The following is a 528,767-nucleotide window of genomic DNA, read 5'->3' as shown; positions in this document are numbered from 1 at the left end:
GCCATCTCTGTGTGGAGTTTGCATGTTCTCCCCGTGCATGTGTGGGTTTTCTCCGGGTACTCCGGTTTCCTCCCACATTCCAAAAACATGCTAGGTTAATTGGTGATTGGTGACAGACCTCACAGCTAGGAGACCAGGGTTCAATTCCATCCTCGGCCATCTCAGTGTGAAAACATGCTAGGTTAATTAACGACTCCAAATTGTCCATAGGTATGAATGTGAGTGTGAATGGTTGTTTGTCTATATGTGCCCTGTGATGGGCTGGCGACCAGTCCAGGGTGTACCCGCCTCTTGCCCGAAGACAGCTGGGATAGGCTCCAGCACCCACGCGACCCTCATGAGGATAAGCGGTAGAAAATGAATGAATGAAGTGATTCTCCAACGGTGACTCCGACCCTGAGTTAGGCCACTATGCAGCCCATCATCACTACACTGTAAACAAATACTGTTCATTTACGACCAATTTCCAACAGTAATATACTGTATTAACGGATTATAGTTTTTTTTACTGTAGTTTGCAATGCATTGTGGGTTGTTCAACGTGAACAGTATGCTACTGTTCTAAATTACAGTAAACTACAGTATTTTCTAAAATTTGGTGCGTACCAAACTCGCAAGGTTTTAGTTTCTGTGATTATTCTTATTGTATTTTACAGTAACAATATTCATGTTGACACTGCCCGTTCAAATAAACATTTGTGTGATTTACATGTAAACTATATGTAAATTCTCTGTAATTTAACAGGAAAATTGTTACAGTGTAATTTCACAGTCGTAAGTTGTTAATTGAGAATAATGTAGGAACTGTAAAATAACAGTATATTACTGTAATGTTTATATTCTCTATTGTAATACTTTTACAGTAATATACTGTTGTTGTCGATCACAGTAGCACACCGTAAAATAACAGTTTGAAGCTGGCGATTCTAGCTGCCAGTAGTATACTGTTATTTAACAGCAAAATTTGTTACAGTGTACGTAAGTAATAAGTAATTTAAATTTCAGTAGTTTCACAAAGGTGTTACAACATTATTATTACATTTTATTATACATATTATATCATATTATATTATGTTATATTATTATACATTATTACATATTATTACAACATTATTCCACATATAAGAATATTAGAAGATGTGATCATAAAGTCAAATTTTACATTTATATAGACATTTGACCCTGCAAAAGATGAATTAAGCAGGAAAGGTATTTGAAATATACAAAGTGTTTAATCTAAAGGGTTCTTCCACCCCAAACTCATTCAAGCAGATTTGAATGAACCTTGCTTTGTGCAACGGGGAACAGTCAAGCTGTAACACGCAGTAATTGATGAACTGATTAGGAGGTGTGTCTCACCTCGCTATGACACCACGTCATGACTTGTCGTGATACCTCGGTGATTAATTTGTCAACAAGTTCCTTTCCAATTCTTCTCCAAAGAGTGGTTGCTGCCAATTAGCAAAAACGATCCATGCTGTGTGTTGCTGTGTTTGGTGTGCTTTCATGCGTCAGTTGGCTTCATTACCAAACCTCTCAGAAATGTCATTAGAATCGGTGACCTTTTAAAGAACCCCTACCCTTTTTTTATTGTGTGTTTTCAATAAGGGAACAAAAACTGTTGTGTTCCTTCTGTGCAAAATGTCAGCAGATCAGATGATTCGCTTGCTACGACTAGCAGTAATTAATGCAAATCGTCGTTATCTACATCTTTTGCTTTGTTTGCCCATCACCTAAACTCCTCCCTACATCTTCCCTGTGGTAATTTCAGTGCGCTTGAGCGAGAAATTGATTCGCACTCAGCTCCGGGAATCCTGACTACGGTGTTGGAAAAAAGACTCGGAATATTACGAATAATTATATTATATTACCTCCTTTGTTTTTGTAGCATTTTAGCAAATAGATAAGGAGTCTCACGGCGAACACAGGAGTAGTTTTGACCTTTTGTCTCGCTATCTCCTTTTAAAGTTTCTCATCCGGCACTAATCTCCTCAGGGCTTTGTTTCCCACAGTAAACACGACTTCCTGCTAACCACCATCCCACTTCCACCATCATTCTCACTGCAAATGGACTCTGTGTCACTCAAGGTTTCTACTCTGGCTTTTGATGCAGCTCTTTCCTAAAAGTAGATAACACGGTAATGATGGTTTGTCCTTGTGTTAATTGCATGTTTCGGCCCTGTTGATGACTTGTCTTATAAATTCCCCTCCAAACTTTGGAAAAGACACATTGAGACATAGAGAGGATTCTAATTTGCTCTGTTAAGAAGCTCGGAAAGCAGTGATGTGTCACTAATTGATTTCCGTCCGCTCTCACATGAAGTGTTACACGCTGAATTACATGCTTCTAAGTTCAGACCAGTGTTAGTGATGAATAGAATGATACCATAGAAGCTGGCTGCACTGTTACTTCAATGTTGCACCAGACCAGACCGCATAGTGGTCTAGTGGTTAGCATGTTGGCCACACAGTCAGGAGATCTAGAACATCTCTGTGTGGCGTTTTCTCCGGGTACTCCGGTTTCTTCCCACATTCCAAAAACATGCTAGGTTAATTGGCGACTCCAATGATAGCATGATAGCAAAAACATGTTTTTGAGGAATACCTGGAATATGAAATGATGAAAAAATTTCATTAAGAAGATATGTCAAGAAAACAACCTGACCGGGTCATTTTTGACCCACTTATGGAAGGTTGGGGTAGTAACACAAAAACTAAAATTTCTTAAAATTTATAAAAGGTAAGTTAAAAATGTAAATGACATGATATTAAAAACATGTTTTTTTTAGGAATACCTGGAATATGAAATGATGAAAAATTTTCATTACGAAGATATTTCAAGAAAACAACCTGACCGGGTCATTTTTGACCCACTTATGGAAGGTTGGGGTAGTAACACAAAAACAAAAATTTCTTAAAATTTATAAAAGGTAAGTTAAAAATGTGAATGGCATGATATTAAAAACATGTTTTTTTAGGAATACCTGGAATATGAAATAATGAAAAATTTTCATTACAAAGATATTTCAAGAAAACAACCTGACCGGGTCATTTTTGACCCACTTATGGTAGGTTGGGGTAGTAACACAAAAATTAAAATTTCTTAAAATTGATTAAGGGGAATGTTAAAAATGTGAATGGCATGATTTTAAAAACATGTTTTTTTTTTAGGAATACCTGGAATATGAAATTTTCATCACGGAGATATTTCAAGAAAACAACCTGACCGGGTCATTTTTGACCCACTTATGGAAGGTTGGGATAGTAACACAAAAACTAAAATTTCTTAAAAATTATAAAAAGTAAGTTAAAAATGTGAATGGCATGATATTAAAAACATGTTTTTTAGGAATACCTGGAAAATGAAATGATGAAAAATTTTCATTACGAAGATATTTCAAGAAAACAACTGACTGGGTCATTTTTGACCCACTTATGGAAGGTTGGGGTAGTAACACAAAAATTAAAATTTCTTAAAATGTATAAAAGGTAAGTTAGAAATGTGAATGGTATGATAGAAAAAACATGTTTTTTTGAGGAATAAAAAAAATTTCATTACGAAGATATTTCAAGAAAACAACCTGACCGGGTCATTTTTGACCCACTTATGCATCTAAGGGTTAAAGGATCTAATTTGCAAATGAGTTACACACCCGTATTTCCTCCTTCCTGTACTGACAGTAAACCCAGTTTTGTCCTATTTCCTGGTCTTTTGATTGCAGGTGTCATCACTCCTTTGACGTCCCATTCATTTTTCTTCTCATTTGTGTCAGAAACTTCTCGCTCGCTCATCCTCTGTCACCTCTACACCGTTCTGTGTACTTCTTCTGCAGGGTTGAACAATACTTTGAGCACTGCTGCCACCTAGCTTGGTTTGGTTATCATTTAAGCATGAAGAGTAAATGAAGACGCTTAACCCACCCACCCACCCACCACCAGGAGTGAACGATCTAAGTTCAGATTTGTTTGTCTCATAACTATGCCAAGCAAACATCATTTATAATCAATGATTAAACCTTCCAGTAAAGGTTTGCAAAATCCATCAAAGTGACAAAGGTATTTATGAATATTTAAAATGCAATCTCATTCATCAAATAGCTTTTAAGTGTTGCCTTTACGCCAAATGGAACTTGAGAAATTCCACACCAGATGGAAAAAAAACACAAATATAACAATATGAAGCGCTGGTAGCTTGGCACACTGGTGGAGTGTCAGAGCAAACAGCGCTACTAATCACTGACAGACATTTTATCATCTATTTACCTCCAACCTGTATACCTATTTGGCACATCAATACACACATTAGGATGTTGTAAGTAATCAATAAGCATAGACAAAGCAAGCGGTCTTGGATATGGCTGGTGTCTCATGGCAAATTAGACCAATGAGCTGTTGACCCTGCATGCAGCAACAGCCTTACATTCATCATACATTCAAAGCTATTTGCAATCGGCATGAGAGCTACAATCAATTCCAGGCTGGGAGAGGTTTACCAACTGTTGGCTTGTCAATAACCATTTAAGGCCGACCGCTGTGTAAATCAATCTCATGTTCTCTAGGTCTGCAGAGTAGAAGTGATTGCATATCATCTTTCTCCCCCCCCTCCGAGCCTGACTCACTTTCATGTCACTGCAGGGATATCGTTTTTGTCACCGCAGCACTTTCATGTAAAGGATGTCGCCGAACATGTTTCCATTCCATATATTGTGTGACCTGTGACGCAGTAAACAGGCTTGGTCTTGACTGATGGCGCCCTTCTTCTTTCTGGCGAAAACGCCACATTATTTCTTACTGTTATTTTTTTTACATCCGCTTTGTCATTTTCAATATGAACAGCTATAAATATACCGTGACTGATTGTTTCATTACTCTTCAGAAGCACTTACAGAGAAATGCAGCCTGCTGACATCTGCACACAAACCAACACAGACAAATTATTTCTATGTGTACAGTATGTCATATGTTAGCTACAACTACACAGTTTCTGCTTGGGTTATGTTTTTGTGCTCGGATTTATACCTCTGACATAGCAGGAATAGACGGGTAAATTTAGGATTCGGATGAAATGAAATGCCTACATGCTGCAGTTTTTCATTCATGCGTTCATTTTTTCCCACCACCATCATCGGTGAGCTGGGGCCTATCACAGCTGACTTCAGTGAGAGGTGGGGTACACCCTGGACCCTGGCACAAAGACAGACAACCTTTGTGACCTTTGTGAGGAGTGAATCCATGTGTGAATCCATTATTATTATTATGCCATGCCATGCCATGCCATGCCATGTCTCCCTATTGTGTGTGATTGTGTGTGTGTCTAGTATGGAGGGTGAGAGGGAGGGGCTTTCTTTGTAATTGTTTTTCTTTTTAATTGTGGTAATTGTTTTTAATTCTGTAAAGCACTTTGTGTTGCATGTCCTTGCAGGAAAAGTGCTCTACAAATAAAGTTGATTTTATTTTTATTTTTATTTTTATTTTTATTTTTATTTTTATTTTTATTTTTATTTTTATTTTTATTTTTATTTTTATTTTTATTTTTATTTTTATTTATTCATTAATTTTCTACCACTTTTTCCTCACGGGGGTTGCGGGGGTGCTGGAGCCTATCCCAGCTGTCTTCGGGCGAGAGGCGGGGTACACCCTGGATTATTTTTATTTATTAATTTTCTACCGCTTTTTCCTCACGAGGGTCGCGGGGGTGCTGGAGCCTATCCCAGCTGTCTTCGGGCGAGAGGCGGGGTACACCCTGGATTATTTTTATTTTTATTTTTATTTATTCATTAATTTTCTAGCGCTTTTTCCTCACGAGGGTCGCGGGGGTGCTGGAGCCTATCCCACCTGTCTTCGGGCAGGAGGCGGGGTAAACCCTGGATTATTTGTATTTGTATTTGTATTTGTATTTGTATTTGTATTTGTATTTGTATTTGTATTTTTATTTTTATTTTTAATACTTGCATTCATAAAAGTCATACGGTTGTAAAAATATGTGGACCGCTTAAAATGTAACAAGCACTTTAACGTGACAACAAATGATGAAGGTGGCCGAGTAACAGGAGTGTTGCAGTTTCTCACGTAGAACTTCCTAATTCATCAATGTCGATTGGTGGGAAGAGCAAACATGGCGCAGGCTCTTAATGAAAAATTTGAAAAGTTCCTTTACAAAAGTTCCTTGCCAAGACTGGCACAAAGACGGTAGTCTACAGGGTGTCATGGTCTCCATCATTGTGGTGTACTTGGTGGTTGGTTATGGAGCCTCCCTGCCGTGTAACGCCATCGGTTTCCTTTAACCAGCCTCCATATCCATCAAGGCTATTGAAAGTGCCACCAAAGACGACGATACCAAATGGCTGACCTTAGGTTGCCCTTTGACTGCCGACCAGTGCAGGGTGTCGTCAACTGGCACGTGTGACCCGAATGACAATGAATGAATAAATCATGCAAAGGCAAGTGATGTTGCAGATGTGATATGCTAACATGCTAATGTGTCACAAATGTAAAAATAAACACTAAAACAGCTAATGGCAGATGACCTGCAGTTATGTACAGTGACTATTACTGTTTTTAATCGGGTTAATTTTGCATAGATACAGCATCTAAATATCATGTGGTGTCCAATCATCACAATTGTTATCACTGATAAGGTTTTATTTGACACAATTTTTTTATGAAGTAAACATTTTCTCTTTACTTTAATTTTTTTGATGGGGTGGTGATTGAAAAGTATTAATTCATAAATATTGCCGTTTTGTGGTTGACGATATGATCGCTGTTTTGTGGTTGACGATGACCTATTATTGGTCAAAAATATTGAAAGACAAGTTGTATAGAGTATTGTGGTCACCAGGCATCATTAATATTACAGTGATAAGACATGACAATAGATTAGATCACCTTAACATTGCATGTAGTCAGCCATGGCATGTCCGACATAACAGAATGAAAACATGTTTTCCTCCTATTTCGTGTGGAAGTGGTACGTTTCTGGTAAGTTGTTATTCTATATTCTTCTCGACTCCTTTTGAAACTCTTTTTCTTCAAATTGGGGGTTAACTCAGTTAACCCATTAGCATGATATGTTTAGTAGCGGTCGTCTTTTCGTGTCCCTGCAGTGACTATATACTGTGTGTGTGTGTATACACACACACTCACACATGTATATGTACAGTTGCTAATCTGTTAACTGGTTCCACACTCGACCCTGATGACTGAATTTCCATGAAGAATTTTTATAAATCAAACATTTTTTGTAGTAGTGTAGCATAGAAAACCAGTTTATGACTTTTCACATACTAATTTTATATTAGCCCTATAAGAGCCCTCTAGACATGAACTAACACCCCTATAGTCACCGTTAGTCATACTGTATTACCCAATATACCATATTCTGTATAATCTGAGGCAATAAACCATAAAACTGGCCCTATATTCACTTGGTATTGCTACCAAAAATCGCCAACCTCTGACATAATGCTTCAACTTTTGTATTGTCGTCAGCGCTAGCAGTGCAAATGTTTGTAGAGTATAAGAAACAAGTATTGGATCAGACAATAACCTTGATCCGTAAGTGGGTGGTAAGAAGGACCATACTGGAAATAAAATGTTCATGTTCTTCATTAAAAGGGTGTAGCCACTATTAACAAAGAACCGTTTATGGCTTTGCCTTTGACTGGGACTGAAAAAGAGGCTTATATGTTGAGAGAGAAATGTCTATTCTAGCCTCGGAAAAATACTGTACAGCATGTATTTTTGCTTGAATTACTTCCAGCACCGGTCTGTAGTGGGTTGTGCACATCATTTGTTTTGTGTTCCAGCCCAGCCTACAAATGGTAATGTGGAGTACTAATAATGGAAACCATTGGGTCATTTATTTACTGTGTGCCATGCACCTATAGACGACGGACTATAATAAGGTCCGGCAGGCTAAAGCAATACTTTTTGTTGGGAGTGCAGTAACCCAGTGAAAATCCCGTGTGCCGAGGTCACGTCATGAACGACTGGAGAAAGAGTGATTCAAAGAGTGACAACATTTCATCAGAGTGCAATAATTCATGAGCCATGAGATGCCATATTTTATACATCCTGTCAACCTCTGCTGGTGAGGCATCCGACTCGGAATGAGCCGTGCCTGCCTCTGGAGGCAAGTGATGAAGAGCAACTGTAGAGAAATGAATTGTCATATATATACGTACGGCGCCACAAAATCAAAGCGTTGGCACCATGCGTGCGTCTCACCATTCCAACTGCTTTATTCTCACTTGCACTGCCGGGTCACATTTCACACCACTGCCTGATCTAATGAGTTTCTTATCAGAGTTAGATTTGATCTAGAAGGCAGAAGACACTTCGTCTGCACTCATTGGATCTGAAACTCTAAAAGACATTTTAGAGCAATGACATTTCTTTGTGAGGAGTCCAACTTGATGCTTGCTGCATTTTATTGATATCGCCACTATACAGCTTTGTGTGTGTGTGTGTGTGTGTGTGTGTGTGGTGCAGCATTCATGCTGTATAATCCCCCAAACAAAGTCCCATCATCTGCTTTATAATGGAGCTGCCAGCACATGTCAACAGACAGTGGCCTAGTTTTATCTCAGCGCTGCCAGTGGATCATTACTTTCTATCATTTTGTAGATGTAGAAAGTTGGAGTACTGGGAATACTGTTACATTCTTCACTTTAACTTCAAGTCATTCGGAATATTATGCGTGCAGCAAAAAAAAAAGGTTTTAGCCTCTCAACTGCACAGTTTTGGTTCATAGTCCCAACAGCCTTTGCAGTTCTTGAAGGTATTTCGGAGCAGGTTAAAAACAAGACTGATTATCTGTTCAGTACTCCTGCATTATGGTCGTTCCTCTATTACATCCTTTTTGGTTTAGGACCCAATAACAGCAGATAGGACACATACCAACAATAAAAATAGACGGTGTGGACATGGAAAGGGTGAAGGAAAATACATTTCTGGGGATCACAATAGATTAAAATTTGAGCTGGAAACCTCATATTAGAAATATACAACATAAGGTGGCCAGAAATATTTCAATATTGAACAAAGCAAAATTTGTTCTCAATCAGAAATCACTCCACACTCTTTATTGCTCTCTGGTTCTACCATATCTTACTTATTGTGTGGAAATATGGGCTAATAACTATAAAATCAATCTTCACTCGCTAAATGTACTGCAAAAAAAGGTCAGTAAGGATAATTCATAATGCCGCCTACAGAGAACATACTAATTCCTTATTTCTAAAATCACAAATACTTAAACTTGCTGATATAGTTCATCTTCAAACAGCTAAAATAATGCATAAGGCTAAAAATAACCAATTACCTAAAAATGTCATCTAATACTTCTCTACAAGAGAGGAGAAATATGATCTCAGGGAAGAACTACATTTGAAACACTTATATGCTAGGACTACGTTAAAAGGCCATAGCATTTCAGTATGTGGAATCAAACTATGGAATGGATTGAGTAAGGACCTCAAACAATGCACAACGATGAGCCAATTCAAGAAACAATACAAGCAGTTGATGTTTGCTAAATACAAGGATGAAGAGTCTTGAACCAGTCATGATGTGCTATACATATCACTATATTGACACTTACTATGGTACCCATTATGTCATTGTATGGTCAAAAAAACAATATTATGAAAGCAGGAAGTGAACAAATGTAACAGTTACTGATTGTAAAAGTACCAGATGGAGGGGTAGGATTTAATAAGCTTTGCTTCTTCCTACTCCTTTTGGACATGTGGAACTGTGAACTGATTATGGGATGCACTCAATTGTAATCTGGTGCATGTTCAAATGAAATAAAACCATTACCATTACCAATAATTAACAGGTCTACTTTGGTCTATTGTGCTGTCATAAGCATTTAGTAAGAAGTCTTATGTGTTAGGGACATTCTTAAGTTACATACAGAACATCATAATTACACTGGCTCAATTCCACATGTCTGAAAGGAGTAAGCAGATTGTATTTAATCCTACCCCTTCTCCACATCTCAGCAATTTCTCATAGTGTGTTCCCTTTCCTGAAAATTCAGTCTGCTGAACCTACAAAGCACATAAACTTATCCAGGATCTTGTTTTCTGGCTTAACCGAGCCAAACAGATGAACGACACAGCTGACTTCTGGTTCCTGTTTCCATGTTATGGCATGCTGATAGGATGTGAACGCGGACATTTTGTGATTATAAACACATTAAGAACACAGTTGGACTTAACACGATAAGATGTGCTTGATATTGTACTCTAACTGGGGAATGTATGCAAACCAAAAAATCAAAAAACAAAAAAACATGCTAACTGGGGTATAGATAAGGTCTGGTCTGAATGAGACATTTGGGTCAGTCATGGTGACCAATGGAAGTACTCTCTACAAAAGCATTTTCATTGGTTGTTTAGCTAAAGTACATGCAGGAGAAAAGAGAAAATCTTGATGCAAAATCATCAAAAAAGTGGCGTTAGAAACAAAGTTGTCATCAGACAGCAATGCTGTTTGATATTTCAAAAGGAGTTTGATGCCCAAAACACCAAGAGAAATGTCTCTATTGCTTATTAGCCTGTACACTTCCACAGTGTATGTGTGCATGTGTTCCATTAAGGGCAGCCCGACACTCTCAGGCTCGGTTGTCAGAAAACCACCTCAAGGCACAAAAACCGCACAGCGTGCACATAAAGCTCCAGATGACATATTGTTGTGCAAATGCTTGAATAGTACAAGACAAAAGTCCAACACATCAGACAGAAATCCTTCTTGATCTACAAGTGGGTGGTGACAAGCACTGTACTGGAAATGAAATATGCATGTTCTTCATTAAAAGGGAGTTAGCAAATATTAAGCCGGAGCTGTTTATCATGCAGGGCGATATTACTTTGACTGCAAGCGACGCCAAGGGCAACGGGGTTAACATTTGGCTCAAAAGGAAAATAACTTAGGAAGAAACAATTGTGGCGACAGAAGGATGTTAACAGCCAGGAAATTAACGAGCCACTGCAAGAATAAAATGCATCATTGTTTCCCGGGAGTGCCAAACAGTCTCTACGCATCATTAAATCTAATGCAACTTTTAATTCAAGTTTAGCCAAATGTATGAGTGCCCCATTCAATTTTCTGTACATCTGCGTTAATAAGGGATTTTTTTTGGTTACTATATATATCAGTGATTTTCAACCACTGTGCCGCGGCACACTAGTGTACCTTGAGAAACCGTCAGGTGTGCCGTGAGGAATTATCACTTTTTATAGTTAACATTGATTAATCATCATTTGCAAATATTATGTCAATAGCCATTATGTCAATAGTATACATGGACACAAATATTCCAATTGCATTTGGTTTATTTGCTCAAACAGAAAGAATTGAACAGGGATGGAATATTCCTTTAACCAATCCGATTGAGGTATCTTGTACCCGCTCAAACGGAAAGTTGTCAGGGTGCCTTCTTCTTCGTGGTGTTTTTCTTCTTCTGTTGTTTATTGGCGGTTGGCAAGCAGCTTTCGTGTGCATTACCGCCATCTGTGGAACAGAATCTAAACCCTTCTATACGCCATTCACAAGTGCAGTTTTATTAAAAAAGAAAATATATATCTATATAAAACATGTCCTGAGTTTAATTATAAAATATTAGCAAGATTGAATTTGATCTTTTCCTGTTTAAATTTATCCCGGGTGCGTTCTTTCAGAGCATGCTCAGATATGACGTAACACGCAGATCCAGACGTTCTTCACTTTTAAAAATGGAGGCCAGCAATCGGCACTGGACTAAGCAAAGTTTGTTTTTGATTCAAACTAAATTTCAAGACTGGACAGACGAAAAACTGGCAATACGGAGTTATTCCAACAAGTGAAAGAAAAACTTGGGGAAGTCGGTATCACGTGATGTTGATGTTTTACTGGGCATGCCCTATTGACTATTCTGGTTGATTTTCACGGCGCATGTAGACAAGAGATTGGAATATTCCTTTCCATGGATACCATTGTTTCCCGAAAGGTCATTTGGAAAGAGAAAAAGTGGTCATGTAAAAACGTGGCTACTGTGGAGTGTCTGTGGTGTAAAGACTGGCAGAGCAATGTAATATTGGTCCGTGTGGCAACACCTACCTTGTTCCTCCTATTGACTTACTTATGCACGTGTGAGGTGTTAGGTGTTATTCCAAATTCCACATCATGAAGCCACAATCAAACCAGAATACAGGATGCTCAGAATAAAGGGGGCCTGTTATTCTTTTCCCACTTTTCTGACCTATAAAACGTAGTCACAATGTTGTATTCTCATGTATGTTAAACGAGTTTCAAATAATGAGGTTTGCGCATTTGGAAATAAGCCTTGGAAGAAGTTTGGAATGGCTCTGAACATTCAGTTTTTTCAATCAATACAATCCGGACTTCCTTATATGGGCTGCAGATTGCCAGCACTCAGTAAACGTTACCGGAGTCAGTGTGCCTGAATAAATTCAAACAGAAGCTGGAAATCCATGGAAACGCTTATTCTTCTTGAAAGCTTCTCTGGGTTATTGTGTGTAGCTGCTCTACAGGAGTCCACAACTCAATACAAAGGGCTGAAAATAAGCATAATGGGTCCTCTTTGAGGTCAACAACAAAGAGGCGTATTTATCTGTAAATATGTGTATATGATGTCGAAGAAAGAACCGTGATCACAGATAAACCATCATGACTCTGAATGACGTACATTTGTACAGCTTGTTTGGGTCTTTATTACTTTGTTCTGTGTTCCTAGTCAAATGAGCCCCTCTATTTTTAATGTATTAATGGTACCATACAGCAAATATGATCATTTTATTCTGCATTTCTTAGAATTAAAACATATGGTTGTTGTGTTTGTTGTTCTTTGTTGAGAAAATGTAACAAAACACAAATTGGTGGCTCGTTTTAGTTCACCCAAAAATGTGCAGCCGGAGGGGTCCAATTTGTGATGGCTCACGGTTCACAATCAATACCCAGCATGACTGGAAAACCACCAACCTTGTGTTCTTTCTTCCATTTTAGCTTATATGGATAAGGAAAAAAAAAGCTTTTTCGCAATTTACAGAGCTTTTTATGTGACATACAGACTTCTGTCCAAAAGAATACCTTCGATCTTATTCTGTATATCGGGAGTTTCCAGCCACTGGGTGAAAAAAAAATGTTCAGAAGCAACAGAAAGAAATGGAAAATAGAGACTCAATTCAATGTAAATGCAAAGTTGGGCACATCATCACGACCAGCAGTTGACAACATTAACAAGCTTTCTAATAGGGACTTCTGAAAAGACGGCCCAGTCAAATGAGGACAATGTGGAAGATTAGAATTTGCCTTGTCTGGAAAATGTCCCTTATTTTATGTAAATGCTGAGAGGGAAGCATGGAATGCAACCCCCCTCCGTCCATCAGAGGTTTGACAAAGACGAGGTTGAAGCGCTGAAGAACTGGAGTCTGAAGCGGAGTGTCGAATTTGGGAGAAAACTTTATTTTTCTTGCCAACATTAACTTGCACTCTTTTGCTACGTAAAAGGCATGAAAGACATGAAAGCCCCGTCTCTCAACCACAACAGGAAGCGGAAACCCCCCCGTCCCTTGTGCCTACCCCTCCGGGTGGCAACACCTCCCCTATCGATAGTTCCGGGGTGAATTATGTCCCGGTAACCTACCACTACACAAGCCCCCCCAGAATTCACCCATAGTCAAAATCGTCCGTGCGTGCGGGGACAACCGCACGGCCCCGCCGTGTGAGCACTGCTTGCGGCAGGGGAGAAGGGTGTGGTGAAGGGGAGAAGATTGTCCACGCGGGGGTCGGCACGTCTGGCCCGGCAGGGGGCGGGGGCCTACCTCGGCGAGGGGGCTCCGCCAGTGTCAGGGGTTGGGTGTCGTCCATTAGCGCAACCTTCAGCCGGTCCACCGAGACAGTCTCCCGTCGGCCAACCATGTCCAAAACAAATTACTTGTCTCCGTGCTCCAGGACCCTGTATGGTCCGTCATAGGGTGGGCGTAAAGGCCCACGGTGCACGTCGTGGTGGACAAACACAAAACGTGCCGTGCCCAGGGCAGTGGGAACATGTGGGTCCACCGTGCCGTGGTGTGATGCAGGGATGGGTTTAAAGGTGTCCACCGCCTTCTGCAGGGTGGACCTCTGTAGGGCGGCGGACCAGGGTGCGGTGGCGTCCGGACGTCATCCGGTAACCTACCACTACAAGGTCGTCCTTTTGGGTGAAAAAGTTTGTCTACTGTATGGATTCTTGCTTGCAAGCAGATCTGAAGGGCTTGAATGGTTTTCATTTTGGAGATAAACAAGGACAAAAAGTATCTCATCTTATCTCACTAAATTGAAAACATTGGTCTTTGACTCAAAGCGCTGTACCAGATATTTGCTGATGCAGGCGGCAAAGCTAAAAAGGAGAGAGCGGTGCACTTGGTAGAGTGGATGATTGGATAAGGCAGGAAGCTCTCATGGTTTAAATGTCAACTGGTCAATAAAAGGCTGGCATCTAGTCACTTCTCATTTGTGCCGAGACAGATGACGATATTAAACATTGAAACTAAAATTACCAGCCTGACATTTTCCCCTTTTGCTCACTGTTGTTTCTAACGTCAGCATTGAACTGTGTGTTCTCCAGTAATCGTGAATCAGCAGCCCTGAAATTCCTGAAGAAAATGTTTTGACTTTCACATCTTAACCTCCGCTTACACCAAACAGTTTTGAAATTAAAACTTTTCCACAAGGTTTACTTGCCTTGAATATAATACGATAATTTAGGCCCATGAATTCAGTTCTACATCATTTTTTGGAATTTGAGGCTAAAAAAAAAGGCTAACAATTCAACATCTTTGCGGAGTTTACATGTTCTCCCCGTGTATGCTTAGATTTTCCCACATTACAAAAAATATCCATGTTAAGTTAATTGGTGACTCCAAATTGTCCATAGGTATGAATGTGAGTGTGAATGGTTGTTTGTCTATATGTGCCCTGTGATTGGCTGGCCACCAGTCCAGGGTGTACCCCGCCTCTCGCCCGAAGACAGCTGGGATAGGCTAACGAGAACAAGCAGTGAAAAAAATGGATGGATGACCAAATTGTACTTCCATTCTTGGTGTTTGTTGGCATGACTCATTTTCACTGATGCATTCAATGTAGCTTGTTTTTTGCAATTCCCAATGGTACTAGTTTGACTTATGACTATTTTGAAAATGTTTGCTTTATTCTTTTTAGTTAAGTAAGATTACAAGCTTATGAGCTACACAGTAGTTGAGTGGTTAGTACGCAGCGAGGAGACCAAGGTTCGATTCCCCGCTCAGGCATCTCTGTGTGGCGTTTGCATGTTCTCCCTGTGCATGTGTGGGTTTTCTCGGGGTACTCCGGTTTCCTCCCACGTTCCAAAAACATGCTAGGTTAATTGGCAACTCCAAATTGACCATAGGTATGAATGTGAGTGTGAATGGTTGTTTGTCTATATGTGCCCTGTGATTGGCTGGGATAGGCTAATGAGAACAAGCGGTGAAAAAAATGGATGGATGACAAAATTTTACTTCCATTCTTGGTGTTTGTTGGCATGCCTCATTTTCACTGATGCATTCAATGTAGCTTGGTTTTTGCGATTCCCAATGGTACTAGTTTGACTTATGACTATTTTGAAAATGTGGGTTTTCTCCGGTTTACCTCTCGACCGAAGACAGCTGGGATAGGCTCCAGCATACCCGCGACCCTCGTGAGGATAAGCCATATAGAACACTGATTATTTTATGTCAAGCCTGCTCATTTTCAGTGAACAGAAATTCGAATATTTTCAGTAGTAGTCAAGTCGTTTTCTAGGAGCGTTTAACAATAACGGCCACGTCAAAATGCTTTGAAAAAATGTTTTAGACTAAATTTGAAGGTTGATCAGTTGAGTTATTAGCCAGTTAGGTTTTTCAGATGTTGCTGTTATTTGAAGTTGTTTGTTTAAGAAAAGGAGCACTTCAGTGAGAAGAGGACGTGTGCTTGATTTTGGCTGAAATGAAGAGAAGGGTTGTGAAGAGCTAGAATTAAGAAGTCCTCATTATGATGTGAACAAGACAACAAACGGGACTGCCAAACACATACACACACACACACACACACACACGCTTCTCAAATTGGAAATAAAATGCTCCTTTCCACACTAAATACAGTTGAAGTATTCTATTATAGCCCATTATTCCTTAAAAACATGTTTGTGTGTGCATCAACAGATGTAGAAATAACAACAGATATAAGCTGTCATTGTTTCCTGTATACATTTGGACAAGAAAAGAAAAACAACCCACTTATAATCTCTGTGTCTAATAACATTGTTTAGTTGCCTGTAAAACATGCTTGACCTTCTGTAGAGCATACATATTTGGATATCTTCCATCGGAAGTGAAATGTATAGGTACACTGTATATGGATTTTACAGTTAGGCGTTCTATAGTCTAATAGTATGCGTTTCATGAGCATGTACATGTACTTTCATAATGAAAAAAATGTAACTGACTTGGGAAAACCATGTATGCAAAACCCATTGTGTGCCATTTTTTTTATTTTTTAAATATCTGCTGCCACAAAAAAAAACATCTGATAAAAATAGCTTATTTGTGTGCAGATGAAATTGGCACGAATAAAAATGTTAGAGTTTGAATAAGGACAATAGTGTTGGCAATGTGAAACCCTGCTTGGCTGGCGATTAAATCACTGAATACCAATAAACAAATAAACAAAGCACAGAGCCAAAGAATGCTGCCCAGAAAAAAAGAAGCTTGTATCTCCTGTTAAAGAGCCAACCAAAACGGGCTACAGATCTAACTCCTCTCCTGACTGGTTTGAGTCAACAACCCAAATATAGAGGCAATCGCTGTTCTATTGTCCCATTCAGAAGAAGAATATCAGGCTTGAAATTCTGCAGTTTGTCATTGAGTAACAATGATCACAATAACAATAATCGGTTCCACAAAAAATGTACCATTTATCTCAGTAGAAGGACCACCAGGTGAGTGGTAAAGAAGGGTGTTTAATGTGCTGTATTACTCACACTGGTAGTGTTGCATTTTCTTCAACGGACAAAAATCTAATCTCACATAAATTAATTGGATGGGAATGGAAACAACGTATTCTACGCCATTGTATAAAGTTCGGTAAAATTCTTTTTGACTTTAATCCAGAATGACAGCACAATGAATTCCCCCAGTGCACAACACACAGACATTTGGCACATTTGCATGCCTGGAAGCAAAGAAACTATAGTTTAAGTAGTTGCTGTCATCAACTTTGATGCCCGGGATGAAGAAGAATAATATGTATATCAACATTCAATTAAAAGAACATTTCCAAAATGAATATGCACTCAACTAAAAAAGTCAATAATTTGTTTTTCTTCCCATTTTTCATGAACTGAACTCAAACATCTAAAGCATTTTATATTTACACAAAAGCCTATCACTCGCAAATATTATGACCCCTTCTTCGTCGAGATAATCTATCCACCTTATAGGCTGGCTTCAATGAACGGCCACTCCAAAATGTGCAGTTTTCTCACACAGCACATATTTTAGGTGTTAAGGAAGCATGCAGTAAACATGCTGACGACAGGAATGTCTACCATAAGTTTGCCCGTGAAGAGAATGTTCATTTCACCTTCATATCGCCTCCACAGCCAGCATCTTCACCTCAAAAAATGTCAGAGGCCAGTCACCCGGACATAACCAAATAATTTCTGCACAAACTGTCAGAATGCTTGTCATCCTCAATGGGGTCTCAACCTGACTGCAGTTTGTCCTTCAAACTGAATTCAGTGGCCTCATGTTTGATGGCTTGTGGCACTTTAGAGAGGTGTTCTCTTCAAGGATCAATCACGATTTTTACTGGACCAGGCAGACAGTGTATTGTTTGCTGATGTCAGCATGGTGGATGGAGTGGCCCATGGTGGCGGTGGGGTTATGGTACGAGGCGGCATGTTATGGACAATGAAGACAGGCGCATCATATGATATTATATTCAGTACACAGAGATACTTATTGTGACGTTCATCCGTAACCATCACCATGTATACAAAACTGTGGCGAGACCAGCCATGTTGTTTGGTCTAGAGACAGTTCTACTGAGGAAAAGACAGGAAGCAGAACTGGAGGTAGCAGAGATGAGGATGCTGAGGTTCTCATTGGGAGTGACCAGGATGGATAGGATCAGGAACGAGTACATTAGAGGGACAAACATGTTAGAAGCCTTGGAGATAAAGACAGGAAGCAGAACTGGAGGTAGCAGAGATGGGGATGCTGAGGTTCTCATTGGGAGTGACCAGGATGGATAGGATCAGGAACGAGTACATTAGAGGGACAATCATGTTAGAGGCCTCGGAGATAAAGACAGGAAGCAGAACTGGAGGTAGCAGAGATGAGGATGCTGAGGTTCTCATTGGGAGTGACCAGGATGGATAGGATCACAAACGAGTACATTAGAGGGACATTACATGTTAGAGGCCTTGGAGATAAAGACAGGAAGCAGAACTGGAGGTAGCAGAGATGAGGATGCTGAGGTTCTCATTGGGAGTGACCAGGATGGATAGGATCAGGAACGAGTACATTAGAAAGACATTACATGTTAGAGGCCTTGGAGATAAAGACAGGAAGCAGAACTGAAGGTAGCAGAGATGAGGATGCTGAGGTTCTCATTGGGAGTGACCAGGATGGATAGGATCAGGAACGAGTACATTAGAGGGACAATCATGTTAGAGGCCTTGGAGATAAAGACAGGAAGCAGAACTGGAGGTAGCAGAGATAAGGATGCTGAGGTTCTCATTGGGAGTGACCAGGATGGATAGGATCAGGAACGAGTACATTAGAGGGACATTACATGTTAGAGGCCTTGGAGATAAAGACAGGAAGCAGAACTGGAGGTAGCAGAGATTAGGGAGGCTGAGGTTCTCATTGGGAGTGACCAGGATGGATAGGATCAGGAACGAGTACATTAGAGGAACATTGCATGTTAGAGGCCTTGGAGATAAAGATAGGAAGCAGAACTGGAGGTAGCAGAGATGATGATGCTGATGTTCTCATTGGGAGTGACCAGGATGGATAGGATCAGGAACGAGTACATTAGAGGGACATTACATGTTAGAGGCCTTGGAGATAAAGTCAGAGAGGCAACACTGAGAAAGAAGATCTGTAACCATCACCCAATCACCTCAGGCTTTATAACGCATGATAACGCACGACCCCATGTTGCAAGGATCTGTACACAATTCCTTTTTTAAAAATGATTGAAAATATAAAATGTCAATTGCTTGTAAAAATGTGTTTTATAAATATGCCTTTTACATGAATTTACCTCCAAATGTCATTTATATCAAATACATTTTGGTCAAACAACACAGACTAAAAAAGGACCGAAGGCATTTTCTTTGTTCCTTGCAAGATGCTGAATTTTTGCTGCCTCCACCTGTGTCATCTTGTGTGCCAGCAAGATTAAGCACAAACTACTGGGATGATTTTCACTCCATTTGGAGGAAGGCTGAAGCAGAAAGAATCAATTTGATTGTGGGGGCAGATCCAAAATACAGGTTGCATACTGAAATCATCATCATTTTGACAGTATGCAAATAGCTTTCATTCTGTTGGGTCCACCACTACTTTTTGGCATTCTCAGCTTGCAAGTTATTTCTGCCTTTCAACTGAAGCTGCTTCTTACTCTATGGTTTTGACCCTTAAATGGGGCTATATTATTCAGTATTGGCAGTGTTTTCTTGGAAATTGCAGTTAGAAAGTGTTTTTTCAGATGTAAGAATTATTTACCGAAAGCGATGTAAAGGAGCTTTGGTCACTGGTCACTCATGGTCACTGCTCCTCTGCTCTCCTCACTTCACAGACGGCTGTTTGGTAAACAAAGCACACTTCAACGCCGGGTTGACCGATACTGATCCGATTACAGTCTTCCCTCATTTATCACGGTTATTTAGTTCCAGCTCAGACTGTGATAAGTGAATTTCTGCAAAGTACGATTCTTTAATTTAATGGTAATGGTTTTATTTCATTTGAACATGCATCAGATTACAATTGAGTGCATCCCATAATCAGTTCACAGTTCCACATGTCCAAAAGGAGTAGGAAGAAGCAAAGCTTATTAAATCCTACCCCTCCATCTGGTACTTTTACAATCAGTAACTGTTACATTTGTTCACTTCCTGCTTTCCATAATACAGTTTTTTTTTTTTTTTTTTAATAATGCACCTCGTACTGAAGTAGGAGGTAATATGACCATCCAATGACATAATGGGTACCATAGTAAGTGTCAATATAGTGATATGTATAGCACATCATGACTGGTTCAAGACTCTTCATCCTTGTATTTAGCAAACATCAACTGCTTGTATTGTTTCTTGAATTGGCTCATCGTTGTGCATTGTTTGAGGTCTTTACTCAATCCATTCCATAGTTTGATTCCACATACTGAAATGCTATGGCTAGCATAACGTAGTCCTAGCATATAAGTGTTTCAAATGTAGTTCTTCCCTGAGATCATATTTCTCCTCTCTTGTAGAGAAGTATTGGATGACATTTTTAGCTAATTGGTTATTTTTAGCCTTATGCATTATTTTAGCTGTTTGAAGATGAACTATATCAGCAAGTTGAAGTATTTGTGATTTTAGAAATAAGGAGTTAGTATGTTCTCTGTAGGCGGCATTATGAATTATCCTTACTGACCTTTTTTGCAGTACATTTAGCGAATGAAGATTGCTTTTATAGTTATTACCCCATATTTAATATTTCCACACAATAAGTAAGATATGGTAGAACCAGAGTGCAATAAAGTTTAAAGTTAGAGCAGAGAACCTACTCACAACCTTCTAAATATCGTTTAACACTACCAGAGCCAACTTTACACTTGTATGTATTACACTTGTTTTTATTTTGTCACATGTACAATGTATAGCAAAATTTGCTTTGCATTTAACCCATCCAATTGTGGATGCAGTGGGCAGCCATCATGGACTGAAGTGGGGTCATAGGTCAGCATTTCAGTCAGTGAACTATCAGTGTGGGCAAGCCTGGGGACAAAGCAGATGAAGTGTCTTACCCAATGATACAACAACAGTTACCGGGATGGAGAAACTGGGATTCGAACTGGGGTTCTCTGCCACCTCCATATAATATTACTGCTGGGATAATGTTTAAGTGTGCCGCCCAAATGCCGGGTCATCATATGTCAGTTTTCATATTAAACATAGATATGTGCAACTTTATAATGATGTCATTAGACTATTAGTGAAGCGGCAGAGGCCAGCAATGGAGTTATCAATCATCCTCCCCTCTAGTGAATTAATTACATTCATTCATTAGTGTGTATGACTAACTTGTTGCTAATGTTCTCATCTGTTTTGTCTAATGTGAGTTGATGTCTCTTGAGTTCTTGTGTAACATCTGCTCATTTACCACACAACATTTTTTTTTCCACCCTCTTCCGTCTTGTACTCTTTGCTGAAAGGACTTTTGTCTTGGATAAACAAAGTCTTGGTTATTCATATACATCTGGTTCTGCAGCGGTAAACAGAATATATTCAACTGTTGTGATAATTCAGTTGCAATAAATAATGTATACATTAAAAGAGAAGTTGAGAAGGGACTGTGTAAAATGGATAATAAATAAATATGGTGGCCAACAGAGGCAAACGTGCAGCATTGCTCCAAACAGAGAAATAATCCAAAACCAAAACATAAAAAAGGACATGCATGAAAATGCCACAGTCACAAACACATGCAAAAGGAAAAATGCTGAAAATGCCAAAAACACAAACAAACCCTCAAAACACAGAAATTGTCCACTTGTCCTCACTAAGGACTGCCAAGATGGAGGATTATAAACCCAAACTCAACAGAAGGTGATCAGACTGAACCCCACCACAAGTCAATGAATATCAGAATGCATCCAAATAGTTCCTCCCTTGCAATCTACGTTGGTCATCTTTCTTTAGGCAAGCTGAACAGTTGTGCCGAACATTCTCCAGACAGTCCCGTGTCCAGCAAGCCTTCAAGCACCAAGATGAGCTCACTTGCAGAGCAAGGATGAATATCCAACCTGCAAAGTCCTGAAACCATTGGATCAGGAAAGGTAGATAGGATAGTATTCATGGTGGGTGGTGAAAAGATCCAACTGCTATCGGAGCAAACTAGCAGAAGTAGGGGCGAGTACGTCGCTGACCTGTGACAGATAGATCGGGAGGTTGTTTCAGCAGATGGCGCACAGCCTGTCAAGGATTGCGTATCCATCTCTCTGGAAAACACTACCAGTTCACATCGTAGCAGTGTGTGTGTGATGTGGTCATTTCAGACGTGTTCAATTCCACAGACAGCAGGCTAGATGCCATTGACAAAACCTACACTAGGAAGTGGTTAGCAGCTTCCTCGCTGCTTCTCTGACAATTACTAATTAGGAAGGATGAAGTTTGGGTCTGTGAGCCTTGGATAGATGCTGGAGAAGGCCCACCTTGTGTTTAAGCTGAGTCTAGGCCTAGCAGACTATAGTATAGGGATCTCTAGAGTTGGCTCGGTAGAACCAGTAAAGTTCTCGTCCAAAGCCACAAGGATGTGTTCAGTGTCAACGGGAAATCGTAAAAATGCCTGTAAACATTTTCCAACCAATCTCTTAATAGATGTGACGTGTACCGTTTTACTTCTTAAACCACCAACATGGGCGAACTATGGCCTACAGGCCATATAATGACAGTTAATCGTTTAAATCCAGTCCTACAGTTATTTCTAAAATTATATTCACATCGCAACTGTAGATTTGCAATGGGAATTTTGAATTACCGTAAGTCATGTTGAAATTATTCCAATGGTTACTCTGCTTTCTAGGGATAGAAGCGTCATTACGGTAAATAACAGGAACTACGTACATCAAGCTCATGTCATGGGGAAGGAAGCTTTCGCAGAAAATATTTATTATGGGTGTTTTTTCTTTGTGTTTGCAAAACATGTTGAGCACATTATCTGGGAAGTAAACAAGGAAAGGACGGATGTTCAGGCACTCATATTCAATGACGGATGTTCAGGTACTCAGTGTTTATATCAGTTATAGTTCCGTTCCACTCCTTTCATAACTTGTAAAATTCTGTAGAATAGTAAAAAATGTGTAGAAAAAAACATAAGTATGGCAATATTAACATGAAAATTCAAAATAAATGAGAACTGGAACGATACAGTCGGTTAAATGTGCACATCAATGTTTTAAAATGCCTAAAAAGTTTCACTATTGTGCAAAATGATGTAAAATCAGCAATATGTGTCCATTGAGCCTGTTTATGATCCCAAACAGATGAAAAATCTTATTTCCCTCATTCGCTTGCTTGAATCTACACATGTGGGATCATTTTGTTTTTGAGCAAACAGACCTACCTGCATGACATTGCTGCAAAAATGTGTAATGTTAATGTAATGTTAGTCCCAAAGGTGTGTAGGGTAAGATGGGACGTAACAAGTCTAAAAGGTAAATACCGGGCAAGGTAGGTACACTGGTAGGTCAAATAAAATGAAATATTTCATCCCAGAATAACAAAAGAAAGCCTCAAAACCGGTAAGTAAAGCAACTAGTGAAGCAAATGTAGCTGGGGACACAAAAAAACACACCAAAAACAGAGTATAGCTCAAGGCACACGAGGGAATTAACAAATTAATCAAAAATGGCTGCGCATGCACAGCACTTCTCACTCGGACTCAGACTCGGTCTCGGTCTTGGCAATGTTCCACAGGAACAGGAAGCGAGAGCACTGCTTCACGTCTGCTTCCTTTATAGCAGCTCTACCTGATTACCAGGCACACCTGGGACACACCTTCCAGGTGTGTCCCCAATCTGCAGATTAGAGGGTGGAAACACACACACACACACACACACACACACACACACAGGATGTAACATTAGCACTGTAGCTTTCATTATGGTTGGTATACTTGAACTTTTGTGGTAAACCAGCATGTCTTTTCTTTACAGTATTATGAAGTTTATGGAGAAGCTACTGTATTTTAAACTAATGGAAAACTCGCTGCAGGCCAAAATATGGAAATTGGCAGCGGGTGCTGAAGAGGTCATTTTGTTTACTAATAACTGCTGAGGTGCCCTTAAGCAAGGTCTCATCAGAGTATAAATACGGTATAATGCCTTACACTTAGAGGTAGAAGTAGTGTACTTTTAAACATGAAAGTGGGTCAGGTAAAAAAAAGTAAAGTGTGAAAGCAGTACATTAGTATTTTTATGATACAGTGGAACATACACTTGGTATTTATGCACTTCTGTTTATGAATATATTTTCCTGAAGTTCTATTCCTACAGCATTTCCTCCATTGTGACTGTGTGGTATTTCAAACAAAAGGTAAATAATTAATCATCTTTAATACCCTTGAAATGTTTTTTTTTCCTCTTTGTTTGAGTGATCTATTAGCGAGAAAGCTGCTCATTTTTCCTCATACTTGACTATTCTGAAAAGAGGATAAGCTTTGATTATTAATTCATTAAACAAACTGAAACAAGATGAAGATTCATATTTTATAATGAGTGGCATTTCTATCAGGCTAACACGCGTATCAAATTCTTTAAAAAAAAAATGTCTGACAGTGAAATGGTGATTACGTACACAAAATGTATCATCAGTGTTGTGAATGTAGGGGATGTAAAATGACAGCAGAGATTAAAGGGAATAATTCAGATGAGATGTAATCTTAACAATCATTGCTTTGCCTTGAGGCGCTATTTTTAACAGTTAAAGCCCATGGAGAACAGACGTCATCTTTTGTCTGGCTCTACAAAAAGACATTAGTGTCTGATTACCTTGTACCGATGATGGTACCGGCAACTTTGACAGGAATGTAGTACTGAGAAATCCTATTTGAATTTCATGACCAGCAGGCAACATATGAAGGAACAAATTGGAATATGGTTTCGGGTTTGAGGGAGCTAAATTAGCTGTAATCGGAATGGGCGGGGTATAAACCGGGAATGGGCGGGATTCAGGTCCCCCAAATCTGCCCATGTTTTTTCAAATAATTGAACAGAAAAGTCACTAGATTTGTCACTAGTAGCTTTTGAGAAAATATGTCGTCAAGGAGGATTGGAATGTCGCCAGATGTAGCGACAAAAATCGCCAAGTTGGCAACACTGGACAGACGTGTTGTCATTGTGTGTAACTGGCCAAATACAGAGCATGAAGAGTGAACAATGAAAACATTAAAAAAAAATTATATATTCAAGGGCCGCATGGTGACGGAGTGGTTAGCATGTTGGCCACACAGTCAGGAGATCAGGAAGTCCTGGGTTTGATTCTCCGCTTGGCATCTCTGTGTGTAGTTTGCATGTTCTCCATGCGTGGGTTTTCTCCGCTTACTCCGGTTTCATGCATGTTAGGTTCATTGATGACGATGTTACTTTGCTATGAATGTGTGAATGATTGATGAGTGACCACCAGTCCAGGGTGTACCCCGCCTCTCGCCCGAAGACAGCTGGGATAGGCTCCAGCATACCCTAGTGAGGATAAGCGGCATAGAAAATAGATAGATGGATGGAAACTGTATTTATAATAATAATAATAATAATAATACATTTTATTTGTATAGCGCTTTTCAAAATACTCAAAGACACTTTACAGAAGAATGGAGTTGAATAAAAGCAAGTAAACAGAGTAGAAGACACACCAAAATACAACATTCATTGGTTAATACACAGTTAAAACATGAGTAAAAGCAGTCAGATATAAAAAGTTAGACATTATAAACAGATTTAAAGAGGTGGGTTTTTAGTTGTTTTTTGAAACTGGGAAGGTCAGGGCAAGCACGGAGTGAATGGGGCAAAAAGTTCCAAAGGGTGGGGGCAGCGATGGAGAGGGCTCGACTAACAACTACATACCATTATACAGGATTTCCCTTGTTTCGTACTTGTTTCATACTTGTACCCAGCAAAAAGTCATTATCCGTAATGGATACTCATTTACAATGAGAATTGTCAAACATCAAAATGTATTTGGACAACTGAATGCAGTTTCATCTGATTGGTCAGCTCACAACAAGGAACAAGGTGTTTCTTTCAAAAAACGACAAGGCTAAAATGGTACAATTCCAAAATGTTCCTTTAACATTGCAAAGGAACAATAATGACTGGACCATTAATGACCGTTAATGAATCTTAGTGACAGCAGGATGGTCCAACTTGGTACAGGTCCAAAACCATAGTGATTGTTCTGCCTTATTGGAGGTCTTCACTCTGCTGAGTGCAAGTCTAGTTGATGATGTGACTGTTGATAAAAGTAGCAAGATGGGCTGTCAATTGTATGGGACCATACTCTTTACTGTTCACATTCACTCAAATGCTACAAAACTGATTGGATGACGCTTGACAATGCATGTAGATAATGATCCTGGGCAATCAAGCCAAGAGTCTCTGATGGCAAAGGGATGGAAAATTCATCAAATAAGACCTCAGTGGCCTTATACCAACCCAATAGAAGAGGGTTTTTCAGTTCTTCAGTTCAGCGAAGACAGCAGAGGGAGGCTGCAGAAAAGACCGGGAATGGCCCCTTCAGGGAGCAACAAATTGGCTGACAACTAATCCAATTGTCACCAACTCATTGACTGCAAACTATTTCTAACCAAGTATTGAAAAGTAATCACATTAGCCGTAATCATAGTTGTAGTTTTAATTTCGGACTGGCAGTCACTTCGGTGTGTAGCCGCATCTCATCCAAAATCAACTGGGATAGGCTCCAGCACCCAAAAAGAAACCACAACAATTCCCATGCTGAAATTAACTTTCAATAATGACCAAAAAAAAACAATAATATTGTGAAAGTGCTTTGTAACATTTCACTAAACTTAAAGGAGACCTATTATGCTCATTTTCTGGCCCTTTGTATTGAGTTATGCACTCCTATAGAGCAGCTACACACAATAACCAGCACACAGCTTTCTAGTTCTTCCAGAATCTGCACCTATTCAGCTGTATTTCTTTGGATTTCGTGGTTCCCGCGAAAACGGTCTGTTTGAATTCATTCCATCTACAGCCCGCCTCCAGGCACGTCCACTCCGCTGTGGTTGGTCACATAGAATCACTTCCGGTTTGTGCCGCTAACTTTATCGGAGTTGATAAACGGTTTAGGAATTGATAATAAACGGCAAATAATGTTGGCTTTGAACATACAGCCATATGTGTTGGATCCCAAGTCCGATCTGGAAGTAGAGACTGGACAGTTCAAAGTTTCTCAAGAAACGAGGTTACTTCAAGACGTCTCTCAATGGTAAGTAGCTTTAGCATTTTAGCGTTTTCTACAGCATCAGGAACTGAATGTGGCCACTAATTGTGCTGGGAAAAGGCTATTAGCAACCCCGCTCCCTGTATGCAAGCACTTTTGCTCCATGTAGCGAGGGACTGACGGGTATGCATTTGGAAGATTTCTGCATGTAAAACTATAATTGCAAAACTATTAAAAAAAATGGGATTTATGTTAATATTTTGCCTTTCTGGAACAGATTAAGTGGATTTACATTCTTTCTTATAGGAAAAATTGATTCAGTTGAGTATGTTTCAGTTAGAGTAGGACCTTTTGGAGTGGATTAATGACACTAACCAAGGTTCCATTGTATTTTTAAGGTTAACAGAGGTACTCTGAACAAATGGCTTTAATTCCTTAAAGAGGAATTGCATTTTTTTTCGAACGCCCACGGATTAAAATTGAAGATGAAAGTCTGCACCTCTGCAATATCTGGGCTGTTTTTCAAAAGAAAATCCACCTTACTGGTATATGCAGGCAGGAAAAATAAAAAAAAAGCTGTGCATATAATAATGAAGCAAACTCATGCATCATTTGTGCCCTGTGTGTCTTCACACACTAACTGCACAGGATGTTACACAACCCTCTTGAGTGTAATCCACAATTTCCCAAGTACCCCAATGAGTCACACAGGACAATTCAAGGCTGCGATCAGTGAGCTCCGTACCATAGCTTATACACCAGAAGATTAATGCACCTGCACTTTCTATTAGGGAGCTTATGGAGCCAGCCGCCGTTGTATTAATTCCTGCTGCAATCACCATACTGGGTTTCATATTAATCCGTGCAGCATGAGAAGTGCATGCAAAGTCCCTCCTTAGCGAGTGTCAGGAAAATTAGCATGGCCAACACCAAAACGCACCGTGGCCGTCGAGGGTCTGAGACTTTTAAAGAGAGATGGGTTCATTCCGACCGAAGTCCCTCTTGATTTAAACGTGTGGGCTGTATTTTCCTGAAATGACTGCACCATCTATGTGTCTTCAGTGCTGCAAAGTGAAGTCTGATGCGCGTTCTGCTGACTGGATAGAAAGCGAGGTAAGTGCCTTAGGATAATTTGCGGCAGTGTTGCTGAATTTAGTGTACGTCTTCATTAATTTATGTGTAAACGACCAAAGAAACACAGCCTAAAGAGTCTTAATTTTCTGAGACATTGAGAAAATCATAAATAATGTATCTGTTTTTTGGTGAAAGGTTAAATCTAAGTTGCGTGCTACTTGACTGCACAGAAATATGATTAGCAATATGTTTTTTTTTAAAAATATATACAGTGTGAAGCTTTATGAAGTGGTGATGTCTCGAGGCAAATGCACCATCAAAGTGTTGCACTGTATGCGTGGATTCCACACTTGAATATGGAAAGGAAACATTTGTGTGAAAGACGTCCTCGTCTTATACACTCCAGCCACGTAACAGGACGGATGAGAATGTCATGCTGGTATTAAGCAAGTCAATGTCATCTGCTAGAACACAAACATGTTATTCGTCGAACCCTGTGACACTCTTGGATGCAGCTATAAGGCTCGAGGCCATCCCCGACCAATCTCTTGTGGTCAATTAGGAAAGCCATTAGGATTTGTCTTCATTTACTTTCTCCTACGTTGCAGTCCCCGAGAAAGGAATTTCATCATCTGGTTACTCTACATATTTACTGAGCGTCTCAACTACAGGTTGGATAAAATCAATACAGTCCATGCATGCATCGTATATAAAAAATGTAATGTCAACACCTCTTGTCTATCTGTCTCCTTTAGCTAACCCCGCTGTGTTTTTCATGCAAACAATCTTGCAGTCAGACTGTTTAAAAAGAGCCACATGATAGAAATTGTGACAAATGGAATCTGCTGTGAGTGCAACACTCTCCAGGGACGGGCTTGGCCTCCAAACAGGACAACAACATTGAAGATACGCCAAAAGCAAATAGAACTGGCAACACTTCAGCTGGGGAACCTTCAAAGAAGATAATGAGCCGGTCTTGACTGAGGGGATGGTACAATACACTTGACACCTCCAATGACCCTCCCTTCTAATAATTAAAAACTGGATTCCAACAATGGCCTTTGTGAGATTCTCCAAGGGGTACTTGGAGAATCAGCACTTTTTTTTTGGGGGGGGGGGGGGGGGGGGTCAAATCAGCAAGCAGTGCAACAAGCATCTTGGTGTTTTATGGAGCTTTAAACTTCCAACACACCTTTTACTAGGAACACAACAAATCAGAATGCAAGGGCAAAAATAACATCTATTTTATTTGTCACATGAATGATTGTATATCAAGAACCTGTTAAATCTGTATTTCCTACTGCTGTGTGAAGACTTTTTCACCTGCTGTCATAAACTATTATGTCCAAAGTTGCATATGTAATAAGGTACAGTAAACCTCGGATATATCGGAAATTCGCTCACAACGGACAGATAAAAAAGAACCGATTTTTCTGTAATGCATTTCCAATAAAAATTCATTGCATATTTCGGATTTTTTATAACGGATTTCGCCTATTCCGGACAAAATCTCCAGTCCCGTTCCAATGCATTTCCATAAAATTTCCCTCGCATATATCGGATGGCCGCATCGTTATGCTAATCTTGTTGATGTCACTGGCTATTGTCTTTCTCCTGGCTCCAGATTTAGGACAAATATAAAAGTGAGTGACGTCAATAATACTAGCACAGCAGTGAATGAGATCTTAACCTCACTATTGGAAATAACGTAGGCCTGACGGGCGTAACAGGGCCTAGCTTAATTAACAATTTGTTATGCTCAGAGTCCAATAAAGTTCAATTCTCATTACCTTACGTCTCTTTTCATTGCCCAGTCCAGGTACATTGGAAACATAGTCAAGGAAGTGCCTTTTTATTACGGATAAAATCCGATTTACGCATATACCGGATATAAATCCGATATATGCGTAAAACGGACATTTTCCGGTATACGCATATAACGGATTTCGCTTACATCGGACAAAACCAGTGGGAACAATTGAATCCGATATATCCGAGGTTTACTGTATGTCGTATTTTTAATGACACTCTTGGCACGGATAAGGTGCAGATAGACAAGAAACAAATAGGAAATTGGACAGATTTGAAGTGGAATCGTTAAAATCAAACACAAATGTATGTTTAGATCTCATTGTGTACGTGTTTGTGTTGCTTTTTGTGATATTTAATCCAAGCAAAAAAGCAATCAGCCTCAACAAGCAGTGTTGAGAGAAGTACCCTTAGAAGAATATGACATGTTCTCTGAACCCTCTGACTGAAAACCTGAAAAATGTAAAGATGAGGTGCATTCAAAACCTGTTTATTCAAGAATTAATACTTGGATTAATACAATCTGGTCAAGTTCCCACTGTAGGTCCACATACCAAATACACCTCCTGGTGCACGTAAGAAGAAAAAATAAATGGTTCCCATATTGTGCTCACAACAGTCGTTCAGACATTTTTCCTATTTTGCACCTGGGAAAATGAATGATTGTTACATCTGAAAGCTGCGTTTGTGTTTGTGTGGCTGATGTCACAGCAGCATCTTGAATAGAAACAATAATTTCAGCATCATCTGAAGCACGCAGTGTGTTGACAGACGCTTTGCAGTCATGACATGTCAAGTTTGTTGAAATACTCCAGATTAATATTTGTATTTATTTATATAAGTACAAAGGCTCACAGTGTGCAATGGTGGTAGCGTGACACCAAATGCATGTTTATTTTAATCACGCATCATTTTCAAAACACATCATCAAGTGTCATGACGTGAAAGCACCGCGTAAGAAAGGACATGTCTTTCAGTGTTTACACAGAACAATAATGGCAGTATTATCTAAAACCTCCACATTTAGACCCCGTTTGTGTCTATTTTTATTTAACAATAAAAATAAAATAGAATAAAATAGAATAAAAATAATAAGAATGAACCAGTTTAAAAAGCCTTTTAAGACTCAGTGAAAGTTCGCACATGGTTACCGAATATGAATTCCTTACGAACATTTTAGCAGAGTACGAGCATGACACGAGTACATCTTGTCATTATCCGAAAGAAAATACTATCTGGGCCGGCACAGCGGACGAGTGGTTAGCGCGCAGACCTCACGGCTAGGAGACCAGGGTTCAATTCCACCCTCGGCCATCTCTGTGTGGAGTTTGCATGTTCTCCCCGTGCATGCGTGGGTTTGCTCCGGGTACTCCGGTTTCCTCCCACATTCCAAAAACATGCTAGGTTAATTGGCGACTCCAAATTGTCCATAGGTATGAATGTGAGTGTGAATGGTTGTTTGTCTATATGTGCCCTGTGATCTTGAGGAAAAAGCGGTAGAAAATTAATGAATAAAAATACTATCTGTATTCATGCTCACATTCTGTGATTGGCCAGTCACGCACAGCAGCCGCCCTTCCCAAGACTGACTCATTTCATTTTCATTGGCAAGTTGAAAACCGCGTGGCATTGCCCACTGCCTCCACTTTATTAGGTTTGCCTGAGCTCGACGCTTTTTCAGTTTGTATTGAAAGTGACTTGGTAAACTTGTTTCCAAATGTACGCAGTGCATTTGGCAAGACAATGCAGTGCAGGCTTGTGTTACATCGTTCACTTATCCAACATTAGCATGACCGCTTTTTTCCTTGAAACTTATTTTTGTCTTATTCATGAAACAGCCATGTGACCCACAATTTAAGAATTTTGTTAATTTTCAGTTGGCAGTACACAGACAGTGGTAACAAAAACCTGCATTGACCGGCCACAACATTAGGTACACGTGCACAGAAGTAAGTACAAGAGCTGCATCATGCATTCCTTCTGTATGGCTATAATACTGCATTATATACATTGTAAATACCATACCATTGTAAAATACTACACCCTGATACGTTGCAGTATGTATGATGAAGTCATAAACTTCATTGTTTTTGTAAACTTTGCAAACAAGACTGTTGTATATGGCTCGTGAGTAAGTCACTGCTGATTTTTTTTCCCGTCTGCTTGCTTATAATTTGGCTAGTGATATAAAGTCAGTTGGAAAAACTTTGTTTGTAGTACTGAACGCGGTAAGAAAAATACAGTGAACAAGGCTGACAGATTATTTCCCTGTTTGCCATGACTGGATGTTTGCATGAATCAACTTCACGCAGACTATAAAAGAATTAAATTAAGTCTTACAGATCACTTACACACATACACAGTACACATAAATAATAATATATAATATAATAATATAATATAAATGATATAATACTATAATATAATATATAATAATATATAAATAATAAACAATACATGGAACAACTCCTGATCAATCCATGTCAATTTCAGACTTAAAATAATGTTCAGATTTAAGTCCCACCCATTCTTGCTTAACCCACTTCCGGTTTATGTGCCACCTAGTCCAAGTACAGATAGGATACAGATAGTGGTGTACTTGTTAATCCCTAATTCTTGGTGCTCTATTCCAGCAGTTTGTTCACAAGTAGGTCACTAAAGGAGAAAGGAGAAAATTTTGGGCATGATTTTTTTTTTTATCAATTCATCTGAAAATATGTCACGAGAGCGTAGCCATCATCTCTTTCTCCTGTGACTCCAGCAAATCATCAAAGGTTGTCGTGGCTTCAAGCACATTGATATTAAAATACGGGGTCCTTATTGAAGGAATTTACTGTGCGTCTCCAAAGCTGCTGTGTTAGTTAGCCTGCTCAACAATAACGTTTGATGTGAACTGAAGCATTCAGTTTGAAATGTAAAGCTGGCAGTTAATAAATACATCTATAAAAATATACAGAAAACGGCTAAATGCATCTATTTATCTTTGACTCATTAATTGGCTGGTGGGCCAGACTATATTTCATACATGTGTGATATACAATTCATTCATTCATTTTCTACCGCTTTTTCCTCACGAGGGTCGCGGGGGGTGCTGGAGCCTATCCCAGCTGTCTTTGGGTGAAAGGTGGGGTACACCAGCCAATCACAGGGCACATATAGACAAACAACCATTCACACTCACATTCATACCTATGGACAATTTGGAGTCGCCAATTAACCTAGCATGTTTTTGGAATGAATACCACACATGCACGGGGAGAACATGCAAACTCCACACAGAGATGGCCGAGGGTGGAATTGAACCCTGGTCTCCTTGCTGTGGTCTCCTAGCTGTGGTCTCTGCGCGCTAACCACTAGACCGCCGTGCCGGTGATATACAATATGGCAATACAATATAGGTTAAATTGTGTTGACTTGTTCGTTTGGCACCATGGATGAGGTAGTCTGGATTGCTCCATGTGGAAAGCTTCGTAAACTATCAAAATGATTGATTCTGACTACTTGCACAGACATGTTGCCAGCTTGTATATGAAACGTTTAAATGAAATACTCAACTGGTGGCCCCCGGGCTCTAGTTTGCCCATTCTTGCTGGATCTACCCAGTCGGTACAGCAGCTCTCTTTGTAATATAACATTTTTATTAAAGCTTCAGTTCAATACCATTTTAAATTATTCTGCACAATCCAATACCAGCAAAAGTAAAGTCATTCCCATCACCGCTGTGATTTTGTATTCATCGACAAATCATTGATTTTGTACTGTTTATTCTGTTCAGTGTGTGCTGGCTTCCTCTCACAGTCCAAAAAGATGTAGGTTGGGTTAATTGGAGACTCTAAATCGGTCTTAGGTGTGAATGTTTGTTTGTCTATGTGTCCTGTGATTGACCAGAGACCAGTCCAGGGTGTGCCCCGCCTCTCCCCTAAAGTTTGTTGAGAACAGTGGCAACTGTCGTTGGCATCAGGTCCCTCCCTCACACACTCCAATAGTCACCCCAAACATCCTCTGGTAATATTGTGTACGAAACATATCATTAGCAAACATTAGACTTTCATATTGAAACATATCATTAGCGAACATTAGACTTTCAAATTAAGAGACAGCTGCCAGTTTAGCTTTCAGGTTTCATTTCCAGTCTGGAAAAGAGCGTACCAGGAGATCAGTGCTGTTCAGGGAGTTTAATGGGTTAATGGGAGCTGCAGTAAGTAATTGGTGGTGTTTGGAGCTGAACGTGGGTGTGCTGGGCTGCTTCGCCCAAGGCTTTACGCCACGTCCTGTGAATATGCTGCCAGTCTAAGTTATTGAGTCCCCATCAGACTCCACTGCCTCAGTCCATCAGAGCGTATGTTGAATGACTTTTGGAACGAGAACGAGTCCTGCTGATAGTTTGTGAACCGCACCAAACATGAATGCTTCACTCCTGAATCCACTGCACCGTCACACTAAATTATATTTTGTTTTTACCAACAATGCAATTCACGTCGTCGGACCAGGCAAGGGTCTGCACGAACACCTGAGGTGTGTGTTGAACATTTTCTGTCGCCGGTCTTTGGTGCGCCATGCTTTGAATAACAAACCAAAAAGCCAAATTGAACGCACTTTTGTTGATGGCTTGGCTGTGCAGTTTGCGTTCACAAGCTGTTCTTCTCTGCTGCAGTTTTTAGTTCACAGTGTCCCCGGCAGAATCCCAAAGAAGGTGCGGGCAAGAATAATTTATTCTGGACTGTCAAGGAGCATTTAGATTCAGGCAGGCCTCCATTTTGGAGAGACAATGTTCAGGCCGGGCAGCAACTGAACATATTTTTTTTTTACAATAATAAACAATCTAAAAAACAAAGTTCACTGACAGCTGCAGCAAATGCAAGCTTAGCTTGACATAAAAATAAAACATCATTTTGGAGGTTGATTTCCATGTACAGTAGTACCTTTCATGCACCCTGGTGAATGTCTGAAGTTATTCTAAGTTATTATTATTATAAGTTCTTCTAAGTTATTATATTATACAGTGACAATTAATCAGGCTTTACTTGATTAAGGTTGCTGTTTCTGCAGCATAATAAAGAAAAATCAAGACAACAGAGAAACACCAATCCTACATCACATCCATTTAGAGGTCTAATCCACCTCTATAAAGCTTCCCGAGCCGAAAAGTAGTATACTGCCTTTTCCACAAAAAGTATGTGCTGTATAAAAATACAACCTATGTGATGACATATGACTTTTTGGAGACAAAAAGGCGCCACATTATGTTTTTTATGTGACGTTACATGTTAGCAATAAGGCAATAAATGTTTATCCATCATTGCATGAAAACATCAAGCCATTTTTCCCTTTTGCAGACCGACTGATAGCGGCGGTATTGTTGTCGGTTGACATATTATTCATGCCGAGGGTCACCAAATGTGGAGATTCAGAATGAGACAGGAGTCGAGGATAAGTAGTATTAAAGTGTTTACTCTCCAATGAACAAGCACTTAACTGCTAACAATAATCACATGACTCAGAAAGGGACGCTTATGGAAAAGTGAGGATAGAAATGTAACATTTTAAAAAAATGATTTATGTTGTGACCTTCTTGAGCTACTTGATTGCATTTATTTGTTTTTTTTTTCACTTGAGTTGCAGAATTAATACTTTATGGTCCACTTTCATCAGTGGCTCAGGAGGTAGAGCACCTTGCTCTCTCTCATTGTCGTCGTGTTCCCGGGCAAGACACTTCACCCACGTTGCCTGCAGTGCGTCCACACTGGTGAATGATTGTTTGTGTGAATTGGCAGCCACGGTTACATCAGTCTCGCCCAGGGCAGCTGTGCTACAGATGTAGATGACTACCACCAGTGTGTGACAGAGGAGTGAATGAATAATGGCTTCACTTCTCTGTGAAGCACCGTGGGTACCTTGAAAAAGCTCTATATAAAATCCAATCCATTCATTATTATTTTTAAAAATGACTTGATTTTCTACTCTTCTCACTGAAGGGATTTCAAAATAACACATTTTAGAGATGTAATTATAAAACCGTGAGTGTACCATTAGAGTCCAGTTTTTCCCATTAGTTGCCAAATGACCACAGGGGCACAAATAGATAAACAACCATTTTAGAGATGGAATAGGGATATGTGAGTACACGGATAAAGCACACACATGCACAGGAGGAACATGCACACTCCAAGCCAGAGATGTTCCAATGTAAATTCAAACCTGTGGGAGGCAGCCATGCCAGCCATAGGACACCACGTTACACCAAAGCAGACAATTGCAGATTCACAGCAGATGTACTTTTTTCATCATTAATGACATCTAACATTACTAACAGCGGTCTTTTTTATTCAAAGCTCTCAGCAGGCCACTGCGCAGTGACAGTGCAAAATAGCAAGAAGCTTAAAAGTGAAAGCATTAAATAAAATTCCTCATTAATTTGATTATCCACACCTGCTGTGGAGTGGCGTGTCCCGCGTCTGAACTCATAGTCCATTATTTCCTCACCACAAGCACTGTCAAAGCGGACGCAGAGGAAAAGCGTATTAGAAATAAGATCACTTCTGCCACCCGCTTTCCCAGACATAACTAGGCTTTGTGGGATAGCAGAGACTTGGATTAATTTTTACTCATCTCCTGAGAAAAGAGACTTCTTCTTCCTATATATCAGCTCCATCGTAATGAAAGATCTCATCCGTCCATCTTCTTCTGCTCATCCGAGGTCAGGTCGCAGGGGAAGCCCTGACTTCCATCTCCCTGGCTACTTCATCCAGCTCCATCCAGATCCCAGGGCGTTCCCAGTCCGGTTGAGAGACATCATGTGGCATAATATTCATTCATTCATTCATTTTCTACCGCTTTTACTCACAAGGGTCGCGGGAGGTGCTGGAGCCTATCTCAGCTGTCTTCGGGCCAGAGGCGGCGTACACCCTGGACTGGTGGCCAGCCAATCACAGGGCACATATAGACAAACAACCATTCACACTCACATTCATACCTATGGACAATTTGGAGTCGCCAATTAACCTAGCATGTTTTTGGAATGTGGGAGGAAACCGGAGTACCCGGAGAAAACCCACGCATGCACGGGGAGAACATGCAAACTCTACACAGAGATGGCAGAGGGTGGAATCGAACTCCGGTCTCCTAGCTGTGTGCCCTGCACGCTAACTGTGCACCCAATATATTATTATATTTTATATTATTGTCTCATAGTCAGAAGTTAATTCATTCATTCATTTTCTACCGCTTATCCTCACGAAGGTCGCGGGGGTGCTGGAGCCTATCCCAGCTGTCTTCAGGCCAGAGGCGGGGTACACCCTGGACTGGTGGCCAGCCAATCACAGGGCACATATAGACAAACAACCATTCACACTCACATTCATACCTATGGACAATTTGGAGTCGCCAATTAACCTAGCATGTTTTTGGAATGTGGGAGGAAACCGGAGTACCCGGAGAAAACCCACGCATGCAAACTCCACACAGAGATGGCCGAGGGTGGAATTGAACCCTGGTCTCCTAGCTGTGAGGTCTGCGCGCTAACCACTAGACCGCCGTGCCGCCCGTGACATAATATCATATCATATAATCATACAAACCCGATATGATGCAACTGAAGGTGACTGAACGTTTTTTCTACTTCTTTTTCCACATCAGATCTGCCTGACAAACCTTTTCCTGACATCTGATGCTTTTCTGATGTCTAATACCTGACCCTGCATTTCTAAACACTTGGCACATGTATTCTTGACATAAATATGTCCTAAAACTTAGATCATACCCAGGATACAGTAATACAACACTGGTCACAGTTTTATTTGGACCACTTTTATGTGTCTGTAGAAGCACTTCAGCTCCCAGTAGGGGCAAACATTGAAAATATTTCTTTCATTTAATAAAAGATATGACAGATTCAATGTCATTTCAAACAACAGCTCACAATTGAGTTTACTGCAATATCACTTTTTTTCACATTCAATCGGGTAAATTTGTGCAACACCAATCCTTCTTGGATCTACTGCAGATTTATAAACTTGGAAATAAAAATAATTTACAATGGGCGCTGAATGCATGTACCATAATACAACAGTTAACATAGTAATAGAACATAATGAGGATAAGTTGGAGGATGCTTGGTGGGATACATTATGGTAATGGAGTTCAAATCCACTCTTAGTGAAATTAGATACACATACAAATTGTAATCCAATATATAAACTGTATAAAAAGTGACTTTGTATTAGCAGTAATTATTAAACTTGCTCCCACTATGTAATATTATTAAACAACTCAGCTTTATAATAGATTAGATCTTGCATTGGGTCATATTTAGTGTGCAGGGGAGGTTTACATGCACGGATATACTGTATGTATACAAAGTGTCTTCTTTCGATCGCATTTCATCCCATGGGTGTTATATGGCCATAAAATGCACCATCAAAGTAGCTACAGGAAGCAGGTAGCCCTCATGCAAACAATGCACATTTGTGCAATAATAGCAGTAGGTTGGCTGTTCATGTGAAGTGTAAGGTGTATACCTTACAAGGATAGTTTATGTTTGAGTATATATTTGTACAAAAGTGGTATGAATACTTTATTATTTATTTATACAGAAGTCTGACAGTGTCAGACACAATTGAAATGCTAATTGAAAGCACTGAAGAACTTGGGTTACTCCAATGGTTGTCAATTATTTTCTGTAATGTCTCCGCTTGATGTTTTCACATCCCACCCTAATTTGAAGTACTATTGAGAAACTGATCATATCTATTTATTTATCTATAGTGTACAGACTTGAAACAGAAAACAGTAAAATGCAACAAAATGGAAGGCAGTGAAGCATTCAAGTGTATTCAGGAGTTAAATTGTATGCTGGATAAGATGAATTCTTACATGCATTTCAGTATGTGGAATCAAACTATAGATTAGTAGATTGACTAAGACCCAAAGACTCAAGTAAGTCTTTGGGTAAGACTCAAACAATGCACAACAGTGAGCGAATTCAAGAAACAATACAAGCAGTTGATGTTTGCTAAATACAAGGATGAAGAGTCTTGAACCAGTCATGATGTGCTATACATATCACTATATTGACACTTACTATGGTATCCATTATGTCATTGGATGGTCATATCACCTTGTACTTTGGTACATGACAAAAAAAATTAAAAATAAAAAACTTAAACTATATTAGGAAAGCAGGAAGTGAACAAATAACAGTTACTGATTGTAAAAGTACCAGATGGAAGGGAAGGATTTAATAAGCTTTGCTTCTTCCTACTCCTTTTGGACATGTGGAACTGTGAACTGATTATGGGATGCACTCAATTGTAATCTGATGCATGTTCAAATGAAATAAAACCATTACCATTACCATTACCATTACCATTACAATTACCATTACCATGTTGGCAAGTTGCACTAATATTAAAAGTCCTCCTTGTCTGACAGTCCACCTTTTTTCAGTTCTTTAGTAGTTAGTAATCATCAGTAGAATATATGTACGTTTCAAGTCACTAACAGGATTTCTGTGCTTCATGAAAATAATCTGTGCAGATTTGCTTACCGCGGTTGGGTCTGGAGCGAATTAATGGCAATAAACACGGGATGGCTGTATACACTTTGATGGTTTGATCATTGGACTGGGCTTTCTTCACATGCACAAATCTCCGAGGACATTCTGCAACTCCATTCCTGTTTCCTTTTTGTCCTTTCATGAATAGTTAAAGAATATCCTGTTCTTAGCGAGTAACGCCATGTTTGCAATAGTTTTTCCGCTTTGATTGTTAAGTGAGGCCAGAGGCGTCTTAGTGGCAGATGTTTTCATGTAACAGTGTAGGAGTGTGCGGATAAAACCTTTTCTCCTTTCATATAGCTGGAACCTTCACTAAATGATTCATAGTCAACCCCCCGCCCACTGTTGGCCCGTCACCTTTTGATATTGTTTACAAAGTACTGCTATTGATTTTTCCTGTGATGAGAAGCACCCTAATCAAAGGCACTCATTTCCTGCTTTAAAAAAAAAAATACTTTGCTTCATACACAAATGATGTGTCTTTGGATGTATTTAAATCCTTGGAATTGTGACAACATTGCATTGATGAGAATTAATGAAGCACGGGTTCAATGAAGCTGACTGAAAACACGATCAGGCAGGTTGATCTGTGAGAAATGTATTTTGGGGGTTAACACGTGAATTAAAGCTTTCTATAATTCATTCCACAGAAAACATTCAGAGCAGAAGCTTTATCTCAGTGTTGTATACACCAGAAAGATTTTATTCCTCCATGCACATCCCTCAAGGCTATAATCACAATGAAGTAGCAGTCAATTGAAATAATATCCTTGCAAAAGGTTTGCTGCTAATGATCCGTCCCCGTTTAGCTTTTCATAATTAACGACGGCCATTGTGCAAAAAATGGGAATCTCGATTTTCTCTTTTAGACTTGAGATTGATTCTCTGCAATTATTTTTTTCACTCACACCCCCACACACACATGCACCATGTTACATGTTAAAGATACCATATTATATTTATAATGATATTGGGGCTGCAAGTGGTTTGCACACAGGCCTCACAGGTAGGAGACCCGAGTTTAATTCCACCCTCGGCCATCTCTGTGTGGAGTTTGCATGTTCTCCCCGTGCATGCGGGGGTTTTCTCCGGGTACTCCGGTTTCCTCCCACATTCCAAAAACATGCTAGGTTAATTGGCCACTCCAAATTGTCCATAGGTATGAATGTGAGTGTGAATGGTTGTTTGTCTATATGTGCCCTGTGATTGGCCAGCGACCAGTCCAGGATGTACCCCGCCTCTCGCCTGAAGACAGCTGGGATAGGCTCCATCACACTCGGACCCTCGTGAGAATAAGCGGTACAAAATGAATGAATGAATGAATGAATGAATGATATGGTGCTAGTGGTTAGTATTTTGGCTGCACAATCAAGAGACAGAGGGTTTGAATCTTGCACGCATCATTGGGTATCTTTGCATGCGTCTTTGCATAATTACTGTGAATGTGAGCGTGCCCTGCGACAGGTTGGTGATCAGGGTGGACTCCGCCTCTCACCCAAAGCCATCTGGGGTAGGCACTCTTGCCTTACTGGTCCTCCATTTAGGTTGATGTCGATTTAGCCGTTGGTGCTCCAAGTGCTTTGTATCTTTCCCTGCTTCCTCAAGTCTCGTGCTTTCTGACATCAGTAGAGCATTTGCCACATGTTCATTCATGTAATTGTTCGTACCTTTCTGGCTTCTTTCCCTGTTGACGGGTGTGATGTTGTTTCTGCCATACAGTAACATGCAAGTATCGATGGTGTCGATATCTATATCCGTGTACTGTACGTGGCTGCAACAACTGCGACTGAGAGAAGCTCCCAGGAGATGAGACTGCTGGTGGGGGGTTCACACTCACCTGTGTGCATACACACTAGAGACCTCTTGGCCTAATTACAATTGCCACAGATCAAAAATGCCACAAAACATTACTACCAAACAAATGGCAACACAAAACAACAAAATACGAGAAAAAAAATATATTTTTAAATTGGCGAGACCCCCAAAAATATGTTACGACCTCAAGGTCACACATATATACAGGAGGACGTGAAAGTTAAACAGTCAATTTTGTGAATAAATTGCTTTATGTTTTATTCTTACCAAGTAGGAACAAAACAAAGAAAAAAAACACTTCAACCACTCTCGTGTCCCAAAGTGGACATACAAAAATAAAATGTCCTTAAACGCCGGCCCAAAGAAACAATAGGATGGTGAGGGGACCAACGAATTGAGATGGAGAAGGCAATTAGGAGGCAGAAGAGTGTGGAGAAAGACCTCCAGACGGGTACCTGATAATTGGGGAAGTTAGAGTTATTTAGTTAGAGTTGCAGCTCCCCTCAGAAGCAGAAGGGTAGCCCTGCACTGGGACTGGTTGGCACCATATAGACCAGGATCTTCCCCATTTGAGGCGGGGCCTCCTTCACCAGCTGGCTCTGAACATGTGGTGGGTCCGAGTGCTCCCAATTCCACCATTGTTGTTCCTGTTCAGCTATTGGCGCCAACTGGAATCCAACATAAGTCGAGCCAGGGCCGGCCACAGAGACAGAGGGGCCGAGGTTCAGGGATTTTGGTGTTGAATGTTGAATTATTAAAGAATGGAGGTAGTGATTGGGAAGTGAAGTGTGCTCAGTTCAGGATTAGAAGTTGGTGTTTCGAGTGCAAGTGACTGGTAAGAGTTGTGTGAATATTCACGGCATTAACCCTTAAATGCACGAGTGACTGGACCCTACACTCTTCCATAAGTGGGTCAAAAATGACCCATATTAGAATCAATGCGTTTTTGTGCAAATTTTGCCATTTTGGTTAGGACTAATCACTTGTATGAAATTTAGTATTATATTTAAAACCACACAAGAATGATTTCACGTTAGAAACATCTTAATTTTTCACTTTTTTACATCTTTGAAAAAGAAAATGACCCCATACAACAATAGAAAATGTGAGGATCCATTGTGTGTTGCATAGGGGATGCGTGCATCACACAACCAGAAGATCTTTAGGCCATACTTGGCTTGCCCTTCCTGGACAAAAGTCTGGGTCATCAGACATTTCTGACTTAAGAGTCCAACCCTGTTACTGCCTCTCCATCATCCAGCATCTGTAGGACCATTTCAGCTGTGTATCTAGCGGCCAAGGCATGCATGAGGAAAAAGAAGTGTAATGCCCAACAATATATATAGTAATGTTAGCCAGCTAGTGTCCGCTAGTTATAAAGTAGGCTAATTTGTTGATACATACACAATATTATATGAAAATAATACTTGTTGTATTAGCACTTATGCCCCGGTTATGTGTAAAATAATCTTCCTGAGAGGTGACACTTGATATAGTCTGTGTGGTCTACAGTTAATTTATTCCTGACAGCCAAAGTTGATAAGAATCAAAGAGTCCGATTGGATTCCATAGAAAATACATGTGGATCATTTTTGACCCATTTATGGAAGGTTGGGGTAGTAACACAAAAACTAAAATTTCTTAAAATGTATAAAAGGTAAGTTGAAAATGTGAATGGCATTATATCAAAAACATGTTTTTTGAGGAATACCTGAAATATGAAATGATAATATTTCATTATGAAGATATTTCAAGAAAACAATCCCATTGGATTCGATAGAAAATACATGCGGGTCATTTTTGACCCACTTATGGAAGGTTGGGGTAAGTAACACAATAACAAAAAATTCTTAAAATGTATTAAAGGTAAGTTAAAAATGTGAATGGCATTATATCAAAAACATGTTTTTTGAGGAATACCTGAAATATGAAATGATAATTTTTCATTATGAAGATATTTCAAGAAAACAATCCAATTGGATTCCATAGAAAATGCATGTGGATCATTTTTGACCCACTTATGGAAGGTTGGGGTAGTAACACAAAAACTAAAATTTCTTAAAATGTATAAAAGGTAAATTAAAAATGTGAATGGCATTATATCAAAAACGTGGTTTTTTTTTAGGAATACCTGAAATATGAAATGATAAAAAAATTTCATTATGAAGATATTTCAAGAAAACAACCTGACCGGGTCATTTTTGACCCACTTATGGAAGGTTGGGGTAGTAACACAAAAACTAAAATTTCTTAAAATGTATAAAAGGTAAGTTGAAAATGTGAATGGCATTATATCAAAAACATGTTTTTTGAGTAATACCTGAAATATGAAATTATAATTTTTCATTATGAAGATATTTCAAGAAAACAATCCGATTGGATTCCATAGAAAATGCATGTGGATCATTTTTGACCCACTTATGGAAGGTTGGGGTAGTAACACAAAAACTAAAATTTCTTAAAATGTATAAAAGGTAAGTTAAAAATGTGAATGGCATTATATCAAAACCATGTTTTTTGAGAAATACCTAAAATATGAAATTATAATTTTTCATTATGAAGATATTTCAAGAAAACAATCTGATTGGATTCCATAGAAAATGCATGTGGATCATTTTTGACCCACGTATGGAAGGTTGAAAAAATTGAAATAATGAAAAAAATTTCATTATGAAGATATTTCAAGAACCTGACCGGGTCATTTTTGACCCACTTATGCATCTAAGGGTTAATAAAGTGATTCAGCATCGGTGACGTGAGCCTGTCCTTGACCACAAACAGTTGCATGAGAAACCTTTTTGCTACTTTCGACCTCTCTCTGACCTTTGTGGGATCCAAACGTAACCAATCGTCACTGCATGTTCTAAAAAATATACAACCATCATGAGATTAGATGACGCCATATTGTGCAAGAAGTCCTGACATGGCTCATATGTCAAGACAGCTCAGTTCAACGAGCATCAAACGATGAACTCTGAACGTATGTTTGGATTTTGCTTTGACTTCAAGTGGATTTTTTCAACACTTATTTTAAAGAAGACTGTAGAATCGATCATTACTATTTATATTATTATGTATGTCCAAATCAGAGGTCAGTCAGTGTCCTGCAAATAATTGTTAGACTTCAGCGTTTCAGCTATTCTGTTTTCGGTGTATTGCCACCTTGCTGCATTGTGCTTTCATTCCAGATCTATTACACATACAGTACATTGCTACTTTAAAGGATACCTAAAAAAGCCACCAGGGACGCAGTAAACTCAATCCCCTTATAGTCGCTGTGAGTGAAGTATATGCTTGGTGGAGTTTTATTATCGAAAGCTGGAATTTTTTCTTAATTTTACTTGGTGCAGTTTTCCGCCTTCTCGTTCATGGAGCATTTAATGGCGGAATGACTTTTTCGTGGCATTATACCAATATGAACCACAAACCTTGCGTTGACAACTAGTTGACGCAACACAAGTGGCACAAGGATTATGCGAGACAGAAATGTTTTTTTGCACTGGTACATATACTTCACACTTGTATGCGATAAATTTACTCCTTGGCACGCAAGATTGCCTACCACTGCAGGGATAAAAAGTGTCAAGGTGGCTTAACACTACAAACTTTGTTTTAATGTCCTTTTTCCACAACACTAAATCAGTAAATAAAAGGACAGCTACAACTAAAATACAAAACCAATTCCCACCAAACTTGGCGCCACATGAAGACATCAAGAATTCATTACATTTTTGGGAGGATCTGATGCTAATAGAAGAATTTATTACTATTGTTTGAGTCATTGGGAAATCAAAGGACGAGTCCATCCCACAGATAGGACTGTTTGGGCTCTTTGGGCTTTTCCCTTCAGTGGTCGCCACAGCAACAAGGTCGTCATCTCCTCCATCCAACCCTGTCATCTGCATCTGTCTCTCTCACACCAACTACCCTCATGTCCTCCTTCACTACATCCATAAACCTCCTCTTTGGTCTTCCTCTACGCCTCCTACCTGGCAGCTCTAAACGCATCCTTCTACCAATATATTCACTATCTCTCTAACATATAATGTCCCTCTGATGTACTCGTTCCAGATCCTATCCATCCTGGTCACTCCCAATGAGAACCTCGGAATCCTCATCTCTGCTACCTCCAGTTCTGCTCCCTGTCTTTCCCTCAGTGGCACTGTCTCCAGACCAGGGGTCTCAAACACGCGGCCCGCGGGCCAAATGTGGCGCGCAGGACACTAGTTTGAGGCCCCCGCCTTGATATGAAAGTTTAATGTTAGTGCGGCCCGCGCAACTTTGATATGGATGCTGTATGGTATCATGTACCCAGAAAAAATTATTACGTTTGATTAATGTTCATGTTAAAGGTTAAATAACTGTTAATAGTTATCCTCCCTATCCGTGTGGAAGTGGTAAGTTTTTGGCTTTCTAAGTTTAAAGGAAATAACTTGGAGGCTACCGTTTAGGTCGCTAGCTCTCTAGTTTGCGAGTTAGCATGTGTCTCAAGACCCTGCAGTTGCGCAATATGTTGTAAATAAAAAGAGTATAAATGTGACTATAGTCGTGTTTTGTCATGTCTACAGGGCTCTAATAATGCTTTGTTACTTTTAATCTGAAAAAAATAATTTGTCTACCCACCAACTATATGTGGTTTCTTAAGTTTTTATTATTTGCCATTTTATTATTATTATTATATTTATTTATTACTGATTGATTATCTTTATTCTTGATTTGTTTATTTTATTTCTTATTTTGTGTAGAAAAATAAAAATTAAGATATTTGAGAACAGTGGAATGTTTTATCAGAGCTTTTCTTGTAGAAAATCGGAACCAAAGCAAAGGTTATTCATTTTTCTGTTTTTAATAAATGCGTTTTTTTTTTTTTTTGGAAAACCTGATGCGCCCAGCCTCGACCAGACCCTAGTTCCAGTGGCCTCCAGGTAAATTGAGTTTTATACTCCTGCTCTAGACCAAACAATGACAGTTTTGTATCCCTTTCCTTTCATTTTAGCTGAAACTCTTCTATCATATATCCCAGCTGACATTTCTCTACACCCCTTCCATCCTGCCTGTACACGCTTCTTCACCTCCTTTTCACAAGCTCCATTGTTTTGTATTTGTATATCAATTTGTAAGATCATCATTCCTTGTATCTGCAACCTGGAGGTTACAGTTTATGTTTTAAGTGCAGGTACCTCTGGAAAGCAGATGGCCTATAATTGACTGTAGTTATTCTCCCTCCCTTCCCATCAACCACAGACTGAAGGAATATACCTCAAATCCTGATAAGAGCATTTTGGTGATGCTAGTACCGTGCAGAAAACGGCCAATAAGATATATTCTTTACATTGAAAAAAAATGAAAGCAATTTTACAAAGCAGTGGAGATGGGGTTGAATTGCATCCTCATACAATGTCTCAAATTCATTTTCCGACACGAGCCTGACTCAATTTCTGAGTCTCTTTTTAAGTCTTATCTGTTTCATTTCAGAAAACATTTGGAACTGCACTCGTTCTTTCCCCCTTGGATGTTTATTTACCTTCCTCTCCAAAGCCCAAACTATAATTCCCTCCACTCCACACAGTGACAAAATGGCTTCATTTTCAGGACCTGCTAAAGCCAAAGAAAATCGATTGTGTGACTCAGAATCCCTATCTGGCACGTGTCTCGCACACAACTTAAGGACCCTAATTTCATCTAAAGGACAGGATGATTTTGTTATGCAGGAAATGTGCTTTATCTGTGCTGAGATATTCATGTGTGCACGATGTTAGAGATCCTGCAGGCATCACCGGTCATAAATAAGCCATTTTCTTCTTGTGTCCATATTCATCAAGTTCCACTTTAGCGGTGGAACTCAAACAATTTTAGAAATGACCTTTAAGTCGTACCTATTTCCAATCCCACTGTTGATCAGGTTGTGTAACACAGTGATTTTCAACCACTGTGCCGCGGCACACTAGTGTACCTTGAGAAACCGTCAGGTGTGCCGTGAGGAATTATCCAATATCACTTTTTATAATTAACATTTATTAATCATCATTTGCAAATATTATGTCAATAGCCATTATGTCAATAGTATACATGGACCCAAATATTCCAATTGCATTTGGTTTATTTGCTCAAACGGAAAGAATTGAACAGGGATGGAATATTCCTTTAACCAATCCGATTGAGGTATCTTGTACCCGCTCAAACGGAAAGTTGTCAGGGTGCGTTCTTCTTCGTGGTGTTTTTCTTCTTCTGTTGTTTATTGGCGGTTGGCAAGCAGCTTTCGTATGCATTACCGCCATCTGTGGAACAGAATCTAAACCCTTCTATACTTTATTCACAAGTGCAGTTTTATTAAAAAAGAAAATATATATCTATATAAAACATGTCCTGAGTTTAATTATAAAATATTAGCAAGATTGAATTTGATCTTTTCCTGTTTAAATTTATCCCGGGTGCGTTCTTTCAGAGCATGCTCAGATATGACGTAACACGCAGATCCAGACGTTCTTCACTTTTAAAAATGGAGGCCAGCAATCGGCACTGGACTAAGCAAAGTTTGTTTTTGATTCAAACTAAATTTCAAGACTGGACAGACGAAAAACTGGCAATACGGAGTTATTCCAACAAGTGAAAGAATAACTTGGGGAAGTCGGTATCACGTGATGTTGATGTTTACGTTTTACTGGGCATGCCCTATTGACTATTCTGGTTGATTTTCACGGCGCATGTAGACAAGAGATTGGAATATTCCTTTCCATGGATACCATTGTTTCCCGAAAGGTCATTCGGAAAGAGAAAAAGTGGTCATGTAAAAACGTGGCTACTGTGGAGTGTCTGTGGTGTAAAGACTGGCAGAGCAATGTAATATTGGTCCGTGTGGCAACACCTACCTTGTTCCTCCGATATTGATGCACGTGTGAGGTCGTGGTGACATTTTGGAACATTTTTGGTTAGTGGTGTGCCACAAGATTTTTCCAATGTAAAAAACGTGCCGTGGCTCAAAAAAAGTTGAAAAACACTGGTGTAATAGATGTAAGCAGGACATGCTGACTTTAATGTACTGCTCAGTAGTAGTCTGTCCTGCAATGAGACAGTCCGTCAAATTCGACTTAAAGGCAGACCTGGGCAAGCTACGATCCGTGGGCCATATCTGGCTTGTTAAGCCTTTTAATCCGGCCAGCAATACATTTCCAAATGATTTTTTGTAACCCTAACATCATGTTCCAGCACTGCGACAATGTGACAATGAAAACTCATTTCTCTGTGTGTATGAAAGAGTACTGGGGCTTCTCCCGAAAATGAGACTTCATCGCTGGATGCATATATTGTAATACTTCGAATACTGCTTGATCATGTTTCTTCAACTATCCAGTTCAATTTAGTATCCAATTTGTTTGGTGAGGTAACCATGGTGATAGCAAGTGAACAAAGAAAGTGAAGCTCAAGTTTTTATAAATTCAGTACTGCAGATCTGCAAAGGAGGTTTATTCTACCAATATCTCTTATGTGCATCGTATGATAAGAACATGTTATTACATAGAATGCAGCAACACATCCTATCTCACTAACATCAATGGCCAGTCTAAATAGCAATACAGGATAAACAGCAATAACATTGGAATGTCATTCCGACTAGATAAGTGCGGCCGAATGATATCTAGACGAGGCAAGATGACCACAACTGGACAGCTACAAATACCCAGGGATCCCACAGGAAAACAGCAACCATGTGGAGGTCAGACACAGACAAATTTTTAGGCTCTGACTGTTGAGCCTAAAGAGTCAGCAAGAATAAGACCGGGGCAAATAATACCTGTGCCCTGCCAGCAATCAGATACCCTTTTGTCATAATTACTCTGGGTACTGACTCAAGACAAAACAGCTCCTTTAAATGCATGGAGGCTTCCATCCCAAAACATCCAGCTCCCTGAGGCTACTGAACGAGTGAACATCACAGTCACTGTCCAGGCGGAAGCAACAGTCCGCCAAGAATCAAGAAGGTGGCCCCCAAGGACAAACTGCTAAGTGAACGAGTCAAGCAACAGAAGCTCAGTAAGGAGGAAGAGTCAAATTGGCTGTCTTGGAAAGACAAGCCGCTTGCATGGCATGTACCACCAGAAAATTGAAGACGTGTGTGACATTAGGAAATCATACCAGGAGCTGGAAAAGGCTGGGCGTACTAATGATGGCGGCACAAGAACACACATCAGACAGGACCCCAGGTTTCAGGCTGTTCAAAGAAGTCCCAGAGAGAATTCAGCACATCACAGCAGGATGTAGAACGCTGTCAGGGAAGGCATACAAGGAGTGTCATAACCACATAGCAGTCTTAGTGTACCGGAACATGTGGCCCAAGTGTGGAGTGGCTGACGAAATCAAGATGGCAGACACCACCAAAGATGGTTGAGAACAACTAGGACAAGGTTTGTCTCTTGGGACAAACCGGTGAGGGAAAACCAACCTGACAAAGTCGTGGTAGATAAACATCAGCAGTGATGATAGGTGTAGCAATACCGAGGGGCTGTGAAGGCAACAGTGTCAGTGGTGTTTAGAGCAATGACGGCAGTAACCCCCAAGATCTTCATAAGGTAAACTGACTTTTGTAGTATCCATTCCTCTGCATTTTCTCTCACTACTTCCGTGTAGATTTTTAACCCACGGTGCTTCTGTTACTCTTTGCACCTTTTGTTGGTTTTTGCGTCCCACACTCCTGTGGCTGTGATTGTTTGCACCTGCTTGTGCTACAATAAAAGAGTTTTTACCTGCACTTCACTGCTGTCTCTGCATCCTGGAGTCATGACCATCCCAGAACTTGACAGCAATATTCGAGCACACACTCACTATGACAAGAGGACATGCAGAATTGGTGGAAATCTGTTGTAAAATTGTAGTCATTATTCCCACTTGGCGACACCGCGGACGAGTGGTTAGCGCGCAGACCTCACAGCTAGGAGACCAGAGTTCAATTCCACCCTTGGCCATCTCTGTGTGGAGTTTGCATGTTCTCCCCGTGCATGCGTGGGTTTTCTCCGGGTACTCCGGTTTCCTCCCACATTCCAAAAACATGCTAGGTTAATTGGCGACTCCAAATTGTCCATAGGTATGAATGTGAGTGTGAATGGTTGTTTGTCTATATGTGCCCTGTGATTGGCTGGCCACCAGTCCAGGGTGTACCCCGCTTCTCGCCCGAAGACAGCTGGGATAGGCTCCAGCACCCCCGCATAGAAAATGAATGAATGAATGAATTATTCCCACTTGATTTCCATTCCCTCCCACCCACATGATTAACAGAGAAACCAATTCCCATCCTGTGGGAATCCAGAAGAATTGTCAGCATTTGGCTCAGACTGTAATTTATTGATGCGGGTTTCATAAAAACATATCTACTAGCACAGGGTTTGAGATGTAGCTTGATCTTCTTGGGGGGTTACTGTGTATGTGTCCTGGTGGTAGGACATGGTATGGTATGGTATGTTTTTGGACAAGCTTGCCATGTTACATTTAGGAGCATCGCGTTCTTGTATTTGCATGATTCAAAAGGAGTAGGAAGAATAAGAGCTTGTTTAATCCGACCCATTGCTCATGTCTATTACTGACAATTCATTGGCAACAGACTGAAGATAAATTTGTCTTATATTATACACTAGCATCATTCATTCATTCATTCATCCATCCATTCATTTTCCACCGCTTATCCTCATAAGGGTCGCGGGGGTGCTGGAGCCTATCCCAGCTGTCTCCGGGCGAGAGGCGGGGTACACCCTGGACCGGTCGCCAGCCAATCACAGGGCACATATAGATAAACAACCATTCACACTCACATTCATACCTATGGACAATTTGGAGTCACCAATTAACCTAGCATGTTTTTGGAATGTGGGAGGAAACCGGAGTACCCGGAGAAAACCCACGCATGCACGGGGAGAACATGCAAACTCCACACAGAGATGGCCAAGGGTGGTCGCTAGCATCATTCCACAATGTAAAATAAATCTAAGATGGTGAATCTGAAATGATGATGACAATAGAGCATCCGGGACTGCTTTTCATCCACAACATAGAAACTACATTTCTGTATATATTCTCAAATAAGAGAAATCACAATGAGGAATAAGCAAGTGGGCCTTGTTTACATATATGTATATATGCCCGATGTTAAAAATTGGCTTTGAAAAATTGGCAGCATTGCAACTCAGCTGGACCTCCAAACCGACCTCATTAATGGCACACATTCCCAGTAGGACACAATCATCTAGTAACACATAGATTGACAGCGGCAGAAGACACTCCAGTGCATCCGCTCAGGCAGATTTATCCATCATCGGGATTTGGATTTGATAAACTAGTTGATATAGGCAAAATATCATTAGGGTGGCAGGGAGGCTGCTGAGTGGGCTTTCTGAGGGAAGGATTGTGCGAGAAGAAATCCACAATAACTAAAATATGGTTGACAAATCACGTACAGTACGGTCATTGTTGGAGGTAATGATTTGTTGTTTTAAACTAAAAAGTTTCACTATTATATCTCAATCTTCTTTAATGGCAAACAAGAGGAGTTCTCATATGAGCTTTATCTGCCTCAGAGGCTGTTTTCTGTAGAGGGTGACAAACTTAAATGGCTGATATAAAACCTGACACAAGTCATCTATCACACATCCTCTGCCTGTCTGCTTGAAATTCCTCTTTTTAAAGGATGACCTATCATGCAACCATAAGTCACAGCCTACAATGTTGCAGGCTGCGGCCCCTTGTGTGTTTACAAGATTGCATGTGTCGTTTGGATTTAGAATATTTGTGACAGGGGCGTATTCCATCCTATTTTGACATGCACTGTCACTGCTTGGATTCATGGGCAGGAGGGGGGGGATAAGCATCGTAGTTTTGTCTACCATTACAAATAAACAGGTGCCCTCTATTAGCTGCAGCAACCGTGTCATCGGCATCTTCTAATTTGTCACTGACAAACCTGTCCTAAGTTAATCATACAACCTATTGCACTAAAGCTCAACTAATCATGTTCTTGTCTCCTTTAGAGCCCATTAATCTTTGTGTATGAACATTCATCAGCCAAGCACTTTCAAAGTGGCTGTCAAATGGAGAAGAATGGGAAAATAAAGAGATACTCATTTACAATTAGGATGGGTCATGATCCAGCTCCATAAATTATAGGCAATTAGCAGGGGAGGCTACAGGCACCTGTAAAAGTTTTGGATGTACGGAAATTTCAATACAAGTGTGTGATGTGAAATGTTAGTGTCATTCATTCATTCATTCATTTTCTACCGCTTATCCTCACGAGGGTGCTGGAGCCTATCCTAGCTGTCCTCGGGCGAGAGGCGGGGTACACCCTGGACTGGTCGCCAGCCAATGACAGGGCACATATAGACAAACAACCATTCACACTCACATTCATACCTATGGACAATTTGGAGTCACCAATTAACCTAGCATGTTTTTGGAATGTGGGAGGAAACCGGAGTACCCGGAGAAAACCCACGCATGCACGGGGAGAACATGCAAACTCCACACAGAGATGGCCGAGGGTGGAATTGAACCCTGGTCTCCTAGCTGTGAGGTCTGCGCGCTAACCACTCAACCGCCGTGCCGCCCAAATGTTAGAGTGATAATAAATATTTACTTTAGACCATCTCTCTGACAGCAAGACCAGGCTCCCTGACTTTGTGTTCAATTACGTATTCGATATTGCAGACGAGCATCCAAATGTGGTTTCTCAAGATGGATGTGCAAAGATTACTTCATTTTTGTATGGAAAGAAAAAACAACCACTTTGGTATGACAGTACTCCCCCCTTTTGTCTGATGTTTTTTTGTTTATCAGCAAAACCTCCAAGTCACTGTTAGATAGATGGATAGATAGATAGACTTTCTTTATTGTCTTTGCACAACAACACAGCAGTGAAATTGCCAATTGTCGGTGTAGTGGTTCACTTGTCTGACTTCTGTAAAGACAATGTAGGTTCAGGGACTTCAGGAAATCCAAATACAATTGTTACCTTGCGTATCCACCTTCATCATGCTCATAAATTAACATAGGAAACGTCTTGAATGCCTTCTGTTTTGCATCTAACAGCTGCACAGGAACAAACTAGGTTACAGTTATGGAGCCAAATTACTCCATGTGAAAAAAACGTTAAATTATGTAATGTTAGCTAAAAAAAATCTGTTTTGTTTATGAAGTTAACATTTTTACTTGTTTTTATGGCCCTGCAAATAAACAAGCACATTTTGAAGGTACATCAAACTTAAATTTTGCCTCAGGTTTTTAGTAAGCAGGTTTGGAGAGCCGTATATATATATATATATATATATATATATATATATATATATATATATATATATATATCAACTGTACTTCCTATTTTTCCTTTTATCCAGGCACGTAGCAATCTTTGACATTTACTATAGAACAACACAAGTGAAACAGTTTTTCTAGCTGATGGCTCTGACAGGGCACCACCCAGGGGTGGACTGGCCATTGGGAGTGCCAACAGTTTTCCCGTTGGGCCGATCAATAATTGACGGGCGTGTGTTTTTTTTCTTTTTATATTGCTGCTCCTTGTCTTGGTAACTACGGTAATATAATCTCCCGGGCCAGCCTGGGGACATGCCGTTGCAGACCCAACATAACAGAGAGGGCGAGTTGGCACTAGAAAGAATGCAATCGCTGCTGTGACACATCAATGCACTCTGAGGCTGTGTGACCAATTAGAAGATAAAAATGCAGAATTTATCCATGGTGCTGTCACTCTATGTTGGTGTAATGTTACATGGTGCTCACTTCCAAGGCAGAAGATGCAAGTTCAATCCCAACCCCCTTTTTTTTTGGGGGGGGGGGGGGGGGGGGTATCATAATGCAGGATGGGGCCAGTCTGAGTCCAGAAGTCCAGGGTTGAATTTTTCTCCCAGTCCACCCCTGGCGCTACCTGACTTGCACCTGATAAAAATAGTCATTGTGTGGTAATGGTAATGGTAATGGTTTTATTTCATTTGAACAGTGCATCCCATAATCAGTTCACAGTTCCACATGTCCAAAAGGAGTAGGAAGAAGCAAAGCTTATTAAATCCTACCCCTCCATCTGGTACTTTTACAATCAGTAACTGTTACATTTGTTCACTTCCTGCTTTCCATAATACAGCTTGAGGTTTTTTTTTTTTATTTTTTTAATAATGCACCTCGTACCGAAGTATGACCATCCAATGACATAATGTGTACCATAGTAAGTGTCAATATAGTGATATGTATAGCACATCATGACTGGTTCAAGACTCTTCATCCTTGTATTTAGCAAACATCAACTGCTTGTATTGTTTCTTGAATTGGCTCATCGTTGTGCATTGTTTGAGGTCCTTACTCAATCCATTCCATAGTTTGATTCCACATACTGAAATGCTATGGCTAGCATAACGTAGTCCTAGCATATAAGTGTTTCAAATGTAGTTCTTCCCTGTGATCATATTTCTCCTCTCTTGTAGAGAAGTATTGGATGACATTTTTAGGTAATTGGTTGTTTTTAGCCTTTTGCATTATTTTAGCTGTTTGAAAATTAACTATATCAGCAAGTTGAAGTATTTGTGATTTCAGAAATAAGGAGTTAGTATGTTCTCTGTAGGCGGCATTATGAATTATCCTTACTGACCTTTTTTGCAGTACATTTAGCGAGTGAAGATTGCTTAGAATGTGTAAAGAATATGAATGGGTGGATGCAGAAGTTATTCAACGTGATAGACGCTGGTTCAAGGAAAAAAAATAAAAAATCATCTTATTTCCATACAAAGACATCACTGTCACTGCCTCTCATGCATGCATGGTGCAAGACACACATCACTTTGTCAAGCACAGCTTGTCAGGTAGTGCACATTACCATGGTAACAGCCATTGGTACAGCTGTGGTAATGCATACAATAGACAAGGCTTTTGTTGCGACATTGATTAACATTTAAGGTGTGCTGTTTTCACCCTCTAATGAATTTACCTCGTCTCAGTGCCTGCTAATACCGGCCTCATTATTGCATTCCGCACCTAAGACTAATAAAGATAAAAACTCATCTATTTAAACAGGAAGGAAGTCAATCTAACTCAAATTTAATTTGTAATTATCTTCTGTTATGTTACAACAAAACAAGCATGGTGTTTATGCTGTACCCAATTCCACTATGATGACTGACTATGACTTGATAAACGTGCTCCCCCTCCCCCATCACTGAACATATTCCCATCATAAGTTAGTGTTTAATCACATTACTGCCTGCAGAGTCATCAGCAGTTTCTGCACACACCCACATTATTCCAAAGAGGACGTCTGCCAACTGTTTGCTATCTCTCTACTTTGGCGTCCTGCAGTGACTTTAGCACTGTTCAGTATGGATCACAGCAACAAACGCTTGCATTAAAGAAATGGCTGAGAATGGCATTGTGTTAAAACTGTATGGAACCTGGTATATCTCAGTCAGTTGGACAAAGATTCATAGATTGAAGGTATAAGCATTTCTGAATGGCATCTGTTAGGACAGCTTCAACATATGCTGCAACAAAATATAAAACCTTCACAGTCTACCTAAAGTTGAGTTGTCACCATGTGATCTTCTTCAAAGTTTCACCATTCCCAGCGCGCTCGCACTGTCTTCTGTGTCAACCTCAATCTAATGTTTTCTCCATTTCCCTCAGCGCCTTTTCTTTTCGGATTTCTCAAGATGGAAGCCATTAAATTTTCTCACCCTTACATACCGTCAATCAACCTCCTCCTGTGTCAAGCTGTTTCAGAGCAATTCAGCGGCGAGAGAAGTCGAAAATTCATGTTTTTCATCAAAAATCTGTTTCAACTTTATTTGGTGTTACAGCCATGCACTCAGTGCCAGTCGGTGTCTGCTAACGTGCACAGACTCCAGTGAAAAAGCAACACGCAGGAAATGATGAATGATGAACATTGTGTCGGTTATGGACTAATTCACCACCATTCAAAAAATAGTATTTATTATTATATAAATTATTACTCCCAGTGTGATGCCATGCAGTTATACACCACTGCAAACAAACTTGGTCAGAGGGCAGTCACCTTCTTTTCTGATTTCTAAACAACATTTGCAATAAAATGATTTGTCCCAGCTGCAAAGTCACACATCTCTTTGATTACCATTGTCGTGGGAGCGTGGGAAGCTAACAAGCTAAATAGTCAAAACTATTTTTATGTTCACAAAAGGTTTATTTCTCTCAAATATTGATGACAAAGCTGTCTTAAGTCTGTTTGAAATGAGGTATTCAATCCACCATGATTATTGCATAGGTGTGCGTTAGGCTGGCCACAATAAAAGGCCACTCCAAAATGTGCAAATTTTACTGTGTTTGGGAGTGGGAGTGAAAACCAGTCAGAATCTGGAGTGACAACCATTTCCCTCACAGTGTACAACACATCTCCTTCATGTAGTTTGTCACGTTGTTGATTGTGTAAAGTTGATCCATTCTTTTGCAATGGATGTGCAAAGTCGCTGGATGTTTGCAGGAACTGTGGTATACTGTATGCCAATACAGTATGCCAATCCTACATGGTGACATGGATGACACGTCTGGTGAGTGTGCTGATGATGCAAGGGATGTTCTCAGCTTCCGGGAATTGTGTACAGAATCTTGCAACATGGTGCTATTCATTATCATGCTGCAAAATGAATGGCACAAAAATGGGCCTCAGGCTCTCATTGTGGTATGTCTATGTATTAAAAAACCCATTACTACAATGCACCTGTGTATTGAACTCTATGCATCTATAATATACAGTACACCTGCCAATACCATAACCCCACTACCAATTGGAGCCGCTTCATCCACAATGTTGACATTAGCAAACCGCTCACCAATTCCACACCACACACACTGCCTGCCATGCGCCCTGCATCCGCCTGCCATATGTCATCGAATGTGAGCATTTGCCCATGCATGTCAGCTATGGGGATGAATTGCAGTCAAGTTGAGACCCCGCTGAGGATGATGAGCATGCAGATGAGCTTCTCAGACATTTTCTGGGAATGTGTGGTTATGCAAACCACTTGTTGCTGATGCTGTGGCTGCTTGATGTGGAGGTCGTTAGCACGTGGTGTGCAGTTGCCAGGCTGGTTGGATGTACTGCCAAATTCTCTGAGACGCATTTCAACACGGCTTATGAGTGTGAGAGTGTCGTGTATTCTTAACATGCTGTATAATCAGTAAAATGACGAGATCAAAGCTAAATCCCATTCATTTTCTGGATCATTCCATTTTTTCACACACATTCTAGTACAAGGTGTTCCTTCTACAAAAACACTTGCATTTATTTTTCAAGCTGAAATCCGGCCATCCAACTATAATAGACCAATCCTTTTGGATAATTCACTCCTGGACACAACTCCCTATCACACCGTTAAAAGAGACTGAGCAGAAGATAATGAGAAATAACCCTGAATCCACACAGGATTTGTGGTGGTAAATCTCCACTCTGCTTGTCATGTTTACTGAAAGTTGAATACAGCTGCTTCGGCCCTGACCCAAAATCCGAAGTAAATATTACATAACCATGGGAGGAATTATAATTGCTGTACCATTGCGAATACTTTTCATCTGCTACAATTATATTTTTTTTTTTCAATTTGACCAATGATATACTCAAGGAGCATATAGATGCAAATCTGATGAGTTGCCAACGACACAAAACATACATTTAGAATTGAACTTATAAGTATAGATGTAAAATGTATACACTGAATTGATACTGGCAGCGGTCGAGTGGTTAGCGCGCCATATCTGAGTTTGCATGTTCTCCCCGTGCATGCGTGAGTTTTCTCCGGGTACTCGGACAATGATGTATGGTCATATCACCTCGTACTTCGGTACAGGACAAAAAATTCAAAAATTCAAAATGGTCCAAAAAAAAAACAAAAAAAAAAATTAAAACTGTATTATGGAAAGCAGGAAGTGAACAAATGTAACAGTTACTGATTGTAAAAGTACCAGATAGAGGGGTAGGATTTAAAAAGCTTTGCTTCTTCCTAGGTGGCACGGCGGACGAGTGGTTAGAGCACAGACCTCACAGCTAGGAGACCAGGGTTCAATTCCACCCTTCACCCTCGGCCATCTCTGTGTGGAGTTTGCATGTTCTCCCCGTGCATGCGTGGGCTTTCTCCGGTTTCCTCCCACATTCCAAAAACATGCTAGGTTAATTGGCGACTCCAAATTGTCCATAAGTATGAATGTGAGTGTGAATGGTTGTTTGTCTATATGTGCCCTGTGATTGGCTGGCCACCAGTCCAGGGTGTACCCCGCCTCTCGCCTGAAGACAGCTGGGATAGGCTCCAGCACCCCCGCGACCCTCGTGAGGATAAGCGGTGGAAAATGAATGAATGGATACTCAAAGGAAAGGGCAATGGAACGATTGATTCCAGCCGCTTTGTTAGATTCCAATTAGACTGCAAGAATTGATAACAATTGATATGCAAGCTGAAACGTATCCATTTTTCTTCCCCTGCTGTACAGTAATAAATAGCTGTCTCAACAAAGTGAGAAAACTAAAGAAGGTGGAGGTCAAATGTAAAGTGTGTGTAAAGTGTTGGGACATTAGTCTCTGTCAGAGATAAGTTAGCAGGCAGTGTGTGCAAGACTAAGTGTCTGGAGAGGATCCAGCAAAGTGAGAGTAGGCCCACCTCCCTCCATTTAGTTTCTGTGGTACTTCACCGGGTCTCTGGTGGTCTTTGGAACTCGATGGATAGATAGGCAGGTAGACGTTGTTCACGTAGAAAGTAGTTTATTTTCCTTATTAGCACAGGTGAGACCTGTCCTGTGGTAATTTGTTCAATGACAGGCAACAGTTCATTCATTCATTCATTTTCTACCGCTTTTTCCTCACGAGGGTCGCGGGGGTGCTGGAGCCTATCCCAGCTGTCTTCGGGCGAGAGGCGGGGTACACCCTGGACTGGTCGCCAGCCAATCACAGGGCACATATAGACAAACAACCATTCACACTCACATTCATACCTATGGACAATTTGGAGTCGCCAATTAACCTAGCATGTTTTTGGAATGTGGGAGGAAACCGGACTACCCGGAGAAAACCCACGCATGCACGGGGAGAACATGCAAACTCCACACAGAGATGGCCGAGGGTGGAATCGAACCCTGGTCCTCCTAGCTGTGAGGTCTGCGCGCTAACCACTCGACCGCCGTGCCGCCCGCAACCCAACTTGTTGCTCTCAATTTTACTGGAAGATCTAAACATGACAAGTTAACGTAGCACCAAATAATTATTTAATGTTGCATCAATAAGGACAACACATCTTCTTTTATTTTCCAGAAATGGAACCATCAACATTTAATGTTTTATTCATAGGATACTGCTGTCGCTCGTCAGCCAGAGTTCAGTGCCTGCAGACAGATGTGTGAGTAAAGAAGGGTCGCTTCACCAGAGGAAATATGTTCTGGTGTCATGCAGATGATGTGACTTACTGCCTGGTGGCCTTAACTGTTGCTCTCGGTGTCGGGCTTGATACTTTGGGATGAAGTCACATGTCCTTACTTTACAGTGTTGAAAGAAGAGGGCAATCACTTGCATAATTAGTTATGTAATGTTGGCTATGAAATTAATATTCATGGTCTTATCTTCCTAAACCAGCATTGTTCCTCCTGGCAAGATGGTTCTGGGATTGATTCTTTGCTTGAGCTCTTCTGTGTGGTGTTTGCATGTTCTTAATGCTTTAGTGGATCCTCCAGTAGTCTTAAAAATACTCTCGTGTTTGGTTCATTGAACACCTCTAATTGTCCGCTGCTTTGAATGTGAAAATGAACTGTTGTCAGCCCTCTCTCTGTCAGTTGGAATAGGTTTCTGTGTCAAGCTGCCACCGTGTCTTAAGTGGTTATCAAGTCAAGTCAAGTTTATTTATATCGCCCTTAATCACAAAAGAGACTTACAGGGTTTAACAAGCAGGCAACAGTAGATGATAGACGACATCTGAACCTCCATCCGGGAAAGGAAAAACTCAAAAACGATTTAAGGAAAAAAGAAACCCTGAGAAGCGGAATCACCCTTCCAGGATGACCAGGCTGCAATGAATGTCGAGAGGGCAACATGTGACAATTAAGTATGAACAAAGAAAAGTCACATCGTCCAGTTCCTCGATATATGGTAATGGTAATGGTAATGGTAATGGTAATGGTAATGGTTTTATTTCATTTGAACATGCATCAGATTACAATTGAGTGCATCCCATAATCAGTTCACAGTTCCACATGTCCAAAAGGAGTAGGAAGAAGCAAAGCTTATTAAATCCTACCCCTCCATCTGGTACTTTTACAATCAGTAACTGTTACATTTGTTCACTTCCTGCTTTCCATAATACAGTTTTTTTTTTTTTTAATAATGCACCTCGTACCGAAGTATGAGGTGATATGAGCATCCAATGACATAATGGGTACCATAGTAAGTGTCAATATAGTGATATGTATAGCACATCATGACTGGTTCAAGACTCTTCATCCTTGTATTTAGCAAACATCAACTGCTTGTATTGTTTCTTGAATTGGCTCATCGTTGTGCATTGTTTGAGGTCCTTACTCAATCCATTCCATAGTTTGATTCCACATACTGAAATGCTATGGCTTTTATATAGTTGGTAAGCTGCGGATCTTGGGAAGATCAGCCAAAACAGGGCCCTCCATTGCAGCACCTCCAAGAAGTGGACCACATCAGATGTTGTCCAGTTGAGTCAGGGCAAGTTCCAAACAGCAGCAACCGCTACTGAGCGCCCTCTTCAACAGGAGGGAGGGAGCGGCGATTTTGAGGCACATTTTGCAGCGTGTCACAAAGACAGGAAGTCCCACACACGGCAGAGTTTTCTGACCTATAAATGAGGTTTGCGCATTTAGAAGTGAGCCCTGAAAGAAGCGTGCCATAGTTCTGAACGCTCAAATCAGAGAGTTTTTTTCCAACACCGGCTCAGGCGTCCTTATATGGGCATGCCCAGGTACAAGCTGTACAAGCTGAGTGGGTCATGTGTGGAATAAATTAAAACAGAAAGTTTGCGAAAGCCAAGGAATTACAGCTAGGTGCAGACTCTAGAAGATCTAGAAAGCTTTCTGCGTGTGTTATTTTGTGTAGCTGCTCTATAGGATTCCACAACTCAAAGGACCAAAAATTAGCATAACAGGTCCCCCTTGAAAAAAAAAACAAAAACGCAAATTTGCAGGGTCGCAAATGCTGATTATACAAATATGTTTGGATTCATGATACACATTCTGAATACTGTCTAAGGAATTAATAGCAGCACTTAAATAAAAACAAACCAGAGTAAATAAAAAGTAGTGAGAGATGTCAAAATATGAGCAGGGTTACTTTAGTCAGCACTATTATAGTATATTATATAGTATATTGCTATGACATTAGATGCCTGTGAACAGACAAAATTGAATGATGCTTACATTAAGTAAGGGTTAGAGTAGAGTTCTGTAGGGACACCTTTTAACAAATTTCCATATCTACATCTGCATGCGATTAAACTCTGGCCCCATAGTGTATGGTATAATGTCAGAGCTGTTCAGACATATTCATATAGTCAATATAGTCAGTATGAGCTGATTACTCTATCTCTAATGGAAGGGTAAACTAGTGCACATAGTGATACAGTGATGTCAAAGAGCTATGTGCAGACACTTGACTTCACGCATGTTAGACCTTTGGATCAAATGCATTAGTGACGCCTCAATCCTTCTGCTGTAGAGTGCAGAATTTTACAAAATGATTAGTGCATGAGGGAAAGGAATATACTGTGTATGCAGAAAATGAGGCCTCAAGAGACCTGCAGTAAGTGATGTGTCATATGAATCAAGTAGGTATAACTTTGATCACACTTCAAAATGTTGTTCCCAACCACATTTAAAATCCCTCTTACAGATGAAGCAGAAATGTGGGAAATATATATATATATATATATATATATATATGTATATATATATATAGTTTACCTTTTTCCCTGATATAGGAGTCATCCCACTAATAAACATTATTCTTGGTGCATCTTCAGCTTAAGATAAACCTAATTTTCACCCTCAGTATTGTTTATACAGGCATTATAGATTTAACCACATGGAACTCTGTTGCAACACAAAACAGCAGTACCTACCCAAGGAACATTTTTTTTAACTGCATGTGGTGAACAAGCTCCCCTGCACAATATAAAAGATATTACAATATGTGTAGACTGTTTTCTCCCCATTAGACTTATCCCCCCTTCTTCTTCTTCTTCTTAATTTATATCAGACATGCATACTATGTTACATTATTGTTTCTCACATTTCCACTTACAATACAATACACTTAAAATATCTATTTACATGTTTACATTTACATTTACATTACTACACATGTCTGAAAAGGAGCAGGAAGAAGCAAAGCTTATTAAATCCTACCCCTTCTCCACGCCAGAGCAGTTACCAATTCAATAAGTGATTTTTCCACACATATAATCACAGAATCTTACATAAGACAACAAAAGAAGAGTGGGAACCTCGAACACCCCAGCAAAACCCCAGGACATTGCCAAAGCACACCACCAACCCCGCCAGCCAACCCACCTGGCCCCGACCCCCCTCGCCCCTGAGTGCACCCACCTAGTGCCCAGCACCCCAGCAGTCCCCACACACCCCGCTGCCCTCCAATAAGAAGCCATTTTGGCTGGACCCATGCAGTGTAAATAAATGTCCATAGACACGCTTAATAAAAAAATTTACGACCAGTTGAAAAATTGCAAAAATTTACATTTTGTACTCTTGTATCGCAAAGGAGGTTCTAAGATTTCCAAAATGCAAAGTTTTTATTCACAATAATCATTAAACTGAGTGGCTATTCTATAGTTTTACACCATAGCTCGAAAAAATCTGAAAACAGAATTTTCAAAAAGGACTCAGTAATGAGATGCTGTGGCATTCCTGTTAATCATCTCAAAAATTGGTTTCATGTTTTATGACGGTGAGGCAGGATGACAATATTTTGCATGTTATTTACATATGATGTAACATGTTGTAGGAATAAAAACACATAACCTTGTGGGAGAGACAAAAACGTTTGTGATTACGTTTAGAACAACAAACTACATCACACTGACAGAAAGGAATCAGAATGGTATCTGGCGGTATCCTGCCTCATACATGCGAGAACACAAACTGCGGAACAATGTGTGCTTTCACTTTTAAGTCCCCAAATAGCAGAAAACATGACACCAGAAAAAGTTGCTTCAATTGTCACTAGTCGATTTTGACAAAATATGACGCCAAAAGTGCCTCCCTCCCCGATAAACCTTCCCTCAAGCATACCAATACCTACCTTGTTTCTGTATATATATATATATATATATATATATATATATATATATATATATATGTTTTAAACATAATTCACCCAACTTCAACAATCACTTTGTTTGGGCACTTGACCCAACAGAATGACACATAAGCAAACTGACTAGTTTCTTAGGCACACTATGAGATACCTGATGCAGTGTATAAGTGGTACACATTTTTGCTCCAAAACAAGGGAGCACGAAAATATTGAAAATTCTGATGATTTAACAGGTGGGCCATGACTTCAGATGTAGAATACCATAGAAAGAGAGAAACAATAGATAATGGACCTCAAACAAACAAATGTGCAAAATTTGCCTAATGGGCCATTCACACACTCCTTTGTGATTATCTAATGAAGCGCTTATTTCAACTGCAAGTTATTTCAAAGAACTTGACTCATGTGCAATATTGTTTCATAGATTGTTAAACAGGAGCACTGACTCAGCAGCATCTTTTCCAAATGACATTGAATTGTCCTTGTCATGACTGACTTCGCTAATATATGGGACCATATCAAAGGAGCACTGAATGAGAAATAATGTTGGAGAGTTTCCAAGCGTTTGTGGATTCTGAAGTAGATCTCCGTGCTTAAAAGCATTTACATTCCATTACAGACGCATTGTTACACTTAGTGACACTTCCACGTGTGGCTCACAGTCAACATACTAATGTTATTGACTTTTGTTCATGGTATTTTCATACATGTGTTTTTCATGGAGTTTTACCAATATGCATTAGACCCATTTTCAATGAGTTTAATATTCATTCATTCATTTTATACCAGTTATCCTCGTGAGGATAACTGGTAGAAAATGTTGCGGGGGGTGCTGGAAACTATCCCAGCTGTCTTCGAGCGAGAGGCGGGGTACACCCTGGACTGGTTGCCAGCCAATCACAGGGCACATATAGACAAACAACCATTCACACTCACATTCATACCTATGGACATTTTGGAGTCAATTAACCTAGCATGTTTTTTGGAATGTGGGAGGAAACCGGAGTACCCGGAAAAAACTCATGCATGCACAGGGACAACATGCAAACTCCACACAGAGATGGCAGAATGTGGAATTGAACTTGGGCCTCCTAGCTGTGAGGCATGTGCGCAAACCACTCATCCACCGTGCAGCCTGGGTTTAATATTTTAACTATAAATATCAATAGAACTCCAATGAAGGTGTAACCTAAATGACCCATATACAGTTAGTGCACACAGCAGTCCTAACCTCATTTAAAACAGAGCTACCGTCAGCCATTCATGAAATTAGGACAACCTCTGTTATTTCATGAATAATTCAATGTTAAACTAATGAGTTCATTCAGAAATTCACTGAATTCAGTGTGTCTTCTTAAGAATGCTAATTTTGTCAGTGAGCACAGCAAACCACAATTTTCATCATATCGGAATCATTTGAGCCCTGAGAAATTTACTGCATATTAGCGCCTCTAAAATTGGGCTAAATTTTGGTGTTTCCTGAAACACCACAGTGCATTTCTTACATCAATCAAAATACAACTCTCCATCATTTACATCTGTATTCAGCTTTTTGATCGCAAGCCCAAAAGGAGTAGGATGAAGCAAAAGCTAATAAATGCCTACCCCTTTTTGCAAGATATAATCATGTTCATGCCACTGTCTTTTCCCGTTATTATCATTGTAATATTATTATTGTTATTATCATTATTATAATAATCTTTATCATTATGACCATCATTATAATTATCATTAATATTACCATTTTCATCATTATAGTTAACAATTTTTGGATTTTTTTAATTATTTAATTTTACAGACTTCATTGCTTCTTGTAGAGTGCTGTATCATTCCATCTGTTACTTTCTGAAAGCAGCAGTATTTGTGTTTTCATTGTCAATTTATTAGCCCACTTTTTTGTGACATTTACATATCATTTTCTGGATTGTGTCTATGTGTCTAATCTTGTGCATTAAAAACCAAGAACTTGAGACTGTGTCTGAACAGGTGACCAACCCAAACATCAGTTTCTTCTTGTTAAGCCCTACCTGAGGTTTTTAGACGTGTTTATTAGTTTGTGTGTGTCTAGTCTTGTGCATTAAAAAGCAAGGTTTTACCGATGAACAGCTCCAAAATCTAACTGTGATTTTCTTGCACAGCTTTATGACCCATCAATGTAGTGGAAATACACTAAACTGTTGTAAAAAAATGCAAATATCAAGCTATCCAAAATGTATGTAACCTTCTGAGCTATCCTGAGCGATCCATTGGTTGTGAAGGGAAGCAAAATTTCGCTAATTTGGTCTCAACAGTGTCAGCTACCAATCACCATCAATGTAAAAAAAGTCAATCAGAATAATCCATTCCAGAGCGAATGTCTCTACTGATGATGACAGCTTTAAATATACATAACTTCCAGTGTATTAAAGTCTTTAGAATGGGATTTTTACAGAAAATAAAGGCAAAATTACGGGCAGTGTTGTCAACTTAGCGACTTAGTAACAACTCCCAAAAGCGACTAGAGACAAATATAGGAACTTTTTCCTGGTGTCATTGGAGAGTTTTCTGGTATTTGGGGACTTAAAAGTGAAAGCACATATTGATCTGCATTTTCTGTTCTTATTAATTCTTATTTTTATTAGCGCCCATGGTTCAATTCCACCCTCGGCCATCTCTGTGTGGAGTTTGCATGTTCTCCCGTGCATGCGTGGGTTTTCTCCGGGTACTCCGGTTTCCTCCCACATTCCAAAAACATGCTAGGTTAATTGGCGACTCCAAATTGTCCATAGGTATGAATGTGAGTGTGAATGGTTGTTTGTCTATATGTGCCCTGTGATTGGCTGGCCACCAGTCCAGGGTGTGCCCCGCCTCTCGCCCGAAGACAGCTGGGATAGGCTCCAGCACCCCCATGACCCTCGTGAAGACAAGCGGTAGAAAATGAATGAATGAATTCCTAATATTATATGTAATATGTTGATTATATATAATAGTATTGATCCATGCAAACTAATTATTTTATGCCACCAAAGAGCTGCACTAAGAAGTAGTTAATAGGTTCCTTGTCAAGTTAAAATCCATTTTTGATCCTAACCACTAGTCCAGGGTGTACCCCGCCTCTCGCCCAAAGACAGCTGGGATAGGCTCCAGCACCCCCGCGACCTTCGTGTCCAATGGCGTCATTAATGATATTAAAACAAATCACAAACAGATATCAATATTATTTACCTATTTATTGGGGCCTCTGTCAGTCATTAGCCCTTGGAATTGTCCTACATTTTCCCTGCTATATGGCACCGCCTGGGGATACAGCAGCCATCACCAAATGATGGCCCTTAACGGACCCATGATCAATTAAAGTCAATGAGAACTATAATATATTAATGTTAACATATTGTCATGCTCGCGGACAGATTGCAGTGGAAGATTGCGTGCATAATTACTTTAGTTATTACGAACGTCTCTGAATGAACCCAATGAAATCGTTTGTTTACTTTCCGAAAAGTGAATGAGAAAAGCATGGCTCATCTGATGTGAGAACTCAGATAATAACAGCTAAGCTAAGAGAGCCCAGTAAGAAAAATCTGCAGTCATAACACATTCATTTACAGCACAGCAACATGCAAATGAGCGCTCACTCATTACACACGCAGGATTGTATGGATATTGGGGGGAAAACAAAACATTCTTCACTGACGGGAGAGTTGTGAAGGCGTACTGCTGCTGCAGTGACCTTATTCAAACGTAAACAAAATAGGAAAATCAAACAAATCCCAATATCACACTTATTTTTACACTTTTTTTCCTGAGAAACCAAAGTAGTACTATTTTCATTCATTCATTCATTTTCTACCGCTTTTCCTCACGAGGGTCACGGGGGTGCTGGAGCCTATCCCAGCTGTCTTCGGGCGAGAGGCGGGGTACACCCTGGACTGGTGGCCAGCCAATCACAGGGCACATATAGACAAACAACCATTCACACTCACATTCATACCTATGGACAATTTGGAGTCGCCAATTAACCTAGCATGTTTTTGGAATGTGGGAGGAAACTGGAGTACCCGGAGAAAACCCACGCATGCACGGAGAGAACAAACTCCACACAGAGATGGCCGAGGGTGGAATTGAACCCTGGTCTCCTAGCTGTGAGGTCTGCGCGCTAACCACTAAACCGCTGCGCCGTCCCTAGTACTATTTTAAATAACAATATACGTAAGCATCTTGTGTTGATTTCATTGTTTGTACAATCAAATCTTTTACTTTTTATGTGAAATTTAGTTCCTTTTTTTAAATGCAATGGTCGGTTTGATGTAATTTAAGCCAAAATCAGGTTCAAACCTTCAATGCGAGAAAAATTACATGAATGGACTTGACTCAATTTTAATGAAAGACCCTATGTGTATTGTCTTAAACGATGAACGTCACATTTCCGCTCGTCTACTTAATAAATGAAAGCATAAGAAAAAGAGCTGCGGAGGATGATTATTTTGGGGCGCTTTTATGACTCTCGGCCTGTGTGCCGCCTGCGAGGTGTGATTTGTAGAGAGATTGAAATGAGACTGGCTGGTCGGGCCGAGACTCACTCTTGATTTATACACACTGTTAAATCACACGGACAGCAAGCAGCTCACCTCAGTCACACTTGTGCCTCCATGCAGGAGCTCCTCCTGAAGCAAAGCATATGGCGGCAGCTTTGTGCCAGATCCCGACTGTAGGCTGGAGGTGGCTGCCACTAAATGAATTCCTGCCTGGTGATCCTCCAGGGGACGGGAAAAGACCTCGGAACACTCGGAAACGTTTGTGACAAAGAGTAAAGAGAGCTTCGGTGAACCCCACTGAGACTTGGCCATTGTTTGTGTTGAATCATGTTTCCATGCCTGGGAGCACAAAGACTCTGCAGCCCAGTTTTCCCTTTGGAGCGTGGTTATTTGTTTGAACCCGGTCTTTGTGGCTGTGTGTGCATGTGCTGCTGCAGGTAAAGGTTTGGACGGAGATTGCAGCTCTCTGCATACAAAGATTTTAGCAAAGTTACATTTAAATTCCGGTCAAACCTTGGTTTTTTGAACGCTGCAGTTTTCACATGATTCGTTTTTTGACTAAAATTTTGCCTCACTGTAACATTATAACAAAATGTTGTAATTTTTGCATGTTGAATCATACGTTGAAATATTTTTCTTTGAAGTTCTATGTGAAGTATTTCCATAATGCCTCATATTAAGTCACTAGCAAGATCTCAGTGAATAGACTGGTCATATATCTCATCTTGTTTCATATTATCTACATACTGTATTTGTATATAACTCTGGGAAAAACTGTTGATTTTGTTAATACTTGGGTTGTTTATATTGCTTATTTTTCTATATTGTGTATTTTGTACTGCTTAACTGATTATGTACTCTTGCTGCTGTGCAATGCAAATTTCCCCACTGAGGGACGAATAAAGGCATATCTTAATCTTAATCTTTTTCTTTAATATTTCAACTCTAGGGCGGCACGGCGGTCTAGTGGTTAGCGCGCAGACCTCACAGCTAGGAGACCAGGGTTCAATTCCACCCTCGGCCATCTCTGTGTGGAGTTTGCATGTTCTCCCCGTGCATGCGTGGGTTTTCTCCGGGTACTCCGGTTTCCTCCCACATTCCAAAAATCGGCGACTCCAAATTGTCCATAGGTATGAATGTGAGTGTGAATGGTTGTTTGTCTATATGTGCCCTGTGATTGGCTGGCCACCAGTCCAGGGTGTACCCCGCCTCTCGCCTGAAGTCAGCTGGGATAGGCTCCAGCACCCCCCGCGACCCTCGTGAGGAAAAAGCGGTAGAAAATGAATGAATGAATGAATTTCAACTCTATGCTACTATAATATTACAAGTTTATTCCCCTTAAAATTTTTACTTTTTTCTCATTTGAATACAACTTATTTCTCTTAATATTTTGACTTTGTTCACATAAAATGACATCTCTTTTTTTCTTTATCTGCTGTTGCTTTTGTCTTTTTTTATTTACCCACTTTTCCATGTTTCTTTTTGTAAATTTAATTTGCATAATTCTGACTTGATTCCCATTGATTGACTTTCATAATATTACTTTCTGCAATCTACAGTCATTTTCCAAAAATTACAGTTTTAGTCATTTTGTTTGTATCTGACAATATTATGAATATTATCGTCTTTCTTTAATATTGCAACTTTATGCTACTAAAATTGTTTTTTTCATAATAGTATGGTAGTCTAATAAAATTATGATTACATTTTGACTTTATTTTTGTAAAATTGCAGATTTTTCCAATTTTTTATTTTTTTTTAGGGAATGCGCCACGGGCCAATTGAAAAACGGCCCCAGGCCGCAAATGGCCCCCAGCCTGCACTTTCGATGCTCCTGCTGCAAATGTTGTATTGCAAATATAAAATAAATACAATCCATCAACAATAATGTGCAACAACTGTCACTCTCTGTAAATCCTTGTTTCCCATCCGCAAATATATTTCTGATCGCCAGAAGAAGCAGAAAGAAAAGAAGGAAAAGAAATAGCTTTTAGAGTTCCTAGACCGTGATGTTAAGTGGAGCGTTAGAATCCAAACGTAAGCCTTTACATTGATGCTTTGGTAGACTTTGCTGCAGGCAGTGCAGTCACCTCCCTGCTGGTCATGACATTGGAGGGTTAAGGCATGTTTAACACAGATACTAGCTGTTTAAAAGGAAGTCAATGGGAAGGATGTTAAAGGTTTAACAACACCGATAGCTGATATTCCACACTTTGACAAGCATAACAATACCGTGATGTGTGATGTGTAGATAGATACACGCAGTCAAGTGCTACTTAACCGGTTCAAATGTAATTTACCATGGAGCAAATGAAAGCGCACAAATGCATGTCTATTGATTCCACGTGTTTTGTACTTTAAGATACCTGCAGCTGTGCCAGTGTGTAAAATCAGTGGACTCTGGAGGCAATCAGTAATTTTAACATAAAACAAGCAATAAACCCCCCAGGGAATTGTCAGCAAGTCTACAGCTCCACTCTCAACTTGATAACAAAGTTCCAGTTCATTGTTTAAGTCTCCAGCTGCATCTTTACTGCTTTGGATGACTCTGGCCATTTTTATAGTTATAATGTCATTATAGTTATTGCTGGAAGATGCTGCAGACAGCTGCTCTAAGACAAAAAACTGTCTATAAAAAGATGGTACACTGCCAGCTCAGCAAATGCACAAATTGATGTTTTTTTAATATACGTAGTTGCATCGTTTTCACTGTCCTATATGGAGAGCATATTTGATGGAAGTATTAATTTTTGATATTCAAATTCAGTCAGAGACAGTGCCACTGAAGGAAGACAGGAAGCAGAACTGGAGGTAGAAGAGATGAGGGTGCTGAAGTTCTCATTGGGAGTGACCAGGATGGATAGGATCAGGAATGACTACATCAGAGGGTTATTGCTGGAAGATGCTGCAGACAGCTGCTCTAAGACAAAAAAAACTGTCTATAAAAAGTGGTACACTGCCAGCTCAGCAAATGCACAAATTTATGTTTTTTTTTATATGGTTGCATCGTTGTAACTGTCCTATATGGAGAGCATATTTAATGGAAGTATTCATTCGTCAGAGACAGTGCCACTGAAGAAAGACAGGAAGCAGAACTGGAGGTAGCAGAGATGAGGATGCTGAGGTTCTCATTGGGAGTGACCAGGATGGATAGGATCAGGAATGACTACATCAGAGGGTTATTGCTGGAAGATGCTGCAGACAGCTGCTCTAAGACAAAAAACTGTCTATAAAAAGATGGTACACTGCCAGCTCAGCAAATGCACAAATTGATGTTTTTTTAATATAGTTGCATCGTTGTCACTGTCCTATATGGAGAGCATATTTGATGGAAGTATTCATTTTTGATATTCATATTCAGTCAGAGACAGTGCCACTGAAGAATGACAGGAAGCAGAACTGGAGGGAGATGAGCAGAGATGAGGATGCTGAGGTTGTCATTGGGAGTGACCAGGATGGATAGGATCAGGAATGACTACATTAGAGGGTTATTGCTGGAAGATGCTGCAGACAGCTGCTCTAAGACAAAAAAAAACAGTCTATAAAAGATGGTACACTGCCAGCTCAGCAAATGCACAAATTGATGTTTTTTTTTTAATATAGTTGCATCGTTGTCACTGTCCTATATGGAGAGCATATTTAATGGAAGTATTCATTTTTGATATTCATATTTAGTCAGAGACAGTGCCACTGAAGAAAGACAGGAAGTAGAACTGGAGGTAGCAGAGATGAGGATGCTGAGGTTCTCATTGGGAGTGACCAGGATGGATAGGATCAGAGAGATAGTGAATATATTGGTAGAAGGATGCTGCGTTTAGAGGTGCCAGGTAGGAGGTGTACAACCAAAGAGGAGGTTTATGGATGTAGTGAAGGAGGACATGAGGGTAGTTGGTGTGAGAGAGACAGATGCAGGGTTTAATGGAGGAGATTGATTTGCTGTGGGAAAAGCCCAAAGAGAAAGAAGTCACTTGATATCTGCTGCTACTTTATCAAGTTAGTTTCAAAAGTTTTTGGTCCGATCAAACCTTTGCTCTTTCCTCTTGCTGAGTGCTCGTGTTGTTCCTTCTTCAGTTCATCCACGCCTGTGGCCATTTCTTAAGCACAGCACTGTGCCTGCACAGCACTCATATCTGCCGAGGAGGTCATGTTTTTGTCCAAGAGTATATCTATGTTTACGTCTGAGAAGGAAAACTGCTTTAAAAAATAACACATTTCATGAAACATTGTGAAGGCGTGTCGCATAGGCCACTGAAAGTACTTTGCTCTGTTTTTTAATAGTCATTGTGGAAACTCCATAGCAGTGGGGGCTTGTTTTCCTTCAATTATTTGACTGTTTTCCACTTTGAACATTAGCAGGACATACAGGAAAAGGGATTCATCATAGTTTACATCAGCAAAAATAATATTTTCTTTCTGAATTGGAGAATGCTTGTGCTTGTGTGTTTTTTTAATGGAGGAATGAAATAAATAATTGCAAATGAAAAAAAAAAAATATATATATATATACACATGTATATGTGTGTATCCTCTTTTGGCTGCTGAAAGAGAAAAAAAAACATCCCAATGGTAAGTCATAATTAGGACATAAAACGTCTAAAATATGAGCTAAAAACTCATAATTATGAGATTAAAAAGTCAAACTGCGGTGATCAAAAGTAGAAATTATGACCTATGATTATGAATGGCAGTCGGCACATGTGAGTGGTATCTCATAATTTAGAATTTCTATCTCAGAATAATTCAATTTTTACCTCCTAATTTCCATGTTTTATCTTAATTGTGATTTTTTCTCGCAATTTTGACTTACAATGTCACAATTATGTTTTTCATATATCAGAATCATTACTTATCTATTTCAGGCTGCATTTGTAACTAAGAATTTGTTCTTAAATTGCTTGCCTGGGTAAATAAAGGTAAAATAAATAAAAAATAAAATGTTAAAATTGTTAAAATTGTTCATTGTTTTAAAGTTTGTGAGATCCAGTGTTGTTCCTTATACAGTAGAAGAGTGCCATCTATAAAGTGTAAATGTAGATTAAAAACCTCCCACTGTACATCCCGGTAGGATCTTTGATGCTTGTTTTCATGGCAGCATTGCTTGCTGAGGATGTCATCACCGTAACAACAAAGCCTTTCTCACATCACACAGCCACAAGAAAAGCCATGTTGACATCACGGTGAAACCGTAACGCATTACTACATGAACGTGGTGCACATGGGAGAAAGTAATACTTACTTTGACTTCCAATATATTTTTAAAATATACCATTTCACCAAAATAATGCATTTTTCCTGTATATGATCTGAAATGGCACCCCTCATATACCTCAATATTGAATGACAGGAGCCAGCTCTTTAAATGTGGCTGCTCCCAATCATGAGTCGTTATTGTCTTTTCTTTAATCATTTTCTTTTCTGTTAAAGCATCACGTGCCGTATGTGTCGAAACTGAGCAGAAGGGGCAGGGAAGGGTTACACACTACACAATCATGAGCACACAGGAGAGAGAGAGAATGTTGCTACTTAATTAGTGACCGCATGCTGGAGGTAAGGAAAAATGAGGTAGGAAACAAAAGCTGAGGCACTTTTTGTTTCTAAATGCTAATTTTAGCCAAAGACTAGCAAAAACGGAATGCTGCTTTTTCTTATTTAGTTTTGATGTGCAGTGAGGTTCCTGGCTAGTAAGCCACTGATTTTTTAAACACTTTAAATCAGGGGTCTCAAACTCAGTTTACCTGGGGGCCACTGGAGCTAGGGTCTGGGCAAGGCTGGGCCGCATCAGGTTTTCCAAAAAAAAAAATGCATTTATTAAAAACAGAAAAATATACAATTTTTTTCAGTGCTTTGGTTCTGATTTTCTACAATAAAAGCTCTGATAAAACATTCCACTGTTCTCAAATATCTTAGTTTTTATTTTTCTGCACGAAATAAGATGAAAAATAAATAAACAAATCAAGAATAAAGAAAATCAATCAATCAGTAATAAATAAATATAATAATAATAATAATAATAATAAAACGGCAAATAATAAAAACTTAAGAAACCACATATAGTTGGTGGGTAGACAAATTATTTTTTTCAGATTAAAATGAACAAAGCATTATTAGAGCCCTGTAGACATGACAAAACACGACTATAGTCACATTTATACTCTTTTTATTTACAACATATTGCGCAACTGCAGGGTCTTGAGACACATGCTAACTCGCAAACTAGAGAGCTAGCGACCTAAATGGTAGCCTTCAAGTCATTTCCTTTAAACTTAAATAGCCAAAAACTTACCACTTCCACACGGATAGGGAGGATAACTATTAACAGTTATTTAACCTTTAACATGAACATTAATCAAACGTAATATTTTTTTCTGGGTACATGATACCATACAGCATCCATATCAAACATTAAACTTTCATATCAAGGCGGGGGCCTCAAACTAGTGTCCTGCGGGCCACATTTGGCCCGCGGGCCGTGTGTTTGAGACCCCTGCTTTAAATGCTATAATCAGTGTTAATACAGGTTGCTCATGAAAGGGATACGGCCTACATTTTCAAATACAAATGTTGACAGGTATGATGCTGACAAACCAGTTTATGTGGGATTGTGTACTCAGAGGACAGGCTTGGTTCACATAGCCTTATCTCACCTTTCTGCTACTGTATTTGATCAGGAAATGCGCAAATTCAGCAATTTTTACTTAAAACGACTGTCAAAAATGATTGACCACACATCACTGAGTTATGCACATTTTAAAGACCCGATGCTGTTTCCACTTTTCCAGGTTACCTGTGACCATAGTGGGGATAAGTAGCATAGAAGATGGATGGATGGAACTTAAGAAACTTGAACATTTTTCCAGCCAGAAAACAGCATCGCACTAATGAAATCATGTATTTTGTACCATGGGTCACCCATGTGAAAGAGACTTTATACCCACTCATCTTCTCATTCCATGTATTTTTTTTTCCATTTTATTAGAATACTTTCTCTCACTATCAGTCCTCTTTCATAATTCTCTGGTAAAGTAGTCGGACACTCTGAAGGCAGCAGATTAGATCCCTGGTGACCGCTCAAGTCCTGCGAAAGTATCCTTGAGCAACATAGTGGACCCCGGGCCGGTACTGATGGGGTCTCATCAGTGTGTGAATGAGCTGTTCACTTTCCCCCATTAGCATACAACATCATGGCATTGTGCATGTTTTCAAGGATAATTGCCCTTAAAGCCTCCTTCAAAATGTCAAAATCACATAAGCTGCTATGTTAGTGTAAACTTGCATTTCAACATGCTTAAAATGTGCCTCTTAGAGGCAGGAAGAGTGGTGGGTGAGTGTAAACATATTCCCTTTTGCTCGTAATGAGTAGCCCCTTTCATCATCTCCACAATGAGCTCAAAACTGATGAGGAGCGCCTTCAGTGCTTGCCGAGCAACTACAGTTCTGTAGCTGTAGAGGATGTAGCCTAGGATGCTTTCAGTTTCCAAGAATTGAGTACAGATCCTTGCAAAGATTCTTGCATCAATGGCATTGTGGTCAGCCCAAGGCACAGCGGTGCAATAATCAAGCTGTCTAATCAGCATCTTGATATGCCACACCTGTGATGTGGATGGATCATCATCTCAATCATCTCGGCAAAGGATAAGTGATCCATAACACAGATTGAGACAGATTTGCGAAAAATTTGCAAATATAGGTTTTTGGCACAAGACTCTGCAATTAATTACATGAATGAAGAGTCTCGAACCAGTCATGATGTGCTATATATATCACTATATGGACAGTTACTATGGTACACATAATGTCATTGTATGGTCATATCACCTTGTACTTCGGTACGGGACAAAAAATTCAAAATTAAAAAAAAAAAAAAAATTAAAACTGTATTATGGAAAGCAGGAAGTGAACAAATGTAACTGTTACTGATTGTAAAAGTACCAGATGGAGGGGTAGGATTTAATAAGCTTTGCTTCTTCCTAGGCGGCACGGCGGTCGAGTGGTTAGCGTGCAGGCCTCACAGCTAGGAGACCAGGGTTCAATTCCACCCCTCACCCTCGGCCATCTCTGTGTGGAGTTTGCATGTTCTCCCCGTGCATGCGTGGGTTTTCTCCGGGTACTCCGGTTTCCTCCCACATTCCAAAAACATGCTAGGTTAATTGGCCACTCCAAATTGTCCATAGGTATGAATGTGAGTGTGAATGGTTGTTTGTCTATATGTGCCCTGTGATTGGCTGGCGACCAGTCCAGGGTGTACCCCGCCTCTCGCCTGAAGACAGCTGGGATAGGCTCCAGCACCCCTGCGACCCTTGTGAGGAAAAGTGGCAGAAAATGAACGAATGAATGCTTCTTCCTACTCCTTTTGGACATGTGGAACTGTGAACTGATTATGGGATGCACTCAATTGTAATCTGATGCATGTTCAAATGAAATAAAACCATTACCATTACCATTAAAACTCATATACATGCTGATTGCATGGGACCAAGCACTGACTATATAAGCATCTTTGCTCGTGATTAACCCAAACACCTCTTTGCATGCACCCTTCAATTATGACTAATAACATGAGTAAGAGTTCTGAAATGAGCTGCATTAAGTCTCTTAATGTCAGCGCTCATCTGTGTCACCATGACCTCATCTCTATAATGTAAAAAAAAAAAAAAAAAAAAAACACCAAGCAGTCATCCACCATGCGTTCTTTTGATTTTCAACCTTCCTGTCACTAATTAGTTTACAAGGCCATGGGTTTGTGAAGGAGCAAAAAGATTAATCGTAATTAATTAAATCATACAAGGTTATTTAGGTGTGAATGCTGGGAGTTTTCACCCATACAGAATGATGGGTGCTTTGCGAGTGTTCGTACACGTCAGCCTCCACAGTGTTTTATGAGCTACAACTTGGCAATGCTTCATACTTATTGTCAAACACTGTTCCAAAATGTATGGTTTAACAAGATTATAAATAATCCCTCCCCCCCTTGTGACCTGCAGGAACAAAGAAGGCATGGGACAGTCACAACACGACCATCATGCAGCACTCAGTGGCAGTGCTTTGCGATACTAATGTGACAAAAAAAAAATATATATATATATATATATATGCACGTTGGAACATTCTTATTTGTGAGTCCTTTATCTTCATATGACCACCAGCATCCCATTTACCTCTCCTTTGTCTTCTCCCGCCGTCTGTCTGGGGTGCACTACATTTTGCAGCCTGGCGGGTGGTATGTGCAGTAATCCCTCGTTTATCATGGTTAATTGGTTCCAGACCCAACAATGATTAAGTGAATTCCCGTGAAGTAGGATTTCTCCTTTATTAATAGAATATTTTTTTGTAGTGGGAGCATCCAAAATTTTCTAAATACAGTTTTGAATATCATTAAAGCCCCCTAGACATGAAATAACACTCCTGTTGTCACCTATAGATTAAAGGGGACCGATTATGCTCATTTTCAGCCCTTTGTATTGAGTTGTGGACTCCTATAGAGCAGCTACACACAATAACAGGCACAGAAAGCTTTCTAGATCTTCCAGATTCTGCACCTCTTTCTGCATCATCTTCATGGATTTCCTGCTTCCTGCAGAAACGGCCATCCCCGGCCCTCCTCCAGGTATACAACCATACTGCTGTGATTGGTCATACTCCCAAGGGCTCCTGAGGACTTCCGGACAGCTGCCGAGATCAATTTTGTTATCACCAAGTAACATTGGACATCAGGAACAGTTTGGCGGATAGTCCAGCAGTCTCTGGACTATTTTTCTCTTGCTTTTGTTACTATACTACCGTACATTGGATCCCTGCACATTTGTGATGCAGCATCCATGGCCATCACAAGTTTGAGAATTTTCATGGAAAATATATTTTTTATGGCCGTATCAAGTTATCGAGTGTGCCCCCACAAAAATAGCAAATTTACTCTATTACTATTTACAAGAAACCATTTTTAAAAGAGGTGTAAAAGGTTAGGAACAGGCTACATCTTCAAATGTCAATGTCTCTGCACAGCTAACGCATGTCCGCACAATTACACAATAAAAAAAACTAATGATTGGTTGATGTAGTGCACATAAGAGGTTCACTGGAGTGCATAGTTCACCCTTTGTGTAATTGTTCATACAATGGAGATTGTGAAAAGGAAGTGAAGAAGCGTGTGCAGGCAGGATGGAAGAGTGAGACCAGCCATGTTGGTTGGTCTCGAGACAGTGCCACTGAGGAAAAGACAGGAAGCAGAACTGGAGGTAGCCCAGATGAGGATGCTGAGGTTCAAATTGGGAGTGACCAGGATGGATAGGATCAGGAAGGAGTCCATCAGAGGGACATTAGATGGTTGGGACATGTCCAGAGGAGAGATAGTGAATATGTTGGTAGAAGGATGCTGCCAGGTAGGAGGCGTAGAGGAAGACCAAAGAGGAGGTTTATGGATGTAGTGAAGTTGGTGTGAGAGAGACAGATGCAGAAGACAGGGTTGGATGGAGGAGATTGCTTTGCTGTGGCGACCCATGAATGGAAAAGCCAAAGAGAAAGAAGAAGAAGGATGTCTTTCATGGTTCCATCAGTCCAGTAGTAGTAGTCCAGTAATCCAGTAAATTAATTTTAAAATATAAAATGTATAGGTACTCTCCACTAATGAAAGATAATAATGATTGGTGCAACAGATGAATTGGAGTGATGCACTTAGTGGTAGTTGGGTCGTCCTGTCAATCTGTCGGAGAAGGCCTTTCTTCTGCATCAACATAATCCGCAATACTTGACTATTTCGATACCATAGTGTACTAAATACAATACAATACTACTAAACTAAAAATGACATTCTAAATATGATTTCACCGTTATAGTTTGCCTTTATACTCGTATTAGCTAATATCATAGACATGATAAGCAGTAGTAAGACGTAACTCACACGTTAGCATTGTTGCATTCATTGTTGTAATGCGGATTGATTGCATGGCATAAAAAAGATTGACAGCCTATCATCCGTCCTCACGATGACCTGTGATTCATCAGTATTGCTTTTTTTGCTTCTAGTCGTTTTGAACACAAACAAACAAAGAAACGCTGGCAAAAACAAAACCTCTGCATCACGGTTGCCCTTTGAGTCTGTCATTTGTTGTCATTGTTGACAATTTTTCACGTTAGTAGATTAATAATGTGTCCTATTCGGGTGTGGCCGCTTTGTTCGGCATTCTGTGAACACACCCTGCGTGACGCACATTGAGACTTGTGTGTATAACGCTGCATGGACAAACGTGTATTTTCTGCTCTTCTTTTCACCTTGTCCTTGTTCACAAATGTTAATGCTGTGCGTAAATGCACAGAGGTGAGCTTTAATAATGTTAATGAGGTCTGTGCTGCTGTGCATTTTTGCTTGGTGCATGTCATACCGTATGTGCTCATATGTACATTTGGGTCAGTCATTAGCCTTTTATTGCATTAATTATGCTGCACGGCGGATGAGTGGTTAGCGTGCAGGCCACACAAATAGGAGACGGGGGTTGGATTCCACCCTCGGGCATCTCTGTGTGGAGTTTGCATGTTCTCCCCATGCATGCGTGGGTTTTCTCCGGGTACTCCGGTTTCCTCCCAAAAACATATTAGGTTAATTATAAATGCAGTTTTATTTGATTTGATTTGTGATATTATCACACAGTTGCCCGTGCATTTGATGTTATTTTTACAAATTGATGAATAACTTGCTTTGAAAGAAGTCAATGAAAAGTCCTCACTGGCTTGAAACCTTTCACATTTTAAGTGCATTTCAAGGCAGGTCACCTCATTGACTTTTTTGGGTGCAAAACATTAATTTTCTTCTGGCAAAGCCTTGTTGTGTTGATATGGATAAAGGAGGTTTATTGTGCTTACTGGAATACGAGATTGTCCTTCCTCCTTGACATCAATTGACCACAGTTACTGAGTTGATGAAAAAACATCCACAGCCCGACGCGGCCACCATCATGCTTCACTATGTCGATGGTGATCTGTGGAATAACGGCCTGTTCGTCTCAACAAACCATAACACGCCACTTACCAACATGCTTCTATTAGTGTTCACAAAGCTTGGATGTTTATCTCTTGATTATAAAGTGCTTCTGTCTTACCAGCCCGTACTTTCACCAAACATAAAGCAGAAAATAAATTGTCACATGTACAAAAAAAAAGCACAGTTTGAGTTCTTTGAGATAGCTTTTAAACATTCAATTCAAAGTTCATATCTATCTATTTTTTTAAATAAAAGATGGCCTTTTAAAAGGGAGTGCAGAGTCCTTTTTAAGTGTTTTGTCTGCTTGGATGATACACACTGGTGCAATACAGTATGTGGTTGGAATTGTTCATTTTCAGTCATCTTTTTCAGTAATTATTTAGATTTATATTATGATGTGTTGAGGTTACCTTGAAAATATTTTTATAAATATATGATGAGACTCTCTGTAAAATGTTGGGTTTTAAATATAATTCTACCATCAAGGCAAACTTAGCAATCCAAGGACTGACAAAGAAATCAGCGAAAAATGCATATTTCATATAATTATTGTTATGATTCAGTTTATGGTAATGGTAATAGTTTTTATTTCATTTGAACATGCATCAGATTACAATTGAGTGCATTCCATAATCAGTTCACAGTTCCACATGTCCAAAAGGAGTAGGAAGAAGCAAAGCTTATTAAATCCTACCCCTCCATCTGGTACTTTTACAATCAGTAACTGTTACATTTGTTCACTTCCTGCTTTCCATAATACAGTTTTTTTGTATTTTATTTTTATTTTATTTTTTTATTTTTTTTTTGTCCTGTACCGAAGTAGGAGGTGATATGAGCATCCAATGCCATAATGGGTACCATAGTAAGTGTCAATATAGTGATATGTATAGCACATCATGACTGGTTCAAGACTCTTCATCCTTGTATTTAGCAAACATCAACTGCTTGTATTGTTTCTTGAATTGGCTCATCGTTGTGCATTGTTTGAGGTCCTTACTCAATCCATTCCATAGTTTGATTCCACATACTGAAATGCTATGGCTAGCATAACGTAGTCCTAGCATATAAGTGTTTCAAATGTAGTTCTTCCCTGAGATCATATTTCTCCTCTCTTGTAGAGAAGTATTGGATGATATTTTGAGTAATTTTTGGTAATTGGTTACTTTTAGCCTTATGCATTATTTTAGCTGTTTGAAGATTAACTATATCAGCAAGTTGAAGTATTTGTGATTTTAGAAATAAGGAGTTAGTATGTTCTCTGTAGGGGGCATTATGAATTATCCTTACTGACCTTTTTTGCAGTACATTTAGCGAGTGAAGATTGCTTTTATAGTTATTACTATATATTAATATACTATATTATTTATATTTATTATTTTATAGTTATTTTATAGTTTAGTGCAGAATCTGGAGGCAAAGACCAAAGTTTAGCTGAGTTGTTAGCATGTAGGCCACACAGTCAGGAGATCCGAAAGACCTGTGTTTGATTCTCTGTGTGGAGTTTGCATGTTCTCCCTGTGCATGCGTGGGTTTTCTCCAGGTACTCCGGTTTCCTCCTACATTCCAAAAACATGCTAGGTTAATTGGCGACTCCAAATTGTTGTTTGTCTATATGTGCCCTGTGATTGGCTGGTGACCTGGGATTAATTTCATTACATTTTTTTTATCATTTGACAGCCCAAATTTATTTCTAATATATTTTCCAACATATTTACCATGTTATTTGACAATGGTAAAAACATCATTAATTCTTTTTTGTATGTAAATCGCTGATGGAAGCGGGGCCATATACAATATACGTATACAATATACAATATATATATACAATATATATTGTTTTGTCTCCAGACAATGAGGAATAAAAAGTAAGGTGTTAAAGAAATCTATTTCTCAGTAGCCGGTTACCTTGCCTGTTCAATCTGACATTTGTCCACCTCATTTCTGGCTCCCCTCTTCTGTATAAAGAGCACGAACAAAGAAAAGGGGGATCAAGTCATCAGAGCTTGGCTGGCCCCTGTCAGGGGTGTGAACTCTCACAGTGTGTGTTGAAAGCAATTGTCATTGTCTGACAGTATTTTATACAGTCACGGACAGTCCCGTAGTTTCTCGTTTCCACCAATTTCCTTTCTTCTGAGGGTGACAGTACAGGTCTTCTTCAAGACCTTGGCGACGCGGAGACACATCCAAATCATTTACATACATATTTACATACATTTGTTAGAAATGATGAGCCTGGATGTTGCAGTTGGTTCAACAAAAGATCTTCCAAAAGACTGTTTTAAATTGTGTAAATTGTTTAATTATAAAAAATAAAAAATATAAAAAAAATTTAAAATAAGAAAAATATCTACAATTCTTTCTCAGATTTAAATTCTTTCTCAGATTCTCACTGGTTTCATTGGACATTCCCATTATTCTGGCTGCACAGCGGATGAGTGGTTAGCGTGCAGGCCACGCAGATAGGAGACCCGAGTTCAATTCCACCCTCGGGCATCTCTGTATGGAGTTTGCATGTTTTCCCCGTGGGTTTTCTCCGGGTACTCCGGTTTCCTCCCACATTCCAAAAACATGCTAGGTTAATTGGCGACTCCAAATTGTCAATAGGTATGAATGTGAGTGTGAATGGTTGTTTGTCTATATGTGCCCTGTGATTGGCTGGCGACCAGTCCAGGGTGTACCCCCCCCCCCTCCCCCGAAGACAGCTGGGATAGGCTCCAGCACCCCCACGACCCTCGTGAAGACAAGCGGTAGAAAATGAATGAATAATATGTAACATGTCGATTATATATAATAGTATTGATCCATGCAAACTAATTATTTTATGCCGCCAAAGAGAAACCATCAGCTGCACTAACAAGTAGTTCCTTGTCAAGTTAAAATCTATTTTTGATCCTGTATGCATATGTACATAAGTCTCTTTAAAACGTGTGACCTTTATAAATTAAGCTTGAGCATCCAATTCTTATTTTTACAAGTGATTGAATATGTACATTGAGTAAAAAGAATGGGTCAAATGAATCATTCAAGGCTGAAATTAAATATCAAATTCAAGCCCTCATGATGAAAGTATGTAGAGTATACTTCTTCACTGTGTGACAGCACATTTACACCAATATCCTGCTTTGCTGGGTTTGGCAAAGGCGGATCTGATGCAGCTATTCTCAGTGATCTCCGTGTATAAAAGGCTAACTGAGCATGCAGCAGTGATGATATGCAACCATGTGCACTTCCTGTTCATCGAGGGGGCTTTCTGCTTGGTAGATATGGTATTCTTCAATCTGTGGGAGAGATTATGATTCAAGTTGACTCATGTCAGGCCCAACTAATCCTTCTTTCCTGGCCTACATCACAAACAAACGTACATTTGCAAACTACATTCTGGTATTTGTTCTATCAAACTAAAACTCTATCAAACTGAATCCAAAAGGTCTATTAAACTCGTTTTACAAACACTAAAGCAGTGATTTTCAACCACTGTGCCGCGGCACACTAGTGTACCTTGAGAAACCGTCAGGTGTGCCGTGAGGAATTATCCAATATCACTTTTTATAATTAACATTTATTAATCATCATTTGCAAATATTATGTCAATAACCATTATGTCAATAGTATACATGGACCCAAATATTCCAATTGGTTTATTTGCTCAAACGGAAAGAATTGAACAGGGATGGAATATTCCTTTAACCAATCCGATTGAGGTATCTTGTACCCGCTCAAACGAAAAGTTGTCAGGGTGCGTTCTTTTTCGTGGTGTTTTTCTTCTTCTGTTGTTTATTGGCGGTTGGCAAGCAGCTTTCGTATGCATTACCGCAATCTAAACCCTTCTATACTTTATTCACAAGTGCAGTTTTATTAAAAAAGAAAATATATATCTATATAAAACATGTCCTGAGTTTAATTATAAAATATTAGCAAGATTGAATTTGATCTTTTCCTGTTTAAATTTATCCCGGGTGCGTTCTTTCAGCGCATGCTCAGATATGACGTAACACGCAGATCCAGACGTTCTTCACTTTTAAAAATGGAGGCCAGCAATCGGCACTGGACTAAGCAAAGTTTGTTTTTGATTCAAACCAAATTTCAAGACTGGACAGACAAAAAACTGGCAATACGGAGTTATTCCAACAAGTGAAAGAATAACTTGGGGAAGCCGGTATCACGTGATGTTGATGTTTACGTTTTACTGGGCATGCCCTATTGACTATTCTGGTTGATTATAGCGGCGCATGTAGACAAGAGATTGGAATATTCCTTTCCATGGATACCATTGTTTCCCGAAAGGTCATTCGGAAAGAGAAAAAGTGGTCATGTAAAAACGTGGCTACTGTGGAGTGTCTGTGGTGTAAAGACTGGCAGAGCAATGTAATATTGGTCCGTGTGGCAACACCTACCTTGTTCCTCCGATAGACTTATTGATGCACGTGTGAGGTCATGGTGACATTTTGTAAAATTTTTGGTTAGTGGTGTTCCACAAGATTTTTCCAATGTCAAAAACGTGCCGTGGCTCAAAAAAGGTTGAAAAACACTGCACTAAAGTGTATGTTTTCATTTTGTGGGCCAATCAGATTTCAGCTTCTATGTGTGATCAGAACAGCTTGCTGAACCTCTTGACTATAGAACTAAATAAATAAACCAATGCTAGAAAGCCAAGCTAACTGGCTAACTGCTGAGGTTGAAAGTGGTTGCCTAGCAACAATGCCACACATAAAGCTAAATGATTAGAAACAGGGTCATATCTATACTGTTGAATGAGAAGGATTCAATATTACTATATGGCGTCAAGAAGAGCCCAATGACATCTAAGTCTAAGTACACTACAAATACGGCGAGATCTAAGAAGGCTGCGATCGAGAGGCACAAGATGAGGTCAAGAAAGTTATGGAGGAATAGAGCGGTAGGAATAGGATGTGCATCCTTACCCTGGTTAAGACTGACTACGGTGCAGCTCCGGTCCTGATCCAGTCCGCTTACATTGACTCCAGTAGGCAGTGATTTTTGCGTCATACAAAATGCTGTGGTTTTCCATCTTCAAGGTGAGCCGATCATCGTCCATTGGTGAATATGCGATGGCCTGCCACACACTTTATGACCCGGTCTTACCGGTAATGATGTCATGTTTATATTTCTCTCCGACACCAAATCAGTTGCAGCTACGTTGCTGCTGATTCCTGCATTGTAGTCAAAAACAAAAAAAACAGAAACAAAAAGAAGCAAAGGAAGAAGGGAAAAGGAAAAAGAATCATTCAACAAACAGAGTTTACAGTTGATGAGATGGATCGGAATGCGTGAATGAACGATGTGATCCTAACAGAGTCCGAATTATATTCAGGTCAAATGCCGAGATGGTCAAGAACAGAGGAGAACCAGATGAAATGAATGCTGCTTCAAATGAGCAACAAATTGCCAATTTTGTACAATCAAAGGAGGCGGATGTCGATATCAACACCATTGTATGGCAGAAACAACGCCACACCCGCCGTCTTTGTTAAATTCACCAACAGAAAATTCAAAACGGCACTGCTGAAACGGGGGAAAGAAGCTGAACGGTACAAACATCTACACGAAAGAGCATCACTGACGCTGATATCGCCAAACAAAGCATGCAACGTGAGGACTCAACTCAAAAATCCTAACCATCAGTGATGTCAATGAACACAATGAGTGAACTAATGAGGAATTTACTGAACTCAATTTAAATATCCACATCACGCTTAGCTGGTAGCTAATAGAGTGCATTGTTTCATCATAATGTAATATTCATGTATTATTAACTGAATGAACACACTTTACTCAGCAAACTCACTCAGTACTCTGCTTCCTCTGATTTACTGTTTGATTAACTCCATCACAATCATCAGGTCTTTGGGGCGACTCTCCTTTGGAATATCTCAGTGTGGAGGCTGACGTCATTGCAGCGTCCCAGTGAATCAGACACAATGGATTATGGGCAAACTTAAGAGTTGTTTTTTTTTCCATTTTAATATTTTTCAGGTATACAGTTTGAGTGTTAAGTTGTTGTGTGATGAGTTTAGTGTTCTTAGTAAGATGACACCATGACTCAGACTGTTATGTTGTTATACAATTATATATAATGACCTTCTGTGGTTTCTAATTGGTTGACAAGCTCGTTTTGAGTGCAGCTTGTGATTGGCTCCTGTCAAAGAGCAAATCACCTCACGCCGGCTCTACAACTATACAATAAGATGAACTGGATTTTTTTACTCATATTGGTACATTTTTGTGTATTTATTCAGGTATGCAGTTTGAGTGTTCAGTAGTTGTGTGATGAATTTTGTGTTCTTAGTAAGATGACGCCATGAGTCAGACTGTTATGTTGTTATACAATTATATATAATGACATCCTGTTATTTCTGGTTGACAAGCTAAATGGAGGACCAGAAGAGGCCAGACTGCTTCTCGTCTAATATATCAAGGATCCATGTAACGACTAAAGATCACATCAGCATGACAAAAGAAAGATGGAGGATACAACCTACACACCTACATGACAGTTGGAAAGATGATCCTCAATAACATTTCACATCACTACCACGTTTCAAGGGCCTGAAATAAGGAACCCAATCTTTCTCCATTTGATGACATTCACAATACACCATGAATGAGTGCTGGTCAAGAAGACCTGGAAGTGGAAATCTTTATCTCCCCAGACCACAAACGGCTGTATTGGTGAATGATACCCAGCCAAGAAAAAATACAATAACATTTTTTTTCTATATTAGAAACAACTGCTTTTATTACATGGTGAAACAATAACATTAAACCCGACAACAAATAATCAATTATACATATCAACAGCAGAATTATGCATGCAAACTCCAACATCACGCATCAATATTTGAGTCAATTCAATGAAGCCTTCAAAGGAAGCACAATCTAAAACTAAAGCTACAAGGATATTAAGGGAACTCCATCAACAGAAACAATAAGAGTGAAGGGAACATTAAATGATATATCGATCTAAAACCTTAAGGGAAGACTGCACTTTTTTTTAAAATGTTGACCCATATGTGAGACATAAACGTAAGTCTTTTCTAAAAGAGAGGCAGCTAAGAATGCACGTAATGGGACACAACTATTCTGCCTATAAAGCCTGCTGAAGAAAACACTCCATTTTCACATAACATGACCTGCACATTAACCAAGCTACATCGATATTGTTATTATTATTGTCATTGACATTGTTACACCAAAAAACTTTACTGGCGTAGTGACACATCGCCACACCGGCTAGGGAGGAGCTTCACCATTTCACCACTCAAAATGCCTATGGCTATTACCAAAGGGTAAGGTTAAATATTGTAGCCGTCGCCATTGCTGCTGTGTTTTGGTTTTTGAGTTTGGAAGAGTTAATGCTAGGCGTAGGTGTTAATATCAGAATGAAAGCCCCCCAGGAAGGACGCTCCGGGGATACTTAAAATGACCAAAATACGTAAAAATACTGTTGGTATTATGTTATCATGCATGTAAGCGTTTTATTAACACAGAAAAGAGAAAGAAGGGTCACATAAGGATTATGGATGATGGGCAAAATTCCAAAAAGTGCAACTTTTCTGTAACAAACAACCTCATTATTTTCCAAGGTTATTTCAGATTGGGTAAATAATTGTAATAAGTATACCGATGTAACCTTGATCCATGGTGAAAATAAATTAAACCATTACCATTTCCAAGTGTTGCCAAGTCAGTGTAATCTGCCGAGGGCCTTCAGAATCAGTAGTTCTGGCCTAAATATTGATTCTGAACTGTTGTAGTGTAGAGTTGTTTATATATATGGAATATTGGAAAATAAAGGTTAACTGTTTTTTTGTGGCTTTTTTGCTTTAGTAATAATAGTATTCATCCCTAATTCTGGAAGGCTTGGCATTGTTATTTTGAGTTTTTGTTATATGAATTTCCATTTAATATGTATAACTATGACATGATAGTGGTGGATTGGGTTGCTGAAGGCCCAGGTACCAAACGCACCATCCACCACTGAAGTCTATACACGTCCAAATGAGATTTACCAAGACTTTCTCCAACCCAAACAATTAAAACCAGTCATGAGAACCATGTCAAAATCTCAAAGTGATGAATTTTGCTAAATTATGTCTATATTAAAAAATGTGATTAGCAGCCCTCAATGTCTCAATTCTTCAACCATTCATTGCAATAAAAAATAACATAAGTCCCACCTCCCATCCCTGCCCCACTATCTGAGAAGCAGTGGTCAAAGGGTGATTTGCAGGGTTTCATTACATTTCATATTCATATGAGCGAGTCTGCTTGATGCAATATAAGGCAAAATGAGGTTCGGACCTTCACTGTGCAAAAAAAACTGCATCAACTGACAATTTTAATTGAAGACCCCTGATTTACGGCCTGCGACTGCAAAAGCCCTGTCTCCCCTTGTTGTTCGTCTAGTCCTGGGACAATGTAAAAGAGATGGATTGCAAGACCTCGATGCTCTCGTAGGAGTGTGCAAAGTCAGCAAATCACTTAAATAAGAGGAGGCTAGCCAATTTAGGCATTTAAAAACAAGCAGGTTTTTAAATTATGGTGGCAGTTTGTTTTACGTTTTTGTTTTTTTTTTTGTGCAAGAGGCCCAGAGAGGTGATAATGCAAGTCTGCAACAGAAGAGAGCATGTTTGATGCAGTTTTAAGCCGAAAAAATGATGTGGCAGAAGTGCAATTTATAAGAGCTCGGCCTGTTCATGGTGTTATATGTGTTTGTAAAAAAAAAAATATTTTCATGCAAAACAACACATTTTTTCTGTTATGGCGACCAGTCCAGGGTGTACCCCGCCTGTTGTCCGAAGACAGCTGACATAGGCTCCAGCATGGCTACGACCCTCGTAGGATAAGCAGTATAGAAAATGGATGGATGTTGTGGCATCATTGTTTAGACCAGGGGTCTCAAACACGCAACACTAGTTTGAGGCCCCCGCCTTGATATGAAAGTTTAATGTTAGTGCGGCCCGCGCAAGTTTGATATGGATGCTGTATGGTATCATGTACCCAGAAAAAATTATTACGTTTGAGTAAAGTTCATGTTAAAGGTTAAATAACTGTTAATAGTTATCCTCCCTATCCATGTGGAAGTGGTACATTTTTGGCTATTTAAGTTTAAAGGAAATAACTTGAAGGCTACCGTTTTATTATTATTATTATTATATTTATTTATTACTGATTGATTGATTTTCTTTATTCTTGATTTGTTTATTTATTTTTCATATTATTTTGTGCAGAAAAATAAAAATTAAGATATTTGAGAACAGTGGAATGTTTTATCAGAGCTTTTATTGTAGAAAATCGGAATCAAAGCACTGAAAAAGTTTGTATATTTTTCTGTTTTTAATAAATGCGTTTTTTTGTTTTTTTTTTGAAAACCTGATGCGGCCCAGCCTTGCACAGACCCTAGCTCCAGTGGCCCGGAGTTTGAGACCCCTGGTTTAGACATTTAGGCAAATTCCCATCCAAGCTCCCATTTTTGTTCCTTTGTTAGTTTTAGGAAATATAACAACTTTATTAGTTTCTTCTTGCGCCATCATCCTTAGTTTATCCTCACCTTTGTATCGTTCGTAACTTCTTTTATTCGCTATTTTGCTTCATATTTCTGTACAAGGAAACTGATTCTTTATAAAATTGATTCCAAATTCGCTGCTCAGTGGCAGACGCATCACTAGTCTACTACTGCTGTGAGGTGGAAGTCTTTCGGCTGTGTGAACAATGGAACAAGGCAAGAGCTCTCGCTTCCAAAATAATATGTGCAACAGAGTTTTATAATAAATGAAGCCACATTTACAGAAAGAGATGTTTTCCTTTCACCAACAGCTATTTTCCTTCAAGCCTTTCGGGACTTTGGAGAGCACAGTGAGATGTAAACAGATGACTGAGGAAAATCCCTATAAGCACAACGTCTGAATCTTTTATTAGGCAACAAAGCCTGATAAGAAAACTGAACGAATGTACACTTCCAATCTCAACACATAAACAATGTATTCACATTTGTGACTTCTGAAGAAATGTCCGGCTCCTCTGTTGGTTCGGCTGCAAAGTTGTTAGAAGTCAAACGGAGTGACCTGATTATTCCAAAGATGATTGCATCGCATCAAGTCACATCCTTGATCATGCATCATTGTTGTTATTAGGAGTAAAGAGGGGTAAACGTACTGTGTGTGGAGGGCAGCAAGTTAGAGCCCTCTCGTGGGTGTCGTAAGATGATGTGTGGAACCAAATTGGTGATGGAGATTGAACTAATGGCTAGATAATTGTAAATGTTCCTCAAACAAGCTCTCTAGAGCTGCTGCGTGTAAATATGAGACCGGCTTGAAACACCCTATTTTTACCAGCACTGGTCCTCGCAGTTTGGAAGATGCATGGAGTTTTAAGTTTGCGCTTTAAGGGCAAAATTAACAATTAATGCAAGGTCAGCATAGAGAGTTTTGTGCACGCTGAAAAAACTGTTTTTTTGCAAAGTCTTCCAAAGTCAGTTAGCCTCCATACAAGGAAATTAATCTTTGATGAGCATCCATTTCTGTCATTTTTGTGCCCCAATATAGGTTCCATAAAAAATATATTTGTTCTCCTGGCTGTGCTGCCATCCCAGGCTACCCAAGGTCAAGCTGTGAATTTACAATAGTCGTTTCTCTTCTCTTGGTGCAGGCCACTATGTTATGTCAGTATTAATGTTGGCCGGTGCACCAAGTACCCTTTACAGCAAAGCACAGACACAACATGGTTACCTGGATGACTGCAGTCTTCATTCATTACTTGGTATTAATGGCAGCACAAAAGCACTTTTGGTTGCTATTCCTAAATTGTCTTTTGAGTCTTCAGTGATGTCAGTGAATACAATGAGTGAACTAATGAGGAATTTACTGAACTCAATTTAAATATCCACCTCATGCTTAGCTGGTCGCTAATAGAGTGCATTGTTTCATCATAATGTAATGCTCATGTATTATTAACTGAATGAACACACTGTACTCAGCAAACTCACTCAACTGGCTTCCTTTTGTACTCGGCTTCATCTGTTTTACTGTTTTATTAATTCCATCACAATCATCAGGTCTTCATTAACTCTTCTGGAAATTTGGGGTGACTCTCCTTTGGAATATCGCATATGGTGTGGAAGCTGACGTCATTGCAGCATCCCAGTGAATGTGTTGCTCAGACACAATGGATTATGGGAAAACTTAAGAGTTGTTTTTTCCATTTTAATATTTTTCAGGGGCGGCATGGCGGACAAGTGGTTAGTGCATAGACCTCACAGCTAGGAGACCAGGGTTCAATTCCACCCTCGGCCATCTCTGTGTGGAGTTTGCATGTTCTCCCCGTGCATGCGTGGGTTTTCTCCGGGTACTCCGGTTTCCTCCCACATTCCAAAAACATGCTAGGTTAATTGTCCATAGGTATGAATGTGAGTGTGAATGGTTGTTTGTCTATATGTGCCCTGTGATTGGCTGGCGACCAGTCCAGGGTGTACCCCCGCCTCTCGCCCGAAGACAGCTGGGATAGGCTCCAGCAACCCCCGCAACCCTCGTGAGGAAAAAGCGGTAGAAAATGAATGAATGAATGAATATTTTTCAGGTATACAGTTTGAGTGTTAAGTTGTTGTGTGATGAGTTTAGTGTTCTGAGTAAGATGACACCATGACTCAGACTGTTATGTTGTTATACAATTATATATAATGACCTTCTGTGGTTTCTAATTGGTTGACAAGCTCGTTGTGAGTGCAGCTTGTGATTGGCTCCTGTCGAAGAGCAAATCACCTCACGCCAGCTCTACAACTATACAATAAGATGAACTGGATTGTAAATATGGACAATGTATAAAAAACAGACTGAGTAAGAATGCACAGCATTTAAACAATTAGTAGTAGTTCTTAAGTAAAGGAGATGTCTTAAGATTAGGATTTAGCCATAAATTACCCGCACCGCTGTATAAGCCGTGGATTTTAAATTTGAAGTAAGAAATTGTGGCTTATACACGGTACAGTACTTTTACGGTAAATTGTCTATAGGTGTGTGAGGCTGCATGTGGGTGGGATAGGCTCCAGCTAAGTCATAACCCTAATGAGGACAGGTGATATACAAAATGGTGGATTAATGTATTTTACATTGCTATTACTTGTTTTTAGAGCTTTGAGATTTGTACAAACCTGATAAGCTCAATCAACCGATTATCTGCTACAGGATGAATCTTTTGTTTGCACACACGGTGGGAATGTATATTGTCATTAATAATCAATGTTGTAACTTCAAAGATTGGAGTTGCTGGATCCTGAGCTGTTTGTTCATTTTGTTGTCACTAAATAATGTGCAGACGGAAATATTGAACCGGTGACTGTACCCTTGGAGCAGCCAGTGTGCTTAAAATAATGAAAGCAGTCCCTCTTTCTTGGCTCTACGACGGCACAATAAGATGAACTGGATTGCAAATATGGACAATGTATAAAAAACAGAATGTAGTCTTTGAGGAGACTTGGCCTCCTTTAATGTTTGTTCCACGCTTCTGTACTGCATTTGTTTTATCAGTCCATTGTGTCCAGTGTACTTTTCTACTACTGAGTACTCTCTAACCTAATCCAGTTTAAGAGGCCAATGTTAATGAATGTATGCAGAGTACACGAAAGGAGACCTGGTTTTAAATCTAGATCATATTTTACAGAGACAAATATCGTTATTCGCTTTGCACGGCATAATAATTGTCCCCCTTGTGCTGTTTGTTACTAATGGTTCATCCAGTATTCTACTTTTGCAATATGCTATGGAATCTCTTATAATTGAACCCAATCCTCAATGTATACAATTTTCTCAGATGAAATAATGGAAATGTCATCAATCCTTAGTTAGGGTTGTGCATAAAATCAGTATTTGGTATTGTTTACACCAGGGGTCTCAAACACGCGGCCCGCGGGCCAAATATGGCCCGCAGGACACTAGTTTGAGGCCCCCGCCTCGATATGAAAGTTTAATGTTAGTGCGGCCCGCGCAAGTTTGATATGGATGCTGTATGGTATCATGTACCCAGAAAAAATTATTACGTTTGATTAATGTTCATGTTAAAGGTTAAATAACTGTTAATAGTTATCCTCCCTATTCGTGTGGAAGTGGTAAGTTTTTGGCTATTTAAGTTTAAAGGAAATAACTTGAAGGCTACCGTTTAGGTCGCTAGCTCTCTAGTTTGCGAGTTAGCATGTGTCTCAAGACCCTGCAGTTGCGCAATATGTTGTAAATAAAAAGAGTATAAATGTGACTATAGTCGTGTTTTGTCATGTCTACAGGGCTCTAATAATGCTTTGTTCATTTTAATCTGAAAAAAATAATTTGTCTACCCACCAACTATATGTGGTTTCTTAAGTTTTTATTATTTGCCGTTTAATTATTATTATATTTATTTATTACTGATTGATTGATTTTCTTTATTCTTGATATGTTTATTTATTTTTCATCTTATTTTGTGCAGAAAAATAAAAATTAAGATATTTGAGAACAGTGGAATGTTTTATCAGAGCTTTTATTGTAGAAAATCGGAACCAAAGCACTGAAAAAGTTTGTATATTTTGTTTTTAATAAATGCGTTTTTTGTTTTTTTTTGTAAAACCTGATGCGGCCCAGCCTTACCCAGACCCTAGCTCCAGTGGCCCCCAGGTAAATTGAGTTTGAGACCCCTGGTTTACACCCTCTTTATGTCTGCTTTCGTTAGGTAAAAATAGGGGAATAGGGGAAGTTAGGGGATAAAACACGTATACATTACAGATTATGTATTTTTGCCGGATACAAGTATGAAACGAGTACATTTCGTCATTATCCAGGTTTAAAGAAAATGCTCATTATTATTATTCTTCATGCTCTGTGTCACACACAGCGACTCTCTCCCGAGACGGACTCTGCAAGCAGCAGACAGGGAGGACCTCAGCGGTGCCTCATTCAAGTGCAACGTGCAATTGGGAAGTTTAAAACAGCTCAGCATGTCACAATGTCTCCACTTGATTAGGTTTTTCTTCAGCTCGTCTCTATTTTGGTTTTCCTCTCAACTTGTTCCGTAGCGCTGTACAGCACTGTGCAGACCTACATTGATTGGCCACAATACTAGAGGCACGCTTGATGCCGCACGAGGCTGGCATCAAGCATTCTGCATGTATGGCTTGCATAAGCGGGCTAAAATATTACACCCCTCTCAATACGTTACAGTATGCACCCTGCAATCTTAAAAGTGTTTCATAAAATACACCAGACAAGAGGGCACGATCGTGCATCAGTCACTGATGGTGTTTTTTTTTTTTTTCCTCGTCATCTTGCTTGCTGGTGATATAAAGTCAGTTGGAAAATTGCTTGTAGTACTGAACGCGGTGCTTTTGAAAAAAAATACAGCCAACCAGGCTGCTGACAGTTGAATCACCAACTACACACAACTCATCCCTACTAATAATTAACTCAGCTAAATTGAGTTGTACTCAAAAACTACATAGATGAGTTTCAGGGAACATTGGAAATACGTGGCACATGTGCATAGCAAGCACACATTATTAATTGTGATAAAATGCGACTTAAAGAATGTATTTTCTTTTGTCATATTAACCGGAACCATTAGTACACCACAGTGTGAGTGCATTTTTTCTGTTATTAATATACTTTGACTTTTGTACAGCCCTGTATAAAAATAAGTAATATTGCTTTAAACCGGTAGTTGGAATCCTTTGTGTTGATATGCAGACCACAGTCTGTCCAATGTGGTAGAGGTCTGCACTCTTCTGAGTGCCTGAGTACCCTGTAATTAAGACTACACCGCTTTAGATACAGTACAGTTGGTGTGTGGTGTCATCCATGTGCTCATTGAGCTCTGGATTTTTGTGCAAATTTAGAAGCGGATATTTTCCTGAATTGCAAATTACGAAATTCAGGACCATTCGACCTTAGCGGTTCCATTGCGAGTCTTTTAGTAATTTTGCATGACTAATCATGTGGTCATACTGGTGTGCTATCCCTGTGTGCAGACCTAGAGACACTAGAGATGTCATCTCGCTGTTCGCACTCCAAATAAGCAACCTGAGATCAGACAATTAAACCTCTAGAGGAATAATGCTGCAAAAGCACCACTTCAACAATGAGTGGAAAAATCATTTTCTATTTTATTTTGGAGGAATAATGCTGCAAAAGCACCACTTCAGCAATGAGTGGAAAAATCTTTTTTCTGTTTTATTTTGCTGCACAGGTTCGTTAAAAACCTGCGGAATTTGAAAACAGCAACACATTGAATTGGTCCAATGATGTGATGCAAACCCTGTTCTTACAGAAGAAGGGCAGTATTTTATCAAAAAGTTACATAGAAAACACTCACTTGAACATTTATTTTCACATGACTTGCTCAAGGTGTGTTTAAAGCCCTCGGCGACTAAGAAGACTCAAGCTACAGAAACACACCACAGCACACTAGAATGCAACATCAAATTCAAAAATATATACTCTTGCTGCTTTTTTTTCCTGTTTAACAGTTGGAAAAATACACAATTAAAGAAATGAAGGACTTTACAGGAGTAACAAGTGATGTATTTTGCCCCGTGACAGCAGTGCAGATGCTTCCTACGCATCAGTGCATTCAAATGATTGTTGACATGGCCTAAAAAGTGTGAAATATTGTTCCCTGCAAGCTTCTTCAGGGTTCCGCACAGCATTTTGTCATGTGTGCTCACACGCCGTCACCTCGGGAAGAGGTGTCTGGTCCTGTAGGACCACTTGCACTTGAGTCGGGGTGGGGGCAGGGCGAGCATGTGCCAGGGAGTTTTTCTGCAGTTCGACCCCAAACGTCGGCGGAGCACTCTGCAACTGTCTTCTGTACTGCACAAAGCTACAGGTCTTTAGGATGATGGCCAGTATGTTCTTTCCTATCAGGATTCCAGAGACCCTGGCGTCCTTGTATAAAATCATGTTCCCTCCACGGATGAAGAGGGTGATGATGTTTATAGTCACCAGGCTGAGGATGGGGTACAGGAGCATCTTATGAGGTACAATGTTGATACCCTGCATGCTGATCTCGCTCAAAGACACACAGGGTAAAACCAGTAGGAGGATGTAGCAGTAGAAAAACATCAAACCCTCCGCCCACAAAGGAAGGCCCTTTTTCTGGGGCTCCCATAGGTTGGCTTGAATGTCCAGAATGTCAAGCAAGTCCACCACCACCCAGAAGAGACGATTTCGGATCTCCTCCCGTTTCTTGAAGGCGCGTACGTACTCCATGTGGTCGATAGCCACCAGCACCACAAAGAGCACTGGAATGCAGATGGAGAGCAGCAACGTTAATGCCTTCCTGGCAAGAGCGTCAAGGCTCTTCCTGTCGGCCTTATAGTTTTGATACACAAAGTAGACCTTGATTTCCAGCACAAAAATGTAGAGGAACCAAAGTATCATAGCATAGCCTCTCTTAGCCGTTCGCACTTCAGCCCCCACCCACACCGCCACGTATCGCAGGACAATCAGAAAGCAGATGTCTCCCACCATGACCATGATACAGATGCCAATCTTGCGCGGGCCGTGGTTCTGCTCAACCAGGTAAGCATCAATCAGTGCCATGCTGCTCATGATAAGGATGGTGGACAGGCACACGTGGGGCTTGTTGGTGGGAGGTGGGGGGACCATTCTTGCACGAGTAAAAAAAATGAGGAGGAGCCGTGTGCTGAAGAGGTGTGTCCTCAGTTTGTCCCAGGAGGACGTGGATCAGATTCCCCTCCGTGACTTCCGTTTCAGCCACAATCCAGGAAGCATGGATCACACCGACCAACACGATCAATCCCTGCTTGTGTTCAAGCTGTCTGCCGGGTAGACACAACCACTCATTTAGTCATTGATGTTCATTCAGCGTGTCAGCAAATGAACGGCTCTGTGTATGTCTCTCCCATGTGTCATTAAACGCAACACTTGAACAAATCACTTACATTTTCTGACTATTAAAAAAAAAACAAACCTTAAATTGCTGCTTCACTTTCAACATCCGTGTTTGCCTAATCTTCAGAGATAAAGATTTATCTCAGTACTCACTTGAGTCCCCCTTTGTACTTTATCCTAATGACTGGTGCACAGTCATCCATGAGACTGTGCTGAGTGATAACAAAGCCCATCTGTAATCCACAAGACGAAAGCAGCACAGGATCCTCTTCTTCTCTGACAGATGTAAATCCACCATTTATGGATTTTCTTCTTTTTTTTTTTTTCCAAGCAAAAGTGCAATCCCAAAATACCGGCGTTGTAATCCACTTACAGCTCAGACTGCATCAGTCTAAGGCATTTTAATGGTCTCAATTTCAGCAACTTAGAATAGACGTTATTTATACACTGTGCTTTTAAGTGTCCAAAACCCCAGAAAGTTCAAAAGCTCTGCGTTAAGTCGTTGTTTTTTTTAAATGATGTTTTCTGTCCAGGAGTTTTCCTCTCAATTACCCCGCATCCATACAGCCAAAAGTAGAACATGTCATTCTAATCTTTCCTTCCCAGTCTTTTGAATGTTTCAGAGGATATTTTGCTGCAAATATGTCACCGTCCTTCTCCACTCGTCTCCCAGCATGCTCTCTCTGTAAAAAGGATCCCCCAAAATCCCCCTTCCAGTCTCCTGCTCCGGCTTCTTCTTGATGCCAGGGACACTGGAATCAACAGAGTCAGTGTTTGAGTCCCCCTCCGTGCACTCTGTCAGCAACAGCGGCCGCTTTGATACTCATACCCCCTCTACCCGCCTTCCTGTGCACTTTCCAGCTCTCTCCGCAAAGTCGGAGATGCTCCCTGGTGTGTTCAGACACAATCCTGAGGGGTTTCTCTCTTTCTCTTGCAGCCACCCTCCTCTCCCTTCTCCCTCCTCTGCCCGAGTAAAGGCACATGCTCTGTGGAGGTGATGCTCGGCACACCACAGCTGCAGAGAGAGAGAGAGAGAGAGAGAGAGCACTTTTCCAGAGGGTGGAGAGAGAGAGAGAGGCAAGGGGAGGGAGGACGAGCCACCCTTTGCAGCTTAGCTGAATGCACAACTTTTCTCACTCCCTGTTTTTTTTTCAGTCACCCTATTCTCATCCTTCTTCTTCTTTCCTCATTGTGTCTCGTGCTGATATCCTATTTTCCCAGGCTGTTTCTCATTTAAGTCTCGCAAAAGCCTCAGTAACCTTTTTCAGTGAGAAGTTGATTAAGGCACTATGCATCCTCGCTGGGTGCAGAGATGCAGAGAATGAGAAGTGATCCAGAGGGGTAGTATCGGGTGAGAAGAGATCCTCCCCACTATGGAATACAGAAATCCATCTTCCCTGTAGACTGTGTCTGCAGTCAAGGGAGACATGTAGGGAACTGGGCCAAGGGGGCGGCCGAGATGAGTTTTCTTGACACAGAGCTTTTCTATTGATCTACTGACAGAGCAGTGTATCAGAGGACTGTGGCTGTGGAGACCCAAAAGAAAGGAGATTAAGTAGAAAAGGAGGGAATGTGAAAAGATGCAATTGTGGTGACAGTAAATTGGAAAACACAAAAACACAAAAGCCATTAAAGCTGTGACATTATTTTGTGATGCAAGAGAAAAGATAGTTAACGAACTAAGGAATTGCAAGATACTCATTAATCAATGAATGAATCACTCAGGGTTTAGTTTAGATCCCTTTGTGCCTCCTCAGACTTAATTTCCCATCTTGCCAACACATTTGGCTAATTCTTTGCTTTCGCTTAGTAAGTAAGCTTGAATTCGCTTTATATACAAGAGACTGCAAGCCAGGCACCCTCATCGAATATCATGCGACCTTAAGTGACCTCAAACATTATGTGGAGGATTGAATTTTATAAACAAGTCATTCTGGGACTTGACCTCTGGTTTACTCATCTTTGGTAATGGTAATGGTTTTATTTCATTTGAACATGCATCAGATTACAATTGAGTGCATCCCATAATCAGTTCACAGTTCCACATGTCCAAAAGGAGTAGGAAGAAGCAAAGTTTATTAAATCCTACCCCTCCATCTGGTACTTTTGCAATCAGTAACTGTTACATTTGTTCACTTCCTGCTTTCTATAATACAGTTTAAGTTTTTTTTTTATTTTTTAATTTTAAATTTTGTAATTTTTACATTTGTTCACTTCCTGCTTTCCATAATACAGTTTAAGGTTTTTTTTTTTGTTTTTGTTTTTATTTTAAATTTTGTAATTTTTACATTTGTTCACTTCCTGCTTTCCTAATATAGTTAAAGTTTTTTTTTCTTTATTCATGTACTGAAGTACAAGGTGATATGAGCATCCAATGACATAATGGGTACCATAGTAAGTGTCAATATAGTGATATGTATAGCACATCATGACTGGTTCAAGACTCTTCATCCTTGTATTTAGCAAACATCAACTGCTTGTATTGTTTCTTGAATTGGCTCATCGTTGTGCATTGTTTGAGGTCCTTACTCGATCCATTCCATATTTTGATTCCACATACTGAAATGCTATGGCTTTTTAACGTAGTCCTAGCATATGCGTAAGTGTTTCAAATGTAGTTCTTCCCTGAGATTATATTTCTCTTCTCTTGTAGAGAAGTATTGGATGACATTTTTAGGTAATTGGTTATTTTTAGCCTTATGCATTATTTTAGCTGTTTGAAGATTAACTATATCAGCAAGTATTTGTGATTTTAGAAATAAGGTGTTAGTATGTTCTCTGTAGGCGGCATTATGAATTATCCTTACTGACCTTTTTTGCAGTACATTTAGCGAGTGAAGATTGCTTTTATAGTGCATATAGTATATTTTTTATGTATTAAATGTACAAGCAATGTTAAAGAAGCATTCTCAACATCATTCTTACTGTCATGCAAGCTAACTGTTGTACAGTATAACGTACACAAACGGAGAAGTGCAGGAGTAGGATGACAAGTGTGTCTGGAAGATGAGTCTATTGACATTAACAAGTGTACATTTAGTTATTTTATTATTTGCTGATGTACTGTTGCTTTTCCAAAGAGGATACCATCATCATCATTGCATTCCCTTCCTGACAGCACTGGTAGTATGACAAAACAAACACAACAACCTTGAGGGCTTTTTAATGTTGATCAAAAATTCCACTGCCATTCCACTGTTGGCACATTCATGCACGTAATGGTACATGCTGTTGAAATGATTGTGAGTGTGCAATATGCGTTGCATAGAGACAGGAAAAATTGAGGTGAAAGCTTATCTTCCCCGTCAGATACAATGAAAGTAGTCAATGAAAATACTGCTTCTAACATGTCGGGAGGCAATTATTTCTACATTTGCCATTTTGATGGGGATTTTCATGTTCTTTTAACTTTGGTTTAATAAAGAATGTGCTTGTTGGTCACTGCAAAATGGACCATGTTCATATTTGGCTCCACGTACTGCCGTCTTTTTGTTGTTTTTTTGAGCTTTTTCTGTTAAAATGGATTATCTTATTTATAGGGCTGCATGGCGGACGAGTGGTTAGCACACAGACCTCACAGCTAGGAGACCAAGGTTCAATTCCACCCTCGGCCATCTCTGTGTGGAGTTTGCATGTTCTCCCCGTGCATGTGTGGGTTTTCTCCGGGTACTCCGGTTTCCTCCCACATTCCAAAAACATGCTAGGTTAATTGGTGACTCCAAATTGTCCATAGGTATGAATGTGAGTGTGAATGGTTGTTTGTCTATATATGCCTTGTGATTGGCTGGCGACCAGTCCAGGGTGTACCCCACCTTTCGCGCGAAGACAGCTGGGATAGGCTCCAGCATACCCGCGACCCTTGTGAGGAAAAGCAGTAAAAAATGAATGAATGAATGAATTAAACAAATAAACTTCTGACTATGAGACAATAACATAAAATATTATAATATATTGGGTGCACAGTTAGCGTGCAGGCCACACAGCTAGGAGACCCGAGTTCAATTCCACTCTCTGCCATCTCTGTGTAGAGTTTGCGTGTTCTCCCCGTGCATGTGTGGGTTTTCTCCGGGTACTCCGGTTTCCTCCCACATTCCAAAAACATGCTAGGTTAATTGGTGACTCCAAATTGTCCATAGGTATGAATGTGAGTGTGAATGGTTGTTTGTCTATAAGTGACCTGTGATTGACTGGCGACCAGTCCAGGGTGTACCCCACCTCTCGCCCACAGACAGCCGGAATACGCTCCAGCATACCCGCAACCCTTGTGAAAATGAATGGATGGAGGGTCCCCAGATATAGTGTAACCTTCTGACATATGACAATGCTCGTGGTTGATACAAATGTCCAAAAATACATCCATATAATACAGGTAATAGAGGTGGGTTCACTCCGCAATGCAGTATGCTAACAAGTCGTGTTGCCGCTGTCGCCAGCTGGGCCAATTAGTGATAATCCCTCCTTAGAGAAACCAAACTGCTTTCATTATGACAGTGTGAAGCCATTTACTGCTCGCTTCATGAATTGCACATTCTGAGAGGTCACAAGTATGGCTTTTCTGTGCAGTGTGGTGACACTCTTCATCTGTCTGCCTAATAGCGTCTTAACACCAATGCAAGAAAAAGCGGCGCTTATGCAGATTCCAGTTTTGCCGACATGAACGTAGTAAGTGGTGACAGCTGACAGCTGCCATCATGGATGTCAGTGTCTTCTATCGTCATGTCTTTATTATTATTATGAGAGCACATGGAGGCTTCATGTCGAAGAAACTGGACAAGTGAAACCATTTCCTTCTGTCATGAGCCATGATGTGGACTAACGAATGAGCCAACTGGGATTCAAAGCATTTGGTATTTATCACATCTACGGTTAAAGTAAGCTAATGCTAATCAGGACAGTGGTTACTTAGAACCGCCACGCGTCTGCCGCCTTTGAGGAGCAGCCCACCCACTAACAACCACTTGCCCTTGAGCCAAACACATTACTGCTTCCTGTTCACTCGTTTACCCAAAGTCACTCGAGGTAACAGCATCAGTTTAACGTCTAAATTGTAAATTTAAACGAGTGGCTAGCTTGTCCGCACCACAGGGGGACTACTACACTGTCTCTGTAATAGTTCCACTCCCGTAACGGCAGTATGGGACATTCCAAAGTCCATATTTGTTATTCCTTTCAAGTCATATCATGTGTTCTATTATTTATATCTTCATTTACATGCCTTTTGTGATTACAATAGAGGCCAACACAATGCTAACCTCTCCATTTAAGCAGGACAGCTAAAGCCTTGACGGCCATTTCCAAAATAGCCTTGCTTAGACATACTCAGCGTGTTCTATTTTGGCTTCCTTTTCTTTGTTGGTTGTGGTTGAATTGAACACAACAGGAGTTTTTAAATGAGTCAACATTCTGGGTAAAGAAAATGGCAATGAAGGAGATGTTAAAAGGGCAACGAAGAGCAGTGTAAAATGATTTTAATCCGTCTACGCAAGTGTTCCAGCAATAGCCTTCAACACAACGAGGGTAATGTGAAAAAAATATACATAAAAAAAGAAGTGCTTAATGTAACACCTCTCTGTTATGATGGCAGACAGAAGTACAGTGTCGTGTCCTCACAGTCACAGTGTCTAATGCTCTTTATTCACTTTGTTCTGACCTGAGTAATATGGGTCTCCAACTTGCAAAGATACCTCAAGTTCATCGTGGGAACAACATCTGATCCTCATCACAACATCTTTATTATCCAAAGATGTGAGCTAAATAAGTAGAAAGACAAGAACATCAAGTGGATATTGTCTTTTTGTATATGGATGTATTGCATTTAAGTACACTTGAAAATCACAGAAAATACAATGAAAATGTGAATTCCACTTATCATAAATTACATGGTGTCTTTGAAAGCTGATATACTCATAATAACATGGTTTGGGTGTGACTCAAGTGTTCTGTTATTATTAAAGAAACAAGTGTTTGGCAAATAGGTTTTCAGACTTGTGGGTGTCTTGGTAGCTTGAGTTTTTTTAATTGAATTTGGAGCTATTTATATTTTTATTTATAGATTTTTTACAGCTTTTTATACATTCAATATACGTAATTGTCCTGTCAGGTATCTTTCTGTCAATGCAGTTAAAATGCACATAATTCAGACAAGGTTGCAATTATAATTAATTATTTTGTCAACTGTGATTAATATGATAAAAAATGTAATCATGTGACAGCCCTAATTTAAATGACTACAGTAACTTTTAGTGTATAAGCCCCTAATTTTTTCTTAAACCTCATACAGAGATGTGGCTAATTTATGACCGTGTTCTAATCTTGTGATATCTCCCATACTTCAGAACTATTATACTGTGCAGCAGTCAATCACAAACTGTAAGGGAACTCATGACAAGCTCGTCAACCCATGGGAATTTGCAGTTCTTTGCTCAATATAACAGTCTGACTCACAATGTCATCTTAGATACTAAAAGGCTAAAATCATCACACAGCCACTTAACACTCAAAGGGTAGCTAAGAAATATACAAGGCAAATACCAATACAAATTTAAAAGAAAATACAGCAACTATTTAAACTTCTTCCTAGAATACATTATTCCATTGGATAATGACTGCCATTACTGTTGAGTAATGACCTTCTGCAATTTCTGATGGGTTGATAAGCTAGTTGTAAATTTTCTCATAGCTCATGATTGGCTCCTGTCAAATAAATAGCTGCACATTGTCACGTGCGGGTAAATCGGCGTAGCGTTGAGACCCCAAGATGCAGAGCGCAGGACCAAAATGCAGATAAAAATTTATTTTTAATGATAATTGCACTATTCAGCAAACAAAGAGACGGCAACTGACCAAACAAGGCAAACAACTGACAATGACGCGACAAAGGAAAGAGCACAACTAAAATAGGGAATAGAAAATTAGGGGTAGCTGTGTGAAACGAGTAGGTATTGAGAGAACGGAAGGAAACAACAAAGGAAGTACTTCCAAAATAAGGGCATGGACACAGGAACAGAGGCATGGAAGGAAACTAAATGAGCTGTCACGGGGGGGTAACGCCCACATTGTGACATAGATCTGTTTTTAGCTGTATATTTAGTGGGTGTGGCTTAAACAGAGGTGCATCATACACCAAAAATTCATTCATTCATTCATTCTCTACCGCTTTTCCTCACGAGGGTCGCAGGGGGTGCTGGAGCCTATCCCAGCTGTCTTCGGGCGTAAGGCGGGGTACACCCTGGACTGGTCGCCAGCCAATCACAGGGCACATATAGACAAACAACCATTCACACTCACATTCATACCTATGGACAATTTGGAGTCGCCAATTAACCTAGCATGTTTTTGGAATGTGGAAGGAAACTGGAGTACCCGAAGAAAACCCACGCATGCACGGGGAGAACATGCAAACTCCACACAGAATACAGAATGGATGGCTGAGGGTGGAATTTAACCCTGGTCTCCTAGTTGTGAGGTCTGCGCGCTAACCACTAGACCGCCGTGCCGCATACCAAAAATTATAGTATTTAAATGTCTTTTGTTCAATTTCCATGTCACAAAATTTCATAAAGTCCACAAAATGTTGACTCCATTTTCTTTCGAGCACCAGTTCTGGCACCATTTAAGCACCAGCACCGTTTTAAAACTATCAATTTATCAATATCATATCAATATATACAAACGGCCATTCCCTTTCCCCCAGTCACTGATCAGGAATTCATCCCAAAGTGGGAAGTGTGTAGCATTTCATTATCAGTGACAAAGTAGAATTATCATTAACCTCATAATGGAAGTCCACTTGCCATCCACTGACCTTTTTGACCATATTCTGTGTGAGTGAGAATTTAAATATCAGGTTCTTTCAAAGATCTAATCTAATTTTCAACTATGAAATGTATAATCCTTTCAGACAAATCAAGTTGTGGCCATCGCCATCTTGCTCTCTCAAGTCCACCAGGCCTGGCTTTTTACTGTCCTTGGCTCCTGGACAGGGACACTGCATCATTGAGCTCAGTACAGGCAAACAAACAATGAATAGTAAATAATAAAACAGAAGCCACATCACCACAACATAAAGCATCCACAGAATACAGTCAAAAGAATGCAGTCAAAGTAAGCACTCCATTCAGCTGCCATTGCTGGCTCTTTTTGCACCCTGCTGGTTTTTAGTATTATCATAAAAGTATATTTTACAGATGTCTTCAACATCAGACCCTGGCCTTTGCCTTACTGCAAATATTTGAGCACATTTTCTCTGAGCAATAGTGCAGTCTTTTTGTATTCTTTTTAAACTTTTCCTCTGACAATGTATGTAGTTGTTCTTATCTTCAGAAAGATGACATTATGTAGGCAAGTCACGACCACAGACTGCACCCTGAACTCACCCCTGACCCTGACCATGTGAAATAATAATCCAGACAAATATTTTGAAGAGAAATTTTGCTTGTTATTCATGCAGAAATCTTCAAACACTTCAGTCAATAAGCTTGTACATGAATAGACACAACAGAAGTGACCTTGTTTACTTACCGTATGTAGACGCAAGGTAGCTCAAGGGTAAAGTAGAGACCATAGCAGCACCTTTATCTGACTCAAATGTGTCTTCATTAATGGCAATCGGAAATTATTTAAAATTCATTGGAGCTGAGTAAGGTCCATTAAGACATGCTGTAAACAATAAAAATGCATTTTATCAGGCTAAGACAGTGCCTTGAATTTTGTAGTTTCTGGTGAAAATATTTAGGATGAGGTTTTATTTAAAATTCACTACAGGCGCAAGTTTTTACGACCTGCTTCTTTTTCTCAGTAATCACGTCGACTGAGGAGCAAGAACTCTTGTGGGATGGATGTTCCTTTCTCAAGTTCTTCCAAAGTCTTTGATTTGGTGTAGTAGATGTGTTCTTTGAACTAACCCCAAACAAGTAAGCTTGGGATTCCTAGCTGGCTAATCAAATGGACCATGACGACACATTTCCCTGGGAAGTGGGCATTAGCCATTCATGACAATAGCAAAATGTGGAAGCGTGCCATCTGGCATGAAAACTAAATCTTCAGCATTCTCTCAAGCTCTGATAGGTGCCCATTAAAGATTATTATTAAAGAACAAATTTTAACAATACAGATGCATTGGCATTTTTATTCTCTCCACAGGCAGGCGGTGCATTTGGCACCTGAGCCCTGAGTGGGGACTTAACCGGACAGAGTTCATACAACATGGGGGACTCCAACACAAGAAGCTAGTTCCTAATTTCCATCGGTGGTCAGCGTTTCAATGAGCATAAATAGCACAAGTCCTCACAGCTAGGAGACCCGAGTTCAATCCCACTCGCGGCCATCTCTGTGTGGAGTTTGCATGTTCTCCCCGTGCATGCGTGGGTTTTCTCCGGGTACTCCGGTTTCCTCCCACATTCCAAAAACATGCTAGGTTAATTGGTGACTCCAAATTGTTCATAGGTATGAATGTGAGTGTGAATGGTTGTTTGTCTATATGTGCCCTGTGATTGGCTGGTGACCAGTCCTCTCGCCCAAAGACATCACCCCCGCGACCCTCGTGAGGAAGAAAATTAATGAATGAATGTAATTTAGGGTTTTAGACCGCTCTAAACATCTAAATGACCACATCACCTACACAATTCAACAACAGCAATTCACAATCAATATGTATATAATAACATGACAAAAGTATAAAACTTTTTAGGTAAAATACATCTATCATACCTTTTGATGTATAAGACACATCAGTGTTTAGGACTAGAAGACCCAAAGCCCAGCCATTTAGTTTTTGCAATATAATGCCCAAAGAATACTAAAATCATCACACAGCAACTTACCACTTTAAATGTATCTAAGACATATACATTGCAAGTATTGGTTTAATTTAAAATGCAAGAAATCAAACATTTATGCATTTCACCCCAATAGAGCATTTCATTGGCTATGGCTGCCAGGGTGCTGCAATGATGTCAGCCACCCTCCAGCAGCCTCCCTCTGGGTTCCTCTGGTTGTTTTGGAGGACGATGCAAAAACTACATCAGTGTGAAGATTTGAAGATTTGTGAAAAGGAGGCATAGTTGCATATTATGGTGTACACAACAAAAATGTGTACCTATGTATATTACCTCTATTACGCTGCCCAGCATACAATATCAAGCCAGACATTAACCAACTTTGTGTATATGCTTATTGCAAGGAATAATTCATTTTTATTATCTGTTTGGTGAGGAACAGGTCAGTGTATATTCTCATTCACTTAGCAAGGGTTTGCATCCTGGCCAGTAGCCCAACACCCAGCCAATAGGGCTCTGCAGTGTTTGTCCCAAGCCGAGATAAATAGGAGGGTTGTGTCAGGAAGGGGCATCATGTGTTAAAACAAACAAACCATGTCAACAAGTTCCTGTGGAAAACTCTGATGGGAGTAGGCAAAAGACAAAGGCAACATTTCTGCCGGAACTATGTAAAGGAGTAGATACATTCATATTTGGCCATTTTTACAATAACTTTATTTTGAGGTTGGCCTTTTCTTCAAACTTACATACATTCCCACAGAGGACTTTCACACACACATGGGCAAACTAACTTGGATTCATTCATTCATTTTCTACCGCTTTTTCCTCACGAGGGTCGGGGGTGCAGGAGCCTATCCCAGCTGTCTTCGGGCGAGAGGTGACTGTTCGCCAGCCAATCACAGGGCACATATAGACAACCATTCACACTCACATTCATACCTATGGACAATTTGGAGTCGCCAATTAACCTAGCATGTTTTTGGAATGTGGGCATGCACGGGGAGAACATGCAAACTGCACACAGAGATGCCGGAGGGTGGAATTGAACCCTATTCTCCTAGCTGTGAGGTCTGCACGCTAACCACTAGACTGCCGTGCCGCCCACTTACTTGGATATTTTCCTTAATTATTGTAATCATTCCTCCGGCCACAAGCAAACGAGCAGATTATTACCTCCACCAAGCACAGCACATAAATGTTAGTTAAATTGGAGACTCTAAATTGTCCATAGTTGCAAATGCGAGTATGAATAGTTGTTGCTGCCAAGTAGTGATATTCTATATGCCACCATTGAGTCAAGACACAGCAACTACAGTACATAAGATTGCTACTAATATTAGGATCAATCAAATTCTACAGTTTTTAATGATCACAAATTGTGATAAAGTAGACATGACAGACACAAAGATTTGCACACAAAATGCTGCCCGAGCCCATAAATTGAATGTTTGTGGTCAAACATCCCATGATGTGTCAACACTGAGCTGCTCTGCTGTGTTCCTTTTACACAAACGCCAATACGGTGCTGTTAGTGAAGCCAAAGCGGCAAATTGGTATGACATCCTTCCTACGTTTGTGCAGTTTGCATTGGCTACCTTGTGTTGTTGTTAGGGACGTGTTGTAAGATTGCTCAACAGTGATTTGTCAAAGTGAAAAGACAAGTGGGGGAAAACATGAATGAGACATTCACATTCAGCTCTGTCGTCCGACAGCAAAACCATTTGGGATCTCCCTGTCACCGGCTTTTCTCGCATTGTCTTTTTCTTTTCTCCATCTTGCTTCCGTCAACAAAGCAGATCTGTGTTGACTTTCCAACACTGTCAATACAGATCCTTATTTTTAAATTACAGCATAGAGAATTTCTTTAGAACAGGGGTCTCAAACTTGCAGCCCACGGGCCAAATGCGGCCCGCGAGAAGCTAGTTTGAGGCCCCCACCTTGATACCAAAGTTTAATGTTGAAATGACAGCTTAAAGCTGTGTGCACACCGGACACAATTAACATGATTTTGCCCCGCCCATACTGTTACCCTACCTTGTTACCCCGCCCTGTTTTGCTTTGGATTAGCAATGAAGCTAAAGGCTTATGACGCTGGGTACAAATAAAAGCAGGAAATGATTTGGAATCAAACGGAAAATACACGTCAAGATAAAGCATCTCATCAAACATGTTGTTAAAGTTACGACGCTGCTCCCAGATGGAACTGAGTACGATGCTAACTTGCTAATTGGGTAAAATGATTAAGTTTCATTAATGTTCATGTTAAAGGTTAAATAACTGTTATTACTGTACATTTGAATCTGAAAAAAATAATTTCTCTACCAACTGTATGGTTTTTTAAGTTTTTCTTATTTGCTGTTTTATTATTATTTTACTTATTTATTACTGATTGATTGATTTATTGTCTTTATTCTTAATTTGTTTATTTATTTATTGTAACTTATTTTGTGTATAGAAAAATAAAAATTAAGATATAACAGTGGAATGTTTTATCATATAATTTTGTGTGGAAAACCGGAACCAAAGTACTGAAAAAGTGTAGGGTATAGCAGAAGCAAAAGCATTGAAGATAGTTTTTTTTATTGATTTTTTTTCCAGTTTTTAATAAATGCGCTTTGGGTTTTTTTTTAAAACCTGATGCGGCCCGGCTTCACCCAGAACCTAGCTCCAGTGGCCCCCAGGTAAATTGAGTTTGAGACCCCTGCTTTAGAACTTTCTAAATATTGTTGAACATTAGAGACTTGTGGACATGAAATAACACCCCTATAGTCACCTTTACACTACTATTATTCTTTACTTGCGCCACGGCAGGCTACAGGGTCACATGCAGAGGCGACACAATTTGGTGTATAATAAAAAGGTTTAATACAAAAAGATTTAAAAAAAACGAGGTGGCAGGAGAAAAAGCTAACAAAGGTACGAAAAACTAAGAACTCTGTGGCATAGCACCTTAACAGAAGGCAAGCAGGAAATAGATACTCTCCGTGCCGAGCTAAAAACCAGAGTGATCATGCTAAACAGATAACGTGACAATGTTAATTCTTTATCTATATATTTATTAATAATTATTATATATACATTATAGATCAATGTGAAACACCAAATGGGATTTGGGTGCCACAGTATTCAAAATAGAAGCTTTACAGTACTGATGGTTGAAAAAATGGTAGAATAAGAACATTAATTTTTTTCCCGGCTTTCATTTGGAAGCCAGTTTTCAGCATCAGCACAATGTGGGAAAAAATGTGGAAGAATAGAGAATTTACATCACCAAAGACAATTTGTACATGAAGCATAACTGTGAAAATGGGACACATAAATCACATTAGCTGTAACACTGAGTCTGCCATCGATTACCGACAGGAAAACAAATGGGGGCGTTAAGGCTTCCCTTCTTAAACAATCCCATAAGGTTTTCAACCACCAATTGGGAAATATGAAGTAAATGGGCTAAGGTGCTCCCATGGGACTATTACATTAGACATGGGGATGGACTGCCTTCTGCTATCAGACGTTCATATTTAAACATATTTAACAGTTTGTGTATATTAATTAGTGTCATAGCATTATATCCGCATCAGATGTGTATTTTACTGTTTGCATTTGACTGATGCAAAACAAATCAGCATTTGATTTCTACAATCACAGAAAATCAGCATAATCAGATTTTTCATATACTTGCAAAACTCAAAAGGATGTGACAAAGCCCTACACAGAAAAATACACAAAAGCTGCCGCACTGAAAGTACAATTTTATTTAACAGATGATTCCTTTTGTATTGCTCATAGGAAAACAAAACAAGACAGCCCCCATAATAATTACTCATGAGTACAGATTGGTTTGATAAAAAATAAAAAAAGCACTGATGCAATGCATTGTCATCATAAGTCAATAATACATCTTAGTCTGAAAGACAGCTTTTGGCACGCACAATGAAACGCATCGTTCCGCTCGCTAGTAAACAACTGAAAATCAAACAAGCGAGGATGATCACTCCTTTATGAAATTGTAAACATAGAAAGTTTATATTGGAAAAAATATTATTTAGTACTTATAAAAGCAGTTTGTGCTTTCATGTGACTATGGATGTGACCTCCTGTATGTTGTTGTACGATAAATTCATATCTCTATGTGATTGTCTGTGTGCCTTGCTTATGATAAGGTTGGCAGCCGTACTCTTTTGTTCTCTGTTATCTAACAGTTAGTTGAAGGGCAAGGCAGGATGAGTGTGTGTGTGTGTGTGAGAGACTGGCTTTTGACAGGAAGCCTAACTACAGTGAAAAGTCAACCTTTTTACCCTCCCATGTAGCATATAATCCGACACCGTTAGATGATTGTTTTTGTTGATTGTTTTGACATTTTCCTGATCAGCCATTCAAAGGTGATTTCATCTGTCTCCTTACATGCAACTTTTTATTAAATTGTATCTCTCATTATTCTCAAGGTGCTTGTCCTGTCTTGTCTCAGGGATTAACGTTTTTTCACTTGACACTCTTTAAGGAAAAGAATGATTAAATGTAATTGGTATGCATTGCGCAGTAAAAAAAAAAAAGTATTGCCATACATCCCCACAAAGCAGCAAACACTTATTGAATCCTATTTTCCATCACATTGTCACGTATGCATTCAGCCCGATTAACAAACACACTGGTGCTCTGCAAATGTCAGAGGAATGAAAGGTCACATCCTATTATTCAACAACTAGCATACAATCTTACCACCAGTAAATAATTCCATGTAATGAAATTTAGATATAATTACTCTCTGGCTTATGTTAACTATGAACAAATTGTCAAACACTGCTTCCTGCGGCCTCGTGGTAGCAAGCCCTACAAGAGGTTGTTGGGAGATAAGAGAAATCCCTTTAAGTAAGAGATCTGACTCCACTTAGGGGCTGTTGAGGGACTATTTCTAAACATACCCTCAGACTAGTAACTGAGCCTTCTAAAGGCACCTATGCAGCTGATCACATTATTTTAAACAAAACATAATATGTGAACTATGATAACATTAACATTTTCCTTCCTGGCTTCCTTCCTTCCCAAGCAAATGACATTCAAACTTAGTATGTTAACCATATATGATGGATACATAAAATAATATAGTTAAAGTGATGTCAATAAACTTAACGTTTAAGACCATTTGAAAAATTGCAAGAATTTACATTTTGCACATTTTCCTTCAAAATGACAGAAATGAAAGAAGCTGATCAAAAGTTCAACACAAAAGCTAAAGAAATCAGCCTTCCTAACCGGAACCTTCCTAAAATAAAAATACTATTTCCCATCAAGGAGTCAGTAGCCACGTTTACATGAGGAGTTTTTCTCTTTCCAAATGGAATCTTTCCGAATGACCTTTCCAAAAGCAATGGTATACATGGAAAGGAATATTCCAATAGGGTGTCTACATTCGCCGCTATAATCAACCAGAATAGTCAATGGGGCATGCGCAGTAACGCGTAAACACCAACATCACGTGATACCGACTTCCTCGAGTTTTTCTTTCACTTGTTGGAATAACTCCGTATTGACAGTTTTTCGTTCGTCCAGTCTTGAAATTTAGTTTGAATCAAACACAAACTTTCCGCAGCAGTCCAGTGCCGATTGGTCGCCTCCTTTTTTTTAAATCGAAGAACATCTCGAGCTGCCTGAATGCACCCGGGAACAGGAAAAGATAAAGTTCAATCTTGTTAATATTTTATAATTAAGCTCGGCACATGTTTTATATAGATATGTATTTTCTTTTTTAATAAAACTGGACTTGTGAATGGCGTATAGAAGGGTTTAGATTCTGTTCCACAGATGGCGGTAATACACACGAAAGCTGCTTGCCAACCGCCAATAAACAACAGAAGAAGAAAAACACCACGAAGAAGAACACGCCATGACAACTTTCTGATTGAGCAGGTACAAGATACCTCAATCGGATTGGGGAAAGGAATATTCCACCCCTGTGAATCCGATTATATATTCATTCGGATTGGCACTTTTCCTATAATAACCTGAATGGAATTGGAATATTTGGGTCCATGTAAACATGGTTATTGATGAGTAACCGCACCATTTTTAATGCCAATGTTTCCAGGAGGTTCCAGATGGTGAAAATGACTTCACGGAGGGTCTGCACTGTCTGTGGAACTAATGTCCATTTTTCCATACATCCCCAAAATGTTTTCAATTGGATTTAGATCAAGGGAACATGCAAGGTGCTCCAAAAGTCCTTTGTCAGGCGGGAATTGTGCACTGCACAAAAAACCCAGTCATTATCACACAGACAAGGGTCTTCAGTCCTAAGAGATGCCCCCTGGAACACGTCCACGTAGCCATCTGACGTTTGATACCCTTAAACAACGTGAAGCTCCATTGTTCCATTGAATAAAAATACACCACAGATCATGATGGAACCTTCTCCCCTCTGCCGTGTGGAAAACAGATGGATCTCCTTCTCATGCCAGTGACGTTGGAAGACATCAGGACCTGCAGGGTTCATTTTTTTCCTCAATAAATGGATATTATTCATTCATTCATTCATTTTCTACCGCTTATCCTCACAAGGGTGCTGGAGCCTATCCCAGCTGACTTCGGGCAAGAGGTGGGGTACACGCTGGACTGGTGGACAGCCAATCACAGGGCACATATAGACATTTCATTTACCGTTTACCTTTTGATACACTAATTGCAAAGGACCTCAAATGGCTCGATGGTGGAACAAATAAAATTAGGGAAAATATGCACCAGTTAAGACCAGTTGAAAAACTGCAAGAAGTTACATTTTACACTGTTCGAAGCAGAGCTTCAAAGTGCAAAAGAAGATTTTATTTTTGGGATAGCAATTTATAGCAAACACACATTAAATGGAAACAGGTGATTGGATTTTTTTTTACAATTTTTAACCATTTTTAAAGCAAAAATGTTGATACAAAGTCCTTTTCTGTCAGGTATTCTCACTGTCATGATTTCTTGATGGTAAAGGCGAAAGGCAACCATTCACACTCACGTTCATACGTATGGACAATTTTGCATGTTCTCCCCGTGCATGCGTGGGTTTTCTCCGGGTACTCCGGTTTCCTCCCACATTCCAAAAACATGCTAGGTTAATTGGTGACTCCAAATTGTCCATAGGTATGAATGTGAGTGTGAATGCTTGCCTTTTGCCTTTACCATCAAGAAATCATGACAGTGAGAATACCTGACAGAAAAGGACTTTGTATCAACATTTTTGCTTTTAAAATTGTTAAAAATTGTTTGAAAAAAAGTGTTACAATTCAATCACCTATTTCCCTTTAATGTGTGTCTGCTATAAATTGCTATCTCAAAAATAAAATCTTCTTTTGCATTTTGAAGCTATGCTTTGAACAGTGCAAAATGTAAATTCTTGCAGTTTTTCCAACTGGTCTTAACTGGTGCATTCATTCATTCATTCACCACTTTTTCCTCACGAGGGTGGCGGGGGATGCTGGAGCCTATCCCAGCTGTCTATGGGTGAGAGGCGGGGTACACCCTGGACTGGTCGCCTGCCAATCACAGGGCACATATAGACAAACAACCATTCACACTCACATTCATACCTATGGACAATTTGGAGTCGCCAATTAACCTAGCATGTTTTTGTTATGTGGGAGGAAACCGGAGTACCTGGAGAAAACCCACACATGCACGGGGAGAACATGCAAACTCCACACAGAGATGGCCGAGGGTGGGATTGAACTCGAGTCTCCTTGCTGTGTGGCCTGCGCATTAACCACTCGGTCGCCATGCAGCCCAAAAAAAAAGCACAAAAAAAGCATTTTCTTCATACCTTTTTCTCGCAGATGCCGTGTGACCACTCGCATTTCTTGTTCCATAAACGTCAGAATCAAATGTTTCAATGACTGTCTTACTTTGTCCAAAAAAATCGAGAAGTGTTTTAATGTTTAGATTGTGTTTGCCTTTCTTATCATGCTGCTGTTTTTTGCACAGAGTGGAATCATTAAAGTCTTGTTCAATGAATGCCACTCCTTACTGTGAAAATTAAAACTGAGTGTTATTACCTTTGTAAAGAAGTTTTCATGCAGCTCTTCTATTGGTTTTTATTACCTTGACTCTGTGTGTCTAATGAGGTGGTACGTTTTAAACCATGGGGATATTTAATGCATGGGAGTGTAGCAAAAACAATTATTCCGTGTTATTATTATTGCATTCTCTTTATTTCAATGTGCAATATTGGGACTGAACTTTATCTCTCACGTCACACGGCTCATGGCTGTAGGTAGAACTCCAGACCCGAGTCCTGAGTGTCTCCTGTCATTTCATTTGATATTATGTGACTGAATTTTCCCACTTGCAGCGGCCTTTAATGACAGTAAATTCTGAGATGATGGCAATAGTGGATTTAGTGTCACTCAAGGATGCCATGTTTTGATGAGCTGATTAGGCTGCCCATTCTCCTAAAAGGCTTTTTGTTAACCTGTCTACTCTCTGCTCCGCTCACTGGAATACATGCTAATGGAGTCTGTTGCACCACTTACTTAGACTCAATGATACAAAACAGAAAATACTCCTTCAATAAAATGAAGGCTTTCCTTGTTGTCGCCGTGAATCTCCGCCAGCGGGACACAATCAAGATAAACAACATCGTGTATTCTACGCAAACCGCTGTGTTCTACTAGGCTCCGTGTCGTATAGTGATTTGTTTACAGCCTTATTAGATTTAGCCTTGTTGATGAATTCTCAGTTTACGCAGGACTCTGTCTGGTTGTCCGAGCTTGACTTGATCGAATGGAGCGCAATGATGATGTAGCCATTCGCCCATTTAAAAGTATTTGATCACTCTTATTCATCCCTTGTGTTGAAACCTACCTTGTATAGCGCTTGTTTGCTGGTTGAATTCATTCAGGGTCACGGGGGATGCTGGAGCCTATCCCAGCTGTCTTTGGGCGAGAGGCGGGGTACACCCTGGACTTATCTTTTGTGACCTATTGGATGAGTCGTCATTGCGCTGTTGGGGTCATTTTGGTTGGTTGGCCACTACTGGGAAGATTCACCACCATTTCATGGTTTCGCCATTTGTGGATAATGGCTCTCACTTTGGTTTGCTGGAGTCCTAAAGATTTAGATTTCATTTAAGATTTAATTTGGTGTTCAGTTGTGTTGTCATTGACTAATATTTTAATTTGATTGATGATCTGAAATATTGTAAAAAAAAAAAAAAAAAAGTATCATTCAGTGGTGGCACGGCGGTCTAGTGGTTAGCGTGTAGACCTCACAGCTAGGAGACCAGGGTTCAATCCCACCCTCGGCCATCTCTGTGTGGAGTTTGCATGTTCTCCCGTGCATGCCCCCTGGACTGGTCGCCAGCCAATCACGGGGTACATATAGACAAACAACCATTCACACTCACATTCATACCTATGGAGTCTGGTTAAATTAATTCTTATTTTTACTGGGAAAAAAAATCTCCTGCCAAGACAACAATCGTTACTGCATGTCCATGTTGCGTGTATCATTTTGATAACAATCCAAGCCATGTAACTGCTTGACACTCGCCCTCCTTATTTGGGAGCAAAGCCCATTAGCAGCAAGTGCCATCACGAGAGACAGCGTTCTGCAAATAGCTGCACTAATGTTGCGCCATGACTGACAGTAGCCATTAATCACTCACTGTGTGTAGCATGGGTTTGTTTGATCATCACCAACGCTTTCACATATATAATTCTAAAAGCCATGTGCAGTTAAAATGAGCTGAGGTGGACGAGGAAGGTTAGCGTGATTGTGATCGAGAACGTTCATTTAAGTAAAGCTCCTCATTGGGACGAGCTGCAGGGGCTTCATGAAAAATGGGTGGACGATTTCAGTACTGCTTAATGTTAGATATACATATTTAAGGCATTTTCAAATAAATATGAGTTAGCTGTAGCAGCAGCAGAAAAGTAACCTTCTTAAATATTAAAGCATATTTTGACACACTACCATGCATAACTGCCATAGTGGCTCTTGAGGTAGGGCGGGTTGTACAGAAACTGGAGGGTTGATGGTTTGAATCCAGCTTCCTCCATTCCAACAGCAGTGATTGGGATAGCGGAAGCTCACATTCATGCGAATGAAATGGATGGAGAGGACGTTGCCGCAAATTGGCAGCCACCTTTCCGTATGCGGATCGATACTAAAATATCAATACTTCCGACAGCAGCTGTTCATGATCTAAAATTGATTCTCAAATCAAAATACCGATGCATTCAATACCTCCAACTTCAGCCTATAGTCTAGTTCAGACTGTGTAGATATGAAGGGGACATTATACAAAGAGAGACGTCCGGCTTCTGAGCTCCATGGAACCAACGTGTGTGTGACAATGAGCGCCATCCCTCGGGCAGGCGAGGTTTCCACTTGCAGCTCTACTGCACCAGCGTTGTTCATACACGGTAAGTCAAGGGTCTCCAACCAGTAGCTCATGAGCTGCCTATGAGCTACCTGTAGCTCCTAAACACTTTTTTATTAGAGACCTTTCATTCATTCATTCATTCATTTTCTACCGCTTATCCTCACAACGGTGCTGGAGCTGTCTTCGGGCGAGAGGCAGGGTACACCCTGACAGGGCACATATAGACAAACAACCATTCACACTCACATTCATACCTATGGACAATTTGGAGTCACCAATTAACCTAGCATGTTTTTGGAATGTGGGAGGAAACCGGAGTACCCGGAGAAAACCCACGCATGCACGGGGAGAACATGTAAACTCCACACAGAGATGGCCGAGGGTGGAATTGAACCCTGGTCTCCTAGCTGTGAGGTCTGCACGCTAACGCCACTCGTCCACCGTGCAGCCATAGAGACTTTTTAAAAGACTTTATTCATTCATTATCAACTATACCTAATATACTATATTAGGAAAGTGGGGTCGTTCATAGTTAGGAAGCACTTTGAGCATGTGACCAATCACAGTGGAGTATGCGTGCCCTAAGTGGGCCGTGGGTGGAGTAAATTAAAACAGACCTTTTCTGCGGGAAGCACAAATCCAAGGAAATACAGCTGGAATAGATGCAGATTCAGGAGGATCTAGAAAGTTTTCTGTGCAGGTTATTGCATGTAGCTGCTCTATGGGAGTCCACAATGTTCAGTGCTCTATATTCATGGCCACTTGTTTTTACATTTCCAAGTTGTTGACTTCTTTTTACACTTGTGAATGTTATTAATGTTGAAAAAAAGTTTAAAAAAAGTTTTAAAAAAGTAAAAAAGTACCTATGGACAATTTGGAGTCACCAATTAACCTAGCATGTTTTTGGAATGTGGGAGGAAACCGGAGTACCCGGAGAAAACCCATGCAGCAATGGCCGAGGGTGGAATTAAACTCGGGTCTCCTAGCTGTGAGGCCTGTGTGCTAACTACTCGTCCACCGTGCAGCCCTATAGACTTTTCAAAAGACTCTATTCATTCATTATCAACTATACCTAATATACTATATTAGGAAAGTGGGGTCGTTCATACTTAGGAAGCACTTTGAGCATGTGACCAATCACAGTGGAGTAAGCGTGCCCTAGGGGGGCCGTGGGTGGAATAAATTAAAACAGACCTTTTCTGCGGGAAGCACAAATCCAAGGAAGAATGGAGAATACAGCTGGAATAGATGCAGATTCCGGAGGATCTAGAAAGTTTTCTGTGTAGGTTATTGCGTGTAGCTGCTCTATGGGAGTCCACAATGTTCAGTGCTCTATATTCATGGCCACTTGTTTTTAATTTTTACATTTCTAAGTTGTCGACTTCTTTTTACACTTGTGAATGTTATTAATGTTAAAAATGAGCTGCATGAGGCAATGCTGGTGACCTTTTCATTAACCCCTAAACGCTTATTTAAAATTGATTGTCTTATTGATTGTACATCCTCATATGAAGATGGCGGTGTAAAAAAATAGATGGATGGATATTAACGATCATCAACGTCGGGGTAGGAGCTGCAATTCAACTGCAAGTTTGATGCTGAAATATTTGCTGTGGGGCACATAAATTCTGCCTAGCAACAAGTGACCCAAAAGAACCCTGGTGATGTGCATTGCTGTATTTTAGATGATGACATTTTATAATGAATCATACATCACACGTAAATGATTTGTGTTCTATATAGCATTGCCATTAGAAGATGAAGTAGACATTTTCCAAAGATAGAGTACTCTGGCTTTTCTGATACGTAGCCTACCTACAGTCTTGGTGCTCCAACATGTTTTTCATAGAAAATGCCACCGCCCTGCTATCCTACATCATTAAACGGGAAAGGATCCAAGCTACTGGGGGGGTGGGGGTGGGAGTGTTTTAGAATTCCAACAGGCAGGCTGATCTGTATTTTATTTTTAAAGGAAATTAGTGTGAATTCAAAAGTAGTGCGGGGGAGCTGGTTGGTTGCACACAATGTATGAATCCTTCTTTACAGCCATCCAATGCTAATACCAGCCAGAATCACATGGGACATTAACGGATGCATGATGCATAACGACCCATATCAAGCTCTCTTGCATCATGCCAGAGATTTATGGTGCTATAGGAGACAGTCAAGCAACCTGTTTTCATCGGAAAATTCTCATATTTTGCTCTTCTTTCTTAGCGCCCTCGTGTTTTCATAGTTTTCTGTATTTGAATTTTCAATCGGGGAAGAACAATTTTAGTCTATGCATTTGTTCTTTTTCAAATATCACAATATTAAAGCTAATCAATAATACATTTAAGCACTTCTTACCGTTAATGTGATTATCATATTTCCAAATGACAATGTTGGCAGGTGTTGTTAATAGTGTGATACTAATGAATAAACAGTGACTTGCAGAGGGATCCATCACTAATACATGCTGGGGGTGGGCAGGCACAAGAAAAGTATGTTAACAGAGCACTATTTCAACACCTCCGTTATGCCTTGCAGAGGCAGGGGGGTTGTTTGAAAAGCAGGATTGCCCCACATTTTTTATTTTCTAATGCTGAAAATGATGAAGAATGTGCCATGCATTGTAGATTTTCCCTTTCCCTTCACTTCCACTTGAACCTTCCAAATGCTTGAAAGAACTTCCTTTTGCTCTCATTTCTTTGAAAAAAAATACATTCAAAGATATCTGGCTTGGCCTTACAGATAGTTTTTCATAGCAGTATTTTCAGAAATACTTAAGAGGTGTCCTCAATTCAAGTTTCCCCAGGACACTTTTCCCCTCACTGACCCCAAAAGGAGCTTTTTGTTGAATCAACCACAGCTTGCAGGGAAATAACGTTCCCTCTCAGTCTTGCAGTGGAAACGGCAGCTATTTGTACGTTTTACCTATACAGTGTTTCAAATCTTTAAGCGAATATGTGCTCCATCTCTATGTTAGGTGAGCACCATTAAAAGTGCTGCAATTACATTTTATTTCACACAATGAATAATTAATTCAAATATCTGAATTTTCTCTGCAGTGACAGCAAGTCACCCACCTCTCCTACCCAGCTGCATTTCGGATTCATACTCAACTGTTATGTGACTTTTTAATTAATCAGGAACCCCTCATTTTTAACATTATTAAAATATTAATTCTGAGGTTCTTGATCATGTACATGACCAATAATATCCTTCCCTGGTTAAACTGTGGATGAGCTTTAATAAGTGCAATAATTGAATAACAATATTGCATGCAGCTCTATAGTTGCTGCCTACACTCGCTGAATATAAATGTGGTTTGAGGCAGGTCAAATTGAGTGAAAATGGGTTTGGTTCAATGCAAGGACGTATGAGGGTTGTTGCAGCATAAATAGGTATTTGGACACACTGACAGAGAATTATTTGGTAAATTGTAAATCAAACCATAACTTTCAGTGCTTGGATGATGAGGTAATATTTGGATTATGAGATGTTGCTTTCCATCTTCATGTGGATTTCAGAATCAGAATTTTTTTTTATTTTAGATGTTCTTTGGTAGGGCTGCACGGTGGTTGAGTGGTTAGCACGCAGGCCTCACAGCTCGGAGACTAGGGTTCAATTCCACCCTCGGCCATCTCTGTGTGGACTTTACATGTTCTCCCCGTGTATGCGTGGTTTTTCTCCGGGTACTCCGGTTTCCTCCCACATTCCCAAAACATGCTAGGTTAATTGGCGACTCCAAATTGTCCATAGGTATGAATGTGAGTGTGAATGGTTGTTTGCCTATATGTGCCCTGTGATTGGCTGGCGACCAGTCCAGGGTGTACCCCGCCGGGATAGGCAGCTGGGATAGGCTCCAGCACCCCTGTGACCTTCGTGAGGAAAAGCGGTAGAAAACGAAAGAATGTTTTAAAATCATTGGCATGGTTGCCCCTATTTGTACATGTGTTTATGTGCTGTGTTTGAATTGAATTATGTATAAAATATGTTTTTTCATATGTTAAAATCTGTACACCTGTTAAATGAATGTCATTGCCCTTCAAACTACGCATCAAAACAGGTCGCCCCCTAAGTCCCCGGATTGGTCGCCTGCACCCATCGGGGACATACATATACGTATGTGTGTAGGGCGGGGATGGGCTAATATGTCTGATGAAGGTCAAATGGACCAAAACGTTATCTAAATAAACTAATGAATGAGAGCGACACAATATGCGGGAACCTCTTTTTGAACACCTGGTGGCATGACATATCAAGTACTTACCTTGCTTCACACACTGCATTACCCACGAAGCATTGCGCACACTAGCATAACAAACCAGCAATTCTTAAAGGGGACCTATTATGCTCATTTTTGGCACTTTGTATTGAGTTGTGGACTTCTATAGAGCAGCTACGCACAATAACCAGCAGAGAAAGTTTTCTAGATCTTCCAGATTCTGCACCTCTTTCTGCAATAATCCCACTGAGTAACTGCTTCCAACCTAAATGGTCTGTTTAATGTACTCCACCCCCGCCCATTCTACTGTACGACCACTTCCACACAGAACGGGAGGAGAATGTTGGACATGCTGTGGCTGACTTCATGCAGATGATGGAAATGCATCATTTATTACGCTCATTTGTGGCACTTTGTATTGAGTTGTGGACTTCTATAGAGCAGCTACGCACAATAACCAGCACAGAAAGTTTTCTAGATCTTCCAGATTCTGCACCTCTTTCTGCAGTAATCCCACTCAGTAACTGCTTCCAACCTAAATGGTCGGTTTAATTTACTCCACCCCTGCCCATTCTACTGTACGACCACTTCCACACTGAATGGAGAATGTTGGACATGCTGTGGCTGACTTCATGCAGATGATGGAAATGCATTGTTTCCTCGATGTTTTCTGTCATTACTGATGCCTACTGACCAGAATACTACATATGACTTGTCGTCTTTCAATATTTTTGTAATAATAATGGGCCATAGTCAACCATGAAACAGCAATGTTTTATGAATTAATCAAGCTTTGAAAAAACAAGATATATTTTGAACCGCAATATAGGTAGGGGCCGACGGTACTTGTGTTGTGGAACTAATTGTAAATCAGTATTGTCCAAGAAGGATACGTTGCTCTGGAAAAGTTTGTGGCTGCATGAGCACAATCGCCAATCTAATCTCCAAAGGTGAACAGTTTATCGCATGTGTTTGACTCATGCATAAGCAATTAGGTGGAAACCTAATGACTCAAACACCAGCAGTAGGTTGTACTCAAGGGTAATTAATCAAGTCATTTTGACACACAAGAGTTGCATCTTAAGTTATGGATTATTCTTACTGAAAAAGTTCAAGCGCCAACGGAGAACAGTGAATAGGAATTCAGGCTGAACTCACAATGTGTGTTACTTCCTCTCACGCTTTGCAATCTTGGACCCTTTCAGTGCGGCTCTCTTTGCACCAACGTGTCAGCCGGCCCTAAATCAATTTCTCCATCGGCGGCTCAGGTCCGTTTACATTTTCCAATTCATTTATACTCATTACCTGGAAATAGCCAGAGGCAGAAGCAATCTTAGCATCTGTATTATGAAGCCCCCAAAATCATTTCTTGTCACACTGTTGTGGGTTTGAATTGACGTTGTTGGCAGTGAGGCGAATGGAACGTTTGGTTACCAGCAAACATGGAATAATGGCTTGTCAGGAATAATAATCCTGTATGATTCTTTATTTGACCAAATCCAAACACTTTATTTTGACATTTTCACATATTATACATACAATATTCTTTTTTTTTTTTTTTACTTGTGAGTGAGGTCAGAATCTTTCCTTTAGAACTCGCCACATAACAATGAATCCATCCATGCATTTGCTATACTGCTTGTCTTCATTAGGGGGTGAGCTAGAGCCTACCTCAACTGACTTTGGGCGGGATGCAGAGCAGATATAAAACAAACAGCCATTCAAACTCACATTGATATGATATGGTTTATTTGTTTTAGCCAGGTTACGTTAAGAAACATCATTGTGTTACGTTTGCACAATTCAGCATTTCAGAGTTTATTATGGTTCGATTTATAAGAAGTAGGAAGACACAGGATGGTAATGGTAATGGTAATGGTTTTATTTCATTTGAACATGCATCAGATTACAATTGAGTGCATCCCATAATCAGTTCACAGTTCCACATGTCCAAAAGGAGTAGGAAGAAGCAAAGCTTATTAAATCCTACCCCTCCATCTGGTACTTTTACAATCAGTAACTATTACATTTGTTCACTTCCTGCTTTCCATAATACAGTTTAAGGTTGTTGTTTTTTTTTTTTAATAATGCACCTCGTACCGAAGTATGATGTGATATGAGCATCCAATGACATAATGGGTACTATAGTAAGTGTCAATATAGTGATATGTATAGCACATCATGACTGGTTCAAGACTCTTGGCTCATCGTTGTGCATTGTTTGAGGTCCTTACTCAATCCATTCCATAGTTTGATTCCACATACTGAAATGCTATGGCTTTTTAACGTAGTCCTAGCATATAAGTGTTTCAAATGTAGTTCTTCCCTGAGATCATATTGTGATTTTAGAAATAAGGAGTTAGTATGTTCTCTGTAGGCGGCATTATGAATTATCCTCACTGACCTTTTTTGCAGTACATTTAGCGAGTGAAGATTGCTTGGATTTAATTCTACCTCTTCTTTGCATCTATTACTGATACAGGTGGTGCACCGCTGCATATTTTCTTATTGATTGAGCAATCAAGTGAGCAATGTCACGGCATTCCGGTGTAAAATAGAAAGAGAAAAAAAAATTGCTGAGTGAAAAACAACCTATTTAACTAACAGCAGCTTTGAAAATGAACGGAAGAATGACCTTGTGATCCTACTCCCATGGAATTCCTGTCAGAAGTCCTCCTGAGAGATAAGAGCAGCTGATAAAAAGGTCTTATCTTTGATCCAGTGTGCACCGCATGAGAATGCTCAATAGGATGCTACTTCAGCTCACCTGCAGCACAATCATTGTTTCCTGTCCATCAGCTGTCATTCTTTAATGAACTTTGAAAGCTATGCGCTCCTGTTAAAACATCATATACAATATAAAATAAAACCCGATGGCTGTTACAAGCTTTAAAAATTCAAGTCTGGGGGCTGAGATGGCCATTCCAGAACGTTGTACTAGTTCCTCTGCCTGAGTGCTTTAGTGGAATTTGACTAGGGTTTAGGGCAGGGGTCTCAAACTCAATTTACCTGGGGGCCACTGGAGCTAGTGTCTGGGCAAGGCTGGGCCGCATCAGGTTTTCCCAAAAAAAACAAAAACGCATTTATTAAAAACAGAAAAATGAATAAACTTTGCTTTGGTTCCGATTTTCTACAAGAAAAGCTCTGATAAAACATTCCACTATTCTCAAATAACTTACTTTTTATTTTTCTGCACAAAATAAGATGAAAATAAATAAACAAATCAAGAATAAAGAAAATCAATCAATCAGTAATAAATAAATATAATAATAATAATAATAAAACGGCAAATAATAAAAACTTAAGAAACCACATATAGTTGGTGGGTAGACAAATTATTTTTTTCAAATTAAAATGAACAAAGCATTATTAGAGCCCTGTAGACATGACAAAACACGACTATAGTCACATTTATACTCTTTTTATTTACAACATATTGCGCAACTGCAGGGTCTTGAGACACATGCTAACTCGCAAACTAGAGAGCTAGCGACCTAAACGGTAGCCTTCAAGTTATTTCCTTTAAACTTAAATAGCCAAAAACTTACCACTTCCACACAGATAGGGAGGATAACTATTAACATTTATTTAACCTTTAACATGAACATTAATCAAACGTAATCATTTTTTCTGGGTACATGATACCATACAGCATCCATATCAAACTTGCGCGGGCCGCACTAACATGAAACTTTCATATCAAGGCGGGGGCCTCAAACTAGTGTCCTGCGGGCCACATTTGGCCCGCGGGCCATGTGTTTGAGACCCCTAGTTTAGGGTCTTGAACACTGCTGGCAAGAATCTGCTTGAACTCGAGCAAGATCACCAGTACCTACACTGGCCGTACAGCCCCACAGCATGATGGAACCACCACCAAATGTTACTGTGGGTAGCAAGTGTCTTGGAATGCTGGGTTCTTCTTCCACCATGCATACCGCTACTTCTTATGTTCAAGTCCAATGTTCAAGTTATGTCCAAACTGAAATTGGCTCGTCCAACTGTGCTTTAGCGTACCTCAAGCGACTCTGTTTGTGGCATGTGCACAGAAAAGGCTTCTTCCGCATGACTTTCCCGTACAGCATCTGGTCTGTGGGTTGAGTTTGACTGTTCTCAACATCCTTCGCTCTGCTTATCTGAGATATAGGCGACCTGACCCTTCAAACTGCAGTAGATACATATTGGATTTATATCCGCACTAGGTCTGAGTTGCATTTGAAAGAATATAAATCAGAGGTCAAAAAAATGATAATTGACATGCAGTGTGAACATATGATCATATGATGCTTGGGTATCAGCTCATCGTGAAAGTGCTCAGTTCGGGTGGAATCATTTTCCAGGGCAGCAGATGGGCTGCAAATGTGCTGTAAATGAAAAGATGTCCGAGGTTATGAGTTCACACTGAGAATAGTAATTGTTTACTGTCCAGATCTTGCTCAAAAATGTGGACTGAAGGAGTAAACGTTTGCTCGAGTTGTGTTTCTTTGAGGAAAGAGAATTCCCAAATAAAATACACGCTGGTTTCTATGATTGCTTTTCTGTTGCATGTTCTCCTGCTGCCTGACAACACCGTGTTTCCACTATGACAGGCTGATGTACCAACTATGTCAGTCTTTGCCTTTGGCTGGTGGTTTTGCAGCTTTCTTCATCTGTACCCAAGCCAGATCATCTTTTCCTCTTCCTGCAGTTTTGTCTGCTGCGGCAGCCCTTCATCTTTGCCTGCTCTTCCATGGCGCCCCGAACTCTTACTGTATTGTGAACTGTATCTTACTGTAACTTCTCGTCTTTGCATCCTACAACCTACTCTACTCACACCTAAAACACTGCTTTGAGCGTTTTGGAACTGTATTTGGTGCCAGAAAAGACTTGTTTGTTTAACACAAAACATCAACCTGTATGTCTTCAATTTATACCTTTTTTTAAAAACTGAAAATAAACACTTTAATGCATGCTTCATAAAGACTCTTCATGGTCTTCATGCTGAGTGACGCCTTGTGAAACACAACAATCTCTTGCAAACTTGTCACTATAGTCCACATGTCCAAAAGGAGTAGGAAGAAGTTTTACAATCAGTAACTGTTACATTTGTTCACTCCCTGCTTTCTTAATATAGTTTTTATATACTCTTTTTATATTTAAGGGTTTTTTTGGGATTTTTTTTTGTTTTTCTTTTGTCAAGTACTAAAGTACGAAGTGATATGAGCATCCAATGACATAATGGGTACCATAGTAAGTGTCAATATAGTGATATGTATAGCACATCATGACTGGTTCAAGACTCTTCATCCTTGTATTTAGCAAACATCAACTGCTTGTATTGTTTCTTGAATTGGCTCATCGTTGTGCATTGTTTGAGGTCCTTACTCAATCCATTCCATAGTTTGATTCCACATACTGAAATGCTATGGCTAGCATAACGTAGTCCTAGCATATAAGTGTTTCAAATGTAGTTCTTCCCTGAGATCATATTTCTCCTCTCTTGTAGAGAAGTATTGGATGACATTTTTATGTAATTGGTTATTTTTAGCCTTATGCATTATTTTAGCTGTTTGAAGATGAACTATATCAGCAAGTTTAAGTATTTGTGATTTTAGAAATAACGAGTTAGTATGTTCTCTGTAGGCGGCATTATGAATTATCCTTACTGACCTTTTTTGCAGTACATTTAACGACTGAAGATTGCTTGGATTTAATCCTACCTCTTCATCTTTGCTTGCTCTTCTATGGCGCCCCGAACTCTTACTGTATTGTGAACTGTATCTTACTGTAACTTCTCAACAGCTGCACAGCCTATTCTTTCAATCCTACAACCTACTCTCCTCAGACCTAAAACACTGCTTTGAGCGTTTTGGAACTGTATTTGGTGCCAGAAAAGACTTGTTTGTTTAACACAAAACATCAACCTGTATGTCTTCAATTTATACCTTTTTTAAAAAAAACACACACAGTAAACACTTTGATGCATGCTTCATAAAGACTCAGGTCTTCATGCTGAGTGAGGCCTTGTGAAACACAACAATGTCTTGCAAACTTGTCACTGTAGTCCACTATAATCCAAGAATGATTAAAGATCTGAAATCAACGTCAACTTCATACAGAAGTTTTTTCTTTCGATAGAAAATCAATTTTCTTACCTTACTGAAGTCACATCATCCAAAATCCTTGTGTGAGAACGCATGTCTCTTTTCCGTGCGCTCTAAAGATGAAAACAAATAACAAAAAAGATTGTTTTTTTGGTGGACATCAGGGGTTCAGAGTCGAGTTTCAACTTTGCATGGGTACCATCCTCTAAAGTAGCCTTGTAAAGATTTTTGTTCGGGATTGGTGTGAGATAATTCAAACCTACCAAAAAAGCCTGTTGCGTGTCTCACCGAACATTACAGCATTGTACATACACCTACGGATGTCTTTCAATGCATCTTTTGAATGCCTTATATTTGTAATTTAGTTCAATTAGACACTTTTATGGTTGAAAATGCTTAACTTGGGCAAAGAATATATAACATTTGATTGAATATGCATTTTGTTACTAATAATGGGCCTTATTAAACTATGAAATATTTGTGAAAAAACATCAAAGAGTGAAACTGACAAATTTGGAATTTAGCAAGGTTTGTGGGATATGCTAATTTCTGCAGGGGTATGTGAATAAAAATTTAAAACAGCATGACTACATCAGCACCTAACACTGAGATACTGAGTTACATAATGCACTTGAATGCCTCATATGGCCAGTACAGTGCAGAATAAAGTTGTTCCCTGTTCTGTGTGATTTTTATGAACAAATATGTCAATTGGATGATTATATTGTGCATGGCGATTAATCTTGAGCATTTATTTTATATTGTGTGCTAAATGAAAACTGGCCTTCTTAACTCATACAATACCAAAGATATATTTATACGTTTTTTTTTTCAATCCGAATGCCCTGATTGAAAATAAATAAGTTTTATGTTGTGGCATTGTGGCACTAAAACCTACATATGTTCCACTGCTGATTACTAAAGAACGGAAAAAGATAGAAACTTTCTGATGAAAGACAAGAGTCTAATCTTTCCTTTGGTACGTTCCTTGTATATATTCTATAACCCTAGAATCCAATATTCTATGTACCTATAAAGATCAGTCAAAAGCCTCTAAAATGGGTGGTACTGGAGGTAACGTTTTTTGCAAAATGTCTGGGATTGAATGAGTTAATTTCTAATTTTCTGAGCTGTTTGAGCCTGTAATGTGTTTTTTTGCATGCAATGACTATATTATGGAGGCCAATTTTGCAGGTTTGTGTTTTTTACGCTTCACTGATAATATGTCTTTTTCAGGCATTATGGCCACTTTCCTCAGCCACACCTTGAACGCATCATTGTTGTGTTCCATGTGATGCAGATTGAGATTTATGCGTATGACTTTCTTTGACGATGCATATTGTGTAAATGTTAGAGGTGAGCTTTAATAATGTTATTTCTAGTGTGCATTTTTATTATTTTTCTATACCGTTGAGTTGTCATTTAAAAACATTATCAAAAAGAGTCTTAAACTGGGTTGGGCATATTTTGAATCCTACATTTACATCTCATTCCAGCCATTTTCCCTCCTTGTTCCAGGTACGAACCCCCGCCCAGCAGAGACTGCTTTGTTAAGGCATTCATTTGGAATAATGAGCTGCACATAAGCTCAGCAATGTGAAGAATGCCAACGTTTCAAAGCGATCATTGCAGCTTGAGTACGTAGCAGTAACTGCAGAGCTGTCTTACTGCTGTATGAAGTGAGTTTGCCCAGCTTTCTGTTCCATCGCAAACCTTGCATACGTCGTCTCTGCATGAATTCAAATTCAATACAAGCACACGCCTGTTTCAAAGGTCTAAAGAAGCGCTTGGCAATGTGCACACTGTGAAACAATCTCTCCCGCTGGGCCATCACTTATTTTTTTTATTGGGATCAAAAGCATGTCAGATGCCGGTCTCCCGCTGACCAGGCATATTCGGGTGTATTCCTGTACTTTATTGCTTGTTTCTTGGCTTCCTAAGGTCGTCAGGTTGAATTGACGCTACATTCTATTGATGTTGTCTGGCTTGCCAATTCCTTGCGGCCATCATTACATGGATTTGCCACATGAAATCTATCACGTAAATGTCAATATATGTTGTCTTTCACGGCCAATACAATCATTTGTTATGGGAAGATTCTCTCTTTCAACGATAACTGCAGTAGGAGCACCCATGCAAGTACAATATTTGTCTCCCTGCCAAACCATTATGAGCTGATATGATGCCCCTTAATGTTTTGCAGCAGTGGGATGTAGACGTCTGACGTGACCCCCACTGTCAACATTGCAATCCCACGCATTTGTTACCATAGCAACCCAACCTCTACAAACTGCAATATCAAAGCAAAGGCTTTTCTGGGACAAATTGTGCACAGTCTATAACATTACCATAAACTTGTTGCAGTAAAGTGTACACATACTTTGCACACACTCCGTATTTGGCATGGGACGTTGATTTGCATATTTGGAAGCAGTTTTTCTTTTGAGAGAGACTCGCTGGTTTAGCTTATAATCCCTGAGCATGAGTCTTCCTGAATTAAATTTGAGTGCACATTCATGACACCCAAGCCTACTACTCCAGCGGGAATAGTATGCTTCTTCAGATGCTGCCTCAGTGTATCTAAGCCTCTTTCATGTTTCATGTTCATATCCTTCCTCCATAGTAAACAGGCTATTGCCGTTATCCAACCTGCTATGGTGGTGTGCTCGCTGCAGTGTAGCGATACACTTCATTATTTATAAAAAGAAAAGCAAAGTTTCATTTATCGTCCTTTGATACACTAATTGTAAAGGACCTCAAATGGCTCGATGGTGGAACAAATAAAATTAGGGAAAATATGCACCAGTTATCCACCCTCGGCCATCTCTGTGTGGAGTTTGCATGTTCTCCCCGTGCATGCGTGGGTTTTCTCCGGGTACTCCGGTTTCCTCCCACATTCCAAAAACATGCTAGGTTATTGGATCAACTTTGCTTGCGCCATTACATTCTAGTGGATTCCAATAGGTGGATTGTTTACGCCATTACATTCCAGTGGATTCCAATAGGAGGATTGTTTGTGACATTTGGTTCCACTTGGTGAACTCTTGGTGGTGAAGATTTTAAACATTTTGACATTTTCTTGCCGCAAAACTAAATTTTTGCCACCGTTATGGGCCTCCATGAGCCAGTTGGGAGGCAGTTTGAGCCACTGCACACCACATGGCACCTTATTGCCGACACGAGGCGCCACAGCAAATTGCATTGGCTTCAGTTTCCTCCCACATTCCAAAAACATGCTAGGTTAATTGGTGACTCCAAATTGTCCATAGGTATGAATGTGAGTGTGAATGGTTGTTTGTCTATATGTGCCCTGTGATTGGCAGGCGACCAGTCCAGGGTGTACCCCGCCTCTCGCCCATAGACAGCTGGAATAGGCTCCAGCATCCCCCGCGACCCTCGTGAGGAAAAAGTGGTAGAAAATGAATGAATGAATGCACCAGTTAAGACCCGTTGAAAAACTGCAAGAATTTACATTTTACACTGTTCGAAGCAGAGCTTCAAAATGCAAAAGAAGATTTTATTTTTGAGATAGCAATTTATAGCAGACACACATTAAAGTGAAATCGGTGATTGATTGTTAACACTTTTTTTTTTTACAATTTTTAAAGCAAAAATATTGATACAAAGTCCTTTTCTGTCAGGTATTCTCACTGTCATGATCTCTTGATGGTAAAGGCAAAAGGCAACCATTCACACTCACATTCATACCTATGGACAATTTGGAGTCGCCAATTAACCTAGCATGTTTTTGGAATGTGGGAGGAAACCGGAGTACCCGGAGAAAACCCACGCATGCACGGGGAGAACATGCAAACTCCACACAGAGATGGCCGAGGGTGGGATTGAACTCGGGTCTCCCAGTTGTGAGGGCTAGGATCATCCATCCATTTTCTATACTGATTATCCTCACGAGGGTCGCTGGTATCCTGGAGTCTATCCCAGCTGTCTTCGGGCGAGAGGCTGGGTGCATACCTATGGACAATTTGGAGTCACCAATTAATGCTAACAGTCCACTGGGCCGGGGCCAGTTGGTGCCAGTTCACGCCAATGCAATTTGCTGTGGCGCCTCGTGTCGGCAATAAGGTGCCATGTGGTGTGCAGTGGCTCAAACTGCCTCCCAACTGGCTCATGGAGGCCCATAACGGTGGCAAAAATTGAGTTTTGCGGCAAGAAAATGTCAAAATGTTTAAAATCTTCACCACTAAGAGTTCACCAAGTGGAACCAAATGTCACAAACAATCCTCCTATTGGAATCCACTGGAATGTAATGGCGTAAACAATCCACCTATTGGAATCCACTGGAATGTAATGGCGCAAGCCAAGTTGATCCAATAACCTAGCATGTTTTTGGAATGTGGGAGGAAACAGGAGTACCCGGAGAAAACCCACGCATGCAAGGGGAGAACATGCAAACTCCACACAGAGATAGACGAGGGTGGAATTGAATGCTGGTCTCCAACCACTCATACACAGTGCAGCCTATTTGTTTAATTTTTAAACACTATTATTTTGGAAATATATTATTGATCTTTTTTGACATATACAAAACAATTTGCTACTATAGCATTTCAGTTTCATGTAGCAGTCCTATTAATATTGTGCTCAAATGTAATTGAATGTCCTTTTATATAAAAAAAAAAGATTACATGCATGTGTTTTGAAGACAAATTAAATTAAAAAATGGATTTCATCCATATAAAAGTTGGTCACCACTTCATGACCATGGGGAAATATGGCTCCCAGGATGACACCGGTGGAGAAGCCCTGGACAAACCATTTCCATGACCATTCATGCTCTCAAATGATAATCACCTGTGCTAAAAGGCTAATTGAAACATAATCCCTACAAAATCGTTTGGATTAATTGCTGCCATGACAGTAATCTTGCAAAGTTGAATTAGTTTCAATCATTTTCCAACCTCTGAACCTTGTTTCCTCATGAAGTGGACGGCCAACCTGCTTAAACCGTTTTATGAAGCCAATCAAAGCCGTCATTTCCTTACATTATTTTGACAGTTGTCAAATATTAACAGGAAAAAAATAACGGGAAGAAAACATTTTTAAAAAGTATCCAGTCAATAAAATATTGTGACAACGATAGTATTGTGTATGGTTCTGAGCTGTGGTTGAGGGGTTGGTGTTACGTCTTTTGGAGGGCCTGGGTCCCGGACACGGAGACAGGAGTCAGGTGAGTGAGTTTAAGGATTTATTTGGCCCAAAAAGGAGGAAACGAAAGGCGATGGTGTCGAAAGGGAGCACCATGGAAAAACACAACAAAGGGAGCTGGGTTCTAGAAGGCGGTGCGGCGACATGTGTAGCGTAGCGTATTCAATGCAATAATCCGGCGTTAAGTGCCAGAGGAGTAATCCACCTCAGGTGCGTTCAGCACCTCAAGTGTGGATTGTGTCTTGCTGTAAGGCAATGGTTCCCAAACTTTTTTTTGCAGATGAAATTACTTTCAGGACAACCGACCTGTCCACAAACTCCACCCCCCACCCCCCCCCACCCCCCCCGCCCCCCCCACACACACTAAGTTTTTCAATAACAACAAACATAATCACTGCAGTGGTCACTTTTACAGTTGAAAAATTACCCTGGCGAGTTTATACGGCACCAAGAATGAACAAAAAATATTTATTTTGTGCTGTACACGGAAGCACATTGCTGCTGGCTGTAGTGCAACACACTGTAGTCTGCACACTGTGACAATCCACAAAGCAGCACATGTTGGTCCCAGGAAGGGACATCCCAGAGGATTCACAACGTACGTTGCGTGTAGCACAGGTGGTCAAATCACCGCTATGAGGACGGATGGTAAAATGTAAAAAAAAAACAAAAAAACGCAGAAGTAGCCACAACCGTGGGAAAATGCGTTGTAGGAAATATACTTCTAATAGCATAGAAAGCAGCGGCGGTTATGATGATGATCATGTTTGCGTGAGAGACAAAGAAGAGTATGATGAGCTTGTTGGGTATCGTAGAGACAGCACGCTGACCATTTGATGTCATAACGCAAATTTGATGAGTGAATCACAAACTTTCTCATTTACAGTAGGCTTTTATCTATTACCATTTTCAAGCTCAAACCTTTGGAAATGGTAATACCAAAAAACAATATTTTCTTGAAAAAGTTAGTTTTGTGTCTTGACTACAATGACAGGAAGCTCCTGAACATGCACAAATATCATTTTTTTTAAATGGGTGTAGAATCCTGGTTAATACTCCCATGTCTGTATTTTGAAGGTTATTTTGCACTGAACAGGAAGTCACTGTGTAACTAGTGTAGATCCAGTCCAGATTTTTAGACATTTAATTGTACTCGTTTTTGACTAGTCAGCCCTCGCTACATCGTGGTTCAAACATTCATTCATTAATTCATTTTCTACCGCTTTTCCTCATGAGGGTTGCGGGGGTTGCTGGAGCCTATCCCAGCTGTCTTCGGGCGAGAGGCGGGGTACACCCTGGACTGGTCGCCAGCCAATCGCAGGTCAAATATAGACAAACAACCATTCACAGTCACATGTGGTTCAAACATTGCTCCCTCAATCTAGCACTATTTTTTAAAATTATATTAATTAATAAATGCTCTCTGCTTTGTGGTTGACTATGGCCTATTTGTCAAAAATACTGAAATACAAGCTACAATATATGTAATATTTTGGTCACTAAGCGTCAGTAATACAAGTAAGACACATGACGTTATACTACATTACCTTCACACTGCATGTAGTCGGGCATGGCATGTCCAATATGATAGAGTGAAAAAGAGTTCTCCTCACATTCCTTGTGGAAGTGGTAATCATTTTTTTCGAATGACTTTGTCCTTCTTCTCCACTCCATTTGAAACCATTTCTTAAGTTTAGAATAAGTACATTGAAGAGGCTAACTAGTTAGCTCAGTAGCTTGCTATGCTAACCATGGACATCTGTTATGTCCCTGCAGGGATTCCAAAGCCTGGTGTGGTGTAAACCAAAATAGTAGGAGTGTAAATGTGACTATAGGGGTGTTATTTCATGTCTACAGGGCTCTAATGATGATAAAAACCTGATTTAGAAAGCCTGAAGTTATCTTATTTTCCTGTGGTTGGAGACCAGGATATAGCTCGCCTTCAGCCCAAATCCTGCCTGGATAGGCTCCAGCTCAGCCGTGACTCTTGTTTTCATCGAGGGCCGCTTGTAACTGTCAAGGTACATCAAGGTGACAACCCTGATATCGTAATATTTTTGATAGCAAAAACGTGTGGATTATCTATTATCTTTTTTTTTATTTTTCTGCCTTAATGTCAAGTTAGTTAAGTTAGAACTTAATTTTCCAAGTCGTCACAGTAAAGCCTAAAAGTGCATGGCACTACACATGCCAGTATCCTTTCTATGGATGATTATCAGCATCCAACTACTTTTCTGTTATACGTCTTCAAGAACCCGCTTTACACAAGGTCGCCACTTAGATCACTGAACTGAACTGAAGACGTTCCCTTTAGAATCAATGTGTTCTGACATAACAACCAATAATTTGCTAATCCTCCTTTACCCTCGCTCTTTTTTCTGCAGTGGAATAAATCCCTTTGTCAAGTCTCCACACATTTCTGTCCAATGTGCTGCCAGTGTTATCAGTGTTCAGGCTGAGAGGGTTTTAGTCTGGTGATTTAACAGACTTATCTGCTCATCGACTGCCTTTGGAACAAAAATGACCTTTTTATTAAGTCCTGTATCTGTATGTCTAATTTAAAGTGAGAAATTCCTAAATGTACGACTATCCTTGTACTTTTCTAATAATACATTCATTTTCTACCACTTATTCTCACGAGGGTTGCGGGGGGTGCTGGAGCCTATCCCAGCTGTCTTCAGGCGAGAGGCGGGGTTTACCCTGGACTGGTGGCCAGCCAATCACAGAGCACATATAGACAAACAACCATTCACACTCACATTCATACTTATGGACAATTTGGAGTTAATTTTTAAATACTATTATTTTGGAAATATATCATTGATCTTTTTTGACATATACAAAACAATTTGCTACTATAGCATTTCAGTTTCATGTAGCAGTCCTGTTAATATTGTGCTCTGAAAAAAAAAAATCAAATAGAATTCATTTGAATGTACACCCTGGACTGGTCGAGGGGGGAATTGAATTCGGGTCTCTTAGCTGTGAGGCCACCGTGCCGCAATATTACATATATTACCTTAACACTGCATGTAGCCAGCCACTAATTGTCTGACATGATAGAGTGAAAAAAAGTTCTCCTCCCAATCCGTGTAGAAGTGGTACAATTGGGACTTCTTACATTGGCCTTCTTCCCCACTCTTTTTGAAACACTTTCCTAAGTTCTTATGTCCCTGCAGTGATCATGTATCCTGCCCAATGTGGTGTAAATGTGACTATAGGGGTGTTATTTTATGTTGACAGGGCTCTATTCATGGTGAAAACTGTATTAACAAAGTCATAAACAGGTTTTTTTGTCACGATGCGGGCTAGGGTACATCAAATTTGAATGGGAAATTTTAAATTCATAATATCAATTTGGCTGGCATTCCATTTTTTTCCAATGAACATAAAAATGTCTTTTGCAAAGTTTTGAGGAAATCCTTTGAGATTTAGGGGTGCCACCTCACACAAACGTTTGTAAAATTTCAGAAAATGTGCAATTTCTAGTCTAATTGCCAAAAAGTTGACGTGGAAATGTTGAGTACAATGAACTTGTATACAGCATCATTTTCTATAGGGTTATCAAAGGGGGCCCAGACCAAAGACCAGAGGGCAGCATCTTAGGAGAGCTGGTGGGTTGTGCTGCACAGTGCCTAAAATAATAAATGGACAAGTGTATATCAGATTATGTAGGACTACAGTACCACTCTCAATAAATATGAGGCATCAGCAATACTGTCTACTCTATATTACTGTTGTTGATGTTATGCTTGCTCAGCTATTAGCTAACTGTCATTAGCAAACTGTAGCTAGCTAATGTTAGCTACAGTAGAGGCAATGAGCACTAAATACCTATAAATATGACTACAAATCATTCGAATTACAAAGACAAAACCGCAAATTTGCTAGTAATATGTAATAGGAGTATAAATACCAACAAAAACATAAAGATCACCTCAAATCTCCATGGCAACCATTGAACTGTTCACCACTTTATTCCACAAAAACAGATGTATGGTGGCACCCCTAAATAATCATGTATTGGAAAAATATTTTCTATGTGTTGTTTCGACATATATTGGAACACTTTTAGTACCCAAGCATATAAAAATTCAATAATTGTGTTTTTTGATGCACCCTAATGTGGGCGTTATCCCTCATGACCGCTCTTTTAGTTCCTTCTCTGCCTCTGTTCCTGGTTCATACTCTTATTTTGTATTCACTTCCTGTGTTGCTCTGTTCTGTTTTCCGTTGCTTTCAATTATCTCCCTCACCTGTTTCCCATTTTCTGTTATGCCTATTTAGTTCATTTGCGCGCTCCTTTCATTGTTGGTTCATTGTCGTTTTTATGTTGGTCACAATAAACACGTTTTTACCTGCAATTTGGTCGGCATCTCTGCATCCTGGGGTCGATACACTACGCGACCATGCCGGAACGTGACATTTTTCTATGCGCTAACCTGGAAAATGTTTCTTAATTTTGAATCCTACTTGACGTAAATTCACTTAACCACCATAAACAAAGTATGATCATCTATACAGGATGTCTTTTGCAAACATTTACACTCACACCTTCACATCTCCAATCAAACATCTTATAAGATTGCTGGAGGAACCCGGATTACCCGAAGAAAACCCACACAAGCACAAGGAGAGCACTTCATACAGAGAGCTGGATTCAAACCTGCAATCTACTGGTTTTGAGGCGTGTTAACCACATATCCACTCTTATCATTTAATTTATGAAATTTGATTCATAAATATACTGTATATGCAGGGTGTGTTTTATTAATACCTGATTGACTTCTCTATTGACTTCCCTACTCTGCTTGTTTTTGTTGTGTGGTTTTTACCAAGGCATAAATACAAAAAAATAGAATGCATAATGAATCCTGAGTTGTTTAAAGCGTTGAGCCACATACTGCATTCCCACTCTTGTAAATGCATAAATTAACATTTAAATGATGTGTCAGTCATCTGCTTCATTAAGCAGCTGCTCGGTCAATATCTTCTTTATCACACTGAGATGATGAAGGGAGAGACCATTTCTTCACCTTGAATGAAGTGAGGTTTGTACAATTATCCTATGTGTCCACAAATACACAATAACATGTTTAGAAAATACAAAACAAATAGACAAAAACAAATTGCTCAGGTGCAGTGTTAATACACAGGAAAAAATAGATATGGCTTCGTCTTTTTAGAGAATCATATTTTCTTTCTTTCATGTACACACACATTTTTGTCTGCTTGCGCCTCATTTCAATTCAGTTAGTGTTTCAATCCAAAACAATTATATACAAAAATCAGGGTCACTATGCATTTCCAACCCCTGACTGAAATGTTTTGTTAAAAAATGTAAAGCAATATTATATGTTTTAATGTTAAAATAACGTGTGATTATGTATGCATGTACTTGTATTAATACATGTATTAATGCACAGATTGGCCAGTTTAACAATGTCTACGCTACACAAACCTGAATCATTCTACCAGAAAGATATTCACACATCCATTTTATGTACCTCACAAGGGTCACGGGTATGCTGGAGCCTATCCCAGCTGTCTTCGGGCGAGAGGCGGGGTACACCCTGGACTGGTGGCCAGCCAATCACAGGGCACATATAGACAAACAACCATTCACACTCACATTCATACCTATGGACAATTTGGAGTCACCAATTAATGCAAAGAGTCCACTGGGCCGGGGCCTTTTGGTGCCAGTTCACCCCAATGCAATTTGCTGTGGCGCCTCGTGTCGGCAATAAAGTGCCAAGTGGCGTGCTGTGGCTCAAACTGCCTCCCAACTGGCTCGTGGAGGCCCATAACGGTGGCAAAAATTGAGTTTTGCGCCAAGAAAATGTAAAAATGTTTAAAATCTTCACCACCAAGAGTCCACCAAGTGGAACCAAATGTCACAAACAATCCTCCTATTGGAATCCACTGGAATGTAATGGCGCAAGCCAAGTTGCTCCAATGTTTTTGGAATGTGGGAGGAAACCCAAGAAAACCCACGCATGATCGGGGAGAACATGCAAACTCCACACAGTGACGACCAAGCAAAAATTTGAACCCAGGTCTTACCGATGTCCTGACTGTGTGGCCAACATGGTAACCACTCCATCACCGTGCAGCCAATTTATGACAAAATACTTCAGTACATGTTAAATGAGGGCCATCGTCCATTATATTATTTTTACACTTTGTGGATCCTTCAAGGTTCCACTCACCATGCTTCATCCTTTCAAGCATAAAAATGGCTATTCGTTCATTCATTTTCTACCGCTTTTTATTGAACTGAAATACAAACATAAGACATTCAGAAGACGCATTCAAAGACATTCTGATCAAGGTCAAGGTTTATTAAACAGCTTGTGCTGTACAGATCAAGAAGAAAAATAGCCAAAATGATGACAGCGATATAGTATCTACTATAGACATAGTGTCTACTATGTGAATTAATACAAGTATGAAGGTGACAGCGCTGATATGAAAATATTTATTTTAGAAGGCTGTGAACCGGATTTCTACAAAATATTCAATTTACAAATAAGGAATCCTACTTCAGGGCTGCACGGCGGTCGAGACCAGGGTTCAATTCCACTCTCCGCCATCTCTGTGTGGAGTTTGCATGTTCTCCCCGTGCATGCGTGGGTTTTCTCCGGGTACTCCGGTTTCCTCCCACATTCCAAAAAACATGCTAGGTTAATTGGCGACTCCAAATTGTCCATAGGTATGAATGTGAGTGTGAATGGTTGTTTGTCTATATCAGGGGTCTCAAACTCAATTTACTTGGGGGCCACTGGAGCTAGGGTCTGGGCGAGACTGGGCCGCATCAGGTTTTAAAAAAAAAACGCATTTATTAAAAACAGAAAAATGAATAAACTTTGCTTTGGTTTCGATTTTCTACAATAAAAGCTCTGATAAAACATTCCACTGTTCTCAAATATCTTAATTTTTATTTTTTTACACAAAATAAGATGAAAATTAAATAAACAAATCAGGAATAAAAAAAATCAATCAATCAGTAATAAATAAATATAATAATAATAAAATGGCAAATAATACAAACTTAAGAAACCACATATAGTTGGCGGGTAGACAAATTATTTTTTCAGATTAAAATGAACAAAGCATTATTAGAGCCCTGTAGACATGACAAAACACGACTATAGTCACATTTATACTCTTTTTATTTACAACATATTGCGCAACTGCAGGGTCTTGAGACACATGCTAACTCGCAAACTAGAGCGCTAGCGACCTAAACGGTAGCCTTCAAGTTATTTCCTTTAAACTTAAATAGCCAAAAACTTACCACTTCCACACGGATAGGGAGGATAACTATTAACAGTTATTTAACCTTTAACATGAACATTAATCAAACGTAATAATTTTTTCTGGGTACATGATACCATACAGCATCCATATCAAACTTGCGCGGGCCGCACTAACATTAAACTTTCATATCAAGGCGGGGGCCTCAAACTAGTGTCATGCGGGCCACATTTGGCCCGCGGGCCGCGTGTTGGAGACCCCTGGTCTATATGTGCCCTGTGATTGGCTGGCAACCAGTCCAGGGTGTACCCCGCCTCTCGCCCGAATACAGCTGGGATGGGCTCCAGCTCCCCCCGCGGCCCTCGTGAGGATAAGCGGTAGAAAATGAATGAATGAATGAATCCTACTTTATGGAAATTCACAGTCTGGTGTGGAACTAATGCACTGAGATAAATGAGGGATTAATGGATTAATGGATGGACTGTATACAGTATTTTGGGGTACAATGCAATCACCGTTCAGAAAATGATATCCAATCACTGCCAAAAAGGTCACAAAGTTTGGTGACGACATTAACATGACATTACATGCAAGTAATCAGGATGCCGTGCATATAAGAATGCTTAGCAATTTCACTAAACTGACTCTGTAAGGAGAGAAAGCAGGCAACCTGACATGAAGACCAGCCCAGAATCATTCAGACCCAATTTAATAAACTTGATTTAATATGGTGTGTGTGTGTGTGTGTGTGTGTGTATGTGTGTGTGTTCAGAAATATATTTCACTGGTGACAACCCTGCCCGTCCTTGCCCTTTATGTCAAACGTATTGGGAGAAAAGAAGTCGTAAAAGGATTACTCAAGTCTTCATCATACCTCTTGATAAATGTCACACTTTTAAAACTTTAAATAGACCATTTTCACACAACCTGCTTAGGTGGATTGATTTGAAATCTCAAAAGGCACAGTGGGTTCTGATCTCACTCAGCCCTTTCATGTGTTATAAGGGATTAAATATATTAGACGAACACCAATCTGACACTAAACTAGTGATTTATTTGGTTGGCAATAGTAGTACCAAAACCTATGTAAGTGGAACTAAAAAAAAAAGCTATAGACGTTAATGATTCATTTAGAGTCCGTTAGTAATGTCAAACAAGGACTAAATGAGTCACCATTCACAGCCCATTAAACATTATTAAAGAATCATCAGGTAATAATTGGCTCATTATGTGTGTTTATCGATCCTTGGCGTCTTTCTTCATCCATCATTCCTCATTAACAATGAAGCAGCTGCAAAGGGGGGGAACTCATAAAACACATGTTTTGTTTTTTTCTTATGTTGTTATTAAGGCATGTTTACAGTCTTGCCTGAAGCACAAATTGAAACAAAAGGTCTGAAGACTGCATGCTGTCCCATATTTCAATTTAATAAAAACCTAATTAGACACACTCATAAGTCAATGTTGTAATATGTATTAAAATAATTAATACTGTCCTATACACAGTAAATGGTGATGTACATTCATATGTTTGAACCCCTGCTTGATTAATTGATTAAAATTGTGATCCTCCAGAAAGTCGAGAGCCTCCAGAAAATGAGCTGCCTGCTCATAAAAGCTACTGCCTGCATGACTCACTGACTTTGATTGCACAATGTCATAACAAGACATTATTGATTGACTCATTTGTGTTTCCCCACAGGAGATTGAAAGTGCTTCCGAAGGAAAAAAAACAAAAACTTGACATGTTTCATGGCAAATTTTGTCACAGCCTACATACTTTAACACAGCAAGAATGCGGTCTTTGAATAAGTACTCCTCAAGACACGAACAATGAACGACACAGTAAACACGGAACAACAGGATAGCAATGTAAGTCAGAAAGAAAGAAAGAAGAAAAACAAGGCAACTAAATTGAGTAGCCTGTCAAGGTGGCATAGCCATGTAAAGTCAGAAACAAGGATGAAAGTAGTTTGCAAGGGCATGAAAAAGTAGGGAATAAAGAAGCAGTAACTTAAGGGGGGCCTATTATACCTATTATTATTCTAAAGAGCAGCCACACACAATAACCAGCAGAATTATATATATATATATATATATATATATATATAATCAGCACAATAACCAAATAACCAACAGAAAGCTCTCAAGAGCTACCAGAATCTGCACCTATTCCAGCTCAATTTCTTTAGATTTCGCGCTTCCCGCAAAAAAGGTCTGTTTTAATTGATTCCACCCACTCTGCTGTGGTTGGTCACACTCTCAGACGGAACTCTGGTGTTGCTGCCGAACCCAACTTTATAGGAGTTGATAATGAACATTGATTTATCTTTTTAAAATGTCGGGTTGGGCGGCACGGCGGTCGAGTAGTTAGCACGCAGACCTCACAGCTAGAAGACCAGGGTTCAATTCCACCCTCGGCCATCTCTGTGTGGAGTTTGCATGTTCTCCCCGTGCATGCGTGGGTTTTCTCCGGGTACTCCGGTTTCCTCCCACATTCCAAAAACATGCTAGGTTAATTGGCGACTCCAAATTGTCCATAGGTATGAATGTGAGTGTGAATGGTTGTTTGTCTATATGTGCCCTGTGATTGGCTGGCGACCAGTCCAGGGTGTTCTCCGCCTCTCGCCCCAAGACAGCACCCCCACGACCCTCTTGAGGAAAAAGCAGTAGAAAATGAATGAATGTATGAAAATGTCTGGAGCCTGAATACAATAGAAACTGGACAGTCCAAAGTTTCTCAAGAATAGAGAATACTACAAGACGTCTCTCAATGGTAAGTAACTTTGGCATTTTAGCATTAGCCGTTCTACAGCATCGGTAACGTGTAATTTTGTCATTACACATTTTTTGCGGGACTACCAGTATTTAAAAACTCTCAGGGAGACTCACTGATTGTGATGGGAAATGGCTTTTAGCAACTCCAGGCTCAGCGAGCTTGTAATTTGATGTAAACTTCCTGCAGCAGCTGAAGTGATGAAGAGAAAGTGCTTATGGAGAACAGCTGCTGCATGTCCCATAGCTCCGCCCAGTTCAGGAATTACTAGCATCTGAATAACAAAGAAATGGAACAAGATAAAAGTAAGAAGAGTAATAACTGTGGTAAACCTGTATCACAACCTGCATTCAGATGTACTGGAGAATCTCCCTTACTATATAAAATTTGCTTTAAGTTCTCCCTTTTGTCTGCTCCAATATCACCATAGCAACAGCTGCGAGGCAGGCATAGAATGACTTTGAGTTCATGTGAAGTACCATTTCTTGTATTCTTACAACATTTATGAAGCCAAATAATGTAATCTATAATTTCAACAAAACCGATCTTTCTCAGATATTGCAGTGGTAACATTTTGGTCATGTGTACGGTTATTACTTAGCAGCTATGGTTTGCACGTTTCAAGGTATTTTATCATATCTTTTGGAGTAACATGAATATGTTTTGGGTGGCACGGTGGTCGAGTAGTTAGCGCGCAGACCTCACAGCTAGGAGACCAGGGTTCAATTCCACCCTCTGCCATCTCTGCATGGGTTTTCTCCGGGTACTCCGGTTTCCTCCCACATTCCAAAAACATGCTAGGTTAATTGGCGACTCCAAATTGTCCATAGGTATGAATGTGAGTGTGAATGGTTGTTTGTCTATATGTGCCCTGTGATTGGCTGGCAACCAGTCCAGGGTGTACCCCGCCTCTCGCCCAAAGACAGCTGGGATAGGCTCCAGCACCCCCGCGACCCTCGTGAGGAAAAAGCGGTAGAAAATGAATGAATATATTCTCTTAGTAACGTGTGTATGGAATGGAATGGAATGGAATGGCCTTTATTGTCATTATACAAGATGTACAACGAGATTGGAGAGCTTCTCCTTTCAGTGCAGTAGTCAAGTTTTTTTTTTAAAAAGTATATAAAAGTAGAGTAAAAAAGACAATTTAACAAGATATATACAATATATATACAAGATATCCAAAATATACACATAGTATTGCACAGGAGCATATGCAGGAGCAGACATATTGCAGATATATTAATTTTAGTGCAATGATAAATGGGTCATAGTGCAAATAATGACTGGTGTATACAGTTTCAGTGATTTGTGTTTAATGTACTCAAATACACTACACTCATTTCAGAGTCTGACTTAGCACGGGAATTAAACTCTACAGTCCTCCCAACTGACTCAGAACTTGTTGGGGGGGGGGGGGGGGGTAAAGGAGGATAAATGTGTCATCGCCTATAAATTAACCGCAGCACACAAACACTTCAGCTTAAATGTCTGGTGATGTGTTTTCTGTGAAATTGTCTGGTCCTAAGCTATTGTTTATCAAGTTTTATCGTTGGTTTGGGTGCTCTCTGGCCTCCTATATATATATATATATGCCAAAACAACCTCAATCAATTGTCTTTGTCCGCATGGCAGCCTGAGAATGAAACCTTGCTGCAGCAAATCCCTTCCAATAGCGCAGCACCTCCTGACAGCTTGTATTACAGCAGGATGGTGACAATCTCCGACACGGCTCCTGAAGGAATAAGCTGTTGATTATCGCTTGTGAAAATGCTTTTCTTTTAACTTTCTTATCAGTATGAAGGGTGACCTTCAGAGCCAAGAGGAGGGGAGAGAAGGCAGAGCCATCCAAATAAATTATAGGCCACTGTCCTTGTCATATGCCATATAAGTATGGCTGTCTCTCATGCGTGTTGTTTTGGAAATGAATCGTTCTATCTGGGCTCTGTGGTGTTTATAAAGGTGAAAAAAATGGTGGTTTATTGAAAACTTCCAGACATAATGGTGTAGTGATTCTCAAATGTGAGGTGGAAAACCAATGAACTGTAAACATAGTGGTTTCTGCGGCTCTGTATACAGTAAATTCCGGACTATAAGCCGCTACTTTTTTCCCAAACTTTCAACCCTGCGGCTTATTCAGTGATGCGGCCAATTTATGTCATTTTTCTAATGGCCGCCAAGGGCTCTCGAGTAGAAAAGGTAAGATTAAGACCAGTGGAATATAGTATGCCGATGTCGAGGAAGACTGCAACTTCTTGTCTTGTGCATAAATGAAATTAGCGTGAACATACCCTCATCATGGAAAATGCAAAAAGAAAGGCATATGACGCAGCTTTCAAGCTAAAAGCAATCGAGCTGTCCGATAAAGAAGGAAACAGAGCTGCTGCACGTAAACTTGGCATAAACCAATCGATGGCGAGACGCTGGAAACGGCAGCGGGAAGAACTGGAGCAATGTAAAAAGACGAAAAAAGCTTTCAGAGGTAATAAAAGCAGGTGGCCCCAACTGGAAAACATTCTAGAAGACTGGGTGAACACACAGAGAGAAGATGCTATTGTGTTGCTAGCGTGTTGTTAGCATGTTGCTACCGTTTTACTGCCACATCACAGGCACCGTTTGTGAAGAAAGTTATATTATTATTATTGTTAAGTTATATTATTAAAACTTACTAAAACTCTCTCTGTGTACCGTCTTTCTTTGTAAATATGTTTACATGTTTTAATGTGGGCACATGCGGCTTATATACCGGTGCGGCTTGTGTATGTACAAAATCGCTTTTCCTCTAAAAATGTAGTGGGTGAGGCTTATAATCAGGTGCAAAAGTCCGGAAATTACGGTAATTTATAAAATATGTATATGTATATACATTTTAATCTGATGGGGCATTTCTCCCTTTTCACTAATGTAGTCATCACTGATTATGCTTTGACGCCAGGATATAGTTGGATGTAATATAATGATGGATTGACGGCTAGATGGTAGTGATGTTACAAGAGGTGCCGGGGCTTCGAAGCGTGTGTCGAGTAATCGAGTGGGCACTTCCGTGAAGCATGTACCGAGGCGTGATTCATTGGGGGGAGGCGCCAGAATTGATGACGTCCGAAGCCTCGCTGCCCGGCTGTACCATGTGACGGATTCGGAAAACGGTTCAGAATCACTCAGCGATATAAACCCCTCAGGCTTAAACATTAAAATGTGGGGTTTTGTGGTGAGAGTCAGTCAGTGGAGCGTGTGGACAGTGTTTGTTGATAGTTTGGAGGGTTTGGTTACTACGGTTACATTAGTTTGGAGTTCAAAGAGAGAAGATATGGAGCCAGTTAGAAATAGGAAAATTTCTCCTGTGTGGGAACAGTTTGACTTGATCAGTAAGCCAAATCCAACACTATTAAAAGATGGTATGTTTGCGTTTCAAAACCTGTATTTTTACTGTTTCTCATTGTCATTGAGAGGAGAAGTGCTTATTGGGATACAATAATAACACCTCATCCATGTTCAGGCGTTAACGTGCCTTTCACGAACACAAAGATGAAACTGGCCCAGTTTCATGGTAAGGTTAATAGTACTACATTACAATATTATTATATTACAGTAATACTAACACAACTTATGTTCATCGTGCAAATGAAAGAGCACACGTTTTTATCAGCCACAAGAAAACAAGAGACGATGAGGCCCTTGTTGACATGGATGTCAAAGATAAAGCATAGTGGAGATGTTGTATCAAAAAAAGAAAAAAAAAATTGCCTCAAACCAAAAATTAAGAAAAATATATTATTGAATAAAAATCAATTAAATCTCCCATAGTTCAATTCCACCCTCGGCCATCTCTGTGTGGAGTTTGCATGTTCTCCCGTGCATGCGTGGGTTTTCTCCGGGTACTCCATAGGTATGAATGTGAGTGTGAATGGTTGTTTGTCTATATGTGCCCTGTGATTGGCTGGCCACCAGTCCAGGGTGTACCCCGCCTCTCGCCTGAAGACAGCTGGGATAGGCTCCAGCACCCCCGCGACCCTCGTGAGGAAAAAGCGGTAGAAAATGAATGAATGAATATTTCAACAAATAGTGTTTGTTACAATAGAAGCCTTTCCCCAATATACATGTTATCTAAGACAAATAACAAACAGATGACTTGTTAAAATAGACATACCTGCACAGACAGCCCGTTTGTACAAAGCAGCAGCACCGACCAAGGCATGTAAACAGATTCAAGGAGTCCATCCATCCATTTTCTGGACTGCTTATCCTCACGAGGGTCGCGGGCATGCGAAAAATATCCCAGCTGTCTTCAGGCGAGAGGCGGGGTTCACCCTGGACTGGTCGCCAGCCAATCACAGGGCACATATAGACAAACAACCATTCACACTCACATTCATACCTATGAACAATTTGGAGTCGCCAATTAACCTAGCATGTTTTTGGAATGTGGGAGGAAACCGAAGTACCCGGAGAAAACCCATGCAGAGATGGCCGAGGGTGGAATTAAACTCATGTCTCCTAGCTGTGAGGCCTGCGTGCTAGCTACCCATCCACCGTTCAGCCCTATAGACTTACATTCATACCTTAATTTGGAGTCACCAATTAACCTAGCATGTTTTTGGAATGTGGGAAAAAAACGGAGAACACGGAGAAAGTCCACACATGCACGGGGAGAACATGCAAACTCCACACAGAGATGCCTGACCAGGGAATCGAACCTGCGTGCTAACCACTCATCCACCATTCAAGCCTGAGTCCATGTTCAGTATTAAAGATGATTTCACATGTTGAGTAATGATAAGCATCTTTTTAATGAAAAATTAACAAACTTATTAACATTAATATTACTATTTAACACAATAAATATATTATATATATATTATATATTTAAGTAAGGCCAGGACTCCACCCCAATACTGTGGATGCCTCATCCTCTTTGCAATTTAGTGAATAATCCTCCCTCCCCAATATAAGAGCAAACAATATATTAGCTCCTAAAGAAAAAAGAGCTGAGGATATTATTTTGAGAAATGAAAATTGAATGTAAGTGGTGATTTATGAGAGCAGAGCTATAACAAGGGCAGAGTAAACAGGAAAACATCTGAGTTATTACCCCACCCCCGCCAGCCTCCTGACACGCTGGGTCACAGTCCATCAAGGAGGGTGAGAGGAACCAACATTTGCTCTCACAGCGCATCTCACCGACTGTCCGTCACCTCCAGATCTTCCATTGATTCTCTGCAAAAATCTTTCCCTCTGTCCGGTTCTCACAACCTTCCTGATCCCAAGAGAAGGCGATCCTGTTTTAAAGAGCAATAACTAAGACTTTTAATGGCCCCACCGCTCTAAATGACTGCCATCCATCCAAAGGGGAGCCGACAGAGTTGTTGATCAATAGCGATGACTTCAGGATCACCTTGGCAGGTGCTGACATTCTTACTTTGCATATCTTATGCTCCATTTCGGAATCTAATCAGGCTGTGTGGAAGCAAAAGTTTTATTTAAAAGTAGCTTAAATTAAGGTCTCATTTTGACTCTCACCCTCATTGGACGTTTTTCATGGGAAGACAACACCGAGGTCAAGTGTAAACTCAACGGAGCTGACATGTAATCATGTTGAGAGCATCAAATACGGCAACACTTTGATCGCAAATCTCTTAGATTTGAGTGAGCCGATATTGGATGTGAAGCTCGCTGATGTGCACGCCGTCCTTCAAGAGAACAAACTGTGGAGTATGATATTGATGCCTCCTGAGATCAATGTGTGTTGGCTGACGGTGAAATATTCCATTCCGAGGCCGACGACACACTTTCTAAACTGCAGTAGCACTTTTTTCATCGGCCAACTATTCATTGTTATGAACTTTTCACTCGTCTTGTGAATGTGCTGACCCAAAGAGGGATTAAGAGGCTTCTTGGATTTACAGGCAATGTCTTGAAAACCAAAGGCCGGTACTGGAGTTGGAAAGGGGATATAAATATGACTAACCCACAGTCAATAACAACAGCCCCAAATGCCAAACTCATTCTTTAATCTAAAATATGTATTTCAAATAATACCCTATTTGGCACTGATCGGTTCACAAGTACTCACACAAGCCCAATCTTACAATACTGCAGTTTTCATTAATTCATTCATTTTCTACCGCTTATCCTCACGAGGGTCAATCACAGGGCACATATAGACAAACAACCATTCACACTCACATTCATACCTATGGACAATTTGGAGTCGCCAATTAACCTAGCATGTTTTTGGAATGTGGGAGGAAACCGGAGTACCCGGAGAAAACCCACGCATGCACGGGGAGAACATGCAAACTCCACACAGAGATGGCCGAGGGTGGAATTGAACCCAGGTCTCCTAGCTGTGAGGTCTGCGTGCTAACCACTTGTCCGCCGTGCAGCCCTGCAGTTTTCCTATGATTTGGGGTTTTTTTTGTTATTTTTTTGTTTTTTTGTTTTCATACAGTATTTCAAGTAACAGGCTGTTGTATTTTACAATTGGTATGTTGGACGTTGCACCAATCTCAATACTCACAATACTATTCATTCATTCATTCATTTTCTACCGCTTCTCCACACAAGGGTCGCGGGGGTGCTGGAGCCTATCCCAGCTGTCTTCTTTTTGCCTGAGCTTTCATACAGTGTTTCAAGTGACAGGCTGTTGTATTTTACAATTGGTACGTTGGATTTTGGGTATTAATAAACAAGTGGACTAAGTACCAAGATTGTTTGTTAATACATCGTGGCTCACACACCCAGCACCAATCTCAATACTCACAATACTATTCATTCATTCATTCATTCATTCATTTTCTACCGCTTATCCTCACGAGGGTCGCCAGCCAATCACAGGGCACATATAGACAAACAACCATTCACACTCACATTCATACCTATGGACAATTTGGAGTCGCCAATTAACCTAGCATGTTTTTGGAATGTGGGAGGAAACCGGAGTACCCGGAGAAAACCCACGTATGCACTGTTTTTTTCCACAAAAGTCGGTCAACAATAAGTTCCACCTGACAAGGAAAGATGAAATAAGAAAGCTAAAAAATTAAACAGATCACAAGTTATTGTTGTGGATTTCCTCCCCTTCCCACACCTCAATGCCTTCCCCATAAGAGTCTTCAATAAGTAAAAGTGATGTCCATCCAACCATTTTCTTCTGCTTTGTGGGGTCAGTCATAGTAGTGAAATCCTGACTTCCTGGTCTGGGGATGCCCGTAACACCTCACCAGGGAGGCGTCCAGAAGGCATCTGGAGTAGATGCCTGAGCCACCTTAGCTGGCTCCTCTTGATGTGAAGGAGCAGCTGTACTACTCCGAGCTACTTCTGGATGATCAACCTCTTCACCCTAAAAGTGTAAATGTAAAAGTCAAAATACATTACATTATCATTTACCAATGTCATTGGTCATTTATAACTATTTTGCATTGTTGTCTGCATGTAAAACTATGGTTATTGTCTATAAAAATATATTTTGTTAATATTTTGGGTGTCTGGAATGGATTAATTGGATTTACATTATTTCCCATAGGAAACATTACTTCAGTTTCCCTACCTTTTAGTTTTCGTCTTTCCTTTAGGAATTAATTAATAAGAAAAACAGAGGTACTGCTGACTCAAAATAACCCAAAAATCAAATCCGATTGCATGCCCGCTCAACTGCGACTCAATTTGGGTGTGTAATGAAGATGTGTGAATTACTGCGATCGCTCCTAAATAATACCAGCGACCACCTTGCACAAAAGAAATAGTCAATGTGTGTCAAAATGCTTGGCACGATAGGAATAGGCCACTATGCCATTACTTTATGGTCTCTTATTTATTGAGACTGGTGACGGCCTTTACCTCCTCAGACGAGGTACTTTGTGCAAACATGGCACTCTGTACTTTCCCACAATATGCCTCGGTGCAGTTTTATACATTTTAAATATTAAATGATAAACTGTGCTGCTTGCTTGCCCGTGGAGCAAAAATAACAAGTCTTGTTTGTTCAATATTAGGTTTTGTTTCTTCTTTTTTTTCACAATATCTGCATGTTTGGCCTACTCTTGAATAATGAATGGAGCTCTCTTCCTGTGTAATTAGAGGAGCAGATTTCCCTTTGCATAGTGTGCTAAACACATTATGATAAAGGGAACTTGCAATAAAGAGTAAATAAACAGCAATGCCATATCTATGATTTTTACAGATGATACTTTTTTATGATACGTTTTTAACATCATTTAAATCTTACCTTATTTCTAAAATCACAAATACTTAAAGTTGCTGATATAGTTAATTTTCAAACAGCTAAAATAATGCATAAGGATAAAAATAACCAATTACTTAAAAATGTCATCCAATACTTCTCTACAAGAGAGGAGAAATATGATCTCAGGGAAGAACTACATGCCAACAACTCAGCTAAACTTTGATCTTTGCCTCCAGATTCTGCAATAAACTATAAAGTAACTATAAAATAATAACTATAAATAATATAGTATATTAATATATAGTAATAACTACAAAAGCAATCTTCACTCGCTAAATGTACTGCAAAAAAGGTCAGTAAGGATAATTCATAATGCCGCCTACAGAGAACATACTAACTCCTTATTTCTAAGATCACAAATACTTAAACTTGCTGATATAGTTCATCTTCAAACAGCTAAAATAATGCATAAGGCTAAAAATAACCAATTAGCTAAAAATGTCATCCAATACTTCTCTACAAGAGAGGAGAAATATGATCTCAGGGAAGAACTACATTTGAAACACTTCTACGCTAGGACTACGTTATGCTAGCCATAGCATTTCAGTATGTGGAATCAAACTATGGAATGGATTGAGTAAGGACCTCAAACAATGCACAACGATGAGCCAATTCAAGAAACAATACAAGCAGTTGATGTTTGCTAAATACAAGGATGAAGAGTCTTGAACCAGTCATGATGTGCTATACATATCACTATATTGACACTTACTATGGTACCCATTATGGCATTGGATGCTCATATCACCTCCTACTTCAGTACGTGACAATAAATAAATAGATAGATAAATAAATAAATAAATAAATAAATAAATAAATAAATATTTTTTAACTTGAATTATATTAGGAAAGCAGGAAGTGAACAAATGTAACAGTTACTGATTGTAAAAGTACCAGATGGAGGGGTAGGATTTAATAAGCTTTGCTTCTTCCTACTCCTTTTGGACATGTGGAACTGTGAACTGATTATGGGATGCACTCAATTGTAATCCGATGCATGTTCAAATGAAATAAAACCATTACCATTACCAAAAATTTATTTTAAAAGTCACTTTCTTGTTAAACACTTTCTTGTTTCCTTTTTTGTTTTAATCAAGAATATGCATCTTTGTATATGTAATGAGTGCATTTGCGTGCCTGTGTGTGTTATAAAATGCAAAGACCAAAAGCTGCAAAGATAAACAACCTCTTGATAAAGTGGCGTGAACGTAGTAGAAACATCAAAAAGCAGCCTGACAAGATCAGTGATAAATATCTATGACTGTTCTCATTGCGGGATTTGTGACTGGTGGTGTGAAAAATGAATGACAACATTGGTGTTGTGTGTAATGTGGGTCATGATGGTGAGAATCCGGTGGGGCCCGGCTGGGCACAGCCCAAAGAGGCAACATGGGTCCCCGATCCAATGAGCCCACCACTCATAGGAGTGGCCAAAGGGATCAGATACAAAGTGGCAGCTGAAAGCTAAGGTAAGTTCAGAACAGCCACCCTTTTTGGAGTCCCGAGAGGGAGTACTGTAGCGTGCTCATTTGGAGATTTCCCTTGTTTTGCTGGAGGATTGGGAGGAATTAAACTCCGATCCGAACCTGAGCGGTGCTTTGTTATTGGACTTTTTGTTCTTGTCACAGATTATCCAAAACAAACCACCATGTTGAACTATAAGGGTGATCGCATGTGCACTTGGCAGCAGGACACCCCGGGCCACAGTTTGATGATCGACTTTGCGGTCATGTTGTTGGACTTGCAACCACATATTTTGGACACTCTGGTAAAAAGAGGGACGGAGCCGTAAAACGATCACTGATGACTAGTTGGTTTCCGATGGTGGAAGATGCTGGTCAAACCTTGCAGGCCCAAGCACATTGTGAGGATCTGCTGGGAACTTCTCGCAGAGTTTCAACCCCCACCTCGGAGAGAGCCTCCCCATGTTCTGAGGGAGGCAGTGAACATTCAGTCTAAGTGGGCCAATTTTCTGTGCCTCCGTTGTGGAGATGGCTGATGGTAAAGTGGTCAGTACCTGTTGTGGCGGTAATCCCAGATCATTGGAGGGATCTGGTCAAGCTGAAAGAGTCCTATTGGGCCTTTTTGGGAAAAAAAGGAAATATAATTAGGTGGTGAAACAAGAGGTGACTTTTTCTGCTCCTGCTGCATGAATCAAAGTCCCACAGCAAATCATCTGAAACCAGGATTGCCATAAATCACCATTAATAAATATATGATATGGCTTTGGTATGGCATCCCTGGTGGTGTAAAGCCGTGTATGGCAGAGGGTATGGGTTTCATTCCCAGCTAGGAATGCATTAGAACGGGCATCTGACATGAAAACACCTGACCCCTTGACAAAAAAAAAGTGGTATTGGTGACCAAAAAGGACTCTGTAGGATTACAGAATCAGTCAAAAATATTTTGGACAGGAATCAATGCTACCTGGTTCTAGACCAGGGGTGCCCATTACCTCCATTGTGGAGATGGCTGATGGTAAAGTGGTCAGTACCTGTTGTGGCGGTAATCCCAGAACATTGTAGGGATCTGGTCAAGCTGAAAGAGTCCCTTTTGGAAAAAAAGGAAATATAATTAAGTGGCTTTTGGAACATATTGTTTTTTCGTGTTTTGTGTCAGCGTTGAGCATAGCTAGAGCTTCATCTCACTGCAACAAAAGTTAAGACTCACTTGAATAATTGGGCCATCTGGGAGCTGCCTTTTTTGCATAATGACTTGTGTAGCATGGTAGGCACATGGCAGCGGTCAGGGCAAAGATTTGCACTAACCAACAGGATTTTACACTTTGTATTTTCTTTAACTAACTTTACAGCTACATCACAATGTTTGAGAGGATGCTTTCCCCTGATAGATAACAGATTGATATTGTGATGAAACTAAGATGTATGGAGATGTATGGCGTTCAGACGTTTTCCATATGGCGCCAATGTTGGATAATGACTGAGTAATTACCTTGAATGTTTGCACTCTGGACCATTTGCCTTGCCAGCTGTCATTGCTGAAACATCTGCTGAGCATCACGCACGCACCGGCTTACATCGCGGTCCCCCTTTTGACTACCTGCAGGCACTTGCCTATGAAGTCATGAATGGGAATCCAGCTCTATTGGCTAGACACCCTAAAAAATCTCAAACGACTCTTCCGATTTTTTTTGTAATAATAATTATATCAAATGACTTAACATGGTGCAGATTCCAACCCAAAAAATTCTAAAACACCAAAACTAATGTCATGATCTGTGTTGTCGCTTTGCTACCGCCTTCTGCCTTGTTGTTGCAACGCATCTTTGACGGACAGGAGGCGGTCCTCTCCTGCACACACCTGTTGTCAATTTACCCCCTGGCTATTTAAGCATGGTAGCCAGACTCACTCGTTGCCAGATTGTCCCTCATGCTACCTTGCGCTACACACCTTCCGCTCAGCTCGGTTCTGTGCTTCTGTTGTCTTTACCTTAGCTTTCTGGCTTTTAGTCTTGATCATTGCAAGTACCTGCCTATTCTGCAGTTTGGTTTCGTTTTCTGTTTCATGCTTTGCAGTTATTTCCTACTCGACATTTTGTCGGGAGTGTTTTTTTTGTTCTTGTGTCTGTATTGTTGCCTGCCATTTTCCTGCAGTGTTTTTGTTTGTGTTTTTTGTTTTTTGGCTATGTACAACCTGTTTTTTGGTCCTTTTGTATACCTTTTGTTTTGTTTGTACTTTTCCCAAATGTGGCCAACCTTATTTATAATAAATATTTTTTGTGAACTGAATGTCGATTCTTCATCTTGGGCTCCAGACTGGTTCACGCCATTTTAGAGAAAGAAGACCCATCTCTGTTGGACAAAAAGGTCCAAACTGATATGGTATTATTTGTAAATTTAGAACTATCTCCACAACACCAACAACACATTACACAACCACATTTAAATTAAAATGTGCATAACTAAAAAAGCAGCGTTCAGCCTTCTGTTCGTTGTCAGCAAAGACAGGCATTCAGAAGCACAGTTCCTGTCTCTTGCTTCTCATTTTCCTCACCTTTCCAGCTGGCTTGTGTGTGTAACCAACCCCCCTTCTGCTCAGTGCCGACACACACAGCACCACAATCCATTTCACCAACCACATGTGGCTTTAACAGAAAAAAAAAGAGAGAAAAAAACAATAGCTCGCTCTATGACCCATCACTACCATTAAGCGTACTCCTGAAAAGGAAAGGCGGCGGTGCCCCCATCTGCACTTTTATCGTATTTATTTATTTATCCAGTGATCTTTTCATTTAATGCCATCTGTTCATGACTTAATCAGCTTTTCAGCCACATTCCAATGAAGGGAGTTCATCTTTAATAAACAAGAGGTGACTTTTTCTGCTCCTGCTGCATGAATCAAAAAGTCCCACAGCAAATCATCTGAAACCAGGATTGCCATAAATCACCATTAATAAATATATAATATGGCTTTGGTATGGCATCCCTGGTGGTGTAAAGCCGTGTATGGCAGAGGGTATGGGTTTCATTCCCAGCTAGGAATGCATTAGAACGGGCATCTGACATGAAAACACCTGACAAACCCCTTGACAAAAAAAAAAGAAAAAGAAAGTGGTATTAGTGACCAAAAAGGACTTTGTAGGATTACAGAATCAGTCAAAAATATTTTGGACAGGAATCAGTGCTATCTGGTTGTAGGCCGGGGGTGCCCATTATGTCGATCGCAAGCTACCGGTCACTTGCGAAGATAGTGTGGTCGATGACGTCACTCAGCACACACAGCAGAGTAAGTGGTGAACATACGAAAGTCATTTTTATTACTTACTATGGATAACTGAGCAGTAAGATGGCTATAACTATAAAAACAGTTATCCGTTGCGGCTAGTTAGTTGTAGTGGCTAATTACGTATGTAGAAAATTACTGTACTGTAAAAAATGTGAATGTGAAATACTAATCATTGGTCATTTTAAGATTTAACACTCTCATGTCTGAGAGGCGGGGTACACCCTGGACTGGTCGCCAGCCAATCACAGGGCACATATAGACAAACAACCATTCACACTCACATTCATACCTATGGACAATTTGGAGTCGCCAATTAACCTGGTATGTTTTTGGAATGTGGGAGGAAACCGGAGTACCCGGAGAAAACCCATGCAGAGATGGCCGAGGGTGGAATTAAACTCGGGTCTCCTAGCTGTGAGGCCTGTGTGCTAACTACCCATCCACCGTGCAGCCCTAGAGACTCACATTCATACCTATGGACAATTTGGAGTCACCAATTAACGTAACATGTTCTTGGAATGTGGGAAAAAAACGGAGAACACGGAGAAAGTCCACATATGCTCGGGGAGAACATGCAAACTCGACACAGAGATGCCTGAGCGGGGAATCGAACCCGAGTCCCCTACCCTGTGTGCTAACCACTCATCCACCATGCAAGCCTGAGTCCATGTTCAGTACCTATGGACAATTTGGAGTGTTTTTGGAATGTGGGAGGAAACCGGAGTACCCGGAGAAAACCCACACATGCAATGGGGGAACATGAGATGGCCGAGGGTGGAATTGAACCCTGGTCTCCTAGCTGTGAGGTCTGCGCGCTAACCACTCGCCCACCGTGCCGCCCACTCTCATATCTTGTCATAATTAATTCATAAATCACACAATAATTGAAAATGAACAGGATACATTTTGCATTTCCTCATTTCTGGCATCCAAACAGGCAAGAAGAGCGTTCACTCTGTGTACTGGTTCAGCACCTGGATGCTTCATCCATATATTCCACGGCAAACAGAGTGAGATCTCTTGTCATTCATTCTGTTGTTTAGTCTCAGTGGAGGGAGGCATGGAGGCTTTGTAAGGAGCAATGCAAGTGAGGGGAAAAAAGATGATTGCAAGCCAAATGCCACAGCCCCTGTGTGGGAATATTAATAATGAGCGAGGTGAGCCCATTAACACGAACGAGCCAGTATATGCCGAATTTATTTGAAAGTGGTAGCAACACAACGAACTTGCCCACCTCAAGCAGACACAGTTTTCCCATCTGGGGAAACAAATACACATGAAGGAGCCTTCGTCGCCACAGTCAACACTCACTGAGGCATTTGGTCGATGGAGTAAATACAAACAGAGCAGTGCAAAATGGTGTGCATTTGCAGAAGGTCATTGCAAAAGAAATGCTGCTCTTTAATACAATTGAAAAGCCAGCATTCAAGAAATGCTGCAAAGTGTTTGACAGACAGCACAAATTGCCTGTGGAAAAAATACGTGTCAAGGGGCGATTCCTCAACCATGTAAGATGACATGTTAAGACGACAATAATGATCCACCAGGAGTTTATCAATCTAAATCCAAACCAGATCCTACCCCGCTTGAGAATACCACACAGCAACCGACCACTGACACGGCATATGATATATTGCATTATTCTGATATTAAATATTATATTATTATTATATATTATATTACATTACAAGTTTATTTGGTCTCAATATTTTGACAATAATATCATTCAACCCAAATTTGTGAGACAATAAACATTTCAAAACGCACTTGCATTGTTTTATGACCATTTTGTTGTACTTTTCTTAAAATTCATGTTCAAATATTGTCTCGGCTTGTGACTACTTAGTATACAAGTATACTAGTTATAATTATGTTGTATGTTTTCCTGTTTTATAGGTAGGTCGTTTTGACTTTTAACTGCTTACACCCCTAATATACATGTACAATAGGGTGCATCAAAAAACACAATTATTGAATTTTGATATGGCTGGGTACTAAAAGTGTTCCAATATATGTCGAAACAACACATAGAAAATATTTTTCCAATACATGATTATTTAGGGGTGCCACCATACATCTGTTTTTGTGGAATAAAGTGGTGAACAGTTCAATGGTCGCCATGGAGATTTGAGGTCAGCAAAGACTGCAGCTCAAGAACTCTGAGGTGATCTTTATGTTTTTGTTGGTATTTATACTCATATTACATATTACTAGCAAATTTGCGGTTTTGTCTTTGTAATTTGAATGATTTGTAGTCATATTTATAGGTATTTAGTGCTCATTGCCTCTACTGTAGCTAACATTAGCTAGCTACAGTTTGCTAATGACAGTTAGCTAATAGCTGAGCAAGCATAACATCAACAACAGTAATATAGAGTAGACAGTATTGCTGATGCCTCATATTTATTGAGAGTGGTACTGTAGTCCTACATAATCTGATATACACTTGTCCATTTATTATTTTAGGCACTGTGCAGCACAACCCACCAGCTCTCCTAAGATGCTGCCCTCTGGTCTTTGGTCTGGGCCCCCTTTGATAACCCTATAGAAAATGATGCTGTATACAAGTTCATTGTACTCAACATTTCCAGGTCAACTTTTTGGCAATTAAACTAGAAATTGCACATTTTCCGAAATTTTACAAAAGTTTATGTGTGAGGTGGCACCCCTAAATCTCAATGGATTTCCTCAAAACTTTGCAAAAGACATTTTTATGTTCATTAGAAAAAAATGGAATGCCAGCCAAATTGATATTATGAATTTTAAATTTCCCATTCAAATTTGATGCACCCTAATGTACAATGTACATAAATATTAATATTTATAAATATGTGTGCAGCACGGCGATCGAGTGGTTAGCGCGCAGGCCTCACAGCTAGAAGACCCGAGTTCAATTCCACCCACGGCCATCTCTGTGTGGAGTTTGCATGTTCTCCCCGTGCATGCGTGGGTTTTCTCCGGGTACTCCGGTTTCCTCCCACATTCCAAAAACATGCTAGGTTAATTGGCGACTCCAAATTGTCCATAGGTATGAATGTGAGTGTGAATGGTTGTTTGTCTATATGTGCCCTGTGATTGGCTGGCCACCAGTCCACAGTGTATTCTGCCTCTCGCCTGAAGATAGCTGGGATAGGCTCCAGCACCCCCCGCGACCCTCGTGAGGATATGCGGTAGAAAATGAATGAATGAATATGTATGTGTATGTTTTTCATAGGGGATTGTAGTATCTTTGGAACTTGGTCATTTTAAAAGTAGCTTACAGGCTGCAAACGTGTGAGCACTCCTGTTCTAGACATATTGTACTAGCCTGGATAGCCAGCAGATTAATTTAAAAATCTATCTGGGAAAAAGTCAATAGAAAGTGTTTTAAAAAGGGCAGGCCCTTAAAGAAAACATTCAACTCAGTTTGGTCTCACACTGATTCCAAGCCGATAAGATCAATAACTGAGTGCCACAATTTGAGTGTTTGCTCGGCAAGCAGACAGTGAAAACATTCTTTCCATCGTGACAAGTCTACGGGGCCTCTTTGTTTTCTTAATGAAGTGGCATCTTGGCATCTAATGAAGATATGTTGCCCAGTTCTAATAGAAGCGCCAATGTTGACAATATCAGGGTCAATCTTATGAGCGCTGATGTTAAATTCATCAAAGGGTAACACTTTCCAATAGGTATGCAAAATTCCAATTAATGAGGAACAGACCTACCTAACCCTAACAGCTATTCATGAGTTCCTCATTAGTTCTTCATTAAATCCTCAGTAACTACTACATTTATGTGCCTTAGTCATTGGTTCTTCATTAGTTTCTCAGTAACTGCTGTATTTATGTGTACCTATTGATTATGTGTATTTTGAAAAGCGCTATACAAATAAAATGTATTATTATTATTATTATTATTATTACCTTATCAGTCATCAAATATTGCATTCACCCACATGAGACTTAGGGTATGCAATGTAGAAACAACAATGTTAAAATCCCATTCACACTACTACTACTAGACTACTACTACTTCACATCCTGTAATATGCATGCCAGGCCAGCAGTTGGCAATGTGACTGCAAAGAACAGTAGATATGGTGGAACCTTGGTTAGCATCATGAATCCATTCCAGAACGTCAGACTGTAACAGAAATGTGTGCTAACCAAATACATTTTTCCCATAAGAAATAATGCAAATCCAGTTAATCCGATCCAGAATGCCAAAAATGTTTACCCAGAACACATTTTATTGTTTTACAATTATAGTATTACATACAAGGACAATTCAAAATACATATAAATGAGAAATTAAGAAGATACATGATCATTTAAGATTATTTTTAGCATTATTAACTTTTTTATTTATAAACATTTTTCTAAAGACAACCCCTTCAGTAACATCCGTTTTAGATGATTTTGACTGATTTTTCAAGACACAAAAATATGGCTCTCATCTTTTATCAGAAAACCTTTTTAGTAATCAACAGTAGAACATAGGTAAGTTCCAGGAAAATATCAGTTGCCAACTAAAGTTGCTTTCGATTTGCTGTGGAGTGTGTTTTTACATGCAAAAAAGCCATGCCAAGCTCTTATCAAATGCACTTCTACCTTGTGGCTGTTTTTATGGCTTAAAACTGATGTAACAGTGACCTCTTTTATTGTGCAGTTGCATCATCACCTCTCTTGGCCTTTTGCTCAAAAAAAAAAAAAACGGTCATATAAATAGGTCTTTAGGATTGAGAGTTCAGGTTTATAAAAACATATCAATATGTCTTTGGTGCTGAATGAGTTAAAGATGAGATCAGCAGCGGGATCAGCACGGGCAGCACCTTTGTGTTTTGCCATGACTTATTTCTTGTATTCCATAGTGCTTCTCACCTCAGGTCTCTGCTTTTCTATTAATAATGGCTAAAAAAAAATGGAGGCAAAGAAAGGTTAAAGTACCAGCATTTGATAAAGAAGGTGAAAAACACTATTGACTTCAAGAAATAAATGATGGCAAAACACGAATATGGTGTACGTTTTATCCTGCCATCACAACATAGACATCCAGCGACGGCAAACAGAGACCAAAACACCCTTGACCCTGCCATTAGTCCATCATTCACAATCCTGATCAAAACGTTTTGGCTGCAACTCACGGCCATCTTCTCAGGTACTCCTCATCATCTGCTCCCTCGACCCACCTTCCTCATGATGGGTTGCTCCCGAATGATCCAGCTCTTATAGTTGATTCTATGATTCGACCAATTTGGTGAAGAATCGACTTACACGCTTTAACAAGCGTTCAAGGAAATGCCGACTGCAGGACTATTTCATAAACCACTCCATTACATTCATATTAGATGTCATGAAATAATGCTGGTGGCCAGTAAGTGTACACAATTATATAAAGTATTTACACAAATATAAAAACACAATTTTGTATTCTGCTCTCACGTCTTTGCCTTTGCTGAGTTTATCCATCCACCTACCGAGGTAGCATATCAAGATGCTGATGAGACAGCATGATTATTGATTATGATTATTGCCTAACCCCGAATTTACACCACACGCGCATCACGTATGTCGTGTTTGTGTGGTGTTTTATGCATGTAAATTTATCAAGCTCACTTCATGTTATAGCCATCGGTGCAGCATCACATATTCCATGGAATACAGCTGTATTTTACTCTTTTTTCTTCTACAACAAAACAAGATGGACGAAGCATTGGGTACTTATGTTAGCGAAACAAGAGGACACATGATTATGTATAATATAAATGTGTAATGTAAATATCTAAAGTTGTTGATATTGACCGACATGCTTTTTCTTTTGTTATGTTTTTATTGTAAAACTGGTGTTTTGGGTCATATACTAAAAAGTATAATTTCTCCATTTCAAAGATTAATTGTTCGTCATCCATCGTCTTCATTGCAATGAGAGCTGGTTACATAACGTGGGGTCTTTCAAGCTTTTATCTTGTTTATTTTGACACCTTAAGCTGTTTTAAGGTGTTTTTCCTACTAGTATGCTGCTGAATTTATGCATAAATGCATTAAAAATAGACTTGAAGTCTATCTCTTCGCTTCAAAACACATTGCTCGTCAGATGCACATGTGAATTGCCAGAATTATTAAAATAGAAGCAATATGAAAGTGTACGACGCGAGGGCTCACATTCTGTGGTGTCTGGCACTTTGGAGAGGTGTTATTTCAGATGAATTCAGGTTTTCACTCTACAGGGCAAATGGCAGATAGCAGGTATGGCGGTTTACAGATGTCTGCATTGTGGCCCATGGGAGTGGTGGAGTTACAGTATGCATGGGCAGGCGTATATTATGGACAAAAAACCATCACATCAAGTTGCAGCATATGGTAATGGTAATGGTAATGGTAATGTAATGGTAATGGTAATGTTAATGGTTTTATTTCATTTGAACATGCATCAGATCACAATTGAGTGCATCCCATAATCAGTTCACAGTTCCACATGTCCAAAAGGAGTAGGAAGAAGCAAAGCTTATTAAATCCTACCCCTCCATCTGGTACTTTTACAATCAGTAACTGTTACATTTGTTCACTTCCTGCTTTCCTAATATAGTTAAAACAAATTATTATTCTGTAATTTTTTATTTTTTTATTTTTTTTATTTTTTATTTTTTTTAATGTTTTATTTTTTTATTTTTATTTTTTAATTTTTATTTTTTTTTATTTTTTTTTTTTATTTTTTAATTATATGTATAGCACATCATGACTGGTTCAAGACTCTTCATCCTTGTATTTAGCAAACATCAACTGCTTGTATTGTTTCTTGAATTGGCTCATCGTTGTGCATTGTTTGAGGTCCTTACTCAATCCATTCCATAGTTTGATTCCACATACTGAAATGCTATGGCTTTTTAACGTAGTCTTGGCATATAAGTGTTTCAAATGTACTTCTTCCCTGAGATCATATTTCTCCTCTAGTATTGGATGACATTTTTAGGTAATTGGTTGTTTTTAGCCTTATGCTAAATAGCCATGGTAATGCATGGCCCCATGCTGCAGGGATCTGTACAGAATTCTTGGAAGCTTAAAAGATTCCAGTTCTTGCAAGGTCAGCATACTCAGACACATATCAATCATGTTAGGATATATTTACATAACTGCGTGTTCCAGTTCCTGCCAATATCCGGCAACTTTGCACGCTCATTGGGGTAACAGACATACACACACACACTACCTATGCAACTACGCATCTTGATATGCCATGCTTTTAAGGTGGATGGATTATGTCGGAAGAGAAGTATTCAACAACATTGACTTGGGTACATAAAAATGTTTTCGATCTTTGAGCTCAGCTCATGAAAGATTGGTGCCAAAACGAAAGTGTTGCATTCATATTTTTTCAGTGTATTTGTTGGAAGAAGTTGTGTTTTGTCTTTTTTTGTTGGTAGAGGCAAATACAAAGCTACTACATTTTTTCACCGTGTTTTTTTTCGATGATCTCAGAGGTCTCTCTGACTCATTTTTGACAAGCTTATCTGATTGGAATGTGAGAGATGGTGCAGGAGTGTAGGAACAAGTGGAATATGCCCACATTTCTTCTCTCTGTGCACTGCAGCTGTATTTATGCATATTTCATACGCTTTTTGTCATTTTTAAGAGGGGTTTAGTCTGACGGCCTTATACATCAACTCTACACGCAGCTACATTTTTAATAGATTTAACTTTTGGGACATTTTTAAGAGATAGATTAGTCTGTTGGCCAGATGTAATTTGCATCTAAGATTCACATTTTCATTGGAAAACAGAATAATTAAAACGTTAGTAGTATATTGAAATGATTCTTTCTTTTATAACATGTAGAGCTCATCATCGCCAATTTACTTGTGTCAGGATGATTTAATATGATTTAAAATTTAATATGTTTTTTAATATGTAATATGTTTTTCCCCGTGCTCCAGAGGATCAAAACAATCTGGGCTGTAAGACTTGAATCTATGTTGTTTTTGCAATTTGAATAAAATAGAAGAATGATTTTAAATTTACAAACAGTTTGGTGTTTGGGGAAATAAGTGTCTAAAGACTTTAGTGTTTGTACGCTACAATTGCTTAATTAGGTTAGCTAGCTCGAAATAGATTCTCCTTGGGAAAAATTGTGAAGTGCTTGCAAGCTGTGACGGTGAGAGGCAATTCGGCTGCTTGAACAGGAAGTTGATCTTTTATTGAGGCAAGCTGTAGCATAACAAAACAGCGGGGGGGGGGTCAAAACACAGCACACTAAACACAGTGATGGTGTAAAACAAAAATATAAAAGCAATGAACACACAGCAGGTAGGTAACACACACAGGTAAAATATTAAATCTATAGGAAATGATAAACAACAACAACAACAACGTGGCGTACATTATTCCAACAACTATTTACTACATGTGATGCAGTGCATGCTGGGAAACCACAAGTATTCCAGCAACGCTACAATAGTTATAACCTCCATCCATTTCTACAGCCTATCCAAGGTTGGGTCGTAGGTTGGGCAGGGAAGCCCAGACTTCCCTCTCTGGCCACTTCATCAGTTTCTTACAGTCTACACCCTGGACTGGTGGCCAGACAATCATTGAACTCGGGTCTCCTAGCTGTGAGGCCTGCACACTAACCACTCAACCACCATGCAGCCCTGCAAACCAAACCAAAAACATGCTAGGTTAATTGGCGACTCCAAATTGTCCATAGGTATGAATGTGAGTGTGAATGGTTGTTTGTCTATATGTGCCCTGTGATTGGCTGGCCACCAGTCCAGGGTGTACCCTGCCACTCGCCCGAAGACAGCTGGGATAGGCTCCAGCACCCCCCCCCCCCCGACCTCTGTGAGGAAAAATGAATGAATGAATGAATGTGAGTGTGAATAGTTGTTTGTCGATATGTGCCCTGCGATTGGCTGGCGACCAGTCCAGGGTGTATCCTGCCTCGCGCCCAAAGACAGCTGGGATAGGCTCCAGCACCCCCCCGACCCTCGTGAGGATAAGCGGTAGAAAATGAATGAATGAATGTTGGTAGGGCTGCAAGGCAGACGAATGGTTAGCATGCAGGCCTCACAGCTTGGAGACCCGAATTCAATTCCACCTTTGGCCATCTCTGTGTGGAGTTTGCATGTTCTCCTTGTACATGCGTGGGTTTTCTCCGGATACTCCGGTTTCCTCCCACATTCCAAAAACATTCCAAATTGTCCATAGGTATGAATGTGAGTGTGAATGGTTGTTTGTCTATATGTGCCCTGTGATTGGCTGGCAACCAGTCCAGGGTGTACCCCGCCTCTCGCTGGAAGACAACTGGGATAGGCTCCGGCACCCCTGCGACCCTTGTGAGGATTAACGGTAGAAAATGAATGAATGAATGAATGCTTGTTGGTATAAAAACATCACTATCTAAAGATGCCACTTGAATAATTGCATGCTAAATATGTCAATAGAAGAGGTTTTAACACGTACACAACAACTGAAGCAGTGTCCAAAGTTTGCCAATATGTCCTCTAAATTGTTCCCACAAAGCGGTGCACTGAAATTGTTATGATCAAGATGACAAGACACCGGGGAGTCACTGCAGACAAACACTTTACGTGGCGCCATCAAATCCATCTCTGCAGTTACAGCCAAGAGTAATGAAAAGGAAAGGAAACGTTGTCACAGCTGCTGTAAGAAGTCTTTCTGTACAGCAGAAAGAAAAATAGTCCCAAAGTCTGCTTGTTGACATGGAGTGTCACGGTAACGCTTTACTGTTTCAAGCTTAGTTCATAGGAAAACACGGATGCATTCACAAGACATTTGTGAGCCAGAAGTTATCCCTTAGAGCAGGGGTGAAATTCTACATAAGAGGCTGAATGAAAGGTTTGGGGGCAGGGAGTTGTAAGCCACCGGAAAATTGAGGGGGATAAAGAAGATGAAAGGTAATCATTGTTCGCTAGAAAATATGCTTTTAGAGCAGAACTCTGACATTCCCTTTAAGAGGAAAATGACATGTCATAGAATCAGTCTGACCTGCTATGTCAATAGGCGCCATTGGTTTTTCATGCTGCGATGTGTGGTGTTAAACCTCTTTGAGAGTCGTTAATAAAGCAACGTTTTGTATGAGGACATTTCACATTTGGTTAAGTAACAGAGCACTTATTATTATGGAGAGAAAAATGTCATTTTGACATATGTACATTTATGTGCGTCGCAAACTATAAATCTTGCTGGCGTCTTAACACCAATCATTCACTTGATTCTACGGCTTTATTCAGATTATATTTAAAGCTGTCAAAATATTAAACATGTTAATCAGATGTATCAAAGAGTGGCTTTAGATTAATTTAGATTAATCTAAATATTAATATGATTCCATTCATCGATCCATCTTTTTTCACCTATCCGAAGTTGGATCACTGAAGCAGGTTAGTCCAGACCTCCAATTGCTTGGATACTTTGTCAGTTGAGGGACATAGTCTCTCCAGTGGGTACCGGGTCTTGGGAGGCATCTTGACCAGACGCCCAATCCACCGCACCTTGCTCATCTCAGATGCTTCTCACCTTATCTCCAAGGGAGAGCACAGCCACCCTACAGAGCAAACTTATTTTGGCCACTCGTTAAAAAAAAAAACTGCCAACTGTTACTGCAATAATCCACGCCAAGCTAAAACTCAACTCTGAACCCTCAATGTCACTTCCTGTCTGCCTGCCACTCAGCTCACCTAGGGAACACATTTGTAGCAACACACACCAGCACGAGTCAGATAGATGGATGGATGGATGGATGGATAGATAGATGGATAGATGGATTGTCTATTGTTGTCTACACAGGCTTTATATCAGGGGTCTCAAACACGCGGCCCAGGACACTAGTTTGAGGCCCCCGCCTTGATATGAAAGTTTAATGTTAGTGCGGCCCGCACAAGTTTGATATGGATGCTGTATGGTATCATGTACCCAGAAAAAATTATTACGTTTGATTAATGTTCATGTTAAAGGTTAAATAACTGTTAATAGTTATCCTCCCTATCCGTGTGGAAGTGGTAAGTTTTTGGCTTTTTTAAGTTTAAAGGAAATAACTTGAAGGCTACCGTTTAGGTCGCTAGCTCTCTAGTTTGCGAGTTAGCGTGTGTCTCAAGACCCTGCAGTTGCGCAATATGTTGTAAATAAAAAAAGTATAAATATGACTATAGTCGTGTTTTGTCATGTCTACAGGGCTCTAATAATGCTTTGTTCATTTTAATCTGAAAAAAAATAATTTGTCTACCCACCAACTATATGTGGTTTCTTAAGTTTTTATTATTTGCCATTTTATTATTATTATTATTATTATTATTATTATTATTATATTTATTTATTACTGATTGATTGATTTTCTTTTTTCTTGATTTGTTTATTTTTCATCTTATTTTGTGCAGAAAAATAAAAAATTAAGATATTTGAGAACAGTGGAATGTTTCATCAGAGCTTTTATTGTAGAAAATCGGAACCAAAGCACTGAAAAAGTTTGTATATTTTTCTGTTTTTAATAAATGGGTTTTTTGGGGTTTTTTGGGGGGAAAACCTGATGTGGCCCAGTCTCACCCAGACCCTAGCTCCAGTGGCTCCCAAGTAAATTGAGTTTGAGACCCCTGCTTTATATAATCTAAAACTATGAAAATATTAGATTCATAAATAAGGAATCCTACTTAGAGGAAGTTCACTTCAGGTGTTCAGGTCTGGAACAAAGTAACTGTGATAAAGGAGGGATTACTGTTATGGCAAAACATAAGATGTGCAGTCAAATCTTGGCTGTTCTCATGTCGCTCATCACTGTTCTACAATCGCCAAGTGTAGAAAGTTCATTCATTATGCATTGATATCCATGTTGCAGTTTCTTTGAACATGCAAGCTCGTTTGTTTAATTAGTTGGTCTCAAGCAGCCACACTGTATGTCGTTATGGTAGCTCACATATGTTTTATGAGATGTGAGTTTCTGCCTTCCTCTTCTACTGCCTGTCGCCAGCCAAGTAATATGTTGGATTCTCCCCAAGACTTGTCCCTTTTATTGATCTGACTCTTTTATTGCACCATCACAATCCTTTAATTCATTCAATGGCTTTACAGCCACAAATTGCAGTTGACTGAAAATGGTTCAGCAGCAGGTGTATGTTATTACTGTATGTTTAATGATAATACCGATTATTAATTTCTATGGACCTTTAGTTTTTAAGTACTCGTGGACCTTTGCTTTATTTAGGTTTAATGACTGTTGCCATTGCAAAATGAGAGTTGTTTCCTTGAATGGATCTAGATCAGCGGTCTCAAACATGCGGCCCGCGAGCCAAATGTGGCCCGCAGGACACTAGTTTGAGGCCGCCGCCTTGATATGAAAGTTTAATGTTAGTGCGGCCCGCGCAAGTTTGATATGGATGCTGTATGGTATCATGTACCCAGAAAAAATTATTACGTTTGATTAATGTTCATGTTAAACGTTAAATAACGGTTAATATTTATCCTCCCTATCCGTGTGGAAGTGGTAAGTTTTTGGCTATTTAAGTTTAAAGGAAATAACTTGAAGGCTACCGTTTAGGTCGCTAGCTCTCTAGTTTGCGAGTTAGCATGTGTCTTAAGACCCTGCAGTTGCGCAATATGTTGTAAATAAAAAGAGTATAAATGTGACTATAGTCGTGTTTTGTCATGTCTACAGGGCTCTAATAATGCTTTGTTCATTTTAATCTGAAAAAATAATTTGTCTACCCACCAACTATATGTGGTTTCTTAAGTTTTTATTATTTGCCATTTTATTATTATTATTATATTTATTTATTACTGATTGATTGATTTTCTTTATTCTTGATTTGTTTATTAATTTTTCATCTTATTTTGTGCAGAAAAATAAAAATTAAGATATTTGAGAACAGTGGAATGTTTTATCAGAGCTTTTCTTGTAGAAAATCGGAACCAAAGCAAAGTTTATTATTTTTCTGTTTTTAATAAATGCAGGGTTTTTTTTGTTTTTTGGAAAACCTGATGCGGCCCAGCCTTGCCCAGGCCCTAGCTCCAGTGGCCCCCAGGTAAATTGAGTTTGAGACCCCTGACTGTGATGTATAATTGGAACTACAGGGTTTTACTGTTATAGTCGGACTGTTTGATGTGTTATATTTAATGTTGTCTATGAGGAAAACCTGATAGAAGTTTTCTTTTTCAGCTCTGACTTGTCAATTGTTGTGTAGAATAACTACAGAGGCTACTTCACAAGATCTCATTTGAGCCAGCATCAAAGCTCTGCCTTTGTGCTTGGCTTTTCTTTTTAATCTTATTTTGACACAATTCTGAAAGAGAAATCATTCTCAGCAAGGGTTGTTAAAGGGGACCATTTATGCTCATTGTTAGACCCTTTGTATAAAGTTGTGGACTCCTATAGAGCACACAATAAGCCGCAGAGAAAACTTTCTGGAGCTTCCAGAATCTGCACCTATTCCACCCACGGGCAGCTAATGAGCTACTGGCTGGAGACGCCTGACTTCCCGCTCTGTGCTCCTCCAACCTCATTGTCGGACACACTTGGTCAGAGGCACAGCTGGTGCTGTGGCACCCAGTGGTGCTGTGTTCACTAACTAGTCATAAAAATTAGCATAATAGGTCCCCTTTAAAGGAAAAATGCACTTTTTAAAATATTTTACCCATCATCCACAATCTTTATGTGAGACACAAATACACATGGTTTTCTCTATTCTGTGCGTTTTAAAGGTTAAGCTATAAGGTTCTATGAAAAAGTCTCCAAAAAGCACCAAGAATGCTCCAATGTACTGTACAGTGTACAGAGCCTTCGCCATCGCTGCCCCCACCCTCTGGAACTCTTTGCCCCATTCACTCCGTGCTTGCCCTGACCTTCCCAGTTTCAAAAAACAACTAAAAACCCTCCTCTTTAAATCTGTTTTTAATGTCTACCTTTTTATACCTGACTGCCGTGCCCCGCCCCGCTTTTTCTCATGTTTTAACTGTGTATAAACGAATTAATGTTGTATTTTAACGTATCTTTTACTCGGTTTACTTGTTTTTATTCAACTCCATTTTTCTGTAAAGTGTCTTTGAGTATTTTGAAAAGGGCTATACAAATAAAATGTATTATTATTTATTATTATTACATATAATGTGACATGTATATTAACTAATTAGATCCCAGCCATTTTTCAAAAGCCGTCCCTCTCTGTGCCTGACTGATATTGTGACTGATATTTCATGAGATGCCTTTACACTTCCTGCTTGCTGATGAGCATGTATTTCAATGGGAGCGAGCAGGCCAAGCACTTATAAAATGCACTTCTTTTTCAGCTTAAAACCACACCAAACATGTTCTCTTCTATTGTGGAGTTGCATCATCACCTCTTTGTGCCTCTCACACACAAAAAACTAAAATACAGCATTAGTGGTTAACTTCTGCTTACACTTATATGACATTGTTGGTACATTTACTGAAGGTTTTATGATGGGGTTGTTTGACCCTGAAATTGATTATATCATTTATAAATCACCAAAATAGAGGAACATTGTTTTGGAATGAGTAAAACATCACAAAAGGGATTTATTGACTGTGGCGATTATATACTAACATGTTTTGGGTGAGGAAACCAAACTGACAGGTCTCACTATAAAGAGGTCCTTGAAGAGTGCCGGTTTGTAAAAGAAAAATATGCCTCAACTTAAGATATACTCAGGTACCTGAAAGTGAGAAAATACTTACATTAAAGTCAAGGTCATTTCAACAGACATCATTGATGCTTCTTTAACTTTGAATTAAATCACAGTTTTCCCCTAAGAAAATGATTCCGTTCATGTCTACTTCTATTCCATCATCACTTTCATGTTTCTATGGTTGAATAGATTTCACTCTTTCACTCGACATTTGATGAGGTGGAGCAGCGGTTTTCTCTCAGGCAGAGAAAGGTCGGATGACAAGCTGCGAAGACGTTGAAGAAGATGAAAAGAGAATGCTTTTACATTTGATTTAAAGATTTAAAATGTATCATTAGCGTATACCGTGTAAAGATGCCATGAATGGTTAAGGTGCTTGAGCCAGCGTGGATGCTACAGTGTCACAGGGAATGAGAGCTTTTCCTGTCAAGCCCTGTTGGCCAATATAGCACAGTCTACACCTGTCAGACGCTTACAAAGCGGAAGCAGGAGGTGCTTTCAAATGCACATCCAGGGACCAACTCGGGTCAACATGTTGAGCTTCTGTCTCCTCACTTTTAGAGGGAGTCAAAAGACATTGAAGTGTGAAAAGCAAAAAGCAACCGCCGTGGCCTGAGGTAAGAGACACGGTATAATGACTATATAGAAAGTCTAGTGATTTCTGCTATGGTACAGTCTGCAGGGTATACAAGCTATACAAGCACATCTTACTGTCTGTGTTATTGTTGATTATAATGGGTGTGAAAAGCCTTCCTGAAAAGCCATTGAAAACGGAATTAGAAAAGATGATGCAAGCTTCTTTTAGTCTTTCATGGACTGCCTTTTTTCACCTACTTTAGAAAGTCAACGGATGCTGATAACACAGTCGATGGATGTTTCAATTACTCTTTTAACCAGAGCATAAAACAACCTTTAATATAAGGTCCATTTTGGGGAAAACCTATGTAAACAGGCAAACTTCAGTTTCAACGTCCCAGTTTTCGTATGATTCAGTTTTCAATGCAAAATGTAGTTAGTTTTTAGTTTAGTTGGTTTGCCGTGTACGATCTTATTGCATAGAATTGAGTATCCAAACAAAGCATCGTGTGTTGGTGACAGTTTGTCAATGTCAGTGCATTTTTATATTGAATGAAACTGCTAAATAACCCAGATCTTGCCGAGGTTCACGGCTGAGACCAAGGATTTTGGACTCAAAAAAGTTGATCGAGACTGGACTCCATGGGGGTAATTTAGACATAGACTTAGACTTAGACTTAGACATAGACATAGACATAGACATAGACATAGACATAGACATAGACATAGACATAGACATAGACTTGGACTTGGACTTGGACTTGGACTTGGACTTGGACTTGGACTTGGACTTGGACTTGGACTTGGACTTGGACTTGGACTTGGACTTGGACATACGTAGACATAGACATAGACATAGACATAGACATAGACTCAGACTTTCTTTATTGTCATTGCACAATAACACAGCAGTGAAATTGCCAACGAAATGTCGTAATAAATAATAAATAATAAATAATAAATAATAAATAATAAATAATAAATAATAAATAATAAATAATAAATAATAAATAATAAATAATAAATAATAAATAATAAATAATAAATAATAAATAAATAATAATATGGAGAATAAATAGATGACATCAAATATGAACAATGTACAGCGTAAACAGTAATTTGTACAAATAATTTAAATAATTTAGAATAAATAACAATAATTTAGGTAGAGGGGCTTATTTGGCATTGAGCAGTCTGATGGCCAGGGGGAAGTAGCTGTCTCTAAACCTGGTCCTTCTACAGCGGATGCTGCAGAGCCTTCTCCCCGACGCCAAGCGAGAAAACAGTCCATGCTGGGGGTGTGTGGGGTCAAAGTAGATCCGACGGGCTCTTGATACCCAGCGGGTGTTTGCGATGTCCTTAATGGGGGGGAGCGGGGTCCCAATGATCTTCTCCGCTGTCCTCACCACTCTTAAGCCAAGTACTTGGTTGCACTCACAACTTCTACGGCTGTGTCGTTGATGCAGAGTGGAGTGTGGCTGGGCCTGGATCTCCTGAAGTCCACGATTACTTAGAAAGGCATTTTCTTAAAATAAGGATGATCCAATCAAATCATTGTGATATGACGACATGATCTTCTCAATAAGCTTGAAACTTTTCAGAAGTTTTCAGGAGGATGTAAGTGCGCCAGTCGGTGTGCGGATGTGCAAGAGGTCATAGATGCAAAGGTGTGAAGGTGTTTTTTGGGAATCTGGTGTAAAATGTTGGAGCACAGGTGTGATGTGATGAATGGATGCGGTGTTAGTGCTGACCTGGTTTTACTGGAGTCTGGACGAGGTGAAGTTTGCAAAGAAGATTCAGAGGGAGACAAGAGGGAGGGGTTTGTTGTACTCGGCATGCTTCGATGCTGAAAACAGCAGTTTCGAGTTCAGTCTGTACAGTACTGATGAATAAATAGATTCTTGATAAACAGTTTCTCAGTAGTATATAGTAAGAAGTAAGGATCGACCGATACATCGGCCGGCCGATATATCGGGCCGATATTTGCGTTTTTTCCTTCTATTGGTATCGGCTGATACGCATGTGGGTTCGCCGATTTATTTTTCCACCGCATGATTTACAGTCAGGCATCCACTTGTTGTACCGGCGGCAGAGGACCCCGCAACACACGCGTCACGCTGCGGAGGAGCAGTCATCACATCGATGCTAGATAAATTTAAACTACGACAGAAATGTTTTGCACATGGTTGAATATTTATTCCTTTTAAAGTTGATAATGCCGTTTAAATGTGTGTTTAAGAAAGCTGAATCCTACTGTGTTCAGTGTTTACATTTCAATAAATATTTCTTTAAACATGAGACCTGTAATATTTATTATCATGGTCATTTTTTCATGTAAATTGAGGGATCAAAAGCAGTATCGGCCACAAATATTGGCCCAAGCAAAATCAGCCATCATCTAAGGGTGATGGAAAAAAATCGGTATCGGCATCGGCCCCCAAAAAAACATATCGGTCGATCCCGAGTAAGAAGCCCCGCCCCGCTTTTTCTCTTGTTTTAACTGTGTATTAACGAATTAATGTTGTATTTTACTCTGTTTACTTGCTTTTATTCAACTCCATTATTTTGTAAAGTGTCTGTGAGTATATTGAAAAGCGCTATACAAATAAAATGTACTATTATTATTATTATGATTACTATTTCTAATCGGGTGTGCATGAAAACATTTCTGTATCCCAGTTGGGGCATCAAGATGACAAATTCTTCAAATGTCAGCTGCATTCTTTCTTCACAGGTTGTATCCTCCATTTTCTTTGTTGTCATGGTAATATGATCTATAACAGGGGTCTCAAACACGCGGCCACATTTGGCTCGCGGGACACTAGTTTGAGGCCCCCGCCTTGATATGAAAGTTTAATGTTAGTGCGGCCCGCGCAAGTTTGATATGGATGCTGTATGGTATCATGTACCCAGAAAAAATTATTACGTTTGATTAATGTTCATGTTAAAGGTTAAATAACTGTTAATAGTTATCCTCCCTATCCGTGTGGAAGTGGTAAGTTTTTGGCTTTTTTAAGTTTAAAGGAAATAACTTGGAGGCTACCGTTTAGGTCGCTAGCTCTCTAGTTTGCGAGTTAGCATGTGTCTCAAGACCCTGCAGTTGCGCAATATGTTGTAAATAAAAAAAGTATAAATGTGACTATAGTCGTGTTTTGTCATGTCTACAGGGCTCTAATAATGCTTTGTTCATTTTAATCTGAAAAAAATAATTTGTCTACCCACCAACTATATGTGGTTTCTTAAGTTTTTATTATTTGCCATTTTATTATTATTATTATATTTATTTATTACTGATTGATTGATTTTCTTTATTCTTGATTTGTTTATTTATTTTTCATCTTATTTTGTGTAGAAAAATAAAAATTAAGATATTTGAGAACAGTGGAATGTTTTATCAGAGCTTTTATTGTAGAAAATCGGAACCAAAGCACTGAAAAAGTTTGTATATTTTTCTGTTTTTAATAAATGCGTTTTTTTTTTGTGGCCCAGTCTCACCCAGACCCTAGCTCCAGTGGCCCCCAGGTAAATTGAGTTTGAGACCCCTGATCTATAATATTTACCCAGTTCATTGATATCTTGAACTCTTGCCTCTATTGGTCCTCCATTTAGCTTGATGTAGATTTTGATTTGATTGATGGTGCCACAAGTCAGGAGTGCCCATTACATCGATTGCAAGCTACCGGTAGATCGCTGAGGTAGTTTGGGTCGATCGCGTAAACGTCACTTTTGCAGATGGCATATGACGTAAGTCAGCTGACATTAAGCTCCCCTCTTAATTCGCTTTTGCTTCCCCGCGGTGTTACAAGCTACACAAGAAAATGCAACATTCATCTTTATTCTGATAAAACTAAGTCAGTGGGAAGGTTGATTGAGAAATATTATGCATTAATATTCACAATATATCTTTTCAAAGTTTATTGGTTAGATTTTATACAGTATTCATTCATTCATTCATTCATTGTCTACCGCTTATCCTCATGAGGGTTGCAGGGGGTGCTGGAGCCTATCCCAGCTGTCTTCGGGCGAGAGGCGGGGTACACCCTGGACTGGTCGCCAGCCAATCACAGGGCACATATAGACAAACAACCATTCACACTCACATTCATACCTATGGACAATTTGGAGTCGCCAATTAACCTAGCATGTTTTTGGAATGTGGGAGGAAACCGGAGTACCCGGAGAAAACCCACGCATGCACGGGGAGAACATGCAAACTCCACACAGAGATGGCCGAGGGTGGAATTGAACCCTGGTCTCCTAGCTGTGAGGTCTGCGCGCTAACCACTCGATCATCGTGCAGCCCGTTTATACAGTATATGTTACATCATTTATAGAAAGAGGTAGAATATACTGATTTGAAACTTGCATGCTGAAAAAGTGCAAGCAGTCCTGATATACGTGTACAACGTACATAAATACTTACCCAGATTTGAGAAATTTAGAAATTATACATTTTTTAGTCGGAGGTAGAGCGTTAAAACTTTTTAAAACTAGTTCATAGGTTGGTGAGCACTCCTACTCCAAGTGCTTTGTATCTTCCTCAATTGCTTCCTCAAGTCTCGTGCTTTCTCGGTGATGTCAGTGTTGCGTTTTGTCAGATGCTCATTCATGTAGCCGTTTCTACTTTTCAGCTTTTACCTGTTGACATCGTTGCTCGGCAACCGTTTTGAACTTCAGCAGTTAGCCAGTTAGCTGGTTGGCTGTTTGATACTGTTATATTTTCATAAAGTTATTGCACTGACAGTTACGATATACCGCGTCAGTTGGAAAGCAATCGAGTAGTTGTAGTATTGCAGTGAAAAGAAGGGTTTTGGTGTCCCCTATATATATATTATATATATTATAGATAGGCATACTCTATCAGTGACAGAGCAAAATTGTTCAGTGACACTTGAAAAACTTGTGTACCCCATGCACATGATATCCACTTGTTGCTTTCTGTTAGAATAAAATGTAAATACAATATTATAGCACTAGTTAATGTTAGAATAAAATGTAAATACAATTATTATAGCGCTAGTTAATTTTAGAATAAAATGTAAATACAATTATTATAGCGCTAGTTAATGTTAGAATAAAATGTAAATACAGTTATTATAGCGCTAGTTAATGTTAGAATAAAATGTAAATACAATTATTATAGCGCTAGTTAATGTTAGAATAAAATGTAAATACACTTATTATAGCGCTAGTTAATGTTAGAATAAAATGTAAATACAGTTATTATAGCGCTAGTTAATGTTAGAATAAAATGTAAATACAGTTATTATAGCGCTAGTTAATGTTAGAATAAAATGTAAATACAATTATTATAGCGCTAGTTAATGTTAGAATAAAATGTAAATACAGTTATTATAGCGCTAGTTAATGTTAGAATAAAATGTAAATACAGTTATTATAGCGCTAGTTAATGTTAGAATAAAATGTAAGTTAAATTATTAATTAATTAATTAATTATTATTAAGTTATCACACTTATATCAGTTTGCTTAGACGATTGAGTGTTTTGAAGCAAGAACATTCCATGACGCTGACCAGGTATTCCCAGCACCACTAATCTTGCAGGTGCCTGGGAATGCCAGCAGCAACCTTGAAGATGTTCCTGTTCATCATGCAAAATGTGCCGAGAAAAGAACACATGCACAAAAAGTAATTGCTCACACAGACACACACATAGATAACAAGTACAGCTTGTGCAACTGCTTGCTTCTCCCTCCCCTTAGAGTTGCAGGACCATGTATTAGGGACCTCCTAAAGAAAATAAAAAGAGAGGAGCATGAATGGCATACTCAGAGTGGAGCGGCATGTCACTGGGTATGTTGTTTCACTCTCCTCGCTGCGAGAAACTTTGAATTTTGTTGTCTGTCTCCTCTGTAATCAAGTGTTTTTACAAGTGTCACAGGAGTTGGAACCTGACACTTTCCCGTGGGACAAAAACGTGCACCAAACTAACGCCATTTCTCGTTTGTTTTAAAAATGAAATGACACAGTGGAAAATAGTTAGATTTGGAGTCCGGAGACCAGAAGCTAGGGCAGGGGTCTCAAACTCGCGGCCCGCGGGCCAAATGCGGCCGACAAGACGCTAGCTTGAGGCCCCCACCTTGATACCAAAGTTTAATGTTGAAATGACAGCTTAAAGCTGTGTGCACACCGGACACAGCATGATTTTGCCCCGCCCATACTGTTACCCTACCCTGTTACCCCGCCCTGTTTTGCTTTGGATTAGCAATGAAGCTAAAGGCTTATGACGCTGGGTACAAATAAATGCAGGAAATGATTTGGAATCAAACGGAAAATACACGTCAAGATAAAGCATCTCATCAAACATGTTGTTAAAGTTACGACGCTGCTCCCAGATGGAACTGAGTACGATGCTAACTTGCTAATTGGGTAAAATGATTAAGTTTCATTAATGTTCATGTTAAAGGTTAAATAACTGTTAATACTGTACAAAAAAAAAATAATTTCTCTACCAACTGTATGTGGTTTCTTACGTTTTTCTTATTTGCTGTTTTATTATTATTTTACTTATTTATTACTGATTGATTGATTTATTGTCTTTATTCTTAATTTGTTTATTTATTTTTTTAATCTTATTTTGTGTATAGAAAAATTAAAATTAAGATATTTGAGAACAGTGGAATGTTTTATCAGATATTTTGGTGTGGAAAACCGGAACCAAAGTACTGAAAAAGTGTAGGGTATAGCAGAAGCAAAAGCATTGAAGATAGTTTTTTTTATTGATTTTTTTCCAGTTTTTAATAAATGCATTTTGGTTTTTTTTTTTGAAAACCTGATGCGGCCCGGCTTCACCCAGAACCTAGCTCCGGTGGTCCCCAGGTAAATTGAGTTTGAGACCCCTGAGCTAGGGGTATATGCTAGCTATAGCCGCCAATGTAAAGTACAGCCAGTGACAGAGCATGTAAACAAAGGTACAAGAAAAGTCTTCATGGCAAAAGGTTTGATAAGACATCAAACATGTTGGCATCAAGCTGTCAAACGGAAGCCATTGAGGTTTTCCAGACTACTTTTAATTCTGGCAATACGTCAGATGAAGTGCGTCCCTTGTTGGCTCAATATGAGAAGCGTTGTTTTGTTGGCAACCCTACTTGACAAAACATGTTGGGTTTGCCACCATTTTTTTTGTGATCAGCTTTGGAAGACGTTTTTCGACACCCTTGTTTTTCGATACCCTGTTTGGAGCATCCCTACTTTTTACCCTTGATATAGGGAACAGACTACATACCTGTACCGTTTGGACCAGTCTCCTTTGTATCCAATAATTAGCCTAAGGAACAGTGGCGACAAGGGATGGACACGGTCTCCGACTCTTGCCCTATTTCTATTTCTATCAGTGTAGAAACACCTTACATGTCTGTGAGGGAATAACCTACATTTCCAGGCTGATGCTTTGCCTGAATTCTCTGCGATAATTCTAATAATATTAGTAAATAATAAATAAAAAAAACTATCTTTGCTGCATTTGCAGAACGGTTCCAGTTACATGTGCCAGTTATTCGCTGTGGGATCGTTGATTGTTGTTGAGAGTTTGTCTTTGAAATAGGTCTGAAATGTTTATTCAAGCCTCTTGAGGGGAGAGCCCTCCCCAAAGGCACAAAGTTTTATCCCAGCAACCATTAAATCATGCGTTCAGAGGACTTAACGGCTGTTGTTTTGCAATAAGAGGTGTCTAACTTGGCTTGTCAACATTAAGACGTTAATGTGGATGAATACGCCATCATTATTAATCAGATACAAATTTTTAACACAATTAACCCATAAAAGTTCCTGAAATGTCTCTGGCAGTTCTGTATTAAAGGGGACCTATGATGTTTTCCCAATTTTCCGACCTATAAATGCAGTTAGAATGTTCTATTCTTGTATTAAACGATGCCAAAGTTTCAGATAATGAGGTTTGCGTATTTGGAAGTGAGCCCTGAAAGAAGTTTGGGATGGCTCAAAACACTCGTTTTCAAAAGGCGTGGTAAAACTGTCCCTTTGAGATGTCACAGAGGGGCGGACTTCCTTATATGGTTCATAGATAGGAAGCACTTTGGGTTTGTGAGCAATCACAACAAAGTGGGCATGCCCGGAGTGGGGTGTGGGTGGAAGAAATTAAAACAGACCATTTTGGCCGGAAACACAAATCAAAGGAAATAAAACTGGAATAGTTGCAGATTCTGGAATATTTCAAATGCTTTCTGTGCAGGTTATTGTGTGTAGCTGCTCTATAGGAGTCCACAACTCAATACAAAGGGTTGAAAAATGAGCATAATAGGTCCCCTTTAAGTTTCTATCAGACTTGTATAACAACTACATTCCGCTTTCCCTTCGGTTTTCCACAGCAGAAATGTTCACTATGCATGAAATGTAGCCTGCCGCTGATAAGGAACGAGTCAGGATATATCCTCTACGACGATGGCGTTTAGTATTCTTGGTGGTGAGAAAACAAATGGAAGACCAAAGCACCTTGCCTCACTTTGACAAGCACATTTTCACAGTACAAATGTCAGATTACATCCCAACGGAATCGGAAGACTACCTGATGTATCAAATCTAACCGTCAGCCTCCCACGTGCAGATTCGGGATTGCGCTAAAGCCGCTGAAACAAAGCAGATTTTCTTCACCACTGAGCAGGAAATGTGGAAGAATTAGGAATCTTTCAACAGGAGGGGGTCATAGTCCAATGCGGTTTCATGCACAGGAATGGAAAAAGATGCTAACTACAACACCTTTGACATGAGTTATCCAATTGTTGGAACAGTCCACAAGTCCCCTGCAACCATACAGTATATCAGTGATTTTCAACCACTGTGCCGCGGCACACTAGTGTACCTTGAGAAACCGTCAGGTGTGCCGTGAGGAATTATCTAATATCACTTTTTATAATTAACATTTATTAATCATCATTTGCAAATATTATGTCAATTGCCTTGAATACATGGACCCAAATATTCCAATTGCATTTGGTTTATTTGCTCAAACGGAAAGAATTGAACAGGGATGGAATATTCCTTTAACCAATCCGATTGAGGTATCTTGTACCCGCTCAAACGGAAAGTTGTCAGGGTGCGTTCTTCTTCGTGGTGTTTTTATTCTTCTGTTGTTTATTGGCGGTTGGCAAGCAGCTTTCGTGTGCATTAGCGCCATCTGTGGAACAGAATCTAAACCCTTCTATACTTTATTCACAAGTACAGTTTTATTAAAAAAGAAAATATATATCTATATAAAACATGTCCTGAGTTTAATTATAAAATATTAGCAAGATTGAATTTGATCTTTTCCTGTTTAAATTTATCCCGGGTGCGTTCTTTCAGCGCATGCTCAGATATGACGTAACACGCAGATCCAGACGTTCTTCACTTTTAAAAATGGAGGCCAGCAATCGGCACTCGACTAAGCAAAGTTTGTTTTTGATTCAAATTAAATTTCAAGACCGGACAGACGAAAAACTGTCAATACGGAGTTATTCCAACAAGTGAAAGAAAAACTTGGGGAAGCCGGTATCACGTGATGTTGATGTTTACGTTTTACTGGGCATGCCCTATTGACTATTCTGGTTGATTTTCACGGTGCATGTAGACAAGAGATTGGAATATTCCTTTCCTTGGATACCATTGTTTCCCGAAAGGTCATTCGGAAAGAGAAAAAGTGGTCATGTAAAAACATGGCTACTGTGGAGTGTCTGTGGTGTAAAGACTGGCAGAGCAATGTAATATTGGTCCGTGTGGCAACACCTACCTTGTTCCTCCGATAGACTTATTGATGCACGTGTGAGGTCGTGGTGACATTTTGTAACATTTTTGGTTAGTGGTGTGCCACAAAATTTTTCCAATGTAAAAAACGTGCCGTGGCTCAAAAAAGGTTGAAAAACACTGCAGTATATAACACTCCATTTGCAATAGACGTGTAATAGTACATGCATTCAATTTTGGTATGCTACAGAGGCATAAGAAGACTCCATGAGAAGATGAGATTTAAACCAAACATTCCAAACTGGGTATCATACACCCTGCGGTGTGAACGTAGCCTTGAATACTTTGTGCAACTTGCCTCCCCGGCTAAAAGTTTTCACATTTTTCACGAGCAAATCCAGCAATGTGAAAATGCAACATATCACAACAAGCGAAAATCAATGGCTGAAAAATTGGATTTTACCGTCAGGCACAGGACAGAATATAAATCAGCAGTATCTCGTTTTCAGTATTAATGTTCAGGCTTCCTCTACAATAATGAATGACGGGCAAACTCTGCTGACTAGAACACTGTGGGCACAGTTGGGCATGAGGGCATGTGCGAAGTCGTGGATCAATTGGCAATGCTGTAGTCAGTACATCTTATGAACTGGTCATGCTGGGTCATCCACACGTTCCTCATCCTCCACTAATTTCTCCAGTACAACACAGCCTTTTTCTAGGTTTTACCTGGTAAGAACGTAACAAGAATAATAAAAACGATATCAATAAGAGCCATATATTTGATCACAGACTCTATAATAAATGAGGAAGCCGAGAATGAAAGTACACAGAGTATACATAATTTGCTCACGTACCACTGGTTTGGAATCACTGCTGTGGGAAGTGAAACTTAAGCTTGTTTGCCTGGAAAGTGAGAGTTAAAAGAGAACAATGCATCTATTGTGTGTAGCCCAGTCATTTTCACTGGGTCATATCTACAGGTATGGTGCAACTCTTATTGTCCTATGTGAGTGTATTTGTGTGCATTGTTCACCCGCAAACATAATAACTGCCCACAAACGTAATACAAATCTGCAGCTTTGAATGTAATAATCCCGCAAATGTAATAAATTTCCCACAAACATAATAAAATCTGCCCACTGCAAACGTAATACTGAATTTCCTGCAAATGTAATAACTATTAGGAAATTATTACATTTTGTTTGTAGGCGTACATCTGCGTTTTAGTTACAGTATATTATTGTATGTGTGATTTTGTGTGTATATGGGGAAGAAATAATCAAAAGAAATAATAAAATATAATAATAATAATAATAATAATAGTAATAATAATTTTATTAAAACAATTGCAGTTATCACAACTATGTTATCTTTTTAAATTTAAACTAAATTACAATTTAATAATTAAAGATTCCTTTTCATGTATTCAAATGATACGCTTTGAATATTTTTTCCACAAAAAAAGAAAAAATATATATTTTGTTAAAATCCTCAAAATGACATCTGCACCTTCTCTCTCATTAAAAGAAGAAAGAACAAACAAAAACAACAACCACAAAGATCATTATTTTGTCTCATATTACATTTGTGGGAAGTTATTACATTTACAGATTTCCACTTTCCCACATATGTAATAATTTTCAATAATATATTGTAACTAAAACATCTATGTACGCCCACAAACAAAATGTAATAGTTATTACATTTGCAGGAAATTATTACATTAAATTATTGTTAAATTCAGTATTACGTTTGTAGTGGGCAAATTTTATCACGTTTGTGGGAAATTCATTACATTTGCAGGATTATTACATTCAAAGCTGCAGATTTGTATTACGTTTGCGGGTGTAACAGTGCATCATAGATGATGAGAAGTTATTAGACTGACGATGCACTGAGCTATTAGACTGTATAATATCTGGCAGTAATCATCTTAGCAAGGCTGTGATGAAGCCACTCCTATGTAGTCCTAACCTGCCCTGATGGTTTGGATGGACTATAACCCTCAATTAGAAGATGACCCCTCATTTTCATACAGTTTGTATTTGGGTCATATTTACCCAAAATGTATGTGTCACTAAATTGTAATAAGTGGAATAGTGTCTCTCACAAGCATAACAAAAACATTAACATTAATGTTTAACCTACAGCCATTTTCCAACAGCTTATGCAATATTTGCATGTATGCGCAAGCCGCTGTTTTAGATGAGCAATTGACTCTATTCTATTCAATAAACTGTATTTTTCAAATCATGTTTACCAAAGTAGTTTATGAGAAAATTGCATTACTGGCTACGGGTGAGAGCTGTTGCAAATAATCCCAGTATTTTTTTTATCATTGTAGTATAATTGTATTATTAAAAAAAACACCTAGCTCTCAGCTGCTTAATTAACATGAAATATTGAGAAGTATACTGTGACAAGGTAAACAGTTGCATATCATATATTTGAATCCTACTTTATTTCCCTGGTGACTTTCTGGTGGCTGAGGACTTAACATGAAAATATGCTTTCAGTGCCACTTATTGAAGTAGCGTACATTTCAGCTCAGACTTGTCTGTTTGGAGTTCGCATGTTCTCTGTGGCTTTAGTCACGCATATGAGTGGTCCTTGTTTTACAATGTTTTGTGGTTACAAATGCACTCCAAGAAATTAATTTAAAATGTATTTTTGGTCCATTAAAAACAGTTGCGTGAAGAATACACTATGGGCCTCAGGCCCAATTTGTAAAAAATTTATTTTGAAAAAAAACCCACTTTGTGTCAAAGTGAAAGTTATTCTTGAAACGTATCTTTTCACAAAAAGCTTGTTTTCTCCCTTTTCTAGTCGGTAGCTGATATTTTTATGAATCTTCCCTATGTTCTATTGCTAATTACTATAGAACAGAAAAAGAAATCATCTTTTTATTCTGATGACAGAATAATCTTTATTTTGGTGAATTCCATGTTTATATAGCCATAGACTTCAATAGTCTGTGTGCCTTGAAAGATTAGTCAAAAATGTCTAAAATGGCCGGTACCTAAGGGTTATCTTTTGACTGGGATGGCTGGGATGCAATGAGTTAATCATTGATTAAAAATTAATTATTTCCCACCCATATTTGTGTGGAGTTTGCATGTTTCTCCGGGTACTCCGGTTTCCTCCCACATTCCAAAAACATGCTAGGTTAATTGGCCACTCCAAATTGTCCATAGGTATGAATGTGAGTGTGAATGGTTGTTTGTCTATATGTGCCCTGTGATTGGCTGGCGACCAGTCCAGGGTGTACCCCGCCTCTTGCCCAAACGACAGCTGGGATAGGCTCCAGCACCCCATATTTCCCATATATATTTCCCACCCTTCCATCAGGTTTAACGTTTTAGTATTAACGTTATTAGCGAGACTGTCAACGCTAGACTCCCAGTTGTGTGTTTCCATTGATAAGGAGCATTTAGGATTGCTGCAGAAGGTTAAAAGAGGTGACAGGACCTAAGCGGCTTTGTGACAATGCATCTTGCAGGCGACTAAGGAGAAAAAGCTGCATCATGGAGGTGACATTGTGTGGACAATATAATGAAACCTCCAATGACGTCTCAGAGAGGGAGAGAGGGCCTATAAATCTGCTCCCATGATATGATAACACCATTTCACACATAAAGATAACATCTGCTTCCCACTCTCATCCCTGGCATGACATGGCACACTATTTTCTAAATCCTAGTAATTATCTTGCAGCCAAATGTAAATAAAACTCTCAATCTTCTATTACCCAATACCTCTGAAAAGGAAAACAGCTTGTTTTCTTTGAGTATGCACATCTGAGTCCTACAGGCTTGATGTGACCTGAATTTACCAGTGTGCCAAAACCGGGTTGTGAATTTGCAATCAGTATTCATGCTGCATAATGCCTGCGTCATATTTAATGGCATCATGCCTTTAAAGTGTATGCAACCATTAATATTAATCTTGGATACTGTAATGAAGCTGTTATGTTTGTGTTATTAATCTACATAATCAAATGGTCTGTCTGAAACTGAATCCTAAGAAAACTGAAACTATTATTATTTCTTGAATTTGATAGTGTCCCATTGTTTTGGCCCCATTGTGGATTATTTTGCAGCCAGACTCAATAAACAAAGCTCATGTGTGGTGTAGCTGTGTTAGGTAACCAAGAACCATAGATACATATGAAACAACCACACTCTTTGTTTAGATTAGATTAGATTCAACTTTATTGTTATTGCTCGTGTCACTGGTACAGGGCAACAAAATGCAGTTAGCATCCAACCAGAAGTGCAATTTTCTAAGTACCTTTGTAGTAAGTAAATGTAGAAAAATGGGCAGATCTACAAACTATAACAGGCTATGACTATAATACACAGTATGTACAGTATGGATGTGACAATATATATAATAAGAGTAATATGTACAGTATTGCAATGAAGTGACTAGAGTATGGTTATTGCAGATTATATAAATTATAAACAGTATGATCTATGAATGCAACAAGATATAACAGTAATATGTACAATAGTGCAATGAAGTAGTGCAATGAAGTCATGGGGGGGGCATAGTAGTGGAAGGGGTGGGCAATGGAGGGCAGAGTTCAACAAGGAGACAGCTGTTGGGAAAAAGCTGTTCCTGAACCTGGTGGTTCTTGTCCGTAAGCTCCTATAGCGCCTCCCTGAGGGTAGGAGGGCAAACAGTCTGTGCGCTGGGTGGTATGAGTCCTTAGCAATTTGTGATGCCCTCCTGAGACAACGCTTCCTGTAGATGTCCCCGATGGCAGGAAGTGGGGCTCTGGCAATGCGTTGGGTAGATTTCACTACTCTTTGCAATGCCTTCCGGTCCGCGACAGAGCAGTTCCTAAACCAGGCTGTGATGCAACTGGTTAGGATGCTCTGGTTAGGATTACCATGTAGAGAGAAGAAAAAGAGAAAAATAAGACAAGTTTTCAATCTTGTAGTAAACACTCTCCTCGGCGCTCAGGCCAACACTTTAAGAGATGAAACATTGAAACTAGGGCTGCACAGTGGATGAGTGTTTAACGCGCAGGCCACACAGCTAGGGTTTGAGTCCCCGCTCAGCCATCTCTGTGTGGCGATGGTTTTCCGGGGACTCCGGCTTCCTCCCACATTCTAAAAACATTCCAAATTGTATGAATGTGAGTGTGAATGGTTGTTTGACTATATGTGCCCTGTGATTGGCCGGCCACCAGTCCAGGGTGTACCCCGCCTCTCGTCCAAAGACAGCTGGGATAGGCTCCAGCATACCCGCGACTGATGTGAGGATAAGTGGTATAGAAAATGGATGGATGAATGAAAGATAGAAACTAGGAAGTACCTACACTGTTATGCTGTTCTTGAATCCCACCTTCGCTGGGGTAGTACCACTCCCTTCGTCAGTGGTGTGTCTATGTGCCTGCATCTAATTGGTTCTAGTTGGTTCTGATGAGGTTGTCTGTGCAAAATTCAAGCGATAGTCAAGCCAAAATCAGTATGCGAATCAAAAGATCCGCTGTGGCGACTCTGTAATCAGGAAAAAGCCGAAAGAAAGAAAGAAACAAACAAGTGCTTCCATTGTTTACTTCTACTCCAGCCAACTCTAACGAACAGGACACTACATTACGTCTCCTGTTTGTATTTGATTCCATAAATGTTGCACCAAAAGATTACAAAATGAGAAGTTACAGGAACTTTTTCAGAAATCACAACTTCTAAGTTACTTGCCTGTATTAAAAACTAAATTACTATTTTATAATTTCATATTACTATATATGGGCGGCACGGCGGTCGAGTGGTTAGCGCGCAGGCCTCACAGCTAGGAGACCCGAGTTCAATCCCACCCTCGGCCATCTCTGTGTGGAGTTTGCATGTTCTCCCCGTGCATGCGTGGGTTTTCTCCGGGTACTCCGGTTTCCTCCCACATTCCAAAAACATGCTAGGTTAATTGGCGACTCCAAATTGTCCATAGGTATGAATGTGAGTGTGAATGGTTGTTTGTCTATATGTGCCCTGTGATTGGCTGGCGACCAGTCCAGGGTGTACCCCGCCTCTCGAGCAAAGACAGCTGGGATAGGCTCCAGCACCCCCCGCGACCCTCGTGAGGAAAAGCGGTAGAAAATGAATGAATGAATATTACTATAATTTTTGAGAAGAGGTACAGCTTCCAGAGGTTTCACTTTGCCATAATGATGAACTGTGTAGGTGTCTCGACATTTTCCAGTTGATTAATTTCGGTTATGTCAACATAAGAGAATATCATTTACTTTGGATCTGTTCTTGACGTACCCTGCAGAGTAACATATTCTCCTCATGTATGTAGGTCATATATCCTGCTGGGAAACTTTGCATAATCTCAAAGACATGGTGTTGAGGGTTGGAGTTCACACTTAAAATTCATTATTTTATCATCTATTTCAGATATTATTTGTTACCGGGGATCGGATCAGGATGTGGGCTTTTTACAAAAGCACCTCCGCTGTTTTAATTCACATTGTTACATGTCTAAAAGTAAAAGCACATTCATTAATAAAAATGGCATGCAGCCACATCACTCTGTAATTCATAACATTCATTTCTGACTTTCATGACTTTTTAAGTGTTATAAAAGGTGGTAGAACCAACCAAAGTCCAGGTTGAGTGTCTCTTGCATTTTGAATTTGAAGTCTTCTGGGCATAATCACCTTGAATTCTACCAACCTTTGAGCTCGGAGGGTGAAAGGCCATACTGTGAACCTACAAAAGGTGCCAAGAATTATACATTATACTCTCACTACTCACCTACGCCACAAGGTTCATCCTCTCAGGAAGAATTCTATTCTTTCAGAAGAATAAGCAATAATGAGAGAAATCACAATAGCCACGTTTACATGAGGAGTTTTTCTTCTTTCCGAATGGAATCTTTCCGAATGACCTTTCCGAAAACAATGGTATACATGGAAAGTAATATTCCAATCTCTTGTCTACATGCGCCGCTATAATCAACCAGAATAGTCAATGGTGCATTTGCAGTAAAACGTAAACATCAAAATCACGTGATTCCGGCTTCCCTGAATTTTTCTTTCACTTGTTGGAATAACTCCGTATTGCAAGTTTTTAGTTCGTCCAGCCTTGAAATTTAGTTTGGATCAAAAACAAACTTTCCGCGGCAGTCCAGTGCCGATTGCTCGCCTCCATTTTTAAAACTGAAGAAAGTCTCAAATTGTGTGTTACGTTGGTATAAATTTAAACAGGAAAATATAAAATTCAATCTTGCTAATATTTTATTATTAAACTCAGGACATGTTTTATATAGAAATATATTTTCTTTTTATGAATGAATTTTTATTGGAAATGCATTACAGAAAAATCGGTTCTTTTTTATCTGTCCGTTGTGAGCGAATTTCCGATATATCCGAGTCCGATATATCCGAGGTTTACTGTACCTCAATCGGATTGGGGAAAGGAATATTCCACCTCTGTGAATCCGATTATATATTCATTCGGATTGGCACTTTTCTTTTGGAATGAGGTGTATACAAAGGTTACATTCTTTCCATTTGAGCAAATAAACCAAATGGGTCCATGTATACGTGGATATTGTTATTAATTTACATGGAAAAGTTGTTTTCTCAAAAAACAAAAGTTTGACTGTTTACCATTCTCTGTACCTCACCATATTATTTCAAGCATAGGTGGCCTTTAAGCTCAATTCTCTTATTAGATGATCTAAGAATAAACACCATATTGGTCACACAGCAGCAATTCCAGTTTTTTTTTTTTAGCAGTCAGTAAAAATGTTCCTGACATTTAAAGCTCAGTCATAACATTGTCACAAGCTTTTTTTGTGTGCCCTTAGGACCATGTCTAAAAAGTGACCGAGTTCTTGTTTTGCCTTGTCTGTAAATGCGGTAGCGTGGAATATCTGTGACACTATATGAATGAATAAAGGCGAGGCCTCTGTTGACATTCAACAGGTTCTTCCTGGCTGTCACAGCCCAATGCTTTGTGAAGGGCATTCGAAAACATGGACTAGCAAAACAATGACCACTTTATCCGGCAGTATGATTTCATTTTGATATCATTTTGTAACTGGCCGCCGCCTGGAGAAACGCATTGTATCTAAAGTAGAATGCGGGTGGTATCAGAAAAACAGCAACAACCTGTCAGACTCGGTCACATCATCATCCTTCTGCCACTCCATTATAACCAGGAACAGATGGGCTCCTTGCAAGCAAACTCATTCACACTCAAAGCAATTTGTGTGGAACTTTATGGTGCTAGTTATATCGTTTTTTATTTTGGAGATTTTGCAGAATGGCAGTCACCCACCTAGTGAATTTCTAAGTACAAGGCGATATGACATCAAAATTGATTTAGATATTTTGTTATATTGCTGTGAATGGCTTGGCCTTCTTCTGTGCCTTTCTAATGCAAAAGAAGTCCATGGGCTTGGATTACAACGATGAGATGGTAAGAATCATCTGCGGGAGGTTGGCAGATTGATCTAAATGTAGTAATTCCTCATTTATCATTGATAAATGAATTCATTCATTCATCCTCACGAGGGTCACAGTCCTCGGGTGAGAGGCGGGGTACACCCTGGATTGGTCGCTAGCCAATCACAGGGCGCATATAGACAAACAACCATTCACACTCACATTCATACCTATAGACAATTTCGCCAATTAACCTAGCATGTTTTTGGAATGTGGGAGGAAACCGGAGTACCCGGAGAAAACCCACGCATGCACGGGGAGAACATGCAAACTCCACACAGAGATGGCCGAGGGTGGAATTGAACCCTGGTCTCCTAGCTGTGAGGTCTGCGCGCTAACCACACGACCGCCTTTAAGTTTTTTTTTTTTTTTTTTACATTTGTTCACTTCCTGCCTTCCTAATATAATTTAATTTTTTTTAATAAAAAAACAAATAGTTATTTAATTATTTAAAAAAAAAATTTTGGCCCGTACCGAAGTATGAGGTGATCTGAGCATCCAATGACATAATGGGTACCATAGTAAGTGTCAATATAGTGATATGTATAGCACATCATGACTGGTTCAAGACTCTTCATCCTTGTATTTAGCAAACATCAACTGCTTCTATTGTTTCTTGAATTGGCTCATCGTTGTGCATTGTTTGAGGTCCTTACTCAATCCATTCCATAGTTTGATTCCACATACTGAAATGCTATGGCTTTTTAACGTAGTCCTAGCATATAAGTGTTTCAAATGTAGTTCTTCCCTGAGATCATATTCAAGTTGTCAAGTTAAGTGAAGTCCCAAGTCATCAAAATCGAGTCTGACTAAGTCCACACCCCTGCTATTAATGCATTAATGTGCTTAGTGTCTAAGCGTTATAAGACCCTTCTATCGCCGTTTTATCGCCATTGTGTCAATGGATAGTATGGAAGTGTGTTAAGTACAAGCTTCGGTCCACCCAGGGTGTTATTCAAGTCCGAGTTTCCACTCTACAAGCTAGTCCACTGCACAGCAACTAAGGGCTTAACGCATGATGAAAGAAGAAATATCAGAGAAGCATAAAAAACATAAAGATGTTAAAATTGTGAGCTTTGAAGAATGTTTAACACTCTTGCCTCGCCTCAATAAGGTTCCATGTTTGAATCAGTAGCCTACCCGTTCCCTGTATAACCCTCTGTGTATTCCCACAAAGGAGGACATCTGTTAGCACAAATAAAATATTAAAAGCTAAGTAAACACTCTTTCTGCACATTTCTCCAAAGCTAGAAAATTATTTCAGGCCAAATGGAAATGTCAACTTGTGGTGGAGCCCATAAAGGGGATCTTTTCACAAGACTTTGTTGTAATCTGCTGCAGTGCTCTCATAAGTAATGGTCCCCCCCCCCCCCCTCCTTTTTAAGAGATGTAATAACTCCCTCCGAGTAGTTTTACAGGTTAACAGATGATTGTGCTTTTCAACAGTATCAGATTTGGTACTGAAACCTCTGCAATATATTTTTGCAGCTTAGTCATTGTCTCCTGCGGAATGAAAAATGTGCACATAAATCTTGGGGAGGTGGGAGGGATTGATTAATTATTAAGAACTACTTCAAGTATGAAAACTTTATTCAGGTTCATAATCCATCATTCTTTCAAAAGACAAAGACAAAGTAGCGATATTTTGATTTGAGAATCAATAATAGAGCATGAGAAGCTGCTATCGGAAGTATCGAAATTTCAGTGTCGATCGACATATCACTAGTCCCTCGCCTATTCGCTGTTCGAAAGTTGCAGCTTCACTCTATCACGGTTTTTGAAAAATATATTAAATAATTAACCATGCTGATTACTGGTTGAATTGTTTTTTTTAATGCACATATTTAAGCAAATGTTATGTATTTTTCACCTAAATGGGGCATTTTCCAGCATAAAAATAGCTAAATGAAATAAAACAGAAATACAAGTTATTCAGAAGACTCAGATGTTGAACACACACACCAGACTTGATAGCCCGAACAACAGGCTTTTATTTCAGGTTTGAATTATCTCACAAAAGGCAGCATAATCTTGAATAAAATCCCTAACTTAAACAGGGGCTAGTGTCCCTCGCCTATTCGCTGTTCGAAAGTTGCAGCGTCACTCTATCACGTTTTTTGAAAAATATATTAAATAATTAACCATGCTGATTCCTGGTTGAATACGGCCTACTATTAGTTTAAAAAAATGCACACATTTAAGCAAATGGTATGTATTTTTCGCCTAAATGGGGCATTTTCGAGCATAAAAATAGCTAAATGAAATAAAATGTAAGGCATTCAGAAGGCTCAGATGTTGAACATACACACCAGACTTGATCGCCCGAACAACAGGCTTTTATTTCAGGTTTGAATTACATCACAAAAGGCAGCATAATCTCGAATAAAATCCCTAACTTAAACAGGGGCTAGTGTTGTGGTGGTAACCTACAGCAATTTGAAACCTGACTTTCCTTTTGAGAACACATTTATAGCAACACACACCAGCACAAGTCTTATTAATATCTTAATAGTTTATTATTATTTATGGGGTATTAGATAAAACAACTGTAAAGGTGACTATAGGGGTGTTAGTTCATGTCTAGGGGACTCTAATGTTAAAACCCATATTTAGAAGGTGGGAAACGAGTAGAAAATATTCCATTTATAAATATGGAATCTATTAAATGTACTCATCACAGCCAATTAACTGCAATAAACGAGCAATTGTAGTAATGTAGTAAAACTGTTGTAATAAACAGCTTCTTTTTCATCAGTTAGATTGTCATCTTTAGCGGACAACATGGTAACATCATATTCAAATACCAGTTTGTTGGCGTTTACATGTACATTCAATTCCTTGGATATTTGCTTGCACATTGTTTTGTATTTCCATAAATGTACGCTACAATACATGTGTTTGAGCATCAGCTAAACAAAGCATACTAAACACGAAGCCTGCACCTCACCTGTGCCAACAAATTAGTTTCCCTTTTCAAGGGAAATCTATGCAAAATGATTCATTTCAGCAAAGATTCCCACTTGAGCGTATTAAGGGGAATTGAGGAGAAATAAAAAAACAGCATATGCATTTCTCCCTTAATGGGAATTGTAATAGCAGTGGGCTTTCCCTCTAATGCCGGCCTGTGTACAGTTGTCCTTTGTGATGCACACAGACCAGGCCAACCCTTGTAGGAGACGCTGTAAGCTTTTGTCTTGTCGTTATGGCTGACATTCATGCATATGGATTTTTAGAAATCTGTCTCTCTTGTCTTTCTAAGGCTGCCTTGTCCAGACTGGAAACACAATGGATGTCAAGGGAATTCTTCAGAAAGCATTGGAAATGCATTGGTACTCTCTGAATGGAAAAATATGAGTGTGTTTTATGCACGGTTCAAGTAGGATGGGATCAAGGTGAGATTTGAAGCATGCCCATGAAGTCTCTACCGATTTACATACAGTGTAATCATAGGATTCTATCAAACACTTCCCACAATCCTCAGTCCTGCTTGTCACACACTCCATACAAAATATACAAATAAAGATTACAGTGTTCAAACCCTTTAAAGCCACGATTAATACGCTTTTATCAATGTACTGTGTAGTGTAGAATAGAGTATTAGAACCATGACAGACAGGATGGTGCCTGTGTAATTGGTGAGATAGAATGTCAGCACACTTGTCAACATTGGCTTTTAAAATAAGGGAATTATTTACGGCAAATAAGGGAAATCCCACCTGAAATTCTGAAGAAAATCACATTGGGTCACCCCTGGACAGTTGTGGTCACCGCATTTCTAGGACCTAAATCAGGCAAGGTGTGCTAGTGAAACCTAATTTGAATATGCCCTTATATTTGTACAACATTCATTCATTTTCTGTCCCAGCCCATCCCAGCTGTCTTCGGGCAAGTGGCAGGGTACAGGTACACCCTGGACTGGTGGCCAGCCAATCACAGGGCACATATAGACAAACAACCATTCAGACTCGCATTCATACCTATGGACAATTTGGAGTCACCAATTAACCTAGCATGTTTTTGGAATGTGGGAAAAAAACGGAGTACCCGTAAAAAACCCACGCATGCACGGGGAGAACATGCAAACTCCACACAGAGATGCCCGAGGGAGGAATTGAAGTCAGGTCTCCTAGCTGTGAGGTCTGCGCGCTAACCACTCGACTGCCGTGCAGCCGGGACCCAACGCATCCATTAAAATCTATTTTTATGCTAATTGACTTGGAGCTGAATTTAGTAAATACATGCTGTGGAGTCATATGAACACAACAAATGGATCAATAAATTATTTCTAGTGTAAAATAACAAATTAACAGAATACAAAATGGACTTTGTGCTCTATGCGTCACGGCAGGAATGCACTTCCTCTGAGCAAACATTTGCATTGTGCATTGTGCATTGTAGGAGCTCCAGTTGGCCCCAAGTAAAATGAGTTTGAGACCCCTGTTTTAGACAGAGTCCAGTAAAGTGGAATATTGCCACAACAGTGTGGAAAAAGGGAGTGATGACTTTTGACATTACAGAATTCCTTACACTCTCTCTTTGTAAGTACCAATTTTTTAATGATGTTTTCTCCACTAATAAATCCGACTGCCTTCAGCCAAATTGGTATAAATTAGATTATTTACTCGACAATACAATACACAGAGAGAAATATCATGAGACACAATTATTTGGTTTGCTATTCTTGCAAAAATGAAATGAGTTCTGTAATCCCTTAGTGTTGGATGATTTGTCATGGAAGGATTAAAAGGGGAGAAATAAATGTGTCATTGATTGATTGATTTGCTCTCCTGTATCAGGGCGTGTGGCAATCTGCTGATTGGAAATATAGATAAGATGTTTAAATTGTAGCTGACTGCTCCCCAAAGACCAATCACTTTGAGCGACTGGAGACATTGGACTGGGTCAAACGTGTGTGTATAATGAGAAATATGACGATGATATATGGCACCTTGTTTAAACACACATTACATAGCTTGGATTTGAGAGACCGGATCTTTCCTGGGGGGGTTTCTTCACCATAACAATTTCTTGAGCAGAGTATAAGGTTTGCATTGTAATTCAAGCTGTACTAATATGTCTGATAAATACATCATTTTGGTAAGGACCAGTCAGAAGTTTCGCTAAGGAACATACAGTATTTACTGTATCACTATTAAGACAGAGGTTAATCCTGCGGTATCACTCCAAGTAAACACTCTTCGGGTAATGTACTACTTCCATGCAAATATATTCATACTTTTCTTCTACTCAGCTCTGCTTAGCGCCTCTGAGGTCAGTTCATTAACCTGACATGCCAAATGTTTTTTTTTTCACACGGCTTTGTTTCATAGACCCGTCTTAGAACATGTCAATAGGAAAATGTTTGGGGAGAGCAGACTTGTATTATGACTGGGCAAACATTCTGTCCCATTCATTCCAGGCTAATCACATTGATACAATGTGATAGTCAAGCTGTCCCACCATGGAAAAGTGGAGCTGCTAAATAATAGAGAATTTAAGAAAGGCTTTAAAATCAATTCAAAAATAATGGCAATGGTAATGGTAATGGTAATTGTTTAATTTCATTTGAACATGCATCAGATTACAATTGAGTGCATCCCATAATCAGTTCACAGTTCCACATGTCCAAAAGGAGTAGGAAGAAGCAAAGCTTATTAAATCCTACCCCTCCATCTGGTACTTTTATAATCAGTAACTGTTACATTTGTTCACTTCCTGCTTTCCATAATACAGTTTAAGTTTTTTTTTTTTTTTTTTTAATAATGCACCTTGTACTGAAGTAGGAGGTGATATGACCATCCAAAGTGTCAATATAGTGATATGTATAGCACATCATGACTGGTTCAAGACTCTTCATCCTTGTATTTAGCAAACATCAACTGCTTGTATTGTTTCTTGAAATGTATTTTTTATTTTTTATTTTTTTCTTGAAGGTATTTTCTGTTAAAAAAAAAATGCTGCTCTGATAACCGCTTTAACCGGAGTCATTACTTATGTGGTTAGATCTAAAATATGCAAGCGACTGGAAGTGTCTTAGAATGTTTGACGATTTGATTCGGAGATGTTTGAGTCGACTATCAATCTTGCTGTCCGATCCCTTGATAATGTCATGTGATCAAGATTGTAGTATTCTGACTACAGGTGGGCTGAGCATACATTTTTCCATAGAATATCTATGTTTTGGTTATAAATAACATATTTTGATACAAAATTAGCCTAATTTATGTGAATAAATAATTGAAAATGACATGTATGCTTACACAAGATGGCGGCTCACGCACACAGCACCTCTTGCAGATTTGTTTTTGTAGTTGTTATTTTGGTAATATTGGCTCTATTTGTATGCATGGAACAGCTTTGGTTTAACTTCAAGCTTTGGACATTGGATTTTGCAGCACCAACGTGTTTATCGTCAAGCTTTGACTCATCTCCAGAGTACCAGAGTCTACACACAACACCCTTCCGTGCTCGCAGCCAGCGTGATCAACATACACAGGCGAGGAAGGCGCGGAGGAATACGAGCTAAGCTCAAACTAACACCACACAGACTCTTTAACAGAACATTTTCCTTGCTCATGTGTAGTCTTTGGTTGAAATAGACGAGTCACGATTCCACGTCAACCACAGTAACCGACTTTTGGACTGCAACGCCATGATTGAACGTTCAATGACAAGTCGACTATTGATCAAATCTAATGAATCTGATTTTTTTCAGATTTATAACTAACAATAATTACTTTACAATAATACTGTTACAATCATAAAATCTTTGTTAATTTTACAAGCCATGCTTTTTCAGTAACACTAAAATTACACAGCGAGGAGACCCGAGTTCAATTCCACCCTCAGCCATCTTGGTGTGGAGTTTGCATGTTCTCCCCGTGCATGCGTGGGTTTTCTCCGGGTACTCCGGTTTCCTCCCACATTCCAAAAACATGCTAGGTTAATTGGCGACTCCAAATTGTCCATAGGTATGAATGTGAGTGTGAATGGTTGTTTGTCTATATGTGCCCTGTGATTGGCTGGCCACCAGTCCAGGGTGTACCCCGCCTCTCGCCCAAAGACATCTGGGATAGGCTCCAGCCCAGCGCGACCCTCGTGAGGATAAGCTGTAGAAAATTAAGTAATGAAAAGGATAAATGATACTGGGCTGCATGTTGATCGAGTAGTTAGCATGCAGGCCTTACAGCTAGGAGACCCGAGTTCGATTCCACCCTAGGCCATCTCTGTGTGGAGTTTGCATGTTCTCCCCGTGCATGCGTGGGCTTTCTCCGGGTACTCCGGCTTCCTCCCACATTCCAAAAACATGCTAGGTTAATTGGCGACAAATTGTCCATAGGTATGAATGTGAGTGTGAATGGTTGTTTGTCTATATGTGCCCTGTGATTGGCTGGCCACCAGTCCAGGGTGTACCCGCCTCTCACCCGAAGACAGCTGGGATAGGCTGGGATAGAAAATGAATGAATGTTGTACAAATATAAGGGCGTATTCCAATTAGGTCTCATAGCACACCTTGCCTGCACACACACAACATCGTTCCATCACTTCTATCCCATTTTATTACTGTACTTACTTATTTACAGTTATTCTGATTATTTTTATTGTTCGGCCATTTTGATATTTGGACTATATTTTGGATGCCGCCATCCATCCACAAGGTATTAGACATTGATACCCGAGCCACTTCAGCTGGCTTCTCTAATTGTGGAGGCTCTACTCTAAGTCCTTCCCTGATGACTGATGAAATCCTCCTATCTATGAGGGCGAGTCCAGCACAGCCCGGCATGAGCTAGAATTCCATTTCAGATGTTTGTTAGTCCAATTTTGTCCTTTTGCTCGGTATGTCATTTAAATATACAGTATATATCAGTGCTTCTCAAATAGCGGGGTGGGTCCCCCTGTTGGGGAGGGGGGACGTGAGAGGCAGGGAGGACTTTCAATAATAGTGCAGATCTGCCAATATGTATGAATTTGTCGTACTCAATTTGATTCTTGAATACGCTTGGTTGCTTCACTGCTCTCCATTTTGTTGCAATTTGCTGGTTTCAGTTTGGAGTAAAGTCCATACAGAGCAGATAAATAAATGGATATTTTTAAATTCTCAATAGTATTTCAAATATGGGGTTTGGGGAGAACCACTGCTCTAGATGCTCTCTGAGGAGGAGTTTACAGAATCCTTGTGTGCTACACCAACCCAACAATCTGGTTGTCACATGTTTTGCAAAGATCTGGCGGCCTTGAAGATCTAATATGACAACTACTGTATGACTACGTATTTTCTACTGCTTAACTGACTCTGTACTCTTGCTGCTGTGCAATACAAATTTCCCCACTGAGGGACGAATAAAGGCATATCTTAATCTTAATTTTAATAGTGTGTGAATTCATTCTGAGGTATTTATTGATCTGCAATTAGATGTTAGTGAGTGTATAGGCATACCTGTCAACCCTCCTGGGAAACTACGATATTTTGCCCTTCTTTCCCGCAAGCACCCCCTTTTGCCCAAATTTCAACTTTCATTAATTTGATCAGTTCTGCTAGAGCAGCATAGCTTCTAGTCTAATATATAGCACGTAGGTACACCACGGTAGGTATAACAGGCAAGACAGCACCTCCCCCTGCAGCTGGTGGAAGACCCAAATTTGTGTAGTTTTAGGACATAAGTAAGGTCCCAAGTAATTTACAAATATACAGTATCTTGCCTGAATGCAATGTACTCCCCTCTGTCTTACACATTGTTCATACTCAGGACCGCAATACAGTACCTTACTCTTTCTCTATCAGAATGTCCTCTTTTTCTTGACATTATTATTCTGTATCCATCCATCCTTCTATCCGTCTGTGTATAACTCTCACCAAGTATGCATCTGTCCACCAGCCCATATAAAAATGTGAGGGTGTTCACTCAATGAAAGATGAACGTTGATGACAAATGCGGACATTGTGCCATCTATCGGCCACTCATGGAAAATCTTGCATAGGAGAACATGCAATAGTATTTTTAACCACTTGATGGCAATGCGCTACACATATTGATTGACGAATTTATAATTACATTAAGTGCAATAATAACAAGCTACAAGAGATTCTTTTTAGCACCCACATTTGACTCTGGATTTTTTTTTATATCTCAGCACCCTATTTATATGGACAAATCTTTATGTATATACTGACTGGATGTTATTAGATACACGTATGCAATAAAATGGCATTCAATACAAAAGCTGTGCCCATAAAACTGCCATAATTCTTTGATTGACTAACAATGAGAAAGGTTTGGCCCTTTGCAAATTTACATTGCTGCAACTTTATTTTAACACAAGCCAATAAAAACCATACAGTCCACATTACATTGTAAGTACAAACAATTGTATGTAAATGTATAGTCTTCAACCAGTCATGATGTGCTATACATATCACTATATTGACAGTTACTATGGTACCCATTATGGCATTGGATGGTCATATCACCTCGTACTTTGGTACGTGACTAAAATAAATATAAATGTAACAAAAATTGAAAAAGGAATTTAAAAAAGGAAAGCGGGAAGTGAACAAATGATGTTTGCTAAATACAAGGATGAAGAGTCTTGAACCAGTCTTGATGTGCTGTACATATCACTAATTACAAAAAATTACAAAATGTAAAAATAAAAAATAAAAAAATTTAAACTGCATTATGGAAAGCAGGAAGTGAACAAATGTAACAGTTACTGATTGTAAAAGTACCAGATGGAGGGGTAAGATTTAATAAGCTTTGCTTCTTCCTACTCCTTTTGGACATGTGGAACTGCATGTGAACTGATTATGGGATGCACTCAATTGTAATCTGATGCATGTTCAAATGAAATAAAACCGTTACATTACCATAATCCACAATTTTTTATTACAGTGCTATATTGGCAGTAGAATACTCAATACAAAATCTGATTCTGCAAACTTGAGTGTATCATGCCATGTGTTTGGAGGCAATGTTGATTAGGATCCCAAGAACACCATCCCCACTGTCAAAGGAGATGGAAACCTTCTGCTTTGAGGTTGTTTCTCTGCTAAGGGTACAGGAAGGACTTCCACGCATTGAGGGGCCAATGAATGGTACCACAGAATCTTGGATGAAGTTCCTGGTCTCAGCCAGATGGGTCGTGGATGGGTCTTCCAGCAATGTCTCAAAACATACGGCCAAGTCATTAACAAGTACTTTGGCTTTCCTCCAGTCCCATCTCTTGATGTCTCAGCTGGCGTGCAAGTTCCTCTGCTTCTTTAAGTCGTGTGCTTCCTCGACGATGTTGGAATTGCATTTTGTCAGATGCTAGATGCTGTAGATGTCCCTCTCAGCTATGCCACCTTTAGCTTTTGACTATCACTGACATTATGATGATGATGATTGGATGCCTGTATTGCTGTTGTTGATGCCTACATCCACGTCTTCATTGCAGAAAGTTGGCCACCTGTCGCTCTGTTGCTCACATCTTGTTCTCCTTCTCTTTTATAAGACCGGCATGTAATGTGGAGCCCAGTCACATAGGGATCAAATATGTATTATCTTGTTTAAGTACAAATACATTTAAGATAAATGTTTATTTGTTGAGACTGGTGACCATACCACCCTATCTGATTAAAATAAAGCAAATATATCGTATAAGTCTGCATGAAGTAAAGGTGTTCAGGCTAGATTTCATGCTATTAGATCACAAACTGACCGCAATACACAACAGGCTTTTTTTCCATTTCACCTTGTCGGTCAATAGGTTGAAGTGATTAGTCACAAACTGCACCCTTCAGGAACATGTCAAGTCAAGACATCTGCAGCTGTCTTTCACAACACCCGGCATTCTCAGAACAATGGCTGACCTTGGTAACTGTGTCACGGACTGACGAAATGTTGTTAACACTTCACTTCACAATTCAGGTGAGCTGAAGTCTTGACAGTTCACCACTTGACCACATCTTAATCAGGGGTGCCGAAGTGAGTGGTCTCTTTTTTTTCATAGGCCCTCAGTATACTGTAAAAAATAATAGAAAGAATAGATAATTATGTTATTAGATAAATGTATTATTAGATATTACTTTTTTAATTGTCACCTGTCACACAAAGTTAAGATGTTGATGTTTTGTTCTGTTAGCTTAGCATGTGATGCAGTGGGTCTTCAGTTTTCAGTGGGTCGCTGGCACCTGGGAGAAAAAAAATTGTAATGACCCGATGTGTGTGAATGCACCTCGTGTTCATGTGTGTGCTATTGGCTTGCTGCGCCGCCACAAGGTACCCAAGAACTGTTGAAAACAGTCCCTTTAAATTTAACATACTTGAGAAGTTTTTAGTTGAAAAATGCCCGTCATTTGAATATATATGAATCGTTTAATTTAGTCCAGACATTAATTTTGTATCAAAAATATTTTCAACGTATATTTACTCAGCCACATGCTTCAGTATCTTGTTGATGGATTATATACATTATAATGGCTGGGACGTACAATTCTGGAATGATAGAACTGTACAATGGTTAGGAATAGTTGAGCAAAAAACATAATATTTTGAGTGCAGAACACGTAGACCTATAACATTTTTTTAAATAACGTTCCGTCACGTCATAGCTTTTATATTCTTTATGAGAATGCAGGTTAACATTGGAAGAGAGAATTCCGAACAAAATTACGTTACGTCACTTCTGAATATGTAGTTAATCTGCAATATTTTTTTAAAACAGGTATAAAAACGTATGCATGATATCTATCTGTGTGCATCATTTTCAAAGCAAGGAGGTGCTGCCCCCCACCCGCCTGTAGTGGCATGCCCCGCCCAGACTATCAGCATCTCGGTCACTGGCTGTAGAGAGGACTCGGGAGTCTGGAGAAGCAGGGCAGGCAGCGCACACTTCACAGACTCCCGCGTACGTCCGACGTTTAGCTAAAGCTGCTCCCTCGGCAGTGGAGGTGATGATGGCGGCGGCTGTTGAGAGAGGAGGAGGCGCCCGGGCGGCTTTCCTGAGCCCAAACAGCGGTGTCGGTTGTGTACCAGCACCGACAACACTCCCTGCCGGAGCCCTAGCCGGAGCTGTGGTCCTGGGCTCGGGCTCCGGTGGCATGCCCGTTCCTATGAACCTTTTTGCGACCTGGGAGATTGACCGATCATCCCCGAACTGCGTGCCGAGGTAAGGTTGACATGATCGCGTTGGCCTTACTGTGACAAACCGCAATCTGGGTGTGTAATAGTCCATAATGCTGGATAAACAACGCCCTCGGTGACTAACGTGAAGCAGTGGGAAGGAGCAACCATGCATTTTTGCTTCACTGCTAACTGTTAAGCTAACTAGCAAGTTGGCTAACGCTACAAGCAAATATCACTGGTGAAAACAACACTTAATTATTACACCTAATTATGCGTGCTCCTGAGCGATATATTTCCGAAATTGATTTTCTTGCTTTTTGTCATCATTGAATTGATTTTTTTCTTAATTTTAATCTTGCAGTTATAGTAATAACTAGCTAGCAAAGTTGTGCTAACTAGTTTATCTAACGGTTGCGGCTGTAAATCTGTACTGACTTTAAAACGTCTGTGGTGCGTTTAAATCCGTGTTTTTCAGTAAACATTCCACGCACAGTTACGCGTAAATACGATGACATGGGCGCTGTTCAGCCCCTTCATGGCACAATGTTGTCATTTTGTTGCAACAACTGTAAACGAATCAGTTTGTAGTTGTTTCTTAGAGTTGAAATCACAAAAACAATGACAAGGTATCAAAAAATATTATATGCATATTTAATGATTGTGTTGATGCCCGGCCAGTACACAATATATTTTCGACAACACCGTGCATTAGTATGCATCTCCAGTGAGCAGGCACACTGCTGCCACCTGACCAGAAGCCTCTCTGGAGCTGAGGGTACATTAATCAGCTTTGACCTAGATCTGTTTTACTCACTGGGGGGAAAGTGGGCTTGCAAAGGGAGGGTTTTCTTCACTCTGGATGTTTGCGTGCATGTGTGTGTGTTTGCTTTTCGACTGTATGCAAGCAAGTGTGAATGGAGTCATAACATGTGAATAACATGCATTATTTACGACGGGGATGATGAGTTATTAACATTATTCAGCACAGAAGTGAGACAAATGTATTCAGTGCTTGCAGGGAAATTTGTCGCACTGTAATGCAAATTTTATAGGAAGATCATGATTGTTGCACAGGTCAGCTGTTGGTTCCTGCTTGGACCTTCTGGCCTGTCGCACCACCTCCGCTGCCAAAATTATAATACACTCTCTTAGCATCCCTTGTTGGTATTTGTTTGGAAGAAATGTGGTATATTGCTTCTGCATGACTAAAAGGCTGTGAATTGATTTTTTTTTGAATATCACTGATGTCACGCAAGGAAAGATTAACTATAGATTGTAAGCTGGATGTCATAGTTCACAAATGTTGGATAATATTGACTTGTATGAAGTTATTCTGTAGTCTAAACATAAGTGTTGCACTGATAAGACCAGGTGTGTATTAAAACTACACAATGTTGAATTGAAAAGGTGTGGAGATTAGAGCTACACATGATAATTGATGAGACAACGGTTAATAATTTTGTCAATTGTGTGGAATTGGTTTATCGATTGCTTATTCGGCCTCAGCTAGTTTGTGGTCAAAAGAACAACAACATGGTGTTTACAATGTGAAGTTGCGCAGCATCCACTCAGAACTCCATTACGCAAACTCCAGACAGCTTTCATAGGACACTGACTGGCATGTAACTAGAAGTTCAGAACATTCAGAGGGATATTGGGAGATAATGGGAGATAAACAACTATTTGTTTGTTTGTTTTGTATTTTGCAGGATCATTGTTATGGATTTGAACCTAAATTATGTTCTGTGTCATACTCCAAGCCTAGAGTAACATTTACCGTAACATCTCCCTGTAGTTGTTACAGGAGTACCCGGTTGTATATGAGTACCCAATTAATCAACAACTATTTGGGGCATTTAATTAATTCAATCCCAGGCATTTTTCAAAAGCCACCCCTCTCTGTACTGGAGAGAAGCAGGCCGAGCTCTTATAAAATGCATTTCTGCCATCTTGTGGCTGTTTTTTTCGGCTTAAAACGGCACAAAAAGATGCTCACTTCTATTGTGGAGTTGCATCATCACCTCTTTGTGCCTCTCGCGCGAAAAAAACAATGTATATATATGTCTTTAGGAGCGAGGGTTGGGTTGAATGGTTGGGTTGGTTGCAAATTAGTTCATTCTTTTTTGGATTTACAAAGATTAATATAGTTTATCAGAGATAATGAATTAACAAAACGTAGTAATAGTAATCGCTTGCTCTTCTAATTGCAGTCACACTTGGACATGAAAAGAATGATGTTCATGTAAGTTAACTGTATGTATTACAAGTAATGGTTGGTTTTCAAAGAATTTTTCCCATGGCATACTAGTTTACAAGAGACAACATTTTCCAACATTATTTTTAGACCATGTGTGTTTTTGCATCTCTTATCTCGTAGTGGTGTAAAAGGTCTTTTAGGGAGCCCAGTCTAAGGCTCGTTTTTAGGGAGTCTGCTTTGGCATTCTTTCAGGGGCTGGGTCATTTTCTTTGCAGCTGTTTTCTACTAGACTTTGCATGTGTGAATGTCCAGCTGAGTTGTAAGGTTTCAAATGAGGGCACAGAAGGCAGCGTTAGGAAGTTTAAGTGTGTCTAAATTGCCAGGATAGGCAACGGTTGTATTATCTCTGTAATGGAAGAATTGTTTTTGAATATCAGTCGTGAGTGCAAGTGTACCCAATGTTTGGGTTGGTAAGAACAAATCCAAATAAATCACGTAGATGTTGCCTAACTTACTGCAAGTTTTTTTTTATTGAACAACTTTTATGGTTTATATACAGTATAATAAACAATTGGAGTATACATGGGGGATCGATGGTTGTCTATGACCAGGCATTTAATGGCTTCGTCATTTTCTCTGCTTCTATCTTGTGTCCCTGTGAGATCCGTATGATCATCCTCCTCACGCTTGGTTGTTTGTTTTGTTGTATGTTGTGTCTTTGGACAATGAATGCCAACATAGTGTTTCTACTTCTCTTTATTACGTTGTTTGTATTTCAGAACTGCACATTAATCGGTTCTAATACAACACGGTATTGTTGGTGCTGAGTGTTTTAAATAATAAACAAGGTAGTTTATCATTATTTTGACCTTTTGGCAGTGTAGCACAAAATCTCAGGTCAGGGTAGTGCAGGAGCTTAGTGAGTCTGTTTTTTTCCTCAAATAGCTGTTTTTTTCTAGCTTTGCTGTTGTTGCTGAGTAACCAAGGACAGTTAAGAGGAAAAATTGTCTTCATTACTTGTGCAGGGATTATTTCTGGAATGTTTCTTTTTGTCTGCACTGCAAGTATTGCAGGATTTCTACCACAGGAAGTGAAAGCAAAACGTAATGGATGGAATAGTTAGTAAGTGGCATGGCAAGTTTTATCAAACGCGGGCAAACATTCAAGGCAGAAGTGTGTTGATATGACAGCTGTGCATGTTAGTACAAGTACAAGACACTTAAATGTTTTCATCCATGCTCAAGCACCTTTCCCCCAATACAGCTCGAAAGCCAAACTGTAAAGACATTGCCCAGTTTGCAGGGTTTCCCCTTGGTTGAAAGCTTTGAAAGTGCAAGGTGGTCACGATCACATACAGGTTCACACATTCACACATGGACGTACACGGCCGACAACCGGCAAGGCCCGCTGGCCTTCATCAACACGCAGGAGGAGCAAGCACATACATTTATTGACTTTTCTTTTGACTTGTCTTTATTACCTGCATGAATGTACTATTGAGCGAGCGTGCTGCCGTAACGGACTCTCTTTTCAGTTTTTACATTTATTTCCATGACGAAAGTCCTCGTTACCTGGCCATGAAAAATTGTATTTACATATTTTAATTTACAGTTTTTGTGGATTCGTTTTGTCCTGGTAAGACTCCAGCATCACCATATGTGTCGTCGCTTGTTATCAAACTTAATTTATGGTATTTTTACCTTTATGCTATAAACAGTGGTTGCCTTTTTTTAGATTTGTGTGGGAAAAAAAGAGATGGTTCATTGTTTTTTTTTTTTATGTTTGAATACGCTTGAGTGATTGTTGAGTGTTTTGTTTGAATTTAGATTTTTGTACAGTTTGTAGGATTATGACAATTTGTTCTTGAAACCGATGGAGAAAATAATTACAAACGCTAAACAAATCAATCTTAGATCAGCTTTAGCCAAACTTAGATAGATTTGGTTCTATTTTAGAGGTTCCAGGGTATTATCATTTTTAAATACTGTATATCCATAAGTCAGATTTTTTTTGCATACTTGGTTGATATATACTATTTAGATCTAGACTATTTTTACAACTATTCATGATTTGACTTAATGGAAAGCTCTGACTCATCAATTTGTAATGAAAACATCCAGTGAGGGAAACAGTGTTCAGAATGGAACTGCTTTAAAACACTTCTCTACAACGGAGAAACAGTGTTGCACAGCTTTAAAACTGACGTTAAATACAATACTGTACAGACATCTGAGTGTTGTGATTTTAAGGAACGTGTTGTATAACAAAGGTGTGTGGGTGCCAAGTGTGTTAAAATCATAAAGGAGGTGGTAAGAAATTACATGGCAAAATTGGTATCGCCATGGTGGGCCTACAGACATCAACACAATTATTATATATTTTCCTGTGACATTTATCTGCGGCGACACGGCCATTCTTCTTTCTGGGACCCAAGATAACCTTTCAGCCATCTACGTAGAGGAGTCTTATCTCTGTCGTAAATATGTTGACATGTCACATAATGTCCTCAGCTTCTATGCATCCTTTTTGTATACCTCTTGTCCTCATTCAAGTCATGGCTGAGTCACATCAGGACATAGAAAGTCGAACTCTCCATCTCCTGACTGTCAGGACATCAACATTTGTCTACCATGTGGTCTTCTTGTTTCATGTGGATGTAGCATGTGTGCTGGCCATGTATTGTGTTGTGAGTTAATATACATTGTAATACCAGATGTATTCATTTCTCTTCAACCAAACCATGACGTTGACACACCATTAAAGAGTGCTATCTATGAGATGAGAGCTTCAGAGTTTCCACTTATGATCTTATTTTGCACATTCACTCCCCCCTTGCATCTCAAGCCTTTGGGCATTGTCCTCTTAGCATGGCATTGCTGCAATAATCTGATTTCATAACAGGAAGAGAAGCGATAGTAATCAAATGGTGCACACAGACAACTGACAGTGGTAATCCACTGCTTCCTGCATCATAAACACCCCCCATAAGCCATCTCTAGTGCCCTTTTAGAATGGCGATACAGAGACAAATGGCAGCCTTATAAAAATAATGTGGATCACGTCACTTTATTGGGATCATTCAATTTTGTTGAGTGAAGGATATCTTCTTGGCCTTTGAATGTTTGGGAATGTAATATCAAAGTGTAATATGTTGGAATTAAATTTTGTTTTTCCTCAAGAAAAAAGCCAAATAAAAAGTAAAACATGACTGAAGGTAAACCAAGATCGTTCAAGATTTGCTGACACCACGCAAAAGACGCTGACACCATGTGTGATTACTTTAGAAGTCATATTGCATATGTCAATTGTGACTGTTCCTCCTTGTCTAACTTTGCCCAGAATTGGGCTTCATTTGACTTTACATTTACAAAAGAAGTCAATCTCTCCATGTTGGACCCATCAGCACCTTTTATTCCTGCCTTTCCATGCTTACTCCCAGTCAAATGTGTCAAAATTCACGTGGTTTCATTGCTTTGCCTTCCTGGAGAAGGAGGAATTTCCTCAGGGAGCGTTTCACATTCCTGGCAACTTGAGAATTGCTATGATGGTTCGCCTCGCTCTGCCCCCACCAGCCCCTTTTTGCCACCACCCCCTTTTGCGTTCCATTGTTGACCAACAACCTCCACTCTATGAGGAAGAACAGGATTGGACCTGTAGATTGTTTCCTTGTATAAAAGCATCACTGATCTTACCCAGAGCTTGTGAACAGGCCCTTTCTTGAATTCACGAAGGGGAAAAAGTCCCCCCATCCGTGCCTAGACCTCAGAATGGGATGAAGTTCAGATCTTTTTGTGTGGGAGGATAATGGGGTCTTTGCAAACAAACTTCTATCCAATTTAGTGAGGCAAAGGCAGCAGTCCTCTGATACGGGGTGGATTTAGTCCCTTGTCTTTAAACTCTTATACGATACTCTGTTTTGTTCTTGCTCTACATTGATCCCACCTCTCCCATGCAGGCATTTCCTGAGTTGGATGTGCCAGTAACAACACTTGGACTATTATTTCAGATAAAACAGTGTGGTGTGGATGAATGAAAGCACTTGACAGACCAGCTGAAAACAAGCGGTATCGTTGTGACATTAGAGGTGTTTTTGCAATCTACCAGAATCGGCCATATTAGTAAAACCAATACCTTGTTTGGACACAGGCTAAATCAGGGGTGGGCAAACTACGGCCCGGGGGCCACATCCGGCCCGCCAAGTGTTTGAATACGGCCCGCCCAATCTTTCCAAAGTATTTCATTTAAACTCAACATACAACCTGGCATCATGGCCTGAGCCAACCTTTTGATGGTTTTATCAATTTCGTTTTTTGACATGGTCTGTTGTTTACAAAGTGCTCCTGAAAAAAGGGACACAAGCACATAATAATAATAATAATAATAATAATTATTATTATTATTATTAGATTATTAGATTATTATAATTATTATTAGAACTGTTATGATTATTATAATTATTATATTAATGCTAATTATTATATTAATTATATATAATATTATTGTTATATTTGCATATTTTACATAATAATAATATAATAATTATTATTTTAATTTTATTGTAATTATTATAATATTTTATTATTTTTAAAATATTTAAATATAAATATAAAATAATAAATAATAATAGCAGATTGCATGACAATTTTACATATCAATTCTGTCATATCAATGCGGCCCGCGAGTCAAAAAGTTTGCCCACCCCTGGGCTAAATGGACAGCTTTTTAGTTATAGCCCTCATACAATTCACCATGCCCGGGACACAACCTGGGTCGTATAGACATTGCATAATTTCGATCAAGTGCGCTTTTTTGCTTGGTTTGGCTGTAACCATCTGTTCTGCTTCAGGGTTTGGAATGACAGCCCTAAAATCGGCATGGATTTTGACCAGATATGCGTGAAAATCTGCAGGAGAATTGGCTGACGGCGGTTGGCTAACGCCGCATCACATGACTGATTTGTACATATGCTTTCATGGAGTTCAGTTTATCACAGCATTTAATGTTGGAACAGCCAAGATGATGCTGGCCTCCACGCTGAAATTAGGTGTCTCATCATCGGCAGCATTTTAATTGAAACTCACTCGTTTTCTGCAGTTTATTCTATACAGGGTGACTTGTGAGCTGGAGCCTATCCCACACGAATTCTGTGTGAGAGGTAGGGTATAGTCTTGATTGGTCGGCAGTCAATCAAACCATTGTCAATCACATTCATTTTGATTATCAGTATTAGTATATGTTCAACTCCTGGTAGCTACGTTGATGTTCTCCTCCGATTTAGGATCAGCATTTACAATAAGAGAACCATCCCCGGTTTCACTTCAATATGCCTCACACACACACCATATGTATGGTAAGTTTCGCTTTTGCACCTCGGAGCAATCATGGACTGCTGAACAAACTGTGAAATCTTAACTCTTCTTGAGAAAACGTTACCAGTGAAGCAGAAATACATATAGGGTGCGCTTTTTGTAGCAGTGGTGCATGTAGGTGGTACATTTTACCAGGTAGTTATAAATTACTACTGATTTAAGGTAACAGAAATGTTGTTGTTTTTTCCTGAGCATTTTTGACAATATTGGTCAATTCTCTCAAAAATCCAGCAAGACTGTAAAAAAGCAAGAAGTAATGCAAGAAAAGAAAATTGTGTCAACTTCCAAACAGCACTGATCTTATGGCCTGCCCACTTGTCTAATCCCAGATTAAGGAGTCTGAACTGTCTGTTTCTGTTTATATGCCATTACATAATAAACCCACAATACTTCTGTGTATCCCAACATCGTTCTTCTACGTTGTCACGTATTTGTTTTGGAACATTGTCGCATTGCACGTCTGTGGTGCTGTGTGCTAGACATTTCTGGATCAGTTACCGATTATATGAAATTGAAATTGACTGATTTTGATTAGCATCTACAACAGTAGTAAGAAATACTAGAGATACGTACATATTGTAGCTCCATATATAAATGTTATTCATCTCCTAAAAGGGGACATTTGTCTTTGCATTAAAACACACATGTAAAACACCCACAGCTATAAAGCCTTAGCTGTGACCTTGCTGTGTCTTTCACCTGTTTTCTTCCATCACATTATTGTCATACGGTTTTATTGAATGCTTTTATTAGCCTTCTGTGGGAGAAGGTTAGTATGTCCCGTTTTGCGACACAGTAATCTGTAGTTCAACCTGAGGTTAACTCCTTAACCTACAAATCCTGCTCTGCCGTGCAAAATCCTTTTGTCAAATATGTGACTTCCACCTCCGATTTGGACTGTAAACATGCTTTGCCCGCTCATGTCTTGCATGGTGACGACAAACATAGGGCTGCTGACTTCATCAGTCACTGCTCAGGGTTGAACAAAAGACTTGTTTAGCCCTGCAGAAAGAGAAACAAAGGGTGACAACCACATACTGAGTTACTGGTAAAATGTGTCAGATCACTGAGTTGTGAACGCAGCAAATAAGCGAATAAAGAGATTTACTTAAAAACAGCTTTATTTGAAAATACATGGTTATAATCTGATACAGTAGTTAATGTTAATCAACAGATTGTCTCTTGTATTAATTTACTGTCCGGGCTGCCACTTCTTTACACTGAGTAGGAAATGTACTAAATCTCATTTACCAGGAAAAAGGTTGGCATCTGTACTAGAGTACAGTTTTTTTTCCAAATGGATGTTTTTCAGAAAGCAAAAGCTTAAATCACCAAACGGAAATAAAACCTCTCCCTAATGCCCAACCCTGTTGAGAATGACATCAAATGTGCTTGTAATCCTGTCAAAGTCTGATTCTACCACAGCTTCAGGGAGCTTCTTGACTTATTATGACAACTCCTTTCCTCTTGCCATCTCGGAAATCACCCGTTTATCTTTTCCTCAAATCTTTCTCTTTTATTATTTACACAACTTTTCCCTCCAGCTGATTTCATACCTGAGTTATGACATTTCGCCTGCTTCACTGTTACACACAATTAATCTCTCGCTGCCTATTTGTCTCCACCAGCTGCCCCAACACAGCTCAAACCCAGTGAAAAATGAAAGCATACCAATCGTATTGTCCCCAGTGTATTACTCTCATCTCGTACTTTTTTATGACAGAACAATAATAGAAGATTAGATCAGTAAGAACTACTGTAATCCCTTACTAATAATATTTGTATTGTTAATACATGAATCCTGAAAAATACTCTTCACTTTCCATCAGTGTTTAACATTGCAATGCAGGAAATTTAAGTTGTGCCGTGGCCATGGTCTGTGTCAAGGCCACAACACCAGCACTTCTGCTGGTTGCAGCCAAGTAGTACACTCCAGTTTGCCACAGTTAATCAACAATTCCACAGAATCATTAGAATTCTCAGTCATTAATGAATCGACTAATCCTCATTATTATTCTATAAATTGACCCGTAAATTGAGAGTTTTGTCTTCTGGCTCAGCTCTCTCTTCACTAGACACTATAGACACTGTAGGCCAGGGGTCTCAAACACGCGGCCCGCGGGCCAAATGTGGCCCGCAGGACACTAGTTTGAGGCCCCTGCCTTGATATGAAAGTTTAATGTTAGTGCGGCCCGCTCAAGTTTGATATGGATGCTGTATGGTATCATGTACCCAGAAAAAAATATTACGTTTGATTAATGTTCATGTTAAAGGTTAAATAACTGTTAATAGTTATCCTCCCTATCCGTGTGGAAGTGGTACGTTTTTGGCTATTTAAGTTTAAAGGAAATAACTTGAAGGCTACCGTTTAGGTCGCTAGCGCTCTAGTTTGCGAGTTAGCATGTGTCTTAAGACCCTGCAGTTGCGCAATATGTTGTAAATAAAAAAAGTATAAATGTGACTATAGTCGTGTTTTGTCATGTCTACAGGGCTCTAATAATGCTTTGTTCATTTTAATCTGAAAAAAATAATTTGTCTACCCACCAACTATATGTGGTTTCTTAAGTTTTTATTATTTACCGTTTTATTATTATTATTATATTTATTTATTACTGATTGATTGATTTTCTTTATTCTTGATTTGTTAATTTATTTTTCATCTTATTTTGTGCAGAAAAATAAAAAGATATTTGAGAACAGTGGAATGTTTTATCAGAGCTTTTCTTGTAGAAAATCAAAACCAAAGCAAAGTTTATTCATTTTTCTGTTTTTAATAAATGCGTTGTTTTTTTGGAAAACCTGATGCAGCCAGTCTCGCCCAGACCCAAGCTCCAGTGGCCCCCAAGTAAATTGAGTTTGAGACCCCTGCTGTAGACACTGTAGACACTATAGACACTGTGTCATTCCGCATGTCGACCTCAGTCTCCAGTCTCGTGAACAGGACTGCGAGATACTTGAACTCCTCCACCTGGGGCAAGACCTCACTCCCGACCCCAAAGGTACAATCCACTCTTTTCCTACTGAGAACCACTGGCTCAGATTTGGAGGTGCTCCCAAAAGCTTCACCCTTAACTGCCCAATGAATGTTATGGTCATCATTTTTTGGACAGAATTTGTAGACAGACCAGTCCATGGTGTACCCCGCCTCTTGCCCAAAGACAGCTGGGATAGGCTCCAGCACCCCTAGCGACCATCGTGAGGATAAGCGGTAGAAAATGAATGAATGAATTTGTAGACACAGCCAAGGCGTTAAGGGGGTCCAGTCTGTGGACCTTAGGATCTCGTCTCTTCTATTTGCAAATGGTGTGGGCCTGATGGTCTCATCGGGCTTATGGGAATTAAATCCCAAACAGCATATGGCCATCTGGGACAGAGAACCAGATATTGGGAGCTAAAATGCCTTTTACATGCAAACCTAAGTACATGCTAAGCTCTTCCAGAGTATGCTACTGTTTGAACTTGTCAAAGCCAATCTAAGTCTGGGTTAGTGTTCATTGGAAAAATAAGGAATGTCTTTGGAATTGCTGTCTTTGAACTTTTTTGCCCCATTTTTACTGCTATAAAATGTTAATCAAACTTTTGAAATGTCTGCCTGCAATTTCCAGTGGTCTACATTGCACCTAGAATTGTATGACTTAAGAATAAATAGTATAGCAGGAAGAATGTCCAGGGAGTATTATCTTATCTAGGCAAATCTTACCGCAGATTCTTTCTCTCGGTGGTTAGACTTTCCTCTGTTTTTCTTGTAGAAGAATAAAATATTCAGAAGTGGCTTTCAGACCAGCACACCCTTTATTCAGGGCTAAATTATGCAACTTGACATGAACATATAAAAGTGAACAAAGTACTATGGCTTTCCTCCACATGCTTTATCAAAATAATATGACAACAATCATTTCCCACAAAAACTATGAGCAAGAGTACAATCAAAGTTTTCTTCCCCAGCTTTGCAAACTACACGGCATACCAACTATTCAGTCTTTTTTTCATCCATCCCTCTTTTAAATCACTCTCTCCATCCTCCATTTCCCTGTTTTGTGCCTCTGACAATTGGCGTGCAGTGATGCAAGGGCATGGAACTGGCAAAACATCAAGCAGAGTGCTGACCAGGGGAAAATAAATAGAAAAGTGTGTTTTTGTTTAGGCAGCTAAGTCGTTTGTTCAGTTTAGGGGTTTCATTTCTGTCTTTTTTATGTTGTGCATGTGGATTTTTTTTTCTCCACCGTGCAGGGTTTCGCCACAGGCAGACTAGCTGGTAGCCTCTTTGTAGTCTCTTCAACCTAAGATGACTTCCATCACCATGCTACTTGAGATGCTGCTATCACTTAAGTGGTCCAGAAATAGTGTAGCATTAGTAGCCACAGGGACTTTAAAGCATTAGCTACATATTACAAGGCTTTTCAGAATATGCACCGTTGGTTGAATGATGTTGTAAAGTATTGCTCTGTAATCAAATATTGCACGTTATTCCACTATAGACCGTATAATCAGTTAAAATGTTGGTCATGCTGGTTTTGTAGAGACTTCAACAGCAATTGCACCGTTGACTTTATTTTTAGACAGGTCTTGCTGTGGCGGCATTTGCGCGTGTGTGTGTGTGACAGGAAGAAAAGCTGTGATTCACTTTTGGAAAAACGACCCACTGGGCTGCATGGATACATCTTCACAACTATATGACTACCTAACTTTTTCCGACTATGTTGGAAAAAAATACCATTTTATATTCCAGTATTATATTACAGTATTTATGATAATGCCCAGCCCACTTCATTTCAATCTTTGGACAATTTTATCAAGAAAGATTTTTATCAAAAATGGATTCACATATCTGGTTCCCAAACTTTTTTTTGCAGGACTCACCTTTTGGAGATGAAATTATCTTCAGGTTGGTTCCTGGAAATAATCTCTGAGCCATATCGCTAGTGGGAAAATGTTTGGTGTCGAGCTGCGACTAAAGATTATTTTCTTATTTGGTTAATCCGAAGCTTTTTGTTTTGATTAATCTAGTAATCAGTTAGGCCTTACACGGACTGAATCAACATGAAGTAAACACAACAGTTTGCGGTTTGGTCCTCAACATACCAGAAAAGATGCAAAAATGCTTTCCACTGTTTTCCAAAGTCGAAGTTGATGTGTGTGAATATTGTTTTGCCTCCAACACTAAGATAATAGTTCTGCTATCGTGGATGCTTTTCCACTTTTCTGATCTATAAAAGTTGTTACAATGTATGCTCATGTTAAATGATACCAAAGCTTCAGATAATGAGGTTTTACAAAACTTTTGTCGTTGAGCTCCACTGACGTCAATGCAATCTGGACTTCTTTGTATGGGTTGCAGATTGCCTGCACTCACTTTGAGTAAAATGCATTTAAATTTTATTTTTTTTGTACATCGCACTTGCGGACCCCTATGTGTGTCATGCGCCACATGTGCATCCCACATATGTAATTAATGCGGCCAACACACATTTTCGTGTCAGTCCTTCATGGTTGTCGAGATCTTATTCCTTTATGGTCACCACAATTACGTTCTTGACAAACAAAACTCTGCAGCGAAAAGCGATTTGGCGAGTGCCAATAATCGTACGATTTAGGGGAACCAGAAGTAATTCAGGGACTAACATATGAATTGTTTGCCTGTTATAATTTAGTAGGTTTCCTTTTCCTTGTTACTTAAGCAACATTTTCCATTTAAAGCAAAACATGCATAACAGTTTCATGGATTTATTTTATGAAGTGTTAATATTGAATGGGACATGGAATGGTAAACACTTTCAATGGTTAACCATTTGAAGTCTGCTTTATTGCTTCAGTGAAGATCAAATATTTTGCCATATGACCCTCCATCACAGACCTCTTATCAAAAACAAATATTTGGCCAACAGCTGCTGAAATGAATTGCCAGATAAGATTGACCATCTCCTAAACACACAGGGACTGCAGCGGCAGCACTCATTTCCTTTTCCAATGAACATCTCAGTGACTATACCCAATTCATTTCTGTATCAAGAGCAAACATTTGAGGAAATTAAGCCAGCCTGTATAACCAACTACTCATATTGAAACTTTGTTTGTAAATTTAAATATAAAGAGTCAAAGAAAAACATTTTACAGTCAGTCAAACAAAATGATTTTCCAGATTTAATTCTATTGTCATAATCCAAACAGAGGAGAATGGCATAAATGTTTGGCTTGATTGTAGAATCCACAAGGGTTAAATGTTGATAATGATACCATGGATGACATGAACACACTAATGGGCTTAGATAGAGGAGCACTACTCCGTGCTGCTGTCAGCTATACCACGTCGACTAAAGCTATTAGCTGACAGGGTGCCCAGACACCCATTTGGCACCATCATAGTGCTCATTTTGACAGGATAAAATGGGCCAACACCATGCTTTTTGATCACACTTTTTGATGGCTGAAGTAAATAAAATACAAATTAAATTTTTATGGCTGGCTGGAACTGCATTTCAGTGAAAGAGACCTGATCGAGTTTCAGGCATCATAGTCCATGTAATCACATCTGATGCACTTTTATTCAGCCGTTAGATGTACTGAATGGCTGCAGATTGGTATTGGCCATGCAGTGGACTGGAATTAATTTGTCCAAACCTAAATGCTCACTCGTGCTAATGGGTCACCCTCATTTGTATGCAGCCACCAACAGTCCCCCAATTATTTGGACATATAATCCATTGTCACCTTGCACCTACTTTAATCTCTTGTAAATTGATGACAACAGTTGTTTTGGTATCATTGTTTTGTTTAAAAAAACTATAGAAAATATATATATATACATATACGGTATTATGATTAATGCTATTTTATCATTTATGTATACGATGATCAAAAATGTTGCTGTGTCATAACTTTGCATGTGATGATGATTAACCTCAGTATATAAAAGTGACGACCCAAGAAGAAGAGCTTGGCGTAGACTGATGCAAGCTGAAATGGGGATTCCCTCCTTGAGCTCTTATCAACTGGCAACCAGAAAGTATGTCAGTTATCTTTACTTCTCGCCGCCTGTTCATACAAATATTGAACGGCAACCCCATGCTTAGATCCTCCACCCACCCAGTCAGAGGCTGCCCAGTCAAAGTATCGATACAACTGTGTTGTTTTGTTTATTTTTGGCAATGTGATGCATGCTCTGCGGCCAGGACAGGCCCTTGATAGTGTCATGGAATTAAAACCACAATAATCCAGAATGAGTGCTTATTTTAGGATCAGTTGGAAGTGATAAATGAATTAATTAAACGTGTGCTTGGAATTAGTATTGCTTGTTGAAGCAGAAGTCAACAATGCTAGCATGCGAATGAACCGGAAAATGACTTAGGTACAGGGAGGTCTCAAAATCAATATGATCGATAATTGGTTGGCATAAAGGAAATTTATGCAAAATAAGGCAAAAACAGTACAGTGTGGCTACAAGCAATCAGTTCTATGTGAAAGCCTGTCCAATACATTCATTTTAATAGGCCGAGAATTTTGACATGAATGTTTTGTTTTTATTTGCAGAAATAAGTGGACGAAATGCATAAATGTAGAGAAATTTCATGAACGGCAGCTTAAATTGACTTTTACATCAGAGTTTCTTGGAAACTACAAGGCAGATCATTATAAGCAGCTGGTGCTAAACCTCCTGAAGTCCTCCAAAGCCCTTGGCTGCAATATGTCACTGAAGGTACACACTAGATTTCTTTCCGTTGAACTGTGAAGAAGTGATGAGCACGGGGGAACGAGTCCACCAGGACATTGCAGCTATGGAGAAAAGATATCAGGGAAATTGGAATCCATCTATATGCTTGCTGACTACTGTTGGAATGGGATCAGGGATGGCCCTGCTGCTGAGTATGAGAGACGGTGTCCTTCAGATATTGAATAAAAGGAACTGTGTTGTTGGAAGTGATACTTTTGCTTGTTTATCTCAAGATATTCAATTACCTGATTAAAAAAACTATCATTAAATATCTTGAATACATCACCTAACCCATCTCTGTGTGGAGTTTACATGTTCTCCCCGTGCATGCGTGGGTTTTCTCCGGGTACTCCGGTTTCCTCCCACATTCCAAAAAACAACATTCAATGACAAATCGACTATTGATCAAATCTAATGAATCTGATTTTTTTTTCAGATTTATAACTAACAATAATTAGTTTACAATCATACTGTTACAATCATAAAATCTTTGTTAATTTTACATGCCATGCTTTTTCAGTAACACTAAAATTACAGAGCTCGGAGACCCGAGTTCAATTCCACCATCGGTCATTTTTGTGTGGAGTTTGCATGTTCTCCCCGTGCATGCGTGGGTTTTCTCCGGGTACTCCGGTTTCCTCCCACATTCCAAAAACATGCTAGGTTAATTGGTGACTCCAAATTGTCCATAGGTATGAATGTGAGTGTGAATGGTTGTTTGTCTATATGTGCCCTGTGATTGGCTGGCAACCAGTCCAGGGTGTACCCCGCCTCTCGCCCGAAGACAGCTGGGATAGGCTCCAGCGACCCTCGTGAGGAAAAAGCGGTAGAAAATGAATGAATGAATGAATGAACATTACCTAACCAGCACAGTTATCAATGGATTTTTAGTTTATCTTATCAAAATTGAAATTTAGCCACTTTTATCTCAGAAGCAGATTGAGTCCAGAAATGTGTAGACCGGTGTAATGAGTGACGGGAGATGTGCTGAAATGTGGTGTGAGGGGTAGTGAGGTGAGGAGCAGCACAGCATTGGGCAGGAATGTTGTTCAGTGCAGCGTGGACATGCAAGAAAGAGTATGACACAGTCAAACCAGTAGTGGAGGAAAACAGCACTGTAGTAGCATTTGTGATAATAGGGCTCCTCTGACAAATTTAATATATCATTTTTAATATCTATGAGAAAAAGCAGTTTATTTTAGCATGGTCCAACTTTTGATCTGACATGCATATTATTACAGCGCTTTTTTTCGGAAGGTCCATGTGAACAGGGACAGCTTGACAGCTTGATTAGCATCATGTTTTTCTTTTAACACCAGCAATGTAACATTCCTGGCATGGAACGCTGTTTAAATGCAGCGATTAGTGATTTTGTGCAACACCAGGTCTGTCACTGCAGTCACTTGTTTGGGTGACAAAGTGAACTGGCAGTGGGTTGGAACACAGGGACTTAGTGGCACCATGCCTGTCCAGATGGCTGCGACTTACACTTTCAACACAACACAGTGGCAGGCAGGAGTGGAGATAACACGTCTAATGATAATAAATAAAAAAAAAAAAGAGAGTGGTTCCTGATGTGACCCATTCAACGCCTGCAGCATTTTTAATTACATTCCAGTTTGAGAGAGAGAGAAAGAGAGCTGTGAAGAGAGAGATGATTGTGAACCATCAGCCTTGTTGTCCCGCTCCCCTCACTACACACGGCAAACACACACACACATACACGCACCGCACACACACATAGAGCTGTGTGGCTGGTGACTCATCCTTACCATCAGGCAAGTCCCATTCAAGTGTTATCTACACAGTTTTACATTTGATTATTCCAACCCCTGACATCAATAAATAGACACCTGTTCAATAAACCACGGACCGTGTGTTTTGAGCTCATCAGAAAACATGAAATATTATAGAAATAACAACCGAGATTTACATGTTGAATATGTTTTTTTCTTCTCCTGTGGTTGTAAATTCAGCTTTGAGGTAAAAGTGAAGTAACAGGATGTGCAGAGTCACACGTTCATCTTCTTCACACTTCACACACAGTTCCTCCATGCACCACCCGCAACGTTGTCTCTTGCTCTGTAATTTTCCCTGTGCCTTTCTGAATCACACATGCCTAGCAGGGAGTTTGAGAGTGAATTCACTGTAGTCTTGCAGAGCGTCTCCCAAGGATAGTGGGTGTCTTCAGAGCTAGTTGTTTGCTTTGTCTGCGGTTCAGACTGATCACAATTTCATGCAACAGGGCTGATGGGAAAAGTAGGTCAAGAGGAAGTTTTGCTAACCTGGCTTGAGAGTTGTTGACTTTTGCTGGAGAGGCAAGGATTGAAGTGAAGAACGCTTTGACCCTGCTTGTATGCATTTGTTCCACCTTTAAGCACCTCACCAATGCCAGAAAACTACAACAAATATTTAGAATATCTCTTCCAAGCCTGTTGTCGCTGTACAAGTGAGTGCAGAGTCTTTGTGCTATATTTGACCATAAATCATCTATTTTAGATCATCTGCTGTCTAACTGCTTTTTGATGACACAAATAACAGTTGAATGGGTTTGATTATTCAGTTCAGTTTCTTTCTTTAATCACTGATCTTTGTGCCATTTTTAGTTACGCCTGCAGGCCTATGAGAGCCCCGAGTGGAATTTGTCTTTTCATATTTTAAACTTTCCTTTTTCTCCCTCTTTCACAGGCTCTGCAGCCTCACTCTGAAAAAGCTTGTCGTGCTCAAAGAACTAGATAAAGAACTGAACTCGCTGTCTATTGCTGTCAAAATACAGGTGAGTGGTGTAATTGTGTCCTGCTTTTCAATTCCTCGCTGTTGCTGCACACTGTTTAACAAAATCGCCAGCCTAGCTGACGATAAGACATACTGCTAATCCCTCCAATTGATAAAAAGCCTTCTTAACTGCTCAGGAAGCTCTGGCACATCACATCCACTCACATGCTTTTAATGGCAGACTGGCATTACGACTCTAAGCAGGTGCATTAGCACCCTAAGACGGATTTAGAATCTTACATTCATGACTATGGGTGTGCAGACAAAAAGGTGTAGACTCATCACAAGTGTTGTCACTCACATTTAGATGTAGGACTGACAATAACTTCAAGTAAAATGCAAATAATCCTTAGTGCAAATTCAACAACATAAACCAAGGATTGTGTTTATACTGTTTTTAAATATCACTACTAAATTAGGGATGCACCGATCCACATCTTTTCGCTTCCGATCCTGATATCTGAATTTGGATATCTGCCGATACCAATAGAATTGCTATACAAGAGCTCAGTTTGCTTTAATATGCAACCATACGAGGCTGCAGCGCATTGGCGGAGACAGCTATGTTTGCTGTAGCTATGTTTTGGCTATGATTGCACAACATTAAAGGAAAATACTGCACTCTGCCTGTCATCCACAATCCTTATGTGAGATAAACAGATAAACAGCTAGAAATAGCTAAAAAAAACAGCTAGCACTTGGAAACTAACTATGCACATAGGGCAGGGGTGGGCAAACTTTTTGACTCGCGGGCCGCATTGACTTAACAAAATTGACGGGGGGGGGGGCATACTATATATTCTACACGTAACAGTCTACCTGGAATTATTGTATCTGTAAAAATGTAGTGCAATCAGCTATATGTACTTGTACCATGGTGTACCAAGGTTGTACCATGATGCCAGGTTGTATGTTAAGTTTCAATGAAATACTTTGGGCCGTATTCAAACACTTGGCGGGCCGCATGTGGCCCCCGGGCCGTAGTTTGCCCACCTCTGACATAGGGGAACACACCTCTTTTGACTATAGGCCATAAAAAAAACTCTAAAAACGTTACCAATATTCTATTTACATAACTGACCTGCATATAAACCAAGCTGCAGCGACATTGTTATTATAAGAACTAACACGAAGAACTATTTTTCTGGCGTAGTTGTGCAGCACGCCACTGCCAAGCATGGTTCAAAACAATGAGATAGGACACTAGTCTGTACTGGCTAGGAAACAAGAAGAAGGATGTGAGAAACTACGACTCGACAACCAAATCATCTGGACTGTGTTAATCCCTGTGATATCATGTGCTCCATGTATCACAGTCAATATCATGGTGACTTACTCGATGGACAGTCTGGGGCGTCTTTTCCAGTTTATTTTGGGTAGGTGGAAAAAACGTTTCTCTCACAGCGGAGTATGTTAGCACTAACAGTTCTTCGTTCTTGTCCCGTGACGTGCATTGTTAGTTCCCTCATGTTAACTGTTTTTCTCTGTTCAGTAGACACCAAAAAGGGAAGAACATGTGATCATGTTAGCGCTAACAGTTTTTCGTTCTTGTCCCGTGACGTGCATTGTTAGTTCCCTCATGTTAACTGTTTTTCTCTGTTCAGTAGCCACCAAAAAGGGAAGAACATGTGATCATGTTTCACATAAGGATTTTGGATGATGGGCAAAATTCCCAAAAAGGGCAGTCTCCCTTTAAAGCACAGACATGGCTCACACATTGGAAATCAATCAGAAAATTTCCAAAATGTGAATTATGGTGGTATACGTGGTATATAAACCCTATTAATCGATACAAAGTTGGCTCAAAACACTCTTGCACATTTTGTCTTCTAATTCCATGAACATGTATTTTTGTCTTGGTTTTGTTTTAAGAGCCACTGCAGCCTCTCATAAGTGATGTTTGCTCTTTGTCGCCTACTTTGCAGTGTATTGAGGTGGAAGATTGGATGACATTTAAACCACATGATGCTTTGTTTTATTTTAAGCACTTGATGACTGCATAAATATGGCATACGGGAGTGATGTTACATTTGTCAGGGGTAACAAATTCTTTTAACCCAGAAAGACTGAATGCTCTGCAGGGATAGAATGGGTGAATAGTCATACATCAGCTGCTGAGATTTCATGTGTGCAGAGGTCATGGTTTTACTGGGAACAGGTCCACATTCATGTGTTTGTTACATAATCTTTTCCATGAATGGTGTGTCATTATTCAATTTTCATTCATTCACTTTTTTTTTTTATTGCTCAGGCTGTTCAGGATGATGGGTAAGCTGGATTCGATACCAGCTAACTGGGCCACCAGTCAAACAATCACAGGGCACACTCACATTTGCAAGGACAGTACTTGCAGGCGGAAGCAATCCCCACACTAGCTGCATTATGACTACATTATGAGTGGTGTACAATGTTTAATAATACCATAATGTCAAGATTTTCCACATGTTCAATATTTGTCTATGATGTACGAGGTTATCTTCAGGAGAGTAGTGCAAGGCTCTTACAATTGCAAACTTCAAATTGGTGAAGTTGGGCACAACTACTCAAGTGCTTCAATTCAAACATTCATTCATTCATTTTCTACCGCTTATCCTCACGGGGATCGCGGGGGTGCTGGAGCCTATCCCAGCTGTCTTCGGGCGAGAGGCGGGGTACATCCTGGACTGGTCGCCACCCAGAGATGGCCGAGGGTGGAATTTAACTCGTGTCTCCTAGCTGTGAGGCCTGCGTGCTAACCACTCGTCCGCCGTGCAGCCCTCGTTCAAACAAGCATAGAAAAAAAACCTGTAAATATCCTCCACAATTAATGATTTTAATTTTACACTACACTTTTGAAATTGATAGAAATACTATAGTCATCTCCTGTTTTTATTATGTTGTAACTAAATCCAAATGTCCATCTCATATGTGCCAATTCTCATTACCCTGATGCTAAGGCACTGATTGGTTGACAGTAAATTGTCACTTCTAAGCCATTTACAGAGTTGAAGCAGCCATTGACAGTATTTCATGCATATTTGAAATACTGTAGCTTTACATTCTTCTGTACATATCTTGTTGTGACAATAGTGTCTCCTTTCCATGGCCATCAGCGTCATGGCTTTAATTGAATGGTCATTATTGTTGTTTGCTGCATGTCTTGTTCCAACTGATGTGCCAGATGCTGCATAGCTTTGTAGCCGAGGCAAGCTGAACTGAACTGAGTAGTGCATTGTAATGTAAAAGTACCTTTCACCCTGGAAACTGCTGGGTTACTGCAAGTAGCCAAGGCCCCCTTGCAAAAACGTGAGGTACCTTTTATTTACTGTACATTACATTGCAAAGCCGTTTATCACACCTTCCTGTGCCTTTTGTCCTAGCAGATTAAACATATTTACAGACTGGGAAGTTACTTGGGTGAGAGTAACACATTGCGCTGCACCACCACATTGGAGCTGTGGCATTCGGCTTACAAACTATCGCTTTTGTGTCTTCATATCCCGCTACTGGCACAAAGAGGCGGAAAAGCTGAGAAGATGCTCACTATCTTCTGTGTTCATTTCATATAAAGCTAATGCACACATGCAGTGTGAACCAGTATCAAGGGCTCTTTTTTTATCATTTGATAAATTGATATATCCATTATTGTGACAGGCCTCAGCAGGACTATATGGCTGTTTTTTGGTATAGCTATTGCGCGTATATGTTCGTTTGTACGCCCACCTGATGCAGTGATGCACCAGTTACTTTGCAGTAGTTTTGTGCATTGTGTGTGTTTGTGTTGTTTGGATGGCTTCTTTCTACAAGCTACAGATTGTATCTGACTATTTTGGCAAATCAAATGTGCCACAAGTTAAGTTGCCAGCTACCGTTTCCATGGGAAAGGTTTTTAAAATATATAAAATGAATTTGGAAATGCCCCATGGGCTGGACGTGGCCTGCGGGCCGCAGTTTACCCACCCCAGTAGTACTTTGTAAAGCCATTTATCACCACCCATCTTTGTCTTTGTCCAAGCAAAATAAACATTTGATCAGACTTAGAAGTTGCAGTAAATTAAGGCGAGTTTTTTTTTGACTGAGAAACGGTTGTTAAATTCCACCATTTGGCACAGAAAGACAAAAAGGCTTGTTGCAGAGCATAAGGGCGAGGGAGGAGAGAGGGAACAGGGGTGTGGGTCGGGTGGGGTGGGGGGTGATGAGGACATTGAGCACAAGCTTTTCTTTCCAAGGCCGTGTATTGTAAATGCACGTCAGGCAGTTCGAAAGTGCTCGGCTTTTGTGCCTTGATTCATTGTACCAGCTTCGGAGCATGAGAAAAGAGCACATACAAGGCTTCTTTTGTGAAGCCCTAGTGACAAGGTCAGACTGTGATTTTCCTCTCTATTTCTACTCTTTTTTTTGTGTATATATATTAGAAAGCTAGTGCCGCAGCCACTGGTTCCACTGTGACTGTATGTCCTTCTGAAGAACATTATGGTGGATGCATGTAACAACAAGCTTACAGCGTTGCAGCCAAGATGACAAGTTTTAACAAGAGTCAATGTTCTGTCAACTTTAGAGAATTCAGATTTATAAAAATGCGTCAATACATTCATTATTCACTCTTAGGATGCTTGTGGGTAACAAGGTGGATTATAGGCTAGTGTTGTCTGCAAACAACAACAATGTCAATTTGGACTCATCTGTTTTCTTTAATACAAAGGACTTAATGGGTGACACAGTCCATATGTTAAACAGTCAGATTCCCCTAATAGTTTGTTCTCTCTAGTTTTTTCACTTCAATGGGAAGTCTATGTTTACATGCACTCTCTCTAAATCAGCTCCGGTTCGAAATAAAACCAGTTTCCAAATCAGTATTCACAAAATAAGCCCACACAGTTGTTCAGTTTTTAATGATTAATGAATGGAAAAAAAACATTTGTCAACATTTGTGGCAGTCTCCTCATCGTCAAGGACCCGTGATGCCTGGTTTCAGGACTTAAGTCCACTCAGTTATTCAAATTTTAATGAATTATAAATGAAAAACTAAAAAATTGCAAAAAAGGTCAGTAAGGATAATTCATAATGCTGCCTACAGAGAACATACTAACTCCTTATTTCTAAAATCACAAATACTTAAACTTGCTGATATAGTTAATATTCAAACAGCTAAAATAATGCATTAGGCTAAAAATAAGCAATTAGCTAAAAATGTCATCCAATACTTCTCTACAAGAGAGGAGAAATATGATCTCAGGGAAGAACCACATTTGAAACACTTCTATGCTAGGACTACGTTAAAAAGCCATAGCATTTCAGTATGTGGAATCAAACTAGGGAATGGATTGAGTAAGGACCTCAAACAATGCACAACGATGAGCCAATTCAAGAAACAATACAAGCAGTTGATGTTTGCTAAATACAAGGATGAAGAGTCTTGAACCAGTCATGATGTGCTATACATATTACTAAAAACAAAAAAAAACCTTAAACTGTATTATGGAAAGCAGGAAGTGAACAAATGTAACAGTTACTGATTGTAAAAGTACCAGATGGAGGGGTAGGATTTAATAAGCTTTGCTTCTTCCTACTCCTTTTGGACATGTGGAACTGTGAACTGATTATGGGATGCACTCAATTGTAATCTGATGCATGTTCAAACCATTACCATTACAAAAAACAAGCAAGCAGTTGATCCTTGGTAAAGTCTCAAGTCTTTGTCGAGCACCTGTGATGCTGGTTTACAATCGCGTAATCTAGTTATGTGAATTATATTATTAAAAAGTCAAACACAGTCTGATGAGGGTTTTATTTCAACCAAATTCATACAAGAGTGAATAGTTGGCCTTATGTGTCATTTCTGTGATTGCCCAATGACTTACTTAAAGGGGACCTATTATGCTAATTTTCCTCCCTTTGTATTGATTTGTGGACTCCTATACAGCAGCTATATACACAGAAAGCTTTCAAGATCTTCCAGATTCTGCACATATTCTAGCTATATTTCCAATATGATCTGTTTTAATATATTCCACCCACGGCCCGCATCTGGGCATGCCCACTCCCCTTGTAATGCATGTACCCGGGAACATCCATATAAGGAAATCACCAGCCGGATGAAAAAAACTCTCTGTACCCGAGCGTTCAGAGCCATCCCAAACGTATTTCGGGCTCACTTCCAAATGTGCAAACCTCATTATCTGAAACTTCGGCATTGTTTAACACGATAATCCAACATTCTAACAACCTTTATAGGTCAGAAAAGTGGAACAAGCATAACAGGTCCCCTTTAAGGGTGTACAACATGGCTTTCCATTTGTTAGCAGGGACACTCTGTTTCCCTTGGGTGGGTTACATGATATATGTTTGAAATGTGTAAAGTGGATAAAGGTTCAGCTTCATGCCAGAAGTAGAGCTATGTAAACATTTTACAGCAGCATATTTCAAATGACACCGGAAAAGAAACATCATTCCTTTTTAAGACATTTAGCTCTATTTAAAATAGAATGGAATGATGCAGGAACTTAGTGCAACTGGACTAGCAGAGAGCAACAACAGGCCAATAAAACACATTAGGTTCATTAGTTTCAAAGACATCCACTGAGGGATTTTTTTTACTTGCTATTTGTATGTGTCAAAAACAATGAATCCGGGCCCCTTCAGAGAAAGAAGTGTTTGTACTAGGTTTCCACAAGGTGTGACTCTGCATAAATGTGTGAAACAGGTTGATGCTAAAATAAGGTTTGCTCACATGGAGCCTGTACTGGAGTTGTTTGGGGAAACATAAAATGGAGGATTTGTAGGATGCCCGACTTTATTTGTGGTGGGCTGCCACAAATAAATGAATGTATGGGAAACATTTCATTAATTTTGACTTTATTTTCTAGGGTTCGAAACGTCTTCTGAGGTCCAACGAGTATGTCCTCCCTCCCAGTGGACTAATGGAGACCGATCTGGAACTCACATTCTCACTACAGGCAAGCACTCTATCATTGTGCTGTGAATTCTCACACTGACATGACAGTTACTTGACACCTATGATCGGAGTGAAGTGAAGCTAGCCACTCTGGTACCCTGGTTTGGGACTTTGTGTTAAGCCCATGATGCGTTTTCAGTACAGATATTTAGTGGATGACCTCAAGAATGTACAGTATTTGGTCATCGGTTTCACAGTAGAGATGAATTGAAGGCACTGAAATAGCAGACTGAAAGTATCAATAATGACCTTTCCCATCTTGATTCGGGGGGAATAAAAAGTAATTTTGGATTTTATCTACCTGGGTCTGCCTTCCTATTAACACAGTCCCTTCATCATCTAATGACAGTTTATTAATCATTCTGTCTCCAAATTAATTCTCTGAAATAGTCAAATAAGTCCTCTCATGCATGAATCCATGGTTCACGTCAGGCCTTAATTAAGTTCCTGCTTAGCAGTCTGAGACTGCTCAGAAAGCTCTAAAAATGTCACAGACAGGTGACATATGTTGGGAAGAACCTGGATAACTAAGCTGCAGATGCTTCCATACACAGTTCTAGGGTTTTCAACATCGTCGGTAAAATTCCAGAACCTGAAGTATCCAGGTCGTGGTATATTGATGCTATTGGGCTGGAATTTACTATCAGTGTACGACTGGGTTTAAAAATAATATGAGTCATGTCATATTCAAACTAGAGAGCACATTTTGCTGAAGTGCTTTCCCCACACCTTAACATGGAATTACTTAAAATGCTCAATTTTAAAACTGTTAAAAATATTAAAATTGATTCTTTTATTTTACAGTACCCCCATTTTTTGAAGAGGGATGCCAACCGATTGCAAATTATGCTGCAGAGGAGGAAACGCTACAAGAATCGAACCATCCTGGGCTACAAGACTTTGGCTGTGGGGGTTATCAATATGGCCGAGGTACTGTCTGTTACACAAGATGTAGTTTCACAAGACAAATCCCTGAAATCCCTTCTCTGACAGTGATTGACAATCCATTGCTATGTAGCATTGTTTTCTTGCCAAGGAGAGGCCCTGCTTTGTTACGCTTCATTTTTAGATGATTCATGCTCCTCAACACACTGCTGTATGAGATTATAGGCCATCTGGTGCTGGCTTTGGAGGTTTTTTTCTGAAATAGCTGCTTTGGACCATGTTATGTATAAATAATGGACCAGGAGATGGAGTAATGCCCAGTGTAGATGTTTGTTTAATGGAAAGTGGAAGTTGCATTTGTCATCTGGAGTTGCCAGCGTGGACGAATGTGTTAAATTAGGGCTGGGCGATATATCAATATTTAAAAAATAACGATATTTCTTTTAAGCACGATATCAAAAACAAGCATATTGTTCACATTGATTGGATTCAATGAAGAGTTCTCATGTTTGAAGATGGTGCCACTCGTGTGCAAGCTAGTTACGGCAGCTCTGTATTTTCCGTCTTTAGTGTTTATTGTTTTTCGTGCCATACCGGCCCCTTAAGCGAGTGTCCAGCTATGGATGTTCATCTTCTTGCATCTGTAGCTTGTGTCTTGCTCCGTTGCACTCCATTGCTCCACTTGGGAGCAGCTGTTAGCTTTGAGCACCCCATCGTTACGCCGAGAGACCGGACATCCCTGTGGAGATACAGAGGAGGACAGGCTCCAACCCACCAAAAGACACATTCTCGTCTTTCATCAGAAAAAATAGTTTGTTCATACCTTTGTCCATTCTTTAATAATCTTCGTGAGAATCTATCTCAACAACTAAAATCATATAATATAATAAACAAATATGTTAACAACTACAGTAAACCTCGGATATATCGGACTCAGATATATCGGAAATTCGCTCACAACGGACAGATAAAAAAGAACCAATTTTTCTGTAATGCATTTCCAATAAAAATTCATTGCATATATCAGATTTTTTATAACGGATTTCGCCTATTTCGGACTAAATCTCCAGTCCTGTTCCAATGCATTTCCATTAAATTTCCCTCGCATATATCGGATGGCCGCATCGTGGCGCTCCGAATCGTGACAGGCCGCTATACGACGTCATTTGCAGCGTTTGCAGCGTTGCCTGCGCGTCCAGGTACATTAGAAACATAGTCAAGGAAGTGCCTTTTTATAACGGATAAAATCCGATTTACGCATATACCGGATATAAATCCGATATATGCGTAAAACGGACATTTTCCGATATACGCATATAACGGATTTCGCTTATATCGGACAAAACCAGTGGGAACAATTGAATCCGATATATCCGAGGTATACTGTATAACAAATCATAAAAACTACACACTTAGAACTAGCCTGTGTGTTGTGTAAATACGTCTTTGGGATTGAGCGTTGCAATGTTTAAAAACATATAAATGCGTTTTTTTCTTTTTGACTGTGTAGTATAGCTCAACCTTTATTGGTTTTATTGTTTTTTCTTGTGTTTCATAAACAAAAAGCGATTCTTTTTTTTTCGTGTGGCCCACCGTGGAAAAAGTTAGGACACCTGTGAAGTAAATGTTATACAATCCGGCGCAACTAAAGGTTCAGTTACTTTTTTGCTTGGATACTTGGACAGGGCACAACCCACAACCTTCACTTTGAAAAATGACAACTCTACGGTCCCCCCCGCCAGTGTTGAGGAAAATGATCCCCCTCCCGGTATAGCAATCCATCACGTGAAATATTCCAGAGACTCCCCAGATAGTGCTTTGAATATAAGCAGCACGCCTGTTACACAGTCGGACTGCATGATACAAGCAAATTGGCTTTGGTCTGTTAGACAGTCGAGATGGAAAGAATCAGCTCTTTTGACAATGATGATTAATTTAGTGTCAGCTTGGTGTAATGGAGGCCGTCTCATGGATCAGTGTTGTCTCTGTGTAGATAGAGATAACATTGTTTCATCCTCCCGCTCTGTTGAAAAAGCAATATTTCTTCTGTTCGGCTTCAGCATGTCTCTGCTGAGTGACTGATCCTCGCAGAAATTGCAGGAGACATGATTCCATCTCAGATAAGAGGACTTGATATTGAGACAGATGAGCATAGCGTTCCCTTATTGTAGGTATTGTGAAGAGCCTTGCTGGAGGAAAACTAATGAAAATTGGCAAGTCTATTTTTACCTTATGATAATGTCTTTGTTCAGGTGATGCAACACCCGACAGACGGAGGCCAGATTCTGGGTCTCCATAGCAACGTGAAGGAAGCGCCAGTACGTGTGGCGGAGATCAGCGTGTACTCTCTTTCCAGCCAGCCCATAGACCACGAGGACGGCAGTGGTCAAGCTGGTCGAAAGACTAAAACCTCAGGTGGGCATCGTCATCCACCGCACATGCTGATCTTGACTGACATTTCAGCTTTTCTCATTCCTCCTGCCACATGGCTCTCATTTCCCAACTGAAGGAGGTGAAGTCTTATAACCGCTCTTCAACCAATGTCCGAGAATATGGTTGCGATGTTGATGTCTGAGTTGAACAGATGTCAAGCCTATTACCTTACACCGCTCTAATTCTGGACAGCGGGGGAAATATTTGGCCCCGCTTGGGCTCCACGCCTCCATCCTGCTATGCTGGTCCCTCAGTTCTGGTTGTTATTAAGGGGGTCACTCAAACATAACAGATGAACTCATGTACCAAGTATTAAGCCTGTGTTATTTAGTATAAACGAAAGTACATTGTGCGTGAGCCTTCATTATATCCATCCCAGTATGAGATGGGGGGAAAAAAAACTAACCGGAAATAATGGATTAAATAGTCATACTGCTTGTTTTACCCAATAAAATCTTCTGGGGACTGAGCGAGGTCAAATCGGTTTAAAAGCCATATTTCTACACATATAATCTAACATTTCTTTTGCTCGGTTTAGACCGCTCACCAGACATGGACAACTATTCCGAGGAGGATGATGACAGTTATTCGTCTGAGCAAGAAGCCAGTGATGATGCAGCTCATGGCCAGGTGAGGGCCAAGGATAAATAACAAAATCTTATTTAGAATAGGGATGGACATTTGAACAAGATTTGATTCACTGTTTTGTATGTTTTAATGCATGCTTGTACAATAAAGAACAAAATATTGCTAATATAGGAGTTGCAGTAACAGAAGTGTTCTTGGATGTGGCACAATTTCCCTGCAGACAGAAAACACACTGGGCGTATTCTATAGAGATGTGCACACCGCTCTCGTAGGGCACAGGTAAGACCAAGGCAGGGAAGGAAAAAAATTGACAAGTAATCTGACCCACCACTAGTTACCACAATTGATCGATGGGCAGCATGCAGCAATTGCAGAATGATGGTGTAATGGTACAGCTGCTGCCCTTTTGGGGGAATTTTGCCCATTATCCACAATCTTATCCACATATGAGACATGAACATAGTTATAGAGTTACTGAATATCTCCTGACCGCTCATTAGTCAGTCAGTGAAACTCCCGCTGATTGGTTCTCATCTGGGGGACAGCAATGAGAAGTGGAACCTTTTCCCTGTTCTGGGATCACGTCGCAAGCTAGCATGTGCACAGAATGCCCATCCCTATTCTCTTTACAATTTGTGATCGTACAGTTTGAGACATGCTTTGATATCCGTACACCAGGTAATCTCTTATGTCTCTCTTGTATGCTCTAGGATCTTTACGATGAAGATGATGAGGTTCGGAAGCCCAAGAAAGCTCGGAGGAAAATGATACGAACCACCTCCATGACGAGGGTTAGCTGCCTCCTCTTCTTCTGCAACATGCTCGCTAATCATTGACCACGACAATAACCCAAGATGGGTGTTTTCTGACATAAAAGCTTTTAGACAAAGTACACCGTATGTTCCATTTGTGCAAGCCATTAGTAGGATTTGGATGAGCACGTAAATGAACTCAGCGGACTCGGTCGGATGGTCTTTACAATGCAGCTGTGGATGCATAATCAAGTGGACATTTCATATAAATCCAAGCCATGGAGTTGTTGTGCTATTTCAATCATGGCGAGCATTCCCGTTTAACCCGAATACATTTGTCTTCTTCTGTTACAGCAACCAAACTTCAAGCAGAAGTTTGTGGCCTTGTTGAAGAGGTTCAAGGTAACCGATGAGGTGAGTTGAGAAATGAATCGTTGTATCTATTTGACTGACGGCAAAGAGAACATGTTCAAGGCTGAAGTAAAGGACCTGAGTGAATTTTAGAGGAGAATGCACCCCACCTGGGATTTGTCTTCTTTTCAAGCCTTTAATAAGACAGCTGACATAAACGATTCTGTCGCTATAAGAAAACATCTCCTTTTATCAGTATTGACTGATTAAACAGCATCCAGCGCAGGGAAAGGTGAAAAAAACAAAGTGCTTCAAGCATCATTATGGCTCTAGGCTGCATTACCTCCCCACTCATGGATGTATGATTCATAAATTGCCATTAGCAACGATTTGTGTGATGAATGCATTAAGGGATTTATTCTCTTCTACTTAATCTAATGATAAATGTTGGATCGTATGATTGTCCTATTTAGATATGGGCTTATTTAGTAGTCATTTGAAATAAATGTGGATTGTACATACTGTTAAGAGCTTCTAATCAGGTCAGCAGCGGAAGGAAATGTTTTGTGTGCATCGACCCCAACATATCCATTAGCACACAACCTGTGGTAGACCATAGACCTTTAAAATGATCATTATCTCTATTGGTTCATGAAATCTTGAGGAGTGTTGTCCTTTTCCTCTTTTTTTCAACGGCCTCTGTGGTCTAAGCAGAAGCTGTAGTAATTCTGCATTTCATCAAACTTACTTGCGCTGCAAAAGACTTCAGAACGTGATATAAGCTCTGCAAGCATTATGGGAACTGTAGTTCTTTTAGTCATAAATTAGTCGCATTCGCTAAATCAAATTGTGCTTAAAAAAGGAAACATGTACAATAAACTATTAAATGAATTAATCCAATTAATGTTAGAATTGTATACCGCTTATCCTACAAGGGTCACAGGCATGCTGGAGCCTATCCCAGCTGTTTTCGGGCGAGAGGCGGGGTACACCACTCTGGTCGCCAGCCAATCATAGGGCACATATAGACAAACAACCATTCACACTCACATTCATACCTATGGGCAATTTGGAGTCATTGTAAACTTATTACATAAGGGACGAATGAAGGTATATCTAATGTAGTCTAATCTACAATTAAATTAAAACTTCTGAAAATTAGATTAGATTAGATTCAACTTTATTGTTATTGCTCATGTCACTGGTACAGGGCAACAAAATGCAGTTAGCATCCAACCAGAAGTGCAGTTTTATAAGTACCTTAGTAGTAAGTAAATGTAGAAAAATGGACAGATCTATGTACAAACTATAACAGGCTATGACTATAATACAGTGAGGATATGTACAGGGATATAAATGACTATAATATGGCTATTGCAGATTATGCAGATTATAAACAGTATGCACAGAATGGATGTGACAATATATAATAACAGTAATATGTACAGTAAAATACATATTGCCCTAAAAATGGAATAATCCATGCCAAAAAAAAATGTTTAAAACATTTTCCAGTATGATGGATGAAAGACTTTTCTTCATTTTTAGCTGAAAGGCAAACCTGCTTTGTGCTTCCACAAGTTTTAACGTCAGCATATTTCTTTTTGTTTATTGGTGCACACTTATTATCTCCCTTGTTTACTGTTAAAACACTCACACTGATCCAGTTCTTAAGCCTAATGCATGCTTAAAGTATTTACATGACATGATTATGAGACCCATCACAGTTCATTGATGATCAGGTGGAACCCTGGCTAACGTGGTGGGGTGATCAGTCCCAGGTTTATATCACCGGTAATTAAAGTCACTAGTGTCTTTCTGAGGGCTTTTGTGTCATGAGCTGTGTTGGAAGACAGCATTGTGAGTTTTGCTTCAGTGAATGCTTCTACATGCCTCGGCTAGCCTGATGATCTTTTATCACGTTCCTTGTCGCTAATCCTTTCCTTGTGGCTGGGCAGTGTGCACAGCCGCTGATCTATAAATACATAGCCAGGACGTGGAGAAGGGACAGACTGTGTTTATCTGCTCCCTGACGGCTCCTGCACTTAGGGAGTGGCATTAATCACCCGATTAGTCCAAAAGCCAGTGTGTGCTCTTCCTATAGTATACATCCCCACTGTGCAGCCACCAGATCAAAGTTCAACCCAGCTGGCCTTCTTTAGCACTTACTACTGTCTGATTGGCCGGCTTAGGACAGAGTTATGGATGTACAGTATTTATAGTCCTATAGCATTTAATATTCATCATTTTCTGTCAGGTTTAAACCCCGACACTTGTAGAAAAACACTGCCTGTACAAAGGAAGACGCAGAGAGATGAGTTTCTTTTTACTTGCAAGGAGAGTGATCAGGAACCGTTCAGTAACAATTCGCCACCTCACTCTGAAGCAGTTCCTGCCCTCTTGCCTTTTTATTGAAGGAAGGCCCTGTACAATCAAATAGCTGAGGGAAGGGGGGTTTAATCATTCTAGTTAAAACCAGTTTCTTTGCACAACATGTTATCCATATGTGTAGATATCTCATCCTTGGCATGTGATTCTCCGGACACACACACACACACATACCCTTTGAGGTCATATCTACTCCTGACCCGTGCCTATGTCCCCTGAGGGTGTTAAAACTATCTGCTAAGGAATGTTCTGTCATGTTCTGTTTTCCCTTAATCATGATGTACACCACAAGTGCAGGCGTCACAGCATTAATCTGACATTGTTATGTGAGTGATATGAAACACATGTACAGAATTAATCTTACTTTGTTATGTGGGTGATACGAAATGTTTGTAGGTCATAAGAAAAATAGGTCATAAGAATATAGTAAAAATAGGTCATAAGAATATAGTAAGAAATAGAATAACTTTATGTACAATTATTCCAACATTTCCCTCCTGTTTATTCATTTTGCACTATATTCTCCCATCCTCCGTTGACCTCTTCTTTTTCAGTCCCATAGCGCAAAAGGTACACACAGAGGTCAGCTGCATAATCTCCTGGATCGGAAAACAAGTCCTGAAAATGCCATGATGTTTTGTCATGTATCTCTTCAGTTTCGGTGTCTTCATCGTAGCTGTCTTCTTGGGGCTCCCCTTTTGTAGTAAGGAGGGCATACATTTTTGACACCTCTTGCTTAATTGGTTGGATAGCAGTGGTGATTAGCCTGGTGCACAAAACTCTAATGCAGGGAATGCAACAACATCCACATAAGGTGAGAATAGCTGCAAATACAGCGATTAACATTAAAACTGACATTATCAGTTGTTTATATTTGCCAAATACGTCTCCAAAACCATCCCACATTGACGTGTCAACTCCAGAATGGTCTTTCATCTTGCTGTTAAGGGACCTTAGACCTTCTAAGGCCTTTGTGAGACTCCCGTCCGCTGCCGTGTTGTTCGGAATGAACGTGCAGCACCGATCACCAAAAAATGGCACATACTCCGCCCTTCTCCGCCAAGAGCATGTCAACAGCAATTCTGTTTTGGAAAGCCATGAGGGAGGTAGCTGACAGTTGTTCATGGATGGCGGAGAACCCTCTTTCAGTGTTGTTTCCTAATTTCTGCACGTTATAGTGGATGTAGTTGATTTGTCTACATTTTTGTTAATTGTGCACCACCAGCAAATCGATGATTCAAAACCTGCTGCTATCTGGTTGACTAATTTGTATTCATCAGGGACTCCTCTCGGAACTCCAATACTGTCTATGTAGGTGGGATCATTTTTATCCCACCCTGACACTGATCTCTTTGATTCTAGGTTTGAATATTATGTCTACCATCTCTATTGATTTACACTGAGTATCATTCAATCTTCCTAATTTGATTCCAACACCTGTTCTGTTTATGCATGAGAAGTTTTCTGCAGCTACCTTTTTAGAAAATACTGTTTTTTGTTTTTTTAGTGGAAGTAAGAGGATAGACCTTATCCCATTGTGAACAAATTATTTATTTCATTTATTTATTTATTTTCCCTTATGCAATGGTTTTATCCATTACTTCGATCAAACAATCTATTCCCATAGTTGAAGGCACTACTTGTAACAGTGGTCTGGCTCCCATACATACTACACAATCTCCTTGATTTGACATTTTTGCTGCCTGTTCCACTAGCAGCAGACAGTTATTACTTTGTTGTGAGATGCCCGTAGTGACCTGAAACCAATCATCTGCATTTCGAATTACGGCTATTTTAATTCCGGCGTGACGTGTGTAGTTATTTGTGATTGGCATTTCAGCAGGGGTCATGGTTTGATTTTCACAAATAATTATAGGAAAGTAGGGATCTGCCCCAGAAGAGTAGGCCCATAAAAGGAAACCCCAACACGGGGTTTTTAAAATAGTGCTCAATGGTTGGTCATGTGGGTTGAGTTTAGCTGAGCTAAAAGCAAACGTCATACTCAATATGGCCCCATGTTTCTTTAACATAATTTTATTATGGAAATACTTGGCTTCTAATGTGGTACCAGGTGCCCAGTAATCACCTTCCTGTGTGGTAATCAATGTGTCCCAACTTAAATCTAACACGTGTCCAGTAACATACCACCAGTAACCAGCATATGTCTCCCCTGACACCTGATGTCTATTTGTAAATCCTTTTAACGATGATATGGGTATTTGGAGTTCGGTAGTCGAATTTGGGGCTATGGTCATACATATGGAGTTGTTGTATGCCCACTTAATAATCCAGGGTGTTAGGTCGACCTGTGTTTGTGATCTGTTAGGGTCCCCCACCCTTCTTTTCTGCATGCTAAGATTCTTTTCCCGTAATAGCAGTGACATTATTATTATTATTCCGATCAGTCCTCCTACTGCCGCTAATTTTTTATGCGTCTGAGTGATCATCTTACCTGCAGACCTGCAACCCCTCCTAATGACGCAACAGAGTTGTGGACAATCTTCACCGGTTTGAGACGACTGCAAACTAGAATTACAGCCCCCTTTGTAGCCGGACTTCCTCTGAAGGTTGTTGAGGAGCTACAAATCTACAGCAGATACCACAATGCTATTATCATGACACAAATAGGTACAGTTAGGGTAAAAACTAAGATGGAGATGGATAATTTAGTCATAGTTTATCACTGTAAATTTTTTCCAGTAACATAGCGTGGAATTATGTCCTTACATAGAGCTTTAGCTACTGTTAGTGCATCTGGATGTTTTGTAGGAAACAGTTCTATCCATTTTGAAAATGAGTCTATTATCACAAAACAGATTTTTTTTTCCTTCACTGTTGTTGAGTTCAATGAAGTCCATGTGTATTTCTTGAAATAAGTATTGTGGTTTTTGAAATTGGCCACGCCGAGGTCGCAAGCTGCCCTGGGCATTGTGTTTTGCACACGCTAAACATGCTCTACAAAAATTTTTTAAATAAGAATTAAATCCTACAAAAATACAAAAATCCATACGTAGTAAAGTGGGTGTTAATAGTGTGGCATGGCACATATCACATATCTACAAAAATACAAAAATCCATACGTAGTAAAGTGGGTGTTAATAGTGTGGCATGGCACATATCACATATCCCTCCTGTTGAGACATGTGTAAAACCATGGCTCAAAAATAGCGTCCCACTTATGCAAAAAAAATATATATATATTTCTTAAGATTGTTTTATTATCTGTTGACATATTAACATTTTTTGTCCAGGGTTGCTTTATTCCTTAGCCAGTGGTCAATTTCTTGCTTTGGACTCTGTTGTTACATGTCTGCCAGGATCTCAAAGTGTACTTGTAATTTTTTCTGTGTTAAGATGGTTCAGTTCCTTTAGTGCCGCTTGTTTTACCATTTTATCAGCGAACATATTTCCTAAAGATATTGGATCCGAATTATTAGTACGTGCCGTGCATTTACATACAGCAATTTGTTTTGGCAATTGCACTGCTTCTAGTAAAGTTGTTAATAATCCTGCATGAGTTACTGGTTTTCTCGTTGATGTTGTCATACCTCTGTTTTGCCAATATTGTGCAAAGATATGTACTGTTGAATATACATATTGGCTATCAGTATAAATTGTCACCTTTTGACCTTTCATTAATTTGCATGCTTCTGTAAACGCTAAGACTGCATAGCCTGTTATTGTTTTTCCCAAATAATTTTTCTTTGAGGAACCATCTACAAAATCACCCCTTTATGTTAGTGTCTGATCTAATAGGTCTGGTGTACACTTTGCAGTTTGTGTTGTTAGCTCATAACAATCATGTGGTTGGCCTTCCTCAGGGAATGGTAGAAGGGTAGCTGGGTTGAGCGTGGTGCATTGCTCAAGTGTTAAATGTGGTTTAGCTTCATTTAAGATTGCTTGTTTTCTGTCTGTTAGAATGGTTCGCCCTTGTCCTGCCAACTGATGGCCTAAATACTTCACTGATTGCTTACAAAATTGTAGTTTGTCTTTACTCACTTTATGGCCTTTTTTCGCTAAATGGTGCAATAAGGCTATTGTGTCTTCCTCACATGACTTCCTATCTTGTGACGCTAGTAGGATGTCATCTACATATAATAATTTCTGGCTTCCATTTGGGGGTTCGAACGTGGACATACTGGCCATCATTGCTTGTGAATAAATTGTCGGGCTTTCACAATATTCTTGTGGTAAGCGTGTGTACGTATATATAGTATATATATATATATATATATATATATATTTTTTTTTTTTTTTTTTTTTTTTCTTCAAACGTAAATGCGAACCTGAACTTTCTTTCTCTATTTGAATGGAGAAGAATGCCTGATGCCTACTACGGTGAACCATGTGACATCTGTTGGTAAAGAATTTAACAATGTGTGTGGGTGAGGCACACAAGGTGCTCTCGCCACCACAGTTTGATTTACAACTTGTCCTGTATCATTCTCCATCCCACAGAGAGTGGCACTTTTCTCACTGGGAAAATAGGGATATTACGTGGTGGGTTATCGCATTCTACTAAGACTTAAATTTTTTAACAAATCTTCTATTGCTGGTTTTATTCCTTCATATGAATTTAGTTTTATTTGGTTGTACTTGTAATTATACTACTGGTTCATCATTTGGTTCTGGTTGTATTTGTTAAGACAAGCCTAGTCGTGCTGAATATAGCTTTTGGTTCCTTTTGTACTGGCCTTTGACACAATCACGGGAGAAGTGACCTTCTTCACCGCAATTCCAACATCTAGCATTGTTGGGATAGTTTTGTATATTCTGTCTACCTGTTCCTCTACCTCTTCCTCCAAATCTTCTCCGAGTTGGCATAACCCTTCTTTCGTTATCTTCCTTTTGTGTATAAAATGTGTCTGAGTCTTTTTCTTTCATTACTTTTTCTTCATCTTTCTGATATTCATGAAGTAAAACTTCCCTTACTATCTTATATAACTCTTACTTTTTACAACCTTCACTTTCTGCTCTATCTCTCGCTTTTCTTCCTTCATTTTCGCCTCGCCTTTTTGCTTTCTTGTTCTCGTTTTGCTTACATTTCTTTTTTATGTTTTGTTGTAACTCCCTAATACATGCCGTGAATAATTTTCCGTTGAATTTGTACTGTTTTATCCATTAATATAGGGGTTCTACTGCTAGACTATCCTCTTTTACAACTATCTTCCAGTCTTTGCATGGGAGTTCTTCAAGGACCTTTTGTTTTTCTTTACTTTGTCCCTTCCCCATTTTGAACTAAATTTGGACCCAGTGGTTCTTAACACCTGTCGTGTTCTAACACTGGGGTTATTTTCAACAAGATGGTGATCAACAACCTTTTGTGGTAAAATTCTCTTCAACCTTTTCAGGTGGAATTTTCTTGCCTACAAGCATCCACAAAGGCTCACCATTTACTTCTTGTTGGTTTGGTATAAAACACAGTTACCTAGTGGTAATTGTATTTTCATTCACACACTCACACATTCACACACTCACACTGCGCGCGCCTTTTATTTTTACCGCCCAGAGGACTCCGCCATCCTATGTAGAATTTAACTAGTCTGTTTCAACTAGGGGCGTCTACTCCACCTACGGAATTTAACTGTCGGACCTGATAGAGTCTAGAATTGTCAGGGTTTGGTACACTTACTTTTTCAGCACAGAGGACTCCGCCGTCCTGTGTAGAATTTAACTAGTCTGTTTCAACTAGGGGCGTCTACCCACCTACGGAATTTAACTGTCTGACCTGCAGGGTTTGTCTATTTTACTTTTTCTGACCTGCTATTTTACTTTTTCTGACCTGCAGGGTTTGTCTTCAGAACCCTCTATTTTACTTTTTCTGACCTGCAGGGTTTGTCTTCAGAACCCTCTTTTTCTGACCTGCAGGGTTTGTCTATTTTACTTTTTCACACATTCATTCCTTTTAAACAAAATTTGTACTCACAATCTCTGCGTCTCTGGATTTCCTTCAACCTTCGGATCCCAGCCCGCAAGAGAGGGACCAGTCCCGGAAAGGGTCTTAATGCTGTGGCCACAGTCTTGCCTGGATCTCGCTTGCCCGCTGGGATCGTCAGGTGTCTTGGAATTCCGGCTCGAAGGACCAATAAAATGTCAGGTTTAAACCCCGACACTTGTAGAAAAACACTGCCTGTACAAAGGAAGACGCAGAGAGATGAGTTTCTTTTTACTTGCAAGGAGAGTGATCAGGAACCGTTCAGTAACAATTCGCCACCTCACTCTGAAGCAGTTCCTGCCCTCTTGCCTTTTTATTTAAGGAAGGCCCTGTACAATCAAATAGCTGAGGGAAGGGGGGTTTAATCATTCTAGTTAAAACCAGTTTCTTTGCACAACATGTTATCCATATGTGTAGATATCTCATCCTTGGCATGTGATTCTCCGGACACACACACACACACATACCCTTTGAGGTCATATCTACTCCTGACCCGTGCCTATGTCCCCTGAGGGTGTTAAAACTATCTGCTAAGGAATGTTCTGTCATGTTCTGTTTTCCCTTAATCATGATGTACACCACAAGTGCAGGCGTCACAGCATTAATCTGACATTGTTATGTGAGTGATATGAAACACATGTACAGAATTAATCTTACTTTGTTATGTGGGTGATACGAAATGTTTGTAGGTCATAAGAAAAATAGGTCATAAGAATATAGTAAAAATAGGTCATAAGAATATAGTAAGAAATAGAATAACTTTATGTACAATTATTCCAACATTTTCATTCATTATTTATCCCATCAGCACATCTGTACAAGTGATTAGAGAGAGTGCAGCACCAGTTGATCAAGCCCCCCATCCCCCCACCCCCTTTTTTTTTTTTTTAAACAAAAATACTGACGTGAAGACCATGGTTCTATCCTGTGTGGCAGGTCCTGGACTCTGACCCAGTAGACCAGACCCAGGAAGTAGAAGAGGATCTGGACTTACTCTATGACAGTCTCGAGGTGTATAACCAGAGTGACAGCGGACCAGAGATGGAAGACAACGAGAGCGTCCTGAGCACACCCAAGCCTAAGCTTAAGTATGTTTGCACTGTGCTGCTTCTTCAAAACGTCCAAGTACCTGTGTTTTATATATGGTGAACAAAACAAAAATTATTTATAAAAAAATAATAAATTATGTCTGAGAATGGGCATTTGACAAAATTTTCCAAAATGACTGTAAAAATTAATTTGATGTTGAGTCAAAACATTATTTCGATACGGCAGTAACCCGTTTATAGCGATTAGTTGATTCCAGGCCTGACAATGAATAGTACATTTCTGCAAAGTAGGATTTTTTATTTATAATTGGAATATTTTTTGTAGTCAACACATAGAAAACCTATTTAGAATCTACTAAAAACGGTTTTTTTAACATTATTGGAGCCCTCTTAATTAAATAACACCCCTATAGTCACTTTTACGCTCGTATTACCCAATATGGTAGGCAAAATAAGAGTAAATAAATCATTTAAGACATAAATATGACTTATGCTCGTGCATGTTGCTCTAAGTGTGTTTCCGAGGGTAGCTGAAAGAGAGGCAGACAGGAAGTGACGTCGGGGGTTCAGAGTTGAGTTTCACCGTTCAAGTAGCCCCTGATTTTATTAGATGATTGTGCCTGGTGTGAGAATTCAAACCTGCAATAAAAGCCTGTTGTTTCAGTGATCAAGTATGATCGTATTTAGCGCGTTCAGCCACGAAACAGCATGATTTATTCATATTTTTTTTTTAAAAACATGATACAGTGAAGCCGTAAAATTTGAACTACTAAATTGCGTTTAGATGCCATAAAATACTATACTTACCCACAAACGACACAAGGTGGGAAGAGGAGAAGTCAAGTCAAGCTGGACGCCCAGCTAAACCTACAGTCATCACATTCAACGTACACGACTCATAAGAAAATAAAGTACTTCCAGCTTAATGGTTCTTGGACAGGAATATGAGCATGTCCACATGAACGACCATCAGTCCAGCAAATGTAAACACAGCTGAAGTAATGCTGATGTGCTTACTTGGCGAACATACTCGTATACTTTCCATTAGTGTGCAACGTTGCAATCTCTGAACGGCAGAATCACTTTCTGAAAGTTTCCTACCACTGTCTTATTAAGCATATTACAATCAACAAAAATAGAAACGCAACACTTGTGTTTTTGGACCCGTTTTTCAGGAGATCAACTCAAAGATGGAAATCTTTTTTTATGTACACAAACGAAATACTCTCTCCAAATTTGTTCATAAGTCACCTCACAGGATGCTGATTAGACAGCATGGTTATTGCACAGGTTGGCCACAATTAAAGGCCACTCCTAAATGTGCAGTGCCACTGTATTGTGGGGCTGGGAGGGGTGTGACCAGTCCCTGATGCAACCACAATCTGCCCCAAACATGCTCAATGTGTGGCATGTCTGGCGAGTATGCCGGCCTTTCGAGGAACTGGTTTCTGGCCCCTCAAATAATTAAAGTGCGCATTTAGGAGTGAGCTCTGTTTTGTCCTTCTGACTTCATCAGTGAATTGGCTATTTATTATTCCCTTCATGAAACTTTTATCATACTGACGTTGTAATCTTTTGGTTTCCAGACCATTTTTTGAGGGAATGTCTCACTCCAGCTCCCAGACAGAGATCGGAAGCCTACACAGCCAAAGAAGCCAACAGAGGGACACGTTATATGCTGTAAGTTGGTCAGCAGGCACTTCATTATTATAGTAATAGCAAACTGTTCTGGTTTCTCTCAGTCCTTCTGTTTAGCCATAAAGCTCTTCCTCCTGCTGGTGCTGCATAGGATCATATAGTTAAAGTGTTATGTAAAGTCATTGCCCCCCTGGCAGTGTATAAATGCCTCGTAGCCCTCTTGCCTCCAACGGACCAGGGATTCCCAAGAACCATGCTAAAAATTCTCGGAATGGGGTGGTCTGCCCGGCAGCCCCCCACTGCTGCTGGATATCACGGGGGGGTTGCTGCCCTTACCCTATTTGCCCCTCTAGTATTTATAGAGACTGACGCCATATGACCTCTACAACATCAACACACGCACAGACACAAATATGCTCTCAGGCTCAGAGACAAGATTGGATGGAGCATTCTCTGAACTCCTACTGCCAGATTTATGACCTGTTGGAAACAAAAAGGACTGAGGACGAGGGAGAGAGAGAGAGACATGTTGTGTCTGACTTTGAGAGAGTGAGGGCCAGGGTGGGCTGGTTATAAATATATTGGAATCCATTTTAGCTTGTACAAAAGAACTCCGAACATTCCAGGATGTATCAGTCGACCATTTTGTCAAATAAATGTCTCCAGTTAAAGTTGGTGCACACAATGGAAAATGTTTGGTGTCATAGTATAGAAGATGAACTTAAACACTCCATCAAGTAAGCTGGAGCATATTAGGAGTCTTTACTCGTTGATCAAATATTATTTGTTAGTTCAGGTGCAATGTATAAATGGGGGCATTGCAGAGTAAGTTCTGATACTATATTTTGTAATATTAAAGTCAGAATATTATGAGAATAAAGTCAGAATATTCCAAGATAAAAGGTACACTGAGAAAGTTGCACTATTTGTAATGTGTCATGTAAAAAGAAAAAGTTCATACCAATAATATGTTTTGTCAACAATAACACAAAGCTGATATTTTTTTCTCCCATGTGTGTCCCCCGCGTCCATAGAATTCCACTAATGTGATCATTAGTATATAATTTCCAGCAAGATGACCAATTTTCCCCACAGAATTTTCCTCATTGAATCCATCTATTAACCTCCAATCAGGTTTAAGAACAACCAATGATTGTGTGCGTTACGTTTTTTGTGCAGTGACTAAATCCCGATTAAATTGCCTAAATTGTCGGCACTGTTTTTTCTGTGACCAAGTCTTGTTCCACTCCAATTCGTCCATTTTATTTTTCAAATTTAATACATTGTTACATTATTAAAATGGCATTTTGTTTGGGAGGGACTGAACTTGTGACCTGTAAGGATGCAACGAAACGAAACCTGTGACTTCGGACTGGACTCCATCTGTCATGCTTTGACTTCACTTGGACTTCTTTGCCTCGAGACTTGAGATTAAAAACTTGAGGATTACCTGAGACTCGCTTCCACCATCACGATATTGACATATCGTCCGACGTCACTGACTTCCACTGTGTACCGCTAATCTTGTGTGCATTTCTGTTCATCACCAAAGTGAACTCAACAATGTTCACTTTTCAATTCTGAGTGAGTGTCTTTACCCCTCAGAGTGGAGACTTTCTCACTGTGGACAGATGTAAAGTGCAAGGGGCTTGCTATCAAGAGGACAGCGTCAAAGACACAACCAGTGGGGTATGTTTTTACTACAGCGCTTATTTTGCTTTAATGTCCCTTGAGCATTTCACCCCCTTAACCTTGAAACTGGAGTGCCCGTTCCCTCCCATGGGTCTTAGGGTTTGCCGGGAAGAAACTAAGAAGGGCGGGGTACGCAAGAGCAGGAATGGATCTACTGTCAGAAATGATTAATTCCACCAGTTAATCAACAAATATAGGATTCGATTTTGTTGGTTGGTCAGGTTTGTTGCTTACAGAAAGGCTCTCATAATTAACAATAAAATTGTACCGACTGTCATTGTCTGTTGTATTAATTTGGATTACATTGAAATTTTGACAAACAGATCTATTTATTCTGCTAACTGAAAAATTATATTTTTATTGAAACATTCAGTGTCAGAGAAGATTCAATTTCACTTGAAATCACCTTATTGCAACCTGGGTGTTCTGTTTTATGGTACATACACATATCATAATCAATTGGAGGATGCCTGGTGGGCAACATTGTGGTCATCTAAGCAATTTATACTTGCAGTTGTCTCAGCAGTAGAATTGAAAGAAACTCAAATCAGAAGATTTGGCCCAGAAGAGTTGACAAATGGGAATTTATTGCAGGGTGTTGTCCCGCCAAAAGTGTTTATTTCTCCTTGGCCTTCCATCTGAGTGCAGTGTAGTCATCCCTTCGCTTTGCTCCACTAACCCTCCTTTAATATATTTGAATTACAGCAGTTTTTCTCCTTGTCGCCTAGACCACATCCTTCTTCTTCTTCCACAACTTGTTCCTTCTCAAATGCTGACTACAGATGCGTTACAAGATACAGAACAGTAACTGGGGCTGGTTGTGATGAACCCCTGATGAACTGTTCTCTACAATCCCCTTGGCTCATCGTTGCGTTATTGCTTTTTGTATCAGGAGCCAGAGACGAATGACAGTGGGCCAGGTCTAGGGGAGGTGAGCAACTGGGATGTCAACACTGAACGGATGACTAGCACTGTTGGCAAACTTTGCAAGACAGAGTCCCAAAACCACATGTCTCCGAGGTACACTGCCGAGCGCAACATCTGGATTTGTGCATGCAACATCCTTCGAAATTCACAGCATCGCTATTGCATGCATACGTTCCAGCTGCATATGTATATCTTCCTGGTAAAGTTCATGTTCTTAATAATATTTTCAGTAAAATGGAGAACAAGCTGCAGAGGCGTCCGCGCAGCACCTCCATGAAAGACAGACAGAATTCCAAGGCTCAAAGTGACCGCACCAGCAGCATAGACAGCGAGTGCTCTCCAGAGTCGCGACTCATCGCACAGGTAAACGACTCAATTTAAGCTAACAGTGATGAGATGCTGTTTTTTTTTTTTCTAACTCCACGATCTTCACTGACGTGTCCAAAAGGTCCCCAGGAAGTCTGTGTATGACCAATTGAACCAGATCCTCATCTCTGACGAGCGCTTACCCGAAAGCATCATTCTCATCAACACCATGGAGTGGCAAGGACAGGTATGTGTTTGTCATGAATACACGCCAGCAGGTTTTCTTAGTTTTCTTACACTCAACAGGGCTTCAGTTGTTTTCTTTTCTATGTTTCTCTGTAGTACGTTGCTGAGTTGCTTCATGAACAGGCCCAGCCCATCGTGTCCACCTGCTCGGCTGCGGATGTCCAGGCCGCCTTCAACACCATTGTTACTCGGATCCAGAGATTGTGAGTCACACTCATGTCTACTGATACTCAAATAAATAATGGCTGTGGCGAAAAGGTAATCAAAGTTACCGTCTTGTAGTGCACTGGCGAACATCTCTGTCAGGTACTTAGATAGCTGTTATCTTCCAGCAACCTGTGGCGGTGAAGCCAGACTGTCTCAGCCTGCTGTTCTGCTTCTCTTAAACTAAGTTTTCTCTGTATTTTGGTTTTGCGGTCAAGTTGTTCACTCTAGGGCCGTGACATGGACAGTAATAAGTAGTTGTTTTGTTGTGGGATTGACTTTCAAATATTGTTTTCGGCAGTAACCACCAATGTTTGAACATGATTACCATAGCAGTCCAAAAGTATGGACACACTTACTCATGTTTAATGAGAAGCTGTGTCCGAACTTTTCACTGGTTTTGTCCCACTTTACTCTATATTTTATACAATTCATTCACTCTGAAATGAATTAAGATCAGCTAAAATTACACTTCCAAAATAAATGAGAATACAAAGATAAACACTTTCCATGAGACCATAAGGACATTTACAGGAAGGTAGCAGAGATGAGGATGCTGAGGTTCTCATTGGGAGTGACCAGGATGGACAGGATCAGGAATGAGTACATCAGAGGGACATTACATGTTAGAGGCCTTGGAGATAAAGTCAGAGAGGCCAGACTGAGATGGTTGGGACATGTCCAGAGGAGAGATAGTGAATATATTGGTAGAAGGATGCTACCTTTAGAGCTGCCAAATAGGAGGCGTAGAGGAAGACCAAAGAGGAGGTTTATGGATGTAGTGAAGGAGGACATGAGGGTGGTTGGTGTGAGAGAGACAGATGCAGAAGACAGGGTTGGATGGAGGAGATTGATTTGCTGTGGCGACCCCTGAAGGGAAAAGCCCAAAGAGAAAGAAGTGTTTCCCCATGCAATTAATAACCTTGTTATCTCCTTTTGCAGAAAAAAATATTAATATCTCATGACAAGTAATGACTTGCAGCCAGGAGTATTTTGTGGTGACCTGAGCCTGCCAAAATTATGTTGTAGAAACATAACAAATACATTTCCTACAGAGAGATACAAGGAAAACAATTGCAAAATTGCTTTTTATATATGGCTTCCCGTTCTTCCATCCTTTGCAGTTGTAACTGCAATGCACAGACTCCGCCCACAATGAAAGTGGCGGTAGCAGGTGACCAGAGTTACCTCAGCACCATCCTGAGGTTCTTCGTGGAACAACTAGCAAACAAGACACCCGACTGGCTCAGTTACATACGCTTCTTGGTCATCCCTATTGGTAAGTAATCATTATTATTATGACACACATCATCTTATTATAGCGAGCAACATATTTCAACATTTCTCTTGGCAATTCTCAAGCAGGCTCTCATCCTCTGGCTAAGTACGTGGCCACATTTGACAGCAAGTTTAATAGCATCTTTATGGACACAGCATGGAGGGAGCTGTTCTGCAGGACGGAACGGCCCGCCTCAGGTAGGACACAACTCACGTACATACTCATGGTCTGCAGGGATGTGCCCTTATGGTATCTGGCTGCAACGCACACCAGCGTGTCAAAACCAAAGAAATGGGGGTCAGAGCACGGGTCAGGGCCTGAAGGATGGAAATATTTTTTTTTCCCCCCCATTTGTGATAGATAGCTCCAGCCTGCTTTGGAGTAAGGACTGTTTCTGCTTCACAGCACAGCTACTCCACCCTGTTCCCTCTCTGGGGCTGCATAATAAGATTAACAGGCTCAACATTGAACTCAAATGTTGAATGAGAAAGCTTGAAAAATTGAAACCAAATGCTGTGCTTTGTTACCTCATTATGAGATCATATGTTTGTGGGATTCCCCCTCACTTTTTAGTCGTCTTTTCATTGCACCTGAACCCAGTGTATGAAACAACAAGATGCCATAAAGAATGTTTGCTCAGTGGTTAGAAAATCAATCATAGTCTTTCTGAGTGCAACACATTATTTACCACAGTGTTTTTTCTTTGCTCGCTGCAGATAACATTGATGTAGCAGGCCGTGTTGTTCAATATCTGGCCGGTGCTAATGTGTCCCACCAGTTTCCCATCTCTGAAGCCATGCTCACCTACAAACAGAAAAGGTAAAGTCAGAATTGTTGCATTCTTTTCTGTTGTTTGTGGACACGCATGTATGTTTCTGTTGTTGCCTGGCAACTAAGCATGTATGCGTCTGATTGATTTCCAAACTGGATGATAATCATATGATAATAATGCTTCTTTTTAATCCTCTCAGTAATATTAGACAACCATTCTCCACTATACATTACATACAGTACACCGGCACAATGTAATATAATCGAATGCAAGAGATAGACTGATATTCTGCCTTTATGAAGATAATAGTGTGCGTAATAATAAACATATAGTAATCCCGTTTATCATGGTTGGTTCCAGTGTCCATGATAAGTGAATTTCTGTGAAGTAGGTTGCTTATAAATGTAACATTGTGGTAGTTAAGAGCATAGAAAGTTTGTTTACAATCTTCAAAATACATTTTTTAATATTAATAGAGCCCTCTAGACATGAAATAACACCCCCATAGTCAATTGGACGCTTACACTCATATTACATAATGTAGTATACATAAGAGAAAATAAAGCCGTTTAAAACATAAATAGTGCTCAGGATGCTGAGTGGGGAGTGGACAGGAAGTGACGTGCAATAAAAGCCTGTTGTTCCGGCAATCGAGTCTGGTGCTCTGGTGTCTCACCAAATATCACAGTGACATTAATAACAGTGCAGAGTACTACATATCACCACAGTGTCCTTGAATGTGTCTTCTGAATGCCCTGTATTTTTTATTTTTGTTAACCAGGCCCTTATGCTTGAAATTGCTTGCTTTAGGCAAAAAACAAAACAAAACAGTATGATTAATTAATGAATTTTAACCCGTGATATCGTGAAGCTGTGAAATTCCAAACGCGAAGTGGTGCGGGATTACTGGACAGTATTTCGAAATGAATACCTCTCTGACAGCGTTGTTGTCTTCATAAAGGCAGAACATTTGATACAGCTCTGGCATTGGATCCCATTAGACTGTGCAGGTGTAGCTGATTAAAGATTGAAGTGCACAGCATGCAAACACTGCATCAGTCATGAATGAACACACACGTCAAGGTTGCTGTATTGTCTTCTGAAATTCAGCAATTAGTGTTTTTTCAATGCGGAGACATCTGCATGTTCATTTCCAATCAAAGTTGTAGCAAAGAGTTCTGATAATGAATTGCGGCTGACAGCCCAGTTGTTGCATTTGCATGTTATTTTTCGTTCTCTCTTCTATGTGAAGAGTGGCTTCCTTGTTAGTCACAAGGTTCCAAATACAACACAGTTTAACACTGTTTGCATTCCTTCTTCCCCCTTTTCCCATTTTTTTATTTGCATTCAAGGAAAAGAAGTTTGTATTTTGATTTTTACATCAGGTATCTAATTTAATTCTTGTTTCGTTTTCCCTTTTTTATTCTCCTCACCGCCATCTGCTGTGTCTAACACTCCTTTTCCCATTTTGATACTCATTCTGCACGACCAGTATGGGTTTTGTGTGACTTAACAGTGTCCTGCGTGTTGTTGCTGTGACGATTTGCCTAACAACCTTGAAATGATCCCATATACTGACTGAGTCAGCACAAAAAAGGTACACTATTTGGACAAAATACTTGGTACACACTCCAAATTCATGTATTAGGTCTTTCCGGTAGCATGGAAGTTGGTATACTGCAACTGGTGGACCATCACCACATTATGTTAAATTTTCACTTCCTGTAGGTGTAATTCAGGGGTCTCAAACTCAACTTGGGGACCACTGGAGGTAGAGTTTGGGTAAGGTTGGGCTGCATCAAATATAAGATAAGATATGCCTTTATTCGTCCCTCAGTGGGGAAATTTGCATTGCACAGCAGCAAGAGTACAGAAACAGTTAAGCAGTACAAAATACACAATATAGAAAAATAAACAATATAAACAACCCAAGTATTAACAAATCAACAATTTTGCCCAGAGTTATATACAAATACAGTATGCAGATAATATGAAATGAACTATATGACCAGTCTATGTCTATGAGATCTTATGAGTTAATATGAGGCATTATAGAAATACGTCACTTGGAACTTAATATATTGCACTTAGAGCCTTAATATTGCACATGGAGCTTGATCAGATATTGCACAGTGAATGGATTCACTCTGGAATCACGTTTCAATACCACCGAGAGCTATCATGAGCCTGAGCTATGGTAGGCCATAAGTGATTACAAATATAGGTCATAAATATAATAATACATCCAATAATGTAGCACTCGTTGGTGGTCAATGATGGCTCAGAGGTGCTTCAGCAGCTTCCTGGTTGTTAGCCTGTATTCTTATAGGAAAGTTGCAGGAGTTCTTATGAAATGTACTTCTGCCACCTGGTGGCTGTTTTCACCCAACGTGCTTTCTTCTTCTCTCTCTCTGTCGTCACCTGTTGGTTGGAAAAAACTTACATAATACATATTTGATAGAATGAGTTCAGCATTTTCAGTGGCTAAATGAACTAAAACACAAATGTAATACATTCAGAAATGAATTCAAAGACATATGATGTGTAGTACTCTACACTGGTCCCTAGGTGTCACTAATGTTACTGTAATGTTCGGTGAGAGACATAATCGCTCGACTTCTCAGTCCATTCACTTCCTTGAAACAAGTTCACTAAAAACTGAAGCGCCGCTGACCATCTTGTGGGATTGAATATCGCCACAGTGTATGACTATAAATCGCCCAAGCTATGCAGGTCCCACTTTGTCGTTACGAAGGGGACCACTTTATGAGGGGGCTGTGAGGTTGAGACCCCTGATTGGTGTATTGGCTTTGTGTCTCTGTACTCTTTTCCATACAGCTGGTATATTGTCACAAAGCAAAGTGTGTTCATATTGCAAGCATGATGGGGATTGAGATGCTCCCCACTGAGTATTTGATGGTTCACTTTGTGGGTACTGTGATGGAACAGAATACAACAGTAGTCATTTGTGCTTGTTCTTACCATTGCTATAACCATAAAGGCTGTTATAATTGCACGTATTGTTTGAAGCGCTTGATGGAGTCATACGTAGAACTGAATTGGAACGTAGCCACAGAGGTCCACACAAGAACAACCCTCCTATGAAACTTTGGTTGTAAGGAGCGGTCCACTCATTCATCTCATAAACCCCCGAGGTGACCCCATTCCACCCCCAAAGCCAAGTCATGTGCCATTTCTGCTGCGATGGGGCATGGTGCCATCTTCCCTCCAGGACCACTGCGTAGTGTTGCAGGGTTCCAAACCGCCTCGCCTCGCCTTGCTAACTTCCTCTTCATTCTCTTCCCCTCACAGCCCGGACGAGGACTCCTGTCAGAAATTTGTGCCATTTATTGGGGTAGGTTTTTTTTTTATCAAAATGCCAGCCAATTGAGATAACTAGATAGCTTTTATTAATAACCAGTGAAAATATTTGCTATACTTGCAGGTTGTGAAAGTCGGGATTGTGGAGCAAAGTCTGTCAACCTCAGGTAAGGCAGTTTTTATTAGCACACACAATGTATAATCAATGTAATGTAATGTATAATCTATAATACTGGAAATGCATGAATTCTGTCAAGAACATTCAATTATTCTAGGCTGAGTCGTTCAAGAAAATTTTTAATATATATTTACAGTGCAGTTGTCCCTCGTTTAGCGTGATTACAGTTCCAGACCTGACCGAATTTCATATTTATTAATAAATGGAATATTTTCATAGTTATGGTATAGAAAACAATAACAATCTTATTAGTACCGTTTTTTTAACATTATTAGAGCCCACTAGAAATGAAATAACACCCCTATAATCAACTTTACATTTGTATTTCCAAATATAGTAGAAATAATCTAAGGTAACATAGACCCACACGTTAGTAGTCCCTTTTTTATGGCTCCAACAGTAGACTGTGTTACCATTGTACTGTTGTGTTACGATGTGGGATCATTTAAACCTGCAATAATAAAGATGGCTGTTCAGGCGATCACATCTGACGCTTGTCTCACTGAAGAATTACTGACACCCAGTGGCCGATGTAGAATACTGCATTCACCATTTGAATGCTTATTCTGCCTTGTATTTTAGTTCATTTAGTCAAAGACAGCTGGGGTAGGCTCCAGCATGCCTACCACCATTGTGAGAATGTTTAATTTAGGCCACTTTTCAACCACTGTGCCGCGGCACACTAGTGTGCCTTGAGAAATTGTCAGATGTGCCGTGAGGAATTATCCAATATCACTTTTTATAATTAACATTTATTAATCATCATTTGCAAATATTGCAATATGTCAATATCCACTTATACATGGACCCAAATATTCCAATTGCATTTGGTTTATTTGCTCAAACGGAAAGAATTGAACAGGGATGGAATATTTCTTTAACCAATCCGATTGAGGTATCTTGTACCCGCTCAAACGGAAAGTTTTTTTTTTTTTTTGCGTTTTTCTTCTTCTGTACTTTATTGGCGGTTGGCAAGCAGCTTTCGTGTGCATTAGCGCCATCTGTGGAACAGAATCTAAACCCTTCTATACGCCATTCATAAGTCCATAAGTCAAAAGAAAATATATATCTATATAAAACATGTACCGAGTTGAATTATGAAATATTAGCAAGATTGAATTTGATCCTTTCCTGGTTAAATTTATCATATCGCATGCTCAGATATGACGTAACGCAAGATGTGCTTCTACGACCTGTAAGATCATATGTCATATTCACAGTGGATTCTGATGATGCAATGGGGGGCAACACAAGCATCTTGGCCTCCCCCACTCCCCCATCGGCTGGTCCGTACGGGAAGGAGATTGGGGGAACGCCCCCACAGTCGCCCTCTGTGTCCACTGCCCTTTCCGGAGCTGGGTAAGACACAACACAATAAAGTGATTGAGGTTCTCCTGTTGCGTGAGCAGATAGTCAATGTTTGTTTGGGTTTTTTTTTCTGTTGTTTTTGCAGTTCTCCGTGTTCTGGCAGTGAAGTGATGGGCCTGCAGGTGGACTACTGGACATGGCAAGGACCGGAGAAGAAGAAAGAGGGAGAGAAGCGAGACGTGGGACTGAAAAACACTCTGAAGAGTAACTTCCGCTCCCTCCAGGTCAGCCGTCTGCCATGCGGGGGGGAACTCACCCCTCCACCCAGTATGGCCATGACTGTGGTCACCAAGGAGAAGAACAAGAAAGGTACATTATGGGGATGTCGTGACATAATTAATACAGAAATAAAAATTCCAAAAGTTCCAAGCAATGTACACAAGCATTAGGACAGTTTTTATTTTCCTGTATTATTTTGACTTTATTCTCTTGAAAATAAAATTACTACTATTTTCTAACATTATGACTATTTTTGTAAAATTAGCATTTTTCTTGTAATATATTCAACTTATTTTTTAATATTATGTTTTTCTTATTGTAAAATTACTATGTTATATTTTATTTATTTGTGTGAAAATAACCATATTTGTAATATACTTTTTTTGGGACATGATTCTTATGAAATTACAACATTATTCTAGTAAATGTACTCTATCTTTTAATATTATTACTTTTTTATTGTATTCTATTTTAATATAATAGCTAAATTCATGTACATTTTTTTAAATCCTCGTACATATATGTTAGGACTGTAAAATTGTCATAATGGAATATTTTGACTTGCAACTAGAATTGCAACAATATTCAAGTAAAATTGCTATGTGAATATTATGATTTTTTTACTTTATTCTTTTGAAAATAAAATGACTAGTATTTTCATATAACATATAACATTATGACTATTTTTGTAAAATTAGCGTTTTTCTTGTAATATATTCAACTTAATTCTTAATATTATGATTTTCTTATTGTAAAATTACTATGTCATATTTTATTTATTTGTGTGAAAATAACCATATTTGTAATATACTTTTTTGGGACATGATTCTCATGAAATTACAACATTATTCTAGTAAATGTACTCTATTCTTTTAATATTATGACTTTTTTTATTGTATTCTATTTTAATATAATAGCTAAATTCATGTACATTTTTTTAAATTCTTGTATATGTTAGGACTGTAAACTTGTCACAATGGAATATTTTGACTTGCAACTAGAATTGCAACAATATTCAAGTAAAATTGCGATATGAATATTATGATTTTATTTTTGGAAACATTTAGGGTTTTTTTCTTTTAATATTTGCATATATTTTTGTTAATGTTGGGAATTTATTCCTATAATATTACAATTTTAATGTTAGAACATCTTGCTTTATTCTTGTAATATTTCCGCCCTAAAGCTTGGGAGGGATAATGAAATGTTCCGAACCCTGCTCCTCTTTCCAGTTATATTCCTGAGCAAGAAGACTAAGGAGAAAGAGCTGGACTCTAAGAGCCAAGTGATTGATGGAATCAGCAGGTTGATCTGCACAGCCAAGCACCAGCACACGATGCTGAGAGGTACAACACCGCCCCCTGGTGCTTTCAGTCTGTTATAGCACGCCGTTGATTTGATTCATCTCTTCCAGTCAGTATCGACGGAGTGGAGTGGAACGATGTCAAGTTTTTCCAGCTTGCTGCCCAGTGGCCAACTCACGTCAAGCACTTCCCGGTGGGAATCTTCGGTTACACCAAACCCGTGTGACCCCGGCGTCCATCCCCTCGGAAAAGCCGGATTCTTCTGCTCTGCACTTGTCTCAACCAGACGCTCCACAGAATTTGAGGGAAAGCCAATGGGCACGCGGGAGTAACAGTTTTCCTGTGGAAATCTTACTTGCGTCACATCCACGTGTTCAATACACAACACAATGTTTTGTCCTTCTGATGGTTTTCATGTTGTTGGCTGTTGCTTTCCTTTCTTTTTTTACACTACAAAAAAAAAAGAACAAGTACTATTTTGTAAGATTCATGCTCCCGCCTTGAGGTCACCAGAGATCTTTGACAATTTGCCACATGTGGATAATGGCAGCTATGTTTGCACTTTGTTTTTTTTTTTGTTATTAACATGTTATTATTTCTGTGAAATCCTACATTTATTGTTACTCTATAGAAGATGGAGGAGTGTGATGGTGATGTGCAGTGGCGTGTGTGAGATTTTATTTTATTATTTTTTTTAAAGGCCGTTTTTCGTCTTTTGGACTGTTGCTGTGAATCTTGATATAAAAAGCCTCTGTTTTTTTTGTTTTTTTTTAATTCCTTTCTCCAAATTGTCACTGAAAACAATACAGGACTTGTTTTTTCACTCAGAATATTTTGTAAAGAAGCTATAATAATTTATAGCTGACTCATATTTCGAAACACTCCAATGATGTCATTCTGTGTAAGTCCGGAAGACTTAATGACATAATGACTCAGAAACAGGGTAACTTTAAATTCACAGCAGCTCAATGCCAAATTAGCTTGCACTGTTTCTAAGCCCTGATATACATTTATTGACATCCACCGTCTCGGAGCTCCATACGTTGCAAATAGTGGCTCGTGAAAATGTGCAGTGTTGTGCCAAAGTCAAGTGTGTGTGTTTTACGGCCCCACCGACATGATGCATTCGGGGTCAAGTGTTAGCACTACTGAAAATGGAACAATCAGTATATAAAGTTGGCTGTCGGTGCAAAAAAAATAATGTTGAGGTAGCTCGATTGGTGTTGGTGTGACTGGTGGAAACATGCTTTGATATTATTATTACATTATAATAATTATTATTATTATATTATTAGCGCCCAGTGGAATTGCAAATTAGTTCCCAGATGTCCGAATCACTGCCTGTGTGTGTCCTATACGTGCGTTGGTACTCCCCGACTAGTGTTACGTGAAACTTGCGCAATAGGAAAACCTTTGGACAAACGGCCTTCTTCTGTGTGTTGTGGCTTTTTTTTTTTTTTAAGAGTGAAAAGCTTTGTTAGGTTGGCTTGTTTTTTTAAAGTATTGTATATAAATATATACAAGATGTATTATGATTTGCAAATCGCCCTTGGATGAAATTGAAAGCACAAATAGCTAACCTTTTTATTTCTTGTCCAAAAGAAATGCCAAATTGAGTATGTTATTATATGTGGTTTCTCCTACATTTCCCGTACTTTGTAATGCACTTTTTCAATGTGGTTTTACACACACTTTGGGGACACAGTTTTGGTTTTAGGTGTGCCGTGTTGTATGTTCTTTTTTCAAATGTAAACCACTACCTATAGACGTGTAAGGCTGTTTCCTGGAGATGTTATGTCGATGACATCAAGCTCCTTATGGAGCCTGAACACATCTGTTACTTACCCCTTATGCCACTTTTTCATTTTTGTAGCTACCACACCCTCTTGCATTTTAAGAGGGGTCACTATCTTGTCCTGGCTGGGAGATTGACGCCCCTTTCACACTGCCGGCTCAGTAGTAAGAACATACAGACGGAGGTGGTATCAGAGCTGGAACAGAGGCGGGATGCTGTTGTGTTGAAGGTTATTGTGTGTAGTTGACTGGTTTCTGCATATAATGCACCGATGTGCTGTTCCTGCTCTGATGCATCTATTTTGCAGGTGTGTGTGTGTGTGTGAGAGAAAGAGGCTCAACCGGCCCCCCATAGATGATGGAACTATGGCTGTGAAGTGTTTAGTGAGGGAAATGATCAAGTGATTTAGCTTTTTAAAAATACTAAAAACGGGCATTGTGTCGTGTGTTCCCATGTATTTGACCCAAAAGTTTGGCTTTGCCCTAAATCTCGCCGTAGCATGGGGGGGTGTTTCACAAGGCAGGGCCAGTGAGCGGCCATGCTGCGTTATCAGCACTTCTTGCATGGGAAAAAAAAGATGCCAGCACGCCATCTCATTGGTCCTGTCACCTGAGATGCCACCCAGTGTCTTTGCACAATCCCTATTTTAAAAGGACGTGACAGTATTTTTAAATTTACCACTAAATAATATGGGTTACTGCATGTTTTACTATAGTTGTAAATATGTTTTGGATTTTTATATTTTTTTTCTTTCCATGCTCTCACAAGCAGTTGTGTTTAATAAAATTTGTAACCTTCTGTACAAAGAGCATTCCTTTATTCAAAGTCACACGGGATCAGTTAGAGGAGACTGAGGGCAGGTTGATGTAACTCTTCATCGGCGGCAGCGGTTTAATCTTTCGTCCCGCCCAGCCTCCTTTCCTCTGCCACAAGCCGCTCGACGGACGAATGCCGAGCCAGCGATTGCGCCCCGCTTTGCCGATGATCCTTTTATTGTGGTCCACGTTGGATACCCGACCCACCGTTACCATGCAGGTCTCCAACACCTGTGTGTACGTTTTGACACATTTACTTCTCAGCTTAATGACAGCGTTGTGCTTATTTGGCGCCACCTCAGCTCACCTGAACCTGCCGCTTTGACGGGAGCTGAACTATCGCTGTTCCATTGACTTTACGGAGTAAAACCCCACTTGTGCCTGGTAACGTAAAGCAAATAAACCAATGACACAGTAACAACATACTCAATCAGAAATCACTCCACACTCTTTATTGCTCTCTGGTTCTACCATATCTTACTTATTGTGTGGAAATATGGGCTAATAACTATAAAAGCAATCTTCACTCGCTAAAAAAAGGTCAGTAAGGATAATTCATAATGCCGCCTACAGAGAACATACTAACTCCTTATTTCTAAAATCACAAATACTTAAACTTGCTGATATAGTTCATCTTCAAACAGCTAAAATAATGCATAAGGCTAAAAATAACCAATTACCTAAAAATGTCATCCAATACTTCTCTACAAGAGAGGAGAAATATGATCTCAGGGAAGAACTACATTTGAAACACTTATATGCTAGGACTACGTTAAAAAGCCATAGCATTTCAGTATGTGGAATCAAACTATGGAATGGATTGAGTAAGGACCTCAAACAATGCACAACGATGAGCCAATTCAAGAAACAATACAAGCAGTTGATGTTTGCTAAATACAAGGATGAAGAGTCTTGAACCAGTCATGATGTGCTATACATATCACTATATTGACACTTACTATGGTACCCATTATGTCATTGGATGCTCATATCACCTCCTACTTCGGTACGTGACAAAAAATTACAAAATTTAAAAATTAAAAAAACAACAACCTTAAACTGCATTATGGAAAGCAGGAAGTGAACAAATGTAACAGTTACTGATTGTAAAAGTACCAGATGGAGGAGTAGGATTTAATAAGCTTTGCTTCTTCCTACTCCTTTTGGATATGTGGAACTGTGAACTGATTATGGGATGCACTCAATTGTAATCTGATGCATGTTCAAATGAAATAAAACCATTACCATTACCAGATTTATAGGTAAGTGAACTAGAACAAACATGGCTAGTGCGTCTGTGTTCCGTGGGGCGTGGCTTGCATGCTCAGGGCAGGAAGAGGGCTGGATATAGTGCTAGCGCTATCATACGTATGTGAAAAAAAGAAAAAAAAACTTTATATTAGGAAAGTAGGAAGTGAACAAATGTAAAAATTACAAAATTTAAAAATAAAACAAATTATTTAAAAAAAAAAGCTTAAACTGTATTATGGAAAGCAGGAAGTGAACAAATGTAACAGTTACTGATTGTAAAAGTACCAGATGGAGGGGTAGGATTTAATAAGCTTTGCTTCTTCCTGTGAACTGATTATGGGATGCACTCAATTGTAATCTGATGCATGTTCAAATGAAATAAAACCAGTACCATTACCAAAGATAGATTACCTGCAGCACGGATGTATTGTGATCCCTTCCCAGGTTGTACCTCCAGGTTATTGATCAGTGTTCCCACAGGAAGTGCTCCAAGAGGATAGGAATCACCCTCATTGGCTGACACTGTTAACCAATCACATATCATTTCCTCCTTTCTATTGACAAACTAGGAGTGTCACGAGACACTGGCTTTCAGTGTTTACTTTTAACGATGTACATTATACCTGCCATGCGTCCAATAACTGCAGATGTTTTAATGATGTCTCCCTCCTGCATGTTCTCTGTAGCAATAAGCCATCTTTTGCGGTTGCCTCCAGCAACCAGAGCAATGTCAGCAGACCTGAATAAAAAATAAAAAGAAGGCCAGATGAGGCAAGTATGTTTTATGGTATGTTTATAAGTTTCATACAATATGGTGTAACATCTCACCTGCATGGGTCGTAGCGCACTTTCATAACCTTCTCGTCAAAGGGTTGCCCTTCTTTTTCTGGTTCATAGCGCAGACGCTGGAAATCGATCCAGCGATATTTTTGTTTGTGGCCCCCTCCGATACCATGTGTGCGTATTTTACCTGAATCGTTATAATATCAAAATGACAAAATCTTGAAGATGGATAGACAAATCGGTAAATTATATATGACTGTGATGAACGTGGTTCTATACAACCTTCATGATACATTGGAGAACAAAAACAAATATGATCCACCAAATACACGTCTTACCTGTGTGATCTCTGCCTCCTGTCTTCTTCATCCCAATTGGTCTGACCGTGTACTTCTCCCTCTGCTTCCAAAAGGTCCTGTTCTGTTCCAGACTGGCTGTGGTGAGGAAGCTGCGGCATGGACCTACAGCGGATGCACTCAAGGGTAACACCTGCCCGCATGGAGAAAGTGTCTGTTAGTTAGCAACTTAGCTTGTCATTTGTCTACTGTGGAAGATGTGGACCTGAGAGCACAGCAGAGCAGGCTGGGTGACCGTGAGGGAGCGCAGGGCTCGAGTCAAACAAGACAGCGCCATCACTCCTTCAGGAGTTGCACTGTAGAGATAAGAGTACATTATCCTCATTTTAGTTGTTGTTGTTGTTCAGACTGCGGTCATAGAGTTACTTCCTTCGTGGGAGTTTTTCCTTGTCTCTATCGCCAAGAGCTTCCTTATTCAGTTGATTCACATTGTAACGCATGCTCCAAATGTCTAAATGTTAAACGATTTTGTGGTATTATAAACTAGCTTAGCCACTGGCTAATTTGAGAGGTTAATAAATGTAGCAGCATGGCTCCAAGGCGCTTTCTTTGGATGGCTTAATATGGCATTTATCATATATATAAATCAAATTACGTAATAAAAATATTACATAAGTAAGAATTGGAATGAAAACCCTAACCTTTATATTCATTTTAGATCGTGACAGTAGTCTCCCTGGCGTCCTTCGCGAGAAAACACGCCGCGTCGCACAATGATGACGTATTTCCGGAAACGACATCATGCAGCCTTACAGTTTTAAAAATATATACCTTATCATATATAGATTGTACCGACCGCGTGTATTCACCTTCCATGATAAATGGGTGACGACGTTTACGTACGACAATCGTTTTGAAATATACGGTGCTACCGCGAAATTGTTCATTCTTGTACAATACGGCCACTGGGTGGCAGTCCCGTGCGACCTTCGACGCTTAGCATCTTGAGTGCGTAAGTGCGTGACAGTGCGCTAAGATGGTTCACACCCGTATAGCCTTCAGTTTTCTTTTAGAAGCACCTCAAAATGTATTGACGTCGCAGTCACCACACGCCAAATGTTAGGTGTGTGAAAAAAGCAAGCAATCTGGGACATCACTGGAAAAATTTACGCCCTTAATTACATTTTACGGAACTTAGTACGCTGTGCACAGTATACTATAAGAGTAAGTACGGAAGTGTGCGAATTGAAACACAGCAAAAGAACAGTATTATACTCAATAAATTATACATTGAAAACAACCCTTAAGTTGACAAGTATATTGATGCAAATCAGCAATATTAAATATTAATTAAAAGAAACGTTCCACTGTCATGTACTATACACCTAGTCAATTAACACTTATGTAAAGTACATGACTCGTATTAAATGCAATTAAGGTTTTAAAAAGTTGGTGGGTAGCTAAACCAGCTGGCAATACAACTTCGTATTTTTCTACAGTGTAAATAGTATTTTATTTATTGTACTCGAAGCTTAAATTAATCAAATACTTGAATATGTTTTAACATGTTGATGATTTATTTGTATTTTCCACTTAAACTACAATATAAAATCTACTAACAGACGATGAAAGCCACAAAAACAAAACATTACGTCACTAAGATTTGCTAGGCCGCAAAGGCTGATGGGAGATCGTTGCGGTTTGAGAGACATTTTGGATTTAAAGGGGCTGGGCTAGCCGAAGGTTCTAGCTGTCGGTAAGCGTTCTCAATTATTTACTTACATTGTTATTTGGGGACATCTACGTGACTGGGTAATTATACAGTATCCATTTTTAAATGGAAACGCTTAAAATACAGTCTTTAATGCTTTAATGCGCCTAACCGGGTTCGCAACAAACAGGGAGTGGTGATGCTAATATGCTAGCCGAGCTAAACAGTCGTCGGCAGAGCGAACAAATCCTAAAAGCTTTGCTGCTAAGTTTAAAAACATTGGTGAAAGCATTCCCGTATATAACAACGTAGCCAATAACGTAAGCTTTCATCAATAACATTCACATCAGAGCCTAGTTGACGAAAGCGTAGATCCATTTGTTATTATGCATCATTGGTATAATGGTGCATGATGATGAATACAATAGCTGAAACACAACTGCAGGTAATAATAGTCGAGCAAATAGACCATTTCATGTGTTGTTGTGGAAATCCTGGTGTGTGTTTACCTTTCTTGGACTTACGATTCATTACCATGAAACACGTATAGGGACGTGTGTCGGTATAGCTCTGATTAATGTCTTTATTTAACCAGGCACATCGTGTATACAGTCAATGATAAAACTGCCTATTCAAGCTGATTGTAGTGATGGGGGACTGCTGTGGGTGGCATATCCCCCATGGTTACACCGCCACACCCTCCTTGATGACCACCCCTGCTTTGTGTCTGCTAGTCATCTAGATATTGCTCCTTGCCGGAAACAGGTGAATAATGGCACCCTGTAATGTCTAATTACGTATAGCAGACTGGAAATGAAAGGCTGACGCCAATCTTTTGCATATCCAAGGCATTTTCATATTTCAATTTCCTTTCCAAGCCTCACTCAAAATGATTGAGGCAAAATATCAAATATCACTTTACTTTTATATAAATAATCTTCAGCCTCACAAAGCTGATGTTACAAATATTGCACCGCACCCTTCTCACATGTCACAAACAAATCCATGAATATTTTTCCAAGGCTTTTATTTAATCCTTTCATATCCATGTCTTGTAGTTAATTCATTGTGCCTGTGGGTGTGTTTGTGCTGCACAGGATTTGGGGCCAGTGGTGTTATGATGGCAGCAATATTTTGTGACCTTTGATCACAAGCAAACAGGAGTCATCTTACTTGTTTGTAAAAGCACATTCCTGGCCGACCTTTAAAGCCTGACTTTTAAAAGCTTCCCTACTCAGTTGTCTCAAGGGAGAGTTGGGCTATCTTGGTGGTAAACACCTCGTTGGATGATGTTTGTGGAGTTTGCATGTTTTTCCGTGTTGCTTCTCGTTGAGGTTTTTCCCTCCATCCATCCCAGACATTTTGTCTGATGAAATTACTGTCACATTTTAACAGTTTCTTTGATGTATTGAAGAGAGATTATTTGTGAAAAAATGTTCACTGCTTTTAATCCTAAACCTCAGAGGCATGTGAAACTCTGTTTGAGGCATTTAGCTTTGTCATCCAGGCCTTTTCCATTGTGTCTCATCATGCCCATTCTCTTGTGTCTGAGTGCAGAGGAGCAGCATCTCCATGGCTCCCTCCCCCATCCAACCTGCTCCTCTGCACTCTTCTGCTCTCCTCCCGGGGTGGGCGGGGCCATCTTTGGATGTGCGCCCTTAGCTGATGTCGGTTGTTTGCGATGGAGAGGCAGGAAGGTCATAGTCATCCTGCAGGCACCAGCATTGGCTCTCTCTCCCATTCCCCCACTTTTTGCATTAACCAGTTTCACAGTCAGGTAGTTCTTTTTCATTTCAAGAAGCATCACTTCGGATTAGCACAGTCATTGTGTGCGTGTTCTCTCACTGGAAGGCAAGTCGTTATTTCATCCGCTATTCTCCATGATGAACTTTTAATGCTCTGATCGTCAACTGAAACAGGTTAGTGTTCTAGCTGTAGCAGTAATGTTATGGCTCAATGATGTCTTCCCTCGCAAACTATACTATACTTTTCCCAATGGTACTCACTGATTCCCTCCACCCTGTATCGTATATTGGTGTGTATTATGTCCACATACAGTCTGTGTTTATATAGTCATCGCTAATGGTTTGTAAGTTAATTGCCAGGCCACTTTACTTCACTAAATCTGCTGGAGCAAGGAGGTCAAGCATCTTTTAATGCACCATGTGTTGTGGGAATGTTGTTACTTACAGATCTGTTGAGTGCTTAGTTGGAAAAGATCCTAAAGTGAAAAATATACTGCACAATTGTGGATTTGCTTCTCTGAGCATCTTAAGCAATTTCTCTGTAAAAAAAAAAAAAGGTTGGGGATCACTGCTGCACAGGGTATTGGGTGAATTAAGTATCACAGTATTTGCTGTTAGGTGTGTGATCCAGGATGGTTGAATAAACAAGAAGTGCATTCAGTGTACCACGTGGTAAAATATGACACTTTTTATTCGCAATTTTGTACCAATTCAAAATTTGGGTGGAATTTTTGTTTGAGGAACAGAGTGCTTAATAATCTTTCATTGCACTTTATTTTGCATGCACAGGAATTGCCTTTGCTTTTTATTATGGGGAAAATGAACAATCGCCCGTAAAATGTGTAGTCAATGGACAAAAGCTTGTCACACTCTAAGCCTATCTATGCCAGCGTGTGTGATCACTCACATTTCAATCTCTTTCCACTTTGTACCGTGGGCGATTGTCATTATAACTTCCTAAAGTGTAACTTAACAATCCAATACGTAGCGTTAGCCCACAGCTAAAAAAAATCATTTTCCTACTTCATTTATCTTATATTATTCCACATTTTGTAGGAGTAGTAAAGACTATTGCAGACTTAATGAGGTATTGACAGTTGTGCTTCTATCTAATATGTCATGTCAGGTGAATATGTCCTTACCATATCATTTTAATATTTCTATTTATTTTGTAAGAATCCCATGTTTACATTTTTGTGTAAAGCAGAACAGGGTGTTTTGGAACTGTCTCTTAAATATATATAAATAAATATAAAAGTACTAAACAAAAATGTACCAAGGAAAGACTGATCTAAGGAAAGAGACCTTTCCAGTCACACAGAAAGCATAATGCATTCTTCAGGAGATTTGAGTAATAAGGCCCATGGAGGGAGAATGAGGAGGAAAAAACTTCGGTGCGGCAGTGTTTTTGGCATCCTGAAAAGTCTGACAGAGTTCATTCATATTTTTTTGACATGCATGACATCAAAGTAAAGCCATAATTACTAAGTAGTAACACACCCAGTTTGAGCGGTTATACTGGGTTTGCCTGTACTGGATAGTATAATATTGTACTTGAAGACAGTGAAGTTTGTGCTTTGAAGTGTGTAGCTACTTGTGATGTCATGATGCGGGGTTAAATTGTTGCCAACCTGAGTTCCACTTTGCACAGTAAGGTACATATTTTTTTTGTAATATAGATTGCAGTAAACGGATTCCCGAATCTGTTACATTGTTGTACACCGAAAACATCTATTTTTCAGGCTTGCGTGTGTATGGGTGGTTCTGTTTTTATGAGAATCAGAAGTATCAGACCTGGGAGCGGCCCACAGTGCACCGTATAATTCTCAGCTGTTCTTTTATCCTCCTAGTTATCCTCGCTGCTTAACTACTGCATACACCCACAGCCCTGATTCCAGCTGTAGGGGCAGGGCTACTTGGTGCATGTAGCTTACAAGTGATGTGGCTCAGTGAGTCATCGGACTGAGAAAATAGCATGTTCCATTCGCTCACTAAAGGCTTAGAACACCCTGTAATGGCATCATCATCTTTGAAAGTCCTCAGTAAGTCCAAGACTTGGCTTTGCACTAAAGGACATCCACGGTACAGCTGTTGAAAACACAACATTGTAATTTTTGTATTTTTCATTTTTCTGGGTGACAACAAAGTAAGTCGTATAATGTTTAGGAAATCAATGGATGGATAAAACATGACTTTATGCCTCTCACTTTGGCTGTCTTATGATTGCATGCTAAGGTTGCCTGAATATAGGGCAGGGCTTTTCATTGTCAAGCAATAAAGGAGTGTAGTAGATAGCTGTAGCTCCCCTTTGTATTGTTCTCTGCAGTGTAATACATTGTTCCACTTTCTACAACAATGTCTCCAGGTTTCCCTGAGCTCAAATAAAGATGTCCACCATGGTGTATCCACGGGAAGAGAAGCTCGAGAAGCTCTCTCAAGAGGAAATTATCTCTAACACCAAGTTGGTAATCCAGGGTCTGGAGGCCCTGAAGAATGAGCACAACTCAATCCTCCACAGTCTCCTGGAGACAATTAAGTGCCTGAAGAAGGACGAAGAAGCCAATCTGGTGCACGAGAAGTCTAACCTGTTACGCAAGTCAGTGGAGATGATTGAGCTAGGACTTGGTGAAGCACAGGTAATATATTGGATGGATTACTCACAGTGTAATGTACCACATGTCTTTTAACCTTTCCCCATGCCATCTCCATCCTAGGTGATGATGGCCCTGTCCAACCATCTGAATGCGGTGGAGTCCGAGAAGCAGAAGCTGCGTGCGCAGGTGAGGAGACTTTGCCAGGAAAACCAGTGGCTGAGGGACGAGCTGGCTAACACCCAACAGAAGCTGCAAAAGAGCGAACAAAATGTCGCCCAGCTTGAGGAAGAGAAGAAACATCTGGAGTTCATGAACCAGCTCAAGAAATATGATGAAGACGCCTCCCCCACTGTAAGTACCAACTATTTGGAAATGGCCAGTCTGATGTTTACGCGTGAAGAGTGCACTTCAAAAGTCAGAAATGCATGTTCCTAACCTTTTCAATACGTGAATACTTTACCTATACCATTGGGATAGTTCCTTGTTTTGGTTTGTTTTTTACTTCTTGGACTTCTTACGGTAGCTTTTGTAACATTACAGCTGGTGACCTCGGTAGAATACTGCATATCAAAGTGTCTTTCAATGCGCATACATTTCATATGCATTTGGTTTTTGATTCAGACATGTAGGCTATGTTCACACTGCAGGTCAATTCAGATTTTGTTTTGCTAATATCTGACCTGTATTTGATTTTTTCATGGTAGTGTGAACAGTACTGTATGTGCAGGCCTCATTCGTATGTAGAGGACCCTTCAGGTTGCATATATGCAAAAGGCGTGTTTTGCCGTGCTTGGGACTTAGATAAAGGTACTCACCGATGTAGGCAAAAGCTTTTCTTTTCATACGAAAATGATTGTGATATTGTAATTTTGGGCATGCAGGTCACTTCCCGGACGCTTTGTGTTCACATTAAAAAGTCCTGTTCTTGTTTGGGAATATGAATGACCATATTAAAAAAAAGGACTTTTGACAAAAAATCTCAATTGGGCATCATATCCTGCAGTGTGAACGTAGCCGCGATCACATCTGTATGCTTGGTTGTTGTAGATTGGCATATTATTTGACAGATGCTTGGAATTACCTTTTCTCAAAATGTCATTCAAGATTTTGTTTGTAGCAAAACCTGTTTTTGTTTCTTTATCTCAGCAGGAGGAAAAGGATAAAGATACACCAAAGGACTCCTTGGATGATCTCTTCCCTAATGATGAGGAGGAGCAAGGCCAAGGAAGTAAGATTGCTCACCTCAGCTCTAGAACTGGATTCTATAGTGTTATTCAAAAAGAACGAGACGATATCATGACCCATTGCTTCAGTTCTCAAGCATACAAGTTTTGAATGGCTGCCACAGGGGCACTGTAGTCACATCATTCCTTCCGAAATGTTGGTTGGAATTTGGCCCAAGACCTTGCTCTTTGTAGTTGGCTAGTGTGATACCCAAACCTCAAAGTGTGCAATTTTATTTTTTCTTGTGGGGACATGTAAAAAGATCATGTTCCACCACTACCCTCTAATCTTGATGACTTTAAACATCAAATACCAACAGTGATTTACTCAGTGAATCGTGATATATACTAAGATGCGTCAAAGAGGAAGTATCCTATCACATTGATGTTGCCCGTGATGCAGGTGGTGGCCACATTTAACTATTCTAAGACGGGAAATAAAATTTGATTGTGAGGATAATACATGTGACTCGGCTGGAGTTTTCTATGGCTTTTCTTTAATAAATTATTGCATAATGAAATCGGTTCTTTTTGAACAACCCTGTATGATTACAGAAAATAATTTTACCATTATACAAACCAGTTTCTGATTATGTGTTTAATGAGTTGACCTTTTCCTCATGCTCATGTTTTTACCCAATAGTGCAGCACCAACACAACAGTGCAGCGGTGGCTGCAGCCCAGCAGGGAGGCTATGAGATCCCGGCTCGCCTGAGAACCCTGCACAATCTGGTGATCCAGTATGCTTCTCAGGGCAGGTACGAGGTAGCTGTCCCTCTCTGCAAGCAAGCTTTGGAGGACCTGGAGAAAACCTCTGGACATGATCACCCTGATGTGGCTACCATGCTCAACATCTTGGCCTTAGTTTATAGGTCAGATATTACTCCATATGTAGCTGAGCACTTGATCTTTTTGTTGTTTTGAGTCACTTGCCACTGTTGACTTATGTCCCTCTTCAACACGCAGGGATCAGAATAAGTACAAGGAAGCCGCCCATCTTCTCAATGATGCTCTGTCCATCCGGGAAAAAACTTTGGGGAAAGACCATCCAGCTGTAAGGATCCCATTGTCATGGCAGCCATACCGAATATGTTAATGATGAGCAGAGCACTCATATACTTCAGTATCAGTCATATAGTTTCTTAATTGTTCGCAGCTTCAACATGGAGACAGTAAGTGCACTTCTGGTGTATCATATGCTGTGGATCCGTCACAGCTACATAAAGCAAGACCTTGCAACTATAGTGCATCACCCAGGGAAAAACATTTATTGATTTAAAAGTAATGACCTATTCTGTCAACTCGGTATCACAAGATCTTATGTGATTTAAAAGGTGGCAAGATTTCACGGTGAGAGAAAAAAAATCTCATGGGCAGTAGAACGGTCTATGACACCCCTACTGTTAACATATTTGTACCACCAAAACTTAATTCTCATAATCCAACACCATTAATTTTTTTTTACAAAAGGTCCAAACATGTGATCAATAATTTAATTATTATTTTTAAAGGTCAGAAAGAGTTATGGTAAAATATTCGTAATATGTCTTATTTTACTTTCTGTATAGGTTGCGGCAACATTGAACAACCTGGCTGTACTGTATGGAAAGAGGGGGAAATACAAGGAGGCGGAGCCCCTGTGCAAGAGGGCTCTAGAGATCCGAGAGAAGGTAGGCACATGCCATCAATGAGTATGTCTGCATGAAAGCTTGCTTCCTTGATATTTATTGATACGTGACTATCTGAAGAAGGCACTGAGTGCCCTATCACATATGTCATACAGAAGACGAAAAGGTGCTGCACCTACAGAGCACCTGTATGATGAAAACATGTATTTGACATTCAACAGGTCTTGGGGAAAGACCATCCAGATGTGGCCAAACAGCTGAACAACCTAGCCCTGCTGTGTCAGAATCAGGGCAAGTACGAGGAGGTGGAGTACTACTACTGCCGGGCCCTGGAGATCTACGAATGTAGGCTTGGCCCGGATGATCCCAATGTGGCCAAAACCAAGAACAACCTGGTGAGAGCGTACCTCTTGAATCGTGAGTGTGAGAGTGGCTGGGTTTGAATCTCCGCTTGGGGATCTCTGTGTGGAGTTTGCATGCTCTCTCCATGCGCGTGTGGGATTTCTCTGGGAAGTCCGTCTTCCTCCCACATTCCAAAAACATGCTAGGTTAATTGGCGACTCCAAATTGTCCATAGGTATGAATGTGAGTGTGAATGGTTGTTTGTCTATATGTGCCCTGTGATTGGCTGGCGACCAGTCCAGGGTGTACCCCGCCTCCAGCACGCCCCATGACCGTAATGTGGATAAGCGGCATAGAAAATAGATGGCTGTTAGTCATGGGACTCCTGACTCTTACATCCTTAGAACTGTCTGTAATTGCCACTGGTTGCACACAAACCAGTAGTTGTCTTGTCATATGACTTGCTTCATGTTGTTCTAAAAAATCTAAAGCTCAACAAAAATTTGAATGCAACACATGTTTTTGTTCCCATCTTGCATGAGTTAAACTCACCTACAACGTTTGTATGTACACAAAAGGTTCTCAAATATTGTTCACAAATCTGTCTAAATGAGCACTTGGAAATAATCAATCCACCTCACAGACATGACTTATTAAGATGCTGATTAGACAGCAAGATTATTGTACAGTAATTGCTCCAGTGTTTATCAGTATCAGGTAGTTTTATCACACAGCAGATTACCACTATTTGAGATAAATCAGCCTTTTCTGTACATTAAGAAAGCAAGTGCCGCAATATACAGTAAACCTCGGATATATCGGACTCGGATATATCGGAAATTCGCTCACAACGGACAGATAAAAAAGAACCGATTTTTCTGTAATGCATTTCCAATAAAAATTCATTGCATATATCAGATTTTTTATAACAGATTTCGCCTATTTCGGACAAAATCTCCAGTCCCGTTCCAATGCATTTCCATTAAATTTCCCTCGCATATATCGGATGGCCGCATCGTTATGCTAATCTTGTTGATGTCACTGGTTATTGTCTTTCTCCTGGCTCCAGATTTAGGACAAATCTAAAAGTGAGTGACGTCAATAATACTAGCACAGCAGTGAATGAGATTGGAAATAACGTAGGCCTGACGGGCGTAACAGGGCCTAGCTCAATTAACAATTTGTTATGCTCAGAGTCCAATAAAGTTAAATTCTCATTACCTTACGTCTCTTTTCATTGCCCAGTCGAGGTACATTGGAAACATAGTCAAGGAAGTGCCTTTTTATAACGGATAAAATCCGATTTACGCATATACCGGATATAAATCCGATATATGCGTAAAACGGACATTTTCCGGTATACGCATATAACGGATTTCGCTTATATCGGACAAAACCAGTGGGAACAATTGAATCCGATATATCCGAGGTTTACTGTACTACATTTCAATTGAGTGTATATAAACTTAAGTACTGCAATATAATTAATATAATTTGTGTGAGTTATTGTGTGAAGGATAATATGCCTGAAGACTATGACCTGCTCTCAGGGACTGGCAGAGTGCGCCATTAGTCCCATTGGGTGTAAACTCTTAACTCTCTTTTCTGCAGGCGTCCTGCTTTCTTAAACAGGGGAAATACAAGGAGGCTGAGATTCTTTACAAAGAGATCCTGACTCGTGCCCATGAGAAAGAGTTTGGATCAGTTGATGGTAAGGTCTCATCAATGATGGAAATATTTTACACAACAAACATGATGAATTACCAAGTCAACATGAGCAAAATGTAGCTGGTTTACTTTGAATTACCACTCAGACGTGTCTCTTTTTTTAACCCCCATCCACTATTGTTTCATATTCCACCTACTGTTTATCTCACACCAGCGAGCAGTGATGGACAGATGGTTAAAAAGTGGACGGTGTTCTAAGCCAGCTGCCCACCATCTCCATTCAAAGGACTCAAAGACTTTTTACAAAAAGCTTTTGGGGAAATAAAGAGCTTCCTTGTCTGAACTTTGGCAATTTTATTCTTTTAGTTTAAAATGAACTATTTGGTTGCATATAGATTATTTTTTTAAACAAATTGAAAGTGTCAGCTTCGCTTGGCAAAAATGTAACAGGTTTATTTTTCAATAATCAAAATCAGAAGATTTTTCAGAGACATCAAACAAGAGTGGCAGAGAAGGGCAACCATAACATCAGCATTACTCAGCTGTCGTTGTATGAAAACATGTATGGAATACTTTGTTATGGTCATACAGTTGTGTGATTAAAACATTTGCAACTACTTTTATGTATGTATTATCATATACTCTCATGATTTGTATTTGAGCACACTGGACCGTGTCACACACATTATACCAACATTTAAAAGACAAATAGCGTGGCATTGTGCAGTGTGCAGCTATTTCCATGCATCATGAATAGTTCAACATGGACTCGAGCGATTAAGTATGTGGTATATTCCAGTCGTGTTGTACAGTTTGCCGAATCTCTCCCGTGTGTGTGTGTCTGCAGCTGAAAACAAGCCCATCTGGATGCACGCTGAGGAAAGAGAGGAGATGAGCAAGGTGAAGATCTATATTTGATTTAGTGTGACATTGACAACCAAAGTAAATAAAATGAACACACATTCCAGAAGATGTAGTTTGAGAAGCGAAAACACATCAGTTTGGTTCACATCCTGTAAAGTGAAACAATCTTTTTGTCGTGGTGCAAAAGCTTACACACGGCATAAGACATGTAATTGTTGTATGCAAACAACAAAAGTTGTCAGTTCAGTTGACGACTCCTCCCCTTCATACTGCCTTCCCTGTTTTTCTTTTACTTCCAGGGCAAGCACAGGGACAACACGCCGTATGGAGAGTACGGAGGCTGGTATAAAGCGTGCAAAGTCAACAGGTGAAGCACATTTCTTTTAGCTCTTTTAGCGTCTATTCATTGTGTCATGTACATGTCGTTTTAACCCGTGTATTTAAACCACACAGTCAACACAGTAGTGCAGTGTTTCACAAACTTTATTGAGCCGTAGAAGAAAAATCCCATGGCACCACCGCCAAACAAAAATGTCACGAAGTGTAAATATACTGAAATAATAATGATCTTGTGTAAATTTACTCACAAATTCACTTTGTGTGTGTAATTCGGCTTGTTTAGTAGAACACAAACATTTGCTGTGAATACAAAAAGTACCTTGTGCAAGACCACAGACCTTCTAAACTAATTACAATGTATTTTACAACTTATACGGGTCTGACCACACTTTCTGTGGCGTTCAGATAACTTAACATTGGTTTGTCTGTCTCCCGTGTGTACAGCCCCACTGTCAACACCACGCTGAGGAACCTGGGGGCCTTGTACCGCCGTCAGGGCAAGCTTGAAGCCGCAGAGACCCTGGAGGAGTGTGCTGTGAGATCCCGCAAACAGGTCAGCTGCACCTCTGCAAATTGACAGTGTGATTGCATCGCTTCTGGAATGTACTAGGAGAGTCAATCTCATGATATTTTTTCCCCCCTCTCTCTACATTGCTTTGGATCCAGAGCAACACAGTAAGTGATAGCCGCCAGAGAGCCTCCACCTCCCTCCCTAAACATTACTCCCATTTCACAGTCATAGAAAATATTTCTCTTCACTGCTTTAAAAGTCACGTAACACATAAATCACTTGAAGACTCCCATGCAACTGCACACATTCGTCATTATCACGTCGCTTATGTTAACATCTTTGTTCTGTCTGATTCTTTCTCTGTTCTTATCATTAGGGCATTGACCCCATCCACCAGACACGCGTGGTGGAGATTCTGAAGGATGCGGAGAATGACAAGCGAAGGAGCAGGGAGAGCTTGACCAGCGTCAAGTATGAGAGCGGCTCTGAAACTGGCGAGGAAGTGAGTATGGGCGTGGAGTGGAATGGGGTGAGTACAGATCCACTTTAATTGAATCATAAAAGACCGCGGCCCTCATTGGAAGAACAAGAGCATTTGAAAATATCACAGGGCGTCTTGACTGGCACAGAATGGTTTCTAATTGAGTGTCCCGTACCGTGCTAAACAACATTCTACAAGTAAGCACACTTTTTGTAGACATCTGGGCTGGGATGTCATCTGCACCAGTTCAAGAGCTCCCTGCTGCTTTGTTCCTCTTATGAGGGTTTTTATTCAACATATCTTTGTTGAAAGATAGAACTGATTGAGTGTCTTGGCATGGCGACAGATTGTATTTAAGAGCATTTCCTCTGGGCGAGATGTTTTGTCTTTTTGTTCATAGCTTGTTATTGTTATTTTCTTTTTTTTATGTCCTGTGTTTGCTGGCATTGTTTCTGCATAAGAGGAGTCCTTAAAAATGGCACAGGCTCAAGCTGAGGCAGCCTGGGAACACTTAATACACATTTGCCATAGGATTCACAGACAAAATGTTTCCCATGCATGTAGTACTAATTGTTATAGATCATATGGATATAGATATTTCCAACATGCATACAATATTACACTGAAATACAATATATATATATATATATATATATATATATATATATATATATATATATATATATATATATATATATATATATACATATATTCGTTGCTACATACAGTATGTTCGAATAAGAGCAGGGAGAAGCATAGCTTATTAAATCCTACCCGTCCTCCGTTATATCTACAGTTCATCCTGCTGTGTAATGCTTCTTGATAGTTTCACCATTTTTTTTCAGTACCATTAAATGTATTATTCCTCATTTATACAGTATAGTCAGAATTCAGTGTAGCAAATTGTGCCGTGACAGAAACACAGCTAGATGAGTGTCCCAGTTAGAAACACTGTGGTGAATTTTACATGAGCCAGAAGATGAGACTGTGACAGTAGGAGTGTCTTCACTGAGCCTGTGCCTCTCACACACTGTGTGCAGCCTCACCCTGCCTCACCCCTCACTGCTCCAGCCCGTTGAAACATGCATGCAGCCATGCCGGCCTAATGGACTCCAGCCTTAAACATGCTCATTAATGGTGTATGTGCTTTTATGCGGTTGCCATATTAACCTGATGTTTGCTGTCCCGAGTGAGTGACTGTACATAAAGGGAGGGTGCTAGCACTTGAGTAAATGTGCTTCTCTACACACATTTGAATGGGAATGCTTTCAAAAACATGTGGTGGCATGTGGAGGGTTGCTGTGCGTGGGATCTTTCGAGATCACAGCCACACAAAACACCCTGATTCTCATGCTTGTTTGTGTCTGAGCGCTAATTCCTCACATTTAGATTTGGACATCAACCACATCCAGGTTATAATAGCTGTTGAGCAAACTGTTCATCACTTGCGTGAGCTGTGTTTAACTAAATGCCATTCACACACTATAATGACACTGTTAGTATTAGAATGATTATTATTTTCTTATAAAACACCAACATGGAGTTTATGTTTAATCTGTTAAGATCTGGCCGAAGAGAGGGTACACGCCAACAACATTATAGATGTACTTGTGTTGATTGTTAATTTGTGTTTGTGTGTCTTCCTAAAATGCATGATTTGTGTACTTTTGACGCGTCCTGTCTGTCTACCTGCCTGCATGTTGTCTTGCCTTGGCCTTTTCTTTGCATTACTAACCTTGGAGATTATGATTGCCATGACAACCAATCAGCCTCTCAGAAATCTAAATTCCTATCTATACTCAGTGGATTGTACTCCCTTCCTTGACTTTCACTCATAAAGCTTGGGTGGGTTGACAAGTACTTGAGTAGTTGTGTGTGCTTTAATTGTTAATGTATTAGCACAAAGGGAATGTTGAGAATAATAGTTTAGAATAGGAATAGGAAAGAACATTTATATACAGTGAATATGGTTGTGCACACCTTAAACTAGTGTGTGATATTCCGTACTGGTGCTTGCTTGAAGGTCCATCTCTGCAGTGCATATACTCACTAGATGGCTGCACTTTGCCAAGTTGGAACTCAGGAGAGCAAAAACAGCTGAGTCACTGTGACTGCAAACACCCATTTGCTGTATCATTGTCATTCTTCAAGCGCAGCAAGGGGGGGGGGGGGGGGCTGCAAAGTTACAGCTTACCAATGATATTTCCTTGAAATGCTGCTCAGCCTCCATGTTGAGCTTCACTGAGCATAACAAATGACACTACAACACAAACGCTAGCATGTCATGAATACAGTGGAACCTCCAACGGCAAACTCCTCATCGATCGATGCCAATTGCCTTCATTTTGGGCAACTGGCCAATCCTTGCGCATGAAACCGATCTTATCCACCGATCTTATCTCCACAAAGGTCTGGAAGTCAGCCACTGCCCCATTTTGCTCTGCCAGACTGACAGCTGGCTCCCAAACTTTTGTAGCACTTAACGAAAATGATGGACGTCACGGCATTGGACGACCAGCCGTGTTTGGTCACTGTGCACGTTATTTTTAGCAAGGGGCTCAAATCAGGTCTGCACTTTGTTCTAGTTTTGTTTGTTTTGAAAATGTAAAAAGTAAAAGACTAAAGGACCTGATATCATTTAGTAGTTTGGACAACGGTTTTCAAAACCTTTCATTTGTATTTGCGAGAAATACCTCATGTGCAGCTCAAACAAGTTTTCATTATTTCACGGGTATCGCTCAATGTTTTTTTTTTAACAATATAAGACTGGAGCATTGAAAGTGTACACTGGCATTTATTAAAAATAAAAATAAATCGGCAGGGTAAGCTTATGCGATTGGCCGGAAAATAGCAATGTGTGCACCCCTAATATTAAGTAATGTAAATTGAACTAATTAGTGAAACTGTCAGTGTCATACGGAATCACTATCATGAAGCCTTTATTCGGTGTACATGGTAATGATTTAAGTAATATTTGAACCTTCTTCAACATCACACGGGCATTAAAATTAAACACACTGCTGTTCTCAAATCTAGCACCAAATTCCATGATTTAATCGAAGTAGACCTTGGAGGTTCTAATCTGGATTTCGGCTCCCCCCCTTCATGAAGTTATGAAAACTGGAGCAGTTAACAAAGACCAGGCCTAGTTGTTAATGCTGCATGCTATTGAGAGTAGTGTATGTAGATGAGGGGTCACGTGTAGGTGTGATGACACAAGCCCAACCCAGAATTGGTCATTTTACAACTTGTGTCCTTTTTTTGTGTCTCTTTCTCTTTCTCTCTTATCAGGCCTAAGCCATCAAGATTATTCCTCCATCCCTCTCTCCTTCCCCCAACCAATAGCTAAAGGGATGCGTGTTGTCGCTCTCCCCCAGCTCCTCTCCAGTGCCCCCCTCCCCAGCAGAGAAAGCATCTCTCCCCCCTCCCTCGGCTGTCACACATCAGTCCACTGTCCAGCTGAGACCTGCCGGGGCGTTTGGTCTTCTCATCTCGGCTTCTCCTGGTTTCCTGTCTTTTCTCTGGCGCCCTCTAGCCTTTCCTTTCACTAACCCACGTTTCACTCCTTGTGTGTATTTGTGTGTGGAATATCTCCCTCCCTCCCCTCATTTTCCTCTTCTCCTCAGCTTGCTTTGCCATGTTACACATATGCACAGTATATTTATTTTAACAAAATAGAAATGGCGGCATAGTAGAAAACATGGTATTCCACCGACAACACAGTTCCTATTAGTGCTTCAATTCTGAAATCGTCACCTGCATCATGCGTCGTATGCTTTTTTGCTGAGGTTAATCAATCTCATGTTTTGCCACATAACATATTTTTTAATACAGGTACTTTTGTGTTTAATATTGTGAACTAATGTCAAGAGATCAAATGCCTGAACGGTTATGGTACTGTATAGTTTCACATGCGTATATGCAAATATATGCCATGTTGGAAGCTGAGTTGGCCAGAACAAGAAGAGTCTTTGTTCTGTCGATAAAAAAGAGCTTATTTCATATTTGTATGATTTGTTTACATTTTTTACATTATTTTGGCTTAATGTTAAAGCAGTAGTATTTAAATAAATGACATAGATGCCAATGCACAGACTTGCCAATGTCTGACTCTGATGGCAAACAGTCAGCTGACATCAACCTTTTGTTGCCATGGTAATTCATTCTCTGGTTGCTCTTCTTGTCTTCAGTGTCCTTGCTCTTTGTACTGTTCTTTGTGTGACATGGGAACACACAAGGCTGCGATTTAAAAGAAAAGCTGCATGTTGTAAATCGTGACAGCAGAGACCAACAGGAGCATCACACAAAGATGAGAAATGCAAAAAAAATTAGTGTTCATACACAATGGCCTTTTATTATTGTTATTCAAGCGGAAGTCGTGATTCACAGTAGTTGGGAGTATTTTTGTGTATGTCCTGCTCGGACAGCGTCCACAATGTCGACATTGGTTTTAGTGAAATGTGGTTTTCTTCCGCCAAAAGTAAAAATGTTCATACACAACATCCACGACTGTTCCGTCACATGTTTCACTAGCTGAATGTGCATTTTTAACATCTTGGAAGTGTTGTCGTTGGCTGTACTCTTAGCGCATTCACTCTCCAGCTTTTCACTGTTCTACTTGCATTGATTCTTCATTCCTTTCAAAGAATGCATCTATACCTCTACTTCAACTCTCAGCTATACAATTGACCATGTGCATCGCATAATTAGAACAGTAATGTTGTGTCAGTGGAATGCTTATTTATTGATCTGTCTACTCTTGGCATACATATATATATATATATATAAATATAAATAGTGTCTTCATTTCCCCAATGTGGAAGAGCATACATGCTTTTAGGTCTAGTATCACTATCTTAGTAGGTAGAACTGCGTCATATTTACCAGTCTGCATTGTGAAGATGACTGCATCAACACTTGTGGGTATCGCAAATAAAGCTTTTTTTTTCATTTGTGAAAATTGTCTTTTCCATCACGTTTTTATATTTGGAAAAAACTCTAGTGTGTGAGGTGCCATTTTGTTACCTTGATGGTGGTGAAGTTCATGGCAGGTGATGCAGTGACTCCTTTTAAAACAATGAAAAGGAAAAAGATAATTCACTTTGGTTAAAAAAAAGGCTTTATCTGAATAAGAAGTACATGAACCATATCTTTCTCCAGGACAAGTTCTGATACTTTGTCATCAAAGTCTGATAAGCTTCTGGTGAGCCTGGATGTACACTTGTCTCTTGTTTATCACTGTTAAGTGGTTCCCGGCCCGATCGCGATAAGTGAATTTCTGAATATTAGAGCATAGAAAACCTGTTGATGTTTTAAATACCATTTTTTACCATTGTTAATGCTCTGTAGACATGAAATGAAAAAACCCTTATAGTTACCTGTACACTCCACTAATATATTTTGTTTACACCACATTGCTCAACTGTAATCCACAGGCTATGAGATCACAGTAAAATGCCCCCCAGCTATCAAGATAGCCTCCAATTTATTCTAAACTTAAAGTGTTTCAAACTGAGTGCGGAAGAAGGACAAAGTAAGATGTCAAACTTAACCACTTCCACACGGAACGGGAAAACTTTTTTTCACAGTCATGCAAAGATAATGTAATATAATGTCATGTCTCATTAATGTAACATTACTGACATGTAACCACCAGAATACTACATATATGCACAACTTTCAATATGTTTTGACTAATAGACCCTGGTCAACCATGAAAGGTTGTTATGTTAATTAATTTTCAAAAGAATTGTGATAGTGAGGGAGCATTGTTCAAACTGCGACAGTCCTCTGTCTTGGAAGGCAAATATTAATTGATTCAGCAGGGAATACAAATGTCGCACGCCCCCACCCCTCAGGATGAAGAAAGTACTGCATATGACACACTTACATGTCACACTTACATTAAAGACCCCGTGCGGTGCAAGGTATGAAATTAAAGATTAAACACTCTTCATGCACAAAATATGTATCAAATTTAATTTCTGCATATATGATATAAGGTGAACATCACATCATCAGTAGGATAAAACTAACCTGACTCACAAACAGGAGGAGAAACGCTCATACAAACAAGTCTATGTTTCTCCTGTACCAAATAATGGATGTATCTATGAATCTATGAGTCTGTTGCCAGATGTGTTGAGCAGGTGTCTTGATGAGTGTGTTTCTGCAGGACGGCAGCGGTGCCCTCCAGCGTAGCGGCTCTCTGGGCAAACTCAGAGATGTGCTGCGTCGTAGCAGCGAGCTGCTGGTCAAGAAACTGCAGGGCAACGGACCTCCTGAGCCTCGTAGCACCAAGTAAGAATCGCACAAAGTCATTTTCACTCAATGGTGATGGATTGCAGATGCTGGGCTTGGAACAGATCTCCGAAAGTAGCGGCGTAACAAATGTTATGATAAAGTGTTTGCATTGTTTGTCCACCAGCATGAAGCGAGCCGCATCGCTGAACTACCTGAACAAGACAGGCGACGAGGCCTTTCAGGTGAGCCACCATTTTTGTGATGTTACGTTGTTGGTTTTACACTACTAGAGGTGGGCAAAACTCATTACTTATTATCTCACCCATACTACTTCATTCAGTCATTCATTTTCTATCGCTTTTGAACCGAGTGCCCTTATCGGCCATACAATGTACTGTATGTGTCTGGTGATCTTCTAAAGGGAGTAAATATTTATCTTTTGTATTTGTACAAGGTTTATTTGCCTTGTAAATAAACCTTGTACACAAACATGTACTAATACAAGTAAAAATATGAATTGCATCCGAGCAACACATTCATTGGGGTGCTGACGTCAGCCTCCCTCTGTGCTCCTCTGGTTCTCTCTGGTGGAGGTTATTTCTGCACCATCCATCCATTTTTATATGCTGCTTGTCCTCCAATTAATTGATTTACTCAAATGAAATGCATTATGGGAATGCGTTATACATTCATTCATTTTCTACCGCTTATCCTCTGCTGGAGCCTATCCCAACCGCCTTGGGACGAGAGACGCAGTACACCTTGGACTGGTCGCCAGCCAATCACAGGGCACATATAGACAAACAACCATTCACACTCACATTCATACCTATGGACAATTTGGAGTCACCAATTAACCTAGCATGTTTTTGGAATGTGGGAGGAAACCGGAGTACCCGGAGAAAACCCACGCATGCACGGGGAGAACATGCAAACTCCACACAGAGATGGCCGAGGGTGGAATTGAGCCCAGGTCTGCGCGCTAACCACTCGACCGCCGTGCTGCCCCCCATACTACCTGCTATTGATAATATTCGGATCAGTCCGCCCACCTCGAGTATTAACAAACGTCCAATTTCTGTGGCAGACTCGGCGAAGCAATGATCTGAGAGGAAGCCGAGTCCTCAGTTCCAGCACCATGGATCTGTACTCCGGAAACTGAAGTGGACCTCCAAGTGGACCTGCTCACCAACACTCCCAAGTGGAACCTTCTGGACCTGCCAACGTTGGACCCAAAGATGTTTCCTTTGGAAACTCCAAAGACCCCTTTTAAGTGGTGAAAATGTGTTCACACACGGGAGATTGTCTTGTAATTGTGCCTACTTTCCCTTGTTATATTCCAGCCGTGATAACTGTGCACGTTGAGTGGTGTTCAGAGGCCATGATATTACTTGATACTGGTGTGTTTCTCCTTGTGTCATTTTCCTCACCTGTCCTGTGCCATTTTTGTTAACAGTGCTGATTTTTATTTCCACGTGAAAACTAATTGTAGATTTTACTTCTCAGTAGAATTGTTAAAGATGCTATTGATTGTTGATATGTGATATTTTAATAGCTTATATTTGCCTGTTGAGATACTGGATATACTTTATATGGCATCGGGTTGAAGCTTTGGGATACAGGGTGAATGGATATTTGACTCATGGCTATTTAAGTCTTGCTGGAAAAAGTAATGATGTTTTGAAGTCGAATCGGCTGCTATTTTGACCTTGGTTTTGAATTTGTGTTTGAACACACAACTAATTTAGTTCACCTTTTAGGAAATTGTACATAAAAGAGATTTATAAGATTGATTGTGTACTTTTTCAACCTGTGCTTTGTTGGAATGACCTGTGGTGCCATGTCGACTGGAATTCAGTAGTTTTGATTAACTCTTAAACGTTTACACTGATGAGGATGTGATGCATGTTTAGATCTCCATAATGTGATTGTCACACATTCGCAGATGATATTTTTTAAAATGAATGAATGCTTCTCAGAAGAACTACAATGCTTTTTGTTTTCACTGTTCAAATCTTGTGACGTATGTTCACAAATGATACAATTTAGTAGGGTCTACACAGGAAGAAGAAAGTTTATTTCAGTTGATTGCTTCTGATTAGTTGAATGCCCACTGTTGAGAATTAAAATGCTAATTGTAATAATATACACTATGTGTTTTGTCATGTGATTACACCACATTATGCACTGATTATGAATTTGGCATGACAGATGACTCAATTAAAATGAAGAAATTTGGAAAGTAGTTTATATAGTAAAACGTATGTCTGGTGAGTTCGTTTTCAATTGTTAGATCTAACTAGCTATAGATACGTTTTGTATCCAAATTATTGAAACATGCGTTTTTATTATATTTACCAAATCTTTGAAACCTCATACTTAATTGTGGTAGTGAGGAAAAAGCAATTTTGCAGAACTGGTTGGACTTCATATAGTGGAGTATCACTATCAAGTTCTACCACAAGATGGCAGTGTTGCATTTTTGAACTTGCGTTTACCGGAAGCTGGGGCTTAGTAAGCATATAAAAATATTCCAATACATGGTGACGTATTTATGAAGCAGAACATAGAAAATTTTGTTAATTTATATTGTCACTTTATATAATATAAACTACACAGTAAAGCAAATTCTCTTAAACAACGTTCTTGGAGAGCGACGGAATCAGCTAAGTTAAATGTTTTTGACTTGTTTCTGCTAATATAGTAAATAAGATATGTTTCAATTAATGATTATGGGATATATACGTAGTATACATCATACCTCTATGCAGTATTTGTGATAGCTTCGTCGTAACTTGAAAAACGCGCGTGGTAAGTTTATTTTGAAAGTCCAAACAGGAAAAGGATCGTCTTGTTAGTGAGGTTGTTACGCTGTTGTACAAACACTACTGTGAGTGGGAGGAAGCCAACTTGGAAACAACGCGGAGCGAAACTCCCTCTCGCTCCAGACTCGAGCGACTCGGTGGTCGGAGCCTGTGGACTAGGCATCGGTTTGCTGCACATGCCGGTTTTTACTGAAACACGGCAGCCTGCGTTTACAACTACTCATTTTGTTCTTTGGCTTCAAACTTTCGGCGCGTCTTCATCTGTCGTACTCGAAGTAAGTGTGCACTGACCCGCCTGGGAACCGAGCCACCGTCCCGCATGTGTCCGTCTCGTTCCCGCGAGCCATCCTCTCCAACAACCAGGTGAGATCCACGTCCGGCTCCCCTGTTACCTGCCCAGGTAGCGGCGGTTCGTTGTCTCGCACGGTTCCCTTTCACGCTCCTGCCCCGCTTCACGGCTCCACTGTAGTCGGGGAGCAACACCGGAGCCGCCTAGCTCAAGGACCGTCATGGATCTAACAAGAGAGGCCGAGGATCGACGCAGAGAGAGCGGGAGAAAAGTACGACTGGGTCCGATGTACACCCTCGCTATCGTCAGCCTACAAGGTTGGTACATTAATGACTACACTGTTCCAATGAGCTATCAACTAAAACTAAAATACATGCGTGTGGTTTATAGTTTACTAACATCACTTATTGTGAAAGTTTAGATTGGGTCATTTATATAATCACCTTCATTTTACACCTCTGAGGAGCTTATAATTCCAACAATGAGGCTTGCATAATCTACACTTTTCTAATACAGGACTTGGAATGAATACTATCTACAAAACTCGGATTTAAAGTACATTTCAATGCAGTTAGTTTTGGGGGAGGGGTGTTATTCACCCTTTCTGGAAGTGATTCTGTGGTTGTTGGTTGATTCTGTCTGTGGAATGCATTCATAGGATTTTAGGGGTGCGTATATGCTTTTTGTGTTTGCTTCGGTTAAACCGAAGTCGAGTGGTTTTTTCTTTATTAGTGCGGTTTGTGAAAAACTGTGAACGCAGTCAACCGAACCCTGGTGCATTTGAATGAACATTTGCACCGGAGAGTTCAAACGTGAACGTTATACGGAACAAACACATGGACCGGTGTTAAAATGACATGAAACTCGGGGTGTCATCAAACGATTCACAAGATTGGGGCGACACATTAATTTGAACTTGTTCATTTGTTTTGTTGGCCTCATTATTATATTCCCAAATGGGAATATAATAACATGGCATTTTGCTTTGCAGTCAATGCGCTTTGTGTGTGTATGCTAGGAGTTCCGCCTCCCCCCTCTGAGACAAAGCAACTGGATGGCTGATAAGAGGTCTCACACCGTCTCACACCAATGCTGTTGTTTTATGAAACCTCTAGTTGCTGGAGCAATGTGAACGAAGAAAACATACACGCATGCACTTTATGGAGGTTGTCCTTTATTGTGCCATTATTTATTATGAGACTTACTACAGTAAACCTCGGATATATCGGCCTCGGATATATCGGAAATTCGCTCACAACGGACAGATAAAAAAGAACCGATTTTTCTGTAATGCATTTCCAATAAAAATTCATTGCATATATCGGATTTTTTATAACAGATTTTGCCTATTTCGGACAAAATCTCCAGTCCCGTTCCAATGCATTTCCATTAAATTTCCCTCGCATGTATCGGATGGCCGCATCGTGGCGCTCCGATTCGCCGAATCGTGACAGGCCGCTATACGACGTCATTTGCAGCGTTTGCAGCGTTGCCTGCGCGTCCAGTTACATTGGAAACATAGTCAAGGAAGTGCCTTTTTATAACGGATAAAATCCAATTTACGCATATACCGGATATAAATCCGATATATGCGTAAAACGGACATTTTCCGGTATACGCATATAACGGATTTTGCTTATATCGGACAAAACCAGTGGGAACAATTGAATCCGATATATCCGAGGTTTACTGTATATAGATCATAGATGCTTTTGGTGAATTCTTGGCTGAATATGAAAACAACCAATGTATTCAACCCAGTAGACGCCATTTTGGTTCATGATATTTATGTTACGCCTTGTAATAAGTCGTAAAAGCTGCCCAATCATGACTATACTTTATGCATATGTTCTTACTGTGCAACTTTTGGGTCTATGTCACACAAAAAAATCAGTGTCAACACTTATCAAACCTCACCAAAGTACACATCAAGTATCTTATCTTTGCTCCGGATCAGGAGACCGACTCAAGTGTGAATGCAGTCTAACAGATGATCTCACCTGGAAGTCATTTTGAGTGGAAAAAGTCTCTCATCAATCATGCATTCATTTATTTTCTATGCTGCCTGTCCTCACTATGGTTGCAGGGGTGCCATCACTCAATTAGACAGAAATAAGCAGTAGGTGAGGTAAAAGTAGATGGATGGATGGATGGATGGATGGATCTACAGTTGTCACGGTAAGCAAGGTTATGCAGGATGAGCGTATGCTTCCATGCATCACTGATCTCCGCCTCACAGTAACTTTAATATATTCCCAATGCTACTATTCCATCCTCTCACGACACATGAGAGACACTATCTCTCATGATCATATTCATAATGGCGGCGCATGATGGCCTCAGCTATCATATGCATCTCTGGCATGCATATAACTTATCTTTTCTTATGAAATGTGCACACCCCAGCTTTAGTTTTGTCAAGAAGTGGAGCTATATGCAGGAACGTTTATTTAAGAGACAGCTTATTTTCCTTTGTGTTAAAATGGCCACTGTTATCAGAACTCCACACCACACGTTTTCATTTGCAGGCGCCGTCGACACAGCCGCGATCATCAAAATGGCCGATAATGTCCTCTAAATTGAAGTACGCCTGCATGCTGCCCCCCTGCAGCCTCCTCATGGTGCCCACTTTGGGATGAATGTGTGCTCTGTGTACAGGCAGCGGGGGAGTGGGCGGCTGCTCCGGGTCTGTGTTTATAAGGTGAATAAATAGAGCTAAGCCAGGTACCACCATGACGGGGGTGGGTTAGGGCGGAGGGGGATTTGCCCACTTTAGGAATGTCATTTTTTTAAAGGGCTCACTTAAAGTGTGAAAGCTGGATGGACAGTTATGGCCGTTAAAGCGAGCGTCCTTATCGGCCATACAATGTACTGTATGTGTCTGGTGATCTTCTAAAGGGAGTAAATATTTATCTTTTGTATTTTTACAAGGTTTATTTGCCTTTTTTCTTGTTGGCGCCAACCGACATGGTGCTGTTCATGTTTCTTTCACAGCCAATGAAAAAGCCACTGATGGCGTTCTGTGCATACTCTTAATGCAACATCTTTCTCCTTCACCTCGTCAGGACTCCATCTGTCTTCCACATGATGTTCTACTTGCTTTGTCATTCCTTATAACGCGTGTAATAAGTTTGGAAATTGCACGAGGTCGTTACTCAATATAACAGTCTGTCTCTGGGTGTCATCTTACAAACACTAAATTCATCACACAGCAACTTTAACACCCAAATCTTAAATTGTATCTAATCAATACACAAACATGTACCAATACAAGTAAAAATATGAATTGCTTCCGAGCAACACATTCATTGGGGTGCTGACGTCAGCCTCCCTCTGTGCTCCTCTGGTTCTCTCTGGTGGAGGTTATTGCTGCGCCATCCATCCATTTTTTATATGCTGCTTGTCCTCCAATTAAATGATGTACTCAAATGAAATGCATTATGGGAATGCATTATACATTCATTCATTTTCTACCGCTTATCCTCTGCTGGAGCCTATCCCAGCTGTCTTCGGGCGAGAGGCGGGTTACACCCTGGACTGGTCGCCAGCCAATCACAGGGCACATATAGACAAACAACCATTCACACTCACATTCATACCTATGGACAATTTGGAGTCGCCAATTAACCTAGCATGTTTTTGGAATGTGGGAGGAAACCGGAGTACCCGGAGAAAACCCACGCATGCACGGGGAGAACATGCAAACTCCACGCAGAGATGGCCGAGGGTGGAATTGAGCTCGGTATCTCCTAGCTGTGAGGTCTGTGCGCTAACCACTCAACCGCCGTGCAGCCTGCGTTATACATATTTATTTTAAAATTGTATTGGTACATGTTTGTGTATTTATTAGGTATAAGATTTTAGTGTTAAGTTGCTGTGTGATGAGTTTAGTGTCTTTGAGATGACACATTGAGACAGATTGTTATATTGAGTAATGACCTCCTGCAATTTCTAATGTGTTTTTAATGTTTTTTTCTTTAAATCTTGTGGGTGCGGCTTTTTGTGCCTGAATTTACAATATGCGTTTTTCCCCCCCTAATAATAAGCCTTATCAAACCGAGAAACAGTGAACATTAATTCATTTTTGAAAAGTCATGACAGTGACGCAGCAAGGTTCAAACTCTGATGTATGGGTCAGCTGTATGTGTAAAATGAATTGGTAATGTAAACACAGAAATGTTGATTTATATGCTAAACATAGAACATATTGCAGCAATAAATATTTGTAAAACACAAAAACAAAGACCCATCCCAAAGTCAATTGATTATGTGAATTATTGTGGAATTTCCAACTATTTCCAGTGAAACAACATTATCGAAACATTATACAATCAAATATAAATTAACATTTTGCTAATCCTTATCAAAAACTGGTCTCTCAGCTGTTGTTTTCTGCTAATTTTCCTCACCTAGCTTGCGTGTAACACCTCCCTCCCCCCCTTCTGCTTAGTGTCAACACATACGCCATCACACATTTTGACCAATCACATGCGGAGTTAAGGAGAAAAAAAAAAAACAGAGGCTCCCATGGTTCACGTGAAAGAGCCATTTTGTTGGCGATGGACACATCACTCGTACATACCAGTTGTCATATAAAGATGGTTTGGAAGTGATCCATTTTCCTGTGGCAGTTTGGTGGTGGTTCTGCACATGGACATGTGGATCTGCGACAAAAACCGACAAAAACGGTTGCGCTTTATTGTCCAAAGCAGACATAAGTATTATAGTCAGTCAGGCTGTGGGTAAGCGAGGCGAGTTACACTTGAGGAGCTGAGCGTGACAACAAAACAAAGCCTGGAACACAGAGAACCCACTGAATAGAAGTGATTAAGAAGTTGTGTGTGTGTGTGTGTGTGTCACCAAGTATTTTTTTTTTTACCGATTGCATGAATTGTGAATCCAGACGAGAAGGTCCTCCATGGCTCTTGTTTCTTGTCATTTATCAAACAGTATTTATTCAAGTCCAGATGAAACCTTTTTGAACTTGAAAGTCCGCTTTTTTCCCCTTTCCACTCGGATGATATATGCAGTGTTCTCTCAGTCCTTTATGACAGACCCGTTCCCAAGGGAGGATCCTCTTGCACCCGTTCCGAGGTTCCAATCATGACGGCTCGCTCACTTTGGGTTTCTTGTCATTTTGAAACTGATGCGTCCCTGCCTTGTTTTTTGTCTTCTGTCCTCCTGGCTGTGACCTTGAATTCAATCCAGGTATTCCGTCTTTTAAGGACGTTGAGATTGGTTAAGTGATTTTCTTTGAAAGGAGTAATAGAGCCTGAAAGGCACAGTGTGTGTCCTTAAATTTTAATCAAACATACCCCCCCTACATTTGCCTGGGCGGATATGTTACACTCATGCTCACATCTTGCCTTCATTTAAAGACCTCCTGAGAGAAAGGTATGCAAACGTTTGGCTTCAAAGAGTCCGCTTTGCTTCTTTCTGGCGTCATACTCGCTTGTTTGACAACTACAATAAAATATTAGCGGCTTTATAAAAAAAAAAAGTGAGTGTTCCATAAAAAAATATGGCTTACGATTAAACATGAGTGGATGATGGGACGTGCATGGCGTTGTACAGTGGCGAAAGTTTTCAAAGCTGTAAAATCTCTGGCACATTTGTTCGGAAAGCTCAAATCTGCGTACTTTGAACAAAGCCAAAGAAATGACTGCTCGCTCGCTTGAAATGATGATTACTGCACCTAATGACCCATGGCTGCTGGCTCTTGCTTTCGTACTGGCTCGGGATCCTGTGGTTGTGATTAGAGTCCGGCCCTGTAGATCTCGCTTTCCTTGCGGGTCTATTTGGCCCCCGTTGTTGCCAGTCTCGTCTGGAAGGATCTCTGTTGTTTATTGACTCGGTGCCTGCTCGCAGCTCTGTCTCCCGTCTGGCCCGCGCTGGTAGAGCTGAGCCAACCCTCCGCCGACTTTGCCGTGTTGTTAGCGTTCTCTGCCTGCCTTGTTATTATTTTCCTTCCAGCTGTTCTACATCATTTCCAATTATTTGCAACCAGCATTCAGCATTCAGTTTTTCACGCCAGAGGAGCGATGCAATGAAGTGAATGTCTTAAACCGCTCTTCTTCATGCAGCCAAGACACATGATCTCATTCTGAACAATTTAACTTCATTTCTCCAACACAATCCATGGAAAGTATTTTCACATTTTTATACATTTGTATTTATTAGATATGTGCATACAAATTAGATCTATTGTGCAACATGCGTATTGAAACAGGAGTTCAGAATATATTGAAATCCCATTTTAGTAAAATATTACAGTCTCTTGAATGAGTTCTGGGTGTTCCACCCCCAGCCTCCCACCATGCCCCCAATCCTTATTAACTGTTAAAGAGAAATACATACTAACAAATACACAATACTACATTACATTTTAAAGTGAATGTATGAAAAAATAAATGTAATCTCATGTAATGTTAAAAATATCTTATGTATAAAATATATTTTTGTTTTTACAATGACCACATACACTATGATAATCGGCATGTTTAAGTTAAGTGTGTTGGAAGTGCATTTGACCATAAAAAGTTTACAGTATAAACGTAATAATATAATATATATATATATTAATCTAATTTTAATGTAATGTAATAGTGCAAGCTTCAAGCTGAAAAAGTTGCTTCTGTTTTCAAGCAGTTTTTTGTCAACTATGGTTGTTGTGTGTGTGTGTGTGTGTGTAGTCAGCTTTGCACACCTTTCTTTGTTCACGTTGTTGTTATTGGTTACTTTTAGATTTAGTTTAAATTTTCCTCATTTATAAACACATACAAAAAAATAAATAAACAAAAGGTGCTGTTGTGGCTCACACACGGTCTTACATTTATTTTATGCACAACATAAAGCCATTCATGACATCCATATTTCATAGTCTATGAAATCGTATAACACCTCCCTTTTTTTTTTTTTTTTTTTTTTTTTGTCCCGTCCAGCCATTGGGGCAGATAGTATTGTTGATCTAAATGCCCTTACATGCTAGACAGATTTGCTCTGTGTCAGGAAAGGTGTTGGCTACAACTTCCCTGTACCATGAAATTTTATTTGCCGTTATTTGATGTCTTTGTTATGCCATTTGGGACGACCGGACCGGAGCAAGAAGAAGAACAGAAAAGAAGAAGAGAGAAGAGAAAGGTGGGGTCGGGGGGGGGGGGGGGGGGGGCAGTAGAGGGAGAGACAAAAACAGCAGCAACAAGAATTCCCAAAACAACAACAGTGACAAACAGAACAGTTAAATGTCAATGATGGCTAAGGGTCACACTGGAGATGATATCAGTGGAATGAAACAGTCCAACTTACCAATAGCAATAGTAACAATGAGGACATGACCCATGATAGTAAACACAATTGCAACCATACAGTTACAGTAATTAAAATCTCATTGCTTGACATCATTATTACTGTTATAATAGCATACCAATACTATATAAACATCAGGGATAAGAGAGTAGATTGTATAGAGAAGCACCCATGTGCTGTGAGTGCCCATATGGAACACCTCCCTTTTTTTACCAATAGCCAATAAATTACGATTACAGTTTTGACCCCCAAGCCGCCATGTTATAAAGGCCTTATTAAATCAAGCTGGCGTTGCCCGTTTTTTCACAGGAATTTCGTTCTAGGTATGACATGCTTGATATGAAAATGAAAGATTCCCCAACACACATCTCCTATTGTATTAAAAAAAAATTATCATATGCAGTCTCTTATCGTATTAACTGGATCATTTCTCAGCTATTAGCGATAGCATCACATCGGGTTCTTTTCGACATGATTAGAACTGATATTTATGCTCGTCTGATTCCCTTCAGATATGACGCACTGTTGTAAATCTTGACAACGGCCTCCCTGCAGGGCAGGTGTGAGTCTGCTCAGAGTGCAACACAATCCGTGTTTTGTTCCCACAGTGATGCCAAGCATGCAAGCGGCGGCACTGCTGCTGAATTCAAATGCTCAGGATCGAAACGTGCAGGAATGCCGAATTTGGCGTCCTCCCATTTAGAAAGGGAGGGAGGAAATAAAGGGCAGCGGGGAGAGGAGAAAGGCGTCTGGCATGTCCTTGCATAATCCCGGCAGCCATTAACTCTTTGTGTCCCGAAACTGAATGAACTCATCATAGCAACGGGCCACAGGCGGAGCGACACTGGAGCTCCTGCTGCTGCTCCTCCTGCTGCTGCTCCTCCCCACCTCACCAGCACCATTTAAACAGAGTGAAAAGGCCACCGATGTTTAATTGGAAGGACCTTCAACTCTGTTTGATCTCCGAGTGCACAGGGTCAGCTGGCCGGCACTGACCCTGTCAGAGACCCGGTTGGTGTTTGGAGATCATGTCCTCCCGTCTTTTTCTACTTAACATATTCACCCTATACTTGCACTCAACACAAATATAAACCGCACATTTTTGAGTGGCCTTTTATTGTTGTAGGTCAAAGGCAGTAGTTCGCAACTGGTTTGGAATAAGAGCGGTGCACATCCTTTAAAAAATGCTAACATTAATAAAACAATTGCATGTGCAACTACATCTTCTTTAACCACCAGATTGTTACAAAACTAAGATTTTAAGTTGGAAAAATGGCCTCTTACTAGCCCGGGATAGCCACAGAGCTCTTCAAGTTTATTTTGCCAGACCGTGCAACAGCATCCACCCCCCCAGCACACACAACAAGCCTCCTCACCAACAATTCACCCAGCCCCCTTTTACCCGTGAAGGGCCAACCATAATTCCCCAATGAGAGGGTGAGGCAATATGTCTAAAAGGTACCATATTTACATTGATAACACCCTACTTTTATGTTACAAAAGCCTTTCAATAGTACCACACTGAAGTTTCATTTTCTATATACATTTTAAACACTAGATTACATTTAACAACTTACCCAACAACTCCCCAGTTAACACCCCCTCCTCCAGGTGACACCTGGGAGAGTCCAATCAAGGTGATCAGCCTCTGGCCTGCACTCACATGGGCGTGCCTCCATGACCAATCACCTCAAAGAAAGGAGAAACTGATGAGAAATTAGGAACAAAACCATTCATTCATTCATTCATTTGCTGGAGCCTATCCCAGCTGTCTTCGGGCGAGAGGCGGGGTACACCCTGGACTGGTCGCCAGCCAATCACAGGGCACATATAGACAAACAACCATTCACACTCGCATTCATACCTATGGACAATTTGGAGTCGCCAATTAACCTAGCATGTTTTTGGAATGTGGGAGGAAACCGGAGTACCCGGAGAAAACCCACGCATGCACGGGGAGAACATGCAAACTCCACACAGAGATGGCCGAGGGTGGACTCAAACCCTGGTCCTCCTAGCTGTGAGGTCTGTGCACTAACCACTCGACCGCCGTGCCGCCGGAACAAAACCAATGACTTCTAAATGAAAAAACTAACTAACTAAAATTTACAACAAATTTACAATTATTAACAACTTGGCAAATGGCAAACAAATATAATTAAAGTACTAACCAGAATATATGTAGTAAATAACAAAAGCCAACTATATACACAAATAGTAACATGACAGTGTGTAGGTGGGGCATACACCTGATCAGTGAGGGACGATTGGCAGCTCCCTCACAGATACGATGTTGCAATGAAAAGTCAGTAAAATACTGGGCACATAAACTGTCCAGTGTAATCAGTCCTTGTAATCACCGACACGATATGTGGTGATAAAATAAGTGGAAAAAGAAAAATGCAATTTCTGAAGGAATAAAACGCCACATGAGGTCTCCACTCCATGTCCTCCCTCTCCCACTCAAGCTTGAAAGTGGCCCAGAAACATGACATTATTTTTATAATGTTTTGGATGGATTATCTGTATGCTTTCTTTGCAGTCGATCCCCCATAGTGGTACTGTCTATATTAGGCCATATCCACCTCTAAACCATGTAAAGTACCACAGTCATGACAGCGAGAGTATCTTGACTTGAAACTGCACGGCTTGGTTTAAACCTGGTTTTCCACTGTCTGATGGAGTCAGCATGGAGTCTACCGTGTGGTTTTTCATCATCGCAGGTAGGATTGATTGGATGTGAGCCACGTTCCACGGTGCTGCTTATTTTTCCCAGACCTTTATATTTCTTAGCTCGCTTTTCTTTGTTCGAGTCCCTTGAAAAGCTTCACTTGTCTCAGGCCATTGCCCCTCATTGGCTGGACTGGTTACATTTCTGAACAAAACACTGCTGTTGTTCTGAATTATAGTTTGTGTGGGGAAACCTCTTGTTTTTATCTCAATTAGTTATATTAAACTGCTTAGATTCCTGTGGTTTGATTTACCCTCCACCTTTTCTGCAACACAGAAGTCATTAGTACATCTTAATTTTGATTTCCCAGTGCAAATTAAAATATGCACGGTTAACAAGATGCCAATAGAAAATAATCAGTAATCCGGCAAGCGTTGGCTAATTGATGCCGATGTTAAAACTTATTTTTCACGAATGAAATGCAGGTGATATTGTGTTTTTTTTGGAAATGAATGACAAGGCTGATCAGCTGGCCGACCTGATAGATTGGACCACTAAAAGAGCACTGATACTGAGGGGGCATATAAAAGTAAATATCCCATCATAATTCATTAAGGATTTGCATGATTATTTTAATTTCCCAGAAGTTTACTGCCCTTTTGGACATCATACTTTTCATTTATTTTATGTTTAAATTGTTCATATGCTGCTTGTTCGACACAATTTCTGATAATAATAAATATTAAACCGTGTTATTGGGTTTATAAGTGTTTGAAACTGTATTTAAGACATCAAACAGGTATTTTGTCTTTTTTGTAGTGGAAAAATAATAATAATAAATAATTATTAATAAATATAAAATAAGAAATCGAAAATAAGGTGCACCCACAAAATTTAAACATAATTGTTTTGTACATATTGTGTATATAGGCCGATAACCCACGGTTTTCCATATTGTAATATATTGTGATATTTACACAGTATGAAACACTATTAACCTTGCAATCCTACCTACATTCAGTGGTCCCAGCTTCACTCATAGACGTGAGACACTTTTTTCCCCCATCAGTTTAATAGCTGCCACTGTCCAAGCCGAAGTATTAATTCTACACTTGATCAGACTTACTTAAGATTTGTCAGATCATAACACAATTGTTGCATAAGACTTCAAAATGTGATATTAGTGTTCACTTTACTTCTTCCTGAACCTGCACTCTTAGTATCATGGGAATGGCATTGTTATTTAAGCAGCGGGGTTCAAACCACTTGAAAAAAGGGGTGGTATAAATTGGCCTTTAGGAGGTTTTCTATTCTTCTATTGGAGAAAGTATCGAAAATAGATCATATCTGTAAACATTGCACATTATCATAATTTTACCCAGTTGTCTGTATCACACTGAATCATCTTTGATGACGATAATATCATTTACATCATCGGGCTTTTGGCATTTGCACATATCTGCAGATTTTTCACCAAGCGCAATGAACATTATGTCCAGCATTGTTCTCCATTAGTGGAAAATAAATACTACAACAGCGAAAGAAGCTCATTACCCCGAAGGTTTTTTGTTGTTTTTGGTGGTTGTAATAATGCAAAACAAGCTCCCCGACCTCATCCTCTGCTCTGACTGTGGCTGCTCTGCTCGCACTCTGTTTCACCTCCGCTGGCTTCTTTTCAATTTGTCCGCTCTAGCTTCACAAACCATAGCATCAAGTAGATCCTTTTAAACCTCACCCTGCTTTCGCCTGCCCTGGATTTACACCTCCCTCGGAGTGTACGTCAAGCTCCATCACATCAGAAAACATAATGGTGCTCTTTTTCCTGCTACAAATTCATGCTATTCTGGCTTCTAAATCTGCGTTGGATGCGCATAGTTCCGATCAGGATAGTTTAGTTTGGATGTTTTTCACTATTATGGTCTGTGTCGAGTCCTTCACCAGCTTTCATGCAAAGGTGCTTCCTGTTTGTCTTGCATTCTTCCCTCTATCCTTCCTCACCATTGTATCGAGAGTGATGGAGAGGGATGTTATTGTTTGATGCAAAATTGCCATGCTGTCAGTTATCTGTTTCATGTGTTTATCATGAATATTCAAAATTGTTCTTTTTTTTTGGTGTTGCTCTGCAGTCTACTTGATAAACACGCCGGTGAGGGTTTTCATGGAGAACGAGTAAAATGTAGAAAAGCAGAGTAAAATTCCCAAGTAATAAATGGGATTTTGTATTTTTAGGCATTCAATGGGTCCGAATCTCCATTTGGGCATCACTTTGTGGCGTTTGCTCTAGTTTCCTCCCATCCATTCATTTTCTATACTGGTTATCCTCATTATACCCCAGTTGCGAATAATTCATACTGATATCATATTGATATCTGATTGCAAAAGTACCAGATGGAGGGGTAGGATTTAATAAGCTTTGCTTCTTCCTACTCCTTTTGGACATGTGGAACTGTGAACTGATTATGGGATGCACTCAATTGTAACCTGATGCATGTTCAAATTAAATTAAACTATTACCATATCGGGATGGGGCGATATTCAAGGCTGCAATAGGTTGTTGTATAATAATAATAAATAATAATAGATTTTATTTGTATAGAGCTTTTCAAAATACTCAAATACACTTTACAGAAGAATGGAGTTGAATAAATGCAAGTAAACAGAGTAAAAGATACATTAAAATACAACATTCATTTGTTAATACACAGTTAAAACATGAGTAAAAGTGGGCGGGGCACAGCAGTCAGGTATAAAAAGTTAGACATTAAAAACAGATTTAAAGAGGTGGGTTTTTAGTTGTTTTTTTTGAAACTGGGAAGGTCAGGGCAAGCATGGAGTGAATGGGGCAAAGAGTTCCAGAGGGTGGGAGGCAGCGATGGAGAAGGCTCCGTCACCCCAGGTTCGGAGCTTGGTCTTACAGGGGAGTACCAGGAGGTTGGAGTCTGAGCATCGAAGGGGATTGTGTGGATGGAGGAGGTCTGTGAGATATGGGGGGGGGGGTCAGATCGTGGAGGGCTTTGTAGGTTATGAGAAGAACTTTGAAGTGGAGGTTTTGGATTCTTGTTCTGGATTGGTGGTTGTAATAATGCAATATTGCATTATTCCAATTATTAATAATGTATAATGTTCTGGATTCTTAACGGTTCTAGATGTTTTTGCTCCACGTCCAGACCCATCACATCGTATCATTTGTACACTGGCTGTTTTTAATACCAAAATCTTTGTCTTTAGTATCCCTGTTTGGATGACACCTAAATTCTTTACATTGTTATGAGGAGCGCAGGTCAAATTCCTACAATGGACAAACATACTACAATGGAGCGCTCTGTGCAGGTGCTTGAGCCCAGGGCAGCATTTCCTGTCCTCATCAGAACAGGTGACGATGGATACTACAGTGCTGTGTCTGACATGAATGCTCCCCAGCCGCCCCAACTGGGTCAGATGAGACAGGAAGTAAAGATTCTGTTGTGGCCGTTTCCTCCGTGTTACGTCACAGCTGATGGGGATCTCTGCAGGGGTCCTCTTTGTTACACACGCCACCATCCTTCTTGCCTTCATCCAGGGCCAAGCCGAGTCAAAAGGCCAAAAGCCTCGCCATCACTGTGGACCATGTGGTCTGAGGTTTCTGCTCAGTGTGTGTGTGGTCAGAACGGAGGGCTGAGGTAGTGGTCTCCCCAGAGGGTCTGAACAACAGCAGGCAGAGGAGATGGTGGTGGTGTGTTTGGCTGTTGGCTTCCTGTGGTGCAAATGTGAGCGCTACACTGTCGGATATACACACACACACACACACACACACACACTCCTCTTAGCCTCAGGAATTTTGAAAACATGTCAATACACACTCACAGCATGCAGGAAAGGCTATCGTGTGTGTGTGTGTGTGTGTGTGTGTGTGTGTGGCCACCATCCGCAGAGCAGTTGGTGGTAAGTGTGTCAGTGTAGTACTCTAACTATACAGAAACATGCATGTTTAAATGCATTAACATTTAATTTTAACAAATTATTGAAATTGTATTGAAAATGGTAATGGTTTTATTTCATTTGAACATGCATCAGATTACAATTGAGTGCATCCCATAATCAGTTCACAGTTCCACATGTCCAAAAGGAGTAGGAAGAAGCAAAGCTTATTAAATCCTACCCCTCCATCTGGTACTTTTACAATCAGTAACTGTTACATTTGTTCACTTCCTGCTTTCCATAATACAGTTTAAGGTTTTTTTTTTAATAATGCACCTCGTACCGAAGTATGAGGTGATATGAGCATCCAATGACATAATGGGTACCATAGTAAGTGTCAATATAGTGATATGTATAGCACATCATGACTGGTTCAAGACTCTTCATCCTTGTATTTAGCAAACATCAACTGCTTGTATTGTTTCTTGAATTGGCTCATCGTTGTGCATTGTTTGAGGTCCTTACTCAATCCATTCCATAGTTTGATTCCACATACTGAAATGCTATGGCTTTTTAACGTAGTCCTAGCATATAAGTGTTTCAAATGTAGTTCTTCCCTGAGATCATATTTCTCCTCTCTTGTAGAGAAGTATTGGATGACATTTTTAGGTAATTGGTTGTTTTTAGCCTTATGCATTATTTTAGCTGTTTGAAGATGAACTATATCAGCAAGTTTAAGTATTTGTGATTTTAGAAATAAGGAGTTAGTTTGTTCTCTGTAGGCGGCATTATGAATTATCCTTACTGACCTTTTTTGCAGTACATTTAGCGAGTGAAGATTGCTTTTATAGTTATTAGCCCATATTTCCACACAATAAGTAAGATATGGTAGAACCAGAGAGCAATAAAGAGTGTGGAGTGATTTCTGATTGAGAACAAATTTTGCTTTGTTCAATACTGAAATATTTCTGGCCACCTTATGTTGTATATTTGTAATATGACGTTTTCCAGCTCTATTGTGACCCCCAGAAATGTATTTTCGGTCACACTTTCAATGTCCACACCGTCTATTTGTATTTGCTGGTGCGTGTCCTTTCTGCTGTTACCAAACAGCATGATTTTAGTTTTACTGAGATTCAAGGACAATCATCATCAAACCATCTTAATCAGGTTTTTCACATACTTTTTTTTAACATACAGTATTTATTTTTACAATTGTACCAATGTACTTCAGTTTTTGTGCTGACTGTCCCCTCGGCTCAAGTTTTCCTGGATGTTTTCCCGGCAGACATCTTACTCTGCTTTTGTGCATGTTCTTCCTAGCTTGTCATTTGGGGTGAAGCAAAGAAAAGGTTAGTGTGAAAGATACATACACCCCCGCCTACCAAACAGCAGCAGGGGCTCCATCTTACCTCGGGGTCAGGTGACACATGAGCCGCTGGTGCACCTCTGCCTTGCTCCTGCTTCCTTCTCTCCTCTAACCACTCCCCTTTTTCCTTTCCGATCTCACACTTTTCACAATTTATCACTGTTGGAGTGCTGAGAAGGGAAATCACAAATCTTCAGCTCTACAACGGCGAGGCTGTCATGGAAAACCTTTCACTTGGCCTTTTGATAAATATCTGTCGAAGCGCCGGTGTACGCCATACATCCTCGCTCCTCCCTGCACTCCGTCTTGCAGAGCATGACATGACTGCAAGTACTTATGGGTACAGTAATCCCTCATTATTGTGCTTAATTGCTTCCAGATCCAACCGTGATAAATGAAGTCTTTATTTATAAAACTGTTATTTTTATAGTTACAGCATAGAAAATCTGTTTACAACCTTCTAAATGCATGATTACAACCATCTAACCTTGGACTTAACTAACTTTTAACCACATTTAGGCCCTGCCCACACGGAAACGTTCCTGGGATATTTTGGCAGTTTTGCGTTCCCACTGTGTGGAGGTTAGTAAATAGTCGCATCCAGATGGAATGAATGGATCATCGAGTGAAAACTACCGTATTTTCTGGACTATAAGTCGCTTCGGAGTATAAGTCGCACAAGGCCAAAAATGCATCATTAGGTAGAAAAAACATACATAAGTCACACTGGAATTCAAGTCTCATTTTTTTGCGAGTAATTTATTTTACAAACTACTTGACCAAAACAGACATCACGTCAGTACGTCAAGTTCTAACATTAATAAAATAATAATAAGAGAACAGGCTGGATAGGTGTAAGATATGCTAACACAATGGTTATTCCGCTACACGAAAAGTAAACATGAACAGAAAAGGTGTCCAGTGTTTATGTAATGCTAAGAGTCCACTGGGCCGGCGCCAGTTGGTGACAGTTGGTGCCAATGCAATTTGCTGTGGCGCCTAGTGTTGCCAATAAGGTGCCTAGTGGCGTGCAGTGGCTCAAACTGCCTCCCAACTGGCTCGTGGTGGCCCGCAACAGCAGCAAAAATTGCGTTTGGCAGCAAGAAAATTTCAAAATGTTTAAAATCTTGTGTCCACAAAGATCGCTAACAATCTGCCTATTGGAATCCACTGGAATGTAATGGCGGGAGCCAAGTTGCGCCAATCACATAAGTTTTAAGTACAGTAACTGTTTTGTTTTCTTCATGGCAGTAAGAGTAGCCTCCACTTTACGCCAGTCCCTAACAAGTTTTTCCACTTACTCCAAACTTTCTCTTTGCGGCTCGATTACTGTTTTCCGCTGCAAATTTCGCTACTTGTAGCTTGTAGTCTGCAGAATATGATTTTCTTTGGGGGGGGGATTTGTGTTCTGTAATTCTCAGTTGTCTTTGGAAGCTAACGTCTACTGTTTAAATGTTGAATTGTTAAGGAGTAGGAGATATCGGTGCGAAAGTCTAGATTGCCCTCTTGTGACTGTCGGTCAAATTACGTATATACCGTATTTTCTGGACTATAAGTCGCTCCAGAGGATAAGTCGCACAAGGCCAAAAATGCAAAATTAGGGAGAAAAAAAACAAACATAAGTCGCACTTTAGTATAAGTCGCATTTTTTGCGGGTAATTTATTTTACAAACTACTTGACCAATGCAGACACTAAGTCCTCTTGGAAGGCAAGTTCTAACATAAATAAAAGTATAGAGAACAGACTGAATAGGTGTAAGATATGCTAACACAATGCTTATTCAGCTACACTAAAAATAAACATGAACAGAAAAGGTGTCCAGTGTTTATGTAACATAAACAGTTTTTTTCATTTATAAGTCGCTCTGGAGTATTAGTAGCAGGAACAGCCAACCTATGAAGAAAGTGTTGTAACTTATAGTCTGGTAAATACGGTATATATTTTTTATTTATAAGTCGCAGGAACAGCCAACCTCTGGAAAAAAGTGCGACTTATAGTCCGGTAAATACTGCATGTAACACACACTGCACACCTACGTGTGGTGCTGTAAACAGACACGCCGACGGAACCACGTGGAACAGCAAACTATAAAAGAAGAAAGACCTTGGCTTGTTTAGACTGTTATGTATATGTTGTGATACCAAGAAGGAATGGTCATGACTCTGTTTCATTTTTTAAAATTTTTTAGAAAAGCCGAGATGTCTAATTGTGTGTAGTTTATGAGGCTATCAATGATTTAGGCTAGCGCTACTATTCATAGACCTAAATCAATGTTTCTGTGGATGTCCTGCAGCTTTTCCTCCTTTTTTGTTTGATCTTTTTTTCTGGCACTGTTACTCGAACCAAAAACTCCAAGGCTGTTCAAAAGGCATTAAACATGAGTGGGTTCTCTTGCGCATGGAAATGGTGGGAGACATTTACGGAATATGCTGCCAGGCTCCAGACCTGAGCCTCCCACAGCTGCAGGCCCCACACACCCGCCACTTTTTTTTGTTCCTCTTGAGAAATCTTTTCATTTCATTTGGGATCTTTTTAAAAAGGTTTGGACTTATTCAGGTCATTGTTCCTTAATCTGTGTCAATGACACATTTACTTAAATAAGCCTTCCTTATTATGCATATTATTCTTCCTATGACGTGCAAAAGTGAATCAATGAAATCAATAGAAACAAAGATGTTTACATGATGGGATGGTTTTAGGGTGTAAATACAGTTTTATAATCAATTGGAGGGTGTCCGCTTGGGTACATTCTTGGCTCAGATCATTGATTCTCGCCGTTCTTCGTGGTTTTGAGAGAGCACAGTGTTGTCACGCTGTAAAGAAGCTGACATTTTCACCACAGAAATAACATATTTGTGGTTTGACTGCACCCACAGTTTCTAAATGTTAGTGTAAAGCAAGACAGAGTTTCATTGTGCCTCAAAACTTGCTCTCGTGAAGACTTTTAATTCTAGGCTTTAGTCAGGGCGGTTCGGGCAGCTGGAGGACATCAGACCATGAAGGAGCAAAGTGAGGTTAGAAGGTCAGAGAGAAGTTGAGGTCACCCACCAAAAAGGTCCGCTCAGGTTTCAGGGCAGATGGACGCTTAACAAACGTCAACTTGACACAGACCAGTCTCCAGATGGAAGTGTGGGCGCCCGAGTAGAACTCAGTGTTGAGACATCATGGTCCTATGAAAGATCGACATGATCTTCTTTCAGAAGAGTGATTGCAGCCATTGACATATTTATTACAGGACAAACTGTGCAATCCACAGTAATAAATGACAGGGCTGCAACTAACGATCATTTTCTTAGTCGATTAATCTGAAGTTTGTTGTTTCAGTTAATCAAATAATCGGGTCAAGGAAATTAAAAAAGAATCACATTTGAGGGGCTGAAATCCAAGGATATTTACCTTTTAAAATAAATATGAGGCGGCACAGCAGTCTAGTGGTTAGCGCACAGACCTCACAACTAGGAGACCAGGGTTCAATTCCACACTCGGCCATCTCTGTGTGGAGTTTGCATGTTCTCCACGTGCATGCGTGGGTTTTCTCCGGGTACTCCGGTTTTCTCCCACATTCCAAAAACATGCTAGGTTAATTGGTGACTCCAAATTGTCCATAGGTATGAATGTGAGTGTGAATGGTTGTTTGTCTATATGTGCCCTGTGATTGGCTGACCAGTGACCAGTCCAAAGACAGCTGGGATAGGCTCCAGCGTCTGTGTGGTACTGACAGAACCACAACAGAACACTGCAGTTCATAATGTCCGCCTGATACAGGACTTCGTCCAGAGGACTAAAATCCCTTTTGGATTTAAATCCAATTGACATTTGGGGGGGGTCTTAGAACTTAGAGCCTCTTTAAGAGCAACAGTGCAAAATCTACACTCTTGCAATTTTTCAACAGTGATTTTTGAATTTTGCCCATTAGGCATCATCCGTCAATGAATCATGAATTTTTCAAAAGCTCTTGAAGCCGATTATTAACCACAGGCAGTCGACCTTTTTTTGTTTTTCATATGTGTGCCTGCAAGACCAGCTTTGTACACGACCCTGCGGTGTGTCTGACATCCCTTTAAGGTCTCTTTATGAATGAGGGCTGCTTTTAGGTGGCTCTCTTCTGAGGTCAACCTGAGCTGTGTAGGGCGATGATTCCTCAACATGTTTAGCAGCAGCGAACAAGTGGTTCTTGTTAAGACTAAGCCGTAGAGAAAATAGGTGTAATTGAATGTCGACCCATATGCTTCTCATTTGGTGCAAATGTGTCTTTGCTTTAGATGTTGTTAAATGCAGCTGTGCCAGACTACTCGCTTCATTCCATACACAAAGGCCTGTTTTCAGCATTTTATGATGCGGTATTGAAAAGATCCTTTAAAGCAATTTAATGATGGGATTTCGCTGATTTCTGTTTTACCAGCTTGTAAATGGAACCTTTTGTTTTTGTCACCTTGCCTCATGTTTTTACTCTTGAAGTCATCTGATGTGTTGAGATGAGCACGCCATTATGAGCATGATCGATTAATCAGGAGGAATGTCATGTGATTTGGACCTGCAGTGCATGGTCTTATCACCTACCCACAGAACTGTAAACTATTTGTGGTGGTGGATTGGGGTAGAAGGATCACATCCAATTTGCATAATTCTCCATAGAATTGTAATGGATGCTGTAGTAGAGAATAATATGGTTTGGAAATTGAAAAAAAATGACAGAAAGAAATGATCACACATTTAGAGATTTTTCTGCCTAAATTAGGCATTGTCAAGCATTGCTAAATGAACTAAAATGCAAATGTAGTATTCTACACTGGTCAATAGGCGTACTTGCTCGCCAAAACAATAGGCTTTTATTCATTCATTCATTTTTTACCGCTTTTCCTCACGAGGGTCGGGGGTGCTGGAGCCTATCCCAGCTGTCTTTAGGCGAGAGGTGGGGTACACCCTGGAATGGTCGCCAATCACAGGGCGCATATAGACAAACAACAATTCACATTCATACCTATGGACAATTTGGAGTCACCAATTAACCTAGCATGTTTTTGGAATGTGGGAGGAAACCGGAGTACCTGGAGAAAACCCACGCATGCACGGGGAGAACATGCAAACTCCACACAGAGATGGCCGAGGGTGGAATTGAACTCTGGTCTCCTCGCTGTGAGGTCTGCGCGCTAACCACTCGAACGCCGTGCAGCCGACAATAGGCTTTTATTGCAGGTTTAAATTATCTCATGATAGGCACAATAATAATAACAAATAATCGCTATAATAGTTGCGAATTAATCATTCTTGTTTAATTTGGTCATCTGATTCCAGGCTTCCAGCTAGTTTTTATGCTGATTGTTGGTAAGGAGCTCAAATGAAGTGTTCAGAACTGTATTTAGTGGCCGCAGAGTGCAGCCGTCAGACATTTGAAGAGTGAAAATCAGTTGTCAGGATCAGTAACTCTTGGTACAAGGACATGTTTTCTGACCCTGAGTTCTAAGTGTCAGCCTCGTGTCTAAGCTGCGTGTCAAACATGTTTAACAGAGTTGGAACTTTCTGATCAAAGGCTGTGACTTGTGTTTTAACCTGAGGTCTTGAAACACGAGGGCCTCTCTCTGACATGACCTCTCACCCTTAAACCAGGCAAATCTGCTCCTTAAAGGGTCATTATCTGATTATCCCCACCGTGTAATTTCACACAGGAAACGCCATCTTAACCAGTCACAAGTAGGCTGTGTTTTCAATCTGGCAAATTGTCACTTTTCCCCCAACAGACTGAGCTCTGATTCAGCATCTGTTATTAAGAGAAAAGCTGGCTTACCGCCATTATTGGGGACGCTCAACATTGTGTAGAACTAAGAGTCTCATTGTGTCTTTTCAGCCATTCTTACTGTATGAGTGAAAGTCAAAGCGCCTGTTAGCCAGCATTGTTAGCCAGCATTGTCGGTACACTGACAGTACAGCTTCATTTAAGTAATGTAGTGATAGTTAATTATTTCAGTTTGCCATCTCTATGTGGAGTTTACAGGTTCTCCCCGTGCATGAATGGGTTTTCTCCGGGTACTCCGGTTTCCTCCCACATTCCAAAAACATGGATGTTCGGTTCATTGGTGACTCCAAATAGTCCAATTGCTACATTTTATAAATGCGAGTGTGAATGGTTGTTTGTCTATATGTGCCCTGCCATTTGCTGGCGACCAGTCCAGAGTGTACCCCGCCTCTCGCCCAAAGTCAGTTGGGATAGGCTCCAGCATATCCTGCGACCCTGATGAGGATAAGCACCATAGAAAATGGATGGTTGGTTTCAGTATTCACAAGTATGTCATGACCAAAACAATAATGGCAGAGCAGTCATCTACAGCATGTGTGTTACTTTATAAAACTCTCTTGCCAACTGCTAGTCAAGGATGGTTGCAGAGCTGATCCAATATCGGTATTGTGTTATGATACAATGTGATTACAATAATTACGCTATAATTACTATTTGATGATTTGTGTTATGTGAGGAACATCAATCAATATAATCTTTGGGGTTGTAAACGTTCCTATAAATAACGGATCTATAAAGACAATCTAGCATTTTGTAATTATAATTACAATAATGAATATCATAGAATGTAAGTGCTCTGTTGCTACAATATCATACTTGCCTGTAGATCTGAGTTTTACAGTCTTGTATAAAATGTAGTCTCATGATAATTTAGTGAGGTGCATATTATGTGTGATGTTAAGTGTTCTGGGATGGCCGACTATCTATCGAGCCTTGAACACACCAGGCTGAGTCTCTGTGTCTTTGTCTGTACACATTTGCTGATATTGTTTTGATTTTAAAGCAAACAGAGCTCTGGTATTGGGAATGTTCCAGTATCGGGAGATATGTGGTTTCATCTTTCAGGATTGGATTTGGCTGAATGTGGTCTCGGTTCCTCCCTTCTTCTGGTCTGACGTGCTTGTTTTTACATGTCCGTCAAACCTGAGATCATTTTGACAACATAGTGGTCTGTATGTAAAAGTTTTCAAAACCCAAATAAACTGGAAAGTTTTTACGAGTCAGTCGGTGTGTAAATGTACATAATGTTCAGAACCCCCCCCCCCCCCCCTTCCAACGGCAACTTCAGTGCGGCAGAGTTTCATTGCCGAGGTGTGAAATGGAAAGAAGGCAGAAAAACAGGTTTAGGTGATAAATAGCGGTTTAGAAAGTGTCTCCTTTCTGAAAGAGGATTGGGGCTTTGTCTTGAAATGTGAGCCGGCTCCTCTGCAGCCACCGCCAGCTTCTCAGGGTGTCTGACTTTCAACAGCTCGGGCCGCCAGAGGAAGAAAGAGAGGGGTGGAGAGAGGAGCGACAGATTTATGTTACATCGGGATGCCTCGGGCTGGTGTGGAGGAGTAAATAGACTTCAGTAGCTGATGAAGGGCTTCCATTCCAACATTTAATTAAAACCCATTAATATCCGAACAAATCATATTGTAACTATTGTATCCTGCAAATCACTTGTCACTGTGAGGCAAACAACTTAAGTTAGATATAAAGTGTTCCCTTGAATATAGCTTTTGACATCCATGTTATTGGTTTGTGGCAGAATCCGCTTCATGACAAGGAATGTTAGATTGGAAATATCTGTCTCCCTTCAAAGTAGTTAGTTTTACAGATAAGAAAACTCTAATTACCTTTTGAAGATGTCTTTGTTCATTGAAAACTTTTGTTCAGAGTCCACATTGTTACTGCTAATAGGCAAAACTTGTTGAAGCAAAAACAAACCAGAAGAATGGTTTCTAAGTTATCCAACAATATGTTGTTGCTGATTTCGCTCTTTATTTTCCTGTTTGAAATAATACCACAACTGTGACCACCTTTCATAGTCGTAACCCTCTTGTGTTAGGGCCAGCACCGACCCGTTTTACATTTTAATGCATAAAAAGAATCACAAAACATTTGTTTATTGCATCAAGGCTTTTTGACTATGTCAGGAAACTCTATTTCAACAAAATAAAACCAAAAAAATAATTTTTACTAATGATCTGGTTGAAATTATGACCACTGTATCGTTAGGGTCGGTTTCGACCCGATTATAACAATATGACTATAAAGCAATATTTTGAGCCACAACTGAAATCATAAGTGTACAATTAGCCAACACAATGACAACCAGCTCCTCTTCTCATCATGTAAGCTTCAGGGGATTCTCATTTTGACCGCTTTTCCAGTATACCAGCAGAAAAACAAGGTCCAGACACGTGAGGTGAATTCACTCATTTGACTGATGGCTGATTTCACATTTACAATTTGGATCATGGAAAGAATGGCAAGAAGTAGAGTGAACCAAGATCTGGACCTGTTTTGCCTTTTGATTTCAGTTTATACTAAAGTTCTGTTGCTGAAAACAACTTTTTTTTTACCTTTTCTTGATATATGGGTCAAAATTGACCCAAACACCATAGATTAGAGTAATACTAAATAGAATACTAATAGATTAGAGTAATACTAAAATGAGAAAATAAATAAAACTAATTGATTTAAGAGATGTGTTCTATAGCTCTCAATAATAGCCAGGTAACAAAAGAACCTTCAATTGGATGGAATGGAATGGCCTTTATTGTCATTATATAAGATGTACAACGAGATTGGAGAGCTTCTCCTTTCAGTGCAGTAGTCAAGTTAAAAAAAAAAAAAAGTATACAAAAGTAGAGTAAAAAAGACAATTCAACAAGATATCCAAAATATACACATAGTATTGCACAGGAGCATATGCAGGAGCAGACATGTTGCAGATATATTAATTTTAGTGCAATGATAAATGGGTCATAGTGCAAATAATGTTTATACAGATGAGTAAAGTCACATATGAGTGTATTGTTGTTAAATAAATAAATATGATTGAGGTAGTAACAGAGGCAGTGATGGAAATATTGCACATTTGCATTACGCAATTCATTAATATGATTCTTTTGAAGTTCATTTTACCATTTTTGGAAATTGAAATGGATTGATATAGTGACCAAAAATGGCCTACATGCCCACACCAAAATTATTAAAACCAACATTTTCATGGATGAGGAAGCCTAAGAAGGTAACCAAGTGATGAGAAGCAAATTTTATGGTAACTTATTGTTTTTAGTGTATTTTATAGCTGATTTAATACATGGGTCAAACCCGACCCGTTAACATAAGAGATGATACCAGAAAGCTAACACACGAGGAAGGTTAAGAACTCAACTGGGCTTCCTTTATCCCGCCATGACGTGGGATGGTTGTCTATGTGGATTCCATGTCATTTTCTGTCAGGTATTCCCACTGGCGTGATCTCTTGATGGCAAACGCCATCCCTGAGGTGAAGTGCTGTGAGATTTGACCAGTTCTTGCTAGATATTTAAGGGCTAAATCAACTGCGGTTGAATTACTCGCGGCGTGTTCGTGCTGAAAGTGTGTCTTGAACTCCAAATTCAACATCAGAGGTTCCACCGTCATGCTTTTTGGAATCCAACCATTTTATTAGTTCAAGGGTTTGGGCCGGGGTTACGGGGCCGTCTGACTGAGGACGACGGGAGCACGCCTCATCACATCTTATTCCACCGCAGAAGGAAGTTGTGGTGTACATACTAATGAACCTGGAACAGCCGCTTTTGTTACTCACTTCCTTCGCCGTTCATGCTCATTTTAAACATCCTTTAGGGCAGGGGTCTCAAACACGCATCCCGCGGGCCAAATGTGGCCCACAGGACACTAGTTTGAGGCCCCCGCCTTGATATGAAAGTTTAATGTTAGTGCGGCCAGCGCAAGTTTGATATGGATGCTGTATGGTATCATGTACCCAGAAAAAAATATTACGTTTGATTAATGTTCATGTTAAAGGTTAAATAACTGTTAATAGTTATCCTCCCTATCCGTGTGGAAGTGGTAAGTTTTTGGCTATTTAAGTTTAAAGGAAATAACTTGAAGGCTACCGTTTAGGTCGCTAGCTCTCTAGTTTGCGAGTTAGCATGTGTCTCAAGACCCTGCAGTTGCGCAATATGTTGTAAATAAAAAGAGTATAAATGTGACTATAGTCGTGTTTTGTCATGTCTACAGGGCTCTAATAATGCTTTGTTCATTTTAATCTGAAAAATATAATTTGTCTTCCCACCAACTATATGTGGTTTCTTAAGTTTTTATTATTTGCCGTTTTATTATTATATTTATTTATTACTGGTTAATTGATTTTCTTTATTCTTGATTTGTTTATTTTTCATCTTATTTTGTGTAGAAAAATAAAAAGTAAGATATTTGAGAACAGTGGAATGTTTTATCAGAACTTTGATTGTAGAAAATTGGAACCAAAGCGAAGTTTTATAATTTTTTTGTTTTTAATAAATGCGTTTTTTTTTGGGGGGGGGGGATCTGATGCGGCCCAATCTCACCCAGACCCGAGCTCCAGTGGCCCCCAAGTAAATTGAGTTTGAGACCCCTGCTTTACGGTCTTGTATGAAGAGACTGAAGCCGGCCAGACAGACTGTCTTCTTCCTCAACACCTCCCCTTCTCCTGCCCCCATTACCCCCCACCCAGATCCTGGGAATAGCTAAACATTGTTCATTCTGTGTGTGTACGACCCATACGAGATGCGGGTGTAAAGCAGGAAGTCATTAGTTGAAATTATTGTGCTGTAATCATTAAAAAAAATGTTGCTGCTATGCAAGTTAACTTCTTTGGATGTAATTATTTACAGTGGTTGGTTGTTAACAGTGGAAAAAGAAGGGCATCCCTTGGTTTACAACCACTTTAAGCCATCTGAGTGTGTGATTAATTAGTCTCCTATGTCTAATTACCATGTGTCATCCTTTTAATTATAGAAATCTATGTGGTTTTTGTTAGTAACCTCAAGTATAATGTTCATTATAGCTTTATGCCCAGTGTTCACAACTTCTTTTGAACTCCAACTCCTTTGAGAGATGCTAGTAATTAGTATTTGTGTGTGTTTTATATTAGTCACTTGCTGTGCAGTTTGTATGCACACACTATATAATGTTTTAAATCCCAAACAACATAGTTGCTTTGCTATTTGTTGTTATTACCCGGTACGTAAATGATGCGACAGCTCATAGGCACCAATCTATTGTCACCTACACACTCCATAGGTTAGCTGATGACAGGTGGGGTTTGCTGTTGATGCCATATGGGTGCGACCCCACGCCTGGTTGACAAGTACCTGGAGGGAAGTGAGGCCTAATTGCCGGGGGGGAAATGAGATGTCCTTGTAGGGTGGTTGCTATTGTAGATAAGGCAATTAAGTCGACTCCTTTTATCTGAGAGGATCCTTTGAAAAGAGACATTGGACAAAGCAGCGAGATGGGACCGAGTGACATTCCACTGCTGTGCCAAGAAGTGTGTGTGTGTGTGTGTGTGTGTGTGTGGCTCTCATGGGTGCAGGGGTTTGTTATTGGGACGCCATAGATTTGCTGGATAGTTCTGCGTCTTCAGTGTTTGCTCATTGAACCACACATCCCAATTCTTAGTTGTTCTTAAGATTAATACGCTTTGTCATTATTTCTGTTTAGCAGCTTAATAACATGTGATGCCTGTATTGTTTGGTACCGAATGTGTATCAGGAAAAAAAAGTTTTTATTCTGCACTTTTGTAGCAGAAAACACTTTGTTGTTGGTTAACGTGTCTCTTATTTGAAGAAAAGGAAGCAAAAAGGAACATATGATAGTGTGTGGGTGTGGTGGGTTGCTAGAGGAGGATGTAAAGATGTCATTGAATTTGCATAATGGACCATGATTCATTTGCATGTAATTGTAATGGACGCAGCAGCAGAGAGGGATATCGTCGGAGGCAACATGAGTAAAACATTTTTTTTAATATCATGAAAAAAGACAGAGGCGCCTGCGAATGCTTTTAGATGGGGGGGCGCAAAACAGCAGGAGGAGTGATACATGCCTTCATGTCATTCTCCAAAAGTCTCTTCAATAGATGTGTCGCTTTTTTGAAAAGGAGCGTCTCCCGAGGTCTGATCACTACCTAAATATAGCGACAAAGTTGCTAGCTTGGCAACACTGATCTCTCCTGCATCGTCTTCTTATTCTTTGGCAGAGCCGATGCGTACGAGTTGCGTTACGCTGCATGCCGTAACCTACTGAATGTGGTACAGTACCAGTTCTAACGACAAGCTACATTCACAGACAGTCGTATAATAATGTGTTTATGAGCGAGGGAAAACGGGTAGCGTTGGGCCTCCACAAATTAAAGAAATAAATAAATGTATGAGAATCACTGTAATCAGCAGTGCCGTCAATCTAGTCTTAATTACTTTGTGGCCTGAAGAATATCATGAAGCAATTAATGGTGTATCTGAATTATGTAATGTAACTCAGTTTGCATGTGCCCGACTGACATGGGATTATTATATTTCTCCATGATAACTAATAAACTGTAGATACTAGAGGCCTCACCATATCTGGCGAGATTAAAATATGACAAGATTTCCGTTTCAGGAAAAAAAAATCTCAAACTGGCACCATGAATAAATACCTAATTTATTTGACCACACAATAAATGAAAATGAACTTGATCATTTTGCCGGTCTCCATATATCGCCATGTATTTCCTCGTCTGCTACGTCCAAACAGGAAGAGAGTTCATTCTCTGCATTGGTTTCTAGACCTTGAGTGGTTTGCGCTATAGAACAACGGCACGAACAGGGTGAGCCCTTTTGTTAGTCCTGCAGTGTCTTTGTCTTGGTGGGTGGAGGCGGGGCTGTTAGCATACACATAGAGTGCAGTAGAGTGTAACATAGTAAAAATGAAATTAGTATTTTTACTGTACTTTTCTTAAAAGGAAGATACAGTATTTATATTATGTTTTGTGTAGGAAAGGAAATATAGTCAAAGGCCCTTCCCTTCATGGCTATTGAGTCGTCGTCGTCGTCGTGTGAGTCGTATAACTGTTGAACTTCATCCTGTCACAAACACCAGACTCCAATCTCTCAGCTCTTTGGAACTTTGAAAGGAGTAGATCGTGTGTGTCCAACTTGGGTCGCGTCACCGCTGAAGGGTCGTCCCAGACACTACACTAGCAGGACACCTGAGGAGGAGATGAGAAGCTGGCCTGTGAACTTATGCAGTCAAGCATTGAAGATAGCTCCTCTGCATGTCTGCTTTCCAGTGGAGTGGAATGGAACCATTCTTCAACCATGAAGAGCACATGAAGAGTGGGGAAAAACAAAAGACACAAACTAATTCAACATTTAAAAAAAAAACATCTCTTCGTTTAGCTGCCTCATTACTTGCCCATCGTAATCTTCATCAGCAAGCCTCCCCACAAAGTTATTAATTAACTTTGTAGCTTATCTGTTCTTTCTCCCTTCTCATCTACATTTAATTAAAGCATCACAAATGTGATGGTTCGGGAGGATGAAGCAGTGCTGATATTTGGGGTATATATTGTACTCCGTTTCGGTGACCTACTTTTTCATTAATCAGTGTACCCTGCAGAAATGCTGCCTTACTTTTGGAACTATGCTGTTGGCATATACTTGTGTTAGTCATTACTGTGTTTTAAAACATAATGAAAGCTTTGTGTGGTATATTTTCTGTTACACAGAAGCAGTTGACATTTTTATACGACCTGAAGTCTCTTTTACTTTTATCCTGTCTGCTGCTTTTTCAATTATGTCTTCATTGTGCTATTAGGAAGCTATGTATCTATTAAATAAAAATAACATATTAATGACGGGAGCCATATTATTTCATAAATTAACATAAAAAATGTGTATTTATATTTTATATTTATTTATAATTTACTTGGGGGCCACTGGAGCTCGGGTCTGGGTGAGACTGGGCCGCATCAGATTTTATTAAAAACAAAAAAAATTAAAAAACTTCACTTTGGTTCCAATTTTCTACAAGAAAAGCTCTGATAAAACATTCCACTGTTCTCAAATATCTTACTTTTTAATTGTCTACACAAAATAAGATGAAAAAAACCCCAAAACAAATCAAGAATAAAGAAAATCAATCAGTAATAAATAAATAAATATTATAATAATAATAATAAAACGGCAAATAATAAAAACTTAAGAAACCATATATAGTTGGTGGGTAGACAAATTATTTTTTTCAGATTAAAATGAACAAAGCATTATTAGAGCCCTGTAGACATGACAAAACACGACTATAGTCACATTTATACTCTTTTTATTTACAACATATTGCGCAACTGCAGGGTCTTGAGACACATGCTAACTCGCAAACTAGAGAGCTAGCGACCTAAACGCTAGCCTTCAAGTTATTTCCTTTAAACTTAAATAGCCAAAAACTTACCACTTCCACACAGATAGGGAGGATAACTATTAACAGTTATTTAACCTTTAACATTAACATTAATCAAATGTAATAATTTTTTCTGGGTACATGATACCATACAGCATCCATATCAAACTTGCGCGGGCCGCACTAACATTAAACTTTCATATCAAGGCGGGGGCCTCAAACTAGTGTCCTGCGTCCACATTTGGCCCGCGGGCCGCATGTTTAAGACCCCTGCTTTATATACTACACTGCGGATGCTGAGGTTCACATTGGGAGTGACCAGGATGGATAGGATCAGAAAGGAAATTACATGTTGGAGATAAAGTCAGAGAGCCCAAACTGAGATGGTTGGGACATGTCCAGAGGAGAGATAGTGAATATATTGGTAGAAGGATGTTGCCAGGTAGGAGGCTTAGAGGAAGACCAAAGAGGAGGTAGATGGATGTAGTGAAGGAGGATATGAGGGTAGGTGGTGTAACCAACGACCAGTCGACCTGTCCAGTGTGTACCCCACCTCTCCCCTGAAGGCACCTCGGAACTTAATGAGGATAAGCGGCATATAAAATGGATGGATATGAAACATTTGGAGACTGGAGAGAGTGGATGAAGCAGTCGTGGTGGATCCGTCCAATCTTGGCTCTGCGCTTATGCCGCTCACTCAAGAAAAAGGGGCTTGTCGGTTCACTAGCCCTCACAATGAATACCTATCATTGTCCCCCATACTTTGAACAAACTCTTGAAGCTGGCATAAGATGGTCTGGCTGAGTTTCAGGAACTCGGCAGAGCCAGAGATTAGCAAGGCATGGCAGGTCCCTGATAACCGACACCCTCCACACAGGCATCCGAACCTCACTAGCATCTCGCTAAAGATTGAAGGCACAAAGACGCCTTTCAGAACTGGGCACAGTGGTGCTAATCCCCTTAACACAAAGACCCGGGCCACCGATAGCATCTAAATAACTCTTCATTTAATGTCATTTGCTTCAATTAGCTGTATAGAATCTACTGGTTTTCATGGATTGCATTTTAAGTTGGACGGGCATGCTTGTGTCTGGTTTGATTTCTCCTGTCAGTCACCTGTGTTTAATAAGACGTAAAGAAAAGGTCACCCTCTCAGCAGAACTGCCCTGGCTCAGCGGCTTAAGTCAATTTAGTGCCGCGGCTTTGTCAAAGACATCCTTAGCATTCAAACCATTTTACTGTTGGCTCTCAGTGACACCATAGCCTTTAACTCTCGGATGGAAGACCCAACAGACCTACAGATATGGCCTTCAATTTCCTATGCTGGAATACATGTTTTTATATTCAGCAGTCCAAGAATATGCAATCATTTTGAAGAGAGACCATGCTGTGAGAATGGTCACTTGAAGATAACAAAAATAAATTACCCTTAATTGACCTTTGCATCACATCCCTGGTGGTTCACTGTACTTCAGTGGTTGCCATGGAAATGCCTGGAAGATGCTGTTTGGGAAGAAATGCATGATTAATACACCTTGCAATATATTACTTTGTACTAATCATTTTTCCACAATCACCTTCCAGAATAGACTGACCTATAAAATTGATGGTACAGCCAACCCCCCCACCCTAGTGCCTATTTCTCTACTTGCATTATTTTACAATGTATGACCTGCAGGCTATTCCTATATGACCTGTGGAAAATCATTGCCTTGTCATTACGATGCAACTTATGTCCCTTCCCTTGTGTACGCCCATCGGCCATACAAGGCCATGTCTGGGTCTTCCTCCGCCAAGACCTCAAACTGCTAAATGCTTGAATGGATCAATACATCCCTCGGAAACGCTTAATGAAAACAAAGGGGTATCTACACAATGTGTTGTCCGTGCTTTTTGCTCTCCTACCTGCCCGCCCTGTTCTTGGATGATGTTAAAAGGGGGTAGTTTACTCACCCACGATGCCTCATCCATCCTAGCTTTTATTCAATAGGACTGATACATGAGAACTACACCGAAGCAGGATGACTCTTCTAGCCTGGCTCCAGGGTTTAGACCTGATGGGAAGACGGATCAGGCTGCTACAGGATGCCCGGATGGAGTGGGAGTGATGTTACTCTTGTTTTACAGTGAAAGTTGATCTGATGTTGTTTTGCATTTAATGCATCCTGGTTGTAGAAGGCGTGTTAAAGACAATCTTTGCTTTGCATCAAGCCCAGTATCCCAGTGATGTCACACTATCCAGAAGCCCCTATGGAATGGTGTTATTTGGTGCATTTTCATTATCCTGTACAAAGCTTTCGATAAACAATTGGTAGAAGTACCTAGGCTAATCATACATAAATATAGAGGTAAAAATTACCATTATTATTGTTATTAATTATTACTTTACAAAAAAAACAGTAATAATGGACAGCAAGACATCATTGCTTCAAAAATTGAGTTTGCAACAATTGGTTGTTGATGATAAAACAAAGAACGGTGGTGATTTAAAATACTCATTTAAAAACATAATCTACATACATCAAAATACAACAACCATTACAATAAAATACAATCCAAACAAACAACCCAGATTAGGCACAGCAACTCCTTTTGGGCTTGTGATCAGAAAGCTGAATACAAATGTAAATAATGGCAAGTTATATTTTGATTGAAGAAATGCACTGAATGCCCCCCCCCCCCCCCCCCCCCAAACAAAAGCACAACATTAACGGCAATCAACAAGCTCTACTACATGGATCCGCTGATCACGTCAGGTTACATATATATGTGTTGTTTGTGTTTAGTTCTTGTTATGGGTTCTTCCCCCTCAGGCTGAGAGTGTTGGCAAAGATAGAAAAACCTCCCGCTGACTGTCTTTCTTCACTTAATCCTTCTTATAAATAGGCCACTGTGTCTATTTTACAGGCAATAAGGTGATGTGTTCAAAGCACGTTAGGTTCAGAAGGTGAGCAGAATGGATAGATCTCGTGGTTAAGACACATTTTTGTGAAAAAGTTGGTTTATGCTTCTACTTCAAGTAGAAGGCAGAAGACCTGTGAGACACTGAACTCTGTAAAAGATGAGACCTTGCGACATGGGCAATATGTTATACGTATCATTGGTTGGCCTTTTGTACATGATTTCTTGTGCATGTATGACTCTTTCAGGGGGTGAAAAGAAATTTTGACAGATTTTTGACTGATCTTTCAAGGCACACTGATTATTGGGCTCATTAGTATTGGTACATGCAACCAACTTAAGAAAGACGCACGTCTTTCATCAGAAAAAAAGTTTCTCTCTTTTTCTGTTCTTTAGTAATCAGCAGTATATCATAGGTGAGTTTCAGGAAAATATCTGTTCCCGACTAAAAAAGGGAGGAAAAACATCTATTTGTGAAGATACATTTCAAACATAACTTTCACACACTTTTTTTTTTTTTGCTTTTATGACAGCTCAACTACTATGCCACACATTTTCAAATCTTAGAGACATAGACTTTCTTTATTGTCATTGTACAATAACACAATAAAATTTGCCAACGAAATTTTGTTGCCTGGCTCCCATGTAATAATAAATAATAATGTGGAGAATAAATAGTTTACATCAAATATGAACAATAATGTACAGCGTAAACAGTAATTTGTACAATTAATTTAAATAATTTAGAATAAATAACAATAATTTAAAGTTTTGGTTGCATGAAAAAAAAATACGGCATGATACATTTCTATTTTGCTCAGTTACCAGCTACCAGTCCAAAAGTCAAAAAATAATAAATTAAATCGCAGAATTGAGCCATCAAATATAGACGATATTTGAATAATTCAGATACTTTGCTCTTCACTTGCTTGAAGTGATGGCGTGTTAACGCGTGTAAAGATCAGTTGGACACCACTGCTAGTTCATCTCCCTGATAGTCACTTGGATGATATCTTATGTCTTGAGGAGTGGGTCACTACGTATTATAGTAGAACAGAAGCAGTTCTTTTTTTTTACATTTTTAATCAGTCTTACCACTCGGATGTCTTATTCATATTGACTGATGGATAGATTGTGCTGTTGTTTTCTTTATATATCTGGACTAAGGATCGACCGATACATCGGCCGTACGATATATCTGGCCGATATTTGCGTTTTTTTCCTTGTATCGGTATCGGCCGATACAACTTTAAATGGGTGTCGTGTTACGTGTGTGTGCTCTCTCCGAGCACGCACGCACGCACACACAGAAGGAATTGTAGCAGCCGTGTCTGCTTATGAGAGGTCTTTATCATGCACAACATGAACTTTAATGATGAGAGAAATGTTTTATATATCGTACTAAATTGTGTCAGTGTGATGTGTTTGTATGTGTGGAGGCGGGGGGGGGGTGTGCGTCACGCTGCGGAGGAGCAGTCATCACATCGATGCTAGATAAATTTACGACAAAATGTTTTGCACATGGTTGAATATTTATTTCTTTTAAAGTTGATAATTATAGGTTATCACATGGTTTGCCAGTATCTGATACTGACACTTGGGGGCATGATACCTGGCCTGATACCAGACAAACCATGTGATTATCACATACTATTTAATCATGAGCTTATCACGTACTATTTAATAAAAAGACCATTTTGTTTTCGGAAAATATTCAGTTTATTACATGTATTATATCTAAACAGTGTAAACACAATAATTGCAAAAATATTTCAACAATAATATTTTATCAACAGTCTTATCTTATCAATATCTGACAATTAAAGTTCCATTAATCAAGTTTGGGTTTTTTGGTGACTGGAGAAGCACTAGGAATATTTATAGTGTGTGTTCACGCTCGTGCGCTGTTCTCTGATTGGTTGTTTCACGGGCACGATACCAGAGCAGCGCGCTCTGAGTGGACAGCTACGGGGGCTGATACTGGACATGGTTAAACTCTATATTTTATCAGTATCACTGCCCCTGGGCTTTGACACAGTATCATTTCGGCCTTTTCCCGTATCATTCATGGGCGGTTTCTAGGGTACAGGGATAATTAATACTGTAGTATGTGATAATGCCGTTTAAATGTGTGTTTAAGAAAGCTGAATCCTACTGTGTTCAGTGTTTACATTTCAATAAATATTTGTTTAAACATGAGATCTGGAATATTTGTTATCATGGTCATTTTTTCATGTAAATTGAGGGATCAAAAGCAGTATCGGCCACAAATATTGGCCCAAGCAAAATCGTCCATGGGCTAAGGGTGAAAAATCGGCATCGGCCCCCAAAAAACCATATCAGTCGATCCCTAATCTGGACTGTATCTAATATATCTGGACTGCTCACCATAAATATATTATTATATATTCACACCCTTGTAAAGGGAAGTGAGTGCTTTTAACGCAGTGTATGGGAAAACGCATAGACAGACAGAGGTGGAGGGCTGGGCTTTGTACACAGGTAGCTGTAGGCATGTTGGATGGCTCAATATGAGACACTCCTTTTATTCCACCCACTCGCTTTTCCCTTTGCTTCCCCGTCTTTTCACCTTTTCAGATAACTCCCCATAGCAGCAGCTGCTGGCCGCTGTCCCGGTTAGTATTCACACACCGTCGTGGCAAGCCAATTAGTGGCCGGCGAGCATGAGAGTGTGTAAAGGTGTCATTTGGTGAAGTCTCAGGGGGTTGCACCACCTCCTGCAGTGCCGTGTCTCTTCCCAGAATGTGAGTGACAGCATGCTCACAGGGAGGTCATTGTGCCAGTCAGGCTTCAATGGTTCCCAATGCTGTCTACATTTATGAGGACAGGAAGCCAGTATGATGTTGTTGGCGTATGGATGTGTTTGTCCGTCCACAATAAAGCCCCCGGATTCATAAATTCCTGGAAGAGGAATTCTTTGGTGCAATGGAATTTGATGGTTTTAGGTGTTTTTTTTTTCTTATGTAAATCTGTTTTGTCTCCTACAGTCCATGTTTGGCATGGCAATGACCTTATTTGTTTCTGTTAACTTGGACTTCCACTCCTGAACTGCTGTACACAAAAGGGGGAACATTTGTCAAAACATGCACCCCTACTGCGTTCCTTCTACTATTATTTTATTTTTCTGATGCCACAGTTAGACCCCATACAGTCATGGCCAGCACCATTGGCATGTTTTACAATGAATTACCATTTTACAAGGAACATCCCTGACTCCTTGTCAATTCATACTGTATATTTACTGTTACACAGTTATTTTTCACTATTCAGTTTAGCTGTTAAAAGGAATCAATTAAAAGGAAAATATGAAAACATCAGAAATAAAACCCCTTTAAATAACATATTTAATGTCTTGTAGTATTCTGTTTTATGCTATTAAAATCACTTGCTTGACCGTTGCACACACTCAAGGCACACGGGTAGAAATATTTTACATAAATCTTAGATACTTAACCTTCTGTTAAATGCCGCCCCGAGGGCTCCTCATACATGGAAAAAAATATTTGAACCTCATTAGGTGGTATTTAGAAAAAAAACTATGGTCAGAACCTACAAGTGTGAAGGTTTATTATGGGTGTTATTTCATGTCAAGACGGTTCTAATAATGTTAAAAACGGTCTTAGTTTTCTATATATGCTCTACAACAATATTTCGTTCATAAATAATGAATCCTACTCAATATGGTGAGGTCTGGGACTAATTAATGGCAATAACCAAGGGTATTATATTCTCTGAGGGGAGGCTCACTGTGCCACATTTAGAAAAGCCCTGACAAGGAGAACACGGTCCTTCACCTTGTTGGCTTCATAATGTCATTAAACAATAAATTAAGCAAACGTTATGCAAATTTTGCAATGTAATAGTAACAAACTGTAACTATGTTACAAAGGAACAAAGGAAATTACAAAAAATATTAAGCCTAGTTTTACTACTCAGGTCCAGATAACTATGAACGCTTGTGGTAACATGAGAAATCAGTATGTGGAATCAAACTATGGAATGGATTGAGTAAGGACCTCAAACAATGCACAACGATGAGCCAATTCAAGAAACAATACAAGCAGTTGATGTTTGCTAAATACAAGGATGAAGAGTCTTGAACCAGTCATGATGTGCTATACATATCACTATATTGACACTTACTATGGTACCCATTATGTCATTGGATGCTCATATCACCTCCTACTTCGGTACGGGACAAAAAATTACAAAATTTAAAAATAAAAAAAACCCAACAACCTTAAACTGTATTATGGAAAGCAGGAAGTGAACAAATGTAACAGTTACTGATTGTAAAAGTACCAGATGGAGGGGTAGGATTTAATAAGCTTTGCTTCTTCCTACTCCTTTTGGACATGTGGAACTGTGAACTGATTATGGGATGCACTCAATTGTAATCTGATGCATGTTCAAATGAAATAAAACCATTACCATTACCAAACACGGCCATAAATCTCTAATTGTCTGCATGTGACGATAGCAAGCCAACAATAATCCTGTTTTTAGTGGATATAACCCATCCCTTCTTATTTCTGTCATATTTTCAGCGTGAATAAAAAAGGCTGTTCCTCAGGGGGGGTGAGAAGGGCGAGTGCTGAGCAGTTAAATTGTTCATAGAAGCAACATAATCACCTTGGTGGCGTTGAGCTGCAGCTGAGTGGGTGGGAACTTGACAAGTGGCTCGTGTTGCCAGGTAACCGAGTCAATAAGTACTTGTATGATTGTTGATGCTAATCCTGCTTTCTGGGTTTAATGAATCATTGTTCATGCTTTTTTTTAGTACTTAGTATATATTGTATGATTATAAATCCCATCTATTATTGTATGTCAGTGATATATTACTAAAATCAAGTCATGGGCAGGATATTTTCCTGATGGGTGGCAGCAATGAGGAGTTTTCCCAGGTAGATTTTTCTTTTTTCTGTCTTCGCCACTGATGTTTGATCACATGCTGCTCTCTGTATGTTAATACAAACATAGCTTTCAAAGGTAATTGCTGAGGTACATCGGGGGTCTGCCACATCCTGTCCCTACCACTGTTATTCAAATAATCAGAGGTGTTGAAAATGTCATGAGCCCCCACCCCCTGCAGCACACGTCGTCATCCACAAAATGTAAAAGTACCCAAGTGGTATTTGAAATTCAAAACACTCCCTCACGGCTTTTTCACACATTTTGTTCCAACACGTATCGACCATCCCCGCGGTGCCACTTACACTCCTGGAAAATGATTGTTCTTTTAAATTTAGGAAATGGACCACATGTGGCCATTTTGTTTGTCGAGTGTTCCCCGATCTGGTACTGATTGGTTTTAGTTGTACGCATGGCTTTGTGGCTACAACTTTGGACAAAAAAAGTCCACAAAGTCAAAGTAAATTTTTTCAAAATAAACACAATTCCTAATTGTATCTGTCACAGGCCAAATTAATCAATGGCGGGCTGTCACAAATAAATAAAATATGAGAAACTTTCGTATATAGTTTAGGCCCTGTCCACTTTGCATGACCATGTGCGTTTTAACACTTCCCCAATCTGGACACCGTTTATATATATATATATAAAAAAAGAAAAAACAAAAAACGGTTTCAGGGCATCGAGAGCGGCGTTTCCGTTTGGATGAGAGGCTGAAATGATCAAATATGTTGTGTGGATAGCCTCTTAGATGGCAATGCTAGCATTAAACTGCAACAATAAACTGTACTAATGTTGCATTTTCAAGTTTCAAACATCATATCTTTTTTTTTTAATCAGAAGTAATCAGAATCAGAAAAGGTTTATTGCCAGGTATGATCAAACACATACTAGGAATTTGTTTTGGTATAGTAGGTGCAGACACATCTATTAAAAAAGAATGAAAAATACTAAATATACAGAATAACAGTATAAATATATGTAAACAAAGACAGTGAATGAGAGAAATACTCTTGTTTCCTTGGCACATGAAGGTCTCACGGAAGGTGTGTTGCTTGAATAACATTATTGGAACATCGGTCTGGGCTTTAATTCAAGTTGTTTTAGCTTCCGGAATCAATTTCCGATGCCAGATTGTTGACCATACCTAGTTATACATAAATACCTTGCCAAGTAATATTACTTTGTTTAGTCGTGTTTTTTCTTTCAGCTCTATTTATTTTTCCTTTGAGATAGAAGAACCCCCGCCCCACACACACACACACACACACACACACACACACACACACACGAGTGTGGTCCACTGTCGCAGGGCATATATTTACAGTAGTTACAGTAGACTTCTGTCCAGAAATATTGCACCTTAATAAGATGCGGTGGCCACACTAAGCTCACTCAGCCAGCCGAGCTCTGCAAGCAAACTCAGACCAAAGAACTGACTGGAAACAACCTGGATGCCAGTTTTGTCACATGAACCTCTGCCAGCATCAACATCTGCGTGTTTGGGTTGGATTAGGAGGATCAGAAGGCCAATGAAAGAGACCAAGCGGACCCACCTAGGCCTGAAAGACACATTATGCGCTTCAAGCATACCATTGCCAAAGAGCTGGAGCATTATGAGGGGAAACGGCTTTGGCGATCAACTTGCAGATAGACCTCACCGGATGAATTCAGGAAGCTGTTAGATGCTTCTCTGAAGGCCGGTTGCACTTTGATGGGAAAAGACATAAAGAATGGAAGAGAAGCTGGGCTTTAATGGGGTCCCGATCGTACTCAGGAGTCTCATTGAGGGACGGAATGACTTAAACGCTTTAGGAGATGACAGGGGTGTCCATCACTGTATCATTAAGTTGTCTCATTAGTAGAGAGATTAAAAAGTGACATGATTTCAAAAATATAATAAATAATAATGATGATAAGGGCGGCACAGAGGTGGAGTGGTTAGCGCGCAGACCTCACAGCTAGGAGACCAGGGTTCAATTCCACCCTCGGCCATCTCCATGTGGAGTTTGCATGTTCTCCCTGTGCATGCGTGGGTTTTCTCCGGGTACTCCGGTTTCCTCCCACATTCCAAAAACATGCTAGGTTAATTGGCGACTCCAAATTGTCCATAGGTATGAATGTGAGTGTGAATGGTTGTTTGTCTATATGTGCCCTGTGATTGGCTGGCGACCAGTCCAGGGTGTACCCCGCCTCTCGTCCAAAGACAGCTGGGATAGGCTCCAGCATACCCGCGACCCTTGTGAGGAAAAAGCGGTAGAAAATGAAAAGAAAAAACAAAAAAAACAACCATTCACACTCACATTCATACCTATGGACAATTTGGAGTCATCAATTAACCTAGCATGCATGATGCCCAGAAATGATTACAACGGAAACAATATAACATGCCGATATGATAATTTTGAGAGACAGTCATTGTGGTTGCAGTCAGCAGTGGTGTTTTATTGAGAGGTGTTTCCACTATGTCCATTATTTTATTTACGTAGCTTCGCCAATTAACCTAGCATGTTTTTGGAATGTGGGAGGAAAGTGGAGTACCCGGAGAAAATCCACGCACAGGCATAGAATCAAACACAGGTCTTCCCCCATCTCCTGACTGTGTGGCCTACATGCTAACCACTCGTCCACCGTACGTCTATGAAATTTATGTTTTGTTCATATTTTTAGTCATATGAACGGATTCATTGGATTTGTATTTTCTACGGGAAAAATGTCCTCGGGCCCTGTGATTGGCTGGCGACCAGCCCAGGGTGTACCCCGCCTCTCGCCCGAAGACAGCTGGGATAGGCTCCAGCATATCCCCGCGACCTTCGTGAGGAAAAGCGGTAGAAAATGAATGAATGAATGAAAAATGTCCTCGGTTTTTCTATATTTCAGTTTTCGTCTAACCTTTAGCAAACAATTAACGTCAAAAACCAAGGGTCCCGGGTCCACTGTATATTTTTTTCCTATCTCCACTGGAATGATTTTCACCCCACTCCCACCTGCTAGTTTGCCACTATCAGCCAACATCTCCTGTGGAGAAGAGAGGCGCACTCGCCGCCAAATACTTAAAGGCCATCTGCTGCTACAACCAGAGAGTGGACTTCATTCAAGTCCTTTCATGTGGTGGGAAAAGACATGCATTGGCCAGCGAGTGCTGCATGCCGCATGGAACATGTCCCACACTGGTTGGCTGGAGCCATGTTTGGCTTTGAGTCCAGCAAAGGAGCTCTGTTTAAAATATTGAGGTTGTTTGTCCTCATATCATATGTCATCCAGGGAGACTTTAAAAGAGCACCCCACTTCTTTCTTCTGCTTTAGTCCATATATGTCTGTTGATATCCTACGTCCACAGAAAAAGATTTAAACTCGCAGCCGGCTTTGATTCCTCTAACGCCCACTTAAAGAGCAGACTCTTTGGTCCGTGACATCTATCAGGGTTGTGTGTTTAGCCTGACTGCAAATGGCAGAACGTCTCTGCTCCAATACGCATTCATCGCCCATCGTTGGCTCATAATCTCGGAAAATATTGTCGAGCGTGACCCCAGATGTTCAACATTACTGTGATTTATGCTGTGTTTAATACAAAATCCTGTGTTAAGTTTTGCCCAGGCCATTTGCAGCGTAGATATAGCACTTAGTTGCATAAGCAGCTAGCTGTTGACGCTCATGTTTGTTACTTTAGAGCAGGGGTCTCAAACGCGTGGCCCACAGGACACTAGTTTGCGGCCCCCGCCTTGATATGAAAGTTTAATGTTAGTGCGCAATTTTGCCCGCGCAAGTTTGATATGGATGCTGTATGGTATCATGTACCCAGAAAAAATTATTACGTTTGATTAATGTTCATGTTAAAGGTTAAATAACTGTTAATAGTTATCCTCCCTATCCGTGTGGAAGTGGTAAGTTTTTGGCTATTTAATTTTAAAGGAAATAACTTGAAGGCTACCGTTGAGGTCGCTAGCTCTCTAGTTTGCGAGTTAGCATGTGTCTCAAGACCCTGCAGTTGCGCAATATGTTGTAAATAAAAAGAGTATAAATGTGACTATAGTCGTGTTTTGTCATGTCTACAGGGCTCTAATAATGCTTTGTTCATTTTAATCTGAAAAAAATAATTTGTCTACCCACCAACTATATGTGGTTTCTTAAGTTTTTATTATTTGCCGTTTTATTATTATATTTATTTATTACTGATTGATTGATTTTCTTTATTCTTGATTTGTTTATTTATTTTTCATCTTATTTTGTGTAGAAAAATAAAAAGTAAGATATTTGAGAACAGTGGAATGTTTTATCAGAGCTTTTATTGTAGAAAATTGGAACCAAAGCGAAGTTTTTTTAAATTGTTTTGTTTTTAATAAATGCGTTTTGTTTTTGTTTTTTGTTTTTTTTGGAAAACCTGATGCGGCCCAGTCTCACCCAGACCCGAGCTCCAGTGGCCCCCAAATAAATTGAGTTTGAGACCCCTGCCTTAGAGTATGGACAAGAAAGAATAGTAGCTTTTCTTCCCAAATGCTTTGATTTCGGTATTCCCCTTACGGAACGTCTCATTATCAGATTAGTGCCAAGTTATTTTGAGTTCCAAAGAGACATGAAAAGCCCAGTCTTCCTCGCCTAAGCAAAACCTAATCCCACCTAATCTAATAATTGCTTCCAAGTTCACTGTCTCATTAAAGCAGCGCTGCAGGATGGCAGCAGCTTCAAATGGCTGTCTAGCATGTTTAATAATACCCATGGAACCCTGTCATGATACAGGATCACATCTGTGGGTGCCACAAAGCTTCTTCATTGTTAGTATGTTCTAAACAAACTCCATAACTTCATTCTACTTTCCTCCTGAACCTGCCTACCCTTTCTTTGCCCTCAACGCTCAAAGGTTACACCGGGAGGAATCGAGCTACCTGTGTTTCAACGGTTGGCTTTTTATGAGTGGGTGTTGAAATGTGTTGCGTCTCAGACATCTCCATTTTATATACCATTTGACATACACGGTGACAGTTATAAAGGCAGGTGTGGATGGACAAGGCGCAGGACCTGATGAACGATGTGGTACATATTTGCTCTGAAATATCTCCTCCTGTACTGCAGCGGTCATCACATAGGCGTCACGTCAAAATAAGAAATAGTATAACGTTGTGTTGCCATGGTGATGTTCTGCGTTTGCTCTTTTTCATATACCATAGAAAATAAATTGCTTTGATTAAGCAATGCAATATAGCTACTGTATATATTTGCGTTCCTGCTAATCTTTTCCTGGTGACTACATAGTAGATGTTCACATAAAGTGTATCTTCATCCTAAACACTTCCACGTTGCTGACCACGTCCCTGTGTGCTTATTTTGACATTTATGGCTCCCCTCATCCATACATTGTTGCATCAGAATTTATGGAATCATCTCATCCGAAGGTCGAGGAGCTCAGACAAGCAAGGGCTTGAGACCTGCGATGATAAAGCTGCGCTCGTGGTGACATACATCTGTCAAAATATTCTGTCAGGAGCTTTTCTGGCGAATAAATCCTCTGACAAACACAACAACATTCTAGCTGTGGTGCGCTGCGGTTCTTTGGAGTAGGATGCGGTTTTAAAAGTGTAGATCACAGACATATTAAGGTTGCAAGAGTGATGTGAGATCTGGTCCGCCAGGAGTTCTTGCATGCTAGTTGCCATGCCAGTGTTGCCTGGTAATAAGCAATGTAGTTATGATCTTTGTCTGGTGTGGAGGAAAGGCTGCTCTCAGTGCTAAGAAGGCAAATAATAAATAATAAGGGTGATTTCAATGAGCTTTGTTATAGTAAATTTTAACGTTTTTTGTGTACAAACATAACTTATCCCATTGCGACTCCCTCCATAATACAACCATCCATGCATTTTCTATGCCGCTTATCCTCACTGGGGTCGCGGGCATATGCCGGAGCCTATCCCAGCTGTCTTCGGGCGAGAGATGACGTACACCCTGGACTGGTCGCCAGCCAATCACAGGGCACATATAGACAAACAACCATTCACACTCACATTCATACCTATGGACAATTTGGAGTCACCAATTAACCTAGCATGCATGATGCCCAGAAATGATTACAACGGGAACAATATAACATGCCAATAGGATTATTTTGAGAGACAGTCCAGGGCTCGACAATAACGATGTACCGATGGCCCGGGGCAAGTTAAAATAAAATTGGGGCAAGTAAATCCAATCAGTGATATTCCCGTCGGGCAAGTGCACTTTGGAATGCCATACTGCCAAGAGTTTTTTTAAAAGCGGTTCTTGTTGGGTGTTGGTAAAACACGGACTGCGTAATTCCGGTGGTAATTTGCAAACCAATCCTTGCAAATCTTAAAATGGACCAATCAGAATCGTTTATTCAGACCGCGGTCCGCGGTCCACAGTCCGCGTTTAACCCACACCCGTTCTTGTTCGCGATCAACCAATCAACGATGGTTTGACTAGGAAAACATCTATCATGGCGTCCCTGCCAACATGGTCTAATTCTTCAACAACTTGTGAAGGAAAACAGCAAAAAGTGATGAACCAGTGCCTCCTAAACAAGTATTTTATTAGCGGCAGCAAATCAAATGATGGCACAGGTGAGTGAATCACATTGCTGTGACAATTTGAAGTGGTCACAATGAAACACCACCCATTAGATCCAATACCAAGTGCTGATTTTGCACAAGCTACAAAATCTAGCGCTTCCATTTCTCTGTGGATTTTTCTCACCTTTGCTTCACAAATTATTGTTTGACCATTGAGCATTTTTTTTTCTGGATTAAAAACACTTTACTAGTACACAAATGTGTCTATTCAATAATGTTTCATTGTGGTGCACAACTTATAAAAGGCAAAGTGCCTAGAAGTCTCTTGACAATCCGGATTTCCATGCAACGTCATGATCTATGTAGGAAAACAACCACAAGAAATGATAATCATTTCATCTTTATTTGAGATTCTCATGTGATGCCACAAAAATGAGATGATATCATTATGGCAGGCTTTTCATTTTACATGGGGCAAGTTCAGGCAAGTAGTTCTCACCTTAAGGATTCCCCTTGGGCAAGTCATTTTTGTTTTTAATGAAGAGCCCTGCAGTCATTTTGGTTGCAGTCAGCAGTGGTGTTTTATTAAGAGGTCTTTCCACTATGTCTATTATTTTATTTAGCTTCTTTACAGTAGCTAATTGTAATATACAAGTCATGGGCATATGACTACATTTCCTTTTCTAACTACATTAGATCCCCGCATACTCATGATCCAGCATCCATGGCCTCACAAATGTTCTAATTCCATTGTAGTTTTGATGGTTTGTACACAAGGGTTTCATCCACAAAGGACTCGTTTAATGAATGATTGATTGGTTGATATGAATGATTGCAGTAATTGACATTTTGAAATGTCATCTTTTGAGGATTTGCTCTGTTTCCTCATGTCATGTTAATATTTTCAGGTCCTCTGCACATAACCATCTGTGTGAAGACGTTAAGCTGAGACGCCCTCTGCTTTGTGCGTTTTAGCAAAACCTTGTTCAGTTGACAAAAGCCCACAGAGGTCAACAATGAGACCACCAGTCCTTAGTGAGGCTAACTGCCACTGTTGTCACAAAGCCTTGACAAAGACGTCGTACCTGCTTGGATTGTGTCCTGTTAAACATCGCTGCTGTCAAGATAAATAAGGCCGCCTGACCTATTTGTTTGGCTGACATTTCAGCTTCATGCTCTGGTGATTTTCTTGTGGGCTTTGTGCTTGACGTACAAAACTGCTGTTGACACTCTTTATTGTGAGGAGCTGCTGACCGACTTTGTTAGTTTGGGAAATGCACTTGGAACCGAACAGCGTCAGATGATGCCTTTTAGGAATGGGCATTGAAATAAAGTGATTGAGTTGTCATACTGATGCCAGTAATCACTATACCTCAGTTATGTAACAATATGGAATTATTACCATTACACCCACAACTAACAATTTCAAAATATAGACATATAATAAAATATAGATCACATATATATCATTACGGTGGCACAGTGGATGAGTGGTTAGTGTGTAGGCCTCACAGCTAGGTGGACCAGGGTTCAATTCCACCCTCGGCCATCTCTGTGTGGAGTTTGCATGTTCTCCCCGTGCATGCGTGGGTTTTCACCGGGTACTCCGGTTTCCTCCCACATTCCAAAAACATGCTAGGTTAATTGGCGACTCCAAATTGTCCATAGGTATGAATGTGAGTGTGAATGGTTGTTTGTCTATATGTGCCCTGTGATTGGCTGGCGACCAGTCCAGGGTGTACCCCGCCTCTCGCCCGAAGACAGCTGGGATAGACTCCAGCACCCGCCCTTGTGAAGAAAAGCGCTAGAAAATGAATGAGTATATATCATTACTATATATATGGCTACTCTGACCATCAAATGATTCCCGGTTTTTGTGTCAAAGGAAATATAGAGTAATATAGTATAGTTTTTTTTCTCTCCACTGAGTGTAGGCTATTAAGATGTCTTGACAGAACCACATCTACTACACACACACACACACACACACACACATGTTCGCTGAAAGATCTGCCAGCAGGCTGCAGTTCCTCCCATGACTTTACACTTCATTCCGATCCAATTTATCTTGGAGGCATCTGGGTTTGAAAACCCATCTGAGGATGAAGCTATCAATGATTTTCATCTGAGGTTTTCCTTTTAGCTTGTCAAACCCTTGTCTGCACGGTGATGGATGGATAGTGGAAATACAATGCCGACTGTCATCCGGGCTGCGTTTTTAAGAGTTGATGATGAAATGATGAATGATTCTGAATCTTGCAATTTCCCTCATTGTTTTAAATCGACACGAAATGGGGGCTTCCTATATTATTTTGTCTGTCTTTGTGCCTCTCTGCCTTTTTACCTTCTCCTCTGACTGAAATGATGATCTTGGTTACTTTACATTTAAGCACAGCAGTAGGAATCTGCTAAATAACAAATAGGTTAAAACATGATTTATCCATCTCCTCACTCCACTGATTCAAAGGAGCTTGTTGAATGCCATGAGCATTTAGATCTAGAAAAAAAATGGTTGGTTTTAAAGTATGTCAGCTCCAGTTAGAATGAATTAGCCAGAGGCAGTAGATGTCTTCCATTCTTGCCCATCTTGTTGAATGTTGATGTGATGTTCTGACTGCTGCTGCTAGCACTCTGGCTGCTGAAGTAGATGCTTTTAAATTGAGAATAGTTCCCAGTGCGTTGTGCATTAGTGTTCCTATGCATAAAAAAATGGATTGGAGCTTTTCTGTTCAGCAGTTGATGTGCTGCGGCCCAACTTCCTCCAGGATGAAAACAAACAAAACAGTTGGTACTGCACTTTAACATTTTATATTGTATGTTTATTTTGTTGGTGTTTAATTATGTTAAGAAGGCATCAGGTCAACCAATCAAATCTATAGAAATGATTACTATTATTGGAACCTGATTTCATGGTACATCATATAGACCAGGGGTCTCAAACTCGCGGCCCGCGGGCCAAATGCGGCCCGCAAGACGCTAGTTTGAGGCCCCCACCTTGATACCAAAGTTTAATGTTGAAATGACAGCTTAAAGCTGTGTACACACCGGACACAATTAACATGATTTTGCCCCGCCCATACTGTTACCCTACTATTAGCAATGAAGCTAAAGGCTTATGACGCTGGGTACAAATAAATGCAGGAAATGATTTGGAATCAAACGGAAAATACACGTCAAGATAAAGCATCTCATCAAACATGTTGTTAAAGTTACGACGCTGCTCCCAGATGGAACTGAGTACGATGCTAACTTGCTAATTGGGTAAAATGATTAAGTTTCATTAATGTTCATGTTAAAGGTTAAATAACTGTTAATACAGTACATTTGAATCTGAAAAAAATAATTCCTCTACCAACTGTATGTGGTTTCTTACGTTTTTCTTATTTGCTGTTTTATTATTATTTTACTTATTTATTACTGATTGATTGAATTATTGTCTTTATTCTTAATTTGTTATTTTTTTTATCTTATTTTGTGTATAGAAAAATAAAAATTAAGATATTTGAGAACAGTGGAATGTTTTATCAGATATTTTGGTGTGGAAAACCGGAACCAAAGTACTGAAAAAGTGTAGGGTATAGCAGAAGCAAAAGCATTGAAGCTTTTGCATTTTTTTTTTTTATTGATTTTTTTTCTAGTTTTTAATAAATGCGTTTTGTTTTGTTTTTTTTAAACCTGATGTGGCCCGGCTTCACCCAGAACCTAGCTCCGGTGGTCCCCAGGTAAATTGAGTTTGAGACCCCTGATATAGACTATTAGGGATGTCAAATCCACTGTATTTTGAAAAATCGGATAAAATAGGCTTCCGACACGAGATCGTGCCAACCCGGTTGCCGTATCACGTTTGTAACTTTGCGCTACATTCCAACATGGCAGGTGCAGTTAAGCGCCTCAACGCTACTTGCCGGCCGCAAAAAAACTAAACGCACCATCACCATGCGAACATGTCTGCGGTGTACCGTAGGGAAGTTATACGACGCATATTCGACTCAGTAGCTACAGCCGTAGTTCCCCCTCACTGTACCCGGGCTACTGTGTCATGGTGTGGGGAGCTTGCACACTAGGTGCCGCTCTACCACTGGTTGTTTATACTAGGGACCGTCAATAAATGGCTATTGTGTTGAAGAGTTGCAATCACATGTACTTTGATACATCGCAGTCCAGCCAAATTCTGAAAGAAACTCTGACTTACTATCTAGAAAATATGGTACATGAATCACTACACTACAAAAAAGGTTGTTTCTGATGACTTTTCACCAATGTCACGGTTGGTTTCGAGAGCGTTTAGGTTCGAGCCCAGGATGCAGAAAGCAGGACCAATTGCAGGTAAATTGTATTTATTTGTTGCAGAAATTGTAGCAGCAGGAAAAAGCAACTCAGGGAGCAGACGTACAAACGATAATGATTCCACACGGGGAGAAGCACACACCTGAACTAAATACCAATACAAATTAGGGACAGGTGTGGATGATTGGGGCAACGAAGGAAGACAGAAAAACAGGAAGTTAAATACAAAACAAGAGTGTCCAGAACGGAAGCCAAAGCCCAGAAGGTAACTCCAACAAACTGTCACGTGGGAATCCCCACAGGGCGTGACAACCAACCCTTTGTGACCAATCAGTGTGAGTCAATATCGAGCATAAAGTTAACACACTTCATTTTGTTCCGATGTTTCTGGCATATAACCTTAAAAACATCTTGGCTAACAGACCTTAATGTCAGATTAGTTGATATTACGATGAATTCCTGCCAATTTGCCGACTCGAGGGCGACTTCCACCTGACATTCCAGCCACCCTGGCCAGCCTTAATGGGGTTGGCAGTGCTGTGGGCCAAAGAGGAGAATCCCTGTGCGCAGACATTTTACCCGTCTCAGCGGATTTCACCATCAGTCTTTAACCTACTTTCTGTCTCTCCCACCTTCTTGTCAATGGAAACTATTCTGAAGCAGAATGGTTGTTAATATTGCATAGGGCCTGCTGCTCTCACTGGTGCATTAGTGTGTTTATTGTAAGCAATGCACGGTAAGTGTGTATTGATCCTGATTAAAGCCACTCAGCTTTTAGCAATTTTCTTATGCATTTTCTGGGACCTGGTGTTGTCATACCAGCAGACGGTGAGGGCGGGAGTGAGGGTTTGCATGGGTTTCACACCAGGGCCGTTGAGGAGGTATCCCTAGCTCACCACTGAACTCTTTCAGTTGGCTCAATGACTCCTTAAGGCTCGATCACAAAATCATTCAAGTTTTGAACTGTGTCATGAAAAAGTCAAGTCAGGCATTGTATATATATTCAAGTTTAATGTTCATTCATTCATTCATTTTCTACCGCTTTTCCTCACGATGGTCGCGGGGGGTGCTGGAGCCTATCCCAGCTGTCTTCTAGAGGTTTCTAGAAGACCAGGTTTCTAGTCTTCTAGAGGTTTCTTCTGTGAGGTTTGCGCGCTAACCACTCGACCGCCATGCCGCCTCAAGTTTAATCTGATATCAGCTATTTTTGCTTCCTTTGTATTCTGCATTGCTGAGCTTATTCACTTGAGTTGCAGTACCAAGGTCAGTGCCTCACGAGCCATGAACCTCACCGCACGCCACGGTGCAAACTGTTGGCAGACGCCATAGGAACTCTTAACTTTATTGACAGTAGTGTAGCACAAAGGTCATTTTTGTCATTACGAATTTCTTAGGTTTTTTTATGTATTTTTCCCAGCCCACATAAATACACCACACGGTGTCTCAGATATCCTTCATCTTGAAATGTATCTTTTAATGATTTAGATTTTCTTCATTTGTTCATTGTAACCTTGAATATGCTGATGTTAGTTTGTCGGCACGTTATCTGTTCTTTTCAACTCTTCTCACTTTGAAGCTCTCTCAGAAGTTTGAATAGTGTTTGTCCTTCTTATCGCTTTGAAAGTTCTTCTGTGCAGTCGATGCAAGCGTTTATTTTCCCTGTGTGCTCAATGAAAAAACATTAGCCAGACGGCAAGATAAATCTTTTTCTCTGTCCGTGGTAATGCAGTTGTGTTTTTGGATTTACATTGATACATATACTATATTGTATGTGTATCCTTGAGGGTTGTTCATGGGTATGGGTTTGAGACAGGCAGTGTGTTTGAATGATGTAGGTCATGGCGCCTGCTCTTCTGTCACGTTTGAGCTGTGCTGTGAATTTGGTAGACTTCCTCAGATGTGATAGACGGTGCCCCCTTCCATCTCATCACTCTCCTCCTCCCGTCTGTCATCCTGTGGTTGTCGTAAACACCCTCTCTCCGTGTGTATGTGTGTGTGTGTACTGTCTTTGTAGGGACTTTTCCCGGAAGTTATTCCTTAGATGCACTCAAAGAAAGGGATCTCTCACATGTACATACCTTTACAGTACAGACTGCATCAACCGTCAGGTGTGCCGTGAGGAATTATCCAATATCACTTTTTATAATTAACATTTATTAATCATCATTTGCAAATATTATGTCAATAGCCATTATGTCAATAGTATACATGGACCCAAATATTCCAATTGCATTTGGTATATTTGCTCAAACGGAAAGAATCCGATTGAGGTATCTTGTACCCGCTCAAACGGAAAGTTGTCAGGGTGCGTTCTTCTTCGTGGTGTTTTTCTTCTTCTGTTGTTTTTTAGCGGTTGGCAAGCAGCTTTCGTGTGCATTACCACCATCTGTGGAACAGAATCTAAACCCTTCTATACTTTATTCACAAGTGCAGTTTTATTAAAAAAGAAAATATATATCTATATAAAACATGTCCTGAGTTTAATTATAAAATATTAGCAAGATTGAATTTGATCTTTTCCTGTTTAAATTTATCCCGGGTGCGTTCAGCGCATGCTCAGATATGACGTAACACGCAGATCCAGACGTTCTTCAGTTTTAAAAATGGAGGCCAGCAATCGGCACTGGACTAAGCAAAGTTTGTTTTTGATTCAAACTAAATTTCAAGACTGGACGAACGAAAAACTGGCAATACGGAGTTATTCCAACAAGTGAAAGAATAACTTGGGGAAGTCGGTATCACGTGATGTTGATGTTTACGTTTTACTGGGCATGCCCCATTGACTATTCTGTTTTGATTTTCACGGTGCATGTAGACAAGAGATTGGAATATTCCTTTCCATGGATACCATTGTTTCCCGAAAGGTCATTCGGAAAGAGAAAAAGTGGTCATGTAAAAACGTGGCTACTGTGGAGTGTCTGTGGTGTAAAGACTGGCAGAGCAATGTAATATTGGTCCGTGTGGCAACACCTACCTTGTTCCTCCGATAGACTTATTGATGCACGTGTGAGGTCGTGGTGACATTTTGGAACAGTTTTGGTTAGTGGTGTGCCACAAGATTGTTCCAATGTAAAAAAACGTGCCGTGGCTCAAAAAAGGTTGAAAATCACTGAATTAACAAATTAGCATATGCCCATCTCTAGTTGTAACACTTTGTTTGCTTAGTGGAGTCCTTTTCATTTATTGAACGATTATTACCTCCATGGAAGCTGTTTGTTTTCATTGCAGTTTGCTTGGTTATTTTTGTTGGTTTAAACACTGCTTAAATGATTTACCCAAGCAACCCATCCATTACTCCAAAATAATGCATGAAGTGTATGGAGGTGCAGGAGGTAGATGTCTTTTTGCATCAGATGGCACAACCCGGGGGTAGAAATGTGGCACAGAGAGTCCGGCAGAAGTCAATTATCTGGTCGCAGGTGTTCCAGTGTTGTGTCCAGAATTGTACCGTTCCCATTGACATGAAAACAAATCAGACACGGGTCACATAACAGTAAAAAATCAAATAAAAAAACAGAATTGACCTGCAGTGAGAAGGTAGACTTAGTGATATTTGGCCCTGGCCAGATGACACTGACATGACAACACATAGAAGATGAAATCTGATTCTTCTGAAAGCTTGTAGCATTCAATGTGTCAGTTTGTGACATTTGACTATGCTCATTTAATTCTGGCACTGACCAGCAACATTGCACGTGTGAATGAATGTTCAAAAAGGATGCCAGTTGTCTATTTGGCATCTTGAGCGAATGTGATGTGATGATGATGAACAAGAGCATTGATGAAGCTGGAGGCTTGTCTTAGTGTTCATATTCAAGATTTCTCTTGTGGCTTGGCTCCGGTCCTATATGTGGTGACACATCCCTCCCCCCACACCACACATGTACGCAACACCCACATGCTGCTGGTGGTACGCTTCGTCGACTCTTAGCAGTGGAGCGTCCCTTATGATGACAAACTTGACATCAGGTATGCTAACTTAGCGTCCCATCTGGCCGATGAGGGACCTGCCGTGACAGATTATAGAGCAGGGGTCTCAAACTCAATTTACTTGGGGGCCACTGGAGCTCGGGTCTGGGACTGGGCCGCATCAGGTTTTCAAAAAAAAAAAAAAACACATTTATTAAAAACAAATTTTTTTTAAAAACTTCGCTTTGGTTCCAATTTTCTACAATAAAAGTTCTGATAAAACATCCCACTGTTTTCAAATATCTTACTTTTTATTTTTCTACACAAAATAAGATGAAAAATAAACAAATCAAGAATAAAGAAAATCAATCAATCACTAACAAATAAATATAATAATAATAATAAAACGGCAAATAATAAAAACTTAAGAAACCACATATAGTTGGTGGGTAGACAAATTATTTTTTCAGATTAAAATGAACAAAGCATTATTAGAGCCCTGTAGACATGACAAAACACGACTATAGTCACATTTATACTTTTTTATTTACAACATATTGCGCAACTGCAGGGTCTTGAGACACATGCTAACTCGCAAACTAGAGAGCTAGCGACCTAAACGGTAGCCTTCAAGTTATTTCCTTTAAACTTAAATAGCCAAAAACTTACCACTTCCACACGGATAGGGAGGATAACTATTAACAGTTATTTAACCTTTAACATGAACATTAATCAAACGTAATAATTTTTCCTGGGTACATGATACCATACAGCATCCATATCAAACTTTCATATCAAGGCGAGGGCCTCAAACTAGTGTCCTGCGGGCCACATTTGGCCCGCGGGCCGCGTGTTTGAGGCCCCTGTTATAGCGGTACATTGTGGTAGCTGTTGGAACATGGAGAGATGACTGTCAGAATTCAAACTGGACTTGACACTGAAGGATGTTTCCAATATTTTCCCTTCTCTGGTAGCTAAATGATATAACCGATCTATGAGAAGCATCTCTCATTGTGTTGCAGTACACTTTTACACCTCTGCTATCTAATATACACGTTATTAAATCTGAAACTGTCAAAGAAAACTCAGGATTATTTGTAAATCAGATGCAGTTGTTGCATTGGCTCTGATTAGATTATTCAGCTCTAGTGAATTGTGAGCAGCGATCTTATTAACGAAAAAAAATCACATTATTAGCTCCGCTCATAATTCTACCTCTACTGCAGTTGGATGCGTTCTTGGAGCTTTAGTTGAGGGTGCAGTCCCTCCAGTAAAATGTTAAATAGAGCAGAAAACATGTATCTAACAGCCCTGATGGATGCATCATGAAAGATTTAAGTGTGCGTGAGGATGAGAGTGCAACACATCGTGTCTTGTTTGAACAACATGTCTTCCCAAAGTGATGGCACATGACCGGTTTATGTCTTAGATGGCAAACATCACTCAGGGCTCTACATTAAAAACAAAAAAGACTTGCCCATGGGGAATCCTTAAGGTGAGAACTACTTGCCCGAACTTGCCCCATGTAAAATGAAAAGACTGCCATAATGATATCATCTCATTTTTGTGGCATCACATGAGAATCTCAAATAAAGATCATAATTTCTTGTGGTTAATATATCTAGCATCAATATATTATGATAATTCATCAGATAATAGTACTGACGCATTGTATTTGGAGGAATGACTGAAAAATAGTAGAGATGTATGTTAACATGGCATGCCATACTACCTTACACATCGTAATCGTAGTAAGCAGTGATATTTATAAGTTGTGCACCACAATGAAACATTATTGAATAGACACATTTGTGTACTAGTAAAGTGTTTTTAATCCAGAAAAAAAATGCTCAATGGTCAAACAATAATTTGTGAAGCAAAGGTGAGAAAAATACACAGAGAAATGGAAGCGCTAGATTTTGTAGCTTGTGCAAAAATCAGCACTTGGTATTGGATCTAATGGGTGGTGTTTCATTGTGACCACTTCAAATTGTCACAGCAATGTGATTCACTCACCTGTGCCATCATTTGATTTGCTGCCGCTAATAAAATACTTGTTTAGGAGGCACTGGTTCATCACTTTTTGCTGTTTTCCTTCACAAGTTGTTGAAGAATTAGACCATGTTGGCAGGGACGCCATGATAGATGTTTTCCTAGTCAAACCATCGCTGATTGGTTGATCGCGAACAAGAACGGGTGTGGGTAAAACGCGGATTGTGGATTACGGACCGCGGTCTAAATAAACGATTCTGATTGGTCCATTTCAAGATTTGCAAGGATTGGTTTGCAAATTACCACCGGAATTACGCAGTCCGTGTTTTACCAACACCCAACAAGAACCGCTTTTAAAAAAACTCTTGGCAGTATGGCATGCTAAAGTGCACTTGCCTGACGGGAATATCACTGATTGGATTTACTTGCCCGAATTTTGTTTTAACTTTCCCCGGGCCATCGGTACATCGTTATTGTCGAGCCCTGATCTCTGCATCGCAAAATACTACATCATTTTTTTACTATTTTGTATTTAAACATCCTTCTGTAAAGATTCTTGTTCATTAATTGTTTCCTCTCTTCACACAGTCCTATCCATCCAGGCTGCTGCCATCCAGTTCACCAAGGAGCCCAAGTCCCAAGATGCCTTGCACGGCCGCAGCGCCATGCTCCGCTGCGAGGTCAGCGATCCAACCGACATCACTTACGTTTGGCTCCACGATGGCCAGGCCCTGGAAAACAGCGAGAGGCGCTACCAGGAGGGCAGCAATCTGAAATTCACTGCTGTGGACCGCCAGCTGGACGCGGGAAACTTTGAGTGCGTCGCAGAAAAGGCGTCCACGGGAGAGGTGCTCCATTCCACAAACGCCTCCTTCAACATCAAATGTGAGTATTGTGTTTCAGGCTGTGTTCTGGTCCTCCGCTCTGAAAGCACCTTGATTTCCTGTGTGAAAATGCCCAGTTGACAGGGTTTCATAATGGCAACGAGGACGTGCATCCACTTTCTGGATCAGAAAATCAAAACAAAAGTTTCAGTGTAGGATGGCGGCTAAAGTGAGCTGAAGGAATGTTTCCACTTTGTAGTCTTTTCTTTGAGACTTCCTCTCAATTTCCCATAGGTAACTGGATATATGCCACCAAACATGTGTTTCTTGTCATTTTCCTTTTTTTCTGACATCACACACTCTTTTCCCATCTGCTTTCAAAAGCCTTTTGTCTGGATATTCCCGTACTTTTTTAACTTTGAGCTATGTAATTATTTTGTGTTACATGAAGGACAGCCCCTTTTCTCCCTGCTTTCTGTCATGGATGCAGAGGCAGGTCAGGGAATTTCCTCATAATATCTGATTAGCTGCATAACCAGAATTGAACAGAACTTTTAGGTGTAGAATAAAGCAACATGAATCCTGCACAATCCTATTACCAGGGGTCTCAAACTCACGGCCCGTGGGCCAAATGCGGCCCACAGGACGCTAGTTTGAGGCCCCCGCCTTGATATGAAAGTTTAATTTGTTTAATTTGTTTTTTTATTTGCTTATTTATTTTTCCATCTTATTTTGTGTTGAAAAATAAAAATTAACAGTAAACATTTATTTAATAATTTAATAATAAATAAAAATTTATTTGTTCATTTGTTTCATTTGTTTTTTGATTTGCTTATTTATTTTTCCATCTTATTTTGTGTTGAAAAATAAAAATTAAAAGTAAACATTTATTTAATAATTTAATAATAAATAAAAATTTATTTGTTCATTTGTTTCATTTGTTTTTTGATTTGCTTATTTATTTTTCCATCTTATTTTGTGTCAAAAAATAAAAATTAGCATTAAACATTTATTTAATAATTTAATAATGAATAAAAATTAATTTGTTTCACTTGTTTCATTTGTTTTTTGATTTGCTTATTTATTTTTCCATCTTATTTTGTGTTGAAAAATAAAAATTAACATTAAACATTTAGTTAATAATTTAATAATAAACAAAAATTTATTTATAATAATTTAAAATAATTTATAATAATTTAATGTTTTATCAGAGCTTTTGCAAAGAACCAAAGCACCGAAAAAGTGGAGGGTATAGCAGAAGCATTGAAGACTATTATATTTACTATATAGGCTAACTGCAATTCTGTATTGTTTAAATCAGCAGATACTTGTGGCCTGTGTTGTTGACAACAGTTTACATAGTGTTGTTGACAAAGTACCGTATTTCCTGGATGCTGAGTGACTCCGGAGTATAAGTCATAGCAGCCAAAAATGCACAGTGAAGAAGAAAAAACCTATAAGTCACATTTTTGGGGGTAATGGATTTTTTAGTAATAACAATGAAATGGAAAACAGGCAAAATAGTTGCCTGTTTACATGAACAAGTGCTATGTTAAAATAACATTATTAACAGTTATTCGGGTAACATAAACATAAACAACAAGCCGAGAGCACCTTCTTGTGGCTGTCAGTTTGGAAAATATAAACCAAAACAACATATAAGTTGCTTCGGAGTATAAGTAACAGGACCAGCCCAACCATGAAAAAAAGTATGACTTATAGTCTGGAAAATACTGTGTTAAATGAGGATTGAACTTCTTTAATGTTTTCTGCTGAAACATCATCTAGTACGGTGCTGGATGAACATGTTGATGTTCAAAAACGTACAGTGAGGTGAACACGAGATAATATAGACACAAGAGTAATTGCTAGAATTCCGACAAGCAAGACACGGCTTGGCGAAGCGCCTTCTTCGAACGGCTCTGTAGACAGACCCCTCCCACCCCCCCACCCCCACCCAGTCTGCTTTCTATCAAAGCCTCGTCTTCTTGGAGCTGCTGTGACACATGATTACTGTAAGGCAGCCTTCAGTAACCACTGGAATAATGAATAGTTGAAGACTATCTATCTGGTGGCAGGTGATGAACAGGCAGAAGATGTAGAATCTTTCTTTCTAGAGAGGGATCCCTTTTGAACAGTGAGGCAGTAGATTCCTCTAATATGTGGGTAGTTATTAAAAGCCCACCCAAACATCTGGCTCATTCTAGAACCTCATATCGTACATATGTATCTTTTCTCATTTGATTCTACAACTTTGTAATTGGTACATGAAAAGATTGTGTGGGATGTGAAAGATGTCACCCATGGTGCCCCAGTCATCAGACACGCGCCTTTCAACCATTTTCAATGTCAATGTCAGTGACAATGGACTACTTCAGTTGGTGAAGCCTTTTATTCATTATTCATGACTGAAAGAGTTCTTCACGTCCGATACGACTTCGTTTCTACAAGTCGTTCTCAAGCAACACAATTACAACTGAGGCTTCCAGATGCATAGTACTAGCTCCGAGGCATGTATTCAGTGATATTTACACATGGCTGATGAACAGTTTGCATGGGAATTTAAAATAGGCTGCTTGGCATCATTATTAATGAGTATACATATAGAAAGGATATTAACGCTTTCTTTGTAAATCTTGGTTGGTATTTGCCTACAATAGCGTTTAATTGATCATAATCAATTTGTTTAAAACTATAGACCTACTAACAATTGTAACGGTGTAGGTGAATCTGCACAATGCATAACATCCTTAACATTCTTCACCTGTGCCATATTGTACTGAGTAGCCAGGAGAGAGACGACTGTGCGGTTCCCATTGCTACGCTGCTGTTACTGTATGTTTGTAAATAGTAACAATAAGCAGTTTAAGTACAGTACGAGGTCCATTTATGATTTTATGGCCGCCATAATATTGACTTTTGTGATGGCATCACAAGAAAAAACCCAAAAAAGTCAAACAAAAACAACCTTTAGATCAGGGGTGTCCAAACTTTTTCCACTGATAGCCTGAAAAATCAAAGGATGTCAAGAAAAAAACAGAAAAAAATAGCCTGCATCTCAGCTTTGTTTCTTCTTGAACATGTTTTGTTCTCGTTTTTTTTCTTCATTTATTCATTTTCTACCGCTTATCCTCAGCTGTCTTCGGGCGAGAGGCGGGGTACACCCTGGACTGGTGGCCAGCCAATCACAGGGCACATATAGACAAACAACCATTCACACTCACATTCATACCTATGGACAATTTGGAGTGGCCAATTAACCTAACATGTTTTTGGAATGTGGGAGGAAACCGGAGTACCCGGAGAAAACCCACGCATGCACGGGGAGAACATACAAACTCCACACAGAGATGGCCGAGAGTGGAATTGAACCCTCGTCTCCGAGCTGTGAGGTCTGCGCGCTAACTGCTCGACCACTGTGCAGCCCCATTTTATTTCTTTATTCTCATGTTACATTTTTCGTCAACCAACTTTTCCAAAAATTTAGTCTTTTATTTTTTTCTCTTAACATTAAAACTATAAAAAAAATAAAAATAAATATAAAAAAATATAAAAATATTATTATCTGTAATATTATGACTTTATTCTCATAAAATTTAAAATAAAATAAAAAAAATTTCCCCCATTTTTGCTTTTTTCTTTGAAAGATTAAAAAAAAAAATTAAAGGTCACCTGCCGTAAATGGCCCCTCGGCTACAATTGAGAAATGAAGCAATACTGATATACTGTAGCTAAAGCAGTCATAAAGTGTCATGCAGTAATAAATACTACATCCTCCAGGATCAATTTGTTTTCCATGTTTTAGTGTATGGAATCATTTGTCTCTGTCATAATGTGCAGGTTGGCTTCTCTCTGTGGATCACTTTACGTAGATCAGACCATGTTATGACAAATGCTCTCATATTTCCCCAACATACATTTAACGGGTGATAAAGCCACACACAGCTTTGAAAGAACCCCCCCACCCCCCGGGCGCTAATTCTGCTTGAGCGTTCACTCATGTGTATGCTACTTTGCGTGCATAGTGGTAAATATGAAGTATAGGGGGAGGGGCAGGGTGGTTTACATGTACTGTACCGTAGTTGGTTGTATCCCCCACCTTCATACAGCAGTCCCCCCCCCCCCCCCCCTCTTCATCCAGGCCTCTGGCGAGAGGGAGAGAGTTAATTTATCTTGCTCTCAATGGTGGGTAAGCAAATCCTGTCAGTTGAGAGTTATTCAGAGTAATTATCCCCCCCTCTGTGTTCACTAATAGGGGTTCAGCCCCCCTTCGTCCCTTTGTCCTGCCTGGTCACTGGGTCTCCATGGCGAGACCGTGTCCAGCAGAGGCGTCGGGGCCAAGCCTCGCCATTGTTGGAGCGTTTGTTGGTCCTGGAGGTGACGCTTGGCTTGACTCCGCCGACCAACATGCAGACAGACGAATGTTTTGGAAAATCTGTTGCATGGATCTGCAACCGGCAAGATACTCAATCACATCCCCGTTTAATCTGCAAGCTCACACTAAGCCACACGAACAAAAAGCAAACACACACGCCATCTTGTCCTAATCACCCCAGCGTGTGTCTAACCTACATTTTATTAGCAGCTGTGCATTTAAAATGCCTTTTAAAATCCTTCCTGATCACTAGCCTCACTCCATTAACTCGCATCCTGTCATGGGCTCTTTTATTTAACACATCTGTTAATCAGAAATGACCCACACACTTTGTAATGTCATTTAATTACGTCTATTGAATATGAGGCCTTTGTCAAACACAGCTGATAATTAGAGGTTATCACATGGTTTGTCTGGTATCAGACCCGGTATCATGCCCCCCAAGTGTCGGTCTCGGTCTCATACCAGCACGCGGGGGCATGATACCTGGCCTGATACCAGACAAACCATGTGATGATGTTATTATCACATACTATTCAATCATGAGCTTATTATCACGTACTATTTAATCAAAAGACCATTTTGTTTCCAGAAAATGTTCAGTTTATTACATATATTATATCTAAACAGTGTAAACACAATAATTGCAAAAATATTTCAACAATAATATTTTATCAACAGTCTTATCTTATCAATGTCTGACAATTAAAGTTCCATTAATCAAGTTTTTTTTTTTTTGGTGACTGGAGAAGCACTAGGCACTAAGCACTCGTGTGCTGTTCTCTGATTGGTTGTTTCACGGGCACGATACCAGAGCAGCGCGCTCTGAGTGGACAGCTACGGGGGCTGATACTGGACATGGTTAAACTCTATATTTTATCAGTATCACTGCCCTGGGCTTTGACACAGTATCATTTGGGCCTTTTCCTGTATCATACATGGGCGGTTTCTAGGGTACAGGGCCAATTAATACTGTAGTATGTGATAAACTCTGACACCAGACTTTTCCCTAACCTTTTTTCTGTCTTTATTTATTTATTTATTTATGTCACAGCATGAGCTCAACCTGCATTTACATACCCATATGGTACTGCCAAGGGGTCTCAAACTCAATTTACTCGGGGGCCACTGGAACTCGGGTCTGGGTGAGACTGGGCCGCATCAGGTTTAAAAAAAAACAAAAAAAATGCATTTATTAAAAACCAAAACATTAAAAAAAAAACTTTGCTTTGGTTCCAATTTTCTACAAGAAAAGCTCTGATAAAACATTCCACTGTTCTCAAATATCTTACTTTTTATTTTTCTACACAAAATAAGATGAAAAATAAATAAACAAATCAAGAATAAAGAAAATCAATCAATCATTAATAAATAAATTAATATAATAATAATAACAAAACGGTAAATAATAAAAACTTAAGAAACCACATATAGTTGGTGGGTAGACAAATTATTTTTTTTTTCAGATTAAAATGAACAAAGCATTATTAGAGCCCTGTAGACATGACAAAACACGACTATAGTCACATTTATACTCTTTTTATTTACAACATATTGCACAACTGCAGGGTCTTGAGACACATGCTAACTCGCAAACTAGAGAGCTAGCGACCTAAACGGTAGCCTTCAAGTTATTTCCTTTAAACTTAAATAGCCAAAAACTTACCGCTTCCACACGGATAGGGAGGATAACTATTAACAGTTATTTAACCTTTAACATGAACATTAATCAAACGTAATAATTTTTTCTGGGTACATGATACCATACAGCATCCATATCAAACTTGCGCGGGCCGCACTTACATTAAACTTTCATATCAAGGCGGGGGCCTCAAACTAGTGCCGTGTGTTTGAGACCCCTGCTGTACACAGTTGTTGGGGCATCTGTCTGTAGACAATTGCTTTTGTCTGGCTCAGACGAGGGGTGTGGAGGTTATTCAAAGAAAATATATTCAGTATACGGTGCCGCCCATTGCCCCTAGCAGGCACACTGCTTACTCTTACGTCTCCACTGTTGTCTCAAGTGGATGCCATGCATATTTTATTGGAGTGATACACACATGATGGCTGCAGCTATAGACTAAAACAATTATAATAATATAATATATATAATTTCATTTCTATGTACAGTTTCTTTCCTCGAGAAGTTACATTTACTTTTCAGGGGGGTGAAGGGCTTATATATGGTATATTGTACTTTTTTATTCTTTTTTTTTTTTTTTACAATTTATGGGCAAATCCTTAAAGGCAAAGTCAAACTGTTCCCCAGATTTGTCTGTGATGCATTCAGCTAAGTCAGAGGATCAAATTGCTTCTCTTTTCTTTCTTGGTTCACTTTCATCAGTCACTGCCACACAACAGATCAGGTTTCATGACCGCGTGCTTTGGCTTTTGCTGCTCCTCATAATGCAATATTCATTCATCTAGGTTGTTTGAAACTAGGTTTGTTGCAGTAGGTGTTCCCCATTAAGGTACAGTCTACCCTAATTTACTTATCTGGATAAAGTGAGTACCACCACAGTGATTATATATATATATTTGTTAGTTAGAAAAATATCATGGGGTTGTAATACACTGTCAAATGGAAGTGCTGTCACAGTGATGCACCTATTGGCTTCATCCTTGAAGCACCACTGTGTCATGCATCCATACCTGTAAATAACTGGAGGCCACTTAGCTGCGTTTCTGCTCCTTTGTCTTGTCCTGCTTCTTTCATTTGAAGTCATTTTGGGTTTTTGTGTCCATGCAGGGTTAGAAAGTGGTGGTGTGACATTAAAGGAGCCCACCTCAGAGGGGGAAATTGAGAGCTCCGCACCCGTCACGCTTCGCTGTCACATTGACGGACACCCACGGTGAGTCCTCAAATCTTCTGTTTAACGTGACGATGCAATATCTGTTCTAGCCTCCATGATTTTCTTATTCTTCCTTCCGCCGTCTCATAATTTCCTGAATCTTATCTTCTCAGGCCGACATGCCAGTGGTTCAAGGACGGGGTGAAGCTAACTGAGAAGAGTCATCAGATCAACAACAAGGAGCGGACGCTCACCTTCAAGAGCGCCACTCCAGACGACAATGGCCTTTTCTACTGCTGTGCCAAGAACGCAGCCGGCCATGTCTGCAGCAATAGCAACTTCACTCTCAACATTATAGGTGAATTTCATCATCCGTTTGCATCTCAGCATATTTATATTTCTGCTTGCTTTTACCATATATATATATATTTTTTTTAAACATATTGTTTGCTCGCGTGACACTTGTGTATTACCGCCAGTGCGCCGCAGAGAAAAGTATCGTACATTCAGCATCTGTCATTGAAACCTGATGCCCACTTCACTAATTAGCCACCTGCAACACACACACATAATGTTAGCACCTGGGTGGAGGAACGATGGATAATTGTCGAGTTTCCAGTTATCCCGTTACCACCCAGGACACTTCCATAGGGTTTCTTTTTGAGGCAGCTTTGACAGATTTAATCAGCTTTGCAATGCAGGCACAGCCTAGCCTCAAGACTTCCTGGGTAGGCTAACTGTACTACGAGTGCTCTGGGAAGAGCCAATTTAGTATTTAAAGGGCTGCCAATAGTGCTAGCACCATATCCAGCCCTCTTCCTGCCCCGAGCATGCAAGCCACGCCCCACGGAACACAGACGCACCAGCCATGTTTGTTGTAGTTCACCTATAAATCTGGTAATGGTAATGGTTTTACTTCATTTGAACATGCATCAGATTACATTTGAGTGCATCCCATAATCAGTTCACAGTTCCACATGTCCAAAAGGAGTAGGAAGAAGCAAAGCTTATTAAATCCTACCCCTCCATCTGGTACTTTTACAATCAGTAACTGTTACATTTGTTCACTTCCTGCTTTCCATAAGACAGTTTAAGGTTGTTTTTTTTTTTTTTTTTTAATTTTGTAATTTTTTGTCCCATACCGAAGTATGAGGTGATATGAGCATCCAATGACATAATGGGTACCATAGTAAGTGTCAATATAGTGATATATATAGCACATCATGACTGGTTCAAGACTCTTCATCCTTGTATTTAGCAAACATCAACTGCTTGTATTGTTTCTTGAATTGGTTCATCGTTGTGCATTGTTTGAGGTCCTTACTCAATCCATTCCATAGTTTGATTCCACATACTGAAATGCTATGGCTAGCATAACGTAGTCCTAGCATATAAGTGTTTCAAATGTACTTCTTTCCTGAGATCATATTTCTCCTCTCTTGTAGAGAAGTATTGGATGGCATTTTTAGGTAATTGGTTATTTTTAGCCTTATGCATTATTTTAGCTGTTTGAAGATGAACTATATCAGCAAGTTTAAGTATTTGTGATTTTTTTGAAGGAGTTAGTATGTTCTCTGTAGGCGGCATTATGAATTATCCTTACTGACCTTTTTTGCAGTACATTTAGCGAGTGAAGATTGCTTTTATAGTTATTAGCCCATATTTCCACACAATAAGTAAGATATGGTAGAACCAGAGAGCAATAAAGAGTGTGGAGTGATTTCTGATTGAGAACAAATTTTGCTTTGTTCAATACTGAAATATTTCTGTATTTTTCAATTGTATATTTCAATATTTTACTTAGGTTCAAGGACAATGTATTATCATCAAACCTTTTTTTAGTGTGACCATCTGAGAATAGTTCTATTATTTCATACATAAAACTAAAAGTAAAATTGTAGAAATCTATAAAATAAAATAAATATAAAATAAAGCGTATCTTACTCAATGTAATCAAAAGTAGATGGGAAGAAGAAATAAGAACCAAAATAGCATAAGGTGAATGAGACTTCGAGATGACTCATATTTTCCATGAGGTATTTTATTAGCCCGGCCCAGAGTGGGAAGTACCATCCCTCAGTGGGGACTGGCTGCTGGCAGGGATGTGTTGGCACCCTTTTGTTAAGAAGTGAAAAATACTATGAAAATAATACTGACGATCAAAGGAAATATACAGTATGGACAACCAGAAAATATGCTGGGCTTTTATGTAAAATGAGCCAATTTAAGAAACAATACAAGCAGTTGATGTTTGCTAAATACAAGGATGAAGAGTCTTGAACCAGTCATGATGTGCTATACATATCACTATATTGACACTTACTATGGTACCCATTATGTCATTGGATGCTCATATCACCTCCTACTTTGGTACGTGACAAAAAAAAAATTAAAATTCATTCATTTTTTCATTTTCTACTGCTTATCCTCACGAGGGTTGTGGGGGTGCTGGAGCCTATCCAAGCTGTCTTCGGGCGAGAGGCGGGGTACACCCTGGACTGGTCGCCAGCCAATCACAGGGCACATATAGACAAACAACCATTCACACTCACATTCATACCTATGGACAATTTGGAGTCACCAATTAACCTAGCATGTTTTTGGAATGTGGGAGGAAACCGGAGTACCCGGAGAAAACCCACGCATGCACGGGGAGAACATGCAAACTCCACACAGAGATGGCCGAGGGTGGAATTGAACCCTGGTCTCCTAGCTGTGAGGTCTGCGCGCTAAACAAAATAAATAAATAAAAAAAATACAAACCAAAAAAAAACAACTTAAACTATATTAGGAAAGCAGGAAGTGAACAAATGTTACAGTTACTGATTGTAAAAGTACCAGATGGAGGAGAAGTATTTAATAAGCTTTGCTTCTTCCTACTCCTTTTGGACACGTGGAACTGTGAACTGATTATGGGATGCACTCAATTGTAATCTGATGCATGTTCAAATGAAATAAAACCATTACCATTACCATTACCAAAACACAAGCACATACACACTCGCCCGTATGAGACAGGTGTGCCATGAAGGTCAGTCTTCCTATTCATGCCAAATGGTTTTCATGCTGTACAAATGTATTTTGGCCTTTAGTATATATGCAGTTTCTATTAAAACTGGGATATTAAATTAATCTTGCTTTGTTTGGTAGTGTAGTATGACTTAATATCCACTGCAAAGGGACCGTTTTTGCACAGTACAATCTCTGTATTTTGTGATGTAGTGGCATGGAAAATGTTGGTCTTGATAACCGGGGGGCCAATGAAGCTTCTAGTGTGACCTCATTAAGTAGAGCCTCTGAAGTGTTGACACACACCAGCACCTGAGGGCCCGTGATGCTGTTGGCAGCTTTTAATAAAAGGCTGTGCACAGATGCAGGAGAGTTTGATGGTCTAGAGCCTGCAGATGTAATCATGGAGATGTTTGTCTACCCCTCTAACAGATAAGAGCTTCCCCCGGCCCGTGGTCACTCCTGAGGACCAGGTGGTTCTGAGGAATGAAGAAGCTGTGTTCCATTGCCAATTCACAGCCGTGCCGCCTCCTACGCTGGAGTGGTACCATGAAAATGAGCTGCTGGTTAACAAATCTCGGTAAATACGTTTTTTTTGTTATTTTTTTGTTTTTTTCTGTGCTTCCTTCTTATAAGCATCAGCTCTACTTGACTTAGTGTGCAGCAGTGTTGCATTCCCTGGAGCCCCATAAGCAAGAACCCCTGGAGTCGTACTTGTTTTTGCTGTTGCAGCTCAAACTGGAGATGAATTGCACATTAAGAAATGATATTACTGAAATATGAATGCTGTAAAGTTCCTCTGTAATCTACGACAGTATACTGGACTTCACACAGCAGATCTCAAGAGACTTTGTAGGTCTACGGTTTTTCACGCAATGGGTGGAAAAAGCCCTCAAGCTGCAATCAGCTCATGTCCTCTATAAACATGTAAGCTCTCGATCACGTGTGTCAAACTGCAAGCATGCAGGAAACTAGGAAAATAATTCTACCCCTTTGGATGATTTAAGTTTTTTAATAATTACTAGTCTGTTTATGTTGCTCGCCGTGCCGGTCTACATAGGAGACAAAGCACTGTTGCTGGTGCCGGACTTTGAAGCCTCAGATTTTCTGTGGTCGACATCACACTGCAGCTGTCTCTGAATGTGTGTGAACATCAACAGAATTCACATGTATCGGTGTCTTTTTTGCTGTAATTTATAGGTCTGCATGGCCATGTGGCACATCTGCCAGCACTTGAATGGGGAAATAAACAAGGCCTTATGTCGCCGGCTAATATTTTATTAGTCATTTCAGCTCGCGGTTAATAGCCCTGCAGAAGATACGACTACACCTTATTGCCTCCATATTCATTACAGCACCTGCTTGCAGATACTCGTATTGTAAGCAGCCTGTTCCACACATGCAACCTCTCAGTGTTAACCAAGGTAGTAGACTGAATATTAATGTATGCGTGAACATACACCCAACCTGGTTATATAGTTTTGGACCGTTTAAAGATCAGATTAACATGACTAGATTATGCCATTGGATATCATCATATTTTGCATGTACAGTCGTCCCTTGGCAGGTCATAGTTTGGGTTCCATGACCATGTTTTTCATTCATTCATTCATTTTCTACCGCTTTTTTCCTCACAAGGCTCACGGGGGTGCTGGAGCCTATCCCAGCTGTCTTCAGGCGAGAGGCGGGGTACACCCTGGATTGGTCGCCAGCCAATCACAGGGCACATATAGACAAACAACCTTGGAGTCGCCAATTAACCTAGCATGTTTTTGGAATGTGGGAGGAAACCGGAGTACCCGGAGAAAACCCACGCATGCACGGAGAGAACATGCAAACTCCACACAGAGATGGCCGAGGGTGGAATTGAACCCTGGTCTCCTAGCTGTGAGGTCTGCGTGCTAACTGCTCGACTGCCGTGCAGCCCGCGACCATGTTTAAAAAAATAAAAATAAAAAAAAAAAATATATATATATATATATATATATGTATGAATTAATAAAAAAAACACTTTTTTCACATGCCTTGAACCCTGTGGCCAATGTGGGTAATTTATGGCAAAAAAAAGAAATACATTTCCCATGATGCTTAGAGTGCGAAGTAGTGAACTGGACGCTAAAATCACGTTTTTAAGCACTATGCCGGAATCGTGTTTTAATCTGACGTAGAATTACTACAGCTTGTCGAGCCTTACTCATAAGAGCTAACAAATGATACTGGCAACACATATTGCTGATCGGACTGCAAGGTTTATAGTGTGTTTATTTGTTGAAATATCCCATGTTACAACATGAATGAACAGAAGTGTGAATAAAAATGTTTTATTTTATTTCTCAGTGTTTTCCTGCTCTCCAATGGCTCACTGCTCATCACCCAGGTCAAGCCCAGAAATACTGGTTCATACAAGTGTGTCGGCCACGGCGTCAGCGGCTCCAAAGTGACACACGAGGCGTCCCTCCTCATTGCCGGTACAAACACACACACTCACACACATTCATCCACATTTGCAGCTGTTAGGCTGCTTGGAGATAAACACCTGAAATTCTGTTATCTGAGAGTGCGAGAGCATTTGAGTTATGCGGTGTTGCTCTGTGCAGCCGTATCTCACCAGTGATAATCTCATTTCCTTTCCTCGATGACCAGAGCAGATGTATTCTCCATACTCTATACAAGCACTTTACGGCTTCCACTTCATATTTTTCCTCCTGTAGCGCCTTGGCTGCAGGCCAAACTCATTTTCTTACAAGTTGTAACATCGACTTGGGGTCAATAACTACGAACATTAAACATACACAAGCACTACAAGAATGGGTACTTAAACTACACGGGTAATTGTATCTTAGAGCATTAAAGTGTAATGGCTTCTTCCTTAGGCTGTGTAATAATACTTTGTAGAACTCATTGAGTTGCATTGAGACTAGGGATCGACCGATATGTTTTTTTTGGGGCCGATGCCGATACCGATTTTTTCCATCACCCTTAGCCGATTTTGCTTGTGCCGATATTTGTGGCCGATACTGCTTTTGATCCCTCAATTTACATGAAAAAATGACCATGATAATAAATATTACAGGTCTCATGTTTAAAGAAATATTTATTGAAATGTAAACACTGAACACAGTAGGATTCAGCTTTCTTAAACACACATTTAAACGGCATTATCAACTTTAAAAGGAGTAAATATTCAACCATGTGCAAAACATTTCTGTTGTAGTTTAAATTTTATCTAGCATCGATGTGATGACTGCGCCTCCGCAGCGCGCACCTCCCCCCCCCCCCCCCCCGCCTCCACACACATAAACACATCACACTGACACAATTTAGTATTTTTAGTACAATATATAAAACATTTCTCTCATCATTAAAGTTCGTAAAGACCTCTCATAAGCAAACACGGCTGCTCCAATTCCTTGTGTGTGTGTGTGTGTGCGCACATAACACGACACGCATTTAAAGTTGCATTGTTGTTCATTCATGTTCTGCTCAACTAGTGAGAGTGCTTTTATTCGTCTGTTGCGTTGGTATGTGATGTTTTTGGGCTTTTTTTGTTGTCCCACCGTGACTTAAACTGTTATGCCTAGCGATCACCCAGTGAAATGTGATGGGCTTAGTGTTAAAGTGTTAAAAGCAAGCTAACTTTATTACTTGTGAAAACGCGCCCTTGATGTGATTCAACAGTGGGGGCGGGGGGCGGCGACTACATGTGTTGCGGGGTCCTCTGCCGCCGGGGCAGCTTTGTGTTGCCCCGGTGCCCGGATGCCTGACTGTAAATCATGCGGTGGAAAAATACATCGGCGAACCCACGCGCGTATCGTCCGATACCGATACAAGGAAAAAACGCAAATATCGGCCCGATATATCAGCCGACTGATGTATCGGTCGATCCTTAATTGAGACTGCTAATAACTCGTGTATTGGAATCAGTTTATCTCGTTATGGTTGAAATTTTGCAATTAACATTTGAAACATTTGATGGATTTCTGCTTGGATTTCCTGCATGGCTGCCTAACAGATGATGATGTTCCAATGTAGATCCCATCCTGGACACACATACACCAGTGCTGCATATAACTACCGTATTTGGGTGCACCGTGCAGCTTAAAGCAGGGCCCAAGTGTTGTATCACATCATCTTACTATGCAAGCAGCCCTTTCTCACGCAAGCGTGTGCAAGTCAAATATGTTGAACCCACTTAAGGCTGGAATTTGTCTTTCTTTTACTGTTCCAAGCACTTTTTACCCCCTTCTCAAACTGCTCTTTTTTGTAATAAATGAAATACGACTGCATCTGCAGTTTTAACCCAGTGAACCGCAGCTCAGTTTAAATACCTTAATTCACCTAATCTGAAAGTAATCCCTTGAGGCATTAAAGGGGATTGTGTCACAATAGAATTCATTATGTAGTGACAAGTTTAAACAGTCTCCATCATAGTTCCACCTCATTCAGTTCGCCGACCAAACCCCCAGCCCCCCCCCTACCCTGTACTTTCCCAGCTCAGCTTCTCTTTCATCTGCTCAAATATGTGTTCTGCTCCGTTCTTATTAACTAATTAGTATCTTTGACTGTAAAGGCTTGGCCACCCTCAGTAATTTAATTCCCTTTGTTAAAACAACCTATATGCTCAGTCTCCTACTGTTGCCTTTGTTACCCAATTACTATCACACATCTATGAGCCGGAAATAACTGTGCTCAAGGGCACGCCATAAAAATCCAAAATCAGTCAAGCTTGACAGACTTTGACGATGATTTGATGATTATCTGCAGCCTCCTTTGAAACTAATCTCATCTCACACTTCTAACCGCTTCCTTTCTCTTTCTGACAGAGATCGATGACATGCTGTCCAAGATGTCCAAAGTTTTCACAGCGGACACCCTGCAGCGGGTTCCCTGTAACCCCCCGAGGGGAAGACCCCAGCCTGTGGTCTGGTGGGAGAGGGGAGGTCAGCGCGTGCCCACCGAGGGACGAGTGTATCAGGATGGCTTGGATTTGGTCTTCAGTCCGACCGAGGCTGGCGATTCCGGAGTTTATACCTGTGTAGCTCAAAACAAGGCGGGCCGCAGGACACAGGAGGTCACATTCACTGTAGCCAGTAAGTCAAAAGCAACGTTTTTATTTTTATTTTTATTTTTATTTTTATTTTTATTTTTATTTTTATTTTTATTTTTATTTTTATTTTTATTTTTATTTTTATTTTTATTTTTATTTTTTATTTTTTTTTATGTAAATTAAGTTACATATTTTCACACTTTCATAAAAAAAAATCCTCACATCTGCACAAGGTCCCATATTGAGGTCATGTATCATGTCGTTGAATAAATAGCTGTCGCAATTATAGCGTATGTGTCAGAGGGTGTGTAAAATGTCTGCACCCATGTAATAAGCACGTGTGTTCCCTTTCAGCCGCCCCAGTGTGGGTAACAAGGCCCCAAGACAGTCATTTAGAAGAAGGAAAGCCGGGGTACCTGCACTGTCACGCCAAAGCCACTCCAGAACCGGAGGTCACATGGCTCCGCAACAATATCATGATCACACCTGAGGTCAGAATTGACCGTTTGCTCAAGAGCACGGTCAGAATATACACAGGAAATAGAAGAGCTAAAAATAACACAATAATGTCTCTATTTTGTCCGTTCCAGGACTCCCGTTTTAAACTGTTCCCAAACGGCACGTTGAGGATCAACAGTGTGGAAGTGTACGACGGACAGATGTACGGCTGTGAGACCAAGACAGTGGGTGGTCGACTGTCTGGCCAGGCCAGAGTTACGGTGCTGGGTAAGACAGATTCATCCTACCTACGGTGTGCTTGGAGCCATTCCAAGAGAGAGCAGTAATACTCTGCCCAGAGGAAATCTAAAAGAAATGTGGTCATGCCCGTGGGCCTGTGGGCCTGTGTGTGTGCATTTCCTAAAATAGGAAGAGCTGTAGGACACCCACGTAGGTGTTAAACATGACTCACACACAGCGGTTCTAGTCTGGCCTCCATTGTAACAGTTTATCTCAAAGATGATCTGACATGTCGTTGTTATGTCTGGCTGCTATATCTATTTATTTGGTATCCATCCCTGATAGGATCTTTTATTCATGTGTATTTTGCAATTGTTATTCGTATGTGAAATTGAATTTCCATGGTTGTAATTGTTACATTATTAAGGTATTTTCTTGATTTCATATTTTCATTCTGGATATTAGGGACGGGTGGAACCAAAGGTAAAGGACACCAATAACCTAATTTGAATGTGATGCTTTTATCGTACACAGATAATATTGACAAGTACAGGGGCTTTTAATCTGATAACAATGGTTACCTTTGGTGTCCACTACCACTATGTGTGTTCATTAGAGAGGGAAGCTCCTTGCAAGAAGGCCAAATTACCTTATATAAAGAAAACATGAAGTTGTAATGATATTTTCAAAATGGTGTCCAATCATCATGATTGTTATTATTGACATTTCTTCAGTCCAAGGTATTATTTGCCACTATTTTTATTTATAGTATGTGTGATTCCCTTATCAGGTTTTTAGTAGGCAGTTTCAGAGAATGTGTGCCGAGAGCCGCACGGTACACAAGTGGTTAGCAAATTGGCCTGGGATCTGGGTTCAATTCTCGCTTTGGCATCTTTGTGTGAAGTTTGCATGTCCTCCTCGTGCGTGGGTTTTCTCCTCCCACATCCTCCCACATCCCAAAAAGTCAGGTTCCAAATTGTCCATAGGTATGAATGTGAGTGTGAATGGTTGTTTGTCTATATGTGCCCTGTGATTGGCTGGCGACCAGTCCAGGGTGTACCCTCCCCTGCCTCTCGCCCCAAAAACAGCTGGGATAGGCTCCAGCATGCCTGCAACCCTAGTGAGGATAAGCGCTATAGAAAATGGATGGATGGAAAAGGGCAGATAAAGTGCTTAAAATGTGTAATGTCGGAATTACAGTATAGTTACTTGAGCTCATAATATGTGCCTAAAAATATAAAAAAGGTTGTGAAATATTTCATCAAATGCAGATTTTTTAGATAGATCATATGCAACCATTTTTTCTCTCTCTCAAAACTTAGTTATTTAAATGTCAACATGAATCCTGCACTCAGTTGAGTATGAGCATATTATTTATCACCATAGTCTTTTTACTTTCTGTTTAAGTTGGCACTCCCTCCTCTTTGTGTTAACCACACGTGTGATAAACGTACGTGTTGTGTTTCGACTTGTTTCAGAGAAGCTGAAGTTCACGCCGACCCCCCAACCCTCTCAGTGCCTGGAGCTGGATAATGAGATCAACATCCAGTGCTCTGCAAAAGGCAGAGAGAGTCCCACCATCCGCTGGACTAAAGCAGGTGTGTGATAAGACGTATTTCTTATGGGGCCAAAATGGGAAATCCAGATGAGGACGCGTGAGGAGAACATTTGTAAAATCCGAAATTCTATGTATGTTTCTTTCATTGTAGTAGTCCTATAGTCAAGCCCTTTTGAAAGAGGGTTTGACTAGGGACTAAAGCAGGGGTCTCAAACACGCGGCCCGCGGGCCAAATGTGGCCCGCAGGACACTAGTTTGAGGCCCCCGCCTTGATATGAAAGTTTAATGTTAGTGCGGCCCGCGCAAGTTTGATATGGATGCTGTATGGTATCATGTACCCAGAAAAAATTATTACGTTTGATTAATGTTCATGTTAAAGGTTAAATAACTGTTAATAGTTATCCTCCCTATCCGTGTGGAAGTGGTAAGTTTTTGGCTATTTAAGTTTAAAGGAAATAACTTGAAAGGCTACCATTTAGGTCGCTAGCTCTCTAGTTTGCGAGTTAGCATGTGTCTCAAGACCCTGCAGTTGCGCAATATGTTGTAAATAAAAAGAGTATAAATGTGACTATAGTCGTGTTTTGTCATGTCTACAGGGCTCTAATAATGCTTTGTTCATTTTAATCTGAAAAAAATAATTTGTCTACCCACCAACTATATGTGGTTTCTTAAGTTTTTATTATTTGCCGTTTTATTATTATTATATTTATTTATTACTGATTGATTGATTGTCTTTATTCTTGATTTGTTTATTTATTTTTCATCTTATTTTGTGTAGAAAAATAAAAAGTAAGATATTTGAGAACAGTGGAATGTTTTATCAGAGCTTTTATTGTAGAAAATCGAAACCAAAACAAAGTTTTTTTCATTTTTCTGTTTTTAATAAATGCGTTTTTTTTTTTTTTTTTTTTTGGAAAACCTGATGCAGCCCAGTCTCGCCCAGACCCTAGCTCCAGTGGCCCCCAAGTAAATTGAGTTTGAGAACCCTGGACTAAAGAAACAAGGGATATCAATGAAAAAGTAGTTCTTACATTTGAAGCCAGAATGGAAAAGGCATCTAAAACCTCAAGCAGCCAAGCAAAAAGGCTACACAATTTCTGTCACAAAGTCTGGAGCGTTTCACATGTAGTTGCTATAATGAGCACCTACTGTAGAATCCTGCCGAGTCGTGGTTCCGTGTCTTTGCCCCCGCATATTTGCATACTAGTTATCAGTTTTTGAATAGTAATAGCGCTTGTTAAAAGAAGAGAGGTGACTTGCAGTACGTACTTACAATAGTACCTTAAACATCATCTGTGTGGCCCCCCTGCAGATGGAGGAGACCTGCCGCCCCATGTGGAGCAGAAAAATGGCCAGCTTCACTTCTCCAAAGTCACCCGCAGTGACGCCGGCAATTACACCTGCATCGCCTCCAACAGCCTCCAGGGGGAGATCAGAGCCTTTGTTTCCCTCACAGTGGCGGGTGAGTGCTGCTGCCCCTCATTCATCCATCATCCTGGAAAAACAGGGAGCTTGGAGAGAAACTTACACTCCAACATTAGTCACCAGTCCCGTGTTGCAAGTTGTTGTGGTTTCGGTATATTTGAGGTTACTTTGATGAGGATGAGATGCATTGATCATGCTCAGTCAGTGGTAGCATTTAATGGTAGTTGGTGGCCTTTTTACAGCCCTGTAATGAATTGTGTTTGGCCACTATTGTGTGACTGGGAGTAATGTTAACCACAGTCCCCACAGCCTTTTAGTCAGTAGCCCACTTTTCAAGGAAGTCTTTCACTAAGATTGTGTGTGTGTGTGTGTGTGTGTGTGTGTGTGTGTGTGTGTCCCTTTGTGACCATTTGCATGTGCAGTGTACATTCGCTTTAAAGTGGAGCCAGAGAATACAACTGTGTACCAGGGCCACACGGCTATCCTGCACTGCCAGGCCACAGGCAGCCCCGAGCCTCACATCCACTGGATGGTCAAAGACAAGACGCTGGACATCAGCAGGAACAGGAGGTAAGAAGCTTGGGATGACAGAACACGCCAATGCTTCAAGCTTTTCAATATTGGACATGGATATTTGGATATACAAGGATATTTGCTTTCTTCAAGGCAAAGCATACGATTACAAACAACACGAAAAATAACACACCAATAAGAACGGGTTTAAAACGGAGTGGGGAAGCCCAAAATGTACCACTTCCACACATAATGGGAGGAGAACTTTAGTTCCTCTCTCACACTCTAAAGTTTGGAGACCCCAAACTTTTTCCACGGAGGGCCACATACTGGAAAATGAAAGGATGCAAGGGCGATTTTGAATTTTGTCATACTAAGACGTTAGTTGGTTTTGAGAAAACCAGCATCTCAGCTTTGTGATAAAGGTGAAAAATCCTTTTTTCGTTTAAATAGTCTTTGTAAATTTTCTTTTTGTAATTTTTTTGTCTTTATTCTCAAATTATAACTTTTTGCCCAACCTCATTTTCTCAAAATATACAGCTTTATCTTGTTTTGTTTGTTTCACATAATATTGTGTTTAAAAAAATAATAATAATAAAATGAAAATTTTTCTTTTGAATATTACAAGTTTATTCTCTTAAAATTTAAACTTTTTTCTCATTAGAAAAGGACAATTTTTCTCTTAATATTTTGACTTTACTTTCAAAAATTTCATCCCATTTTCCCATTTATTTTCGCTGGTCTTTTTTATTTTGTAATTGTTTGAACTCACCTCTTGTAAATTTTCTTATTATTATTATTTATGACTGTACAGTATTCCTGTAATATTTTGACTTGATTTTTGTAACATTCACAATTTCCGCAACCAAATTTTTTTTTAAAATTGCAAATTTGATACTAAAATGACATTGTTTTTCCTCATAATATTACATTATTAAATTAAATAACCACTTCTTCTCGTTATATTACTGCAGATTTTAAAATTTTTGAGTTTTTTTAAGTTTTCTAGTTAAATAATATTTTTAGAATGTGGCACGGGCCAAGAAAAAAAAAAAACAGAAGCAGGATGCAAATGGCCCGCAGGCTCTTCCCTGCTCTATCATGTCTAGGACAATATGGCTGACTCCATGTAAATATCTGAATGGAATATTACTGACCTCTAGTGGCCATAATACTACAAGTGTTCCATCAATAGAACTTAAACCTTCTGTCAGGCTGCCTAGTAGTACAGTAATAGTCCTCCTGTTGTGAACATAATGACTTGCATGTTCCTACATCAGAGTCCTTCCTTCTTCCAGGATCCAGAAGATGCCCAATGGCTCCCTGGTGATTTCAGACGTCACCACAGATGATACGGGCAGATACACATGTGTGGCTGGAAACAGCTGCAGCATCAAAGACCGCGTGGCTCAGCTCTATGTCGTGGGTCAGTTACACACACACCCACATCCACAAACACAGTGGACAGAAGACACGATCACAAACCCTGGATGAAAGCATTCATTAAAGCTTCCTACTCCTCTTGTCCTCCACCTGGACAGGTTAATAACCACGGCTGTCAGGGGAGTGATGGGATTGGACAGGCCGTAGATCTTATAACGCTTTCTTTCCCATGTCTATTTCCATCAGGTTGAATTTAGACGCCATTGTGTTCACATATAGTTAAAGGAGATGAGTTTGAGAACGTCTTATCTTGTAAGATAGTCACTCTAAATATTAAATATTAAAACATCCTGTGTCCGACCAACAGATAAACCAGCGCAGACGCATGACGAGGACGAGGACCGAGCTCCTTACAAGATGATTCAAACCATCGGGCTGTCGGTGGGGGCAGCTGTGGCTTACATCATCGTGGTGCTCGGCCTCATGTTCTACTGCAAGAAGAGACGCAACGCTAAAAGACTGCACAAGCGACAAGATGGCGAGGAGCCGGAGATGGAGTGTCTCAATGGTATGCATCTTTGTTAGAGAATAGAGTTGGAATTGATTGATTATGGTTTATTATTAAACCAGCTGAGGCGGGAGGGATTTAGGGGGGTGGGATTGACTTAACCTTTAATAAAACTTGCTCAAAAAGTATTCATCTTCAAGTTAAATGCCACTTTTAAGAAGTTAGAAACGTTTGGGAACTGGGATTCCTCCTTTTTTTTGAAGATTTGTCAATGCGGTTGTTTGCTGCCATCTTGTGTTCATTGTTGGAACTTCATGGTGAACAGTGACATGGTGGTGTTTATGTAAATTCATGCTGATTCTTCGAAGCAGGTTGTCAATAAAATTTAACCAATATTGTGTAAATATTTTACATGATTTATATAATCAAAAATAATACAGTAACTAGTATTAAAAGTATGTGAATTTGCAATTTTTTTTTACAATGTAATTATTAAAAAATACATTCGGGATGGAAGCCGTCCACACATTGATTTTGCAGGTGAAGTGGGCACCTGCTGCTTTTGTGTCATCATGTACATACTGTATATTTGAGAGAGTATCATGTCGAAATATTAATATTCATAATAATGTGCTGTGTGTGTCAGGAGGGGCTGTTCAGCAGAATGGCCACACCACCACAGAGATCCAGGAGGAGGTCGCCCTCACCAACATGGGCACCACGGCAACCACCGAGAAGCGCCACAGCCACGTCAATAGCGATAAGCTGCACTTCCCCCGAGCAAACCTGCAAACCATTACAACTTTAGGTAACTTTGACTTTCAGGGTCCAAACGTGTTGTGACAAATGAAGTCGTGGTGATCAGACTGTGATGTTTGATTGTCTTCGCAGGTAAAGGTGAGTTTGGCGAAGTGCTGCTGTCCAAAGCCAAGGGCGTCGAGGAGAGGGAGGAGGAAACGGTGGTGCTGGTGAAGAGCCTCCAGACTAGAGACGAACAGCTTCAGCTCGACTTCCGAAGGGAAGCGGAAATGTTCGCCAAGCTCAGCCACCCCAACATCGTCCGTCTGCTGGGCCTGTGCAGAGAGGCTGAGCCCCACTACATAGTCCTGGAGTACTATGACCTGGTACACATGCAAACACATCTGTCTGAGGAGTCACGAGGACTTCAGGGTTAATTTTTTTTTCTTTGTATCAAACCAGGGAGATTTGAAGCAGTTCCTGAGGATTTCCAAAACTAAAGATGACAAGGTCAAATCTCAGCCCATCAGCACAAAAACCAAAGTAAGTGTTTATAATTGACCTTTATCAGCTCAATAAGCAAAACTAAATATAGAAATTCCTGGAAGCATGGTGGATCCCTGCTAATTGCAGGGTTTCCGTTACAAGACACCTGGTAAATGGTGAAAAAAGCCCTAAAAATTCAGATTTTTGACGACAAAACCCTACATTACACAACATGTCTTGTCAAAGCGTCTTCCTGCTGGAAAATCTTGAGTGAACTAACTTGTGAGACAACGTCCTCTGTTGAATTCATAGCTGTAGCACTCTTATTTATTTTTAACCCCATCAAACTGCATTCTATTTCATTCATTCATTTTCTACTGCTTTTTCCTCACGAGGGTCGCGGGGGTGCTGGAGCCTATCCCAGCTGTCTTTTGGGTGAGAGGCGGGGTACACCCTGGACTGGTCGCCAGCCAATCACAGGGCACATATAGACAAACAACCATTCACACTCACATTCATACCTATGGACAATTTGGAGTCGCCAATTAACCTAGCATGTTTTTGGAATGTGGGAGGAAACCGGAGTACCCGGAGAAAACCCACGCATGCACGGGGAGAACATGCAAACTCCACACAGAGATGGCCGAGGGTGGAATTGAACCCTGGTCTCCTAGCTGTGAGGTCTGTGCGCTAACCACTCGACCGCCGTGCCGCCCTGCATTCTATTTAAGTTACTATTTAAAAACAATATATCTACATTTAATATTTGACAAATTTCATCTGCAAATGTCCAACCGCCAAAAGACGTGGCTCTACTGTCCTGTCAATTTTAACTTGAAACCTTTCCACCCTCTGGTCAGGTTTCCATCTGTGTACAAGTGGCCTGGTAAATGGTGAAAAAAGCCCTAAAAATTCATATTTTTGACCCCAAAACCTTACATTACACAACATGTCTTGTCAAAGCGTCTTCCTGCTGGAAAATCTTGAGTGAACTGACTTGTGAGACAACGTCCTCTGTCGAATTCCTAGCTGTAGCACTCTTTTTATACATTTTTTAACCCCATCAAACTGCATTCTATTTAAGTTACTATTTAAAAACAATATATCTACATTTATTATTTGCCAAATTTCATCTGTAAATGTCCAACCGCAAAAAGACGTGGCTCTACTGTCCTGTCCATTTTAACTTGAAACATTTCCACCCTCTGCTCAGGTTTCCATCTGTGCACAAGTGGCCCGTGGGATGGAACATCTGTCCAATCATCGCTTCGTCCACAAAGACTTAGCCGCTCGAAACTGCTTAGTCAGCAGTCAGAGACGTGTCAAAGTGTCGTCCCTCAGCCTCAGCAAGGACGTTTACAAAAGGTCAGACACGTTGATTGGAATTCGGATTATCTGTAGGCCTCATTAAGGTGTCATGGCAGCTAACGGTGTCATGGCAGCTAACACTCCTCTGTGTGTGTGTGTGTGTGTGTGTGTGTGTGTGTGTGTGCGTGCGTGTGCAGCGAGTACTATCACTATAGACAAGCGTGGATCCCCCTGCGCTGGCTCCCGTCAGAGTCCGTGTTTGAAGACGACTTCTCCACCAAGTCTGATGTTTGGGCCTTTGGCGTGCTCATGTGGGAGGTGTTCAGTCATGGGGAAATGCCGTATACCAAACTCGGAGACAATGAAGTGCTAGAAGGTCAGTATCAGCATTTTTGAAATGATATTTCCTTGGAAAAATGGTGTTCATTTCCATGATAGAAATGTACAAAGGATAATGAAGGGCTTTATAGTAATACAATTATAATACAATTATAATACAATGCTACTTTTCTTTTACACTAAATGTCCAATCTTACTGAAGGGCTAACTTGTTACATAAAGTCAATACATTAAAACAGATGGAAATAAATAAAATCAATATACAGACCCGGCCACAATAAGTGAATTTCTACAGAGTAGGATTCAATATTAATAAATGGAATATTTTTGTAGTTATGGAAACCATGTTTACATGTCTTCTAAATACATTTTTTTTTAATTATTACAGCCCTCAAGACATGAAATAACAGTCACCCTTACATTGGTATTACTTAGTATTCTACATATTATCAGAAAATATTACATATTGGACATTCATTCATTCATTTTCTACCGCTTTTTCCTCACGAGGGTCGCGGGGGTGCTGGAGCCTATCCCAGCTGTCTTTGGGCGAGAGGCGGGGTACACCCTGGACTGGTGGCCAGCCAGCCAATCACAGGGCACATATAGACAAACAACCATTCACACTCACATTCATACCTATGGACAATTTGGAGTCGCCAATTAACCTAGCATGTTTTTGGAATGTGGGAGGAAACCGGAGTACCCGGAGAAAACCCACGCATGCACGGGGAGAACATGCAAACTCCACACAGAGATGGCCGAGGGTGGAATTGAACATATTAGACATATGATACATAATTAAGCATATTTCCGCCATTACAATACAGTACATCAATGCATTGTAATGCAGTTGTAGCTTTAAATGTCTTTGCACTATATAGTAGTTTACCAAATAAGAGTAAATAAGCCAGTTAAATAACCTCTTGCTCTCGGAAGATTACTGACACCTAGTGGCCAATGTCGATTAGAATAAGAAATACATTATATTTAATACATTATATTCTGTATATAATACATTATATTCTGTATATTCTTTCATGAAATGCTTCAACAACCACTTCCTCTCATTTGACTGATTTTCACCATCAATTAATCGATTATTATGCTCCAACCAAACCCCCCCCCCCTCCAGGCCTGCAGACAGGGAAGCTGAAGCTGCCCCCTCCAGAGGGATGCCCCTCCAAAATGTACAAGCTCATGGCCAGCTGCTGGGCCCCCAGCCTCAAGGAGCGGCCCTCCTTCAGTGACGTGGTGCGCACCTTGGGGGAGACGCCCTCTGATAGCAAAGTCTGAGGCGGCGACCCGTCCAGCAGCGAAACTATAGCCACACGTCTTCTCCCTTCCTACGAATAAAGACAGCAATGCTGGATTATTTAGTCTTACGGTTCCGTGAAGAAGGAGAACACAATTTTAAATATGCATTTCAGACTTTTTTTTAATGAAAGCAGTGTGGAAGAGACTTGTTTGCCATATCAGTGCAAGCACACTCGGCTTTTTATTGTTTTTTGTGACTGTCTTCTTGTGAGCAGGAGTTTACGTTTTGCCTTAAACGCAACATGGATGACATCCCTTTGTGAGCCTGCCTGTTTGCAGCCACTCAATGGCAGAAACTTTGTGCCTCTCATCTTTCTAACACGCCGAGGATGTGGTTGGTGTTTTGATATCAAATCATCCTTTGAGTGGCAACAACATGAACAATCCTGTCTTTGAACCTATCATCCAATCAGCTGCATCATCATCACTTATCACCGTCAGCATGCATATTTGTGTGTTTGTGTGCAGGCGGACTACATGCACTACAATGTGTACAGGTGGTGATGTGCATAAGCAGACTTTTTTTTTTTTAAAGGATCAAGTACATAGCCAAGAAAGGATACGACTGTCCCAATGAAGATTGTGTATGTTTGACTGAGTGTGTTTTGTTCTTGTATTAACTTTTGCAGTGCTTACTGGTGCACCACTGTAACATTACGTATGTCCAAAATTGCAGGGATCCATTCTGGGCTCCAATCAGTTCCCCTCTGGGTCCACTTGTTTCTGTGTGCAATGCTGCAAAAGGGGACCGGTGTACATAATGTAGAGACCTTGCACTAACCTCCGTCTTTTGTCTCCATCATGTTGTGTTGAAGGCCTGTTTATTTATAGGGAAGGTCTCGTGTGTGTGTGTGTGTTTTTTTTACTGGGTTATAGTAGAAAGGTACTGCTCTGATGTAGTTCTACTTCTCATGATCCATCTGAGTGTGAATAGCCTGGTCTACCAGCTGAAGTCACTGCTGGTCACCAGTATGTTAATAAGTGCCTGGTAAATGAAGGATGATCTGAAACTTTTCACTTTTTTATTTTTTACATTATCTCATCAGATGCCTTTTGTTTTTTTTTCTATGTTGTTTTTACTGTAATATATTTCTATGAACTATGAATGCTAGGCACTCACATCTAAACCTTTTTTAATCGGCTTCAGCACAAGTCCACTGTTATCCTGGATATGCAAAATATACACACTGCTGTCAATAAAGGTTCACGTTTTTTACCCAATTAGTTGCTTTAATAAGGTTGCATGTTCAGTAACGTGCACGGTGGGGGAAATAATTGAAATATGCAACAACAAAAAAATGCAGGAAAAGGAACATTCCATAGTGGTTACAAAATGATTTGTAATTGGTGGGGAAATAATGAAATAGAACCCCACAGACCCATGCCCATGACGCACACAAATAAGTCCTGTCTCTTTAAGAAAGTCCAGTAATCCCTCCCCATTTCAATCTTTGAATTTTGTGGCTTTACTCTGTTTTTCAGAAATATCCTAATCAGGGGTCTCAAACTCAATTTACCTGGGGGCCACCGGAGCTAGGTTCTGGGTGAAGCCGGGCCACATCAGGTTTTTCCAAAAAAAAAAACGCATTTATTAAAAACTGGGGAAAAAATCAATTAAAAAAAACTATCTTCAATGCTTTTGCTTCTGCTATACCCTACACTTTTTCAGTACTTTGGTTCCGGTTTTCCACACCAAAATATCTGATAAAACATTCCACTGTTCTCAAATATCTTAATTTTTATTTTTCTATACACAAAATAAGATAAAAAATAAAAAAATTAAGAATAAAGACAATAAATCAATCAATCAGTAATAAATAAGTAAAATAATAATAAAACAGCAAATAAGAAAAACGTAAGAAACCACATACAGTTGGTAGAGAAATTATTTTTTTCAGATTCAAATGTACAGTATTAACCGTTATTTAACCTTTAACATGAACATTAATGAAACTTAATAATTTTACCCAATTAGCAAGTTAGCATCGTACTCAGTTCCATCTGGGAGCAGCGTCGTAACTTTAACATGTTTGATGAGATGCTTTATCTTGACGTGTATTTTCCGTTTGATTCCAAATCATTTTCTGCATTTATTTGTACCCAGCGTCATAAGCCTTTAGCTTCATTGCTAATCCAAAGCAAAACAGGGCAGGCACACAGCTTTAAGCTATCATTTAACATTAAACTTTGGTATCAAGGTGGGGGCCTCAAACTAGCGTCTCGCGGGCCGCATTTGGCCCGCGGTCCGCGAGTTTGAGACCCCTGATCTTAATTAATAAATCATGCAGTTTATCGGTTGAATATGACCAATTAATCAAATCATATGCATAATCAAGTGAATGTTGTGTACTGTTTTGCCAAAATTAAGCATTTCCAAGCATAAAAATGACTAAATGAACTGAAATACAAATACCACAATAAACGAGGGATTACTGTACTCCTAAACTCTTTTCATATGAATAAAATACAGCTATCACAGTAACAGTCTCTTGCATTCCGACCTCTCCACCACTATGGGAAAGACCAAAGAACTTTCAGCGGACCTCTGGGGCAAGACTGAAGTGGACTACAAGCCCTCGTACAGGATTATGCAGGCGTGTCTAAATGAGGTAGTAGCAAAGGAGCAATCGAGGGCACCTTCAAGCATCCTTCTTTAGACTGTTGCTGCATGTGAGAGCTTGACAGATTCTGCTGGCGGCAACTTCAGTACACAATAGAATTGTGAAGGTAACTCTATCTTCCCACAGGTGGGTGACGTCTTCCGTGCAAGCCTCTGCACATAGACACTCAGACACTTGGGTAAACAAATGGCTGTTAAAAAGAAAAAAAAAAAATATATATATATCTTGCATTCTCAGTGATGACATATGTGGTGATCCTGGGCTCCAAACCACCACCACCCATCCCCCACTTGCCACTTAGGTGTTGGGGAGTGAGTTCTATTTAGCATTGTAGCACATAACCGATTACAACTTTTATGTAACCTGACCTGATTCGATGACTTCTCTTTTCCTTTCAGCTACCGTCCAAGTGTAACTTCCCCAACTTGCCACTAGAGGGCGGTGTTAAAACTCCCATAGTACACAACTAAAGCTATCATGACGTGTGAATGGCAACAAGTGGATACACAGGTTAATTATGTACCTTCTTCCACCTACTGGAATAGCGTTCATTTGTTATGCTACGCGTCGCATAGTATTAACACTGGTATTTTGGTAATTAGCTGCGCATTAAGATAATGTAAACATAAAGTAAGGACATGCTTGGAAATGGGATATACAGTATTGATGAATCTATCTATGCTATCCGCTGGGTTCAATGTGTTGTTCATAGTATGTCAATATTTTAACTGGCAAAAAAATGGCCTTTGGGCCACACTTTGGACAGCACTCACCTAAAGACTGTGATAACATGTTGACATTAGTTTTCTATGGGGCATCTTTGTGAACAATTAGTCTTTGAGTAAATTAATCTGATAACCAATGGGCAGTATAAACCTTCAATATTTTGTTATTTTGGTTCCTCTGCCACAGTGACGTTGTCAGTAGCGCAACCATGTTGGTATTTATGCTAATATGCCGCCTCTCGGCCAATGGATGCACGTCTCTGATAACCCTCGGCCAATCCGGAGACACTGCTGTGACTCACCAAATAAGGAGCGACAACACCAAATAAGGAAACGCAGTATCTCTTTATAAGGAGGAAGGTAGTTCTCTTGTTGTCATATTACTCCGCAGCCCTACATTCTGGTCTAAAATGTTGGATTTGATTTCATTTTAAAGCATAAAAGAATGCATATGGTGATCTTTAGAGAATATAGAGTACGCTTTTGTCACTAGCTAAGTCAAGTTTCCATTAGTTTCCGTTCACAACTCGGACTACATAACATGGCGGAGCAACATGGTGGTCGCTTTCCGGGTTGTCCTTTTAGAGAAAGTGCTGAGAGTTTGTCCATAGAAGAGGACGAAGACAATTGTGGAGGCTGCCGAGGACCCGCTGGGCAGCATCACTTAGCGAACTTTCTTTCCCTTGTTGTTGTTGTTGGACTCCCCCCGCATTGTGTGACCCATTGGTACATGCGGTTTGTCAGTCATTTACCAGATAGCGAGCTCCAGCTTTGTGGGCTGGTGTCAACACAGTCGCCCCAGTACGTAGAATGTTACCGAGCCAGGTTGGGACGGCACCACTGGGAAACGCGTCAGCATCAGGTAGAGGTACCGTCGGGCTCGGTTCAAGCGTTGTGGCGGGCGGGATTCGTCCCGTCTTGATCCGAACAGGGCAAGCTTCTCTTGGGCTCAGCGAGAGTGTCGCGCGGCACGGAACCAGAGAGACCATCGGGATGCTGGGGACGAACGGTCCAGGGGGTCCGCGAGGTGTGAGGTCCGGGAACGGGACAGGAGTCAGCCCGCTTCAGACAGCCATCCAGGGCAGCATGGTGGGTTTGAACGCAGGGATTGTGTTGCCTCACGGAGCCAGGTTTGACCCGGACAGAGAGACGGTGCCTTTATGCAGCGGCTCGGACAATGACTCGGACTCGGGGGATGATGACGAACCACTCGGGGACAACCGGAGAGGGGTGAAGCGGGAGAGAGCGGAGATGGAAGCCGCCGTGACGGGGCAGGAGGTGGGAGTCGCTCCCGGAGGTTACGGCCTGGTTCCCGGAGGGGTTGCTGGGGCCAAGCCCGGGAAGAAGACACGTGGTCGCGTCAAGATAAAGATGGAATTTATTGACAACAAGTTGAGACGTTACACCACTTTCAGCAAGAGGAAGACTGGCATTATGAAGAAGGTGAGTGCTGCAGTCATTTTCAAGTGTCACTCCTGCACCACATTAGGTAAACAAATACAATCTAATGAAATCCATGCATGAACTACTGAAAATGCCTTTACATACTCATACTTTACATACTTGCACAGCCTACTGTATTTTTTGGTTGTAATTTACAGGAGAACTGCATCGCATCATCTGAAAAATGCTTCTAAGGTTGTGTTCCACTGGTTAATACAGACTCGGATCAGTTTCCTCTGCTGGTACGGTTTATTTAGTCAAGTGTGAGTGCATTCTAGGACCAACAGGACTGAACCAAACAGTGGGAGATGCCTCTAAGTCTGCCTGCACTAATGGACCAAAACACCTGATATGCTATCTGCCATAGAAAGGAATGCACCCTAACATTTGTGTCACTTTATTTATACAGAGAAGTGCAGTGTAGTGCAGTTACATACCACTGCTTACTAAAAAAACAATAAAACTGATAGTTGTCTTTTTATATGAGCATAATTCTTGTGTCCTGTATTGATTCTCATTAGATGATGCAGGTGTACCTAATGTTATGGCCAATTGGTATTTTGATTCATGCATTCATTCATTAGTCGGGTTGTGGCACACAACACCGTACAAACCATCAATGACATTCAAAAGCAGTTATTCATAAGCTATAAAAGCATTATCAATGCTTTTAATGTTACGCGAGAGAGTGCATGCCATGCGGTGGGTTTCAAATAGACACGGGCAAATGACACTTCTATTTATGACCATGGCCACCCCCAACTATCACACACATCCTGTGGCACCCACATTGCCTGAATGTGCATGCACATTAAGTACCAAATGACCAGGTGCGTACTTTACTTACACGTGCAAAGATGGACATGTATTATTGAGTTTGCAGTCGTGTGCATGGTATTGCGGGGTTGAGTATTAGAATCAAGTCATGCATTCAGCGGTTGCCTGTATTGCCCTGGGTGCACAGGCTGTTCCCTGTGCCACTGAAGCAGCACGATGCTCGCAGGCGGCAGCCATGTGGCGGCGAGCGGCAGCAGGCCTTTAGATGCCAACAGCTGACTAAACCTCAGGGACACACACACCAGAGGACAGACCACATGAGCGGCAGGCTGTTATTGCATACCATAATGGACTCTGTACATTGGGATATCATTGTGTATACAGTGGTAGTGGCTTCGCATGGCTTTGAGACCCGGTGCAGAATGAGTCCATGCACTTTATCAGAACAATCAACACTGAGTCGTGCAGGTATCACACTGAAGCTCTTTGCTGTGTCAGCTGTTGATTAAAATCATCTTGACTGTCATCTTTTCAGCACACACACAGTGTAGTGTGCTGCATTTCTCGTTTTTTTCGCCCCCTCCTCTTCTTTTTCTGTGTATCTCAGATCGTTGTCGTGGTAACTGAGGTTTCTTCATGTAGGCTCTTGGAAACACGAACAGCGTTTGAAACACTGTGAGAATGGAGAAAGTGTTGAGTTGATCACAGAGATGGAAAAAGTATGTGATTTAAGTATTTGCAGGATCAAAAGATTAGTCTGCTTTTGAAGCTTTGAACGTTTGTGGTTATTGCAGGGAGATCTTGCATGATGCAATTTGTTGCTTGTCGTTAAGTGGCCAAGTCTGTCATTAACAACATTGATCCCCCCCAATATTTTTGTATTCCTACTTGTAGCAGCAACAAAGCTTTTTTGCCACTCCCTCAGTAGGGCATTGGTTTTCAGACTTGTGCTTTTTGTACATCGGCCATTCATACTTACATACATACAAAAGACGCAAAATGGAAAAAAGCATTTATTATTTATCCTTCCCATTAATAAGGAAAAAAACATTGGAAGTTTTTTAAAGCATAACAAAGAGGAGTCTAATAATAGTGATAATAACTAATGAACAGTGTGATTTCTTTAAAACAAATGCACAAGGTCCAGAAAGTATGTGTTTATGTGTGTAAAAACTCCCAGAGAATCACCATCTCTATTCCAAGCAAGGATGTTATGCAGTCCGACCTGGTACCTCTTAAACACAGGAAGTGAAACAAACTATAAGTCATCGTTTACACATGAAGAAGGGGATTAAGTAAGACCTGTTTCTTCCTACTCATTTTCAGTCATGTTGAATTGTGCAAGCGTAAACATGTGATGTACTTCATTGTAACTTTAAGCATGTTTTTTAAGCTTGGGGGTATTCTTTAGCCTACCATCAACATTGCAATTGTAAATGTCTAGTTATTATAAGAAACTGCTGCATGTCTTGACATGGAATGATTACAAGTCAAACATTCTTAATGCAACTGTGAATTTCACCAACATATTCAGGAACAATACACCTTTAACATAGTTTGAGCCATCATCATGAGAATTAAACTTAGTAAGCATCAAAGGATTCCAGTAAATTGTGTGTTTTGAAGGAGGTTATTTGTGACCCTGATTTCAATAAAATGGATTGCAATAGGCCTGTCACATTTTGCTGGACTATAATTGTCCCAGAAATTAATGCCGATAAATTACTTTACAATGTGGCGGATAGGTTTGCAAAATAGCTCACAATAAGTGAAATCTGCAAACTTATTTTTTTTAGAGTCATTATACAGTATATCCTTTAAGGCTGTAAAACCCTTCATCATACATTCTATACACTTTTCTCAGACAGGCTTGTTTAAACACTCAACATTAATTTTAATTTTAATGATTAAACTATGAGGTTGGACACAATAAATTCATAAGTGACTCACGTGTATTTCACTGCTTGGACCGTACTTTTTCGTCATCTTGGCACCATTCCGCTGTATTGTAGCGTTTTTGTGTCCTTGTTAAAACATATTGCTCCTGTTGTCGTATTTTCCCATATATGTCTTAAGTATTTTCCTCCTTCCTTCTTCCTTAATGGTGCCCTACAGCTGCAACTTCTTCCTCCTTCTTCTTCTTGCTTTTCCCCGTCCAGAACATTACATCGCCATTTTGTCGGGATAGAACTTGCAAACATAGAGCACTTCAGAGTTACACTGCTAGTGATGGAACATTTATGTAAATTCTGTACTATACAGGAAGGCAGGGAGGAGATTAATTGACAATGATCAACAGTCCCTCAGCCAATCAGGGCGCAGAACACAATGCATGCTGTTAAAAAAAAAAATATTAGCAAACAGCAATCCAGAACATGAACCACGAATGTGAACCAATGTGATGATAATATCTACTGCAGTATAATAATGTGAGTACACAGTATCAAAAGTAACTTTAATTTCTCAAGCATATTTAACATTGCAATTGGAATGTCCATTGGAAATTGGGACCTAAATAAATAGAGGCTGGCAAAATGACCAAGTTTGTTTTTTATTTGTCATGCCTTGACAGGCCTGGTCTGCCATTATGCATAATATCATGCAAGACATGATGCATGTCTTGCGAGACCTCACTCAGATAACTTTAGAGAGTGTGCTTATTCCAAAAAAGGACCAGTCTCAACAAGAAGTGTTTAGAGAAGAACATAAAAAGGCAAACACAAAGAAGAAACACTGTTTGCGGGGAATGATTCAAATAGCTTCCCAGTGTCATCACCTATGGTGCGGTGCATTCACATTTTAATGTAGTAGTTAACTTCCTTTTACACTTACACGTAAGAATGATAAAGAAACGGTTAATAGAAGTATAATGATGATAACGGTTTGACCCTGAAACCGATTAATAAAAATAAAAATTGCACTGACATCCAAAGAAACTGGAGCTCCGCCAGTGTCCCAGAACAGACAGTGTTTGACCTTAGAGTTTTCAAAGTACAGTATGTCTGCTGCTTAACCCAGTTTGTGTCATTAATATCTCTTCAGTTGGGCTCAGGTCCAGTGACAGCTTAATGAGACCGATAATGTAACATTAATAAGATGCTGATGATGTGATCCAAGCTGGACACTTGAGTCCACATTTAGAAATACGAAACCAAGGCAAACATAGATTTTCTTAGGTTGTTGAACTGTACTTGATGATGATACATTCATTGTATTTTATGACTAAGAGTTGTTTGGCAACTAATTAAGTTGACCCCCTCCCCCAAACCGCTTGCAGTTATGAATATTTATATGAGGAAAATGATTCAAGACATTGTAAGGGACAAATTAGTCCTTTTCTGTCCTGGCTGTTCACCATCAGACGCAGTTTGGCATCGTTTTCTCACCACTGCAGTGCTAATTGAAGCTTCTTCTTGGTTGCAGGAGACTCCATGTTTCTTCATGGTTCTTAAACTCCAATGGATCTGTGATCATTGAGCCAACAGCATTGTTCTAATTATTAAACGACGTAATAAAAAGCATTTAGGTTCTGTTAGGTGATGGTGACGGCTCAGTGTCTTGGCAGGATCACACACATCCTCCACCTAAGTGATGACTCAATTAGATACTATAAAGGCGGCTTCGCAAGTTCATCCCGAGTGCAGCCTCGGCATGTTTCATCGTGTGTTTATGTTGTGTTGCGCGCTGGGAGGGTTGAGCGTCTGCATGCTGTATTATGTATTACAAAGATGCGGAGTGCGCTGGTGGCCTCGTGGTTTGCAGCCAATCATGTCTTCTCCCCCTGGCTGGCCTGCCGCCACTCCCCCTTCCTGTGCAGGCTGCTGCTCTGCTGCAATCAGTCTCTCAACGGTATCACACACTATTCTGGAAGCCTTATCTCGTGTTATTTTAGCTTCATTTGCACTACGCGTCATATGTGACTAATGTGCTATTTTTAGCTTTCCTGACTAGGATGTTGGTTTCCAGATGTTCAACTTTGGGGTCTTCTGCATCCGTTTACTTTTCAATTGGAAATAGGTTTAATATCTTTGTGAATAATGTGTTTACATGTTCCTCCCTGTCCTCCCCAGGCCTATGAGCTCTCCACCCTGACGGGAACCCAAGTTCTGCTGCTTGTGGCCAGCGAAACAGGTCACGTATACACTTTTGCCACTCGTAAACTCCAGCCCATGATCACCAGTGAGACGGGCAAAGCTCTGATCCAAACATGCCTCAACTCGCCGGACTCACCGCCACGCTCCGACCCCTCCACTGACCAGCGCATGAGTGCCACGGGCTTTGAGGAAACGGACCTCACCTACCAGGTGTCTGAGTCGGAGAGCATGGGCGACACTAAGGTGAGTCATTAAAGCTCTGTTTCCACCACGCAGTAGAGTTTGCTGTAGTTTGATATGGAATTGTTATGGCTGTAGGGTACCAAACTAACTTATCTGGACTTAAAGGGTGGTGTTTGGCACACTGGATATAAGGTGTTATTTATTTATCTCTGTCTTTACATTGTGGGGTGTTAATGTTTCTCTGTATTGAACATCTCTTTCTTTCTATTGATTTATTTGTATAAAAGGTGAATGTTCAAATATGGAACAATATTAGTATTTGTCTACTGATCTCTATATTGACCTCACAGTCAGGAGATCGATAGTTTGAATCTCTTGTTCGGGCATCTGTGTGGAGTTTGCATGTTTTCATTCCGACTTCCTCCCACGTGTCCAAAAACATTTGTGATAGGCTAATTGGAGACTTTAAATTGTGTCCAGTAGGTGTGAATGTTAGTGTGAATGGTTGGCTGTCTATGTGTTCCCCGTGATTGGCTGGTGACCAATCCAGGGTGTACACCACCTCTCACCTGAAGTCAGCTGGGATGGGTTAAATAGGCTTGAGCTCACATGTGACCAGAAAATGAATGGATGATCTGTTTATTAATATATGTTCTGTATAATGACAATCATGTTTAGCGTTTTCATCAGTAAAAATAGCTGAATTTAGGCAGCAGTTACTCACATATTTATACAGTAAACCTCGGATATATCGGATTCAATTGTTCCCACTGGTTTTGTCTGATATAAGCGAAATCCGTTATATGCGTATACCGGAAAATGTCCGTTTTACGCATTTATCGGATTTATATCCAGTATATGCGTAAATCGGATTTTATCCGTTGTAAAAAGGCACTTCCTTGACTATGTTTCCAATGTACCTGGACGCGCAGGCAACGCTGCAAACACTGCAAATGATGTCGTATAGCGGCCTGTCACGATTCGGCGAATCGGAGCGCCACGATGCAGCCATCCGATATATGCGAGGGAAATTTAATGGAAATGCATTGGAACGGGACTGGAGATTTTGTCCAAAATAGGCGAAATCCGTTATAAAAAATCCAATATATGCAATGAATTTTTATTGGAAATACATTACAGAAAAATTGGTTCTTTTTTATCTGTCCGTTGTGAGCGAATTTCCGATATATCCGAGTCCGATATATCCGAGGTTTACTGTAATACACCACGGCTTCTAAGGTATTTAATGTGTAAGGTATTCAATGTAATGAATTAAAATCGATCTGGTTAACCAATGGTTGGAGACCTCTGACCTACAACAATTATAATGTATTGGTAGAACACAAAATGTGTCTTCATTCTCCAACAAAACGTAACTTCATATAAAAACCATTATTAAACAACAAGGATTGTTGTTTATGTTTGCTGTGTTATGTTCCTCACAAGCCAGGGTTCAGTAATCCACACCGTACTGAACTGTGCTAAAAAGGGGCTTAATTAACCCATAATTGGATACCAATAATTCACATTTGCCTCGTGTTTTGCATGAATGCAGACATCATTTTCTGTGTGGAGAACTAAGAAAAAAATAAACTCCACAAAAGGCTTTATAACTACATTAATAATGATCACCAGCCGCTATGGAAAATGATATGTCCAACTATAAACATACTTTTAAACCTTTAGCTGTTGTGTGTGTGTGAGATCTTGGTATCTCCCTTGCACTTTGACTTTAAGCACAAAATAATTTCTCTTTAATGAAATCAAAATTCTCAGTGCAAAGTCGAAGCGCCCTCCACTGTGGATGAGACAGATAAGATGCGGAGTGTTATCCCTCAGGATAACAAAACGTAACTTGTCTGCTGCTCTGAACCCCGCTGACCTCTCCTCCAGGAAAGCCTCGTAACACTCCTCGAGATAAATCACAGCAGATCTGGTTTGTGTTAGGGTGAGAAACACGCAGTCTTCTATATGAAGAGCCTCCATGTTTATCTTTGGCTATGGACGGGAGGCAGAGCTGCTAAAACCAAAGTTAGGCATCTCTATTGTTATCTTCTTCATTGAAAGAGGTACTCATTTGCATTAATGGACATTTTATGTCACTGACGTCTTCTGGGACCTCAGTGTTAAGCTTTTGCACTCGTCTGACTCATAAACTCTCACATTAGTAAGAGACAAAGCCATTATATTTGTCAGGGCCCAAAGAAGAAGCACTGTAGGGAACCACAACATCATCTTAACCACAGTGTCATATGTTGATATGCTACAAAAATTCCCACATTGCCACTGATTGCAACATAACAAAGGGATAAAAGATTATGTGCATCCCACCAATAATTCAACAAAGCAGAGGAACACGGTAACAATACATGACATCCAACATTTTGGATGTTGGTTAGGAACACTAACCATGTCAGATGGCAAGAGTTTCTGAGCTCACTAATGAGCCTGTTTGTAGTTAGTGCCTGGTGGGTCGGGGTTCCAACTTCTTTGCTGTCCCCACAAGCACACCCTTCTGGTGAATGGTGAATCTCCTGTTGTGAAAAACTACAAAAATAAACAAAACAGTAACAACAGGAACGATAGCACGTTTTATTTATAGTCTTATTTCAGATACAGTCCTTCACTTAATGCTTTTAATGCCCCCTTTCTAGGGTCAGCAAGTCAGCAAGTTGAGCTTTTTATTTGACCAAAGCACCTCTTCGATTTTTTTTTTGTTATTGTGCTCTTTTAATGCTACTTATTTCCAATCGAAGTCTTTTCTCTGTGATCCGCTTTGCAGATTTTAGTGCATCAAGCAGAGAGTGATTGTCAGTAACACAGATCAGTGGAGGAGCACTAAGTGTAGCATTTCCATTAGTGAGCTCAGAAAGTCATCTGACATGGCAAACCACATGTCGGACTTTCTTGGACTGTCACTATAGAAGTGAACATCCTTCTTTCTTCTACAAGAGCAATTGAGGTCCCTGCCTGTGTACTTTCATCAAAGTCAGCTTTTCTGACCCCATCTTATGGATTAGCTTGTTAACTTCATGAACAGACAACGTTGTAGCATTCTTTAAAGTCGATGCCAAAATGCAAGTGTCAAACATAACATAACATGGGCCTGGTCTTCTGCACAACCCGCGGGATCTGCCCCATATTTGATTACCTGCAATTTCTCTGTTTTATCCTGGCGAAATGTTGACGTAACGTTCTGCATGGGGAAAAGCAAGAAGAAGGAGGAGGAAGAAGTTGCAGCTGTAGTTGCAGCCTCAGACACTCGTGTCATCCTCATCTCATTTTTTTGCCCCCGGTGAATGAATGTTCGATGGTGGCCGAAAAGGCCTTAGGCGCAAATAGTCAGCCACGGTTCTGCCAGTCAGCCCCAGGGCAGCCATAATTACAGATGTAGATGACCACCACCAGTATGGGACTGAGGAGTGAATAAATAATGGAGTCACTTCACTGTCAAGTGCTTTGGGTACATTGAATAGCGCTATATCATCAACTCTTTCTACATGTAATAAGTCAAATTCTTTTTTTTTGTTTGTCAGGTCCGAGATATTGCAAGTTATACTAGTTTTTGTTATTTCCTGTGACTTTCCATGGTAAATTTTAGTTTTGTATTGAATCCCATCAACTCTGCTCCTGAAAGTCAGTGTTTTGTTTTCAACTTGGTAGAAGATGCATGGCTAACACAGACATTGTTTTTAGTTTCAGGGTTTCTTACACATGTGTTTCATAAGGGGGTGCAGAACTTCACATCCCATAATTTCATCTGTGTTTTGTTCATTGTCTGACATAGCCTCTGCACCCCTTGCCTCCACCTGAGAAATGTCGTCTGTTAGCGTGAGAACTTCATCTTTGTGTACATTTTAACTTTTTTAAACATAGTCGTTTGTGATGTCCACGCAATAGTATCTAGAACCGGTGAACTCCAGCGGTACATGCTGCTTGACGTCATTTTCCATGTACAAAACAGTACATGCTCTTTTCAATTTCATCTGGCTCAGTAGTTAGTGGGATGACCACTTCGGTTTCTATATGGTAGTTTGGTTTCTCCTATTCTTCTTTTCTGTTAGACAAGACTACGTTTCCATCTCGAAATTCAAAAGGTCCCTGTCTGCTGTAGGTTCATCAATTCAAAATTCAAATGATCACTTTGGAGTTTAAAAGTATCTAAGTAGTTCTTCAGCTACTTCCCCCTCACAAATGGCTGACTCTATGGATGAAGATCTCTGTCTCAGATATTGAGTTGTATTTACTGTAAATAGTGTGATGTTACACCTTTGTCTTCTGTTAATTTTACTTGTTCATTCTGGGTATAGTTTTTATCCCAATCATACGTGTTTTGACAATGGCACATTTTTATGTCTTACCAGTGGATTAGTCCTCCCTAGTGGTGCTCTTTGTTGACCGCTCTGTGATGTCATGTTGCATTTGTGCTCTTTGCTCTGTAACATGCCATATCCTGGGTCATTTGTATTCTGTTTGCTGTAACTCATGAGTTTACCTTCCAAAAATCCTTCTCAGCACAGACTTCATGGAGGATAATAATCACTGCAAGCTGCCTTGTGTTTTTCCTCCAGGTATGGCGTGTTTAGCACAGCACCAGGGAATATCATGTTGGATATTTAATCTGGTTGTATCGGTGTTGCAAGTACCGCTGTGTTTTCACAATGCAACTGAGAGTAGACACAGACGAGTATGCACAGTCTTTCACTGTAAGAAACAACAAACAGTTTTACTAACTGTGTTGCCATGCTGTCATCACTGCTACCAGTGTTTATTCAAAATATGCATGACTTTTGTTTGGTTGTCCAAATGTCAACCAATCAAAGGATTGCAATTTGTTTTTCACACCTTTTGGGGCAATACAGATAAGTTATTTTGGTACCCTTGACATCTTTTGACAATAGAAATGCAACAATGTGTATACCGTATCAAATGCAGTCAAACTGTACTGCCTGGTGTAAACAGGCTCTAAGGCTCTAAGTGGACCAGTGTGGTGGATTAGAATAGAGATGTGTGTGTGTTTGCTGTGGTTTGAGCTACAGTATCCTGAAAAGCATTGGCGTTTGTCTGCTTTGGTTTGGAACGATACTAATGCATGCATGCACAAGCATGCAGTGCCTCCATTCATCCATCCATCCACCCATTATACATTTACACACATCCCGTAGCCCTGCCACAGAACATTTTCACAGTCACAAGGAGACTGGAGCTTATCCTGTCTGATAAAAAAAAAAAGCAATTAATCTATGTGCGCAATGGACAGCAACTCCAAACTCTTTCCATAATTTTTTGTGTTTATATTTATTTTCGATCAACCCAGCTGTTTTTTTTCCACAGTTATCTTCTCCAGGGAGGCCCCATCTATGACGTTCGAGGACAAAGTGCACAAATTCTCTGGCCCTTGGCTCACTACCTAAAATTGACCAATCAGAAAAGGGGGTTTTCCAGGAACGACTTGATATATTATGAGCCGGTGTTTGTTGTGTAGATAAAAATGAAGAGCTACAAATGAATGTATCCTTTTAAATGAGCTTAGTTTGCATCATGCAGTTGCTGCTGTTTGCTATAGTGCTATAGCGTTAGTAGTGATGCAACCCAATCAATCAGCAGACACACTTCAGTGTCCGCACCTTTAAAAACGCTCAACTGTTTGGGCAGCTTAAGTTCTCCTGATGGATGATGCCTTTATGCTGTTTTTCCAAGGCCTTCACTAATGCGTACATACGCCGTCAAGGATGGGAGACCAAGCTTCGCATGTTAAGCCACTCTCATGCCCGCTCAGCTCATTGATAAAATTTAGATTGCGCCTGTTTCCATATATGGTATGGTTTCCCTGCTTGCTTTCTTGGCTTGAGGCCCCTCACATTCCTTATAAGCTGCAGCTGTCTTTAGAGCCCTGTGATTCCCCACCTCCCACCGACCCCACCACTCATTTAGCGATATGGAGGAGAGCTATGGATGTTGATATGATTGGACACCATGGGAACATTTGAGTGACACTTGTCCAGTTTTATGTGGTTTCTATTTAGGTGTTAAGTAGTGACCCCTGCCCCCTTCACTGTTACGACTTTGGGGGACGTGTGTGGCCTGTGTACGGCACTCACTGAAAAAAGCTATACAAATTGCATCATCCTTGTCCTGATCAGATCTTTCTAGTGAACATCAGTCTCATACTGTGGTTTGCCGTCCCAGAGTTCAGTTTGGTAGCATAACACGATTAATTCTCCACAGGTGTTTTTTTCTTGTGTCTGTGGCTTTTCTGCAACAGGCCCGCTTCAATAAGTCCGATATCTGTAAAAAAAAAAAACATTGTTTGGCACTCCGATATAAGCTGTCCATTCCAGTTTCCACAGCAGAACTTCAGCAGAAACGGTTGTATTCAGCATGCAGACATTGCAGCTGAGTGCAAAACTTGCCATGCACAAGTTTCCCGTGGTGGCACAGAACCGGGGAAATTAATACGAGCAACCACATCCACCACTTGAATCATCTCGTCTTGTGAAGTGAGTCTAGTGACACCCCTGGTCAGTTGACAGCCATAATTTATATATGAATGTAATTTTATATGTACTTATGCACAACTACTTGTGTCTAACTTATTCACATACATGTTAGACAGAAAATGCGTCACAGTAAATAAGGTAAAAGCAAAATGTATTTGAGTTAAAGGGGTGTCTCAGCTCAATTCTTGTCTCATTCTTGCGAGAAGGCTGTAATCATCAGCATTTGAGCCCTCCCATCTGATTCTCATCAGCTTACGAGCCGTCTGTTCTACCATATGTGATGTTTATAGAACACCTGAATGATATTTAAGGTCAGTTTAACCTCTGTTTTAACTTTCTTGCACATAGTTTAATCATTTGTAGCACTAAGTCATGACTCAGAGGTGTCACGCTGCTGCATACGTTGTTGCATATTGTCCTCACATATTCACTAGGTCATTTCCACGGATCATTTAGGTTTCATAGTTGAGAGCGTGTACCTCTGCTGTGTCTGGCCACTATTCATTAGTCATACAGTTCAAACTTGTCTAAACAGTTCAGTCTGAAGTGGATAGCGGGGGGAAGAAGAGAAGAAAAAAAGATAGGGGCCAAGAAGATTAGTGAGGCAGACATGGTTTGATGCAGTATGACTAGCTCATTAAATCATATGGAAGGAGACGAAGTGGGGCAGTTTGCAGGTGTTTGCCTGAAACATTACTTTACTTACCGCAAAGGACATTGTTTCATCTACATGGATTGTTTTTTGTGTGTGGTGCATGTCCTTTTTTTCATGGTTTATATTCTTCTGTGCATTTTGTCAATACATTTCTGTATGAATCCACACATCAATGACATATAAACACAGATAAAATCAAGTTGTGAGCGATAAAGCGATACGATCGGATATCCAGGTTGACAAGCGAGAGGTAGGGCTGAATCAGTTGCAGCCTCCTGGATCGATGAGAATCAGCCATAAATCCGTAGATTAATCGATTGTAGAGACATTCACCAGGCATCGAAAGACCTAGACATGCACTTTGTTCTATTCTGTGTCCCTTGTGAAAAATTAGCAAAGTAGTCATGCCTTAGACCGGGAAAAGGATAAATCTCTGTAACTGATAAATCATTATAACATTTGTATTCTTGTACCGGCCTTCATTTTAATTGCCTGTGTCTGCAGGCACTATCGATGAATGACTTGCAATCTGCTCAGTGAAAGCAAACACCTTTTAGGTTAATTCAAGCTGCAAATGCCTAAATTCCGTAGCTCAGTAGATATGCTGTTTATTTACTTGTGCCTTTTGATATGGCGGTATTTGGTTTAATTCACCTTGTAACGTGTGATGTCAGCATTTGGAAAAATAATCCATAAAGTATCTGATGAGCATAATGAATGAATTATCAGATAGAAGAGCCCAAATGTCATGTTCCCATTTGAAAACGCAGAGGTTAGGTCTTAAGTAGGGTTGTCGAATCTGTTAACACATATGACATAATCATAAGAACATCTATCCAGAGATGCAAGCCCTTCAGATTCTGTATGTGTGCATAGAGTGCTTTTTGAAGGTACCATAGCAAGTGTCCGTGTACCCATTTTCCCTACATTACCACAGAACTACATAGTCTGTAAATGACATTTGTGGGACACCCTATGGGTTGTTCTCAAAATGCTTTGGAAAGCATGCTAGGATGCATGCAATACAGATGCCCTCAAAGTTTCCTAACCATTAGATCAATGGCTTCTGGGCAATTAGTCCTTCATGTGTCCCTACAAAGACGTTTTGATTGATAGCGGCCAAGTTCTTCAACCAATGTTGCTCAAATTTTATACACATGTGCTTCTCTGCACCCTGAAGGTGTTTACCAAATTTCATGATTGTGCTAAACACCTTAATGTCGCAGTTGTGTGAGAAATTTCAAATTAGTCCGAATAATGGGGTCAGACTTAAGGGTTTAATAATAGTACTGTTGTGTATTTCAGACAAATAGTAAAACAGTCAACATCGTAGGGAATGCATGTTTTGCCAAAATGTCACCCTGCACAGAGAATTGGGAGGATGAGACAATTTTAGTTGGACAATTTTGGGAGAAATCAAGTTGGAAGTGAGGTTGCTGTTGTTTTGAAACATTAAACTAACTCACTAGTGCGTGTGTGTGCATCCTGTATTTATGTATGCATTTTGATGTACAAATTATAATAATCTACCATAGGATGTGGCTGGCTGGCTGGCTTTAATTTTGAAGCACTTCTTTTCCAGAGTATTTTTAATGGTTTCCATCCATCCATGTGACATCTTAAGTGTCTTTCCAGAACCAGGTTGCAGTTGTCAAGAAGTGACAAGTGTTTTTCTCCATCACTTGAGAGAATTGTTTGGATGATACATTTTCTTGAGTTTGTATCTCATTTCTATGAGTCCATAGCGCTATATGAATAGTGTGCACATTGCTCCTGCTGATGGTGGTGCATGTCAGGTAACCAGATAAGACCATGGAGATATTGCAGTGCAATTATTGATACTCTTATCACAGAATAAAAGTAAAGAGTAAAGGTGGTAATAGAGAGTTTTTTTTTATGTTGGAGGGGGAGGAAAGTAACATTGTGTCAACCCCAACACACACACAATCGCCCACCCCTCCACCTCCTTATTTTACAGCAAGCAACTGGACAGGTCAGCAGTCATTGGCTGCACCTCCTCCACTTGGGCTGCCTTGCCTTTTTTAGCAGTCCCAAATGGAGCCGCAAATTCCATGTTGCTGGCTGGGTGACAGGCTGGGAGATGGGAGCCAGCAAATGGGAGATTAGACGAGGGCCGGCCAGCCACTGCTAAACTGTACAATGGGCTGCCCGACCATCACCCAAGCCGTCTGCCAGCTGTCACCTTAAACTTTGAATGAATGGTTCGTCATCATGTGTTGTACGCTCCTTACTTATCCGCTTTTCTGTAGCATTTTTTTGTATGCCAGTGACAGCTCAAATACGGTCTGTTTAAGATATGTAAAGTCTTCTGTCATTGTTTCTGGCAGACGTCACACTCTGCCAATTCGTTAGCTTAAGTGGCCTGGTTCTCCCTCCCTACTTCCAAAGCATTGAGGCCAATGGGCAGTTTAGTTTGAAAGGAAGTGGTGCATGGGAATCTACCCACAGTGATGCATAGTGGAGGTAGTATCATGCTTTGGACTTGTACTTCTTCATCTGCTTCTAGTACTTCTGGTACTTCTAATAGTGTGGAAAAATTCAAAACACAAACTGGCTTATCTTAACCGTGCACTGTTGTTACAGTGAACTAAAAGTCAATAATAGGAGGCCCGTTTGAACAGGAGACACATGGTCAAAGAAGCAAGTGAGCTAGTGGACGTTAACTATGGGAGTCACACTAAACCAAACAGGTGTGTGTATCTTCATCCGTTCTGGGAATTGAAGTCCATCCCAATGAGGAGAATGCTGAACCATGCAGGGAACTGCAAAAAACGTAGAACTTAGATGTACTTAACAACTTAACTTATAACTTAACATGTTGTTTTGCTTGTTTTTTTTAAACACTGCATGACCACCATTTTCTTGTAAACGCTGAAAACGGAAGTTGCATCAAGTCGAAGATTGCAAAGCCAAGCACTACACTTCCTGCTTTGTTACTACGCACAGCATAGTCACATATATGTGACTACTTGTATCTTACCCAAATCTTCACATATTAATAGAAGGGTTAGACATGGCCACCTACTGGCTTGACATGCATATTACGCTATTGGTTTAGCTGGGGTCATTTTAACTAGGTCGAAGTTCAATAAATGTACCCTTAGATGATTTTTTTTGTGTGTGCCCGCCCACAGCCTCAGCTGGCCGGGAATGGGTTAATGTCCACTCTGAGGTGCTCGGGTTTCCCGCCAGCTGTCGGTACCCTCAGCTGTTTGCAGTCCTGTCCCCTGTCCCCACAGCCCATCCTAGACAGCTCCGGCTCGGCTCGACCTGCCACACACACATACGCACATACGCACATACACACATACACACACTGTGCTACAATGGGGAGGGGTGATAAATGCCACTGTCACCGCACTTGAACTCGCCTGGTACACCCCCGCCCCCATTCTCTTTCTACTTCTATGCGAATATATACATCCATATTATTAATGTTTTTAATATGTGTTGATAATATTACTCCCACTGTGTAGATTGATGGTGTTTGCCACTTAGCGCTATGCCAAATTGAATATGCCGACTAAGTCGCTCAGCGGTAAATGAATGATGACTTTTTGTGCTGTGACTTTTGCCTCTTTTAAGTATGAAGGCCTTTTGTGAGGCCCCTCCCTCTTCAACTTTCCCACTGCTGTTTAACTAAAGAGGTAAAGGACCTTGAACTGTCAGAGGCCCCTCAGCAGAGCCGAGACCTGAGCTTCACATCGACTCCGCGCTCAGCGCTCAGCACTTTGCTTGTGTACAACAGTACTGTACCCTCCATGTGACTCACAGCACAAAAACACACATGTGCGGCTACGCGTGCGTCACACGGGCAAGAAGGCAGACTTTGATTCATTATTCATCTTCTGAGTGCCATCGAGAGAGAGAGCATCTCCTTGTTTATTTCATTGCACTGTGATTAATAAAAGAGATATTCTTATTGGCTAAAAGGCCATGGTGGATCTCACTCACCAGTCAGTCGGATGTTAAAACCGTCAGTTAGTGGTCTTGCTCCTAAACTTGACAGTGGCATCGTCCTATAAACCCAGGTGAAGTCCTTCAGTGGATGGTGCCAGCAAGTGGAAAATACTCTCTTATTGTATAAGCGCTATAGAGTTAGTATGCACTGAAAATGCCTCAAGAGGAAACTATTATTGTCTAAATAACTGGCTATAATAATAATGGATTCTTAGATGCATCGCAATGCTGACATTGATTAATTGATCCATAAATGTCAATAATTGATGTTGACCTTACAATAACACGGACAAGTGTCGCCTGGACAGTTTACGGTGGTGCACCAAAGTGTCAGAGGCTACCAGAATGATGAATGGTAGTATTCATTTTATTTGGTTATTCCTATTATATTAAGTCTACAAGCATTCTTCTATGACAGCCACTGGGACAGAAATATATATTTTATATGACAGCTGTTTTTGACTTTGCTACCCAGCATAAATATTATTTTGTAACAGATTTTATGCTCAGGATTTTAGTTAGAATTCAGAAATCTTATTATTTATTTGCATATAATGGCAGATACTGTACGTTGGTTACTCAGAATATGCTGAAGTGTGTTAATTTTATACATGCTGCCACTGCCGTACTTTACTTTTCCTGCTGGTGCTGTGTAATGGGAAATATGTTGGTAGAGGTAACCTTCCAATTATTAAAAGATAATGGAAGTAAATTCATCCGTTTTATGTTTATTTTTGCAAAACCCAATTCCAATGAAGTTGGACGATGTGTAAAACCAGAATACAATGATTTACAAATGATTTTTCAACCTATATTCAATTAAATACTCTACAAATACAGAATATTTAATGTTCAAACTGCTAAACTTTGGTGTTTTTTTCTGCAAACGTTCCAAAAAGGCTGGGGTGGTTGAGGAATGCTCATCAAACACCTGTTTGGAATGTTCCACAGGCTAATTGGGACCAGGTGGGTGCCATGATTGGGTAGAAAAGGAGCTTCCCTGAAATGCTCAGTCATTCCCAAGCAAGAATGGGGCGAGGTTAGCCCCTTTGTGAACGACTGGGTTAAAGCAGCTTGAGGCAGGAAAAGGCCTATTAGTGGTATTATTATTATTATAGGTTTCCACAAGTCAATGTCTGGTGATATGGACAATGTTTTTATTAATAAAAGTGTGCAGAATCAGGAAAATCATGCACTTTTCCATTGCATCTTCTATACCAGTGGTTCCCGTACTTTATCCAGTTGAGATATTTGACTCGAAGCCATGTAGTATACTACACAGTGTAGTTTATATTTACATACCAGGCTGATTCTCCGTATTACTACCTTCAAGGGAGTACATTATTTTGCATTTGCATTTGTCACGTCTGTGGAATATTTGTGATTTCATACTTGTCTCCTCTTGTGCGGCCCACTCAGCAGAACATCCTGCTCTGCTCGTCAATGGATGCTCACATTAGCGTCACGTCATTCAATCATACGTTTGTGTGTGCACGCACGCACGCCTTTTGTGGGGATGTTAAATTGGTCAGGGTTGTCATAGTAACGCAACACATTTTAGTCAGCATGTTTAGAAGGAGCCGAAACTGGACTATTAGATGAGGATGAATGTGTTCAAAAGAGCTCAAAGTGTCATTTCCCCTCTAACTTATCGCACCGGCGGCATCCACCACAACAACCCGCGTAAGCGAGTGAGTGGTTTGAGCAGAAATAATCAATGATCTGCATATTTTCACCTAGTGCCACTTGAAAGTGTGTTGGACTGTGAAAGCTTTCCAACTAATGTGCACATATTCCTTGTTCCCAGATCATTTTCTTTTGTGGCTTCACATGTGGATTTTTAAGTAGCATGCCAAAGCAGCCGTCCAATAGACCCAACATCACAGTTGGACATGTGGATGCAATTAGATGGTTCCCAGCCTATTTTCACTACCTCGTTTATGTCACGTCTGGTTTCTGTCGCCCGTTCATTGATCCTTGACAACAATGTGCTTACTTTAAAAAAATAATATGTCCCCAGCGGCTTTAGGGAGGAAAAGCCCTATTAATGGTATTAGTATAGGTCTCCACAAGTGAAAGTCTGGTGCTACTTTCAATGCTTTTATTAATAATTGCACCTTTCTGTTGGCCACGCATCTTCTATAGCAGTAGTTCCCATACGTTTTATAGTTGCGTATCTCTCAAGACATTTGAACCTAATATTGAACAATATTCATTGTAATTCCGAGTCAGAAATATGTATTTTGCATGGTCACATTTTCACATGAGCATACATAAATACATAAGTAATCATCCTACCTAGCTTTTATTCCAAAAGACACATTTTTTGGAAGAATCGTAACTCACTGTAACAGGTTTTCAAAACTCCAAAAACAGTGTCTTTTCCTAGGTTCTCAAAATAAGGTACACATAGTCGAAATAGGGGTGAAGTTGACCCTGTGACTTTGTGGTTTATGTTCCTTTTGAGACATTAGTTGCATTTTTGGAACCACAGGGTTACCCAGCATGCTTTGTGGCTTGTGAATGTGTGATTGATGACACACCACTGCATTAAAAAGTCCCCATCAGAATAAAAGTACAGTAAACTGTTCAGGGCTGTGTCTGGAGGTTGGATTGTGACCAACAGTATGAATGGACTGTTCCAGATGTTTTTCCCTTTTTCTAAACGACGTGTCCTTTCACCCTCAGGACACGTTGAAACCAACGTTCACGGTAGCCAACCTACCTGGCAGTACCAGCAGCGCCCAGGCCACGGTGCCCACCACCTCCACCAGCATGCAGGTGAGCAGCGGGCCCAACTTTCCCATCACCAACTACCTGGCGCCTGTCTCCACCAGCGTCAGCGCCAACGGAACTGTCCTCAAGACCACCGGCGCATCAACGGGGGTGATGCAACTGCCCAGTGGTTTCACTTTCATGCCTGGTATGTGCAAGATTTGTGTACTCCACTGTTTTCCTGATTTGAGTAGCATTGTTCCTAATGGTCAGCTATGATGTATTTGGCCAAGTCACCGTGTCATTCATGGTTGGTAGCTGATTAGAATATAAATGTCATGTTGCCAACATCTCAGATGTCCTCTCAGAGACAGTTGTGCTTCACTCGCCCAGTTGTTTACGTCACCTCCTTCAAAGAGAGCCACAAACACTCACACCCTTTGATTTCCACTGTCGGACAGGAATAATTAGGAAAGGGGCGAGCACAATGGAGCTGGAAATGAGGGCTGCACAACATGACCCATCCATAATTAGTCATGAATATTCAATAACGGATCATGGCTTGTATTGACACTGAAGTGTATAGTGAATTGGCAGCTTTTGTGGTGGCGAACTAGGCGTGACCTTTCCCATTAAAACCCAGGAAAGATCTGCTGAGACGTTTGCGTTTTTGGGGGTCCACATTGGCTTCCCTAGCTATTATGCTGTACCTTTCTGGAAGGCCTTGGAGAACGTATAGTTAGCATTCTTACCCCTTCTTTTCGTCTATGTAGTTGGGTTGGGTAGAGTACGCAACTGTTTGTGTTTTCATTATGAAGCTATAAAAAGGGAAATTGTCATTAGCATAAGCAATGCCAAGCTGTCTGCGGCTGGGATAGGCTCCAGCACCCCCCATGACCCTCGTGAGGATAAGCGGTAGAAAATTAATTAATGAATAAGCAACACCTCCAAAATGTTAAGAGACGTAAACCAGTATTATTTTAATAGCTTAGTAGAGGTGGTCCTTGGATTATGCTGTTCCGTGTTACGTTGTTTCGTATATTATATGAAGTCAGGTCTCCCCAACTACTTGTCAAACTTATGTCAAATGTTACCTAAAAATGTCATCCAATACTTCTCTACAAGAGAGGAGAAATATGATCTCAGGGAAGAACTACATTTGAAACACTTATATGCTAGGACTACGTTAAAAAGCCATAGCATTTCAGTATGTGGAATCAAACTATGGAATGGATTGAGTAAGGACCTCAAACAATGCACAACGATGAGCCAATTCAAGAAACAATACAAGCAGTTGATGTTTGCTAAATACAAGGATGAAGAGTCTTGAACCAGTCATGATGTGCTATACATATCACTATATTGACACTTACTATGGTACCCATTATGTCATTGGATGCTCATATCACCTCATACTTCGGTACGTGAAAAAATAAAAACAAAACAAAAAAACACAAAAAAAATTATATTAGGAAAGCAGGAAGTGAACAAATGTAACAGTTACTGATTGTAAAAGTACCAGATGGAGGGGTAGGATTTCATAAGCTTTGCTTCTTCCTACTCCTTTTGGACATGTGGAACTGTGAACTGATTATGGGATGCACTCAACTGTAATCTGATGCATGTTCAAATGAAATAAAACCATTACCATTACCATTACCATTACCAAACTTCTCCTGACGGATCCTGACATGTTGCCAGGCCAGTGAGAGACATAGTCTCTCCAACGTGTCCTGGGTCTTCCCTAAGGCGTCATAAGAACGAAGCAGCGTAACCATCTTATTAATGACATGGAAAGGTTGCTATTATTCTGGCTTTATTATTACCTAGCAGTGTGTTCTTGGAGCCTCCTGTATCACTTTGTAGATGTCGCTGTGTTTTTGGTCCTCTGCCACAGCGCAACAGTCACATGACGCCCACAGTATGACTTTGACTGACGGGGGCCATAATAGCCACGCAGCTCCTGTTCCATCTTCAGTCTCTTTGCTTCCTCCTCCTTTATCTAACCTTCCCTCACACCAACCCCAACCCGTCAGAGGTCTGCTGTGTGCCACCTGTCTGGCGGCACCATTTGGAACAACACACCCGACCGACCACAGCACCTGTTTGGGGAGCATGTGACTAAATGCGAGGGTGTCATGCAACCACATTTGCTAAAAACAAACACAATGATTGTGGAAAACAGTGTCAAGTCATGCTAATTACGCAAGGCTGCACAGCGCAACACGAGAACCGGTTTATGAAATCATGGCCATCTGTTATAAAGTGCCAAAAATGTAACACATCAATAGACTATAATAAGCTGTATCACAAAGGCTGTCTTTAAAAGGATTATAATGCTTCATTTTGATTTGATATGAAACCATATCAGAGTTATTAATTTCACAATATTTTAGTCAGAGAGCTGTTTTTAATACAGTAAGCCCTTCTTTATCTTGGTTAATTTGTTCTGAATAGGAAAGAAACTGAATATTTGTCTAGTGAGAGCCTTGAAAACCTCTTGATGACTTTCTTTTACCATTCTTAGAGCCCTCTAGACAATAAATAACACCCCTATAGTCACTTGTACACTCATTCAGAGAAAATAAGCCATTTTAGAAATAAATAAAACTCACACGTGTGCTTCAATAAAAGTCTTCTTCTAAATCATGACACAGGATCAACAGCTGGAACATTTGTTGACTTCCTGTACAACCTGGCAAGATCATATTCAGTAGCGCGTGTCACCTTTTCTTTGGCCCCATGGTGGATTACTTGGCACCCATACTGAACAATGAGTCCGCAACGAGTAAGGGTACTTGATTTCTCTCAATGAAGGAAGCAAAGGGAGGAATTTGTTCCGTGCCAAATTTTGCCCAATATTTTCTGATGAAAACCAAATCAAATTTCCTTCTCACCTGACTCTCGTCAGCCAGCAATCACACCGCCAGTGGGTGTGGCCATCACGAGGTGTATGATCATCACTGCAATACCACAATTATGGCAAAATAGGCCAAAGCAAAAACACACCATGGATCATAATAAGCTTAGTAAAGTATAAAAAGATGCAATATAACATGATACAAAAGTGTGTTTTTGGAAGACATGGTGACCTAATGAAGTGGCCTTCATTGATAAGTATATGTTCATGCTGTGATGGTGGGGGGGGGTCACTCTATCCACTCATCTTTACTGCTTCTGTCTTTGGCTCTTTAAATTGGACTTTTTTTTCACGCTGTAGCAGCTTTTCACATTCAGTCCTGTTCCCCTCTGTGTGTGTGTGTGCGTGCCCCCTCCTTCAGCAGGCACTCCTCTACCCCCTGGCACCCCCACCATTCCTCTGAGCCAGCTGCAGCAGCACTCCCTGACCCTCCAGGGGCAGCATGGTCAGACTCTGGCCGCCACCCCTCAGTCTCAGCAGGGCCAGCAGGCTGTCTTCCGCTTCCCTGCTGCTGTCTCTCTCACAGGTGACCTGCCTCCTCACGGCCACCGATACTACTGCTACTACTACTACTACTACTACTACTACTACTACTACTATTGCTATTCTGGTTCATTGCATGGCTCCCAATCATTCGCCAAGTGCACATAGCTCCCATAACATATCTTCATGATATGATATGATAACGTCCTGTGTGTGTCTTTTCCAGGGCCGGGTGTCCCTCAGCAGCTCCAGGCCATTCAAGTCCACCCCAACACCCAGTCCACCCCCAACAGTGAGAGCAGCCCCGAGATGTCCCACGCCTCCACAAACTCCACATGTATGTTGACTCCTGATGCACGCCGCTCTTCGGTGCGGTGCAGTGTTTGTTTAATGACTTCACTGCTATTTAGGCACATACAGTCAATTAATAACATCAATCAATCAAACTTTATTTGTAGAGCACTTTTCATACATAGAATGTAGCACAAAGTGCTTTACATGTTTAAAAAGAGAAAGACAACAACAAGGCACATATACACACACACAAGAAGTTTGTTTGCCTGAGTACAGAGTACAGGGGGCCACCACACAACAGGTAGGCAGGGGCCCCCGCAGCTCTGCAGTGGGGCACCGCCACAGAGCTCCCAGCCAGCCACCCCAGTCGGTAAGCCCCACGAGAGGAGACACCCCAGCCCCCAACCGAGAACAGCCCCCCAGCGCAGAGAGCCCCCACTGAGGAAACACTGGATATATGGGATAAGAAATATAAAAACATAAAATAAGAATATAGATATGAATTCATGACATGAATTCATGTCATGAATTAATTATGATAATATACAGTATTATAGTCCATATTTTCATTTATTTAGCACCAATACCACAAACAGAACTGAGACTCAGTATGGGTCTGTTAAACCTGCAAATGAAGCAAGGGAGGGGGGGGTCTCCAGCTGATGTCTGAGTAAAAGGGAACCCAGTTGGTTTTTATTGTTTTCTTGCTTCTGCATACCAAAATAATGAAGTACTTTTAAACACACTTTGTGATAACAGGAATGTGGATTCTTCCTTCTGTGCCTTGTTGAAACCAAAGCAGAGTTCCCTGTAGTAAATGAAACCTGTAGTAAATGAAACCAGTGGCCCCAACGTCTTGCTATCAGCGCCATCTGCTGGCAGCCGCCTGTACACACACCTTGTCCTTGCATGACGCTCCTCCTCTCCCTGCAGCAACCGTGAGTCTCCCCGCAACCATCGTCACTTCAACGGTGCCAACATCAGTGGCGGGTCACATGATGTACCCCAGCCCCCACACGGTCATGTACGCCTCCACGCCCACGCTGGCCGACGGGGGTCTCGCTGTGCTCAACGCCTTCTCCCAGGGCTCGTCGGCCATGCAGGTGTCCCACGCACAAGCCCAAGACGCAGGTAACGCACCCTCACCGTGTAGATGTCCGCTTGGCAACTGCAGACTCTTCCTCTCTCCTCTTCCTCTGTCCCAGGTGCCGTACCGCAGGTATTCCTCACCGCACCTTCAGGCACGGTGCAGATCCCCGTCTCGGCGGTGCAGCTTCACCCAGTACGGCAAGATCTGCATTTCACAAGTGAAACGCTCATATTCCTTCTGCAACCAGCATGTCACGCCACCTTGCCACCGCTAACAGAGCACCCACCCCCACCCCCGTGTGTCGGCTGTGGCCGCTTGTGCGAATGTGGAGAAGCCACTCAAGTCTTCTTGTTCATAAGCACAAATCCTGTAGCACAGCATGCACTACACCTCCTCTTTGTGTTAGCAATATGTGTTTAATATGTGTTTAATATGTGCAAAATACAGTTTTTAAATGAAACTTTTTAGGATTAATGGAGGAAAACTGTGTGAAAAAGTTATTGCCCCCTTTTGTTATCCCTCAGCCAATTTCTCTAGCCACACCCAGGCCTTATTACTGCGACACCTGTTCTCAAGAAATCACTTCAATAGCACCAGCCTGACAGTGAAGTAGACATCATACCGAGATGTAAGGACATTCAGGTCCAAATGACAAAGAAAGTAATTGAGATCCATCAGTCTTGGAAAGGTTATGAAGCCATTTCTTAAGCTTTGGGACTCCAGCAAACCACAGTGAGAGCAATTATCCACAAGTGACGAAAACATTCATTCATTCATTTTCTACTGCTTTTCCTCACGAAGGTCGAAGGGGGTGCCCAGTCTTCGGGCGAGAGGCGGGGTACACCCTGGACTGGTGGCCAGCCAATCACAGGGCACATATAGACAAACAACCATTCACACTCACATTCATACCTATGGACAATTTGGAGTCGCCAATTAACCTAGCATGTTTTTGGAATGTGGGAGGAAACCGGAGTACCCGGAGAAAACCCACGCATGCACGGGGAGAACATGCAAACTCCACACAGAGATGGCCAAGGGTGGGAATTGAACCCCGGTCTCCTAGCTGTGAGGTCTGCGCGCTAACCACTCGACCGCCGTGCAGCCCATGTGATGAAAACATGGAACCAAAATTACCCCAGGAGTGCATTGATGACTCATCCAAGAGGTCACAAAAGACCCCACAGCAACATCCAAAGAACTGCAAAGTCTTTGGAGTAGCCTTGTCAAACTCCTTAAAATGCAGTTCATGCTCAATCCCTCCAATGAGGCTGAATTCCAACTATTCTACTAAGCTACTGGCAACCAGTTATTAGGTTGTTTTTCATAGAGGGCCATATAGGTCATCAAATGTTTCATCTAAAAACTGTGTTCAGTTGTGTTGTCATTGACTAATATTGAAATTTGTTTGATGATTTGAAACATTTAAGTGTGATAAACATGGAAAAAAAAGAGGTAACATTTTTTTCCACACCATATTGTGTGTGCGTGTGTGACATCTCATGGCCTGTTGTGCTGACCTTAAGGTCCCTCCACTGCTGACCGGGCTTGTGTTGTGTTCCAGATGGTGATTGGCCCACAGAGCGGCAGCAGCACTAACCTGACGGAGCTGCAGGTGGTCAACTTGGACGCGGCACAAAACTCCAAAAGTGACTGCTAAGACACGAAGAGCATCCTTTCATGGACTGTGTGCCATCTTTATTATTTATTTATGATGCCTTCCTACAAAACACATCACACTTTTTAAACTTACATAGAAACACACAATCAATTGCGTGTGTGTGTGTGTGTGTGTGTTGACTCCTTTTACAGTATGTTTTGGTATAAATAAATATAAATATATATATATTCGCAAATGCATAGGAAGTATATCACTACCCGTGTCATCAGAATTCTATTTTCTATGTCGTTAGATGGTATTTTTGTGTGCGCGTGCCTTTTTTCTTTTTCAATTTGTTTTGAACACAGTTGGGTGCCACAAAGTGACATTTGTCGGAATGTACACAAACACATGCATTTTGCTAATGTATATAGTTTTTTTTTTTTTTAAGACAACACCTATTTTTAGCCTGGTTTCGCTCTGTGTAACGGCATGTAGTTGTTTTTTTATGTTGTGGTTTTGTATGATCTTGACAATGACAAGTGAATTATTGACATGAATATGGGAAATAATTGAATATACTGTTTATGTTGGTATACTGTCACTCGTCGGACTGCTGCTTCATAATGGATCTAGCAGCTTTATTATGGGGGGGGGGGCTTCCTGTCGATGTCATAAATACACGTCATTGCAGTGTGACGTGGAGACTGTTAGTGGCCAAACGCACATATGAAACACGGCATAAACCGATGCACAATGATTACGTCATATTGATCATTGTACTAAATCAAGGTGATTTTGTAAAGGTTTGTGACGCCACAACGCAAATGTGCTGCTGCAAAGTGTGTTGCCTTATTTGCTGAGCGACAGCAACCCAGCTTCAATATTGCCATTAAAGCATTTGTTTCCTTGCAGGGAAACAGTGATTTCTTCTTCATATCCACAACTGATCTCAGCATGACTTTGACCTACCAGGCTATGTTTTGTTTTTAAGCACCACAGTGCCTCTTTTCCTGGGCTTATTAACTGTACCATCGCAAAGTTGCAAGTCGTCTCACAACTTTGCAGATGAACATGCATGATGTTAGTTGTGAGTTTACAACCAAAAAACTACCCAACTCCGTCCCTGTACAATGACGGGTGCTGACACACAAAGTCAACAAGTCAGTTTCCAGTCCTTATCAAAAGAAATATGCCCTTAAAAAGTACAAGTGTATTTTTGTTTTATTGTACAGTCATTTTGTAATAAAAACAAGATTCAACCTAACAAAACCAAGCTGAGATACATCTTTTATTGCAAAGGAAAAATGCATATTGCCCTGAATGTAACTAAGCACGATGGAACTGAAGTGAAGACCGCTGAATAAATAGTCAGTGAGGACAAAATGACTGCTTTTGCGATCCCTCAGGAGGGAAGAGCAAGCACCTTTGTTTCACGTCTGCATTGCACAAATCAAAATAGCTAAAAGAAAACTCCTCTTGTTTTGCGAAGGAGAAAAGCAGCGATGGAATTAAAAGCAACAGTGGCCGGTCAGAGTCCAAAGAAAATCAAACAAACAAAATGAGACAACAGAAAGTAACAGGAAGTTAAGGCATCGTCATGTGTCACCGACAACAAGCAGCCTTCTGCTCTTCCAACAAAGCATGCATTGACACCAGGTAGTATTTCTATATTGCTATTGTACACATACAATATTTAACTGGACACATGTTGGAAAGGCTGCTGATTATTAAACGTGCATGATCAACCATTTAACAAAAAATGTTGCATTTATTCGTAATGTGATGCATTGGGGTTTTTTTTTGTAAGATTTTGGTTGATGAAAGAAAAACACATCATTTGTGGTGAAGAACTGTGCAAATGTGACCCTGTACACAGCTCATGACCACAGGGATTAGGGTCTCTCTCGCCGTCACACGCTCACTGATCACACTAAGACACATGAATAAAAGTCCAAATCACTGAAAAATGATGGCAAGAATCCGCCAAAGCAGCGCAAAAGAAACAACACAAAATACATTTTTGGGTCATCCACGCAGGCAAAGCAAAAACACTGCTTTTCAATACAACACTTTGTATAAGAAGGCATCAAAAGCAAAGGGGACCCAGTGACGCCACAATGGGTGAGAAGGAGAACATTTACTTTACAAAACTAGCCATGAGAGTCCATGTGTCTTTGTACAAATATCATCTTGACATTAGCTAAAAACCCACCAAAATGTAACAAGTGCAATGCCAAGAGGTGCATGTGCAATATGACATACATTTATATATATATACTGTGTATATGTACATACATCACGTATATAAACACATGTTGGATGTGTTCATCTTTGGGTGACTCCAGTAGTGAAGCTTTTGATCTTCAAGCACAGCAAAGAGCATATGCTCGACTTTAAAAGCATTCCATCTGAATACCGTGTTGGTTTAAAAAACAAAAAAAGGCAATTTGAAAGCAAAGCAATAAATACATAGACTTGGTACTTAAAAGTGTGTGTAGTACGGTAAATACTACACGATTCATATGTAGGAGGGTGTAACTGCGGGTCCTCCTCTATGAGGAGGGGGCAAACAAGGTGAAAATGTTCCACAAAGAAGAAGGTGTGCTTCCACACTAAGGCGACAACGTCCATGCTTGCAAATAAATACACACCTTTTCACCCACACCCAATACTTACATGATGATGATGATGATTGGCTGGTGAGGACGATGGCAGTGAAACAACATGAAGAGCTCAGTCAGCACATCTTATTCCTCTTGCTCAAGGGCAGTGTGTGAGCTTGGAGCTGCTCCACGACCACAAACTGGGGGCGAAGGGACGCACGTGTGGGGGCGTGCGCCGCCCAGCACAGTCGACCACTTAGTGGCGATGTTTTGCCCACCTTGTGCCAAAGGTGCTGCTAAAAGCCCGTTTTTTCCCTCCCCCAGCCAGACTACGGCGAGGAGGCGGCGGTTGCGTGGTATTTGACAAAGGCGATGGCTGCCAGCTCTTTGCAGAACTCCTCCAGCACGATCACCCCCTCCAACAGAGTCATGTGGTCCACACTGGAAGGAGAGGTGGATGAAAGACGGGTTTCGCTCGAGAAGACGCAAGCGAGCGGTCGTGTGGCCGTACGTACTTGATGCCCTCTGGCTCCAGGCCCAACAATCTCTTCCTCACCAGCAGGAGTTTGGGGGTGAAGTCTGGGATGCGCTGAATCCTCAACATGAGGTCCCCAACCACCTAACACGTCAGCGGTCCATCAAGACAAGCACGTGACCAAACATCTTCAGCTCCCCCGGAGGTAACTCACCCTGACGATGACGGAGAACAAAGACCTGCACCCGGGAGCCAGGTTGATGTAGGGGTCCAGCAGGTACTCGTGCAGGTGGGGGTGCGGCAACAAAGACAGTTTGGACAGAACTGCAGTCACCTGTAGGTTGACGTCATAGGGCTGGAAGAAGATGTGGAAAAACACACAACAAGAGCAGAATATTTTTAACACCTGACATTATGTACACCAGGAAAGTGCTTTTATGGTTATTGTTATTTTTATGATCATTTTCATATCCGTATTTCCACACTGGGACTCCAATAGAGCAGATTCTCATCAGTCTCAGTTCATAAAGATTCTAATGTATCGTTTTAAAGCAGCAACGAGTCTATAAAAGGCTGTTGGAACATATATAGAAAAAATGGTCAATTTATTTGGTACACAAGAACAATCTAATAACATCAAATATCTTACTAAGATAATAATAATCAGTTGTGATGGATGATGTACTCTAAGGTGTAAAGCATCATTGCTGTGGTCAGAGGGGTTTCTAATAGAGGATCAGTCAATAGAGCAGGGGTCTCAAACATGCGGTCCGCAGGACACTAGTTTGAGGCCCCCGCCTTGATATGAAAGTTTAATGTTAGTGCGGCCCGCGCAAGTTTGATATGGATGCTGTATGGTATCATGTACCCAGAAAAAATTATTACGTTTGATTTATGTTCATATTAAAGGTTAAATAACTGTTAATAGTTATCCTCCCTATCCGTGTGGAAGTGGTAAGTTTTTGGCTATTTAAGTTTAAAGCAAATAACTTGAAGGCTACCGTTTAGGTCGCTAGCTCTCTAGTTTGCGAGTTAGCATGTGTCTCAAGACCCTGCAGTTATGTTGTAATAACTGTATGTTGTAAATAAAAAAAGTATAAATGTGACTATAGTCGTGTTATGTCATGTCTACAGGGCTCTAATAATGTTTTGTTAATTTTAATCTGAAAAAAATAATTTGTCTACCCACCAACTATATGTGGTTTCTTAAGTTTTTATTATTTGCCGTTTTATTATTATTATTATATTTATATTATATATTATTATATTTATTACTGATTGATTTTCTTTATTCTTGATTTGTTTATTTTTCCATCTTATTTTGTGCAGAAAAATAAAAATTAAGATATTTGAGAACAGTGGAATGTTTTATCAGAGCTTTTATTGTAGAAAATCGGAACCAAAGCACTGAAAAAGTTTGTATATTTTTCTGTTTTTAATAAATGTGTTTTTTTGTTTTTTTTTGAAAACCTGATGCGGCCCAGCCTTGCCCAGACCCTAGCTCCAGTGGCCCCCAGGTAAATTGAGTTTGAGACCCCTGCTATAGAGTATATGAATGGGAGTGTGAATGGTTGATTGTGATAAGCACACCTTGTGGCACAAAATTACTAAATTAAGTCAATATTCTTGATGGTCATAACAGTGTAAAAACTAGTGTTAATATTATTTAAAAAAAACAGTAACACCATTGTGGACTGTACTTCTGTTTGTAGTTTCTGTGTGACCTTGGCGCTACAGACATTATATGCGCACGCGTACCAAACTATATGGACAGAATCATAAAAGCACGTCCTATTTGATCTTTGAACAATGTTATCAGATATATTTCCAAAACTGACCTGATCTAAAATGCGACCCATCCGATCAAAGAGGACCTTCAGGAAGTGGCCCTCAAAAAATGGGAGTTCTAAGTCACATTTTTCAAAAGGTTTTGGTGTTCCTCTCCAGTCCCAGCGATGACACACTCCACAGTAATCTCGGAACTAAGGAGATCAATCAAGTTGAAATTAGAGGATGCTCCACTGGACATATATCCATGAGGTGGGAGCCTTGAGCGCTCACCTGTCTATGTGCATCTCTGAGGTAGGTGTCATAGCCACTGCCTTCCACCTGGTACGATGACTTCGCCTCATCGGGTACCAAACACAAGAAACTGGAAGCAGTGGCATTTAACAAATTAAAACACAAAAAGATCAGAGTTTAGTATTTCGTATGATGACCAGCTTATAACCTGTTGACAATCTTGTGGACTTCAGTTTTCCCTTCAGACTTTGAGTGGTCTGGACTTTGGGACGGTGAGGTGCTGAGCCAATCAGAACCAGAGAGTCTGCTATCTGGAGAGAGGTCATCACCAAAGAGTGGATCCTCTTCAAGGTCACTGGAGAGCAAACATTCATGGAACAATACTTAATACAGAAGCAAAAATGGAACACTGTATGTTTTAATATCTTTGTCAATTGCATGAATTGCGTATGGCAACATGGCCGACTCTCCCATTATATAGCACCCATGGGTGACTTGGTCAAATCCCTACAGTAGTTTCATTTCTCAAGCTGTAAAGCTAAGTCTTTTGTGATGTATTGTTGCCATGGCATTACTTCTCTAAATTACACATTCAATCTGAAGAATTGCAATACTGTATATTTGCAGTACTACTATCCCAGTCTATTATGACGATCCCACCTCATCATGCTTAAATCATTTAATGACATCCAACAGACACTGAGCAAGTTACACTAAGGTTATAGTGCATTTGAAAAACACAGCATTCTGGTGCATTCATTTTATTCATTGTCGAATGTGTGTGTGTGTGTGTGTGTGTGTAAAAGAATCTCCCAGGGTGATGCTTACACAGAATCATGAGGCTGGCCATTTTCAATGGGTTCTCGTTCCTCCGGTGGTTTGTTCTCCAGGTAGTTCCTCTCCTCCAGGTTACGCAGCACTAAACTGTGTAGGATGTGCTGGTCGGGCTTCTGGATGAGCTGCTCAAAGAGCCGCAGTGTCATGATGCTAATCTGCAGACGAGAGAGGAGAGGAATGAGCAACATTCCAAGTGTTTGCTAACCGATAGAAAAGCAGGCATGCACTGTGACACATGTCACAGATATGACTAAGCCTCCACTTGTGTGAACACAATGTGCAGCTTTGACAGATATTATTTGTGTGCCTTTGGTTGATAATATGAGTCACTGGAACATTTGTTTTTGGACAGCGCAGGTAGCAATTTCAGAACAAATGGATTCTTGAAGACACATTGGAAGACATTGAAAAGCTTGTTATCTTGACATATTAACCGAAGATGCATTGACCAGAAGATGCTGGATAATAATAATGATGAGGACCTCATCTGACAGGTGGTCACAGTGCTCGATGAGTCTATGCCTGAGTGGATTCTGAGCAACAGCAGCAGGAGTCTCAGCTTCGGTGTCCTCTCCCAACAGGAAGTACACCATCTCCCGCAGTAGCGCCTCTGACGTCACCTGCCTGATGATTCTGTTCAGCATGGCTGTTGATGTCAGGATGCCCACTTCAGACCTACAGTATGTTCAACCACAAAGTGCACAGACCATTAGAAGCAAATTCAAACACAGGACTGGCTGTGAACGATGTCTGACACACATACGTTTGCATAAGCTGCGGCTCCATCACAGACGTAAAGAATCTTTCTCGCACTGCCTTGGCCATCACAGAGGCCGCTGACTGTGAATACAAACAAACAAACTTTTTTAATGAGCCAATTACAGCAGAAAAAGTCATGCATCCACCATTAATGACCTTCTGAGCCTCTTTGATAAGCTGGTCACAGTAATCCAGCCAAGAGAGGAAGGAGATGAGAGGCCTCTTCCCTGCAAACACTGCAGCATCCTCCTTCACGTTATATACATCAAGACTGTAAATCAGAACCAGAATATTTATATCAGAATATTTATTAACTCCATGATCACATGTGTAGAAAAACAGAAGCAGTTTACCCCCAGTTAATAGACTCCACCGTCTCGATGTCCAAAGGGTCCATGGATGGTGGAAGGGCTTTGTAGAGGGTGACCAGCCTCTCGGTTAGAAGCTCACAGAGCTCTGTGTTCTCAGTTAAACACCTGGCAGCGGCAGGTTCTGGTAAACTGACCAGCAGCATAAGGCCTTCACAAGCCTTCACCACAATCCTGCCATCCTGAACAGTTACAGTGGAGACGAATTTCGTGAATTTAAACATTGAGGTAAATAACACGTAAAATGGTGAAAATGTGGCTTACTCACAGGGCTCTTTGTGAGGTTGAGCAGGGAGGTAACTAGATTATAATTGTTATTGTTGTTGTTGTTGGTTGGACTAGAGCTGCAGGAAGCAGCTTGCGTCTCCTCACTGCAGGCTGCATTTTCTTGACCCGTGTCTGGAGCCAACGTGTTCTCCTTCTCACCATCCGCCCCGCCAGGATTCTTTGTCTCATTTCTTCTGGACTTGTTCTTGAAACAAAATCACAAATGAGAGCACATGTGCTCTTTAATGTACTCACAAATTGTTTTTAGGATTGTGCAACACACATCAACCTACCTCCAGAAAGAAGTTGACAAGATATGGATCCTGCTTCAGTTTGGCACAAACTATACAGAGAAACTGAATCTCCTCATTTTCTGTCGGAGCAGCAAGTACGTCCCCACATAAACGGACCAGTTTCTAGGAGAAACATGTTAAGAATGTGTTATCCAATCTGTCCCGTGGCAAACTGCTTTCAGGACTATCAAAAAAGGCTAAATGCCGATTCTCACCTGAACTGGTCTGTGAACATTGATATGTGGCAGGAGAGGCTGACGGATGTGTGCAAGCAGCTTTGTGTAGAATGTCAGAACCTGCTGCTTCATTCCTGGAGGACACTGATGACAAACCGTAATTAAATATCTGTTCTACAGAAAACATCTTTGGACAGAAACAAACCCCGTTCATTGTTTCATGAAATGTTCCTCTATAAGCAGTCTGTCACGTGCAAGACGACGATAAAGGGTCAATTTTTGTCATATCATTTTTGAATTATGACTGTCTTACATCTGCTTTGCCCAAAGTGTAAAGAGTCTCCAGGATCTTATGGTGTAGAAGATACTCCATGCAGGGTCCTGTCTCTCCAGACTCCCGTTCCCCTTCCTCCTGACTCAGAATGTCAAGCATCTGTTCCAGGTGGGATGGGATGTTGGTGTCGGTAACTGGAGCTTTGTCATCTGAGAGCGGAAAGGAACATACATTAAAGAATGATGTTTGTTATTCTAATCCTGTTGGCATTTGGAAATGTACATTTTGTATGTATTGCAGCAGGGAAATTCTGCTTCTTCTGTTTTTATGTATCAGACACGTGTATTTGACAGAATCACAACATGCACGTCATGAGGGAAAAGAGTGGCGGGGTTAAGGGTGCCAAGAGACACCCAGCTCACGGGACAAGATGATGCACAAGACCAGGCAAGATTTTGACATTAATTTTACAATGAAAAAATATGACTGGACAAACTTTGTGAGATGTAATTTCAATAAGGCTGGAGACTATTTAACACACTGGCCCTTACCTGAAGTCTCAATGTAATAATGTGTAATGGCCTTCCAGTGATAGACAAAGTCCTCCTGCAGCGGCAGCGAGGGGGCGAGCTGCAAATTGAGAAAATGTAAGGAGTTAATTCTACATGCAGACATATCACATCACAAATACAAACAGTCTATATATGTTTCATCAATCTTCTATACCACTTGTCCTCAGTAGGGTCAAGGGGTGAGCTGGCCACCAGCCAATCACAGACCACATATATATATACAATCAAAAATTCACACTCACGTTTACCCATGAGAAGGTTAGCGTGTCCAATTAGCCATTACTGTTGGGCTGAATTATAGCAAACTATTTTTTAATGATACATGTGTTATGTGTCACTTACAACACTTAGTCACTTAATGGTTTAAATAATATTCATTATCATTTGTGAAATTTGGGCTTAATTAAGATGACATGCTATCATTGTTAGCGGTGTTTCCGCTACATAAAACACAGGTTTCTGGTACGTATCCCCCTTGTTCTTGCTTGTCAGCAGCGAAAAACATACAATATACAATACGTACAATATACCAATTATCAGAAGGCCTTGAGCATTATTACAGATAAAATAAGCATGCAGTGACGTCAGAAAAACTGCGCAATTACAAGCTAGTGTTTCTCTATTGCAACACTGCTTCTAATATACACAACACAGACGTGGTAGTGAGCGGAAACGTTAGCTTAGCTTCAGGAAGCTAGGAGCAACTAACCTTAGCGGCTAACTAGCCCAATTTGCCAGTCTACGTTAAATATAAACAGGCAATAATTGCGAATGTGATATGGAAGAATTGTTACATTTTAGGAATAGATAAACACACATGATAGGACTTATTTGGTAAGAAATTGTAGGATAAACACACGTCAATAAACGAGTATCTAGGCTGCTCGTGAGCTTGCTCGTTAGCGTCGCCGTCGTACTGCTAACGTACTACTGTCTGGCTTGCCCAATGCCAAGTCAATAGCTATAGAAAAAACAGACAAACACATTAATATGTGTGTTTTTGCTCAACACTCACCGCTTCCACGGCATGCTGGAGAATGGATGTAAATTTGGAGAACATCCTGTTCTTCGACTGGACTAATTTCTCCCGAGAAGACCTAGAGAATTCCTCTATCTTCTTCTTCCTGTTTCCGCCTTGATCCAGGTTGGAGCTTTCATACAATGACCCTTGTAAGGAGAGAATTGGTGTGAGTAGTAAAACCGTAAAACGTTATCGGCCGCCGAACCTGGCAGGCCATAAGCAGAGCAGCTGTAAACAAGACGTCTGCAAGTATCGTTCAACTGGGCTCACTTTGGACACGGTGGCACTTCCCTAACGGGCAGCGCAGTTCCTAACCAGCAGGGGGCGGCAGACTACAACACACATGGCCTTTGCTGTTGCCGTATGCATTCAAATGAGACAGGAAAGTAGGGGTGGACGATACTGAAAATGGTGGTATCGATCAGATACCAGGCACATAAATACTGGACCAATATTGCCAGATTTTGTACTTGAACATTAACATTAACAACATTTGATAATATTGTGATCTTGTACAAGAATCTACAGTGCCCTAACACACAAACCCCCAAAACAACTGCATGAGATAAACGCTGCAGGTTTAGGAAAAAATACATAAATGTGGCAGGCCAATATGATTTTTTTCTCATGCACTTCAGAATTCCTGACGGCATCCAAAGGCTCCAAGCATAGAAATGATCCCAAAATACAAATGCAATAGCAAATGCTGTAGTCAAATAAATAATGCAACATCAAAAACACATGCAAAATATTCCCAGGCTTCCAAGGAAACCAGACTTTTTAATGGGGTAAGAGGGATGCCCAGAAAGTTGGTTGAATATATGGTACATTTTACGGTACATTTTTATTTCTTTCCTTTTGTTGAGCTCTTTATTATTTATCTGTTTTGTTCCACGTATTGCACATTTTTTATTTAGCATTTATTTTAGATCTTGCAGCTTTTATGCGACATGGCATTTGTATTTAGCATTTCTATGCCCACACACACATTTATTATATACATTTTTGGGGTCCCTGTTTGTCAGGGGCCCTAGAACTTGTAATAACTTTATGGCAATTTTTTTTTAGCAATCATTTCAGATAAGAATGGAAAACTGATTTGGAAAACGAGTTTAGGGCAAACAATGTAACTATGTAAGAACACAAAAATAGAAGAAAAATTTAAAATATCGACAAAACACAATTATGCTCCTGAATATCGACCATAGGTATCGATAATATCGACAGTTGAATCGACCAGTTCTCTCCCCCCCCCACCCCGAAGAAAAGCGACACTGTACGTTTAATATTTTGGAACAACGACCTATAAGTCAACGCTGAACATTATTGAATTCTGCTAATCAAGTAATATGTCAGGCGTACAACAAAGCATCACTCATTTTATATCAATATAATATTTAATTTACCTTCCATCATCTACTTAAATGTTTTTTTAATGAAAAGGGAGACAAATAGAAGTCATATAACAATCCGACTACCACATGAATTCCATCAGCGAACCTGCTAATGACCATTTTGTACCGTGGGCTGAGCGTCAGTCATCCTCCGTCAGTCAATAATGAGTCTGGATGGGACAATAGAGTGACCCCACGACAGACTCCGGCACGGAATTGTATGCTTTTTTAAAACCGTCGCATCATCTTTTGTTTAAATATGGAGGAAAACTTAGCAAAGAATGATGCTGCCTATTCCAGGACACGCCCTGCTGCCAGAAAGTGCTCTCTCCACTGTGCGGTCTCGTCCACCAAATAGCAGCCACAGTTCTGTCCCCCCCCGCGTCCCAATAATGCAAAATACAACTTAAAACACGCCCGTCGAGCTGGTACATCATCTCCTCATCTCGGCGCACAAAGACCAGAGTCTACCTACCCGGCATGTCTGCTAGAGGTGAGTGTCTTTTGCCGCAGAAGCCTTCATGTCAATTCATGTGGCGGGAGAAGGTCTCTTCATCTTTGGGTAGGAGGGGGGGTTCAAGGACGGGTCTATTTGGGAAGGAAGCTGTGTGACAATGGCACAGACTGTGTAAGTAGGTTACACCGGTGCTGCAGTCTACAACTTATTTGATGATGCGCACACTTTGTGCTCTGCTGCCTAAAAATAGACCAGACATTTGAAATGATCACTTCTAAAATCCACCCCGTTTGCTTCTTGCAGTGTAATGTTGTTTTTTTCTTCCCAAACAAGTCTGTTTCCATCCAAGCTGTGAACTGATTATTAATTCATTTCAATGTATGTATGGACATTTTATTTGGCTGTTAACCCATCAGTAGCACACACATTACTTCACTAAGGTGCCTTGCCCATGGGTACCTCACCTGTGGAAATAATGTCACACATTTTCAACATACAGCCACTGTACTGGAACGCTTGTAGCCATTATACTAGCCTGGATGTGTGTCAGGTGCTTAGCTAAGACCGCCCCCCCCCCCCCCCCTCTTCCCCAGCTGTTGCATCCATAGGTCAGGGGGTCCTTTTAAATGGCGGGATGAGCTGTGGCTTGGAAGCAGAAAGGATGCAACGCTAAGATGGCCGTGAGCTTATTGTGGTACATCTGCTATGTTAGCCATAGATGTGAAAACACAAAGTCTCTGTTGCTAGGTGTGGGTGCAACTTGTGTATAGTAGATCCCCATTATTTGTACTGGTTAAGCCCCAAGACTACCCATGAATGTTGAAAAACGGAGACACCCGTAAAAATTTTTATGGACTAAGCCTGAATGAGATGGGTTTTGTACAAAAACAGTCTATTTTCAGCGCTTCATGAAACTACAGTAAAGTCTTGTTATATCGATATTCTTGGGAGTCGGAAAAAATATCGATATAACCGGACTATCGATATATCCGATCCTGCGCCGAACTGCATTAAAAGTGGGCGATAAATGGGGAATCTTTGATATGGCATGTAATTTTCTCCTTGAGTTCATAGATTGCATATCTGGCATGCTTTTGTACTGTAGTGAAGTGAAAAATAAACTTATGCATTAAATCAAAACGTCTTTACACTTTTTTAATGACCATTTCTTTTCTAAAATTCAAACAATGCAAAATCCTCACGCTTCAGCAGACAAAACCATAAACATTGTTGCAGAAAAAAGATTGCATTCATATACATGACACAATTCGGTTAAAGTCAGATGGGTCACATTTTTTTTCAACATTTATTTTCATAACGCACTCTTGCAATAGTGACTCTGAGTAAATATTCAATAATGCACTCGACATTGTTCTATACACACGAGAGAAACCACGGTCGCCTTTTTCACTAATTCAATAGTTTACAATTGTTCTCGTGGATAGTAAAGTTCAAACTGTAATGCTACCTGTTTCAATAATTAAATTGTTTGTGTGGATCTTATGTCTAAAACGCTTCATGAGCTTCACAACCTCAATTTATACCTGCTTTCATCCCTTTTGATGTTTACTAGTATTGTAGATTTACTTATTATATTAATCTTTTGAGATACAAGTGTATTAATTTATTTCAAACAACAAGAGATTGCTTCTTTGATCAAGCAATACCGTAAGTTTACTTTCATAATTTATCAGTAAAGCTAGTGCCAAGAATATTGAACACATCTGAAAACACTAAGTCTATTCACTGAATCTTCCCTCTAAATTATACAAATATTTACTCCTTTACTTCAAAAGATTGTTTAATACTTACCTCATATTAATTACCTGTAATCCTCTAATTACCGTCCGTCGGTGGAAAAGCCGAAACGGTGTTAGCCGAAAATCAAACAATACGCCGTTTACAGATTTCGTTAATGGTGGTATTGAAATCCTTAAGCAAATATTGATTCAGCTTTAAGATGCTTTTGTATCGATATAAGCAGACCAAATTGGCTGGCGGGAGATGAAAAGGGCATCGTAGTAACGGGATTATCGTAATAACCGGGTATCGTACGAACCGTACATAACGTATCGTACGTAACCTTTTCAAAGTTACTACAAAAATAAACATACAGTATATACATTCTGCAAACCTGAGTATGATTATTTTTGTAAAGGTAAAACATTAATCAGAGATCTCATTAGATGGTGCTGGTGTACCTAATGTTGTGGCCAAAGAGTGTATGCTTCATTACCGTTGTGCAGGCTTTTAAAAATAGATCTCCTGCTTTCACTGACGTGGCCTTCTGTGTGCATGTGTGTGTGTGTGCACCTTTGTGTCCTCCCTGGCTTCTGCTGGAGATCGATGGAGCTCAGGGTCCACCGCATGACAGCCCCCCTGGTGCATAGACCTGATTAGCCCACTTAAGCCCCTGCAAGCAGCCAGTCATTATTCATGAGAGGTAACCACATGCACCCCAGTGCGGTCTCACTTGCATCTGTGATGAATATAAATGAAAAGTTATTCAATGTTTCCAAACATCATGCGGCTAATACTTGCTAAGATTGCACCGTCTTTGCTTTATGTGAGTTATTGAACAATACTTTATTGTGACAGGATTGCTATTTACTAACCAGTTGATGGTCAGCGCACATCAGCCATTACTGAGCTCTCAGTCTTTCCAGTCACCCCCTGGTATCAGCACAAGGCCAAAAGCCTTTACCTTGGAAGCCATTCCCTTCCATTAGTGCCCCAATATAAGTACAATACTCCCTTGTGGGCCTGATGCTCTATTGGGGTCATCATATTTCCACTGTGCTAATATCGCTCAGGTATCATTTATAAAAATGTCTTCATTTTCCTCGATGAGAATAACATTCCTAGAATTCTTGTCTTTTCCTTCCATTGTGCTACTCAGTCTGCCTCTACTGTCTTGGAGCGGCTCCATCAGAGTGCTTGGGGTCAAGGTCGTTTGAAACATAAACACTAATACCAATGCACTATCCCTCAGAAACTATAGCAGATACGTATGTCCTTGCCAATAACAGTTTATGTGCTTTTTATGGTCTGTCATATTGGCTTCTTTTGTTTGGACTTTCCCAGCGTGGATGGATTTATCGTTCATGTTAGTCTTTCCACGGAAGAATCTTCAACTCAGCAGAGTTCTGATCCCCACTCCATGAGCCAAGGCATTTCATTCTTTTCCTCCACAGGGCTGTACAATGTTGACATGTCCTATTTGATTTCATGTGATAACACCACTTGGGGTGTGAGCTGGGTATAACGGTACGCCATAATCACGGTTTGGTACGTAGGTCACTCCAGTTTTAAGATCATGGTATGGTTCGTTTTGAGCCCAATTGGAGAACAAAATGCAAAATAGAAGCTGCCCGCTATGGCAGGGCAAGGTGCATTAATGTCAGATGTGGTATGTCGCCGTGTATCCACGGAGGTGGAGAGAACCAAAGTGTACAGCGAGATGAGTACATCACCCGCTGCGGGAGGAGCACCTGCTGTGGTTGGCCAATGTACACAATGTACTTTTAACCTTGCGACACATGCACTCCTACCCTGCCTTGCATGTGCGAGCTAGTTGCGTGCATACAGAAAATAATTTGCATTGCTCTTGCATAAAATTGTTTTAAATTCTGTGTACCTTTTACACCCATGGAGAATCCTTTTTACTGTTAGCGTGTGTATAATTGAACACTTCAAGTGATGCAGTGATACACTTGATCAGTGGGATGACTTTCAGCCCGGGGCAGAGAGTGTGGGAGTTACAGTATGTTTTGCCAAAGGCAACACTACTATGTATGCAGGGTGGTCCTTCACAGAAGTACACCCTTGCCCATATCCCTTTATCAGTGGGGACCTGTGGGGCCCTTGAGTCAAAAGCCACATTTACCACTTTAAAAGAGCTGCCTTATGGAGTCAGTGGTAGCCACTACATTATACTACTACTTCCACATTTGTAAAAAATAATCATCTTAACTTTCCTTTCGGGCGGCACGGCAGTCTAGTGGTTAGCGTGCAGACCTCACAGCTAGGAGACCAGGGTTCAATTCCACCCTCGGCCATCTCTGTGTGGAGTTTGCATGTTCTCCCCGTGCATGCGTGGGTTTTCTCCGGGTACTCTGGTTTCCTCCCACATTCCAAAAACATGCTAGGTTAATTGGTGACTCCAAATTGTCCATAGGTATGAATATAGTGTGAATGGTTGTTTGTCTATATGTGCCCTGTGATTGGCTGGCGACCAGTCCAGGGTGCCCGAAGATAGCTGGGATAGGCTCCAGCACCCCCACGACCCTCGTGAGGAAAAAAGCGGTAGAAAATGAATGAATGAATGAACTTTCCTTTCTTCTGAAGAAGATTAACTCTATTAGACTCCCGAAGGAGAAAATCCAGTTGTCCCAATTTCATACTTTCAAGTACCGGTAATTATTTTGTGCTCCTCAGTGTCTCAAAAGCATTAAGTGATTTCTACCAAAAAATGTTCCTGGTACCTGCTTCAAGTGCACTTTTCTGCCCTCTTCCTGTGCAGGGTTAGCACATCCTGCCCACTTTATCTGCTTCACTTAATGTGATGATCAATGGTGAGTAAAAAAGAGGCTCTATCCTCCGGTAACACAATCGGATCCCTCATCCATCCAGTTGAGGGCTGCACACAACTGTCTGCATCAGCACTTTTCCCCATCTCTGTGCGCGTATACAGTGTGCCTGCATGAGAAGGCTCATGTGCGCGCGCATGCAAGTGTCCGGGCAAAAGCCTAAATAATTCATGAGCAGGCATAGGAATGAAAGCTTTGCTGGACGGGACGGTGTGTTTGTGTGTGTCTGTGTCTAGAGATGGAGGAGAGCAACACAGTGATGCAGGAACCAGGCTACGATGGGCTCTGCAACTACGCCCAAAAAATCACCTCCTGCTTCGGACTGGATGGTAAGAAGAGCGGAAAAAAGATAATGGTAATGCAGAGGAGGGTTAGGACTGAGTCCTGAGGGCGTCAGCTGTTTCTGAGAATGCATGTGTGTGTATGTTAGAGTTGTAGCGACCAGAGTGGATGACAGTTGGAGGGCAGAGCCTCTGCAGCAGAAACATGTCCTCATCTGCACTAGCATCATTGTGTCTTTGTGTAGCTGAGAAGACTCATGTTTTTGTTTTGTTCTTCAAGCCCGAGTTATCAGGCGGTATTGGAAATATAACTTAAGTGCTAGGTTGCATTATTGATTGATTAAATAGTTAAAACCCAGCCAGCAAAGCACATTAAGTGCAGGCCAAGCCCAACCTTTTTAAACTACAGTACAAGATTTCCTTTTGCTTTGTCATTGTCCACTGTTTTCATTGTGACATTGAAATATGGTTGATAGCTGTGTTCCATACATAACATCCATTACTTCTGTTTTTAGTGCCCATCAGGTTACATGTTATCTTCTTCTGAAGGATTGCTGTGATGCTTAAGTGGGTTTATGCATTGTCACCTGTGGGACCGACCAAGCAAGTTTCGAGTCAAAGAGTTGGATGATCTTGTTGTGCCATCATATTCATCTATTTGGCCGTACATTTCCCTAATGCAAAATTATTTAGCAGCATTAGCTTAACTAATTTGAATTAATCTTGATGCCTCTGACACCATCCCAACTTGGGTAAATAAGTGTCCCGTAAGCCCAGACAGGCTTTTAGTTTCTGCTGATGACTGAGGATGCACAGTGGTTTCCCACTGGGCGGTGAGACTCACAGAGTACACCGAGCAAACCTGATGTGGAACTACCTAACCCCACCCAGAAGATAATCATAGGCTCAACGTCAGCTCTAAGCTGCTTAAGGCTCCAGTCTGGTTGGGCTGAAGACACTCATAAGCTTCTTTCCCAGTATCTCACTGGACTTGCAGAAGAGGGCCCTGTCTTTACGTGGTGTTTGACTTTTGCTGTACATGGTGGATGCTCACGAGAACATTTTGTGCAGAATGTACTAATATAAGCGTTACCTGGAGAATCCTGCTCATTTTCAGACTGGATATAGCTGGGATTTTACAATGCGTCCCTGTGCGTTTGCAGCCCGTCCTTGCTTCCGATTGATTTGGCTTTTAGAGCGGGACTGAGCCAAACCCCTGGAACCTGGCTGACATCTATCTGGAGTGCTTCACGCGCCTCTGTGGGACAGCTGAAGTCGGGGAAAACATCATGCCTACACTGCCCAATCTGAACAGCCTGGGGAGACTGTGCAGCTCCAGCCGCAGCCACAATGTTGACCGTGTGCGGGTGAAACGCAAGGGCTCCATCAAGCGCATGTCCATCATTGAGGACGGTCATGTGGCGGAGGTCCTGTACCTTATACCTAAACAGTATATGCAGCAGCTGCCCTACCTCGACCCAAACGACTATTACCTGAGCGAGAGGCTGCATGACGTTGCTGCAGGTAGGACAGAAGACAACAATGTATGAAATATGAAATTAGACCCACCCTTGGGTTGACTCTCACTGAGATCAGTTTTGCTTTTATAATCCTACCCCTTCTCTGTGTCTCAGCGATTACTGAGTTTGTTTGTTATTGTCACATCTTTAACATGTACCAATTTACTCATCTTTTAATAGTATATTTTATTATTTTGATATAAAGTAGTAAAAGTTGACCTCTACATTATGCAGTGTAGTTGTTACTCACAGAATTTTAATTGGCTGCTCAAATCTGATCCGTGCGTACGCATACACAATGACAGTTCTGTATCATCCAAATGTGTTACTGCAATTGGTGGAAGGCAGAAAGTTAATCACCTGTCGTTATATAATGTGAGGCCATAGCACAAGGCCAGACCTGCTGCATTCTGCCAAACAGCAGCACATGACCGAGCGACATGGTGGCTTACATCAGGATTACAACATGGGCATGAGGACAAATGGAGATTTCCAAACCTTACGCACACTCTGACTGCATGCCAGGTACCGTCATCAATAGCACCATTGCTTGGCTTATTGGTCATTTATGTGCTTGATTAGAGCTCACATGGCAAAGTTCACAAAAAAGGCAAAATGCCACCAAAAACCACCCATCCACCCATTTTCTACCGCTTATCCTGTGTGCGGTCACGGGATCGCTGGAACCTATCCCAGATCACTGGGCAAAAAGCACAACCTGGATTGGTTGCCAGGCAAAATACAGGGTACACTACAGTCCCTGACAAAAGTCTTGTCGCTTTATCCAAGTTGTAGGAACAACAAATAATAACTTGACTTGTAGTTGCTCAATTGGAATCAGAAATGACTTATATGAAAGGCAAAGCCCTCTAGATTATGCTTTTTATATAAAAATAAAGTTTTGTACCATTCATTGAGTTTTATCATTTAATTAGGACATAAAGGTCAGATTTTGCTTGGACAAAAGTCTTGTCGCATACAAAAAAATGTAGAAATAATACATATACTTAATGTTGAATACACAAATATGCTACAATAACATCAGAACATAAAGTCATTGTACCTTGGAAAAAAGAATTAATATTGTGTATGGCTTCCATGAGCTTGGAGGACTGCATCCATACGTCTTGGCAATGACTCAAATAACTCATCTGGAATGGCCAAGAAAGCAGTCTTGCAGGACTCCCAGAGTTCATCAGGATTTTTCGGCTTCATCTTCCAAGCCTCCTCCTTCATCTTACCCCAGACATGCTCAATAATGTTCATGTCTGGCGACTGGGCTGGCCAATCCTGGAGCACCTTGACCTTCTTGGCTTTCAGGAACTTGGATGTGGAGGCTGAAGTATGAGAAGGAGTGCCATCCTACTGCAGAATTTGCCCTTTCTTGTGGTTTGGAATGTAATGGGCAGCGAGAATTTCTTGATATTTCAGGCTGTTGATGTTGCCATCCACTCTGCAGATCTGTCGCACACCCCCATACTGGATGTATCCCCAAACCATGATTTTTCCTCCACCAAACTTGACTGTTTTCTGGGTGAATCTTGGGTCCATGCGGGTTCCAACAGGTCTTCTGCAGTATTTGCGGCGATTGGGATGCAGTTCAATGGATGATTCGTCAGAAAAAGCAACCTTCTGCCACTTTTCCACTGTCCATCCTTTCTGCAAGCTGTGGGCCTTGGCAAATGCAACACGATTTTTTTGTTGGCTGTTGATGGCAACATCATATCAAGAAATTCTCGCTGTCCATTACATTCCAAACCACAAGAAAGGGCAAATTCTGCAGTAGGATGGCGCTCCTTCTCATACTTCAGCCTCCACATCCAAGTTCCTGAAAGCCAAGAAGGTCAAGGTGCTCCAGGATTGGCCAGCCCAGTCGCCAGACATGAACATTATTGAGCATGTCTGGGTAAGATGAAGGAGGAGGCTTGGAAGATGAAGCCGAAAAATCCTGATGAACTCTGGGAGTCCTGCAAGACTGCTTTCTTGGCCATTCCAGATGAGTTATTTGAGTCATTGCCAAGACGTATGGATGCAGTCCTCCAAGCTCATGGAAGCCATACACAATATTAATTCTTTTTTCCAAGGTACAATGACTTTATGTTCTGATGTTATTGTAGCATATTTGTGTATTCAACATTAAGTATATGTATTATTTCTACATTTTTTTGTATGCGACAAGACTTTTGTCCAAGCAAAATCTGACCTTTATGTCCTAATTAAATGATAAAACTCAATGAATGGTACAAAACTTTATTTTTATATAAAAAGCATAATCTAGAGGGCTTTGCCTTTCATATAAGTCATTTCTGATTCCAATTGAGCAACTACAAGTCAAGTTATTATTTGTTGTTCCTACAACTTGGATAAGCGACAAGACTTTTGTCAGGGACTGTAGAGACGACCACCCAAGCTCAATGTCAGTTCATTTTAAGATAAAATTATAAATATTGCAGCCTATTTCTAAGCACCCATCAGGAGGCTTAGTATGTAGGGGGGCCCAGAATTTGGTGCCACGCCCCTGCTGGCTCACATTCATATCTACAGTCGTTGAGCATGAATCATTCCCATGATACCTGCATTCAACTCATTCAACATTTTTTTCCCATTACTGCTGAAACATTGTTGTGTTTTCTAATGTAAACCCAACAGGATCGTTTTAGGTATCACTGATAAAGCTGTAATTCTCCTAATACAGTATTCTAATCAGCATTACTGTATGTAATGTAGTATATCCCTACTGCTACTGTGTGCACTGGTGACCTATGATGTAAGTTGGCCATCAATACAGTAGTATGCTTCTATAAATCAATGGACATGTATTACCGCTCAGTAAATGCACATCACATCAATATTTAGTTATGTTATGTTTCCTGTGCATAGTGTCTTTTCCACAGCAGGTTTAGTTTTCACAAAGGGTCGTTCATAAGTTGGAAAAATATAGTGAACAGCCGATATAGGACAGGTTGAATAGAACTGCCCTGTAGAAATATATAATTGTGTGTTGTTGAGTGTCCGGCATCTGACTGACTGTGATCACATCATAGATTCCTATTATGATTATCATTATCAGCTATGGAAGTAATGGCAAGAATTGTACCCCACTTATGGTAGTTGCTGCTCTTTATTGTGTTGTTGATACATATACTGTTCATTACTTGTGGCCTTTGCATGCATCTCAACATATTGCATACTACTACTATTCAGATGGCAAAGAAAGTTTATTATGACACTATTGAAGAACGCCACATGTTGTTAGGCTTGGCTGTGATGTGAGAAATGATTGCAAATGAGCTGAGAATAAGCAAGATTACAATGATCTCATTGGCCATTAAAACTAAGTTTAAAAAAGCTCAAGGTACATTTGCGAGTGTCCATTACGGGATAATGCATTTTTGTATTCTAGATGAAAGAAAATCATCATTATGTATTCACTCTTCACGCTCTGTGATTGGCCAGTCGCACCCTTTCCCTCCCTAGACCGGCTTTGCAGGCGGCAGCCACAGAGGAGCTGACTTTGCTTCCAGTACTGAACACGCTGGTTTTGAGAAAAATACAGTGAACTAGGAGACGCTTTACTGTCCTGTTTGAATACAGATTTGATTCTGATTCTTCAGGGTGATTCTGATACAGATACTGATAGTGGTGTTCTCGCTCATCCCTAATTTTGCCCTGATTTTTGTATGTTTCGGTTTTCGTTGGTCCTTTTGGAACAACTAAGTCAGGAAAACCATGGTGCCACTTTATTGGTTATGTCACGATCTGTGTGGTAGTTTACGTTCCTAGTTACACGCACCTGCCATTAATTTTTTGTGTATTTAATTCAGGCGCTGCACAGCAGCAGTTATTATTAAATATACATTTTATTTGCACTTTGGGTCTCATCTCATGCATTCTGGGGTCGCCGCCAACATGCCAAGACGTGACAGGTTATTGATAAAAGTACATTCATAAACTTAACTAAAGAGGACATCAGGGAGGTGTATAGGATCTGACATTTTACTATGAGATTAGCCGAGTGGTGGAGGTATACAGGACACCAAGTGTCCTCTCGTGCTTTCTCTAATTGGATTCAGAGGGCCCACTAAATATATTAATATAAAGCACATGCTAGAGATTATTGCAGGTCTCACCATTGACTTTAAATCACCATCTGTGCCCTCGTAGACTGAATTTATGTTTTTATTTTAAGGGAATACATTTCAAACATGTATACATTTAGGTTCACAATAAGTAAAAATTCTGTTTGGTATTTAGTTGAGCTAAAGTGTCAGGTTTAAACCCCAACACTTGTAAAACACTGCCTGTACAAAGGAAGAGAGTTGAGTTTCTTTTTACTTGCAAGGAGAGTGATGGAGACTGCACAGTTACAATCCTCCTAACCCACTCTGAGACAGTCTCCGCTCTCTGTGCCTTTTATTCAGTTAGGAACGCCCTAGTTACATGAGATTTCAACTGCTAAGGGGAAGGGTGCGTTTAACTATTCCAGTTGAAACCGGTTCTTTTGTACAACATGTTATTCACAGTGTGTGGGTATCTCCTCCTTAGCATGTGATCTTCTGGAAACACTCACACACACACACACACACACCCTGAGGTCACATCTACTTCTGACTCGTGCAGCTATTTCCTCTTCACGAGGGTGCGATAAAAACTATCTGCTGAGAGAACGTTCTGTTTTCTCTAATCATGAGGTACACCAAATGTGCAAGCGACACAGCATTAATCTTACTTTTGCTATGTGAGTGATATGAAATGTTTGTAGGTCATAAGAATATAGTAAAAATAGAATAACTTTATGTACAATTCTTCCAATAAATAATCAATTGACAGCATAGTTGAAGGGGACCTCTTATGCTCATCCCCCCCACCCCCTTTGTATTGAGTTGTGGACCACCGTAGAGCAGCTACACATGATAACCTACACATAAAGCGCACTAGATCTTCCAGATTCTGCACCTATTTCTGCAGTGTTTCCATGGATTTCCTGGTTCCCATGCAGCCAATAGGTGTGTTTTATTTATTCCACCCATTTATTCCACCCCTAGTGGCCCGGAAGACTTACGGATACTTAGGTCCACGTTTAATGAGTACAGTCAATCTGTAGCCCATATAGGGAAGTATGGATCGTACTGATGTCAGTATAACTTGGTGTTAGAAAAAAAACGAGTGTGCAGAGCCTTTCAAAAGTTCTATTTGATGCTTTGGTATAGTTTATCATGTGAATACAACATTATGACAACATTTATAGGTCAGAAAAGTGGTAAAGCATAGTAGGTCCTGTTTAAGTGCAGCTCCAAGAGAACAACACACATTGATGATTGCTACTGTAAAAAATGTATTTGCTATGTTGAAATGTGTTTGGATCCTGCCCATATTTCAGGTCTGCCATCAAGTTTAAGGAAAACTGCTTGGTTTTTGTGTTATCCTGTTATCCTGAAATGAAATTCACTACAGACAAACTGTAGTTTGCCTTTTTGGTAGCAGGAAGGATGAGGTATTTCTCACACCGACTCACGCTCTCATAGTAAGAACTAAAAATAATACTAATTTTCCTGTTGACATGGACTTAAACTTCGCTTAGCAGGTTGGAAAAAAAAATTCTCTTTATTTTTCTCAAGCTGCCTCACCCACGCTTGAGTCTCACGGGGGAAGCCTGCCTCACACTTAAAACCCCTGTTTTATATAACCTTTGGACATGCCCTGTGATTACTTGATGGTAAAAGGTTAAATGTTCATATATTGCCTACAAATGGACCGAGCTTACACGTAGTCTGCGCTGACATTTGGGGAGAGTTCACACGGAAGCAGCAGCCACCAGGTTGCTGCAGTGAGGAGGTGGCTGACACAACAGAGGGACAGGCGGTGAGGGAGTGCAGGGAGGAGGAGTGGGCAGAGGAGGAGGAGGAGAAGAGGGATGTAGCAGCAAAGCAGGCGGGCGAACCCCTCACTGTAGTCGTGTTTTTAGGAGGAGCACATAGCACCTACACCTCCCCCAGTTCTCCGGCTGTGGTGTCTTGACTTGAAAAGGATCCCTTTGCTGCTGTTTTTACCGCTGAGAGGTACTTCGAGGCTTCTCTGTTGAAGATTTGCTGGATTCCAATGGTCATGGTCAAAGAAAAAGGTATTGTGGTGGCTGTGGTCAGGAATGGAGTGGACTGACATTTGTTTCCTCTGTCGGGTTGTTGACCGTGGATGGATGTGGCGGTGTTTTTATCATATATTTGCTTGTGTCCCATCTCTTATGTATGTGAAAGTGATGCTGACATTTCAGGTATTGGCATCTTTCCGTGGGTGTGTTTGTGCTGCTTATAAGAAGCACCACAATAAGGCAACAATAAATGTATATTTATAACTTATTATTATTCATTTGGTGTGTAAACAGGCTTAAACATGCAATGCATCTCACAATACTAGCAACATGATGCTTGGGCTGGAGTATGCTTCATTTGGCAGTGTGGAGCTTTATGTAAATGTCTGTAGGAACATGGCATCTGGTGTGTTATGAGGGAGCGTGACACCATATGGTGAATAATATGCATAAAATGATGCATCTCCACTGGCAATGCAGCTAAAACTATAACATGGAAAAAGTGGAGCACTCGTATAGGGAAGCACATTGCGCAGCGCTCTCTCTCTATCTCTCTCTGCCTCTCTCCCTCCCATGCTCTGTCTGCAGCCGTCGCCATGGTGACCATCCAAAAGGTACACTCCATTGTTGTCAGATGTGGCCTCATTCATAGTGGCTCATTTAAAGGAAAAGGTGGTTGTTTCCACCTACAATCAAGGTCACCGGGCTGTATGTGATGAATGAGGACCAAGGAGCATATTTCAGTCATATTACCATCTCTGATGCATTTACTGGGACATGTAGTTTAAGGATTATTTGTAATAACTCATTATAATCAGAAGGAACAGTTGGGGATGAATAACTTATTACATGGCACAAAGTGACATGTGATAGGAATATTTAAAAATAAATATTTTCAAAGTGTATGTGGTTACTCTATTGATATAAAGATTTTTTGTTGTAACAATGAATGAAGCGAATCAACACTGAATTATAAATCATCGGCAGTACATATCATCTGTTCATTCCTGTAATAGTAATACCACAAATATGTCCTGTGTTTTAATAAAACGCATTTCTTAGCTTCTGGCTTGTTCAGACAGCTTTGTTTGCTGTGTGTGGGTGTAATGTGATATATTTTTTTTTTGTCTGAAAATATCTCCTCCACCAAAAAAAGAGTGTTTACTGTTCTTTTTGACCCGTGTGAGTGTGTAGGTTTGTTTATTTATCTGATGATGCTCCCTTGGCCACGAGCTGCATGCAGCCCTGGAACTGTTTGTTTGATGTGGAGTCAGATGGCCACCAAATAACGGCTTTCGCCACCGAGTCTTTGTGCTGGCAGAACACCCGAAACCTCTGGCAGCCACATGTTTATCTCCTACAATGTCTCTGAAAGTTCTCCATGAACTTCAACTGCAAGTTCAACTTCAACTGTTTTATTGCATGCATAACATAACAATGTGACTCAAAAGTCCATTGTGTCATCAGCAGTTTTATCATGCAGTTCATCTGTGGGTTCTGAGCTCAGCTGATGCACGGCAGACAAGTTGAATTAGACTGTATACCCTGTATGATGAATCACAATTGAGACACTGCAGCGTTAGCATTTTCACAGCTTGCAGGTGGTTGTCCCGTTTTTCTGAGCAAAGCATAGCCTCTAAATAGTTCCTAATTCATCACAGCCATGGAATGTCCCTCAGCTTCATTAATTTCTACTGCATTCATTAGAAAATCACCTCACTGACCATGTTTCTTTATGAACTTTGACCAATGCAAGAGACGTTTTCTCCACTGATAAGAACTGTAGGGAACGCCGACTTATCTTTGATGCTTGCCAGTGTCTGCTTTCTTTAAGAGGCGCTAACCCCTTCCACAGACATCAAACACAGCCACACACACGCTGTCCGTCAACACAGTGTTTGTGCAGCTGGTATACTGGACCAAAACATACAGATGAGATAAGTGGTCAGCCAGGAAGAGAAAGTCATTGACCTAAAATACACACGCTTAAAACAACAAGACAGACACAAGAATAATGTAACCTTTTGTTACACTGGGCTGGTGAACAACATCCTCTTTGTTTGGCCTCGTCGGTCTTAATATAACAGGAAATAAAAGAGTGGAGCATGGCGATGTAATGCTCCATCATTCTGAATCAAAAAGCTACATAGTATAGTGTACAAACACAATGGTTGTATAGTTCATGAACCAACCATTGTCTTTTTTGGATAAGCCACTGTCCTGCAAGTGGAAGTGTTTATCAGCATTTGTCACTGCTGTGTTCTTGCTGCTTTGCACTGTGGCAGATCATTATTCCCATCCCAGGTCCCTGAGGATTAGTTATTCAAGGTTGGGGTGCCTGGTTGAGCTTGATAGGGTTCCCCCCCACACATTTTGGTGTGTTTGAAGTGCTTTGTCTGGGCTGCTGGTGGTGGGGCAAAGAGGCAGGCTAGCAGTCATACATATTCATGGTGCTGAGGGTTAAGAGCTTCTTGTTATGACTGGGTGATAAAGAGCTCTGCACACCCTCCCCCAAAGACACATGCTCACATATGTGATCATGCAGTGGGATTTAATAGCGGCTATATATTTTTTGCCCATTTCCACTCATTATAGGACTTCACAGACCAGTAAATATCTGGTTGTAGTGAGTCACTCTGTGATTTGTCTTCATCCCAGATGCCCTTCTTGACGCCATCTTACCATTTATCCTATCTTGGCACGGGCGAGCTACAATAGCTGGGTGTTGGCACATTGGTTGGGAATCGGACCCACTGCATTATCGTGTTCAATGCATTTTTATTTCCCCACAAATGTCACTGTCGCAGAATAAAATGTCCTTTAATTAATTGCAAAAGTACTTACATTTATTGATGATATACATACATGTTTGGATTTTTTTCAGAATTTCATTATTTCAGAAATGGCTGTAGCTTAGCTGTAGTTGTAGCAAATGGGATGTCAGCCTCAAGCACACATTGCTACAAAATCCTCAACAAACTTTAATGACCGTGCTTGTGGTTAAGCAAAACGCAGTTGTCGATGCAATTCCAGGAATGAGCGGTCCGCTGGGAAGCTACTTCTCCTCAAATGTCCCTTCTCCTCCTGATGACAACATTTAATTAAATGTATGCAAGATTCTACATTTAACAGTAGATTCAATTTTTATTGGTCAATTCTGCGATTCCAGTAACATGGACATTAGGGTGCATCAAATTTGAATGGGAAATTTAAAATTCATAATATCAATTTGGCTGGCATTCCATTTTTTTCTAATGAACATAAGAATGTCTTTTGCAAAGTTTTGAGGAAATACATTGAGATTTAGGGGTGCCACCTCACACATAAACTGTAAAATTTCGGAAAATGTGCAATTTCTAGTCTAATTGCCAAAAAGTTGACCTGGAAATGTTGAGTACAATGAACTTGTATACAGCATCATTTTCTATAGGGTTATCAAAGGGGGCCCAGACCAAAGACCAGAGGGCAGCATCTTAGGAGAGCTGGTGGGTTGTGCTGCACAGTGCCTAAAATAATAAATGGACAAGTGTATATCAGATTATGTAGGACTACAGTACCACTCTCAATAAATATGAGGCATCAGCAATACTGTCTACTCTATATTACTCTTGTTGATGTTATGCTTGCTCAGCTATTAGCTAACTGTCATTAGCAAACTGTAGCTAGCTAATGTTAGCTACAGTAGAGGCAATGAGCACTAAATACCTATAAATATGACTACAAATCATTCAAATTACAAAGACAAAACCGCAAATTTGCTAGTAATATGTAATAGGAGTATAAATACCAACAAAAACATAAAGATCACCTCAGAGTTCTTGAGCTGCAGTCTTTGCTGACCTCAAATCTCCATGGCGACCATTGAACTGTTCACCACTTTATTCCACAAAAACAGATGTATGGTGGCACCCCTAAATAATCATGTATTGGAAAAATATTTTCTATATGTTGTTTCGACATATATTGGAGCACTTTTAGTACCCAGCCATATCAAAATTCAATAATTGTGTTTTTTGATGCACCCTAGCGGACATGATAGGGCTCTACACAAGCTTGTAGGGTAACTACAATTGAACTGCACTTTCCAGGTATAGAATGCTGAAGGTGAAAACTGCTGTTAGATTCTACTCCTTGTACAAGAAATAACTTTTTGTTAGTTTAGAGGTAAGACACCCCCACCCTACAACTGAATACCTCAAGTCTTGTTTTGTTTAACTTCCTGCTGTTGCAGTCCAGGTTGGAGACTTTCATGTGTCCCCTCTTGCTGCAAAACAAGCCCGTGTTTCCAGACCTGGTAATCCAAAGCCAAGGTACTTGGCTTGAGAGCACATATGTCAGTGTGAACTTGAGACCCACACTGTTGATTCTCTGAAATCATCATCCTCTGGAATGTTGCTGGGAACTGAAAATGTCAACCTAATAACCCTAATACTGGTGTGGCTGTGCCCCATTTCTGTGACCTGGTTGTAAACTCTGAGTATGGCTGTAGTGACCTATGTGACTATGAGCTATTCTATCCCAATTTTCATTTCATTGTGAAGCTATATACACCTTTGTTGGAGGAGATTTGGCAATAACATCTGCACACATCGGTGTACGACACGTGCAATAACATCAACACACATTTGTGTGTAAGAAATATGTCAAATCATGTGACATCACCAGTAATACTTTAGCAGTTAGGCACTTTAGCACTCCCTAAACTAAGTTTTTTTGCATATTGTTTATCTGTCTGATTGCTGTTTTTTTTTTTTATTCTTGCTTCTTTTCCTTTATGTCAAAACCCATTGTTTTGGTACTTAACATCAACCGGCCCTGAGTAGTTGGCCCATGCATCAAGTTTTTTGCTGACATTTCTAAATTAGGCATCCACTTAATTTCTCAATACATAATGCATGAATGGAAATGACAATATTTATACTGTATGCAAGAGGAGAGTATGCATGTTAAATAGTAGGATTCTTCAGTCTTGATGGAGGTCTGTGGGTGAGGTCTTTCTGAGTGAAATCTGGTTCTTTGTGAGAAATTGATTAGGATGGTTTGCATGGACTTGTAATTAATTTTGTTCTGTATGTGAAACTTCTATATTGTCATCGTCCCCTCCTTTGTGATGGTTTCCCATGGAACCTATTTGCAAAACAGGGGCAAAGGCTACCACTCCATTGGAGTGGATGAGCGAGGCACATCTGTGTCCCTATTGTGCTTCACCTCTTTGTCTGTTTGTCTTACCACTACTGACACACTCTGTTGTTGGATGTTGTCCGTCTACGTTGGAGATACTGGATTATCTGAAAAAAGTCAATGCACAGATAAATATTTTAGAAGAGCTTTTATCTCTTGTCTGGAGTCCCTTTCCTCTAGTGTATTTTCAACCCTGCTAATGTGGTTTTCAGTTTTTATGAGGTGTAAATCAAGGCACATGTCTCCACCTTTGTCAGTTGTCATTTCCCAACGAGACAGGAGCACGTGTTGCAGGAGAATCCGTCCCAGGGGTAACGGAGGCTTTCCTCATCATTTCCCCTCGGAGTATCATGCGCAACCTTTTGTTATTGTCGACACAGCGAGACTCTGCTTATATGTGTGGAGGGTGGGAGGGCTTTAGGGGTGAGGAGAGCAGCCCGCCCCCCCGCCCCCAATGCCTCTGCACCAGGCTTCAGGATGCTCTGCCGGTTTTTGCTTTCTCAGCACCATAGTTGTGTGTGTGTGTTCTCATTGTGTGTTTAGGCTCATATCAGTCAGTTATCCCTCTGTGATGAAGCAAGACAGATCACGCAGTCAGCACAGCCACCACTTCCAGCTAAGACTCGGGAATGTGCATAAATCCGAAGAAAGGTTCTATTATATATTCGAGGGAGACTTGCTCTGTGCTGAGTTTGCATCATGTACCATATGCTTACTTATTTATAATGTTAAATAATATACATATTTGAACCCCTCCAGACTATCACCTAGACATGAATAGAAAATCACTTTTATTGACATCTATACATGCAGTACACCTTCATCCAGTACATGTCTGCTTTACGTTGGAATATGGTCTTCATCATATAAACATGCTGCGATGTCCCAATCTTGTAGCTGTTAGTAAAACCTTTTTTGTGTTTTAAATTTTTAATAAAATGTGTTGTAGCGTGCCAATCTGAGTTTTATTTTGCCACAGTGTCTCCGCCTCTTTCCAACCTTTGCTGAGGCTCCACAGCACTCCATAGTAGAGGGAGCACGCAGCGTTGGGATGGAAAAACACAGCACATTCTTTCCCTTCCAAACCTTACTTTTCACATCACTTCTGTACATGCCTTTGGATTGAAACATGGATTGTTTAAATGTAAGCGATGACTTTTCCACGCTGGGTTGCGTCAACATAATATAAGACAGTAGTTAAGTCTATTTACTTAAAGTAGTGTTATTAGTTTATTGAATTACAGTACAGTCGTTACTTGTGAATGATGCTGAATGTTGCTTTACATTATAAATCAGAACGAACACATTACTGACACTAAGATTACTCACCCACACATTTACCGTAATGTGCAAAAGTCACAGGCTACCATTAGAGTTGAAATATTTCCCAGTGACTGTGTTAGTAATAGTTAGCATTAGGGCTGCAGCGATAATCTTATAGTACCATACATCCATCCATCCATTTTCTATGCCGCTTATCCTCACTAAGGTTGCGGGTATGCTGGAGCCTATCCCATCTATCTTTGGGCAAGAGGCGGGGTACACCCTGGACTGGTCGCCAGCCAATCACACGGCACATATAGACAAACAACCATTCACACTCATTCATACCTATGGACAATTTAACTAACATGCATGTTTTTGGCTACACGGTGTACAAGTGGTTACAAGTAGGCCACAGATCGGGAAGACCTGTTTTTTTAATTTCACCCCTGGTCATCTGTGTGGAGTTTGCATGTTCTCCCTGTGTGTTTGTGGGTTTTCTCCGGGTACTCCGGTTTCCTCACATTCTTAATCCATGTGATTGGTATCAGCCGATTTCACTCATGGTGATCAGTATCAGTAAGTCTTCTAGCATTTTAGTCTTGGGTCACTTACTTTCTTTTGGTGTATTTGAAATTGCCGTCTTTTATTTTACTGCCATGTTGTTACTAGTTTCCCGCATTTTAGTTATTATTTATTTATAGCAGCCTGTCACGAAACGACACGAACTAAAAAAAAATGGCTTCCTTTCTCATAAACATGCTCAACCTGTGTTTTTGCAGTGCTCCATTACCCAGATGGCCTGTGGTTTTGTTTGGAGGTGCAATGTCACACTAGGAGCTGCTGAGTCTTCACTGTCTGGTTCACCCAGAGATGACTCATTGTCCTGCTGAGTGTAATTACATCAGCCGAGAGGTGCCCAATTCCCACATTCTTTCCCCCGTCACTCAAACAGCAGATCCTCTTTTCAGTTTTTGCCATGTTCTTCTCTGCTTGCATGATTTATTATCTCATTTGTTATCGGTTTTGATAATGCCCCTTGAGAATAGACTGATGAAATGCTGTGAAATTTCACTTTTTACTGAACCATCTTATAATATTGCACAACTGTTAATAATCTTAGCCATTAATAGCCTGAATGTGAGTAGAAAATGTCTTTGGTACACACGTGAGTGCATGTTGCACGTAGAGCTTTGCTTAATGTTCCTGGATGTATCATCAAACAGTGCCAGAAAAAAATGGTATCTGTGTGAAAACTATGTTTATATTCTGCTCAGTATGCTGCTGCCCCTACATCATATACTGTACAAATGTATGGCTGCCAATAAACTGCACAGAAGAAAGGAACACAGACATTCTGTTCAGAGGAAGCCTGTTTTATTCTTATCTGAGTTGAGTGTTGGGATCTGCAGTTTGTCAAAGATTTGACAACTCTCTCAAACAACCAACAGTAATTTCACAATCCATAAGAGGGGAAAAGATGATTTTTAAAATGTAGTTTAGGGTTAAAAGTGCACTAAGAGTGATGAGCCAATTCAAGAAATAATACAAGCAGTTGATGTTTGCTAAATACAAGGATGAAGAGTCTTGAACCAGTCATGATGTGCTATATATATCACTATATTGACACTTACTATGGTACCCATTATGTCATTGGATGGTCATATCACCTCCTACTTCGGTACGGGACAAAAAATTACAAAATTAAAAAAAAACAAAAAAACACTGTATTATGGAAAGCAGGAAGTGAACAAATGTAACAGTTACTGATTGTAAAAGTACCAGATGGAGGGGTAGGATTTAATAAGCTTTGCTTCTTCCTACTCCTTTTGGACATGTGGAACTGTGAACTGATTATGGGATGCATTCAATTGTAATCTGATGCATGTTCAAATGAAATAAAACCATTACCATTACCACTATTCTGTTTTTGGATTTAGTTTTTGTTATTTGTGTTGATAGTCGACTGTATGTAGGGGGCCTGACTTGTGCTGACTTGCTAATTGTTTTCCTGCAACACTCGCAGCGGTTGGCCTAACCCTTCATGTCCCTGTGTATGTGAGTGTTTGCAGTGTGTGCTCAGACCAGTACCGAGTTGTGTGATGTAACTGCAGACTGTCACATCGTGCAAAGCGGGATGAGTCACCGTCATCATTTGGAGCCCATTACTAATGTTAATTTGTCTTCTTTTTGCAGTGGCTCATGCGCAGGACACGCACCACCACTCCACAGAGAAGCCCCTGATCCAGTGCTGTAAGTGCGGGCAGCCATGTAAGGGCGAGGTGCTGCGGGTGCAGAACAAACACTTCCATCTAAAGTGTTTCACATGTAAAGGTACAGGAACACACTACTGAATTAACAAAGCACTAATTCCATGATTATGCACATTTGCTGTACCGTATACAATATGTACAAGTCACATCAGTCAAAAATATGCATCACAAAGAGGGACTGGACTGTAAGTCAGCATACCCCTGCGACGCCGGCGTGGATAAGCGGCATAGAAAATCAATGGACCACTATTAGTATCATATGCCAACCGGTGGTGCTATTCTTTTCTAATTTTTGCTATAAAAACATATAATTTGGAGCGAGCTGCATACAGTCTCTTCAACATATCTGACCAATCTGATGATAGTTTCCTACAAGCTGTTATGTGCCTGTCACCGCACAACCTGACTTCAATAGTCGTGGCTCATTTTCACATTTCAGACTTGCGCGGCGGCTCCGCTCTGACTTCCCTGACGAGTGTCCTTCAGTGTTTAACCCCATTAGAGATGAATTTCTGGCACGATCACTACTTCGATGCCATCGACTGGCCTAGCTGTCTCCTTCTTAAAGGCTCAACCTGTTCCAGCGAAGCCTATAGTGGTTAATCCATGACTGGAGCGCTGTTTCAGCTATCAATGAGGGCCCAGAATAACAAGCTTAAAATATGCTTACTCTGAGATTAGTACCTATTTCTGTCTTTAACAAGTGGATGTGCACACATGCCTTGATGGAGTTTGTGAAAGGAGTGCAATGTCCTAGTCAGGAGTTGATTGCCTCATACCCAATTCTAAAGGTTCTTCGGAGTTATTACACTATTTGCATGCATTTGTATTATTGCATTCAAGCCACAAAACCAAGACATTTCATTTCCCCCAAATGCTTGCATTATAAACCCTTTTAGCTTTCTAAAAATTGTGATGTAATACATCACTTTTTCTTTTGATAAGAAGCGATGGTCACCATCACAAAGATCAACTGCCGCTTGCCTCTCAAATCAGTTAGCTTACAAGTTAATCTCATCATCCCTGAGCCCTAATGCAATTAAATCTTATACTCTCCCTCACTCGCTGCCATTCATCCGAAGGACTTAGCGTGGCTCGTTGCATAAGAATGATTAGGTCAAGTTAATGCAAACATCAAAATATTTTCCCCCTTTGCTGCAACATTTCCAAAAGCCATTAAACACTTAAAAGTCCCCACACTGTGATGCTGGAATGTTTTCTTTGTTCTCTGTGGTTAAAATATTCTAAATATAGATATTACCCCAGTTTGAACTGCAACGGTGACGTCACACACACACATATACGCTATTATATGGTTACTTAATACATGAAGAAACACTAGAACATAATAAAATAACTATACACAAGTCTAGTTAAGCTATAATCATAATAATAAAGCATTAAATTAATATTTCTCTTACAGTTTAGAGCAGTGCTTTCTCAAATAGTTTGGCTGCGGGACGCACCATCACCCCTTAATGACAAGCGGTGACCCAAATGGTCAACATTTTTCAACTTTCTGAAATATCTTCTGTCACTCCTCGTTTATTGCAGTCCATTGGTTCCAGACCCGACAGCGATAAGTGAATTTCAATATTCATTCATTCATTCATTTTCTACCGCTTTTCCTCACGAGGGTCGCGGGGGGTGCTTGAGCCTATCCCAGCTGTCTTTGGGCGAGAGGCGGGGTACACCCTGGACTGGTCGCCAGCCAATCACAGGGCACATATAGACAAACAACCATTCACACTCACATTCATACCTATGGACAATTTGGAGTCGCCAATTAACCTAGCATGTTTTTGGAATGTGGGAGGAAACCGGAGTACCCGGAGAAAACCCACGCATGCACGGGGAAAACATGCAAACTCCACACAGAGATGGCCGAGGGTGAAATTGAACCCTGGTCTCCTAGCTGTGAGGTCTGCGCGCTAACCACACGACCGCCGTGCAGCCCTCCACTTAAACAGATGATGTATAATAAGAATAAAATACTTACAGGGAAACAGGGCAACAAATCAAAGAAATATAGTATTTTCCAACCTTTTAACCCTAACGCAGTGTGTCTTTGTTTTACATAACAAAGTTCTAACTGAATAGAAGGAACTAACTACATAGTGTGGAATATTTAAAGCCACTTATCTTCAGGGGCAGATCAAAACTGTTTCCTGGGCCGGACAATTGTACAATTGTTGCGTTGAGCACGACACGGTCATTTACATGAACATTCAAGGTGGCGCCTTGTCATTGGAATAAGTATTCTGACTGGCACCCCTGAAAGGAATTTATATGTTTGAAGTCTTTTTTTCCTAAGTACACTAGTAAGTCTTGACAAAGCACTCATGCATAGAGGAGTGCGGTGCTTGATGGATGAGTGTTTGCTGTAGTATGAGCTGAGCATGAAATGATCCGTGCCACTATATGTGCTCTGTGCAGTGTGCGGGTGTGACCTGGCCCAGGGGGGCTTCTTCATGAAGAATGGAGAGTATCTGTGCACGCTGGACTACCAACGCATGCATGGTACCCGCTGCAATGGATGCGGGGACTTTGTGGAGGGGGAAGTGGTCACTGCGTTGGGAAAGACATATCACCCGGCCTGCTTTGTCTGCACTATCTGCAAGTAAGCTTCAAATTGATCATGCTGTTCATTGGATTGTAGCAAGTAGAGTGCATTAAAAATGCGTAAATGGGAAGGTTTTACATGCCAGTAAGTAATATCTCATTACAGTACATCCTTTGTCAGTTTTGGCTAAGACCCTCTCTTTTTTGTTTGTATATTATGCACCATTATACAACAGATAAATGAATGGATAGACGGACTGATAGATGAACCTCCAAGCCACATTCAATAAACTTGAACCACAGTGTCGGTCTGTTTACCAATAACTGATGCCATCCCCTTTCCAGACGGCCCTTCCCCGCCGGAGACAGGGTGACCTTTAATGGGAAGGACTGTTTGTGTCAATACTGCCTTGAACCTATGTCTCCAGGACCAAAAGACATCCTGGGCTCCAGCAGTAAGTAACTCTTGTCTTATCACTGATGCATTGGAAGGCATTGTCTTTTATCAAGTATGAATTTATTTGGATTTAGGAAGTCAGTTGCAGGATTTATAGGATATTGTATTGAGACATAGTAAGTCTTTTATTAACTCATTCACCTCCAAAGACTTATTTATACATTTTTTAAAACTTTTTTTATAGACAAAATAGGTGATGATGCAATTGCACAACAGAAGAGATCATGTTTGGTGCAGTTTTAAGCCATAAAAATAGCCACAAGGTGGCTGAAGTGCACTCCACAGCGAGCAGGAAGTCAAAAAGCACGGAGCTGTGTAGCATGCACGCGGTTAGGCATTGAATAGAGCCCTATAAATTCCGTTTTTATTTTTTCCCAAATTCCGTTTTTTCCGTTTTAATTTTTTGGAATTCCATTTTTGTTTTACCTTTTACTCATTTTACCACAAAAGAGTGCGTTTTAATAATGTTTATGAATAAAATGCACACTAATTAATTAGAAATGAACTTACATTCATTGAGGCGACACAATATTGCACTTTTCCTCAATACTTTACTACTGCATCATGTAACACAACATTGCACTAGGTACTTCAAATAAAACATGTTTGAAGTGAAAACAAATGACATATTAAAAAATAATAAAGTGCTCAACCAGCCTTTTCTCTTCAAGCGAAAATATACTTGACTTTATACAAAACACAGTCAATTTTTTAACATAGAACATATTAAAACAATCTTTTCCACAGTACATAAAGTGCATCAAAACAAGGCAAAATCCTCGACGAAGTCTTTTCTTAAGTCCGCTGACTTGAACGAGGCAGTAACGCATGTCTGTCGGGGCTCCCTGCTAGCGTTAGCGCTATGCGTTTCTTTTTTTTTTTTTTAGATGACTTTTGGATAACAAGTGGTCATCACATGTGTCTTTTCGCTTCCAGTCAACTGAGTGTTGACAGAAAGTACAAAAAAACATGTCACCAGATACATAGAAGTCACCTGGGTACTGCTCGGCTCTGTATTTCGGCGTTAGCGTGGTATTGCGCAACTTCTTCGCAGACGGGGGGAGTGCCATGTTTGAAAAAGGGCGGTAGGCAGGTATTGTGTCACATTGATTACCGACCTCCGGGAACGATTCCCCAGGTTTATGTTCCTCTTTCTCATGAAAACAGCATTTCCGCGATATTCCGCATTCAAAATAATTTCCGTTTTTATTGTCCAATTCCGCGATTCCGTCCGCGATTCCGTGAACGCGGAATTTATAGGGCCCTAATTGAAGGGAAATTCTAATGCATGAACACACGCACGCAAATACGCAAACACAGTTACAAATGTGAAATTTATAAATAGTTCTTGGTGATATATTGGTAAATAAATAGTTATTTTCCTGTAAAACAACCATTGTTTGAAATGGATTTTTTCACAAAACTTATGTTTTTTTCCCTTTTTAGTTGAAAACAACTTATGTTTTGTTGCTGATTACTAATGAACAGAAACAAACGTTGTTCTTCTGATGAAATATGAGAGTAAACTTTTTTTTGGTGTGTACCGTGTTTAAATAGCCCTAGAACACAATATCCAGAATGCCTTGAAAAATCAGACAAAATCATCAAAAATGGCCAGTACTGAAAAATGACTGTAATTGGATGAGTTAAAGTATGTATGGTACATTAGGTACTCCCATTCATTTCAAGGTAATTGAACAAAGTACTAAATTGGTTCAAAGCTGCAATGAATAAAAAACACAACGGTATTCTCATTCATTTTAAATGTAGCAGCTTGAGTGTAATACATTTAACTATTCATATTTGTTTATATTTGATTAAAATCGCCATAATCTACAGAATCTACAATATTTGTGTCATTGGTGTGTGAGTGTATGTTAAGACATGAAGAACATGAGCCGAACAAGTTCTAACAATTGTTTTCTAGCAATATTGAGTAACCGACTAGTGAAGACTGAAAGATGAGCTGTTTCTACATCGGGAGTTTGTTCTCTTCTCCAGACATTCCTTACTAAATTAAGCAGGATTTTCTTTTCCTCAGGAAAGGGGAATTTGCAACCCCCGAACCCTCACCCTCTAAATCTTTCTTCTTTTCCTCTGTCTCTCCTTTTCCCACCATCGCTCTCACCACCCAGCGGCCTCTCTGCTGACAGTTAAAGAGCTTTCAGACAAGGTCACCTATGAATAAGACATGCTTATTCTCCTCACGTCATCACCGCAACCCTGTTATGTCTTACGTACTTACGTCCCCTGTGGTTGCAGAAGGTTCTGCTTTCATCCTCTACTCATTAAAGATGCGATGACATTTTGGTCATTAAGGGAACCAACCCGCTCACACTGTTTACAGCCTCTGCATCGTTCTTAGATATGGAAAGCCATGTCTTCAGAGATACGTGATATAAAGTGGCGCCTGTTACCGTCTTGTGGCTTTGGTTTCACTCTGTTCACTAAGTTCAGGGTTTTAAAAAATTGAAGTGAGCATTAAATGAGTCCACACTTATTTTGTTTTATTGAAAGTTGACATTAGCATTGGCAGGTAATTCATGTTTTGCTACTTTAGATTGTGCAGGGTGTGGCCGAGACATTAAGAACGGACAGGCCCTCTTAGCGTTGGACAAACAGTGGCATCTGGGCTGCTTCAAGTGTAAGGCCTGCTGCAAAGTGTTAACTGGAGAGTACATAAGCAAGTAAGTAACTTGAGCTCCATGTCTACCCTGCAGTATAGTTTGGTAGAGTCCTTTTTCAATTTCAGCATTTAGTTCTCAGTCTTCCCCTGCGGTAACAAGCAGAGTACTGGGTGGAGCTAAACGCACTGCAGCTCATTGATTGGTCAATACACATGAATAGAAGGGAAGAACAAATACAATGCCTTCATATTTACACTATACAGTATAAAGGTGCGTCTCAATACATTATAATATCTTAGAAAAGTTATTTTCTTAGCTCAATCCAAAGAGTTATTATGAGCTAGCTAGCAATGCACATCATTGGGACCTACCTATTTTGACTGCAAAGCCCTAAAAAAAAATACTAACATTTTATTATTTTATATACATGCTTTGAGTATGCGTTAACAAGTACGTCCATGAATACATATAATACTTGCCATACTTTGATGGTGTAAAACATTACCGAAACGTCTTTCCTAGGCGCAGTGATTTGACATACTAGCTACTAGCTACTAGCTACATACGCTACTTCCATCAGCAACAGCAGCATAGACAACGACAACACTTACAATGTCCACTTATTGGGATGGCTGTGTCTTCCAGCACATGACTTGTGATCCAATCCTCAGGTAAAAAAAAGCCGACAGGAAATCGGCATCTTGTTGTGTCTTCATTGCGAAACTGAGAGCTAGGTATCCACTCTTACGTCTGTGAATGATTCTGAGACTAGCGGTTAGCTCGGCGTTGTGTTACTCGGCCAGATAAATATAGTTTTTCGTGTTACAGTAACTGCTACAATAACAATGTCACTGTAGCTTGGTTAATATACAAGACAGTAATGTAAATTGACCACTGTTAGTATTTATTTATTCATTTTTAGCACCAAAATGGGTACCTGCCATGGCGTGCATTGTTAGCTAGCTCATACTAACTACTTTTCTCTCATTACAATGCACAGAAAAGGAAAGAATAATGTGTTCATGTTTCACATAACAAATGAATGACGAATGATGGGCAAAATTCCCCCAAAAATGCCATTTTCCTTTAAATAGTCTCTCATTTTGAAACAATTTGCACAATATTCGCATGTATTGAGATGCACCTGGAGGATACAAGATGCACATATAATGATGTGACTGCTAAATATTAAGAAAAAAAGTTGCGCTCACAATGATAAAACCCTTATTGTAAATTTCATGTATTTGCAAAGTAAATGAAATTGCAATATATTACCTTTAAATAGCTCAACACAGCTAATATTATAAATTACCATCTAACTGTGTACATTTAGAAAATACAGCGGAATAATTTGGAGTGGGACTGTAAGTTACTGATGTTCAGATTTGACTACCTCTGCTTAGGGATGGTGCTCCCTACTGTGAGAAGGACTACCAGATTCACTTTGGAGTGCAGTGCGAGGCGTGTCATCAGTTCATCACCGGCAAAGTGCTCGAGGTAAGCGACAAAGCCATTATGCACCAACTATAATTACTGGGAAATTTTGGAAATCCAGCTAACCCAAAGTGGTTGCTCTCTCTTTTTCTTTGAAAATGTGGATTTACATAACGTGCTGCTACTTAAATTCAGTTTCCCATAAATGTACTTTGTTAATCTGCGCTGTAATCGCTCCAACACGGAGCCAAACACTCTCTTGACATGAAAGTGTTCTACTAAAAGATTAATTCTGGGTAGATTTTCAGCTCTTTCCAACTCAAAATGCTTGCAAACACCAACTATAAGCTCACTTTGCCAGAAATTATGTAAATATTACATAAAATGTCTAATGTGATGTTAAGTTCTGCATCTACGATGAAATGATTACTTGCAATTAGCTTGTAATGTTGCAGTATGTCTTCCTTATTGTTTGTATTTGTACATGTAATCAGCGCTTCAGCCCGACTGGGCCTTGATCCAATCAGACAACGAGTCATTTCATAATATGAAAATGTCACTGCCAGCCAGCCATCTGAGCTTACGGTAATCCAGCATTAAGGCAGGACTTTATGACAATAGGAAAAGATCTCCGCATCTCACTCATGAGCTGCTGCCAAAGCATCGCTGGTGCCAAATGGATGCCAGGCTGTCTGACACTTTCATCAGTGACAAGTTCAAAGAAAACATTTGCTTTGGAAAAACAGAGCACCTCCTGAACTCTACTGGCACGTTGGAAGCCGCTCTGTCTAGTAGATATGATTTTATTTTAATAGTGGAGTTGTGTGGAGAGCTGCCAACACTTTCTTCCAAAAATGTCACACGTGTTGAATTACTTTGAGAGCCGGTGACAGTGAAGGCCATTGTGTGTGATTCATAGTCATTAAACTATTCATGGGCCCCTCATTGTGTTTGATAGAATCTATCTATTTGTTATTTTCCTGGTTTTGTTCTCAATTCAACACCTACCTGGAGGTCAAACACCCACTAGTATGTTTTCCCATTGTGCGTTCCTTTTGTGTACAACGTGGAGTGCTAGTTGGATAATATGGACAATTCATGTAAATAATGGAGGGAAGGGGGAATCCATCCATCCATTTTCTATTCTTCAGACTTGTAGACTATATTGTATGCATTTTAACATTCCTATATCATGGATCTATTATAACAGCACATAAGTTTAGATCAGGGGTCTCAAACTCAATTTACTTGTGGGCCACTGGAGCTCGGGTCTGGGTGAGACTGGGCCGCATCAGGTTTTCCAATAAAAACCCAACACATTTATTAAAAACAAGAGATTTTTAAAAGCTTCGCGTTGGTCAAAATTTTCTACAAGAAAAGCTCTGATAAAACATTCCACTGTTCTCAAATATCTTACTTTTTATTTTTCTACACAAAATAAGATGAAAAATAAATAAACAAATCAAAAATAAAGAAAATCAATCAGTAATAAATAAATAAATATAATAATAATAATAAAACGGCAAATAATAAAAACTTAAGAAACCACATATAGTTGGTGGGTAGACAAATTATTTTTTTCAGATTAAAATGAACAAAGCATTATTAGAGCCCTGTAGACATGACAAAACACGACTATAGTCACATTTATACTCTTTATTTACAACATATTGCGCAACTGCAGGGTCTTGAGACACATGCTAACTCGCAAACTAGAGAGCTAGCGACCTAAACGGTAGCCTTCAAGTTATTTCCTTTAAACTTAAATAGCCAAAAACTTACCACTTCCACACGGATAGGGAGGATAACTATTAACAGTTATTTAACCTTTAACATGAACATTAATCAAACGTAATAATTTTTTCTGGGTACATGATACCATACAGCATCCATATCAAACTTGCGCGGGCCGCACTAACATTAAACTTTCATGTCAAGGCGGGGGCCTCAAACTAGGGCCGCGTGTTTGAGACCCCTGGTTTAGATGGATATCCTCAGATGTTTGAAACCAGGTGGACTGTAAAGTTTTTCTTTCACATTTTTCTGACTGAGGTATTATGAGGCGCCTCGCTGTCTTTGATGAAACGTCCCAGGGTTTAACAGGCTTTGGCCTTCTGAGCCGGCGAGCATATCTGACTACAGTGATATTATTGAGTTTATTTCCTGCCTGACCACTGCAGATGTAATTGATCTTCCTTTTTCCTCTTATGGAAGATCTTTTCTTTGTAATGTTTTTTTGCAGGCAGGAGATAAGCATTACCACCCCAGCTGTGCCAGATGTAGCAGGTGCAATCAGATGTTCACCGAAGGAGAAGAGATGTACCTGCAAGGTGAGCTGACGTTCTTGTGTGGTTATCTCCACGTTTATTCTTGATAACCCCATGAAGCGTTTTAAAAGCAACATCAAGACTGTTTGGTACAAGAAGACTGTGAAAAATTTATGAGTGCAAATGAACACGAATGTCTGCAGAGGGCTTTCGGCTTGCACAAGGCTCGAGAAGAGCTACTGTTGCAATGCAGAATGATGCATTGTTACATTGAGGCTATTTTGGGTTTATTTTGTTTACAGACATATAATAATAATAATACAATAGTATTGTGTATGTAATAAGATTATGTGTGTCTTAAAACTCAATAAACAAATGTAAACAAATAAATGTAATAATCCTGAATGTGTGTCTTCAGGATCAACCGTGTGGCATCCTGGCTGCAAGAACACGACGAGAACAGAGGAAAGACACAGGGAGAGGGTAGGAATCTGTGTGTTCACTTATCCTCAACTTAAGCACAAGGCACTTTTCTGTTCATGTCCCATGACAACATTTTGTGGGAATGGAGAGGAATTCTGAATAGTATGAAGCGATTCTTATCAGGAAAGCCCCTTCCTAAACTAAAGTGGTTGTTTTGGTGAAATGTTCGACCTCGCGCTGTTCTGCTCTAGGTAGTGCAATTTACATATTTACCTCCCACAGGGACTTCTATCAAAAAATCTGACACAAAATATTATTTTATAATCGGGGTCCAATGGGTGACAACATGGCTCAGTCCACCAACTTACCAAGTCCTGGTCCACTATCACGTAAAAGTACCCACTGACTGTACATGGCTGAGCACTTTCGTCTGCTTAAAAAACGGAGGCCCAAATGGGTCATTTCTATGAAAACTGGATCAGTTTATGTTGTCGTAGTATGTTTAGCAAAGCTAATTTGTGGTTATGTCAAAACTTGGGATGCGTCAATCGATCAGCTGATATCAATGAAAAAACACTGTATCCATAGCGGCCGATACTTGCTTTAAAACGCAGCTGCAGCATCCGGAACAAGCATGTCTGCCGTGTGTGGGACTTTCTGTCTTTGTGAGAGTCATATAACTTTTGCACCATGTAAAACGTGCCTCAAAAATGTCTCACCGGGGCGGCACTTTAAAAAACTGGAGATTTGTGAGGCATTTGGAATCTAGGAAATATGCAGGATTGGATAATCCCTTCATTATTGATGCATCCATTCATTGTTGCAGTTCTAATGATGCATTTACAACATTTACATCTGTTTACTGAATGGAAAAAGTCGGAGAAAAGTATGGCATTTTGAAATGTCAAATCTGTAGGAACCTTTATATGATTAATAATGATTGAAATTCAAAACGGGCTGCACGGCGGTCTAGTGGTTAGCGTGCAGATCTCACAGCTAGGAGACCCGAGTTCAATCCCCCGCTCGGCCATCTCTGTGTGGAGTTTGCATGTTCTCCCCGTGCATGCGTGGGTTTTCTCCGGGTACTCCGGTTTCCTCCCACATTCCAAAAACATGCTAGGTTAATTGGCCACTCCAAATTGTCCATAGGTATGAATGTGAGTGTGAATGGTTGTTTGTCTATATGTGCCCTGTGATTGGCTGGCCACCAGTCCAGGGTGTACCCCGCCTCTCGCCCGAAGACAGCTGGGATAGGCTCCAGCACCCCCGCGACCCTCGTGAGGATAAGCGGTCGAAAATGAATGAATGAATGAATGAAATTCAAAACACGATTTAGAAATTATTAATTTTGTCTTAAAAATAGTCTTGAAAACCAAGTGTCGTCTTATATTAAGTTCCATCTTACGCTTCTGTCTATTCAGTAGATCTAGTTCACTTTTTGACTTGTTGAGTATATGTGTGAAGTCAGACAGGAGAGTTCCAACCCCTGTTTGATGTCCTGTGAAACCCCTCTCCCTTCCTCCACAGCTGTTGCCACCGTCCCTCTTATTCCTTCAAAAAACAGAAAGGCAGGTACTGTAATCGCTATTGGCTGTGTGATGGCATCATTGTGTCTCACCATACACATAGGACACAGTACCTACACAGTACACTGTATGCTGCCATCTGCTGGGAACAGCTCGCGGTGCCTTATCTTTGCTTTCAGAGTCATTCAGAATAATGACTAATTTGTCTTTTTGTAAACGACCCATTTACCCATTAGGTTAAATGCTCATTTAATTATACTACATTCAGAACCGCTGCTGTCATGCAAACAATTCATATTTCATAATGGTTCTCAAAAACCACAGCTCTACACCACACACATTCACTTTGCAAATTTGCAAATGAATGACTCCATCCTGAGCTGACACGTTGATAAGCATTTGAAATGACTTCCAGTAATACAGGGGTTGCAAATCTCTCCCATCGCTTGTGCTCATAATGGCAAAATGATGTCACATTGGTGTGTTTTGGGAAATACAGTGGTGTGAAAAGAGTGTTTGCCCCTTCCTGTTCTGTTATTCTTTTTGCATGTTAGTCACACTTAAACGTTTCAGATCATCAAACAAATTTAAATGTTAGTCAAAGACATCACAACCTAAATATAGCTTTAAAATTATTCAGGGAGAAAAAAAAAATCCAAACCTTCATGGCTCTGTCTGGAAAAGTGAACTTTTTGGAAGGTGTGTGTCCCATTACATCTGGCGTAAAAGTAAGTAAAGAATATCATACCAACAGTAAAATATGGTGGTGGTAGTGTGATGGTTTTGGACTTGCTGTGATAAATGGAACCATGAATTGTACCGTCTACCAAAAAATCCTAAAAGGGGAATATCTGGCCATTTGTGTGTGACCACAAGCTGAAACCAACTTGGGTTCTACAACAGGACAATGACCCAAAACACACCAGCAAGAAACCAGAAAAACAAAATTAAGACAGGCTTAGTCAAAGTCTTAATTAAAAGGTAAAAGTAAAAGGTGCTTCATGCTGGAAAATTCTCCAATATGGCTGAATTACAACAATTCTGCAAAGAGGAATGGGGAAAAACGCTTGATTGCAGTTGTTGCTGCTAAGGGTGTCCCAACCAGTTCCGGTATTGGGTTTAGAGGGCAGGGATTTTTTTCTCCCTTAATAATTTAATTTAATGTCATATTCAAATTAGTTTGATGATCTAAACATTTAAGTGTGACAAACAAGCAAAAAAATAAGAAATCAGGAGGGGCGCCAAACACTTTTTCACACCAGTGTACTGTATATACAGTAGTTAGAAAAGGGGGGCTGTGGATGATGACAAGCTGGCGACCCAAGTGAAATGTTGGGACTAACTATTCCATTTCCTGCCTTCTGCAGCCTACAAGGTCGTCATCTGAGAGTATTTCTTCCAGACCTGGTTCAAGCATACCTGGCTCACCGGGTCACACAATCTATGTAAGCTAGCCCAGATACTTATTATGTCTCTATGGTATGCTGAAGCTGTCTACTGTTCCCTTTCTCCAAATGAGAAATATTCCTTTCCCATCCTATTCATGCTAAGCCCAATTGTTGCATTTGCACCTTATTTAAGAAGACTTGACTGTACATAAGCAGTATCTCTTTGCTTATGTCTGTGTGTGCATGTTTGTCTTTATTTGTCTCCCTAGGCAAAAGTAGACAATGAGATTCTTGATTACAGAGACCTAGCTGCCATTCCAAAAGTCAAAGCCATTTATGACATTGAGCGCCCTGATCTTATTACCTATGAACCTATGTACACCACCTCCCTGGAGGAGAGAGAGGAGAGACGAGAGAGTGTAGGAGAGGTAAACAACCATGCATGCTTCTCACCTTGCATGCACGCCATCCTTGTGGTCATGTTGAACTGCAAGAATGCAAATCCAAAACTGATCCTCTGTTTACTTGTGGAAAAACTAAAGTGTTTAGGTAGTATGTCATCATCAAAATTGCCAATGCAGCTTCACAGATTTGCTCATGAACTTTACTGTCCTTCACAGCTCCTTAATGCCAGACGGGAGCGTTCGCCCTTGCCTGATGACAAGGTGAGTTACATCAACGGATGGGTCAGTTATATATATTTTATTATTGTTATCTTCTTCAGAGTCACTGGGAAACTTAGGAGGGGAGATGACGTGCACCCTGGACTTGCTCAGCTGTCTGCCACAGGGCTAACACAAAAACAGACAACGATTCACACTCACATTCACTCCCATGCTTTTGGACTATGGGAAGACTCACATACAGAGAACTGGAATAAGCACAAACAGAACACACTAACTCTACACAGATAGGTCCTTCTTTCTGTGAGGCAACAACCGACACGCTGTTGTCCTGAAGCTGATGAATGGTGTAAGATTTTCAGTTGGAAAACAATGGCCTCTTACTAGCCCGGGATAGCCATAGCAGCTGAAATGTACACCAGACATGGGCTTGAAAGCTCTTCGAGTTTATTTCGCAAGACAGTGCAGCAGCATTTCCCCCAGCACACACAACTGGCCTCTCCAAACAATTCACCCAGCCCCCTTTTACCCGTGAAGGGCCAACCATAGTTTCCAATGAGAGGGTGAGGCAATACATCTAAAAGGTACCCTATTTACCTTTATAACACCCTTCTTTTATATTACAAGTCTTTCAAGAGTCCCACGCTGAAGTGACACTTCCTGTATATATTTAAACACTCAATTACACATAACTTCGATTACTGAACTACGACCCAGTTAATCCCCCCTCCTCCAGGTGACACTTGGGAGAGTCCAATTAAGGTGATCAGCCTCTGGCCTGCACTCACAAGGGCGCGCCTCCATGTTTGTGCCCTGACCAATCACCTCAAAAAAAAAGGAGAAACTGATGAGAAATTAGGAACAAAACCAATGACTTCTAAATGAAAAACTAACTAATCAAAGTGGCAATTAAACAACTTAAATGGCAACCAAATATAATCAAAGTGCTAACCAGAATATATGTCAATAACAAAAGCCAACTATATACACAAATAGAAACATGACAGTGTGCAGGTGGGGCAAACACCTGATCAGTGAGGTATGATTGGCAGCTCCCTCACAAATGGTTAGTTTATTTTGAACATTTTTAAAATAATTACATTTAAGTGCATCGTATGTTTACACTTGCACATCCATCCATCCATTTTCCTCTGCTTATTTGAGTCAGGATGACAGGGGTAGCAGTCTCAGTAGGGAAGTCCAGGCTTCTACTTGGGGTGGACGCCAAGGCATTCCCAGGCCAGCTGGAAGATAATGTAGATAATGTCTCTGGCGTGTTCTATTGTCGTCTCTGTGGTGTCTTCCTGGCTGAACAGTACCTCATCCACACTTCTGTTGTTTTTAGTCTTTCAGAACCATGTCACCCACCCTATCCAATGAGGTGAGCTTATGAACTATGAAGTTTCATGTTCCTTGTCTAGCTTTTTTATTATTATTATTATTTTTTGTTTACACTTTGGCATCTGTGACGTGCGGTCAGGGGAGGCAAGATGAGGCCTCTTGATGGCTTAGCAGGCAAGCCTCACCTGCTGTCTAAGTGCACACTGAGTTGGCTCGTAGCATCTGCCAGGTTGTGTTTGTCAGCACATCGCTGTATAGCCTGTGTAGTGTCTTTAATATATGTGTTACATTATTATTCTTTCTAATCGGACAAAAAAACCTGAACTGTTATATAGTTCCGATGCATCCTGGAGAGGTGGGGGTGTGCTAGAGCTGGAAGGTGCTCCTCAGCCCTCCTTCCACGGAGGAAAAGCCAGTATTTTTTACTGGTATCTTAACTGAAATACACAAACAGCGGTGCGGAATGAATGCATGAATTTAACTGCCAAGATGGAGGATTATAAACCCAACTTCACCAGGAGGTGATCTGACTTTTACAGCAAAGTATCAGAACTTGGCACTTAGAAGTGAGTAATTATAATAATAATAATAATAATAATAATAAGCAACCTGTATTAACATAAAAAAGTACAAAGGAGTCAGTGAATGCCTCATCAGCCGTGGACCTCACCGCACATCACTGCTCTGCACTACAGTTTGTATTGTGTTTAATACTACGTATGTGTGTACTGTATATTAGGGATGTTATGACAAGCGAGAACGCACCCTCCAAAGGTCCACCAGTCAGGGATCTATAGGCTCGCCAGTTTATAATCGCCATGGTTACACACCCACCCTGTCACGGTCCCCGCAGCATTTTCACAGACCAGGTGAGTACTTGAGTGGATGGTTTGTGACTACAATGCAACATTATTTAATGATCTCATCTGATAGGAGTCATCAAAGCAGTATTGTAGCATGTACTTGGGTTTCTTAGTTCCCTCTCTGGTGTTATGACCATGTCTCCTTCACCAAAATTAACATCACAACTTCTCAAGCTGTAGCGATATGTAAAAGAAAGTAACATGTTTTACGTTTTTTTTCACATTTGTTCTAATTTCTTTGCTAATTTCCACTTTTCTTTCAATGCTCGCATATCTTCCTTTTCTTTTGCCCCTCACTCTGTCACCCTCTATCACCCTCCCACAATGTGCCACTCTGCTGGCTGCTCCCGGGGGTCCCACACACTCCCTTCCTCCCCGCAGAGGCTCTGACAGGCATGCAGAAACTCTGCTCCTCCCTGTGCAGTAACAGTGTGGGCTCCAGAAATAATGACTCCCGCCCCACCTCCCCTTTCAGACACCACTTCCTGCCCCATACCCAAGGTAAGGCCCCCCCTCATGCCACGATACCCTCACGCTCCCAAAGTGATACACACCACCACCATTGCACCCTGGTATGCAACCTCATGCTGGTCTTCATCAGATAGATACCGCCATCATTAATGACATGAGTGTACTTTGTGTTTGTTATACTGTCGCTAGTTGCATGCAGTTGAGAAGTTCTAATAATCATTTTGTACTATTAAAGTTGAATGATTCCATCAATTATATATATATATTTAATATAGCTGCATGCATTTCAAAACTGCAAGCTCATATTTAAAAGAGAATTTTAAATTTTACTCATATCCCATCGGCTGGCCACAGCATACATCATATATAAGACATATAATAATCTTCATAACACCTGACTCTTCTAACAACATTCATTTACAGCAGTGGTTCTCAACTGGTTTGGCTGTAGGACCCACCATCGGAAAATTCTGACATTTGTCAACTAAAACTATAAAGAAATATTTTATATTTAAAGAGGGCGCTTGCTTTCACACATTAGTGTTTGCAAGCACTAGTCTTCCCTCTTCCTGCTCATTAACAATACATGTTTAATCACAAATTCAACTGTTATTTGAACAAAAAGTGTGTGTAAAGGTTTTCAGTACATTGTGTATCTCAGGAATTGAATGACTTGGACCTGGATCAGAGGTGAAAGTCTTTAAGAAAATATAAATATTGCCATGTGAACAGCATGGTAAGTTCATATATAATGTCCTCCTGCTCAAGCTTGGCCAAGTCGCCCATAAACATGTCATGCACCTCATGCTAACAAGCAAGACCAGGAACCCTCTGACGGCTCCACAACCCACCAGTGGAGAATCAGTGATCTACTGTATTATACCAACAACACTAACATTTAGTCCAAACTAGTCCCACTGGTCCATATGTGTTGTCCCGTCCACACTCTGGGTCCCCTTATGCATCCCTGCTTATGTTCCTTCTTGGTTCTTCTCACTGGAGGCACTGACCCACCAAGCGGCCGGAGCTCCCCTCTCCCGCTCAGGCCCGACAGCCGGCCGGGCACCCCGCCTCTCTCTCAGACCCCTAAACATTTTCACCTTCCAGGTAGGAGTTGGAGCACACACTGTCGCTGCTCTTCCCTACCGTCTGTCTATCTGTCTATCTATCTATCTAGCTTCGATCTGTCTATAGCTTCTATTTCTATCATTTGGAGCTTTTGCTTTTTCCCCTTTTTTTTCCAAACATAGAGAAATGAGTACGTAGTTGGCTACATTTGTTAAAGTAAAGTGTTGGTTCCATGCCCTCTGACATTGATGTTTATACTATAGTTGTGTATAGTATCTCAGAAATGTGAGTACACACCTTAAACTTATACAGTAACCCCTTGTTTATTGCGGTTCATTGGTTCCAGACATGACTGTGATAAGTAGGATTCAATATTATTATTAATAATAATAATACATTTTATTTGTATAGCACTTTTCAAAACACTCAAAGACACTTTACAGAAGAATGGAGTTGAATAAAAGCAAGTAAACAGAGTAAAAGATACATTAAAATACAACATTCATTGGTTAATACACAGTTAAAACATGAGAAAAAGCGGGGCGGGGCACGGCAGTCAGATATAAAAAGTTAGACATTAAAAAAAGATTTAAAGAGGAGGGTTTTTAGTTGTTTTTTGAAACTGGGAAGGTCAGGGTGAGCACGACCTTCATTAAATTGAATGTTTTCATGGTGAGAGCATAGAAAACTTTTTTATGACTTTCTAAATAGGGATTTTAACATTTATTAGAGCCCTGTAGAGTCAGAATACTTGATAGATAGATTGGTTATTCATCTCTAAGAGAAATTCACATTCCCATATTCCCTATATATAGCTCTGCAAAAAAGACAGGAAACATTATTCTTTGTTTACATCACATTGCACAGGTTACGGGATCACTGCAACGAGCAAAAGATGGCTGCATAGCATAACAAGCTACTGGCTAACTAGTTAGCCTTGCCAATGCACTTATACTAAATGTAAAGTGTTTTAAAAGGAGCATGGAAGAATGGTAATGGTTTTATTTTATTTGAACATGCATTTTGTAATTTTTTTGTCCCGTACCGAAGTATGAGGTGATATGAGCATCCAATGACATAATGGGTACCATAGTAAGTGTCAATATAGTGATATGTATAGCACATCATGACTGGTTCAAGACTCTTCATCCTTGTATTTAGCAAACATCAACTGCTTGTATTGTTTCTTGAATTGGCTCATCGTTGTGCATTGTTTGAGGTCCTTACTCAATCCATTCCATAGTTTGATTCCACATACTGAAATGCTATGGCTTTTTAACGTAGTCCTAGCATATAAGTGTTTCAAATGTAGTTCTTCCCTGAGATCATATTTCTCCTCTCTTGTAGAGAAGTATTGGATGACATTTTTAGCTAATTGGTTATTTTTAGCCTTATGCATTATTTTAGAAGATGAACTATATCAGCAAGTTGAAGTATTTGTGATTTTAGAAATAAGGAGTTAGTATGTTCTCTGTAGGCGGCATTATGAATTATCCTTACTGACCTTTTTTGCAGTACATTTAGCGAGTGAAGATTGCTTTTATAGTTATTAGCCCATATTTCCACACAATAAGAAGGACAAAGAAGCAAGCTTACTACTTTTACACAGAATGAAAGGAGGAAACTTTTTGGTCACTCGATCTCAGCCACGGCATGTCGGCTCGGCTCTGTTGGCTCATAACTTGTCTTTCAATGTTTTTGAGTAATAATCGGCCATGGTCAACCAAGAAACAGTGATGAACACAAAAAACGCGACATAGTGAGGGAGCGTTATTGGAACCGCGATATAGCGAGGGGCGACTGTACTGTAGTAGATATTGTTCCAGAAATATGAGGGGTGTACACACTTTTGTGAAATTTATTTTTCAGATCAGGGCAGTAACATCTACAGGAAACCACCGATCTACAAACAATACGGTACTTTTTCATTCATTTCATTCTCATTTTATTGTGTGTATACTAATTGAAAAGTGCTGATGTGATTGAATGATGAGTCATTGTGGACGTTCTGTGCTGAAAATGTTTTGTTATTTCATCTGCAGTCCCCCCCCCCGGCATATGTTTGAAGTCTGTCTCTGATCTGTCTCACCTGCAGTACATTCATGTTCAGCCGTTACACTGCTTTCATAAACAACACAGTGGAACGTGTTTATGAGTTTATGTCTTCAAGACACGCCATGATACTTGTTTTACTTTAATCTCGAAATGGCTTTGAGTTGTAGAGCACACACGGAGTTATAAATCAGAGATGCTCCAAAGATGTTTACGCTACTTGATGCTGAGTCTGTGATGCAAACATTGATAGATCAGTTGCCATGGTTACTAACCTAGATACAGCTGCCATAGCACGTCAAAGCAAGTCGGCTGATGACATCATCAGATCTGCCACCTTCCCTGCTGCCCATGCTCCCTCTCCAGACGACATCTCACAGAATGAGGGTGATTGTCATGCCGACTCTATTGCTGTTTTAGGTACAGTAGGCTCTTAATGGGCATGCCTGCATTGAAATCATGTAGCAACACTAAAAAAAAAAAACCTCTAACTAATTCCTGTTTCCCCTTGAAGCTGCCCTAAAAGCTTAACTGCATCCCTGCTTCACTTGAGCACTTCTTTAATTATGACACATTTTCCGTTGCGCTTGCACAACACAGAGAAGCTTTTGCTTTCTTTTCTGCCATATTACTTATTTATTTTTCAGCTTCACCCTTTATGTTCTTGCACTGTTTGGTGCAATCAACATACAAAATGAAACCACAAATGACTACAGAGTAACTGAGACTGACTTCAAACTGACCTATGTCCACGTGTCTTACATTTGTGCTGTCTGTGCATTTGCAGTAAATCCACGGGATGAATGATTGAAGCAACAAAATTCCATCATGTCCGCGTACCCCAATATTCCAAAAAGCCCCACTGTCTTGTCTGTCTTGTCAACTCTGTCTCACATTTGTGTCCCCTTTAATTCTTATTTAGCAAAGTATACTGACAGTCAATAGAAAGATTGAGGTAGAAATGTATGCATATTTGTACTTGTAGGAGGGTTGTAATGACGCCCTGTGGATTTATTGTTGACTTACTGCTGACATGAGTGATGGGTTGTCATGGTTCATTGCACATGGGTTGGTCTCTGTGAAAAAGTGGATCAAATACACATTGCACAACAGTGGGTGTCTGCATAATTTGAGGATTGGTTTTGGAGGCCTATATAAAGACCTAAAAAAGGCCAGCATTGTTAGTCCAGTGAACGGCATCATATCGAACAACGTCTCCGGTCACTGGGTACGGTGGAGGCTTAGTGATACAGTATAATATATAGTGATGATATATATTGATATAGCCTGGTGTGTAAGCCATTTATTTTTGTTTTTAAATCATTCTTGAAATGTTAGATTTCTGTTTCTGTGTGCTAATGTGTAAAGAAATGATTCATACTGTATGAGGAAAATCTAGTTTACTTCTTCAAAAAAAATATGGTCTCAAAGTTTCTATTGACTGTCAGTGTACAATTAGTGAAAATGAGCCTTCTTCAGTTATTCCAACTGTAAGCGGCATCGTACAAATACATGTGTGGCATGATGTCCAAGCTTAAAGGTTTTTGTACGTTTTATTTTCTTCTGGGCTCTGTATGGATTCCATAGGTTCAGAAGGAAGAAGACGATCAAGAGAAGAAGAGGAGGAAGAGACCTTGAAACGAAAGCAGCTTCAGGAAGAACATCTCAACAAGGTAAAGTTCGTAAACCCCAGAAAACCATTCTTAAATTGTCAGGTTTTGATTGGGTTGTACCGTATGTCGGTATTTAGATTCAGTCTGGTTTGGGAAAGCTAATTCTGAGGGAGGAGATGGAAAAAGATCAGACGAGGGAACGCCACGCAAGGAGTCTCTCTGCTCAGCGCTACGAACCCAAGCAGAATAATGGCGATGCAGGTATACGGAACATCAGCATGAGGCTTCTCAGTTCATCAAGTCGCTTGTCATTTGACGTGATCTGTATAAAACGCTCTGTATCTTTTAGATCCAACTTCTCCAACCAAAACAAACTCTTTGCCTGGCTATGGAAGGAACGGCCTACACCGGGTGAGACCTCGGTCATACTGGAAGGCTTGCTAAATCATGATATTAATGCATCTGTCATGATGACAGATGGCAGCTGTAAAGTAAACACACTTAAGTTACTCGTGTTTAGTAAGACACTTTACACTACGAAGTTGTACTAAGCTAATGTCCTTGCCCCCGCAGCCCCAGTCAACAGATTTCACCCACTACAACAGCTATGGTGACATGTGTGGAGGAGGCAGAGGTGAGCACTGCTACCCAAACATGACCGGAACGCTTCCTCACAGGACAGTAGATCCCCGCGTTTCACGGGCGCTAAGTTCCACGCCTGCCAGTGAATGGTGAAAATCAAGCCAGTCATTAATACCGATTGATAATTGATATCTATTTTTGACACGATGCTCGCTTGACGGTGTTCTCCTTCGAATTCGGATCAACATTTGCAATAAAAGTGACTGTCGGATTTATTAGATTCAGCTTCATGAACCAAATGTGCGGGGATCCACTGTATTCAGAAATTGTCTTGCTACCAACGCACAGAAATTAGCATTTTGAAATATCTGCATAATGATTCCCACAATGTCCCCCAAAAGTAGCCTGTCAGGAGATGTGACAGCAAAACCATTAACTGTGGGTCTCATTTTCTGTCCCATTTTGTCCTGCAGAGTTTCAGGTATGTCCCTCATCTGCTTTTTCTCATGGCATGCTTCCTCACCTCGAGCCACACGTTTGCTTGCAGTAGGCACCTTGCCTTGTATGCACACTGTCCACTTGTGCTACACGCTTGCATTGTTACCGGACGTGCTGCTGTTGTATGTCATCTAGATGTCACCTACGGGGCATGCAGTCATTTCAAATGCACTGCCCAGTAGCGGAGCAACTGTACTCTTATGTGCAACGTGCAAGCCTCACTTCATGTGTTGTTTTGTTTGTCTGTATACCAATGTCATGACCCAAGCTAAATGTCAGATTGACAAATATAATTTCCAAATTCACCTCAGGGACACATAAACATACACTTTAACAACAGCTGTCCATCTTAAACACTGACTCCTGAGCAGTAGTCAATCTCCTTGCTCCATCCAGTGAAAAGTGTGCCCGCTGTCATAAAAGGGCGACATACTCATACCATTAACCCTGCAGTCCCCTCCCAATATATTATATTTGTGTATGTTCTATTCTTTAGCACATTAAGGATGGCCGTGCAGCACTTGCAAGGATGGACAGGGGAGTATCTATGCCTAATATGTTGGAGCCCAAAGCAAGTATCTTCCTCTTTTTGTACTGATGGCAACTGATGTGAACTACACTATATGCACAAAAGTATTGAGACACTACTTTGTCAGTTAGTTTGTCAGTCAGGGGTTGGACGTCGCCCCTTCATTTCAAGAATCCTCACCTGGTTTTTCAACATATTCCCCAAAAAGTCATCTGAAATGAAAGAAGCTTAAAATGTAGATCTATGGTGCAAAACACTTTAACAATTAAAACTAGTGAGTTTTTCAGGAAATATAAACAAACTACAATCACACAAACCAAAAAGGAAATATGCCAAAGTCCAGATTGACAGGGATGGAGGCCAATAACTGTGCATGTTGTTGCAATCAGTCGCTCTAAACGTGTGTGTGTGCTATATAAAAACATGGCATAGTGGAAAACAGGATCAAACAGTGGTGAATGCTTATCGTCCTAATCTGACGTAACATGTCTACCTGCGTTCTTATACGAAATCAGTCTCCATGAGTACATTTTTGGATGTGTCCTTTGTTTCGCGCGTTGTTATGCCATGAGGGTCTTAGTATGTGTAAACAAAATAATTCATTTTCCGACACTTTGTGACAAAAAATGTCACACTTTTAGACTCTCGCAATTTTAGACTCTCCAGTGAATCTAAGATGCATGTTTTGGAATGTGGGAGGAAACCAGAGTACCAGAAAACCCAAACAGACAGGGAGATAACATGCAAACTTCACAATGAGATATAAAACAATAAATTGGAAATATTGCACTATGTTATGCAGTTTAGGAAACATGCAAAATTTCCCATATATAATATAACCAGAGCACTGTTCAAATGAGGAATAAAGTGGAGAATAGGATTTGTTACGCTTTACGAGTGAAGTGTGCTACCCCAGAATATAATGACAAGATGTCCAGGTTCATTTCCCCCTAAAATCTTGCCTACTTTGGGGTCCCAATACTTATGTTCATATATTGTATACTACAATATGTACAGCGAGTCTACACTAACAACACCTAAGAAAGACAATTCCGGAAAACTGTCTTAAAAACAACAGTTTGACATAATGAGGTTCATACCTCATACACTATAATCTCAAATTGAAAGACTTCCAGATTTAGCATGCTGCTTCAGGAGCTGCAGTCACTCTAATGCTTAGCATGCTGGCTTCTTCATGTTCATCTGCACATAGCTGTGACTTCCACTGGATACTGTATGCGGCATACAGGGAAGAATCCAAATTCCCATCCCAACCACTCATATCCCTATATACTGTCGTGCGGTGGTTCTCAACTGGTTTGGCTACGGGACTCACCGTCCAGTCTTAGTGACAAGCGTTGACCCAAAATGTGGAAGTTTTACAACTCAAATTTCTCCAATGTCTTATATTTATATCCACAAACTCAACATTATTTTACCAATAAGTGTTTATAAAGGTTTTCTATTTTGCTCTCGCTAATGTTTGGTCGCTACTTGCTAGCTCGGCAGACAGATAAGAGACAGATTTCAGAGCCTTCATTTAAACAAATGTGCTAGCTCAATGCTAATTTACATTGAAAATCCCATTTACACGCTAGCGATTAAACAGGACCTATTATGCTCATTTTTCGACCCTTTAATATTGAGTTTTGGTCTCCTGTAGAGCAGCTACACACAATAACCAGCACAGAAAACTTTTGAGATTTTCCAGAATCTGCACCTATTCCAGCTGTATTTCCTTCGATTTGTGCTTCCTACCACAACTGTATGTTTTAATTTAGTCCACCCACGACCCGCCTCCGGGCAGGCCCACTCAGCTGTGCTTGGTCACACGCCCAAAGTGCTCAGTTAGGGATGGCTCGAAACACTGTGACATCACACAGGGACAGTTTTTCCACGCCCTTTAAAAACCAAGCATTTCGAGCCATCCCAAACTTCTTTCAGGGCTGACCTCCAAATGTGCAAACCTCATTATCTGAAAATTTGGCATCGTTTAACACGAGAATACAACATTCTAACTACATTTAGCATTAGCGATTTTACATGGCTAGTTCGAACACCTCCCAATATGACAATTAAATAAATCAATAACTAAGTAACATCGTAAAATACATTCAGGCAAGCCCTTTCTAAGGGTCAGCAAGAGACAGGACTGACACATTCAACTTGCAGACTACGCGTGAATTTGAAGAATTTGGAGAGTATTACCATAATAGATCGGGGTGGACTGGGACAAACATTTAGCACTGGACCCCCCCATTACGACCCTTCTCTAGTTTATAAAAAAATAAAATAAAATACTGTCCAGGGTTGGCATCAAACCGTACCTTTAGGGATCAGAATGTACCATTACAACCTACATAGACAAACTTGAAGCGTCAAGCACACAACAGTAGACTGTAGCGATGCGCATCCTTTGCAGAAAATCCCTCATGGGTCGTGGGAACCTACGCACAGTGGCGGGAGGTTTGACTGTGCCACCATGCCACCAGACCCCGGGTCAGGGAGATTTAGTTACCATATTTATCAAGACAAGGCACTGCAATAAATAAATGAACATCCATCAATTGGGCAACTCCAGATAGCCAGTTCCCTAAGTGACACTCCACAGCATAAAAACAAATCCCCATTGAGAACCCGACCCACCAGTTGAGAATCACTGCTGTATAAGGGAGCTTACCCTACTGTCCTACTGTGCGGATGTGAGAGTTTGTCAAACGCTTACTTATTGAAGCAAGTGACCAGAATTCTTGCTTATGGTTTATTTATTCAGATAAGCAAAGGCACCCCAGTTTTTCAGGGCAGTCGTTACCGATTTTTGGTTCTTACGTAACCATTACCCTGTCCTTTTCTCAATCTATTGCACGTTAAAGAGTATGACTACCACAGCATTTTCTCAACAAACTAAATGATTGCTTTCACTCTCAGTCAGCCTCCTGTCACATACCTGTTCTCCTTCCCAGTGTTTCCCTCTGCCACAATTCTGAGCACATCTCGATAGAGTTGATGTCATTTTGTCACATACAAAATGATGAGTCGGGTGTGTGACCCTGTGCACTGATGAGTGTCTCCTTCTTAAGGTATATCCCTATGAAATGCTCATGATAACCAGTAGAGGGAGAGCTAAACTGCCCAGGGATGTGGACAGAACCAGACTGGAGGTATCAGTTTGTTGATTGCTAGAGTTTCTAACTAAGTAGAAGAGTAGCAAGGAATGTTTTTTTTTAGTATCCATTGCTTCTTGTCATTTTTGCAGAGACCATTTGAAAGGCTTTGGTGCTAATCCCACCTCCCCTCCCACATCCCCCCCATCCTTTGTTTTCTCCACCTGTGTTCTCAATTTTAGCGCCACTTAGCACCTGAAACGTTCTTTGACATCTTTGGAATGGAGATCCAGGAGTTTGACAGGCTTCCCCTGTGGAAACGCAACGACATGAAAAAGAAGGCCAAACTCTTCTAGCGCTGACAGCAGCATGCAAAAACGCTCATGTACATTCATACAGACAACACTTGACAACAATAATCCACACGTAGGCTTTGCTTTCTTTCCCTTTTTACTGTTTTTCTACCTTCTGACATTATCAAGGAAGCCACAAGATGAACTCTGAGACTTCCTGAGGCTGAATGATGTCATATTGAAAAATGACAAAGAATGAATGATAAATATGATCATGATATTTGTATTGATGGCGCTTGTTTTACTTCTTGCTTTGCTTTGACTGGAATTGCTTTTATCCTTTTGAAGCTTGTTTCTTCCTGCTATTTATTGCTGTGGACTCCTGTGGATATTTGTAAGTGCAGTAGAACCTTCTGGCGCCATTACAGAACGTCCATGCTTGTAGCCTGAACATACAGTATGTCTGCTTTCCTTTGCTTGGACTGAAATAGATTTGGTCCAAAGTTTGCATCAATTGGCTCAGTGAGTCTTTGAATAATATAGTGGAAAAAAAAAACACTGGGAAGGCGGTCAGCTGACCCAGAAACAGTTTACTGCATCTATACATGGTGATGAACAATCCAAGCATCTTCACTAGACTGTACATAGGAAATGTCACTTTTCTCAGGCTCTCTCAAACACGTAACCTTTACATGTATTGGAAGTCTTCATATATGTCAATGCCATACCCGATATACGTACAATAACAGGCAAATACAGTAGATAATGCAGCTCATGTAAGCCAACCTTGAAAGAATTGTTTTATAAGTGAAAACCCACACTGCCGTTTGTTGTATTGAAAACGAAGCCAATAAAGCTTTAAATCACCATGAACCATGTGATCCTGAGCTATACCAAAGCTACGCACTGCCTCTTTTTTGTTATCATACCTTCTATTTGCACAGTCATCCATTCAAAAAAAACACTATCTTTCTTTCTTTCTTTCTTTCTTTCTTTCTTTCTTTCTTTCTTTCTTTCTTTCTTTCTTTCTTTCTTTCTTTCTTTCTTTCTTTCTTTCTTTCTTTCTTTCTTTCTTTCTTTCTTTCTTTCTTTTCTTAATTTATTTCAGACATGCATACTAGGTTACATTATTCTTTCTCACATATACACTTACAATATCTATTTATATATATACATATATACATATACATACACATATATACATATACACATACATACACACATACATGCACACACACAACACCTCATTACTACACATGTCTGAAAAGGAGCAGGAAGAAGCAAAGCTTATTAAATCCTACCCCTTCTCCACGCCACAGCAGTTACCAATTCAGTATGTGATTTTTTTCCCACACATATAATCACAGAATCTTACATAAGACAAAACAACAAAAGTATCTCATTTAACGGGTGTATACTGGCAGGTATCCCTGGGCAATTCATAAAAATAAATCACATATCTAAAAGTTGATAGAGTAAGTCAGGATTGGAAATCATGTTTACATACAGGTCAATTATTGACAGAAAAAAACAAGTGTATTGCAGCACTTTAGAGGAGTAAAATGCAACTCGGTGTGTGTAAATCTACAATAACAAGATGTGGATAATTCGTTTTAAAATAACCTGAATCAGAAATATGAATTAATATAAATATATTTTCACCCACCATGCATCTGATACCTTTGTTCATGCTTTCCAAGACAGAAAGCTAAAACCCATTAAGTTGAATTAAATACATTAAATTGGCCATAACAAATATACGAACCGAACTAACTGATCAATTCACATTCATCCATTGACTCTATCAACACTTCATAATTATCAAGAGCATCAGCTTGCAAACACATTGCACTGTTCTCTACAGGAAATGTTAAAAAGCCATCAGGAGTGTCTTGAGAATCAGAGGGAAGCGTTGAAAGCCAGACAGAGGAATCTGGCTGCACAGCAATCAGAAATCACAGTAAGTACATAATAACACATTTCCAAGCTCAAACAGAGCATTATTATGTTTGGAAGGGCAGAACCCTCACATTTGGATCTCATAAGATTGTGGAAGTGGTTCACAATGCAGCCTGTTACCAAAGGGCCCAATGTTCGATTTCCCCAACAATGCAATCATGCATACATTACATTTATAACATTACTGTTATATCTTGTTGCATTCATAGATCATACTGTTTATAATTTATATAATCTGCAATAGCTATACTCTAGTCACTTATATCCCTGTATATATCCACACTGTATCATAGTCACTTCATTGCAATACTGTACATATTACTGTTATTATATATTGTCACATCCATACTGTGCATACTGTTTATAATCTGCATAATCTGCAATAGCCATATTATATCATTTATATCCCTGTACATATCCTCACTGTATTATAGTCACAGCCTGTCATAGTTTGTACATAGATCTGTCCAGCTGTTACAGCTCTATTCTATTTCTACATTTACTTACTACTAAGGTACTTATAAAACTGCACTTCTGGTTGGATGCTAACTGCATTTTGTTGCTCTGTACCAGTGACATGAGCAATAACAATAAAGTTGAATCTAATCTAATCTAATAACAGAATATGCAGTACGCTACTGATGAGTGTTTGTACCACAGAAAAAGTCCTCTATGATAAAGGAGGACATAATACAGAAACATAAGGAGATCCAAGGCATACTGGACCAGGACTTGAGGATCACACTGTCGCACCTTGAGGCCGAGGAGTGGGCTGCTGTCTCAAGTGTGGACTGGCTTATGGAGAGGAACTGGTCTCTGATCCAGGAGATAGAACGAGGCCTGGATGGACTCACGCTGACACTGGACCACATGGACGCACACGCCGACGTTACGGTGAATGAGAAAGGAAAATTGTCTTTTATTGTCTGGCTACTGCATACAGTGTACACAAAATTAGCATTTTGCTCTGTTGGATCTTAAAGAGGTTATCAATCGTGCTTCAAAATGCACAAAGAAGAAATGAAAGTGAAACAAAAAAAACGGTGCGTTGTGTGTTGGGTGGCGGTCAAGGGCGGCTCACCCTAAGAGATAGGGTGAGGAGCTCAGTCATCCGGGAGGGGCTCAGAGTAGAGCCGCTCCTTCACATCGAGAGGAGTCAGTTGAGGTGGCTCGGGCATCTAGTCCGGATGCCTCCCGGACGCCTCCCTGGTAAGGTTTTCCGGGCATGCCCAGCCGGGAAAAGGCCCCGGGGCAGACCTAGGACAGGATTATGGAGGGATTATGTCTCACAGCTGGCCTGGGAACGCCTTGGTGTCCTCCCGGTGGAGCTGAAGGAGGTGGCCGGGGATCGGGAAGTCTGGGCTTCCCAACTGCCCCTGCGACACGGACACGGATAAACGGAGGAAAATGGATGGATGGATGGACAAACATGAAGTGAAATAGACTTCATCAGTTTAAGATGGCAGCCTTTAAAAGACATACTAATTTGGCCAGAACTTCTCCTCAATGTCATTTTCTGTCAGGTATTCTACTGATGACAAAAAGAGCTTTCTTTCTATGAACGAGGATGGATTGTTGAGCTTCATAAACAAGGCATCTCCTAGAGTGCCATTGCTGCTGAGGTTGGACGTAGTAAAACAATCTTTTTAAAAATTCCTAAGGATTATGGAACAAAAAAGTGTCTAACCGTCAAGACACGGTACGGTCCTTGACTCAGATGACAACCATCAGACGACATCTGCAAGATAAGGGTCTTATCTCCCTCAACACCACAAAATTGGCTTCCAACATTACTGTCATGACAAGATGTTTTCCGCATCACGATCTAGGGTGTTTTTATTCCTTCAATGGAACAATGGCACTTCAGCTTGTGCAGGGCCGTCAAACGGCAGGTAGCTATGTGGAGATGTTGCAAAAGGCATCCGACATGACTGAAGGACCTCTTCTGTGTTTACCATTATTTACCAAGGCAAGGCGCAGCAATAAATAAATAAACATCCATCAATTGGGCAACTCCAGATGCCCAGTACCCCCCCCCCCCCAGCATAAAAAACAAATTCCCACTTTTGAAGCTCTACTAAGAACCTCCTTAAGGCCCAACAGTGCAAAAGAAAAAAAAATATTCTTGCAGTTTTTCAACTGATCAGGAGTGTATTCCATACTGGACTGACAAGTGTTTGGCCACCATTGGCTATGTTGCCTTAAGTAAAACAGCAGTAGTACAAGTACAATTGTAAGTACAATTGCTGAGATAGTGGGGAAGATTTGTGAAAATCTGGAATTTATTTATTTACCATAAATTGAATCACTCACAAATGGCACCACGTCTCTGTTCATCATCCTCCATGTGCCAGGAATTAGCCTGCTAACCAACAAATAGTTTCATGGTCATTATAACTATCTGAAAGCAACCAATCCAATGTTGCATAAGCTGTTTGCATAGAACTGTACGTCTACATATATTCCATAAATTTCATCTTGATTCTCCTCAGCCTTGGCTTGAGCACCAAAGCATGGAGGTGGTTCACAGGTATGTAATTAAACTGTAATTACTCTCATTACATAAGCAGGATTAAAATATATTCTTCCGTGTGACTCATTGCAACAACATCCTGTTTCTATTTATGATGGACTTTCTCTATAGAGCAGCGAATGTGCTCAGCAACTCGGACCCTTGCAGTGTGAGATTGGATGAGTCAACAGCAGAGCAGATCTTCAGGCTCTCCAACAACTTGCTTCTGCTTATCTCCTCCCACACGCCTGTGATGAAGACGCTTGTCCAAAGCTGTTGGTTAACACCCAACTTTTATTAACCTTCATTGTATGTGTGTGTGTGCACTAGGGCTGTAAAATGATTAGGGATTAATTTTTAATCAGATTAATCACAGTTTCCAAATTAATTAATCATGATTAATCATGTCACATGATATCTGAAATATGGCCATTTGAAAGAAAGATAAATGACAGGCAGGATTATATACTATATTTGTATTAACAGCGACAAATTAACTGAAAATGTAAATCAGATTAAGACTTATCTGAAAATCTATTTACTGGTTTCTTTAAAGGGTTCAATTCCACCCTCGGCCATCTCTGTGTGGAGTTTGCATGTTCTCCCCGTGCATGTGTGGGTGTACTCCGGTTTCCTCCCACATTCCAAAAACATGCTAGGTTAATTGCCGAGTGTGAATGGTTGTTTGTCCATATGTGCCCTGTGATTGGCTGGCCACCAGTCCGGGGTGTACCCTGCCTCTCACCCGAAGACAGCTGGGATAGGCTCCAGCACCCCCGCGACCCTCGTGAGGATAAGCGGTAGAAAATGAATTAATGGTTTCTTTAAGGGCTGCACTGTTGATGAGTGGTTAGCGCGCAGGCCTCACAGCCCAGAGACCCAAGTTCAATTCCACCCTCGGCTATCTCTGTGTAGAGTTTGCATGTTCTCCCCGTGCATGCGTGGGTTTTCTCCGGGTACTCCGGTTTCCTCCCACATTCCAAAAACATGCTAGGTTAATTGGTGACTCCAAATTGTCCATAGGTATGAATGTGAGTGTGAATGGTTGTTTGTCTATATGTGCCCTGTGATTGGCTGGCCACCAGTCCAGGGTGTACCCCGCCTCTCGCCCGAAGACAGCTGGGATAGGCTCCAGCACCCCCTCGTGAGGATAAGCGGTAGAAAATGAATGAATGAATGTCTTCTTTGATAGCAGAATTTTTTAATCAGATTCTGTTATTATGAGAAATGAGGAGTTGCGTTCAAAGACACACGTTTTTCTGGGATTTCTGGCATAGCTTACTTAAATGCAGCAAATTGTACTTCTGCATTAAGAGTTACAAAGTGACTGATTTCTGTTTATTTAGACCACACTTACATGCTACTTTTGACGGCCTGAACACACACACACATATATACACACATATATTTACGTATATATATACTTTATATTTATGTATTCATGTGAAATGTATCTTCAGATTCCAGCTATGTGTGCTTGGATCCAGACACAGCCCACCCCAAGCTGGTCATCTCCCCAGAAGGCGACAGTGTCACCTACACAGACACTTGGAAGCAGTTACCTGACACCCCTTCACGCTTTGACGCCACGCTCAATGTCATCAGCTCGCAAAGCTTCAGCTCCGGCCGCCATTACTGGGAGATGGATGTGACTGGGAAGACCTACTGGGAGATTGGAGTCACGTATCCCAGCATTCCTCGCAAAGGCACCACTGAGGACTGCTGGTTGGGACGTGGAGATGAGTCCTGGTGTGTGGAGTTATTTAATGGGGAGTATACAGCCTGGCATCGAGGGGTGCCCCATCAGCTGCCTGTCTCAAAGCACTTCTGTCGAATTGGAGTTTTGTGTAGTTTTCCTTCTGGGTCGGTGATATTCATTGGGGCCGATGATATGACGCCTTTGTTCTGCTTCTGTGCAGGGCGCTTCTCGGACTGCCTTCACCTGGCCTTGTGTCCTGGCCAAGCCGACCATGGAACCAATGCTAACCCTATTGTCATCTGTAATGTAGCATCTCCACGTCCGTGTGTTCAAGGTGCTAACAAATACCCACAGGGGCCTCATGGAAACATTGAAAGTAATTGATTTTTTTCCTTAATTACCTTATCGGTCAGATTTTTGTAGCTGACTTTTTTAGGCGTGGGTTCAATTTCCACTCAGTGATGCTATGAATGGTTGTCTGTGCCTTTTAAGTTAATAGGTGGGGCAGGACCCTGACCAGTACATGTGGAAGGAAATAGATGGACGCATCATAGTTTCTTGGTCCAAATACTCTCTGACACTTTGTGAGGTTAAGTAATCAAATGGTCAGTCTAGTGTACCGATCCAAATATTTACCAGAAAGGCTGAACAGGCGTCGTACATGATTAAGTTGCTTGAATATTTCCATAGCCTCCAACCCCCAAAAGTGTTTAAATAATAACACTATTCTCTCTTCCTTTTTTAAATATGCTTCTTCTAAGAATAAGTGAATGTTTTCCAATGGATGCATACGTTCATGTCTTCACAGTTACCTGCAACCAAATGATACCATGACATAAAATATCCTTTCTTTGCTGTTGCATGCAAAATAGCATCATATACGTTACACTGCACAGGGTTTGAGGTAAGGTGAGTTAGCAAATAAAGTTTCTTTGGGATTCACCCTGTGTTTGTACAGTAGATCCAAAGTCTACATTCAAACAAACAATTTGGTTTTTGCAAATACACTATGCTCTATGAACTTTTCCCTCATGGTTGCACATGCATGGCGGGCATACAAGACCGATTCTATGGGCCTAGAATTAATATGGTTATGGTAATGGTTTTATTTCATTTGAACATGCATCAGATTACAATTGAGTGCATCCCATAATCAGTTCACAGTTCCACATGTCCAAAAGGAGTAGGAAGAAGCAAAGCTTATTAACTCCTACCCCTCCATCTGGTACTGTCACAATCAGTAACTGTTACATTTGTTCACTTCCTGCTTTCCATAATACAGTTTAAGGTTTGTTTTTGTTTTTTTTTTAAATAATGCACCTTGTACCGAAGTAGGAGGTGATATGAGCATCCAATGACATAATGGGTACCATAGTAAGTGTCAATATAGTGATATGTATAGCACATCATGACTGGTTCAAGACTCTTCATCCTTGTATTTAGCAAACATCAACTGCTTGTATTGTTTCTTGAATTGGCTCATCGTTGTGCATTGTTTGAGGTCCTTACTCAATCCATTCCATAGTTTGATTCCACATACTGAAATGCTATGGCTAGCATAACGTAGTCCTAGCATATAAGTGTTTCAAATGTAGTTCTTCCCTGAGATCATATTTCTCCTCTCTTGTAGAGAAGTATTGGATGACATTTTTAGATAATTGGTTATTTTTAGCCTTATGCATTATTTTAGCTGTTTGAAAATTAACTATATCAGCAAGTTGAAGTATTTGTGATTTTAGAAATAAGGAGTTAGTATGTTCTCTGTAGGCGGCATTATGAATTATCCTTACTGACCTTTTTTGCAGTACATTTAGCAAATGAAGATTGCTTTTATAGTTATTAGCCCATATTTCCACACAATAAGTAAGATATGGTAGAACCAGAGAGCAATAAAGAGTGCCCAAATAAACATAATAATAATGATTCATTAGTGCAGTATATGTTTCTTTTATGTCAGAACACCATTCCTAAGAGAAATCTCACAATAAACAAGGTCATGTTGTTTGTTTTTGATATTAAAATATTTATGGTTCTGCACTGTGACCCGAATCGAACTAGTGACTGTTCTGGATCCTCACACGTATGCTAAAAATCAATAGCATTGACCTGCACGACGGCTAGTTGCCAGACAAAGCTGGTGAATCAAAGGTTAGTGTACTCATGCAAAGCTTTTGAAGCATGACAGAGATCTGCTGCTGCACACTCTCTATTTGTCCGATCTGCTGCCATCATGAACCTCAAGCTCCTCTTCTTTTGCCTTTTCCTGGCTCTGATCCTCATCCCTGCTGAAGTATGTATTCCCTGTTCCCTACAGCCACATCCGTACACTTACTATACTGGAAAATTTACTTTTGTTATTCTTTTTCATGCTGTGAATAAAATGGAGCCAATGTTAGTAACCATATTTTCTTAAAAAAACAAAAAACAAAGTGGGAATATGTTAAGTTAAGATAAGGGTTGCAGCATTACCGGAATTTTCAAGGTTGGAAATGTTCCATGGGGATTAAACGTAGGATAAATTTTAGTCATGTCTAGAACCAGGAACTTGTTTTGTGTGTGGCAATCGTCAGCTCAACCCAAACAAAAATGCCTGCCATCCTACATGAATGAGAAGAACAAATATAATCATTTGTAGTAAATTAATACAATTTCATAGTAAATGAATTGTAGTAAATTAATCCCGCTGCACATCGCTCAAGACACAGTAATCTGTCACAGCACAGTGCTTGGGAATAAGTCTGCTATACGTTTATTTTATTCAACATAGATATTTTTGTCATTCAGATAAATAACCTATTTAAAGAAATGAAGAAATGATCTTCATTGATTCCTATTTTCAACTTTTAAAGATTCTAAAAAAAAAAACAATATTTTTTCAATGATTCAGATGAAACCTAAAAAGCACAAAAAACATCATCATCATCATGACCATGACCATCATGAATTGAGAGCTCATAAACATGGAAAACATGGGAAAATCAGAGAAAGATTTGTGGACATAATAACGGGTAAGTGAATCCTATTTCCTTTTGTAACACATAATACTATATACGTAAATGATATACGTATATATACGACCACTATAGTGTTTGGTGCCATTTTTCATGAGCTGAAATCAAAGAGCTAAAACCTTGTCTTTGTACTTTGTACAGACCTATATCGCTCACATGTTGACAAATCTCACGGTACCCTTTTTGGGGAGGGGTGATCCGGGGGCACAGGATTGGTCCTTGTACAAAAGGAACAGGATCTTGGTTCGCATTGCCAGCAGTAAGTCAAACCTGTTTCCGGTAACCTTGACCTCCACCAAGGCTGCCCTTTTGCATCGACGGAGACCCGAGTTACCCGAGTACGGAGTCCTTAGGATCTAATTTCTGCTATTTGTGGACGATGTGGTCCTGATGGCCTCCTCGGGCTGTGACCTTCAATGTTTGCATCTGAGTGTGAAGCTTCTGGGGTGCGACTCAGCACCTCCAAATCAGAGGCCATGATTCCCAGTCGGAAAAGGGTGGAGTGCTCCCTCTGGGTTGGGAATGAGGTCCTGTCCCAGGTGGAGGACTTCAAGTATCTCGGGGTCTTGTTCACGAGTGGGGGAAGGTGGGACCGGGAGGTCGACAGACGGATTGGCGCGGAGAGCTAAGCTGGAAGGAAAGGCTCTCAATTTACAGGTCGATCTATGTTCCCACCCTCACCTACGCTCATCAGCTTTGGGTCGCGACCGAAGAACGAGATCGCGGATACAGGCGGCTAAAATGAGTTTCCTCCTAAGCTAGCTGGACTCACCATAAGAGATAGGATGAGGAGAGGAACCAATTGAGGTGCCTTTTGTGTACATACTCTGTACAAGAAGCTTTCAGCTTGTGAAAAATAAGAGCAAAAACAAGTGTTGCATTCATGTTTTTGCTGAGTCTATATTTGAATAATATAAAATGTACTTTTAGACCAGTTCTTTGCAGTCTTGGATGGCGCTGGTGATGATGACGACGACGATGACGACCCAAGTGAATGGCTTTTTGATCTCCAAGAGCCAACGGGTAAGAAATATCACATATAGTACTTTCCTATGCCATGTATATTGTTATTTAAATCTCTTTAACAATCTTTGCCACTTTTTCTCAGGCCAATGCAACCCAAATCCTTGCCAAAACAATGGAGTCTGTGAGGAGAAAGGAAAGAAAAAATTCAAATGCGACTGTCCAAAACCTTACAAAGGAAGGAGATGCGAGAAAGGTTTGATAAAAGTAGTTAAATTGTTAGTAGGGTTTGGACACTTCTTTCATCCAGCATATAAACCTTAATAACTATTAACGTTGCAGGTCCAAAATTTTGCAAAAGAGGTAAATGTGGCCGTGGTGATTGCGTGTTGACTTCTACTCCTCCGTACTACGAGTGCAAATGCAAACAGCCCTTCCAGCCTCCACATTGCAGAACATGTGAGGAACTCAAAACGTAAAAGTTTTTTTATAGTTCCCAAGGCGAGCACACCTTGTTTATTGTTCTTTTCCAGATACTCTATGTGAGCCTAATCCATGTAAGAACGGTGGCGAGTGCGTCAAGGATGGTAACGACTTTGACTGCGAGTGTCCTTCAGGCTTCAGAGGACGTTTCTGCCATGTTGGTAAATACCGTAAAACACATGATCTTGGACTCAGTGTTTCAACAAGCATGCTGACTGACAGCGGTATCATTCCCAGGTCCAAATGATTGTTATGAGGATGATGGGGAGTCATATCGTGGCACTGTGAGTGAGACAATTGATGGCGCCGAATGCCTGTACTGGAACTCCCACTTCATCCTGGAGAAAGGGACGGATCCTTTCAACGCCTATGAGAACAGCGATGGTCTTGGACCTCATAACTTCTGCAGGTCTGTTTTTACTCAGAAATAGTAACAGGGTATCTTGCTGCTGTCCTGCTGTGCCACTTGTTATGCTATATCTGTGTTTACATGCTGTTGTTTATGACAGCTACAAAAGCATAGCCATCAAGTTACTGGCTAACTTTGCAACTTGAGAAGAAATCCTACAGTGAGCAAGTAAAGACAGTCTGGGGTGAAGCAGAAAATGTGCTTTTCTCAGAGATTAGCATAGGCCCCAGCTGTATTATTTTCTCTGATGTTTTTTGACATGTCTTACGTTGCTGCAATCTTGATACTTCCTTTGAACTATTAAAAGCCCCAAAGCCAAACAGCCATTAAGGTGAATATCAATTAGTTTAGTATTGATTTGTGCTACAGTTTGGTGACATTTTGGTGATTCATTCATTCATTTTCTACCGCTTATCCTCACGAGGGTCGTGGGCGTGCTGGAGCCTATCCCAGCTGTCTTTGGGTGAGAGGCGGGGTACACCCTGGACTGGTGGCCAACCAATCACAGGGCACATATAGACAAACAACCATTCACACTCACATTCATACCTATGGACAATTTGGAGTCACCAATTAACCTAGCATGTTTTTGGAATGTGGGAGGAAACCGGAGTACCCGGAGAAAACCCACGCATGCACGGGGAGAACATGCAAACTCCTCACAGAGATGGCCGAGGGTGGAATTGAACCCTGGTCTCCTAGCTTTGAGGTCTAACCACTCGACCTCCGTGCCGCCCTCATCGCAAACAATTGGACTTAGAGAGATGGGGATTTTTGGAATTGATTGATGGGTAACCAGTAACGTGCGGGCTAGGGAAGTTGGTGATGCAAAATGATGCCATAAAATAATATAATATAAATGTAAATATTTGTCCATTGACCTATATTATACATAATTATACATGAGTCCAATCATCCAAACAAGTAAAAATCATTGAATTTTTTGAATGAAGATTTCCTGATCAAATCAAGGGTTAAAAAGCTAAGGTGAGGCTGCCGCGAATGTTTATTCTTGGCTTAGTACGCAAACTTATATTGCCCACCATATAGTTGCACTTGAAATGATTCAAGCCCCATTGTAAATATCATCATTGGAAACTACCATTAGTATATGAACTTTGAAAATACATGTACAGTAACTGTAATGTACTGTTGAACCATTTCACGTTCTTGTGTCACTTTTTTCCAGCCACAACAAGTTAGATGTTTTCTATTCTTCAGAAACCCAGATGGAGACTTGATGCCATGGTGTTTCTTCAGACGAGGCCGTAAGCTGCTGTGGAACTACTGTGATGTAACCGAGTGTTCTGAAGGTACATCCACTCTTGACTTTTAATCTCAAAGGCACATAAACAAAAGCATTTTTGGGTGGCACTAATTGGAATCGCCCCTCTAGTCTCCCCTACCACCACTTCCCCTCCAGCCCCTCCAGCTCCTCCAGCGCCTCCTCAGCCCACTCCACAGCCCACAAAGCCTGCCACAACCCAACAGCCCACCCAGGCTCCACAACCAAGTCCTGGTGTATCTTTACCCAGTGCCACACCTTCAATGCAACAATTCAGCACCTGTGGGAAGCCTCAGCCAAAGAAAGTCGTGACCCGAATCTTCGGGGGCTTGAAGGTTCCACCGGGGGCCCTACCTTGGCAGGTGTCCCTCCAAGTGAGACCCAGGCGCTCCCCTCAGCCACACAAGCACATTTGTGGAGGTGTTCTTATCGAAAGCTGCTGGGTTCTGACAGCTGGACACTGCATGTAAGAACAACTGTGATGTCTGCTAATCTGAATAGATGCAAAAATCAAATATCTTCAACTTGAGATGTCACTTTTATGTGTTTGAACAGTGAACCAGGAAACGACATGCAGGTGGTTATGGGGGGGCTGTCTCTGGATGTTGACGAGCCCACCGAACAGATCATTAACGTTGAAGAGGCTATTGTGCATGAGAACTACAGGGAGACTCCAGAATCAGTTCACAATGACATAGGTGAGCAATTTTCATAGAAGTTACCATCAAGGGATCTGGTTATCATAATATTGGAATTAAATATTGTCGTTATAGTAATTGTAATTTTCTTTTAGATATAGTGGAACTTTAATTCATCCATTTTATACTGTCTTTGTCCAAAATAATCACCCTAAAAATAATTACCCTAACTAACCTTACTAAGCCCCAAATGATCATGGCCAAATGTAAAGTTAAATTAATTTTAGCTGGAAATGACAAAGCAAACTGGCAAAAGATGTGTGTTGTGATTGTTTTTATGTCCAAAATGATTCATATTACAGAGCATTGCTCAAAACATATAGTTAATTTGAATGTTCTAGATCAAGCTGGAAGTTTTATCATTCTTAAGAAGGTGTAACTTAAGGACATATTAATAACTAACTAATAACTAATTAATTTGTTTAGCACAAATATTTGGAGTCATTTTCTTGATTATACATCCATTCTCTAATTCCCTGGTTGATTATTGCTTCCTCGTTATATCGCAGTTGTTCAGAAATTAATAAATGAATTTAAAATAAAATAAAATATACATTAAAATTAAATAAAATTAAAAAAAATTAAATAAAATTAAATAAAATTAAATACAATTAAATAAAATTAAATTAATTTAAATTAAATTTAAATAAATAATAAATAAATTTTATTGCAGTTTCTTGTTAGATTGTGGTCTGTTACTGGTCAAAACATATTGAAATACAAGTGATATGTAGTATTGTGGTCACTAGGTGGCAGTAATAACACAAAACATTGAGACCTTACATTACTTTACCTTAAAGCCCTGAAGTCAGCGATAACATAAAAAGTTCTCCTCCCATTCTGTGTGGAAGTGGTAAGTAATTGAGAAGAAATAAAATAAAGGCTGACTGGTTACCTTGTTGCTAGCTAGCTGCCGTCTCAATGTAATAAAATCCACCCGACATACTGTTACTAAGTGTAGCTAACATTATTCATGGCACTATCCTACTTGTATAGCGTTGCTGAGACTGGAAGGCACGGGGGGTGTTTGTGCCAACGAGACCCAGTTTGTTAAGGCCGCCTGCTTACCTGATGGTCCGCTTGCTGACGGGTTGGAATGTACCATTTCTGGGTGGGGCGCCACAGAGGATTGTAAGTGCAGTTTTTTTTTTAATGTACTGTACTTGCATTCTTGTATGTTCCTCTCAGTTATTTGACTGGTAAACTGCTTCCTTTGAAAGACCATTCCATGTTTTGGACTTTATTTTGTTGGTTGACTTGCCTTTTACTGCTTACAGCCGACTATGGTTCCAACCATTTGCTGGAGGCCAACGTTTTGCTGATCAACCAGGACAAATGCTCTGAAAGCAAAGTTTATGGCCCTGTTTTGGATAATGGCATGTTGTGTGCTGGCTACCTACAAGGAGGGGTAGATTCATGCCAGGTGAGTAAGAACAACACTACATTATACTCATGCAGTGTATATCTAACTTTTCTTGTTTTAGGGTGACTCTGGAGGACCACTGACCTGTGAGCAGAACAACAGCCATGTCGTTTATGGTTTGGTTAGCTGGGGAGATCAATGTGGAATGAAGAATAAACCAGGGGTGTATGCAAGGGTCACTAATTTCCTGGATTGGATCAAGTCAAAGACTCAAGCAAAAGCTCCATAATCAGCAACTACTGTACGACTGCTTCCACTAGAATAGGTTAGAACCCAGGATCAATCATGCACTAAACCCAACTCACTATTTGGTACTTGGTGTTTGTGCAGTTGATTTTACTTCACGTGTAATTTAATCCAAGAATGCCCTCTTAAGAATCACATCTGAAATGGTCTGTACATTTGCTGATGATGTAATGTGTTTTATCAGTTATGTAACAGCTCGGACTTGGACTTGTTTTTGACTGAAAATGGTTGATGTTTTACTCAAAGTATTTGGCCATGTTTACACATATGTGAATGAAATATATAATTGATTAACATTAATGCATAATAGCATAACAAGTACACAAATTAAAATGTAATATGATGTTATTTATGTTATAACATAAACATATAACATAACATAAACAGTTATTAGTTATGCAAATTTCCCCACTGAGGGACGAATAAAGGCATATTTAATCTTAATCTTATTGGTTATTCTTTGTCATATTATATTATTACATTTTTAAAGACAAATAAATGCCACACACAGAGCTTTTTTATTGAGTGGGTATTTTTTTCTGCCTCGCCTCCAGGACTCTGACATGTGACACTGAAGGCATGGATGACCTCGGTTCTCTGTGTTGTGCTGAGGGGGCAGTTACTTGCTAAAAACACCAAGCAATGCAAGGGTCATTAACTCCATGAACTAAGTGAGGGTGGTTTTACCAAACATTTAAATATTAATATGGTATCGTGGTGTCAGGTACTGACCCAGAAAGTGTAAAATACTCAAATAAAACACGAATACTAGATGCTATATTATACACGGGGGGAAAAAAAAGACTAATTTGTGTACATGTCACATTGATTTCAACATTATTTTTACGCTTCACTTCAATCAGTACTACCACCCCAATCCCAGGGGTCCTTGATCCAAAACATGGTCAGTGGCTGCCTGTTGAGTCCATTGATATCAATGCAGGGGTTAAACATGGGGAAGAGAGGTTCTTTGCACTCCACTTTGAAAGAGTGAAGCAGGGTCATGTTGTCCGCATTGTAGAAGGACAGCTCCCCCTTTTGGACATTTGCCAGAATGCCCAACTTTCTGACTTTCTTCCCAACTTGCAGCTGTTTCTCCTGGGTGTCATGGCATGCCAGGTACTGTCCCTCCCCATGGTATAAGCACCAGGAAGTCTTATTCACACCCACGCCAGAAGGCCTCGGACTCGGACCATGGTCTTCATTGACTGACCCAGTGGTGACACCGATCAGCCAATAGGGTTTCTCTTGTACAATGACTTCCCAGTAGTGTTGGCCGGTCGTGAAGCTCTTCTTAGCTAAGACGCTGTATTGGGAGTCGTATGGCTGAGTGGTTGGAGCTTCAATGTCAGGTTGCTCCTTCCAGCACACTTGTCTCCCATCTTGTGATATCTCCAGCTTCGGATGGGCTGTTTTTAAGTCTAGGACAGGACAACTAAGATCTGCAATTAGAAATAAGTTTTTTTTACATTGTCAAACACAGTTGAGTGCCCCATGTAGACGAGACAGCGATGAACTGCAGTTATTTGATTGTATTCCATTTAATAAAGGTTTTATGAATTGATTTGTTGTGGGTAAATGTTAAATACCTTGGATATTGGACTGGAATAAGATGATTTTACTTACAGGACCACATTCGGGGAAAGTGCTGAGACAGAGCTACTGACAGATCATCCACCAGCTTTTCTATTGTTCTCAGTCTGTCAGGATCACACAGCTCTTTGTCTATTTGCTGAATGGGCGCCAGCTTTGGAGGTTCACTACAGTTAAACAGGAACACTCGCTTATGGCAGGTCCCAGCTTTTATGCCAAAAATCAATAGGAAATATACTCACCAACGATTCTGTTCAGTGATTTGCTGTTAAGATAAATAAACAGGTTATACATTTGACATTAGAAAATATTGATAGAACAAGGTATTGACACGGAATAACCCACTTGTATGAATCTCAAATCATGTGTTTCCTGAAGAAGTAACTTGTTGGAAAGTCTAAGGTTGTCTATCTCATTGATACGAGCCTCCATCTTTCCTCTCTCTGCTTCCAGCCACTCAGTCATGCAATCCTCCTCCGCGTCTATGATCTGCATCATTAGGCGCTCATCGCCATCCAACACAACACGGATCCTGTTGTACTTGTCTGATATTCTCTCTCTGAAATCCGCCGCAGACATCTAGGAATTTAAAATCATTACTGAAATGCTAAAATGTAATGAAAAACTGCAGTAGTATTATTTCACAGTGACTGTACCACTGTTTGTGTATACAAGAACTCCAAGTCTTGAATGGCGTTTTCTGCTTCACATCTCATCTGCAGCAATTTGTTGATGGTTGTCTCCAACATGCTCTAAGGACAGACATACAAATGAGTAAAATACAACCCAAACATGTAGATATGTCAATCTTAAAACACATAAATGACCTTTAAGTCCGTGCAGGCGTCATGTAGCTGGGCAGCTTTGTGGTTCTTGTGCACGCCAACCAAGACGCACAAACAGCAAACAGGGACTCTTTCTTCCATGCAAAAGAGTTTGAGCTCGTCACGGTGCTCCTTGCACTTTAAAGACAGTAGATCCTGGGTCACTTCCACCACCGTGTGCTCCCTCAGGGCCGATCGCTGCTGGTGCAGCAGGGCATGAGCCTGGCAAAGCGAGGCGTCACAGGTCAGGCAGGTCCTAATAGCTTCTGATGGCATCTCTATGCAGTGGTCACAGTGGACAGTTGAAGATGATTGTTTTGCTGTCGGTTGCTCCGATGATGACGATTTGATAATGAAATCCTCCACTTTTCTTTGAAGGCTAGCGTTTATCTCCAGTGTGAGGTTAGATGGGAGCAGGATCTGACACTCTGGACAGAAGAGAGGACCCTCCTCACAAACAGCCTGGATGCAGGTCAGACAGAAGCCATGTCTGCATGGCAGTTGTACGGGATCTGTGAACAAATCCTGGCAGGCAGGACACTTCAGAGTTTCTTCAACAGTCCCCATGGCTCTGCGTCTACCTGTTATGTTGGCTCAATGACTGCGATGCTGTCCTGCTCATTAATGTTTCACAGGATAACTTCTTCTGCATGCACGGTCTCTCGTGTGCCTCAGTGTCATATTACTAAACACGGGTAGATTTTTTTCTGAGTCTCAGTGGAGTCCAATTTAAAAAGAACAATTTGCTAAATATTTGTCATTGCATGAGCTCAGTTTATTCGCCTTTGCACCAACATAGTTACACTCAGTAAACATTAATATCAACTGAATTCAATAAACCAACTCAGTTTAATGTAAGATAATGTAAAAATCAACATTTTATTAGTATATACATTCTATTATACATATATTACAACAGATTTGGGTTTTTGACGTTTTGTTGTCCAAGTATTTTAATCAACACTCAGCACTTGCACGTCCTGCACTTGCAGGATCTGGCCCGCTAAAGCTTTCCTTAAATGAGGTAAACCATTCAGTCGGCTCACATTAAACAAATATGGCACTATGGAAGTAAACAATGTTTTGAGGTGCACCATTTAGCCCCCACCCAGAAAAATTCTAATGCAATAGAGGACCCCCTGCTGGGGGAAGGTGGCTCGATCCAAATATCACTAGTATCGATCCCAAGGGTAGTAATATTAGATGACACAGTTTTTTAATATATATTTTGTTATGTTGTTCATATCGTCACATTTGCATATTCTTTACAAACTATATATGCATTCTTGAACACTGCTTTGTAGGAAAAATTATGTGATGGAATGAAATACGTGCATTTAAGTATTTTGCACTAATGGCTTTATTTTTCTCAAATAAATGGGCATAACTTCCTCATGTATTGCTATTGTTACATTGCCATATATATATATATATATATATATATATATATATATATATATATATATATATATATATATATATATATATATATATATATATATATATATATATATATATATATATATATATATATATATATATATATATATATATATATATATATATATATATATACATAAATGCATATATATATATATATATATATATATATATATATATATATATATATATATATATATATATATATATATATATATATATATATATATATATATATATATATATATATATATATCATATATATATATGTTATGTTATATGTTAAACCTTTGTATCGTGATCAGTTTGTACCAAAAATATATTTTGCTTTGCCCGAAATCTTTGTCTTGCGTTTTATTTTATTCTGGTTATAACCATGACCAACAAACTAAAGACAAAATCACACTAAACAAATTAAATGAAAAGTTAAACCATATATAGTTATCGGTATCAGGATCGGTGTCGCGATATAGGCCCTGTATTTACTTGGCGTCAACATTTGCAGTACCACCCACCTTACTTCCTGTAGTTGCGTCAGTTTCAGACTGCCTACTATTTTTGCGTACACTGAGACGTTCGTGTACCCTCGGTAAGAAGAAAACGTACGTTTAAGTACTTAGTGAATAGCCGTGGCGTCGCTCAAGTCTCAACGTGGGCTGTGGATGTGGCAGCTCAACATCAGCAGCCTGGCTACGTGTCTGTCCCTCTGAAGTTCACTCCCAAGTGTAGTTTGGGCTGATTTTCTAGGTTTTTATCATCGACAGGTATGATGTTTCAGTCATTTTATTATTGGCCATTTTGTTCCATTTACATTTGATTTGTCGTTAAGATAATTTGTCAAGCTAATGCTAAGCTAGCTAGCACCATTCAACTCAATGTGTTTACCATGGTGTACAGTATTAAACCTACCGATTTGCTTACCAAAAGGGCACCAGACACCTCCATGTTCATTCGTGTAAACTGAAACCAGCCAAAATAGTTCCAAGTTGCTAAGATTGGCAGACAATAACATCCTCATCATTTGGTCACAGTCGCAGTGACAGGGATGTCCAAGTAGGCATTAAATTTTAGTACGGTTGTCAAAATTAGCGCGTCAACGTCGGTAACTAATTTATTTCATTAATTACGTTAAAAGTTTTAGCGTCATTTTCGCATGGGCATCATGTCAAGCCACATATGTTGTGACTGCAAACGGAGCCACAATAGCGTCCCCACAGAGTCTATCGCTCTTTAAGAACTTTATTCCGATCTAATCAACAGCAATGCAGTTCCAACACCATATATGTACACTTGTATCGTATTTCCAAGTAACAAATGCGTCTCTCGGCTCGACCTGGAAACGACACTTCCTCAGCACGACTCGACCATTCCGTTGCCAACCTTTCAGTAAGAAAAGTAGCTATTGGCTGTCCTGGAAGTCGCTAGATGACGTTATCGGCTAATTTTCATATTAGATATTGGTAAATGCTGTAGGAAAAAAAGCATAATCTCGTAGGAGAGACAAAAAAGTGAATAAACACATTAATTACAATTAGAACTACAAATAAACTTGATTTTTGATTTGTTAATTAAAAATTGTCAATTTCATCAAAATTCAGTGACTAATATTTTTTCTCTGGAAGTTTTGCATTAATGTCGGACACACTGCCTGCAATCCACCTTTCAATTAGCATTCATTCATTTATTATCAACTCCTATACCCACAAAATTATCAAGAGGGGTTTGGCAGTCGTCATCAGGGTTGTGTGTGACCAATCAGTGGAGTGGCGGGCCGTAGGTGGAATAAATGAAGACAGATCGTTTTGGAAATACAGCTGGATCAGGGGCAGATTCTAGAAGAAGAAAGTTTTCTGTGCAGGTTATTGTGTGTAGCTTCTCTATAGGAGTACACAACTCACTACAAAGGGCAGAAAATGAGCATAACAGGACCCCCTTTAAGGATGACATTTAAAGGCATGGTTCAGATTTTTCGACATGAATATTCATTATTGCTTCGTGTTTGCCACGTCTGTTTTTAGATTTCAGTGCCATGTTCGCCAGACTCAACTCGCACACTCACTTGTCATCAAGAATTTGGCAAGCGAATGTCAGCCCTGTCTCTATCAGAACATATTCCCAAGCAAAATGTAAGTAACATAGCTGATATACTTTATTCTCACCTGTAAATGTATGCATTTTTTGTTTTCGGACATGATTCTTACATTGCTTTTGACGTTTCAGTCTCACACCCACGCTCACATGGCAAATCTTTTGCCCACCGGAGTGAGTTGAAACAAGCCAAACGCATCGTGGTGAAACTGGGGAGCGCCGTGGTGACGCGAGGCGATGAATGTGGCCTGGCGCTTGGGAGACTGGCCTCCATTGTAGAGCAGGTAATGCTGTTTTCATATTGTGGATCCTCACATGTGATTGATGTGAGCTTGTCATGCTTTTATCCTATCAGGTGGCAATGCTGCAGAATCAAGGCAGGGAGATGATGATTGTCACCAGTGGTGCTGTGGCATTTGGGAAGCAGAGACTAAGGCATGAAATCCTGTTGTCTCAAAGTGTCAGGCAAGCATTGCATTCAGGACAGAATCAGTTGAAGGAAATGGTGAGTCATATCATAACTTCATTAGATGATTTTTTTATTGTAATATATCCAGATAGCGTCCAGCATACTTCCATTACTCTAATGAGGATAAGTGGCATAGAAAATGCTTGGATGGATGGATAAACCGGTTTAATAATTGCGCTTCTTTTTTTAGTCTGTCCCAGTGTTGGAGGCAAGGGCTTGTGCAGCTGCAGGACAGAGTGGTCTGATGGCATTGTATGAAGCTATGTTTACACAATATAGCATCTGCACCGCACAGGTATGTGTATCTTTTTCAACTTAATTCTTAGAGTTTTAACATGGGACTATCAATGATGGCTTGATATGTGTGTGTGTGTGTGTGTGTGTGTGTGTGTTCATTTCTGCAGATTTTAGTCACAAACTTGGATTTTCATGACGAGCAGAAGCGGCGCAACCTAAACAGTACACTTCTTGAACTTCTGCGGATGAACATAGTTCCCATCATTAACACCAATGATGCTGTTGTGCCCCCCCCTGTTCCCAGCAGTGACATGCAGGGGGTAAATGTGGGTACTTTGTGAAGGGCATGCTGGGAATGCGTAGTGTGGTCCATGTTGTGTATGTGGATTTGTCAAGGTGAAGGCATGCTTTTCAAATTTTGATCAGGAGTCTATGTTCTCATTGTTCTTTCACATGTTTCTTCCACCCTCAAACATCTTGGACACATCCTTTTAATGTAATTGTCTTCTGTCGTGGTATTTTGGTCTTATTTCTTAAACTTCATGGTGCACATTCCTGTTTGTATTGTCTCCTTATGGAAAGAGGTGAAGTTATTATTTTTAATGGGGCTTGCTGGCTTTTGCTGCATGGCGTCATAATGCTGTATGTGCATAATCATTCAGAAATATTTTCCTTGCAACCTAATGATATTTTATTATTTCAGGTCATAAGCATCAAAGATAATGACAGTTTGGCTGCACGCCTGGCTGTTGAAATGAAAGTAGACCTGCTCATTGCCCTGTCTGATGTTCAAGGTACACATATCTACAAAAATAATTTCACGTTAACATTAATTTGGTGTCAATTTGAAAATAAATAGTTCTAAAAATGTTGTCTAAAAACATTTATGTTTGGGCAAAATATCAAAATTTAACTCTTTGAATTAACTCCAAGCATTACTTCAATTTACCTCAGTGGAGCCTTGGTTTTTGTCACTAAGCCATTCCAAAAGGTCGACGAAAGTACAAAAATCCAAGCAATTTTTTCCTTTAGGAATAATGAATCTGTTGAAGACACACAGAAATATGAACAAAAACATATTTCATAGACAATAGTTCTAGTTTAAATGCAAAAAACAATGCGAAATACATAAAAGATGGAAAAAAATTGATAAATGAACATTTAAAAGCACGTTCACCTTGACTAAAGACTTGTTGGTGAACACAGAGATGAGGGGAGGGGACGAAAGTGCCCCGTGGATGCTGTTTTACTCTAGTTTGTTCCAAACTAAACTTTAAAGAGTGGGCCGTTTGAGTTGTATATTTACTCACTTGAACCTTATTGTTAACCTCAGCAGCAGGTATAATCACCATTCCACACACTGGACCAATTTACTACAAGTTCTTTCTTGAATTTATTAGTATTTATCACAGTTGTGGCACTGTCTTTGGTGGATTATTTTGCAGATGATATAACAAAACTCCACATAGACTAGTTTGGTCGTTGTACTGTTTGGCTGTACGAAAACCAATAAATAAAACAGAGGTTTCTCAGCATTGACAAATATCTACATTGTCCCAATGGAAATTTTCAAATAGCATACTTTTTAGCATTCCTTTTAGATACGATTGGCTGTTGTTCAGTATGACTATGTTGCTTTATTTGGAATTAAACTGGAAAAACACATCTCTTCCCCAGGCCTGTATGACAGCCCTCCAGGAACAGATGATGCCAAGCTCATCGATATCTTCTATCCTGGAGACCAGCAGTCAATCACGTATGGTACTAAGTCAAGAGTCGGCATCGGTGGCATGGAAGCCAAGGTCAGCACAGCAGACACAGTACTTCATCTCAAATTGTATACTGAGCAGTCTAAAATGGAAAAGTACCATTTTTTTAATACAGGTGAAAGCAGCTCTATGGGCACTGCAGGGTGGATCATCTGTGGTCATTGCCAATGGCACAGATCCCAAAATCACAGGCCATGTCATCACTGACATTGTGGAGGGAAAGAAAGTTGGTACCTTCTTCTCTGAAGTGAAACCTGCAGGTGCATTGAACTAACAAATGAAACTTTGTTCTAACATACATTTGTATATTAAATGTTTAATATATGCATTGTATTCCTGACACCATAAGGTCCCACTGTGGAGCAGCAAACGGAAATGGCCCGTCACGCCGGAAGAACATTAGCCTCATTGCTCCCAGAGCAGGTGTCTTTTTTTTCTTTCCCGTTTCATCTGACTTGCTGAAAAAATGCTTTTCCTATTTGCTTGGAATTATATTATAATACTATGCTGGTAGCTTCACTTATGGTAATGGTAATGGTTTAATTTCATTTGAACATGCATCAGATTACAATTGAGTGCATCCCATAATCGGTTCACAGTTCCACATGTCCAAAAGGAGTAGGAAGAAGCAAAGCTTATTAAATCCTACCCCTCCATCTGTACTTTTACAATCAGTAACTGGTACATTTGTTCACTTCCTGCTTTCCATAATACAGTTAAGGTTTCTTTTTCTTTTTTTTTTGAATTTTTTAATTTTTTGTCCCATATGAGGTGACATGACCATACAATGACATTATGTGTACCATAGTAACTGTTTAAGTTTTTTTTTTTTTTTTTTTTTAGATTTTTTAGATTTCTGTGACTGAATTAAGGCTGTATATATGTGTGTTTTCAGAGAGGAGAGATCATATGCTCTCTTGCTGAGCTGCTGACAGAGAAGAAGGATGAGATTCTCAGTGCAAACAGGAGAGACATGGAGATAGCAACATCATCAGGTACAGATGAACAAACAGAAGACATCATAATCCATGGGTGCTTAGTGTTAGTTTTTTTCATTTATTCTAGAGTTTTTTTGTAAATGGTACTAGTAGTATGCAAGACACAGTAGTTCCTTTATGATGGTTAATTCCCCACATTAGATTTCATCATTTATTTATAAATCAAGTATTTTGGTAGTTCCAGCATAGTAAAGCCTTTTACGACCTTTATTATTATTATTATTATAGTTACATATTTTAGTTACACATTAATTATATACAATTTTCTTAATATGCCTATTGTGTGACTAATAATAGGCTGTAGTCAACCGTGATAGATTTCTGGTGGTCATTCATTAAGTAATTAATTTTGGAAAAAACACGATAGGGCGAGAAAGCGATGCTAGAGCTGCAAAGTGGCAAGGCATAACTGTAATTAATTAACTGTAAATTTAATCGGCATTATTTGTGTCATTAGTACAATTTTAGATCAAAGCTACCATATTTTCTGTAGATACAGATGAATAATGGTTCAGGTAAAAAGAAAAACTCTATCACCATGAGAATCTACTAAATTGACATTTTCAATGATAACCCTAATGTATTCATTGAAATTCTTTGTAGGCCGTTTCTCCCAGGCTCTTATCGACCGGCTGAGTCTGTCAACAGCTAAATTGAACAGCCTTGCCATTGGCTTGCGTCAGCTGGCTGTGTCCTCCAGGGACAGTGTCGGCCGGGTGCTGCGGAGGACCAGGGTTGCAAACAACCTGGAGCTGGAGCAGATCACTGTCCCCATTGGTGTCCTGCTGGTCATCTTTGAGTCCCGTCCTGACTGTCTCCCACAAGTAACAACCACTTGGTGCTTTTTGTGCACCTATTTCTATAATATAGTAGCTGGGGGCCGGTTACACATTAAAGTTGTCCCTGTAATGTGTGTTTCAGGTATCTGCTCTGGCTATTGCCAGTGGAAATGCTTTGCTTCTGAAGGGCGGCAAGGAAGCATCCAACACCAACAGAATTTTACATCAGCTCACCCAAGAAGCACTTTCTATTCATGGAGTAACAGATGCTATTCAACTGGTGAGATTGAGAATGTACCATTGTATGAAATTAACCAATTATTCCTGTAATTACAATGCTGTGTTTGGCTCTTCTTCCCTGTCATATAGGTTAGTACACGTGAAGAAGTTGAAGATTTATGCAGACTGGACAAGATTATTGACCTGATCATTCCAAGAGGCTCATCTCAGCTGGTGCGCGACATTCAGAGAGCAGCAAAGGGTATTCCTGTGCTGGGCCACAGCGAGGGTGTCTGTCATGTCTACATTGACAGTGAAGCAAGCATAGACAAAGCTGTTGACATTGGTATGTATCGTCGTTCTGTAGTGTACTTGCCACAGTTTAATGCCTTTACTGATATTCAGGGAACATTTACATGCAAATTGCTTTTGTGACGCCACCTATGGGTTTTGCAGAGAATGCTTTGGGAGCATTTTGTGTGCAATGATTCAGGAGTAGAAGAGTTATGAGTTATATTAGTCATTATTTCTTCACGTGTCTTTATTTGTTTGGTTTTGTGTGTGTGTTGATTTCAGTCCGAGACTCAAAATGCGACTACCCTGCGGCCTGCAATGCTATGGAAACCCTCCTCATTCATCGTGACTTGTTGCGAACGCCAATTTTTGACCAGATCATTGATATGCTGAGAACAGAACATGTAAGATTCATGATTGTGTTCATTAAGATATGGACTATAGCTTCAGACATGTCCAGGACTTTTCTTTTGTATGGTTATATTAGCTATGCTACACAATGACCACTGTGATTTCCATTATCATTCATTCCTACAGGTAAAAATCCATGCTGGTCCACGATTTGCATCGTATTTAACTTTTAGCCCATCTGAGGTGAAATCCCTGCGGACAGAGTATGGGGATCTGGAGTGCTGCATTGAGGTGGTGGACAGCATGGAGGAAGCTGTGGACCATATCCATAAATATGGGAGCTCCCACACCGATGTCATTGTTACAGACAATGAAGAGACAGCCGCACAGTTCCTGCAGCAGGTGGATAGTGCTTGTGTTTTCTGGAACTCAAGCTCTCGCTTTGCTGACGGCTACCGCTTTGGTCTAGGTTTGTACCATATCAATGGAATTTAGAGTCAATTATGAAATGCTGTGAAAGAGTTGAGCATTTATTTTTCAGGTGCTGAGGTGGGGATCAGCACAGCACGCATCCATGCCAGAGGACCAGTGGGTTTAGAGGGACTTCTGACCACCAAATGGGTCCTTCGTGGAGAAGGCCACACTGTAGCTGACTTCTCTGAGCATGGAAGTATGAAATACCTTCATGAAAACATCCCTGTTCCCCAAGGGAGCTTCAGCTAGTCTCTGACCCAAAGTGCTGTCAGTGACTCAAAATGTCAGTTGTGAGTGTCTTCAAATTTGTGTGTATGCAAATAGAACTTTGCTGCTGCTTGTACATGTCTTTTGCGTATCAAGCTTAACAGCGGAAAGTTGCATACAGAACAGAAGCTATTTATGCCCCACAACTAAGCCCTGGTTTTGAAAACCTGTGCACCAGTTGTTGACACATCTTAATATAAAAAACAAATCAGTTGAGGGGAACCAGTTTTGTATTCGGCAAAGTGTGACAGGTCAAACATGCAGTGACAACTCTCTGTTACATGTATTTCCCAGTGACAAATAAACTCATCACTGACACAGTGGTAGTTTTTAACTTATTTTTCTACAAATTACTTTATATCCTTGCCCTTTTGTATTTTACCTTAATAGTTTCTGGAGATTCCTGTGCAGGTTGGTTTTGCTGTGTATCTTGTTGAGGCAGATTATTTGAATAAATATCTTCTACTGCAACCTGTGATTGACTTTTTTGGTTTGAGAATATGTCATCATGTTATATCGCTTTCATAATTTTAATTGCTTAAAAACCTATGTAGTCTCAATCACTAGTGAAGGCGGGCTTTTGAGTCGGCAAAAACAATTAAAATACTGAACAATATGCCACAAATGTTTCATTTTCTTCATTCGTAATTGTACCACGCGATCTTAAACAGGATAAAAAAATAACGCAATCATTCCGTCAGTATGTTTAACAATATCCTGTTTGTTCCTTCACTCGTGTCAATAAAGTTTTTTTTGCACCGCTCCATTTGCTAGTGGTGAGCGATACCGGTAGATATGGTATCGATCCGATCCAAGTAATTACATTGCCAATATCACCGACATCGATAGTTCGATGGATATAATCGATCAGAATCAATCTAAATCTGAATGAATTTTTAGAACCTTTTGTGATTTGCCTTTGGTATCGATCAATATTGATACCAATGTTGGAATCCATATTTGGATCGACCCGCCTACCACTACCACTTGCCTATCCACAACACCGGCGGATCTCCCACATTACACTCATTTGTCACCCTTCTCCTGACCAAAAATGGCAGCAAACAATACCTACTCTATTGTAGAATATTTCGGTGGGGACGATGGCTACCGATGTGGTTACTGCAAAAACGAGAGGGGAAACTTTTCTCACGGTGAGTGTGTAAAAGGCTAGTCGCTGTGAACCATGCTAACAAACTAGCTCTTCCTGTCAGCTAATACAGTCATCTTGGTCCTAATGTGTAATATATAGAATGTATGTAGCAATACACTTCATTTTTTAAATAAGATAATCTCCAAACTCAGCTCCGCCCTCCCACTTTTGCACAACACCGGCGGCTGCTCTTCCGGACACACTCATCTGTCATTCGTTTCTTTACTAAAATGGCAGCAAACAAGACTTACTCTATTATAGAATATTTCGGTGGGGATGATGGTCACCGATGTGGTTACTGCAAAAACGAAAGGGGAAAGTTTTCTCACGGTAAGTGTGTAGCAACATAGCAAAAGCTAGTCGCTGTTAACCATGCTAGCTAATGCAAAACTAGCTCTTCCTGTCAGCTAATACAGTCACTCTGGTCATAAGTGTTATGAAGTCCGACCACAGTATTAGCCATTCATCTGACAGCTCGAATCATTTTTACCCAGAAAACCTAATTTAAATGGAATACGAACGCGTCTATTACATCGAGCAAGTGTGTAGCTATTGATTTATCAGTTAGTTTTGATTATGTGCTCTTTGCGAACACTGTAACATTAAGCTATAGACAATTGTTAGGTTGCTAAGTAGCATCAAGCTAGCTAGCTGCAGTACAGTACAGGATATAAATCACAGCTATGCCCGCCCATGCGGCACTCGTCAACTGGTCGTCACTGCTCTGCCATGAAAAAGGAAGTGTCACACTTTTTAACAAACAATAAAAATAAAAACACCAAAGGCTATCATATTGTACCAATAGTGGATTAAAGGGCACAACAGGTCTTCTTTAAGCAAGCTAAAATGCCTTTCATTATGTCATCATAACAGTAGGGGGCAAGTTTGACACCCCTGCTTGACAATGTACAGGAAAATTTAAGTTTTTGTTGAAATAACAGCAGTTCAGAGACTGTTAGAGAGCATCTCAAAATTATAGATAGATTAATACAGCAGGCATTCTTCAGTGATGACTGTTTAGTCGCCTCAGTGGTCACACACAATGCTGGCCACAAAAACAGACATTGACTTGGTATTGAAGTATCGGTTCTTGTGACAACCTTAGAGCAGTAGCAACATTAGTGATACGAAAAAGGTATCCTGCTGCCAGCCCAACATTTTATTCCAGAAAGCATCCTTGAACCCTTTTGGTTAAAATTTCCTTGTTGGTTGAATTAAATTGGATAATTTGACTTTTAAGACAGCTACAGTGGAGCCTCAGTTAGCGTCCGCTCCAGTTAGCATGCTTTTTGGTGAACATTTGCGTGCATTGTCCGGTGTTGTACAATATGGCGCATATCTTGTGTTATTAATACGCATGTTTGAGTCCATCTGTATTCCTAATATATTATGGTTATGCTTATGGTTCCTGCACCACTAATGATATACTGCCATAATAAGGACCCAGGTGGTAACCAATACAGTCAGTGAGTGATGCAGACGAGCTGTTCTTTAAGCTAAAGTAAGAGTGATAATCTGGACATGTTACATCATGTGAGCAGCATGGATGGTTGAGGGCTGGAAAGGATACTATCCCAAAACAAAATGATTTTAAAGTCTTCTCAAGGGCTAAAAACCTTTAACAGTCTTTGTTTATATGTTGTGTAAACTGGCTTACAGAGAATTGCTTGAGTAATGTGATAGTCACTGCAGTTTGTAAGTAAGCTGTGTGTAGGATTTTAGCCGACGAGGTCAGAAGTTGATATGGGAGCTCAGATCTCAGTTCTGGGAACTTGGACGCAAGCTGCTGTTTCCACAGATAATAACTATGCGTGAGTCCACTGGGGACCAAAAGCGCTGTGGGAATATTCTTTTGACACTTTTGATGAAACAGAAATTGGGCAAGACACTTAAAGAGAGAACAAACTGTTTTCTTACTTAGAATGGAGATGGAGATTTTCTGGGGTGTTTGTTTTGCACATAATGTTTATTATTATTATTATTATCCATTCATCCATCCATTTTCTATGCCACTTATCCTCACTAGTTCTCGCAGTATCCTCGTGGTTATGCTGGAGCCTATCCAAGCTGTCTTTATGCAATAGGCAGGGTACACCTTGGACTGGTCGCCAGACAATCACAGGGCACATATAGACAAACAACCATTCACACTCACATTCATACCTATGGACAATTTGGAGTCACCAATTAACATGTTTTTGGAATGTGGGAGGAAACCGGAGTACTCGGAGAAAACCCACGCATGCACGGGGAGAACATGCAAACTCCACGTGGAGATGCCCATGCACAGAATGAAACACAAGTCTTCCCAATCTCCTGACTGTTATTATCATCATCATCATTATTATTATTAGACTCCTAATTGTTTTGTTCTGCTTTAAAGAAACTTAATAGAAATCAATAGAAGCTTCCATCCAGTCAAAAACATGGCATACACCCTCACTCGACAGTACATTCAGGCACGTAATGAAGACAAGTCAAAAGACAAGTCAGTTAATGCGACTGTTCGAGTTGATGGATAGAAAATAATTGAGAACTATTGGTGTGAATTAAGATTGGAGTTTTTTTCATTTTTGTGCAGGTGTAATGTGTATTTTGCCACAATTATAATTTTTTTTGTGTTGATATTCTTTTCCTCAGGTATGTGGTCGCATACAATGACAGTACAAGACTATCAAGATCTTATCGACAGAGGATGGAGAAGGTACTAAGTGTTTTGTGTCTTCTTTTAACCAACCAACCAATTTACTGAAGCCCAAGGAATATTAGTGTGTGTGTGTGTGTGTGTGTGTGTGTGTGTGCGCGTGTGTGTGTGCGCGTGTGCGTGTGTGTGCATATATATATACACAGTCATACCACACTGTGTAGCAGTTTGAACATCACTCCCTCACTCAATTGCAGTTAAAAAAAAGAAGTATTAAATAATTAATGATTGCTGTTTCAATGATTGACCATAGCATATTAGTCAAAAATATATTGAAAGACAAGTTATTTGTAGTATTGTGGTCACTAGGCATCAGTAATGTTACATTGGTGAGACGTGACTTTAGATCATCGTATTACCTTCACACTGCATGGAGTCAGCCAAGAAAAAAAAGATTCTTCTCATTCTCTGTAGATACGGTCGACTTTTGGCTTCTAATTAGTCCTTCTTCCCCACTCCTTTTCGAAACACTTACGGACAGTTAAGTGGACAGACCAACTAGTCATCTAATTAGCTTGCTGTGCTAAGGGTGGCCGTCTGTTTTGTGCCTGCAGTGATCCCATAGCCTTTGCAATGTGGCGTAAACAAAAATATAGGAACTTAAAGGTGACTGTAGTGTTGTTATTTCATTTCTACAGGGCTCTAATGATGTAAAAAAAACTTATTTAGAAAGTCATCAACATATTTTCAATGCTAAAATATTCAGTTTATTAATGATGAGTTCTACTTTGCAGAAATTAACTTATCACGGTACAGTCCTCTCTCGTTTATTGTGGTTAATTGGCTCCAGGCTAGACAGCGATGTGTGAATTTCTGCTGAGTACGATTCAATATTAACAGGGCTCGACAATAACGTTGTACCGATGGCCCGGGGCAAGTTAAAACAAAATTCGGGCAAGTAAATCCAATCATTAATATTCCCGTCGGGCAAGTGCATTTTAGCATGCCGTACTGCCAAGAGTTTTTTTTAAAGCGGTTCTTGTTGGGTGTTGGTAAAACACGGACTGCGTAATTCCGGTGGTAATTTGCAAACCAGTCCTTGCAAATCTTGAAATGGACCAATCAGAATCGTTTTTTTAGACCGCGGTCCGTAATCCACAATCCGCGTTTTACCCACACCCGTTCTTGTTCGCGATCAACCAATCAGCGATCGTTTTACTAGGAAAACATCTATCATGGAGTCCCTGCCAACATCGTCTAATTCTTCAACAACTTGTGAAGGAAAACACCAAAAAGTGATGAAACAGTGCCTCCTAAACAAGTATTTTATTAGCGGCAGCAAATCAAATGATGGCACAGGTGAGTGAATCACATTGCTGTGACAATTTGAAGTGGTCACAATGAAACACCACCCATTAGATCCAATACCAAGTGCTGATTTTGCACAAGCTACAAAACCTAGCGGTTTCATTTCTCTGTGTATTTTTCTCACCTTTGCTTCACAAATTATTGTTTGACCATTGAGCATTTTTTTCTGGATTAAAAACACTTTACTAGTACACAAATGTGTCAAATGTTTCATTGTGGTGCACAACTTATAAATATCACTGCTTACTATGACTACCATGTGTAAGGTAGCATGGCTTGCCATGTTAACATACATCTCCACAAATTTTCAGACATTCCTCCAAATACAATGCATCAGTACTATTATCTGATGAATTATCAGCATATATTGATATATGATATCATTATGGCAGTCTTTTCATTTTACATGGGGCAAGTTCGGGCAAGTAGTTCTCACCTTAAGGATTCCCCATGGGCAAGTCATTTTTGTTTTTAACGTAGAGCCCTGATTAATAAATGGAATATTTTCCTAGGTATGTCATAGAAATCCTGTTTACAGTATTCTAAATACAGTTTTTAATCAGCTGTATTGAACCATAAAACAATTTTTTATAGTGAACTGAATATTTCTGTTGTTTCCAGAAGTGGTAAATATGTGTACAAGCCCATAATGAAGAAGACATGCTGTCCACAGTACACCATCAGGTAATGGTTTTCCAACATGAATGACATTAGCATTCTCAATGGCATTTGCTTGGAAACATTCCAACTGTAGTTCCTACTCTATGCTCCCCATCAAGGTGTCATGCTGCAAAATTCCAGCCTTCCAAATCCCATAAGAAAATATTAAAGAAGATGAATAAATTTATTTCTAAAGGAGAATTACAAAAAGGACCTGGTGATGAACATGGTGAGTATTTTCTTTAAACAGGACAATGTTTTTGTTTTCAAATTTTCATTCTCCACTTTGTATTATTATGTGGCGTTAAGAAATTGTTTCTTTTTTTTAGTGGAACCGATGGATTCAGTGTGTGAAGATGTGGGTCCACGAGCACCGAGGATGGAAATAACAAAGTCTGCTATTACAGACATTGAAAAGGAAATAGTGGAGTGTCCTGCTATCCCGGAAGGTGAGAGGAAAGATTTAGACGTGACACCCACTGGATCAGAAGTCTCTGTAAAAGATTCAGACTCTGTCGCAGATAGAACAACAGCCACAGCTCCTAAACCTGGTAAGAACTCTGATAAGCTGTTCATCTTAGAATATTATAATGGCCTTGCTCTTCTTCTCTGCTACTGCTGCTGTCGTATGACATGGTTGTACAGTTATTGTATGTCTTCAAACAGTGTCCTCCGTTAAAATTACATTATGTTGAAATTGTGTCCATGGTCATTTCCCCTAAAATATAGGAAAACCTTGTTGTTATTGATTTGTGACGCATTGAAATAATCACAGCAATGGTCTCACCTCTACAGGTTTTACTCTGAACACTACTTTAGAGGTTGTGCTTTGGGACCCAGGGAGGGAGGGTGTCATACCTTTATGAAGTGCTAACTGCTGGAGTGGGAGCATGTGTCTTCCACAGGAAATGATCTGTCAAACGTAATGCTCAACGTGACACGTGTGTGCTGTCCTCAGGAGTACCTGAGAGGAGATGATGTCTCAGGCAGTATGATTAACACATCCCAGAATTGAGATCATTGTGCTTGTACCCCAATGTACTGTTCAGAGGGATACCTCTAAACTGAGCTGTAAATCCCTTTAAATGTTTAAACTTTCATGATAGCTGGAATAATAAAACCTACTCTCAACAAAGATTTGAGTTAACTTTCATTGGAAACATTTTTGGTAAAAACACCATTGTGTGATTAATAAAAATAGGTCAAATTGTCATACAAAAACACAAAAAAAACCTCAGACCAAACCAAAGAACAGAAGCTGTCTCAATTACGAAAATGCTGGGTTTCCCGAGGTGAAAGTTAAAAAGTGAGCCGATGGTTGTGTCTGGCATTTTGACAAGCAGGAAATGGTCCTCGTTTCCTTATTGCTCCAAACAGGATGTGGGCGTATAAACTGTTGACATGGGATGCCTGGAGAGCTAGGGGGCTTGGCAAGAATCCCAAGAGATGGTGTTGGAAAAGGAAGAGTAGAAGGGAGGTGTGGGGTTTAAGGGCCAGGCTGAGCCAAAAAAGGCCTTCTTGCCACTGAGGATGTTAAACTAGATAACATTCAGTGTGAGTGATGCCAATACCAAATTAAATTGTAAGTCACAAGATTTGGTGCTTTTGTGAATATTTGAGAGTATGTTAGTCTTATTTCTTTGATTACCATCTCTTCTTGATGATGCGCAGGTAAAGGATCAGATCCCAACCGACCCCTTTGTCGCAAGGCCAAAGACTTGAGGAAGGAGCGGCGTATACAGAAGGAGCAGTTGAAACATGGCAGTGTTGGGGTCTCCTCCACTTTGACCACTAGCCCCCCAAACCATACCCTGACCAACCAGCCCAAAACCCTGGAAGATTTCCTTAGTGAGATATGCCCTGACAGCTCGTCTCATTGCCTTGAGGTAAGCAGTAGGTGGTTTAGGTTGTCATTTTTTGTGTGGCATGAGATAAACAATAGCCTGATCACTCCAACAAATGTTAATTCTGGCTTCCATTATTGTTAGCCTCAGTGACTTCACCATGTTTGTGTGTTGAGACTAGTCAAACAACAGAGAAATTGCTTGCTCTGCTCTCTGCATGCCCGAGGCTATCTTTTGAACCTGCTCATTTGCATTTATCATTTGACATGATTACGTCAGTATTCACGGTTTTACATTGGCTCCTTATTCGGTTAATTCAATAAATATTATTATTCAAATATTCAATAGATTGTCGTTCAATTCATACCCACCAGGGGGCAATATAATGACACGATTCTCGAAGAAGTCTTTCAGAATCCAGCAGACTTCTACCGTAACGTAATATTATTATATTACCTTTTACAACTCATCCAAATGAGAAAAAATGAAACTGCATTAGACTCAGGCGAAATATCTTGGCTGACTCACCTGTATGAAAACATATTTTTCTCCAGACTTGGAGAAAAGTGTTTCTAGACAGTATTTGGATAATGGAACATTAGTCTCATCATAATCAAAATTTTACCTTTATTATTTGGCTCCATTTAAACATTATTGAGCAAGCTTGTTGCTATAATGTATTGTTGTGATGGCACTCAAACATATTTCTCACCAGTATAAATGCTAGTGTCAACTTGCCACAAGTAGTTCATACTATCCAAACATAACTTCAGCTGTAAAACAAAACTAAAGATTGAACTTGAGAAATGGCCTTTCATATATGAGGCCCAACATTTCTGTTTGACTAAGAGAAGTGGATGCCAAGTAGTCATATGAGAGTGTCCCGCTTAGGTCCAAATCAAATAAACTCTAGGTTCAAGACCCTATCCTGTCCGCCTAGAGGACTCAAGCGGCACAGCCTCTTTGGCCAATAAAAGCTTATTGTTGAAGAGGTGGTTAATGAAATGGGGCCAATCTGAGCAAATATAATTCATTTTTATTTGATGTCTGTCTTGTTCTTTTCTATTAAGAGAGAAAAAATTTTTCCAGTATAGTGTATGAATACATATAGAAGAGTATACATTAATCTGTATTGGATTTGACATACGTACATGTTGTCCTAGTAATTATTGCTGATAAATAATATTATTATCAACATTATTTTGAAACCATTTTCTTTAATTTCTCAAGAGTTGCATTGTAATTGGAAGGTCAAAAGCAATTTTCAATAAAATTAATAAACCACATAATAAATAAAACAATGACATAAAATGGACTATTTAGCAAATATTGCAGTTAAATAAGTTGATTTTTGACTTTTGTTATTGTTTAAATATTGACAACAACAATAACAAAAAATAGAGAAATAATCCAGAAATACTCAAAGTAACTGCACTGTCGCTGCTGAACCTTTTAAGAATTACTCATTTGCGTTTACTTGCTTGGTACTCCTCACGAGTCACAACTTTCACTTGCAGCACTCTGTGTGTGCACTTACCAGTGCCCTGCCTACCCCCACAGGGACAAAGGGACTGAATGACTGACAGAAGGGTTCACTCGCTCCATTCATTCCGCTATAGAACCATTGCGCCCAGGTGCTGAGACAGATGAACTCTCTTGTTATCCAGCCTGTTTGGTAGGAAGAGAGTAGAAAAACAAACACACATATACAAATCAGTATATCAAGGCTGACAAAACTATCTAGTTTGTTTTTATTTATCTTGATTGATTCATTTATTGATTATTGTGGCAGACTGAGTCACTCAGAAAAGTGTTTTTGTCACCCTCTTGTGCCACAGTAACTATTCAGCTTTTTCTTTATTGTTTTCTGTTTTTTAGGATTCCTCCGCACATTACTGCATTTTAATGTTAACCATTGTCTGCCATGTTCTTTTGAAGGTGAGGCTAGTGCGCTCCAATCCCCCTTGCCCGCAGTTCAAAGCCTCTTTCGACGCCTCCTACCAGGTGTACAAACTCTACCAGATGGCCATTCACAAGGACCCTCCTGACAAACCTTCCGAGAGCCAGGTCAGGGGGTGGCAGGCATAGGTCAAGCTGCTGTTGGCCTTCTCATAGCGGGTGGGAGAGGATAGACATGGATCCATGGGGGCATCTAAAGGCTCATTCCTGTAGTTGTTTAAGAAAATATATTATTTAAATTCAAATATCAGTGCTTATTGTTATGTTTTTTTTTTCACAAATACAAAAAATGTAGTGTTGTTGAAAGTATCCATTTATACACTATGGTACTGTAATTTTTAATATACAATATACTGTAGATTTGCATACATAGAAGGTAAAATGCTTATGGGGAAAACAATCTAAAATGTCTGTAGAAATGAAAACCATTAGATTTCAGTCCAAAATTGCATGGATGTGTCAAAGAAAGGTAATCAAAGAGAGAAATGGAGGGCAAAATGTTTCCATGAGAGCAGTGTTTCTCCAGGTGTTTTGACTTGGCCTTCAGTCAGCTGGTGGGGCTATTAGTCTGGTCTGGGTTTTTTTTTGGGGGGGGGGGGGGGGGGCAGCTTGACAGCCTAACCCTCCAAGCCTTTACGTTCTAATCTCATCTGTACCCTTTTTATCACCTCATGTTTATGCTTGAGGTTTGGACACTACACACAACAATTTCATTTGTCGGTGTAGTACTAGATTAGGCACTATGGTTGGGTAGTAATGTTCAGGGCCATGCTGAAGAAACTCCAAGAGCTGTTATTGTTTGCTGCTGTCAGTTGAACCATTCTGGTATGCCTCGGTGAGACGGGTCTCGAGGCTTTTTACGGTGGTGAAGTTAGATAATAGTTACGCGCTAGCCTCATCTTCAAGTTGCATGTCAGCCAACGGTTTGAAAACATCCATCCATTCAGTCTCCTAGAAACGTTTTCTTTCATTCATTTGTCCTTTTTGTACATAGTAAAAGCAGCCAGTTGCTGCGGTAATTGCTAACCGGGAGACTGAAAAGGCATTCCCAAACATTATTTTAAACATCTAATTGAACCTCACTGCTTTTCCCCTCTACGCTTTGTGCTTGAAGGTGAGGCTAGTGGCTGTCAGCTTTGAGGACCCACAATTCACTGCGTCCTATCAGCAGTCTGCCGCGCTGTACGCTCGCTACCAGATGGCCATTCATGGGGATGACCCCAGCGAATGTAGTGAGAGTGAGGTACTGCATGATTTTGATTTTATATACATAAGGTGGAGAAAAAAAAACGAGGTAAAAAATACTCGTCTCAGCAGCAGAAGACATCAACTAATTATTTCATACAGCCGTAAAGCTGTGTTCAGGTTGTGTTCAGGTTTGGTTTTAAAAGTTAAAAAAGTTAATAAAAGAAGAAACTGAACAAATTGAATCACATAATGTGCAGTTTTTTATATATTTTGTGTGATAGGTTAGACTTTGGTTTAGGTTTCCCAATGTTTCTACCTTTATTTCCTGTTTTTGGAACTTATGTTTCCTGTTTAACATCATATACTGTGCTTTTACTACTTTACGCTCAGACTAGTTGCCACATCGTTTCTTGTTTGTTGGTAGCCAAGTTTCCATGGTCTTCAGCCACAGTCATGACCAAAAATATTGGCATTCCACCAATGTTTTTCGCCAAAGATGCCAATCGTTTTGGCTGTGCTGTATGGACCACAACCAAATCAGCCTAATTATACAGCCACGGTCAAAAACATTGCCATTAGCAAAAAGCAGATGAGCTCATCTGCACTGAATGCACTGCATTTTTCCTCACCAACCTATGCATTTTTGTTAATATTATGTTTGTGAGCTGTGCAACTATTTTCCAGTTCCCCCTTTCCCCCGAGACCAGACTTTTTGACTTTACTTGAAACAGTTCTTTTAATCCTGGGCAGCGCTAGAAGTTATCATAATCATATCATAATCGTTATTTATATTTTGCAAATTGACCGTTGTTGCCCCATTCAAAATAACATAGCTATAGTGTTAGTTGTAGAGAAAGGTTGAGTGTAAAATGGTATGTCTATAAATAGCTTCTTCTCTTGAATGATGTCAGTAGCTACATGTACTGCTCTCTGCTCATTTTAAGACTTTAAAGACTCTCACTACCCAAAATAACATTACCTTGTTTCTAAGTGTTATAAGGCCACCCACCCTCTTATGGAGGTGAGTTAAAGGTGAACTGGTTTGAATGTCCATATTGTCATATTGCTTTTCTGCAAAAAGTTCATGCAAAGGCACAGTGCCATTCTATGAAGCACCTGGTATTGGTGCATAGATAGCAACACATGTATAAAAGTCTGGTGGAGTCTTGTTTCTATCAGGATGTATATACGTCGTGTATATACTATTTCCTGCTGTACTACACCTAAGAGTAGTAATTTTGCCTACATCAAGTTGAGAATCTCCATTCCCTGTGTTTGGAAAATGACTTTAATTTAGAGAGGTACATGTGAAAAAAGAATAACCTTAGGAATACTGATAAGTAGCTAGAAAAAAATTATGAAACATACTTTAAGTAAGATGTTCTCCAAAACTTTATGGAAGTGTATGATCTGGCTGGATAAGTATACCCAACACATGTTTGAACCTTGTTTAGAGTGATATTTTTGACAGTAGAAAGGACATAAGCTGTTTCCAACTGTTCCACTTTACTAACCTGCAGTATTTTTAGAGACTCCACCGTTTTTCCACATACTATTTTCTCAATATGTGCCTTTTTACTGTGAGAGGGTGAACACTTCTTGGAACTCTCTTAAAACTAAATAAAGTTGTGGTCTTTAAAGAGCACAATTGCAAATATCTGCAGTAGAAATTTGGCTTAGGCAAATTGGTGTGTTTATAAGTTGTGTGTGTGTGTGTGTGTGTTTTGAGATGACTGTTTACCCTTTTAATCACACACAGATGAGTGTTTACTGTAGGAAAGGCAGAGTAAAAGGAAGTGATGGACACCATGTGTTGCCAATGAGAAGGTTCCAGAGGATACTCAAGACACAATCTGTTTACAGACATTGTGTGGTTGCACCAGAGAAAGGAAGCTGAGATTGCATTCATGCGGTGTTGCCTTGTTGCCGTCAGGCTTTGGTGACTCCACCCGCACGTTTCACTCTCTATCGTGCTTTACTCTGTAATGTTAAGCCTTGCTCTTGGATTCTAAACACAGTGTTGTCCAATGTCCTGGTAGTGATTGTGAAATCACTGTACAGTTGGCAAGGCTGTTTGGTCAGTGCCATTTCGAGACTCTGGCGATAGTTGAGGTGGAGTGTGTGTGTGAAAATGTGTTTAATTCTCACACACACACACACACACTTTTGAAATCATATAAATGTATTACTAGGTTGTTTGGATACTACACGGCAGCCTGTTTTAGTGAGGCCCATTTAAAATGACATCATCTATTAACTGCAGCTGTTTTTACTAAACTGTTTTTTGTGAGTTTTCAATAAAAGTGTTTGTGCCTTTCAGCATATAGCACTTTGGGGAGCCTTGCTGTTGGTAATGTGTTGACAGTAAAGTTACTAGTGGAAAATTACATTTTACTGGCACGGGATTGCATTTAGGCACTGACTAAACTTTTTTCCCCCTTGAGCATCTCTGGAATGGCTATGGAAATGGAAATTATATTATATATGATATTTTTACTAGGTGGCGCCATTGTAGTGAAACAAGCGTAGCTGGACAATGGCCTTGAGCTGTCGGATGGAAGAATATAACAACAGGAGCAATCGTAAAGGAAGTCACAAAATGTCCTCCATAATATCCTCCTTGTGGGCAAGCCTTAATATAAACAGACTGTTTGAATATTTGTTTGAAAAAGTGTAAACTCTGACAATTGCCCACATACGTTTTCTTGAAATTATTTCTCGCTAGCGGCACTTTACCATATACCAGATATGATTTCCCAAACGTAGGATTGGGACACAAAAATCTTTCCAGTGTCAAGTTTTGCTTGGTCACTGGTTGTCATTACTTGCTGTGTATGTCAGTGTTATGGCAATGCTTGATCTATTTTTGTAGATTTGTGACCCTAAACAGGGTCTGTGTTTGAGCGGAAGAATTTAGAGGAAAGTACAGCATAGCAAATTGATAACAGAACTCGACTGAAATCAATTTTGGAAATATATTCATAGGGTCTATCATGAGTGTGTGTTTTATTGAATTCTACAGAATGCTTTAAAGATGCAGTAGTTCTCAGTTTGTTCTTTTGACTGGCAGGCCAAGCTAACCTGCAAATACACTGCTCTCAATCCTGGTACAAAAATGATGAAAATACATGATGAAAACACAACATCCAAGCCTGTTAAATCCTATCCTTACTGTTGTCACAGAGTGTGAGCCTCCATTAGTCCATACACATTGGGGACAGTTAAAGCATTTTCACTCTAGCTGAAGAAATTGCAATGATAATAGTCCCTACCAAGTATCCAGACCTGAAAGGATGGAGAAAATAGATGCCAGGTTTTAACATGCCAGAATTACTGCTGTCACTGTCTCCCCTTTTCTACTTTTGACTGCATAAATGTTTTCATTTGTGTCAACACTGCCTTTTTTTTCATGCCCCCTTAGTGTCGGGGTACTTGATATGTTACACCTGGGCAAAGATCAAACATTGACGGCTGACTTGTGTCTATGACAATCGTAGAGATAGGAATGGTTTTCATATATGCTTTGTGAAATTTAAGTCGTAGTGAGAACTCACCATTTATCCTCTGTTTTTTCTCCTCTACATCTCTCAATAGTTCCGGCGATTTCTCTGCGATTCACCTTTAGAGGTATGTATTTCAACTGGCCACACTTGAATGAAACCTTTATTCAAAGTGTCTTTGTATGTATATGTGTTTCCCCCCCACATATTACCCAACCGAGACAATTTGACAGATTAATTAAAATGTAATTTCCTTTCCTCTTACACCTCTTAGTCACTCAACTCTTTTAAAGCCCTCCAGTGAGATTGAGTGCTGGTTGAGGGATACAGGAAAAGGGTATAGTTTCATAGGGGGGAGTTACCTTACTCTGTTCAACTGAAAGGATGTGTTCAAGGTGAAATGTTAAAATGTGTTGTCCAGATTGTGTGATGACAGAAACTACGTCCAGATCTGATACTCAGCCCTTGATGAAATGTGGACTCATTGCTGCTTTGCATTATATGGTTTCAGTCGAGATTAATACTTGTTGAAACGATTCTACTGGCCTGTCTTTGGCACTCAAGGGGCCTAATAGCTAGCTTCATTCAGCACCGCCAAACTTTGACAAGCTACTAAATGGGCAGCGTCTTATTCAAAATGAGTATATCGCTCACATTTCACCAGACATTTCATTATCCAGTATCTTCTCAAGAGACTATATAAATGAAACTTGAATATAACTTATAGTAGTCACAGCTTTTATAACAGTTTAGTTTCTTGTACTCTAAAAATACAGCAATCAAATGGAGGCAACAAGTTACTACACCTCACAGTGAGTGAATGTGTCTGAATTGTACCCAAAATGTCAATATATCACATGAGCACCACTGTTGTTATCTAGCTCGGCCTTCATCATCATAGGCTTAAAATACACAAAGCTGGTTACTGGAATCTCCCATCAGAGAGCTGGTGGATGATAGACACCTTCCGTTCTTCCTCCTTCCGCTTCAGGATGGCCCACATGTTCAAGTGAGACAGGAGACAAACGTTGTTCCTCCATCACTTTCCCCTTTACCTTCTTCAGCAAGGTGCTTGTCACCTTGGAGGTGTGTTTGGGCTTGTTAGCACGTGCACAACCTGCCGTGCTTTTCAGTTTCTGAAGGATGGGGATCATGCTTTCCTTCTAAATGTCAAACATTAATGTCAAATGTTAATGTTCCTCAATGAACCACAGCTCCTCAGAAATGGCAGTAGTCATGCAGCCTCAGATAACCATTTGTGACCTTTTGATTACACCAAACTATCTTGGTACTCTTGGCAGTTGTTCAGACAATACTGTCTGTGTGAGTAATGCATAGAAATTGTATAGTGCTATAAAAGTTGTACTCTTGACTACTCAAAATTATATACTTTTAATTGGCGACTCCAAATGGTCCATAGGTATGAATGTGAGTGTGAATGGTTGTTTGTCTATATGTGCCCTGTGATTGGCTGGCGACCAGTCCAGGGTATACCCCGCCTCTCGCCCGAAGACAGCTGGGATAGGCTCCAGGACCCCCACAACCCTCGTGAGGATAAGCGGTAGAAAATGAATGAATGAATACTTTTGAAATACGGCATGGATTACACTAATGGTATAGTCATTGATTCATAGTTAAACTCTGGCACACTTAGCGTTGAGTGACACACATTTGCAGTCAGCCATCACTGAGCACTTAGCAGACTGGGTGAACTTGAGCTTGTAGAAACACTTGAGGACTTATCACCTCAGGACAATTACACCAGCAATCAAACCTCGAATGGACACTTAGAACAGCGACTTTAATTGGAACGAGGTGCACACAAACAATCCCTGTAGTGTTGCCCTGTGGCTTCCCTTGGGTCTTCCTTAATGAGCGTCATTAGCGCTTATAAGGGACAAGCTTTTATCACCCCATCAAAGCTGGCCAGGCACACTGAACAACTTTCTGTGCATTCACTCCCTCATGCGCTGCTTTCACTCACTCTTCATCTCTGATGGATTTAGCATGCCATCTCTACTCATATGGCCCCGCCACACATCGCCCAACTTGTTTTTATTCCTGGCTCTGATCTCCCACCCGGTCCTCCCCTCTCATGTCAGAGTTATTGTATGTGGCTTCTCTGTTCTACCTCTGCGTGTTGGCTTCCATCTGTTTTCAATCTGAGAGCTATTAAAATACACACACTCACCACATGGTGTGCATGGTTCACTTATGCCTGCATTTATTCTAATGTATGCAAACAATAAGCTTTCAAATTCAACGGCAGCCATTAGGCACCTAGTTTTTTTTTTTTGGTGGGGGGCGGGGGGTTGTGTTCTATTTCAACAGAATTGCAGATGGATCAAGTTAGAACACGGGTGGTGATGTAAATGTTTTTAAAAATACATTTGCATACCCTAACAGACATTTTAATTAATTTGTGTTGTCTGATACATGGCTGGACATCAGTACCTGTTAACATGATGAACGGCAGTCATGCATGTGTTATTTCACATGACCCTGGTGAAGTGAGATGGGGCATGCGTGCTGCTAACTTCTGCCCCAGATGTTCATATAGTTTGCACACTGTGACTTCACTAGTCGATAAAAGTACAAACACCATCTTTTTGGTTAAAAGTCTATATGTCAGTTTGGATGGTATCACTGTTTTACCAATGTGTCATTGTATATTTTGCTGAACCGTTGTATGATTACACATCTTCAGGCTACATTTTTTATGTAGTATTTCTGCATTTGAATACTGTTATTGCAAGAGAACTGGTAGCGGCATTAGCAGTAGTGGCAAGTGCACTCTCTCTTTCCACACCTACCGTTTCACAATAGGAGTTGCCCTCACATGCAGGTAAAAAAAAAAAAAAAAGAAGAAAAAACGTCAAAATAAGTATGGTCCAGTCTTTGGGCCATATGCTAGTGATTTGTGGGGTGCAAGTGACGCTCTGGGGTTGTTTGAAGTGTTCCAAAGAAATTTAGATTGTTACAGTGGCAATGACTTAACCATTAAGCTGTCGTTTGAAGTGACATCCAGGTGAGCAAGACAGCATCAGCCTTGAACATATTGTGAACTTCTAAACAAACATACACAACATTAACCTTAATTGTAATAATGCAGATTCCAAGTAGGGTCATGAAAATGTCTTTTTTTTTTTTTACCAATAACCACATAAAGTAGGGATGCTCCTAAGTATTCTTTGACCCTTTTGTGAGTGCTTCAAAATCCGCTGGTGAGATAGGAGGTAGCTGCCGCCAATGCAAAGTACAGCTAGGCAAAGTTTGTAAACAAAGATGCAAGATCAAACAATACGAGACGCGCCATGTAGGATTTTCCACTGCACGCCAAATGTTTTTCTGATCGACTTTGAAAGGTGTTTGTCGGCATTTGCAAATCATTTTTTAACGTTGATATTGATCAGTGACAATTGATCAGCGGATCCCTAATATAGACACATAAAAGAGGGCCATTCTTTCCTTTATGCTCATAAAAACGACTCCGATGTTTTTCATGGAACTTATGCCAAGAAATAACAGTCTGCCATACAGATGGACACACACACACACACACATACGTAGGTAACGCCCTCCAAATAATTGCTTTTTTTCTTTGGCTACTTGCCAGTGAGTCGTAGCCAATATGGAGTACACCCACATTAACACATTCATATCATTATCCCCTGATATAGTGCCACATGAAGAAAATATATTTACTCATAAAAGTGAAAGGATTTTAGTTGGGGCGACAGACAAGGAACAGACCTAATTCACTGCAGTCATTTTGAAATGAAATGGTTGGAAAACAAACTTGATACTAATTGCATTGCTGAAGCTTGTATTTTGCAGGCACAGGGCTTTATGTGATTAGTAACATCTGTGCCATAACTAAAAGTCTATGTGCACAAAGACAAATGTATGCACACATTAGTTGCACAGCCTTTACGGTACAAAAAATGATGTTGCTTTGTTGCTGTAATTTGCAGCAACTTTAAGCATTACTTTGAAATGTACATCTATCTATATTGCATTATACAGTTATCCCTCACCACATTGTGGTTTGAAATTTGCAGCTTCACTCTCAGGTTTTTAAATATATACTAACAAATCAATCATTTAGGCCTATTATTGAAAAAATGCATTGTTAAACAAATTGTATGCCGTTAACTGCGATGAACGGGGATTAGTGCAGGCTTAAATATTACTTATTCTAGCCGGCTGGATGCAATCAACATAAGAAGCATTTTCTGTCATTATATAAAACCATTACACATAAACATGCCTATTTCTAAGTTCACAATAAATGCTTTTTCACTCCCATGACAGTATCCACAGTATTTGTTAGTTACTCTGCGCTACAAAATATAAAAATATAAAATACTGCATAACAGATAGATAGCTAGATAGATAGATAGATAGACTTTCTTTATTGTCATTGCACAATAAAGCAGCAGTGAAATTGCCAACGAAATGTTGCTGTAATAATAAATAGTAAATAATAATGTGGAGAATAAATAGATGACATCAAATATGAACAATGTACAGCGTAAACAGTAATTTGTACAAATAATTTAGAATAAATAATAATCATTTAAAATTTTGCGTGTGCGTGTGGGCAGGTAGAGGGGCTTATTTGGCATTGAGCAGTCTGATGGCCAGGGGGAAGTAGCAGTCACTAAACCTGGTTGTTCTACAGCGGATGCGGCAGAGCCTTCTCCCCGACGCCAGGCTAGAAAACAGTCCATGCTGGGGGTGTGTGGGGTCAGAGTAGATCCGATGGGTTCTTGATACGCAGCGGCTGTTTGCGATGTCCTTAATGGGGGGGAGCGGGGATTAGTGCAGGGAGCACATCATTTTCAAATATTTCCATTGAGTATTATAGAAGATGTGTATGTACAGTACATCTGTATGTACTCGAACCATTGAACATGCAAACCATATATGCAACGTATGTGAAATATATGGCATAATATGTCTTATATTTTAGATTCCTCAATGTAGCTTTTTTGATAGCGCCGCCAACCCTTGCTGTTCTTTCAATGAGCTTCAAGAGGTAGCCTTGTCAGGGTTACTTTGTGGAATTTCTTGGCTTATTAATGGTGTTGGGACCACAGGGTTGTATTGTGTGTGTGTGTCCAAACTTTTGGCCTGTACTGTATATAAACTACACATTTATACCCTATTAAAGACAAAGAGAAATACTTTAACCAGACTACCGCTGTACTGTATTTGAGACACTTTGCATGTGCATGCCAACACATTCTTTGGTGCCATATGGAAAGAGCAGACATAGACTTACAGGAGACAATTTGGCGGCAATCTACAGCTGGCTGGTGAAGTGATTTTTTTTTGCTCACGTGGGGCCCTTTTATGAAAAAGGCCTCTCCTGGAGAGTGTCTGTAGCCAGTACCAACTGTAGACTAACTCCGCCCTGCTATTGCACTCATTTCACATTTGGGAGCCATTAGCAGGCTGAATGTGAGGCTACTGTACACCCCATGATAATGTGCGAGGCCTAGCAGAAAGGAGGAAAGCACATAATAGGTTACAATGCACTTTTGCACACAAGCACAGTACAAATATTTGATATAGTTGTAATGCTTTTGCCCCTCTTCCACTTTGTTTTTCCTGTCTCAGGCAGAATATTCAACTGATGGGCCAGAGATGGGTTATGGTTCCTTTCACCAGCAGTACTGGCTCGATGGCCAGATTGTGGCAGTGGGAGTGATCGATATCCTGCCTACCTGTGTGTCGTCTGTCTACCTGTACTACCACCCAGACTTTGCCTCCTTGTCTCTGGGCTCCTACTCTGCTCTCAGGTTGGTTGTTTCGTCTTGCATTGGTCGCCCTAGAGACTGACTGGTTAGTTTCAAGATTACAACTTTAATTTATTAGCAATAAACGGACTTGAAATGAAATATTGTTTCTGTAAAAAGTCACATGTTAAAGCTTATAGCGCCTGCCTTTCATTATGGAGCATTCTGTCTTTGTTCTATTTATCCCCTGATTTTATTATTTCATAGCCCCCCTCCTCCAGAAATATTTTCTTTGATATGTATATACTTGGGAAGTTGCCTATAGTGTTGGTGAGGAACATTCCTGTCTTCACACTTGATTGGTGGAGGCAGTGCTCCAATTGTGGTTTAGCTGAGCATGCGGTATACACAAGCACCACACATAATAGTATAATAGTCAAATGTCTTGCATTTCCAGTAAAAGGTAACATAATAAAGCTTTTTCAGAGACCCCTTCAAAGATATTGGACTTGTGATTTGTAGTTTGCAGCACAGCAATTTGATCATTTCTGGACACCCTGTGGTCAACTTGGCTGCCTGTGCCAAAAAAGTGTAGCAACTTTGTATATCCATGATGGAAGCCTGGACATTTATGCCACAATAATCAATGTAGGGAATGCGTAAAAAAATAGCTATCAAGCCACAGTGAAATGCTTCAGGAGCAAAACCAAAATTAGTTTGTGCTTGTGTTGTTCACCCTTGGAAACTGAAGAGGGCAGTGATTCACCCCGGGCTCACACTGAATCCGTTGCAGCTCTGGTCCTGATCCAGTCTGGCTTGCCGCAAAGTGGCACCCACACTGACTGGCGAGAGCAGATGTTTACGTGATAACTAGCTTTGTGTACAGGAAGTTTTTGTAAACAATAGCCGAATTTGCTTACACAGCCGCTGTGTTGTAGATTTTTGTGGGGTTTTTTGGTGCCTATTGACTGCATACAATGAGTACAAGTACAAAACGCATCTTTTTTCATGTTTATTATTATTAAATAGCATTTAATTACTTAATATTGTTGTTTTTTGAGGGTTCAATGTTGATAGAGTGACCATTTGGACGATATCTAAGTATTATCAATTACTTGTATAGATATAATGAAGATGATATGATATGAGCGTTAGACCCCAAACTGATTATTTCTGTTGTACGGTGTAGCCGACACAACCGGAGCTACACCGCACGGAGCTGGTATGAGCCTACCACAGGGATTTCAATCTTGCAGAATGCTTAGGGCGGCTGCAATGGATTTAGGGGTCAGGGTCCTTCCACTCTAGAGTGCTAACAAGAATAGAAATACCTGAAGCAATATGTTGTACATGTATTTTGGGAGACACATGTACATACACTACGTACCGTCAGACTGAACTATTAAACGCAGGTCCAATACTGTTTCATGAGAGGTTGTGTCGTGCATATAAGGCTGCACTTCTAGGCATGGACAATCTGCGGACCCATTGTGCGTCTGTGTGTGTCTGTGTGTGCGTGCACATCAGGGCTTGATAATTGGCTTGTGCTGGAGTGTCAGATGGCTGAAGAGGGGATAATAGCAAACTCAAGCTGCTGCCATTGCTGTGAAAGTGGGGGTGTGAAGGGCTCAAGAGAAAGGAGGGGGGTCTGCAGAGCTTTTTGTGAATGGACCCCTTGCTTTTCTTGACCCCCCCCCTCACTCAATCGAGGCCTTTTGTGGAAAGGGGGTGGGAACCCAGGAACCTGGCAGCAAGTGGGTGACCTTCTAGCACCTCGCTGTATCTGCCTCCTTTCCCCTTTTCCAACCTGCTCTTTTATATTCTCCCCCTGCTCTCTCTCCACTTCTGTACCCCTCGTTCCCCTGGCCTGCTTTGTCCCGTGTCTTATTTTTTAGAGCATCTATTTTATGTTAAGGCCTCTTTCTCTCATTCTGAAGTATTGCAAGAAAAGGAATTCTCTCCCTTCCTTTGATTGGATGAAAGGTGGTAGAAGGAAGGGTGAAAGAAAAGGAGACGTAATTTAGTTATGGTATAGTAAAGAAAACGGCAGAAAAACACGGTTAGCTCAAGGATGCAATTAGGGAAAAAACCCTGGGAGAAAATAAAGAAGGCAATACATTTACTGTATTTGAAGAAGCTGTATATCTTCTGAGTTGGAAATCTCATTTTTTACTACCTACTTTTGTGCTTAATGGATCAGTGCCTTAAAGAAAGGTAATTGTTTTTGTGCAATGACATGAGACAAGAAAAGCTGTGTTTACTTCCTCAGCTTGGGTACTAATTGTAATTAAATGCATTGTGAAATACAAAACATGAGTTTTGGATACCAGAATTGTGTTAATGTTGTGGTAAAACAAGGATATTCACTCATTTTGGCTTGAAATAAGCTATGAAAATAATTGTTACAAAAATGAGTAGCTCTCTCCCAAGAAAAAAACCCCTGGTGACCCCTAATATAGCCAGTAATACATTTAAATCCTGATCGGAACATCCCTACTTCACAATATATTTATTTGTAGAGAGCTTAAAAAAAACCCCAAAAGTTCCATGTTGATATTGTTGATATTGATAATTGTTCCAGAATTAGAACTAGAGCAAATTATCTTTCAATAGATCTAACTGACAATGATATGGAGTTACAAGTACATGTACCTGTATGGGTTATGATCTTTTTTCATTTTATGAGCAAGAGTGTTTACCAATGAACACTAGTTTTTTTTGTGATTTCCTGTGTTTTTGAACGGTGCATGTGCCATGTGATAGTCCCCATCTAAAAACACCTGCTTTGTGCTTTTTTCCATTGTAGGGAGATTGCTTTTACTAGGCAGCTACAGAAACAGTCCCCCAAGCTGTCCCACTACTACCTGGGCTTTTACATTTACTCCTGTCCCAAGATGCGGTATAAGGTATGTTTGCCTCACATCAACACATTTCTTTCTGACTTAATCTCAACAGCATGTTACAGTATATACGAATATACAATATTATAGGTAAATTATTACGTTGAATTTGCAATTCATAGCCCACACAAACTGTCCCTGCTATTTATTTGCAACATTGCAGTCGTCACAGGACTGGGCAGAGTATCCAAAAATGGTAAAATATACACTTTTATTGGACTTCCATTTTATCTTTGTTCACATTCCAATGCCAAATCCACACGTTCCGAGAGCAGTGTGACAGTGGAAGATGAAGATGACATCCTTTCCAGACGCCTTAGTTTGATTAGCAGCCTCATGCCTTCTTTCATTCATTGGCTCACTCCTCCATTATTCCATTAAGATGTTTCTTTGCCCATTGGAGACTGATGTCTTGTTGAGCATTATGGCAAAGTGCCACATAAAAAAAACATATATATATTGACATCTCGCTTTGGGTTCAGCATATTTTTCTTCACCATTTTTAAACTATATTTCTGTGGTTAAAGCCTTGTCACTTGTCTGATTGCACTGTTTCCGCAGCACCTAACCCCATCCAACCCTCTTTATCTGTTTTGAGTGAGCATCTTGCTGACAAAAAAAAATACAGAACACGGGTGAGAAGGTTGCCTAGTTCCCACCTTAGTGCTCTTACACTCCCTCAGAGACCCACCCCATGCTCATTCACACACTGTGCTGTGTGCACCCAAAATGTCTCCCCCACACTGTCCCATTTGCATATGAGCCCAAGTTCATTAATGCCCACACATTGTGAAATTGTTCAAGTCTCTAAGCTGGGGAGCCCCTAAACTCCATTGTATTGGAGGTTTACTCATTTCTAGATCTAAGTCCTGCTGCTTCCTATTTTTAAATCATCCAAACACCAGCTTGTGAACCCTGCTGGACACCACCCAAAGCCCTTGAACGCCATTCTTCTTCATTCCACTCACCACTTCCTCCTGTATGTGTTGCTGAAACCATATCCATGCCAATGTTTGTAAGTCACATACTGTATGCAAGACAGCATTTTGATGATTGTAGTATCTGGCTTAATTTTCAAGTTCTGCAGAAAATAAGGCATGTAAAATGCCTAAATATGCTGCTACTTTCCACTTCCCACCAAACCAAATGGTAAACTCCTTCAGCGTTGTTGTTATGTAGTGCTGCTACACGGACAGCACAGATTTAAAAATAACTATGTTGATTTTGGCCTACTGTACTGTATTATGCTGTTTATATACTGTGTGTATTTACTCTTACTCATACATGTCAGGTTAAAGATATAATTCCACTTTTTTCAGGTTTTCACATTGATATTGTCATTCGGACATGTAAGTGAAACAGATGCATAGACCTTAGAAGTGCCAAAGGCTGCACCTTAAGAACAGAGTCACTAAAGACTTGGAGACCAGCCCAGAACAGGAGGTTGCCTGGCCAGTGTCAGAGCCTCTTTTTGTTGTCAAAGCAGAGGACGGTGTGTCCCACAGAGCCTTCCTGGTTTGGCTGGTGCTTTTGTGGATAGACGTGACATCCTGCCCCTGGCTCTTGTCCCCGTCCCTTTGGCACTCTTTGGCTCTCTGATGTTGAGCTGTGGGGAGCAGAAGGTGAAGCTGTTGGAAGCTAAATGAGCCCAAAGGTCTTAGCCCTTCTGACACTTTTCTCCAAAGTGCCTCTCGTGTTCATCTAAAGCCTCCTCAATGCACCCTACTTGAAATGAACCAATCTTAAGTCTGCCTTTTGATCTAAAATCGTATATACACATTTTTTACTTTTAACACATGTCACTACCAAGCAATATGAGAGTTGACCTTTAGAAAAGGCACAGCTGCACATCCATTCTCTTTTCACGACATCTCCTCAACCAAATAAAATATATGAGCTAGTCATTTGTCGGGTAACTACCAGGAGAGCCAAAAGTTTTGATTTCTCTGTGTTAGCCACTGTGTATGATTTTTGAGAAAACAGCAGATGACAGAATTTGAGTTTCTGTCAATTACTGCTGTGTTAAATTGCTACTAATTGCTGTGTGTTCTTTTGTTTCTCAAACAGCTTATCAATTTACTAAGAAATAAGCAGTCACTCTGTCATGTTAAATTGACTAGATTTTTCCACGATGCACATTAATTCTAGTAATTTATTAAAACTTAAGCTTGAATCTTTTTCATCAGAAATTGATCTTTGAACTGTCTTCTGTCTTGGTACAAACTTGCAAGTTATAACTTGCTAAAAGTTTCAGATAGCAGAGTGAATGCATATTTCCCCCCAAGGGGCCCATTCATGCAGTATGTTATGTGTATGGGAATGTGGCCTCACATTCTCAGTGTCAATTGTACATCTGGGCAGATTAGGAATGACAGTGGATGAGTGAGTTTGAGGCATCTTGCGGTGGATTTTTCCACAGAGGTCCCCGTCAGTGTGTCCTGTGTTTGTTTTTGTCTTCTTCTTATAAATGTTTGTTTTATTCATTGTTGTTTTAGTCTTGTCATTGAACTGTATAGTGTGTGTGTGTGCACAGAAATAACAAACATACCTGTACAGATAAACTTATTGAAGTTCTTATTGTCTCATGCTTCACAGGCCACACAGGTCCAAACACTTTACAGCGGGATTTGTTTTCACTCCTCTTTTAACAACTGTCAAGAAAGCAAACCCCATTCTGATTGGGATGAAAGACTGGTTTGTGAGCAAGCAAACCGATGACAACATTTAGTATGGTTTCCTTAGAACTATGCCATAGAAACACATTTTTATAAAAAAAAAACATGTGTTTGGGAAGTAATGTGCATGAGCACAAAATAGGCTACAGTAGACTACTAACAAACGTTGTTGGTCTTCAGTGAGTTTTAAAAGTACTACAGAGCGTTGTCGTCACCTATAGCAATTACCTTCAGAATAAAAGCACAAAAATTTTTTTTTGCTCAGCAAAGTCCTTCTATGCACCAGTTAAGAATTACCACTCAAGATAATGTCTGCACTTCTCCCCGCCGACTCCCTTTTCAAATTAGAGCCTCTCTGACAGACTTTCCAACAGTGTTGTTTGATTTAGCTCCACAGTAGACCACCAACGGTGAGCCTCTCAGCAGACATTTGTTTAAATATTTTAACATTTCTCTTTTTTTGCTTTTTGCCACATCAACACTTTTTTTCTCTTTTTGCCAAAGTTGTGTTTTTAACTAATCGCTAACAGACTACAACCTGGTCTTGTGGCAGCCGCCACTTGGCACCCCCCAAGAGTAGTGCTGACAGGGTGAGGGTTTGACAGAGCAGGGTTCAGGGGGTCAGGTCAGGAGATGCAGTCCCAGCGATGCAGTAGGGGGTGTGAGTCGTTGTATGGTTGGGGCGAGGGGGAGTGCGAAGGTCACAGGGCTGAAAGTGAGAGTTTAGAGATGGTGTCATGCTGAGCAGATCCAGGGCCCTCCAGCTGCCAGCCAGAGGTGTTTGCCTTGCCATTAACTTCACCACTATTTATTTTCAAAACTGCAGCAGCTGCGCCACTTTGTCTGAAATGGCCGCTTTATTTTTGGCTGGCAACGTACATTAAGATCTTTGATAAGTTCATCTCGGATGGTCTTGAAAGCATTTTGAAATTCATATATTTGCACGGAGGCCAGTGTCAAGTCGGCTCCAGGAGGTGGGCTTTTAAGACCAAGCGTTGCTGCAGTTTAGCTTTATGGAAATCTGTATTGAATGAGACAGATGTCATGGCTCGCCTGCCTGTAAAGACTAAAAGTGATAAAGAGTTAGAAGTGGCCAAGCTGTGAACTGATACCCATAAAAGCGATGCCATTGGTTCTCAGGAGTCTGCTGAAATGTGATCCTATAAAAATATTTTCTCCTCATTAACCTGTCATCCTTGCAGTCATGACGCACTGCTCGGCGAGGAAGAGCTTGGGGTGGAATGGGTTGTTAGGATTATGAGGGCTATCTTGGGGCCCCAAACACTGAGAACCTTATTTGAAAGTTGTGCTGTAGTTGTGTATTCACTAGGGTGAAAAACTCAAAGCGGACACCCTGTATTTAAACTGTGGCCCATAGTATAAATCTTCCCCAAAACATAGACCCCAGACATGTTCAGGGCATCAGACCTCCCCGACTACATAAATACACATATTGTCATGGACTGCAATGAGAGTGTGTCTGTGTGGGCCCCTATTCACAGCCATGTCTTGTTTGGACATGTCTTTCATTGGAACTATCCTTCTGTCCAGTTTGCTTGGCTTTAAATGTTGTTTGTCTAGCTTTTTTTGTGTGTTTGGATGTCGTGCTGTTTACGTGTGTCCATCAGCAGCCGCATGCACTGGCGTTGCCCCCTTGTCGGGCCAGAATGTGCACATTTCAACAATGTTTGAACAATAAAGGGAGTATTGAGAGCTGTATGTATGAGAGACGGGATGGAGGAATCGTGGCCCATGTTTATTGTTTTTTTTAAACTGAATTTGGCTGAATGTGACCCTGGGTCAGAGCACAACCCGGGCCAGGGTTAAGTCTGCATGCCACTGGGTCACACTAGGCTTCTTTGTATAAGCACTAAGTTCACTTACAGCCTGGGTGAAAACCAAATGAACTACATAGTAAAGATGGACCACACATTTGACATAATGACCGTATTTGTCTCTTGGGTCAAAAGCACTTGTATCTTTAACATTTCCCAGATAGTTTTCTATTCACTTATTTTCATGACCGGACCGTGCAACTTTTTTGAACATAAGTGACCACCTGCTGCCATTAATTGTAGTTTTAGGACAATTCTACCAACTTACCGTAAGTATTCTGCACATTGCCTAACTTGTGTATTTGGGAACACAGACACTTCAGCCAGAAGTACGTTGAGTGAAAACTCAGCAAGAGATATGAACAGGAAATAAGCAGCAGATGTGGGTGTTGACTTAGAAAACGCACACTGTGGACACCAAATCCACCTCGCGTCTTTTTGTCTTTCCCTCATATATTTCTTAAAGCGAGTAGCTCCAAACAACAACATTGTAGCTCTTTGGACTTGAAACAATGGTCGCTTTTACGCTCACATAATCTCATTAGCAGCTGTTGTTGTTGTCTGGTGCATCTGTAAAGATTTAGTCAAGAAACATTAATAGGCAAACGTTAATGGCAGCGAATGTACAGATAATTGTCCTTTTAAAAAATGAAGATTAAAAATATTTGCTAAGATCATAATTTTTAAATTATTCTGGAATCATTCAATACTTACCACAGTACAATACTCCAAATACAAATAATATTGCATGGAATTTGAACCTTAATATATCTCCTTGATTTTAGCACTACTATTCCAAGTGTTTTCTCTACTCATAATACCGAGACTGTGTTCAGTCTTGTCCAGCATTGGAAAAGTAAAAGTGGTGGTGGTGGTGTATGTTTCACGAGGATTCCAGGGTTGTATGAAAATGCAGATGATTTATGTGTCTGATTAATTGCCTTTCTGATGAATCATCTGTATGAGGCATAGGATCGCTCCTATCTTTGGATGTGTGAGAATCCAAGGCCAAGAAGGGAAGCCAAGATAAAATAAACTGTATTACACTAATGTGTTTGAGCCGACTGTACAATATTGCAGTTGCTCCTCTGCAGTTAGATTTTGCAAACGTATACGTAGAATATAAAGTCAATAGAAACTTCTCAAATATTGGGGGTACTAGGGAGTACTTTCAGTGTTAGTACAGACTTGCCAACATGTACAAATTTATCATACCCAACATGCAGTTTGACTCTTGAATATGCTTCACAGCTTTACGTTTTATTGCATTTTCCTGGTTCCAGTTTTATGGTCAGTCTGTACAGTACAGATAAATAAATAGATATTTTCAGTTTCTCTATAGTATTTCCAATCGGGCGTGTGTCAGAGAGCAAGAGAGAGAGAACTTTTCTGGCTTCTGAGCATTACAGAAAATAATTAAGAACGACTTCCCTAAACATCCATGAGATTTAAAGGATTTTTGTTGTGTATGTTGTGTATGTACGATTTATTTATTTTTTAAATTACACAGCTAATGGCTATTCTGAAAGATGAACAGATCTCATTTGCAACTTTTTCCAAATTAACATGATATGGATGCAGAATGAAGCAGGTGCAACAGCCTTACCCATATTCAATGATGATCCAATGGTGTTGGTGTTTGTTACCTGATAAGTAAGAACACAAGTTGAACTTCACTTTCTTGAATCATCTTTTACCTTTTGAAAATACTTTCTACACACTTTTCTTGATTTTTCGTAGCCTTTATGAGTCAATAAGTCCTCATCTTCTTTGGATTACACACACATGGCATTTTTAATTATTTATTAACAAAATTACACTGATTTCGTATTAAAATAGGCTGTTGAACAAAAAAATCAGTTCAGCAGAAGCCTTGGCCATTTCATATGGCATTTTCATATGATTTGTCAGATTGATAGTCGAATCAGACACCTGAACCGACTCATTGACTGGTCAATTATTGGAAGACACGTGAAGACCTGTTCTATATGAAAGATATCCTTTAATGTTGTGATCTGGTGCTATATAGACATATAAAATAAAATTAAAAAAGCCTTCTTTGGGGTGTGGGGCCCCCACCATTATAACGTTAGAGGAAACACTTTTGGGCTACTGTAACTGAAACATTCAGTCTGTTAATGTAGCTTGTCGTTGCAACTCCGTACATGAGGTGGCAGTGTGGGTCGTAACTCCGCTTCTTAACCAACCTCATTTTTGGCTCTCTCAGATTATTCCTTTCTCTTACAGCGTCCATTTATCATTTTTGGACTGAAGACCCACATACTGCATGCTTTCAGAAATGACAATACCCGCATACATTGAGAGGTGTTTATGATCTCGTTTCACCCCACCTACTTTTACCCATCTTGCTTCCTGCTTGAGTTGAACTGCAGAGGCCTGCGAGGGGGAAATAGCGTTTTTATGATGGAGCATGTGTGACTGCATGTGTGTGTGTGTGTGTGTGTGTTTAAAGGGTTTTTCTGTGACAGTGGTGAAGGAGTCTATAGAGGTGAGCTAGAGTGTGACAGTGTCAAGCCAACTGTGCTGACAGTTGTGGATAGCTGCCGGCTGTCAGAACATGGAGAGCATCCGATCAATGGGTGTGTGTGTGTCCATTAAAACTTCAGATGTATAGCATTCCACCAACATCCATCTGTTTGCACAAGAACTTAAAACATGTTAGTATGTTTAGGGTGTCCAAAACTGGAAATTACACTCAGTACTCACAATCCATGACTACCTGGGGTAGTCAAGGTAACTACAGTTGGGATTGTTTGACTTGTATAGGTGCCTTGTGCCAACGTTGTGTTGACTCTTGCCACATGAAAACCATGCATTATATTTATTTAGTATTAATACCATTTAAAGCATGGATTTGATAGTGTGTACGGATGGACGTTTTCCAGGCACCTACGTGTTTACAGCGCCATCTTGACATTTTGTGTTTGTTTGAAGCCATATGACAGAAGGCAGGTCCATGTGTCAGTATTATAGTATTATCCATAACAGGGCAGGGCTGTGTCTTTCATTCATGGTATGTGTGAAATGGTTTTAACAAATATTGTCATCACGCAGAACATATAAACATTATTAGATCCAATATTTATGTTTAAAAAGTTGGATATTTTCTTTGCTCACAAAAGTAGTAACTTGAAGTATCACCACTCCTATTTTTGTGTTCCTTTGCTATTTTACAGGGACAGTACCGACCTTCTGACCTGCTCTGCCCAGAAACCTATGTCTGGGTGCCCATTGAGCAATGCCTTCCACATCTGGAGAACTCGCGCTATGCTCGATTCAACCAGAATCTTGATGAAGGTATGAGAGTCTAATCTTACACATTGGCATGTGAAGGTGTTGAGTGTTATCTCATCAGATAAATACTGAAATGAACAGGACTTATGGTAACGGTTTAATTAATCTCAAACATACACACAAATGACACTGGCCAACATCACATACCACAATTCGCATTTAGGAGTAGGAAGAAGCAAAGCTTATTTAGTCCTCCACCACTTCCGTTTCACATCAGTCACAATACATATGTTCAATGTACAACAGACCTGATTATAGTAATACATTAATAATAGCTGGTGAAATAGTTGACGGACAAAAAGACGGAGACAAAGTTTGATAATGATCGTAGTCAATGTAAGAGTGGGTAGACATAACATTCTATGAACACAGTGGTTCAGGTGTCTTATTCCTTGTGCTTTATTAACATCTTGAAATCGCTCATTTTAGTACACAGTTTGAATTCCTTAAAAAAAACCTTTGAGGTTTAGAACAAATAAATTGGAGCCCAACTATTTAACACAGTCGTTCCTTATGTCCCTGTAGTGGTTCTGTGACCTGCGCATTTGTGTGTGCAATGTAGTTTAAACAATAATATGAGCGTAAAGGTGACCATAGGGGTGTTATTTCATGTCTGCAGGGCTCTAATAATGTAGAGTAATTCGTGGAGAGGTAAGCTGGCCAACAGTTTTAATTATTTGTTAGCCAGATTTGTAGGTCAGACCTTTTCATGTCATTCGTAGCCATAAACCATCAGTAGGCACAAACACGGAAGATGTGTCATGATCAGAGTTTATATTCAGTATGACAAGTGTATGTTTACGATGCCTCCATTCCTCCATGGGCTGTTGATCTTGGCCAGAGCTGGACATTATTTCAGGCCTCGCTGTCCAAACTCACTGTCAATATGTTTCAGTGCTGGCTGTCTGGATATTTAGCTCTCAGGCAGCGTTGTTGCCAAGCTTGTGGGCTTGGGCAGCTGGTGGTGTGGAGGTTTTGGACTTATCCAGAAAGCCGCCCAAAATGGCCTTCCATGTGTCATGACAGCAAAGCTCACAGTTTAGGCGTGTGTCCTACGTAAGTGGTGGTTTAAGGACATGTAATTTTCTCATCGGAATTTCTGGCGATTGCAACCCATGCTTGACCCCAGGCCTCACACTTGGATGAATGACATGAGCTACTTATAGAGATGTGTTGATGCATGAGCTGAACCATTATTTAAATACCATCCAAAGTAGGCCGCATCGATGAGTTTGCTTACACTTCAGTTGCCCTCCGACCTCAACATGGCCTCTTATAAGTGTCAATACAATGTTTACTCATACAGTATGAACTATCTCACACACTCATTATCAATGTTTGAGAGAGCGAGAGAGAATGTAGGGCCATTGTCCATTCCGTAAGATAAACACTTGCAAAATGTTTGTCTGAAGGGGTCAACCCCTGAAACTGAATTGTATTGAGCATGTGTCAACGCATAAACACAAAATGTGCGCCATGCATGAGCTATAAATTTCAAGATAAAACATGCTTACTTGCCTCTCTTTTGGCTCCACAGTGTCTGTCTTTTGGTTTTGTCTTCACAGCATAGACTTGTTTCTGCCACCTGGCTTAAATCCCTTTATTAATAATCTTTAACATATGCCAACAGTATATGCTTTTAATGACCTAACCAAAATATGAGATAAAACTCTTCACATAGTGCAGTGCAGTTGTGCAACGTGTTTACAACCACACTAGTAAGTAATTTGGAAATAATATTATATGAATACGCCTGACGGTTTCATTTTGAGGCTTATTTTTGAGAGGGCAGAATTATGAACACAGCTATTGTTTTGTATCTAATTAAATTTAGTACAAGTTGGTATATGTATAATTCTGATAAACTTGGCTCTGAAAGTAGGGGTGCATGATAACAATTTTCTGGCCAATCACCGATCTGATACAGATTTGGTTGATGCCGGTTATTTATTTTTTATAACTGACAGCATCCACCTTCAATGTTCCAATTCCTCATTTTATTGAAAAACATCGAACAATACCCGTGAAACAATACAAACTTGTTGTAACTGCACATGAGGTAATTCTCCCAAATAGAAATAAGAATTTTACAAAATTGCTAACTACTAACTACTAAATATGAGTGTTTTATTTTTCACATTGTAAAAAAAATGTTCTTAACTCTCATAACAGGTTAAACTACTGACCTGATTTGACTCTCTTACCAAAAACTAAAGTGCACAGCAGTAGTTTGTAGTGATGTAAGCAACAGACAAAAGTGAAACAGCTGCTGCCTGGCTGTTTGTCCCACTAGCTTGAGCTTACATTGCTAGATTGAAATGCAGCATATCATACGGTGCTGTGGTTTCTAAAAATGGTGAATGAACGTTTTGCTTGCACACACACAGACTTATTTCGGCCTTACAATGCGGTGATCTTTTGCTCTTTTTATTTTACCGTCTGATGGTGCCGGACTGATGACATGGTCATGGTCTGAATGACTTTTTGATGGATAAGATCGGTTTCATACGTAAGCATCGCCATATTGCCTGTACCCCAAAATTAAGGAAATCAGTGCAGCTGAAAGTAATATTGTTCCACTGTGGAGATTTATGAACCATGTAAAGCTGGATGAAAGCTTGCCGACACGAGGGCTTGAACCCTGCTCATTCAGTAAAAGTGCTGTCACCTTACTACATCGACATCTTGGTCTTTTTCCTTTCATACCTAAACCCCGGTTGGAATTGCAACACCAGGTCAAAGGAAGTGGTCGTATCCAAAGAAATGTCTTTGTCTGTCTTTACCCTCATCCGGTGTTGAGCAAGTGTTGTGAAAGTTTGAGCTGGATGACCAGAGTGAGGAGCGTGGCGAGGTGTCAAGGCCCCTCGCTCAGTCCCTGACCCTCTCACTCCCAGATCGACCCTCACCACTCCTCTTCCCCTCGACCCTTGAACCCGGATGTTTAAGTGCTGTGAACTCAAGGCAGTAAGTCACTGAACATCCGATAGATAGTATGAGAAAGGCAGCCTGGAGTTACTCAAACTGAGGATGCTGCTTTAATAGTGGACAGAGGGAGAGCTGAAGCAAAGGGAAGTTGTTTATGTTTGCAGAGGATGTTTGGGTTGCTACAAGTGTGAGGAGGCGAAAGGCCTTGTGGCCGAACCAAGCTCTGTTCTGTATTAAAATAGTGGTTAATAGCCTGTCTTAAAGCTGCATGTGGCTACACACAATTAACGTTTGTTCACAGAAAATAATCTGCACTCAAGAACAGTGGTACTTAAAGATACTGTATGTAGTAAGTTATACTACTGTATGTAGTAAGTTGTACTACTGTATGTAGTAAGTTAAGTAACTCCTGTTTAAGTGGCTTGTCACTCTGATAAAGAACATGAGGCTATTGAAAGGGAAGCCCAAAGAAGAAAGGTTTTGATCACTCCATAACATGTACATGGAGATGTTACAAAATGCTAATTTCTTTTTCGTAACAAGGTTTTGCATGAAATATTCCTTGAAAGTGACTCAGCAGATTTTAGCAGGAGGGAAACACAGCACTTCCTGGGCCAGGCTAATAAATAAAGCATTAATACACGGTGCGGTTTGAAACTCCGTTGAAATATTAAAATGACTGGAAGGGAGAAACTCAAGAGTTATGCTAGTTTGCACGTTTTTTGCAAAGGGGTTGAAAAGTGTGTCTTATATTTGAGAAGGTTTGGCAGAGGTCGGCCAATTGGGGTCAAAGCATCTCCAATATGGATAGACTTACATGCTATGGCAAGCCGGACTGGATCACAACAGATTCACTGCGATCCCGGTGTTAGAATTGCACCGTTATTGCCAATGCACAGAATTATGGAGGATGAAGGATGGCTTTACTTGCATGCAATTAGTTGGTGTAATTTTTGAGTTGATCACCCAGTACTGTAGTGAAAATAGAAGCATCCTGCCAAAAGTAAAAAAAATAAATAAAAATGATATCTATATATTGACGGTAGGTCCAGGTCCCTGTGATTATCTTGAGACCAGTCCTGGGTGTACCCCGCCACTTGCCTGAAGTCAACTGGAACATACTGCAGCTTATTCTGGAATATGAGAAGCACATGTGGTTTAGAAGATGGATGCAGGGAAGGAGTTCTAGGTCTGCATTGGACGGCATGTCTCAGACTGTGGTCCACTAGTTATTGATCCCTGTTCTATATGTGTTGGCCAGCATTCATGCAGATATTGCTTTGACACCTCCTGCAGTTTCACTCAAAATGATTAAACTTACTGTTGTAGCTGTCTTTTGGCTTCACGGGTCAACAGAGCAAGTCACTTGCATGATTTGTTTGCTTTAGTTTTGACGCCGGATGCCATTCCTAATTCAACCGTTCAATTTATCCGGGCTTGGAACCGGCCTGGAACGCTCCGATGGTTGGGTGTTGGGGCGAAAAGGTTACCAAAGTGTTATCGCTGTGACTTGAACCTCAACAAAGGGGGTCCTGAAAATATACTTTTGGTTGGATATTTACCATAGAACTACAGTACATGCATGCAGAACTGAATTGAACCATATTGCATCTTTCAACCAAGATGTCAAGTGAACAGAGTTGACAAGCTCATGAGCACGGAATGTACATACTAGCTTGCATACAAACTTGTGTGATTTAAAATGTGTGTCGTCCATATAGTTGGCACATTTCCTTGTTTCCCTGCTGTGTGCTCTTACTTGTGCTGCTGGCATCAGCTGTGGGTACTTGGGCTGAGCCGTTGTCTCCAGGAGGTGGAGATTTTAATGTCAAAGGAAAGGTCATCATTTTTCACCCTTTTTCCAACCACCTCTCCAGAGGACCACTCTCGGCTGAACATGCACTTTTGAGATTTGCTGTGTTTTCACAGGGCTAATCAGTGCTGGCAGTGTATGACACAGGATCTAATGAGATGCTGAGTTTGGCAAGCCAGTGGGTAACAAGGCCACATAAACAAGGCAGACTAACTAGCCCACTCATGCGCTGCCATGACTTCAGTTTTAATGCAGAATGTAGTTAGTGTCGGACAAAATTGCTTTCTGCTCCTCCAACTACTTCTCGGAATAATGAAGTAAGCTTGCCAAGTCACTCAGAGGTGAGTCAAAAGGATTGAGGGAATCTTGAATAGGAAGTTTGTGTTACACTGGATTTTGTCTTATGTGTTTACAGGAGATGCCCAGGTCCTGAAAGACGTGGGCAGAGTTCTGGTGCTACACAGACGGACCGTCATGCCCTACACAGTCTATTCCAGAAAGCGAAAAGGCTCCACTGACGAGACGGAGGTTCAGGAATATGCTAACTTAGTTGGCCAGAACTGTGCTGAAAGGATCTTGCTGTACCGAGCTTGAAGAATCTTGAAGAAACTTGAAGAATCACAACACAGCAACTTTTTAATATCCAGCTTCCAACCACAGTCGGTCACTTTAGCCTCATTTCCACCAAACAGTGCATTTCCATTTATATCGTACCAAGTTTTTTTCTGCTTTTTCTTTCAGTATTTCAGTAATTGGTCTTTAATACAACAGTACAAAAGTGAACATGATGGATGTATTCCATTGTTGCCTTCTGTTACTGTGTTATGTTTTTTATTGTTGAAATCATTGGCCGTTTACGTATGTTACGCTAGCTTATGTAGCTAGCACAGCTTCTGCCATCAAGGATTGACGTTTCGACTACTACCAAGAAAACTTCTATTTAGAAAAAAAATATTATGAAATTATGTTTACATGGTTAATTCCACAAATGAATGAATGTTATTGCAACAATTTCAAAGGCAGAACACAAACTGTCACATAGACTGATGTGAAGAAGTGTACATCAATAACCTGATTTGTTTTTGACATGTTTGTCACATTTAAATGTTGCAGATCATCAAACAAATCAAAATATTAGTCAATGACAACACAGCTGAACACAAAAGGCAGTTTTAAAATTAAACTTTTTAATATTAACGGAGGAAAAAAAATCCAAACCTACCCTGTGTGAAAAAGAGATTTCCCCCCTTTTAAAATATAACTGTGATGAATTGAGATCAGTCTGTAAAATCTTATAAAGCCATTTCTTAAGCTTTGGAACTTCAGCGAACCGCAGCGAACCGCATCTACAAATGGCGAAAACATGTACAAGTGGTGAACCTTCCCAGGAGTGGCCCACCAACCAAAATTACCCCAAGAGCCTCAGTTCAGGTCACGTTGTTCATGGCATTTCAGAAAAAGAACACCGTACCAGCAGTAAAATATGTTGGTGGTAGTGTGATTGTCTGGGGCTGTTTTCCTGCTTCTGGACTCAGAAGAATTGAATTCTGCTGAGGGAGAATATCTGGCCATCTGTTGGTGAACTCAAGCTGAAACCAACTTGTGTTCCAAAACACACCCGCAAGTCCACGTCCAAATGGCTAAGGAAGAACAAAATGAGGGCTTTGGAATGGCCTAGTAAAAGTGGCAATCCTGTGGCAAAACCCTCAAATGTGGCTGAATTACAGCAAGTCTGCAAAGATGAGTGGGCCAAAATTCCTCCACAGGACGGTAAGAGACTCATTGAAAGTTATTACCAACTCTTGATTGCAGTTATGTTTAGGGAGCAATCACTTTTTCATTTTTTCTCAATAATAAAAATATTGTGTTCAATTGTGTTGCCATTGATTGATGATCTGAGATATTTAAGTTGACAAACATGCAAAAAAGAAATCAGAAAGGGGGCGAACACCTGAAGGCATTTGAACCAGAGAGTCCAGGTCATTCATATACTGTATTGGTGAAAACTAAGCCAAAGTGCCAGTCCAGCATCTAAAAACACCTGACCCAAAAGAACAGTGCTGCAGGTTTTTGGACTGTTGAAAGTGTAAGTGGTATTACACAATTTACAGCAAACTACATTTTCTACATTTCAATTGTTGCTCCCTTTATTTAGCATTAGATTGACACAGGAAACGTTGCACAACATGCTGAATAACTTGTGCGTTCTGCTGGTTGTTGCCATGTAATGAAAGCCTGTATGCCTCAGTTGCTTTGAAACTTAGCAACTATACATTATAACAGGAACTATACATTATAACCTTGTCCATCTGAATCCCACATTGAAAGCCTACAAAACGATAAATCATCAAACAGAATCCTCATGTCTAATCACAACCTTGCCTTCGCCAACTGCAAGATAAGGAGTTATTGTTCCAAAAATGAACTGCACCATACTGCTTGGTGGAAACGTGGTTTTTCTGTCTGTCTCGTCTTTGTAACTGATCTTTCTACTGCTTCTCCGTGTATTCGCAACGTGCTAATCGCTTCTATCAATGCAACTCTCCCTATCCGTGTAGCTCTTCGCCTACAGTCCTCACTCATCTCTTCCTGTACGTCTTTATGTTTACCTAATGTGAGACCACAATGAGATCAGTCCCTTATATGTCTTTTTGACCATTTGTATGTTAAAGTAGTGATCATGAAAATAGAGAGACAGAAATTAGATTGTTTAGTGATGCTGCATTGTCACTGCGAGAAATATTTGGAGATGTGTAAACATACTTTTAATTACCAACATTGCATCCCTAGAGGTCCCTGTCATACTATACCAAAGTATTGCATTTTTAACAGTCAAGTCTTGTATTTATGTTCATAGATGTATGGGTTTTCTTTTAATGTCCACGTATTGTTTATTAGTTAACCAAATAAAGGGCTGTATATTGCCTGTCGGACAAGGAGATTTGACTTTGTATCCAATTGTCCAAAATGACCTTGAGGGGCAATTTGTGGCCTGCAGCTGTGTGGGTTTTTTTTTTTTTTTTTGGGGGGGGGGGGGGGGGGGCGCATTTGAAAAATACAATTTGACAAAAAAAAACAGCAAAAATGGAAAAGTCAGTCATTTTTATTATTTTTATTATTATTGAACAATATACAGTATGTACATGAAAATAAAGTCAAAATATTAAGGGAAAATTTTTTCCCAATTTCCAGAGGAAAAAAATGTGTAATATGAGGGAAAATGTCATTTTAGTAGGTCAGAGTTGAAATGTTAAAGACAAAATGTTTGTTTAAAAGGTTGTATTTTTGGAAAATGTGTTTGTTGTTAGCTAAAATATGACAAAGTCAAATGATTATGATAAGAGAACTGAAAAAAATCACATATCAAGCTAAGATGCCGTTTTTTCTTGAACTTCTTAGCATATTTACATGTGTTGCAGTAGAAAATATTAAACTGGCCCTCGCTGGAAAAGGTTTGATATACACACCATATACACAGTCAATTGACTAATGTATATTGTAAGAAATAAGGAAGTAATGAATCTTGCAATACATGCATATTATGAGATGAATGTGATGCAATATTTTTTTTTAAGGTGCAGTAATGTTTTGTTTCGGTCTCTGCTTGGAACAGCCAGCCATCTGTGCAATCCTACACAAGTCCAAACCTGCTTGCCATCACACAAACCAAGAACCCCTCTTCTTTCTTTAAAATCAACCTGGCAAGAACGAGTCCTTAGGAAATAGCACCAATGGCCAAGCCAGTTCTCCAGGAATGGAACACGGATCCTGGTGAGTCACCTTTGTTGTACTCACTGATGCTTTTCCACGTTAGGTATGTTTCCCACACAATGTACACACATATACCTTGATTGTCTTTCACTGAATGCCAACAACCCCCCTTAATATTCATTTGAAGTTTTATAATATTACTGTGCACTACTGTGACATGCTTTTTTCCCCCTCCTGACAGCGTTTCAAGTCTCAAACACAGGACTGTTTCACACACATAAACACTGCTGGCACCGTCATGACAAGTTAGTCTTGGTGGGCGCCATGTATAAAGGCCAGTGTTAATGCTGTGGTATACTTCCTATCAGAATAAGTGACTCGGACAAGTCAGCGAGTTTGTAATGAGTTCATAATGCCGCATGACACAGCATGGCAGGCCTTGGAGGATTGGATCTGACTGGAGTACACAGTAATCACTAAATATGAGGTCAGTATTGACCTTTAACTGCCAAGGTCCTGATTCCTTGTGGTGTTTTTCACATTGCAAAAATTAAAAGGAAAAAGTGAAGTATGACCTTGTTATGTTTTACAGTGCAAATTGCAACTGAAAAACGAATGAGAGGAATAATAATAATATTGGCAGCAAGTTCAAATGTCCCTAGTAATGGAAATCGGACCAAAAAAGTTAGAAATTGCAGTTTTTAATTGAACCAGAATTATCCCCCTCATTTAAGAAGACAAACAAATCCCTACTGTGATGAAGAGGGTGATCACCATAGTTCTTGTTTTAGAGAGACCTTTAACCATGCATGACTCTTCTTTCCTCTTTGTAGACAGTAAGCGTAGTTGGCCGTGAGGTGTTTAGATCCTCATTGGTTCACTCCAGAACATGTACACTTTCATCATATGCAGGAAGAGAATGTAAACTGTCCCATATGTTTGTGTTTTATTGGACCGCTTGTTTAGTTTGTCCACCACCACATGCATCTAAACTGTTGTCTACTCCATTGTGACGCAGACATGTATTGTTGGTGCATGTTTGCACTGCACCCAGATCAGCGGAAGCTCCCAGGACAGAGGAAATGCCAGGATCCTTTGTGAGCAAGGCCACCCTGGATTAAGCATATCTCGCCCTAAATGCCCAGTCATTCTCTTGGGGATTATCTAAAGAGGACTGGCGGGGGCGCCCTGTCACCCAAATTCAACACACCATCACCTGACTGCTCTCAAGCCCCCCTCGCTAGGGATACACGACTTGAGGGGAGACATCCTGTCCCTGGAGACGATACCAATGTGATTAGCCTGAGTTACTATAGGAGCATCGTAAATGCATTATGACATTGGGTTTCTCATTCATTCATTCATTTTCTACCGCTTTTTCCTCACGAGGGTTGCTGGAGCCTATCCCAGCTGTCTTTTGGGCGAGAGGCGGGGTACACCGTGGACTGGTCGCCAGCCAATCACAGGGCACATATAGACAAACAACCATTCACACTCACATTCATACCTATGGACAATTTGGAGTCGCCAATTAAACTAGCATGTTTTTGGAATGTGGGAGGAAACCGGAGTAAACCCACGCATGCACGGGGAGAACATGCAAACTCCATACCGAGATGGCCGAGGGTGGAATTGAACCCCGGTCTCCTAGCTGTGAGGTCTGCGCGCTAACCACTAGACCGCTGTGCCAACATTGGGTTTCTAATGTTTTCATTTTGGACATTGTGGGTTGTTGTGAAAACTGCAACATAGGTATTCATTTACCAATGTTTATTTTCGTGGTTGTTGTTGACAATGGTGGTGGACTGTACTGCATCGAGATGGTATGTGTCCCCAATATTTACCTCACCGTTGTGAGCCTGGGTTGTTTGTCGTATACAAAACTGTGGTGAGACCAGCCATGTTGTTTGGACGAGAGACAGTGTCACTGAAGAAAAGACAGGAGGCAGAACTGGAGGTAGCAGAGATGAGGATTGGGAGTGACCAGGATGGACAGGATCAGGAATGAGTACAGTAAACCTTGGATATGTCGGATTCAATTGTTCCCACTGGTTTTGTCCGATATAAGCGAAATCCGTTATATGCGTATACCGGAAAATGTCCGTTTTACGCATATATCGGATTTATATCCGGTATATGCATAAATCGGATTTTATCCGTTATAAAAAGGCACTTCCTTGACTATGTTTCCAATGTACCTGGATGCGCAGGCAACGCTGCAAACGCTGCAAATGACGTCGTATAGCAGCCTGTCACGATTCGGCGAATCGGAGCGCCACGATGCGGCCATCCGATATATGCGAGGGAAATTTAATGGAAATGCATTGGAACGGGACTGGAGATTTTGTCCGAAATAGGCGAAATCCGTTAGAAAAAATCCGATATATGCAATGAATTTTTATTGGAAATGCATTACAGAAAAATCGGTTCTTTTTTATCTGTCCGTTGTGAGCGAATTTCCGATATATCCGAGTCCGATATATCCGAGGTTTACTGTACGTCAGAGGGGCATTAAATGTTAGAGGCCTTGGAGATAAAGTCGTTTTTGTCCCCTCTTCTTTATGCATCACATGAATAATGGAGGCAGGATGAATTCAGTGTAAACACACCCAAGTTTTTTTTCAAAATGTTGGGTAGATGAGAAAAGTTCCCGCAGTGGAAAAGAGACTTAATGTGTTTGCCACCACATAAATGTCTCCTCTTTTAAGGCCCTCCCCTCGTCCCCATTGTCTTTTCTCATGCTCTCTGGCTCAGGCCTTTGCATCTCAGTCTTCCAAAGGCGGTCATACACATTCCCACCCCATTAGAATACTAATGTGTCAGTGTGAATAGAGCCACAACCACAGGCTACCCACCTCTCAATATGTGTGCTGTCTCCTCCGTGGAATCTAAATCTTCTTTTACCCGCCTCTCCCTGCTGTTTTTCTTGACCTAAATCTCATTTATCTCCAGCAAGGAAACTGCCTTCACGTGTTCTATTGGCTGTGGGGAAGCTGTGAGAAAACAGGTGGAGGTTAGAGTGGTGCCCTGTGAAAGCCACGAAGCAGTCAATATTTGCAGAGCTTTAAATCCTTCACCTCTTCAATGCTGCTGCTGTTGCTGAGGGGGAGTAGTTGCCATGTCAGATGGCCAGTGGCGGAAGACTGAAAATGACTGTGTAATTAAGATTATAAAAGCTCTAAATTTATGGCCTGAAGAGACGCAATTGATGACGTCATTGTCGGAAAACTCACACATTTGACACCCAATTATATTTATGAATGTTCTCTTGCAAGCGCGTATGAGTCTAACAGACAATAACAAGCAGCTTTATTTCAACTTAAATAATTTCCCCATAATAGCATATAATTCCTTAATAGGCATTTTCTTCACACTAGTATTTCTTAACAGTAACAGTAACAGTGTGTTTCAGTGAATTCAAGTGGAATTTGTATATTGTGCCTACATCCTGTCGTCGTCATTTATTGGGGTTCAATTGTTCCACCAGCTCTAACCGTTAGAAGGGAATTTCCATGAATTAGTATGTCTAATTTATAAATGTCATTATTTTGTAGAGGGCTGCACGGCGGTCGAGTGCTAGGAAACCAGGGTTCAATTCCACCCTCGGCCATGTCTGTGTGGAGTTTGCATGTTCTCCCCGTGCATGCGTGGGTTTTCTCCGGGTACTCCGGTTTCCTCACACATTCCAAAAACACGCTAGGTTAATTGGCGACTCCAAATTGTCCATAGGTATGAATGTGAGTGTGAATGGTTGTTTGTCTCTATGTGCCCTGTGATTGGCTGGCAACCAGTCCAGGGTGTACCCCGCCTCTCGCCCGAAGACAGCTGGGATAGGCTCCAGCACCCCCGCGACCCTTGTGAGGATAAGCGGTAGAAAATGAATGAATGAATGAATTATTTTGTAGTTAGAGCATAAAAAACCTGTTGACAACCTAATATTTGTTAACACGATCAATTCATATAATCCTCTTTTAGAGCTGAGCTGAAAGGGAAAACTCTCAATTTCCTGGTCGATGAGGCTGTTGAGAAGCAAGTCATTCAAGACAAACTCTTGAGTAGAACCGATGCTCCTCCGCATTGAGAGGAGCCACATGATGTCGCTCGGACGTCTGGTAAAGATGCCAACGAGACGCCTTCCTGCTGGTGTTTTTTGCGGAGATGAAGCTTTTTGAAGCATAAAATGGTTAAATGAAGTAAAATACCAATATAAGCCATGAAGAAGATGGTGTCAGTAATTTTTGGTGGAGACAAGCATGAGACTTGAGCACGAGAACAGCAGGTTATTGCAGGTTGGCACAATAATAACGTAATAATAATAATAAAGCAACACATTTACAGTAACACACAAACAGTGTAGTTTGATTTATGTCCTAAATGGCTACTGCATTGTGTAATACCAATGTAACGGTGATGATATGGTTTTATTTCATGTCTATATGGCTTTAGTAATGTTAAAAGTATAAGCACAAGGAGAACAGTCATATACACGCATACCCAGACCGTACCAAACATGCAAACACACAATGAGTGACATGTCCTGTGATGCAGGCCAAGCAAGAACTGGGATATCCGTTTTCAGCTTTCTGGAATTGTGTACAAGTCCTTGCAACACGGGGCTGTGCATTTTCATGCTGCATACTTACAAGCCACATATTGCAGCCAATGATGACACTCACTATGAAAGCATGCAAACAGTTCATGGACCCATATGAACCCCCGTGTTCCTGTTATTGTTCTTTGCTTGGAGCATGTTTGTACTGCAGATCACATTCTGGTTCTGGGCTTTGACTTTGTGGTCTCTACATGGCGCCAATAAATCAAACCAAATAAGGACCACGGCCAGATCCCCTGCTTAGACCAAATATGAATCTCTCAGCAATATGCAGACAGAAGAAGATTATGACTGACCCCAATGTGCCATGGCATGCAGCCTCGCCGGCTCTCATCCAGTCGCTGTGGCTGCTGGATTGAAGCCCATCAGTGGCTTGTAGAGCCTCATCAATCTTGCAGACAACTATGATTTCCATAGTGGTTCATTGAATATTGCGGCTCAGTTTTGCCCATTGCGAATGTACTGTAATGAGCTGAAAACAAACAAAGTATTTGGGCCACTTGAAAAGCCTTGTAAATTATGTGAAAATCAAGCATAATGGAAGAAACCATCTAGCATGTTAAGCATGGCATTTCCGTCTTGTTTGTGTAGTTTGTTTTAACAGCATCACTGCCGGGGCTAGCATGTCTTTTCTCGTGCCATGTTTCCAAACCTTTATTGAGAAAAAGCACATATTTTACATGACAATGTACTGTACATATGACATTGTCATAAATAGTAATGTTCTAGCCCAGTGATTTTCAACCACTGTGCCGCAGCACACTAGTGTACCTTGAGAAACCGTCAGGTGTGCTGTGAGGAATTACCCAATATCACTTTTTATAATTAACATTTATTAATCATCATTTGCAAATATTATGTCAATAGCCATTATGTCAATAAGATATGCCTTTATTCGTCCCTCAGTGGGGAAATTTGTAAATAGTATATGGACCCAAATATTCCAATTGCATTTGGTTTATTTGCTCAAACGGGAAGAATTGAACGGGGATGGAATATTCCTTTAACCAATCCGATTGATGTATCTTGTACCCGCTCAAACGGAAAGTTGTCAGGGTGCCTTCTTCTTCGTGGTGTTTTTCTTCTTCTGTTGTTTTTTGGCGGTTGGCAAGCTTTCGTGTGCATTAGCGCCATCTGTGGAACAGAATCTAAACCCTTCTATTCTTTATTCACAAAAAAGAAAATATATGTATATATTTAAAACATGTCCTGAGTTTAATTATAAAATATTAGCAAGATTGAATTTGATCTTTTCCTGTTTAAATTTATCCTGGGTGCGTTCTTTCAGCGCATGTTCAGATATGACGTAACACGCAGATCCAGACGTTCTTCACTTTTAAAAATGGAGGCCAGCAATCGGCACTGGACTAAGCAAAGTTTGTTTTTGATTCAAACTAAATTTCAAGACTGGACAGACGAAAAACTGGCAATACGGAGTTATTCCAACAAGTGAAAGAAAAACTTGGGGAGCCGGTATCACGTGATGTTGATGTTTACGTTTTACTGGGCATGCCCTATTGACTATTCTGTTTGATGATGATGATTTTCACGGCGCATTTTTGGTTAGTGGTGTGCCACAAGACTTTTCCAATGTAAAAAATGTGTCGTGGCTCAAAAAAGGTTGAAAAACACTGTTCTAGCCTATGAAGCAAAATTGGATAAATGGATGATAACTGATCTCTCATGGGACACGTGCCTCTTTACAGTGGTAAGGAATCATTGTTCTCGTGTAAAGGTCTTTTGTGTATGGCTTCTAAAACATTTAGTGATATTTATATATATATAAATATATATATAGATATATTTATTTGAACTGTCTCGTCCATTTGTGACAGTGTATGAACACAATTCATGTCCATGTTGAACCACTAAAGAAAGGTATTTGTGTGGATCCAACAGACCCTTACGGCGGTCAGCATTTGAGGCCATAGCAAGTAAAGTTGTGGTTTGAGGGGATTTCTTGGAAAATATCCCCTTCTGTTCTGGAGTGAAGCCTCGCTGAATGTGCAAAAAAAAAAATATGGGGTATCAAACGAGAATAAGAGAAGAAAACAAGGGGCTTTTTGACAAATGAAAAGCTGATTCTGTTTATATGATTTTTTTTATATGTCAGAAAAATTGGGATAGATGAAGAACGGGGAGAAATAAACATCATTGGACTGGCTGGCCTCCTGTTTCATTTGGCCAATTGAGGCTCACAGCCATTACAGCCCAGTCATTACCCAGGAATCCACAGTTGGGAAAATAAAACCATGCCCTTCCTCTCTTTCTGTACTGCCTTTCTCTCCACCTTTTAGATACAATTCACTTCTTTAACGTCACTGTCCTTGCACTGTAGGGATGGCGGAGTCCAATAAATCCCAGTCTTGGTGACAGTAGGCTTGGAAGGATCATTTCAGATTGGTGTTAACAAGCCGCTGTGCCTGGGCATCACTGAAACGTTAAGACTAACATAACACAAACTTGCTGTGGGAAAGGAAGTTCAAACATCCGCGGGCATGTTATTAGAATTATTCCTCATAAAATAGGTTCCTCTCTGGTTAGGAATGAGGAGCCACAATGGTCTGCGGTGTCTGCTTTTCACTTCTCACTAACAGAGAAGAGAAGAAGCTGGTCCTCAACACACATGGAGAGAATACAAGAAGCATCGGCATCTGAATCTAAAACGTCTGTGCAGGAAACAGCTCAGAGATCAGTGCCAGCTTCACCACAAAGGATGAGGAATCTTTCGGTTTGGAACTCCATAAGCTTAGAAAGAGTGGGAGACAGCAAGCAGTGTGGATTCTTTGCCTTTGTTATTATCATCAACAACTGTATGTCGTTAGATAGAGAGACAGATGGAGCCACTTAAGCATGAACTACATTATCCTAAGTCTCCATCCTGGACCCACGTTGTGGTAGTTGTGGAAATGACCCACAAAGTAGGTATGGACCTTTGGGAGAGATGTATTTGGTATTTCCCAAATATATTCCTGTATGTGTGTGTCTGCCTGTAACATTATCTCATTCTCCTCTCTCCTCCCTATTCATTTCATCTTATTCCTCCTTCACTTCATAAAGGTCCCTGGCCTGCAGGGACCACTTTCCATCACGCTAATGTGTGTCTGGCTACGGTGCCGGCCTCTGTTGGCTTAGACACTCACCTCCAGCCCTCAATGAAGGGGTGAGATGCAGGGTTGTGGTCTGGTACAGAGAAAACGCTGGAGAGATTGGGAACATTTCTAGTAACTTCATCTTTTATGGGAAATATGGGATTGATATATCAGCAGACCTCCAACTCTGAAAAGTACTGTACTGCTCTTTTACCAAGAATTGGAACTAAGTGTAACCCTGGTGAACTAAGGTCCACCTAATGAGAGTTGAAAGCCTTCGCCATCAAGCCAAAAGCTTCAGAGGTCAATTCTGTTTGGATTCTACACACCTTGCACTCCTACACTGAGGATGCCCACAGGTCAGATTCCTCAGTGAATCATGTAGGAATTCATGTCTCAATGCACCTCCCCGGTGCCGGCAGCACTCATGCAGCTTCAAACCACCACCATGTTTGACTGAAGGCAAGACACGATTATATTGGTATTCACTTGTGTTGAGTCACTTTCATTCATTCATTCATTTTCTACCTTTCTGCTGGAGCCTATCCCAGCTGTCTTCGGGCGAGAGGCGCGGTACACCCTGGACTGGTGGCCAGCCAATCACAGGGCACATATAGACAAACAACCATTCACACTCACATTCATACCTATGGACAATTTGGAGTCGCCAATTAACCTAGCATGTTTTTGGAATGTGGGAGGAAACCGGAGTACCCGGAGAAAACCCACGTATGCATGGGGAGAACATGCAAACTCCACACAGAGATGGCCGAGGGTGGGATTCAACTCAGGTCTCCTAGCTGTGAGGTCTGCGCGCTAACCACTCGACCGCCGTGCAACCGAGTCACTTTGAGTGGATAGTAAATCTATACTTCTATACAGTATGCATTACTACTATACAGTATATCCAAGTTCTCTATATCCTTATGCCATTGTCCCTTGGGAAAAATACCACCTACTCTAAAATAAATACTCTAAATAAAATTGTGAGGGGTGCACACACAGTTGTAATAAACTGCCTGTCAGTGATTGTGTTACATATTTGTCATCTTACACTGCAGTCACATTGGACAGATATCCGATGCATTTGATGATATTCGATGTGTCTATTCCATTACATTTATTTTCCCTCCGCTTACAGAGGCATCATGTATATCTCAACTGGGTCATGTGGGAGTGAAAAATTGGAATTGCATGGTTGACGTGAAGAATGTAGTGTAAAGCCGTCAAAATCCATGTAGAGTGCTCTTGTCTATATATTAATTAGTATTTTTTCTGCAGTCAAATCAGTGTCGTTAAAGTAATGGAGTCCAATGAATAGACTCCCTGAGAAACAAGAAGCGTGTTTTCCAAGGCATAGATTCTAAATAGATGGAATGCGTGCAATTGCAACTAAATTAACCGATGTAGCGATGCTGCTTCCAGCCTCTTTCAGCAGGATCTGACAATGTGCCGAAGGGAGGGTGGCATCAGCGTCCCTCCTTTCACACCAGCCTCCCTCCCTGGTGGGCAAGTTCAACATGGCACTTCTTCATTCTTTTCAGACAGCTGGGGGTCTGTGGGGGGGTTGGGTAGAAAGAGATCTTGTTCATGAATAGATGTGTTGAAGTAAGTGGACACCTTGCCTGCATGGTGCACCCCCTCTATCACTCCGCTGCCTCCAGTGGCGGGCTGACAAGTTGCAATAATGTGAGACATTCTTATACGTGCTCATGAGTGGCAGACCAGACAGTTCATTTGAATTTAATGTTGTTTGGGGGGGGGGGGCAAGGGGGTTCTTGGGGCAGTCGGGTGACGGGGCTTGTCAGTCAGAGAGCAGTCTGACAGACAGGAAGGCTGTGTGAATGTGTGACAGAGGCCATCCGGGGCCTTCATGGCCTAACATGGGGGGCTTTTATGGGTTCATCAAACTGCTGACCCCCCATCACCTCGTGTTCCGGAAGCACATTGACAGATGAATGGAGAGATCATGTCCATGAAGCGGATGCGGAGTGGGTGAGGGACTGATCAGGGGGATTTGATGATGAACTTGATGTGAGATCTAGAACCATACACACAGTACTGCACGGTTTTCAAATGAATTAATCATGATTAATCACCAATGCAACTATGTCTGAAATGTATCCTATTTTATTGTATTTTATTAATAGAAAGATAAATGTTTATTAATTAATTCATTCATTTTCTACCGCTTATCCTTGTGAGGGTCGTGGGGGGTGCTGGAGCCTATCCCAGCTGTCTTCGGGCGAGAGGCGGTGTACACCCTGGACTGGTGGCCAGCCAATCACAGGGCATATATAGACAAACAACCATTCACACTCACATTCATACCTATGGACAATTTGGAGTCGCCAATTAACCTAGCATGTTTTTGGAATGTGGGAGGAAACCGGAGTACCCGGAGAAAACCCACGCATGCACGGGGAGAACATGCAAACTCCACACAGAGATGGCCGAGGGTGGAATTGAACTCGGGTCTCCTAGCTGTGAGGTCTGTGTGCTAACCACTCGTCCACCGTGCAGCCCTGTTGGGAAAATTAACTTAATATTTTTTAAATATATAAATTAATTATAAATGAATACATTAAATATTTGAGCAAGGGTTAGACAATAAAACATTTTTATGAAATTAATTTAATGACATTTGGAATTTTTGTAAATCGATGTAGCAATACGACAAAACCCCACACTGTCTCTTTTGATTATTTGTCTTTCCTCCAAAAGTTTTGGAGGAAACTGCTTTGGCATAGCAGTCTTTTCTTAGGTACTCTGTTTTATGGTCTCAGATGACGGATTCAATTTGTGCTATTGAATGCATCAATGGCAAAAGTCAACCCGATACGGCACTTCTCTAACACACATAATAAAGATGTTGCAGGGATGTTCGGAGTGTCAGTGACTGCACCTCGCACGAGTATGATGGTGAATAAGGAAGTGTTGTTCTGCGGAGAGACATGTTTGGGAGTAATGGTAATGGTAATGGTAATGGTAATGGTAATGGTTTTATTTCATTTGAACATGCATCAGATTACAATTGAGTGCATCCCATAATCAGTTCACAGTTCCACATGTCCAAAAGGAGTAGGAAGAAGCAAAGCTTATTAAATCCTACCCCTCCATCTGGTGCTTTTACAATCAGTAACTGTTACATTTGTTCACTTCCTGCTTTCCATAATACAGTTTAAGTTTTTTTTTGTTTTTTTTTAATAATGCACCTCATACCGAAGTAGGAGGTGATATGAGCATCCAATGACATAATGGGTACCATAGTAAGTGTCAATATAGTGATATGTATAGCACATCATGACTGGTTCAATAAGGTAATATCGCGCCCATTTATGGGCTGTGGAATGTTATGGAAGGAGAAGGAAAATTTCAACAAGATTGATTTGAAACTTTGCCAAAGTTGCAAATGTTTTAGGAAAGAATGTCCTGTCAGACCAGTAATGCTCCAAACGATGCTGAGTGTGATCCGTGTGAATCCAAATCCTAATACTGTAGTCAGCAGTATCACGAAACAACAACAAAAAAAGGATCCTAATCATAGTCAGACTTTGTGGCTCATCACCATAAGCATATCCATAAATCCTCTTTAACTGTGTTGGTATCCAGCAGCAAAGCAACTGTCCACGTAGCTACTTCGTCTTTGTCACACACCTAAGAGAATAATATTGGGGACAAACAGGACCACGTACATACGGGATTGACCTCTCACCTCTATAATTGGTGTCAAGGGCAGTGAAAGTAAGCTAGGAGGTTTGGCATGTTCATTAAAGACTTTGTGTGTCAATGTTTTTCTGGTCCAAGCTGTGTTGTCTGCCCTCCTTATGGCCCATGTATTATGAGTCTGCATGTCTGGGTTCTTTTGTCCTGTTCCTTCCAGAGCCTCTTATTTATGACCGGAGTAGATCTCAGTCCGACTGCCTGAGACGGAGGCGGAGGCAAGGGAGTGCCACATAACCACCGTACAGTACAGTCCTATGCACTACATGACTCTAAATTTGCATTAGGAAGTTTCAACTCCTGGTTGAACCCTGGGACTTAGCAAAGATATTTAAACCCAAGTTGCTCCTGATGCTGTGTCAGCGATTATTTTATTCTTCATTAGTTTCTTAGCTAATACAGAGTCAGCAGTTGGGCTCACTAATAATTCTGTACACCTCGAGCAAGCTCTGCTTTAACCAGATGAGATGTGGCCTTGCTGCCTAAGCAGAAACAGCAGAAACGCTGCAAAAGTTTATCAAAGTTTATCCATCTATCAGCACGGGTAAGCTGGAGCTTATCCCAGCTGACTTTAGGTGAAGTGGATAAACTTAAGACTGGTCACCAGTCACTCATAGGAAAAATATAGATAAACAATTATAAACACTCACATTCACACCTATGGACAATTAGGGTGAGGAGGTATTCCGAAATTTTCGAGGCGTCTGATGCGGTTTTAGTCAAATGGCAGCTAATGTAGTCAATACTGGGCAACGCTTTCTCGTGTGTGCGTGATAGTCAGAAGGCTAAGTAAATAACCCCCCCAAAATCCGCCAACTGCTCTCTCGCTTGGAGTCTGTTTGTGTGCTACCTGGAATTCCTGCCAAAGCTCCATCAATGGACTCTCACACTGAAAGTCTCCTGAAAGAAGGCGTCGCCGCCTCTGTCGGTTTCAAGGGTGATACATATATGCTCTCTTGAAAAAGTACGTCAAATATGTTTTTGTCCCAATTAAAGTGATTTTTGTGGTTACATTTTGATAGCCAATGGGTAAAAAAATCATGTTGGGCCTCCCCTTTTCACTTTTTGATTATTACCTATTTTTTTGAGCCTCCAGCCCCTAGCTAAACTTAAATGTAATTAAAATAGAGGAGAAATATGATTTCAGGGAAGAAGTACATTTGAAACACTTCTATGCTAGGACTACGTTATGCTAGCCATAGCATTTCAGTATGTGGAATCAAACTATGGAATGGATTGAGTAAGGACCTCAAACAATGCACAACGATGAGCCAATTCAAGAAACAATACAAGCAGTTGATGTTTGCTAAATACAAG

The 528,767-nt window shown here is 40.2% G+C and overlaps 13 protein-coding genes and 1 long non-coding RNA gene across 46 annotated transcripts; 9 read left to right on the top strand and 5 right to left on the bottom strand.

The window, feature by feature from the left end:
- Positions 1-93,607: 93,607 nt before the first annotated feature.
- On the bottom strand, positions 93,608-98,143 carry LOC131107987 (transmembrane protein 121). The gene has a single exon (XM_058058546.1). It carries the CDS (start codon positions 96,939-96,941, stop codon positions 95,985-95,987), a length of 957 nt encoding a protein of 318 aa, XP_057914529.1. The 5' UTR covers positions 96,942-98,143; the 3' UTR covers positions 93,608-95,984.
- A 101,638-nt stretch (positions 98,144-199,781) lies between these two features.
- Positions 199,782-201,415, bottom strand: LOC131108289 (uncharacterized). The gene is made up of 3 exons (XR_009120444.1): positions 200,938-201,415; positions 200,246-200,335; positions 199,782-200,166 (listed from the first exon to the last, which is right to left on the bottom strand). It is a non-coding gene; the product is annotated as an uncharacterized LOC131108289 (long non-coding RNA).
- zmp:0000000755 (phosphofurin acidic cluster sorting protein 2) lies at positions 200,977-254,908 on the top strand. 4 transcript variants are annotated; one of them, XM_058059242.1, is made up of 25 exons: positions 200,977-201,312; positions 219,232-219,319; positions 226,164-226,253; positions 227,057-227,182; positions 229,390-229,552; positions 230,109-230,200; positions 230,869-230,949; positions 231,265-231,324; positions 240,521-240,672; positions 242,220-242,313; positions 243,877-243,960; positions 244,856-244,983; positions 245,121-245,253; positions 245,339-245,443; positions 245,539-245,645; positions 246,771-246,925; positions 247,012-247,122; positions 247,642-247,744; positions 249,050-249,082; positions 251,010-251,052; positions 251,143-251,185; positions 252,417-252,555; positions 252,650-252,873; positions 254,016-254,129; positions 254,198-254,908. In XM_058059242.1, exons 1-25 carry the CDS (start codon positions 201,098-201,100, stop codon positions 254,311-254,313), a joined length of 2,799 nt encoding a protein of 932 aa, XP_057915225.1. In that variant the 5' UTR covers positions 200,977-201,097; the 3' UTR covers positions 254,314-254,908. The 4 variants fall into 4 exon arrangements, with proteins under 4 accessions (XP_057915225.1, XP_057915224.1, XP_057915228.1 ...); XM_058059241.1 differs by having other exon boundaries at positions 247,009-247,122; XM_058059245.1 differs by lacking the exon at positions 249,050-249,082 and having other exon boundaries at positions 200,978-201,312.
- A 1,769-nt stretch (positions 254,909-256,677) lies between these two features.
- Positions 256,678-259,854, bottom strand: mrpl2 (mitochondrial ribosomal protein L2). Its single transcript, XM_058059253.1, has 8 exons — positions 259,729-259,854; positions 259,293-259,383; positions 259,070-259,220; positions 258,777-258,918; positions 258,572-258,687; positions 258,360-258,470; positions 257,005-257,078; positions 256,678-256,928 (listed from the first exon to the last, which is right to left on the bottom strand). The coding sequence occupies exons 2-8, from the start codon at positions 259,362-259,364 to the stop codon at positions 256,719-256,721; spliced, it is 876 nt and encodes a 291-aa protein (XP_057915236.1). The 5' UTR covers positions 259,365-259,383; positions 259,729-259,854; the 3' UTR covers positions 256,678-256,718.
- An 806-nt stretch (positions 259,855-260,660) lies between these two features.
- Positions 260,661-280,516, top strand: klc1b (kinesin light chain 1b). Of its 7 annotated transcripts, none has more exons than XM_058059250.1 (16): positions 260,661-260,783; positions 264,849-265,119; positions 265,198-265,428; positions 266,224-266,305; positions 266,944-267,172; positions 267,267-267,354; positions 267,869-267,970; positions 268,150-268,323; positions 269,882-269,981; positions 270,786-270,838; positions 271,102-271,169; positions 271,586-271,694; positions 272,029-272,154; positions 278,309-278,433; positions 278,561-278,618; positions 279,464-280,516. In XM_058059250.1, exons 2-16 carry the CDS (start codon positions 264,871-264,873, stop codon positions 279,536-279,538), a joined length of 1,869 nt encoding a protein of 622 aa, XP_057915233.1. In that variant the 5' UTR covers positions 260,661-260,783; positions 264,849-264,870; the 3' UTR covers positions 279,539-280,516. The 7 variants fall into 7 exon arrangements, with proteins under 7 accessions (XP_057915233.1, XP_057915229.1, XP_057915235.1 ...); XM_058059246.1 differs by having other exon boundaries at positions 272,029-272,181; XM_058059248.1 differs by lacking the exon at positions 260,661-260,783 and adding an exon at positions 260,784-260,839 and having other exon boundaries at positions 272,029-272,181.
- A 760-nt stretch (positions 280,517-281,276) lies between these two features.
- On the top strand, positions 281,277-363,002 carry ptk7b (protein tyrosine kinase 7b). Its single transcript, XM_058058250.1, has 21 exons — positions 281,277-281,564; positions 281,671-281,807; positions 336,070-336,366; positions 343,430-343,532; positions 343,646-343,830; positions 346,914-347,061; positions 348,819-348,949; positions 351,305-351,571; positions 351,883-352,019; positions 352,119-352,254; positions 353,685-353,804; positions 355,077-355,226; positions 355,612-355,759; positions 357,001-357,128; positions 357,453-357,653; positions 358,240-358,401; positions 358,485-358,717; positions 358,794-358,874; positions 360,031-360,182; positions 360,323-360,501; positions 361,600-363,002. The coding sequence occupies exons 1-21, from the start codon at positions 281,521-281,523 to the stop codon at positions 361,758-361,760; spliced, it is 3,300 nt and encodes a 1,099-aa protein (XP_057914233.1). The 5' UTR covers positions 281,277-281,520; the 3' UTR covers positions 361,761-363,002.
- Positions 363,003-365,711: 2,709 nt separating this feature from the next.
- Positions 365,712-392,320, top strand: srfb (serum response factor b). Of its 7 annotated transcripts, none has more exons than XM_058057962.1 (8): positions 365,712-366,570; positions 371,418-371,651; positions 385,449-385,683; positions 388,757-388,921; positions 389,105-389,215; positions 390,106-390,303; positions 390,378-390,454; positions 391,827-392,320. In XM_058057962.1, the coding sequence occupies exons 1-8, from the start codon at positions 365,938-365,940 to the stop codon at positions 391,920-391,922; spliced, it is 1,749 nt and encodes a 582-aa protein (XP_057913945.1). In that variant the 5' UTR covers positions 365,712-365,937; the 3' UTR covers positions 391,923-392,320. The 7 variants fall into 7 exon arrangements, with proteins under 7 accessions (XP_057913945.1, XP_057913944.1, XP_057913943.1 ...); XM_058057961.1 differs by having other exon boundaries at positions 371,418-371,684; positions 388,760-388,921; XM_058057960.1 differs by having other exon boundaries at positions 371,418-371,684.
- Positions 392,321-393,068: 748 nt separating this feature from the next.
- Positions 393,069-403,549, bottom strand: fhip2a (FHF complex subunit HOOK interacting protein 2). The gene is made up of 18 exons (XM_058057959.1): positions 403,402-403,549; positions 401,527-401,678; positions 400,491-400,569; positions 399,979-400,148; positions 399,705-399,809; positions 399,490-399,612; positions 399,198-399,401; positions 398,915-399,111; positions 398,718-398,832; positions 398,566-398,642; positions 398,285-398,477; positions 397,794-397,957; positions 397,174-397,320; positions 397,005-397,095; positions 396,782-396,925; positions 395,158-395,298; positions 394,984-395,087; positions 393,069-394,909 (listed from the first exon to the last, which is right to left on the bottom strand). The coding sequence occupies exons 1-18, from the start codon at positions 403,406-403,408 to the stop codon at positions 394,798-394,800; spliced, it is 2,325 nt and encodes a 774-aa protein (XP_057913942.1). The 5' UTR covers positions 403,409-403,549; the 3' UTR covers positions 393,069-394,797.
- On the top strand, positions 402,874-451,194 carry LOC131107718 (actin-binding LIM protein 1-like). Of its 14 annotated transcripts, XM_058057957.1 has the most exons (25): positions 409,217-409,777; positions 424,502-424,639; positions 427,015-427,198; positions 427,486-427,595; positions 430,158-430,284; positions 431,628-431,721; positions 433,901-433,988; positions 434,344-434,408; positions 437,242-437,319; positions 437,532-437,690; positions 437,883-437,927; positions 439,231-439,266; positions 439,966-440,095; positions 440,471-440,590; positions 441,563-441,667; positions 443,498-443,545; positions 443,960-444,067; positions 445,268-445,353; positions 445,431-445,554; positions 445,643-445,704; positions 445,867-445,927; positions 446,349-446,356; positions 446,870-446,944; positions 449,983-450,063; positions 450,249-451,194. In XM_058057957.1, the coding sequence occupies exons 1-25, from the start codon at positions 409,543-409,545 to the stop codon at positions 450,360-450,362; spliced, it is 2,481 nt and encodes an 826-aa protein (XP_057913940.1). In that variant the 5' UTR covers positions 409,217-409,542; the 3' UTR covers positions 450,363-451,194. The 14 variants fall into 14 exon arrangements, 2 of the variants coding, with proteins under 2 accessions (XP_057913940.1, XP_057913941.1); XR_009120317.1 differs by lacking the exon at positions 409,217-409,777 and adding exons at positions 402,874-403,419; positions 435,876-435,920 and having other exon boundaries at positions 446,349-450,063; positions 450,249-450,325; XR_009120312.1 differs by lacking the exon at positions 409,217-409,777 and adding exons at positions 408,144-408,301; positions 435,876-435,920 and having other exon boundaries at positions 446,349-450,063; positions 450,249-450,325.
- A 927-nt stretch (positions 451,195-452,121) lies between these two features.
- On the top strand, positions 452,122-456,853 carry LOC131108299 (probable E3 ubiquitin-protein ligase TRIML1). Its single transcript, XM_058059266.1, has 5 exons — positions 452,122-452,259; positions 452,919-453,152; positions 454,751-454,788; positions 454,903-455,045; positions 456,231-456,853. Exons 1-5 carry the CDS (start codon positions 452,167-452,169, stop codon positions 456,851-456,853), a joined length of 1,131 nt encoding a protein of 376 aa, XP_057915249.1. The 5' UTR covers positions 452,122-452,166.
- A 1,737-nt stretch (positions 456,854-458,590) lies between these two features.
- Positions 458,591-465,431, top strand: habp2 (hyaluronan binding protein 2). Its single transcript, XM_058058469.1, has 13 exons — positions 458,591-458,759; positions 459,357-459,477; positions 460,411-460,503; positions 460,589-460,699; positions 460,786-460,902; positions 460,977-461,087; positions 461,164-461,335; positions 462,557-462,648; positions 462,732-463,086; positions 463,176-463,318; positions 464,315-464,449; positions 464,596-464,741; positions 464,803-465,431. The coding sequence occupies exons 1-13, from the start codon at positions 458,700-458,702 to the stop codon at positions 464,968-464,970; spliced, it is 1,824 nt and encodes a 607-aa protein (XP_057914452.1). The 5' UTR covers positions 458,591-458,699; the 3' UTR covers positions 464,971-465,431.
- A 337-nt stretch (positions 465,432-465,768) lies between these two features.
- Positions 465,769-466,833, bottom strand: LOC131107944 (E3 ubiquitin-protein ligase TRIM69-like). The gene is made up of 2 exons (XM_058058470.1): positions 466,614-466,833; positions 465,769-466,429 (listed from the first exon to the last, which is right to left on the bottom strand). The coding sequence occupies exons 1-2, from the start codon at positions 466,621-466,623 to the stop codon at positions 465,843-465,845; spliced, it is 597 nt and encodes a 198-aa protein (XP_057914453.1). The 5' UTR covers positions 466,624-466,833; the 3' UTR covers positions 465,769-465,842.
- A 2,605-nt stretch (positions 466,834-469,438) lies between these two features.
- LOC131107893 (delta-1-pyrroline-5-carboxylate synthase-like) lies at positions 469,439-477,273 on the top strand. 2 transcript variants are annotated; one of them, XM_058058345.1, is made up of 17 exons: positions 469,439-469,608; positions 470,863-470,970; positions 471,065-471,216; positions 471,288-471,437; positions 471,592-471,696; positions 471,806-471,958; positions 472,342-472,432; positions 473,316-473,440; positions 473,523-473,667; positions 473,757-473,830; positions 474,303-474,402; positions 475,009-475,229; positions 475,327-475,464; positions 475,554-475,749; positions 475,980-476,101; positions 476,235-476,517; positions 476,590-477,273. In XM_058058345.1, the coding sequence occupies exons 2-17, from the start codon at positions 470,874-470,876 to the stop codon at positions 476,769-476,771; spliced, it is 2,334 nt and encodes a 777-aa protein (XP_057914328.1). In that variant the 5' UTR covers positions 469,439-469,608; positions 470,863-470,873; the 3' UTR covers positions 476,772-477,273. The 2 variants fall into 2 exon arrangements, with proteins under 2 accessions (XP_057914328.1, XP_057914327.1); XM_058058344.1 differs by having other exon boundaries at positions 469,440-469,608; positions 471,806-471,964.
- Positions 477,274-477,664: 391 nt separating this feature from the next.
- LOC131108041 (arginyl-tRNA--protein transferase 1) lies at positions 477,665-515,253 on the top strand. Of its 4 annotated transcripts, XM_058058727.1 has the most exons (13): positions 477,665-477,943; positions 480,583-480,646; positions 482,576-482,638; positions 482,734-482,843; positions 482,944-483,165; positions 484,286-484,500; positions 486,397-486,525; positions 487,532-487,660; positions 491,200-491,232; positions 496,731-496,912; positions 499,656-499,755; positions 507,457-507,577; positions 512,728-515,253. In XM_058058727.1, exons 1-13 carry the CDS (start codon positions 477,844-477,846, stop codon positions 512,904-512,906), a joined length of 1,647 nt encoding a protein of 548 aa, XP_057914710.1. In that variant the 5' UTR covers positions 477,665-477,843; the 3' UTR covers positions 512,907-515,253. The 4 variants fall into 4 exon arrangements, with proteins under 4 accessions (XP_057914710.1, XP_057914708.1, XP_057914707.1 ...); XM_058058725.1 differs by lacking the exon at positions 486,397-486,525 and having other exon boundaries at positions 477,668-477,943; XM_058058724.1 differs by lacking the exon at positions 487,532-487,660 and having other exon boundaries at positions 477,676-477,943.
- The last annotated feature ends 13,514 nt before the right edge of the window (positions 515,254-528,767 follow it).

The sequence above is a fragment of the Doryrhamphus excisus genome, chromosome 20 (genome assembly GCF_030265055.1).
Source record: "Doryrhamphus excisus isolate RoL2022-K1 chromosome 20, RoL_Dexc_1.0, whole genome shotgun sequence".
Taxonomy (NCBI): Eukaryota; Metazoa; Chordata; class Actinopteri; order Syngnathiformes; family Syngnathidae; genus Doryrhamphus; species Doryrhamphus excisus.
Note: the sequence above shows the minus strand (reverse complement) of the source record. Positions and strands in the feature narration are given on the sequence as shown.

Bases quoted from the DNA above. Each gene is read 5' to 3' on its own strand.
- srfb (XM_058057960.1), top strand. From the start codon at position 365,938: ATGTTACCGAGCCAGGTTGGGACGGCACCACTGGGAAACGCGTCAGCA. The intron at 385,684-388,756 runs GTATGTGCAAGA...CCCCTCCTTCAG, and splicing joins TGGTTTCACTTTCATGCCTG to CAGGCACTCCTCTACCCCCT. The intron at 388,922-389,104 runs GTGACCTGCCTC...TGTCTTTTCCAG, and splicing joins TGCTGCTGTCTCTCTCACAG to GGCCGGGTGTCCCTCAGCAG.
- klc1b (XM_058059246.1), top strand. From the start codon at position 264,871: ATGTCCACCATGGTGTATCCACGGGAAGAGAAGCTCGAGAAGCTCTCT. The intron at 267,173-267,266 runs GTCAGATATTAC...TTCAACACGCAG, and splicing joins ATCTTGGCCTTAGTTTATAG to GGATCAGAATAAGTACAAGG. The intron at 272,182-278,308 runs GTGAGTACAGAT...GTGTTTCTGCAG, and splicing joins TGGGCGTGGAGTGGAATGGG to GACGGCAGCGGTGCCCTCCA.
- LOC131108299 (XM_058059266.1), top strand. From the start codon at position 452,167: ATGTTAAAAAGCCATCAGGAGTGTCTTGAGAATCAGAGGGAAGCGTTG. The intron at 452,260-452,918 runs GTAAGTACATAA...TTTGTACCACAG, and splicing joins CACAGCAATCAGAAATCACA to AAAAAGTCCTCTATGATAAA. The intron at 454,789-454,902 runs GTATGTAATTAA...CTTTCTCTATAG, and splicing joins AGCATGGAGGTGGTTCACAG to AGCAGCGAATGTGCTCAGCA.
- fhip2a (XM_058057959.1), bottom strand. The intron at 397,321-397,793 runs GTAAGCATCACC...TTTGCTCTCCAG, and splicing joins GGCCAGCCTCATGATTCTGT to TGACCTTGAAGAGGATCCAC. The intron at 395,299-396,781 runs GTCAGTTTTGGA...ATCTTCTTCCAG, and splicing joins TGGGTCGCATTTTAGATCAG to CCCTATGACGTCAACCTACA.
- habp2 (XM_058058469.1), top strand. From the start codon at position 458,700: ATGAACCTCAAGCTCCTCTTCTTTTGCCTTTTCCTGGCTCTGATCCTC. The intron at 461,336-462,556 runs GTCTGTTTTTAC...TCTATTCTTCAG, and splicing joins GGACCTCATAACTTCTGCAG to AAACCCAGATGGAGACTTGA. The intron at 464,450-464,595 runs GTAAGTGCAGTT...TACTGCTTACAG, and splicing joins GTGGGGCGCCACAGAGGATT to CCGACTATGGTTCCAACCAT.
- LOC131107893 (XM_058058344.1), top strand. From the start codon at position 470,874: ATGTTCGCCAGACTCAACTCGCACACTCACTTGTCATCAAGAATTTGG. The intron at 471,697-471,805 runs GTATGTGTATCT...TCATTTCTGCAG, and splicing joins ATAGCATCTGCACCGCACAG to ATTTTAGTCACAAACTTGGA. The intron at 473,668-473,756 runs GTGCATTGAACT...TGACACCATAAG, and splicing joins CTCTGAAGTGAAACCTGCAG to GTCCCACTGTGGAGCAGCAA.
- mrpl2 (XM_058059253.1), bottom strand. From the start codon at position 259,364: ATGGCGCTGTCTTGTTTGACTCGAGCCCTGCGCTCCCTCACGGTCACC. The intron at 258,471-258,571 runs GTATAATGTACA...ATTGGTTAACAG, and splicing joins AGTTATTGGACGCATGGCAG to TGTCAGCCAATGAGGGTGAT. The intron at 256,929-257,004 runs GTGAGCTGAGGT...ACGTACACACAG, and splicing joins CGTCAAAGCGGCAGGTTCAG to GTGTTGGAGACCTGCATGGT.
- zmp:0000000755 (XM_058059241.1), top strand. From the start codon at position 201,098: ATGATGGCGGCGGCTGTTGAGAGAGGAGGAGGCGCCCGGGCGGCTTTC. The intron at 244,984-245,120 runs GTACACTGCCGA...TAATATTTTCAG, and splicing joins CAAAACCACATGTCTCCGAG to TAAAATGGAGAACAAGCTGC. The intron at 246,926-247,008 runs GTAAGTAATCAT...GCAATTCTCAAG, and splicing joins CTTCTTGGTCATCCCTATTG to CAGGCTCTCATCCTCTGGCT.
- LOC131107718 (XM_058057957.1), top strand. From the start codon at position 409,543: ATGCCTACACTGCCCAATCTGAACAGCCTGGGGAGACTGTGCAGCTCC. The intron at 439,267-439,965 runs GTGAGCTTATGA...ACTGTATATTAG, and splicing joins CACCCACCCTATCCAATGAG to GGATGTTATGACAAGCGAGA. The intron at 440,591-441,562 runs GTAAGGCCCCCC...TTCTCACTGGAG, and splicing joins CTTCCTGCCCCATACCCAAG to GCACTGACCCACCAAGCGGC.
- LOC131108041 (XM_058058727.1), top strand. From the start codon at position 477,844: ATGGCAGCAAACAATACCTACTCTATTGTAGAATATTTCGGTGGGGAC. The intron at 496,913-499,655 runs GTTGGTTGTTTC...TTTCCATTGTAG, and splicing joins GGCTCCTACTCTGCTCTCAG to GGAGATTGCTTTTACTAGGC. The intron at 499,756-507,456 runs GTATGTTTGCCT...GCTATTTTACAG, and splicing joins GTCCCAAGATGCGGTATAAG to GGACAGTACCGACCTTCTGA.
- LOC131107987 (XM_058058546.1), bottom strand. From the start codon at position 96,941: ATGGTCCCCCCACCTCCCACCAACAAGCCCCACGTGTGCCTGTCCACC.
- ptk7b (XM_058058250.1), top strand. From the start codon at position 281,521: ATGTGTCCGTCTCGTTCCCGCGAGCCATCCTCTCCAACAACCAG. The intron at 281,565-281,670 runs GTGAGATCCACG...GCTCCACTGTAG, and splicing joins CCATCCTCTCCAACAACCAG to TCGGGGAGCAACACCGGAGC. The intron at 347,062-348,818 runs GTAAATACGTTT...TTTATTTCTCAG, and splicing joins CTGCTGGTTAACAAATCTCG to TGTTTTCCTGCTCTCCAATG.